Source organism: Anguilla rostrata, chromosome 6 (genome assembly GCF_018555375.3).
Source record: "Anguilla rostrata isolate EN2019 chromosome 6, ASM1855537v3, whole genome shotgun sequence".
NCBI lineage: Eukaryota > Metazoa > Chordata > Actinopteri > Anguilliformes > Anguillidae > Anguilla > Anguilla rostrata.
In genome coordinates, this window is record NC_057938.1 from 39,975,876 (window position 1) to 40,552,591 (window position 576,716).

At 43.1% G+C, this 576,716-nt stretch overlaps 19 protein-coding genes and 2 long non-coding RNA genes across 52 annotated transcripts; 10 read left to right on the forward strand and 11 right to left on the reverse strand.

Moving 5' to 3' along the window:
• Positions 1-112,120: 112,120 nt before the first annotated feature.
• On the forward strand, positions 112,121-122,937 carry LOC135257152 (delta-like protein 4). The gene is made up of 11 exons (XM_064339612.1): positions 112,121-112,587; positions 112,727-112,987; positions 113,393-113,450; positions 114,161-114,424; positions 116,481-116,541; positions 116,885-117,015; positions 117,471-117,640; positions 118,337-118,556; positions 119,884-120,610; positions 121,204-121,312; positions 121,852-122,937. The coding sequence occupies exons 1-11, from the start codon at positions 112,534-112,536 to the stop codon at positions 121,855-121,857; spliced, it is 2,061 nt and encodes a 686-aa protein (XP_064195682.1). The 5' UTR covers positions 112,121-112,533; the 3' UTR covers positions 121,858-122,937.
• Positions 122,938-127,137: 4,200 nt separating this feature from the next.
• On the forward strand, positions 127,138-129,166 carry LOC135257155 (glutathione-specific gamma-glutamylcyclotransferase 1-like). Its single transcript, XM_064339616.1, has 3 exons — positions 127,138-127,797; positions 127,909-127,944; positions 128,203-129,166. The coding sequence occupies exons 1-3, from the start codon at positions 127,627-127,629 to the stop codon at positions 128,593-128,595; spliced, it is 600 nt and encodes a 199-aa protein (XP_064195686.1). The 5' UTR covers positions 127,138-127,626; the 3' UTR covers positions 128,596-129,166.
• A 780-nt stretch (positions 129,167-129,946) lies between these two features.
• ino80 (INO80 complex ATPase subunit) lies at positions 129,947-166,326 on the reverse strand. 3 transcript variants are annotated; one of them, XM_064339614.1, is made up of 37 exons: positions 166,156-166,326; positions 164,330-164,409; positions 160,076-160,144; positions 159,546-159,729; positions 158,830-158,999; positions 158,676-158,743; positions 157,350-157,502; positions 157,106-157,226; positions 156,807-157,009; positions 156,626-156,679; positions 156,248-156,451; positions 155,591-155,786; positions 153,708-153,775; positions 152,135-152,344; positions 151,832-151,912; positions 150,949-151,044; positions 150,122-150,181; positions 149,749-149,976; positions 149,362-149,479; positions 149,031-149,116; positions 148,638-148,805; positions 148,083-148,216; positions 147,531-147,598; positions 147,216-147,309; positions 146,923-147,106; positions 146,684-146,824; positions 144,750-144,975; positions 138,778-138,905; positions 136,957-137,051; positions 136,453-136,525; positions 135,870-136,028; positions 135,478-135,580; positions 134,733-134,821; positions 134,477-134,638; positions 133,469-133,628; positions 132,289-132,504; positions 129,947-131,774 (listed from the first exon to the last, which is right to left on the reverse strand). In XM_064339614.1, the coding sequence occupies exons 4-37, from the start codon at positions 159,686-159,688 to the stop codon at positions 131,572-131,574; spliced, it is 4,662 nt and encodes a 1,553-aa protein (XP_064195684.1). In that variant the 5' UTR covers positions 159,689-159,729; positions 160,076-160,144; positions 164,330-164,409; positions 166,156-166,326; the 3' UTR covers positions 129,947-131,571. The 3 variants fall into 3 exon arrangements, with proteins under 3 accessions (XP_064195684.1, XP_064195685.1, XP_064195683.1); XM_064339615.1 differs by lacking the exon at positions 164,330-164,409 and having other exon boundaries at positions 129,947-131,771; XM_064339613.1 differs by lacking the exon at positions 164,330-164,409.
• Positions 166,327-168,833: 2,507 nt separating this feature from the next.
• Positions 168,834-174,279, reverse strand: LOC135257156 (vacuolar protein sorting-associated protein 18 homolog). Its single transcript, XM_064339618.1, has 5 exons — positions 173,891-174,279; positions 173,523-173,664; positions 173,114-173,205; positions 170,753-172,626; positions 168,834-170,040 (listed from the first exon to the last, which is right to left on the reverse strand). The coding sequence occupies exons 1-5, from the start codon at positions 173,991-173,993 to the stop codon at positions 169,312-169,314; spliced, it is 2,940 nt and encodes a 979-aa protein (XP_064195688.1). The 5' UTR covers positions 173,994-174,279; the 3' UTR covers positions 168,834-169,311.
• Positions 174,280-175,378: 1,099 nt separating this feature from the next.
• On the forward strand, positions 175,379-179,368 carry LOC135257157 (rho-related GTP-binding protein RhoV-like). Its single transcript, XM_064339619.1, has 3 exons — positions 175,379-175,765; positions 176,139-176,197; positions 177,265-179,368. Exons 1-3 carry the CDS (start codon positions 175,567-175,569, stop codon positions 177,703-177,705), a joined length of 699 nt encoding a protein of 232 aa, XP_064195689.1. The 5' UTR covers positions 175,379-175,566; the 3' UTR covers positions 177,706-179,368.
• Positions 179,369-191,081: 11,713 nt separating this feature from the next.
• pigh (phosphatidylinositol glycan anchor biosynthesis, class H) lies at positions 191,082-194,095 on the reverse strand. 2 transcript variants are annotated; one of them, XR_010330602.1, is made up of 6 exons: positions 193,584-194,095; positions 193,265-193,474; positions 192,885-192,968; positions 192,544-192,628; positions 192,004-192,138; positions 191,082-191,724 (listed from the first exon to the last, which is right to left on the reverse strand). XR_010330602.1 is itself a non-coding variant. In XM_064339620.1 (5 exons), the coding sequence occupies exons 1-4, from the start codon at positions 193,761-193,763 to the stop codon at positions 192,557-192,559; spliced, it is 546 nt and encodes a 181-aa protein (XP_064195690.1). In that variant the 5' UTR covers positions 193,764-194,095; the 3' UTR covers positions 191,082-192,138; positions 192,544-192,556. The 2 variants fall into 2 exon arrangements, 1 of the variants encoding a protein (XP_064195690.1); XM_064339620.1 differs by having other exon boundaries at positions 191,082-192,138.
• A 1,605-nt stretch (positions 194,096-195,700) lies between these two features.
• Positions 195,701-203,274, reverse strand: wdr21 (WD repeat domain 21). 3 transcript variants are annotated; one of them, XM_064339622.1, is made up of 14 exons: positions 203,229-203,274; positions 202,602-202,707; positions 201,965-202,059; positions 201,035-201,192; positions 200,681-200,763; positions 199,922-200,024; positions 199,202-199,345; positions 198,682-198,731; positions 198,445-198,524; positions 198,068-198,160; positions 197,878-197,975; positions 197,070-197,246; positions 196,849-196,963; positions 195,701-196,476 (listed from the first exon to the last, which is right to left on the reverse strand). In XM_064339622.1, the coding sequence occupies exons 2-14, from the start codon at positions 202,703-202,705 to the stop codon at positions 196,127-196,129; spliced, it is 1,650 nt and encodes a 549-aa protein (XP_064195692.1). In that variant the 5' UTR covers positions 202,706-202,707; positions 203,229-203,274; the 3' UTR covers positions 195,701-196,126. The 3 variants fall into 3 exon arrangements, with proteins under 3 accessions (XP_064195692.1, XP_064195693.1, XP_064195691.1); XM_064339623.1 differs by lacking the exon at positions 203,229-203,274 and adding an exon at positions 202,968-203,222; XM_064339621.1 differs by lacking the exon at positions 203,229-203,274 and adding an exon at positions 202,821-203,222.
• An 88-nt stretch (positions 203,275-203,362) lies between these two features.
• dpf3 (double PHD fingers 3) lies at positions 203,363-229,224 on the forward strand. Of its 5 annotated transcripts, XR_010330603.1 has the most exons (13): positions 203,479-204,187; positions 211,269-211,429; positions 211,780-211,887; positions 212,979-213,112; positions 213,674-213,769; positions 214,421-214,493; positions 215,527-215,568; positions 218,937-219,071; positions 219,625-219,753; positions 226,778-226,890; positions 227,227-227,308; positions 227,529-227,673; positions 227,710-229,224. XR_010330603.1 is itself a non-coding variant. In XM_064339626.1 (12 exons), exons 1-12 carry the CDS (start codon positions 204,156-204,158, stop codon positions 227,594-227,596), a joined length of 1,173 nt encoding a protein of 390 aa, XP_064195696.1. In that variant the 5' UTR covers positions 203,481-204,155; the 3' UTR covers positions 227,597-229,224. The 5 variants fall into 5 exon arrangements, 2 of the variants coding, with proteins under 2 accessions (XP_064195696.1, XP_064195697.1); XM_064339626.1 differs by having other exon boundaries at positions 203,481-204,187; positions 227,529-229,224; XR_010330604.1 differs by lacking the exons at positions 227,227-227,308; positions 227,529-227,673; positions 227,710-229,224 and adding an exon at positions 222,451-223,242 and having other exon boundaries at positions 203,363-204,187.
• A 1,536-nt stretch (positions 229,225-230,760) lies between these two features.
• LOC135257160 (regulator of G-protein signaling 6-like) lies at positions 230,761-293,345 on the reverse strand. 2 transcript variants are annotated; one of them, XM_064339625.1, is made up of 18 exons: positions 293,059-293,345; positions 289,339-289,439; positions 244,284-244,380; positions 242,158-242,208; positions 241,741-241,847; positions 239,995-240,046; positions 239,649-239,713; positions 239,094-239,170; positions 237,883-237,964; positions 237,437-237,511; positions 237,238-237,336; positions 237,064-237,125; positions 236,657-236,767; positions 236,014-236,139; positions 234,845-235,031; positions 234,516-234,605; positions 234,101-234,154; positions 230,761-232,709 (listed from the first exon to the last, which is right to left on the reverse strand). In XM_064339625.1, the coding sequence occupies exons 2-18, from the start codon at positions 289,420-289,422 to the stop codon at positions 232,662-232,664; spliced, it is 1,467 nt and encodes a 488-aa protein (XP_064195695.1). In that variant the 5' UTR covers positions 289,423-289,439; positions 293,059-293,345; the 3' UTR covers positions 230,761-232,661. The 2 variants fall into 2 exon arrangements, with proteins under 2 accessions (XP_064195695.1, XP_064195694.1); XM_064339624.1 differs by lacking the exon at positions 293,059-293,345 and adding an exon at positions 292,627-292,993.
• An 8,955-nt stretch (positions 293,346-302,300) lies between these two features.
• Positions 302,301-379,631, reverse strand: sipa1l1 (signal-induced proliferation-associated 1 like 1). The gene is made up of 22 exons (XM_064339628.1): positions 379,383-379,631; positions 351,535-351,592; positions 330,549-332,326; positions 328,122-328,252; positions 327,103-327,291; positions 325,865-326,039; positions 323,897-324,000; positions 323,152-323,309; positions 318,624-319,203; positions 317,068-317,342; positions 316,072-316,350; positions 315,735-315,878; positions 314,106-314,248; positions 312,754-312,851; positions 312,089-312,522; positions 310,191-310,385; positions 309,413-309,572; positions 308,798-309,020; positions 308,231-308,392; positions 307,257-307,377; positions 306,794-306,872; positions 302,301-305,955 (listed from the first exon to the last, which is right to left on the reverse strand). Exons 3-22 carry the CDS (start codon positions 332,089-332,091, stop codon positions 305,812-305,814), a joined length of 5,337 nt encoding a protein of 1,778 aa, XP_064195698.1. The 5' UTR covers positions 332,092-332,326; positions 351,535-351,592; positions 379,383-379,631; the 3' UTR covers positions 302,301-305,811.
• Positions 379,632-379,655: 24 nt separating this feature from the next.
• Positions 379,656-393,985, forward strand: LOC135257171 (uncharacterized). Of its 2 annotated transcripts, XR_010330611.1 has the most exons (5): positions 379,656-379,834; positions 384,906-384,983; positions 390,192-390,420; positions 391,286-391,449; positions 393,460-393,985. It is a non-coding gene; the product is annotated as an uncharacterized LOC135257171 (long non-coding RNA). The 2 variants fall into 2 exon arrangements; XR_010330610.1 differs by having other exon boundaries at positions 390,192-391,449.
• Positions 390,767-398,617, reverse strand: rab15 (RAB15, member RAS oncogene family). The gene is made up of 7 exons (XM_064339632.1): positions 398,130-398,617; positions 393,393-393,453; positions 393,092-393,152; positions 392,272-392,349; positions 391,896-391,985; positions 391,747-391,812; positions 390,767-391,381 (listed from the first exon to the last, which is right to left on the reverse strand). Exons 1-7 carry the CDS (start codon positions 398,251-398,253, stop codon positions 391,220-391,222), a joined length of 642 nt encoding a protein of 213 aa, XP_064195702.1. The 5' UTR covers positions 398,254-398,617; the 3' UTR covers positions 390,767-391,219.
• A 507-nt stretch (positions 398,618-399,124) lies between these two features.
• On the forward strand, positions 399,125-408,784 carry fntb (farnesyltransferase, CAAX box, subunit beta). The gene is made up of 12 exons (XM_064339629.1): positions 399,125-399,396; positions 400,496-400,560; positions 403,711-403,783; positions 404,079-404,170; positions 404,637-404,783; positions 404,874-404,957; positions 405,301-405,387; positions 405,709-405,838; positions 406,277-406,409; positions 406,789-406,900; positions 407,596-407,710; positions 408,377-408,784. Exons 1-12 carry the CDS (start codon positions 399,298-399,300, stop codon positions 408,497-408,499), a joined length of 1,260 nt encoding a protein of 419 aa, XP_064195699.1. The 5' UTR covers positions 399,125-399,297; the 3' UTR covers positions 408,500-408,784.
• Positions 408,785-411,009: 2,225 nt separating this feature from the next.
• LOC135257168 (protein max) lies at positions 411,010-424,783 on the reverse strand. Of its 7 annotated transcripts, none has more exons than XM_064339634.1 (5): positions 424,557-424,783; positions 424,127-424,153; positions 416,272-416,424; positions 412,995-413,118; positions 411,010-412,471 (listed from the first exon to the last, which is right to left on the reverse strand). In XM_064339634.1, the coding sequence occupies exons 1-5, from the start codon at positions 424,590-424,592 to the stop codon at positions 412,284-412,286; spliced, it is 528 nt and encodes a 175-aa protein (XP_064195704.1). In that variant the 5' UTR covers positions 424,593-424,783; the 3' UTR covers positions 411,010-412,283. The 7 variants fall into 7 exon arrangements, with proteins under 7 accessions (XP_064195704.1, XP_064195703.1, XP_064195707.1 ...); XM_064339633.1 differs by having other exon boundaries at positions 412,995-413,133; positions 424,557-424,782; XM_064339637.1 differs by having other exon boundaries at positions 416,317-416,424; positions 424,557-424,776.
• An 8,766-nt stretch (positions 424,784-433,549) lies between these two features.
• LOC135257165 (hepatic sodium/bile acid cotransporter-like) lies at positions 433,550-440,273 on the forward strand. 2 transcript variants are annotated; one of them, XM_064339630.1, is made up of 6 exons: positions 433,550-433,682; positions 435,750-436,188; positions 437,948-438,152; positions 438,924-439,102; positions 439,448-439,647; positions 439,824-440,273. In XM_064339630.1, exons 1-6 carry the CDS (start codon positions 433,550-433,552, stop codon positions 439,901-439,903), a joined length of 1,236 nt encoding a protein of 411 aa, XP_064195700.1. In that variant the 3' UTR covers positions 439,904-440,273. The 2 variants fall into 2 exon arrangements, with proteins under 2 accessions (XP_064195700.1, XP_064195701.1); XM_064339631.1 differs by having other exon boundaries at positions 438,017-438,152.
• On the reverse strand, positions 433,680-442,459 carry LOC135257169 (uncharacterized). 2 transcript variants are annotated; one of them, XR_010330609.1, is made up of 3 exons: positions 441,960-442,459; positions 435,663-439,849; positions 433,680-435,363 (listed from the first exon to the last, which is right to left on the reverse strand). It is a non-coding gene; the product is annotated as an uncharacterized LOC135257169 (long non-coding RNA). The 2 variants fall into 2 exon arrangements; XR_010330608.1 differs by lacking the exon at positions 433,680-435,363 and having other exon boundaries at positions 436,185-436,486; positions 436,606-439,849.
• A 4,008-nt stretch (positions 442,460-446,467) lies between these two features.
• On the forward strand, positions 446,468-453,978 carry LOC135257172 (hepatic sodium/bile acid cotransporter-like). 5 transcript variants are annotated; one of them, XM_064339642.1, is made up of 7 exons: positions 446,468-446,566; positions 446,882-447,066; positions 449,256-449,694; positions 451,141-451,345; positions 451,884-452,062; positions 452,406-452,605; positions 452,782-453,978. In XM_064339642.1, exons 3-7 carry the CDS (start codon positions 449,279-449,281, stop codon positions 452,859-452,861), a joined length of 1,080 nt encoding a protein of 359 aa, XP_064195712.1. In that variant the 5' UTR covers positions 446,468-446,566; positions 446,882-447,066; positions 449,256-449,278; the 3' UTR covers positions 452,862-453,978. The 5 variants fall into 5 exon arrangements, with proteins under 5 accessions (XP_064195712.1, XP_064195710.1, XP_064195713.1 ...); XM_064339640.1 differs by having other exon boundaries at positions 446,882-447,074; positions 452,782-453,977; XM_064339643.1 differs by lacking the exon at positions 446,882-447,066 and having other exon boundaries at positions 446,524-446,566.
• A 741-nt stretch (positions 453,979-454,719) lies between these two features.
• On the reverse strand, positions 454,720-480,361 carry LOC135257173 (sushi domain-containing protein 6-like). The gene is made up of 6 exons (XM_064339645.1): positions 480,107-480,361; positions 476,583-476,724; positions 460,472-460,666; positions 459,748-459,886; positions 457,791-458,215; positions 454,720-457,245 (listed from the first exon to the last, which is right to left on the reverse strand). The coding sequence occupies exons 2-6, from the start codon at positions 476,680-476,682 to the stop codon at positions 457,220-457,222; spliced, it is 885 nt and encodes a 294-aa protein (XP_064195715.1). The 5' UTR covers positions 476,683-476,724; positions 480,107-480,361; the 3' UTR covers positions 454,720-457,219.
• A 1,975-nt stretch (positions 480,362-482,336) lies between these two features.
• Positions 482,337-489,857, forward strand: acot20 (acyl-CoA thioesterase 20). Of its 5 annotated transcripts, XM_064339649.1 has the most exons (4): positions 483,448-483,555; positions 486,653-486,676; positions 488,113-488,315; positions 489,033-489,857. In XM_064339649.1, the coding sequence occupies exons 3-4, from the start codon at positions 488,142-488,144 to the stop codon at positions 489,633-489,635; spliced, it is 777 nt and encodes a 258-aa protein (XP_064195719.1). In that variant the 5' UTR covers positions 483,448-483,555; positions 486,653-486,676; positions 488,113-488,141; the 3' UTR covers positions 489,636-489,857. The 5 variants fall into 5 exon arrangements, with proteins under 5 accessions (XP_064195720.1, XP_064195717.1, XP_064195716.1 ...); XM_064339650.1 differs by lacking the exons at positions 483,448-483,555; positions 486,653-486,676 and adding an exon at positions 482,337-482,613; XM_064339647.1 differs by lacking the exons at positions 483,448-483,555; positions 486,653-486,676 and adding an exon at positions 482,807-483,252.
• Positions 489,858-491,393: 1,536 nt separating this feature from the next.
• On the forward strand, positions 491,394-500,678 carry LOC135257176 (G-protein coupled receptor 176-like). Of its 5 annotated transcripts, none has more exons than XM_064339653.1 (4): positions 491,394-491,441; positions 492,769-493,530; positions 496,640-496,892; positions 499,081-500,678. In XM_064339653.1, exons 2-4 carry the CDS (start codon positions 493,308-493,310, stop codon positions 500,192-500,194), a joined length of 1,590 nt encoding a protein of 529 aa, XP_064195723.1. In that variant the 5' UTR covers positions 491,394-491,441; positions 492,769-493,307; the 3' UTR covers positions 500,195-500,678. The 5 variants fall into 5 exon arrangements, with proteins under 5 accessions (XP_064195723.1, XP_064195725.1, XP_064195722.1 ...); XM_064339655.1 differs by lacking the exon at positions 491,394-491,441 and adding an exon at positions 491,455-491,591; XM_064339652.1 differs by lacking the exon at positions 491,394-491,441 and adding an exon at positions 492,016-492,445.
• A 47,901-nt stretch (positions 500,679-548,579) lies between these two features.
• On the reverse strand, positions 548,580-560,787 carry thbs1b (thrombospondin 1b). Its single transcript, XM_064339657.1, has 23 exons — positions 560,577-560,787; positions 560,335-560,418; positions 559,522-560,081; positions 559,173-559,248; positions 558,618-558,707; positions 558,412-558,521; positions 557,890-558,015; positions 557,036-557,132; positions 555,934-556,107; positions 555,663-555,839; positions 555,346-555,519; positions 555,127-555,254; positions 554,855-555,007; positions 554,521-554,739; positions 554,314-554,421; positions 553,658-553,817; positions 553,001-553,119; positions 552,077-552,311; positions 551,746-551,973; positions 551,340-551,611; positions 551,145-551,242; positions 550,866-551,005; positions 548,580-550,751 (listed from the first exon to the last, which is right to left on the reverse strand). The coding sequence occupies exons 2-23, from the start codon at positions 560,396-560,398 to the stop codon at positions 550,744-550,746; spliced, it is 3,516 nt and encodes a 1,171-aa protein (XP_064195727.1). The 5' UTR covers positions 560,399-560,418; positions 560,577-560,787; the 3' UTR covers positions 548,580-550,743.
• Between the last annotated feature and the right edge of the window lie 15,929 nt (positions 560,788-576,716).

Below are 576,716 nucleotides of genomic sequence, written 5' to 3' on the forward strand. Positions count from 1 at the left end.
GGCACTGAGCACGCTCCCCACAGGCTTCATTCAGCCTCGCTGAGCCCCTAAGTCCTCTCCTCTTTCTGCTCTGCTTTCACAGATTTTTATACTCTCTTCATGTTTTTTAATAGATGTTTTTCAGGATGTACTCTTGTGTTTGTAAACTCCCGAATGACTCCTGCGTGGAGGAAGATAGGAGGGATAAGAAACGTTTTTGTGCAGATGAAAACGAAAACGAGATGAAGTTTAGAACGATATGAATACTGATGAAATGTGACCACACCCCCCGGAGACCCTACGGTCAAACTAACCTGCTAGGGATCAGGGCGTTTTCAGGAGACTGAGTGAGAGAGTGAGGAATGGTCTGAATAACTCAGTTCCAGGCATAGGTGGTGGTGGTGGGGGTGGAGGAGTGAAAAACAAAAGTTAAAAAATCCATGTGCTGCATTCTTGATACTCGGCGAAACCCCCTTGTTCCACATTTGCTACCCCCATCGTCTGCAATCACTAACTTCACCCCCTGTCCCCGTCCCTTATTTTCTATCTCGCCTAGGCTGGCAGAAAGGTTTGAGCAGTCCCGAGACAGACCTACCAGCAAACCTGCCACGGTCACCGCCTGCTTTCCTCCAGTTACACAACACGAGTGTGGTTCAGAAAACACAATAGGGGAGAAAAAAAATCCCTATTTTCCTCATTTCATTCTGCCTTTTCCGCAAGTGTTCAGTTCAGACCAGGGCACAAAAATAATCACAGGTTAGAGCGAGCTTTTGCGCATACCGCAGCTGTGTCTACAGAGTGGTGCTCATCCGTCCTTCTGGCTGGGGTGACCGTGAATGGAGGCGGTCCAAAAACACGGTCCCCCCAGCCTGTGTGCACATCAAACAGATCACTGGCCGCTAATCGTCACTGCCGCAAAGGTACTGTAAACTTGTATTTGAATTTGTGTCTACACAGTTGCCCGGCCTGGCACTGATAACAGTCCAATTGCCAGTCATAGAGTATAAGGCAGAATATTGCAAACCATGTTAGGTTAATAGGCCAAGAAACACCCCAGAGTCTGTGGCCCCAGGTCAAAGTGAAAGCCATCCTTTCTATGAGATTGGTGAGAGCCATAGTCTGAGGCTATTTCACATGGTAGACCAACATTATTTTAAACAGAGGTCATCCCTTGCTAGGTACAAACCCTGTTAGCATCCACAGCTACTTGCTGTAGTATCACTGGTTTTGATGGGCTTCAGAGACTATTCCATATCAGAGCTCAACACTAACATTTTTTTTCCATAGCGCTCATGTGCTCCAAAGTAGAATAAAATTTAGGAGCAAAACGACCCATCCCAATTAGTGAATGTGCTCCCAAATAATTTTTGCAGTGAGCACACATCAAATTTCAAGAGCAAATGCTCCTAAAATGGGAGCACTGTGGAGGCCATACTTAGATGTATGCGCGTGTGCGTTTGTTGATTTAAGTACAAAAGTGAGTGTGCGTTTACATGTATACCCCGGCTGTAATAGTACCAGTGAGCTGCCTGATTGGAGTAGCTGACGTCTCCTGGGGCAGCTGAGTTCTCATTAGGTATTGTCGAGTGAAGGGGGCGCGGGTCGGCACGCGCACGTGACCAGATTCATTCGCCGGGCGCTTTTTAATGAGGACGGCCGTACGCTAGGCCCGGGCCCTCCTGATCAAAGACAGGCCCTGTTCATTACCCCCGGGGTCTTTGTCAACACTCGCAGAACGAATGCGGGTTGAGAGCCGGAGTCTATCATTTACGCGGCTGATGTGCTCCAAACAGGAAAAAACATAATAACAGGAACTGAGGAGAAAAATAAGAAGACATCTTTTACCCTAAATTGGCCTCTGTGAGAATCAATACCTCCCAAAATAATGACCCAGAGATAGAACAGAACATTGCTTTTTTGTTGCCTTTTTTAAATGTGAAAGTTCTGTTAATAAAAGTACATAAATGTCATCTTCCATGTTTCAACTTTCAATCATGTACTTTCGAGTTTGAATTTGACTGACTAGCAACATCCCTGACTTGGTATCAGAGCTATGAAAAGGTACACAGACACCCACATTTAACGTCTGGGCCAAATTACATGGTATAATGTAATTATTTTAAGTACAGTGCTTATCCCCATTGGCAAAGAATGGACTTCATTCTGTGGTGGAAATGCATCTCAATGTCATTTAAATATATCCTAGGCACTATTATCTGAATTAAACTTGCATGAACTCCGGTCAAAAATCAGTGCACTGCTTATTGTGTGTCTGTTGTTGTGTTCACCAGCTTTTTAATTGGACTGAAATAAGCAGAGTGGTCTTAACAAGGGACATGGTGTTAGTTATTAAATGTGGTTTTGAGCTTCTCGTCATTCCCATGTTGTTTAATCAGTTGTGAATACCCTGTGGGGCTTGCTACCCTAGAGACAGGGCTAAGGGTTCCTTCTAAAACAGAGTACCAGCTAAATAATTCATGATAATACAGAAGGAAACCACCAATCCCTTTATTTTGAGCCAGTTGGGTCAGTGGAGTCCCACTTAGTAGAGGAACAAAACGATGCAATTTGAATACATTTAAAAGCATTTACATATGAGGCCGATGATAATATTATGAAGACTGCAAGCTTCCTTTTACAACCAATGAAAATGCACATAATGAATAAAGGATTATTTCATTTATTATCATTTTTAATAACAACAGATATTTCTCATATATGTCCATCATGGTTTTTTTGTTGATATATTCAATATCATTTATATGTCACCAGGAAAGAGCAAAGCTGTTGAAACTATTTAGATATTAATGAAGGTATTTATAAAATGTTTGGGGACCTACTGAATCGTAAAAGTTAGTAGAATGACGAAATAATTCAGCCGAATATTACAGAAGGTTCATGACTGGGGTCACCACCAAAGCACGTGACCCATAGGGATTTAAACTTGCATTACAATCAATATCCTCCTGGGGTCCCCATAGGCACTGGATTACACGACTATTCACTCGACTATTCGTACAGTTGGTGATTGTGACCCTTAAAAAAAAGTAGCGTGTTTCCCCAATCCAGTGGTTCTCAAACTTTGGTTCAACAGGCTTTCACTTCTGTTGTTTTTGAATTCTTCATTATGTACCTGTGCTTAGTTTGTGGCCATTCGTCCAGATTTTCACCATTTAGGAGCCTGCTGATTCACTATGGTCATTAATTAGATCAGTTAAAAAACTGGGTTCCTCTTTTTATGTGATTGTTTGCAATAAAGCACCATAAGCGCAATGTGAAAATGGGGATTTTATTCTTCACAGCATGCATAGCTATTTATGGCATAATGTGGCTTAAGAGGAAACTCAACCCCAATAAACATGAAAAGTGCTTAATTCAGGAAAAAATTACATCATCTTATTCTGGGATTGCAATTGTGGTTGCAACAAAAACAAGCATGCGCAGTGGTCCCCCAGGACTGAGTTTGAGAGCCACAGCCCAAACAAATCGAGAGGGAGGAGGGTAAACTTGTATGGGATATCAGACAAAAAGTGTCTGAGTGACTGAGCCCACCAATATCCACCTAATACACTGATGAATTACATATATTCTGTACAGTTTACAATTTATCCATGCATGCACATGTAAGAACAAACAAATTGACATTTACAATAATTTAATAAATAAAATGAACTAGTCTTTTTGTTCAGTAACCAACAAGGAGGAGGAATCATCTATCAGCAGAGCCGAAGAGAGCTTTGAACTGCAGATAGATGTCATACACAATTTTACCGATACATTTCTTAGTGCGAAACTGGATAACAGCATATTGCTTCTATTTCTTTATAAGCATGTAATCAATGGTGGGACAATACCCTTTGCAAAACAGCTTAGGCAGAAGTAAGTGTTAAAGGCTTTTAAGAGTTTTTAAAAAGGTTTTAAAACATTGTCCAACCACAATTAAAGTTGTGCTACTCACCACTTTTGTAACATATTATTATTATTATACTATTCTTTTGAAAAGTTAAAAAAAAAATGAATTCAGGGAATAGTTCTTCTATTCCTGTAATTTATGCATGTTGTACAAAATAATGAAGCAAAACAAACTACTGTTGAGAGAAACCATGATCAGCTGTGAAGATGAATGAGCCACATCAATTGGAAAAAAAAATACACTGAAAAACTTTGCTGGCTTTGCTTATGCAGATATAATCTTATAAAGACTTTTGTTCTCTCATTCTGGAGAGTTTTGCATTTCATTTTGAATTCAGTGACAGCACAAACTCCTGTAAATAACCTTTTTTTTTTTTGCATAAATTGTCCCTGTCCTATTTTGATTGCATTTAAATTTCAGCACTTTGTTTCCACTTTGCCCACAAAAAACAAACAAAAAACAAAACAACAAAAACAAAACAAAATAGTTTTGAGTAAAATTCACTCAGACTTTTTTAAGGGAACATTGAGGATTTTTTAAATGAATTACAGAAACTCTGCCCCACTGCGTATCCCTCAGCTGGAGAAATTGGTTGGATTAGGGAGCACAGAGGTACAGACAGTGTATCAACAAGAAGGTACAGACAGGCTGTTAGCTTTGTGTCTCTGTACCAGAGGGACTGCTCTCTGCTGTGACACTTAGCCTTCATATTTTCATTCGCTCCCCTTCATCTGGATCCATTAGGGAGTATGATTTTCCATCTAAATGTGTTCCTTAGCCATTAAGTCTTCTTATAGGGTCTCTTAAACCCAGTTCTGCCAGTTGCACTGTAGTACGCTGCATTTTAAGGAAACAAGAAGCATAATTACTCCGCATTCGGAAAGGAGTTCCTAAAATTGCTGACTGGGAATTGTAGTTTGTGGCCCTGCCAAATGACAGCGCATCAGCTCTGATTGTGCCAGGTAACACTTTTCAGGTAATGAACACGTGTTGTGTTGGTGCTCCAGAAGGTGCTTCAGTAGATTGGCTTCAGAATGCTGGTCCAGCAACCACTGGGCACCCTGGAGGTCCGTGCAGAGAGAGGACACAGAGACAATCTTTGACTGACAATCAAAGTTTCTACTGAAACATAACATAGCATAACATAACATAACATAATGTCCAAGATGTACTGGGGTGTTGGTAAATTGTTAGCCTTGACAGCTATTATATGCCAACCAGTCTCTCAATCTGTATCTTATACTAGTGTTAGTACGGTATACACTCTCTCTCTCTCATACACAAACAGATACGCATATGCACACATACATACAGTCATACAAGAGGAGAATTATTGCGCTATACTCTACAATGTCGGTGGGTAACGGTAGTCAAATGGCATCAAATGTAAAGAAATGTGAGGACCCCGCACTGAAAATGAGTTACATGTACTGCAATGCTTGAAAGCCTTCCACAAATGTTACCTAAAGACAGATAAGCTTAGGTAAGGTAGAATTTCTGTTTAGTCACTGACCTCTTTCACTTCCTGAACTCTGAGGTACCGCTGGTTGCCTGGTCCACTGAGCCCTACGATCAAGCTAAAATGAACCCTCAGAGCTTCCTGCTAGCACGTTTCCATGGCAACCACAACTCAAATATGCACTCTGCCATTGTTCATCCAGCCAACAGCTTTCACCAGACCTATTCTTTCACAGAGATAATGTGCTCTGTCGAGAGACAGGTTGGCACAACACTACCCTTGTGTTGGCTTCCTTAGTTCTGTCCTTTCATGATGCATTATTAATTCATTACCAATTTCTTTCAAATAAGCAAATAAAATTGCTAGACGAACGGCACTCTTGTGTGGCAGGATGCATCAAAACTAACCGTGGCATCCAGTTTAGTCGTTATGCTTTGAAAGAAAATAATCGCTAATTGTTGATTTTCCACATGAGCGGATAGGCTGTTGTTTGTCAATGGCTGAGTGAACATGACAAGGATGATCACCAGAGGCCGTCTCAGGCAGGGTGGCACACATCACCTCCATAGTCTTGTACAAGTTTGCAAGAATTATACGTTCATTCCCTGCACTGGGATAGTGGCGAGCTTGTTAAGAGCAGGTCACGATGCAGAAACCAAATAATCACTGGAAGTGACTGATGATTACTCATGAAAATTTCATGCACAGAGACAGGAGAGTAATATTTATGTATTTTCAATAGGTTGTGCACATTCTGCACACACACACACACACACACACACAGTATGTACTGTATATACTGTAGATGACTGAAAAGAATATAAAAAAATAAACAACCCAACAAATAAACTGCTTGTAAACTAACATGATAATTTTTACCACTTACAGTACTTTGTGCATCCTTGCTTAGCACCAACACCTACCCACCCTCCCCTTAACTTAAGCTATCACATTTTGTTGTCATCCCAGGGTCATACATCTGAATAAAAGTCTGTTTTGATTGCTTGAACGGTGGACTTTTGCCACTTTCTGCTGCACATAAAATGTTACGCTCTGCTCCTGCATCTTAATTGTATTTCTTGGCGGATGAACGTAGATTAAAAATTCATTTTTTAATTGATAACTATCACATTTTTTTGATATTGGCAATTTAATGTTTGTATGGCAAGTGCCTTGGCACAAGCAGAATGCACCATTCCAAGTCAGGCAGGTAGCATGAAATATATGCACTTATTATTACTGTCTTAAAGAATGCAGCATGTGTGAGTGAAATTATGGAAACATGAAATATTTACAAGCACTAGAAATAAAAGCACTACAAAGGCACATAGGGTGAACTATGCGTTCAAAGCAAGAAAGAGACGGGTCTTGCCCTGTCATTAAAGGAAACATGAAAGGGAGCAGCAGCCTGCCAACACGTAGGTTGCTTTGGACCACCTGCCTCAACTGCCTCCAGTTCTGCCAATTTATCTGCAATGCCAGGAGAACTGATGAAACTGATTAAAATGTGTGTTTTCTGCACACTAGAAGGTACCGTTTTTTTGTTTTCGTTTTTGGTCTATTATGCTTCTCCCCCAGACACCAGCTCTCAACTCGCTGATTATGGGTGACCCACAATACACTCATGTCTTGCAGAACAGCCTGGTTTATGATAATACTTTGGGAAATCACTCTGTGATTAGCCTACATTAGCAGTGTGTGGGCAGGGAGAGCAGCCTGGACAGGAAGAGAGTAAAAGCAGCCTGCTGTCCAATCTCGTCCCTTAACCTAAGTTGCTTTAGCTAATCATTTCCTTCCCATACCTGTCAGTTGTCTGCATGCTGACACCAGAGCAACGGATTTTTCGGCTTTCTCTAAGGTTCTCTGAGGCTTTTGTGATGACTAAGTTCCTTGATGATGAGAACAATTGAATGTCTGCCAACTGTGGTGTCAACCAATGAACAACTGAGCTAGATAACTACTGTACATCTATAGCCTGGGATCTCAATCGATCAAATTGCAGCTGAATGGCGTACAAGATACACAAACTAATTTCAAAGTAATTTTCAACTTACTCAAAATCAATTTATCATTTCTGTAAATGAAACTTATTTTCCTCTGCCACATCTCAGTGACTGGGAATCATACTGTAACACAGTATGCTAAAACATAAAACTAAACATAAAATCATGGATATATTTAGCTCATAAATTTGCCATCCTGTGCAAATGAGAGCATTTAGAACTAATGCTTCCAGCCTAAATACAGATATTGTGTTTGAACAACAAAATTATGCTTCTGATTAAATTCTCAGTTTAAATTCTGTCTTCAGGGATATTTATATGTATGGGCAAAAGAAGATGTAAATATCACTATAATTATATTTTTGTAACATATATATATATGAGCATACACAGATATAGTACATTCAGGCATGATTCCCGTGCACATGCATATGCATACACTCAAACAAACATATGTAAAATACATAGTCTTTACATGCTTTTGGGAGGGGCTACCTCTGGTTGCATTATGACCCTGCAGCATGTGACCAGCAGACCAGCTGTTCAATGTTCCCTAATCAGGACTGATTTAAACTTGGGACACCAAGTGAGTTCAATCTCAATGGCCAGCTAAACGATCAATTAACTATCAGATAGAAATGAAAACCAGCAGTACTGTTGGCTTCGATGGCCAGATTTTAGGATCCTTGCTCTAATCCAAACACTGCTCTTTACTGACTTTAGAGGCAACTGAATCTAGGTTCTTTTGGGATTTTTGTAAATGTCCACCACTATATTCTCAATTGTTGGCAGATGGCGTGAACAGTCAAACTGGGCTTCATGTACAACCTGGCTTCTCCTGGGCAAACTCTGTACAGACAGTGTCCTCCCTAGCTGGTCGATATACTTGGTCTCTGTCTGGGGCCAAAGTTTTGTGTTCCTTTTGCAGCCCTGTTCTGCCCTCCATGCAATAGCACAAAGTTGGGGAAACTTTTCAGCAGCATTACAGCATCGCTGCACACCGGCAGAGTTTTAATGAGCCGATCCCGCAGCACTTGCTGCTTATTTCCTGTGAAATTCGGACATCGGGCTGGCCGAGATCTGACACGTCCGACAATTTATTTGTCGTAATCCCTCATCCGTGTCAGCGAGGTCGTTCAGGTGCATTAATGAAGAAAAATTGTCCCTGTCCCCTTGCATTAACAATGACATTTTACAGTCTTCAACACAGCATGCAATGAATAGCTGTCAAAATGGAATTATGTGCGTATAATTGTATTATGTGCATTCCATTATCACTTCTCCTCCAGCCAAACAAAAGCTGGATCATATCGCAGAAAGAATATACCGGGAAGGTTTCGGGTTTTATTATTTTTGGCAGGCTGGCTGGAGCCTCCATACATGTTATGTTTGGTTTATGAAAAACAAAAATGTAGATTGAATATAAAGTGAGCTACTGCTGCAATCCCTAAGCAGTCGCGGAGACTGTTGTGCTCCACTTGGTTACAGAGGTACTGCATGCTAATGCGCTCACATCCACCTTAACCCTGAAATATAATATAGACTGTAGAGATTGTTTGGGCTCATTAGGGCAATATTTCATTGGATTTGATCCAAACCACACAACTCAGTGTGGTTTGGACCTGCTTAGTGCATGCACTCTTAATAATACATTATTCAGTGCCGGAAACCAACGGTACCAAAGGTTCTGGTCTGCCGGTGAGTGTTTGATGTTTACTTGTGACAAAAATCACCCTCCCGCTGAGATGTAAGCCTTAGCCTGTTGAGCCGAGTGCAACCCTCTCATTCCCCTGCAGTTATTTATACTCCAAATGAAGATGTCTTGTAATTCACATCGCCGGACTAATCATCGTGATCTTTCCCCACGTTCGCCGCGGTGGGGTCCTGTGTGCGGTACCCCTGCTGTTTGATTGAAACTGTGCAATTAAAAGTGCTCAGTACGTTGGGCTGGAATACGTGAAACGGAGACTCCTAAACCGGGCTCTCTGATTATTCTGCCCGAGTGGGTAGACTGGCTGTCCTCCTTAAAAGCTGCTGTAATTACCCTCTGGAAAACGGGTTTGGAAATGATCTTCTTTAACTAAGTCGGCCATTTTTATATAAATACCATCTCAAAAACACTTCCCTGTAAAAGAATCATGTTACTCACACAGGCGAAGCGTATTCTATTCATACTTTCAGTTCATCTGTAAATGTCTACTTATTAAAATCCCTTTTTTCTGATTAAATGATGGCTACAACCAACACATTTTTAAATGCCTGCTAACCCACAATATCATCCTGTAACTTGGCTCTGGCTTCGTTTGCTGTGAAACTAAACTCAGTATTTCTCTTCTGCATTGACATCCGAGTAATCTTTCCTGGACACAAATGTCATATTACCAGAATCAAAGAAAATCCTAAAATGGTGGAGTGGTGTTTCAAAACACAAGGGAATCATGTTTTAAATCCCCTCAATTGGTGGCTGATCAGTTGCCACAGCCTGAATAGTTAAAAACTCTTTTCTTAAATAGAATGTGTGATCGAGAGGACAAAGTCCCCGCTGCTTGAATAGGCACCAAAGAGAAGAATGCATGGTCACCTACTACAGTACGTGTTCTCTTCAAGACCACACTTTTCCTCTGCACAAGCAATAAGGAACAGCTGCTCTAATGAAAGGTTTGGTGCTTGGCACTTTCCCAATAACCAGACTCCAGTCTGGAGCAGGCTGAGCAACAGTAATCAGCAAATCAGTAAACACTGTCGGGCACCAGCTGCTCCTCAAAAAGGCGGTTCTGAAAATTGCGTAAAAAAGGCTTGTTGGTCACCCTGACATGAATAATCCTCCATGCCTATCCACCCTCTGTTCTCAATTTAATTCGATTTTACCCGCCGCGTACAAAAGCTTTTTTTTTTTGTTTTGTTTTGTTTGTTTGTCCTTACAGCTGATCTGTCTGCACCCTTTCAACAGTAACCAAGAACAGAGCTTTGGGTAACAGTTGTGTTGGTGGGTGTGTCGCTCTAAAAGTTAGTCAGGAAGTGTAACCGCTCTTCAGATTCTTTGCTATGTTTGTGTCTCTCCCTCGTGTGGTGCCATTTCCTCAGGTGGGCGATTGTGTTAGCGTGGAGGTGTTCTGTGTGCTCTGAGGTGTGAAAGCTGTGCATGCATCCATGCTCGCTTCCTCAGGAGATAGGACAAGCTTCTATAGCCAAGTTTGGAGGGACTTGTATATCCAAGCTCATTTATAGCACAGACACAATATGGGGCCTGGCTTGTTTCAACTGAAAAATAAAGTTTAGCAGCTTATTCTATAAGTCTATTTTTTTCCACTTCATGAGGTGGATGTTTGAATAATGAACTGCTACACTGACATGGAAAGGGAGGTTTTCCTTTTTCTTAAGATTTATTTATACACTTTGTCACCCTGTGCAGATACACAGACTGTCTCTGTTATCCTCCACAGAAACACAGGCTTCCTCTGTCAGACTGTATAAAATCACTGGCTGACTCTTTAGTATGATAAGTAGTATACTTTGTCTAGAAATATTGTGTGGAAATATTGGTTCTGGTTCTGTTATCCTCCAATTAAACACAAGCTGCCTCTGTTATTCCCCACAGGAACACAGCCTGCCTCCATTATCCGCCACAGAAACACAGGCTGCCTCTGTTATTCTCCAAATAAACACAGGCTGCCTCTGTTATCTGCCACAGGAACACAGGCTTCCTCTGTCAGACTGTATAAAATCACTTGCTGGCTCTTTAGTATGATAAATAGTATACTTTGTTTAGAAATATTGTGTGGAAATATAACCTTTTGCCCATCAAACTTTAAAAGACTAATTTTATTTTCATCTTTGGGGTAATACAGCTTTTACAGTGCATTTTACCTATCAAAAATTTAAAGCCATAATACTTCAATGGAATGTAGTCCAACTCTGTCCTCAATAAACCTTTTAAAATGGATTTTACATTTTCACATTAATACCTAAACAGCCTCTGAAATTTTAGACAAAGAATAGTTATATAAGTCAGTAAAAAGGAATTTTTACTTTAACAGACCATAGAGAAGTTCACAAAAATAACACCCTTTGTTCATGTAAAGAATGAAAAGGAATAAACTGCCTCTTTCCCTCAAAATAGGAAGGACCAAGAAAGCCTCAGCCGTGGTTGATTCAAATTAAAAGAGACGCAACTACAAACGTCACCATGGACAGCTCCCCCTCCGAACCTCAGCACCATGGACAGAGTTCCAGAACAGACAGAGGCATTGGGGCTGTTTTAGAAGCTAGTCATTTTTGTCCTCACAGTGCTAGTTTCCATTTGGCATGTCACACACAGTATGGATTCACACAATTTGACACTAATGGAAACATACTGGTGTACCACTGGTCTCTCTGGAAGGGAAAAGCTTAGGCTTGCATCTGCTCTCTCTCTGCCAGGGGCCAGAGGGAACCTGTGGAGCCCGGGCAGCTTGTGCACAGATGCTGGATACGAAGCCGCATTATCCCGCTCAGATATGGCTTTTCCCGGTTTTTAATTTTTTCCTGTTGCTTTGAAATGTGCTGCTTCTTGTCTACTCCACATTTCTAAGCCTCTTTAGAGGTTTCTGCCCACTAGGGTCCAGCCCTCAGGTTCAACTCTGAAATCTATCTCTGAATGTTGTCCTTTCTGGCACTGCCCATGTTTTGCTATGTCTGCCCACTTTTTACCCATAGCTTACAGTACACTGAACTAGATGCCAACATTTAAAAGTACAGACATTTTACAAAGTATATATATATATATACACACATACACATATACATATACATATACATATACATATACATGAGTGAAGCGGGTCGACTTATAGACGGCTCAGTAAAGCATCATTTAGGTACTGCTGAGGTATTTTCCTACCTTCTCCACGGCCATGAATGGTCCCATCTAGGTCTGCATCCCTGAGGCATGAAGTAATTAAGTGCACTTATTCCATTTGAATAGCTGCCCTTGTGTCCCATAACTAACTGAAATAGTTTATTATCACAGCTAATTTACTGTGAAGACAACCTCGAAATGCAATTTGGAAACGTGGACTAAATTACCCTTGCAAAAACCGCCTTAATAAAGCATTTCCTTATTCTCTCAGCGTATCGGAGTGTTAAATTGTCGGGGGACGGTGGAGAGAGTGTTCTCACCCGCTACATTATAAGCTGTTGCTCCACTCCTCTTGTTTTAAGGTAACCCTGAGAAAGGCAGATATATAGTCATGTGGAGTGCTGTGGCTTACATGACTTTATGCTGGTCTTAACGCTACTCAATAAACAAATATTGAACATTGGGCACACTACAATGCAACTGTTCTGACTGTGATATTCACACAGCATTATGGTGGGAAGAGGACCGGAGGTTAAATCATCCTAACATTATGATGAATCTCTCGCTCATGTCCACTCAATGTGGCTTTGTCTTTATGTGTTCCAATAGGGCCTTCTGAAATATGTCATGGAGCAGTATATTTCTGCAATGCTTGTCAAACGCCTGAGGGACATGTCAGGTTTTTCAGAGCTGTACATTTTCAAGTTGTTTTTCCTTCACATTTACAAAGTCATATTCCAAACCACAGTACTGTGCCAGTAAAAACAGTAAGGGTTGTTGAATTCTCATTGGACTGAAAGTTACTGTAAGTGGGGCCTATAGGTACAGTACAAGTATTATCCTCACCAGTGTCATTAGCTGACTGCATTAGCAAAAGTCCCCGAGGTAGGGCACAATTGGTATCATGTTGCTAGGGGTATGGCAGATATGTTGGCATGGTTACCAATATTTCCTCTGCTTGGACATCATAGACCATGAAACACCCATCTTCATCTCACTTCACTGGTTACTTGTTACAGCTCAAATAAAGTTTAGAACTTTGGCATTTGCTAATTCAGTTTAGAACTTTGGTGTTAGCGAATTCAGCAGTTAATGGAACTGCTCCATTGCCTCGAATAAATCTCAAATGTCTGTTCCGCGACCACCAAGCAGCTAACTATCCTCTCTCTGTGTGGTTACTCTTACAGTGACAAAGCTTATCTGTACTGGCCTCTCAGTAGTGGAATTAACTTACTGTGGTGGTCAGGACAGCTAATCATTGGCTATCTTCCAGCACAGACTGAATACCCACCACTTCAGATAGAATTGTAGCTCCCCACCCATTCACATCTCAACTCTCTAGCGTTCCTATCTTACATATTACTTCAGGTGATTACGGTATTTTCACGGTTTTATTTTTGTAGGTTTTATTTTGTTCTGGATTTTATCTGTTTGTGTTTCCGTTCTTGGTAGGCACATTTAACTTGAGTAATGTTGCATATACACTTGCTGGTCCAAGAACTTTTTATTTTAAGGTTATGCACTTATGTTCTCCTACATTGAAAGTCACTCTGGATAAAAGAATCTGTTAAATGAATGTGATGTAATATTTATTGGCTTGCGGAGTGTGCATTGGAGCAGTGTACACACTTAATCTGAAGAGAAACCTTGTGTGGGCGGGTGGCTTTGCCCTTTCAGAGCTTTATTCTGACAGCGGTGTTCTTACTAAGAAGCATTAACATAATCATGTATCATCAAATGCATTGTGAATTTATAAAAGGCAGGCTAGAATTTTTGAATAAATACCTCCTTAACAAAAATACAAAGCCATGTCCAAGAATTGCACTTTGGTTTTAAATGACAGCAAGGCAGTAGAAACCAGCCATTTGCAAGTGATAATGTGTTTAAATTGGATTACTGTGTGTCAGAGCAATGATAATTCTCTCCCAAACCATCTTCTTGCCTTGATTTATTGAATTAAAAAGTAACATGAATTTACAATACCTATTTGGGTCAGTACATTCCATATGCTCTCTTAAGCAGATTAACTCTGCCAGTTCCATATGTGGTCATTATCATCTTTCTTATAAAAAGATCTGTAAATTCATGAAAGAAGCAGTGGATCTAGGGGTGTTTGGTGTTCACAGAGGCCCGAAACACAGCTGGGAATTCTCTAGTCAGAAAGCAATGCAAAGTTACTGTATGTCTAGAGGACTCAGTGGCTTGTTGGAATCATCCGTTTATTCTTTCCTGTCCTCTAGCAGAGCCTGTTTTGCATGCACTGTTACTACCAGCCTTTTTTTCCCACCAGTTTTTTAATTCTCCTTCCAGTGCTTTCTCCATCTTTGTCATTTTTATTTGATGTGCAAAGCAATGACACAAGCCTCTGAGAAGGAGAAGGACACTTCTGAGGGCAAGAGTTGTGGAATTATGGAGGGCAAATAAAAAAATGCATGAAAAAGATAGAGGAAATGGCTGGGAAATCCATTGGTTGAAATTGCTGGTTTTGAGACCAAATGACAAAATCTAAAAGCTGAAGGGGGGGAACATTTGTGCCGCTGGTTAGGGAGCGGAGATGTAGCAACACACTAAGCAGCCATGTTTTTCCCGTTTTCCAGGTATGTAGTCATATATGTGGTCCCTCAGGTTGGCCCCTGTACATCAGTACCATTCCGGGTGGCTGCGGTTCTGTACTTCACCTGGCAACCCGGAGCACGCTGCCTCTTCATTATTTGCTCCATTTGGAACGGCAGTTTCCTTGCTGCTGAACATTTCTTCACCCCTAGCTGAGCCTTTTGAGATGAAACGGTCTGAACTGCCATCCTCAAAAAACCTTCTCATGTTCCTGTGTACAGCAGGGCCAAGGGTTGGAATACCAGATCGGAGATGAAGGTTAAGATCACAATTCTACCCTGGATTCTCTCTACCCTCATTTGTTCTTAGTCTGATGTTCACTGCATATTTAAGACTTTTTAACTTTCCAGTCTCCATTTAGAGTGTTTTTAGACTTGGCACTCAGAGTATATATCAGTAGAATCAGCTGAGGTGTCCTTTACACTTTCTTCTGGGCTAATTATCCTTATTTTCAAAAAGTTCCCTTCTAAATCCTGTACAAAAGGAATGGCACTGATCTAATTTAATCCTTGCTGCTGCTTTGTACCGTCATGGGCAGTCAGCCAGAGGCAGCAGAACAGTCAAAAACATCATATTTAACTAACCGGCTTTCTTCCTTACACCTCGAGAGACCTTGTAAATGTCAATCATTCATTAGCCAGGAATGGAGTCCACTGGCAGGCACCTGTACTAAGCTTCTTGAAAAAGAGAAGGGCCCGGACTCCTCTCACGCAATCTTACATTTTAAAATATCTGCTGTTCCAAAATACTTTCTGACGGTTTCTAACTAGCATTTCTGTCTCTCTCTCTCTGTGTACTGTGTCTTCTCCCCAATGGTCTATATTCCCCCATTCTCTATGTTTCTTTCATATAAATGTGTGTGCCCAATGTACAGTAACTACATATAGATATACTTTAAACTCTTTGCAAAGTATTTGCTCTTTGAATATAATATTTTTTCATCATAGATGTTTTACTTCCAGCTTGTTATTTAAAAGCACTTTTCAGTATTCACAGGTAAATTGTTACAGTAGACTGCCACTCATCAGTTTCCCCAAAGTGCTAAACAAATGTTAATGAAATCTTGCCCCACAAAATCAATACTGACAGCGACCAGACATGTATTTGCGTTTTCAGAACATTAAGTAGTTTATGGCTGGTTTCACAAAATGAAAATGAAAATCTTACACAAATTTTTACAAAACAAAATATAAACCCCAAATGGATTCAGAATGCTTTGAGAAGGGGGGTGGGGGTATCTGACAGTACTTTCCCCCCCTACCAAGACACCATAATTCCCCAAACTCTGACAGCGAGAGAAAACTGAAAAAGAAAAAAATCTGAGCAGAAGGCCTTTCTAACCCGCAGTGTTAGAAATCAATAACATTTTGTTGGCAAATCAATAAAAATACAGCCAAAGCTTTGAAACCAGTAAAAGGCTGTAAACCTACATTATTATTGCAATAATTTATAATATAAAATTTTGGACAAAGAACACACATGCATATTTAAAGCAAGCTTTATGACTTGCAAACAGTCCGTTATTAAATATTAATAATTCTGATTCTTTTTTAAAATCATTACTAATTTATCAGTGCGTATAAAAATAAAACATTTACTTTTAGATTTACATGTGCTCTAATAGATTAGAAGTTGGAATAAATAAAAAAAATTGGGCTTCATAATCAGTCTCAACGCCGGCAAATCCGTTTACAGCTGTAGGCTGTCAGCTCGCGTCCTTTGTATCATCAGTAACACCCACGTTCCTTGAGAATTCGGCACTTCAACAGCTTTCCATCCCCATCGTCAGGCCTCTTTTCTCTCGCACCCCACTCTGTCTTTTTTTTTTTGCAATCCTCAGCTGACTAAACCAGAGAAGGAAATAAGGCGGTATAACGTTCAACAAAACCAGAACAGACCCCGTATGAATAGTACAGGCCCAGAAGAAATATGAACAACCATTAGCGCACTGATAACTTATAACTGCAGCCAGCACTTTAGATCATTCTGCCACCTCAGAAATGCAGTCATCCATATGGCATGGTTTAAAGCCATATTTTTTTTTTTTAAAAAGAAGATATTTTAGATTGTACTGTAGCACTCGGTTCTGCAGGAAACCAAGTGCCAGCTGAAGAAGAAGCGGAGTCTGTGAGTAAGTGGGGCACCTTTGGGAAGATAAAATATCAGAAATGCTAAAATGGTTGCAAATCTTTAAGAAAATTATTGAGAGTAAAACATCTTTGCAAGTGTGTTAAGAAGCCAAAGTACAACACTGGGGTTTTTGTCAGTGCAGACTGCAGTCTACGTAGTTATTTTTAAATAAGTTATGCAAGCTATGGCATAACGGACCCAGCAAACGTCAGTTTGTTACATCATAATGGCTTGCCATCTAGACCCTTGAATGTGAGGACTAGCTGGCAGCATGGTAGCCAATGGCTGTGACAGAAAAAGAAACAAGTTAATTTTAGAAAGTCGGTGCATTGGGTCATCAAAGCTATGGTAGTCTTAATCATCGGTGTCACAGTGAAAATCAGCTGGCTCCTCTACGGCTGTTCCTTGTTCTGGTTTAGAGGTGCCAGAGATGCCATTTTCAATTTAAAGTGTAGTCATTTAGCAGACCATTTTAGTCAACTTAAGCAACTTCCAAAAGTGCATTTCACATGATAAGCAAACAAAATGAGAGCTAGAGATAGATACAGAGTATCTGGAGAGTTACAACCATATAGAGTAAATGATGGTGAAAGTGAAGGTACTTGCCACCAAACCTGCTAAATTCAGGAAGACGTTTTTTGATAAAAATGCTGCCTTCTCTGTCAACAGTGTTTATCACAGTCTGCCCCCCCCCCCCCCGATTAAAATAATTTTAAAAAATTTGCCTCAGTCTTAAAGCATGCCCAAAATTATTATTGGATTTGCTTACAGAATGTTCAGAGGGGGATACTGTACTCAAGAGCTTGAATGAAGGGGAATGATGGTGTGTTTAAGGCTAACAGAACTATTTGCCTATTTGTCATAGCACCAAGCTGAAAAGCTGGCCATGTCCAGCAGTTTGTGTGTCTGAAATACTAAAGGAGAACATGAATTATGTTCATTTTCTGAGGGAGGGCCAAAGGGGCAGCGGCTGTCTTAAAATAGTCCGAAAGAAAGGTGCCTGCAGTCACCATGGTTACCAAGTTTGTAAAGAAAGAATATGAAGCAGAATGGTGCTATAGGCATCAGGTACTGCTGTGCAGTTGTGTAAGTAGAGCAGGCGGTTGGCAGATACTCATTAGAGAGCCTAGTTCCCTTTTCCAGCTGATTTCTTGAAACCAGGTTTGCAAACTCATATCTCTCTGTCTGGGTTTTCTACTTAGATTTAACTTGCATTTTTATTTTTTGAGCCAACAGGAAGCATGCTTCACTATCTGCCTCCGGCCTAGTTGACTATGGCTGGCCCAAAACAAGTGTAAAGAATCAGGTAATGATGTTGCGCCAGTCTGGGCTAAAGCTGTTAACAAGCAACTTATTTTTTACTATCAAAATGTGTGGTGTGTGCTTCCTTCCAAACTTTTTTTCCTTTTGTTTTGTTGGAAAAAATTCCAAAACTACTTTATTTTTCCCCCAATTTCCCCAATTTATTTTTAATTCATTGTTGTTGTAGAGAGTTCTGGTGCCAGATGAAGGAGAGGTGTACCTTTGAATATGGACACACACACAAACCACAGAAAAAAACCTCAAGAGGAAGATTCAAAGCTGTGAGTCATTTAATGTTTCCAGAGGATTTCCGAGCATGGCTGTGTCTATACTGTTATCACCAGAAACAGGAGACTACAGAGGGGATTGGCTATGCATGTTGCTTTCAGGGCGACATGTGTTCTAGGGCTTTCAGAAGCATACCGTTCTTTGCTTTCACCAATTAAAAGGAAATGTTTGATATATGAAGAAAAGCACAAGAGTTAAAATTCCATATTCAATTTTTTTTTTAACTAACCCTTTTATCCAAGGTGACACATATACATAATCCTGTACACACAATTTACATATTTCTTATATTGGTTAATTAGCATTTACATACTTCATTTCTCTTGAAGCATCTTTGATCAATGAGCAGGCAGCAGATTTATTGGTAAAGCGATTATATTCACAAACATGCATCCATTTCAAAGAGCATCTCCCTACACATTATATCAGCGCTTGTTGACTTATATAACTTGCTGACTCAATGGATAGCAACAGTGGGCATCTGAACCTGTAACCTTCTGTTCACTAACCCACAACACATTGAACACAACTCCATCCAGCTGTTTTTATACGAGGAATTCTTGTAATGGGATGCTATATGACCCCAAATTATTGCATTAGCGGCATCAGAAATTTTATTTGAATTGAATAACTTTAATTAGTATTACAATAATTTTAATTTGTAATGTTTGAACTTAATTATTTTATTTAAAAATGTAATTTTGACTTACATAACATGAATTTGCATTTCACTATTCAAAATTGAATATAATGGAAATTAAATTTAGTCTTCATTGCATTTAGTTTTCATTTTTAATTTCAAGTTAAAAATTCCAGATTGGCAATGTTTCGAATTCAGTTTTTACGATTCAATTTCTATTTTCTGTTACACATATCCAGGTATGTAGAAAATGTAAATGTTCTCATCTCCGACAAACTGCAGAAGTTTCTGAAGTGGAAACAAGATTTTTTCTATCCTCGTTTGGTGTTGCGGTGGGCATGATTGCGTTGGCCAAGGCATGGAGGGGGGGGGGGTTTAATCAGTTCGGGGGCCATTTTTCATCACTCTCGTGACCCCCCCGCTGGTAGATCGAGCACCCGTGGGCTCAATGTCAAAGCTGCTTATGAAAGGTCTTCCTCCAACTCTACTCTGTGAGTTTAGCTGTAGTCTGCTGTGTGAAAAGAAGCAGACTGAAGGCGCCACATGCTTCATAGGAGAACTGTGGATGTCCACACTCTCCAGAATTGGCAGTGGTGTTCACGCATGGACGTAGCTGCAGTAAGAGATCAGAAGATTGGGAATTGGACATGTTCTGCCCCATGCTGGGTGCCAAATTTATTTTTTTAATGTACAAATGTCTCTTTAGAGCCTCACATGTTTTTATTAAGCAGAAGGGTTTACTGGAGAGCCCTGATTGACTGAAGGGCAAGAAAATCTTTGAGTGACATTACAACAAAACTGGCTTCTTTACTACTTGCATAAGTCTACTATGATGTATGGATTCTATTATGTAAGGATGTTCAATTATTTTTTGCTGTTGTCTTTTCCTCTTTTTTCTGTCCACTTTGTAATCGGCAGTGTGCCTCTCAAGTCACTGCTACACCACCCGCATCCACATCGGCTGCATTACAGCTGAAGCATATGCAGTCCTCCAATACACCAAACCCTAACCCTGTGAATACTGTACATTGCACACAACAGCCAGCCAGCACAGTACAACAGTGGGGAGAGCTAGCATTGATTGGAGGAGAGTAATGTCACTCATCTCCTTTATCTACTTCCATTGGTTTAAATGGGCTCACATTAGTTTCAAAATTTTGATGCTAGCATAAAGGATGCTACCTTTGTGCCTGCACTTCCAGGTCATGCTGCTGTCTTGTTCTCCCCCCCCCCCCCCTGCCCCACCAACCATCTTCCAAGCCTGGCTGAAGACACACCTCTTCAGACTGCACTATGGCTCCCCAGGTCTCTTTCTACGGCTCCCCAGATCTCCCTTTCTGTATTCTTTTGGGATAATGTTATATTTATAGCTCAGCTATAAATAGGTCAGCTGTATAGCGGTACTTTTGCTTAAAATGTTAAAAAAAAAATTTTTGGATAACATAATTCTTATTGATTATCAACAGGCTTTCTGTGCCTTCTTGATGATATTGTACTTTTGGATTCCTAACACTGATGATCACTCCGGATAAGGGGGTTCGCCAAGTGACTGGAATGTAAAGTGCTGAAAATATTGACTGGTACATTGAGTCCTCATCAGGCCAGTCATAGCAAGTGTGCATTGTTTGGAAATACAACAGTACTGTGAAGAAGCTTAAGGAGTCCAAACCTCCACTTTTGTTTTCCTTTCACATTTCTTTACTACAAGTAATATTCAGAGAGCTATCGCTCGATTGTAATTCACAGTGCCCTTCCACACAATTATTCAGCATGTGCCCTCCTCAGTTAATGCAGCTAATGGGCTTTCTTTATCTTCGCAACACACAATGTTACCATCCATTTTACCAATGTAGTTTATTTTTTTACCAGAGTTAATGGGGTAATACTGAATGTTCCTGTTTAGATAGTGAGGCCACACCTTAACAGACTCCTCCAGGAGGCCCAGGGTCAAATCCATCTCATTTTTAATCTTTTGGCTTCGGTTAAGTTTTGAAAATCAAGAGTTTTTTCGTTTCATGGGAACAAGAGGTTTCCACCATCATATTTACTTAAACTTGTGAGGGAGGGGAAGTGTGAAGACCAGACGTGACCAAACAGGGGATCTACAAGTTACCGAAGGGGGGGCGATACTCCTAAGGGACGTATCCCAAATAATGAATAATAAACCCCTATATGGGTAACTGAGGAAGAAGGAGTATAAAAAAAATAAAGGAACAGGGAAACGAGAAATAGAGAACAATAAACGACTTTGAACCGAAGCTGAGAAAAAGAAAATGTCTTTTCACAAACAAACAAAAGACGTTCTGAGGCCAAAAAAACCAGGGAGAAAACTGGTTAGTAAGAGGCGGAAAGATTGTGCCCCGAAAGTGACACAATAACCCCTAAAAACTGCCAACCTCAGAATCTGGACAAATACCGTCCTAATACCTTTTTTCAAAAAAAACAAACTGAAGTCTGAATTCTTTGTAATTCCTTGGTTCCTAAAAATACTTACACCTTGCTCAGAAAGGCGACAGAGAACTGGCTAGAGTGAAACACGTTACACTCAAGCACCGTTCCACTGCCTACTGATGCTTTAAATACCCAGCCACAGGTGTTACACAGCCACAAGATGTGAGCAACCAACAGGTGAAACAGATCACCGTGGTAATCCTGCAGGAATGCAAGGAATGTTAGGGTGGGAACAATCATCTCACAGGAACCAAAAATAACGATTAGCTGAGTGGCTAATCTGCAAGCTCGAAACTAATCGTCCCCAAACACCAAAATAACGATTAGCCGAGTGGCTAATCTGAATGCTAACAACTGAGCCGGTGCAGGCACGGAAAAATTATCTACCCTGCACAGAAACCGTGACAAAACCTGTTTAAACTGTGTACAATATGCCATCACAGGGCTCTGCCCTATGAATGAATTGCTAACTTATGTCTTCTTCACACATACAAACACACACACACTCACAGACTTATGCATAGTCTGAACACTCACTTCAATAATATGTCGCATAGGACGACTGCTTCTTTTATTGTATTCATAGTTCTTTTTTTTCCTTTTCAGTTATATGGCCCTTTTTCTCCTTCTAGTCTCTCCCCTCACGCTTTTCCATTGCTCATTAAGGGTGCATTTGTGCCCAGGTTGTTTTTGAACCCTATCCTCTAGCCCTCGAGACATTCAAAGGGAAGGAGAATGAAATACAGGATATTACAGATGCAGCTCACTGGTGAAGAAGACCTAATTTTTTTTTACCTCGCAAGATAAAAAAATAAATGTCACTAAAGTAATATGCATAATTGCCTAGCAACCTTACATGCAACCAACCGATGCAATATCTAATTATTCCGTCCTGACCAAGCAGTAATCAAACTGAAATATTATATTTACAGACTTCCTGTACTGTAAAAAAAAAACTCCCTGTAAAACATAAGAAAGTATATCGTCTTTGAGATGACTGGAATCCTGAACAGAACTCTGAAACTCTGTGCGGTTGCTGTCTTCTCCAAAGCTCGTATTAAAATGAAAACCTGAAAACCGCAATTCCGGCTGTGCTGGGTGTTTTTCTCCAGACGCCGCCTGAGCCATCTCTCCCCTGGCTCCTGATCCCTCCCTGTATTGCATACCTGTACATCTGAAGCACACAATTCTGAATTATAGAGATGTTTTCCTGGAGAAAAAAAAGGAATCATTAATAAGTTAAAAGATGAATACTCAAAATACTGAACTCACCGATAGCCGCTGTTCACAGGAGTCAAGGTTTGGCTTCATCAACCAGCATCTGAGGGGAGCTAAGCAATAACCTTAAAAAAAGTAGAGAGTGCCTGTTGATGTGCCTGCTTTAAAGAGACTCGATTTTCCCTGTAGAGATTGAGTCTGGAGACGCTAGTCTGTGACACAGCCATCAGGCATGAGTAAGAACAAAGGAAAGTTGTAGAAAACTTATAGTTGTGCTAGTTTATTTTTTTGTACAGTCGCCATTATAACGGGTGACATTATATCGTAAATAAAAATAAAACACAACAGAAGCTGTTGCTCATGTGGCAGGTATATACATCAATAGTCTCTTTCCCGAAGCACTGGGTGTACTGAAGGCAATAAAACATACCTGGGTTGATTACCAGTCAGCCTCAGCTGTGCATCTCTGTTGGTTAGGCTGCCTCAGTCTACAGATTGGAAAGCCTCCCAGATTTCTGGAGACAGGAGGAAGAAAACCTTCTCTCTTCCAGTCCAACCAACTGCCTCTCCACTCGACCATACATCTTTATTGCAATATATCATGCAAGGTGTATAAGCAGTGACTTTGTTTATGTGTACTGTAGGACTCATAAATAATCAGGCAGATATACTGCTGTCATAAAAGCAATTCAGTCAATAGTCAAACCCCTCTAAATCAAAGTGAACCTGTTGTGTAGCCCTGCATTTCACTGGAATACATTGAAATCACTTGTACAATTTATACCTATATTCCAGATGGATTTCCTTTAAATATGAAATACCAAAAGTATGCTCTCTATATATGAAGTCAATGAAGTGTTTTAAGCGAACTAAAATGGGCCAGTCTCATTGGGATTTTGTGAGGTTCAATTATTTGAGTTCCAAAGGTGTTTCATGTGGTTTTTAAAAGACACAGAAACAGAGGATGGGACTTTGCCTCAGCAGTTAACCACTCATTGCAGCCGAGGGTCCTGCACATTGTAGTAATCCTGTTTGCCTGCTGCATTTAGTCTCAGCATGAGGATAATGAGAAAAAAGGAAGAACAAAAATCATTAGGTGTCTGAAATCATTAGGCGTTTGGGAAAAATGCACTTTTTTTTCTTGATTTAGCTCGGTACATTTTAGATATGTAATCAAGCGCTTTTCATAGCCCCCCCCCCCCACCACCATTTCAGGCCACCATAATGTTGGGGACATATTAATGCTGTGTAAATGGTCTTGCGGTAGCATGAAAAGCTATCCAATGAGTTTGGAGGCATTTGGTTGACCTTGAGCAGTTCAGATGCTTCTGTACACTTCAGTATTCATTCTGCTGCTGCTAACAGCAGTTGCATCATCAATGAATACAAGTGAGCCTGTATCTGTGGCAGCCATACATGCCCAAGGCATAACGCCCCCACCATGTTTCACAGATGTGCAGTTCCTTTTGGTCTCCACACTTTGGTCTTAATTTTGATGTGTCAGACAGGTATTTCGGGTTTCTCTTCATTATGGTGAGAATTCTTCGGTCATCAACTATAGAGGTCTACCTTGGCCTACCAGGCCCTTTGCAATTACTGAGCTCACCAGTGTGTTCTTCTTAATGATGTTCCAAACAGTTGACTTTGTCAAAGGTTAGGCCTATGTTTCTGACTGTTATTTTTCTTATTTCTCAGCCTCTTAATGGCTACCTTGACTTTCATCGGCACAACTCTGGTCCTCATGTTGGCAAATGCCAATTACAGACTGCAAACATAATCAAAATCCTGGAATCAAGACTAGATGCTGAACGCTTGCGCGTATCTGCACCTGAAAGCAATTTAACACATCTGACTAATCAGAAACACCTGTGAAGCCCAACCATTATTGTATCCTGAAATGGAGGGGGGCTAAGTGCTGTAATTTCTACATGGTGGAACCAAAGTGTATAACACCCTTAAATGAAAGCTGAGAATGTGCACTTTTACCACATTTGAATTGTTTGATTACAAATCTAAAATTGTGGGGAACAGAGCCAAATCAAGAGAAAATATGTCTTTGTCCCAGTCATTATGGAGTGCACTGTATATAAATCCATGATATGATGTCATCACAATTTAAGCATACTTCTGTATACTAGTTTGTTACCTAGCCACTGCATTGTTGTTTGTAGTGGATGATAGATAAAGGTATCAAAGGTATTCACCATTCATTTAGCTCTCAGCCACAAGCAAGTGCAAGCACTGCGAATCCTTGAGCTAAAGAAATTGTTTTTTTATTGTGAGAATATTGGGTCAAGATCCCTTCACCTAGGGTCAGAATTTCAAAGGCATCTCCTCCAAGCGGCCGTCCTGCAGCCTGCATCGTGTGCTTCCTCCGCCAGACTTTTCCGTGTGAGGTAAGGGGAGCGTGGAGGAGGACTGACTGTGAAATTACTGAGCAAGCGCTCACTCTATGCTCACAGAGCAACTAATCTGCACAAAAACTTTCAAACTGCATCAGGGCAGAAAGGCACAGGGAGGAAGTGACTACGTTAGCCTGTCTGGCATATCCATTTATCTCTGGGGAGTTTTTTTTTTTACTTCAACACTTTTATTCCCAGCTGGGGAGACCGTGCATCTGCGTTCGCAAGAAATAAACCAAATTTACGGGCCACGAACCAGAAAAACAGACAATCAAGAGTTTATAAATTAATCGCCCCGATCGTAGGTAGCGGGGTAAAAGCAAGCCGAGACAGATGTTTGGATTAGTTGTGCCGACTGAATGTTCTGGATACGTGACATTTTTCTCTGATGCCGCGAAGTCTGCACTCTCAAAGCATTTCTCTGGAAATCACAACAGTCATTGTTCACAACATTAAAGCACACAGAGTCAATTACCGTTATCAACGATCTCTGCAAAACACGTAGTCCATGCGATACGGGGGATTTTTTCTTTCACCAGTTTGCCGTGATTTTTCTGTTCCTAGGTTTGGCATTTAGCAGGGCATTTGATATATTTCTGAAGGGCGAACATGGCAGTACTTAAAAATTCTGAAACCATACATATGGCATTCATTATGAGAGCCACTTGCTACCCAGCCTATGTTGAAGTAATGAGAAATGGAGCGATTCCCCGAATGCTGTACCTGTGGCATATTAATTCAATCCTTTCTTTTGACCTCTTCTCCTCTAAAATGTCAATTAAATGTTATCTGTTATTTTGAGCAATCACTGCATCTTGTGCTGGAGGATTATTATTTTTTTCCTGTCACTGCTGAGGTAATTATAATTTCATAGATCACACAATGTAGATCATGAATGCTAATGCCACTGTGCACTGTGCTGTCATATCAACTATTTGTATACTGAACAGGCACATTGAAAATGGGATACTTTTTTTGGCAGAGAGCACAGATGAACAAGCTCTTCTGAGGAGTGAGTTGATAAACCTCTTCAGACCTGTTTTCCCTACTAACACCATATATATACAGCGTCACAGACTTCTTCTTGATCCAGGTGTCTCTCTCCATGAGGCTGTGACACTGTATTGCTCTGCCTATACAGTACATTGCCAGAGTATCATGACTATAGGGCTATATCGATCTTTGCCGGAGTATCATGACTATAGGGCTATATTGATCTTTGCCGGAGTCTCGTGACTATGCTATGTTAATTGCTGCTGAATGACTCATTTTTGAGATGGATGGAGAATCAATTATCTGATGACACAAAAGGTGTCATCTTCATGTAGCTTGTGTTCTATATTTAAGAGCTGCGGAACAAATGTATTCCGATTAGTTTTTTGTCGGCACCTACATAAGACTTCAGTCAGTCCACATCCCCACGCTAACCTCTTCAGTACACAAAGAAAATTAAATTAGGAATTAAAGGATCTGTATATACATGACTCTCTCTTCTTGCTGTTATGTGCCACTTCTCCAAAATGTCAGTTCTGTGAACAAAATGCACTTGCACATCTCACTGATTCCTTTTGCTGCCTACTCAAGCAGTGCTGTTTTGTATGCCAATAATTCGCTCTCCATTCCTACATCTCGTGTCCTCTGACCCGTGGGACAGAATCTTTCCCTTTTTTGGACCTCTTCCGCAGGCCTGCTCATCACTCTTCTAAGAGAATCCGTTTAACATAAACCCTGTTTTTTCTCTCACTCAAGTGAAGCACGTGATGTCATCACGGAGTTTCGAACCTGTCCGCACGACAACGCGAGATGGTTTTCGCGGTGTCTGTAATTGTCACACCACGATCGCTATCGCGCTTTTTTTCCGTTCCCGTGGAAAGTGTCGGAGAGCGGGACGTGAGCTGTCTCCCGGACACAGGGGACTTCGGTGGGAACCGCCACCTCTCTGCAGAGAGAAGTCCAGGGAACGCTCACCTTCGGCTTATGATAATTACTCGGATAATTATTATAAAGCTCACAAGCCTCGCAAATAGCCGCCGGTCGCCACAGCCGCGAAAATATTGTCGCCGCATTCACGTTTTTCTTTCTCAATAAAAGCTGAGGGTAATATGATTAATGGACCCATTTTACATTTTCATCTCTCCCATGCCCCATTTATCATTCAATATTCATAGAAATGGGAGTGAATAATTCATTCATAGTCAGAGAGTATGAAATTTTAATATGGGTCTGTTACAGACAAATATGTGAAGTCACTAAAGCTTTTGTGGTGGTGCCTCTGGACTTTTTGTGTAAAGCAGACATTGCAGACACACACATATTCACACTGACTCAAGCACACACATGCATGCACACAGAAATACCCATGATCAAACTCGCACGCATGCATTCACATGCAGATATATACATTCACACATGCACATACACACAAACACACGCTTGCACGCACACACACACACACACACACATACACACACACACACACACAACACAATTATGTGACATTAGCAGTTTGCAGAAAGTAGGAAGCGCACTATTGGTGCTACACAGTTTGCCATGTTCAGATGAGGCTTCAGAGCACACATCCATATGTTACATTATGTATGGCATACCGTACAATATAAAGCCCTTATGACATGTGGCTACACTCTAGACATAGAGCCATCCTTGAATCCTTAATACTGAACGTTCTCTTCATGCATTACACAGGGGCATCATTAGGCCTATCGCTTTGAGGTGGGGTGTGGGTTTTGTCTTCCATTTGAACTCCTTTTCACTTCCCCTTTGCCTCCCAAAGGTTTCTTTACTGCATTTTCAAATTTATCAATGGCTGATTTTAGGAATCTGGCAGTTGAGATCACATGCAAATGTAAGTTAATAGACTCTGAAAAAGCCTCCTTGTTTATATAATGGTTTTCTTTGGTCCTTATGTCTCACCATTGGCAAATGAACCAACAATATGTTTGCAGTCATTATGTATGCTTTGCTTGTATTAAAAAGAAGTACTTGCTTCAGGTTCAGTGATGAATGAAACTTCATCACTTCATCACGGAATGAAACTTCCGTAGTTTATAAAGAATAAGCTATTTCTTCCCTGTTCCTGTTATTGTTGAAATAGCAATACATTACTCTTGGATATCATGATCATTTTTATTTATTTGCTTAGTTGAAATTCCCCCCACGCATGATTTATTATTATGTATTTTCTGAAGTAACTGAAGGTCAATTGTTTTGTACAAAGATGTACTGGAAGTTAATTTATCATGATTTAACATGTGACAGTGAATTGTAATACAGTATGTCTACTATTTCGATGTCACAGCAGGGTTGCAAAAATGAATTAAATATAATTTTCAGTAACACGTTAGTAAAAGAGAGTGTTATGACACACCTTTCAAAAGTTATAAATGGTGCTTTACAGGGTTGCGTTTCCTAGCATCATGCTTTACTCCAATTGCTGTGTGAAGGATAAATTCAGCTCTTTATTGGGTATTTTCCTTTGATATAATTTTATAAATGTACATAAAATCTAAATTTCACGGTACTTTTGGGATTTTTTTGCTTTCATTTATGATAATAACCCTGTTCTTTACATTTTAGACATAAATGTAAAGTGAACCATCCTCATCTCAGTTTATATACCATTCTGTCTCACACACACCTTAAATGATTGTATGTAGCCCTAACTTTGAAGCTCTTTGACCATGATTATCAGATCAACTCTAAACTTTTTATTTGCAGTTAATCATTTTATAATCCCTCCACAGATATTTTCAAAGTTGCTACAGGAAGTAATTCACTTGTGAATAGCTCACAGTAATCATGACACATTTTTAAGAGAACAGAGAAAACCACATTAATGTCTAAAATTGTATTGTATTACTGGTAAAATGCTGATTTGAATTGCTCCAAAGGATATTCATTATTCATGAATAATATGCTCATAATATGTTTCTAATATATATCCAAAAATGTATTTGTCTCTGTATTATAACAGACATACGTCTGACCTATTTAGATGTAGAAAATGAGTTTCATTACATGGTAGCTTGCAGGCATATTTACTGTGATTTTCTTTCTTTGCAAAAAAACTTTTAACAGATGATGGTATGCAAGCAGGCCAAGGGCAGGCAGTTTTTATTTTTTCTGTAATTTAATTATTTGAGTTTAAATCAAAACCACAGGAAAAAATAGGCTATTAATCTTTTCCACTGCTGAGGATTTTCTACTGAGTCTGCATCAAGGTTTTATAGTTTATCTGAATTTTCATTTTTTCCCCCGCAAGTTAAATGCAAAGCACATATAGTTCATCCCTCCACTGCCACATCCTCATCCATGCCATACCCTGTCCTTTGGGGGGGGAGGGGGGACGTGAGCAGCCAGCAAACCACCCCACCCCCCCACACCCCACCCCCTCCCAACTCTCACAGTCCAAGAGTGACTACCCTAGCCCATCTGCTGACAGGATCAGTTACGCAGTCTTTCAACATAAAACCTGCACACCTCAGCTGGTGGATTTGGGGGTAAAAAGAAACGGTAGCCGGCTGCAAGCACGATGATTGGCTGCTGAATAATGGAAAAAATGGGGATTAAAATGAGTTCAAACAGATATCAGTAAAATAGAACTTAAAAGTACAAACTAACAGTGGCCAACTGTGGGCAAGCAATTAGCATTTTATTCCCCAAAGCTCGGTAACACATGACCTTGATTTGCACATCAGTTATGAAAACACTAATGGGCGCACCAGCAGTGAAAAAAATGTTGGCTGTGAAAGGCATTAAACTCAATCCTCTCAGGGTCGCCAGGCGATTCATTTCATTCCCATCGTTGACAGCTGTTGATCAAAAATACCACTCTGCTATTCTCCAAAGTTCCATGTGTGTTCCAGTTCATTAATGCTTGGTTCGTGAATGCAAATCAGATCAATGGGGCCCTTAGCTTTTGCTAAACGTTTATTAGACTACAATAGTTCTTGACAGACTAGGAAGTTATCTTTTATCACTGGCCAGACTGAGATAGTGTTTACTGATTGAAGTTGAGGATTCAGCTCTCAGAAACGATTCAGAAAAAAACTGGTTCTTTGGAAGAAATCCAGAATTTCATTATTTTCCTAATTAAAAAACAAAAAACAAGATTTTAAATAAAATAGCCTTCAACAGACTTCTTCACTTTTTTCTTTCAATTTCTGACTTAAATAACAATTTGCTGTGTTATATTCATTAGATTCAATAACAAAAATGGCTCCAACCGACTTTAAAAGGAAAGTGGTAAAGTTATGAACAAAAACTGGTGAATCTCAAAGTAATTAATTGTCTGTTTAATCTAATATTATATAATGCCTCTTACCGCTAGAGATGGGCTTTGATGAAAGGCTAATGTTCACATAACATTATTTCTGAATTATACCATAATAATTGTAACAGAAACAGGGGCCCAGAGATTAAAAACTCATTTTCTCCGCAGATTAATTTTGTTGAATATTCTCTGTCGCGGGACCTCGCTGCATGTCTTGTTTCAAGCAGAGGCACTTCTTGTGTGCCTGTGGGGCTCTGGGATAATAGCACAACCCCGCCCCCCCCCCCCCCCCCACCAATGAATCCCACCAGGAACCTGCTTCTCAGCTCAGAGATCCACAGAAAAAGAAGGCGGCAAGTAATTAAAACTCATAAACTACGGGTTCGAAACACAAACTGAAAAGAACTGCTAATAAAATTTGAGAAACATTTGCTTCTCTTATGTTTGCAGCCTTCTGGAGTTAAGCAGCCTATAATGCTGGGACATACCAGAATTGTAAGAAACCTCCCAAAATAAAGTTGATTTCTGTGTCTGCCAGTGCTAACCATCACTCATTCATTGTTAATTTATGAAAACCGTTTGTCTCCAAGTACTTTCAATCAAAGTTGCAAAGTCTAGAAATTCTTTGCACACATTCAACACATTTTTCTTCCGGACCGCTGTCCAATTAAGAAAGTAACAAGGCTATAGTATATTGTAATTATGGCACTTTTGAATGGTATTTCCTTCTAGAACAGAGCCTGTATAGTTTTATATCTTTTTTTATTTTATTTCTCCCCACAGGCTGTGATTTATTTTCTGTAATCAGCTAAAGCAATTAGGCAAGACAATTTCTACTGGAAGCGCACAGCGCTTACTGCAGCAGTGTAAAAACATGCATTTGAAGATGACTTTCTCCGAGGCGCTGCATATTTTATTTATTATTACTACAGGTTTTCATAAGCTTGCCGAGTTGATTGTTTCACCATTGTTTGATCACTCAAATAAATGTCATTCCATTTGAAGTTTAATTCATGAACGTAAAGGCGAACGGAGCACTAATTCTAAAATGCCCCAGCAACACTAGCAAATTTAGTTTGATTTGTGTAGTTTTCACTGAAGGAAAAGGTAACCCATGGTACACAGTAAAATGCTCAGGACTCTGTGTTTGTGAGAATGGAAGTGCAAAGGCAACAGGAAATTCATGGAATCGCTAAAATGGAAAGGGTACCTTTGGACTGTTTGTGAAATATGTGGTCTGCAACAATGGCATCTGCATCAACATAACTGTGTGGTACAGTAGGGGGTGTGCCAGCTAAAACCGCATTGCAAGTTTGGTGTCAAAACATTTCCACCGAACTGGAACGCTGGCATTCTGTGCTATTTGTGTGCTGTTGCCAATGCACACATATGAAGGATTGAACTTACAGTATTGGGCAGAAAAGCAATAAATCCCTCAACACCAGGGCTGTGCACAGACCTTTGGGGGGCATAAGTGCAAAATAAAAAAGGGGCAACTGGTAAGTAAAGGTGTTGCCAAACTTTTGCTGACTCTATGCTGACTCTAGGGTCTGTGTTTCAGCACATGTTGGTCTCTATGCGTATGCCTGCCCATCACACAAGATTTTTGTAGATTTTGTATTCTTAACATTCTGAAGCAAATCAATGACTATTTGAAATGCTACCTGCATTCAGCTAAGCACTTCATAGTATTTAAGCACTGCCTTTGTTAGCGGTTAGTCAATGCCCTTGAATGAGCAAGAGATATCCCCCTACAATTGTGTAATATATGTATTTACAATATAATTGTTTGTATGCATGTGTATGTGAGGGTTTTTGCATTGTTAAATATCTGTACTGGTCAAGGAAACAGTTATGCTGTGCTATGCTAAGGGTACATCATTCAATCATACTCTATCAGGTGAAAACGCCCTTAGCATACAGCCGAAGCGTAAATCAGTGGCGTAAGTCTTTCCTTGGCCGGTCCAATTCTGACTGCAGGCAGAAGCTGCAGTCGTAATCCGCCCGCTGGTTTATTCAGTCATTTCGAGAGCGGCCCACCAGGCCTCCATGCCTCGTGCGTCACTCCGAAATCAGCGGCAGCTCTGTTCCCTGCCGCCCGCACTCTCCAGCGCAACCTGAGCTCAGCGGCAGCCGTTTCGCAGACGGCCGTCACCGTCGGCCTCGCGCGTTTCTCACAGCTCGGGCCCGACAGCCGAAAGCGCTCATTCATTTCGTTTCGGCCCAAGGTCAGCGACCAAGGGAGCCTCGGGAATGTCGAAAAAAGTCTGGAGCGATCGGAGGTGCATTTAAATGTGTTGATGCGCTCAGGAAATCAACATGTTGTTTGTGACATTTGCATTCTACGCAACGTAGCCCTACGTCACGGATGTCATTTACTCTACGGGGGACATATTACAGGACTTCAATTGCGGTGGAGGCTGACGAGGCACAGAGTTGGGAGCTCATCGCAAGTGCACAGTTTGACAGCTGTGAGACATAGCTGAAGAGGTGCAAATGTAGCCTGGCAGTCTCAAAAAGTAACACATGTAAGAAGAAAAAGAAAACTCTCAAACTTGATGAAAGAGGGCGTTTATTTCCAGGAACAGCAGTTGTCAGAAACACAGTAACGTACTCTGGATTCAGCAGTACTCTGGAGTTAGTTTGAGCTCGGTCTCAGGAACGTATGTCTTTAAATACTTTTTTCATATATTGTTTTCTGAGGTGTGAAACAAAAATTTATATTCAAAAAAATGTGATTTGATAAGTATCTGGCCTAGCTAGGAAAGTCTACTGTATTGTTGATCAGGTCTCCTTGTTTGGAATAGTTCTTCTATCACCCACCCCCGGCTGCTATTCTGCTATGCCAATCAATGGTGACAAGTTGTAGCCCATGCATGTAACCTGTAAGTTGACCAAAACCAGCTGGGCGGCAGGCAGAGTTGATGTGCTAGTGTTTGAGACTTCAGTGAATAATCTTATAATAGTGTCTAAGGAAGATTTAATGAAACTAATTAACAATAAAATGGAGGGCTTGACAGCTGTGTTCATCATCATTGGCCAATGGAGGCTTGTTTGAGCTGTTGTGAACACCCATGTGGTGGCTCTGTACCGCCCATACAATTATATCCGTTTCTTCTTGAGAGTGATAATGGAGCCTGTCATATCTTGGTGCTTGTTCTGCATCAGACACGATGAAATTACTGGTTTGCCATGACAAGTCCTCAATAGAAATGCAAAACTTTCTCTGAAGCAAATGTCTTCTGAACGTATATGCACACAAATCTGATGGTACATTTTAAAATTTAAGTATGAAGCTAAATAGTGGGTTTTTCCACATTTACCTGTTTTAGCCATTGGTCAAAAGAGGTTACTGAATTGTTTCTGGGAAGGAATGGGAAGAAAATGTATGTACACAGTAAAAGTTTTTGGTTAGTGTCATGTATCTGCATTTTCAGGTATGCTTTTCTTTTGTTGATTAATTACCTGGTGAATACTCAGTATTGTCATTTAGATTTTTGGCTGTTTGGACTTGTGTAATTCATTCAATTCAATAATGCTCCTAGACTATTACAATATCATTATAAATAAATAAATAAATAAATACATTTCACTGGACTGGAAGGTCTTTTTCTCTCTGACTCTGAGCAGTGACCAGAAGTATTGTCTGTCTACCTGATTTTTCACACACACGCACGCACGCACGCAAGCAGGTGCACACGCACGCACACACACACACAGACACACACACACATACTCTGCCGGGAACAAAGATTCCCAAGAAATTATAATGAACATGAAATGCTGCTTTTCATGAATAATAAAGCCTTCTTCTTTTAAACATCACTGAGGCATATCTCTAGACTCTAGTAATTTCATAATAATATATGATCACTGTTCTACCATGTGCTGTTTATGTGCTATGTTTAGTACATAAACAAGGGAAGTCAGACCTCTGATACAACAGTCAGGAGGGTTGTTTTCCCTGCAGACAGACAATGTAATGGCAGACAGGCAACAAAAAATGTATTACTGCAAATCAACATAAATATTTTGTGATTAAAATATTCTAAATTATTCTGAATATTTTACTGCGAGCAATCAGGCATATTGAATTATCTGCCTTTGTGATCGCAACTGGAAACACAACATATTTGTGCTCCGCACTCACAAGTTAACTCTTCATTTAACAGCCATAAATGACAAATAAAGGAAACATTTAGACCCTCAGCTTTGTCAGCAGCTGTGAAACGGCTCACACTGAAGGAACGACTCACATCATTCTGAAAAAACAACGCTAACTTAATAAGCTAACACAACTCTACCTCATACTGTCCTATATTGGCTTGTATACAACTGCCAATAAACAAAAGTGCTAGAGAAAGCATAGCATAATTCCAAGCAAGTACTAAGTGTCATGCAGCTACAAATTGTTAGCAACTTTTTATATACAATTCACATAAGCAAGCTAGTTTCCTATAATTCACATTACCGGCAGTCAATAAATGCCAATGTAACCAGAATCTGTGAGATAGGTGATAAGGCACGTCTTTAAATAATGCTGTGTTATTTTGTTTTCATAAGAGGAAGGAACTGAGATGGGCTTAGATGACAATCTTTTTTTTTCTTTTTCCTGTCTGGAAAACTGGAAGAAGTTCTATGGGTTTCAGAGACCTTGCATGAACTTTCACTGCCAGAACCGCCACCCACGCGCACTTTGCAGTACGCTTATCCTTGCGCTAAGCTCATTTCCTGCCACTCTCTGCTGGGGCGCCTGCTCGGGTCATCTCTTTAAATGGCACCTCTTCTTGTTTTAGGGCTACTCTCATCACGGCTACAAAGCGGGCTTTGAAATTAGAAAATTGAGGTGCGCGGCATCAATTTGGCGTGCATGATGACACTATCCGCTCCGGGCTATAGAGATGTCTTAAAAATAGCTTGAGGCTTAAGACGTAAGATTCAGGGCTCGTATCTCACGGGTCGCTTGTTGAGAAAACGGAGGACTCCAGTGATCCAGTCCTGCCAGACTGTCTGACCCTGAAGAGCTGATTTATTTTATTCATGTTGGCAGAGCATCACACTCTGCATTACTGAAGCTCGGGGCTAGTCCTCAGTCCATGTTTACCTTTCATTCCTCTTTCGTCCTCTTACACTTTATACTTTTCTTTCTTTCTATCCAATTCCCACCACCCCTACCCCTCAGTTTCTACACGTGATTCCTAACTAAATCCGTGTATGATAGCTTCCCAACCCCAAATTCAGCAGTAGTCCTGGTACTGCTACAGTACTTAGTACTGGTTCTCGCTGCTGTTCTGTTGCTCAATGCATCTCATCAGCCCTGCCTCCTCTGTTCTCATCCTCCATTTTACCTCTCTTCCCATGCCACCGTCTCTTGCTCTGTGTTCCATTCACACGCTTCTTTTTCCTGCGTCATTTCGGCCCATTCCCCCTTCATCTGTCTGGGCCTCCCATTGTTTTTAACTTTTCACTCAGTGCCGTGCGTGAGTATATAAGCTTTTTATTGAGCAAGTAAGAAAACTGCTTTTTTTTCGAAAAGTCTATTTCCCAGACTCAAGAGATTTAACAGTAGAATCGATAAGCACAGCTGCAGTAAAATCGTGAGAGAACTAAAGCAGCAGCCAATGCCGCACATAAGATAAGCAAAAATAATAATCATAGAATAAAAATTAATAGCAAATAGTTGTTAACAATATTTGCGCAACATGAAAGATAAAAAAAACTTAGTTTAGAAAAAAAAGTACTAAAAATGACTTATTCCCACAGAATGAGATGTGGGCAGGGTTGCCGTCACCCACCCTGTCATTGGCAATGCATGGCGATCAGAACATCTTTCCTCAGGTAACTGAGCATTTAATTCTACTCGCTGTCCAAAGCATGTCTTTTCTATAGTGTCCACTGTGGCATGACAGAGAGAAAAACCTCAGTTGATACAACTCAAAGACCAAGCCTATAATCCTATATTTGACTATCAAGTATGCACTGGATAGTTATATTTACACGCAGACTTCTATAAGAAATTCAGAGAGGATGCATTTACCTCCCCATAACACATTTGGGAGAGATTTGTCTCATATTAATGTTGTTTTCCCTGGAACTCGGAAAGGCTGGTTGTCCGGGGGGACAATGGGGCAGAATCTTTTTGTTTCTCTGTACAAATCGATCCACCATGGCGGGCAGAACGAATATGGAAATCATGAAATATGTATGAAAGGAGAGGTTTGGATATGAAGGGGTCGCTTTGCGGTCGTCCGGTGAGGTCCACTTGGCGGAGAGGCTCCAGGGGTACTGCGAATGTCGTGCTGCAGTTCTCTCGGCAGAGTGTTCACTCGTTAGCGGTCGAACCTGTGCCCTCCTGGAGCAGGCTCTAGACATCAGCTTGTCTCTGGAGAACTGGCCTGTCTGAGGATGCTTGTTTACGGGCAGGCTTACCAAGATGGGCCAGTGGAGAAAATGTATCTGACTCTAATAAAAGCATAAAACATTAATCTCAGGATGTCATCCCAAGTACGCTTTTCTTGTCACTTTTGACAAGGTAAAGTCATCATCATTTGATAAGGTAAGACCTGCATCAGAAATTGGAAAAACTCTCAGTGCAATCATGCCATGCTTCCGTGGCATAGCCAACTACTGGATAAGACCCTCTGGGCTGGCTGACGTAGTGATTACATGAAGTAGGTTTGAATCATTTCCTGATTGTAACTCATTTGTCCGTGTGGTTATTTTACACACAATGGTCCATAAAGCATTACAATAGAGAGTTAGTGAACAGTGTATCTCTCATTGGTAGGAACTAGCAGGCTGTAGGCACCTCACATGTTGCTAATATACTGTCAATATAAGAATCTGACAACCTTCAGGAATGCTGATTGGCAGCATGGTGCTCGATGACCAAACAGCCATACCTCCATGCACTCTGTTCCTGCCGAATGGCTGAAGCTAAGCAGGTGTGGGCTTGGTTAGTACTTGGATGGGAGACCACCAGGGAATACTGAGTTGCTGCTGGAAGTGGTGTTGGTGGGCCAGCAGTGGGCAATCTTCCCTCTGGTCAAATAAACCCCAATGCCCCAGTGCAGTGATGGGGACACTGTGCTGTAGGAGATGCCGTCTTTCGTATGAGACGTTAAACTGAGGTCCTAACTCACTGTGGTCATTAACACATGGTCATTAACACATGATCCCATGACACTTATCGCTAAGAGTAGGGGGGTTCCCCGGTGTCCTGGCTAAATCCCAGCTCTGGCTCTCGCAACCTTGCCGCCAAAACCCATCCCCAGATTTAATTGGCTAAATAAATGTTCTCTCCCTCTCCACCTTCACTAATGTGGTGAACTTTCTGATGCAAAATGGCTGCCGTGCATCACCCAGGTGGGTGCTACACATTGGTGGTGGGTAAGGTTCCCCTTCACTGTAGAGCATTTGGAAAAGTGCTATATAAATGTAAGGATATTTTACTCTATACATTCAAACCAACTGTGGGTTTGTGAGCTTTTCGAAAAACTGATCATGCTCTGCTCAGGCCTTCAGACATCCCAAACTCTGGGAATATGCCAGACCTGAGTTCCATTAATCTCAAACACTCTGAGTCAAATGTCTGCTTTTATAATTTGCCATACATTTCCCCTGATGTTCACGCATTTCTGAAGTCGGTGCTTGTATGTGTGCTGTTGTCTGGGCATTGATAATACATCCTCTTGGTTATAACAGCTTTATGACCTTGCTGGTTGCTACTACTTGAAATGATTTAATCACTGAGCTATTCTCAAGATGAGTTGTTATATTTTTACTTATCAATACGTGGATGAACAGTGTAGGGATGGTGTCAAATAGAAATACCATATTCCGCAACACTCAGATAATACGTTCTCTTCAAATGTGTCAGGGTTAGGGGGGTTAGGACCCAGGCGGAGAGAAAAAACACTGGAGGTTCAACAGGTAAGTTTAAATAAAGACCTAACTTTCAAAAAATGTAAACAGAACAACCAAAAGGCCACGAGGGGCAATTCCCAAAATAAACTCAAAAATTCTAAGAACAGAAAACACAATGAGGAACTCAAAACACTAGAAAAAAAAAAACAAGAAACAAGAAAACAGGCAAGGGACTAGAAACAAACTCAAAATTCTAGAAAACACATGAAGCACACGGAACACACACAACGAGGGCAGAAAACAGTAGGATCCAGTATCCGACTCAGGCAAATGAAGAACTTATAAGCACAGGGGGCTAACAAGACACAGGAGAGCATAATGCACAATCAACAGAGAAGAGAGGGATCACGAGACGGATAACAATGATTGAATAAATGAACACAATAATTGAATAAAACACAGGAGAACGCAATGAGACAAATGAACCACAGTACAAAGATGTGAAATGTCACCAACTGGCGACCAGAAAAGGAATAACCGTAACAGAACCATGACAGAATGTTTTCACCTTCCGAATTTGGCCAATATTATTTGCATTTGGATCTTTTGTTCTCATCTCTTTGTTGTGAATGGCTCAGAAGTCAGCACCAAGTTTCTCAATTAGACACACACACACCGGAAGAGAGACAGCAAGTGAGAGTATACGTTAACACTAGATAAGGCAGAGTGACGTCATGGGGCTTTGGGGACTTTAAAATTAAAATTACTCCAAAGCTGTAAATGCTATATCCTCCTCCTTCTACGGCTATACAGTACTAAATATTTGGTCTTAAAATACCTAGGTTTTTAAATTCACCAGACAGTAGACAACAGGTCCTTCTACCCATGTGCAAATGTGTAATTGTTCATTCCGGTACGCTATAGCGGCGCATTGATACAAATTTCCCAATCAAACGCTGTTGAAATTAATTTTGCACATATGATCACACAAAATGTATTCACTGCCATTGTGTGATGACGTTGATAAAGCCTTTAGAGGGGGGACGAATAATTGTGATCTGCTGTAGTATAAATTAATAGCTTAGAACTCCGCCAAGATAACGCCATCAGCATATTTTCTGGTTTTCTTTGAAACTGACACTTTGAATAAACTGAATAGAGCAGCCTCATGACAACTTTGTGAAATGTAAAAGAAATACATGACTGGAAACTGCATTTGTGAGTATGAAAATATATTTGCTCTGTTGAAGGACACCAAGTCCTTCAACAGAGCTCTGACGGGTGGCTTGGTGTCCAAAATCTGTCATTATCATTTAGCTCAGCAAACTTTTTGAATCCTAAACTGTTTTTTTCATTACTGGAGTGGGAGACATTCATATTTATCTGTTAGGCAATTACTTAATGATGGAGTTTGAGTTGTTATCATCTATCTGTTAGAATATGAGAATGTATGAATAAGAAATGTCATTGTCTGTTTTTTATGAAATCACTTGATACTGGAGTAGAAGCTGTTACAATCAAGTTATCATCTGACTGAATACCACTTAATGTGAGAGTGAGAGATATTATCTGTACTGATTACCCTTAGTGTGTCTTTCCATCTGTTACCATGGCAGGTGTATAAGCCAACCCTGAAGATTAACTTTGTATGAGGAATCCTTCTCTCTCTCTCTCTCTCTCTCTCTCTCTCTCTCTCTCTCTCTCTCTCTCTCTCTCTCTCTTTCTCTCTGGTAAGAAAAGGTATTTCATGTTTATTCTCCCACAGGTCTGACCACATCCATCGCTGACTTAACACTTCCATGGCAGCATGTGCATTACATGTCAGATGTACAGTCAAGTTTACACACGTCCACCCTGAAGCATTATTTAAAGCTCAATAAGCCCTTTCATATGGATATATGGACACAAGAAAATGAAATATGTGACCCCCAGTGTTACTCAGTGCTACAGCCAGTTTTCAATCTTTCCTTTTTCCCCCGGTAGTCAAAGTTTAATAGAAGTCCTCTGACAAGAGTGGATGAAATTAGAGAGGGGAAAAGAGACTATATGACAGTGTAAACCCCTGAACGATGTGCAGCATTAAAAACCTGGCTGCACTATACTGCACTGCATCCTGATTTACACCTACCTGTCATAGAGATAAAACACGGTTACATCTCATACAGCTGAGGGGAATTATGCTTCTGTAAATGCACATTAAAGATGACATTTCATCAGGATGATGGCAAAAATGGAACATAAAATGAAGAAACAATATGTTGGAAAGCATTGCTGCGGCGTAGTACAAATCTCAAACATTTGATTTAAGATGTACAACATTAGGGCTAGCACAATTATGAAAATATTATGTTTAATGACATGGACTGTAATCTTGTAATGGAAGGGAGACATTTACCTATGCGATGAACAAATATCTTCCTACTTTTGTGAACAATGACCCATGATTTACACACAAGATCATTTTGAGTCATTACATTATATTACAGTCACTTAGCAGATTATCTTATCCAGAGCGATGTACAGATGTGGAGAACATCAGTGTAACTCTCAGGAATATGAAAATGCAATACCAAGAAGGCACAGAGGCCCACTTAAAATCAATAAGTGTAATATTAGCCTAGCGCACAAAAATTTGCGTAGTAACTCAATAAAGTACCACTAGACAGATAAACTGTCCAAAGAAATAAAGAGAAGAAGTTATCTGAAGGGTGTTATGGGAGCTGTGGTGCTATCTTAAGATGCAAGTCTTCAGTATTGTGTCAAAATATTGGCTGGGTCTCTGCAGTGTGGTACTCCTTCCACCGTCGAGGGGCCCCAACAGACAGGAGATGTGACATACGTTGGGGGGCAGGGGTGGGAGGGGGTTTGAGGGGGCGGGCAAAGTGCCAGATGTCCAGAGGGAGCAGAATGGACGGATCTGGTAGGTGTGTAGGGTCTGATGATGTTTGATGACCAGAGCTGTCCCTTTAGTTCCCCAACAGGCTAGCACCAAGGTTTTGAATTTGATGTGAGTCAATACAAGTTTCCAGCAGGGGGAGATGAAAGCGATAGTGACTTGGCTGAGTCTGGAGAGTTTGATGCTGCATAGGTCTAATGGCAGAGGTAGGGAGGGAGCTGCAATTGTCCATATGGGAGATGATCAGTGCCTGGACTACAAGCTAGATTGAGTATGTGGTGAGAAACTGGCGGATTCCCTGGATGCTGTAAAGGAAGAATCGGCATGCCCAACAAACTGCCATTATGTTCTCAGAGAGGGAGATTTTGTCACGTACCATTCCTGGAAAATGAACAGGGCGACACTGTGGTTCCATCTAGGGTGAAGGATTGGTCCAGGAGGGGGGAGGACTGAGCTGGAAAGTTGAGAATTAAGTTGAGCTTCAGTTGGTTTGAGACCCAAACTGAGATATCTTTAAAGCTGAGATGCGTGCTGGGACAACTGGGAGAAGGAGAGAAATAGTTGTGTATCAACTGGACAGGAATGAGAAGACGGGCTAAGGGAGAAGACAACAGAGCCAAGAGACTTGGTATTGTTAAAAAGAGAACAGGGCCAAGAACTAACCCCTGGGGGACACCTTATAGGAGTTGCTGAAGCCTTGAGACTGCTCCCCAAGCAACCTGGAAGGAGTATCAACAGGACAGCGGTTCACAAACCGCTGTACTGAAATACCTGTTTTATGCAACTTTGTATCAGCTGTCAGTACTTTTCTGCTCTGGGAAATGCTATCTCCTGCCTTTCAGCGGCTCCACACAGAGGCCAACACAGAACCATTTTCAAATGCAGAATAGAGCTGCAAGCAGAATTCCTAGGGCTAGGTACAAAACAATACCCCAAAAGCAAAAAGTAAGTATGTGAAAATAATGCCATGTTTTGAACATACGTGGATTGCAAGTGATTTCATCACTTTATATCATCTACAAACAGGTGCACAGATAAAAAAATCCTTTGTAGTACTTTCAAATAGGCCCATACATGATCTTTTTTTAGGAAAGAAAAAAATCTGAAAAATTTATAAAACTTTATGAACAATAATGTTTAAATTATGAACTGGGGTCCAAGCTTAGATTAGATAGATTACCGTTATCCACATTTACTGAACCATTTGGACAGAACACGATCAATCTACTGCTTAGAAAGTCATAATTCATAAATTATAATAAAAGAAAGTTATAATTGATAGACACAATTTATCTAATCTTCTAATGGAAATAGTCATCGAGAGTTGACACTGCAAATTCATTTGGAACAGAAAGCTATAGTGTAAGACAGTATTCATACTGTGAATCTGAAAATTTGATGAAGAATGTAACCACTCCCCCAGATCAGAGCCAGTTCAGAACCAGCTGAGCAGCTGTAATTTGTTGCATGCTTGTTATGGCTATGTCACCACTTTGGCCTACTTTCCCCTATACTGCATACTTTGCACATACATATCCTCAATTTATGACAAATTGTGCATGACAGCTGGCCCTTGTATAGTACGAGAGCATGTGGTATTTAAAAAAAATTCAATTCCTGTTCTGTGAAGCCTTCCTACCGGAGTACCAACACAGAAAGCGTTTTACCTGACGTGTGGAGAGAATTTTCATTACCGCACAACCGCAAATAAAAGCCAGGTAATTGATGTGCTCCCCAGCAAGCAATCTTCCTAATGGATGGGTTTATGACCTGAAGTTATAATTAGGACAGGCTCCAGTTTAGAGAGGGATAATCTGTACGTCTGTAGCAAGCCCCAGAGAGCACTTCTGTTAAAATAAACAGAATGGCATGAAAGGTGCTTAGCAGAGAGAAAGCAATTACTCGTTCTGGGTTCAGAACATTGTGCATGCGCACACAAAACATCTGACTCATTCAGACTGTTCTGAAATAACAGTGGAATCTTTTCAAAAGAAAAAAAAAGAAATGAAGTCATTTGGATAATTGCCGGATGCTTGGCTATTGTAATTACTCAGGACTTGTTTGAACTTTATATATGATTTCATCAACTTGAAGTAGTGGTAAAAGCAGTTTGGGGCACAAAATCCAGGCCTGATTTGCAAGTCTAGTGGTCTTTTATGTGGAACTGACCTCGTGATGCAGTAGAAGAATGGAGTTCTAGTCTCAGCTTTGACTTAAGACTCTTTTCCTCTGAAAATCTGTTCACTCACCACCATTGGGTATTATTTTTTCCATTTGTCATTGGAAGAAGCACTGCTAACACTAGATACTGTCTGTTAATTGATCATTAGTAAGGCATTAGTAAAGCATTAAATAGTGGTTCACTAATTATTTAGAAATGACACTTCTTTCCTAGTTACAAATGTTAGTAACTAGGCAATTAACTGTAGATTTGATCCTGAACCATTAACTAAAGCTTTTACGTTATCTCAAATGGTTATAACGCATAAGCAAGTACATTTCTAAGTGCATGAACTAATGACCAATTCATAATTTATTACTCATTAATTATTAATCAATACATAAGAAGTTAAGAAGCTGTTTTTCATCAGGGTCTCTTGTAGCTATACAGTATTTGCTTTTCTGGTATGTCATCATCATCATCATCATCATCATCTTCTTCTTCTTCTTCTTCTTCTTCTTAACAACATCAGAGTAACCATTGAATAAATCAATACATTTAAAAATATCAATATTGTAACATACAATATATGACAATGATTGTTATGCAGTTTCTATAAAGGAAAAAAAACAAAAAAAAACATTGAAAAATACCTGAGAAAGAAAGCTATGAGTGCAGAACAGTAAATAAAATAAAAGGCCTTGAATAACGTATGAATAGAAATGAATTAAATGATGGATCATTTCCTGGGAAATGAAGAGAGTGTGTTTGTGAAGAGGGGGTGATTCATGTTTTCGTATATGAAGAGGGAATAATTAGTCGTGTTCAGGGACAGGAGAAGGTGGAGTGACGAGCGGTTTTATAAAAATGTCAGAGAGTGATGAGAGTTTCCGTTCATGAAGAGGTTTTTATAAAGAGGGGAAGCGAGAGTGATGACAGCTTTGGTATGTGAAGAAGGAAAGAGAGAGTGATGAGTGTTTTATTTATAAAGAGGGATGAATGTGTTTTTGTTTATAAAGAGGGAGTGTCTAAAAGTTTTTTTCCCTCCAGAAAATGCCATGAAAATTGGTTATCCATCTAAAACATGTTTCAATATTTCCATTACACTGAACAACACATTGACTTAGTAGCCCTGGAAACTATGGGCTGATATTATTTACGTCCTTTAGCATATGCAAACATTTCAGAACAGGCAAAACTAATAACACAACCAATGATTAGTGCAGAAGAAATATAACGATGTTATTGATTTTGTGTGTGCTAAAAGCACATGCTAACGGTCTTTGTTTATCAGGACATATGTCTCTGCGGGTTGTACATTTGGTCCTTGAATTTAATAACTGAAATTTCAGATCTCTTATTGGCCACCCGAAAGGTTTATGATTACATTTGAAAGCCTGCAGACAAATATCCTTTGGCACCACGTCTGAACAAATTGTGAGTATTAATGAAAGAGCATATTGAAGGTGAAGAGATGATTTCTGATTGAAATGCTAAAAATAAGGCCAGCCATTATCTTTACGTACATTGGTAAGAACACATAAGAAATGGTAACTCTAGCCCTTTTCACACACACAGCTATTAGTGTTTGGGGATTAATTGTCAATGAAAGGCTGTCTGCATTCCAGAAAAGTTGCTCAGGTGCATGCAAAAATGCAAATGGTAAATGTAGAAACCAAATGCTCAGAAAATATGCTAATTAATGATACCCCTTATGTTAAATGTCAGTTTTTTGTCTGGAGGAGAACTGTCTCAACCACACCCATGCAAACACCATAGTAGCAACTGAAACAGCTGCCTCAAAATGGATAGTCCAGGCAAATTATCAGTTTTAAACCATATCCCTAGCCAGCAGCTGTGAACAACAAGAGATACAGTATGATTAGTTAATTCAGCTAAAGACCAACGTCCATGGCCAAGGGAACTAATGGCACTCTTATTGTCTACAGGGGTGATATCACATTCTATGGTGGATGTTCTTGGGCTAACTCTCATCACTGAGCTCAGATACATTCTCTGTTTAATTAGACCAGCACAGTGTCCCTCAGAAAATGGAATTATTCTTTCTCTTTTCTAGGTGGGGTAGGATAGTTATGAAGCACTGTGTTATACTGTTTTAGGGGCTGACCAATTTAAGAGCGAAATGTAAATGGACTGCATTTATATAGCGCTTTTATCCAAAGCACTTTACAATTGATGCCTCTCATTCACCAGAGCAGTTAGGGGTTAGGTGTCTTGCTCAGGGACACTTTGACACGCCCAGGGCGGGGATCGAACCGGCAACCCTCCGACTGCCAGACAATACTGCCAGTATAAATAAAGTAATACTATGCATGACTGTATGTACTGTAAATGTGTATGCATGTGTATGTGTGGGTGACTACAGTATTTGGGTATGTATGCATCCCTGGGTAATGGTTTCTGAAACGCAGGTAATTTGTTCAAATGTAGTAGCTAAAAAACTGCTTAAAGCCATCCTGAGCCTGGTAAACCATGCATAGCTGATAAAACCAGTAATGGTGTTTAACTATTCTCTTCAAGCAGCTGTAAAAATTAACAGATGACTTTACTGTCCCTGACCAACCCCCACAAATCAACAGCAAGAATAATTAACACCTTCTGTAGCTACAGGAAAACACGGCAGTTATCACATTAACCTCCTGCTGTAACCTGAAAAGTACCCAAAGGCTTCACCCCACCAGAGACTGAAGTGGATTTTAAGGGGTTAAACTGGAGAAGCTATTTTCCTGGCTGTGGAATTCTTCAACGAGTAATTGGTGAGTCACTCATACTGACTGACTTACCCACTTTTTCCTTTCAGCCTTTCAGCAGATTTGTATCATGGCAGCAGATAATGCAGGCCTGATTGATAGCGTGCTCTGTCTCAGATTCACCTTTGGGGTGGTAGCAGTGGCCCAGGGCTACCTCCAGTGTCACCCGTGTAATAGGTGGTTATTTAGCCAGCTGACTGAGGTTGGTCTCAAGCAGTAACTGTGTGGCAGTAGACTCATCAGTGAAAATGTGCTCTTAAATCATGACATTTATTGGATTGCAATGTGTGCGGCTATTAAAAATTTCATACAAATTTGTTCTCAGATAATATTACAATTTTGGGGTCTGTATACCTTATGATATCAGTAAAATGGGGTAGCACTAGTACCGCCTTGGTTAGGCACATGCCTTGTAGGGATGGTGCCAAATATGAATACCATATTCAGCAACACTCAAATAACGCATTCTCCCCGGATGTTTTCTCCTCCCGATTTTGGTTATTATTCGGACTCCTATCTTTATTCGCATCACTTTGATACGATTTGCTCAGAAGTCAGCACTAAGTTTCTCAGTAAGACTCACACACACATCTGCAGAGAGAGTTTCCTTTAACAGTAAATAGGCCAGAGAAATGGCATCGATCTTTGGGGACTTTATAATTAAAATTATTCCAATTCCATAAATGCTACGTATATTCTCATCCTTCCATGACTTTCCTAAATATTTGGGCTTAAACTAACTAGCTGGCTTTTTAAAATTCGAAAAAAAAATGGACTCAGTGAGAAAATGCAGGCAGTTTGGGCCATTTTCTTCTTGACCCCCGGACAATACACAACAGGTGCTTTTACCCAGGTGCGAACGTGTCACTGTCTACTCCAGCACGCTGTTCAACTGAATGGCCAGTGTTGATACGACTTTGATAAGAGTTTCCCAATCAAGCACTATTGAAACTGACTTTGTACATATAATCACACAGAATGAATTCACTGTTATCGTCAGATGTAATTGATAAAGGCTATGGGGTGGGGATGAATAATAGACACTGTAGTTGAAATGATAAGCTTAAAACACCGTGGAGATAACGCCACTGACACATTTTCAGGTTTTCACAGAAACCGAGACTTTGAAGAAACTGAATAGAGCAGCTACATGACAACTGCGTGAAATGTAACCGATTTGTGAGCGTGCGGTCCCAGCAAACCACCAAAGCTGTGCGTTGTCTGTGGAACCTATAGGAGGACAACGATGGTGCGTAGGCTAAAAGCCCACTCCTCGGAGAAAGGAGGGAGAAATATATTGAATTTGTTACGACCAAAGAAGTTCCTTAAAAAAAAATATTTCACTTTGTATTTCTTTAACTACCTGCCATTCCATTTCCATTTTGTCATGCACGCTTTAACGCTTTTCTCAGTGTTCCTGTAATTTGCCTTGGTATACTTTGCCTATATAACAAAACCGCTATAATTTATAAATACAAACATCAGCTTTTTATTTCAGACTCATCTAAAAAGAGTTCCAAAGCAGGTTTTGCAACTCAGATTGATTGTGTGCATTCTTTATTTCAAGAAAATTGTTTTACAATATATGATTTCATGATCTTTATCAAATTAGGCTGTTACTGGTGCAGAAATCAATGCTGTAATGCTGGATATGTCTAAAGCCGTATATATATATACATATATATATATACACCTTCTATACCAACCTGTGTACCCATATGTCACTGTATCCCAGTCTATATACCTGATTCACAAGCCTGCATACTGCATAAACCAGCTGATATGCCACTGCACACCAGTCTATGCAGCTTCAATGTCAGCTCTGCACCAATCCATATGTCACTTTACATCAGGATGTACACCTTCTATACTACCCTATATGCAGCACTCAAAATATCAGCTTATTTGCCACTGTACACAAAGCTAGAGCCTACATATCTTATCCACTTGTCCATGTCACTTTTTACATTTAGAAGTTAATTGTTGTCACTGTGAGTTGTGTATCTGTCCTTTGTTTGTGCTTTGTGACGCAGATATTCATACCTCCCCAGACTGACAGATTTTCATTGGATTCAACAGAAATCTCAGAGTCTACAAATGACTAGCATGGGTCATTTGGGGACATATGGAGGATTTGAGACTCTAAATCATTTTTTGACAGAGAGTGTGCATCCATGGCAACAAGTAGCTCTGGAACAGAATTGAGCTGACTGGCAAATGTGTTCTACAACCTGTCAATCAAATCCCAGAGGGATGAGTTCCAAAAACCTGTTTTTAATGCAGTTAGCACCCCACAGATGATCTGTACAAAGGAATAAGCTATTGGGGAGCCTTCTATCACAAGTGGAAAAAAATGCTGCTCTCTGAGTGTGTTACATGTCTAAGAGGCCCAGGGGAAATTATGCTGGTGGAACCAGAGGTTTCACCTCATTTAGACCCTGATTAAAGCGCATTAAGAAAAAGTGACAAGCTTATCCACAAAATAGAAACTGAAATAAGTGATTAAAACTTTATTTGCCTTTTAAAATACTTTTTACCCACAAGGCCTGAGATGGGCAAGGGTGAGCAAGGATGGACATTGAATTTGCTTTTCAAGGAGAAAATATTGTATTATAGAAATACGTTTGAAAATAATTAGCCTGGACTATTACTAGTTTACTGCACAACATATGGTCGAATGAAAATTGTGCTCATGAACCTTTTGGATATTGTATGTGCAGGGGCTTCCAGTGATGAATGCACAGCCTCACAAAAGATATTAAAGAACTCAAATTATTCTTTTGGTTGCGGTCATGCTGTGATGCTGGAGCCACATAAACAGGACACACAAACTCTTGCCTGAAGGCAAGGTTATTTATTGATGGTTACAGTCATTCAAGTGAATTTTGCCAAAATCATTTTCGCAGTGTGAGGGAGTCGTTTGAAAGGATCACTTATAATTCCTATCTACCAAAACTGCAGCCTGGACCGAGGCTATGTATACAACAGAACAGCTGCGCTCTGTAAATAGACTCTGTGCCTCCCCAGGCTGGCTGACATGATACCAAAAGTCAATTTCCTGTTGTGTGGAAGAATGGTTTTAGGTCTCCAACTCAAGTCCAAGTGATGGACTGTCATGAACTGACTGTTGGATTAAGTGTGCGTAGTGTCTTGCAGGTAACTGATTGATTGGAATGTATCCAGGTGTGTCTAATTATGGGCCTATTTAAGATCAGCTGTGTGGATTAATAGGGGGTGATCTTTTTGCAACCAATAATAATAATAATAATACATTTATTTTATATAGCGCTTTTCATGAACTCAAAGACGCTTTACAATAAGTGGTACATACATACATATATACATACATACAATGAAACATACAATTCAGAGAAGGAAAAAAAAAATTAAGGGGGGGGGAGACAAACATCAAGGGAAGGCTAGGGAAAAGAGGTGGGTTTTAAGGCGTGATTTGAAGGAGGTGAGTGAGTCAGAGGTACGGATGTCAGGGGGGAGGGCATTCCAGAGTTTGGGGGCGGCAACTGAGAAGGTGCGGTCGGCAAAAGAACGGCGCTGAGAGGGGATGATGGTGAGGAGGCCGGCAGTGGATGAACGTAACTGTCTGGGTGGCTGGTAGGGGAGCAGGAGATCAGAGAGGTAAGTGGGTGCAAAAGTTTGGCCATTGTGCTAGCAAAGCGTTTGCCAACTTTTTTCTATTGGTCCAAATGATTTAGATGTAAATGTCCTACAAATGTCAAGTCTCAAGTCTTTTTTTAGCTCTGGTAATTTAAAAAACCTTTGGTTATCCAAAGAATCGGTCGGCTTGGTGACAGGGCCGATGTGAGTGAAGTGTTTTGGAGGATACTGAAAAGAGAACTTCACCATAGAATAATTTTTAAAAAAAATTATATTGTATGTCCATCAATAATACTATTGAGATATTTCAACATTTGAAATATACTCATTTTCATCATCTTCCTGTAAATCTGGAAAAGTGTAGTCTTCTGCCGACTGCCCACACAGACATGTTACCCACCATTTGTGGTGAAACACGACTCCCGCAGGCAGTTCATTTTACTTGGGAGGTGAGGAGAATGGGAGGTAATGAGGCATGAGTCCAGTGAGAATATTACTCTGTTCTGACCCCAGTGCACAGGTGAGGATCTGTCAGTGTGAGGCAGCTACAACATGTAGCTGCTTCAGTAGCCACTGACACTCAATCATGAACTGGATGACAGCTTGCTGTCTCTGTAGAAAATGAGAAGACATGCCTACAGATGACGAGCATGTATGCTGTGGTGAACTAATCTTTGGGACGCAGTTACTTTCCCAAGCTGTGTCAGAAGACTTATCACACATAGCAAGTTTTTAGCATTTGGGGGCCATTTCTGAAACTTTATTCTCGAGTGTGAGAATCAGCTAGAAGTGGCAGCCAAACCAGATGAGACAGAATGTGTAGCTTTCTAACAAGTAAGTAGAAACAAGGAGTTTTCTAGATAGCTAACAGGATAGACAGGTAGGTGGCCTCACTTGCATTGAGATAGCAGATAGCAAGTTCAGATAGCTTTGGTGTGTCGAGATAAAATGAAAGAGTGTTCTGACTGGCCTCTATCCTAAACCATAACACCACTGGAAGAGCCTTGGTGGCGATAAACAAACTTGAGAAAACACTCCATTTGAAGATGTAATTAAACAAAAAGGATCTCAAGACATGATGACATAGTGTGACTAATTCTAACTGGCTCATACCCTTTGAAGGGGTGGCACAAATGCCTCAGGTCAGGTTTAACAACTCTGCTCCACAGAAATGAAGGAAACTCAGCCAACAGCAAGACAGAAAACAGATGATCTCAGAAATTCAGCTACACGGCTACGTTTGCATAGCAGAGAGGGCGGATTGTCACTCCTTGAGCTGTCTAGGGATAGCACGCCACTGATGCTTCCGTGCACTGGAACAGACTCCTTCAGTCAGCCATTAGCAGACCTTAATTATCTCAGAAATTAAGAAATTGCAATAATTAAGAGACTCTGATGCATTTGAAAAGCATTTCCCTGGAGCCTGCTCTCCTTTGATGTTTAGCTTTTTTCCATGAATCTGGCTCACTCCACCACATCCTATGCATTAAAATATTTACATTACTTTGATAACATTTTAATTGTGGTTCATTTTGATCTGCAAACCTAATACCCGCCCCCCCTCTCCTCCAACAAAAGTTAATTATTTCAATTAGGGCCTTTGGGAAAAGTGGTTGAGCTTGCCAGTTTATTAGAACGTGGGCCTGTTGGCTGTCCTTTAGATTCTATTATATCCTGTCAATTGTTTAGATCACTGGATCACCCTACCTTCACAAGATAATTAAATGGAGGGAAAACACATGCTTAAGAAACTGTAATGGTTTCAATGTAAACAGGTGCAGAACACTTAAACAAGGCCAGACCACAGTGAATGTGTGTGTGTGTGTGCGGGTGCGTGTTTGTGTGTGTGCGTGTGTGTGTAGGTGTGTGCGCACATGTGTGCATGTGTGTGTGTGTGTGAGTATGGGCTTAAAGGTAAATAACCTGCAGTAGAACTCACAGTCCAGGGTGGTTAGAGATTTGTGAATTGAAATAGCATTTTGACGTCTTTGGAGACTGAAAGGAACATTTCTTCCAGTTGAGCCACTGTGTAATGGAAACTTTCAGGGCATCATGGATGATATCCTGGGACCAAAACAACAATTTTGTTCCTTCTCAATCAGACCACCAATGTATTCAGCTGGTCAATGGAATATCCTACATGGAATAGAATATAGACAGAAGTGATTGATTTCAGTTATGTAATTAGCAAAAAAAATGTTTCTTATCACCTGTATGAAGATACAGAACATTAAAGTTCAAAAGAAAATGGTTATTTGTGGTCACATTATTTTTTACCATAAGTATTTTGTTGTCAGGGGCACAGTTAATCAGGCGGTGTTTCTATTTTTATTCTACGAGCATTGGGGACCGCTTGTTCTCAAAAGGGAATTTGTCTTCGACGATTAAATCAGTTTTGTTTTGTTTCCTGGAGAATGTGCCTTTCACTGGCGATGGGTAAAAATCCTTTGGGGCTTAAACGGAACCAGGTGTCAGCTCCGAATTTGGCAGTTAAATTTAGATCTAACCCAGAAAAGGAGACAGCGAGCAGCAGGCTCTCTCAGCGCCAATTAGCCGAGCTTGAGAATGCCTCTCATGCCGCGGTGTGAAACGCTCCTGGAGACGTCTGGTTCAGGTCTGCAGTCGGGCGGCGTTTGCGGTGCTCCCACAGTGTCTCACGTTAATAAGGACCGTGGGGTTGGGGGGTATGGGGTGGGGGTGGGGGGGGGTTGCAGGCCGGCAGATATAGACGCTGGGGAGAATGCCGAGCGCTAGCTGCCCGACCGGAATTTCAGTCATTTCCTTCGCGCTAAACTGCCGATGACGGCTAGTTCCTCAAAACGCACACGGTGCGTCACCACATCCCTCCTTAGCGCCGAGCAGAATATAATAAGGATAGAACATTGGTATTGTCGCCTTTAATGTAATGTAAACAGAGGGAAGGTGAGTACAGGGCGGTGAGTAGGGGGGTGGGGTGGTAGGCGGTGGGTGTGCGTCGCCCTACCAGGAACTCAGCCGCAGTTGACGCTGCCTGGCACGATCCGGATTTGATGGCAGATTGTTCTAGAACAGTGCTCTAAGAGGATGAGCCACCCAGCGGTCCTCCACCACTTCTTTACAGTCAGCAGTCCACCAGCTGAGCTGTGTAATCATTGCACACAATACTGAGTCTGAATTCACTGTATCCCACAATCCTTTCTGAGCTAGCTGGCCTAAATCCATGCTGCTAGAAGCCCTGGGTATGCCATGTCATCTATAGACAAGCTTCCTATGCACTGTGTTACGGCCTGAACCAGCTGCCACACTGATCATCATCTGTGCTACAGGCACAAAATATCCAGCATCCGATGCAAACAAACTGAGGAAGTGAGGGAGCTTCTCCAGCACTAGGTGTAGAACTTCAAAATGGTTTCCATATAATCCCCTCTGCTGGTGTGAACAGAACCAAACATGGTGTTCCTATGGTCCTGCTCTAGCAGTGGGTAAAGAACAAAGTATAGTGTTCATAAAGACTGCCCCCCCCCCCCCCCCAACTGCAAATAGAAGCAAAAGGAAGCTTGCTTCATACGAGTCTGTCTTATGAGTCACCTCTCTGTTGCACAGAAACTTGGCTGGCTCCACTGTCTCCCTGGCTCTACACCACAAGCCATATACTCCTGGTGCTTCAACATGAAAAATGAGAGATGAAAGTCTGCTCCTCTTTGTGAGAGAGGGATTTATGTGCCGTTTGCAAGGAGCTGCAGTGGTGAATGGTGAATGTTATTCACAGCACACACTGAATGTGTTTTCCATACTGCTTATGATGAAGGTTCTGTACTGAACCATTCAATTTATAAGTTTCTTTCACGACTCAATCTCACCCAGGAGTCTTACCTCAATGCGTCTTAACCCCAGTATAATGACAGACTATGGGTGGTTCACAGAACCACTTCTATTTATTTGTTCCACTTTGTTTTCACGTCATAAGAACAGTTTTTGACTGCAGCTGGCTTTTCAACAAGGCGGACCCCACGATGCCACTGTCCTGTACTGTTATCCTGACCCCCACGGACACCAACAGACAGCACCTGTACTTAAATCCACTTTATCCCCTTGCACTATTGTTATTGTTTTGCACTATGTTTATGTTATGTTATGTTATGTTATGTCTGTTATGTTTTTTACTGCACTATTGTTCTTTTTCTTACTCTATTTATCTTATTTTATGTTCACTGTTACGCACCACCTGACCAAAACAAATTCCTTGTATGTGTAAACCTACTTGGCAATAAACCCGATTCTGATTCTGATTCTGATTCTGATTTTTCACTTCATTTATTAAACATTATGGGATTGAGACATTTGGGCACGCATAATCTACATAATCTATGGCCAAAAGTATGTGGACACCTGACATCCAACATCACATCCAGAATTATGGCCATGAATATTGAGTTGGTCCACCCTTTGCTGCTATAACAACCTCCCCTCTTCTAGGAAGGCTTTATACTAGATGTTGGAGCATTGCTGCAAATATTTGCTTCCATTCAGCCAGAATAGCATTAGTGAGGTTGGGCATTGACTGGGTGTTTAGACCTGGCTTGCTGTTGGCTTTCTAACTGATCCCAAAGGAGTTGGATGAGGTTGAGGTCAGGGCTCTGTTCCAGCCAATCAAATTCTTCCACACTATTAAAAAAACAAAAAACTATTTCTACATAGACCTTGCTGTGTGCCCAGGGGAATTGAAACAGGAAAGGGCCTTCCCCAAACCATTGGGGGAAGCCACGGAATCAGTTAGAATGTGATTGTATGCTGCAGCATTAAGATTTGCTTTCACCGGAATTAAGGGGCCAGGCCAAAACCATGAAAAATAGCGCCAGACCAAGGGATATCCAGATACGTTCGGTCATATAGTGTATATTGATAGGGAAGTCCATTTAGACAGGTTGTCTATACCCTGGCAGAACCCTGGGAGAAAGCATCTGTCCAAATGCACAAATAATCACGCATGAATCCGCAGAGCAGTGTCATTGTGGAAGACATATTTAAGCATTGCGGCAAGAGAAGCCACGTGTATCATGAACACAGTCAGAACAACAAGGAGTTGCTGACACTTCATATTCGCAATGCAGCACAGCCTCTCATGCTGTATTTCTTTCATTAAACCGTTACAACAAGTAGAAGCAATTAATTGATGACACAATATTATTATTGTGCATGGAGTGATACTGTTTAAAAACAGACTGTTTGAATAATTGCTACTGTATCGGATTTACAATCACAGTAAACGAGGCCTCAGCCAATCAGCATCCAGGTTAGAAACAACCTTATTGTGACATCGCTCATAGTGACATAATGTTCGGTGATGTCACTTACCATGACTTATGAAGCAGTAACGGTATTTTACTACAGTTCACTTTCGCTGCTTTACATTCTCATTTTCATGGGTTGAGAATAGCCAGTATAGGATGTAGCAGCAGGGTTACAGGAAGTGAGTTTTCACTGCCCCCTTGTGGGATTCGGTGGGGTGATTGCCTATAGCAAGAGAAAGCTCACTCAGAACTTTCTGAAGAAATTGATTCATGAGACAGTGGGCACAGAATTCTTAAGGGCATATGCAATTCAGTCAGACCCTACAGATTAAGCCAATACCGTATCTCAATAAAGACAGTTTTTCTCACACTCGATAAAATACAAAACATCTCAATACATCAGCAGGAAGTAAGAGGTTTGTGTGAATGTAAATTTGTTTTCTTGGAGTGATTGTCACCATTGTTTGTGAATCATCAGTCAGACCACTCTTTGAAATATGCATGCTAAATTGAGCTCATGGAGAGGAAGATATCATATTATGGGAATAAATTGTTGCTACTTCAAGATGATTGTCTCCTGTTTCTTGTAATTCATTATAGGAGCAAATTAATTCATTTTGTTTCATTGGATGAATATCACCAGGACTGTATTTGTGTTTGTTTCAAAAAGTATAGCCTAATGGTGAAATCTATCACTGCTTAAAAATAATAAGGTTTCTGTGGATTTCATCGATGCAACTCGTGCAGTTTTTTAAAACGGTTTCATTTATTTCCAGCCGTTATTTCATTAATGACATGTTTTTACACGTACCCATAAAGTATGGGTTGATGTGGAGATGCTCGGAATTATTCATGTTTGAACAGCCACCCAAACGCCTTCAAGATAATTTGGATGTATGTGTTTTCCATTTGCAGCAGCTGCTATTGTTTTATTTTGATTGTTTCGGTTTATGTAAGTTAATTAATTTTTTCAGTGGGCAAGGAGAGGCAGGTTGCCTCATGTTTAAACCAGGTACACACTACACTACATGTATGTAGGCTACTCCTTAAACTCATTAATCGTTCAAAAAATCAGTATAGCAATCATACCAAATAATTGAATTGAATACTGAACCAAAATGACATTTTGTAATGATAAATTACACTGTCGACAGTTGAAATAGATTTTTAAAGAGCTTCTCTCCTCATCATTAATGCAGTAAAAATCACTGTCTACATACCATATTTTTCAAATATTAAAGAGAAAAGTGGGGAACCAGGAAGACATCCTTATTTTTATTGGTAAAATGTTGCATAAATCAAGTATGATACATTCCTTGATTGTTATTTTATTCATTGTATTAAAACAGTGATGATTTTAAAGCTAAAGAAAAGTAAGCAGCTATTTTGCAATGGACAACCTTATATTATATTTAATAAGCTCCCACCTCCATCCCAGGCCACAACTTTTCTTGTTTCTTGTTTCAAAAAAAAACTTTAAGGTTCATTGAATCTGAAACAACTTAAATCTGATTTGATTGAATTCCACATGCCCATAAACTGGCAAAGTGCTTTTCGATTAAATCCAGGGAACACTATAGGTCTGTCTCACCAAAATAAATAATGACAATGCATTTGCCCTGCAACTGTTTTGTCATGGGTCCAGCCAGTAATTGGTTTGTGGCAGCACAGTGCATGTCTGACTCCTCACTATTTGTCTCGCTGACAGAAAACTACAGATGAAGTACCAGAGGGGCCCACCTGTGGACTCCAGAGAATAGCTGACTGTCCTCCACTTTGTGAAAAATGCTTTGTGAAAGATTTAGAATAGACCACCCTGCACCGCATTGTAACATCCCATCATTCTCTTGCAGAAAGAGCCAGACACTGGCTGTTCGAGGAGCCGGAATGGCTCCTGGATGTGTTCCCTGCACACAGGTGTGCCGGTCCCTGATGTATTCATATGCATATCATCTGAAGGGGTAACCATGACCAATTACCTTCACGGAAAGAAGGTCAGAGTTAACAAACAAGCGTGAAACAAATTGGCTCAAATGACAAATTAACCTGCCCTACAGCTCACACCACTCCAAGCATATCTGATCGCCTGAGGTGTTTTGCATCTGTTTGTGTCTACAACAGCTTGTTGCAGAGTATGCTAATCACAGTGCTTGTTTGTGTTCAATTCAGTACTGATTTGGTATTGATATCATTTTAATTACACTATTTCATACAATCATACCATATAACAACCCCCCACACACACAAACACACACACAAAACACATCATATCCGATGGTTTCATCTTTTATTCATACACACAGTACGGATTCATTTTAAAGAACATAACTTCCAGACACTAGTACATAGTCGTCTGTCTGAAAAACTGTTACTGGCACAAAAGTAATGCCATCAAACAGGGGTAGCTGAAACTGAGTAGGTGTCCTGGGGATGTTCTAATCGCTACACATCAAAATTTTATTGGCTGATTCATTGTCACTCATTGTGTGACTCCAATATGAAATTATAAAGCTGAGTCTCTATCAGTCAGGCCATTGCTAGCCCTCAAGAGGCTGGAACCACAGGAATTGCTGTCTTGGAGTGGAAATTGTGACGCACCTTTGGAAATCTCACAGGTTTGAACTAGCAATGGTCCAATAACATGAAAAGAAACCCATTCAAAGTTTCCTATCAAATTGGCTATTTATGAACTCAAAAGTAAATAATTATTTTATTCATAAACACAATAAGATTTGATCATACAAATTACATTTCTTCAGTTTGGGTTGGGCTGGCAGAGAATACCCTGATGACCCTGATGGTCCACCAGCAGAAACAGCTGAATATTTCACATCAATAAGTACATCTGAAACACACAAGTAATGTATATTTTATGCAGCAACTATGAATCATTGAATGACCGTTGATAATGATGACAAATTCACTTGTGTTTTGTTAATAATGTTATTAGGCTATTTGAGGCACAGTACATGAAGATGAGTAAGTTTGATATAGGTTATAGTATCATAACTCGACCATTGCCAACATTAGCTGATTATAATTCTCAATCAATATGTTTCGCTAGTCTACCAGTATTTTGTCTTCCTAGGTTTGTTTTTATTTATATGGCATGACTGCTTTAATTAGCCAAACATTCCAAAGGAGTACATAATAATAAATCATAACCAAATGTATACTTCTATTTGTGTTCAATATGGCCATACTTGTTTTGACCGCTGATACACTTATCAGGTCAGTGATGGTTAACTGTTTTCTTTTCCAAGGAAGCATTACAGTATGTGATAACGTAATTGTTACTGCTCAGTTCTCATCAGAAGTGCCATCAGTGACTGTTCGCAAGCTGTAAAGCCTAGCATTAAAAAGACCATTGCTCTCATAGTTCTCTTACTGTTGGTTATTTTAATTTTATTAATGAACATGCCAGTTAGCTGCAGAGTGTGTCCAGAGGCAGGTAATTGCAGTCTCTTGACTATGTCTCTCAGGCTTCCGGGGCTTCTTATATGTCCTGCAAATCCCTGATGTCACAGAACATAAATAATATGTATTTATAGGATATGGTTACTGTACATGTAAACATAGGTTATGATTCAGCTCGTTTCTTATATCTGTGACTAAAGGAGTAAATTCATGCCTTAGTATGGCAGTGAGAGAGAACTGATCTCCATTTGGTATATCCATGACACAGTTACTGATGCTTTCCCAAATGTATTAGAGATTTCCTGAGTAATTTAGCCCATGTGGACATTGATATGGTTTTTAAATACAATTGGTAGAAGGTAAGCTTACTGGCGAGGATTTTAAGTTAAATTTGATGGAACGTATGCTCTGAATTACTGCAAGGAGTCGAGCTTGTCTTTAGCTCTCTCTAGTGGAGCCCTGGTCTATGTGCACTCGAGAAATCAGCAATCAACACCAACAGCTTTTAAACATTTCTCTTTTTTTAACTAACGCAGAGACACCTTTACCCACAGTAATACACAAGCCTTATAACCTTTCTGCTCATTCACGACACTGCTCACGAAGCTGGAGTTCAGCAAGTGTGGATAAAGGGATTTAATTAGCAGGGTCTTACATGGAATACAACCACTTGACCTCACTTCACCTCTTGATCAATTTGAATAATGCACTGCTCAGATTGTGCCCTGCTGATTGCTGCTGGTTCTGGGACCAGATTAATTATGAGTTATGAAAAAGAAAGTACTTCTTATTATGCATAATATCTGTCTAGTGGTAATTCCCATAGCTACAATGCAATTTTTTATTCCTGAGAGTATGGCGTTATGTTCGTCATTTCCATATGTCACTCTGGACGTGAATGTAATATAAATGCATTGCAAATGTCTGCAGCATTTACTACATGGGAAAACCTTGCTGGGCATACTTACATGTGTGTACCTTTATAATACATACACAGAAATTGTATTTGTGCTCAGAAATAACACATGTAACCACATCAAGGGTTTGGGCATTTCTACATGGTAAATATTGTGTGATAAGACAGATATACACACACAATGCTTACACAGTATTAATTATGTTACAGCATTGCATGAATACAGAATTATATATTGTACTGTAATGCATGTAAAGTGTGGCCAGTGTATAATACCTTGTTTAATCTATGTAATATATTTTAAAGCATGTATTTTGATTGTCTGGTATGTTTCAAAAGATAAAGTAATGTGTTGGTAGCTAGCAGTCCTTTAAAGTCACTCAATTAACATTCAAAAATATTTTTATCTTTGCATAAAACAAGAAATTGACATATTGAGAAATAAGAATGGGCCAACCAACATGTTTATTAAAGCTAATTTGAACAGTGACACCTTATGAGGATATTGGCCAGAGGGTGGCAGTAGATTTCTAATAATTGAAGCAGGCCACATTTGCTCTTTTGTCGGATCATAGTATTCTATAAGGATTATTGTTATACTGAGATCAGCATATTCATTAATGACATACTGAGATATAAAAGTAAATTATGTATTCAGTGAAACTGCAGAGTGCCTATGATGATAATTCATTATTTTTCAAGTCCTTTTTCATCTTTTTTCAGATATGCCAGAAATTATTGAAGAGATACCATGTTGATATCAACTAGTACTGTAGCTTAAATAAAATTTTTAAAAATAAATAAATTAAAAAAACTCCTCAAATTAATTATCAAATTCAGAACACCTCATTGTTCTAATGGAGCTAGAGAGAGAGAGTGTGTGTGTGTGTGCATTTTAGCTGTGGGCCCCCTCAAGCTGTGGACCCCTAGAATCGCCACCACCTTTCACCCCACTAGCGACAGCCCTGGTGTTATTGACAGGAACGAATGCAGTGGTAACCCAACAAACCCTGGCCATCTTAAGACAGCCCAAAACCTTTTGAGAGAAGGCCACCTGCATCCTAGCAAACATTTCATTTGCTGAAGACATGACTGAAGGTAAGACACAAATAGGAACTGAAGATGGCAGAAGTACAGGCTTGGCAAATCACCAGGAAAGATACCCAGCCTGTGAAAATTCTGAGGGTGATTCTTACTTGGATCATCGTATATGGATGTAAATAATCTCAAATTAAAACTGACAGTCTGCACTTTAACCTCACATTTATTGTTTTATTTCATATCTAATGTACTAGAGTATTGAGCCAGAACAACAAAAATTATATCACTGTTCCAATACATTTGCATTTACCTTTAATTTAATTTTACTTTTTGTTAGAGAATGATTTGCATTTTCACACTATTCCTTTGCGCATAATGGAGAATATCACAAATAAAAGGTTTACGCTCAGTTATCTGATCGCCTGATCTGATTTACCATGTCTTGCTTTCTAGGTTTTTTTTCAGCATGTCCTCATATTTTCTACATACAGTATGAGCTATAGGTTTCAGATCTGTTTCAAGTGCGCCCATTTCACTTGGTAATGCGATCCTCTCTGCATATATTACCTGCGGTCTCTCAGCTGGCCAATCCATACTCATTCCTTGAGTAAGAAAGCTCTCTGTAAGTGCATTCTCTTCAATGGATATCGGGCTTTCAGGAAAGGATCTCTAAGTGTGATTTATGCACGCGCTGCCGAGCCGACAAGAGAGGGATAATGCTGTTCTCAAATACATTTGCAATTTGAAGAGGGTCGGAGGCCAAGGTGAAAGGGATTCTTTTATACGGAGCACGTGTAAAGAACACTAAAAGGCGCCCAACGTCCACGCTCTCCTAATCATCCTTATCTCTTCAGACCAAGAGCGCCAAAAAAAAGAAAAATCAGTCTCTGTAAACCTTCCCCTCATCATTTCATAAATGAAGTACCTGAAATGTTGATTGCAAAGCATTTTGGTGAGGACAAGAGTCTCTATGTAGTGGTACTGCAGGACTTACGACCAGAACTGGAGCGCGTATGAAATTACAGGCAGCCACGCTGTTTAGAATGTTCCAGAATGCATTATCCGCATCAGTCGCAGCTCCGAGTCCACATCAACATTAGAGCCATTCCCAAAAATGTGAAATAAATACGGAATGTGTCATGAAGGTGCTGGTTCAGTAGTCCCATCTCACTGTAATAAATACTTGATTAAACCAGATCGCAGACAAAAGAACATTTTCACCCATTTTCATGAATACACAAGAGAAAAGAAGAGGTTCCAAAAATGAAAAGAAGCACTGGAGCGCTGCTTAATGAAGATACCCCCCCCTCTCCTCAGTCCCCCCAAGCTGATATGATGTCAGTGATACCATGGTGATGAGTTGCTGGACATCCAAACAGGATATTAGCGGGAAAGGGGACAGTAGGGAGCCTCACCATGCAAATGGGTACCAGGTTTACCCAGCCTTATCGGCACGGCTATCTTCATTTGGTGGCTGGGCCCCTGCCAGGGGTAGTAATTGAAAGCATGAAATATAAAGAGGGAATCTAATTAACTGTGGGGGGGGTTGGGGGAGGGGGAGGGGGGTGCGTTGCTCTTGGCAACTGGCGCCTCCTCCGCACCCCTGCAGAGGCCCAAATGGGGCTGTTTCTTCGCCTCGGGGTTTTTGATGTGTGAGTGACAGGTGACGGGGCTCTGCCGTGTTAAAGCTGCCATTACTGTGAGCAGTTGAGGGGTCAGGCGAGGGGCTGGGTGGTGGGTGGGGGGTTGGGGGTTGGGGGGGGGGGTGCACCCAGTCCCTGAAGCCACTTCCTGTGCAAATCCCGCGTGTACCCCATCCCCCCAAATCTGTTTTCAAAGCTCAATAGAGGCACCCCATAGACCTCCTAAAACCTTCTATAAACCTGCTACTTCACATTACCAACTGACTATGGCAAAAAGACCCAAACTGCACAGATAGCTATGTTCTATAAGTCTCAGCTATGCTTTTAAAAATCCCACACGGGAGTGTGTCACGAAAAGCACAGCCTTCAAAATATCACACACATGCTCTGGACCAAACCACCTTGTCTTGGCAGGGGAGCACACACAGAAAAAAACACAGGTTTTGCGTTACTGCTGATTTCAGTCTGGAATTCAGTCTTCCATTTTGCACCCCCTAACACAAGTGCTTCTGCATTATTAAGGCGATTATACTTTGTGAGCAAACCGAAAACAAGTGTTATTCTGTGGCCTGGGTTTGTTTACTTTCTACGACAATGCCCTGGGACTGCCAAGACCAAGTGGCTCTCTGGTTACCGCTAACAACGAGGGTGCCATTTAAGATGGGTCACTGTTCCTAAGCAACTGGAAACCCACTTGAGTAGTGTAAGGTTACAGATTGGTTGATAATTAATGAGGCATCATGAATTATTAATTAAAGAAGGAGGGCTGATTAACTTAGCACCCCACCCCATACACACACACACAGGGGTGTGAGCCATCCACTATTTCACAGATATCCTTTCCTTCACATTTTTTAAAAATGATCGATAGTATTATCATCAGACTTCCCCTTAGCCCTCATGACATTTATCTGATTGAGCTGAGGGTGGAGGCACTCATCTCTCTCACTGATTGATTTGGTGCCAATCATGGCCTGGTGACGGCAATCAGGTAATCTCCCATGATCTGGTATGACGTGAAGAGCTCAAGCAAGTATGGTTGCTACGCTACACTACACTATCTACACTATGGCCACGCCCTCTCTGGCAATGGCATTAGAGTTGACACACTGGGGGGCAGAGTAGGTCAATCACCAATCAGAGGGAACTGTCTAGCTACCCCTTTGATGAGGTAGTTAGCGGGTGGGGATTGGGGGGGGGGGAGGGTCAGCACCTACATATTAAAACCTACAGTCATACATCTTACAAGTTGCTTGATGTCTGATCTGAGAGATTTGTAGCAAGAGCATCCAGTCAAGCATCCAGTGACTTGTGTCTGCTACCTGCAGTTTATAAATTACCGGTGGAACATTTATTTGCACCTGATATCACCATCGACTTTAAGGTAAAACGTGGAAATCATGACATTAAATTGTTGTTCTTCCTGTGTTCACTAGGGGGCAGCAGTGACTACATGGTTTGACTTCGGGAAAAGGGTTCTGTCCCACAGTTAAGGACAGGTGAGAAAACTGCTTTCAGGTAACAGTGAAGAAAGAGGGATCTGTAGCAACCTACTGATGTTTCATGGGGGAATAATTACAGTACAACCATCTGTCTAAATTTGCAATTTATTTATCACGCATTTAATCTCTTGATAGAGATTCATATTCACCAGCAATGGTCTAGTGAGGATTGGAATTAAACCAGTGGGAAAAATCAGTCTTGTGGTCATGAATCCAGACGCAGCAATAACGAGAGCAACGATAGGGTATTATATCACAACCCACAAAGGGATTAATGGGAGTTCCACATAATCCCCATTTCAGTGTGAGGAGCAGTCATTTATCAGGAGTTCACCTTTCCTGTTCGCTACAGCAGTTATGCTTTCATTTAATGCACAGTTAAGGTTTCAGTGAAATGCTACCGCAAGCAGATTTCCAATCTGCAGTGACATTGTGCTTATTAGGAAAACTGCATTGAGAAGCTCTTCTCTGGTCAAATGAAACCCTGTAGTTTATCACAGTTCAGAACTATTTGTCTAGTCTAGTTTATAACTATTATTTATTTATATACCATCACTACATTGAAGTAAAACTTTTCTTGTCATAGAAACAAAAATAATTTGAGTCATGAACAAATCAAAAAAGGAGGGACAAATCTGTATCCTGATTAGTGTACTATATATGAATTACATGCTGCCAATGTGTACTTAAGGTTATTCCTCAACTGCACTTATAATGAAGGTCTTGTGGCATAGCGGAATTAGAGCTCAGGGTGTTCTGTATATTGAAAGACAGGTGTAGATGGGGAACTGGAGATCAGTATTACCTCAGCGCTACAGAGGTGTAGTTTTTCTGGTGCCAGTCAGAAGCTGGTTCCGCTGAGATAAGCTGGAAATATGATGGCACAGATTTTGAGATGAGAGTACGGTTACGGGCTGAGTTACTGTAAGTTTGGTATGCAGCATTAGTCATGTTAGAATGAATTAAGTGTTCATGTCCATGGTGTGACAGCTTTGGTGAGAATTGCTCCATATCAAATATGTCAACATTGTCCAGATCGAACATCAAAACAGAGGTATGTAGTGATGTCTGAATCTCCGGACCCGTATCCATGTGTCTCTGCGCTCGTGCGTGTGCATGCGTGTGTTTGGGCGTGCGGGTGGGGTGGGGGGTGGGGGGGCGGCATCCATCTGTTTTAGAACCAATTAATTATATGTGAGCTATCACAAACCCCCTGGCTCCCCCTCCCGCCCCTGCTGAGAGTGATGTGCTTAAGCAGAGCAGCATTATTCATGTTCAGCTGGGAATTAGTCTTTGACACAAGAGAAGCCGACGGTAGAACGGAGCCAAGCTGGCCTGACACAGGTAGTGCAACACGGAGCACGAAACACAGCCATCAATCTTTCAGCATTGCGGACAGCATGCGCGCCGGTCCCCAAGGGTGGCGACCGCGGGGCGGGTTCCGGGGCGACGAGGGCGCGGGATTGGGTTGGGTTTGTGATATGGGAGGAGTCAACTCAGAGCCTCGTTATTATCGATTATTGGCAGTTTGGGTTGATTATCGAAGCTACTTTAGAACATGGAGAGGAATGTATTTTAATCTCACTTAACAATCCAGAATGCCCCGCCCAGACCACAGCCACACACACCAAGTTGCGCCACGGTCTGAATCATCTGTTCATAAAAAAAAATAAAAGCAGCTCCGCACGTTGGCTCAGTGACTGAGGGCTGAAGGTTAACGTTTCCCCTCTCTCTTCCATCCACAAGCTGAGCAGCACAAAGAGAAGGCCATCCTGCTAATTACGGAAGCCCTTCAGAGAATACAAACTGGATTCGTGCGAGCATGGAACCAAATTAGATTACTCTTGGCCAATTATTCTTATTACATGGAACACTTCCTTTCATCTCCCCAGTCATGCCTCTTGGTGTGGACAGAGCTAAAATGCTAATTTTTTTTATAAAGCAGCTCGTTAAAATGTGTATACATCTGAAATTATGTCACATATTCCAGAACAAAATAAACGTGATAATAATGCTCTCTGCATCAATCGTAATATAAGTGAACAATTTATGAATGGTATCTGAAAATGAATTCAACAAATAGGGTCGAGCAGCCCCCTCTAATTAGTTATTCTGTTGCACATTCAAGCGTAATTTAAAGAAACCATGCAAACTCTGGGTTTCTTAGTGAAATGAAGTGTATATTTATGTTTTGTTACATGGTATTGTATGATAAGGGACGATTATATGGATATATGTAAATGTAGTACATGGCAAAGGTAAAGTTGGTAGGAAGGTATGGTAATACCTAATATAACTGGCTGGTTTGATCTCAATGGGACTCATCTGATTGAAAAAAGGTAAATAAATAAATGTCTGGAGTTTGAATCATTCATTCAAAGTAATGCACGTGAACATAAATAAGATGACACTTGGCTAGAACTTATGTTTTCTCTTGCTTCATAATCTGCATGCAAGCAGCTGTATTGCCACTTACTGTACTGCTGGATAATATTGGTAAGCTTACTATATTACATCAATTTAGGCCAAAAAGTTATCAACCCAGAGATAATTAATTGTTGAACAGCCTAATAAAGTCTGCAGTATATTTGCTAAATTTGCAGTACAAATCTTAAATTTACAACAACATATCCATAATGGTTAAACTATATATCGGTTGACTTATCGTATTACTCTCAAATATAACTTGTATGTAATATAGTCAAATATGGCACTTACAAATATGGAAAGACTGACAATAGCAATACTCTATAGTAGTTAGGCTATATAGTCAGGTCCTGAATCTAACAGAGGCAACTATTTTACAATGCTTTCTATCCCACATTTAACCAAAATATCCTCGTTTTTCTTTCAAATTTTTCCAAAAAATGGTACTCATTCCTACACTGATGTTTGAAATGACAAGTCTAATTATGAAATACTGATGGAGAAATGGGTGTTTTAGCTAATGATTGGCATTCTCCTTTCTAGCTCTCTCATTACTGTGCAGTTGGAACAGCTGGTACAGTCCCCAGTTTTTACACCTCCTTTTAATCTTGCAGGTTTTATAAATGTCTGTTGTAAGTTTATTGTTACATTAGCAATATTACAAGTATTTGAATTATTATTAGTCATATTAGTGGGCTGATACATAGACACAACAATGGTAGCATTTCAGTTTCAAATGCTACCAAAGTAACACTGGTACTAAATCATCCTGATTGGATAATGAAATGGCCAATTATGGAGGTCAGCTGTTATGGTAATGTTTTCGTAGGAAATTAATGACCTCAATTTTTGCATTTTTATTGGATAATAATAAGTAAGATACGACTAGCATCATACCACACATCTGCACATATCGAAGAATAATGAGCATATGTATACGTACGTAGAGAAACGTATTTTGCACTGTAGGCTTACATAATGTTTGCAAAATGGGAAGTAAGAGAAGAAGAATGGTAGGAAGGATCCTGAGAAAGAACCGTACTTTGCGCGTTTCACACGCAAACTAATTACGCTGCTCTCTCTGCAAGTGCCGTTTGGGACCGTGTCAGTGAAACAGTAATGATATCAGTGGGTGATGGGGGACAGCTGCGGACATTGCAGCAGTCCCCCGGCATGGAGGAGAGGACAAGCAGAACGGCGCGTTCCTCCCGTAGCACAAACAGTGGGCTCCCGGTGGAGTCGCGCTGAGGCGGAACACGCTAAGCGCGCCAGACAGGCCTGACATGCTAACTACATGCCGGGCCCCTCCGCACCGGCCCCGTTCCCCTGCAACGTCCATCCACTCGGGAGAGTGCACATTAAAGCTAATGCTGCCTGAGATGGTCTGCTAGCCACCGCGGTCTTCTGCTCGGTGGTCCACTGGCTAGGCTGCGCAGGGCCCTTATCAGGAACAAAAGTCCATTTTTGCACACATGAATGAATGAATGAAGCATTGCATTTATATAGCACTTTTCCAGATGCTCAAAGTGCTTTGCAGTGACGAGGGGAAACTCACCTCACCCACCACCAATGTATAGCACACACCTGGGTGATGGACGGCAGCCATTTTGCACCAGAATGCTCACCACACGTCAACTGAGGTGTAGAGGGAGAAAACAAGTTTTAGACAATTAAATCAAGGGATGATTAAGTGGCAGGTTAAGAGATTTTGGCCAGGACACCAGGGAACCCCCTACTCTTTGTGATGAGTGTCATGGGGTCTTTAATGACCACAGAGAGTCAGAACCTTGGTTTAATGTCTCATCCGAAAGATGGCATCAGCTGCAACGCAATGTCCATTGGGGTTTATTCAACCAGAGGGAAGATTGCCTCCTGCTAGCCCACCAACACCACTTCCAGCAGCAACTTAACGTCCCCAGGAGGCCTCGCATCCAATGAATTACCCAACCCACACTTGCTTAGCTTTGGCCATTCGGCAGGAGCAGGGTACGTGGTGCATGGTGGCATGGCTGCTGGTAGCTACATATAAACCATAAAGCAGAGCCAACTGAAGCCCTCCCTCATGGTCACTATCGGCACTGGTGTGGTCAGTACAAAGTGGGCTGAAAGGTGAGTCACCACACCAAGGCCAAGGACACCAGGCTTCTCTTCCTATTTTAAAGTAGTAATATCATGCATAACCCGGGGAGAAATGTTGGAGATATCTTACATAAAATGTTCGATCACATGTTTGAAATTGACAGCATAATTCCAGGGATTTTTGAAAAGTGCTGTCCATATTTTTTTGATGAGACAATATTATTTTAAATGGTTTTATCATGGTCTTTTGCATTGAAGTATTTCTAAGGAATGGCCTGCATGAATCTTATTTAAGTTAGATTTATATATCTAATATATAAAGCAGTGAAAGGATATTATTAGCAGGCTGAATCATATGTTATCTATAATCTGTGTTTCAAAAAAGCAAACCACATATTTGCACTTAACGGTTAAGCCTCTAAGATGGTCTGCTTTCTCAGAATTCCCTTTGGTTTTTTGATTAAATACAGACATGTTCAAAAAAATATATATTCTCAACATCGGGTATTGCACTTAACTAAAACTTCAAGAGGGGTGTTATTGGGAACGTTTTTCAGAATCGCCTTGTTTCCTTAGTGCCACTTCCAAAGACACAAACACACACACATGTACGCACGTGCACACAGACACACACACCACACCCATTTCTGCATGCATACACATGCACACGCACAAACACAGAGAGAGAGTGAAAAAGAGATAAAGAAATAGAGAGAGAGAGAAAGAGAGAGAGAGAGAGAGAGAGAGAGAGAGAGAGAAGAGTAGAATTCCTCATACACAGTTAATCTGCAGGGTTGGCTTATACACCTGCCGTGGTAACAGATGGAAAAACACACTAAGGGTAATCAGTACAGATAATATCTCTCACTCTCACATTAAGTGGTATTCAATCAGAAGATAACATGATTATAACAGCTCATATTCCAATATCAAGTGGTTACAGACAATTTCTTATTCATACAGTACATTCTGACGTATTCTAACAGATAGATGATAACAACTCATACTTCAACATTATGTAATTGCCTAACAGATAAATATGAATACCTCCCACTCCAGTAATGGAAAAAACTGTTTTGGTCCACAGCTCCTTTGGATTCAAAAAGTTTACTGAGCTAAAAGATAATGACGCATTTTGTACACCAAGCCATCCGTCAGAGCTCTGTTGAAGAGCTTGGTATCCGAGGCCTGTCAGAGTCTTTTTCAGTCAATAAACTTTTAGATACCCAGTACGAAAAAACATTTTTGACCATTCCATGGATCTTATACCCCATTTTACAAATTAAAAATTGGACTCACATTGAGATGCTGAGGCTGTGTTGTTATTTCCCTTCTGTGGTACTAAGTCGTTTTTCCACTGATGACATTTTCCACGCCTGTACAAAGCAAATACACCATGCACATTTGGTCAGTGTCCATATCTCTGCCCCCTAGTGGATGAGGATTCATTTTCTGCATGGGCTAATTTGTATTGTAATCACACATAGGGCTCATTCCAATTCATTGTTTTCACTCCTTGCATTTCTTTGGGTGAAGCCACATATCCTCCGACAAGATCGTCCTGGCCTCCCACAATCGGTAGCTTGTGGGCATGTTGTCTATTTTTCACACACTGCATTCTTAAATGTATATTGATATATATTGGAAATGCAGACACAGCAAAAATCAGCGAGACCTCCTTGACAGAACTATGATCATTTATACGTCCCACATTCCGGAAAAATACATGCCTTACACACGAGAAGACTCGCCTCTCATTGAAAATGAATGGAGCCAATGTCACAGCAAGAGAATTTCGCTTCTTGTCGGAGGATGAGTGGCTTCACTATTCCTTGCATCCTTTCCTCATTCCAAGCTCCGCCCTCCGGAGGACACAAGGAAGAGATGCAAGGATGCAATCTGAGGACAGAGGAATCGAGGCAACATATATTCGCCAAATGGAATGCCCTTGCTCACACAAGCATAAGTTTAAAGCCACATCATATGTGGAAGATGTGAAGATGTGGATTCACAAATCGATCATTTATTCATTACATGTTCTGAAAAAAAGACATCCGCAAAGGATGTACATGTGTATCCTCGCTGAAACATCATCCGAGACCGTCCTCACTCCTCCAAGGAGCGTTTAACAAATTGGAATGTCCTCAAAGATGGTGGACCTAGAATGATTTCTGGGTCAGGCAAGGGTGCCTGAACACTGAGGAAGGCAACGTGCGAAAACGTTCGTGCATGATTCGGCATTGAAGAAAACATTGGGGAAAAAAATAATGACTTTTTTTTTTTTTAAAGCTTTGAAGCCATTTTTTGAGTGCAAACCAATTTCTTTTCAATTGGGTCAGGCAAGGACCAAGGAACAAGGATGGATAAAATAAGCTCATTCCAATAAAAAAAATTGGAATGAGCCGAGAGAGAACTGCGCAGCACACGACAACACCCTTAGGTAGCATCGTGGCATCAGCAAGCAGTATGTTGTCAGGAGAGTGTGTTTGACGCGGACGGCATGTTTAACACGTCCCGCTTGACTCTTGCTTGGCAGGCTGCATCTGAAACAAGTACACAAATTAATGCATTATGCATTTTGTTTTATATTTAGCAGCCCGCTGGTGTGCGTGCAGGTGACTGAGAGTGTGCCGTGCGACAGGAAGTGGGAAGCTCAGTTTTATTTCGGTCAGAGCCAATCAGCAGTTAGGACAACAGCACACTGTTTGTCAGAAGTGGGGGAAAAAAAAGAGCTTTCCCAAGATTATCTCCCAACCGACACGTTAGAAACACTGAAGCGATGCGATGTTATGCACTGGTTGGGATGCTCCACAGTACGTGAGTAATGGGGGGGAGGAAACCGTCCCATTCAAGGTGCGGCTTGTTTACCAGGACGGTGATCAAAGTTTTCCTGTACCCCGCAGTTCAAAAGGAGGAGGAATATTTATGCTTTTGTTTTCGAGGACACGTTGCTGCGTTGGACCGCACACAGCAGTGTTGCTCGGAGAGTCCTGGAGACAGCTCTGTGAGACCTCTGGGCTTAAATTCAGTCACGGAGAAAAGGCACAGGAAAGATTCATGTGTGAGTCTTTTTCCACAGTCGGTCTGCTGTCATTCAGTTTCAGGGGTGAGGTCTAGGGGTTTGGGGACTCAACCGGTCACCTGGTGGGTGCAGGACATTGCTGTTGTATCCAGGAGTGAAATTCTTAACTTAACCATACTTCTTAACACAATGCACTAGAGCCAACTAAAACTGACCTGGGTTAGGATGGCTTCTGTGGAAACATACTGTATATATATATATATATATATATAATGATATCTTCACACTGTGAAAGTAATCCTGCTCTAAAGTCAGCTACAGACTTAATATAAGACAGTGTTTTACATCAGATTTACATAAGACTAGGCAAGATAGCTCTGTAAAAAAATGTAACGCGCTCAGCACAAAGCATTGGGCCATTACAGGGTTGTCACAGTGACAGATCCAAGGTCGGGAAACCAGGAACCAACTGAGCCTAGAAGCCTTAATGATGCTGTTGACAACCACCCCACATATCAGATGTCACAGTGTTCCCTAAAGACCACTTCTACAAGAGACAAGTACAATGGAGATATCTGCTGCACTCCTGTGAAGGTCTAGTGCATACAAACGAGGAGGTGTTTCGGGAAATCATTTTTCTGCAGAGGATTTTAAAGTGACATTTGTGCTTGTTGCTAGCCTGCAGAACAAAGCCCTTTGGGCCAATAATTTGCTACCTGGATCACTGTTCTGCTTTCAGTGATGCGTTATGGGAAAGCCATTGTGCGTTTCGGCATAATTTTATTTGAATTTCACTTTATCGTAGTGCTCATCATCATTCGGAACAAAACGCATACGGTGTGAGCACAGCAGGCTAATTCAGAAGGGCGCTGTTTGTTTGTCCCTTTCCCGGTGCTCCGAGCGGGCAAGCGCGCGGGCGCTAATGAGCTTCTGCAGTCGCTCGCGATTAGCAGCTAGCGGGAGGAAGCGGAGGACGGCAGCGGGAGCCGTTCCCGGGCGCTCGCTTAATGAGGCGAAACAGACAGTCGGAGAAAGGAAAGGCGCGCGCGACGCATCTAGTTAGCCGCCGAGGCGGCGCGATGAGAAGTGCACGGGGGACACGTGCGCGGGCGGGGTAGGGAGGGGGGCCTCATCTGAAAGCGACAGGGAGTCAAGTGACAAAAGCAATCAACAGGGTATTGACAAGGGCCCACAGAGGCTGAGCTAAGCACAAAGGAGCGTGGGACAGATGGGGGTCTAATGAACCCACCTGGAGCCCCAGGCAAGGTTTGGGGGAAAGGTGGGGGCGAGGGGGGGGGGATTTGTGTTAATGGAATGAGACGAGTGTCTTGGGAAGATGCAGTTATCATTACTGCCCACTCCCTCATTAACCACGCCGTTATAATTGTGCTAATAATTAGCACAGTAACGAGGTTGAAAGAGCCATTGTTGGGTTTATCTAGTGTTGGGTTTATCTTTTGGAGTGACTTCGAGGCCAAGCTCAATTAGCGCTCGTTAGTCATGAGGGAAAAATGAACTCAAATGCCCTCAATCAAAACCAACCGCCAATCTGAGTCTAGGGTTGCCAGATTTCGAATTAGTCAAAACCAAACAACATACTGTACTGGAAGCATAATCAAGGTCGTCACCCTCTGAACCAATGTCAGACCAGGCGGCCATTTTATTGTACCAGGGAGTCATTAATGCACTAATTCATTACAAACTACCAGTAAATTTCTCCAATGAACTACCAAAACCAGGCATTGTCCGTACAGCACCACAAGCCAGACCTGTACAAATAATTTGAAAACTGATCATCTGCCAACCCATCTTCTATGCAGATTATCCTATAGCTTCCATTCCCTTTTGAAATGCATAGAAGAACAGTGAAAGCCATTAAATGCTAAAATATACCATCTACACACTTCTTGCTGTTTGCCCTGTAGTGTTTTACTTTTACAGGGGCGTTATTGACTGGGATTCAATGAATATTTGACCTTAAGACTTACAACTAAAAGCAAGCATAACACCTTTTCTATACAAACTCAGTCATTGAGTTAGTTCTGATGATTGCTGAAAGCACCAAACTTGTTTCATTCGTCAAAGCCGAGGACAAACGCTGGTTGAATTCCTGCCACCGCGTGGAACACGAGGCTGACCATTCACTCTCTTATGAGTCATTTCATTTCCTGAGCAGCGCAGTCTTTTGTTGGGTTTTTCTCTCGGTTATAGCAACATCAATGGAGATTTTACATCTGTTGGCTTTAATGACCAAGACCAGCCCCCAAACACAAACACACAGACACATGGACAGTACACAGTATACACAGAAGAAGACACTTGGCCTGGTCTTAATGTGCCAGGAAGGGGAAGCCCATTCAGAGGTCTTGACATTGCAAAACCTGAAGCTTATTCAAAATTGAACTTAAAAATTGCATTGGAACCTTAAGACTAAGGATACAATGTCTAGTTGGCTACATGAAGACTACACCAAGGCCTTAACCTTATGAGACTAAATGTATCAATGCGTAGTATGTTCAAATAAATACAATCATTATCAAATATAATCATCACCTAATCGTTCTCACTCTATTACCGTGTTTTGCTGTTCCCTGCTGGGTGTGTAAAGTGTGCCCCAGTGTGCCAAACTGAGCCCCGCCCAGTGCCCTGTAATTGGAGCCAGAGTCGGGCACGGGCAGTGGGGGGCAGAAGTAGGAAGCTGAGGCACTGGAAATCTGAGGCTTCAAGCCTGCAGCATTATACTACGCTGATATCTCACCACCACAGACTGCTGCGCTTGAGTATCTCTAAAGGGGAAAAAAAGCTGATTATCTTTGGTTTGCATCATCCACTGGTTCGCATGCAGACCTCCCACACACCCAAACCGGCCTGGTGGCAATGCCCCTCCGTGGGCTTGCCCGAGGCCCTGGCATGGTGCCCGTTGCCAATGTGCCACAGCATTCCCTGCTGCCATACTGCTTCCAACCATGAGTAAAAGCAACGCTGTGTAATACATCATTTAAAAAAAAAGAAAATAAAGTGTCATTATCTTGTTATAAATGTGTCATCAAAGCACACATGTACTGGTGATAAGTTTCTGGCTATGTTTGCTGTTCAAAACATTATATTACTGTAAGTACATTTAAGTTTCAGAGGTCTGCCAAACACAACTCAAATACATCAATTTCACATGTTCCCTCAAGCAGCCAAGTTAAATACTATAATCAGAAGTGCTGCACACACCATATGTTTCACTTGGATTCATTTTACATGTACTGTTTCTTTTGGTGATCTGTGCGTAAACTACAATACAAGGACAAATTGCTTCCACACCGATCTTACATTAACACTCGTGTTGAACATGCTGCGTGTATTGGTTTAACTGTGAATCCATCTGTTAGTTTAATCATGAAAACCTTTTTTTATTTTTTTCAAACACCTTGCCAATGTATGTCTGCAGCATCCCCATTTCACCGATATAAACAATAATAATAACCCCTGCTTTTTTAGTCCTTTATACAGGTGCACTTAGGGACCGTTCTAGACATGGGCCCGGGTGGCAGTAAAACACACAGCGTTCCTCTTCACTGGTCCGAGCAGAGACAGAAGACAAATAAGCTCTCGCTTCAATCTACAAATAGACATCCCCCCCCCCCACCCACCCCCCACCCCATTTCAAGCAGTCAATCCCAAAACCTGGGCGAGATGCGCCCCCCAACCCCCCCCCCCCTCCCCCCCTCCCGCTCCACCGCGGAACGGGCCTCGTCGGGTGGCGTAATTCGCCGCCTGCTGGTAATGAAATTGGCGCCTCTGACTGTGCGGGAAAGCATGCCTCTCCGGTGCCCGGCGCAGGTGGTGCAGATGGCCAAATCCCCCTGCTCTCCGCTCCGCCGCAAATTAAACCCGAGGAAAAGCCGGTCGTCAGTGGGGCGTGGCCGGGCGGGGGGGGGGGGGGGGGGATACTCGCACTCACATTTCTCTCTCTCACTCTCTCCTCTGCTGTTAAATAGGGAGGCGGTAAATGGTTCTGTAACCGCTGCGCTACGTACACGTGGGGTGTGTGTGAGGGGAGGTGGGGGGATGGGGGGGGAGGTGAGGGGAGGGGAGGGAGGGGTGGGGGAGGGAGGGAGGGGTGGGGGAGAGCTCCTGCTAATTACGGTGTGTGTGTTTTTGGAGGCCAGGCGGCTTTGGGGAGCACGCTCTGTTCTTTGTTGATGTGACCTCAGTGGCTGCGTGCGATTCTGAAGGTGCTGCGCCCCTTTACCTACAACATCCCAAAATAAACGGACAATAGCAGAAGATAACTGCAACTAAATTCTCCACATCAGGGGTCTGCAACCCTGGTCCTGGTCTGCCCTGGTCTGCTGGTTTTTGTTGTAACTCTGCAATTACTTAATCAATTACAGTACTTGATTACACAGATAATTCAATTTACCTAGTTACGTGGGTCTGAATTGGGGGCTGATTTTAAGACTAAAACAAAACCCAGCAGAGCTTGTGACTCTCCGGGACCAGTGCTGCAGACCCCTGCTCTACATTTAAATCTCCCTTCTGATCATTCAGGCAGTCCCCCTCCCACAGTGCTGTGCAATACTGGCATTATCTGTGGCGTGTTACAGGAATGGTATCCTGTCCAAGCACTCAAGAACAGAGTTGCAAAATTCAACCACATGTCCCAAGGCACTAGATCCCATTCTCTTACCAGTGAATCCCAACACTTTTGAGGTTTCGGAAAGGAAAGTGAAAGTCATGACTCATAATGAATATTGAGGCAAAAAAATATGGAGTTATGACTTTGGCTGGTATGCCGCTGTTTCCTGTTTCTGTATGTCCATGACCAGGTTCAGTGTTGCTACTGCTTCAAGCTGATGTTGCTACACATGTGATATGACACCAGTACTGAATTAAAAGTGGCTCAACATTTAATGAGAGACTGGGCCTTTCTTTTCCATTTTTCCAAACATCATTTATAACTTATATTCTGCAGTCATTTATATCATTTCTGCATGATGCTCCATCATACTATTTTAATCTCAATCATACTTTAAAATAAAATTGTATTTTTGTAAATAGAATTCCCAAACAGATTTTGTAAGAGAGCAGGCACATCTCGGCTGGATTTTAGCCATAATAAGATGACTTCCTGTACAACATCAACGGCTTTGGCCTCCATACAGGACCTCCAACTGCCCTGCTAAGCTGATGGGGCAGGGCCAAAGGAGTTATTTTCTGGAAACATATCAATTTGGGATAAACAGTCGGTCGCCCCCTGATCCTCAGCCTGTCACACCTACAGGGAGACATCCCTGACCCAGTTAATTACAAACACTTTAAAATGCTGCTGAGGACGACCCAAGGGGGATGGGGAGGGGGGATCACAGACGCCAGCACGTTGCCATGGCTACCACCACTCTGCTTTGCCGTGCTCAGCGATCCTTTTGAAGAGCCTGTCTCCAAGTAATGTGTACAGCACATCTTTTGATTGCTTCTTTTCTTAAGCTCCCTTACATACAGATTTCATGGAGAGGGTCTGTCAGGGGTGACATGTAGAGACTGTTATCTTATTCGTGGGGAAAATGCACAAAGGAAGAATACCGAATATATTCCATGTTCCACTTGCGTTTTTGACCAGTTCCTCTAAATGCTCATAACACTGGTATAATGAACGAAATGAACACTGGCCTGCAAATATCCTGATGACCAATGGCAGTCTGTGGGGTCAGAGACAGGGCACACATTGTAACATATACACATATGTACATTGCACAAGCAGGGAAGATCATCAGTGCAACAAGGCTAATTCTCCGAGCACACCAAAGCATTACAGTGGTCATTCTAGACCATGGATTGCTGCATCTTTGAAACAGAGGACATTTCACAATCCGTGTTTTACACTAATTCACTTGGATTCTGGTAAAAAATAAATATTTTTGCCATAATTTGCCAACTCACAATAATAACACAACAAATGTTCTTGATAATTTTATTATGACACTTATCACTGAAGCAGGGTAAAATATCAGGATTAGCAGGATGAAATAAGCTACAAATAATGTTTTGGTATTCTGATCAAAATTAATTTTTGCCATATAGGCTAATAATATTAAAAAACCCTCAGAATAATTTCTGTTTTAAATTACTCATGTTGAGCAAGCTAGCTATAGCGTTGCATCAGATTTTATTCTTTTCATTCAAATTAAGCCTTTTCCCTTTGCATCTCACAATGCAATTAATGGCTATGTAACTACAAATGTCAGACAAAACTAATGTCAGACACCGAAAGATGATTTTCTCAAAGAAACAGAGATAATTATTTTGTTGTGATTCCAATATGGGTCATCAACCGTTGCAATGTTAAAATAAGTACATCTGCATTTATAGAATGTAATTTGTTTTTTTCTCTTGGTAAGTTCATCTTGGAAACAGGACTCGCATTAAATCCACAACAAGGTCAAGGTCACCTTTGTTTGCTGCCATTGTCTTTGAGAACTGTATGTAGTCGCCTGGCCGAACAACTGTTACCGGCACGAACACAATAACATCGAGCACGGGTGGCTGAAACATAATAGGTAACCTGGGGATGTTAAAATATAATATCAAATGATGTCTTGTGAAATAAAAAGCCCAGTATCATATGTTTCACTTGAAGTTTGAACCTAGGATTTTCTGAAATGTTGATGTCCATTTTAGTGGTCGTAAGGTCTGAATGCATATTTTTTGACCTACATGTAGTTGTCTAGTATTGATGAGAACACTTACCATTGTAAAAAAAAATAAATAAATAAATGCATCAGCATATAAGAAACACCAGATAACAAACTGAAACTGTGTTTGATGAAGAATATACAGCACATGAAATCCTGGAAAATCCCTTTTGGACAATGGGAGTCTTTTAGGGATTGAGGTTTCATATCCATCTGCACAATTACAATGAGCAATCTCACAAACAGACAAATGCCGCAAATCATTGGACTGATTCCTGAAGAGGTGAAGTGTCTTGCCTGCCTCTTTTCCTCATTGTCTGAGGCTTCCCAGCATGCACAAGGGCCCACTGAAACCTCTGTCTTTCATTAAAGCACCACGAATGGACAATCCCTTCTCCAGCTTGAGGCATGTTCAGTGAACGACTGACAGAAACTAGTTGCATACTCAAATTAACAGTGGGGACAGACCAGTGAGGTTTCCGTCATAGTTGTTTTAGCCATTACTGCCAGTAAATTTTCTTTTTTTTTCATTATCATTTCTCTGGAAAAAAATTTTCCAATCTAAGTTTAAGCACTTCCCCTTCCCTGTGACTCACCGCTGAAAAACAATGTTTGTGAAGCGTCGTCTGCGTTTCCCAACGGAGCCGCTCGGCTACAAAGGGGAACTGGCGGATGCTCTACGAGCGTGATGCTCCACAGGTGAACGCCACAAACAACATCCCGGGCCGGAGAGAGCGCCAGGACCCCCTGCTGCTGGGAAAGAGATTCAAGCCGGATTCGTACCCGTGCCAACGGCGTCCAGATCAGGGACTTGAGGGATGGCAGTTAACCCGCTTGATGGATGTTTCCCTGGATGTGGATCCCTCCTGCTCCCTTGATCACCCGGCAATATGCTCTACATTCTGCACTTCCATAGCTTTCAAACTGAAGAGCACACGGGGGGAAATCAGAATGTGCACCAATAAAAAACATCAAAGACCAAAGAACATCTCAGCCATAAAATAAAGACATGGCTTCAGGCTTTCCAATTAATATTTGGAATAAAATGTAAATAAACACACAAGCCACCACTTAATGTCCATCTGCACCACTTAACTACTACCAGTTGAAAAGAAAAAAAAAAGTGATAAACATCACTGGTGCTGCTGGAGGCTGTCAGCAACAAATCCAGCCTTCCAATCTATGGCCATTTAGTCCACCTTGCTGAATCACTTTCTACGCATGAATATACATAAAGTACTGAAATATAAATATTAACACTAAGAGAAATGAGAAACCTGTGTAACAAATAGAAACCAAATTATGTTTTTGAGCAGTTTTAGAGTAGTACCACATAATAACTAATTGGAACCATGTCTCAGCGGATTGGATCGGCTGAGAGAGAGAAGAGAGAACATTTTTGCTGAGAAAACCCACGGAGCCTGAGGGTATCTTATCATGGCTACAAACAGCCCTGTTGAATTATTTCAGTCTGAGAAGGCACTTGCAGTGATATAATCCGCTGATAGTTTCTTTATCCTTGTCAGTGAGAGCCTTTATCTTACATCTGGGCCCACATTAGCATTGAAACTATGTCGGGGTGGAACCAAAAGCTTCCACTGCCGAAATCCCCTTTCTGGAAGTTATAATTTAAGTTGCACAGCTGGTGAAATGTTTCACTTTGACAACATAAGCCAGAAAGCTATTAGCCTGTCATGCCTCTGGTGGACATCAACATTATTATGCACTGTAAGGTCACAAATCACACAGTGTCACAAGTATATGAGTTTTGCTTAACCGTACGTTCATACAATGCAATAAATCATTTCATTAGAAAATAGACCTAAAGGAAAATGTCTGGATTTCAAATTCCGAAGACAGGGATTTTAACTACATACAACTATACAATTTTAGAAAATTAACTCTGTTCAGACAAGGAAGGGATCTTAAGGAGCCTGTGTGTTTGTGCAGTCCTCCAAATACCTTAAAATAGGCATTAGGAGTCATTTCAAAGGGAGGTTTGGGCAACTTGACTGCATTGATATTGATAGGATATGTGAACAGCGATATCCAGGGAGAGAATCAATCCTGTGAGCTCGTATTCTCACAGTGTTTCAGTTTCCCCTCTGTGCGAAAAAAAGGCGTTGGACTATATCCCACATTCCTGACCTCCTGTGATCTCCAGAGTCTATCAGCATAATCAGGCTTTGGAACAGGCACATTGTTATGATGACTGAAACATATAACCTGCTCTATTGTGACTGGGGTCTGATATCACAGCCCATTGAAACAATGGAAAAGCCTCTTTCCCGCCTAATGGATCCCCAGTGCGTTTACCACAACGAGCACTTAATATGATACTCATCACATCTTATCACATTTTCAAATAAAATGGCAGCGGACAAATTTGAATGAGAACCCAGGCGGTGGCAACATTAGCCCTGATCTGACCTTTATCTGGTTTATCTGGAGTTAAGTGAACGTGTTGCTTTGCTATGGTGCGCCTTGCAGTAAGCAAGGCAAGGCATAACATTGCCTTTGAGTCACTGGCAGAACCAGAACTACAGTCACTGCCGTACCCCCTCATTTACATACGAGAGATGTGAGCTTGGCTTCCACGGGAGGAGCCTGATGAAATGACAGTATCAGCTTCTTGAAGCTATTCAAATGATAACCTTATCACTGTCCCACCCATCCCCTCCCCTCCCCTTCCCTTCTCTTCACAAAAACATTTATTTCAGTTTCATGATTTTATATGCTTCCCTTTTCATTCGCTTCCTTAAGTTAACATGATGCAATATTTAACCCATTCTTACGTACAACTTTGAGGAATGCATGTTGCCAAGCTACTATGGCAGTTTCCTCAGTTCCATATATCTACATTGAATTAATTTTTTTGAACATTAATTACTCAATTCATGCATGAACTAAGTAATCAATTAAGCATTATTGACTAAAGGTGGGATATTATATCACTACCGCAGATACAGAATATAATCCTGTATGTTTCATCGCATTTCTTTGGTTTTTAATTAAATATTCAAGATTTAATAAAGACTGAATATTTTTTATTAAACACGTGTGATCCTTTTTTGAAGGTTGTCCTGGATATTAATATGTGGCAATTCAATAATCTTGGTATATGCTGCTTATTACCCTTGTTTAAAAAATCATAAGAATATTTTTCTTTCTTTGAAGTCTGATTTCTACTTTACCGTATATCCTTAATGATAAAAATGACTTGGGTAAAATAATCATGTCTATTAAATGGTTTTCATCTGTTCCATAAAAATGTTTTCCCAGAAGTAAACACTAACTCCCACGCACACAAGCAGACACACACACACCCATGCACATCACACTCACACACACACACACACACACACAATATCACAAGATGACGTTCACATTAATCATATTATATTACATATTTTTATTTGAATGCATTTCTTTAACAGCTTTGTTTCTTGTGAAAACAACATGGGTGATCCACTTAACAGATGGAGGCACTTAACAGCTTAACAGCTGTTCTATTTATCATGTCATTGGAGAAACCATTTTACTCAATTAAAATACAGTTATAATTGTTAATTTGTTTAAAATGTTCTCATCGTACCTGAACATTTACATACAGTAGCTACGTGATGTTGACAGAGCCGTTGGTGGGGGCGGGGCAGCAGTATTTCAGCACAGCTCCGCCCCTTTGGTCTTCTGCCTATCAGCTAGAGATCCTTACCTCAATCCATGCGACCACCCAAAGAGCTCTCATCCTCTAGAAACCAAATCTAAAAATCCCAAGCTCTGCTTCCCTGACAAAAACAGGATAGATGGGAAATGGTGTGATGATTGTGATAAGACGGCTGGAAACTTGGAAGAAAGTACCTTGTGAGATGCAATCGCCGCACAACTAGTGAGTTCTCCCGTGGGTACATTCCATGGGCGCGATCACACAGTGCCACACAATACCGATGGCTTCCATAATGCCCAATGCAGCTAAATGCCGTTAAATGCCAGGCTTCATTTGATGGGCAGTTTCCACGTGAAGCAGTAGAGTGATGGAAAGGTTAGGTTGGCCTGCAGAGTTAACAGTGGCAAAGCTATCAGGTGCTGCTGTGCACTTACTCGTCTGGCCCAATCAATTCCCTCCATAGTAAAAGACAATGATTAGTTCAGATCAGTGAGCCACTGATAACTCATGTTTCCAATTATTTTTGTGGATTATGATGGCACACTTTCCATGCCTATGGTTGTGGCAATCATGTGACCATCATTAAACGTTATTGGCTCTATTCAGCTTGACAAAAATGAGACGCAGCAAGCAGCCATATCTTTGTGTTCTGATGAATCTGTGTTGAAATCCAGAGGAACTAATATTTAGTTAGTTAGTTAATGTTTACATACTACAGCAGTGACTCTCATCTGATCACTCGACTACATAATGGGAGTGTGAAATTTAAGCAAGAAAAGATTTCACCGTCTAATGCCATGGGTTTAATGGCTGGCTGTTATAATGTTAACAATGCAGGGTTTTTAATCTCATGAATATTTGTCTTTTTTGTGGTTCTACCATAAAACTGTTCAGACATATAAATCCAAGCTGAAACTTTTTTTTCTCTTCACATCATCATGAATGCTCTTGACGCTTGTGTAACAATTAGCATTCGAGCTCAAGAACAGCTGAAAAATCAGCCCATTCAAAAAAAACGCACTTGCGATATTTTGTACGCTTGCAGTAATATCGCAAACATTTTCCACTCCCATAGTTTAAGTCATTTAAGGTTAAATGTATTTGAAACTGTTAACAGGAAAAACCTTGTGTTTACACCACAGTATTCCTGGTCTACTGTGTTGCATGTTGGCTCCCATATCCAGCGCTGATGGCACTGCCCAGGGTGACATTTACTGCAACGCGCTGCATAGACCAGCTGACGCTGCGATGTTGTGTGTCCCTGCGCCAGACTGTCACTGACGACAGGGAACCTGTGGGCCTCGAGAGCTCACTCCTGTGTACCAGAACGCTTTTCCGCGACTCTGCGTCCCTCCTCGTTCTGCTTGCTTGCAGCTACCGCTTTTCAACTGGATCAATTTATAACCTGGCCCACCCCTAGCCCTGTTTACCATAAACAGCGGAAAAAATGATCCTCTGGCTCTGTCATCCTCTGAGTGTCATCACCATCAACAAGTGACCTACTCCCTAGAGGAAAACAAGCTTGCACCTCACTGGGGCTTGCGAAGGGTCACCAAGGACATCCAGCAAAACTGAAAATTAGATGCATGTTGCTGTCTATCCTTTATACTTTTTTATCTGGAAATGATTCCTTTGAGTGGTGAGAGGGAGACGTTGACAAAATAAACAGTACAGCACTACGAGTGTGCATAGTTTTTACTGGACACAAAGCAGTAAAGCAGAATAGCATTTTTTTAAACCAGCTCCTGCTTTATATTTGGTACGCATTAGGCCACAAGCTAAAACTACATGATGTAACGCTTGTTTATTTTGCCCTTATATGATTAACTTTAATACCCAGATTATTGTCAAAGACACAAATATTCAAGTGAGGTACACATGATATCACATAATATCTACATCGGACCATGAGCCGTGCAGAAGTTTAAACACTTTTACTTTCATTTTATACTTATGGTAAACGATTCCTAAGCATAGTGTATTAAATTGACCACCATGCACACTTCCTTAACAAAACAGGCATAGACTGCTGTATATCACTGTATCCTTTCAATATCAGATTTTATAAAGCATATTTGTTCTTTATGAATGTTTTATGCTGGAGTAATGTCAAATTCCTATTACCCAAGTAATAAAGTAAATTTGCACAAATTAAATTTAGTAAAGTGAGAGTTTAACTCTTCACTGAAGGCAAAGACTTGTGGGATATATCACAACAGAAAGCTCAATTTGTTGAGCCTGTATTGAACACATACAACACAGGAACATGGCTTAAAAACAACAATTGAATTTAGCGACATGCCAATCAGGCTAACACGTTTCTATTTTTTTCAACATCTAAGAAATTGTACATTGAATAACTGATTCTTGGATTTGATTTTTTTTTGCTGTTCAGGCATGCATGTTTCATGATGCTCACTGAGACTGTCCCATGATTGGCTGTGGGCTGTCATGCTTGCATTTCATGTCTGATTTTGCCCCAGTGCTTCCTCCAATCAACACACCTGCATAGGTACCTGGAGTCCGCCAGCGTGCTCGTCCCCCTGCAGTACAATCGCCCACTTCATCTTCCAGCTATTTCCCCTAAAATGCCACAGCTGGGTGTCATGGTAACAGTGGGATAATGCCACCAAAGGGAGAGGAAACCCAGATGACAATAAGCAGCCAGTTAATGAGCCGACGTCTTCCGTCTACTCCCAACTTGATATTACCAGAGGCATAATTATGTCGCATCGTGTGATGCGTGTCACAAAGAAGGGGGTGCTCACTCAAACTTTTGTTCCTGGATAACGCTTGCATTACATAACCATCCAAGATCCATCTGCAGCGCTGTACAAGTCCAAGGGAATGCAGACTGTTTAGAACTTCCAGCAATTTCCCAATTTACTTCTGCATCCATTGAATGCACTTTGCCTGCTAACTGAGGAAAGGAAATTAGTCTTTATTCTCCTCAATCGCACTGTAAAATAGTTTGCCAGATAAAATACGCCCAATCTAAAATTAGATCTTTGGATTGATGGATCTTTTTTGTTCTGAGGCTAAATGTTTCCTGGGAATATGGCAGGAGGCATTGGCTGCACAGCCTGGCGCTTGTGTAAATAAATGCTCCCTTGAAATTCTATAGCTGCTTTCATCAAAAGAAACATATATTTGATTTCTGGGCTAAATTGCGCAGAACATACATTCATCATGGTACTGCGTAAAATAAACACAGAGCTGACTTAGCATAAAAATTTCAAACCAAGAAACAATTCCTTGCTGTTAAAAAGAAACATAATCCAGCACTTTGACTTTCTTCATAGACGGTGATGTTTATTTATTCATTCATTCATTCATTCATTCATTCATTCATTCATCCATCCATCCATCCATTCATTCATTTATTGTTTGTTCTGGAACCATTTCTATTGTCATGTTCAAGAATTTCACCAGAAATGCTGATGCTCTGTGAGTCACTGAAATGGTTTAATCAAAAAGATATTTTTGGCTGGACTGCAACAGCGGGGCCAGCCCTACGAATGCGAATGTCTGTGACTGAGTGAGTGTGACTGAGTGAGTTACACCAATGGTCGACCGGATCACGTGTGTTAGGTACAGCCTGGTTTTGACCTGGTCTTGTTTATTTTTGGAATAACTGGCAGTCAATGAAATGCAAGGCTCTCTGAAAAACAATGCAGCTTTTCATGCAAACAAATCGCGAAGATGTCAATGAAGAGGAAAGGCAGCTGCTGGCCTGTGGTTTTGTTTTTACACACTGGCCTGTGAAGTAGTGAGTTCACAGTTCGCAAAAGTTCAGTGAATTTCGGGAACTCACCAAAATGGCAGTTCCAGGCATATCTGATATCTGTTCACGGAAAAGTAGAAAAAAAAAACAATTATTTACCCAAAGAGGATTGTGTGTAAGCAGTGAGAGATAAGCCAGGATCCAGGTGCCTCTTAAATCTGATCCCATTGCTCATTGCCCGGGGGGAATTCCAGAATTTACATCTGGGCATGACAATCTGGGAAATGCTGAATCATACCAACATCACCTAAACAGCACCATGTTGCGTTTCTTTGTACTTCTTCATGACGATACAATCTAGCAGTTAGACAGCTTGTAGAGCAATAATCAAACTGGTGCTATGATTTGGGGAGTATTTCATGTGACACGTCTGCACAGGTCACAGATTATTAACAAATCTGGTCCTGAGCCAAGGCTACGTTCGCTCAGAAAATTAAAAAGGACTGGATGTAGCTTGCAGAGGAGACTGATGGGGATGTGAGGTGGGGGGAAGGGGGGGTACCCTGGCTGCAGCGGGGCCCCAGAGGCCCCTCCACAGGGCCTTCGCTGACAGATGGAGGCTCGGGGCCGAGTGCAGGCAGGAACAGGGGGATTGTGGGTGTTTTCACACGGTGACCTAGCCCGGGCATGGTTTATCGCACGTTGTGTTCCCGCTTTTCAAAGTGACAGTGTGTCGGGGGGTGATGTAGCAGCCCTCGTCCCCCTTTGCGCTCTGCTCTGTGTCACTTCCTGTTCCCCACGGAGTTCCCCTTCCATGGGAATGCCGCTTATTCCTTTGACCCGCCACCCCGAGAATGCGGCAATTACCGATGAAGCGGAAGGTAGCATGCGAGCAAAGCCATTGCTCATGAGGGTTTCTATAAAGGCTCCGCCCACTGTGGCCCCCAACTGGCTGTATGGAGTCCATTCATACAAATGCATGATTGCCTTTGTCCTGTAAAGGCTTACTTGTGTTGACGGGCTGTTTACCCGGATGTGAACTGTAACGTCACTCATGCGTTCCTTGCTTAAAGTGTTGGCACGATATTTCCCTCATTACTTATTAATTATTACAGCGTACTTATTAAATATACTCAGCACATGTTTTACTGAGTCAAACATCAGTAAACGTACTCCATCCAGGCAACCCTACTACTATTCGGTGCTCCAGTAATTGAGTGCACACAGTCTCAAATACCACTACCTGGGCGCATCACGTTACCTGACGTGAGTTTCCCATGAACTCCCCCCTGCCGATACTTGGCCCACAGTTGCTTGATGACGTTTCTTCAATAACAAGCATGGTCATGCCATGACATAGATCATTATGTTCACGCCAATCTTCCAACCCATTGGCAGCATTTAATGGAATGTGCTGAAAAAACAATATCAGTCATAACTCAAGGAAGCATTTGGAGAAGATATCGGTTAGATCTTAAACGTGGAAAAACAGAAGCAATGCCTCTATTTGTGCTATCTAGACACATTGACTGTGAAATAATACACCTGTTATCTTTAAATTGACTTTGGTTGCAAAATAAACCTGACGCCATTAACTTATACACAGAGCAAACACATTTATTTTGGTGCAGTGCAATGATTTACACAATAAGATGAATCCAAGTACATTTCGGTAATCACAATGTACAGGTATGTTAACTGTACTTTGGCGGGGGGGGGGGGTTGGGTGTTGCTTCTATGACATTCGAATCAGTTACATTACCATCATCTTTAATGTCTTTATTGCTTTCCTCAATGTTGTATTATCAATGTCCATATTTTATAAGTTTAACCCCAGCAATAGAAACTAGAATGTTAGACTTGTGGGCTTTATCCTTCGTGATTGTAGCAGCACTACAACATCCATTTACAAGACATACTGCCACGTCCACAGAAGTCCTGGTCAATAGCAGCGCTGTGTAAATTATGAGAAAGGCTACTGCCTGGAACAGAGTGAACAATGGTGTACAGTGATAACTGCCTCTTCGCTCTGCTTGAATAACCAATGACCAGCATACATTGAAACTCAATCTGAATTGCTTTGCAGAGCCCCTTCACAAACTTGCACTAACAGGCAGTACTGTTTGGCTAAAATGTGCATGGATAGCAGTTAGAATGGGGCACTGCGTGGACTAAAGAGCCTCTCCTCTTGGGACTGTGTAGAGTGACAGGAGGGCGGGGGATGTGACCGGGGAAGACCATTAACGCGCATATCATTTACTTCAACAAATGATGTCAAACATTCTCACGGGTCGAACAAACTGGGGAAAATAGTAGCCAATTACTGCACATCTCTAAGCTTGGTGGACACGGTTTTTTTTCCCAGGGGACTGAAATTGCAGCAGTCAGTGATGACCCTCTTAACTGAACACAGAGAGTCAGGGGCAGGCACAGAGGCTTGTTGTTACACCCACCCCCCCGCCCCCTCATCGTATCTGACCAATTATTGTCATTGACTTTACATCATTCAACATGACGTATGGAAAAAAGTAACATGCGTCCCACGGCGAGAGTTAGGCGAAGATTCTGAAAGGGGAACAGAGAGAGCTTCAGGAAGTACTCGGGGATTACATCAGTGTGTTCAGCTTGCTTGTGGGAAAGGCTACATTTCATGTGATTTTCACACAATTTGATTGCAATCCCAAACATAATCATAGGTATTTGCTAGGAAATGTAATTAAAAAAAACACGATATGGACTTCCAAACATTCAAATGTTGAAACATTGCTTTTGCAACTGCGCACTTTATCTACCAGTATAGTCATAATGTAATTACACAGTTATTAGATGGTGTTTTTAAACTGGCTGCTGTAGTACTTCAGGCTCATGTAGGCACTTACTTAATTTCATATAGTTTCATAATTTCATATTACTTAGATGAGTAAGTATCAAACTGACAACATGGGGATTTCTAGGCTACATCAGCCAGAGAGCTAGCCACTCTGCTGTTTTGAATCTCTGTTTTAAATAAACTGTTTTACATGTCTCCCTGAAGACAGGAACACAATGTCAGATGGTAGAGCATGGACACATTAAGAACAGTGGCATGGCTTCATGTTCCCACTGCAAAGATTTGTGTACTATAAATTGATGTGTAGCTAGCTGGATATTTCTGGATGTTTCACCTGCTAAAAGTAGGAAAATGGCTTCAATGACCACATCAAGAAGTCACGGGACTCCGGGGGACAGTGGCGTTAGTCATGGGAAATAACATACACGCATGCGGAAAAGAGGGAAATGAGAACGAAAAAGGGTTGGGGTACTGCGGGGGCTGGAGAGGTTGTATGCAGATGTCTTTCGATTAGTAAATTGCAGGAAGGATCAGTCAGACTTATTTGCGGAAGGGCGGAGAATTTGTTGCTCGAGGCAGATTTCCCAACGGTACCATTCATTCTGTCCTTCGCTCAATATATGATCATTTTAATTGCAACAGAAAAACATGCTTATTAGCAAATTAACAATTTTTTAAAAGAATATCTTTGCTACTTTAGTTTAGTTATTTAGTTCTGCTGTGTTTGTTGGTTGTTTTACATTGTTTTTTCCTAGGAAAATTATTTTATTCCAGTTCAGCCTTAAAAGAGTTGAGGTGCAACAGCTGAAGTGAGGTGAATGGGTTTCTAGGCCAGCAGCGATATCTAACAGAACATATTGAGTAATTACTCAATAATCTTCAGTAACATAAAGAAGTCAATTAGATTTCCACTACAATGACAAGTATAATTAGAGTTCCTTGATTGCTATTATAATAAAGCGAGTTGGGGTAAGAGGGCCAGATTCCATTAGATACTGTAACACTAACATGTGAGCACCTCAGATTGCTGGCACACTTAAATTACCATTTTACACTCATTTCCAGGTACTGTAAACAAGTCCCCTATGACCTTGAGATATATTATGTATGAGCCTTAGCGTAAATGCATGTGTAAGTGTAAAGCACCCAGCAGACACAGTCCATGCGTGTCTGAAGCAGTGGAAATGTGTTTATTTAACCCCTTAAACTGCTGCTCCAGTGGAGGTTTAGGACAGACACCTCACAGCACACAGAATGGAATATAAAGGGGGCGGGACTAATGACCTGGGGGTGGGACTAATGGTCACAAGGTGCTTTGAGTGACGAGTGGACGGGCAGCAGTCTGTAGAAGATAGTGTGGTGAGGACGGGCGAGGGGGAGAGGGCTGCTCGGTGCTGGATGAAGGAGGGGGTCATTTGAATCATCCGCGCCTGGCAAGAGAGAGGCAAGGAAGCGAAAATTCCCTCCAGATCAATGAGCGCCGTGTTTAAAAGGGGAGTGGCCGGGCGGGCCGACGAGGAGCAGCGTCATAGTGAGTCGGCACTGATGTAAACAGAGGAAACCACCTCATGTGACGGGGGTCAGAGTGCTGCCGCTAGCCGCCAGGGCAGGTGCTTCCTGAGACACCCCACGCACTAAACCTGCACCTCTCTCTTTCCTCTGCTCTCCCCATGCAAGCACTTCCCAAAACTGCCCCCCCCCCCTCCAACCTACCCCTCACCCTCCACATCCCATTTCTGTTAAAGGGACAGAGACTACAACAGGATGAGGGACAAGACTCAGAACACGTTCAGATGAGCTTCAGGAACTCCCAGAGTGATGTTGTTGTTTTGTCTGAGTGCGTTTTCCAAGTAAAACGGAAATGTTTGAAATGGAAATTTGAATAGAATAGAAATGGGTCTTTGAAAAAATCTATTTTAAAATGAGGAGACAGGCTTTGCATTTTGTCAGCAGGTTCTGTCACTCAAGCTGACAAACTGTAATCACTGTGATGACTGTCATTATCTGGATACGGAAAACAAATATTATGTACAAAAAAACAAATAATTTACCGCTTCCTAATCTCTACCAAATTTACCTCAACCGAATCCACGCTGTTTTCCAGAATGAGGCTCTTGTTTTTGTCTCGTCCTTCAAAGAATTTCATTTCCCCAATAACAGGAGGGAAGTGGGGTGTCCTATATTTGGAAGACGGGAGCCCAGGAGAGAACGTGGGAGTGCCTGTCCTGTACGTGCAGAACGCGTTGCGTTGCGCAATAAAACAATGGGGCGGCCGGAGGAAGGGGGGGGGGGGGGGGGGGGGGCGGAGACAGAGCATCAGAGAGCACGTATGCCGCGCGCGCGTCTCCCCGCACATCTTCAGAACTCGTTAAACTCCTGACCTCCGTCGATGGGGTCCGCGGCCAAAGCACCTTCCTGGCTGGACTCGCGTCGGCGCAAGGCCGCGGTTCTCTTTTCCAGCTCCGACAGACAGGGGAAGCAGCTCACCCAGCAGAATGCTTGCGCGTGGATGCACATTTACGGTGGCTTCGGGTCAAAAACACAACATACAGGGTTGCCAAAACCATTTTATTAAATTCATAAGGTTAGAAAGATAGAGATAGTTATATTAACGTATCATTAATATTAACAAGAAGAATAAATAGCATAATAATACTAATAATAATAATAATAATTATTATTATTATTATTATTAGGATGAGTTGATCTACCAAGTTACAGCTTGGAAAGACATGCCCCATACTTATGCAGCACCATGAGCTTGGAACTTCTCTGGATTTTTCATATAGCCAAAATATCTACAGTAAGCACATAATTTCACTGTATGTTTAAAAAAAAAAAATTTATAAATATATATATATATATATATATATATATAAATTGCTTTTGTTGAGATTATTATAAAATGGGCATTCATTTTTGTAAAATACTCTTTTCATGCTCAGTGGTAGGTACTATGCCGAAGGGTTAGTTCCATAAAACCTGAAAGAGGGCATCTTTAACGACTAGGGCCAGAGTGCAGCATTTTGGGGGGGGGGGGGGTTATCAAGGACGTCACATCTCCTGGAGGCTAGGGCTTCAAGACAACTGCCGTCTAACGCACTCATCCAGACACACAGGATCCTGTTTCCACCAGTAGAAACACACACATACCCACACATGCACACACACATGCACACACACACAGACACACACGCACACTGACTGGAATAACATGGCGCTTATGAAAACAGCGTCTTGTTGCTTGGTAACAGGACAGCTTGAGCCACTTAAAGGCAAAAGCGCACAAACAGCCTTGGGGGGTGTTCTGTAGGGTGGGGGGTGGGGGGGTTGGTCCCGTTGCCGGCATGTTTGTTTTCGGCAGCCCCATAAACACTCTGTGTGAACTGATAGGTGGAGCGGCGCTTCCCCTGCCTCTCCCCGCGGCCGGCTCCTCGCTCCGCTCTTCGGCCCGCGCGTCTGCGATTGTTTTCGAGCTGTCCCGCGAGGAAGGAAGCCGGTGTGAGAAAGTGCCTGTTTTTTGGGGTCCGGCAGGAAGTGGCCTCATCACAAGCGGTTCCTCTTTTTGCGGCTGGAACAATGCGGTGGCGTCACGCCCCGCGGCTGGACCGCCACGTTTCGCATGGAAAAATGTTCCCAGAATTCCGCTCCCAGGCTCGGGGTAAGGCTGACGGCGGGAGGGGAGGGGATGGGGAGGGGAGGGGCTGGGCGGGGTGGGGGGTGGGGGGATTAAGGGGGTGAAAAGGCAAGGAGTGTGAGACACTTGTTACCACAAGTTCCCCCTCGACGAGAAACAAAACACTCCAAGGCAAAACTATTTGGGAAGGAGACTAGGGGGGTGGGGGTGGGGGGGGGGGGTGTAGTGACATCTTGTTGTTTGATCATGTTTTTGACCTTGCATATTTGTGACTAGAGTTAACATTCCTGCAGCATATTGCCACGGAGCTCAATAACTCTTGGCCAACTAACTACACGATTTTCCCTTCTCTCCCATCTCCATAAAAACATAATTTGATGCACAATAGTAATTTTTCAAGAGTACACAAAAAAAGATACAGCACACTTGAGTCTTGGAGCTCGTAGTTAATTCCAAACGAGCCACGGTTCAACTTAAACGTAGGAGGGCTGTGTAACATCTGTAAGAGGAGATGGCCCTGCTGGCTGCGCACTGGAAAATATAGCAACTGAAAACTCAGTGGTGCTGGCATTTCTCAGATAAGCCTCAGCAATGCAGGCATTTCAGATTAGCTTCGGTAAGGTAGGATGTTAAGAGTGCAATGAAACACTAAAACAATTATAATTGCTACAGTATTTGTCACAATTGAAGTTGACAGCACCTGTCAGCCATGCATTAGCTCTAAAATTTGCTGTGAACCCACTGCATGTAAACTGCGGACAACCATGGACATTCTCATACACAAAATACTGTCCAAACAGCACAGTTCGTCAGAGGCACAGCGAGACAGTGAAACGACCTTACACGATATCTCTGTATTTTACACCAAAGGGACATGTGGTGCCGAAGTTTCCCAAATTGAGAGTGTGTTTGATGTTTCAGCACAGGGCGACATTACATTCACATGCAAATTAGGGGAAGGGAGCAGGCCACTGAAGGGGGTGTGATGACAAAGGGTGGGGATGGGAAGGGGGTGGGGGGGCTAAATGCTGATTGGTGGTTTTTGGGGTGTTGAAGTCCAAGCCCAGAATTTAAAGGGTGGAGAATACTCATGATAAAGATAATGAGAGGAGCATAGGATATGACTGGCGTTCACACTTCCACCTTCATTATTGCATCACTGCTCATAACGTTTCAATAAGATGTATGATCCATTTTCATGTGTAATTAAAGTCATGTGGCTGACATTATCGCTTTGCCAAAGCAACTGAGAGTTAAACACAAAGATGAAAATAAAAAAAATCCTCTGGAACATCCTCTGGTCCCTCTATCCCCACCCTCAGTGTATCCAGTGCGCAGCAGGTCCAGCACTGAGAGTGGATACAGTGCTGCTCAGACATAACTCCAAAGTCCCATCTAAACCACCTCTTTCAAAGGGAATGAATCTCTACTACGGGTGCTCAGTGCAATGAATGCTATGGCTCTCTTATTATGGACTCGATTAATGCCTTTCTTTCAGTATGGCACTTATGCATAGTACTGTTTATTACAGCCTGGATTTGTACAATGGCTGCTTTTCAATTCTACAGTTATTTTTTTTATCTGCCCTGGTGTCAATCAAACCATGATGTATACGCCATATTGCAATTCACTCCGGATACTTAAATTGTAAATGTAGCATAGCGCACTCAGACCTGCGGCACCCCAGCGGGCTAATCGCGCACGGATAAGCATGACTGGTGGAAACGCAGCTGGGAGGCGCGCTCCGCTGGGAAGGTGACCGCGGCACCGAGAAGCATCTCGTGCGCTGCGATTCGCTCCCAGCCGTCACGAGAACGGATCCTTTCAACGTGGATCTCTGACACGGTACGGGGGGGGGGGGGGTGAATCGCGCTGAGCAAGCAGGAGAGGGGGCGCGTTTCGCGGGGTTGAGATTAAGGGGGTGTTCCTCGCCGCGGTCAGCGGGGGCAGCTTTCCCACAGCCGCTGGGAACTGCAGATACGCGCAGGCAAGCCTCTCGCGGGCGCAGGGGGGAATATGATGTGCATTGTCCATGCTTCACGCAGACCGTGATTTATGTTAGCCCCCCCAAAACGGTCCTATTCGTCACGTTCGAATTCGAGTTCCCCCAACGAGCGCTGCGTCGCAGCTGTCCGGTTTCTCATGGACGCCACGGGGCGAAGGTCTCACGGCCTCGGCTATGCGGTCTGAAATGAAAGAATTCGGGTCGAATTACACAAGTCATGGAACCGGCAGCCATGTTAAGCAAAAGTCACAGGGCAAAGGAACTTCTGGGGAAACCGGAAAAAAAAACGTGGGATTATATTATAAAATATGGACAGCGGTGTTTAGAAAGGGACGAGAAGTGTAGGCTTTAGAAGTGCATGGCTTAATATTTAAACCAGACCTGGCAAATTAGGTCAAATTTGACCACGTTTCCAGAAAAAAATTATGCGCTTAATGTAGTACCATTACTGAAACGAGTTGACCCCGCCCCCCACCCTCCTCAAAACAATAAAACATAAAAAATCTGGACCTCCAGGCAAAAGTCACTGGAGCCATGCCTGCCCCCAACTACTGTCAAATACCTTTGTTCACAGAAATGTTAAAATGTCAGAAACCCATAAAACTGATTTATTACAAAAATTCCACAACACTTTCTACCCTATTGTTTTCCTCAGGTAAGTCTACCTCCAGTGCGCTAAAAATCTTCCACCAGGTGCTTTGTATATTTTGCTAAGTGTTACTTTTTTCATTACATTCTCTGCTCCTCAACACCCTGCAGTTAATGAAGAATTATTTTTTTAAATGTAGCAGCTGAAATCAATCAGCCAGTGGCAGAAAAAATGCACTTACACTCGTGGAATTGCTCAATAGTGCACAAATGCTGTTGAAATGTTGTGGATATCATTTTAGATATGCAGGGAAACATATGACAGAGCATCATTGCTGTTAAATGGAACGGGGCCAGCCAATGGTCTGGATTCAATCACAATGTGTCCTTAAAACGAATTAATCTAAGTGGTTCGATTTAATATATTTCCTTTGCGCTTCCCCGGACTAAATAGGGCTCAGAGGCGTTTTAAAGGTTTCCCCCTGCATATTGAAAAATTCAGTTGATTTAAACCAGTACATGTCTAGCTGACTTGAGTTTATTTGAGCCCGTAGCAGCAATGGCGCTAGAATGGTTCCCTAAAGATAAAATGAGACCAGTGCAATGTGTTAGCGATGATCAGAAACAGGATATAGCACTCAGTAAGCCACATTACTTATTTAGAAAACATCCACAATGACCATAGCAGTGCAGGGTAAAATGACATAAACACCCTTACAGGAAAAATAAATTTAATCTGCAGTTATTTAGGACTCCAAGCAGTCCGGATACGGAGGCCTATATTACGGATATCGCTGTAAAAATAGAAAAACCCTTCCTTTTTGTACAGTGGTTTCCATAGTAGTTACAATAACATTCCCATTGGCAAACTGGCTTACTTGATTTGTTTGTCAAAAATTCCTTTTGTGTTGGAATAACACATTTTTACAACTCCTACAGCAACCTACTTCTGCCCATTTTTCCAGAACTAGAGTAGCGACACATGACACATTTTCAAAATAATAAAGTACAGTATAATCAACACAAATAATTTTAGTCAGTTTTGTGTATTGTGTATAACATAAATAGTATGATATTTATAATATGAATAAGTACTATATATTGTGACTTTCTTTGTAGTGTGCAGTGTCTATAATTAAGCAAAGTACCAAATCTGTGGCCTGATATGCATTAAGCTGTAATCCTCTTAATTATATTACATATTGCATTATATATCGTAGATGTAAGAAGGGCAGCAGTGTAGTATAACTGGGAACTGGTCTTGTAATCTAAAGTTCACAGGTTCGATTCCCAGGTGGGACACTGCCGTTGTACCACTGAGCAAGGTACTTAACCTGCATTGCTTCAGTATATATCCAGCTGTATAAATGGATACAATGTAAATGCTATGTAAAAAGCTGTGTAAATCGCTGTGAATAAGAACGCATGCTAAATGCCTGTAATGTAATGTAGACTGGATTAGAGTATAATACAGTTCTGCTTTCACTCTGTATGGTATCTAGTTTCTTACAATTGTTTTTCGTGCTATGATGTGGCCAAAAAGTCCCAATCAAATTCAGTAGAATTAGTCATAGCACCAGAGGGACATCTTCAGTAAGCAGTGTATTCCAAACTTCATAGGTGTCTGTGAACCTGGGGCTCATTTAATGAAAGTTGCAGCGCATTTATCCGCGAGATGCGATAGATTTATCCTGCTCTCTTCAGAGTGTTTCACTTATAAATCACAATTGCAAGCCACGAATGCATGTCGCAAGCACGTTCATGTAAGCAATCCGTAAACTGCCCATCGTTGTTCTGACAAGATATTGCAATCTACCAGTAAAAATCCTCACAAATCTTTTTTGTGAACAACCCCTGACTGATTTGTCTGAACCTAATTGAGAGTGAAATTCAGCCTGTAAATAAACCCTAAGGCCTGTACACAGTAAAAGTGCAGCGCGCCTCAATTTGGCAATATTACTTTAACCCTTTCTTGAATATTACATATAATATCCACACAAATAACCGATAATGAACCAAATTACATCATTCAGCAATTAAATAAAAGATATGTTATGAGTGTTTAACTAGCACAATCTAAACAGGGATATCCTGCAGTTGTATATAGTTTAGATATACGTGTGTATGGAAAAGGAAATGGGGTTTTATGTTTGTTGGAGAATGCATTTTGTGCCAGGAGCCTTTCACAGGATACTAATAAAGAACTACAACTTCCATAAACCTGAACAAAATGTACTATTGCAACTATCTGCTTGAATTGTCACTAGCCTTTTTGTCTCAGATAATTTCAATCTCAAAAGATGGCAATGAATATAATTTTGTGTTTGATGTGATCAAACATGCTCAGCAGGGCAAATACACTCATAGTGAACGGATGAAATCACCTCTTGTACAGAGAATCGAGGAATCCATTTCAGTCCAGTACAATTCATATGTGCATGAAAGACATATTTCATAACACTAACAGCCTTGGGTTGTAAAAGCAGTAATTTGGCAGCAGTGAGTGGTTTTATGAGCATCTTGCTGTGTATCTCATGGAGGTTTGCTCACAGAAATGGGAAGCACATAAGCTGTGGACTGTGGGATGCATTACTGTCACTCAGTGAAAATGACAGGGGAGAACAATTGCCCCTGCCACACTGACTGAGCCTGAGACGGTGTGAAAACTGATGGCTGAGGCTTTGTCGCCATTTTGATTTTTTTTTGTTGTTTTTTTATGGGGATCAGCAAAGTTGAATATTTCTCATTTTCACACACACATGCACGCACGCATGCACACACACACACAGGCTACGGTGTTATGATGTCCAGACTTCTCCAAGTTATACTTGCTGCTGCCATTTAGAGTTACAACTGAAAATGTTCCTTGTCAAGACTTCAAAAAACATCTCATTGGGACCAGAAGAGAATGATTATTTTTTAAAGAAAATCAATTGTTCCTTATTATGGATTATTTACGGTACTCGTGAGAATAGGGAAAACTTTTATTCCCTGAGCAGCAGTCATCCACAGGGGCAAATCTGCCCACCGGCTCTGTCTCTCAACGAAAAATCACGAGCATGTTTCCCGTCAACTGCAGAACCATTCCTTACCAACATTTACACTGCAAACATTGCTGTACAGGCCCTGACGGCTTTCACAGTGAGGGGAATCTCAGCCGGGACTGATGAAAAAGATACACAATCTCCCCTTTATCGAAAGTACAGAAAGGCCTTATCTTTGAAGAAACTATTTCTGTGAGATTTACAATGTAACAGATTTCTCCTTGCAGAATTCCCAAAACAAACCTGGCAGTCAGAATACCAGCATTTCAACAGCCTGCCAAAAAAAATTCCAGAAAGCAGACGGGTCTGATTAAAGATTGCTAAGCAGCGACAGATGCTTGATGTTCAAGGTTTTCCAAAAAACGCATTGAAACTCTGTTCGGTGGATATCAGCAGCAGACGCCACCATAAGACAATGTAGAGATGTACAGATTGCAAGTAGATGCTCTCTGAACTATTTACACTGTTTGTTTGCACAGAGAAAATAGAAGACTGAGAGAATCTCTCATGAGAAATGAGTTTCTGTGAGATGGAAAATGAGTTTTCACTTGAAGGCTTATAGTGTCCTTCAAATAAAAGACTGTTCTCTTATTTGTACCGTGTATTATCACTCCATGGACAGGAATGAACTGCTAACAAACCAATGCAGCAGGCTCTGGTTGTTCTGTAAACAGACAGCATGGTCCTGTGGCTGGAACAGTTGTTGGAGAACTCTGATTTTTTATATGCCCCAGAGGTTATGATGGTCTTCCTGGTCTGGTGGGAGTTATGCCCCCTGGTCATGACGAAGAGCTGCCTGATCAGAAAACTCCAGATAAGCTGGGGTCCCAAGGACTTGGAGCTGCAGTTAAAGATGGTGTTTGAGATGGAAGGCCCATAAAGGGACAAGTGTGTGCCAGAGAGCAGCATTTGCGGAACAGACACACCCAAAACAGTTTCATTAATGAACACATCCTCTGTACCCACTCCATGACCCCCCTCCCCCACTCCTTCCCATTGATCAGACTCTGTAAGGAGGAAACAGGAAGAGTGGAAGTGGTCACTGGCTGGGAACAGGAAAGGGCACGGAACTGGAGATTGCGGGGGGAAAAAACAACGGCCCCTCCAAAAATACCTCCGGCACATCACTGGAAACAAACACGAGTATCATTGCGCCCCTCTGCTCCTCCTGTCCGGGAAGTTCAGCCGGACGATTAGCGCTCATTAGCGCACCCAATCAGCAGGCCCTGATCGCGCGTGCAGACCCTGTCAACACCTTAGTTACACAGCCCCCCCAATCACGCGATGGAGACACGCTGAGACCTTTCTGTCACTTCGTGGCAAGCAGTGAGTGCACTCGCACAGTCGACAAACTGTGTGGCCTCAGCAGGTTGTATTGCACTTGCTAGGCCCGTCATACCATTTCCAAGACAACAAGCACCCTACCCTTTTCAACTTTGGCAGGTGTTTTCATGAACAAGATGTCTTTTACAATCAATGTGTTGTTCTCACAGTAGAGGTCAGCGGCCATTTTAGGATTGATGGTAGGCAACACAGGGGAGACCACAATTACATACACACAACAACCTTAATACTGAACCGTACTGCACCACACGCCACAGTGACAGAGATGCCATGGTGACTGACAGAGTTCTTCTCCTGGGCCGCTGAGGGTCACAATCTTTTGCCTGTTATCTCTGCCCCCTGCTTCCTAAATGGCTATATTCTCCTGGCACAGGGTCAAAGGTCAACAGTAGCCCCCTCAGTTCTCTGGTTTTTGGAGTACTAGGATTGCCGTTCATTATGAGTAGAAATATCAGCTCAGTTCCCCCCCCCCCCACTTTCAGTTAAGTCTCTTTTTGACGATGGGACTTGCCCCCTGCTACATATTCTGCAGCACATCTGAGATAGACTGAGGTAGACTGTATAAAGGAAGTGCCTTTTATTGGAGAGATATACATTTATACCCATATATTCTGTTTGTTTACAGTGAAAAACATAGTGACAGATGTGGGAATGTGGACTTGAAGCCCAGGAGTTGGATCTTAGTGTCAACTGCTGGACAGGGAGTTGGCCAGCAGGACCAAAGAAGTTGTTTCCACATTTCAGTTAATGTTTCCCGACACAACACAGGAGGCATCTCTCGGCTTCCTCCTCCAGAGGCAGGCTCTTTAAAATCAGGGGTTGATGATTTTATTGCCCCAGCAAGGAAGGGCTTCCTCCGGACTGACTGACTTCACACTTTATTTAGTGGTCAAACCTCAGCCTTGTGTGCCTGCAGCAATGGTGGCCAAGGCATGGTACAGTGGTTAAAGAACCAGACTCTGGACCTTAATATGTTTTTGACTGTGAACGTCATAACTGGTCAGTTTCATCAGCTAATTCATTGTTCCATTGCAGTTGTGTCCCTCAATTTTTTTCCACAAGAAACTCACCCAAAAAGATGCATGAAAAAAAAAAAATATTAAAGACAACCTCCTCTCAAAAATGTATTTTTTAATGGTCAACTTCAGTTGGAAGCATGATTTCCATCATGCAAATATATTTTTGTGCAGAACTTGTCACCAGAGCTCCTTTTTCACATTCTTTTATTGTAGACGGAGAGCTGTACTTCCCTGAAATCTGAGTTGGAAATGTGCACTCACAAGCAAAATTTGTTACGTCATAAATATGTCAGACATATCATGGTCCACAATGCAAAAATATGCATATTACAGGAGAGAAAACTGAAACTGGTGTTAAACTGAAACCTTAGCACGCAGAAAACGAACTAATTAGTAACATTGTTGTGAAAGTTTGTGCATTAAACGTGGCAGACTGTACAGTTTTAGGATGCAATCCCGAGGTAGGAAATTTGTTAACAAACTTGTTACTAAAACTTTTATTTAAAAAATGGGCAGGATTTGTTTATAAAAATCACTGAATGCACCTGACAGCACAGAAGGAATCCATGTTTATAGCCCACAGTTTAGAGATGACTGCTTTCACAATCCCATGGAGAAGTCAATGGGTTTCCTGAAGAAACTGATTTTGAGTCTGAATGCTGTGCCTACTATATATCCCAGGACCACAGCAACAAGTATTTCCAATTTGCACATTCATAGATTCTGGCATTATCGATGAGGGTAATAGTGTAGAGATGCTACTCAGCCATTTTCAGGAGTTTCTTTAACATGTTTTGTGGAAAACCCATATTAAACAAATTATTCAAAGGTTTTAAAATACATCTGGAGGGATACTCTAAGGTTTGTGCGGTAATAATTTGTGTAATTGTCAATGTATAACTTACCATTGACAAATTCATTTCGGCAGGAAGTTGTAACGGCAGAGGAAGGGAGTAGTCAGGAGGAAAAGGACAGCTGAAATAAAAGAAAACGTCATTAAATCTTTTTTTCTTTTTTTGTAAGAGTAAGACATAACTTTTTTTTATTATTTCCTTCTTTTCCGAGTGTAAGGCATATAGCCAGTAACAGACTGGGATCGAAAACTGGCCCTGGAAGTTATGATATTCACCAGAACCACCTCCAAACGCAACAACAACCACTGTTGACAGAAACACTTCATAAAATATCAGTTTGATGCAAAACAAATATGCAGTATGTCATTTTCTCATTACACACACTATGAAAGCATGACTCATCCAATGGCATCCCAGCAAACAGAAAATGTTCTCACAAAGGTGTTGCCATGTAGTGGCAACATTATAACATTGACAAAACATGCCAGTAACATTTTGTGTTAGCTGAGATGAAAAAAAACAAAAAACTTTCCAGCGTCAAACTCAATTGCACCACCTTAACATGAGGAAAGCACTGCACAGGTACAGTGAAAAAGTGTCTTACTCACAGAACTAGTTTTACCTTCATGTAGTAAGCTATAAAGGAGCATGCTTTCCTCTGCGTCCCTGTCAATCACATCGTCCGAATCCAGATTTATTGGGTTCTATTTTTTGGTTGCCATAAGCATGATGGCCTCAAAATGGTCCTGAGACATTTTGCATCAGAGAAAATGCTTAATAAACATCAATGTGGGAAAACTACTTTTACATGTGACTTGCAACAAATATTTGTAGGCCAAACCATTTTGTGGTATGCATGACTGAATAGTTTCAACTGCAGTAGGAGAATATAGCAGCGCACTGCACAGTCCTTGGGGGTAGCAAATCTGTTCTTCATCAGATCAATTTCTTCCCAATCCATCTGATTTTCCTCTCCATCTTGGTCAGTGACTGTCTGACTGGGTATTCATTCAGTGTCCCATTGTGTGGTGAATTTTGACACCTCAGACTGCAAATTCAAAACAGTCACATTCTGATCAAATGTACTGACAATCATTCACCTCCTCTGTTGGTAGCTGCCTCTGCACCAGCTTCACTCTCCCCTCCTGCTTCAATAATGTTACCTTCAGCCACAAGTCCACTTTTTCTTGTTTGCAGTCTTCCACCTCCCTCTGCTACAAGTTCACGGCTAAGTCTAATTCGGAAACTTCTTCTTGTGTTTCTTGTTCCACAAAAATTTAAGATCTGACTGTTAGAACATCTGAGTCCAAGTCCCAAGCACAGATGACGGGTCCAAGTCAAGTCGCAAGTCATGGCTATTACAACTCAAGTCAAACTCTTGTCCAAGTCTTGGATTGCAGAACTACTAGCCCTCAGCACTAATATTGGATCTATACATAAAATGTGACTGAATGCTTCCCGTTTCCCCTTAGTATTTGATATGAGAAAGGAACATTGCATAGTCACCAGACTAGTAATTATCTCCTCATAAACAGGTTCTGTTTTATGAGCAGAATGATTGATAGCTATTTCATTCCCAGTGAAAGAGCACAGGCTACTGATACTGTTCTGCATTGGGCTTCTGTATGCAGGGTTATGTGTTCTGTTTTAGTGGGTAAGAAGGGGGTCTCACACATTCCTGCTGATTAGTAGTATGGTCAATAGATGTCTGGAACAGCTGCTGCAGTTCTATTGGTCATATCTAGTCCTGCATAACCACAGGGAAGTAAATCCTCATTGGGTTTTGTCATATAATGTATACACTGCATGAAATAAGTTAATCATCTATTAATGACTGATCTCACAAATTCCTTCACATGTGAGGGGTGTATACTTATGCTAGTGCAGTGGTGTCTCACCTGTCTGACACCACGGCTCTCCATCCAGGTGAGTGTCACAGAAGCTTCACTGGTGCAGTTGATGTTTTCAGTGTTCCTGTGAAAGGTTGGGGCAGAGCTTTATTGTGTAAATACTCTGCCTGTTCCAGCATGAGCAGAAGGAGGTTCCCACCCTAACAACAAAATGCCCCATCACCATTTTTTTAAAAAAAGGTGTTATTTCTATGTTAATTCATCATTAACAATTATCACTTTGTGTAAAGCAATCTTTAAATAACATGGGCGGTCTTGGCGGTCTTTTGTGTGTGGCCACTGCCTGCAGGTCTGTTGTGGCATACAGTGCAGGCCAAAAGTATTAGGCCACCTGTGGTTTTTTTTTTGGTTTTTTTTAAACCTTAGGTAGAAAATAATTCAGTTAATACATGTGCATTGTACCCACATACAATTACAAACCAAAGTATAAACATTTTTCTTTGGTTAAAAAAAAAGTACAATAACACAAAAATATTTTGTTTTACTTAAAAATAATCTTAGACACGACTTTCCTCAAAATGGCCTCCTTTGGCTTTAATTACTTTTTAAAAATGATTGGAAGGCTATCCTATCATTTTGCAAATGGGGGTGGGAGGGAGGTATACAAGTAGTTAAATTGACTGAAATCTTATCTATGTTAAGTTTTTAATACCATTGGCTTGTAGTGTAAAATTGGCACTTGAAGCTACAAGAAATATGGCAAGGACTTAGATGTTAGGCTTAGATGTGCAGGGCCAAGTAAATATATTGTGGCAAGGTTATTCCCTGTGAGAAATTGCAAAGAAGCTTAAGATTTCCAGGTGCAGTGTTCAGTGAAGGGTCCAGCTGATGGACAGTAATGTTAATAGGAGAAGAATCTGCCTTTCCCTAATCTTTTTGGACCAGTGTTGATGGTGCTTGATCGACTGGAGTATTTTCTTCTTGTTAACAGCACATAGCAAGGGCTTTTTCACAGATATGTATCCTTTTATACCAGCAGATCGTAGTTGCCATTTCACTGGTTTCTTCCGAGTTGCATTGAGTTCTTCCTGAAGTTTTGTGGCGCAGTTTCACAACTGTTTCTCTTGCTGAACTGCCACTTGATCTTCCTAGTCTTTTCCTGTTAACATTACAGCTCATCAGCTGGAAACTTCTGAGTGCGTACTGAACACTCCACCAGTGCTAGACCCTGTAAAAGGAAGTGGAAAAAGGATAGGCAGGCTGATAGAGTACTTCTGCAGTGGACTTGGAGATCCTATTGTCAAAACAATGGCTGACGTGATGCCACACGGTGACCCTGCACTGCGTCTGCCTTTAAGTATGGCCTTTGGGTATTCATGGGCTCACAGACCTTTTCCTCATACACTGGTGGATAGAGCACAAGCACTGCACTTGACTGGTGGGCATAGGCTACCACTGCTTGTAGAGTCATTCCTTCTTCCTGCCAGTGCCAAAGTTGGACAATGACACAGGATATACACGTAACTAAATGTGTCACTGCTTGTGTAAACTGTGCTATCCTGCCTGCGAGAAAGCTGCTGTTGAACTCTGAACAGTGATTAACAATACATTTACAACAGGCAGCAGCTGTGCATCTACGTCTGATGCACGCGCAGGAGAGAGTGAGACAGCAGGGCGTCGCAGTCGATATACAAGGGTGGTCGAAGCAGACAGTGGAGAGATGAACCATGGCTGCCTGCAAAATTCTGGAGAACAGATTGCAGACCAAAGATCAAATGTGGGGGTTCAGAAGCACTTTAAATTTGGGTGGTATGGAACTATATTATGTGATTTACTTCCACTGTGGGCATTTCTACTTACCTGTTACCTGAGTCCTCTTTGTTGCTTTAATGCTTCTATATGCTATTCAGTGATGCTTTTCAGTGTGCTTGCAGGGCAGTTTCAGTGTGTTTGCAGAGCAGCATTCTGACATCATCTTTCCTAAACAAGCTGTGTGTATTGACCCAAACAATTAGGGCCAGAGGCACATACATAAGACTTGCAGCACAAAATGTGACCTTACAAGGATAATGTTGGTGCATATGCAGTCGACGTGAAATTAGCTTCTTATTTTTTCCACACCGGTTTCTTGAGCAGAACATATCACCTGAAACTAGTAGCAAAGGACTTAGTAAATCTGGCCCTTAGAGTCCTAATGAATGAGAAGGTGGGGTTTGGATGGAGAGAGGCACCTGTTGCTGGAAAACAGCTGCACTATAGCTGTGAAATGGACTGGGACATGGGGCCCGTTTCTCGGTCCGACTGGAAGGGGAAACCACTCAGACGCTGGAAGGGAAACACCAGCTGATGGTATCTCTGTTCTGCACCACAAGGGCCAGGGACCAGTACAGGAAGTTCAGGAAGTAGAGTGAGTAGACCAGCTGGAGGAGTAGGGACTCCACTTCTGGAGGAAACTCTATCACGGAACACCTCACCATAGAATGCTAACTGGAGTAGAACCTGCTGTCACATACCTCACACTAGCCGGGGCTAGAAACTATGGCTTCACTCAATGAGAGTTCAATGCCCTGAAGCAGTGCATACACCTAGGTCCTGTAGTGTTGACATGCTAGCTTGACCCCGGACTATGTAATTAGCTGACTATCGCCATCCACAGTTTTGGAGAGAAGATGGCTTTGTATCACAAGGAGTGGGACTTCATCAGCCAGGTTCCCAGAGCTTAGCCCGGCATTTGCACCCCAGGCTACTCACAGGTTAGCAGTTGTCATCAGAGAAGGGTTCATCTGTCCTCCAATGGGTGTCAGCTCTCAACAGGTACAGAGTACAGCTGGTAATGTGGAATAAAGTCTGTACCCTGCTTAAAAAATGGGCAAGTGAAACCTACAGTTTTCAATGCGGTTTTTATGTAGCATTTCTTTCATGGAATTGAAATGCTATTTGTAAAGCATTTTTTAAATCACCTGCTTTCTTGTACTTTCAGTAAGTCGTCAGTCTCAGATGTCAAATCCACAGATTAAGCGGACACAGCTGGCTTCATCCTGTCAGAGCAGGTTTTAGACAGCCACGATTGATTGAGCTTGTGTGAATGACACGGCAGGTAACAGGCTTCCTGCTGTTGCCAGTGAGGAATACACTCTTCTTTTTTTCTTTTCTGTTATCGATGCTAGCTGTAGCCTGTATAGCGCAAACAAATGCATGAAATCAGTGGCTCACTATTGAACTCAGTCGAAGGAATGCATGTGATTCTGTTGCACACTATCTCAAGTGTGGGTTGTACAGCAGTTTTTAAAGAGGTACAGTTGGCAGCGTGGAGAAAAATAGGAAACTGTTCAAAAAATAAAGAACAAAAAATACAGTTATGCATTTATTTATACAGTTCCCATCAGCGGTCATACTTGAACCCCGCTCAGCAATGAAATCCTACGGGTCACATAGAAACCAGACCACAGACAAACGTGTCAGTCCACACTCAGGTCTTACTTACAGTGCAGATGGGGGGCCTGGTTTGCTTTAACACAAAATCTAATGCCATGATAAAAAGACACAGATGTGACCGAGTCAAACCCAAAGCTGATCTTTATCAGTCATAAACAGGTCTGTGGAAAAATATGAGATTAATGAAACAGAAATTATAATTTAATATATTATATAAATACAAAAATCAGAGGGAAATTATTTGATGATTAATGAGGAAGGAGGCAAATGGCTCGGAGGCTGTCTGTTTGTTTTTATCCATAAAGGCCATGACTTCCCTTCGTTTGATTTTTTTTTTTGCAGTGCTTGTGTTATAAAGATCCAACAAAGTTCAAAAGACAAGTGCACTGTTGGAAATTTAATAAAATAAAATAGGCCTTGCTCTCTTCCTAATAGGTAAATTAGATCTCATGGGCTTTGGTCTCAGGACAATAATGCCAGGCTCCTTAGTTTGGAGGCTGCCGTTGTCATGCCAAATCTAGCAGCTTATTTTAGTTGCAAGGTGTTACTTTTGTGAATATGCATATAGCGATGATTCTGACAATGACTAACTTATTCCTATTATTACAATTATTGATCACAATAATGATCTTGTCATTGTTTGTATTGTGGGTTCATTAAATATATTCTCGGAGATTTATAATGGATTTAAAAGTAAAAATTAAAAGACCATAACATAACTACTCCCATTGTTATTTCTAGCCTGGCACTGGGGATGTAATGAGCCAACAGGACAGGAATGACTGCATTACAATTTACATCTGATTGCATGGACTGACCATCACAGAGAGACCTCAGTCCTCAGTCTCAGTTCTCATCGTGCTGAAAAATGAAGAAATGTGGTGAAGTCTGAACTGTGCGACGGAATGTACTTGCACTTTTGTACGTCGCTTTGGACAAAAGCGCCTGCAAAATAAATGCAATGTAATGTAATGGAACGCCATTTTGAGTGAGAAACAGAAATTGGGGGGACAGAATGGGCTTTCTCTCTCGCGGCGTGTAGGTGTAGGTGACTGAGTTATGAGGTAGCTCCGTTCTTTCCTCCGACAGGATCTCAGCCGTGGCTCTGAATGGTGGGAAAGCGTGCCGATAAGGCCTCTTACTCACGCGGCCGTGTGAAATAAATAGGCGGAACGGCCCATTGTCTCGGCGCACAACTGCGCCACATTCCGCCCGTTCTCGCTGGCCAGGCCAGTGAGGGGGAAAAGATGAGGTCATCACTGCTCCTCAGGCACTTGCCTCAGGACACCTTCGCCCGCTGAAGAAACCTTCCCTCAACGTGCTCGCCGCCATTCAACTCAGACCCCCGAAGACCAGCTCTAGCGAAGGCTAAAGTGGCTGCCTGTCTCATTTTAGGCTCCTTATTGACATTTGATCCTAACTAAGTACAGTGGTACTTAGTCCAGTACAGCATAGCCCCACCCCAATCTCTTTGGGGATGTGCTTTGCTAAGAGGCCAAAGGACAGTTACGATGTCCGACGAATGATAATCTCATGCAGGCAGGGCTCCAGTTGGAAGCATTGATTCAAAGTCAGAACATTTTCTGGTGATGCTGTGGAACATAACGTGGGAAACTCAGCAGGTGCACGCAAGCTTTCTCGTTAATTATTGTACCTTAGCTAAATTAAATTAACAAAGGTATGCAGAAACAGTCTTCAACTGCTATTCATAAGTTCATACAAGATTAAATGTAAGGAATGTATAGATAAAATGTCATATCATATGAATGATTGGACTAGTTCAACAAATCTAAATCACCAGGAGCTTTTTGGTTTTGTTATATTTATTTATTAATTAATTTATTTTGTCTGCTTCACACATTTGAGTTCATCGCTACATAATCCATTTAGGTACATTCAGACCAAACACTTACTAATAAACTTTCTTATTTTTCATGGAAATATTAAAGAATATAATAATCACTAATAATGCAGCACAATACCAGGTAGGCTCTATGTATAAGCAGTGTAAGACAGTGTTGTAAGCTCTTTCTCAGAGAAAGTAACTGCAGAGCTTCAGAACTGTCACTAGAAGTGGCTAGATAATGTCATATGATAATTTGCATATCCCAGTGACATCATTGCATTAATTTGCATGTATGAGAAAAGCAAGTGAAAAATATCAGGTGTGGTTGCTCAGAGAGCAAAGCAGACATGGCTAGCCCTCCCCCTAATGCAATTGTGCCTCGTTCTCTCACACGGGGAGGGATGCTGAGGCTAATTCTGCTGGCCTGGCTGTGGCTGCTCACAAGGCAGCTGTGGCTGACAGCTCACACTCGCTCCTCACTGATCTTTTGCCACACTGATAATTGCTAGTCTGGAAAAGTAGCCAGACTTGCTGTTAGTATCTTTTGGAAATAAAGTCACTTGGTGGGGGGGGGGGGGTGATTGCTAAATCTAGTGAAAAGGCAACACTGGACTAGGTGAACCCCAGGGAGCAGTTTTGTCTCATTAAAATTTAAACATGTACAGTGCTTTTTAGTATCAGCTGAGGGGAAGAGGTCTTATATGCAGTTATTTTTTACTTTGGCTGAAGGGGGAAGCATTTTAAGGTATAATTGTTTATAATTCTGCATTACATTATCTGATTCTGTACATGGGAGGATGAAGCCAGCACATCATGGATTTGCCTTATGGGGTTCTTGTCTAAATAGCTGAACTACATGAGAAAAATCCACACGTTTTTTAAATGCCCTCCTCTGGCTGCACCGAATATCAATTTCACAATTTTGGCCTGCCACTCACTGCATCACTTAGGACCCAGGAAGCAAGCACAGTCCCTGAAGAAATATGATGAACTTACTGAAATAAAGAATTAATTTTATTTGCAACTTGGGGATTAGCCACCAATGGTTCACCACACGTATGTTACTCTTGGTCCTCTAGAAAACAACCATCTTAAAGATTGGCTGATTGACACCTGGCACAACAGACAATTTGTATTCTATTCTCTTCCAAACTACAGCTTCAGACTTGGTCGGTGGAGCCTACACATACCAGTATTCCAAGTCACCCTAAGAGGAAAACATAACATACTTACATACATACATACATCCATACAAAACACACACGCATATGTATGTACGTACGTATGTATGTATGTATGTATGTATGTATGTGTGAGTGTTTGTATGTATACAATTTATTCCTGTTTAAGAACCAAACTTCTGCTTTTAATGGGGGCAATTGTGTTATCCATACTGTAATTTTAAGTACAAACTATTTGAGATAAAAGAAACATCATTTTCATCAAAAATCTACATTTTCTTCCCCAAGGAAGTACATTTGTGTGTCTCAACCCTTAACATTAGCATTCTGTGTTAAGCCTTATGAATCATTGGATACTGCCTGCTGCCCCTCACCTTTGTTGTCGCTGGTATAAAGAGAGCAGACATGCCCATTTTTGAAACATAATATTGGCATAAGGTGTGGGGAAAGGGGAAAGTACAAGCACATCTTTTCAAGTCTGGCATCATTCTGTCCTTAGCAAATAGACTGTAGATAGCAAGAGAAGCTAGCAGGCCTATGCTAATGCTGGCACCAATGTCAATACCGTGCTGGTCTGCTCCCTACAGAACAAACAGATTTAGATGTTACGTTGAGATGCTGAACCAAAATTTCCTCACTGTCATTGGCAGACTCCCTTGCCACCCCCATGAATGGAAGGTGCCATTCATTGGTAGCATTTTCCATAAATACATGTGAGCTTCTGTTAAAAGGATTATCAGGTTTTGGCCACTGGAGTTCCTGCATAACTGCAGATGCACAATTCAAGTCTTCTTCCACATGATGGGATAACAAGATATGAAGCACGTCAAATGCAATCAGAAGTCAAAACACACCAACTGAATATGCTACGGGTATCAGCATTCATTTACAGAATGTCTAGCACCAGGGTGTTCCACATGCTATATAGGCTATAAATGGGTACAGAAATTATTATCAGGGTGGCTGTGTGGTGTTTGAGGTCGGACATCCAAATAATATTGTAGGGCTGGTAATATCAGCCTTGAGAAGTTAATAATTCCATTAAATATTGTATTTTGATACAGTCATTGAGACTGCATTAGGCTGTCTGTTTTGCCTTTCACGCTATATATACAGTACAGTAAGACAATTTTTTTTATTTATTTGGCTCTGTACTCCATAATTTTAGATTCGTAATCAATCAATTCACATGTAGTTTAAGTGTACATTCTCAGCTTTTATTTAAGGGTATTTATATACATTTTGGTTTCATCATGTAGAAATTACAGCATTTTAAAAAATCAACAGTTTCCCCATTTCAGGGTGTCATAATATTTGGGACAAATGGTTTCACAGATGTTTCTGACCAGTCAGGTGTGTTCAATTGCTTCCTTAGTGCAGGGATAAGAGAGCTTTCAGTTTCTAGGTTTGATTATAATCAAATATTCCAAACAGTTGATTTTGGTTAGCCTAAGGTTTAGCCTATGTCTCTGACAATTTTTATTTATCCATTTTTTGTTTGTTTTGTTTTCTTATTTTTCAGGCTCATAATGGCTTCCTTGTCTTTCATTGGCATAAGACTGGTCCCTATCTTGACAAATGCCAAAAACGGGCTCCAAATGCTATCAAAAGGCTAGAATCAAGACTATACTGATACTGAAAGCGTCTTACACCTGCACTAAAGGAAGCAACTGAAAACACCTGACCAATCAGAAACACTTGTGACACCGTTTGACCTGTGAAACGTTATGATGCCATTATGATACATAATATTTTTGAAAATATTCACTGCAATATGTTTTTTCTCATCCAAGACATCTGTATTGTGTCAGAAATTTTTTTAAATTATAATAATAAATACATTTCCATGTCTCAGAAGTATATATTTTCAAATGGCTTATTCAGGAATGCATACGTGTTGGATTTATCATACATAAATTATACATTATAGCCTACATTATACTTAATGTCAATAATTATTAATATATTATTAATATAATAATTAATATATTTACTTGACACGTTTTTCTTTCAATAGTAATGGTACACTCTGAATATGAATAAATGTAGGCCTACACTTGTTTCATTGGACCGTATAAATACTTACTGTATAAAATGTGATTTTAAAATGAGCGGGAAAGTGATAATGCGCCTTTGCCCAGTGTCCTTCAAATTTTCAGTGTGAAGATTTATGACTTTCGAGAACTATGATTCTGATTGAAGTACTCATTACCATATAGCTGAACGGTTAACTTCCCACAATCTTGCTCAGAAAGCCACGTGAAATACGACTCTGCCTGGCTCTAATGAGGGGCACGCGACCCAACAATAAGAGGCAAGCTGCAATCACCTCGGTGAGCCTGACAGGCGCACGGAACTCTTTCCAAGCACGCGCTGTAAGCTCTGGGTTTAAAATCGAATAGCCGAACCATTAACCTTACATGTGAAATGGGTTCCGCATTCCAACATGCATAGCCCACATAATAACAATGAAAAGAATGTGATTTCACTGATATTCTACCACTGCTGTAAATATATTTTACTGATTAAACATCATGTATAGCCCTGGCACACACACGCTCCTCTAATATTAGGCATATTAAAATTGTGTTAATTTGAAATTAATATATCATCCTATCAAGTAATTCAGGCCATCCAGAAATTGAAATACAGGCACATCCAATGATATTTAATAAGGAATTAACTGGATCCATTCATTTTTAGAATATGAAGATATGCATACATCGTCTTTTGTTTCAGAACAAAGCTCAGCATAGGAGAAAAGCAATTCCAGTTCAACCTTGAACCGAGGGGTGGGGAAAACGTGTACCAATAATGTCAGGTAGGCTAATTAACCACAGAAACAAGGGGAGCCGTGAATTAAATAGAAGATACGTGATAAGAGTCCTCGGCGAATGCGTAAATCATCTCATATAGTGATTTTTCCCGAGAGTTAATACAAAGATTCGTATATTTCCTATAAATAACACAAAGCGAATCACTGCCTGTACTTTATTAGTACAAGACAGTCACTTTGATGTTATTGTATTTGACTGCACATAAATTCCCGTATAGTGATCCTTGCACGCTGGAAATATGTCAACAGATGCTCGGTTTACTAATAGCCAGGCGCCTCCATTGGTGATCATTAGGGGGGTCTAAATCTGGATAAGTGTTGGTCATCGGTTGAGAGGTGGGTGTGAATATGAAAAGGGGAGGGTTTTACTGACTGACAGTATATGCAATGAGCAGCGCGGGCAGGAGCAAGTATATAAACTGAAGAAGGCAAGCCATTCTTCATTGAGGAATTGCAGGCAAAGCCTTGCGTGTGGCGCCTCTGCTGCGCAATATAGTTTTTCCCAGAAAAGACACGCGTCTCTGAATGTGCAAAACACAACGGTGGTATCGACACCATCGGAGTGCACGCCAGCTGACGACAGCCAAAGCGAGAAAGGAACCTGCTCTGGATATTGACTTTGCGCACAACCCGGACAACTGGATAACCTGGAGTTGTACCTGGGCTTCATGTTTTGGACTTATTGAAGGGGGGCTCTACGAAGTGAGCCTGAAGAAGGATATTTATTTTTTCTCTATCTCTCTCCCCCTTTCATTTTTTATTCTTCATATTTCGTCCTGATAAGTGGGGGAAGGAGTTTTGTGAGGTTATTGTACACGGCTGCTCACAGAACGGAGAGAATGGCATTTTGGTTCATCTTTTCAGTAACACTTAGCATTACAGTTTTAACGCAGGTAAATTATAGTTTAAACGGGTCTTTCATACAACCTTGGCAAACTGGCGTGTCGTAATAACGGCATTGCTATGTCTTAATCTCATCGAGAGAACAATGAATTCAACTGTGATTAAAATAATATTGTTTTTTCTCTTAAGGTATTTGGATCCGGTGTTTTCGAGCTCGATCTTAAGGAGTTTAAGAACAGCAAAGGTTTGCTGGCGAACGGAAATGCGTGCAAACCCGACTGCAAGACGTTTTTTCGAGTTTGCCTGAAGAACTACCAGGCGGTGGTGTCTCCTGGAAACTGCATCTTCGGTACTGCCATCACTCCAGTTCTGGGGTCCAACTCTTTTAGTGCAACGGAAGGCGGCACCTTCAGTACACCAATCCGCCTACCGTTAAACTTTGCATGGCCGGTAAGACCCTCGACGCCCTATATTGTGCACTTAAGGAAAAAATCATTTAGGGAGCACTATTTTTTCCCAAAAGGACCCGATTGAACTCGAACTGTGGTCTAATTTTAATATTGCAATACGTATGTTATAATTAAAAACCTGAAAAGGGAGGATCACTTATTTCACTTTGAAAAGCAAAAACCTGTATAATAACAACACTATTTTGTGTCATTTTAACTTGTGTATAATAAAAAAATAAACTGTTTTTAGATTATTATGTAGTATAGCCCATAGTATGTCGGTGTTATTGTGTAATCTGCGGTTATAGGTGGTGTTATTTAGTTGTTGTTTTTTTCTTTTTACTTTTTTTTTTTTTTTTTACAACATATGTAGTTTATGAAATAACTTTTTTTCTTATTATTTTAGGGATCATTTTCTTTAATTATCGAAGCTTGGTATTCTCCCTTTGCGGATAAACCTGTAGGTAAGTGAAGTAAAACGTTCGCCACCAGAGGGAGACATTTCTAAACATTTCATTAACTCAAACGCTTCATAAATTTGACTTAACGGGCTACTCACAGAATAAAAGTACGATTTATTTCTATTTTTTAGCAAATATTTTGGTGTCCCTTCTTTATTATTGTGCTTATTATTTTAATATGAATGCAGTTAGAGCCTCGCTTTCATATCCGTTAATTCATTGTTACGTGCTACAAAACTTTTTTTTTTTTCATTCTTATTCTCGACACAATTGCACTTCCTTGGGTTTATTTTTGGCGTGGGAAAGAGAGCTGGTCTTTGGTGAGAATACGTTAACCTTGCCAAAACCTTATGACTACCCCTTCCTGTATTTTACACCTTTGCTGTTCCGCCTTTTGGAATGAGAATAATGGCATGACAATGTTTTGCTGACATAAAGGAAGAGGACATTTCAATCGCACTCTCAGTGCACTTGAAAGAACTGCTTGTGGGGCTTTGACAGAAGCATAATTACAATCAATGTTGGGCGCCAACTACTCTTACCATATTTTGTGTCACGCGCACACACAGACACACAGTTTGTGATATATTAGACCAAAATTGCGTATTTTTATCTGTATTTCATCACATTGTGTTTAAAATGTACATTTAAAAATAATAATTGTGAAACATAAATTCTAATTGTTTGCTTTTTGTTCCACATTTCCTTTTCAGACACAAACAACCCCGAATTATTGATTAGCTTTTTTCCCATCCAGAGAAAATTGGAAGTAGGGGATGAGTGGTCTCGGGATGTTCAGACCGGGAACCAGACGGAACTAAGGTATTCTTACCGGTTCATCTGCAATGAAAATTACTACGGCGCAAGCTGTTCCAAAATATGCGTGCCCAGGGACGACCGTTTTGGCCACTACATCTGCAACCCTGAAGGGCAGATTTCCTGTCTCCCTGGCTGGAAAGGGGGATACTGCGATGAACGTAAGCAACCGGAGAAAACGATCAACTGGTCTCAGAGAACTGGGGTTTGCTTCAGAACCACACGTTTTATCAGATTAAAATACTTGTGTAATGCGATAATGTGCCTGTGCCGTTGCAGTCCACATTGCACATTTCAGTGATGTCCTTATGAACAACAGCATTGCATTAATGGGAGTCACTTGATGTAGGCTAAGGAGCGTGGAATGATGTGTTGTATAGCTACTGCCCCGTTTCGCTTCGTTTGTCACATTATTCCCTATAGGCGGAACAGTGTAAAAGCCACGTCGCTGTCCATTCATATATAGGCTGCGTGGATTTAAGTGTGCGCACACATGTGATTTTTTTGTTTAATTGATATAGGCTGTTGTAGCCATTAAGTTACCTATAATGGACTTCTTGGCCAGCCGAATAAATCCTTGAAGATTGAAGTACGAAAACCTAAATAATAATAATAATAATAATAATAATAATAATAATAATAAATAAATAAATAAACGACGGTCAATTACGGTCAATTTAAAGAACGTATTATTATTATCATTATTATTAGTAGTAGTAGTTGTAGTAGTATGCTAGTAGTATATGTGTAGGTCTAGTATTAGTCCCAGTTGTCGTAATATTCATTTATTTACTCTGTTTGCAAGGTGTAGCCTAGTTAAAATATTTGTCTGACATTAAATGTGAGAGATACATATTTGCCGTTATTACTACTATATCGGCATGTGAAAATTCGCATTGTCCTTGAGATCGCTGTAGTCATGTAGGCAGTTCATGAAACAACTTAACCCCCAAGCATGTGTTCTAATTCAACTCGATCTGAAAACGACATGCTTTTCAAGAGCTGGTAACAGGTTCCACATCTGTTTGGCATATGCAATGTTTTAGTGTTTGGCAGAGCCTATATATAACCGCTAAACCGTCTTTTAGTCGCAGTGTTTACTTTTGTTGGCAACACGCACACATGACTCTTTCAGTGGCAGCTCCATTCAGCCTATTGCTTCGTCCATTCTCAGTTTCTCCCTCTAAAAGCGCGTGCGGTGTACTGTAATCCCACGCGCCATAATAGGGGAGTGGCACTAGGTATAATCAGGCCATTATTATCCGCCACGTGCCAGCGCTGGCTCAGTTGTGCTTCGGACAGTGCAACGGCTGTAGATGTGGTTCGCGCAAACCTACAAACGAAAAAGGAGCAGCTGTTCTCTTTTGACGACAGGCATCTGTTCTGGGCTAACCTGCCGTGAACGACCCTGGTTGTATAACTAGTCAGAATCAACAGTACATGAAACCCGACACAAAGAGCAGTGAAATCGACGGCCTTCTTTAGCATAAGCCTGCTTTTCCTAAGTGGCAGCTTCTAATCGATTGCTTTTTAAAAAGTCTTCAGTCTATATGTGGTCACTGAGCACAGACAAACCGATTACTTTAAAGACTAAGCTTCCAAGAAGTCGGCCTATATGAGTTTAAGTAAGCTCAACCCGTTCTCACAAAATGTAATTACTTTAAAGCAAACCCATTTCTGTGTCTGAACACGTTTAAGTGGGAGGGGCAATTCAATCTACTGTAATGCAATTAGTCATGGTAATATCTAAAATAAACATAAATAATCATGGAAGTAAGTTTTTCTATAACTTTTATTGTTTGAATTTAATTTATATAGTGTGTATTCTTATTGCCAGAAAACAATTAAAGGGGCCAAAAATGTACTACAGACAGGCTTATATTTCTGAGGACCAAAATACAGTTCAAATGGCCATGACCAATAGCCATAACCAATTGCAATCCAGAGATCATATTTACTCCTTTTCCCTGTCATTCAAGACATTTAGCCAGATGTGCAATGCTCTTTTTGACTTTTGACACCAGCATAGCATAGTTTCCCTGTATTTTGTCTGGTAGCATGGATTGATGAGTAGCAGTAAACGATGTACACCTGTCTGCCTTATTCGGGTCAGGGTTTAATACTGCCATAGCTAAATTTGCAGTGGATGGAGTAAGCCCCTACGAATGGTGCTATGAAATGAAGCTAATGTGTGGCTCTCTTTCTCTTTCATTTCAGCAATATGTCTTGAAGGGTGCAGCCAGAAGAATGGAAACTGTACAAAACCAGGAGAGTGTGTGTAAGTATGCAGCAATAGTACATTTGACATGCATCCAACCAGATTAGCGCTGGTCATGTTTTTAATTTAGCTGGAAGCCCATGGAAAGCTTAGTCTTTGGAAGCATCAGTGAGATCATTAAATAAATCAACGTGTGCAGCCCACCTGTGGAAGAGTTAGTTTACCTCTTAGATTTTTGAACATATTTTTTTTGCTTTTCTGTGTTTTTGTTCTTTCCTCTTTCTCCAGAGAAGAGTTTCATTCAGAGTGGTGGCAGGGTTTTTACATTTGTATGGTGCATATTTCAGCGGAGGGAGATGTGTGCGCGATTGATTGTGAAGGGGCGGTTCTTCCTTTCTCACAGGTGCAGAGACGGCTGGCAGGGTGTCTTCTGCGATGAATGCATGGTGTACCCCAAATGCAAGCATGCCACTTGCCAGCGGCCTTGGCAGTGCACCTGCAAGGAGGGCTGGGGCGGGCTCCTCTGTGACCAAGGTAAGACCCGCCCCCTTTTGTCTTACCGAGGTGTTGGCTGTAGGCAGCAATGTGTGTGTGTGTGTGTGTCTGTTGCTGTAGAAACTGGGGCTGCTCGGGGGTGGTCTGCAGGCATCTGCTATAGCTTGACTTGTATATGTGCTCCAGTCTGAATAAACCAATTGAGTGATCTCTCCTAGTCCTGTGGGGTTTAGAGGTTTAAAGAGCTGGAACAGCTGCTGGATTGCACCTCTGCGGCATCGTGGAAGACAGTATCTATGCTGCCCTGTGATTTATGATCCTGACATCATGTTGAGGAAATGTAACACAGCGGCAAATGTTTAAAAACTTGTCTGCCAAGCGGACAGAAGAGGCATCTGGTTCTTAGTTGCGGTGATTTAGCGAGGGGGTAAAGGGTGAAGATAGCTGTTTGCACGCGAACGCATTCTCTGACGTTTCGAAGCTCTCGCCCCCAGATTTGAACTACTGTACGCACCACAAGCCCTGCATGAACGGCGCCACCTGCATGAACACTGGACAGGGCAGCTACACCTGCTCCTGCCGGCCCGGCTTCACCGGGGTGGACTGCCAGCTGAGGATGAAGGAGTGCGACAGCAACCCCTGCAGTAACGGAGGAAGGTGCACGGTGAGCCCCTCCCACCTCCCCTCAAGCCCCACCCGCTGAGCTTCCCTGACTGTGACAGTGTACCATTTCCTATTTTTTTGTATTTCGGTCCCCTGTGCTGGCCTTTTCTCCAACATGGAGGAAGGTGACAGTGTGACCTTTCACCTTTGACGAGGTTGCTGGCATGCTGCATGCAGGCCTCTCACAGTTGTAGACAGGGTCAGAGTGCATGCCTGCTGGAGATGGGATATCACACAGTTCATACCAGAACTGGACTACAAAACAGTATTTTTAAGGCTTAAATCTAAGTTTACAATTCAGCAAGCTCAGAGGCAGTAAAAAACTGCATTTGAGTGCTCAGATGGTCACACTAGACTGATCAAGAGGACAGCTAGCCAGATGTGTGAGGGACATTTTAGTTGTCTGATGTGTTAAAACATAATTTTTAAATGATATGAAAATGTACAATAACTTGTATGACCAACAGCATTGGCTTCAAGCATTTATCTGGCTTCAGTTATGATTTTTGGAATAATGTACACAGTGATTGCTGAGTACCATGCTCTGCTAAAGCCTTGGTTTTTAATGCAGTGATGCGCCCTACCATTCGTCTGCTATCAAATCCTCATTGTACCAGTGCCAACTGCAGCCCTGTGAGATGGTGCATAACCGACTGTACCGATTTCCTGTTCTGAAGCCTGTTCATTGTGCACGCAGGACCTGGAAGGAGGGTACCAGTGCACGTGCCCGCAGGGGTTCGAAGGGCTGCACTGCGAGCACAGCCTGCTAATCTGCGCCGACTCGCCCTGCTTCCACAACGGGCGGTGCCGGGAGCGAGACGAGGGGCGGAGCTACGCCTGCGAGTGCCCGCGCGGATTCACCGGGCTCAACTGCGAGAAGAAGGTCGACAAGTGCACGTCCCTCCCGTGTGCCAATGGTGTGTGCATATCGACTCCCCAACACCAACAGCTATTATATACAACCTCATATTCAGCATAACAACTCCCCAACACCAACAGCTATTCTATACACCCTCATATTTAGCATAACAACTCCCCAACACCAACAGCTATTATATACACCATATTACATCATCTCCAAACAACAGCTATTATATACACCCTCATATTAGCATACAACTCCCAACACCAACAGCTATTATATACAACCTCATATTCAGCATAACAACTCCCCAACACCAACAGCTATTCTATACACCCTCATATTTAGCATAACAACTCCCCAACACCAACAGCTATTATATACTACCTCATATTTAGCATATCATCTCCCCAACACCAACAGCTATTATATACACCCTCATATTTAGCATAACAACTCCCCAACACCAACAGCTATTATATACACCCTCATATTTAGCATAACAACTCCCCAACACCAACAGCTATTATATACAACCTCATATTTAGCATAACAACTCCCCAACACCAACTGCTAGTATATACAACCTCATATTTAGCATAACAACTCTCCAACACCAACAGCTATCATATACAACCTCAAATTTAGCATAGGAATCTCTATCTATAAATGTGATGTGCAGGTGCGTGTAATGTGGTGTGGTGTGTATGATATATAAATGTAGTGTGCTGGTGTGTGTAATGTGGCGTGTATGATATATAAGAATGTGTGTATGTAATGTGGATGTGTTGTGATGTAATGTGGTGGTGTGTGTAGTGGTGTTATGATATATAAATGTAGTGTGCTGGTGTGTGTAATGTGTGGTGTGTATGATATATAAATGTGGTATGCTGGTGTGATGCAGTGTGGTGTGTATGATATATAAATGTGGTGTGCAGGTGTGCGTAATGTGTAATGCGGTTTGGTGTGTGTTATATAAATGTGGTGTGCAGGTGTGTGTAATGCGGTTTGGTGTGTGTTATATAAATGTGGTGTGCAGGTGTGTGTAATGTGTAATGCAGTGTGGTGTGTATGATATGTAAATGTGGTGTGTAGGTCTGTGATGCAGTGTGATGTATATGATATATAAATGGTGTGCAGGTGTGTGTAATGTGGTTTGGTGTGCATGATATATAAATGTGGTGTTCAGGTGTGCGTAATGCGGTTTGGTGTGTATGATATATAAATGTGGGTGCAGTGTGCAATGTGTAATGCGTTGGTGGTTATAAATGTGGTGCCGTGATTAATTGTACATATGTATGATAAATGTGCCAGGTGTGTAAGTGGTTGGGTGTATGTATTGAATTGGTGTCAGGTGTGTGATACCCATGTGCTCTGTGCAGGTGGACTCTGTGTGGTGCACAGCGGGGTGCCGGTGTGCAGCTGTCGCGCAGGCTTCACGGGCCGGCGCTGCGAGATCAACATTAACGAGTGCGCCCGCGGCCCCTGCGCCAACGGGGGGACGTGCGAGGACGGCATCAACGACTACCGCTGCGTCTGCCCGGCGGGGTTTGTCGGCCGCGACTGCGCCACGCCCACCGACCCCTGCGCCCACCGGCCGTGCCTCGGCGGGGGCACCTGCGTCGCCGGGGGCGACGGGCAGCCCGCCTCCTGCGCCTGCCCCGCCGGCCTCACCGGCCCCCGCTGCGAGCACTTCACCGCCACGCTCCCCCTCACGCCCAACCTCGAGCCCCGCGACCCCTTCCAGTGGGCGGCCGTGGCCCTGGGCGTGGGCTTGGTGGCCCTCCTCCTGCTGATCGCCATGGTGATGGTCGCCCTGCGCTGTGGGCCGAGGGCGGGGGCGACGGGCCATCAGGACTCGGAGACCATGAACAACCTCTCCAAAACCCAGAAGGACAACCTGATACCCACAGAACAGCTCAAAAACACCAACAAGAAAGTAGACCTGGATGTGGACTGTACCCTGGACAAGACCAGCTATAAACACAACTACTACCACTTGGACCACAATTCCACCAATGACTTTAAGGTCCAACTGTTGCAGGATGATAAAAGTCATAATTATGAGAGGACTTTAGAAGAGAAAGTGCCATTAAGTAGAATGTGCAGGTAAGCTACCAGATGTTCCACAATGCATTTCTCAGAGTCATGAATATTCACGTGGGCTGGAAAATAGCAGCAAACACGTGATGTTGTCTCAGTGTGCTAGCAACAGTAACATGGCAGAAAACCTGTGTGGCAGTCGCGCATTGGCTGGGAGGATTCTTTGCGGGACTATGTATTTTTGTTATGTTATTTCCTGTGAGGAAGAGGAAGAATGGCTCATTAATATTGTCTGTCCGAGGCTTGGCCTGTGTGTGTTCGACCTGGTCGAACCCTGAAGCACATTATTAGAATGAGAGCTTGCCAAACTCCACAAACATCCCTGTTACATGCCAATTTTCATGTTCCCTTGGAGACCTCCGTGGACACATTCAATTTTTGAGAAATGTTGCCTTTTTTGTTTTAAATATATTGACATTTAAAGAAGATTATTTCCCCAGTTGGGCCTGTTTTGAACTTTGAAACCACATGCCAGTTCTTAACCTTACCATAAGTTCTTACCGTATCATGCTGTCCTTTCATTATCAGCCAGTGTTCTTAAGTACTGCTGTTAACAGCAAGGTCATGTACATTTCGTAATCTGTAATTTATGTTTGCAGAGAAAAACCGGAGTGCAGAATATCAACGATATGTTCCCCATGGGACTCCGAGTACCAGTCTGTGTTTGTAATAGCAGAGGAAAGGAATGAGTGTGTTGTAGCAACTGAGGTAAATATGATTTTTTATCCTTTCACACTTCTTGTTTTGCCTGAAAATCAGCATGCAATACAGAATGCTGTGTGATAATCTTGAGTTAATGTTAGCAGTGCTTATCCCTGCTGGTAGTTAACATTTGTAGTAAACTGGAAGAGATGCCAAGCACAAATGGTTTGAATAGACCTTTTTAACAGCTAAAATAAGGTCTGATATAGTCACTCTCAAAACTGATGTTGATAACAGGGGGAACGAAAGCAATACGTGAAATACAATTCCCCATGCATAATTGCATTTCCTGAGTATATATACATTGAACATGTTATGGCCTCAGTCTGTCTCAAGAGATGCCCTGTATTTTTACTTCATAATAAATGAAAGGAATTTTGAGAAGATGCTGCCAAGCTAAACACGAGGACGACAGTGTGCCAGTAGAGATAAATAGCGTAGCCCGTACTGGGACGGCCTATTTGATTTATCCTCCTGGGATAGTTTCAGTTCCCCTTTTCTCACCACTTATCAGGAACCTGAACCTCCCCCTTCTTCCTTTCCAGGTATAAACGGTGGAAGGGTTCCAGCAAGCAATCCCGCTAGGAAACTAAAAACACCATCAGGACGGAATATCCTCTGGACTGTTTACAAATACGAAAAAAAAAAAAAACCCCAGGCTGGGAGTTATTTAAACGTTATTGTGTATCGCTGCTCTTATAAAACATGGGAACTGGAGAGAGCAAGCACGTGGTCTTTGAACTTTGCATTTGACACGAGTCAGTTTGCGTGCTGTGGGGACAGATATACGGGTCCTCCATGTTTCCAGCCTTCAATAGGTTATCGATAGGTCCGCACAAGCAGCACGGTCCTGGACATTTTTTTTGTAGCAGTGTGAAGATGAAGAGGAGGAAGAGTTTCCCTCCTGAAGACGTTACACATTGCAGTGATAATCAGAAGCAAACCAGACAATAATCCAGTTGGAGGAAACACTAGCTATTCTCTGTCTCCTCCACCCTGTCCAAACACTATGCAAGGGAAAGAAACATTTTTTTGTCATTCAAAAGTAAAAGAAAAGAAAGCTACTGGAAACGGTTCAGTGTCTACACCTTCCAAGACTTGCATTGAGTGCATAAAACTTTGCTTTGTTTTAATTTTCCATGATATTTATGAAGATTGTATACCGTCCAAATAACAGAGCCTTAAAAGAAGTTTCACTTTAAGTTTGAACTTTATTTGTACCCCAGTGTTCGCTGATTAATTGCACAATACAACAGAAGGGGTGAGGGGGTCAGAGAAAACCACAGAACCACAAAAGACAACACCGTGTCATTGGAATCCATGATGTACAACTATTGACTTCTATTTATGCAACATGGTTCATAAACACAAACCAAACACTTTTAAAAGAAGATAAAGTGACTATCATACCAAGACTGCCTATAATTAGTACTGAAATTACAGAGCCAATAAAAATATTTTTAAAATGTGTATTTCTGATGTTAAGTTAAACATTATGAAGCACTGATATTTCTATGTTTTATATGATTATTTTGTACATATTGTGTATTTATAAGGAAAAACATGTTGTGTAATTGTTATGCCTTCAAACTGTTTTTAAATCTGAAGCCAGAAAAAAACTATTGAAGCTGTTTTTATTGTGTTCTGCTTTTTTAATTAGATTTTTTTATATATCTGGTACTTGTTTGTTAAATGTGGATTATGAGAGAGTGACAACACATCTGGGCAATCTGGGCATCTTTAAACAATCCCTAGTTTTCAGTTAACAGTAGGGACCTGCTACATACAAAACTGACCACAAAATATTCACACCTTCGTATGTAGAACCTCAGATATGAACTCTTTTGGAATATGGATTAGTCTTTCAGAATAACATAATTTTTTCTGTCCAACAGAAATGCTCATAACTTTGAATTTTCTGAACATTCGTTTCAATCATTTGTTGCGATGGCTACCCGTATTTCTCTAGGCTTATTTGTAGTAAGGTCTCATTTGTAGCTGTACATAATTGTATATGATAAAAACTAATAATCAAGCCAATACAAAAGGCGATCACATTAGAACTTGTTTTCTATTGCTTTCCGATTTTCCAAGTGGCAGCACAATAACAGATCTATAGCTGAAAACTGATAGAAAGAGCATCATGTCTGGTGTCAAAAAAAGACTATCCAATGTATGTAAGTTAAAGGTAAATTGAATACACACATAGATACATGGGACAAACTGCAAGTTCAAAGCAAACTAAGGACGGTTCTTGCCATGTCGTAGAAGACACAGTATCAGTGAGGGAACATTGAAAGGGGAGCAGCAGTCTACCATCAAACATGCAGTCTCTGACCATGGTGCCCAGCTTATGCTACTTATAGCTGGCCAACCACTCCCCAATGGCTCACTGTATCCAGTCTTTTGACCTTCCATTGTGAGGAATTAAAACAATGATGTGATTTGCTTTGCCATTCTGAATTAACATGCATTAAGTAAATAAGTGCATCTAATACGTCATGCTCAGGCTATTGTTACCACACTTCTCAGCCCCCAAACTTATAGACTAGATTACAAATACAGTAAGCAATGTTACAAGCATAATGAGAATTCAATGCCTTGTTCTGCGAACATCCTGCATTAATGTGTCTGTATAAACAACCCAATTTGCTGTAGGATGCCATACAATCAACTTTATAGCCAGTCTGGAGCATAACATTGGCCTGCGTACATCTCTCACATCCTGTTTATGATGACAGTCTGGTCGTCCGCAGTTCTCAGCTTCTGCTTGTGGAAAAAGGATGCCCTGGAAACAACATGTTTTACAAGGCTTGGAAAAGGTTTCCTCTTGTCACCAGGCAAAAGCACTTGTTATCACTTTTGTAATTAGTCATCTGGTAAAACCTTTCGAATCAAAGTACAACCTGCTCCTTGGCCCCACCCGACTGAGTGCGTTTAGCCAGTTCTACCCCTCTCTCTGGCCTTTGGGTTTCCATCACACAGTCAACCATATGCATTGTGTTATAATCACAGCATCCTGTTTGTTCCAGAGTGACATCATTTCCTGCTTCCTGTCTGATTAAAACATACGGAATATGCTGGCCAACTGCCTTTCTCATGCATCTCCCTCGCAAATTGCTCAGGTTAGAATTCTCACAGAACAGAGTGTTGAAGTATTTCAGACATCTGCATACCTCACCTATTTAATCACTGTGTGAGAACAATAGCACAAGCAAGTAATAAAAACCCTGATACAAATTTGACTTCTATGCTAATGGCCATGATGAAACATTACCACTCATAACAATCTGTTTAAAAAGAAAGAGAGAATAAATACTGACAGAAAAACTCCCAAATTGGATTTCCCACCACTGCTGCAATTGATTTACCTTGACCAACACCTGAAATTGATTTACCTTTCAAAACCAGATATTCCGAGGAACTGCGGGAAATATCTGCACTGCTATATGCACAGTGAATCAAGTTGGTTGACGAAAGATTGTAGACTTTACAATAACAATAATACAATTCATGACTGGGATGTTCCATTACACCTTTTGTGCTTTCAGGGAACAGTAAAAAAAGATGCCTTTTAATCACAGTTTAAATGTAATCTATTTTGTTTTCTCTAAGGCTATATTAGTGAACACCTTTTTTAAAAATACACATTTTAAACAGTATATATCTGCATTATGCACCAACCTGTGAATTACTACTTAAAAAATTTTTTTATTAATCATTTGATTTTTTTAAACGGATTGCATATTAAATCAAATTTAAATAATATTCTCAAGGCAGATACATAGTCTAATTGTTTTATACCAAATACTGAAACTTTTTCAACAATGACTTTCTGAAGCACGGTACATTTTATAGAAGATTCAGGATTAAATTTTCACCACCTAAACTGTGTAGATTAGGCACAGTTAACATTAAATTGCTAGGAAGAAAGCAACAGTTCACAAACACGAGTCATCTTATTGATTACCATCAAAATCCACCATACTCCTTCCACATTGTTGAACATTAATAATCCAGTAGGACATGGTTCAGGAGTTATTGTATTTCTTGACTATTTCAGATATATAAGAAACTGAATCAACACATTTACAGGGATATTTAAATTATTACATAGAAGGTGCCACTCATACCTCCTAAAAAGGCCTTGTTGCTTGAGAATGCACCATACTGCACACATCTCTGTGATTGGTCCAGTGGTGGGAGACAACACCAATCAGAGAATCCCGCAGCAAGAAATGCAGCATGAGCCACCTAACAGATTTTTTTTCTTTCTTTTAAACCTGCATGTAATCATAATCATCTCCTGTACCCTATATGGCAACCAAGTCCTTTTTTGGCTGTGAGGGGTTGAACTGCAGCCACAGAACAGACAGTGAGGAAGGGTGATACAGTGCTTAAAATTGGCTTCTGTGTCCTCTCCTAAATCACAGTAACATGACTGCGTGCGTTTAAGTCTCTTCCTGCTCTTTTAGAGAGTGGCATCAGTATATTTCAACCTCAGTCAGAAAGTAGAAGTTCCAGATCAGGTACCAGGCAGCTCCCAAAGTGTTGCTAATTTTGTTTATCAGAGCCAGGGTGTAAAAATAAGGGTGCATTATGTGGCTCTACTGCCTGTGGTTAGATATAAATACAATCCCTGACCATGTGAAGAAAGGGCATCTTCATAAAAAGAGATAGGAGTCCGTTATTTGTGCTTTAAAACAGGAGGCGTGGTCTCAAAGTCTGTTTATGAGGCAATGTGAACAAGGTGGGGCCCTCAGTGTGATTGTTCTTTCTGAGGTCACAATGAAAGTAGATGAACAGATTGATTACACAGCCATTCTGCTTTTAGAGAACACTGGCGGCTGAGTGCCTGTGTTTAAGAGATGGCAATTTAAATTTTTTAAATTCTGGAATTTAGAGTTTGCTGAGAACCTGGTGCTCTTTAAAATGCACTAAAAATAGTTCACTGTTTTCCTGTTTTAAATAACGAGGGTCTTGAATAATCAGGGATAATTTTACTACCATATTTTCACATGGGATTGGCATGTCAGTGACCCCTGCAAAAATGTCAAGCAAGCCAGCGTTTCAGTTCAACAAGAGTTTAAGTCCTGATACAGATGATAGAGAATTACCAAAGAAGTGCTTCCCAATTGTCATAAAATTCAGTCTCACGCACATAGTGAATTCTGCATAATTCTTGCCATCAAGAGCAATATAAGCGTATGCCTTTTTCCCAATGTCGTAGATATGATTGTCTGATCATATGTCTTAGTGTGGACCCTTACATGATGCCCAGATGGGTGATGTTTGAAATGCCTGAAAATAAAAAATCGGCTTACTGACAAAATTATATAATTCCAAAAAGTTACATAAATTAGCTGAAAAAAAACGTTTTCAAACAGAGCGATACATAAATACAGCCACCGAGTATGATCATTAAATACGCGTTCATTATAATATAAACGTCGCAAGCTTTTTGTAGCTCTCCAAACGTTCAGATAACTGATGCAATAACCCGAATCGTTACCTCCAAGACTGAAATACTGCGTCTTGTTGCATCAGCCAAGGGTGCATTTAAATATTATATCCTTCTCAAAAGACAGGAGCCATAGCCATTCAAAAGTCTGGTTAAATTGATTGATATTTTTGATAACGAATCATTGCATGTTTTAGGTGGCAACCCCCTTTTTCTATACACCAATAGAGACTTCGAACAAGGTAGTTTTTTTAACAGTGCGCAGAATTTGGCACCGATTGGAGTATTCCGCTCAAACCCCACCTCTTGAACGACACAATTCGTCTACCATTCGGATGGGTGGCCACACATAATTACGTGTCTTCGTCACTATAAATTCAGTCAGCCGTTATGCTGCAGTTACGGGAACGCAAGTGGTTGAGTGTAGGAGGAGTTCCTCGTCGTGCTGTTGTTGTTAGTTTGTCAAATAGTCGTAAGTGTGTAATATTTCGTAAGTAGCTCTAGTACTATCAATTAGCCGGCGTTGTTTATTTGAAAAGGATAGACGGCTGGCTTCACAGTCAGCTTAACGGTTTTTAAGTCTTTGTTTTTAAGAGCCTCGGAGGCCAAAATGGAATTTTAAGGCATAATGCGGCAACACTAATGCATCGGCATGCATCAGGCAAAGCAGAAGATCCGGCGTTATTCCATCGCCAAAACTGCCAAGCAGTTGGGCACCACACGCGGAATTACCGCGAGCCAACCGATACCGCTGCTACTTGATCGGGAGAAGTAGCTACCTGGCAAGCCTTCTTGGCTATTGCACTGAAACCACCAACCTGTCCTTTGACCATTATAACGCAAACTAGCAGTGATCAGAATGAAGCTTCAAGACGTATTGGCGGAGAAAACCAGTCTGTGGATATTCGGCTACGGGTCTCTGGTATGGAAACCTGACTTCAAATTCAAGAGAAGTAAGGTCGGGTACATCCAGGGATACAAGAGACGCTTCTGGCACGGCGACAATTTCCACCGGGGCAACAACGAAATGGTGAGAAATGTTCTATTTGTTAAAGACAAATATGCTGTTTTGTTAATGAGTATATTATGATGGATGTCACAATTTCTTTTAACATAATTCCTCCATTTTCTTTCTACGTAGCCCGGCAGGGTGGTGACGCTGGTGGAAGATGATGACGTAAGTGTTGCTTCTGCTTGTGGTTTCCCCTCCGTAATGGAAGGCCCCGACTCCCACGCACATTTTTTCAGCCGTAGCAATACTGAATTTGTAATTTTATTTGTGATATTTGAGCACCCACTCGAAACGAGTACAGCGGCTTACTGTAGTCAAAAGTCGTGGCAACAGATTTAAGTTCTATTGTCGTTCACTGTAGTGAATGCGTCTCATTTGCATTAATTCGAGCGCATAACTAATCGTATTCTGTACTGCTTGCAGGCATGCACCTGGGGGGTGGCTTATGAGGTCACTGGGGCCCAGATCGAGGAGTCCCTCAAATACCTGAACGTGAGGGAGGCGGTGCTGGGGGGCTACATCACCAAGGCCGTTGAATTCATCCCACGAGAGAACGAAGAGGCCCCGTTGCTCGCGCTGGTCTACATCGCCACCGCTGACAACCCAATCTACCTAGGACCTGCCAGCCCCGAGGAGATCGCCGCCCAGATCGTCGTGAGCCGCGGCAAGACCGGCCACAACATCGAGTACCTGCTGCGGCTTGCCGACTTCATGCGGCTGCGCTGTCCCGAAGTGGAGGACACCCACCTGTTCTCCATCGAGACCGCCACCCTAGCTATCGTGCTGGCGTCCGAGCTGGACATGTCCGCCCTCTAAGCGGCTGAAGTTAAGAGGTCACTGCGAATAAACGCCGCCATCTGAACGTCCGTCTGTTAATGCATCCGTTAGCACACCGCTTGTTGTACTAATGTGTCAATGTCTGTTGTTCACGAAAAGCCACATAATTTCTGTTTAAACCGGTACGAACGAAAACTGCGTTATAATGGATTAAAGGGAGGTGGTGGTATTTCCAATGCCAGAAGTGTTCATACTGAATGTAAAACCTGTAAGATCTGTGGGTATTGTGCAATATTGGTTATATGGTTATTGTATTACTGTAAGTAGCATTGAAAGTACTCTAATCGCGGTGTACTTGTTTTCCTGGTAGCGAGGTTGCCCCATCAAATTAAGGTATGCTTTATACACTATGGTTCCAGTCTGTTTTTGGTTAAGGGTATTTTGTAACACTTCTAGCTGTGTAGGAATATAGACAATTTCATGTCCCCATTCCCTACTGTCATCGCTTAATGTACAGGAACTAACTGTATACCTTTGTTATAAAAGGATTTTCTTTTTCAATGCACCTTTATTTTTTCAGACAACAGACCTCAATAAACTATTAATTTAATGTTTGCCTCTGAGATGTGCTTTTTATTCTCATCAATCCAGGCCCTTTGCATGCCTTAGTATAGGCATTTTCATGTGCACAGCTGAGCACTGTTGCATGGCAACAGCATAAAACAAAGGAAAAATAACCCACACAGTATAATACTCATAGGGCCAGTTTCGCAGACATGGATTAACCCTAGTCCTGGACTAACTTCAATTTTGAATGGAGATTCTCCATACAAAACTAAATTTAGTCCAGGATTAAACTTAATCTGTCGGTGAAACCAGCCCTTAAATTTACTTTGGGAGAACATAATGGAGATATTAAGCAACTAACTTGCATTTGTGTTCTCCAATTAGAGTAGATACCTTGTATGGCATTTTAGGTCATAACTTGAGTGAAAACATAAAAATGCAATTAATGATAAATGCTTGAGGTATCGAAACCAAATCACTCTTCCTGTCGTCAGCAGCAAATTGCGTGTGTTACTAATCTGGCCTGGGTGGCTGACATACAGAACATTATTTAAGCTGTTACACACCTTCATCACAAATGACTTGGCCACAGTTCCAAAAACTCACTGCTCAACTGCAAACTGCCAATGGAAATGTTCTTAACGGAAGTACCGGAGTAATACTTTAAGGAATATTAACCGAGAAATACAGGCAAACACCGGTTTACATTTTGTGTACATTTAACATTCTGTCACCAGTGACACCACCTGACATTCCACACCAATCCAACCTAAATGTTTCGCCAGAAGGACAAACATGCACAAACGGGTGGAGGACATGGAGATGAAATCTCTAGCACTCTTTATTTTCAATTTGCTTATCCAGTTAGTAAAAGAACATTTTTTTCCTCAATATTTACACAATTAACTATAAAAATAGACAAAGAAAGGGGAAAAACATTTAAGAGACAGAGTCTCCTTTAGGCTATTTACACTGACTGACTGCACCATGCTATACTCAAAGCAAACCAGAGCAGTGCTTGTTTTTTTGTGTGTTGTCATGGGGACCACGCCCATCCCTCTGTTATGGTACTGCTAACGGATGTCAGAAATAACCACGGATCACTCATCTTCACCTTACACCTTGCCCCGTTTAAAAATAAAATGGCTTCCATACAATTTACAGTGTTCAAAATCATAATTTACCATATTTTAACTTAGGCTATGATACACTGTGCATCTAAGCATTTTGAGTCTCAATGGACTGTCATTCTTTTGACAATTATATTAGCAACATGTACTTATCAAGCAATGTTCACCATTCAGTCAAAAACATTTACATTTAATTTACTACAAAATGATGCCAAAACTTTTTTCTTCCACAGACAGAATATGTGTTAAGCCCGGATATTAACAATATCAAGAGAAGGCTTCTCAAAACATCTGCCATTTAAAACTTTCTTACATGAGATTTTCTTTTATGTAAATGAGTGCCACTAACATCAAATTCATTTTAGAAAAATATGACCAATAGTACAAAAGCAGTTGTTTTTTGAGCGTGATGTTCTTTCACTGGCCAACAGACCTATACTTTGCCATGTAACTGCAGTAAGCAAACAGGATGCTAGTTGTGAAATATATTTCATAAATGACTAGTCTTCCTTACGAAAATATTGGCTAATCGAAAGCATTTTCCAGGTTGCGACAAGAAAATTTTACGTGTTGTGATACTTTTCATATTTACTTTGTTCACACGAGTCAAGTGCAAGTGTATTGGTTAGGATCGTTTCTATAACTTAAAAAAAAATCAAGACCATATAATTGGAAAGTACACAGGCTAAAATGGCATGAAGGCGGAAGTCAGCCAACTCGACAGGCCCAATCCTGTAAACAGTTAAGAAGGCTCAGATTGTTGAAAAACGATTTTCAACCACCTTTGAAATGCGGTGTGTGGTGCTTTCCTGACGGGCATAGACCGGTACAGTCCATCCGGGTTTCAGCTTTATTTAGCCCTTGGCCGATGAGACTTGTGTCCTCACAACGAGAGTGTGTTCTCTGACGCATCAGAATAGCCGCGTAACTCCGCGCTGAGCCGCACGCCAGCTGGCTTCGCAATGCAAGCGCTCGGGCGTGGCGGCGCGAACGCCGTATCGTTGTACTGTTGCTATGGAGATCCGGGCGACGGCGCCAATGCGTCCGACGGGCGCTGCGTTGGACGAGCTTTCATTTCGCCGCCACTTCCCCTGGAGGGCCATGCAGTAGCTCCTGCCCTCTGGGAAGTACTGATTATTGTGCGTTTTGGAATTCATGTTTACAGCCTGTTTTTTGGCACAAGTATACTCATCTTTATACAATTAAAGAACAGGAAGTGGGGCTGGGGGGCGGGGCTTGCTCGTCTATATCGATTTGCGCTGGACTGCGGAGGGGACGAGAGCTGTACGGGGGGGGCAGGCCGGGGGCGCGGCGTGCGCTACCGCGCCCCCGACGGGCCTTTGCCCTTTCGGGAGGGGTTGGGCGGGTGGTGCGCTCTGCTATGGCTTAGCATCTGGGAGCCGGCGGGAACGGCCCCCCCCTTGCCGTGGGGGGAGGAGGTGCCGCTCGGCGCGAAGGCGGGCGTGGCCGAGGAGCGGGCCAGGGAGGGCTGCTGCAGGGGACTGGCTGCTGGTATACCTGCTGAGAGAGGGACCGCACAAGACGAGGTTACTGCCTGACTGCTGCACTGCTGGTGCGTTACAACAGGAGGGTTACAGTCTCTGTGTGCTATAATATGTGGGTTACAGCGCTGGTGTGTTACAATATGGGTGTTACAGTGTTGTTGAGTTACAATATGGGTGTTACAGTACCGGTGTGTTAAATAACGTGTTAAATGTATGTGAGAGAGACCGGACAAGACTGTTTACAGCATGACTGCTGCTCTGCTGGTGTTGCACAACAGGTGGTTTACATTCTGTGTGCAATAATATGGGTGTTACAGTACTGGTGTGTTACAATATAGGGTGTTACAGTATGTGTGTCACAGTACTGGCGTGGCCTTTAAATGCTACGTGCATCCCGATGGTCATTTCTCTTGCACACATGACTATTCACACAGAGAGTAGTACGCAGTTGTGGGTGTACGAGGCTCTGGGAGGACGCCGGCGGCGATGACAGGTTTTCTGAAGTCGGGGCGCGGCGGGGTAACCGGTACCTTTGGAAACGCTGTAGCCGTAGGCGGCGTACGCCGCCGCGGAGGCCGCCGCCGCCCCGGCCATGGCCCCCGCCATGGCGGCCGCGCTGCCCGCCGTCGACTTGCGGCTCCGCCCCTTCCCGCCCGACTTCCCGCCCCCTCCGGAGCCCTTGGGCCGACCGCGGCTCCGCCCGGACCGGCCCCGCCCCGGGCTGGAGGTGTCCTGCGTGGAGACGCCTGGGGGAGGGACGGGGGGGGGTGGGGTGCGTGTATACATATGACGTAATCAAGCTTCAGGCCTGATCAACCGTTACAACTGCTAGCATCGCATTCAAATGGCAGAGCGGTCATTGCCACAATCCACAAAAAGGCCATTTTTCAAGGGCTCAAGTCTTTACCCTCCTCACAGGTATTCAAATCTACACTCCTTTTGTTCCAAGATGCAAACAGCCTCAAACCAGTGGAGGAAAATACAGGTTCAGAAAGTCCTTCCCCAGTGTTTGTTCCAATCAGGTGGATTTGCTAATTACCACAATTCTTATCATTCTTTTAAATCAGCTGACTGAGCTCATGGGCAGAAGAAACACAGGGCAGGACTTTTACCATCTGACCCCTGGACTTTCCACCTTTGTCCAAGACACTCATGACACATGATTAATTCAAACATTAAGCAACCTTGAGCATTGAGTCACTTGAGAAGATGGCTAACATGCTATAGTGCCACAATGTGGGAAGAAAATTACTGATCCAAAATAGGCTGATTCAAACAGCGTGTTAGATCTCCCTCTACCTTTCACTGTAGTACAACTGCAACAGCTTTAACAAAATGAGGTCTGGCTAGTTCTGGTGCTATCGGGGCGAGAATATCAATTGCATTATACAGAGAAAACAGAATTTGTAATGAGAACTCACAGACAGAGAGTCTGCTACAGCCCTCCGAATTCAGTCTGTCATACTATAGGGCCGTTCCAAGTAAATGTGCTTCTTAATTCAATGAGGTCTAGTTCTTTTTAACTTTCACCTGCAAGCACTTTGTATCTATGTAATTAGTATATTCCCCCATGGCAGCCTGTGAATAAATCGTGTTTCGAACACCGCGTCCATCTCTTCATCTGGTGTTGTGAAGGTGAAGGCGCCCCTGCAGGGGGGGCGCTGTAGCGGCGTCCGGCCCCCCGGGGGGACTCCCGGGCGCGACCCTCACCGTTCATGGTGTCGGAGACGGAGCCGGTGACGGAGGCGGGGGACGTGGTGGCGCGGGACTGGGGGGCCGACGAGACGGGGTCGTCCACGATGACCAGCATGTCGCTGCTGGACTCGTCCGGCGGGATGGAGCCCGGCTGCAGCTCGCTGCTCAGGGAGATCTGCGGGGACGCGCAGCGCCGCCGTTCAAAAAAAAAAATAAATAAATAAAAATTTAATACGGTCGAGGCCGCGAAGGACGGTCGGCTGCCCCGCTTTAAGGACCGCAACGCGTCTTGACGACTTTACCCTCCGTGTGATTTTAGCCAGGGCTTGTGTTTCCTCAAAATTCACCCACAACCCCTGTACCCACTATGATGTCTCCTGGGACATCTGTGTCTCTCTCCTGTTTACCAGGCCCCCTGTGCTTTCTGGAAACCAGGTGGTTGGGGTAATGAGCCAATCACCTGTTACCTCGCTTGTCCTGCTCTTAAGGAATGTGATTAACTGGTCAGAATCTCTGGCTCGCAGGACTGGTTAGAGTACATTGTGGGAAACACCATTCTGTGGAGCAGGGACCTGAAGTAGCCTGCAGTCTCTGGGTACTTAAGGAGAGAAGCTAAAGAGCTGTTAAGGGGAATCCTGCACGTGACTCCCCAGTGTCTCTACTGTACGCATGTCACTAACGTGTTAGTAACTTTGGCTCGTTCATTGCAACTGTGACTATTGTTCATTTAAATAATGGAAGCATGACACTCCCAGGGTACCGAAACCCCTACCGTTTAATGAAACAATCATTTACGTGCCAAAATAAAGACTCTAGCCATGGCTGTAATATGGCTTGGAAATGTTTTATATTGTTTTTCCTCATAGGTGATAGATGTTCTTTGTAATGCGAATCTAATAGCTATTGTAAGTATTTATGGAATAGCAAGTATATGCAGAACATCTAATTATTGTCATTGCATGTCCCTGTTGGAGTTCCCCTGCACCTGACTCCCTCCTCCCCCCCGCCGCTCCTCTTCCTCACCTCGCTGAAGGGGCTGGGCATGGCGGAGTCCATGTCCACGCTGATGAAGGAGTCGTCCCCGTCGGCGGACAGGTTGGAGTTATCGGCCGAGGGGGCGAAGGGGATGACCATGTTCACCCCCTCCTTCCTCCTCTTGGCGTCCACGTCGTCCTCCTTCTTCCTCTGAGGGGGGGAGGGGACAGAGGGGGCAGAGGGGGCGTGACTGTCTGCTACAGGCCGGCCCGGCCTGTGTGAAAGCCCCCAGCAGACGCCTTACCTTCTCTGCGTATTTCTCCCTCTTCCTCTTCCGGTCCTTCACTTTGCTGCACTCCTCTTGCTGCCTCTTCTCCTCCTGCCTGATACGCACTGCAGCAGGAGCACACGACCCCGATGACTATTAGCACTATTATACTGTCACTATTATACACTGTCACTGCTATCACTATTAGCACTATTATACACTCACTATTATACACTGTCACTGCTATCACTATTAGCACTATTATACACTCAGACTGCTATCACTATTATACACTGTCACTGCTATCACTATTAGCACTATTATACTGTCACTATTATACACTGTCACTGCTATCACTATTAGCACTATTATACACTCACACTGCTATCACTATTATACACCGTCTCCGCTATCACTATTACACTGTAACTATTCCCGTTATTACACACTGTAACCACTATCAATATCATCACTATTAGGCAATGTCACCACTATCGCTGTTATCACTATTACAAGCTGTCATCACTATTATCACAATCACATATGGTCACCACTATCATTATTATCAGTATTACAGTCACCACTATCACTATTATACACTGTAACTACTGTCATTATTATCACTGTCACTATTATCACAACAGTCATTACTATCACTATTATTGCTTTTACTCACCATCACGACTACCAGTGCTATATTACTATCATTATTACTGCTATCACTATTACTCACATGTACTACTCTCACTATGAAGGCCTCTGTAATTATGAGATCACTCACACTTCTTCTCCAGCTCGTCGTCATCCAGGAGCAGGCTCACCACCTCCTTGGGCTTGAGGGTGTCTGGCTTAAAGTTCCCCCCCGAAATCACCATCCTTTGGATCTGCGAGGGAGACGGGCAAGGGAGCTCTGAAACGTCGCCAGATTCATTTAGGGAGGGAGGTAACTCAAAAAGAGACCAGACAGCCCAGGCCCAGAGTTTCGACAGACTGTAAAAAACGCTTCTGATTGCGTCTTCAGTGGACCGTTACGCAATTATGAGCAGAGCTCTCGTGGACCGCTACGCACCCCTGAACGCCGCTTTAGCGTCCTCAGCTACACGCCCGACTGCCTCTTCATTGGCTTACTGCCGACCGCGGCTTGACCGCCGATCGACCGCCCGGGCGACTCACCTCGCTCTTCTCCTTGGCGCGCTGCAGGATGCGCTCCTCGATGGTCCCCTTGCAGACCAGCCGGTACACCGTCACCTGCTTGGTCTGGCCCAGCCGGTGGGCCCGGTCCATGGCCTGCTGGTCCACCGTGGGGTTCCAGTCGCTGTCGTAAAATATCACCTGCGGCGGAGGAGCCCCGTCAGTCACACGCACGCGCACCCTGTGACGTGTGATATCGAGTGTGTGTCTGTGTGCGTGTGTGTGTGCATGTGTGCGTATGTGTGTGGTGCGTATGTGTGTATGTGTGTGCGCATGGGTGCATGTGTGTGAGTGTACATGTGAGCGCATGGGTGCATGTGTGTGAGTGTGTGTGTGCATGTGTGTGTGTGTGTGTCCAAGCAACCTGGCACAGAGGGTTAAATCTAACTATGTAACCTGTAACTGTGTCCAATGAAAAAAAAAACACATAGGAAGTCAGACTGTTACAGTGACTATTAGTTAACTTGGAGAGCAAAAGCAGCAATGATTCACGGCCAAGGGAAGCTATAGGGGTTATAACTGGCCACTCAGCGTTCTGCGCGCGGTTGGGTTCTGCGGGACTCACAGTGTCAGCGGCGGTCAGGTTGATGCCGAGGCCCCCGGCCCTCGTGCTCAGGAGGAAAACGAAGATGTCCGTCCTGTTGGGGGAGGAGAGAGAAGAAGGAGTGAGAGAAGAAAACATTCCGACGGACGGGTAACCGTGGCCTCTGAGTCGCCCTCTGAGCCGAGCCCAACCCGGCGGGGCCTACGGCTCGGGAAAACGTCCGCGCCGTTTAACTGAATCGCGCTGGCCCGCTGGTGAGCGCCGAACAGCCCCGCATGTGAGCAGCGCTAAACGAGCTAAAGAGCGCTAACGAGCTAAAGAGCGCTAACGAGCTAAAGAGCGCTAACGAGCTAAAGAGCCGCATGCCAGGGAGACGGGGCGGGAACGGGAGGACGGACGCGGCCGCCCAAGGCTAAACGGAGACAGACGCGCGGCGGCGGCTCCCCGCCCCGCCCCGGCTTCCCTGCGGGACTCCCGGCTTTCGGAAACCGGAGCGTCCGTTTCGACCGACGCCGGGCCGCTCACCTGCTCTGGAAGTCGGCCACCATGTCCCGGCGCTCCGAGATCTTGGAAGACCCGTCCAGCCGCATGTAGGTGTGCTTCCGGTAGACCATGTACTCCTGGGACAGGGAGGGGGGGGGGAGAGGGGCTTAGAGAGCAAATTTACTGCGGCGTTCCCCTGCCCCTTCTAACAAACACACAGAGAGCAGCTCAAGCCACCAAATACACCACTGTGAGTGAAATATGTATGTAAATACACCAAGCTGAAAGTACGTATGTGAGTATATACACCTCTCTGAGTAAATATGTGTGTTAGTACACCAAGGTAAATCTACATACATGTGAATATACACCACTGTGAGTAAAATATGTATGTAAATACACCAAGCTGAACGTACATATGTGAGTATATACACCTCTCTGAGTAAATATGTGTGTTAGTACACCAAGGTAAATCTACATACACGTCAATATACACTACTGTGAGTAAAATATGTGTGTAAGTACAGCAAGGTAAAGTGTAAGTGCACGGGGAGATTGCGATCATGGAATGAGGAGGGGGCATGGGGCATGGGGGAGATTGCAATCAAGGACTGTGGGCTGTGGGGAGGGGGGGGGGGGGATTGATTGCAGTTTTATATGAAATTATGTATTCCTGGAGGAGTACAGCATTATCAGTGGGTGGGCCCTGCCAACTTAGGCCCACCCGTATCAACAGTCTGGCCACGCCCAAGTTGTCTCCATAGTGGCCAGCAGAGATGTGTTGCTTAGCGATGGAAGGATTAATCGTACACACGGACTGATTTGTGGTTTTAGCTGGCCTCATAAAATGACTCAAACCCTGACAGGGTCAAAGAATCCACAATAAAATACCACAAAACGTAAAATATACCAGATTGACGTCAAGAGAATCAAAGTGACATAATCTCTCCAAGGAGCAAAAAAAAAAGTTGTTTTGGAGAACCTGTTGCTTATCAGTGGACAGTGGCATGAGGTTTTATTCAGGATAATTCAACCAGGAGCGTTCACAGCCGACAGACCGGCAATGTCTGAAACAGACCGATAAGTCTTCTATCTCTTTCTGCCAACCGTCAGGATGCAGAAACACAACATGCCAACACCGAAGGAAAAAAACTCAACCGATCTCACTGAAAACGCCACGCACGCCAAAATAACAAAACCTCTTTTCCGACCTCTTCGCATCTATTTGAGAACATAACCTCAAATTGGCTGCAGCTGTGCAGTCTCAGCCTGCTGACCCAATGTTGATACAGAAAGTGTTTTGTTAACATGAAAAAATCTTCTTCTTTTTTTATTCAATCAATTTACGTGTCAATCACAGGCTCCGCCCCAGACCTGTTTATGCTCTTAAAATAAATGGGAGCTAAATGACTTGACTGTCCCCTTCAGACTCATTACCGCTGGCTCCAGTGATTCATGCATTTTTCCCCTCTCTAATCTGGGGTCTAGGACAGTTTTGCAGTGGGTAAAAAAAAACAAAAAACAGGCCGACCGCGTCTGTTAAGAGCGAAGCTCTGCATATCGCATCTCATACCTGTGTGAGTGTGAGCGCGAGTGTGTGTGTGTGTGTGTGTGTGCATTTTTGTGCATGAATGCATGCACAAGAGCGTGCGCGTACGTGTGATTGCAGCAAGCGCATGGGAAGTATGTGCGCGTGTGTGTGTGTGTGTATTTGTCTATGTTTGTTTATGTATGCGTCAAGTGGATGTGCGCCTGCATGCGTGTGCGTGCGAGTGTGTTTATATTTGTTTAGCGTGCGTGCGTGCGTGCGTGCGTGCGTGCGTGCGTGTGTGTGTGTGTGTGTAAATGCGCGTGCGTCCGCACCTCCAGCAGGTCGATCATGCGGGTCATCTGGGAGTAGATGAGGACTCGGTGGCCCTGGGACTTCAGCCGGGTCAGCAGCAGATCCAGCGTGTGCAGCTTCCCGCTGTCCGTGATCAGGGTCTCCTTGTCTGGAACACAGAGCGAGACGGCACCGCTGATGAATAAGCCCCGCCCCTCACCGCTAAACAGAGCCGCGTGCGCCGCCAGCTAGCGCTACAAATATGGCAGTTTCCCGTCCGTTTCCCTTTAAAAACATACCAATTTCCTGGTCTAAGCCACTGAGGGCTGGAGAGTTTTTAGTACAAGGGATGAGACGGTCCTCAAGTCTCACACCTGATGACCCCTTTAGGTCAGGGCTGCCTATCCCTGTTCCTGGAGATCTACCGTCCTGCAGGTTTTCATTTCAACCTTAACTTGGCACATCAGATATGACCAATTCACAGCTCAAGTAATTTGATTTGAAACTGTAACATGTTATAAAGTATGCAAACACCATGCATTTTTCTAGCAAGAATGGCTATGAAGTTAGATGCTAAGTTAGCTAACTGGCTTCAATATTTGCTAATGTTAGCTAACTACAGTAGCTACACTTTTACTCATAAAAATGCATGAAACACATTGGTAATACCTAGCTAGTTGCTGGACAAAGGTAGACCATTTTAACATAACTGAAATACCCAAAACAAATCGTGAAAGGGAATTTATTAGCAAGCTCGTCTAACATTCATCAGTAGTGCTAGCAAGCCATATCAAATTTGCCAGTTAGACAGTTAGCTAGCCTTAATTGTAAGACAGGCCTCATATTAACAGCCAAGGATGTAAACAGAGTGTACCACTGCAAGGCCCTGCCCAGAACTGGAGATGCTCAGTGCCCCATCCACCCATTGCCATGGTAACATGCAACACAAAAGCACCCATCCTGCCTCCTCCAGCCAGCAGCGCCTCCCTCCTCCAGCCAGCAGGCCCTCCCTCCTCCGGTGAGCAGCCCCTCCCACCTCCAGCGAGTATCCCCTGCCTGTAATCCAATCCCCTGCAGCCAGAACCCATTTGTGACCTAAGGGTGACCCAATTAAAAAACCAGCATGGAGCAGTCGCCAGCTAATTACCCCAACTGACCGCCACCCAACTGCACTACTGCTCGGGTTAATTTAATTGAACAGTCCAATTACCATCAAGGTCTGCTAGGAACGAGGCAAGCCCAGAGGTGCCACTGCCACTCGGCACCCTGGGATGCCTGCCCTTTCTCTCACACAGCTCATCCCTCATTTTGAGAGGGAGAAGCTAAACCTCAGTGCATTATTTACAATGCTGTCGACATATCAGTAGCGTTAAATTTTTTTTTAACTAAAACCAGGCATCTCTTATCACTAGAAGATGTAAGACTTCCCCTTAGACTTGTTCATCCCAAGGTTTCTTCCTACATGTCCTCCAGGACGTTCCTTGCCACTGCCTCTGGCTTGCTCAGTGGGGGGTTTAGGCCAGAGTATACTGTTGTGGCAAATTATTTAGAAAACTTGCTTTATATGTAAAAAAATGGATTGATCGATTGGTTATTCCCAATGTTCTACAAACTGTTATTTGGGAGTGGGGAGCTTTGCAATGGCACAGCCATCTGTGATTAATACCAGTTTATTTGTTTAGGAAAAAATCTCATACTTTGGCTTTGATTCCACTTTGATTTACATTATGAGGCAGATTTATGTGAAAATGTAAAACTCTAACTGACAGAAGTCCAAGACCACAGGCGGTTGTGTTTGCGGGCTTTCTGGGAACTGCTAAGCAGCCGGAACGGCCCCTGGACCCACTTCAGTTCATCAACCTCCCCAGGCACTTAGCCCCATAAGTACTCTGTAAAGAACGAACGTCTGCAATCATCGCCATGTCAAAACGTAGCACGGAAATCACAGGGGCATTGTGGGGACGGAATTTACGAAGCGCGTACAACAGCGAAGCTTTAGTGCGCACGCCCTGGTAATTAAACTGGGCGCTTTGCACGCAAACCGGCGTGTCCTTGGTTATATTCGCACTTCCAGGTCCGCCGCGTTTCCGGAGCTAGTCGGGTTCGAATCCGTTTTTCGGCGCGGCTCGCGTTCCAGCTTTCCCGCCCGATCGTTCCCACGGCGAAACCCGGGGCGTGCCGCGGTCACTTTCCCTTCGGAACCTGGCACGCGAGGGCCGCGGCTAACATTCCTGGTTCCTGGGAACCCCGAACTGTGAGAAATCACACCGGGCTCCTCTGGGTCCGAGGCCTCGGGGAGAAAGCGCTATGTTATCCCCGTTCCAGACGGCCGTGGTTCCGACCCCCAAAATGCCGGCTCCTGCATCCACCGCCTCTTAGCAGAGACGAGCTGGATGAAAGAACCGGAGACGAACGAGAGCACTGCCAAGTGCGGAACACCCAGGCCGTGAAACCCACGGAGACTCGGGGGTCTTCTCAGCCACCCGCACTTTACTGCATCGTGCACGCTTGAGTTCAACCCGAAGAAGCGCTGGCTATGAGTGAAAGGGGAGAGGGACTACAGTCGATGTCGATCGAGGGGGACAGCAGGCGCTCGGCCCGGAGGGCTGGTGCAGGGGCGGCGCTGCAGCTCCCCCTGCTGGCCACTCATAGAAATCCAGCGTAACAGAAAGGTGCACAAAGGCAATCGATCAAATCCAATCAAATAACCCTGGCCCAAAAGCCGCATAGAGCAAGTGGGAGGCAGCGAGAAGGAAAAACTCAGAGAAAGACAAGTTGGAAGAAAATTTAGAAGGAACCAGACACAGTAAGGGGGACCCATTCTCCTCTGGCCAAAAGCCAGGTGTTTTCAAATTCAAAGTCCCATAATATGACCAAACTCCACCTCATATTAAGCTCAGGGTTGTGGCTTTCATTTCAAAAGAGGATGCAGATTTCACTGGTCTAACTACCTCACCATCAAATACAGCATCTGGTGAACCAGGTCTAAACTGACAAGAGGGAAGGGAGCAGCTGGCCTCCCACCACGAGCCAAACTGCAATGTAGTGAGTTACCTCTTCTCCCACCATACAATGCATGCTGGGAAACAAATCGCTCATCACTATAAGGTCATCTGCAAGCTTTGAAAAAGGTGGTTCTGCATCAGACCACACTCTGAACAGCGGAGATGCAGGAGCTGATCAGTCTTGCAACCTTACAATTGCCCAGACATACGTTACCACATCAGAGCTGCAACGGAGCCAGTGGAGCAAGGTCTCCAGTGACCAACACCGACAGTGTCCTGCTTAACTGTGCAGTTAGCAAAATGCCAACAGACTGGCAAACAAAATATCGTAACCAAAATGGATGGCTCACTCTCAGAAAATGGTTGACCTGAAGTATATTTTTAATCTTATGAATGCAAAAAAAAAAAATTATTATTGATGTTCCACCTCGGGTTTGGGCCAAAGAATTTATGCTTCACTTCTAACCAAAAGCAGGAGAAACATGGTTCCCCCAGGTCCGTAAATCACCCTTTGATCAGCCTCATGTCATTCAGAAGGGCTCGTGTGAAGGCAGCACAGCAGACACTGTAAACAGTTATGTACCCTGCTTATTTTACTAATATCAAAAGTCTCTGGACGTTTCCTGCTATTTAGCCGAAAATGTTTTTTCTTTGAGAGGGCAGGAAGGGGAGAGAGTTTCCCACAGTCTCAGGCACACGAGTCCTCTCCGAGCTGTTCTCAGGAGTCTCTCGCACACCACACGGTTCAGACCGGACTCACACACTGCGGATCTCAGCACAGTTCACCGTTCACATCCTAGAACAAAGTGACTGTCAGAATGTACCCTACCTGAAAAAGAGGTTATGATTGGCAGTTGTTTGTACACCTGTGGTGAAGCTGAGGGCAATACGCCAAAATGTTTGAATCTTTCAGACTCATCGTAACTAAAAATATTAAGTATGGATCTTTTCTGAATGCAGTTACTGAATCCCTCAGATCTATGCACTCTGTTTTTAACCAAAAGAGCACGGAAATGAAGAGAAGGCTCCTGACACCAGCATTTCAACTGCAGGAACACACTGTAAGATCTTTCAGAGAACAGTATAAGGTTGGGCTGTAAGATCTTTCTGAGAGCAGTATAAGGTTGGGCTGTAAGATCTTTCTGAGAACAGTATAAGGTTGGGCTGTAAGATCTTTCTGAGAACAGTATAAGGTTGGGCTGTAAGATCTTTCTGAGAACAGTATAAGGTTGGGCTGTAAGATCTTTCTGAGAACAGTATAAGGTTGGGCTGTAAGATCTTTCTGAGAACAGTATAAGGTTGGGCTGTAAGATCTTTCTGAGAACAGTATAAGGTTGGGCTGTAAGATCTTTCTGAGAACAGTATAAGGTTGGGCTGTAAGATCTTTCTGAGAACAGTATAAGGTTGGGCTGTAAGATCTTGCAGAGAACAGTATAAGGTTGGGCTGTAAGATCTTGCAGAGAACAGTATAAGGTTGGGCTGTAAGATCTTTCTGAGAACAGTATAAGGTTGGGCTGTAAGATCTTTCAGAGAACAGTATAAGGTTGGGCTGTAAGATCTTTCTGAGAACAGTATAAGGTTGGGCTGTAAGATCTTTCTGAGAACAGTATAAGGTTGGGCTGTAAGATCTTTCAGAGAACAGTATAAGGTTGGGCTGTAAGATCTTTCTGAGAACAGTATAAGGTTGGGCTGTAAGATCTTTCTGAGAACAGTATAAGGTTGGGCTGTAAGATCTTTCTGAGAACAGTATAAGGTTGGGCTGTAAGATCTTTCAGAGAACAGTATAAGGTTGGGCTGTAAGATCTTGCAGAGAACAGTATAAGGTTGGGCTGTAAGATCTGTCAGAGAACAGTATAAGGTTGGGCTGTAAGATCTTTCTGAGAACAGTATAAGGTTGGGCTGTAAGATCTGTCAGAGAACAGTATAAGGTTGGGCTGTAAGATCTTGCAGAGAACAGTATAAGGTTGGGCTGTAAGATCTGTCAGAGAACAGTATAAGGTTGGGCTGTAAGATCTTTCTGAGAACAGTATAAGGTTGGGCTGTAAGATCTTTCTGAGAACAGTATAAGGTTGGGCTGTAAGATCTTTCTGAGAACAGTATAAGGTTGGGCTGTAAGATCTTTCTGAGAACAGTATAACGTTGGGTTGTAAGATCTTTCTGAGAACAGTATAAGTTTGGGCTGTAAGATCTTTTGTGAAAATAGTTTAAGGTTGGGCTGCAAGATCCTTGGTGAGAATAACGTAAGATTGACCTGTCAGATCTTGGCGTGAACAGCATAAGGTTGGGCCGTAAAATTTCGATGAGAATAATATAAGGTTGGGCTGTAAGATCTTTAGTGAAAATAGTATAATAGTATAAGGAGGAGCCCAAGATTGCATCACTTAATTCCCAGCATGCCCCAGGTGTGAATGAAAGGGAAACGGAGGCAGTAATGACAGGGTAATTCTGAAACAGCATCTCTGCTCACTGACTCAGACCAGCGCTTTCTGAAACAATGAGCAGCTTTCAGGCTAAACTTCCTCTCTTTGTGCTCCTTCGCACTCAGTGGAGTTCCCAGAACATTCTCACATGGCCTGGGCCTGATATGGCTACCTCACTTCCTGTCCCGCGATCTGCGGTCTGTCTGGAATGATGACCGCTTGCTATATCACTCAACTGGCTTACACCAGTGTTTCTTAAACTATGGGTCGGGACCCAAAATAGGCTGTCAAAGTGTATGGGGGGGTCCTGGAATGAGTCTGTAGAATGTCTATTTGACAGGTCCCTGAAAAGTACTAAATTTCTAAGTTAGGGCTCAATATTAAACAGCATTTATAATTTTAGTCCCGTTATTACAAATTTTAAGAACCAGTGGTTTATAATAAACATACTTAAGGTATATGTAAAATAGTATAAAGTCACAAACCGTCTTAAGTTAAGCTGTTCAAACCTAGCTCTAGGTCATACTGTTATTTTCAGACAAAAACCCCACCATCAGCCCCAGACACAGAGTAGGTCAAAGGTCATACCGGGAATCCTGATGAAGGACCAGCCATGTCGGGGGTAAATGGCCATCACTCCCCCGGGGGCTTCTGGGAAGAAGGCCTGGGAGCGCGCGGCCCAGGCGGCGGCCAGCTGGGGGGTCCCGTACAGGAAGCACTGCTTGGCGGCCACGCTCCCGCCGTCCCTGGCCGCCCGCCACTCGTACTCCGCGCTGCGGTCGGCGCAGTAGCGCTCCATGGGGACCCCCGTCACCTGCCGACCAATCGGAGAGGAGGGCCGTCAGAACCCGGGAACTGCGTCCGATGCGCTTTTTAGCTCATTCGTTCATTTTATTTTGAATGGACTTCTTTATCTCCCCGATGTGTGATTGTTGTGCTAGTTGTGCTGTTCCGGTTACCGCGGTCACCTTAAACACCTATGCAAGTAGCACCACGGGGGAAGGGCGGCCAGTTGCTCGCAAACCGACAACCATTTCATGTCCTCAGGGAAACTCAAATCAGGCCCTCAAGAGTAGCAGTACTGCTGCTTTTCGTTCTTCTCTAATCAGGACTGACTTAAACTTGGGACACCGGGTGAGTTAAACCTCCATCCAATCAGCGGCTAATCGATCAAGTAACTATCAGGTAGAAATGACAACCAGCAGCGCAAATGGCCTCAAGGGCCAGATTTAAGAATCCCTGCAGGTTGTGTAGTACTAGAGCGGATGGCTAGCACTGGTGGAAGGAGAAGCATATTTCTCACTGGGGGTCTGGTGCATTGCTGGGACACGACTGAACAGCACACTGCATTGAGATGCAAAACGGAATCGTCAGAAAACAAATCCTGGAAGAGACTTTGTGAGGGAGTTCCACAGGTCCCAGCAAGCAAGTCAAACCCAATGACTTTATCGTCCGCAGACAGTTGTACTTAACCGAGGCAGCACACAGTTATAGGTCACATACACTGTATAAAGGCGGCTCGGATGACGTGTGTTTACTGGAAGACGGGGCGGCCTGAGGACCGCAGAGGCGGCGGGTCCAGAGAGCAGCGGGGGTGCATAAACACGGAGAACAGAAGCACAGAGGACGGTGGGGGGCTTGTGTTTTTTTTGTGCCTTTGTGCGCTGTTTGTTTAAACTGCTGGAGCTGGCGAGGGGGCTCTCCTGAGCTGCACGTTCGCCAGACGAGGACGTCACAGTTCAGGAGCCCCCCCCCCCCCCATCCCCGACCCCCCCGACCCCCACGAGCACAGCCCAGCAAACAGCTCCTGAGTCTGTCTGGACCAAGAGTTCCTTCTGCAGCCACCTCTCTGAAAAGCGTTTGACAGTCGAGTTCATTAAAAACTCCTAGTCTACAGTCTGGACCTCATTAAACTGGCTACGATTTAAAGAGCTCTAAGGCTCATTAGTAAGTAAATTATATATCCCTCAATTTCACATATATAATTAATATCCTGTTGCATGGATTCATATTTTTTTAAATTATTTTTTCTGAACTCCATAGAGGCTGAGCTCCATTAGTGGTCACAGAGCAGTCACCCTTAGAATCACCATAGGTGAAGGAATCCAGCAAGGAAACGCAAGGCCAAAATGGCAGCCATTATAACGGGAATGTCACAGCTGTTGGTTTGGGAGCCATTTAACCCTTTGGAGAGCTGGTTTTTTGGAATACTTTTCCAAAATTTTCAGTCAGTGTTCTAGAACTCAATTGTTTTCCATTACCAATAGTGGCTGTTACATCAGCATTAGAATGTTCATTCTAATCACATTTGTAATGAATAGTCTAATGAGGCTATAACAATCACTACTGGTAATGGAAAACTATGGAGTTCTAGATTACCGACTTAGAATTTTGAAAATGTAGTCTGAAAAAAAAAGACTCTCCAAAGGGTCAAGAGAGACAGGGTGTGAGTTTAGGGGATATCACAACGGGGTTGTCAGAACAGTACTGCGTTCCCACCCATCCAGCCACCCAGACCTCACCCTTGGGACGGATGCAAAGAGGAATTTGGGGGGCTCCGTAGGCTGGCAGGGCAGCGGGCCGGACGGCGCCGCCCGTCTCCGGTGCACGTAGACGTCCGCGTGGCCCGTCACGCCGGGCCGGTGGCGGGCGAACACCAGGTCCTGAAACCAGAGGTCAGAGGTCAGAGGTCAGGGGTCAGGGGTCAGGGGTCAGGGCGGGGCTTCTGAAGGGCGGGGCCGAGCCGCGCCGGGGGACCCACCTGCAGGACGGCGCTGTGCTGGGTGCTGGGGAAGGAGGTGGGCGAGTCGGGCCAGAGGATCAGGTCGCGGCGGGAGAGGTACCGCGACGGCCCCGGCCCCGCCCCCCCGTCTCCGCCCTGGGCCCACAGGCGGCGCTGGTGGAGCCGGTAGGAGGACTTCAGGGTCAGGAAAAGGGCTAGCCACCTGAGAGAGAGAGAGAGAGAGAGAGAGGGAGGTGGGAGGGGCAGAGGGGTCAGAGGTCATACGTGATAAAACTGAGAAAGGACAGACGCGTGTAGGGCCCTGCACCCACCTGACCAGGGTCCCCTGAAGCATCAGGTTGGACATTTCGGCCGGCGACACGTCGATGAATCGCAGGAAGGAGAAGCAGCTGCCCTCGTCGTTGCCTGGGGAACAGACGGGCGACCGGAGGACGGACAGACAGGAAGGACAGCCGTGAGAGGTAGCGGTCGGGCAGGAGTGTGACGGATGTGTGTGTGTGTGCGCGTGCGTGTGTATGTGCATGTGTGTATGTGCGTGTGTATGTGCGTGTATGTGAATGTGTGTATGTGTGTGTGTGTGTGTGTGCGTGTTTGTGCATGTGTGTGTGTGTGTGCGCAAGACTCACCTTTCCTGTGGAACAGAGACTGCTGTATGTGTTGGGGGGAGAAGGGAGACAGCAGGACCTGCAGGAGTCTGCAAACAGAAACACCCAAAACTTCATTATTCCCTGTGTTATTATCTGTACTAACGGCACACATCCTCTCACAAGCCAAACTCAGGCAGAGGTGCTTAGAGGTATGTGGCTATGACGTTACACATTACCATTAGTAATTAATAATCTTAATCCATTTTAATGGCTATTTCGGCATTTTAAAACCAAGCAACTAAAAAAAGTATAGAAATAGTAAAAAAAAAAACAGTCTTTGAATAAAATCAACCTGAGCATACAGAAAATCATGACGTGCATTTTGTATGGGTAGCATATAAATTGTAAGACTAAACGTGGGTAACATTTAGGAAAGAAAGATTTAGAAAATAAATAATGTGATTTCCATCAGAAGAAAGGTTCTGAGAAAGAGGGGATTAGCATGTGTTCACACACGCAGGGTGACTGGGAGAAAATGGCTGCCGCGCGGCGAGGACTGAGAGGCGACAGCGGTACAAGCGGCCACCTGACCTGGTGCGCCACTGGCTGCAGGCGGAGAGCAGGCCCTGGCGGAACAGGAACTTGGACATGACGTAGGGCCTGAGGGACATGTGGAACGGCGAGCGGGTCTCCTGTCGCTCAAACAGGTCCGGGTGGTTACACACCTACGATCCAAGGACAAAGACGAAGACACATGATATAGGTCAAAGACGCAGACCGTGCTGCTCCATGCTGTCATGTGGTTATTGAAATCAGCTGTATTTTGAGGGACGTCCATGCACTGGGGTTCTAGGAAATCAAAGATGTTTAAATCTGTCAGGAATTACTGTCAGGAGCAATTGACAGAAAGGATGTCTTCCTCAGACGAATAATGCATGAGGAGGCCCTCCTTTGCGGAGCAGCATTAGGAGGCCCTTTCTTGCGAAGCTGCATGAGGAGGCCCTTTCATACGGAGCTGCGCGAAGAGGCCCTATCTTGCTGAGCTGCATGAGGAGGCCCTATCTTGCTGAGCTGCGTGAGGAGGCCCTATCATTGGGAGCTGCATGAGGAGGCCCTATCTTGCGGAGCTACGTGAAGAGGCCCTACCTTGCGGAACTGCATGACAAGGTTCATGAGGCTGTTGGTGGTGCTGTGAGCCTGTTGGGTGGACCCCATGGAGGACTGCAGCAGGTCTTCGATGGAGATCTTATTCTTCAAGGCCTGGTACAGCAGCCTCTGCCGCCCTGTCAGGCTGCAGTACGTGAGGATCTCGATCTGCAGGGAGTGGGGATGCACGTGTCATCAACAGCTGTTGGGTCTCAGGATTGGTCCAAAAGTTGTGAAACCACAGAGCGATTTAAAATCAGTTTATTAAAACGAGGTTTTTTTAATAAACTGACAAAAAGGTTTCCGGGATAGATATCACTTATCGTAGAGAAAAGCATGCTACATTTTTTTTTTGCTTTTTTGTGGGAAACGGTGAAGGGTTTCTGCCAGTACCTTGTCGGAGAGCTCGTTCTCCACGTCTTTCTTAATCCGCCGCAACATGAAGGGCTTCAGTATCATGTGCAGGCGAGAGAGCTGGTCTGGGTAAGAAAAAAGAAAGGAGAATGAAGCTTAGCAGCTTAGCAACAGATCTACAGGTTTTCTACAGTTTATCTTTCACTATGCGGTACAAGGTGGTACATAGAGATAAACAGATAAATTCCGTACAATTCAGCAAATTTGTGGCAGGGCATATTCAATTTCATTACAAGAGAAGATTCGGGCGGCAGCCGCGGCGCTGTTACTGCACACACAGTCAGACTCCAGCTCAAACCGAGACACTCACTCTCGTCGATGGCAGACTTGTTCTCCGCGTGGCTCTCGATGTCTTTGGAGAACCACTCGTTGAATTCCTCGTGGGAGTCAAAGAGCGTGGGCATGATGAAGTGCAACAGCGCCCACAGCTGGAGAGAAACAGCGAGGCGGACCGTACTGAGTCACATGGAAACCACAAATCTTAATCTGAGGAGCCGTAAGTCTTCTACATAGTTTTATGGATAGCGTTCCATTGCACTAATCAACATGCATGTTTCATCCTTGTGGTCCACAATGATTCAAACTGCAGAGTGGACATCAATAGGGGGCAAAGATCAGTCACCAATCACAGCGGGCCGGTCAGCCTGTGGTCAAGGTGGGCCGGTCAGCTTGCGGTCAAGGCGGCGCGGTCGCTCACCTCGGCCATGGTGTTCTGGATGGGCGTCCCGGTCAGCAGCAGGCGGTTCCGGCACTGGAACTGCAGCAGGATCTTCCAGCGCACGCTGGTGCTGCTCTTCAGGGCCTGGGCCTCGTCCAGCACCATGTACTGCCACTTGACCCGCTGGAAGTACTTCACGTCCTGGACCACCAGCTGGTAACTGGTGATCACCACGTGGAACGGGGCATCCTGAGTGTACAGGGTTTTCTACCGGCAGAGGAGCGTGGGAAATGGAGTCTGTTAGAGCACTGAAATTCAATCCAACCCAAAGTCAATCTACCAGCAGATGCTGGGGGAAAATGGACTAGGCGAGCACGGCCTTGTTAAAGCCATGAACACCAGATCACCGTACCTGGCTCCAGAACTTGCGGATGATCTTGCGGTCGTGTGGGTTTCCCCAGTATGGCAACACCTAAAGGACAAAATAATAATGGAATAAATCATCCAACGCAGAATTTAATATCAGCGTGCCCAGGGGGTGGGGTCACAGGTCAATGAAGAATATTTGTCAAAAGAAAGTTTATAGTTAGAATAAGCGCACAGCAAACCAGTGTCGTCTACAGCATTGATACAATTCATTCAAACCCAGGTGATGCAGTAACACAGAATTCCTCCAGAGGTGCTAAAGCTCACAAACAAAACTATAATCCAATCGGAACACGTAAGATGATCTCTACTCATCCAATGGCAGTAAATGAGAGCCCTTGATAAAACACTGACAGCAATCTCATGCCTAGCGTCCCAACCTGTGCTGTTACGAGCGACTGTATTTATCTGCCAAACTCATTTTCATTACATTATATTACATTACAGGCATTTAGCAGACGCTCTTATCCAGAGCGACTTACACAACTTTTTACATAGCATTTTACTGAAGCAATTTTGGTTAAGTACCTTGCTCAAGGGTACAACGGCAGTGCCCTACCCGGGAATCGAACCTGCGACCTTTCGGTTACAAGCCCAGTTCCTTACCCACTGTGCTACACTCCGTCGGCTTTTATCAAAACGCCACAGCCCTGAGGCCTTTGTGCTCCACCAACAGCTGCTAGCACGCGCGCGTTTCCCAGGAAGCTTCTACCAACGGAAAACCTTCCCCGGCGCTTCTTCAAACGCTTCACCGCTCGAACCATAACCGACCACAGGCTGGGAAATTCTGCGCACAAAAGCCGCCGAGGTTACCTTGAATTTGGGAACGAAGCGGGTGAACTCCTGGTGCCAGTTGTTGAGCGTGGAGGCGGGGGAGATGATTAAGAAGGGGCCCCAGATGTTGTCCCGCTGCGGAAGGACAGGACAGGACGGGACAGGATTAATCGGGCGGCAGGTGCGCGGCCGCCGCGGGGGGGGGGGGGCGGGGAGAGGAAACGGGAAGCGCCGGCCTTCCTCCCCGCCGCGCTTCCTGCGGACTGACACCGCGCGGCTCTTCGCGCTCCGGCAAAACTCCACCAGTTTCCTCTGGCCTCACATGCACCTCCAGGCCCCGTTCGCTTAGAGAGGGGGGGGGGGGGGGCAGCTGGAGCGGGCCCGTGGCCTCACGAGACCAGAACGTGCGTTCTACCCTGCTGTGACCCGGAGTGACGCACTGTGACGTGCGCGTTGACGCACTGTATTTCTGTCAGTGTGCAAAACCCAGCTGTACAAACCACAAAACGTTTGACATTTTTAAACAGTAGACTAGGCCTTGTGAATAGCACTTAGTGAAACATTTTAAGTGGAATTAAGTCTACTACCCCACAATTCTCATTTTGCGTGTTAGTAAATATTGCAGTAAATAGGGAAAAAAAATACTCTAGAAAGAAACAAATATCAATTTGAAAATGAATTCAGGAAAAATGCTTTGCTGGCACAAAGTATACAACAATTAAAAACCCATTAAAAGCTTTGTAATGTATAAATTCTGGTAATTTTATTTGATTTGGCTTTTGAAGAGGACTTGCATACTTTCCTTTGAAAAATGGTAACAAAATCTACATTCCTCGTTGCAATGATCTTCCTGCCATGAAATGGTGAGCTCAGCTCTAACCACAGCTCGCTGCATCATCACCTTGCCATGGTGACCACGTACCTCTGCCAGGTGTGCCAGAAGGGCAATGCTTTGGACCGTCTTTCCCAGGCCCATTTCATCAGCCAGGATGCCATTTATGCCCTGGTGAAGCAACAGGAAGTGAGGTCACAACCGAGCAACGTTCTCGAGTGCTTTCCATTGAAGGACTCGCTCAGCCAATGACAAGCTAAAGCATGACAATCAGGAGAAGGAATTAATTCTAATCCAGGAACAAACAGACTCCTCCAGGCCTGGCAAGCAGTGCAGGTATGAGGTGGAGGTGTGGTGGACAGGGCAGTGGGTGGGGCAGGGGGCGGAGCTCACCTGCTCGTACAGGTTGGCCAGCCAGTTCATGCCCTTGAGCTGGTAGCCCTTGAGCTTCCCGTTGAAGATGGTGGGCTGGGGGATGTCCTCGCCGGCGCTGATGGACGGGTTGGAGAGGCTGTAGCTCTCGCCGAAGCCCGAGGTGGAGTCGCTGGCCACTCGCAGCGAGGCGCAGCGGCTGTCCTTGGCCTCCTCGTCGAACAGCCTGGTCTGAAGGAAGACACGCGCTCAGCTCCGGCCCCGACTCCGCCCCCCTTCACCACTCCGTCAAGTCAAAACCCCACCCTGCTCAGACTCCTCCTCCATCTTCCCTCCAACACCAGCTGTATTCAGCTAGCCACAGCACGCTTAGTCGTTGTCTCTGAGGAATGGATTTAAGGGAGTATCATTGTGTCTTCGCACTATAAATGCAGCTAATTCCAGAGACTGCTGAGCTCATAATGCAGTGGGCGAAATGTGAAAAATTAGCACTTGTTAGTTCATCTAACAAGAATGCACCTTGTAGAACAGAAGCCTCGATCCTTGATCTTAGCAGCGGGGTAACTGACACCCCCCACCTTCAGATCCATAACCGCCGTCTGAAGTGGCTACATGAATGCCTCTCATCGATCCCCTGTCAGTCTAGATAGTGGTGTGGGGTAATTGCGGAGTCGATTTACACATTGTGAAAGCTTACTCAGACAGAGGAAAACCTTAAACGCTTCACTGCCATGTAGAAGAAACTGAAGGCATAATCGCTGACTTCAGATAGCAATTTTTAATTAGGCCTAAGCCAAAGCCAGGAGATCGATGGGTCTATATTCTACAAGAATCCACTCAATTTTAAACTCCTTAATAAGTTTAGACTAAAGACTAAAGCTCATTGTGATGTGTCACGAAGCTAAAGAGGCATTAAACAACAATCCCCAATTAATGCATGCAGAATTTACACCCTTTTCATGCAACTGAACAAGAACGACGCGATCCTGGCATCCGTTAAATCCAAAGAGAAAGAGATTGCGGTAACCAGGCAAAGCAATGAACGGCGCTGTTAATGCACTTGTGACTGCGTAATGTCATTACTACAATCGTTTCCCTTCTCAGTAATCTGACAAATGTATTGGATCTTATTTTGTTAAGCTTGTGATAGCCCCCCCTCCCGGTGATGCAGTTACCGGCGTCGGCTTTCACTCAAGTCTCTCTGACGCCCTTCCGGTCGAGAGACGGGAGCGGTGTCGTTTTTCGTTATTTTGATAACGGAATTAGCAACCCTGCTGGCCGATCTGCAGGCATAGTTACCCACAGCCAAGCTTAAAGTATCGACCCGCGTTAAAGATTTTCAATAAGGGTGCATTTTCCGTCTCCTGCCAGTCTGCGGTACTTCCTGTTGGATACAGGGGGCAAGGGTGATTGGCTCTCCGAGACCCCTCCCATTGTGTGACATCACAATGGCCCATTCTGGACCTTCTAAGTGAAGTTTCTATAGTTTCTATATACAGGTTGGACATTACTACGGTGCATATCTGCACATTGAAATGAAGTTATGCACTTACTCTTGTACAGGGCTGGGCTAAGTCTGGGTTAGAACACTTACTCTAGCCTGGTGGATCTGGTAGGCCTCTTTGGCGTTCCTCAGGGCCTGAGACTTGTAGTAGTTGCTGTCTGCAAGATAAAAGAACAAGAAAAACCTTTGTCACGCTACCGTGAAGCAACAGAGCAATAGCGCCCCAGACGGTTAGGTGACCCCCTCCCCCCCCCCAAAGCCGCAGGCGGGCGGACTGCCAGAGAAGGAAGCCGGTCAGCAGAAGACAAACTCGCCGGAGCGGAGAGCTTTAGCCCTTCTCCCGCGGCGGGCCGGCGGCATGTGCGTCTGACAGCACGACAGAGAGAAGCCCCGCTGACAGACCCATAATGCCCCTCGCCCGCGCCGAACGACCCGCGACGTAGCGCGCGGCTGCTGCTGCTATTTACGGCTGAGTAGAATCCCCGCGGCGACCGGATGACGACCGGGGGGCAGAGCGGAGCGCGGTGTGCAGGAGAGAGAATCTCCGACCCTAGCTGGAGCAACACTGACCCCTACAGGGACTGAGGAGGAATTACTGACTGGAGTTCTGCCCCTCACTGCAGCACCAAACAAGCTCACCGAACACCCAGGGCTGATTTCACAGGCAAGGCAGAGACCAGGGCGCGAGTGAGCATGGTCCATGGTACCAGCTTTACCGCATGGATAGAAGTGCATAGATTACAAAGCACACATTTGAAAAATATCACTTACGAAAATAACGTAGCTAACATCCTGGCTGATGAAACGAAAGGCAACAGTTCTAATGAACAAAGCAATGTCAAGCGTGATGTCTGTGTCTCAGAAACTCCAGATACAGATATAGGAGATATAGCCTTTTAAATTTGAAAATTTGGAAAAGCTGAGGATGAACCTGAAGGAAAAAAAAGTCATAATAACTAGCACAAAAACAAAAAGGTTGCAGCTCTACAGGCTTGGAGCCCTAATGATGTGCTGAGGGACTTCTACAGTACAAAAAAACGCCAAGACAAAAAGAGAAATGCATTCACTCAGTAGCTTCATCGGTATACGTGCTGGTCTCATTTGTACAACTGCATCACCGACCCAGCACTGAGCCGCGGCTGGCGTCTAATGAGGGACAATGAATTCACAACCTCAGACAATGTCTTCACTGCAGCAATGAAAGCCGTGCCAAGGGCTGGCCAAGATACAGCTAAATCTCACGCAGCTATTTCTAAAAATGACCAGCAAACCGCCAGGCCTTCGAAAGCTCTGGACCTGACTGCACCAGATGGGTTGACAAATAAAATACGGTTCGATATACAGCCCCGCTTTGAACGTGGGGGGAAGGACGGGATTCATCTACGACACAAGTCATTTCAAGTCGTGGGGTAGGACAATGGCCAGAAACATGTCACCGCGATGTTTAACGAGGCCACCAAAAATCACCGAAAATCACCAAAAACCCACACGAGCGCGGGAAAGACAGCAGGGCGGGGATTTACGTGTGTGTTGCCATGGCGTGAGAGGCACTGCTGTATCCTGAATACAGTCACGGCTACAGGGGGGTTGCCAGCGCTCCACTTCACGTCATGCCTGACGACGCCCACGTAGCCTGGACTGAATTCACAATGCAGCAGTGCCTCTCATGCCATACTGCACAATTAGCTTTGGCTTCCTTGCTCCAAGTCTGATAATGCAATGACGACACAAAATGCAACAAGCGTGCAGCACAAAGCGAACATGCAAAATGCGAAAGTACCGGTACTTCAAAACATTTCAAACAATACTCAGCTCTACTAGTTTTACCCTAAACCAGCAGTGGTTCACGCTGGTCTAAGAGATGATTGGTGGTCTGTGTGCTGCACTTGTGAGTTAACAGCAGTTTGGACTGATTTATACTGATTTTTTACTGCTTTTTTATTGAGTATGAGGGGGGGGCAGAGTTTAAGTACCGTAGTCCTCCTGGCCAACGTTGACCATCACGCCTCCGCCAATGTCAATCTGCCGGTGCGTAGAGCTGTCCTCCAGCTTCCTCAGGATGTCCTCCTGCATCCCATCGGCCCCGGCATTGTTCTTCCCGCCCATGAAATGGGCGTACAGCTCCGTCTGCGTGATCAGGAAGTTGAGCTTCCTCTGCTGTCTTTTGGCCTGGAATGCGACAGGATCACATTCTGTAACCGAAGGGCCATTTTGCTCCAAGCACAAACCAACCGCGTATGAACATTACAGAGCAAAGCTCCTGAAATAATATACTCTCATAACTGACACTTGCTTTTCCTGCATGAACCTGAGCTTTAGGCTCATTTGCTTGGATATTTCTGACAAGATATGTCTTTACCATCATGATCATTCCTTATGATTTTATCCTCAATTAATCCACTATTCACCTTCATCCCAAACACATGTTACAGTACTGTAATACTAAACAAAACTTATAGGCACCAGTCATATTCCTTATTACTTGCACAGTTCCATGTTTGGATATGAAAAGCGCTTAATGGTCATGTGAACATTTAAAAGGCCCTTGACGGCCATGTGAATACATAAAAAGCGCTTGGTCGTTACGGAAACGTTATGCGGTGGTCTGGGGTTCGACGGCGCGGCCGCACCTCCCTCATCTCCTCGTCCAGCTTGCGCTGCTCCAGCGCCTCCTTCTCGGCCCGCTTGCGGTGCTCCTTCTCCACCTTCTCGTACTTCTTCCAGTACAGCAGCATCTCCTTGGTGAGCCGCCGCGCCCGCGGCAACGTCTCCCTGCAGCTCTTCTGCGCCTGCATGGCCGCCCGCCGCACCTCCCGCATGCACTGGTGCGCCAGCTGCAACACACACGCGCGCCCGCGCAAACACACACGCACACACACACGCACTTCGCTGTAGTACAACTACTCATAGTAAACAATAGAAGGTCATTAAAAACGAAGCTTCTTTATTGGTCTCTTTGGACAGTGGTTAAACGGATATCTTGTTGACAGTGGACAAAGCGAAGTTACCTTTTTGGCGTTGGTTAAAACAAAGTTCTTTGCAGAAGCTTTCTGCTTGAAAGCCTGGGAAGACAAGGAAATATTCTCTATCAGTTAAAAACGCAGGAACTGAACATGCCAGACTAAATGCACCCGCATCCGTTCCGCTGATCTAATGCATCAGATCAGTCCCAGACATTACCCAGCATACCTTGGGGTTTTCCTTTTTGGCAATGGTGTGCCAGACCTTTCGCCTGCGGGCGTTCAGCTGCTCGACGGTCAGGTGCTTCTTCTTGGACATGGGCAGAGGGGCGTCGTGGGAGAACTTGGCGAAGATCTTGGTGAGGTAGGGGCGCCCCTCGGCAGAGAAATCGTCCCCCCTTTTCCTCTTCTTCTTCACCTTCTTCAGTTTGGCTGAGGGGGGGGGGGTGAGAGGAGAGAGGAGTGAGCCGCGGTCAGGCGGGACGGTTACTCGGGTTACTCGGGTTACCCAGGTTACCGGCGCCTCACCTTTCAGCTTCTTCTCCTCTTTGATCTTCTTCTTCCGGGGCCCCAGCAGGTGGCGCTGTTGCTCGTAGAAGGGGTCGTGGGAGGACAGGAGACCCACGCTGTAGTACTGGTACTGCTGCAGCTGAAACGGGACGCGAGGAAACGCTAACTTAACTCCCGCTGTAACCGCGGCGAGCGTGTGGCACGGGGCCTGGGTCAGAGGGCGGGGCGTTGGCGTGGGCGGGACGTGTAGCGCGGGACCCACCTCCCGGTCTGCGTGGAACCGGCTCTGGTGTAGCTTGGTGAACTTGTGCAACCGCAGCATGTCCTGCAGCTCCTCCCGGGAGAGGGAGAAGTCCGAGTCGTCCGAATCCGTGTCCGAGTCCGAGTCGGTGGTGTTGTCACTCAGCAGGATCCCCTGGACACAGCAAGACCTCATCAGCCACACTACTCCTGGCCTCATTCGGTAAAACCACACTACTCCTGGGCTCATTCAGTAAAAGCACACTACTCCTAGCCTCATTCAGTAAAGACCACACTACTCCTGGGCTCATTCAGTAAAACACACTACTCCTGGCTCATCAGTAAACCACATCCACTCCTGCTCATTCAGAACTACCCTGGCTCATTCAGTAAAGACACTACTCCTGGCTCATCAGTAAACCACACTACTCCTGGGCTCATTAAAACACACTACTCCTGGCTCATTCAGTAAACCACACTACTCCTGGCCTCATTCAGTAAAACCACACCACTCCTGGCCTCATTCAGTAAAACCACACTACTCCTGGCCTCATTCAGTAAAACCACACTACTCCTGGCTTCATTCAGTAAAACCACACTACTCCTGGGCTCATTCAGTAAAACCACACTACTCCTGGGCTCATTCAGTAAAACCACACTACTCCTGGCCTCATTCAGTAAAACCACACTACTCCTGGGCTCATTCAGTAAAACCACACTACTCCTGGGCTCATTCAGTAAAACCACACTACTCCTGGGCTCATTCAGTAAAAGCACACTACTCCTGGGCTCATTCAGTAAAACCACACTACTCCTGGGCTCATTCAGTAAAACCACACTACTCCTGGCCTCATTCAGTAAAACCACACTACTCCTGGGCTCATTCAGTAAAACCACACTACTCCTGGCCTCATTCAGTAAAACCACACTACTCCTGGCCTCATTCAGTAAAACCACACTACTCCTGGCCTCATTCAGTAAAACCACACTACTCCTGGCCTCATTCAGTAAAACCACACTACTCCTGGCCTCATTCAGTAAAACCACACTACACCTGGCGTCATTCAGTAAAACCACACTACTCTTGGCCTCATTCAGTAAAACTATACTACTCCTGGCCTCATTCAGTAAAACCACACTACTCTTAGCCTCATTCAGTTAAACCACACTACTCCTGGGCTCATTCAGCAAAACCACACTACTCTGAGTCCTGGCCTCATCCGACTATGCAAAATTCAATGAAAATGAAACGTAGCAGACACTAGTGTTTCTGAATGGACACCAGCAGAACAGTTATGCAAAGGCTTTGGAGGGCTAAATCTTGTCACAATCATTCGGCGCATCATACCTTGAGCCATTTCCTGCTCTTCTTCAGTTTGGAGAAGTTGTACAGGCTGGCCTTGTCCGGTTTATGCTCTGTGGGAACAGTAGGGCAGACTTCACATGGGCCGGTCGGGGGAAGGGCGAGAGGCGATGAGACTGATTTGCGCATTGGCCCTTACCAAGCAGCAGAGCTCCATTGAGAGCACTGTTTTCCACCAGCACGCCTGGGCCAGCCACCACCCCGTCGTCCCCGGAGTCCAGGGGCTCCTCCTTGGGCCTCTGAAGGGGGGATGGTGGGTCCAAGGGGGCCAGCGAGGGGCCCTCTCCGGAACCGTCGTCACTCTCATCGCTGGCAAGGAGAACGCACAGGAAGACTGGATCAGTGATCATACCATCACCACCGTGCGTTCATTTCAGTGCTGGATCAGTGATCACACCATCATCAGCGTGCGTTCATTTCAGTGCTGGATCAGTGATCACACCATCATCAGCGTGCATCCATTTCAGTGCTGAATCAGTGATCACACCCTCATCATTGTGCAAGCATTTCAGCACTGAATCACTGATCACACTATTATTACTGTGCAAGTATCTCAGGATTGAAACAGTGATCACACCATAATCACTGCATGCATTTCAACACTGAATAATTGATCACACCATCATCCCTGTTCATGCATCTAAGTACTGAATCAGTGATCACACCATCAACACAGAGCATGCATTTCAGCACTGAATCAGTAAACACACCATCACCACAGAGCATGCATTTCAGCACTGAATCAGTGATTACCACTGTCACAGGCCCATACTCGTTCGAGCACCGAATCAGCGGCTAGTCCCGCAGCATACCCCACCTGGAGGGCGGGCCCGTTCGCGGCGGGGCGGGGCTCACCTGGACAGGTCTCTGTTGAAGAGGGTGGCGGTTTGGCGCAGGAAGGTGTCCAGGCGGACGGATCTCTCCAGGTACTGCAGGTGGAGCGGCCTGGCCAGCTTCGAGCAGACGCCATCTTCCGCTCCGCCCGGCTCGGCGGCCATAGGGGTCGTGGCTCTGACCCGCTCCCGGGCGCAAACGCTCACTGCAGCGGGAAAGCGTAACGGCGTGACCACGGCAACCACTCAGAATCTACGCTGGCACCACGTTCTGACACTCTGGAGGACAGGCTTCGCTTCCAATACACAACAAATACTTTGCAAGTATCTTCAATACGTTATTTTCACAGTAATACCTATTTTGAAGTATTACATTGTGGAACAGACCAGACATTTGATTTGAGTTGTTGATCTATTTGTCAGTTTTTACTTGTAGTGTCTGTGTCCATGTACACACTGAACAGTCAAGGGGAAAAATATCATTCTTCATAAACTGCATAATCCTCGGTGAGTAGGAGCAGCATTTTTAAACATTTTTACAGTGTACTGTACCTTATGAAAAAGCGATATGGTTTTCCTCATTTCCAATATTCCAGTATGGAGAAGTAGAATAAAAAGATCCTGGAGAAAGAGGGATGCTCATCACAACTTGTACTTCCCAGAAAGCAATCAAGAGACAAAATAAAGCTTTTCCTGCTGCATACAGTGGTCACATTAAGGCCTTCTCTGCCCCCTGAACAAGACCTTTATGACAGATCGCACATGTATGTCTTTATCTTGTAATCTCACATACCAGCAACATGCCATTGTAACTATATTTTTAACAATTTTTTGATTTCATTTGTTAATCAACTCTATGATGCATAGGCTGAGGTGACTTAGAAGGAAAGATGCCCTTCTAAACAAGAATCACAAAACAGCCTTACACCACAAAATAAGCGAATTATTAATCAAATTATTAATCAAAGAAAATACCATCAGAAAAAAAGAAGACAGCAGCAATATATTTTTATAGACAACCCCCTTTTGACAAGAACTGTTCAATGACCTTCAAGGTCAGATTTGCAAGCTTTGAAAAACTTGATTGTAAATGTAAACATGGAAGACATCATAATGAACAGTTAAAATAATTATTTTGATCGACAGTTTCTTTCCCACGGAAAACAAAAAAAAAAAATTAAAAACGCTGTTGTTAATTAGCAACACGTTTACTATCATTACCTGGGATTGCTAATGGAACGACTCCAAAAGAAGAATGATTACAAATACATAACGCTAAAGAGAATCAAGAAACCTGAAATACTATTTGTGAAATCCAAGCACTTTCATGACACTGGATTTTTCATATTCAAAATGAAGCAAGGTTCTCAAATGACCTGTGGGTGGCATGTCTGTATGCTTATTTTCATGTTTAATTTTAATGAGCCATAACTGCCTACTCATATACACGATTTAATGCTCCCTGGAGCAGCTTTATTCAGTGTCAATGAATTCAGGTCCAGTTCAGAAATTTAAAGCAAATAACCCAAAGTTACGGCCAAAAGGCCATTAATTCCATGCACTTTTATGGAGTGGCCTGAAAATCTCAGCCAGTCGCCTAATTGTGCCGCTGATTTCTTCAGTGTATTCCAGAACGTTCCGTTTCCTCAAAAGGGCATCCACGCAACACACTCACTAAACAGCATATGGGCGTGGCCGTTCATTACGAGGCCAGATTGTATGACTGCAGAGGTGAGCCGTACCTCTGGAAAAAGCCCTCCTGAGACGCAGTTCCCCAGTTCCCCGCACAATGACACTGTGTGGCACCGCCCTTGGAAACAAGCTCCCTAAGCCTGGAACTTTCGTCCCAGGTAGGAAACCAAAGCGCTTCGCAAATTCAAGGCTGGGTGCCATGTAATGCACCAGGGAGCTCCATGCACACGGTGCCGGGTAAGAAATATCTCTTTTCCTCACAAGGTAGCAAGAGCACTAACCTCGAAGCAATTTATTTCAGTCACATTGTAAAAAGGTCTTTCTTCATTGTGGTACAAACACACCCTCCTAACAGGCACCGAGAGGTGTCAAGTTCGATTTCACACTCTCATTCTAAACCCACTTCAAACACATATGCAAGACCTCCTTCCTCCACCACAAAAACATAGCCTGATTGTCTCTCTAAACCAAACGCTCAAAAACTGGTTCAGGGATATATCTTTTCTCAGATAGACTAGTGTAACACCCTCCTCTCTGGTCTCCCTGCGAAATCCATAGTCTACCTTCAGTTTATCCAGAACAGTCCCGACAGAGTCCTCACCAGATAAAACTCAGCCAACATCACGCCCCATACTCGCCATATCCACTGGCTTCCAGCCCAACTGTAGGATCAAGTCTTCCTCCTTACCAAGAAAGCCCTAAATGGCCGAAGTCCCACCTACCACAATGACCTCATCACCATCCACAGACCCTCACACTCCCTCGACTCCAGCCATTCCTCACGGCTCCTCGTCATCCCTACACACCTCCAGACAATGGGAGATCGAGCCTTTTGCTCGTTTACCCCTCACCACCTTATAACTGCCCCCTCTATCAAAGCCTTTAAAACGGGCCTAAAAACCTGTTTTTTTACCGGAAAGCCTTCCGGTAAACATTTTTGTCCATACCGCACTTTCACTTCCTCATTTTTTACCCTCGTTTTTGCTATAAAGCACTTCGGCATTTGCTCCGGCAAATGACAGGCGTTACGTAAACAAAACTTCTACTGTTATTACTGTCTTTAAATGGCACGGCGAAGGGCGAGTCCACCCTGCTCACTGCATTCGGCAGTGGTAGGACAGAGCTGACGGCCCGTAGTTTAACAGAGAGCCAATCACGGCGCTCGTCCACGCAGGCCGCACGGCCCGGGCTTCCACGTGCGACGGAGTCCCAGCGGTCCGAAACGCTACGAGGAGCTTCAGTGCGCCGTTTCACCGGGCCTGCCTGTAGGCCGTGACGCGGGACGCGGCGAACGTCGCACCCGTCACCTGAAGCGAGCATCCTGGGGTGCGGAGGAGTGCGGTTAGCAGGAAACGTGAGGAGCTTGCAGGCGTGAGCGAATGTGATGACGCAGTCGCCTGTCCTTAAATGGAAGGCTTTAATGAGTGCGCTGTAGCTGCAGGTGGATACACTCATATCAGAGACATTTAAGGATATAATGTTCCATTTGCATGCATGCAGCAGATGCGCTTATACAGCACTGTCCCAGTGTCCAGTGCTTATACTACATTTAGATGAACGGCTGTATGACAGCATATAATCACCCTGAACACAAGATATACTGCAAAAACAAAACTGTATTAAGGAATACTTCAACAAACACTTCTATCATTATGTAAGTAAGAGTTCAACTTCAAGTAAGCCTGCTCCAATTACTCAGCTAAAAGTAAACTAGATGTCACATACGTGTTTACACTACCAGCTGCTTATGCACTGTAAGCTGTGTGTATCAGTTGTGATCATTGCTACCCTGAAATGCCAGTACATAAGTTATTTTGAATCAGGAAAATGCAATAAAATTCTCAAAGCTATCTGTACATATCCTGAGTCCATTTAATGACTCTACGGGTGCACTGTGGTCATAAAACTCTCTAGCATTGTGTATGTTCACTGCAGCAAAAAAAAAGCCAATGAGGTTAGTTAAACATGGAAAAGGTTGTGCAACAGTGTGGCTAAATGACATATCCAAACTTTGGCTGGAACAGTACTGGGGTTCATTCTATGCCACAGGCTAATCCTCATTTCAAGTCAGTAGCTACTTCTGACATTTCATCACACATGAAAATGTTTATGTGAGGTAGGCCTAACTGATCCTGGAACTTTTCATATAATAATATAGGATTAAAAAAGTTGGACTGTTTAATGTTTGTGTTTTTATTTGATGTTCTGTACTGCTGATATAACATAATAAAAATAAATAGAAAAAGAAGTACAAATAGTTTTGGACTTGGGTTTCTAAAATAACAAACCAGCTAATAACAAAAATGGCTGATGACCTCATATATCCCAGATGGTAGCTACTTGTCATCTAATATAATGCATCTCACATTGGGTCTGCAACCAAAAATGTTCCTCATTCAAGATCTGTAAAAATTGCAATTAAGAGAAAGCTGTCTGCCTGTGCAGAATGTTTCAAGTATATATTCTAACTCTTCAATAGGACTGTATAGCCTGTGTGATGTTTTGCTTCCTTGATCAAAGTTCTCCCTGTAACTGATAAAATCTAAATATTTTTCTTTTTTCACTTATATCACATGACCATCAGCAATTAAAGGGTATGAAAACGATAGCAACCCCTTACCATGTTTAAAACCTGACATTGTGTCAGCATTCAACAGTGAAACACGCAACAGGTAAACAAAAAATCAGGGTTAGAAGAAAATGTTTGATCTTGCTGAGGAAGTAAATATTTAAATTTTTCTTTCAGTTTTGGTTTATGCATTAATGAAATCCATCCATACTCGAATATGAACACATTTTCCCCCTCCTTAATGTTTATACCTAATGTTTATATGAGCGATAGAAACATGATTTGCAAGGTGATTTCCAATAGGCTATGAAATGAGGGCAGAAATATTGTGTTGTCCCATGATTTAGCCAAGCTAAAGAAGTCAATGCAACTTGCCAGTTTGAAGCAGCGTTAGGTCATCATTAATTCAAAGCAGGGAACTTCTGCTGCTTACAGTGGCTCTCTCTCCCACTCACTCACTGACTCACACACACACACAGTCCGAGGAGCCATAGACATGCAAAGACATGAGAATTTCTCTGGACCTGAGTGCGGGTGGGACTTACATTATAAGCATAACATTGCATCTTTCTGCGATCCTGGTGTTTAGAACTTCTGCAAATGAGCACGAAGAGGAAAAGTAGAGCTCGAAAAAAAAACAAAAAAAGCAATGAAACATCCACAGGGATTGCTTAAGGTTGTCTCACTGCGTGTGATTGCCATCTCGTCTGACACAGAAACCAGAGGTGGTCCTTCTGTTTTTGTATTATTCGCTGTAAGAATATAGTCTGTAGTTCATCACTCTGGGGACAGTACAGCTCATAATCTTTTTTTTCGAGACTTGGGAATACTGTTGCCCAAACAAAGTCGGCTCATTAAAAAGGAATTACTTGGGCAGAAATGGTCGTCAGTGCCTGTTCCCACAAAACACGTCAGATAGCCCGCTTAAAAACCACAATTTAACTAAAAACATTGAACCAACTACATACGGCAATGGACAACCTAATATGAGCCCACTTATAAGGGGCTCATTACAGTTAGCAGAGCCCAGTTGACACGCATATGATCCGCGCTTAGGCTGCATTTCTCAAATGCAGGATAGCTTGCTATACCTTTTTAATTCACTGAAATTCGAATAATGGCTAGAAATCTTAAAACCAAACAAACGCCCCGGGGCTCTAAACTGCCTGCCGTTAGAAACGGGTAATTACGCCAACTTCGAAAACAACGTTAGCTGTCAAGCTCATTTTGAGTCCAGTCTACAGATGTGTCCATTCTGTCACTAATCATGTGGTCAGCTAGCTAATCAAAACGCTGGTTTTTACTGTTTATTATTTGGCAGTCGTAATAATGATTTAATCCCCACGTGCAAACCTAATGTTACACGTGTGGCATAAAACAGCAGCTTGAAATCAAGTTACCCCATACCTTACTATACTAGCTAACATGTAATATTGATTTTGGGGCACTAAGCTAAAGTTGGTGGTAGATCTGTGTTGCATGAATCAATGGTTAACAAGCTAAATAAGATAACCAGAAAACTATTGTACATTTGACAGGTTAGCACCCTAGCTAGCTATGTGATTGGCGATCGCTGCATCGTATGTTCTGCTATCGACAATGATACGCAAAAGTAGCGGAAATGCTAATCCGTATTATTCAGATTAGGCTAGCTAACTGGTAAACGTCAATTTGCATCCTCGTTGTATAATTCGCTTGCTAATATTAGTACATTGCAGTATGTGGTCAGTGAACCATCTACCCGAAATAACGTTACTGAACAACATTATGCCTTACTATTCTTAGCTAGCCTTGCTGGTTAGCATCAGCACAAATGCCCTAGCTAGCTGGCTTGCTAAGGTTAGATGACTTGGGTGGTGGAATCACAATAGACAGTAGCTAGCATAGCAATCTACGAATACGAGCGTGCTCGTAAACTTGCCCTCGGATTTCTGTTGATTTGTGCTCATTTGCTGTAGTACGGGTGACCGCTTAGGCTTTGCATTAAAGTTAGGCCCTTTGTTTAGACGGCTAGCTAGCCGGCTACTGTTTTGCGGTATCTGGTATAGCTAGCTAACCAGTTAGCGGTAAACTTTGCAATTAAAACGTCCTCTTCGGTATTAGGATAATTCAAAGAGGTTCTGTCACTTTAAGGGCACCACCACGACACATAAATGAGAATATGATCTGTGACAAAATATTTTGGAATCGGGTTTTCTTGCATTCCCGAGGAGGCCCAGGATTCTCTCCGGAACCTCTCGTTCGCCTTGTCTTTGCGCCGAGAAACTCTAAGCTGCCCCTGTTCTCTGTTCCCCGCATTCTAATTCTCTCTCCCTCCCGGCCATCTTCCCCCATTGCTCCCCCACCATGTTCCTAACAAGCACTGGCTCACCTCAGCCCCGTGTCCCCTTTTCGCTCACTCTCTCAACGGCTGCCGGCTCTCCGCTCGCTGTCTCCAAAATGGCGGTTCTGAGCTACAAGGGAGTCTGTGAGCGCTGGGCCGGCAGCAGCAGAGAGGCGGCCACTTTCAGTAACTGAGAGAGCAGGGACACGGCGCCATGGCGAGGAGAGAGCAGGGAACAGGCATACTAATCACACGCAGACTGCGTTGTGCGATTAGTGAACACTTAAAAGTCTTTATATGCGAAGTATAAAACGTGTTCAAACGTAGTCGCTCCCATAGAAAATATCTGCAACTACGAGCCGCGAAAATGCAAATATTTATTTTATAAATTCAATTTGACTCAATTTCAAATTATGCTATCCGAAATCTATTGATGGAGTCTGTTAAACACGAAGATTGCCGAAGTGTACGTGATGTCATCAGAGGTAAAATCTCCACTGAAATTGAAATATCGCGATAGCCACATAGATATCTGAAGAGTAAAATTTCCTTATAATAGGTCATTTACATGGGGAAAATGAAACGGGTTCAAGTCAATCTAGGATAGATTTTTGGTTGATTTCAGGGAATTTAAACAAAGATATGTCGTGGATATTTTGCCCACTATTCTTACAGACCTGAAATCCATTTATAAAAATACCAAGCTATCCTTCTATGGTACTCAATTGCTATATTGGAAACTCGGTATTTCTCTGCTATTATATGAAGAAGTTCAAAAGAAGGTCAAAGTGTTGATTTCCTATTCTTGGAAGCTAAGAAGGAAAAATGTTTGTTGCAAATTTGGAACTTTTAAAATTTGAGTTTGCAAAACATTTAAGGAAATTTGGTTCTGGTTTAGCTCTCTATAGTTCTGTTATATATAAAATTCAAGAGACCTGAAGCAACAAAGGTGATAACAAGCATAACATATCTCATAAAATCCAGACAATCTGTTAAAAGAGATATTGGAATTAGACAAATTGTATAGATGAAAGGCTGAAGGTGCCTTTTTCTGATTTAAAAAAATATATTGAAGGGGGAGAACATTCACAATGTTTATTTCATTTTGAAAAAAAAAACCCATAATTTTAACAACAACAGTATTGGCAGACTAAATATTAATGGTGTTACTACAAATTATATGAATTAATATCCAATTACAGTAGTGATTTAAAAAAAAAATTTTTTTTTACAAGTTTTAAACTTTCTGGTCATTTAACCTATTGATAAAAATGAAAGGAGTTATGTGATAAACCTATTAAAAACTGTGGAAATTGTGTATGATTTTGGTCTTCTCTAAAATAACAGATCGGCAGGTATCCAGGGCTGGCCCTAGGATGTTGGTGGCCCTAAACAAATCTGTGGCCATATGCAGCATTGGCTCAATAGCTTGAGAACAAAATAAGCAAAGACATTGACCAAATGCTCTGCAGTTTCATCTGGAAATGTTGGAATCAGTTTGTAGATGGTATTTCATAGAAGAGGGCCTGGCTTACGCCTAATTGATAATTCATTATTTAAAAAGTCAAGGGAAGTTATTTTAAACTTGTTCATGATTTCTGTCCAGCTAAAAACTCTTTAAAGATATTGACATAACCTGTATCATTTGTTATAGATTCCAAGACACTTTTGTCATGTATTTTGGCACTGCCCATTTGTGAAACCTTTCTGGCAAAGCCAGTTTTTTTACTTAAAATATTGATGAATGTTTTATTTTATTGTGGAAACATGTATTGTTTGGTCTCCTGGAAAATAATAGAGATGCTCAGATAAAAACATGTATGCTTGTTTTTAGAAAGGAGATGAATACAGTACGTTGACTCAATTTGTCCCTCTGTAAAACAAAAAGCTAAATATTTTTACACTGTATATCCCTCAAGAAAAAATATGTACATTTCTTTGTATAAATTGCCTGTGATGTGTATTTGTTGTACTTGTATTTATCAAGTTTCATTAAAAAATTTAAATATCGCAAGGCATGCATTCATTTGGAAATCAATCGATGGGATCTTCATAGGATGCACACAATAGGACATGTGAAAACACATGTTATTTCAGAATACAGAATGTGGATGCTTTAAAAATATGTTGAAATTAATTTAAATTTTATACATTTAAGATTTCAATAAAATATATGTAAACTATAAAAGTGTTCATTTCCTTCTTTTTGAAATGGTGAATAAGATTCTTAAGTAAGTCACTATTAATTTAGCCATGTCCACAGAGAAGACATTCAAGTATTTACAAAATGCTGCCACATCCCATGTTAGGAAGAAAACTGCACAATAAAATTTTCAGAGAAAATACTACTGTCGCCTCACAACAAGAAGGTCATGGGTTCCAATCTCGGCTAGTAGCTTTTCTGTGTGGAGTTTGCATGTTCTCCCCATGTCCATGTGGTTTTCCTCCGAGTACTCCGGTTTCCTCCCACAGTCCAAAGACATGCAGGTAGGCTGATTGGAGACACTAAATTGCCCATAGGTATGAGTGTGTGGATGAATAGTGTGTGTGCCCTGCGATAGATTGGCGGCCTGTCCAGGGTGTAATCCTGCCTCTCACCCAATACACGCTGGGATAGGCTCCAGCAACCCCCGCAACCCTGACCAGGATAAGCGGGTATAGGTAATGGATAGATGGATGGAACGACTAGACCAATTATGTCCCAAAAACACAACAGGTACACGTACTAACTGCAATTTGCTTTAATTGAGGGAAAGGATTTACAAAGGCCAATACGTAGCACAGACAACCCACCATGCTGTCTCTGACAAAAACACAGTTTAAATAATTGTATAACTAATATAACTGCAGATGTTGAGCATTGGATCATTTTAATAATACAAAATGTCTATGCCTATGTAGCTAGTCTATTTACTTCAGAAAGATTAAACATGAAGTACTGAACAGAATGGGATTTGGAGAGCTTTGTAACACTGATTCCGTGTGACTCCAGTGAAAGAAAAGATGCTTAAACTTTGAAAGTCAGCCATGGATGTATAATATCAAGAGAGAGCAGCTACAGCCATAGCAAGCCGGTTTTAGAGTCTCACATGCCGACCTGGGGGCACTGTAAACAGACAGCTTATAGCATTATTTTGCCAGTGTATGAGACACAACTAGCCTTCACCAAACAGCCATAAAGTCAGTTACGCGAGAGTGTGGTGGTCACAGCCAGCTGGATTTCTCCTCCTCATACTTCTGCGGATCAATGAAAGGCTTATCAATGGACCTAATCATCAGATCACCACAGAACACACACTCGGCGGCGATGATGTCGTCAATGTCGGACTTGATTTGCTCGCGGCTCGGCTGACCCGCCCCCAGGCTCACCGTGTCGTCCTCCTTGGGCCGGGGGCGGGACCTGGCGGGCTGCACGGTGGCGGCCAGCTTCTTCTGCAGCTCCTCCAGCTTGGCCTGCCGGTAGGTCGACAGATGGGGAGTCACCTCCTGGCGCAGGCAGTCATAGTGGAACATGTGCCCGCACAGAAAGAGGTAGAAGGGGTGGTTGAGGAGGGGGAAGTCGCAGACAGCGCACTTCTCCTGCGACTCCACCACCCCGTATTTGTTCCGCATCTCCTGGATGTCCTCCCGGATGCGCTTGGCACTTTCGGTGGCCTCCTCCATCTCCTGCTTCAACCCATCGATATGTTGGTTGTACTCCTCCAAGGAGCTGCAGATGGCCTCCTTGAAGTGGTCAATGGTGACAAAGTCGGGGAAGAAGGGCAGGATATCCTCTATTTTCAGCAGGTTGCAGCTGGAAAGGCAGTTCATGGCCTTTTTCACGTCTTTCTCCTCCTGCACCACGTGCCGGGCAATCTTCAGCCACAATTTCTTCCTAAGCTCCTCGTCATCCTCTGGTAGGTCAGCACATGACTTGGCCAGGTCCACATCCACCTACACAAACAACCAAGCACATCTGTACATTACATTACAGGCATTTAGCAGATGCTCTTATCCAGAGCGAGTAACACATAGCATTTACATTGTATCCAATTATACAGCTGGATATATACTGAAGCAAGGCGGGTTCTGTATGAACAATCACAAGCAAGTGCTATAGTGCCAATATATATTTCCAATTGCAAACAAACAAAAAAAACAAAGATTAAAATACAACTAATCCTAATAAAAAGCTGGTAGCCTATAAAAAAATTTTCTGTTTTTTTGGAAACTGTATTCTTGACCACACCACCGAGTGTATTAATTGCATATTAAGTCCGTATCTAAACACAAAAATACATTCTATTATCATTTTAGAAGTAATAGAATTTAATGATTATTTATGGTTATTATGATTAATGGTAAACAACATGCACACAGAAATATTTCATTTTATGTAACTTTGAAGTTTCACTTGAGACTGGAATTTACAGATATGGCTGTATTTTCTGCTTCATTTAGGTTTCTTCCATTTTAAGAATAAATAGTAAAAGTTTTGTCCACCAAGCTGTTTTTTTTTCATAGTTATCTCCTAAAATCTTATGTCTTCTACACAAGTTGTGTTTCATAAGTTGGTATATATCATAGTACATATCGAAAGAGATTTATATTTTACACTGTTATGTGGCCAAGGATTAAAAAAAAGATGTTAAAAAAAACTGCGTACTTGTAAAGCTAGATCGACGGCCTCCTCGTAGAGCTCCATTATCCTGTAGACCAGCACACAGGCCTGTAGGTAGCCGTGCTCAGCGCACAACCGCAGGGCGTACTTCAGATCATAGTGAATCTCCGACTGGTGCGTGCCAGCCTGGTCCAAGTACAGCAGCAGCGAATCCGGCTTGTACTTGGCATAGAGCGACAGGAGGTAGTTGTGGATCGCTTCATCCTTCACGGCCAGCTGGTACACGCAGAACTCCATGTACCGAATGCTCTCGTTGATCTGCTGAGCGCTGCCCGTCTGGCTGTAGTTCATCAGGGCAGGGATGAGCTTCTTGGCGTCCAGCCTCTTGCCCATCTGAATCCAGGCGTCCACCACCTTGCCCGGGATGTGCTGCATGAGAACCGGGGAGAACTTGTAGAAGAGTTTCTGGTCGCAGTGCTTGGAGAGGACCTCCAGGGCGGCGCCGTAGTCGTCATGCTGGCAGTGCTGGGAGATGACCCTCTCGTAGTCCTGCATGATTACGGAGAAGTAGACCATGTCGTCCACGTTGCCGTGGCTGGCCAGCAGGTCGTAGATGGTGCTGCGGTTGTTGTAGAAGCACTCCTTGTGCTTGGAGCTGCTGAGGAAGCCGCGGAACTCCTGGCGGGCCTCCTGAAGGATGGCGCTCTCCGCACCGCTGGACTCCAGCCGGCCCAGGCGGTTCAGGTAGAGCTCGGTCAGCCAGGTGACCAGCAGGGTGATCTGCGTCCTCTCGGCCGACTTCAGGTTGCCCAGCTTCTTCAGCAGGAACTCCTTCAGGGCCTCCTCCTCTTTGGCCTCGATGAACTTGAGCGCGATCTCCTCAAAGTAGTTCTGGGTGAGGGCGTAGCACTTGGCGCTCTCCAGGTACCTCTTGTTCTGGAAGCAGTGCTCGGCCTCCTTGGCCAGCACGATGTCCATGCACTCGGGACGGTCCCGGCAGTACTCCTTGGCCAGGTCAAACCGGTTCATGCTGGTGTACATCTGCCACACGTCCCTCGCCTCCCTCTGGATGTGGTAACGGAAGACGGCGCACTCCGTGTAGATCCACACCAGCCCGCCCGCAGGGTCCTTGATCATCCTCTTCAGGGAGCCGAATTTGTCCGGGAACACATCCTCGTGGACCACCTGGCCGTTGAGGGTGCAGATAGCTTTCACCCGATCCCGGAGAAGGAGCAGGAAGTGGAACTGTGTCAGGACGATGGAGAGCGGCTTGTTGGAGCTCAAGTCGATGTCCGGGGTGTAATCCCACCCCTGCACATTGCTCAGCAGGGAGTCGAGGCGGCTGTAGTCCAGCTGGCCATACAGCACGCCGTTGCCCATCATCCAGGCGAAGTCCTTGGCGCAGGAGCGCAGTTTGGGGGTGTAGAAGACAATCTCGCTGTAGCCCATGTTGACGGGGAACTCTTGGAAGCTGGGCAGGAGCTCCTGGTTCTGGGCAAAGATTGAGCTGAACCCCTGCTGCTCCGAACCCTCCGGAAGCTTCCCCACAAACTGGAAGAGCCGCTTGCGCGTGGTGGCGACGATGAAGTACTTGGAGTCCATCCCCCGCTCCACCTCCAGGCAGCACACCGGTGCCGGCTGGCCGTCCTCCTCCTCCACAGCATGAACTTGCCGGAAGTACTGGTCCGGGTTGGTGTTGAACAGGCTCCCCTCCGAGGTGGAGATCTCTGCCTCAAAGATGAGCCCCAGGCTGGTGCCCACTAGGATCGGGCCCGTGCTGGCCTCCGTGCCAAGGAGCCGGTTCCACGCCACACTATCGATCAGGTGACCCTTCCACCGGGATAGGCTCCGGACCTTCTGTGTGTTCCTGTTCAGGTAAAGGCACTCACTCGTGCTGAGGCAGATCACCAAGTGAGAGCCTGCAAGACAGATAAACCAGCGTCCCGAGTCAATGTTCTGTTTCACTCCTTACCCTAAACTTTTACCACAGGGAAACACCAGCGCAAGACAGAAATTCATTCATCCAAAGATAACAGCATTACCAAATCACCATGGCAATGAATTCATTAAATGAGGAAAATAAACCACAAATGTTCAGCTAAGTCAATGAGGAGATCATTGTAGTGTTTTATATTTTCTTTACAGGCATGATCTCTACTTTCCTAAAAGAACACGCGAACATTCAATCACACGTACAAGCAACTGCCCATTTGGAATCCCTGCTCTAAGGTCAGTAACAAAGGTAATCACTTTCTTGTTACATTCTTCTTAAAATCCAATCAGGCATCTGCAATAGGTGTTAATCATTTATACATTCATTGTACTGGGACATCACTGCTGCCCTTATCAACATCAGCCTCTCAAGATTAAGTGCAAATTGGACACATTTACACATTAAATTACAACCTGTGTGATCCAAAAACAGCTTGTGGACTTTAGCCTCATCTTTACGTCCAAGTTCGACTTGGTTTGGCTGATCAGGCTTTCCCAGATCAATTCTAAGAATAAGAACAAAAAATTAGTTCAAACATGCGCAAATATTATTTAAAACAAATAATTAGGATGCAGACTGGAAAAAGCAGACAGAATTTTGTAGTGTAATACAAATACACAAATGTGTATACACCTCCCACACCACAAAGTACACACATGCCATTAGATAACTTAACTACAATGATTGCCAGGTCTTTCCTAAACTAAACCAACAAATATAACATAAATACAACATTGTCTGCTTATTTTGAGGAAACATGGTAGAACTGGCAGTGTGTGCCGAGTTTATGCATGGACTCGTCACTCGTCTACTGTCACTAACCTTAGAAGCGTATCCTTTCCTAAACTCATACATAGCTGGTTGTTGCATACTGTTAAATGGTTTATTTTTTCTGGGGGAGAGAAATCAATCCTTTGCTTGTTGAATATAGGCTTCTCCTCCTCAAGCCGAACATTCACGAATCCTGAATTGAAAATGAGACGAGACATTTATCAACATACACAGTTCGCCAGTAACTAATGTGTTGGCTGTACATGACATGAAACTAGAATTTTTGCAGCCTCAAATCACGGCCTCCCTTTGTGGTAATAATAATGACGAAACAGTATTCGGGCATAGCTAATGTTAGCTAGCTAGTTATTCCGTCAGTATACACACCAAGTGTTGTCTGGCCCATGCCCTGTTGTTACCTGAATGAGTTATCCCAATGTTTGAGGCAGACAGACGGTTGTGCTGTTGAACAGGGTGCCGCATATTCTGTGAGTCTTCATACTCGTCGAGAATAGAAGCCATAGATGCAAGTATTTCGTATTGGAGATAGGAGACAATCCAAACTTTTCAGAGGCAGAAAAATGGCTCAGTAACCGTTCCAAATTAGCTAGCTGGCTCTGATTAGACGACTACCAACCTCTTTTGCAATTATGGATTTGTATTGCTCCCAAATGCATGTAAATTAAATGCACATTTACAAATAAATTACTTTTGTACAATTATTTCTTGTGATACATTCTCAAATACTGTATTCGTAGAACCACGAACCAAGTGACAGCAACAACTCAATCATATGACCCAAAATCACGTGATAAAACTGAATACAGGAAGAAAAACTGTTGTAATATCTGTTCTGGCCACCGGAGGGCAGTAGCGACTTATTATTGAATGGTGTATTTCACTGAAAGCGCACGGAACAGTGCTCAAATTCCCAGACTCAATTACAGAACTTACTTATTACGGAAAAAACTCTGAAAACATGTGCGTGATTTTGTTCAATAATTATTGTTTTCACACATTGTCTTCTACTGAAAGTGATTTTCGGAATGTATGATAATCGTTTCAGTCAGTGCAACAGCATGCCATTCTTAACTGATCAATCAGTCCTAAATCATGCAAGGGGACGAAGTCTATTTCAAGACATAGGCTAGCCTAATGAACTTTTGTAGGTAAAAAGTTTGCTCATAAGGTCGGAAAGGTTTCCCAAGAGTAACTGACATCAAATGACGTCGGTGCCATCATTGTGGATCATGACAATAAATAAATAAATAAATAAATAAATAAATAAATAATCAACGGACAAGGAGCAACCTGAAGTCCCAGAACAACGTGGTGTAGGCCGCATGTTGTGTGCATCCATCGAACAGGCGTTATCACCACGCAGCTGCAGTCCCTTACAAAAACCCGGAAATTATAGGCTATTCCGTCAGCTTCATCTATATATTTGTGTCTGAAATAAATTTAAAAAATTGGTTTTTATGTCATGCAATGTACCCTATTTGCAACAGCCTATTTGCAAATGCGCGCTTTGTGGCTTCAGTAAGTTTTTCCCAAATTTAACAAGTTGTCAAGCAACTGAAAAACTGTATAGGTAACCTTGAGTACAATAGGTATGCAATGCGAAACGCAATTAATTTTACACTAAACGCCTATTGACCTATAAATAAAGAAGACGTATAGTTACCAATGAGCATTAGGCCTACATACATTTCACAAGCTATACATTTGGATAGGATATAGGCCGTAACAACTTTCTGTTGATCAGAAAAAAAGAAAAAAAAACTAGGTTATACAACTGCCAGTCTTCACTCGGCCACGAGGACACAGAGGTAGGCTAATCAAGGAACACTCAGCAGCGCGAGGTGTGTGATGGCAGGGGGCGGCTATGCAAATGATTACCTGTTGGAGGGGAGGGAAGTGGAAACGGGCGGGGTTTGAGACTCAGTTCAAGCGCAGCTGTAATCCATGGTCATACGAGGATCACTGGCCTAACCTAAGCAGCAGGGCAGCATCGCACATTTCCAAACTCATTGCTCTCCTGGACGTGTGCTCATGTGTACAGCGTTTGCACCTCGACCTTAATTTTACCGGTGAAATGCCGCCACGAATGGAATACCATTGCGAAGAGACACGGATACCATCTGTCTGCGGGTCACAGGACGAGAGTTTGGAGCCGGTCCTCACCTGTATGTTAGTTGGGGATGGTGCAGTCGGAAAAACGAGTATGATTGTGAGTTACACCACAAATGGGTACCCCACGGAATATCGGCAGACGGCTTTTGACGTCTTCTCAGGTAAATGCCTCTAATTCCAAAATACAATATAATATTACATAAATGCCCATGATTTAGCGGTGGTTTAAAGCGTTATTAAGTTAATGAGGATGGACGCTATGTCTGTCTTGTCTGATGCTATCATCTCCGGTTAGGCGACTGGGTTTGTTTGCCGAAAGTCTAGGCTATACTCGCAAACAAGTCATGCTTTGTTTCTTCCTTCTCCATTTAGAAAAAAACATTGGCTGTAAATATTTTACTGTGGCAAATACCGTCTAGTGACATTAATTGCAAATGCATTGTAAACAAATGCATGTGATATTAATGCTTGTATAAAATATGTGTGCATGGTTTATATATGCTTGTTAAAATAAGTGTGCATGGTCTCCCACAGTACTGGTCCAAGTGGATGGAATGCCTGTACGAATACAACTAATGGACACTGCAGGACAGGTGAGAATACTTGATCTTTTTCAGTTCGAAAACATTGTGTATCCGTACACTAATCTGAGACTGTCCCGAGACCATCTTGGGACTGCAATGAAGATATATACAGTTAAATGCAAAAGCATTGGGACTGTGACAGTTTTTGTTGTTTTGGCTCTGTACTCCAGCGCATTGGATTTGCAATGAAGCCGTGAATATGATGTTGAGGTGCAGACTATCAGCTTTAATTTGAAGGTATTTGCATCCATATTAGGTGATCAGTGTAGGAATTACAGCCGTTTTTATACATAGTCCCCCATTTTATGGGAGTAAAATTTTCCCTGGTGATGCTCTGGCGAGTCTGTACTGCAGCTATCTTCAGTTCCTGTTTGTTTCTGGGGTGAGCCAGTTCCAGTGGCAGTCATACATGTCCAAAAGCCATAACACTACCTCCACCATGTTTTACAGGTGAGGGGGGTGCATTGGATCATGAGCAGTTCCTTCTCTTTCTCCACACTTTTTTCTCTTTCTGTCACTTTGGTACTGGTTAATACTCATCAGATTTTAATTGAGTTTTTAGCAGACTCCGACCTGCCCATTCTGCTCTTGAGGCTTACCAGTGATTTGCATCTTGCAGGGAACCCAATTATTGCCAATTGACCCATGACTTTTTGGTCCCATAAAAAGGGCTGTAATTCCTACATGGATCGCCTGATATGTATCATATTTATTGTTTTATTTCAGATACGGTTCTGAGTGCAGAGCCAAAAAAACTGTGTCACTGTTATACTTTTGCATTTAACTTTATGCATGTGTGTATATGTTTGTATGTTTGTTTGTTTTTCCCTTTGTAAACATGTATTTGTTTTACCCACTCATTTAAGAAGTCATTTTGTTAGTCAATCTAAAGGGAAATAAATTATTTGACTTCTGTTTAAATCATGAAAAGGGTCTCTCAGTAAGTAGGACTACTGTTGTGGGTTAATCAATAAGTGCATTTGCCTCTTTTGCTGTAATCAGTGAAAAGTTGGGTTGTTTAGAGAAATGAACATCTAAAGTGTGCATGCAACAGACTCGCTTTCCTCGGTCCTCAGGAGGAGTTTGACGGCTTCCGCTCGCTGTCCTACGCCCACATCGACGTCTTCATCCTCTGCTTCAGCGTTGTGAACCCCGCCTCCTTTCAGAACGTCACCAAGGTCTGGGTCCCGGAGATCCGAGCCCGCAACCCCTCCTCGCCCATCGTCCTCGTGGGCACGCAGTCGGATCTGCGGTTCGACGTCAACGTCCTGATCGACCTGGACGGCCAGGGGGTGAAGCCCGTCCTGGGCTCGAGCGCTCGTGGCGTGGCGGACAAGATCCGGGCGGCGGGCTACGTGGAGTGCTCGGCACTGACGCAGAAGAACCTGAAGGAGGCCTTCGACACCGCCATTTTCGCCGCCATCAAGCACAAGGCCCGGAAGACCAAGAAGAGGCTCTCGAGGCGCTCCAAAGCGTTCTCCAAGTACGGCTGGAGGAAGTTCTTCTGTTTTGTTTGAGGCGGCGGTGGATGCAAATCAAAAACGCTAATTTATTGAGGTGTTGGAGCCATTGTGAGGGAGGGCTCTGGCCCAGTCTTCTCTCTGTGAAGGACAGGATGTGTGCTGTGTGTGCTGAGAAGCTCCACCGTTTGTGGCAGAACTGTTATGACTTTGTAAATGCTGGATTTTGATTGGACAAAGAGCATGTGGGGGAGGTACTTTCTTTTGCTCCATCAGTGATGGTCTGTTTGTTTGTGGAGTGGACTGAGTGTAAATGAACTAATTTCAGAATACCTTGATTGATTCCCATCTTCATGATGCAAACGTCATCTGCATGTTGATGATTTGGTGTGCCAACAAAGAAGGGGCGTGGATTTGGAATGGCCTATCATTACAGCACCTGATATTTAAAAATTATCTCTGTGAAGGACAGGGGTGTTGCTGGAAAGCTCCACCGTTTGTGGCAGGACGGTTACGGCTTTGTAAATGCCGGATTCCGATTGGACAAAGAGCATGTGGGGTTGGTACTTTCTTTTGCTCCATCAGTGATGGTCTGTTTGTTTGTGGAGTGGGCTGAGTGCAAATGAACTCATTGCAGAATAGCTTGATTGACTCCCATCTTCATGATGCAAACGTCATCTGCATGTCGATGATTTGGTGTGTCAACAAAGAAGGGCCGTGGATTTGGAATGGCCTATCATTACAGCGGCTGATATCTAAAAACCCGACCTCGGGGTGAGACGGTGTGGATTCAATGCGGAGTCTGTGCCACTTGAATGGGTGCATCGGTCTGGCCTTAAATATTCAGTTTAGAGCACCACCTCTGAATTTGCATTGCCTGGATTGCTGCCTATTGCCCCGACTGTGAGAACAGAGGCCCTCAAAACAATAGGCCGATGCTGGCTCATTCACAGTCTACTCACTGCTGTTAGGCCAGACCAAGTCTTTCATATGTAAGAGTTAACCAGAGGTGCCAGGTTTTCTGCCTCCGAGAGTCAATGACCGAGACGCTCTCAACTGATCTGTTTAATCCCACCCCCACATTCTATTCGTACGGAGGGCTCACTGTACCATCTAATTCACGTATCTGTCGGTAAGGGGTTTTCCTGTCCGACCAAAACCGGTTCGGTAAACGCGGCTCTGCATAAATTAGCAGCACTCTAGCAATGATAATCTCTGAGCAAATAATGTGCAGTGCTGGATCAGGCAAGAGAGATCGTCATGCACGGACTTCCCAGGCTAATCCTACAAGAGTCAACATTCACACAGGGCCAGTGAAAGAAAAGCTTTTTGAGCCACTGATTTTTACATTTATTACATTTTGAACCCCAAATATGTTTCATCTGTAGACAATCTTGTCAGCACCACAGAGAAACGCACTATCCTATATCTGTATGCAAATGCTGTTTTTATGCTTCTTGTGGAAGCTTTTTTGATGCTGCTTAAGAATCCAGTGCTGTTTGTTTTTAACAGTTTTATACAGGTTTTATCTTTTCAGACGTTATATACGGACTTTGCAAACATGGGACCACTTCACTTCACTGCAAGTTACAAATGCTGAGGTGTTCCTGATGCAGATTGTTTTTGTTTGTGTGATATTTTGACCCTACCCATAGTACACGTATGTCACTTTGAGAGGTGTTTGTACAATGAAACATTGAACAATAAATCATGAAATTACTATTGATTTTCTTTTTCTCTTTCTTTCAACAAACCATTGTCTCTGTAACTGTTAGCAAGCATTTCAAAGAAGTTGTTTTTGGTATAAAAATAATTTTGTTATAGAAGCCATGCTAATTTACTGGTTTATATACACTCGCCGGCCACTTCATTAGGTGACAGGAGTGGTACCCGGTGTGGTCTTCTGCTGCTGTAGCCCATCTGCTTCAAGGTTTGACGTGGTGTGCGTTCAGAGATGCTCTTCTGCATACCTCGGTTGTAACAAGTGGTTATTTGAGTTATTCTCCTCTGACCTCTGCCATCAACAAGGCATTTTCACCCAGAGAACTGCCGCTCACTGGATATTTTCTCTTTTTTGGACCATTCTCTATAAACCCTAGAGATGGTTGTGCGTGAAAATCCCAGTAGATCAGCAGTTTCTGAAATACTCAAACCAGCCAGTCTGGCACCAACAACAATGCCACATTCAAAGTCACTTAAATCACCTTTCTTCCCCATTCTGATGCTTGGTTTAAACTTCAGCAGATCGTCTTGACCATGTCTACGTGCCTAAATGCATTTAGTTGCTGCCATGTGATTGGCTGATTAGATATTTGCGTTAACGGGTGCAGTTTGCAGTTGAACAGGTGGACCTAATGAAGTGGCCGGTGAATGGATATATATAAAGGTTTATTCTTTTTTTTTTGGACATCTTTAAGAGAAAATGCCTTTCTCTCACACCATGTTTCTGTGCACAGTCATATTCACAAAGTCATTAATGCAAAATAGAAATGGTCATTGCTGCTTTTACAGTGATACGCTGCGCTATTAGTCATGGCTAGGATGAATGCAACAGGCCCCCTGATAGACTGAGTGGAGGTTGGCACTACACGCTTGAGTACACCGGCTGCTCTAAATGAACTACCTTTGCAATTGTCCACCTGCAGCATGATGTACACGGTGACCTTTCAGAAGCACTGATTGGTTATTAAAATAAATGTGGTGAAAGAGAAATCTAGAAGTCTCGCAATCAACTGACACAGAGCAAAGGCAACTCATTGCTTGCGTAATGTGTGAATTTTACACAGCTTGTGTAACACACAAATCCTCCCCCAGTATCTGACCACCCTGGCTGAGTCAGCGGAGGTGTCAGATACATTACATTACATTACAGGCATTTAGCAGACACTCTTATCCAGACACAACTTCTTGTTCTACATCCATTTATACAGCTGGACATATACTGAATCGATGCAGGTTAAGTACCTTGCTTAAGTGTACAATGTCCTACCTGGGAATCAAAGTTGTGACCTTTAGATTACAAGACCAGCTCCTTACCATTGTACTACACTGCCGCCAGATACAATTTGTTGTGACCAGATATTTTTAATCCAGAGAATGGATGCATTCACTGTAACCTTCCCAGCCAATCAGACAGCAAAGCAAAATACTAATTACCCTATGGATTCTCTCCACAGAATGCACTCCTTCCTCTACTGCAGGAGTAGCTGGTTCATTCTCTCCCTCATACAATTTGTTAGCAGTTATGGTTTTAGCATGAGAGCTTCAAGTAGATCTCACAGTAACGCGCAGACAACTGGCAAAAGAACAGAATTATAAACTTTAAAAACAGCTCAAAAGTCACAGGAATGTTTGTGCATTGTGAAATTATTTTGGTATCAGTCTTTTAAAAACTTGGCTATAATCTTTAATCTGGAAGACTTTCCTTATAGTGTAAGGTCATCTTCATGGTAACCAGGTTCTATGGTTGCCCTGTACAGCAACCACTATTTATTCAATAAAATATGACATTTAGGTAAAGAATATTAGTTATCTCGACTGCAAGACATCTTTTGTTGAGAAAAATCTATTTGGATATCATGTCACATCTCACATTTGCATAAAATGTTAGAATTAGAAAGGTCTCTTGTCACAGAATTACCCAATGTGCTTCTAACTGGTTTCACCATTGTTTACCTTGGCGTGCAAATACAACCCATCACAATGGATGGTCACTTGCCTTTTCATCAATGGAAGATGAAAATCATTTGTTTGACCCCTCCCCTCTTAAATGTTGAGCTTCCAACATTTACAGGCCTCAAACCCTGCAAAGTCAGAGAACCAAAATTATGGTATAATTTCTGTTCACACTCCCCTAGGTTAAATGAAACGGCATGGCATCTCCACAGATCCTCTGATCTTTACCTAACCTGGAATGCCCATTCTGTTCACTGAGCTCATTACTTCCTGCCCATTCACACGTCTTAAAGATCGGTCCTGGAAAAGCAGATCCTGTTTTCATTGCTGGGACCTGTGGGAAGAGGAGCACATGAAGGTGATAGGCGATGAGTCATCTCTTTCAATTTATTCAACATGGGAGCGCCAACTCCCTCACACTAGGGGGACAAACCCATTGTGTCTGGGGTATTACTAACAAAGGAAAGCCTGTGTTGTCATTCAGCCTAAAATGAAATCATATTTATATTAAAACACATCACTTCAGGTGGCACATCCTACTAAATTATTAGCTTCGGTGTAGTCACATACTGCATGATCAAAGCATACATGTATTGGAGAAAATTGCTTGGTCTAACACAAAGCAGATACACTGGCTGTCATTCAAACGCAATGCACAATTTTCCTGTGATTTAAGTGGCTCAAATGTGACCACCCATACTCACCCATGCATTCTCACTTACTCATAAACGTGTAATTGTACATACGTGCGCACGCACACACTCTCTCTCTCTCTCTCTCTCACACACACAAAATGTACACACACACGCACACAGACACAGTAGAACAGGATATATTGAAAAATTGTAACCATTGTTCACCCAGGGAGTGTACAGAAATCTCCTGTATTGTGATTGGCTGTACAAAATGAAAAATGTTTTCTCTGCATTCCATGTTTTATGGACTAAGTCAGGTGTCATGGTGTTAACCTGCTATGTATATATCTCACTAAATGCTCCTGCTAAATATTGTAATTTCCATTTTTCCCCACTTCCAAAAACGTTAATATGTCATTTTTAAAAACCAGCCCATGAATAATTGAAGCTGGTGGGCTTGAAAACAATTAAACCAAAAAAAATCAGCTTGCTAATTCTTTGTTCATTAAACGAGTACTCTGAACAGTGCAAACAGGTCTTTAGCTAAACAGTTCAAATTTTAAAAAAAGATGAATCGCTGACATCTGATATTTTATTTCTTCTTGCAGCGGTCAATTAGGAGCAGTGAATCCAGATAATTGCATCTACAGCTGCATCACATGAGGTTCATTCAGTGTTGCTGAAGCTGCAGACATAGTGCAGAATCGCACTGCTTTCAGCACAGCAGTGGTGGCACAGAGAAACTGAGAAATCACTGAGTGAGTGAAGCACTGTGCCTTCATGGGAAACTGGACCTCTACACGGATCTCACTGCCTCACCCACTTTGTGTCTGCTGTTTCCCCGCTGCACACATATGCCCCTTTTGCGCTGGCACGTGTGACCTGAGGCGTCATGGTAGTGCAGTGGGTAGCACTGTTACTTCACAGCAAGAGGGCAATTTGTTTTAATCCCGGCCTGGGCCTTTCTGTGTGAAGTTTGCATGGTGTCCATGTGGGCGCATGCAGGTTAGGTTCATTGGAGAGTCTAAATTGTCCCTAGTGTGCGTATGTGCATGCGTGCCCTGCGATGGACTGGTGACCTGCCCTGGGTGTATTTCTGCCTCTCGCCCAATGAATGCTGGGATAGGCTCCAGCACCCCCCGCGACCCTGACCAGGGTTATTAGATAATAGATGGATATATGGGCCAAGCTGGACCCGTGCTGAATCCCTACTGGAGCTTTTGCACTTATTCAAATATAGTCCAAGCCAGTGAGACCTGGTTTTGCCTGAAGTCAGATGCTAACATGATGCTGACATGATACTGTAGGAAAAATAAATCCCCTTGCCGTTAATTAAAATCAGGGATTTTCTTAACCCTGGAAATATTTATCCCTGATTATCTTGAACTGAACTGATCATTTATTCCACAGGTTTAGGCTATATTTACATTCTTGAAGATAGCGCACACAGTGCAAATATTTCTGAACACAAAGCAAGGAATAATTTTATAGTAAAACTAAAACCCGTCCTTTATTTTGTCTGGTGATCATTTGACACCTACAAAGCCTACATCAGTCAGCACTGCATGTCTGTGTCACCAAATGTATGCTTCTTTTTGAAGGAAAGAACAACATTAGAAATAAAGTAGCTACTCATAGCCACAGACGTGTATGGTTGCTAGAGGCCAACAGACTATAGAGCAAAACAATGAGTTGTGCCCACCAGGTCAGGTCTTGGGTCAAACATGGCTCAGCTCAAATATTCCAGTAAAAAAGGGGTAACAGGGTGTCCCTAGTACAGACTTACAGTGCTCTTGGTGATGATGTCACGCAGGCTTGGCAGCACAAAGGAATAAGTGCGCCCAGCAGTGATAGCGCTTAGCATCGAGATGCCCGTTGAACAACATAATGCAGGGCTCACCTGACAGGTGCAGTTTCCCATGAAGGTGCGGCGCTTCCCTCTCTCTCAGCGGTTAGTCACCCTTTGTCTTTATTTTTTTCTTTTTTTTTTCTTTCCTCCCAGACGGCAGGCTGTCCTGTTCCCAGCACCCGGGAGACGTTAACCACCGCTGGCTCGCCTCCAGTTTCGTAGTTTCGCAGTTTCGCTGAGTTTCACTGATGTCACCTGACTGACAGGTTCCCAGGCTAGTGACAGATGTGGTCTGTGGGGCAGGTCACCCCTGTTGACAGTTACAGTTATCGCCAGAGGACACAGAGCTGGGAAGCTCATGCAGTTATGTTTATAGCCAGGTTTTTAAAAAAACAGTCAACATCAAACACTGTTTATGATTTTGCGATTCATTAATTCAGCATTACACTGTCTGTGTCGGTGTGCCCAGGAAATGTGTGTAATGCTAAATCACAGCTCCCGCTTTGTGAGTATAACACTAGTCATTAACACTGATCAGACCATAGCCACCATAGCCTGGTGCCTGCAGTCAGCCTGAGTGCACAAGCCCCTGTGACCTCAACCGTCATACACTACCACGCTTCCGCGCATGTGTGCATAGGCGTAGATTTTGGGGGGGACGCAGGGGATACATCCCTCTCAATATTTAGAACATGTGCATTTGTCCCTCCCAATAAAAACATGAAAGAAGAATTTCCACCATAAATTGATGCAGAAAAGGCACAAATTTGGTGCATAAAAATTCATCAAAATGCAGGAAATGAAGTGTTTGACACTCAAAATTCGTGGGGGAGGACCCCCAGACCCCCTGCTTAATGTGCCCCCCCCCCTTAATGTTCAAACAAAACCTACGTCACTGCATGTGTGTATTAATCTGAGTCCTCCAGAGCTGACGAAGGACCTTGCAGTGATGGGATATAATACAGGGCAAAAACAAACACAAACAAATAGGGGGTAAACAAGTACATTTGCAGACCTTTAAAGTTCTGGTTAGAGAATTCTGGTGGCAGTTTACCATATATACCATACCATAAGCACAGACATGGAGGTGTGTGTACTTATATAGAACTGTGTGTGTGATTTTGTTACACGTCGCAATATGTTTTTGAATATAAATGGGAACTTTATGCTATACTTTAAAAAATATATATTGTTATCATTCAGATGTTACAATACATGTTTTTTATGTAAATGTTTAAGTAAAATTTGCTTATCCTGAAGCATCTGTTTGATGGTCTGCAATGGTTTGCATGGCAGAATGACCTTGATAATCAAGCTCGTCAGTCAGACACAAACACAAATAATCTGCTACTTCAGAAACTGGCACAATTCAGAGCCACTGTATACACTAATAATATTACACGCTTATGTTTTTCTGACATCTCGCTGGCCACGCCTCCAGCTTTGCCGACGTGTCATGACATGCCTCCATATTACTGCCGCTGTCAGCTCCAAGATGCAACGATCCGCAGTTTCGGTTACAGACTAAGATAGTTTCCATTGGCGAGGAGGTGGGTGGGGGGGGAACAGGACCCGCAGATAAACAACGGTGATAAAAGCACCGAAACGTCTAATAAAGGCCGTTACAACGGACACCGTGCGCTTCTCTGTAACAGCCCGACTCTTCTCCAGGGATAAGGGCAAAAGCAAAGCTCTAGCTCTCTACACGCTTCAGGTGATCTGCTCCTGCTTTTCATCTGCTTTCCAACACCAAAGGGCTTTTTGCGCAGGGAAATTGCACGGCCGGAACAAATGCAAAGTTGGAAGCTTTAATTCGGTCTGCATATGCAAACTGGAAAGTGACGGATGCTTTGGAGATCGTCCAATGGGAGAAGCTCGGGTGGATCGCGAACACCTGCCAGAGGCCTCTCCTGCCATTCTGCTGCCCCATATTCCCCAACATTAATGAGAGTGCAGAAAACTCTCTGTGTACATGACCCTCAGTGGGCAGGACGATCAAACAAGCCACTGTTACACAAATACTATTTGTACAATGACACAGCATAGAAAGTTCGCTATCTGAGATTTAAAAATAAATAAATAAAATAAAAGAAAATAAAATAAATAAATAAATAATTCAGTTTATTGTTTTCACTTTCATTTATTGTGTTCAATTAAGAATATTTCATATATTTACAAAAGTTTTTGAAGACCTGCTGGCTTTACTGTTGTCGGTATTAGGGCATTCTAGGTTTTGCATTCTTAAGCAAGAAAATCTACTTCAAGTAACTCCAGAGAAACTTGCAGACAGTAAAATACATGTTTGATGTTTCTGGGTGAACCTTTCAACCTTGATACCACATTCTAGTGGATTTGTGCCTCTGTTTTGTTTCTGTGTCAGGATCCCCATACTCTGGAGAGTGTTCAGGTGACTGGAGGTCGACGCCACATCATTACCTCATTTTTACCTCTTCATACTGAACTGTAAAATAATATTCACCTGGAATCTTTTGCAGATTTGCACTGCTGGATTTGTTAAAGTCTCCGTGGTTCATGATCGTTCACGTGCCATAGACTCGGCCATAGTCTATGGCATACGGACAATGAGGCACTACGACTGCACCACACGCTCAAGTCTAATACTGAAATTGGAAAAAACTGCTTTTCCTTATTATGCTCTATGGTCATGGAACATGTTACTGAACAAATTGAATGTTGTTGACTGCTTCATATCGGAGAATGAATTCAAAGTCAGGATTTGCAATATCATAACTGAGGAATATTCTTAATCTCTCAGTCTTCACGTGCCATGGCTTTAATACTGCCATTTTTTTAAACTTATATTTGTAATGGAAATGCATGCGTGGCTGCTGCCTCTTGAACAGGTTTCTCTTGCAAAATATATTTTAATTATTCTAACCATTCACACAGCTGTCTAATTTCAATTCACTGTGCGACTACAGTACCCTCCAAAAAGTAGTGGAACGTTATAGTGAAAGTTATTCGTTTTGTTATAATACTTAAGGCATCAGGCGATCAAAAGATGAATGTGAGACAAAAGTATAGTTAATTTTACAGAAACTGCTGTTTTGTGTCGTGTCCCCCCTCCCCATTTTAAAACATATACATTATCAGCACTTTTGTCTCATATTTATCTTTTCAAATCCAAGTATATAGCATATAGCCAAAAGTATACAGCAATCAACAAATTTCACTTTACCATTCCCATACATTTGGAGAGCACTGTATTGTCACCTCCTGATTTACGTCATTTGAAATAGTCTGTTGTGGCCCTTCATTCACAGCTGTGTCAATCAGAATTAGAGGAAGGCTCTCTGTGGGCTACCATTCAGGTTTTTAACTTGATGTGAGCTGTAACAGGTAGCCAGTGAAGTGAGAGGAGGAGGGGTCTGACATGAACATGCTTGGGAAGACTGAAGACTGAAGTCATGTGGCTGCGCTCAGTATTAGCTGCAGGGGCTCAGTAGTGTAAACAGGGACCAGAGTGAATTGGATTGCAATAGTCTAGGCATGAGATATTACCTGTTCATTGTACCGCTCATCACCTTTGTATCATAACGGGTAGTTGTCTCATGATGGCGCAAAATCTGACTGGCTATTGCTTCTAACATGCAATACTGTATCTTTTTGACGACAGCAGTTGACTATATATCATTGCAACTGCAAGAGCTGTGACACAGTAATAATGGCAAGATTGCTATCCTCAGGTCCCACTCTTCTACACGCAGGGAAGGTCTGTAATTTATGAGGGTGAGGATTCCTTCGAACTAACTGAGCTATCGGTGGCAAATCTGTTCCAGTGTAATAGGACACTTGGCAACAAGCGATGTTGTCAGTGAGCGCTGCTCGCTTAGCCTGAATCGCAGGACAGGATCAGGAGTACTTATCCCGGCTCGAATCCTGCAGAGTGTCACAGGGGTTGATTTGCCGCGGCTGGGTAGAGGGCGGTCACGTGTGGGAAGGTTCTCTCCTGGGAATCAGGGAGTGGCCTCGTTCTCACCCTGCTCTGCGCGCGCGTGCCGCCGTGTTGTGAAACCAGGCGAGGTGTTTTTGCGGCCCGGCACCCCGCGCAGCGAACGGCGGAAGAGCCAGGGCACCTCCGGCGACCGCCGGGCGCCCCTCAGACCCGGCCCGGGACTAGAGCGGGGGCCGCCCCGACCAATGGGAAAGCAGCGCTGGCGCATAGTCGTGTTTACCCGGCCTACCCGGGGGTTTTCCCATGAATCGGTGACAGTAGGCTGTACGCTTCACGAGCCGGTCTGAAAGTGAGTGTGGGTCTGGGAGACATCCAAAGGGCACGCTGCAGCACGTTACGAATCACTGGTCTGGTGACCTGTCTCTTGTTCGCAGGTTCCCATGCTTTACGTTGAACACGTTCCTTACATGTTATCAATAAACGGGGGGCGGGGTGCGCCGGGAGCCTGTGATGCAATTGGGGTACCTGAACGCTTCGCTGCATGTTCCACAGCCCTGGAATACGTGCGACGCGAAGAGCAATGGGGACAGCAAAAACTGCGATGACGAAATTGTCGCGACGGAAAAATAAACATCGTTTTCAATTGGCAAGCCAGGAGTATGACACATCAATCACTCAGTTCTCAGCACCAGAGTAACACAGTGTTCTACTGAGAGAAAGAAATGTAGGCTACTGATCTGTCGCACAACCATTAAAATCTTAATTGCGTGTGCTCTCAGCCTAACAACGTTTCGTAAAATTCACAGTACCATATGCATTTCAGTGACATGGACCCTATATACAAATGTACAATGTGTTATATGTAGGAAAGCAATAACTTATGCTGTCGCCTATCTGGTACAGGTCAAATAAATGCTCTGTTAAAATATGGGTGTGGAAGCATTTTAGACTGAATACACAGAGAAAGCAAACAGTGACATGATGTTCAACTGAACAGCTCTTTTAATGCATGGACCGCAGGGGACTTTACAGCTGGGTTAAAATTAAAATAGGATCAAACATGTCATAACAACTCAGATTCAGTTACAGGCACACATCAACAGGTAAGCTTCAAACCGAACTTCCCCATAACCTACGATATTTTGCTATAACTGACATTGTCTGTTGAGTCTTCCTTTCTTTAAAAGAGCAGTTTATAAGTTCCTGATTTTGTGGTATATCCATTTTGGAAATAATAACATCTATCATATATAAAAAAATTTGCATGAGTGACTGGCAAGCAAGTAGAATCCTGGAGTCCAGAACACACCCTACAAAAGAACAGGTGCGTAGCAGATCATGAAGGCCATTTGCATAAACTGAAACTGGATTCTTTTTTGGGAGGGGTGGTGGGGGGGCGGGTTGAAGGGACAAGAGTGGTGACTGGTGTAGCCCCCCCACATCATCCCATCCACCCTTTTTCGCAAAAACCTGTATGGAACCGACGTTTGGCCATAGTAAACAAACAATGAGGGACTGGCTCTGCTGTTACTGTCAACAGACTGTTAAGAGGGGTGGGCGGAAGCAAATGGAACAAACGCCCAGGGGTCAGAGCAACAGCACGGATTTCTAAGAAAGAAGAGTGGGGGCAATTACTCCCTATATTCCCCATTAGCAAGCCTGGGATTACAAAACCTGAGTTTTATTCAATGGGGACAGTGTAATCATGTGACACCATTATTACATGAGGCTCACAGCGCAAGCAAGGAGTTGCGCTTTGATAAAGGAACCCAGAAGACGGTGAAAACACATCTCCATGGCAACGTCTGCTAAAGCTGAGCTGGCCTTCTGGCCCCACAAAGCTGTCACGTTGTCCCCCGTCAAACTATTACCGCGTAAGCTCCGCTACCTGAAACCCAACAAGTCCACTCCGGAACATCAGAGACCAGAGTCACTCTTTGCTCCTTCTCCAGCGAAATGTGCCTGCACACTGCATCTGAATGCCCAAACTGGTTAGGATGGACATGCGTGGAAACCCCTCCCCCTTCCCACCCCCAGCAGGGGGCCGAGAGGGAAATTCCCAGGATGAAGGGGGCGTGGCCCACTCCCCAGCTTCCCCTGAGGCACATGACTTCTTCAGTCTGGCAGTCCACCTGCAAGCTAGCCATGCTAATGCCCAATGAGAAGATAGCCATGCAAGCTAGCCATGCTAATGCCCAGTGAAAAGATAGCCATGCAAGCTAGCCATGCTAATGCCCAGTGATGACAAGGTGCACCACTGAAAACAGCACAACAAATATCAGTCTGATGCATGTTCTTTCAGAAGTTATCAGATAATGATAATGTATAATCCACAGCATTACAATGACAATGAGAACCTGAGTGTGAACTAAACAGGAGATCATTACCTTGCTTTACCTTCACTTAGTAAAGTGCATTTCAGGGGTTTACAAGAGCAGCACTAACTGCGGGGTGGGGGGGGAAACCCTACTGATTCTACAGCATTTGAGTAATTACGTGCGTCACCTTCACTCATGGGAAACCAGTAGAGATTTTCAAGAATTAGCAAGTGTTTACTCGGCTTTACTTGCAGTAAGACTCATAAAATGTGAAGCATGACTGTTGAGCGTGCAATTGACTGAGTTGATGAGCGTGTTATAGCTCTGCTGCTATTGCATAGGAACAGGTAACTCTAGAGCAGTGCTGATTGACAGCTTTAAAGAGTGTTTAAGCGTGATGCAAGAATATCCACTGGTATCTTTAACAATGCCTAATAAATGCCCTTTGATTTACTGCTATCCTATTCTTTCTCTCGAAACCAGGTTAACCAGCAGAGCAGATTTAACATGGGGGAGGACGACAATAAACAGGAAGAACCTTCTGAAACGTGTAAACTGGATATTTGAGACAAAGGATACGAGACACGCATCACTTCAACTGACACCGAGCACATCAGACCACACTGCAGATGTAAATGAAGTTTAAATACCAATAAAAGTTTTGACCTGAGTACAATAACGTAAATAAATCTACATTAAAATAGGTGAAATGACTCTGAAGTCAAACTACCTCCGTTTTATGGTTGCTAGGACAGCTAAGGGTGATGGAGAAGTGGACTCCAGTTAATTTGCCAAGTCTGATTCAGGTTAAAGATGCATTTCTACATTATTGGGGGGTTTTGCCACAGAACGCAAAAAGGGAAGACGAGAGTTGGCATCGACTCTCTAAATACATTCTCTCATTTGTGTGTGTTCAAGTTCCTCCTTCTGCTCACATTAGAGTTGACAGCCTCTGCTTTGCATAGCGTTATATAACTCTTCTTAAACAACCCTGCGGTAACTGCTTGGGTGGGTTCCAAGAACATCAGACAAACTATTGGTCGTTTTGAAAAAAACTTTAATGGCTTTAGCGAGAAGTATTTTTCTGGGAAAATGACATTGCGGGGAGAGGGTGGCCTGTGTACGTGCATGTCACTTTATCTGAGAGGATAGTGCGTGCGCGTAAAATACATACAAATAATACACTCAATTAAATATGATTCAATACTCAATATATATTCAATATTTTTATTTAGCATAGGTGGTCTTAGTTGCTCAGAGGGACTGAATTTGAGGCCTTTTCATTTGGACTGAAACTTTTTGCATTTTTCTCCAAAGTAAGCCCTTTTACAGTCTAAACTGGTTTTCCAAGTAAAACAGCTTCTTTTTGTTTGACAAGTTGTAGTGTATTTAAATGTTATTGTTTGAGAACATGGCTGTTCCAGACAGCCCTGCTCCTAAACGGATTAAAGCTTGCATCTACTGCCCTCTGTTGGTGAAGGATTAGCCTACTTCAACATGTCAAGAGGCCCTGAAGCAGGTATAAAATAACATAAGTTGAGACAAAACTATAATTTTTTAAAAACTTTTTTGCAGTTTTAAAAAGATCAAACAATAAATAATAATTAAAAACAGACAAAAGGAACAAAATCTTTTTTTTTAAAGTTCAGTCTTGACAGGGAATACCACAGATGTACAGCCACTCTAAGGACAGAAGATGCCAAAAAATGATTTTCGTAAAACCATAGTAAAGCTTTGAGTGTAAATTTAGAAACTCACTTACAAACTGCAAGTCCCTTCAATTAATGAATGCAAGTCAACAATCTAATTTATTGTTTACATGATTAACAAATGTAGAAAGACTAATTTAGAAAATCGACACAAGAATTTAAGCTACATAATTTGTCATATCTTTTTGATCAATGGGTACAAGTGCACTATCTATCAAATTCATTGTTTCCATGGTTTACACATAAAATGCACCTTGTCATTTTCCTTCCAAGTCTAAACTTAAGATGAGTTTTGTTGCATGGTTGAAGTAAAAATCGATGTCACGTTCTTTCTTCCATGTTGTAGTGGCACATTTCCATATCTCATTGTTCCAAGTTTGTCGGTGAACTGAGAAATCAGAAAGAAACGAACGGAATACGTCATTTATTTTCCTTATGAAAAGAGCGGCACCAACAAACAGACATTCAGTCACTTCAACTGAGGGCAACAAAATCAGTCTGGTAAATAAAATAGTGAAGGTGTCTTTTGCTCCTGTTGTATGCACCAAAGAAAGAAACATCTTAAATATGAACATAATGAACTCCTCTCCACTCCTTTCTGCCTCTCACTTTTGAAGGCAGCGGGCCTACTGCACACACCAAGTCAGGATTTTGTTCTGTCCCCACCATAATGAAATCTAACTTGCCAATTTACTTTATTTGTGACCTTATTTTACATGATGGAGACCTCACGTGCACTCACAACATTATCTATTCACAAGTGATACTGGAGCACGGGGGTGGCTTGGCTTACCTCTACCAGTGTGTTAACACTGAGCGAGAATTTCCTGACAACTTTGATATACTTTGACCAAGCAATTCAACCTTGGCTTCGAACTCTGAAAAACAATTTCATATGCTATTCAAAGATCTTATTATGCAAGGCAAATCAGCCCTGAAGTCCACATTTTCAAATTTGAAATTAAAAAAAGGTTTTGACTAAGTAAATACTCTCGATGGCAACAAAAGGTTTCAAATTGTACCAAAGACACAGTCATTCATATATCAGCACAAACTTCATGCAGTAATCTATTAAACTCAAATTCTGACTGTCATCAATAGCATGCCTGTTGTACAATAACCCCCTGGCTTTACCTGAAAAAGAGGAACCACGCTTGACAAAGTGTCTGGATCTGAGGGGTCTTTCAATAAAATGCAGAGGTAGTAAATCACTCGTTGCTGAAACCACAGAGGGGTAAAATATTATGACAAAGAAAGGTGTTGATGACAAACAATTCAACGTGATCATCTCGATCTTGCTCCCAGCGGCTTCCCAACTAAATAATTTTCCGGGATGCATCTCACGGAATCTGCCACGTACAAGAAACTTCGCGCTCAGTAAACAGTATGATTTTAGTAATATTACATTAGCGATAAACCGAGTAGCTACACTGCACACCAAGTGCATTATACACTTGCACTTGTCTTAGCACAATTTACATGTGAAAACAAAATGTATGCTACGGACTCCTCACCATATAAATGGCCTCATTAATAACAATGTCTTTGATCTTGCTCATTTCAATGAAGGTGGTGCTTTCTCTCCCCGAGGCATAAGATGAAGACACCTGGACCCCCAAAGACCCAATAATTAGCAGCGTCTCATGGTCGATTTTCACGAAGTGGATGTGCAGCAGCATCCCCACCAACGTGACGAATATGGCACCGGACAGGACAGCGGTATTCTGGGAAAAATCGAAGCAGGTCTACAATCAATATTGGTGTATTAAAACTGAAACATAGCATGCATCACAGTGCTGCGGTTGCATCGCATTAGCATCATAAAAATCTTACCTCTGTGAGAAAAAACACAATGTAGGCTACCAGCCAGACCGAACAAGTGTACATCATTATGTGACGCAAGGACACCTTGGGCGCACTGACGGTGAACTCCCTGCAGAAACTGGAGTGATTTTGGCACGCTAAGAATATCACTTTACCATTGATATCTGTAAATTTCTCGTCGTCTGCCATTCTGAATAATTTCTTAACTCTCTTACGAGAGGATAGCTAGTTAGCTACCTAACCGTACTAATCAGCTTGTCAGATAGCTAACGTTAGCTAGCTAACTAGGCTACTGGAAGGAAAAAAACGATTGAATAACGTAACTTTGCTAATTAAGCAGTTAGCTGCGCCAAAGACAAGCCTCGACAGTTGAGTAAACCAGTGATTCGCAATAGTTCATTAAGATGTACGGGAAGTGATACATTTTTAACAAAGAATTTAGCTCTAGCTCTAGCATAAAGGAAAGTACTCTTGATGGCATGAATCCGGATTGGAGTGCGACAATTTCAAAAGTTCACTGTGCATGATGGGATGTGTAGTGCGACGCTGAAAACTTGAAATAAATGAAAACGCTGCATTTAAATACAGCTCGATCGCTAACCGACTAGCTCCACTAGAAGAATCAAGCATTTTATTTTTATGGCATAATTTACTGTGATTTAACTACCTGTGTTTATAAATGAGACTGATACAATTCATTTTCCCATTGAGTGATATAACATTCAGGATTAGTAGGCACATGCTAATTTATGTGCATATACATGTGTTTAGACACAGTTTCTAATATGAAATCGTACGTTAATACAAGCGTCTCTCTAATCCATTTTCATAAATACAGTCAAGCGATTGGGTCGAACCAAATTAGTAAACATCTCCTAGGATGCTCATGGTCTATTACATTTGACCTCTGTGGACTGTCCTAAAGTTCAGATAATTTTACGTGCCCACATTTGGAATGAGGAGAATTTTGAATAAAATTGTATCTTATCTTTGTTAAAATCACGTTGGGACGTATTTACTGATAAATTCATAGTAGGATTAAAATGACCCTGAAGTCCGTGAGATAAAATCATATTTGATTTCTCTCTGTTGAATATTATAGCCAATTATTTTAACATTTGACTGCCTTCAGGCAGTTGTCAATAATCAATGGCAAAGGAATGATTTTCTGTTACAATAGCAAGCGAAACACAATCTACAGGCCTACATTTGCTCAAGCTAGCTGGTTGGCAGACCGGAGTTGATCCCTTTAGTTCTGAAAGGGATCACCAAGCATGCTAACAACAAACACCTATGGGAATTTAAGGTTGAAATATGCCCTGTGTTTAGATAGATATATATTACTATTTTAATTGTTGATCTGATTCATTTTTCAGACCATCTGGTCACAACATGTGCTTTTTGATAGCGTTATTTAGCATACAAATAAATTAACGCAGCTTGACAGAAGACTGCTAGCAAAGCATACTCTGCAGGGGATGTGGGTGGGCGCATTATTGAGCATGGCTCACAGTATGGTTGGGTGAGCAAAAGGAAACATGCACTACACCTCCCTACCCTGCACCCAATACTATTAAAGCGACCAACATGAAACGGAGGGACAGAAACTTCTGGAGAAGATATCCAGCTTTCTATTAGTATATAATGAAAAGTATGTGTGTGACAAATGGGGCAGCACTATGCAACTAGGGAAAAATGTAATTAAAATATTCTATATAGGGCAGAGGCAGCAACTTGTTTACAGGAAAAAGTGGGTTAGTGTCTGTTTGTTAATTAATGGCACTTGGCATGTACATATGGGTAACACAAGTACTCCAAACAGACGGGCACTTGTGCTCAGTGTTTACCATAAATTGGATTCTCGTCTCTCTCTCCCTCCCTGGATTATAGTACTTAGCATTAATATTGCCAGGTAGCCAAAGTAAACACTCCCCAACAGTGTTATGCAGTTGTTTCTGCTTAAGAACTTTCTTTCGAGGCCCCAACACATTGTTCAGTCACACGTTAAAATCAGTAATGTCTTCTGCATCATGTATGATAACCTTAAAGCAGTAAGACTGTGTAGATGTGCAGCTGGAAATGCAGTACATGGTTAAGGCAGTGGAATGATTAAAAGGTATTCAGGCTTTTAAAAGTGGTCAAACATTGCAAAAGTGTTTATTACCGCTTTACATCCTTTCAAAATGATGCACATACTCTTTCATTGATAAAATGCATTTTTACAAACCATTGCTTAACATTCTTTTCTATTTTTTAATCTGTATCATTAAAAAAAAAATCTGCAAATGGCTAACTGTTTTTCCCCCATAAAACAAACCCATCAGTTACTACAAATTGCACTTTCTGAGGTCGTTATTAAAAAATAGTCTTTGTTAAAAGTTCATTGTGGGCAGTGCAAATGCAGCTCAAATGGGGCTCAAGCATGTGGAGGGAATTCTGGGTAAATCCTCCAAGTGCATTTCCAGCCGCTTGGTGGTTCTGCCTTTCTTCGTCTTTCCTACTGCGCCTCTCCTCACACCTTTCTCTGCATAATCCCACTCCCCTTTCCCTGCCTAACTTTGCTCCTCCCCCATCTTGACCTGCGTGGCTGCGCCTCTCCCTTGGTTTTCCTGTGACACGTCGGCAGTCGTTTGCCGATCTTGCGCGAGCAGGCCGGTTTGCCCCCGTCTCAGCAAGTGAGGGCCCGCCCCCGTCCCGTCCTGGTAGTCACAGTTGTAGGGAAAGTAGTACAGGTCGTGGCGGACGGCCATGAGCAGCCCCGGCAGGCCCCTGCAGCCGCCCAGCTGGGAGGAGAACACCACGCTGGGCACCGAGTCCTTCCCTGCCGGGTGGGGGGAGGGGATGGTGCGCAGCAGACGCCCGTCGCCTAAGCTCCACATCCGCGTGTAGCAGTCCTGCCCCACTGCGGAGAGCACAGCACAGGATGCTCACAGAGAGCACTCAGGGAGTCTCTGTCTCACACACACACACACACACACACACACACACACACACACACACAACATTCAGGCACGAGCAAAACATAGACACAATACACACAAACACAGAGTATGCTCACATACAGAGCACACAGGGAATCTTTGTCACACACACATAGATGCAGCACACACAGGAAAAGGCGTACGCTCACATGCAGACCACACAAGGAGTGTCTTTCTCTCTCACACACAACACACCCACAGCCAACACCCACAGACGCAACACACCCGCAGACACAACACACAAGCACAACACGCATGCATGCACGCGCGCGCGCACAGGGCGTACCACTCACCAGCCAGCAACAGCCCCTCCGGTTCGTTGACGTGCAGCGGCAGGTAGGCGTGCTCGTTGTGGTGTCCCTCGTACTGCTGCACCGCCCGGGTTACCCGCAGGTCCCACAGCTTGATCTGCACACGGTATCCAACAGGGGGGCAGCGTTTAGCCAAACCCGCAAAAAGCCCTGCGGGGAAAGTGCCTGCTATCGCCTGCGCGGGGCGCCGCTCGCACGCTCACCTTTCCCAGCATGTCGGCGGCGAGGAGGTAGTTCTCGTCGTCCAGGATGCGGACGGAGGTGATGGCCGAGTCCTGGAAGAAGCGGCAACCCTTCCAGCCGGACCCGCGCCGGGCTCTCTGCCGCAGGTCGATGCTGAAGATCTCTCCGGAGCGGCAGCCGTTGTACAGCACCGGGGCCTGGAGTCACACGGACCACCATGCACCCCATTTACCCTCACACGCATACCTACCTGACCTGCGCCATCACACGACCCTTATTTACCTTTGTACACAAAGCCATCATGTTCCACACGCTAGAAAGTTTTCATATTGTAAGAACCATCTTCTCAAGAGGTTACAGATTTTCTCCAACAATATATACCAGTGGTAACCAACCGTGTTCCTGGAGATCTACCATCCCGAAGGTTTTCATTTCAACCCTAATGTGGCACACCTGATTTAACTAATTAGCAGCTGAACAAGATCTCTACCTGCTGAATGAGGTGTGCTTTGTTAGGTCAGAGTGAAAACCTACAGGATGGTAGATCTCCAGGAACAGGGTTGGTTACCACTGATATATACCATTTTTTATTTTAATAAATGGAATAAAAATGTACGCATAATAATGTATAATTGCAAGAATAATTTTCTTACACTGACAAATATTGTGTATGGAGTATAATAACATCATTGTAGACATGTAAAACGTGAGTCTTTCATGAAAGTTCCCCACATAGACTACCAAACAAGTTTTGCAATTTTGCTGTGACACTGCCACATGGGGGCGGAGTTCCCACACAAACCAGTGACGCGAGGGGCAGCCACTCACCCGCAGGGCGAACTGCTGCGCCAGGACGTCGCTGCTGATCCCGTACGTCTGCCTCCGCCCCGTCACCGCGTCCGTCACGATCACACGCCGCGACAGCCCTGGAACAGCGGCGCGCGTGCGTCAGAGGCCCCGCCTCCTCCTCCTCCTCCCGCGGCACCCGAGCGAAACAGAGAGGATCGTGGGTACTCACCGGTGCTGAAGTTCTTGTCGGCCTGCGGGTTCAGGCACCAGGCGCACGACCAGGCGGTGGAGATCTTAAAGCTGCACAGCATCCCCGGCTGGTCTACACACAGGGGGCGGAGTGTCATACACGCGCAGCCTTTTCTAGTCAACTTTATACAACTTTGGCAAACTACTATAGAAAGCGCTACAGTAGTTTTTGTTTCTCACACATATTTGCAATTTTCAGATTTAATGGCCATCATAATGAACTGTTTAATAATAATAACTTTCACAAAACTTTGATACTGGTGTGAGGGTGGGACAAAATGTGTGTGTACGGCTATAGTTTGTGTACGTTAGGAGGCTGTGTGTGTGTGTGTGTGTGCGCATGTGTGTATGGTTTACCTGGGTTTGAGTTGCTGAATAGGGAAGCAGGTAGTAGGCTGACACAGCCTGGTGTCTCAGCAATGCCCACCAGACACAATCTTATTCAGCCCGTCAAAGAAACACACCTTCTCTCAAAGACAAACTTTCAGCACCGCAACGCCCTCTAACAGCAATGCTTTCTCTAAAAGGGGCTTCACTGGCAAATATAAAAAATCACCCTTTAAACGGGCAGTGATTGGGGTGGGTAAAGGATACAGCACATGGGAGTCAGAGTGTGTCACTGAAGCCCAACAGATGGAGTTCACCTGCAGAAGAATAAAACAGCCAGGTTAGTTCTCTCCATTGCAGCCCCACCTGTGGGTGGTGAACAGAGATAAAGCAAAGATTGCCCTCACCCTGCTGCTGGTGAAGCAGAGATTTCCCTCACTTTGCAGCTTGTGAAGCAGAGATTGCCCTCACCGTGGCTGGTGAAGCAGAGATTGCCTTCACCTTGTGGCTGGTAAAGCAGAGATTGCCCTCACCGTATGGCTGGTGAGTCAGATTGCCCTAACCTTGTGGCTGGTGAAGCAGAGATTGCCCTCACCTTGCTGCTGGTGAAGCAGAGATGGCCCTCACCGTGTGGCTGGTGAACAAGAGATTGCCCTCACCTTATGGCTGGTGAAGCAATGATTGCTCTCACCTTGTGGCTGGTGAACCAGAGATTGCCCTAACCTTGTGGCTGGTGAACCAGAGATTGCCCTCACCTTGTGACTGGTGAAGTAGGGATTGCCCTCACCTTGCGGTTGGTGAAGTGCAGGTTGTCGCACATCTCCACGGCCAGCGAGCCTTTACTGCACCCACGGAAGTTCATGATGCCACACTTGCAGCCTCCGTGCTCCACGTCGTTCACCGTGAACACCCGCTCACAAGCAGAGTCCGCCTGAGGACAGAACACTTAGCACTCTAATATCGTATGCTGCCAAATAGGAGTGTAAACCTCGAGAGGATACAATTCTGATTCTAGAGGCGACAGTTAAATATTTGGCAATATCACAAATTTTGCTACAATACGACCCAATATAGTTAGAAATGATCGAAATATATGATCCATCTAACACAATCCCGTTAAAACATATACATACAACTAAAATAAGGTTGAGAGTGCAAAAACGTACTGACGTCCGATTAACAGAAGAAAAAAATGGCACTAGCACGAGTGATGATGAGGTTGAGTTGGAAACAAACAATGTTTGCAGGGTTACTAGAGATAAGACGGAGCATTTTTTGCAATAGGTGCCATGTGTTGCATGCAAAAAAAGAAATAAATTATCTTCATCCATAATGTATTTAAGTAACACGAAGAGAAGAGTCATAGTTTGATACATTTTATACCTACAAAAGAATGTGTGTACAGTTGACTCCAAAGGAGTCAAATCTTATTTCAAGTTCAAAACAATATATAATACACATAATGTATATGTATATGGGGTTGACATAGTTGACCTGTGAGACTCACCACGATGAGGCGGAAGTTGTCGGTGTTGGGACTGCTGGAGTCCGAGCTCTGCACGTCCAGTTTGTGCCGCCTCATGCTGCTCACCTTCAGCTCATGAATCAGCCTGAAACACCCGTCATCCAATCAGCCAGCATTGACAAAGCTTCATTTTTACAGCATTTACCAAGCTGCACTTCCGTAACAGTTCTGCAAAGCAACTACCATTCCGGCAAAGACTCACAACATCCTTGTTGCCCAACCTGCCCAACCCTGTAACTGGAGATCTACCGTCTTGTAGTTTTTCCACTCCAACCCTAACACAGCAGACCACATTCAAAAATTAGGGTTGAAACTGAAACCTATAGGACAGTAGAGCTCCAGGAACAGGGTTGGGCAGCTCTGCCCTACACTGTCCTCCCTTACATTCATTTAGCAAACACCCTCATCCAGAGCAATTTACAGGGTAGGACAACATTAGCGCATTCTCCTGATTTACATGAGTAATAGTGCCAGGCCGGTCTAACAACATTCTAAGAACAAAGCGTATGTGAAATCATTAAAGCACTAATTGAAATGAACTATACCTAGCAAGAGCCAAAGCACAAATCCTGAAGCAGCCCAGCTGTAAGCTTGGTTTGTCCAGAGATCCCCTCAGCAGGGATGTTCTTTAAGTGTGAAATATAATGGCCACAGTGTGGATGCACCACTCTAGCCCCCCAGGGAAATGGCTTTGAGAACCTTAGAGTAGATTATCAGAACAGGGGTCACTGTGTACTGTACCTGCAGTACGATCTCTCAGGCAGGAGTCCCAGGTGCCTCTTTTGTAGGAGCAAGGTTGAGTTTAGACCAGCTCTCAGGGACTTCTATAGACAGGAGGCCAGAACAAAACATCTTCATCAATCTCTCAAATATGAACTTTAACATAAAATTTCTTTTCCATTTACCAAAGTCAATAAAAGGTTTGGGCCTCAATAAATAAAATCACCATTCAGCTTTTGGTATATAACTGTGGGCTCTACACTACATCACCTAAGAAAAAAATTCAGAAAAAATATTTTTTGGTGAAAGGGAAATGCTGGAGGCCTCCGGTCAAGCCTCCCATTTGAGTAACGAGCAGCCCAGCACTGGACGCACCTTCCTGGGTTGCTCATCCTCCTCGAGCAGCCGGACCCGCTGACTCTCCTGCTCCTTCTTGCGCAACCCCTCTCGGGTGAGTGGGTTGCAGTTGTTATGACCCGGCAATAGCCGGAAATAGCGGTTCTTCTCTGGGTCAAAGTAGAAGCCTGGCAGTTCTATAAACAACACAAGACATTCTCTCCTAAGCTTCTGTGTAGTCGGAGGCAGCACATTTTAAACATACATGCTACAATTCAGCTTCAGATAAACCTTTTTTCGTCCACTTAATGCTTTTTGTTCAGGAAAAACAGCTGACCATCTAACTATGTTTTGCCTATAACAATGGAGCCAAATGCCAACCATTTCCTCACCACTTAGGGCAACACATGAGGCATGATTACATAACTGAGCTAAACATTAGGGTCTCCAACTGAGGGAATGAACTGTTCTCTTGTTCTTGTTCTGGTGCTGGGGGGGGGGGGGGGTCAGCTTCTTAATTCCAAGTCTAAGGCACTCACCTACCCTTCAATGTTTTGCTGAAATATTTTACTGCAATAATGTTTTTGGGCTTACACAGCTGCATGCATACTGACACATGACATAATATGCTTTTAACCATTTTTTTATTACATAGTATCCATTCGCACAGCTGTACATATACTGAAGCAATTTAGGTTAAGTACCTTGCTGAACAGTACAACGGCAGTGTCCTACCTGGGAATTGAACTCGTAACAGTTTGGTACGACTTAAAACATTTTTTGGTGCAAGGCAAGTCCTTTAACCATTATACTACACTGCCACCAATCCAATTACTTAAATCAATGGACATACAATTTTTTTTATACAATAAAATTTTGAGTCAAATGGCCCTGATGTAAAAAATGCGTAAAATAAATAAATCGTAAGGTTGCCACCAAACTGTGTGCATAATTAGAGAGGTGTCTGACCTGGGGCTGCAGCTTGCGCCTCAGGTAATGAGCTGCTGGTGTCACCAGTGTGCACCTGGGTCCTGTGCGATGGGCCAGCAGCTCCACCTTCATACCTGACGCGAGGCAAAGTTTTCAATTTTTATCATACAGCGTTTTTGCTAAAAAAAAAACCAAAGTGGAAGTTTGCATGCACCACGTGGACAACGCAGTCGACACATTTATGGAATGAAATCGAAGATCATGGAATCAAAACTCAGACAGAGATGGCAAACTACCAAAAAAGCGCGCTTATCTTCAGAGCGATCATAGCGAATCGGATGAAATTTATATTATCATTAGTTGGATCACGCGTAGGCCTAACACGCGTCCTATAGCCAAAACTGAAAGTAAATTCGATGTAACACTAATCCGCACTACTTATTCATGCGCCTATGCCTGACTGTGTATGCATTTCAAACAAGTTTTAGGAAACAGCCAGTCGATTAATCACATACTTCTTTATTATTCTTACAAACATTGTCTAACTAACCGCAATAGTATTTATATTATGTCCGTGTATAACTGGGGCTTAGACAGTTATGTTTTGCCTTGCACATTATACGATACAACGCGCGGCAGCGGCTTTGTGGATTAGTGTCGGTAGCGCGGGGCATACCTTTGTTCCTGTGTTCTGTGACCGGAGTGGTCCCTCTGCCATTCTGGGCGGCGATTGTATCGTTTGCGGTCACGGTCCCTGTCCCGCCAGCTCCCTTTCTTCATCCCTGTGGCAATGCATTAACAAAACATCCCAATTCACGTGGTCAGCACGACAGATAGTCTTAAAAACAGGAAAAACAGTTGAGTTGGAACGAGTAGTCTGTAGACAGCTACCAACCCTGCTATGTGAGTAGTAGCTGCCTTGCTACCCAGCCAATTTAATGAGCTAGTTTTCAGCGACCGCAAATGTATGATTGTTACTACTTATTCCGTCCACATCGAAAATGACGTGATCTGAAATATAAGAATGGTGATAGCTAGCTACCTAGCTAGTAACACTATTAGATTCCTCCAAATGGACAGTTTTGTTTGTTAGCATTTGTTTTGATAGCATTAGACCACGTAGGCTACTACAACGTTGCTGTCCAACAACTACATTATAGCCTGCCATCTAAACTTGGTTGACAGCGAAACTTTGTGAAACGTATCCAAACACATTCAATTCAATTCACCAATTGAATAGTAATTAAAACATTTAAATATAATTGGATAAGCTGGCACAATCGCCTTTTGGTTCCTGCTTTACCTGCGACAACGTTTGATGCACGTGACCTCAAATAGACCCCGCCTCTTAATTTTTATTGGCACGCAGCCGACCATGTGCAACGTCACGCTGTATGCGCAGATTCCGCTTTGATGGATATACTAGCATACGTTTCCTTTAACGTTTCTTGGACAAATGAACAAATTAGAGTACATGCTGTCTCCTTTGTCATCGACCGATTTGGCTATATTGTATCCAGTTCTCCAAAATGTTATACAGCTATAGCCTAGTATTTCAGATTTTTCATATTTAATTACATACTGGGTTAACTCCTTAATCGAGCAACATTGTTATTACTACATCTCTATGTTGACATAGAGACAATTAGAACAGGAAAGTATGTTTTGTATTACATAGGTTGTCTATTGATTTTAGCTAGATGTTTTAATCCCCATGATAATGTTAAAACCTTAAGTTCTTTGTACATGTGCAGTAGGAAACTGTAATACTTCAGTGTAAGGGGATAGCATGATAGAGAGGGTATGATGATGATAGAGAACAAAATTTCCCTTTGCAGTACTGGCGGGCTTTAGGCTGAAATATAGCTGCAAAGTAAGTCATGCAAACAATGGATGGTGAAACCCCCTCCCCCATCTAAATGGAACGACTGGCCAGCCGCTATCTGCGTGTGGATTTGGATAATACTGATTTGATAGACATTTACAAAGAAAAAATGCATCCTGCCTCTTTAAGAAATGTGGCCATGAAGTTCCCCTAATGTAGGTATACACAAGAGCAGTCCTTTTAAATGGCATTGACAGTTTCCCTCACAGGCCACGCCTTGCGTCCGGGTACTGGTATTGTATTGGCTTTTGAGCAGTACACCAAGAGCCTGATTGGTTAGGTGTTTTCGTTCGTTGATGTCCCCGCAACTCCGAGACTTGTAACATTGGGTTACAGTGTAGCAAAATGGCGACTGTCATTCAGAATCCACTTAAAGCGTAAGTAATTCTCTAAATTTATTGCAATTATGTTTATGAACTTTATTGTTTACATTTATGCGGAACTGTCAAAGTAAATTTATCTAAATGAATTCAACATAGGATTATAGTTGTTATAGCTTCCAGTTTTTTGAATTTTTAAATTTAATTTGCATAATTTTATTCTACATATAACAGGACAATTCGACGAATCAAGTTATGCTTATTTAATATTTTTGTGCTATTTTTTAAAACTAATTTGCAACACTGGATGCCAGGACAAATTACTGCATTTAATGGTATTGTATATTTTGTTTTAAAATATCGATATGCATTCATGTTTCAATACGGACATAACTGCATCATTTCTGAGTGTATGTTTTAAGTGTATTCCTTGAAGTAAAATTCGCTGAGGGATTTTTATTGAATTCTGTTGAAGTCATACATTTGTCTGTAGAGCGAGACTATAGTAAGTTCCGGTTTGTGAGGATTTATGCGAATGATTGATTGAACAATACAGTACAAACATGCATGGTTTCTTTTCTTAGGTCTTTCTTGTTTCATGATGACATGTTTTGTTTTATCCACACAAGTGCAGCTGAAACGCAGCAAGCTTGATTTTTCTGTTGGAATATCGCGAATCGAATCAGAGTAGCCCAGTGTTTCGTAATTCAATGAATGTTACTATAATAATTCGCTTAATTTGCAACAATGTAACACCAACGTGGTTTGAGTGGGCAACCTGCACAAAGACGAACATTGTTTACTTTTGAAACGAAGAGTATCCGAGAACTGTGGTTCAGTTTTTACTTGCGTGTGGAGTGGGAAATCCCATGTGATGATGTCGGTGGGCGGTGTGTACAGGTAGTCTGTCGTAGAGTGTAGCATGATATGGAGGTGGGGTTGCATTTTGTGGAAGGCAAACGAATAACTTTGGCTTGTTGTTTCAATACTTATTCTATTTTCAAGAATTGTGGTTCATTTTATTTTTGTCTGTGTAGAAGAGACTTGGTTGTTGCTCATTGAGGTTCCACATCCTTTTTGGTGGTGTGTGCAGTGACAGCTCTTAGAACCTATAGGAAAACTTTTCTTCTGTGTCTGTAAAACCTGTTAAGAGATGTAAGCACTCCACACCCTTTCTTCCTTGATGTGGGGTGTTTGGCTAACATATTTTTTTACATCACAGAATCATTGTTCCTCTCAGTGAAATGTATCACAAGCTGAACTAAATGAGAGCAAGCTATTACTCTCTACTGAGCCCGTGACCGTGTTTGCACATATTGTTTGATAGTGATTTTGTGCCTGAGCCAAATGATAAGGTCACAGTGACATGTACAAACCTACGGCAAAACAAGCTCTGAACATCCTGGTGTGTCCATTTTGCATGGCTGTGATATTGTGATGTCACTGCACAGTACCATGTCCAGCCTTTGTCCTTGCAGGACAATTATGGGGAGGGGGGTGGAAGGGGGGGGATTCAGATTAGTGGGGTCTCAGGCCCATCTGGCAGAAGCTGAGCTGACGAAAGGGGAGCCCTGGGCAACAAGGGTAACCCCATCTGCTCCCTGCCTGTGACACAGACAACCCCACGCAGCCAATCACCATGCCTCATGAACTTGGCGTATTCAGGTTTGCACCCATTAAAATATCACCGGCGCTGCTCTTGTTTCAAATGCCTTTTATCGTAGCAATCTTGCGCTTACAGTTATGTGAGGATGCGCTTTGTTATCGCGGGAGACTTTAACTGCGCTCTGATAGTCACTGAACCCTCACACTGTTAATATTCACAAAAATTTCACTATACTGTAGGTCTCACCCCTTTTCAATCTGGTAACAGATGCTGAGGAGATAAATGCTCAGCCTCCCGAAATGTGTCAGACAAAAGCATTAACTGGCTGCAATTAATGAGTTGCAATTCAGGCTAATTGCACAAATTTGAAGATGTTAAATGGTTTCATTCAATGCTAACTGGAAGTAGCTTGTTCCCATGGACCAATCAGATAATCAGAGAAAATAAAGCGTTGAGTCTGGTCTGCAATAACTTGTCTGGATCTTTTTTTTTTTTTTTTACAGGGAAGTAGCTGTTAGGAGTAAAAATGACAATGTTCTGTATGATTGGTCTAACAGCTGACACACTGTGTGCGTGAGTACGTGTACGGGATCTGTCTGTATGATTTCATTTTTTCCACCATTAGAACCAAACTGAGTGATGCTCCATAATTCTGGTGCTTGCAGTCCTGGGACATGATTGCGTTTGTCAGTCAGGAGATTATAATGAGTTCTTAGGCATGGCCCTGTGCATGTACTATATGTCTTGCTTGACTCAGATTGATCATTTCCTCCCAGTTTCTTGTGAGGTTTTTTCTTTTGCTGATGGTCAATATGTTGAGCGGATTCTACATGGTGCTTGTGGAAGCATGACCCCCCCCCCCATCACTATGGGACATCATGTCCCGCTCTATTTAAATCCAGTCTCCTTCTCTTCCCCCCCTCTCTTTCTCTCTTTCAGCCTCTCTTTCAATCTTCCTCACTCTTATCCTCCCTCTCCCTCACTCCCACTCCCCCCTTATTCATAGATAATTCTATAGGAGAAGCGTGCAGGGTTCTGGGGGATGTGACCGCTAAACTCTCTTTCAATAGCCCCCCCCCCCCCTTGAACCCCCTGCCCCCCAATCCGAGTTATAAAGCTCTGGGGACTTTGGCTTTGCCCCTCGCTTGTCTATTTTTCCCTGAGACGGTGGGACACCCCCCCAGAAAGCAGAAAGAACCAATGATGTCATCAAACACGGTGACCTCACTGAGTAGTACTGCTGTAGTCTGCAGCTGCGGCTGATAATGTTGAGACTGATTCAGGAGTTTTAATTGGTCAGAATGCCTCACTGGAAGCCATTAAAAAATTAATTTAAGGAACATTAAGCTTAAAATCTTAAACTTTAAGATAAAAAAATGTTAGTGTGTTCAAATGAATTATAAATACAAATCATTACAAAATCTGTGAAAACCCTTAACTTAGCTTATCAGGAATCCTGTAGCATTCATATTATTCAGGCTGGAAGAGGAGGGTCAGCAGGGCATTTTGAAAGAGCTGTTGCTGGAAGGAGAGAATGAAGCAGTCTTTTTGACGAACTGCAGTCCCATCCCATCATGCCCTGCAGGAACTTAGTTTGTAAGGCATATCCATCTGCTGTGGTATACTGTATATAATTTACCCTTTTGGGAATGCTGAGATAACCTTGAATTGCAGTTATAGTACACATGTAGTACATATGTAGTTATGTATATAGTACAGATATATAGTATGTATATGTAGTTCTTCCTGTTGGTAGAGACGATCTGGAAGCCTCTCCCGCTCAACCCATGATATTGGTTTCACTTTCTCTCTTGATGCGGCTGCCCTGAATAATTAATTGTCAGTTGTATTAATGAGCGTGTAATGAGCCAGTGCATTATATGCTGGCCTCAGTTGTGCCAAGGGGGAAAGATCTCCTGCACCAGGTCTCTTTTCTGTAGACCATACACAGATGACAGGGCCTGGCTTTGTTGCCTTGCTTTCTGTGACCCTCCCATCGTCCCGTCCCCATCTCTCGGGCGAAACGGCACTGTTCCAGAGTGCCACTCTGTCTCACCCAGACCCAGTCTTCATTTGGGTTCAGGAAAGGAGTGCTATTGTTATTTTTTCTGCATTCTTAATTTATAAAGCCTGGGCACAGGTGTTTTTCCATTTAATCTGATAAATTATATATATATATATATATATATATATATATATAATACTATATATATATATATATATATATATATAAAAATCAGATAAATAAATAAAATAGCCCTCCTGTTTTCATTTCAAATGTAGCCTCCTGTTAATCAAGTGAAAAGCCATGTTTTGGTTTACAATGATTTTTTTAATGAGAGATATTTGCCCTTAAAGTAGTAGATAGCAGAGCGAGGACGGAGAGGGGAGAAAGAGAGGGTAGGAGTCGTCTGAGAGGAGGATGGGGATAGTAAAAAGGGAAGGTATCTAAGAAAGCTAAGAAGAGATAAAAGGAAGGGGTAGAGAAAGAAGGATGGATAGAGTGAGAACGAATGAGTGTGAAAACATGGAGGGAGAGGATGAGGGTAAGAGAGAAAAGGAGGGTTGACAGAGAGAGAAAGAGATAGTGTATCACGGGACAAAGCACTCTGCTTTCTTGTCAGAACTGAGATGAAAACGACTCTCAGTGTACCATGAATACTAATTAGGCAGGCAGTCCCTGAACGGTTTTGGAGTGATGGAGGGATTTGGCGGTTTCATTGGTTCTACGCTAATGATTAGCATCAGAACTGAAGAGTAACCGTGTCATTGTTACTGAATAGAGGGTAAGGCCATGAAATGGGGCTTTGGGGGCTTTACCTGGACTACGAGCATAGTCTTTCTTATCAGTTAGTACTGGATTGAATATTGTGAATCTCCTGAATCTCGGCAGCCCTCTGTGACTGTTCTGTTGAATAATCTCTCCCTCATTAGCCGCCCTGAGCAACTTTGATTATATGCAGGTGGGTCAAATGCAGGACTGCTCTGACACATCAGTTAAAGCACGAGATTAATGCCGACAGAGATTGAGGTGATTCCTGTATTAAATGGCTGGTACTATTCTGTTGACTGTGTTTGTTGTTTTTTTTTCTCACCCTTTTCCCAGAATGCTCTGTGCTTTATATGCAGTCACTCATGCTTTCCCCTTGTGAGGGCAGCTGCATTTTTTAGAATGAACACAAAAATATTCACCCATTCATGAATTAAACAAGAGGAGCATGCCAGCTGGTCTAGCCCATGGAATTAATGGCCAGAGCGCCCACCAAGATTTAAATTTCATTTATGCAGTTCCTTTTTCCGAGCCATGATTATTCAAATAGAGGAAGTACATCTTTGGTTGCATCTGACCTAAATCACAGTAAGTGATTGCTATTTCTAGAATTCATATCTTGAATCCATGTTTTTTTTGTAGAATTCTGGAAAAGATAACACTAAATGGCATGAAAGGGAATTCATTTTGTGGCATGTTGAGTGTCTGGTTACTTTAATTACACGGCTTTTCCCAAGTGTGTGTGATGGGGTGGGACTCTAATCTCAACTGCTAGTAGTCTCCCCTTGTTGAGGACTATCAGCAGCTGATTGGATGATGGTGTCTGAGAGCAATCAGATCAAGTCTGAGACTGGGTGACCCCCATAAAACTAGGCACTCTTCAGAAGCTGTTAATATACCCTCGTTTTTCCCTCTGACCAAACCGAGTGGGAACTGCTAGCGGACACGCCAGCTCTCCTTTACATAACCCGTCACCAGCACAACCAGGGACACGTGACCTGTGACACGCGACATACAGAACGCAGCTGACGGGAGCGTGCCGGAGGGAGAGACCCCCTGTCAAGGCCAGCTTGCTGAAGACCGCCTTTGTTTCTCTCAGCGGTCACAAGACTATGGCGCTCACTGCATCCTGTCACATGTCACGCACACCCCACAGGTCATGTATGCTCCTGTGTGATCTGTAGTCCCTGAAACACGCTACCTCCGTGTTAGCGTCATGCTAGCCTCTAGCACATTACACAGGCGGTTGTTGGATAGTGGTGGAAGCTACCCAAAGGAAACCCATGGAGATTGCAGCACCTGATTATTATTTCTATTTCTTACTCCTCCAAATGTACTTTAACATTAAGCTCCTCTTGTGTTGTCCCTCTCTCTCTCTCTCTCTCTGCTCACTCCCTCTGTCTTTGAGTGTGTGTGTGTGTACATGGTAATGCTGAAACATGTTACTAAGGAAAACCATTGTATTACGATATGTGATTTAACAACTACATGACTAACAATGTCTTTGATTCACATTATCTTTTCAAATGTTCAAACGGATGTTAAAAGCTCACCAAATCACTTAACCTTATTTCTCCCGATAATTGCTTAACTCTTCATTGTCCTCTCTTTCTTCCGCTGTCTGTGCCCGTGTTCTCCGTCTGTTCGCCCTGACTCTGTGCCTCTGAACAATGGGGTTCTTTGTGCTCCCGTTTCGTCTCAGAAGCGGCTTTCTCAGCATTTCTGTGAATCTTCTGGACGAGGGGTCGCAGGTCACAACAGAACGGGGGCGGTCGCGGGTGTGAGATGCTATCTGTGTCCCAGAGACAGAGTATTCTGGAGGCCTGGTTCTGCAGTCCTTGGGGCAGGGTGAGGATGAATGAGTTTTGAGGCTTCAGAAAGGAACAGGCTCACTTCAGAGGTGTCATTATGAACACGCCCCTGTTCGCCGTGTAGCAGCATCCACTAGCCCCTCATAGTCTGAGTGTTCCGAGGCCGATTCTGGCCTACATGCTTTCAACTTCTGTTTTCCTCCAAACTCAAGAAACTAGATAGCTGGGCCCCTTGACTCCTCTTATTAACATTATGGGCTGGACCAGGGCAATCCAGTGAATCAGCATCCTCTTCGTATCCTCAAAGCTTGCTTCACTTAATAAATCCCAGCAACCAGGTCATTTCATATAAACGTAGCACCAAACATAGCAGATATTACCCAAATCCTACAAGCTAATAGCTAGGCTGCATCTGGTCAAGTTCCATGGGTCAGTTGCTGTTCTGGGACCTGTTCGATTTTGGTGTGGCAGCTTGATTCGTCCTTCAATGGATGTCCTCTGGCATCGACCCAAACCTGGTTCCCGTGGGATCCGTCTTGTGGCGTCCTCTTTCCCCCCCTGCTTTCATTAGCAGGTCAAGCCTAACAGCCCTGCTGGCCTGTACCCATGGGAGGCGGGTTATTAAAAGCCATAAATTAATCAACCAGGATGCTGGAGTCACCGAGGCAACAGCATCAGGAAGGAGCACTTTGTACCCTATGGATCTTTGCATTAAGGCTTTCAGTCACTGGAACACCCATCTGTCTATGGCAAACAAACAGGAAGTTAGCCGATGGAGTATTTTCTCCTGTTTGCCCTGCCTCTTCCACTCTGTTTCATCCCACTCTACCCTATGTTGGTGATGAATGCCTGTACTGACCAGTCTGATTGGGGATCCAAAACGATGCCTTGTTGTAGAAAACATAGAAAACAAAGCAGAGGCTAATGACTGCTTGTGTTCTGCACCTGCAGGCTAGGCGACCAGTTCTACAGGGAGGCCATCGAACACTGCCGCAGCTACAATGCCAGGCTCTGTGCCGAACGTAGCGTCCGCCTGCCTTTTCTGGACTCCCAGACCGGTGTGGCGCAGAACAACTGCTACATCTGGATGGAACAGCGCCACCGCGGGCCAGGTGGGCTTAGTGCAGCACCTGCGGGTGGTGGGATGAGCATGTCTTAATTATAGGACTTTTTTCATTTAACTGATAATAAACTCAGTTCTTTCAATAGATCTGCAATACAGCAGATGAAAATAGAAGTGTACTATTACGAAAAAAGATGCTGTTTAGAGAGCAATGTAATTCTATATCAGATCTGCTCATCTGTAGGTCTCAGGTGTTTATCTTGTCTTGGGAATAGGAGAACACTGTGGTAAATTTCGGTTGCGATGTAGTTAGAAGCTGCATGTGACTAGTGGTTTGGCTGAGAGCCAGTAGAGGGGCAGAAGGTTGCAAACCAGCTTCCTGTTTGTGTCTCCGAGCAGGAGTGGGGGCAGGACAGATGTACACTTACCCCGCCCGCTGCTGGAGGAAGAAGAGGAGGATGCACCCCCCCGTGGACCCCCAGCTGCGGCTCTGTGAGCTCCGACTCGGTACGAGGAGAAACAACGGCATCCTGCAAGCCCCAACCTCCCTCGTTTCTACTCCTGTTCCATCCACATTCCACCTTTATCTCCGTGGAGTAATTCCCCAAACTGCATATATTAAACTGGCACACTGATGTGCTATCAGTTATATGCTGTTTCACTCCTATCCTTGTACCACCACTCAATTTGTCACTTACGTAATCACTTGCTTTCTCATTGACTGACTCAACCTCTCCTCACTCTCTCAGTTACTCTCTTGCTTGCTCACTCACTCACCTATTACTCATTCATTGACTTGCTTTCTGTCAGACTCAGTAATAACCGATAGAATTTTCTAGTTTTAATCTCTCAATTGTTACATATTTATATATGAGATACACAGGTTTCCCCAAGCAGTCAAATCATGGATTTGTCAGTTTGAACCTGGGAATCACTGCTCGGATGACGGAGTCTCATGTGGGAGCAGCAGGAGGTGTCGGGCGGGATCTCTCCCGTGGGATGCTCTTTGTTTTCGAATGTGGTCGTCTACTCTGACAGACCACATGGGGGGAAGGGTGTGGGTGGTGGGATGGAGGTCTGCTTGCAGGAGCAGCACTTTACCGCCAGTCAGGTTGCTCCCTTGGGGACAGAAACGGTCTGCTCGCTGACAGCTGAACATCAACTTGCAGAAACAATGGAGGGTCCCAACTCTGCTCAGCTCAATAATGCAGCAAATCACTTACCCCCAAATCTGAAGAAAAATAAACCTTTCCTTTATATTACACTTTCTGTAACCGGCTAGACATGAAAGGTAAGACACCCTGAGCAGGAAATACAGAAAATAGGAGTGATTCCCTTATACAGGTTACCTACCTCAGCTTGTCTGTGGCTGTGTTTCATGATCAGCACACTAGGCTTAGTGGTATGTAATGCTGTAGCAGTACATGCACATCATAACTGATCATTTAAATGATAGTATAAGGTGTATTTTTACCTTTGTATTTTACATGTGACCCACCTCAAAGCCCCTGACCCACGGTTTGGGAACCACTGTTTTAAAGAGGGGTGGGGTCGGGCAACCTCAGCTGAGAATGACACGTTTGTGGTCACACCCACAGAGGCGGAGTTAGCGCAGAAGAAGGAGGCTCCGCCCACGGAGAGCACTACGCTGGAGGCGCTGCTGCGAGGAGATGGGCTGGAGAGGAAGGCACATAGCAACGCTAAGGAGGAGGAGAGCTTGCTTGAGATCCAGGTGAGACCCTGGAAACTGACCCAGGATCAGGCAAACCCCATCCCTCACACTGATAACAACCACTGTGTGAGGAAGCACTGAACTGACCCAGAATCAACTCAACCCAACCCTTCCCTAGACCACAACCACTGTTAGGACAGTGGTGTTTATTTTTCACTCTTCTTGGGGAATTTTTACATCTTATAACATTGTGTTTTGAAATTTATTGATGCAAGACCGAAGCTTAATGAATCTCATAATGGTGTCATGAGACACGTATAAATCAAATAAAAAAGTGGCTTCAAACACAATGGTTCCACTCCTTTTGGGATTCAAGAAGCCTCACTTTCTATAGCAGGAGCTATAGGGGTCATGTCAGGGTATTTGTTTTTCTGCTGCATGGTGTTCAGTGATGGTTTTACTATGGTGATCAGTATGGTGTTCAGTCCTGTACAACTGTAGTGAGAGTCATATTCACGTGTATGGTGTACTGTTTGGTGCTGCATTCAGGGCAGTGTTAAGCATAGATTTCAGTGCTCTGTAAGGGTTCGCTTCTTTGTTCCTCCTGATCACATGCTACAGAGGGTGTTAGAGGCTGATGAAAATGGTGACGGTTTCCTTGATGACGACGACTATGAAGTGGACGTTCCCAAAAGGAAGCACAGGTCCAAGGGCCGGGTGAGTGTGCTAACATTGCAGTAAGCATCCTTACTGTACCCTGTCATTCAGCATGACTTTACATTTAATCCATTTGTTCTAATGTGGATGAGCGCCTGTTCATCTTCTGTGCCCCATCTGGAACTGAAACCTGCAACCCTGTAAATCCAGTTTTCTAATCGTAAATATTTAGGATAGGCCTACCACACAATAACAAATAGCAGGGAAGTCAGAGGCTCACAGTAACACACAGCAAGGGAGTAAAATGTTCCCAACACATTGTAGAGCAGTCTAATAAGCTCACAGTAACACAAAATAGAGAAGTCCAGTAGGCTCACCGTAACACACAGCTAGGCAGTCCAGTAGGCTCACAGTAATGCCCAGCTGCACGGTCCAATAGGCTCACTGTAACACACAGCTTGACAGTCCACCATTAGGCTCATAGTAACTCACAGCTGCATGGTCCAATAGACTTACAGTAACACACAGCTGTACGCACCAATAGGCTGACAGTAACACACAGCTGTACGCACCATTAGGCTTACAGTAACACGCAGCTAGACTGCCAGTAACACGTGGGAACACACAGCAGGGCAGGAGCACAGGCAGTGTGCGGTTTCGCTGTGCTGTTCTGCTGTGGGGGCCTCACAGTCGCGCTGTTCCTCTCGGCAGGGCCGGGGGTCAGGACGACGGAGGGCTGAGGCAGCTTCCAGCGATGACCAGGACAAGCCCTACGTCTGCGACAGTAAGCCCCACAGCTGGCCCGAACGGCGTCCTAACTCATGGATGACATGTTACACAACAATAGCTGTGTGACACTTGTCAGGACAGAAAGTTTTGGCTAACAGCACAGGCTGGAGACTCAGTGTAACATGGTCCTAAAGCTCCAAAGGAATATAGCCTGCTGCTCATATTTCCAAATGTTCTGCTCTGACCTTGATACTCTTTACTGAAACCACTCTTCCCGAGCCAGAATAGCCTGAATCCACCTGTACACCATCGACTCCCTGAACCTCTCTGGACCTGAGTTAGTTCACCGTCCGAGAGTCAATCAATCAATAGATCCTTATCGTCTCTGAGGGGCAGATCTTTACTATCCTCAAATCATGGTAATAGCTCCTGTTGGTCATTATCCAATCCCCCAATGTCCACCATGTGTTTTTATCTGTAAGCTCAAGGTTAGTTTAACACACATCACCAAGGTGGAAGGGCCATGTCCACTGTCTCTGTTCACAACATGTAGTCTCCACACAAAAGCTGTTTCAGTAGAACAGTACTGCCAATCAGCTATCTTCTTTCTCACTACTGTCCGTGGAAAATTCCGTTTAAACATTGTTACAATTAGCACCCATTCATATTTGCTTGTAGCATTTACTACGTTTACTACATTTAGCACATTATCTTTCTATTGTGTATATTGTTTTGTCCACTACACCTGACAACACCCCATATATATATGGTTAACTTAAAAAATAAAAACAAATTGACCGTGCTCATCCCACTGCTCTAAATCGAGCCATAGAAAGTCTGTGAATGTTGTTGTCTTGAAACAACTGCGACCTGATCCTTCCTAAGCATCGATCCGTTTGAGCGACACATCCGATAAGTGAAGAGACGCGTTTGGTCTCAGTTACCGTAGTCCAGAACGGTCCTCTCCGGTCCTAGTTTTTGTTTCCAGAGCACACGGACTGTGTCGTATCGTGCTGTCACCTGGTAAAAACTGTCAGTGAAATGCACTTTAATTTGCTGTTTTCTGCTTTGTGTCTTCTCTGTTTCAGACAGATACAGACAAAAGCATAACTCACACACTGCTGGTCCAGGTATCTCAACTTGTCGTCTCCCTTCTTTGCTTTGAGCTGATTGATGACAAGCCTATGGGAGCTGGGTCTGAGGGAGTCAGGGGCTTTTTAGAGATGCTTGGTGCTAGTGTAGTTTTGACCTTTATTATAGAGTAGTGTACTTGTTTGTTAGTCTTTTTGAATTAGATGCATGTGGCTTTAACAGAATTCTTTGCCTGTTGATGCCTCTGAACCCTATGTCAGTTTGAACTTGACTAAATCTTTTGCATTTTAGAAAATATGATTTTGTCTCAAGTCCTTGTTGATGTTTTCAAGAGTTAAAGATCTGGATCGCAGCGGCAGATTTCTCATCTGAAAGTGCAAAAAAATATGAAACATTCAAACAGTCGTACTTTATCATACTGATAGTATAGGCACTGATTAGTTACTTTGAGAATTGTAACATTTCTTAAAATGGAATATATCTCATTTTTATGCAATATTACGGTTGTTTTATTTATATAAATTGTTTCATATTTCTTGGAAGACTGCCTCAAATAGTGAAGGTTTCACTGTTCATATTTATCATTGTCATCTCCTGTTAATGAACCAAACTGTTGACAGTTTGTTAAACTGAATGTACAGTGACCACAGGCCTGATTATTATTTCATATTACTTGAAATTGGCTTAGGGATATTCTATATTTCTTCCAGTTGCAACATCCTGTTGGCATTATTTCTCTGGTCCATCAGCTAGTCTCTTTTTTTCTCTGAGGTAGTTGTGTGCAGTTAGACAGTAGGTCAGGCTGAGGGTAGACAGTAAAATTGCTCTGTTTGCTCAAGGGCGACAGTGTTCAATTTGGGTTAAGCACATGATTTTCTTCTGCATAATGAGCATGTAAAATATTCTTGGAAATAGCAATATATTACAGCCCCCTGCTACAACATTTTTATAGGTATTATAGCCTATAAAACTGTACTGTACTACTGTACAGTACAGTTTGTGCCACTGTAGTTCATGTTTACTTGATGTAGGAATATTAATATCCCTGTTCTTTTTCTTCCAATGTGTCAGAAGCTCTAGACTGCTCATTTTTAAAACCTTGTCTTCTTAGAAACATAGAACTGTAGCCAAAGTTACTTTTGTTATTGTTTGTTGTGGTAGTGAATTAGATAGATGTGTATCACATGTGGCTTCCAAAACTTGGTTCTGGGGGTCCCTGTGTATGCTGGTTTTCCATCCATCCATTATCTATACCCGCTTATCTTGGGGTGCTGGAGCCTATCCCAGCGTCCATTGGGCAAGAGGAAGGAATATACCCTGGCTGCCAATCTATCATAGGGCACACACACAATCCTACTCACATGGGCAATTTCGAGTCTCTGATTAGCCTACCTGCATGTCTTTAGACTGTGGGAGGAAATCGGAGTACCTGGACACAGGGAGGGCATGCAAGCTCCACACACAAAGGCCCAGGCTAGGATTCAAACCCAGGACCTTCTTGCTGTGAGGGGACAGTACTACTCACTGCACCGCCGTGCCGAACCCTCTACCGAATTGCAGCTCTACAACAATTTATTCACCTAATTAACTAATCATGGGCTTCAGTCAAGACCTTGTTAAGTAAAATCACGTGTCTTAGTCCTAGGCTAAACCTAAAACCTGCACCCACAGCAGCCCTTTTTGAATAGGTTTGGACACCCCTGATCTAAAAAAAAGGAAGTAGATTTACATGTGGTCCCCAGGACAATGTTCAGGAAGCCCTGTGTTGAGATTTACAGTCAAGAAGGAAGTTCCTTCTGAAGTTTGCAGACGGAATTACATTGGCACACAGAATTTTTCAGAGTTTTATTCACTTATCTGAAAAACTGTTTAAAGCCATTTAATCAGTCCAATGACTATTTGCAGCTTTCTCAAGGTGAGGTCACACCACCTCCATTAAATTGGCTTGTATGTGGTAAATGTTCTTCAGATGTAGCTTGCCAGATTAAACACATTTCTCCTTCTTGGGAGACTGGCTGCATAAACGGAAGTTCAACTGACTTACTGCTTTGAACGAATACAGTCTTATTTCTGCAAACAGCATTATTATATTAATGTGATAAGAATTTAATAACATTACTGATAACCTTGCCATGCTAATCTGAATGGTGCATTTAGTTGATTCAGAAACTCCTCAAGGCAATGTCGGGATATCTGAATGTATGCTCCCAGAATACTAATCTAATAAATAATAATAAACTTTATTTGTTGACAGTGTTTCAGGCCACAGGTTCAAACTGCTTTACAACAATACAATAAAACAATTCATATTAGAATGCCTCACCAAAGGCAATCGATTCAGCCTGTTTTACTCTGATGAAAGTGAGGTTGGCAATGATGTTTCTTCCTGTACAATGTATAGCGAACTCCATAATGTTTGGGACAAAGACATTTCTTCTTGATTCTATTGCCATCACTCTGATACAAGTCAACCATGGTTTCATCTATACACAAGGCCTTTTTCCAGATCTCTGCAGGCTCTTTTAGGTACTTCTTGGCAATCTGTAACCTGGCCATCCTATTTTTGTGGCTTGTGGGTTGCATCTGGCACTATATCCATGGTAGTTCTGTTCATGAAGTCTTCTGCATACAGTATTCACTGACACATGCCATTGACATTGACCGGAGGTCCATAAGTTCAATTACTGACCTACAGCCTTTGGCATGCTTCCCTTTCTTCTTAATAATGTTTTTTTCTCTTGTTTCTCAGCCCCATAATGGCTTTCTTGACTTTCATTGGCACGGCTCTGTTCCTCATGTTGAAAAATGGCAATAACAGACTCCAAAGGCAAAGCCTAGAATCAAGATGGGACACTCTTAGACAAATTGTCTGATTCATTCTCAAAGGAATAAATTGAACATTCTTGACTTATCAGATACACCTATGAAGCCATTTGTCCCAAAAATTATGGTGTGCTGAAATGGGATGAGGGGGCTATGTATAGAAAGTACTGTAATTTATACAAGGTGAAACAAAAGTGTATAAAAATACCCTTTAATAAAAGCTGAGAATGTGCACTTTAACCACTTTAAATTCTTTAATTACAAATCTAAAATTGTGCAGAGCCAACCACCTCTGGTGATCTGATAAAATATATATGCATCTGACTATGACTGAAACAGAAAGGGTGTGCTATACTCACAGTGTGGTGGCAGACTTTATTTTGCCAAAACATTATCAACAAATGACTTAATTATCAGCATGAAGAAGCTCTTCCACTGGCCGACACTGCCCCCAGCTAAACTGGATGATTACGATACAGGCTGGAACACTCACCACCACTACCCTAACTGGGTATATGGGCACAGACAGGCTGCTCCAGAGAGGGGTGCTGTTTTGATTCTGATGGGTTTCTTCCCTCCACAGTCTGTGGGAAGCGCTACAAGAACCGCCCGGGCCTGAGCTACCACTACGCCCACACCCACCTGGCCGAGGAGGAGGGCGAGGACGAGAGGGATCCTGAGCCGGCCTCGCCCCCTTACCACCCCGACAACCACAAACGTGAGCTCTCTGTCTCCATGGTAACCTGTGACGCGTGTGTGCACAGAAGGGGAGTCTATAGAGAGGAGTAGAGATAGACTCTTCCCGAATAAAGAGATCCTTCTATTTCCAATGTGATAACATTGCTCACAATGAAAAATAACCAAATGTCATTTGTTATAAGAGAAAGTAAAAAATACATGACAAAGTGACCTTTGGCAGTAATGTTCAGCTGAGTTAGACACACCTTCACAAACGCGTGGTGGAGGTTTGCTGGCAGATTTTCTTCTTTGTCCAGCAGAGGGCGTTATACTGCACTCAGATCTTATTAATCAGAAAAATTGCATTCTCTTGTACACTGTTATATGCACACAAGCAGCTGCTAATAAAAATTCCTAACTTAAAAAGGCCCAAAGGATTATTCTCTAGATTAATGAATTTAATGAAACCTTTCTAATAAACTAATGAGCTCCATGTAATCTTTTATGAACCTTTTATGCGTCCCTTGAACTAGCACAGGTTGGCGTGCTGACGATCCCCACGGTTACCGCAGTTGTCTGTGCTCCTCCCCCAGCTCACAAAGGCCCCGACGGGACCGTCATTCCCAACGACTACTGTGACTTCTGCCTGGGGGACTCGGACTCCAACAGGAAGACCGGCCAGGCGGAGGAGCTGGTTTCCTGCTCGGACTGCGGGCGCTCCGGTGAGTCGAGCCTGCGCGTTTCCCTCTCCTCTCTCCGTTCCCAGCGTCCCCTGCTTCCGCCTGCTTCTGTCCTGCGAGCCTCGCTTACCGGCTGTGCGCTAGGCCGGACGCCACGATGCATACTCTCACCAGAAGCACAGTATGTAACGCTAACTCGTGGCCAAAGTGGCCATGCTGATTGAGGCTGCATTCATTGCTAGCAATGCCTCCTGCCAGTGGTGGAGTGCTGTCAATCAAGAAAGGGGTTCCACCCCCTTAGCACTGTGACTCACTGTAGACATGTCCATGCCACAGATTTGCATGCTAAACCACATTAGAGGTACATTAATAATTGAGGAGAACTGCAGATGAGGTGTTCTTGCCTATAGCACCATGAATCAGTTACCTTGGAGATCCTCAGAGTTTTACTGCACTGAATGGAGTATTAACGTCAAGCTAGATGGCTGGTAGTAATATCAAGGAAATATGAAGGTAATATCAGTTGAGTGTTTTGCTTCTCTGAGTTTGTTTATACCGTATTTTTGGCTCATTAAGAGATGAGTGCTTTACGTCAGTCAGGACCTGAATGCACAGGCTGAATTTGTGCGCATTAGCTCGTCACTTGCTCAGATCCACAGCAATGCTTCCTGTCTCCCATGCTTCATGGTGGATGCTACGAAAGCCAGGTTTCTATCTTGGATTGTGAAAGTTCTAATGCATTTGGTCACATACAAGGGAACACCAGGGAAAATTTTATGTCATAAAGAAAAAAAAAACGGAATTATTCAAATGAAAATATTACAGTGCTGCATATATAGTGTTTTATTTTATTTATTTCATTTGTTTGTTTGTTTATTTATTCTGATAGCATTACATTCAGGAACATACAGTCTGAAAATAAATTTGCGAAGTACTGTAATGTGTATGAGTGGACTGTACAGTCAAATCAAGGCAGCTTTCAGCTTGCCTGTTTCTTATCTTTATGTTTATATTCCATCTGACCATAGTCATGCCAAGGTTACTCCGTAAAATAATAATGTGCAGTTATTTCAATATTTGACTGTAACGTCAGTAATTAAGCACTCAGGTCAGGTCAACACCGCTTAGAAAAAAATCAGTTCATTCCTTTTGATAAATATTCAGAAGGGTTTTAATATATCAGCACTACTTTGCCTTCGACAGAGTGGCACTTTGTACAGTCAACACAAAATGCTACATAAAAGGGGCTATTTCAACTGTGGTAAGCAGTCTGATGTTAATACCTGTGTTTCTACTAAGCCAAAAAAATATCTGCGTAATAATAATGTTGTTTGTAATGAATAATTCTTACAATTTTAAGTGGTTTCGCTGGGGTGCACTCTCCAGAACGGTGTCTTTGTCAGTAGGAGAATGCTTTTAAGCTGCTGTTAAGAACTAAGTGGTCTAAGTGGTTGCATCAGCTCTTGCTCATAACACCTAAACATAACATTACCTGCTGTTGCCCTCTGCCAAGTCCCTTTGGAAACTGAGCTACAAGTGAACCTGTGGGAAAACAACATCCACAATATTGTTGGAAACTTCCAGAATGTCACCAGTTTTCACACCATAGAGCTGCAGCGGGATTGTCCCTTTGTTGCACTGACATGCTTTCAAGGTCTAGCAAGTGTGATTTCGCTGGTGTCCTGCCATGGATTTCTATGGACCCATCATGTTGTCACAATGTTCCTGTGGCCTTGACTGCACTGCCTCAATGACAACACTGAGGGAATGTAGGTGAGGGGAACTAGAAGACAGGTTGATGCGTGATGTTTCAGAATTCTTCTTCAGCGGGTTTGCCTTTTAGTTGTATCCTACATTCAGCTTAGCCCATTGTGCATGTTTTTTCCATCTTGAGTTTGATACTACATGAATCAGTTTGCCATTTTTATATCTAATATTTGGAGCCAAATATTGAAATCAATTTCTATTATTTAAAACCATGGCATTATTGTTTTTTGTTTAAGCCAAAACTATTTCCAGACTTTTGGGTTCACTGTTTGTGTGTGCTCCATTATTCTCAATATCTTGTTCTGCACAGTAGTTTGTAGTTTGTGGTACACTACAAAAACTAGAGGCTTTGCTTTTTGCCATTGTTGCCAGTCGTTCGACTTGTTTCAGTGATCAGGCTCTTTGGGCTTAGAATTTGGCCGGTGCTTGCTCGAGCTCTGGCTAGTTTGGGTCGGGCCGTAAAGATGTCGGGCATAGTCAGCTCGGGCCTTGTTTCTAGCTTGATGTAGACCTCTAGTTTGGAGGTCAGGGAGAGGCAGTTTTGAATAGATTACATTTTGCCAATCAGATGTACGTCTTGTCTTCTGACAAAAAATTATTCCCTATATTTAACACCAAGTATCATTCATCATTTGCCACTTTTTACGCCCTTGCATTTGTTTAGCCTTAGAAAAGGTTGGTTCATTTCACTCTGTATCAGACTTCAATTAGGCAATGGCTTGATATATTGCAATAAAGGTAGGAGGTCTTTGTCTGAAGTAGGTTAGCTACCCAATCTCCTATATTTACTTTAGTTCAGCAGACCGGTGTCACATGACCTCTACCTGCCCCTTGGTTTTAAACTGTCACATGCTTCCTGCTAGCGGCACTCAGAGACAGGTCAGGTGAGAGCTGGGGGGGGGGAGGGGGCCTAAGTGACTGCTGTGTCATTGTTTCTGTGTGTTGATATATTCGTCATGCTGTACATGCCAGCCGGAGTAACTGGAGGGCAAGCTGAGAGGAAGATGGGCTTGGAGGAATTGTTTGGGGCCACGTCTGAAAGCGAAGCGTCCACGTTTCATGGCTTCGACGAGGACGAGCTGGACGAGCTCTGGTCCGATGGCAGCGTGGGGTCTCCCGAGTGCAGATGAACGAAGGAAAGAGACAGAGAACCGGAAGCTTCCCTAAAACTATTTGGCTTCTTCTTTTTGTTCCGGATGTTTCTTTTTGGAAAAGCACAATTAAACATAGAACTTCAAAAGAAGTTCTAGAAGTGAAAAATGAGTTTAATTTAGATATAGTAGTATACCTCTATATGCCAAAGAAATATTGTTTTTAATATGAGAAAATGAGTATCTTCTACTTAATGAGTTTTTGCATAAGCCTATTTTTCTGTACAATTTTTTTCGAGTTTTTTTACGAGTTTTCCTCAGAGGGGGAAATACAACAACAAAAACAAAAAACAACAGTGTCAGCATGTGGATGTACAAGTACATGAAGCAAATGGATCATTCCACCTGAAATGCAGAATTTAGAGCATAATAAATACTGGACTTTAAACAGAACAATGAATAAAACATTTTAGTAAACCCACACTAAACTCTAAATAAAACTAAACCTCTCAATGGAGATGCTCAGACTTCTGGATTCAGACACAGTGTGAAGAAGTAATGAGACTTGTCAGCGTCATCGCCATGGACACTCAGAGCCAATGAGGATCAGGAGAGGGAAGAGCGTCAGGGCACACATACCCTCCGGAGTCGAAGGATGACAGTTAGCAGCGAGGTAAGAGCTAGTCGGCATTTCCTTGTAAACATAACATCTCCCGAATTTCACAATGCAGAAAAAAACATTGTGGGTGCTGTAGTCTACAGCCTTGTGCATAGTGACGTACCGTTACTTTTAATATCCTGAGTACTCTTCACTAATAAGCTCATATGCACATATTGAAGGACATTGCCTCCTTATATTCTCTCTTTTACAGGCCAGTATTTTCACTATCAGCGTCTGATAGAAAAATATTCCTGCAATTAGAATTGCCCACCTACGGTTAGAGAATTTGCTGGTCCGAGATATAGCTGACAGGTGGACTAATAGTCACCCAGAGTGCAGGTCATGGATGGTAGGCAGCGATGTAAATCGGAAAATAAGTAAAACTCGGTATTCAGCTAAACGGAAACAACCGTCAAACTTTTTCTATAGACAGATGTTAGGCAGTGTATTTTGCTAGGTCTCTGTTTGAAATTAGCCTTAATATCTGACTACCCCATTAATAACTTTAGGGGGGGATCTAATTTGGAGGGGAATTCATTTGCATTCCATGTGCTTTACTGGCTAGAAATAAATACATTTTTGCTTGAATGCTTTATTATTTTGCACAATTTCTTGAATGCATGGGCTTTTTTTTTTACTGGTGCCATTGAGCACCACTTCATTCTTACTGAACTTAAAACACACAAAGAAACCCCCAATTTAATTTCCATAATAACAAGTGTCTGTGCCTTGTCAGTTAAAAGCAGTCATGCTGAAAGGGAACTCGGTTCAAGCTCTGTTTCCCGCAAAACAAAATCCTGTCACTGGATGAATCTAGATGAATTACATATCTGTTAATACCCCAGCTTCACATGAACCAATACCGACAATATGCAATACAGACATATTGTACACTGAGATCATATTGAGTACATGCAGAATTGTTTACTGCTTCTAAGAATTTGCAGTACAGAGCTATTGTATATGAGCGCCTACTAAGCATGTGCAGCATAGACCTGTTATAGATGAGCTCCTACTGAGCATGTGCAGAACAGACATTGTCAGGTCTTCAGGATGGAAACATGCAGCTGAGCAGGGGATGTGGAAATTATTACAATAATTATAATGGAAGTATGTTAAGTTTTAAACTATTTTAATGCAATACTTTTAGTGTGAAAGTTTCAGAATTTTGCACTCTGTTTGCTAGTCTGGAGACTTTAGTAAGCAACTCCATGAATAAAAAAGTTGCAGTTTTGACAGTCTTTTTATGTCACAGGTAGACTGTACTCTAATGAGGCGATTCAGGGCCAAACTGTTCTTTTAGGTTATTGAAGATGCCTATATTCCACTTGCCTTGCAGAAATTGTTTTTCCTGGAGCAATTGGCATGGATCTTGTCCTCAGCAGAGATAAGGACACTACAAATTGTGTTCATTAACTGACAGTGCTGCAGTTAATAATGAGGTGGGAGAGCGAAGCAAAGTGTATAAAGTAACATACTTTTAAAGGTTAGACTTGTGGTTCCCAAACCTTTCAGGCTCAAGACACCCCTGTAAATAATTTCCATTTCCGCAACACCCAAAAATGGTATATGCAGTCTTATACACATGTTTTTAAGTGATATAAAACTGGTCACATTATGAATTGGCGGCAAATCCTGTAAATGTGAATGAAAGTAGAAATAAATCTAAAATTTATTAAACCATCATAAGTCCCAGGTTTTGCTAAAACATAAAAATGGGTTGTTTCGGAGGATTTGGCCAAACATACTATATTTATGTCCTGACGGAAGATCAGTCTGCGCAGACTGGTTGAACACGTGTAGGACTTCAGACATGAGTGTACAAATTATGAATTCAAATCAGCTGAGCTTACGAATACTCCATTATGAATTGAATTCAGATTTATTAGTGTTATCATAACTTTGAAATTTTTAACATAACTTAAAATTTAGAGGCACTCCTGGAGGGATCTCATGGCACCCACTTTGAAAAGCGCTTGGTTAGGGCCGGAGAATGTTTCAGTGAAAGAAGGAGGAAGAAACCAGGCGCAGATAATGAAAGATGGTGAAAACACGGAAGCCTTCCATCTCTAGGCTAGACTGTGCCCACAAGCCAGCCTGTGAAGATTCAAACAAATCAAATCCAAGCTGAGAAAAACGATGGAATGCGTTCTACCCCTCCATCAGAGGAGGCAACGGCTCAGGATGTCCCAAAAGCTCACCAACCACCAATGTGACTGCAGACATGACCACACCTGAACGGAACTGCCAGAGACTGCCAATCGATCACATCCCCAACCTGTGCCACAGCAGCATCTCAAATAGTCTAGAAATGGCAAGGATGTTGGCTACTGTTCATAGTTGTTGTTGTGAATGTTTCCCATTGACCGTATATGTTCTCCAATTCCAGTGAGTTTTTTAACCTGAAGAGAGGTTTAATGTGCTGATGGAATGAACCTGACTGTGTTTTGAGGAACTAGATACAAGTGTTGCTAGGTTTCATTTTATGTTTGTTTCCTGTGGTTTCCCACCAACTGGGGATGAGTTGATCATATGGTTCCAGTGAGTGTAGCTTCTGTTCTAGTCTAACTCTACCTGTGCTCACACTCACCCAGTTATGATTGTGTTATCCAACCTGATCACCTTCATGCTGCACTTCTTTGGATTGTGTTATAAAATCCAGCTGGAAATGACTGTGGTTGCCTCTCCCCATTGGTCTAGCATTTCCCTCCTCTTTAGTCTAGCTCAATGGTAACCAGCCCTGTTCCTGGAGATCTACCATCCTGTAGGTTTTCATTTTAACCCTAATGTGGCACATCTGACTCTACTAATTAGCGGCTCAATGCAGATCTTTAGCTGTTGAATGAAGTGTGCTTTCTTATGTTGGAGGGAAAACCTACAGGATGGTGGATCTCCAGGAATGGTTGGTTACCACTGGACTAGCCGTTTGAAGTAGTTCCATTTCTACCAAAAATGGAACAGAATAATATTACTCTTCTCTAAAACTACATTTTAAGGCACTGCCATGCCACTCTTCAACGCTAGAAGGGAAATGTTCAGGTCTGTCTGCGGATTTCAAAGGTACATCAGTGCCAGAGAAATGCTGATAGCCTGATTAATCACATTCATCTCCCATCCATTTAGGTGTGAGTGTGAGACAGAACCTGCCTTCTCATTGGTCCTATTGAGATTGCTCTTATTTTAATAGCTCATATTTGCCTGAAATGACATGCTGTACAGACCTGAGCTGTCCCACACTACTATATGTTGTAGTGTTTGTCTTTGAAAGTGTCATGATTTGATTGGAAAAAACATCTGTTCTGGTATTTAATGACACAACCGCATTCACACGTTAATCTAATATCAAAAATACATATGTGGTACGTACCTTTTGTTCCATTGACGACAACACATTAATATAGTGTGGATGGACGTTTTTCCACAGTTTCTTGGCAAATAATTAAACCTGGCTATGGGATAAAATTAACGGTTTCCCAAGATTCTCTGCTGCTGCTATTAACCCTCCCTTCCTCCTCTTCTTCTTCTCCTCTTCCTCCTCTCTTTCCAGGCCACCCTACCTGTCTGCAGTTCTCGGACAGCATGATGCAGGCCGTGCGCACCTACCATTGGCAGTGCATTGAGTGCAAGTCCTGCAGTCTGTGCGGCACGTCCGAGAACGACGTAAGAAAACGAGTGCCAAACTACTCAAACAACAGAGCAAAACACGAGAAACCGAAAGAGAGTCGACCTTATATTACAAAACTTCTTGTTTTAGTGGAGTATTACAACGGTGTAGAGTGCTTGGGGAAGAAAATACAATCCAAACAAAAAACAAAACAAAAACAGTACTCGAAATCTGTGTAAAAATTTTACATTCATAGCATTTTTGTTATTCCGTTTGGCTTGTGGTGTTTATATTTTGTGGTGATGATATTATATGCAAATGTAATAAGTGAATAAAATCTGTGAATGTAATAGTATAATGCTATCGTATGTGTCCCTGTGTCTTGCTCTCAGGACCAGCTCCTGTTCTGCGATGACTGTGACCGTGGTTACCACATGTACTGCCTGAAGCCCCCTATGACCCAGCCCCCTGAAGGTAAGAGTTGTGCCAAAACGTGGGTCATCTTTCACGGTCCTTATCTGGACTCCCAACTGATTCATGTATAGAATAAACTAGAAGGATTCTGTCATGAAGAGAATCAGAGTACATCTTGGCTTCATGTTGTCAGTAAAATTACAATAAGTTCTGATTAGAAAATGAAAACACTGGCCTGAAAATTAAAACTACTCCGTCTCTCTCTTTCCCACCCCCGCAGGGAGTTGGAGCTGTCACCTGTGCTTGGACCTCCTGAAGGACAAGGCCTCAGCCTTTATTGGGCCTTAGTGCCACCAGTACACTGATACACATCTCACTGCTACTGACGCAGTGATACTGATACACATCTCACTGCTACTGACATAGTAATGCTGACGCACATCACACTGCTACTGACATAGTAAGTACTGACACAAATCACACTGCTACTGACACAGTGATACTGAAACATCACACTGCCACTGACTCAGTGATCCTGGCACACATGCTGCAGAGGATTAAAAATGTAAATGCTCTTTGATTGGAATTTGGAATAGTTTAAATAGTTTACATATCCACTGTTGTTTGTGCCAAGTAACAATACATAGCCAAAATATTGCAATAATGCACTCACATATGGACACTGGTGCATGCATGTGGACTACCAACATGCACACACAACACACACAACACACGCACACACACACACACACACACACATTATTTTTTCTCTCTGTAACACACAGAGCCTAATTGCTCTTGAAACGTAATTGTATAAAAAGACATCAATAGCACTGACCTCAAACTGACCACGTGATGTGGACATTCTCATGAAATGATCACACAGTGTGGACAGATTGACCTCAAACTGTTTGTACACCAACCAGAAAAGAACCATACGCTTACCTCAAATTGACCATGAACAGGGTTTCTGTGGTCTGTCCTTCCTGTTTAGCACTATTCTTCTATTCTGTCAATAATAGCATAGATGCTATCATGCTCATCGTATTATGTTGAGTTTACTGTACATTTGTCTGGAGTGGCATATCAGACAAGACAGAGCTTGTAAAACATTGGCTTTGGACCATTAGTGGAACAAACAGTCCCACATATTGAAAATGTGATTTTGGCTAGTGTTCTTGTGTTGTTACATATATGTTCAGTATTTTGAGTCCACCTCATAGAGGTGGAGCAAAAACAATGACCAAGCATTTCACAAACAGAAAACATGAGATGCATGTTTCTTTTGCTCTTTTCAGCAATGCTGAAAATACAGAAACTGTTGCTTGAGCTGTATATGGTCCATTTCAATTCCATTTTTAATATTCAGCCTTTTGGCTTGTTTTTAACATATGCCAAAATGTTTACGGGCCAAATGATCTATAGCGTAATGTCCATACATAATAATAATAATCTCCCAAACCCAAGCCCATGCTGGCTGTCCCTGTAAATATATGTCTTATGTCTCTTTATGTTTCTAGGTGGCATTTTACAACATGCAACATATGATGTTATTTAGTATTTAAATTAGAAAGGATGTATTTATTCATAGTTAAAGGGATGCTCTGAGCGGTTTATATCAATGATTTGTAAACTGAGGTTTGGATAACCGAAAACCTCAAAATATTGTACAATTAGAGAGAAAACAATATTCCTTTGTAATTGAGGTTGTTCCTTTTTGATTATTTAAGAAATCCATTCTTAAGAATCTAAGCTGGAGTGAGAAATTGTAACTAACTGGAAATACATGATGACTACTGTGTTCTGACAATCATGGGATACAATGAAGCCGTTTAGTATAGTTTTAGTTGTTTAGATCTCTTAGCCAGCATCAGTTACCGGTTGACTACTAGCCATTTTAAAACCTAAAAGTGATCTGACATTTTGTATTTGTGACCTAGGCCTTTGTATCATGTAGGTAAATCTTTTTCACTGTTTTCAGTTTCTATATTTGAATTAACATTTTTAAAAGAGTTGGAGGCCCTACAGGAAATCTGCATGTAGAAGTGTTCATATGATAGGTCTGGTAGACTGCTCTCTCTGTACACACCACACTGACATCTATCTGTATGTAACTTTTATTTGAACAAGAGAGAAACCTCACATTAAAATCTCTTTGAAGAGAGGCCTAAAGGCCTCCTTCAGAGACTTCCTTGAGACTGTAACGCTGTACCAAACTCTGGATTCCTTGCTACTCCTCAGACCATGACCTGTGTCATGACCTTTGACCCCAGCATCCTGTTACCTCAGATAAGGCTGTGTTTTTCTGGTCCTGCCCCTTGAGAACCAATCAAGTTCTCAGAAGCATGACCATGGCTCCTGGACTGTTTATCATGAGACACAGAATGGGTGCTTCAGTGGTCCACTCTTGTCGTTCCTGTCCTGCAAAGTTCGGACTCCAACAGACTCTTTCAGAGCATAACCGATCATGTGAGAGACCACAGAATCTGTGGTTTTTGCTTTCTGCTCTCCTTTCCAGGTCTTGCTCCAGCCTTTTTCACCCAGACAGTGAACCATTGAGTGGACGTACAATCACACAATCCAAAGCCTGCGGTCTTCCTTGACTGAGAAAACAGGACTCACTTTAAGAGATCAATACTGTTCAGAAAACACCACGCTCATTTGCAAACTCTGGAGTATTTGTTTACTTGCCACGTGTACTGTATAGTATGGAAATCAAATTTAAAGAAATAATAACAGGGTGTTTCTGTGTAACTGGCAAAAATCATAGGTGCAGTGGTTTTACTGGTTTTAGAATTAGCTGTTACGGAATTTATGCATTTGTCCGAGAGGTTGATTTTTGTTTTGGTTTGGTTTTATTTATTTATTTTTTGTATTTGAGCCAATTGATGTTTCTGGTGATTAACCAGCATTAATAATTAAAAAAAAGCATTACTGGAAAAATGAAATGATGGTCTTTGCATTCTTAATTCTGACAGCAACATGAAAATGCCCACAGTAAGGCCAGCCAAAGTCCTGAGTGAATTTGTACCTAAAGCCTCATGTCAGTTCCATTACCTTGGCTGGCCCAGTGAGGACCAAGTGGATTAAAAGGGTATGCCAAATGAGTATGCCTGACATGCCAAATAAGGTGTCAATGAATCACTGCTAAAGTCTGGAAGCAGCTGAGGAAAAGCAACAAGCACTGGCGTACAGTGGCTGTCCAGGCATAAGCATGGTGTTGCCTGGTTAGAGCTGAATCTCTGCTTATATTTTTCATTATTCCAAATAAATATCAGTAAAGAGCAGCAAGTGTGAAATTGACGTGTTAATTTTTGTGCATTTACTATACATAGTGTGAAAATTAGGATTAGAAATATCAAAACCCACGCTCGCAGAAGGGAGAAAGACATTTAATGGCTGAGACTAAATACTGGCTAATACTGAGCAAAAAAAAAAAACTAAAAAGAAACAAACAGATGAAGAGATAAAGCAGCCCAGAATTGGCGTATGACATGATGGCAATGTAAGACTGACGTCCAGACATTTATTTAGCAGCTACAGGTTATTATATTCATAGGTCCGTTCTCTGAGTGTAAAACTAAAAGCAGGAATTATCTTAGTTATACTACATGCATAGTTGTGTGCCCCAGGTGCAGAGGTGCATTAAGTAATTACCTATTAGCAAGTGTATATACACAGCGCTCTGTCTTTATGCAGTGCAGAGGAATCGAATAAACACAGCATCTCTATATGTTCTAGCCAGGTCTATGAGGCTGGTGATCATGAAACACATATGTACAGCATATTAAAATAAAAATTATAATAAAAAAATGCTCAAATGATGTCATATCCTTAAGGAAGTCTTCTATCTGTGTCAATACAATATGCCCTCAGCGTCTCTGGCAGTGGTAATCCGTTATGAACATGAATCTGACGTACATTCTTCCAATGTTCTCCACCAGAGGGCAACCCCTGAGGCGGTGCTTAAGTTCTCCAGAGGGGTGAGGCAGGTAAGAGCAGGTGTGTAGTCAGGGCTTGTTGAAGAACACCAGTTACTCTTGTGGTTGGTCACAACCAGGCCATCTTTGGAAATGAAATTTTTATGATCCAGTGAGATCCTCATGGTGTCTCAAGCCATGGCTAAAAGTCCATGTTAGTCGTTGAGTGTCCTTTAACCAGCGTGAAAAAAACACAAGACCGACCAGGTATCACATGTCAACTCAAAACTACCTGATTTTAGTTTGTAAGAGTAGCAAGTACCCACCATTTCCAATACAACCCACAGAACAAGGTTGGACTGCCTAGAGAAGAGAGATGTCTCCAGAGATGATTCTCAGCACACTTACCCAAGTATCACAGAACGTCATCATAATGGTCATTATCATGTCATCATTGACATTTTTATCATCATCATCATCATCATCATCATCATCACTCTCACATTAGCTTGAAGATACTTGTAACCTGCAGTGGACAGGATCGGCCTTGAAGCAAATTAGCAATGTCAAACGTGGGTGGGCGTCACATTTAAAATCACACTCTGCTCGCAAACACATGATGAGCCGATAAAAACTATAACCCACTGCTGTCAGTCCATATAGGTCATGATACATCTCTTGCCATCAGTTAATAAGTAAATATAATTCCAAGGTGTAATGTAACCAAACAGTACTGTGCTGAATACTTGATGTAATAAATCCGTGCTGTATAATGGTTATGGGCCTTACCCATGAGGTTTACAGTTACATTTATATGGAATGAAACAAAAAATTACATGATTATATTACATTTTCAAATGCCCCACATAATTTGAAATTAAAAACCTTTTTTTTTTGAGCGAGTTTAATGCCAACCCCCTGGCCACCAAAACAAAAACATTTTAATAGAAACTTTGGTTATTAAGACTGATATATGTATGTCTCACAAGACATTAAAGGTTCCTTAACTTTTCTATAAGAAACAAACAAACAAAAGGTGCTTAAGAAATATGATTCTTTAAAAAATTCACCAATTAAAGCATTAATCTATTAATGGTCCTCTCATCCGAGTAATATCATTTTCCTGGTACACCAAGAAGAACGCTTTTTAAAAGGTTTTTCTTGGTGTACCAGTTAAAGAGTTAATTGTTTCATCTACAGAACTGATAACTATTACTGCCCTAGTGTGCTCTATAAAAGGATCCGAGAGAAAGGACATATTCCTTTTACATGTAGATATACAGTAGATTAAACTCCAAGGAAAATTCTAACTGATAGATGTATGAAGACAGCTATGTCTGGTTTGTAGTGCTGTATTAGTGGTGTATTGCATGTAGAGGTATAGGTGTGGGGGCCCCAAGCCATTTTTCCACAGGGCTCCACCTATGGCCCTCTGTACCCCACACCAGATGCCTTTCCCTGGGGTATCTTCTTGTACTCTAGCCCCAGGCCTGTCAAGACTGCATGAGGCCTGTCAGCCGCTTGCCCGTCAAGGACTTTCCCTGAAAAACACCGTATGTACAGTATGTGACTAAGCCATTGATTCAATCTAATGACCTTTTCTCTCTAAACATTCAATGACTAGTTTTAGCGAGTTACATTTCATTGATCAATGCAGCATTATTCAGAGTCGGCTGTTATGTAATGCAAATTGCTATGTAATTTTGGAAGAATTCAGTACCAATCTAAATCTTTAAATGCCCAAATGTAAATCCATAGAACAAATGTGGTATTAGAATACTAAACACAAAATTCATTTTATTTATCTAAATGTGTGATTTGCACATCAAAATGTGTAGGTCAGTGTAATGTGTAATGGAAGTGTATGATCGGTAAGGAACTGGTCTTTTAAAGGTCACAGGTTCGATTCCTGGGTAGGACACTGCCGTTGTATCCTTGAGTAAGGTACTTAACCTGCATTGCTTCAGTATATCCAGCTGTATTAATGGATGCAATGTAAAAATTGTGTAAGTTGCTCTGGATAAGAGCGTCTGCTAAATGCCTGTAATGTCAGGTAATGTCTGTTTTGTATGAGACATTTGATTCTTCAATCACTAAAAATTTATCTTGGAGTAAAATAGTTAAGCCAGTTCAGAAAACACTGTAAGGAGCTCTTTGTCCTGCTGCTTCATGACTTCTCTTCTAAAGTCGCTGACAGAGAGTCAGCTTAACTTCCTAACGGTACCACTCAATAGTTTTCGCTAGAATTCTGATTATTCATCAAATTACATCTAGCTTTATCAACAGAAAAGGAATGGAGTGCATTAAATGGACTTGCTGCATCAGTGTGACCTCCACAATGGGGATTGCAATCGTAAACTTAAATTGTTCCTAGAATCACAAACATAAGTGTGTGTGTGTGTGTGTGTGTGTGTGTGTGCATGCTTGCGTGTGTCAACACCAGGCTAATGCACTAAGATTGCACCATATGTGTAAGCAATATATCATCAAATACAATAATGCTGTTTGCTGACTGGGTTATACAGCATCTGTCTCAGTCAGGTATATATCGGAAAGAGCAGCATTTTCTTTTAATTGCAAGTTGTTTTCAGTACTCTTACAGGAAGGTGTAGTTGAAGGTCATCAAAAATTAAGAGACATCTTGTAAAAAGCACAATATTACAGTATTCACTGAGTATGATTTTAAATTTTGAAAGTGGTATACATTTCAGTATGTCTAAATATTGATGCTTAACCAATTCTGTCTATGGATAATGCACAGACATTAGATTATTTCAATGGTTGCACCAAATGATATTTTTTTCAGGTAGGGAGGTAAATTTCAAACATGATACAATCATATGGTGTACTACAGGGACACAGGGTAAGTACTGCAGGAGGTTGAAGGAAAATGAATAGGGGATGAAAAAGGGATAGAAAAAGGGATACTGACCACACTGCGTGTGAATTTCTCCAGGGAAGTCCGTCGCCCCTGATCACTGTCAGTCTGTGGCATGGCCATTACAGGACAGAGAAAGAAACTGAACTGTCAATGTGGACCCATGCGGTCTCACACACACTGTCTGTGGCAAACATGGCTAGACTATCCTGAGACACCAGCAGGGAGAGTGAGTCACACCAGTGAGCAATTGGACAGGAGAATTAATTAAGTATAATAAATGAACAAATTAATGAATGCATCTGTGAATGAACTAATCTTATGTATTGTCCACTTGTTTTAGACAGATGGTGCTGATTAAGATTGATAATGCGGTGGTTTAGAGAGACAAAGCTGGTAGTGATGGGTAATGTAGTGTTTTAGAGATGGAACTGGTAACGAGATGATGCTTTGGAGATGGAGCTGGTACCTTCTTTCTGGAGAGCAGCAGATCCTGGTAAGCGTTTGATCGGAGGAAGCGTGCGTAGCTGTCACTTTTCATCAACATGTAGATGTGGTCCTAAAGGAAACAAAAGAGAGCATCAACTGTAGGTGTATGTGTATGTGTGTGTGTGTGTGCATGCGTGCGAGAGAGACAAAGCGTGTCAGAGAGACAAAGTGTGAGACAGAGAGCATGCATTTGAATATGAATGTATGTGTGTATGTGTGTGCGTGTGTGTGAAAGAGAGAAAGAGAAAGAGATGACTCACTCTCCTCTCTCCTCTCCTCCAGCAGAAGTGCAGGGAGGAGCCTGCTCACCTGGGCGTCCTCAAAGCTGTAGCGCCCGGGGTCTGAGAGGTTCTGGCTGGTGCGCTCATAGCTCTGGGAGTCCAGGTTGATGGAACTGGGGGCACCGTCAGCAAGGAACTCCTGCCAGATCTCATGAGCGCGACTCGACACGTCCTGCAAAGGGCGCTGTTTCAGGTCCTGCACTGCCAGCCAGAACCTGAGGAGCACAGAGCCCTGACTCACAGATCTGTGTGCTTCGGTACGTATTCAAAAAGACATCTGATTACATCTTCATGATTCATTTCTGTACTCTGTACTGATCTCTGCACTACTACTGAGCTCCTCCATGACAGATCTATGCAATATGATCTATATATCCAATATCTATATCCATCCCTGCCTTAATGACAGATCTATACACCAAATTCAATATATCAATTATTATTCCATTCAAATTTATTTCTATACAGATTTTTACAGAGACACTGTTTCGCTGACACTTCACAGAGGAAAGAGAAAAAATTTGCCAAGACCCAAAAAGTGAGCAATTGAGTTAAAAAAAACCTCCCCAGTGGGAAGAAAAACACTGAAATGGAGGTGAGAAAGGTGAGAAAAAGAACCTCCTGGGAAGAAACCTCAGGAGAAGCCTGGTCCCCATCCTCCGCTGGCTGGCCTGGTGCAATATTTAAGATGAAGAAATGTGAAAGGCCCATACTCTGGTGTATAAAAATGGAAAAAACTCCAAGGAGGAGGCTTCAGTAGGAATGTCAATTTATTTTAAAATGATTTACCTTTTTCCTTGTGCATCCAGACACCAAAGATGGTCTGTGACTGAAACGCTTGTTTGTTTGTTTGTTTGTTTGTTTGTTCAGAATTTTGAGCATTTCGGACTTACATTTCAATACATTTCTACTGAAGCCTTCTATTTTTATACATCAGTGTGTGGGTCTTTCATATTTCTCCACTTGTCTGATCACATTAGACTGATGCACCTGGTTTTATACTCTAGACCCAAGCAGGTAAAGACAAAGGTGCAAACCTTTTCATTATTTAAAACAGAATGGGTGGAACCCAGAACCTAATATCGTATTGGTGCCTGATCTTCAGTACATTCACATGCAGAGCGCTGTCCTGGTGAGCGTAGGCTAATCAGAATCGTGTTTGAACGCAGCCGCAGGCGCGAGAGGGTGTGGTCTCACCGCAGATTCTCTGAGCTGAACTCGGACTCCAGGAACTTGAGGAACTGGTCTCTCCCCACGGGGTCGCGGAGGGCCTCGTCCAGAGAGAACCCCCACTTTCTCACGCGCCGCTGGCTGGGCTCGTTACTGCAGGGGGTCACACACGGCACTGTCCTGCTACACTGCACCAATGTGTTTTCCCATAATTCAGTGCTACAGAGGACATCTACAGCACAGGCCACAGCTCTCTATCAGGGGAACGCTGTACTACACCGACAAAATTCCATGTACATCCGCTGTAGCTGACTGTATGCCGTAGCATCGTATAGTATAATCTACCCCTTTTAAGCACGCTTAGAGCTGTTAGCACAGTTCCATATAAGAGTGTAATTCAATTATTTTTAGAGCTTACACTTAATTTTACAGTGTTAAATGGTATTAGGTCTTTAAATACATTGACTGGGCTTTACTTGGCAGCATATAACTTTTCCCCTGTTAAGAGTTGGAATATTGTCAGTGAAACATGGACTAAATGCCCCTGCTGGATAGAGGTGAATGTATAGCAGCATCTGTAGGTCGCAGAGACCCATCTCTGCCAGATGCGATGTCGGACTCCCGTTGTAGGAGAGGGAGCAGGTGATGCGGAGATCTCTGTTGGTGTTACCTGGACTCCAAGTCCCAAAGAGAACAGTCCTCAGAGATCCAGGGGTTGGAGGGCTCTGGGGGGCACACAAATGGGTCGTAGTCCAGGAACTGCTCTGTGTAGGTCATTAGACTGTTGGGTGAAAAGGAAAGGTAACACTACCCCTGTTAGGATGGTACAGCCTGACTATGACATCACAATAGGGAACCTGCTTAAAAGGTTTCTTTAGCCCATATTCCATGACTCCTTGCTTTAGATGTAAAGAACAGCTATCAAAATGGGCATCGTTCAAGAGGAATCATGGATGACCAGCTGACTTGGGGGCACTCTCACCTAGCTACCAGCTAAACAACAGGTTTTAGAGAAAATATTGATTCATTTGACAGGTGCCCGTGTGTCTTTCTACATACCTGTGAGGTCACACTCACCTTTCTGCGACCTTGGACATTTTCATACAGTGCCTGTCCAGCTGGTTGTTTAGGAAAGAGATCTGAGATGGACAAACAACACAACAGTTTTATATATGTGGCTGTCATATGTTTTAAGAAAAGGCTTATTTATGTGTGTGTGTGTGTGTGTGTGTGTTCATGTGTGTGTGTCACCTCCTTCTGCACATCCTCTTTGGTGTGCTTCCTGCCGGGTCGTGATGATGTGTGCACTGGACTGGTTTCTTGACCTTCCTCAATCACCCCATACACGGACTGCAGAGAGAGATCCCAGGCTGTCAATCACTTTTGCTGGCCACGACTGCACCCATACTGGCCTCTGACTGGTCACTTGTGGGGCTTGGCCCCTCCTTACCTTCTTCACTTTGTGAGGGTTCCGAATGCGCCGGCACTTCCGGATGTCCATCTCTGTGGTGTTCACACAGCCGGGCTGCAGGTCACATGACTGGGTTAACCAGTGTGTAGGCAATGTCCCTGCATGCAGCTGCTGTGCAAAACAGTATAACCTGAACTACACCACCTCACTTAATCTGTACTACCCTGCTTTACTTACACCACACCACCCAGCTAACTTATATTAACCCGTTGCACACTGCCCCACCAAGCTTACATTGCCTCACCTGACCTATACCACCCAAATTACAACACCACACTCTGCCTTACCTGAAATTCCCCACATAACCAAGCTCCCCCCACAAATTTACACTGCACTGCCTAACCTACACCCGACCAACTACTGTAGCATATTCTGCTCTGTATCCACTACCGCTCTTCAAACACCCGCCCCTCCTGTACACACACCACGGGCCGGTGGACATCCCAGAATGCTCTTTCCTGGCTGTCCAGAATCTTTCGCTCTGTTTTGTCCTTCTTCCTATCAATCCTAAAGAGAGAGAAAGAACAGAAAGGTGAACAGAAAGAAATGTGAAGACACTTCTACCCTCAAAGAGGAGCGTTCCTCTCTACGCCTCAGTGCCAGAGCTCAGGAATTTTCCTTGCATTTACAGAGACTGCTCAATAGATGGCGATGTCGAACCGACGAAGAAACAGCGCAGGGCACCCACGGTGAACGTTGTGGCAGAGTTATTAGCGCTGTGCTACCTGAAAACAATTCACCCCGGGCATAAAGTGCAATTTACCTCAATCTGCAGAGACGCATTGAACAGTTTAACCAACTCGGGAAATGAACTGATTGGTGAGACAGAGGAGCCCCATTACAGTGAGCTCTCAGGGCATACAGTGATGCACATCCTCATTTATACTCATTCTCTGGGTCCGACATAACAGATTCTGCAAGGCTCCTGAGCTAATAAGATCCATTCCCATGTGTGAGCCACATGGTCTGGTCTGGGCCATCAATGGAACAGGAAAACAAGTACTGTAAAAAAAAGGTACTGTAAAATCTTACCGAGGGCAGCGTGTTTCTTGGGGAAATATATATGCAATTCTCATTACGTAACTGTGGTGGGATGTGTTAAGAGAATGAAAACAAACAGAAAAGGAATGTAATAAACTGCCAGATAAAATACGGTTTTAATGTTCCCATATGTTGAAAGAAATTTTCAATATAAATCCAGTTCTTGAATTGTTATGTTTAGATGCACTCTACTTTTCTATGTGTTTGTGAATAATTAAAAGGCACACTGATGGCCTGATTTGGGCAGGTTTTTTTTATTGTTTTAAAGTGAACATATCTCCTGAACTTCAGCATCAGTAAGAGCATTTATGTCATTTAAATTTACAATCTTCATGGTGCCAAGCTGAAATAACGTCTCGGGCTCAGAAATAACAGTCGAAGGTTCCCATCGATTTTGTAGCTCTGCCAGGGCACTGTTTTCTGGGTGGGAAAATAATCAGGTGGTAAATTTAAGAAAGTGGGTAACTCTGTGTTTGCAGAAAACTCACCTACAGCACACTCTAAAGCATGGGACAAGAGTCAGGTGTGCGTACGTGTGCGCAAGATGCTCCAAAATGAACCTCCTGTTTCGGCAGCCCTGGGCGACTGTACTTACCTGGCCTGCGCCTCTGCCTGCATGAAGATGAACTCCCACTTCCTGGCAAAAGCCCTCTGCAACCTTGCCAGATTCTCCTGAAGACAGACAGACAGACAGAGAGACACAATGAAGACCCTAGAGACAGACGTTTTCACTAAAAGCAAAACCTACTGGAAAATGGTTTTCAAATATGGTTTTCAGTAGCATACAGCATAGAAGGCCATTAGACTGTGTGGCGAGGTGTGCTTCTGTCATGATGGGCATTTTCAACTTTGGCCATTCTGCCGCATAAGATTTTCCCAGTCTTTAACCAGTACCGAGGGATACAAGGTGTTTAATGAGCCAGCCAGACTCCAGCTCTCTCTGCAGTAGCAGATGGGTATTACGAGCCAGCCTGGCTCAACACAGTAAAACATTCAGAGTTAAATTAACCCTCACAGAGTACATATGGTTCTTGTTGGACTCATACTGTATGTACTTTGTCAAAGTTGAATGAACCCTGGACTTTTTACTGTGTAGAGTGGAAGAAGGGATATCGGTGTGCATTGGCAGAAGGACGTGAGCAGCACTCACAGCCTCGTAGTCAGCGAGCTCCAGTCGAGCCTTGTTCTGCATGGTACGCTTGCACAGGTATATAGCTGTGTGGACAGAGACAGACAGCCAGACAGCCAAGCTCATCAGCACACCTCCACACATCATCACTGCACCAGGCTGTTTGATTTAAGATTCCCGACAGGGCAGTGTCATACATGAGCTGAGTAACCAACAGCACCCCATAAAATATCACAGAACAGGGCGTTGGCCAGCTGTCTGTGAAGGTAGTGATTCTCATGCACTCTCTCCCCTTGGACCTAATTGGCTGCTTAGAGGTAAGTCTAGTCAAGTAATGGGTTGTGGGGTAAGTCAGGGTTGCTCTTACCGTAGTCTGTGTTCTCTGGCTCCCAACAGTTGGAAGGCCAATAATACGGAGCCTGGGGAGGGACAAAACACTGCAGCATTAAAACCAGTTTCCTCTACTGCTCCGTACATAGCATAGAACAATGAAAACCTGATTGTGGTTCTCATAGTGAGTGAAAGAGATAGCCCACACTCCACACTTAAGCCTGCAATATTGGAAGTCTTATGCTTGTGTCCTCAGCAAGCATCTAAACAGAATGAGCCACTTAAGATCTAAAAGAGAAACAAAAAAAGAAAAATGTGAAATGTTTCATTTTTTGCTGATATTTTTATATTATATATTGCTGCACTTTAAATTAATTATGCAATCAATAATATGCCTTCTAATTTTATAATTATATAACTGACAATACAATAACAAATCCAATAAAATTCTCAAATTATATATTGACATCGCAGTACTGAAACTACATTCTTCTTAAAACTATCCCTTCACAAGAGAGGTAAGGATAAGTTGGAGCAATGCAATAAGACTTCTCCGAAATTTTGGGGTCCAATTTCTTGTTTCCTTCTTCTAAAACCACCAAGTCTAAAACCACCATTTTCATCTTCAGGCTACTCTTTATTTATTAAAATGAATACAGGATTCATAGACCTCTAATAGTTACATTTGACTAACACAGATAAAACATAAGAAAGACACCAGGATTTGGTAATTTCCAGGGAATTACCAGGTTCTTCAGAGGATTAAAATTCATAACCAATATGAAATAATCGGTCCATAAATAACCTCCCCAGTCTCTATAACAACTGTCATGCGTTTCTTGCAATGATATAATGGGATGTGGAGGGACGGAGTCCTGCAGGCAAACTCCCAAGGTAAAACAAGCCGGACAGGTTTGAGAAATAACAGGCACAAACTCAATTTCGTTGCTCCTGGAGAAAATGACTCGCAGTTCATTTAATCTCAATTGCAGCACTCCGAGGCAGAGCCCCAAGGAAAGGGCTGCTTTCCCAGACTTGATAAAATGGACTGGAATTAATTTATTTAATTTCCATTATTGCGATAATACAATCAGGGCTACAATGGAGATAAATATACAGGCAGGTTTATGGGTGCCATTTTGCTTAGCGTTTGTAAAGGTCTTTGAAGCTATTGTTATTGCACAGCCATATTCACGGTTCACGTACTGCATAATGAATCATACAGATGAATCGCTCAAACCTCATGGGTGCAAACCATGCAGAATAACCATACAGGAGTGAGAAAATAATAGATTTCCAGATGTTAATCTAGCCACCAGTCCTACTCACTGCATTTCAGGACGTCAGGAGAATATTTTCTCAGCAGGGACTCCAACAAATTGCCGAATAGTACTGACATATGACCAACACCGAATAAATATCCAAGCTGTTTTTCATCGCCTCCTGCTGTCCTCAAGGGTAAATATATGTGCGCTTGCAAAATAGACAAACTATAAATGCGCCTGAATTTTGAAAATTATGTGGCACAGCACCCAAATGAATCAATGTTTTACAATTGCTGCAATACAATTAGTGAATTCTTTATCATACGCTGAAATTACGATTATGATGATGAGCAGAGACAGAAACATTATATTTGCTAGCTTGTGGTCTCCTAGCGACATCTAAAACTTTGCAGTGAAATATGCACCTGAAAGCCCATTGGGTTCTGCATAACCACTGTGAATTGTGCTAATGATGGGGATTGCGAGATACAGACTTATTCTCCAACCTCATGACTGACCTGGAAGCGGTAGAATGTCCCATCATCCTTCAGTGTGAGGACGTGGTCAGAGATGGGGAAGATATAACCCTGGGCAGCAACGAGGCTCCCAACATGAATGGCTTCAGCTGAAGCAGAGAAACCAAAAAAAAAGCATAAGGATTTTTGATCTTTGGAAAGCAATCTGTATTTTAGATTTTTTTCAATGTCACATTTTCATTATTATTTTCTGAAAAGAGGCATTCCTTCTCTCACATGCAAGAGCAAAAAGGTGTGGTGTGAAATGTGTCATGCATGGTTTACCAACAAGTGCATAAGGGGCTTAAAAGTGGTCTATTTTGCACGTTAATACAATTCACTGGAAGCTGAATGCACACTGGTTTCCATTGTTTGGGGAGAATGTATGTGGGACTTCCTGCAAGTGAAAGTTGTTCATACCTGGATCATCAATGGATAAATTCTTCATCAGCCACTGAATGATGTCTGTGCCTGGAAGGCAAGATATGCAGAAATAACTATAGCCATGCACCATAGTCATTGCTCTCTCTCTCTCTTTAAAATTCAAATTAAAGAAAAACTTATTGATATGACAGATAATAGTCATTGTATTGCCACTATATCTCTCTCACACACATATACACAGAATTTATACAGTCGTTTTCACAAAAGTTTCCTGTTTCTAATTTCTATTATGTTACTTGATCTGCAGTGATGCATCCTAAGAGTATTGTAGCCATGACCCTGTCGATATGGATAAAGTCGATACATTTCCATGTAAGAGATTTGAGACAAATAAATGGCTTCCAGCCAGGGGATGCAGCCCTCAGTGATGCTGCACATTTGTTGACGGCCTGAGCAATTGCAGAGGGGCGTCCCAGGGTCCCCTGGTCTTCCCTATTGACCCATTATGAGGGGAGCAGCTGGAGTTACCGTCCCACGGGCACACAGAAGCTACTCCAAAGGCCTGGAGAAACAAACCCCTCCACCAGCATTGAACTCTACAGAACACGCGAAAACCCGTGCCATGGCAGTGAACGGGCGGCACGGCGTATGCCAGCGTGTCCCTCCTCCACTGCTACCGCGGTAACAAACTCGACCGCGCGTGCTCTGCGTTCTCGCTGCTGATAAAGCCTGTTTCATTTCCTCCGCCTCGCCTCCAGAGGCCTTCCTGCATCAGAGAGTCGATAAGCCTCCAGCAAGCTGCTGTTAACAGTGACAAAAGGCCTCCTTAGAAATCCCGCACAGAGGGTGCGGTTACTGCAACACGGATTTTCTTGACGAGCGAACAAAGTGCATTTTGAATATTGATGATTTGAAACAGGATTTGTTTGCCCACTTCAAACTTTGTGCCCGCCTGTGTACATACCTGTCCAACCATTAGCCTCAAATCCAATCTATAAACTCCTGACTAAAACCATAACCACCTGATCCCGTCTATAAACTCCTGTCTAAAACCATAACCTTCTGATCATGTCTATAAACTCCTGTCTAAAACCATAACCTTCTGATCATGTCTACAAACTGCTGTCAAAAACCATAACCCTCTGATCCAATCTATAAACTCCTGACTAAAACTATAACACTCTAATCCAATCTATAAACTGTCATCTAAAACCATAACCCTATGATCCATTTTAAACTCCTGTCTAAAACCATAACCCAGTGATCCAATCTATAAACTCCTGACTAAAACCATAACAATCTGATCCAACTATAAACTTCTGACTGACATAAGCCTTGGAGTCAAACCATAAACTCTTAACTAAATCCATAACCTTCAGATCAAAAAAACATAACCTGATGAGTTCCCCTAACCACAACCTCCTGATTATAATCTTTACCCTCTGACCCTAACCGTAACCTCCTTAATATCACCGTATTGTCTGATCCTAACCATAACCATAACCTCAGGAGTGTAGCGATCATCAGCCACAGCAACTCCCACTCACAAAATACTCTTTAAGCACTTTTTAAAATGGAGACATTTCTAATTTTCCTATGTTTAGGCTTGTCTATGGAAAGCTAAAGTAATTTAATAAGGTACTGATGCTCAGCTTGTCATTCCTGTGTTGAATTTTCTAGACTTAAAATTTCCTTTTTCTGTCTCCGCAAACTGCTCCAGGCCTGCAGCTGTGTGCTTTCTGGTGTTGCGAAGGCACATATTGTCTTGACTGTATGCCGCAAAAATTCACTTACTTCAGGCATGTGGATTATAATGAGTTGCTTCATTGTTCTCTGGGCAGTGCTACAGTGCGGTGTAATTGATTTGGGGAAGTTATGATGGATCACGGCAGTGTACTGCATCCTCTTGATCGCTGAATAATTTAACCTGATTCTTCTCCTCACATCTTTTTGGTTTCTCACTTGCTCATGTTCCAAATCATTGTCAGTTTGCCCATCAGACAACATCCATCCATGCATTGTGTTTGTGAGAATTATGGATTTAAAATCCCGACCCAAAAACCCAGAAGTTTCCGGAAGGGACGTATTGAATGCTGTCAGACACTTCAAGGCCATAGCTACTGTTTCAGTCCTGTGGGTGTGTCTGGTGGTTTGACACTTACCTGTCACCACACTGGGAATCTTGGTCATGAAGCTCTTGACTGTCCGCATAGGCACTCCTTCTGTCTCATCTTGTATCCTGCAGATAATGTCTTCAATCTGGAGAGAGGGAAAGAAAGAGCGAGAGAGTGTGAGAGAGAGAAGCAACCACAATGCATTCATGTGCACTATTACGATGATGATAGGAAGGATCGAGGATGAGGTGTGGGCCTATGTCCACAACCAAAGATGGTATATTGATTGGGCCTCACTTATCAAATGTGAGCCTAACAACTTTGATCATAAATAATCTGGAAATGCATTTTACGCAAACAATGTATGTCAGTTTGTTCGTAGAATCCGAATAGATTTCATGAGTGCTCTTAACTGTCCATATTGTGTGTGTGTAAATGAAAAAAACACGGTTGTAAAGCTTGATTTGCGTGTTTGTGCTTCTATCATTTGTTCTTCTTCTAATTAAAACTAAAAAAGTTATGTAGTTAGCTCAACGTTAAACCAATTTTGTTTTCCCTTAAATACAGAATCAGGACAACTGCGGCTATAATGACAGAATCCGTACTTATTTGCGTCGGGTCTTTCAGTTGGAAAGTAAAAGCCTTCTTCTGTAACAATAAACACTGTGACGTCATCCCGCCTACAAAGTGCATCCAAACTCCTTTTCCATTTGGACGCTACCTTCATATTGGGAAACAGCCATTGTCAAAGCGTATGTCAGCTTTATGTTTATTTATATAACCGAAAACAAGTTTGCCATGTGTACATTTAGGCCTATGCAGTTTCAAATTAAAAATGGTAGCCTTGATATATTTTATCAATCAATCTACAAGAGAACATAGTTTGCAATAGCCAAACAGTGGCATTTCAGGCTAGGTATGCCAGCAAAATAGACAACTTTTCACACCGTGGGCATTTCTATCACAAGTTCTGATTCCTTATTAGATAGCTTTATGTGCAGAGAAAAGCTGGTCCACGGAAAGGCTGAGGGCGATCGGGACAGGAGCTAAAACCTACCAAATATGGTGGATTGTTTTGTTTTGTAGCTCCCTAAACAAGCATCATGTCATTTGTAAAATGTGCAGTTCAAATGTGTATCAATAATAATACGCTTTGTCCTTTCGAGACCTGCAAAAGTTATCACTTGTATTTTTTTTGAAACAACACCGCAAGCTGTGGTAACTGAAGCAAATATCCATCAAAAAGCAAAACATAAACAAACTCTTACTAAGGAACAAATTTAAAGGATAAAGGGAATTGCATGACATGACTGCAGTCACTGCTATTTATGCTGTCATGAGCCTGCATAAAGTGCTGCTGAACAGACAGCTAATGACAGTGAAATGAAATGCACCAGATCCTTTAAGGAGATACAGCTAATCAGGTTAGCCCCCGTATTACGCTGTTTGCAACGGTGCTTCCAGGAGACACGTTTAATCAGGTTAGCGTAGCTGTTCCGTGTCACAGGAGTATATTGCTTGTCGGCCCCGGACCTTGCTGAATTTCCCTGGAGGTGGGTGACTGTGAATAATGCTGTGAGTCCAAAGACTTGGGTTGCAGCTAGGACAATTTAAAAATGGAAATTTTGCACTCAGTTATTCAACCCCGGCAGAAAATTTAAATTTTGAGCAGCGGATGGGGAATGGAACAGGCCCATTTTAAAAGTGAAGGCATGGGGTGTGTGTGTGTGTGTGGGTTTTGGGGTGTGTGTGATATGTATGAGTGTGGTGTGAGTTCATGTATGTGTGTGAGATATTTGTGTGTGTGTGTGTGGTGTGTGTGTGTGGGCTGTGGGGTGTGTGTGATATGTATGAGGATGGTGTGTGTTCATGCATATGAGTGAGATATGTGTGTGTGTGCTGGTGTGCATGCATGTTTGTGAGGGGTGTTTGTTGGGGAAGAGATTAATATAGGGGGTGGTGTGAGGCGTTCATGTCTGTGAGTGTTCAGTGTGTGTGGCGCAGATGAGTGTTTGTGGTCTGCGGTTCATTTCTCTTAAAAAACACTGAGCAGTTACACCAGGCTGTACCACTTAAGAACCATCACTGCTTACCTCAATTAAATTTTTATGTTTTAGACAACCAGCACAATAATTGCTGACACATCAATTCACTGACACAAACAGGAAAAGGAGTCGGCTAATTATCGCTGGATCTGAGAACCCAGCGCCCCACCCCCACCAAAATAAAAATAAAAACAATACAGAGTTAACCCAATGTCGACAGCTTCAGACGCAGTGACATACACAGCTGCTGTCAGCACAGAACTAACAGAGGAGTTTGAGGTAAAACTGTGGTAAACTGCTTAAGGACTTACAAAATAACATGGCCTTTGCCTTGCTATGGATAGTAAGGGGATGGAAAAAATTGAGTTCTGCCTCGATTGAGTTCATCTATTAAAACGAACCCTGCAGGTAAATTTCTGGTGACAGAAAATGATGTCGCAGTGATGATTATACCCGGATGGCACCAAATCTCTCAAAAAGAGGGATTTACTGCGACTGAAGCTATGCTATATCAGCTATGTTAGCCACCATCTCCTGAGTGCACAGCAACAGTTACCAACAGTTCGCTTTGTATTTGTTTCCATTGTGCATTTTTGATGTTGATGCTCAGTGTTGTCAAATGTGAGAAATGTCACAATTGGTAACGCGGAGACACATATTTATAATATGGCACTTGATAATCAGGTTGCTCTCTGCCTAATTACGACTGGACATACAGTAGCCTTTTTCCACCAGTCCCAAAGACAATAAACCGCACCTCGCTGGCAGTGATATTTCCAATTACCTACATCTTTGGCTTGTACACCTCCACATGATCAGGCGCTGGACTTTTATCAACATGCTTTTATCTACCTCTTTAATGATGTGCGGATCAGGACGGGGCATGTCTGGGTGTGTACCGGTCTGCAGTGTCTGTCACACAAGGCTAAGTGCCGAAGTTCTGTCCGCAGCCTCGTCAGGCTCCGGCGAGTGTTTCGGTCCGCGATGGTAACGGATAATCGTACTTAACGCTTAATTGCCATCATCAGTCTGGGAGCGTAATGAGATGACCGAATAGTAAATGCTTTCCCACACAGCCCTGCAGTCTGCCGATTAAAACGGCATCACCCAGAGGGTCATTAGAGCACGTTTTACGGCGGGGGGGGGGCGCGGGATTTACCGACTGGTGTTGAAATCATTTCCAATTAGGCGTGCAGCGGACTGCCCGTGAGCAGATGAAGACATTCAGACGTGTCGCTTATTATGGGATGCATTTCAGCGACACAGGGAAATCAGGTAAACAGCAGCACAACGCTATAGAACAGAATAATGTAATGGGTTTTCTCCATACAGAGGGAGATGCTTGTAACGATTTACACGTAAGTGCATCATTAAAGAAGACCATTCAGATCTTAAACAATTCTCGTAATAAGACAGCATAAACACGCCTAATTGCATATGACAACTCATATGACAGCAGTGCTTGTTGCATAAGGTACAGTGTTTGTTGTGTTGGTAATTATGTACATTAATTTCATTCATTAACATATGGGTTATCAAAAATAATTAGGAGAGAATAAGTGTTATGTGAATGCTTGTCTGGTATCACAGTAAAATGTCCAGTGTTAATTTAACTCTAACAAATTACATATGAGTCCAATAGCACAGTGTAGGCATGATCTATAAATTATGAATGGCAAACATGACACCTATGAATAAATCTGAAGTATAATGCTCCTGAAATAGCTGAACTTTTTGACTGGATTTGTGTCAAATGTTTGACCATTATTTCAGTAATGCATGTAATATTTTGTGTTGTGTTTTCAGGGGAGCCAAGCAGACTTGACATGTTTACACAAGCAAGTTTGGCTTTGACAGAAATGGTCGTCATCAAAAAGAGGAGTTTGCAAAGACAGAACCTGACCGTGTTCTGGACTGGAAACATACTGGTAGCGATGAGCACCAGATGTTTTGGGTTTGTGAGCTTTTGTGGCAGATTGCCTCTTTATGTTCTGTCACGAAGCCAATGTGATTAGGATTGGGTACATAGAAGGGGCTCTGAATCCTCATGCTGTTAAAGGGGGGGGGGGGGGGAGGGGGGAAGCAATGCAGTGTGATGTTGTTTGTTGAGCGACTTGTTGAGAAACAATGAAGGCTGGGAATGCTTTAATATCTCGCCTTCCAATGCCATGTACGGCACCCAATGGTCTTTGGCCACTTTGTTAAACTTCTTTAGTACCACGCTAGTCTTCAGTTTTTTTCACTCTAATCGATAGCCCACCAGCTGAGCTATGCATTCACACTGGAGACACCTTCATATGTAGCTGAAGGGCAGTCGATAGTGGCTCAACTGAATAGACAACTCTGCCATCTGCACCTCTCTCTCTGTGTGACACTGAGAAAAATGATGCATCTTTCTTAATCCCTCCCAGAACCTACCCCTGAGTCCCACTTCACAGTTTGAGAACCAGTTATATAGTGCCTTGCATGGATGGAGTGCTGATGGCTCGAATAGAGGACTATATTTAGTACACATGTTTATTACAGAAGAAGAAATTTTTTTTTTGTGAGGTCATCCCAGTTTGAGAATTTCATTGAGCAGTTAAATTAAAATGCAGGTTGTTATATTTTCCATGGACGATGAGAGCTTGTGAAAATTCCAGGGCGCTATCACTAAAATCAGGCTTCAAAGTTGTGATTGTTGTTGAAAATATGAGTAATGGAACCCCCCTCCCCCCCAAAAAAAATGGCCAGGGTAACCTGCCCCCCACCAAACCATTTCAAACGGAACAGGGCTAACCCCCCCTGAATCACTCCATTACTGCACTGAAGCATGGCAACCCCACACTCATTCCATAATCCACCCAACCCCCTCACCCTAGTCCCCACCTTCACCCAGCTCCAGCTATAAGCAGCCGAGAGCTGGCAGTTCAGATGAACGGCACATTTAGCATTGAAGACAGCAGAAGAACGAGACCAGGAAGACATATCAATAAAGCAGTGGCCGGTCCGTCCATACATACAGGGTGACCAGTGGGCAGCAGACTATACTGATTCACTAATGGCAGTACATGCTGTCTGGTACTAAAGCAATAATGCACGTACAGAGTGCCAAGGGAGTCCCCAGAGGCAGCACTGCAATCGATGGCGCTGATTTACCGTACCTTGTGAGGACAGTCACAGAGGCAAGCATTTGATGCAGTACGCTTTAACCAAAAGCCATACTTCCCCGGATAGATTGGCAGTGCATCTATCTCTTTAGTTAATGCCGGTTCTGCGCGGACTGCAGTAGAACATAAATACTTACAAGCTGCACAACCGTGCAGCCAAAGCTACCGCAGCCAGTGTGGCCAGTCTTGCACTGCTCAGCTTCTGACGTTCTGAAATGAGAAATCTCCTCACACTCATGTTCTCGAATATGTACTCGGAATTTAAATGAATACAGCGATGTGAGTTGCAATTTGCCCTTGAAGGAGAAAAGGGCCTCTTCAGAAGAGGAAAAGGAGATGAGTGCACATTTTCTCCTCAGACTGATGGACATTTATCCGAGTTCTGTGGCAACTAATGTGTCGGCAGCGAAGAGCCTCTTCATCCACAGGCTGCTCCAGCCCAGAAAACCGGTCATCTGTTAAATGTGCATTATGTTGTTTCTAATGACTTAAGCACTCACAACAGAACAAATTACATGTAACAATATCCAAGCAATTAGCAGTTGTTAGGAGCCACTCAGATAAATGGAGGGATTGAATTAAAGGATGCTGAGTGCTGCGCTCCTGAAGTTACCTCCATCTCGGCCGGATGTCGAAAACAGTCCTCATGCATGTGACGGTCGTCCCTTTACCAGTGGGGACATGTCTGCAGTGCGGCTTATAGAAGTGTGTCCCTCATCAGACCCCCAAAGGAAAGCATTTTGTTTCAGTGCTCAGTTGCAAAACAATCCTACTGGATCAGCATTATGTAAACCTTTGGTTCGCCATAATACAATGCAATCAAGTTGGTATTGTTGGAAAGCCAATGTCATGGAGTGACACAAGTGGATGTCTATGGTGGTGGGGTGCGGACTAAAGATCTTGATACCTAAGGATCAACGTCCAACCAGATGCAAAGGTTAACCTGGTGCGATATGCTTAAAGAGATTAGGCAAGAAGGATCTGTGATGTACTGTTTTGTTATGACTGGGAGTTTTTTTGATGACTTGAGGTTTTCCTTTCATCTTTGGGTATACAAGGGGAAACGTGCAATGGTTTGGGGAGACTAATCAACACGATCTCCTGCGCATCATACACGCATAGCCATCTCACTACAGACACATTTTGCACCATTGTATATTGCCATTATTAACATACCGTACAATAAATTGACTCTCACCACTGCGCACTTAGCAGTTTTAAGGTCCTAATATACGCATAGAACTCAGGATATCTGCACCCGATAGTCACTCGTCTATACACTAGTGTCATAGCAAGATTCACGATTGTATCTAAGCAGGCTACACAAGCCAAAGGCATGTCCGCGTCTACCAAAATAGATATCCATACCGATCCATATAGAGCCACACAACTGGCAGAAAGCAGTCTCCTGCTTCTATGCATAACTGTTAGCATAGAGGAAAGGTTAAAATACTATTTTGGAGACAGATAATCAATATGACATTAATCAGATTCCTGTAGCACCGGGTAAGACTTACACATGTTCCTTTGTCACTCAGTTACACTATATGACCAAAAGTATCTGGACACCCCTTGGTCTGGGGCTGTTTTTCATGGTTTGGGCTAGGCCCCTTAGTTCCAGTGAAGGCAAATCTTAATTCTCTAGCATACAATCACATTATAGATGATTCTGTGCTTCCCCAACTGTTTCAGCACAGTAAGGTCCATGTAGACATGTTTTTTCAAAGAATGGTGCGAAAGAACTTGACTGGCCGGCACAGAGCCCTGACCTCATCCCCATCAAACACCTTGGGGATCAATTGAAAAGCCAACTGCAAGCCTGGCCTAATCACCCAACCGGTGCTCGACCTCATTAATGCTCTTCTGGCTGAATGAAATCCCTGTAGCAATGCTCCAACATCTAGTATAAAGCCTATAACAATATCCATGCCAGAAGAGTGGATGTTATCATAGTAGCAAAGGGTGGAATAAATCCATATTAATGCCCATATATTTGGATGAGAAGTTGGATGTCTGGTATCCACATACTTTTGGCTATGTTGTGTACCTCCGCTGTTTGGTGTGTCTGAGGGGTTTCTTACACACACACACACACACACACACACACACAGCATCATATTTTCACATTTTTATTTATTTTTTTAGTTTTATTTTTGTTTTTGTTTTGCACTTTTACCTTGCAGTTGCAATTCCCCACAAGACGTCATGGGCTAATGGTTTCAAAGTACATGGGCTACCAGCCAAGAGAAAAGGGAAAGAGAAGCATTCTTGCTACAGAGCAGTCTTGACCTCTGGAACACTTCAGGTGTATTTGTGACCATCATGTAGCCTGAGAATCTATTTATTCCTGATGAACTGCCCACAGGAATTGAAATTAAAATAAGCAATGACTAATTGAGTAATTATGATCTGTTTCATCACTTCAAGACATACTTTCATGTAATTATTTTCTTCTAAATTGGGAAAGAACTCCAACTTTGATTCTCATTAATTTTTTTTTCATGAACCATCTGAAAAGTGAAACTTAATCACTTCAGCAAAAAGAACGAAAAAAGAAACAATTTGGTGGACCATAGGACTTGCGGATTGACATTTTCATCATTACAAGTAATGAAGAAGTTTCTAACAATAATGAACTATTTCCCTGATAAATCTAGCTGAGAATAATCAATAATGTTTTTAAGACATATCCTCATGGATTCAAAACTATGGGAGAATAAGTAGGTAAATATCATGATGGGGCTAATAAACAAAAATGCTTTGCTTATGTGTTTTTTTAAAAATGATGTATTGTTTTGATAACATGGGTGTTAACGAATAAGTAAATCATTCAAACATATAAAGTGCTGTTCAACAGAAGCAGAAATTGTAAACTATACAGCACGGTATTAGCCTCTATCCCAATTTTAACAGTATTAAATTGAGTGAAATCATATCTTTGTCACATCTGACATAGAATTTCACATGAGTGAAGGACTCCATTAAGGGCTTTTTCCGGTGACAGACCTAAACACTCATCTCCTTTTGGATTAGCTCTGAGCCAGAAACAGTAATGGACGCTGCGCCGCTGACTGACTCAGTGGATAGTCATGCTGACAGCCAGGCAGTGGAGAGGCACTTGACAGCAGAGAGATGTATGAGTTATCGGAGGTTTAGTCACAGTGTAAACATACAGCACTGCGGGTGAGTGGCAATCACTTGCCTGTGACCAGCTCCTCCTGTTCTCCTGCCTTTTCCAGCTGGTGACAAGAGACTCAAGAAAGTGAACGATGAGCTCAGGCATTGGGGTTCTCTGTTTATCGCTGGGGTCTGGCTGCTTCAACCTTCAGCTGACCATGGCAGCACACACTTCTGCCCCCACCCCCCAGGGTCACAGGAGGAAGCCTAATAAACAATACATTAATACATCTCATTCATTGTAACCATATTGGCTATTGGTAGGAGCATCCAAACTCTTGCTGACTGACTTCCTCTGCATCCCTGAACAGCAGCTCAATGAGTAGCATTCTGACCCAGTGGTCACAAGCAGGGCTGTAACCATGACCCCAAAATGACCAAGGTAATGGGACTCAAAACCCTGGAGGGTCTGGGGTGTGTTCCTGTAAAAGTGTGCATTTTGCATTTTGAGGTACAAAAGCTGTACCAATTTATTGTGTTAGCCACAGATTTCAGAAAACATTCTGCTAACCCTCTGAGACTAAGGAGAGTGCCCCAGGCTCATTTTTATCAAACAATAATAATAATAAAAAAACATTTCTTAATGCATCTTTAATCCGTAAAATGCACTTAAAAGCTAATATTTCTCCTGAGCCATCTGCTGCATTGTTACATTACTCTGGTAAACAGAGGCTGAGATATCCAGACTCAAAGGCAGGTGGGATTACCCATAAATCTATCGAATCTTTGGTTGGTTACTTTGACGGACAACATCACAGAACAAATCAGTTCTGGCTATACATTTTTATTGACCAATCAGGGGTCGATATATTTTATTTCACACAGAAGAAAACACATTCTTCCATTCTTTAGACTAGCAACTGACAAATAGTAAAAACATTTTGGTCATCAGTATCAAGGGCTAACCCTTGCACAAGCCCAAGAAACACTCAGATTAGCAACAGCCCACCAAACACACCTTTCAGCTGCAACAACCAGAAAGCAGGTCTTTTCATGGTCTATCCCTCGCTCTTATCTTATCTACAAGACGGAATGTTAGACTTCCTGTGTTTTCAGGAAAAATGCACAGTTGTTCTCAGCTTTCCCACTGAAGAGAAAGACACAGTTGAACACCAGCCAATGCTAGGCTGCACGCAAAGCAACTACTAGCATTTCATTGAATCCTCAGGCTTTCAGTGGAGCAAATCAGGGAGAAAATTCCTTGTAAAGGACAAACATGCCCACTTTTTTTGAACCCCAATTTCATGCCGTTTGTTTCAAAGTTTGTCACTCCTAAATGTAAAAGGTATGAGAGAAAAAGAAGAAGCCACCTTCCACAAGATGATAACTCTGCTGCTTCGAGGTGACTATGTTGAGAAAGTTTTTTTCAGCAGCAAGGGAGGCTGTCTAAGGAAATTCAGGTTCCTGTCCATCTATCATCTGCCAGTCTCCTGGATTCTGCTTCACTGGCTGGGTAGAAAACTCAAGATCCACTCATCTGACTTTACATCGAAGTGGGGCTGGCTGCAGTTATATGTGACAAACATATTAACCCTGAGAGATTAAGCCTAATAATAAAAGAATGTGTCATTCCCTGGTGAAAATTCCAGGTACCAGACTAAGATGCAGACTTCTGCTGCAGCTGGATACCATCTGGAATATGGTGATGGTGATTTGCTGTTGTCTATACCAAGCTGGCCCACCAGCTGGACATGGTTTGCCAGAATGGTTGTTATCGCAACCATTTTGTTGCCAGCTTGACCACCATCAAACCGGCTTAACCTACCTGGACCATTTTATAACCAGGCTGGAACCAAGTGAACTACTTTCTTGGCCTTTCCAAGGCCATTGTCTAGGAATGATCAGCCTGCTAGCAAAGAAACAATTTCAAACTGGGTTTTAAAAAACCTGGCTAGGGCTACCTATTTAGATACAAGTGTGGCACGAAACGTACCTGTATAACATTCCGGTTTAGAATACCCTGGGGTAACATACTACATCATAAATGGATCTGGTTGTACCTGATAGTGTTTAAGCACATTAGTGTTTAAACAAAACAGATAATCTTGCATTATCTGAGTGTAAGAGAGAGGATATATAATAGTATCTCTAACTGATGGATGCACTTTCCTTAACACATGTTTGATGAGTCTATGGTGAGCAGGGTATCAGTCTTATACATAATGATTGATGTTAAAAGCAGTGGAGCTCTGAAATAAATCTAGAAATCCTTTTAACGTGTTACATAAAGGGCCAAACCTTACTTCCTCAGGTCATTGAGGAACTTTGCCCGTTCATCGGCTAGACTGATGATTTATTTTTGGCTGCTTCATGCAGCATCTCGGAAATGCTTTTTTGAAAGAATATTTTTATTTGTTCACATCTCCATCTTTTCTGAAAGAGACTGCAGTGCAGGAGAGTGTCATATGCCATGAACTCCTTCTTCACCACAAGAAACAGGTGAAAATTTGTTTTTCAAGATATTGTTATGCCATGCAAGGCATTCTGAGAGAAAACAAGGCAAGGAGATATGTTGTGTGTGTATGGCGTGTGTGTGTGTATGAGGCTAGAGCTGGTTTGGGTGCAATGCTGGCAGTAAGGAGGAGGAGGAGGAGGAGGGAGAGAGGAAGGAATAAGTGGCCCGGGCCATGTAGAGATATGTTTCCATGGCAATGCCTGTAGAAAGCAAAATCAGGCAGTCAAAAAAAAAAAAAAAGTTTACAGAGTCCTGTAGGCATGGAGCCAGGAAGCAAGCAAGTCGTAACGCTCCAGGAGTTGGGTCTGGCTGGGTTCTGCACAGTTACAGCTCATGGTTCGGTCAAGGTCCAAGAAGGAACATTCCAACTACTCTTTTCTGCTTGCTCTGAGGGAAACCAACAGACCAGACCCACAGTCTCACACGAGGGCAAGACTTGGGATTTTGGGCCCCAACACTACAAAAATCTTATGATCGAATATTTTTTTGAGGGCAGCCAGGGCCCTTGTAATCATCCTAACTTCCCTTCTTACATTACCTTATCCCTGCCAGAGGAAAAAAAAAATTACTTCTTCTAAGTTAATTGAACAATTGGCACTAATTAACCACAAATGATGATGGACAGCAATGTTTACAAGCAACACAGTGCTACAATGCTACAGTATTTTTTGTTCTACACAGGCATGTTAGGTTTAATTAAAAAAGAGAGCAGTTATATAACTTGCATAAAAAAGTCAAATAAAATAATAAAGTCAGGATTCAACAAATTAAATAATCAGTAAGAACAGATGTCTTATAATACAAAAAGCTTTATGTGGATGGATTTTTCTTTTTACTGCAGTGATGTTCAATTCTGGTCCTGGACAGCCACATAGACTGCTCTTTTTTGTTTTTGTTTTTCCTTTAAATCGGCAACTAATTCCGACCGAAGAAACCAGGTACCCTGAATTATAACAATGAAAGCCAGCAGACCCTGCAGCCCAGGAGTGAGGACCACTGGCTCAAAGACATGCTTTTCACAGCATTTAAGCTTCCATTCATTCTTCCGTTCACTTTCCTTCCTGACTCTCTCATAATAGATCAACTAATTGTTTTTATAAATGTCTCATTTAGAAACTCATTTGTATGATTAGCCACTTCACTATGCCTATGGGGTCCCCTGGAGGATAACCATTGAAATACACTTTTAAACCACTGTTATCTATGAGATATACTGTAGGAACATTTGCATGTATATACATTTTTTTTGTTTTGCTTATACTGCTGCCTCAGATACCCCCTTCTCACCCCCCTGTAGTCAATAATGTATCTATTCATTTATCCTTAAATGAATTACATACAAGGCATAGTTTACATTTTGTGCTTACTTTATTTTCTTTAAACATTTTTGTTCTTCAGTGCTAATAAAGTTAATTTTGAAGCTAGCCTACAGCATGTTTTCAATGGATTGACACAGATGATTCAATGATTCAAGAACAATTGGTTCACAATAATAGTAATGCTAGTTAAATACTTGCCACAAATGTGCAGTTTGCCTCAAATGTTGTGATAGCCGTTGATGTACAAACACACACAAGCTACAAGCAGGATGTGACAACTGACAACTTGCCAGCAGATATAGCACCCTGTTCCTGCAGAACCACTACATAAGTTTTGGTTTGGTTAGTACCGTGACGTTGGACCATCTGGGAAAACAGTTTTTGCTGACGGTGGTGTTGGCGGGTGATCCCTCTGGTCAAAAAACCCCAATGCCTGAGTGTAGTGATGGGGAAACTACAATTATCTGAGCCTACCATTTTGCTCCATACTACCTCGGGGCTTCATTCCATTCCGAAAAATTGAACTGAGATGAGAGATCTCCTTTATTCCTCGTTTGTCTCAAAGCTTAAATCTCAGATATGTCTCCTTTTGCTCAATCTCTTCTGTCCCTTCTTTGTCTGCTCATATTTGTCCTAGTGAATTTTAGGAGAAACATATCAGTCAAACTTGAAGCCAAAATGAGGCTGAAATGAGAATCACAATTTTGTCTCCTGAGCCCTATAAGAGTAAAACTTTGCGCAGTGAAATTTACCTCTGGGCTGGTCTTACAGCCAGACTAGATGACATGGGCCTGGCAGAGAGTGTGACACGCCACTGGCATGTGACAAGTGGCAGTAGCATGGCGGCTTCACTTCAGCACAGCCGTGAGCACTGACAGAAACGTGGCACAGGCCTGAATTCAATCAACATTCAGCTCTGACTCAATATGTGCACGCGAGCGCTCGTCTTATCTGTTCACAAAAACAGTGTGAAGATGTAATTTTGGTGATTGCCTAACTCGCCAAACACTCTCAGCTATTTGTAAGTCAAAATAAAGGACAAATGTTGATTCAATCTAGGCCTTTGTCTCAACAAAGCTAATTAAAAACCAACAGAGAAGACAATCAAGAGAAGCTGTGCTAATGTTGGGTTCATTCCAATGCACTCAGTCTGCTCATGGGGAATTTTTACTCCATGAAAAGATTTGACAGTGGGCCCCACCACCCTGGGCTACCCCATCACTGCACAACTGCAACATATTTTTTGAGAGGCCCTGTCAATCAGGGCCCTTGGAATCATCCTAATCCCCCATCCATGTATCAATATGGTACCCCTGCTCAGGGCCAAATAAAAAACTCTCAGAGTGTTTCACTTACATATCTAAATAGGTTTATTTACACATCTAAATGTTTAGACTAAATATCAGAAAAAATAGCCACGCTTATTTTCAGAATAACTGGGTATTTTTCATTCCATGTGTGTCTAACATTATCTGGACTTCAGTACACAATATAAGAAACACATGTGAATGCATTTAACATAATGAAGTAATGACAGCATGTTATTGATATGAGCTACAAATTATTAATTTGTGCAGAATTATGGACATGTACCAGAACTGAGTTCCTGCTGGCGTGATGTGCCTGGACTTGAACATTATCTTAGTGAGTGATGGAAAAGCCTGAACTGCAGGAACAGAGAACATATCGTTGCCATTTCGCATTGCTGAATGCTAACTTGTTTATTATATTTTATTACATTTTTTGTCTGCACATGACTCACATTTCTGTTTGTTGATGCTTTCATAAATTTCAGAATCATTGGATCACGACCTCTCCAAAAAGCCAAAATGTCCCCTTAGCATAGCAATGAGGCAGAGAGAAGGTACCTCAAAGTAATGTATGCATCTAAATGACCATTTGCTGACTAAAGTATTGTCCAATAGCTCTAAAAGAGGAAAGGTAAGATAAGGTAAGATTTCCTCTTTACTGTGTGAGTCACCCTAAACAATACAGTTGTGCAATACAGCACAGCAGTAGCCTCAAACCAAAACCCAATCACAACCGTGACCCTAACTTTAATCACTAAAGTCAAGCGAGTAATGCGTGGCTATGTGATAATTGTGCAGTAATTACATTGTTTGAAATAATGTACTTTCTGCCCACGTCATATGAAAGTGAAGCCTTTTTAAATTAGCTTTGCCTTTGATTACTTTCTTGTCTTAAGTTTTTTTTTTTCATTTTATTTATTTATTTATTGTTTTTTTTACATTTTTTTAAAATAAGAAACGAATATTGTGCTTTGGACGTAGCGTGCTAAATAAACACAGCAATCTGAAATGAAAGGGAACCGGTGGGTGTTTAGCGTGGGCTCCACTGCGGCAGCTTGGCAAAAATCGCAATGTGGGCCGGGATCTAGCGTCTATTTCTGCACCAATGGCAGCGCAGCGCAGAGGAAAATCCCCCACCTTCAGAGAGCAGAAGAGAAAGGAGGAACGGCAGCAGAGAACTACCTTGAACCTTCTGAAATCGAGGGCACAGCTCAAAACTGGCCATAGGGCTGTTTGATGGGTTTAAACTAGTCGCATTTAACACTGGTATCGGGAAGTTGTTTTTCAAGGGTTATTAAAAGGTGCATTTCATCAGACTGAGCTGCAGTGAATATGTAGAAAACTCGTCACATTTTAGCAAAACTATTGGGATGGACAGATTCTACTCCATGTCACTGGAAACATGCCTGAATTTCATTTTTGGGAGAACTGTCCCTTTAATCAGACCATGAAATTGTTGCTGATTACTGGCAAAGAAACATTTATTTTTTGCCAATATCTAGAACAGAATTATGAATATAAATGGATTGTTTAGTTTTGCAGAGTGACACATTTTGTGGGACTACAGGAGTGTTTTCAACAGAATCTAATAGAATACAAAAAATATTTGACTCAAAATGGAATAGTATACCATGTCATAATGTAAGCAGAGAACCTTGGTCTTTTCAAGACCAGGCTTCATATGGGATGCTGTCTAGACAGTAAACAATAAACGTCAAAACAATGAGCCTAGCTGGGTTGAATGGCCTCATGATCAAACATTGTTATCTTCGTAAGCTCCATATTATGTTCATTGTGACCCCTTGAACAAGGGGAGCACACATTCCTTCACTGCATCTAGTTCTGGTATATTTAAGATATACCAGAATGATGAAACTGAGCTTGATCCAGACTGATTGTGCTCTCGCATCACCAACAACAAAGCTTTGAATACAATTTGAACATATCAGAACTGGGTAAGAGCAGGCCACTCAAAAGAGCAAGATATCCTCCAAAACTAAGGTCCATATTTACTAAGCCTTTGAGGCTATTTTCAAGTGTAGATATGATGCATTCTGCTGCAGACAAGCGCACAAGGCTGTAAGCACAGTATGCGTGTCATCTACATGAGTCATTGCAAGGTCAAATGAAATCATTTTTATTTGTACAGCGCTTTTTATAAAATCTGTTAATGATGATTTGCAGAGCAGCAGAAAAAGATTGCAAAAACATGCCAGGACCCCCAAATAGCAAGCAGATGAAGAAAAATAAAAGAGTGGAGAAAAACGGTCAAACCATGGCAAGAAAAAACTGGCAAAGAAATCTCGGGAGGAACCAGGCTAGAGAAGGGGAGCCCATCCTCCACTGGCTGACCAGGTGTAAAGTAGCAGTAGAATGGATGTAGCGCTACGATGGATATGCATAAATTGCAGAAATAATGGGTGGAGATATTATAAGTGTGGCTGATTATGTATTCAGTCGAGTATACTAAAGGTCACACAATTAATGAGGGTCAATTTTAGCATGAAATTTCTCTGCCTCCAAAGAGCAGGTGTAAATGAAGGCACATGCAAGACAGAGACTCAGGCATAGGCCTCGAAAATGTGCTGAGAGAATCTTTGCAACAGGAATTACATGCAGTGTACTATTTCAACCCCTCGGGCAACAAATTATCAAATGAGCATTTGTAACAAACCATATTGGCTAATGTCAGGGAGCAGTCAATTGCATCAAAAGACAAAATCATGGCTAGCTGCAAAAGAGGCAGAAAGTGTTATTAGTTAACTTAATTTATTAAATGAACCAATAGATCTCATGTGCAACAGTGGGAAATTATTGAAATAACGTGCAACCGTAGCAACAATGAGTGCTCGAAATAAATAAAAAATCAGTGGGCAGTTGCTGAGTAAATTAATTGATAGGCAGGTGCATTTAATGGCTTTTGTCCATCAGGGAAAGATCATGCATTTTTTGCCTTTCACAGAACACAGTTAGAAACAGCATGCTCATCATTACTAAAATTTAAAAATATATATTTTGTGTTTGCTTTTATTAGATTTGGTACAAGTTGTAGCCTACATTGTAATGTTTAAATCTTGCTTGTTGCCACTGACTTATGCTTTTGTCTTCTAGCCCACCTCCCATTCCCTTAAGTGGCTTTTGTCACTTGCCAGGCCACCATTGTAAATAAGAATTTGTTCTGGTGTTGCCTGGTGAAATAAAGGTGAAATGAAAAAAAAAAAAAAAAACTGACAGTGTTATTGTAGCTACAGGAGAAGGAGCGTGCAGCATCAAAACTGTACACAGGGGCCGTCAAACATTTTGTTACTGACTGCAGGTTACATTATAGTTATATACAAAACTACCAAAAAATCATGGAAAGCGCTATAAAATAGGGAACTGCCAAAAAATACAACAATCATGGAATCTGTGACACCTGTGACTTCTGTGACAAACACCCAGTCATATAAATAATTACTCTTCTGGGAGAAATAAAAGATTGCCTTGAACCTCCCACACAACATTCCCTTTTCGTCCCGTCAAACTCAATGCAACATTACGCTATATCATATCTGGATTAATTAAATCGACAACTGCTGGCTCAGCTGGAATATCACAGTGTGCATTTTGTCCTCCACTGGCCATAGCGCTGGATACACTATTACATCACACCAGAAGACACATTGTTTTCCCCACATCCAACGTAGATATTCAGTGTACTAAATATATAAATATATATATATATATATATATATATATTTTTTAAGCCCTGCTTCATACCCATAAAAAAAGGGTTTGGGAGGCAGTCTATGTATGCACCAACATACCCTCGTCTGGTGTGGGTGGTGTTGGTCCTTTACTGTTGAACTCAGTGGTATGAACCCCGAACTCTGTTGACAGTCCATGCTCATTTTAATAGCCAGGACACTTCATGTTTGTCTAAAACCATGTGGACACCCTACTTACCCAGTGATCCATGCTGAGCACCCCACCTCCACAATGCTTTACAGACCCCCTGTCATCCTCAAAATGAAAGACTCCACAGGAAGCCCTCCAGGATTCCCCCCCTCCCCCCCACCCACCCAATAATGAAATGGCTCATGAAGGAGCCACTCAATGTGATTAGAGGAATCGTCTTCCATAATGCCGCAGAGTTTTTTTGAGCCTTAAGAAGGAGAACTAGTAGAGTAACTGTACACGCAGGCTCCTGACAACTCAACAATAGCACTTTATTGTAGAAGGAGGGTTATGCGTTTACCACTGGCACATTCCTGCTGGCTCAGCACTCCCGCAGTTTTGCCTGTTCGGTGAAGGCAGACTGCCAGCGGTCACCCATAATATAATTCTTCACAGTCATTTCTTTCAAATTTATCACACCCTCTACTCCGGGCACCCCGATAGACGACCATTCATGGTCATACCAGAGTTATGGTCATTTACATAAAGTAAAGTGTAAGCTACTGTATCTACTGCATTATATGACTGTGTTGCTGAAGCAGCTGGTGAAGTCAGATTCCAATCAACTGGTTTCCAATCAACCAAAGGAGGAGTGGCAAAGCTGGAATACCCTGTCACTCATGTGCAGATTGGTCAAGGAGGAGATCAGTAATTGGACGAGGCAGAGCTTCAGGTCTCTAATTATGAACCAGCATACATTATTATTATAGGTTTGTTATTATATACATAGCGGCTATATGGGGTGAAATTGGGCAATTAACAGAAATAATATGTATCTTCCTATGCTACTAATAAACACATTCATTAATAATAACCACAGTGTGACTTTATGCCATAGAGATATGATAAGTTCAGTGAGAGTCATGATGTGTGAGTAGGCAGGAGTTTACTGCTATGAATGACTGTGAAGATAAGGCCTGTGTTTTGAAAAGATGTCTCCCATCTCTGCTGGACTCTCTGTGTGGTAGTTAAGCAGACTTCACCAGAAGGCCATACCTGACTGCTGCAAAATTAAACTGCTTCTCACAATAACCCTCAGAAGGGCAGCTCCAAAATTGAAAAGAACAATTAAGCTTGTTTAATGATGCCGTTTTCAGAAGGGTGATCATCTATGTTGACGTTTACTACTGCTGAGGAAGCCATTACTTGAAACAATTCACAGGCGTGGGCCAGGTGTTTCATCTTGGTATTTCATTCATTGCTGAAGAACAGAACCACTATTCACAGCCACAATAACAAAGCATTAGTCTAGTCTTTGCATAGCAGATGCCTCCGTGCAAGGTTTCTGTTTTCACAGAACCTAATCTGGTGAAGGACCGGTACAGGAGCAATGCTCCATTCTTCTTGTAACCCTCTGGTTAAACATAAAGGTCCTGCAGTGTGATACTGCAGTATTTTTCACTCTGCTCTGTAAGAATTTTGTTAGCCAGTGACCAAGCTAAGACAATGCTGAAAACTTGAATGGTGATTCAAAAGTCAAGCTCAAACAGCATGACTTCGAGCCGGATTTGACCATATTCATTAAAGCTCAATTAAGAGAATTGTCCTGCACAGGCGACTACAGTGTTCAATCTGTGCTCCGGACAGTCTTAGCCCATCAAAAAGTAATTTAGTTTTATCGGCGAGCTGTGGAAGATAGTGGGATGCCATTATAAGAACAGGTTTTGCTGGAGGTATCCTCAGAGACCAGCAAGGTGAGACAGAGGAGAGAGAAATCAGGCAGCTGTAAACTGGAGGGCTCTCAATTAGAGAATGGTGAGGGATTTACCTTTCCACTCCTGACCATAGTAAGAGAACCACCTCTCTCCTGAACACAGTAAGAGAATCACCTCTCTCCTGACCACAGTAAGAGAACCACCACTCTCCTGAACACTGTGAGAGAACCACCTCTCTCCTGACCACAATAAGAGAACCACCACTCTCCTGAACACTGTGAGAGAACCACCTCTCTCCTGAACAATGTGAAAGAACCACCTTTCTCCTGAACACAGTAAGGGAATCACCTCTCTCCTGACCACAATAAGAGAACCACCTCTCTCCTGGACACTGTGAGAGAACCAACGCTCTTCTGACCACGGTAAGAGAACCACTTCTCTCCTGAACACTGTAGGAGAATCATATCTCCTGGCCACAATGACAGACCCACCTCGGTCCTAACCACAGTTAGAACATCACCACTCTTCTGACAATGTGACTGCCGTGATAGAACTACCCCTCTTTCTCCTGACAACAGTGAGCGAGACTAACTGCAGTGACTGCATCTGAGAGCAGTGCCTCTCTTTCTCTTGCATGGGCATGGGCATGGACATGGGCATGGGCATTAAGCCCACATATTTTAGGCATTGTGCACCACTGCCCTTGCTTTCACTTCAGCATTAGACCAGTCCATCATGTAAAATGCCCAAGAAAAGTGTTTGATGAATGGAAATGGATGGTAATGCCCAGATAAAACCATGTGACTGGTTAATACATTTCAAAACGTGGGTAACAAGGCTGTTAGCTCACGGATAACCCTTGATGCACCTCATTCATTTCACGATTTTATTCAGACAGAAGTGTGGTTTTGGTTTGTTAGGAGCTATACGTGAAAACAGCTGACTGCAGTGATGTTTCCATTGGCATGCATTTATGCTACTTTAGAATGTTCTTTTGATTCTCCATTTAGACATACATATTAAATCTTAACTGTGATTGGCTTGAGTAGAGAATGTTGACTGTCAACTCCTAATGTTGTGTTTTTCAAGCAACTACCCAAGCTCTATTTGATAAGAAAGTTTACCACCTTTACCTAGTACATCGTAGTCTCTTTGGGGGCATTGTCTGTCCCTGGGAGTGCATGTGATTGGCCCCTGGATCTGTATAAGGGTCCAATCTAAAGCCTGATACCAGGGCACAGGGCAGGAGATAATGTAAATGCATCAAACCAGCAGTTAGTGCAAATGCATCATGCTGATCAGAACTAGGCCTCCATCCAAATCACTTTTAACGGGATCCCAGGATATGCAGATAGGAGAAAGTACAGGAATAAAGTGCTGGCTCTAGTTCTGTGCAAATTAATCTTATTATAGTTTACATCACTTTCAAAGCACCTCCTGTGACACTTTAATCCTTACGTATCCCGTGTGCTTCCCAAATTCTCTCTATCCAGTCAGATGCAGACTGAAGACAGGTTCAGCAGGAGAGGACACTGTGAGCTAATGCTGTGTGTTGAATCCTCCCATCAGATCTAACATGAAGGGTTGTAGAAATAGTGCACAGAATCTGCCATCAGACTTCCATTACTGCCCACACATCCCTATCACAAATAAGGTTGCTGCAGGGATGAGAGGGGGTCTGAATTCTCCTTAGAAAATGCTAAGGTACACTAATGATGTGAATATTCCTTGGAACCTCTAACTGACAATGTTTTTATTTTTTAAATCAATGAAGCTTTGCTATCTTACATTCGAGGATGATCCGCTCAGTGTTCCATGTCAGACAATTATAACAAGTAATAATGAATAACCTCTCTAAAGTTCTGGAGACTGCAAGCTGGCTGCACAAGAGATTTTTTTGAAAAGGAATTTTAGATGCACACAGAGTGGCTTCGCACAGCACATAACCCAGATAAAGAGACCCTGGGGGCTAACCGTGTTAGCTTCACCAAACAGTCACTGCTCCACTGCTTTTATAATACCACTACTACTACTACCACTACTACTACTACTACTACTACTAATAATAATAATAATCCATCCATCCATCCATTATCTAACTCACTTATCTTAGACAGGGTCGCGAGGGGTGCTAGTGCCCATCCCAGCATGCATTGGGCGAGAGGCAGAAATACACCCTGGACAGGTCGCCAGCACATCACAGGGCACACACACCATTCATTCACATACTCAGACCTAGGGGCAATTTAGACTCTCCAATTAACCTAACCTGCATGTCCTTGGAATGTGGGAGGAAACTGAGAGTACCTGGAGGAAACCCAAACGGACATGGTAAGGACATGCAAAATCCACACAGAAAGACCGTCTTGCTTCTTTCTTTATTCATATAGAACCTTTCGAGAGCCCAAGGGCACTTAAGAAAAGTTAAAAGGGTACATATTTTAAAAAGTACTAAGTTAAAGAGGTGTCCTACCTGAGCGTCTCAAAGCATTTAAAGCAGTGCTATGCAATTCCCAAGATTATCGCAGAAAACTATTAATGTGAAGAGACGCATTATGCAGGAGGAAAAGCTCGATGGAAGTCATTTGTGCAATCTCTTCACAGCAGCAGACAAAGGCTAAAAACGGGACTGTGGAAGATTTTATCACCGACGATAGGCACAATGTAGACCACTCTTTGAACATGACTCTAAGAACTGCACGATTGTGAGGGCCAGTCAAAGCGATGGAGGCAGAGGGATTCTAAGGTTCATTTAAAAGTTGGAAGAAATGTGAAGCCATGTGATGCGGTGAAATTTTGCGGAACATCAAAACCATGGGTTGTGGTTTTCAGTCCTTATTTGGACACCTCCTATTTTTGCATCCTTGGTCAAAGAACTCTACCCCGGCTTCTAGAAAAAAATTCTACAACTACAACTCTGTGGTATGAATGTGACAAGCTGACTGTAAGTCACCCTGAAAAATAATAATAAGAATAATAAAAGTAGATGATATATGTAATCATTAAAGAATGAGCAGAAATGCTCCAGAATTGACATTAAAAACCCATAGAACTTCCATAATTATTGTTGCAAGTTAAATAACCAAGCCCATGACAGAAGATACACTGCATTTCCAAAAGTACATGGACACCTGTACATCACATCATATGTATTTGTTGAACATCTCATAGCAAAACCATGGGCATTGATATGGAGTTTGACTCCCCTTTGCTGCTGCAACAGCCTCCACTCTTCTAGGAAAGCTTTCCACTAGATTTTGGAACATGGCTGCAGGGATTCACTTCCATTCATCCACAAGAGCATTACTGAGGTTGAGCACTGCTGTTGGGCATAGGGCCTGGCTCGCAGTCAGCATTCCAATTCATCCCAAAGGTGTTTGATGGGGTAGAGGTCAGGGCTCTGTGCAGGCCAGTGAAGTTCTTCCCCACCAAACGCAGCAAACCATTTCTTTATGGACCTTGCTTTGTGCATGGAGGCACTGTCATGCTGATACAGGAAAGGGCCGTCCCCAAACAGAAATTTGGAAGTGCACAATTCTCTAGAATGTCATTGTATGCTGTACCATTAAGATTCCCTTCACTGGAACTAAGGGGCCTAGCCTAAACCAAAAAAAACTACTTCAGCACTCAGCGGTCCTGTTCTCTGAGCTTGTGTGGCCTACCGCTTCGCAGCTCAGCTGTTGTTGCACCTAGACTTTTCCAATTCACGATAACATCACTTACAGTTTACTGGGGCAGCTCTAGCAAGGCAGAAATTTGACAAACTGACTTGGTGGAAAGCTGGCATCCAATGACAGTGCCACGCTGAAAGTCAATAAGCTCTTCAGGACAACCCATTCTACTGCCAATGTTTGTCAATGGCGATTGCATGGCTATATGCTTGATTTCATGTACCTGTTCATGTAGCAATGGGTGTGGCTGAAATAGCCAAAACCGCTAATTAGCAGGGGTGTCTACATCCTTTTGGAAATGTAGTGTATGTTGAAGTATATTTAAACACCATTTACCAAGTTTTTTTTATAATAAACAGGGGCAGATTCTACTGTTATCAAAACATCATTTCTGGTTGATCATGGTCTCAAATATCTAAAATGGTCTTGGGCATTTAGTAAAAGATTTACTTGCTTGTAAAAGATATAGGCATACAATATACTGTCTTTAGGTTGTAGTGTAAAATAAAACAGTCAGCAAGAAACAGATGGGTGTCACATTTTTTTGAGAACTCCTAATTTTCAGCTGGTGAGAGTAACTTAATTAAGATTTTATTTTCAAGAGTCAAATATGAGCCTTTGATAAGAGTGTCAGATCCCTCCTCCAGAGGAAAGTTTATCACTTTCTTTTACCAGACAAGCTGTAACTGAGCATTAAAATGTTTCTCCGCCTGATTAATCTTTTATTCTTTCACTCCGCAGGAGCCTAAAACCAGTAATCAATCATGTCTGTGGCAACCTCAGCTGTTACTGATGCTGTGCGCTGCTGCATTATTGAAGCTTCTGTCTCAGGAAGGGTTATCCATTCTACCAGCTTCAATATCCTGCCTCCATATTTCACTGTACCTCCACGCTGACCAGCAGACTGTGTGTGTATGTGTGTGCGTGCGTTTGTGTGTGTGTGTGTGCGCGTGTGTGTGTGGGTGTATGTGAGGGTATGCTTTTGTAGTACTAGTACTGGTTATTGGTTTTGTAATACTAGTATTGACTTAAAAATAAAATTAACTTCCACTGAGACCTTATTATTATTATTATTGCTGCTGTTATTTACTTAATTATTTATTTTTTGGCTGTCCCCAATCAATCCCAACATGCACCCTCAATTTCAAGCCAAGATCAATTAATCACAGAACAGGTCTTAGCAGACATTTATGATGAACACCTATGATTGTATAATCCTATTTGCATCTTCTAACTCTTCCACTTTTAGTTTATTGTTCGTTAAAATTGATATAACAAATTATATATGATAGAATTCCTATTCGCGGAATTAGCGCGTCAGCAGCGATAATAGGCAGGTCTGTAAGTACAGAAGCCAGTTGAGTGGGAGAGGACTGGATTTTGAGAATGGTGTCATACAGTATACCTGCAATTTTATGAGTAATGAAAAATGAGCAAATTGCTTTCGGGAAGGGTGCATGAATAATCTGTGCAGTTGGAGCTCGATTTTCTCAAGCACATAATTAAAAGGACCTACTCGTGAATTGATTTTTTTCTCAAGTTTGCTCTGAAAGGTTAGGCATTTGATGAGGATTTACTTAAGCCTTGAAATAAGCAATAAGTTGAGGTGAAATATAATCTGGCGAATGCTCCTGAGGAAGACAGAAGCTTCTGTGTCTGAACAGAGTGTTGACTTTCAACCTCCGTAAAACGTCAATAAAGTGAGGAATCCTGGATGTATTGATTAAAGTTGTGGCCAGGTGATGGTAATTCAAATGTGTAATTAATCTAGGACAGAATAGCTCTTTTGTAATTTAAGGTATATATTAAATTGAGTACATTCCTACATTGTATTGTGTAGAAGTATCTTGGCTTTTTCTTGGGCAAATCAGGTGACATGCTTTGCTCCCACCTGCTTTGCAATGCTTTGAACCTGCAACCTCTTGGTTTTTTCAGCACTACTGAAGAACTGTCCGGGGGATTCTTCCTGCTTGGCGCTGTTTGTACATCTCTGACGGTTCATTGTCACAGCAAACCAAAACAAAATAAATATCTGCCAGTCTTTTAAGTCAGACCAGCACAACCCTTTTGGAGCAGGGTACTTGGATATGCCATGGATTTGCATACAGTACAAAATGTCCTTCTGGCCCCTTTGTTACCATAGCGCTCAAACAGTGTATCTCACAGTTAATTAAGTATTCTGTTTCCTGCATAATACTTGCTGAGGTTCCTGGGCGAAGACTCACAAAGAGGGTTGCTTTTGAAGCTGGATTTGGCATGAATGTGTGTGTGGGGGGGGGGGGGACAGACAGCTTCTATACTGTGATCTGCAATGAACATGCGTGATAGCAATAGTTATAATACTGCAGTTATGCATATTCTAACAATAATCACACATATGATGAAATCATGATGAAATAAACAATTTCTCACCAGTTTTGCTTTCATGTTGTTTTTGGCTTTCATTTCAATGTAACTTTAATTAAGCTGACTTGGTAAGTGTTTTCATGCATTTTTTGCTGTTTTGTTTGAAGACCTATTCCCATTTTTCATTCTGTTATTTTTCTTTTGTTTTACATCCAAAGGCATTATTTATTTAGTCAGAGTGTAACAACTTTATTAACAATGCCTTCTACCCAACAGAGGGTGATAAAAAATCCCAGGGAATTGGCCCATCCAGCCACTGTTATTTGTGCCACTGAGTGTCAGTGAGAATAATTGGGAATATTAACATGAGTTTTCTGATGGTAACACAGGGTGTTTTGTAATAGACACTCCCACGAATGTGCCCTTATACCAGCACTCTGGATCTGCACAACATTCTGAGTAACACTAAGGCGCTACAACCTGAGCCACGCCTCCTGCAATCCTGATAATCTCCATTTTCTCAGACTGTATAATCCTAATAGGTTATGCATCAGGTTACACATTACCTGGAGATGGAAGGATAAGATTCTTGAGTCTTGAGTCTCTGCCACCATGAAGGTAAGGGCACAATAGTCCAAGGGACTACAAGCAGTGTGTTTTGTGAGTGGACATATCCCACGAGCAGTGTGTTTTGTAAGTGGACATATCTCATGAGCTGTGTGAATTGAAGGTGGAAAAAAAAAATATCCTAGCCTCATTTTTCTGCTTCTGGCCATTTCTAAAGGGGCCTTCAGACAGATCAGAGTATGTGCATGGAATATTGCAATGAAGCACCAAGATTAAGTGTAGTTTCGAGACAGCTCTCCTTTTCCACTGATAAAGTATTTATCATGTGACTCAACCAATAAAAGAAACTTGCTACGAAGGCAGACACTATCCTGCCTGGGGCAAGGTGGGTTTTATTCAGCCGTGGTTCCTCTAGTACTTCTGCTAGTGTTCATTTTTTAAATCATGGATCAAAGGCCAGCTCACACTCTCCAAAAAAAAAAAATGATGCAAAAATCCAGTTTAGCATGCAATGTAAACACAGCCATGACACAACTAAAATAAAGGAAACATCAGACGAAAGCAAAGGCGCCATTTACAGTTACCGAACAGTGCTCAACTGAAACTCGGAAACCTGTGAACAGAACAAACAGTCGGTGGGAAGGGAGAATAATCTTAAAAACATTAAATTCCTCTTTCAAAGTCATGCAGATTTTAACAAGATTGGCCTCTGTAAATCTCAAGAGACAAGCTGCCGATGTGAAGAAAGCTGCCATGCTGAGAACGACAGGAAGCCAGTCCGTGGGAATATGATGCATGACATGCAGCACCTCATCATAAGTAGAGTCTGTCTATTGCGGGAGACAGAGATGACTACAGGTCGGCAGTTTTTTTGAGATCAGAGAAGGGCTGAGCGATGAGTCATGTCTACAGCAAATGGATGTGGGGATCAGAAAGCTCACAGGTTGAATTTTAATGGTACAGCTTGAAGTAATACCCTCTGAAGAAATGTCTTTGTAAACTCATTTTAGTCACCCCTCATTAATGGAATTTGTTCACATGGTAGTTACGTTCTACGAAGTCAATCTTGTTCTTCATGCACAAATTCTAGATTTAATATTCTGCTCTAAAGTTCTGAGTGTTAAATCAACTTGTACATTTGTACTGTGATGGAGTACATTTTGTCCCTCTTGGATTCATATGAATTCTGTTGGTTTGGCAGACACTGATCATTTCAGCTAGCTTGTATTAACATACAGTATGTGTGCATATACACACAGATATGAACACAGACATGTAAACTCTCCTGCACATACCCACACATACCTGTAAATACACTAACACAGGCATGCATGCACACTCAGAAATAAATCCATTCACACTTGTGTTATCTGTCTCTTATTTGTGCTCTATTCCATGCTGCACATACATTCATATCATACATCACATACAAGTCCGCATAGACAGCTGGCAATGTGCACTGTATTACATACACTACCCTATTGAATATCATTCCTAATGAACTTCAAAGCTGTCCTTGAGTCATCTCTATAGACCCAGCCCCTTCGCAATTACAGTTAGTCCATCAAGCTGCGCATTCATTATTCATATTGCACCCCCTTCTACTTTCTATTATGATTCATTTGCACTGTAGATGCATATATGAATGCCTACATTTCCCTGGCATTCATATATGTATCTACAGTGCAAAGAAATCATACAGCAGACCTCAGTCCTAATTACAGAACACTACAGTGAATTATTAGTTGCCTCAAATAAGCAGCAGGTGCATCCCAGTGAAGGTCAACAAAATGGCATGGGTCAGCAACACCTGCATTAATAATTTGTATATTCCATTTTATCACACCCGGGGCTGTCACCAAAACCTTTTTCGAGGTCCTCTTCATTGCTCATTAACAAAACAAACAAAAATGGCACTGCTTTCTTGCTTTCATTCCCAAGGAAAAAAAATAAGAGCTCTGAATTATTTTGGAACTTTTATATTTGTTCTGAGACGGCCAATTCTGTACCTCCTGTCAGCTCCTCCCCGATACTTCAAAGTGAATTGGTGCATTTCCTGACACGAGAGACACAGTTTGTTTTCCTGACACTTCCTCATCTCTGCGTGAGGTGTCGCAAGCTCTGAGCACCACCAAACAGAATGACGAAGATGAAACTGTGACTGAGCAGGTGTTTAAATGCCAGGGGCAGAAGGTTTAATTGGTACGGCCAAATTTAGAATCGTAGTGGTGGAAAAAGCAGATGGTAAGGAGTATCCGCTCTCTCAGGGAGCCAGACGGAGTTACAACTTGAAAATAGCAAAGTGTGTTATGGATGTGGCACAACCTGCTCCTGTAGTCCATAAAAAGAGATCAACTTATGACTGTGGATCTGAGAAGGAACTGTAACTGTAGTACTGTAGTATTGCACATGCAATGTTCCAAATATGCTGCTTAAATAATTTGGAAACATTCTTCTTCATTATTTTATTATTCTTCAGCATTATCAGGGGGGTATCATTAGTAACAATTCAAAGACATCTGAAGTTCTTAGGCTGAGCAGACGCTCTCTTATGCAAAGACCTAAAATAATAAATAACTACATGCAATTTGGGATATTTGCTGGCCAGTGTAGGCAGTGAGTTTATTAACCCCTTCATACAATCCACATAATGGCCAGATATACTCAGTGCTCCTGCAACCAAAATATGAGTGGAAATTTAAAAAACCTATAAATGGGTGAGGATTGGCCAGATTAGGCATCTGCACTAAGGGATTAACCTGCTTGATATGTACAGTATATTCTTTTGTAAGTTACAAGTGCAATTAACATAATGTCAGTTAATAACAGTCAATTCTCATTAATATCAGTTAGATCCCTTAAAGTGGAACTGCAACATTTTAACAAGAGTAGGTGATATTTATATAATTGGAAATGTAAGACTGTTAAAAACCTAAGAAAATGTGTTCAAGTTAAATTAATTAGAAATGTCTCTAAATTGATCTATGTGGATGCCATATTCTATAGTGTTTCCTGATGACATCTGAGAAATATTTCCACTGCAGCTCACGTTGTTTGACTAAAAGCCATCAGACAGGCTAAGGCATCAGAAGAGCCTGCAAAGAAATGAGGGTTATGCTGTCTGTGGGTGTAATAACAGCTTCTACAGCAGCAAGAAATCAACTTTCTCTAACATCCCACAAATCTACTTTTATTCACATGGGTCTATTTTGAGATTGTAATGGCATGCTTGATGGATTTATGTGGATGCTTGTTACACGAATCTGATTTGTATTATGCTTCTAGGTCAGCATAAGTTAACTTACATTTTGGGCTTCACTGATGTTGCACTTATAGGCAGTCAGCTAAGATGACCAAGATGAAAATGCCCAGAAACTGCAGTATGAACTCACTTGACTAAAAGCCATTCAATATTGTGTCGCGTTTTCCAGCCTTGATTAGGCTATAGGAAGTCAGCTACATGAATCTGATTTGCATTGTTGACACAGGTTAAATTACATTTAGTGCTTCATCAATGTTGCAGTTACACTCGCTGCTCTGGAAATGTTATTTGCCAGGCCTGCCACTGTTGCTTGCATAACTCTGGTGATCGCACTTTTGTTCCCTTTCGTTGTAAGTCACTCTGGGTAAACGCATCAGCTAAATGAATGTAGTGTAATGCAAATCGAAGCGCTGCCCTGAAACAATGGCTCGCGAGTAATGAAGCGTGCCAACACTGTTCTTGGTCCCAAATGTCCACATTTTACAGAAGCAAATTAGGTTATGTTATTAACTACTACAGGTTTGATGGCTCGGAACAGCTTAGCCAGTTAAAATTAAACCTCCTCCACATACAAAATCCATTCCTTCTACATTTGATATAAGTGCAGTGCTGACAATACCAGCAGGCCAACTTGAATCATTTTCAAGTACTGTGTATCTACTGTGTCCCAGCCTCTGCACCATCCAGTCAGATAATAATGGTTTTTGTATTTGGCTCAATTCTGAAAATATTACTGGAGATAGATTAATCATTTTTGAATACAAACAACCTACATTCATTGGCTCTGATTACACACCACAATTAATTTTCTGGGACATACCATTCACTAACAATCTGACAAAAAGTACCAAGCGTGAAATGTTGCATTTAACCCCATGGGAGCTGGATTCTGCACTTTTGCCTGGAGTCTGTTATTGGTTTTTGTCAACACGAGGACCAGAATTATTACACTCACTGGTGCTCTCTTCTTATTGTTCCGAACTGTTGATTTTGGTAAGCCTAAGGTTTAGTCGATGTCTCTGACTGTTTTTTTTTCTTATTATTATTTCTCAGCCTGATAATGGTTTCCTTGACTTTCATTGGCAGACCTCTGGTCCTAAATTTTAGTCTGAACTTTAGATATAGAGTAGATTTACACAGATCCTATCTTGTCTTTGCACACTGTGTAGGGTCTACAGTTACAGAGCATAGATATGCACATTGAATGCACCTAGTTTTATAGGGACTATTTTTAATACCAGTCTGAAGACATTATTTTTAGTAAATAATATTGACTTATTAGTCATAATGAACAATAATAATTATTATATCTTCACTTTTCACTACATTGCATTAGTAATTAACAGCAATTATTACCCTAGCTCTGAATAATTCAGTAATAATTAATTTTAATATAATGTATTATTTCATCATAATGTTTATTTTAATTAACACTGTGGTTCCAGGTGCAGAATTATTCTAGTTGATGGTGCATTGTATTCAGCTATTAATACCTCACACATGCAAAGTATTCATGCCTTACTATCCATTTGAGAATATGAATTTGAAAGCCCTGGTCTGTAGTGCTGTAACATTTCAAATGAATGTTTATTTTAATTTGGTTGAGATGAAATGGTGTGAATAATCCTTTGAAGTGCAACTTGTTGCAATACTTGCCAAGACCACTGGCAGAAGGGTTTACATTTTCATTAGCAAATTCATCTGGACAGTCTCACTGTTTAATTGTTACACCAGTAAATGAAGTACCCCAGAGAGCATCCTTACCGATTGTATAAACAATCCATCAGAATAATATCCACTTTATGAGGAATCTGCAAACACAGATATGATCAGATTCAATTTTGGTCATTTGGTTTAATTTGATACTGTAAATCTGCAATGATGCTGTTGGTCTTCATGAAAGACATCGAAAACATTCAAGCTATTGCATCTGAAGCATTCAGTAATATATACAAGTAAAAGCCATTTTTTACACCTATCCATTTATCCATCCATTATCTATAGCCGCTTATTTCTGGTCACAGAGGTGCTAGAGCTGCTGATTCTGCTTCAGAAATATAAAATTGCAGCACTGACAATGGCGCCTTTGCAGGAACTGTTGTTGAAACCTAAGAAAACTGAAAAGCAGTCATGACAAACAGCCAAGGCACACATGTATTGGAGGATATTGTTCTGTCTAACATGAGGCAGAGACACAGGCTGTCACTGAAACACAATGCACAATTTTCCTTTGACTTGAGTGGCTCAAAAGTGGCCACTCCCACTCACCAATATATTCTCACTTACTCATAAACATGTAAGCGTACATACGTCTCTCTCTCTCTCTCTCTCCCTCTCTCGATAAAATGATAACATTAACCTAAACAAGAGCAAAGTGTGCACAGTAATACTATTCTGGAAATATCTCATAGAACACACAGGTAGAATCTATATAACTGGGATGGCCAGATTGGCCAAGGAAGGCCCTCTACAATAGCTGTAGCATTGATTGGATTAGAGGTTTTGGTGTATCAAGTTCTCTGTTGATGAATCTATTGAAAACACAATAATGGACAGGAAAGCACATCACTGTGAACACAGGCATTGATCCAGTAATATAATATCAGACGCAACACACTTCACAGTCACTCCTTCCAGCACTTACAGTATATGACTGGATAACACATACTGTATGCAGCACTACAAAATATAGGTTATGTCGTAAAATAAATAATTGTGTATGACTAATATGCCACTTTTTATTATAATGGCGCTTCCATCAGTGATCATTAATAGTCCCATGAAATGACAAACTTGTGATTCATAAGATAGTTACCAGTGGCTGTATATAGTTATGTCTGTTAAATGGTGTAAATCCAGTTTTATAACATGCATTATTTATATTGCTTCTCCCTTCATGTATCCATATTTGTATCCTTTAAAAAGGGTTTTTAAAAAGCCATAATACTATAGACACAAACAATACTTTCTAGAAAGAGACTATTTGGTACAAAGTCTGTGTACCAAATTACTGTAATTATGCAAAAACATACAACTAAACTTTAACCTCTATACTTCACAGAAACTAAACAAGCTGTATTCCAAAGCAGTGCTGTCCATGTTTTCCCACATTTGTTCAATTAGTTTGTTGCAAATGTTGCTGTTGTACAGAAGCACCATGCAGGTGGTCTGGTTTCAGGGCAATCCATTCACTAGAACAGTGCCTTAACAGGATGAGGCACCCAACAGCCCTATTCCAGGACTCTATAGCCTACCTTGCTGTCATAGTTAGCTGTCTAAGGCATGTAGTAATATGATGTCAAAGGCTTACTGTTTAGAGGACAATAAATTGTGCATCTCTTTATGCAATAGTATTCACCATTCAATTAGCATTAGTCAGGAACAAGGAAAGCTCCTCAACAAGAACGATGGATGACTGTGAATATCTGCTCTTCACTGACATCAGTGATAGCTTGGAGAAGATGATATTCTTCCTCATTTCTGGGAACAGTTCCTGTCCACACTGTCATCATGGTGATGTACCTCTCCTCCACACAGTGACTGTTTTGCCTCATCTATATTCAGCCTGTCCATGCCAGAAGCTTGAGGAGATAAATCCCAGGCCTGATTCACACTCACAAATGTTATCTGTCAGGAGAGCTGTCGAGCAGAGTATCATGGGATAGGTTGGTCCTCCTAGAATGAATAACCATTCAAAAGCCTGGATGAAATCACAGGAGAGATATTTGATTTCTTATGCACTCACACGTTCAGGTGAACATGATTATGAGCCCTATAATTTTACCAGATATGTAATTCCTTAGCCTCTAAATTAGAACCAACTTCCACTATCATAACAACCATGTTTATAAAAACAATATAGGGCTGCTGGGTGGCTCAAGACTCTAGGTTTCTGAAATAGAGACAAAGCCACGTCTTCCTTTTGATTCATTTTTAAGTGTCAGGAGCAGTCTCATGTAGTCTGGATGTAGAACTAGGGAGATTGCTTCCCTGACTGCCTCCCCTCTCATGCCCTTAATGCAGTGTTGGGGCACTTTTGAAGATACTTCAAATGGATTCTCCCTCCTTTCAATCATTTGATGTTCATTTCGCACATCTTTCTCAGATGTAACTTCTGAAAGGAGGCCACTGCCTCTGTTCTTCACTTTTCCGCAACCGCTCAGGAGAGGAACCCTGAACCGGCACGCCCTCATAGTTCCCACTCCTTTTTTCATGTTCAACTCATACTTTGTTCCTTATATTCCCAGCCTATCGTGCACAGCAGAGGCCATAATGCACACAGTAGTTTTAAGGCTTTCTCATACAGTACAAGTGCAGGCGGAATCAGCTCACATACAGATTGTAACCTTCTGAGATTTTGAAAGAGACTTGAATTGAAAGCGCCCATGCAAGGAGCTGATTGAAAGAGCTCAAAAAGTTTAGTTTGTAGTTCCTTTGTAAAGACTGACACATTCAGAATTCAGAATGGTGTAGTTCAGAGGCAGGTGTGTCTTTTGCTGCTGAGGTCAGAGGTCACGTGACACTGGGGCTTTATGAATGGCTCCATAACCCCTGTGGCGTAGCTGGGGAGAGGTGACTGGAGAAGCCCGGTCTTGTTGTTCAAGCTGCGCGTAGGGATCGACTCTCTCCCCCGAGCCTCTCCGCTTACTCCAGACAATCCCTCCCCTGGCAGCAGCACTGGATCAGTTCAGCAGGGGTGCTACCTGCCCGTGGAGCAGTGGGCTATTGTCAACACAGACTTACTTAGCTCCGACACGCTGATAATTCATAATTTGTTTGACTGCCACTGCCGCCATTTTAGGCTAATGTCAAGTAAGTATACCTTTCTATGGTGATTAAATGCAAAAGCATTTCTTGCTGAAGGCATCCTCATCTGGAGAGAGTTCAGTTTATAAAACATCAACAGAAATGTTTTTTTTCTTTCTTTTTTTAATACGCAGCACTAAGCTAGAAATTCAAGGTTTCTAAAAACCTGTCTGTTTCTGACATGAAAAAGTAATCCATTCATTAAAAATGAATACCCCTCGATCATATTATAACATTATGAGCCAGATCTAATGATGCATCCCAGCACACCCTATTCTCAATCTTCCTGCTTTGAGAGATTTTACTCAGTGTTAGAATCCATGGAGAGTGAACTTTTTTTTTTTATTAGAAAAAATGGAAATCAGCAGTAAAGTAGCAGTGTAGTGGGTTGGATAACAAGCTGGACCTTTAACCAGAGGTTTGTATGATTGCAGGTAGTGTAGGAGAAAGATGTGCCTTTGCAGATATTGTCCCAGTTACTTGTCTTTGCTCAGTCTAGTTTTGTTCTGAAATCTTGTGGGTATGCATACTTTAACTCAAACAAATAATTATTTGTATATATTGCATATGCAGCACATATTACATCAATGTTATTTTTCCCCGCTGATCTGACCTTTCCTCCTGTGACCATTTCCTTATTTGCCAAATGTTCATCTGTTTGTATTGCACTTTTCTTCTCACTATGGGCAACTAACATTATATAATATTACCCCACAGTGAGGCTACCAAGCTACAGTGAGGCTTCAAAGGTCTTTATATGCATTGACACACAACAGCCTATGTGGAACAGATGAGAAAATGGCTCAGGATACCGTGCTTCTCACCACGGAAACGAGTGCAGGAGACAGGAGACCGACAGAGACAGACACCCAGCTTTTTCTTTCCAACGTGATGGACAGTTGTACAGCCACCCCATCAGGCCACGGGTCACATGTTCTGGCAAGTGCCATCAAGGGAAATCTCTGAGGTCATAGAGAGGGGCCCTGAGAGGCTCTCCACACCAAGATCCTGATTTTAAGAGGAAACAATTCCCTACGGGACAGCGACTGAGCTCAAGCAAAAGTGAGTCTTTTTTAAAGGAAGGGAAGCTATTTTCAGGTCTGATGTAATTGATGTTCCTTGCGCAACCTGAAATGTGGGTCAAGTCTAAACATCATTGCGGTGTCATTTTTCATTTTTGATGAGATATCAATAAAGCTTTTTCAATAGGAAAGATAACCTTCCACCAGCGATAAATAGGCTCAACTTAGAGACAGTTAAGTCATAATTCTATTACTATCTGAGCTGGCACCCTCTAAAGCACTTCACAAAAGAGCATCTGAGGGAGATAGATGTGTCAATATCTGAAAATAATCTCAGCAGTACCACCCATCAGCTGTCTATCCACTAACTGAAGTTGAACTATGCTTCCCCTCCCCTCCCATTCACTTGGACTCAAATCACTGAGTGGGTTTTAGGGTCCTCCAACACTATCCAAGACATGCTATGTCATGTGGTAGCTTTGGACTATCAATCAAGTAAAGATTTTTCTCTCCCCCATCTCTGGAATGGCTGGTGTAAAAACCAAAATGTAAAAAAATGGAAGGGGGGAGGCAAACGATCACTATGCGAGAAAATAAACATAAAGGTTTGTCTGTCTTCATGGGCTAAAACCACAGGAAATGCTGAAAAATGTGGACATGTCAATCTTCAGATGTGCGGAGTGTTCCGAGCAAATGCTATAGCTTACATTACTTTACATACAATCCATTTAAACGGCTGTGGTATTTACTGAAGTGATTCAGGTTAGGTTCTTTCCTCAAGGTCAGAGCCTCAATTGGGAATCAACCCGGCAGCTTCAGAATTGCAAGGCCAGGTCCCAACCATTATGCTACACTGCTGCCCACACTGATGTTGTTTCTTGAACTTGCATACTTTGGCTTGTTTATGCCCCTGGTATTCCAGCAGAGAAACAAACCGTCTCTTGTGGATTCTTAAGTCGGATACTAACAGGCAGAATCTTGCCGTGATGTCTCTGATCCACACATTCGTTTGAAAAGAGTTTAATCCATTCTCTATTCGGTGCTGTCAGGCAGTAGTGAAGGCTGTCAATCCAGGCTGCGGGCACATAAAGCTCAGGAGGCCTCAGACGACCTTGCTAAGGGCTCTCTGCTCTCTGTGCCTCTGTAAACAACATCAGTAGCTTTATCAACTGAGACATCCTGGTAAAAGTTAACTTCATCCCCCAAGGTGCACTAGCGTATGAGACTGCGTTCCAAAAGTGACATATATATCTTTTAGCCTGATTCCTTAATTTGTGAGATTTCCCTGGAATCTTTATGTGGGAAAACTCCATTTCTCAGGGTGAAAAATCTGCCACTCGTTTGGATTATAGAAAACTTGCTGCTTGTATATTTTTTGTTTCCACAAGTCGATGCCAACTGGCAAATGGCACACTACTGGTAATTCGACATCAGCAGACACCCATGTCAAGATTGATTTTCCATTCTTTTTCCTTTGTCTCCTGAACCATGAAAAATAAAAAAAAAGGATACGCTGAGGGGATCATTCTGCAGGAGTCAAAAAAAAAAAATCAATTTATGAACCAAAGCAAATGAAAACTGGCTCTCGCAGTCTGCCCATGTTAAAACTCCCATCTACCTAAATAATCACCAAAATAAATCTGCACCCTCTCTGACAACACATTCCATAGCAGTATTATGGCAGCCATTTTTCACACAGAGTGTAGCTACATTAGCATCTCTCACAGTACATATATAACATATACACTCACCGGCCACTTCATTAGGTGACAGGAGTGGCACCCGGTGTGGTCTTCTGCTGCCCATTTGCTTCAAGGTTTGACGTGTTGTGCGTTCAGAGATGCTCTTCTGCATACCTCGGTTGTAATGAGTGGTTATCAGGCAGTCAAGGGATCAGCCCCAGCATACCTTCACAAGATATTCAAACCCTACATGCCAGCCAGATCCCTCCGTTCTGCTACCTCAGGACGCCTAGCACCTCCCCCTCTTCGCACCTGTACTTCCAGAACACGTCTCCTGTCTGTTCTGGTCCCACGATGGTGGAATGACCTCCCTGTGGAGGTCAGAACAGCTGAGACTGTGACCCATTTCAAACGACGACTGAAGACCCACCTCTTCAGGCTGCACCTCTCCCCATCCCTCCCTTTCCCCCCTGTAAATGACTAAACTTAGGGTTGTAACTAGGCAGCTGTTTAATAGGTGACTTAGTTGATGCGCCAGTCTTAACGACTACTTGTATTATTTATTTATTTTTATTTTTCCATAGATTGCGTTGTTGCCGTTCTCGTTGTTAGTGTTAATCAGTTTAACCACCAGGGTCCAAGTTGAACTATGCGGTTGTTCCCTGTACTTGGACCGGTACTTCTCTCTAGGGGTTTCGTCATACTTGTTCCTGGTTATGGTTATACACTTTGTTGTACGTCGCTCTGGATAAGTAAGTACATTACACTTACTAAATAAGTAAGTGTAATGTAATGTAATTTGAGTTACTGTCGCCTTTCTATCAGCTCGAACCAGTCTGGCCATTCTCCTCTGACCTCTGCCATCAACAAGGCATTTTCGCCCAGAGAACTGCCGCTCACTGGATATTTTCTCTTTTTCGGACCATTCTCTGTAAACCCTAGAGATGGTTGTGCATGAAAATCCCAGTAGATCAGCAGTTTCTGAAATACTCAAACCAGCCCGTTTGGCACCAACAACCATGAACCACATTCAAAGTCACTTAAATCACCTTCCGTCCCCATTCTGATACTTGGTTTGAACTTGAGCAGATCGTCTTGACCATATCTACATGCCTAAATGCATTGACTTGCTGCCACGTGATTGGCTGATTAGATATTTGCCAGTGAGTGTATATCTACGTATTGGTTAATGTTTGCACTGTTATAATCATTATCTCCTTAATCTCAAATGTAAGAGAAAAACATGCTAATATCTTTATTATTTCAGTATTTTGTGAAATATTTTGATATATTGTTGTTATTGTTATTATTTAATAATTGTTGGAGGGTTTCCGTTTGAATAACAGAATATGGAGTGTGGTGTCATGCCATCATTAATCTAGAACTTTAGTGATCTAAAAGAAACATTCATAGACAAAGCAATTCAACTGTGAAAACTGAACCTGTGGGTCATCTCTTTTATGGCTATCGCTAGCATTTCCCTGCCCAACCTCCAACATTTATCTTTTTCTTGTTTTTCTTCCAAAACATTGACCTACTTGGGGCTAATTGCATTATAAGATATATACAAGCAGTTTGTCTCCTTGTCACTAACACACTGCTTGTACCACAGGCAGTGTGGTGTTCTCTTGTGTAGCTTTGTCATTTATAATTGATCTTAGTTTTTCTATTCATTTCATACTGTAAAACTGTACTTCTCCTCTAGCAATCAAGCTGTGTGATATAAGAACCAGCGCTACAAACTCTGTACCAGTTTCAATCCTCAATTGGCTATAGGGTAGCCATATATTGGATTTCATAAAAAGAGGACATGGACCAGCAAGCGTTATGAACATAATAATATGGTTTTTGCTTGTTATACAATCTGTGAAATGAGCTAACCTTAACTGGAAATCTTTAAGAATCTGGAAATCCCATCTGGACAGACATTTTCAGTCCCAAAAATAATAAATGTCTCGGAAATTAGAGGACATCTGGTGAGCCTCAATGATCTAATTAGAAAAATTAGGCAGTTGTCCTATTATCGCATTATTCAGTCATGACCACTCCATCAATATGCTGGAAAAACATTCCCATAAACTCCTCAAATACACAGAGTTGAGATAAGCACAGGCATGAACACAGGCTCACACCCACGACGGCTAGCCTAGAGTTTCTCTGTAGCATGCAACCCAGTGCTGTAAAAAGCACCTGCTGTGCATCTGTTACACCACTGGTGTAGCCATGAATTATTTTTTACTTTCTTTTTTTTGGGGAAAGGGGGCAGAGCTTTTTAAATTCCAACTGAAACTGACCAACTTCAGAATGTACAAAATTATTAAGGGAGGGGTTGCAGGGGTGCAGTTTGGTGTTGCGGGGGTCTAAATTGCGAAATAAAATTCCCTCTGGGAGATTAAAGGTCTACCGTCACAGTATTTTCCTGCTGATTAATTTACGCACCTGGAAATTGTTCCCCACCCCCTCGTCGATTTCCGCCATCACACAAACAGCTTGTGATCAGCTGTGATTCATTACTCGGGTTCTATGGAAACTGAGATGGCAGTGCAGCACTGGGCACACAGTCTGCATAACAATGTCATGTACATCTATCAAAAGGGGGAATAGTTTAGTTTATATTGCCAGAGTGTGGAATTTGTATCAAGTGAAAAAAAAGCTTGCTTTTTTCCCCAGACAACATTAAGCTTTGTGAGTCACCCCTCTGAACATTCACAGTTATCCTCTTGTTTTCCAAACAGTTTTGACACAGCTTGGTTTGAGATAAGTGGGTGCATTTGTGTTCAAAACAGAATAAATTCTCTGCAAATCAGAGGTGTCAAACTCAATTCCAGGAAAGCCACAGTTTTTGCAGTTTCCTTTCAGTTCTCAGACAGTTTTGGTGGGTGGATTTTCGGTGACTTAAGTACTTAAATTAAGCATTTATTTGCTGAAATACCTACAGACCCCCTGCAATCGAAAATTGGAACCTGCTACACTTGGTATAAAACTTCTGTACACCTACAGCATGTTGCCAAGAGAATGCCTTGGTTCTCTCTGTAAAATGTTACTACATCAAGGTTAAGCAAGAATGTATCCCTCTCACCAAATCAAAAATAAACAGATCATATACAACTATGCTTGATCGCGTACATGCTCATGACTGAGCCAGTTTCATAAATCCTCTTTTTTGCACACTGTTGTGGAGTATGATAATGGATGAGTGTTGCTTTCAGGAAGATAGAAGGATAAAGAGAAGAGAATGACAGCACTATCAGTAATCCATGTCCACAACTGCAGGCAGGCAGACAGTCAGACTGTTAGAGTATATATATATATATAATTCATATACTCATAACAACAGGTATACCCCATTTAGTGCTACCACACACATCACTGATTTGTTATAATACTCTATTCCCAGAGAGAAATACATCATTAATAAATAAAACCTGCTGAAATTTTGTTCACCAAGCCCTGAAGCCAAACCCCAATTTGTGTAAACAGCAGCAATCAGTTAGCCCTTGGTTATCCCACTCATACGTTCCTTTGTGTTACCTGATTGCCGCTGTTTATACAAATTGGGGTTTGGCTTCAGGGCTTGGTTGCAAGCATCCACTGTGAGGTGAGAAAATCAAAAAAAGAAATGAACGGCACCTGGAAGTGCCCGCTATAAAGACACTCACTTTTTCCTGAAGGCATTAGATGTAAGCAAGAAAAAGGGAAAGTTCTAGAAAACTTATGTATGTTTTTCTTCTTTCACCTTATTGGCACTGTACCAGAGTGAGGAGGAAGTGCTGTGATCTGCCTGAATGTGTGTCATCAGGCTCAGCTTTCCAAACTGCAGAAGCACTGATGTAAAGTCACTGTCTGACTAATCGCTGGCTCTAAAAAAGAAATTTCTGTTATTACTAGATCAGTATTTCCTAAAATACTTTCAAAATCGTGATTTTATTGCTACCATTTAATTATCAGTAATAGGGTTCAAGCTTTAGCAACGTAGTGTTAATAAAAGAGTTGGCAAGTTGTCATTCATTAATGCAGGAACTTTAAAGAACCACTTATTGCTAACAAAGCAGTACAGCTGTGAGAAGTAGTCCCATGGGTCAATACTCTCCCTAACTGGCCCAGTCATGTGACCTCCTTTAGCACAGATAGATCCCTCATGTCTCTCCTGCACATTTCTGTCTAACCTCCAACATTTGTATTTTTTATAGTTTTCCTAGCATTGATGCACTTTTGGCTAATGACATTACTAGATGAATACAAGCAGTTTGTTTTCTTTCAGTGTGAAACTCTGTTGTACTGACTGTGTAATGTAGTTATATGTATGTATGTTATAATGGAACACAGTTTTATATGATCTAATACTCTAAAATACCCTCCAGCAGTCAGTCTTTGTTCAAGGAACCTACAGATGTTATGTTTTTGCAAGCTGTTTGCTCAGTTACATTGCAATATAATTTTATAGAATTAATGACTTATGCAAGGTGATATACTGCAGATTTTGTAAAGTTACCTGGATCAATTAGACACTGTGCTGAAGTAAAGTGAGCTTCTCTGGTTATAACAAGATGAAATATAGGATGTCAAACACTTCCAAAGAGGAATAGCGATTTACTGATCAGATATTCAGTAGTAAGAATACCTGTCACTTGCCTTGTGCTTGAAGTTTTTGTTTCAGTCAAACCCATTGGTTCACAGTGAAAATGCAGCTGTCCTAATGGCCAAGAGTGAAACCGCAGAGATTTTATTGGTGAAGACTGAAACTGCGGCCGTCTTTTTGACCTGCAGTTAAACAGTAGTCGTTCTATTGGAGGAGAGTGAAACTGAAGCAATCTTACTGGCTCAGAGTTCAACAGTGGGTGTCCCATTGGCTGGAACCACGGCCTTCCTATTGACTGAGAGAAAAATTGTGGCCCTCCTATTTGGCAAAAATGAAATTACAACCACCTTATTGGTCTAGGATGAAACTAGATAAAACTGCAGTCTTATTAGCTAGGAATTCACAAAATCCAACCGCACTATTTGTCGCAGATGAAACTGCAGTCCTGTTTTTTATTTACCATGTGAGAGATTGGAGGATTCCCCTCTTCCTCTGTCATCAAACCCTCTGACTTGTTCTGGCTAGCAGCCAGCGCCATTCCCAGTGTGACTCCCAAGCATGTTGCACGTATCTGGCCATCTGGCACTTCCCCCCCACCCGCTACCTTGCCTGGCTGCAGGGCTGCACACCACAGGCACGCGGCTATTAATATTCACCACCATCCCCTACTGAGCACGCTCAGCTCCACCTGCTTACATCACTCAGGAGCTCTCCTCATCCATTCTGTTGCCTGCCTTTACACCATGCGTTCGTATTGAATATTACATGATTGTTACATTTGATTATATGATATGGCACAGATGAAACCTGTTTATATCTGCTCCCTGGTCTTTGGCCCAATAGGTTGTGCAGAGGAGCTTTCTGACAGCCACTAAATGCATCTCTAAATGCTAAATCACGTCTGCTACTCCACCCACACATAACCAATGAGATTTCACGGAGTCAAATCAAATGGGATTCAAAGCAGCTGATTTGTACATTATGCAGCTACATCTACTGACTGGCACAGGGAACAGAGGTCATGATTGGATAGTAAAATGTAAGACATTAATGAAAGGTGAGGGGCATGGCAAAAATGAAAGACCATGATCTTTAATGTTCATCTAGAAGAAACATGGAAAATGTTTGTTTCAAAGTCCAAAAGGTGCATAATGAACTTAAGGAAAAAGATATTTTAGTTTTATCGTGTTATGTGATTGGAATAGTCACCAGCCACCAGTCTTAAAGGCATTAGAAATTTTATTGCATTTTAAAAGTCTCAACATTTGTGATGTGTTCCTGTTTTTTAGTGGCAAAAGTGACAGGAAAATTAGATATTACATCCCAAAGGCCTGACAGTTTCCTTTTAGACGAAAAATGTTGAATGGATTTGTTGTGATTTGTAATTTACAAGATCTGTGCGTAATCGCGTTGTATTTTTCTCATTTTAACATTTTACAGTAAGTGAAACATTTAAACTGAAATGCCTTTGTTGTTTCCTTGCTGGAGGAAAGCTGCTCCAACGACACAAGTTTGTGACGTTCCAACCCGGCACCCGCCACGCCCTGGCCACACAAACGCAATTACTGCCACTTAAAAGCGCAGCGTTTCAAGGCTAATGCTAATTTATCGGGCGCATACAGCCTCAGAGGCTATACAATCGATACTGCGGGAACAGTTTCTCCTGAAACCCGATAAGCATTCCATAAAGGCCTTCCAGGGATTCAAGCAGAGGTTTCTTTCATTAAAGCAACGCGCATACAGCAGAAAACGTTTTCTGTTACCAAGGGTAACCCTGACTGCAGATCGGCCGCCGCCTCTGACAGGCTGTCAACGCGCGGTTTCGTTCCGAGCTGCGAACCTGCCTTATCGCCGCTTCCCTTCCGCGTAGAAACGGACCGAGCTGCGGCGCGCGCGCGGTATCCGCGTACTTAGCAGACGCACTCACGGCCCTGAGAGCCGCCCGTGAGATCTGAGGACGTTTAATATTTATGATGGCGCTCCCCGAGTGTCTGCACAGGAGGTAATGCCTTTTTAACTCCATTACCGTTCGCCCAAACCCCTGTGTGATTGCTCCTTGTCTGACATGGCTCTGCTGTGGCCCACAGTGTCTGGCTGCCCATAACTAGATTCAGCCTAATTTTTTTTTTCTCTCTCCTTAGCCTCAGGAAAAGCGCTCAGGTCAGGGCTCAAACTGAGCTGCAATGGACTAGTCCTTGCTCCAAATATCACAGAATTTGAAGGTTTAATAAGTAACTGCATTCATATTTATATTTATAATGAGCATTTTGCTTTTTTCTTCTTTTGCACAAAACTGCAAAATCACTATTGAGATGCACTGTCTGATTCCCCTCAAGCCTGCAACACTCACTTCAGACAGTTTGTTACACCCCATGTACCCCATGAAAATGCTAGTAGACTTCAGTTATGTCTAACAACCCTGACCTCAATCTTAAACTGCCAGTCTGACCTGCTCTATAAGTGTCCACCAGCTGTTAGACCGTAACCTGCTAAGTGACGAGAAGTAAGAAAAAAGGGAGACGAGAGTAGCTAAAACCATAAGAGGGGGGCGTTTTTTTGCGGTTCAAACAGGGGTTGTCTCTAAAGTTCAAACAGCACAGTTTTTCGAAACAGCTGCGAGGGGAATATAGAGGATCACACAGGGTTCCTCTGTGGCCTGAAGCAGCTCTCATCCAGCGCTAATGAGCTCTTTAATCTCACCAAGTGTGTGAGGCTGGTACAGCCAACCAACCTGAGAGTCTACACCACCGGAGGCTCTTGGCGCCACCCCCAACACACCTATAACTCAAAAGATGCGACACGCTGCTCATTTTTTCTGGTTACTCCTGGTGGGGTTACATTCCCTCAGGGACCTGACGAAGATGTCACTGAAAAGTTCAAGACCCAGACTAATACGGCTCACAGAGATTACCTGTCGTAACTTGGCTGAGATATGGAGTATTAGACAGACGGCAAGAGCAGAAAATGAGTGGTGTAACGCTTCGTAAATTGAATGGATATTTTTTCCTGTAAAAGGTTGATGTGCTTTATTGTTCTTGTAAGAGTCCTGTTATTATTTTGACAACTGCATTGGATGATAGTAATTAACATTTGGAGATGGACTTCACTTTGATTTAAAAAAAAATGTATTTAATTTTAAAAAGAAACGTTTATTATCCTTTAGTTCAAGCTTTCCAACAATCATTGCACGCACACAGAAATGCATTTATGTGAAATATTTAAAAGAGATATGTTTCAGATTAATGGCATTCTCTGCTCAAAGGTGCCTGAAGGCCAGCTGATAGAAATGTTAAATAAGAAATAATATTCTAAAATCAAATTTTATTAAATAATACGAGAAATTTTTAGTCTCAGAGAAATAATGTGAAACTGGTAAGCGATATGCAAATGAATAAAACTATAAAATTAATTATCAGTTTGGATAATTAAGTTCTGTTAATTATCCAAACAATCACATTTTTCTCTGCATATTTATGTTTATAACAATACCATCCCAGAGCACTTCGCAGTGGCCATTGTCCAGAATATAGCGGGAAAGAGCAAATGAGAAAAAAGAAACAACTCCAGAAAAACAGAGCCGTGAAAATGAAAGGACGAGCATTGAAATGGGAGAGGACAGTAATTACCATTACAGCCACAGCGGACTTCAAAGGTTTTGAGTGACTCAGAAATCTTATTACATGTCAGTCTGTCTCTGCAATAAGGTTGTGGGGGTGCTCCGAGAGCGACCACAGAATACACAATACAATGCATGGGGCTCGTTCTCGCTGCATCTACTCAGCTCTAACACACACACACCCACATACACACCTACACACACACACACAAGCACACACACCTACACACACACGCACACCTACACACACACACACGCACACACACCTACACACACACGCGCACACCTACACACACACACGCACACAAACACGCATAATCACAGGTCCAGTTTCAGCCATAGCACACAGACAGCGTCTCAACAACACGGTGTCGTGCCTGTGGCAGCAGCATATCGGAATAGCAGCTTATAATGTAAGCTCAAACTCTGTCCTCTGCCCTTGTGCTCAGATAGGTCTGGAAAGCATCCACATGAGCACAGAAAGCGAATCATGGTGAGGGCCTCACCTTTCTGTAGACGATCATGTTGGGAGAGTCCTCCTCAGGGTCAGCTGTTCCCACACCGGCCTGCTCCCTGGACCCCTGAGCCATGCCTGCTTGCTCCAGGGCTGGAGACACACAAGGAGGAGGATTTCTCAAAGAATTACATGGCAACCTACAACAGGTCAAGTCTAGTCTATACAAAATATGAGTGTGTATACAACATGCCAGACTGCCAGGTTTCTTGGAGCTGTCTGCAATGTTCTGAGGAGAAATCCCTCTCACACAACCCTAAACTCCAGACTGGGTTTGGCCCGAACTAATTCTATGCACATGTCAAGCCCTTTTATTGACCGAAAGTATCATTCAGGAGCCATAGCATAACCATTTAATACTCTTTCAATGTTAATAACCAACAAAAAAACAGAACCACACTTTTCACAGTCAGAAATAGTTAGATATGGTGCACACAGCATCAACTCACAAGAGATTCAATGCCTCTCCTCAATCAACACCCATCTAATCCTATGTGTTCCATGTCACTACACACAAATAGAGTGTGCATGCGTATAGAACTCAAAGGACCAACAGGAAGCAATCATAGAAGCATAAAGCATGGAATCTCTGTCTGGAAGTTTCTGATTAATTTTATGGTCCAGAAGAATTGTCAGAAGAATTGACTGCTACCAAAATACTGACAATAAATGCCTTGGCTATGAAGCATGCTGTCATGAGGCAGGTGAACGCCAAAATCATTCTGGGTATCTGGGAAGGAATCTACAAAGCAAATAATATAATTATGATTGCGTAATAGTCCAATTTTATAAAGTTCTCAGCCCAGTGATTCAGTGTTTCCTGGCTATTTCTGCATTGTCTTAATTCGGAATCATTACATTTTGCCAGATGACTATTGTGCAGCAAACCAAAAAGTATATTTGCAAACTTATATACTGTAACTATGGCATATGGTATATATATATATATATATATATATATCGTATGATGGTACATGATATCCATGACACCCACAATTTCTTACATTGTCACAGAACTCCATAATCACACTTTTGTAAATTATCAACATGACCCTGCTAACAGATTCATCACTAAGAGTGAAGATTGTTTTTTTTCCACGCAGTATTTTTTCTTTAATAGCTTGGCATGTATTAAATAGTATGTCACTTGAAGAAGCACCCTCATTTTCGCCTCCATTTTCAGCATACATCCAGAAATAAAGCAAGGTACGTGGGTGAAAAACAACTCTTCAGGCAACTAATTTACGCAAACAAGAAAAGAAGGCAAGTCTTGATTGCAAAGAGAGAACATTTAATGCGTTAGTGAAGAGCAACGGAGTTCAAGATCATTATTGAACTGAGATACAAGAATAGACACAGTACATATGGTGATGTGATAAAGAAAGTATGCCCTGTTTCAATTATATGGTTTTACATATCAGGGCATAATACTCAACTAGGTTTCAAGTTCTAACAGTAGGTAAATCTAACCTAATGTGATAAATGACATGTAACAGATTTTGCTTTGCCACAATTTATTCAACCAAAAATAAGCCAACATGCATTAGCCCTCTGTGAAAAAGTAAGTGATTTTAGTAGCTTGGAGAACCTTCTTTAGCAGCACTAGCCAGAAGTAATTGTTTTTTATGAGTTCAACAGTTGCTTGCATCACATCAGAGGAATTCCTGTCCACTGTTCCTTATAAAATTGCTTCAGCTCATTGATGTTTGAGGGCATTCATTTATGCACAGCTCTCTTTAAGGTCCTTTCAGAGCACAAGGTTGAGGCCTGGACTTTGACTTTGCCCATTCCAAAATCCTTATTCACAGAACTCCATAATAGGTTTTTTTTTTTCTTTTTTTCCTGAAAACTAATGTTATGCAATGAATACACCTCCCTCACTGAGATACGAATGCAAGGTAGAAGCTAATATAAAATATCTAAGGAACTTAACATCAAAGAGCTAATGTATATAAAGATCTAAAATAATTTAACAGTACAGAGCAATTCTCAGAGATAATAATTGCATAGATATGCTCTTTCGTGTACTTCCTGTTCTCAATTCACTTCATTTCATGTTGCACTTTATGCTTGTTCTTCATCTGCAGGTTTGAAACCGGAAACCCACAAATCTCCAATGATCCTGTTGGTTGACAGAAGTAGACTTGGGGGTGGGGTTGTCAAGGGAAATGATGGGATAAAGAGGCAGCAATGTCCCTGAAGCAGACTACCTGAGAGCAATAAGAGCCAAGCCCAAATAGCACCTAAGAAGTCGTGTCCCCTCATCATGACATGGAAAAGGTCTTCTTCTTTTAAAAAAAAACATCATGAAGATGTTAAATATTCTGTCGGTGAAACTCACCAACTAGTGAATATATTAATCAATTTATCACAAACAAGAATGCGACATAACGCAAATTCGTTTCATGTGAGTGAATCCACTGCTCCCTCTGCTGGAGCAGTTCAAAATATCCCAATATCAACTAATAATATCATCTGATGCATAGTTTCACTAACCGGGAAAATCTCTTGCCCATGCCAAGGCAATTAAGTTTGCAGTTGAACACATTAAAACAAATCTTGTCTATAGAGCACAGTAGCTGTTGGTATGTTTACAAATTAAACATTCCTTTCAAATGAAAGTGCCTCAGGCTTCATGCACTGAAATAACGTGTAATGCGATTACTCTGCCGAAGTGTAGGATCAGACAGAGCTTTGTGGAAGAAACAGTCAAATCAAGCAATTACACATCTGTGTATTTCATAATGGTGAGACCTCTCCACAAATGAGAACGCCCAATGAAACATGTTTGACTTATTGTACAAACCTCCCAGCCAATGCTTCCAAACCGTCCAGCATAAAAAAAGGGTTTCAGTACTGTTTACACACACAGCAGCCTGGACTCACCCTTTAAGAGAGGATAAGGGGTTTGTCACCGGCAGATGCTGGTAAAGTTGAAGGGGTCTTGGGGCCACTCAAACAGGATGGTTTGTCAGCGGGGCAAGCCGAATGGGAGGGAGTAATCGGTCATGGACATGCCGAAGGCTGGATGTCGGCTTCAGACCATCCTCCCTGCAGCGCCCAACACTGTCTGAACCTCGGGTGCAGCCACAGAACGTCTTCACAGATCAGCGCAAGGAGCGGGAGCCCGCGTACCATAAAAAGTAGCATTCCAGGTTTACCGGAGTTCACCCCACGTGCCCTTATCGCCTCTCCCCCTACGGCTACGAGAACACCACCGCAACTCCTCCACAGCCTTCGCCGGGCACACCAACACACACAGAGAAAAAAACAAACTCACGGATCAGGAAGGCGCACATCCAAACTGCCTTGCACGGTGCTTTCCACGTTAGAGCAGCAGCGTGCTGGCATTCAAGAGAACAGCGGAAACTGACTCAACAACAACCTCACCGAAGCGTGCAGGTATCGAAACAGAGTCACGCACAGTAAAGCTTTGGGCTCCAGCTCCTCATCAGTTACAGTAAAGCGCCTGTAAACCAACGCCCCTTCACCTCTTCTCAATACAAACAACAGCCGGGTGACAGCATTACTTCTGGGTGTCCCAAAGACCATTTAAGATAACACCCAGCTCTTCAAAACCCCTTGGGCAATGTGCAAGAAAAGCAGAAAGCTTAATATTACACAATGTAATATTCCTCCTTACCCAGCCCGGCTTTGTAATTCAGTATTTTTTTTGACACATCCCACAAGTGCCTATTGATGAATTCATTACCTTAGCGACAAAATTACAGCTGGTCCAGTCTTCTTTATTTGACGTCCCCTAGCAACAAGCAAAAGACAGGTTCATCTCATTACTCGCTGGAGGAAAGGATGTGGCAGAAAGAGAGATCGCGGCACTCTGTGGAAGAGAGGGAGAACGAGAGAGAGAGGGAGAGAGTGAGAGAGAGAGAAAGAGAGAGAGAGGGAGGGAGTGAGAGAGAGAGGCTCCGGGCTGCAGTAACTCTCCTTCATATGTGCCTCAACAGCCCAGCGTGGGTGGTGGGAGCTCTGGAGTGGTCAGGTACAGTGGGAAGACCCTTGTTTGTGCGCGTGTGAGAGAGAAAGAGAGAGAGAGAGAGAAAGGGAGGGGGAGATACAGATGGAGAAAGTCTCTCTGACTGTGCATGTAGCTGGAGCCTTATAAAAGGGATGGCAAAGTACATACAGAAAAATCACACAGGAGACAGATGGAGAGATTAAAGGGCAAATTAAAATGGTTATTAGGGTTATTCTCTTTTATAGATGTCCAAGCAATGTTATGGGCTTGGATGAAGCCAGAAGATTAGAGTGATTTTTAAGTGATCATAAAAAGGAGCATTTTAAGGCTAAGCCAGAGGAAGCACAGAACTCAAAATCCTGCATTTGTGGAGATTAAAGTGATTATGACATCACACGTGCAATGTTCTCTTTCTCGTGGGCTTGTCTGGTAACTGCAGACAAAGAGATACAGATTCTTGAATTGGTGTTTACTAGCTAATAAACAGTGCTCAGGCTGAAAAGGTTTGTGAGAAGGTCTGCATCACTTAGAGGATGAGGAAGTCAGTGAATCGCTGTGCGAGTAAAATAAACACCATTTTATAACCTGTCACAGCGTAGCATAGCCCGAGGGCAGTAATTTGGCCCTGGATAAATACTTGGAGAGGCATGAATTCGATATTGTATGGAAAAAAAATAGCAATAATAATTTAGTTATTACTCAGTTTACACATGTTTATGGCACTGCCATCCACAGAAGAAGAATTATTCAAAAGGTATGAACAGACAATTTTCACTTACATTTGGAACAGTAAGACTATGTAAGGTCTCTCTAATTCCCACGATCATCTTAAATCATCAGTGGTTTTCAGCTAAATGTTTAAAATGTGTCCAGCCAATATTTAAAATGTTATTTTTCCACTGATCTCTAAGCTGTTTTCGCAGCTGAAGAAAGATCTCTTCCCAAATTTGTCAGGAAAACGTGAGCCTTGGTTGGTTACAATACTGATACCATCAAGCCAAAGCTCCTGAGGAAATTTAAGCACAAATACTGCGGTAGAATATTTTAACAAGGGGAAAACCTTTTTAATTTGAAGTAATGAGCTAGATATAGGTTTAATTTTTGTGAACGACCTTTTAGACAGCAGAAGTAACAGCATTAACAGACTTTTGAGGTCTTTAAAGGTCGGTATGGCAACACCTGTAATCAGTTAGTTGCAGCTATCTCACAGACATGGAAATGGAGGCTTTTAGGATGTAGTAGAGAAATGACTTGTCGCCCACACGTGAATGACATGGATGGAAAAAAATAAATAAATAAATAAAAAAGGTTCATCAGTTTTTTGTCTTTTTTAAAAGCTTGCAGTCCTGCCAACAGCCATTCAATCTAACTGGGAAGAATTGCTGTATAAGCCCATTGCTTGAGAAAAGGCCTTCACATGTATGCATATGACAACTTCTGACACACCAGGATAATTCAATTAATATTAATATATAACTCTCTTTCAACAGTGCATTCAACAATAGGGTTTATGCAGATATTGTGATGAGGAGGAGGAATTATCAATTAATCTTTTTTGGTACTAAGAAGGGATAGCTCATTTCTGGACCCTAGTTGAAAATGCATTATAAAAATGCAGTTATACTGGGTTTGTATTGCTGTCCTCTAACTATAATGCTTGGAGATCTCAGTGTAAGTGGAGATGGAAAACAAAACTGAATAATATCATTATTATGATAGGAAAAACATTTCTGTGTAGATGAAACTCAGTCCAATAATTGAGATTAAAATGGTTTAAGGGTTTTTTTTTTTTTTAAACATCAATGGCATATTGAAAATAGTACCAAAAAAAAAGAGAAAAGTCAATATCAAACTCTGTACTTTAAACAGGGTGGGAATAATCTTACACAGGGTGAAGGAAGGATCAAGAAACAACAGATCAAACCTGATGGGTGTGAGGTGAACTAATGGCATGTGTGGGGTACATGTGTGCTCTCACATTCAGCGGTTGGGTGTATGGTCATCAGTGGAGTTCTGGTTGGGACGCATGCCTGTACATCATATGAGGACCACCCCTGGGTGGGCCAATCAGACTCTTTGCATGAGGTCCTGGTCTCCGCCCACCATGGCACCAGCATCTTTCAGGCTCCACTGTTATTTTTATCAAATTTTTTATATAAATATACAAAAAAATCTTCAAAGATTTAAAAAATAAATTGGTTATGATGTTTTCAGTACGATCCCTTGTCCTACTGTAATAAAACAAAAAGTGTGGGAGAGTGGGAAGGGCAATGTGAAAAAAAATTAATGGAGAAATATCTAAATCTTTAAATATATAATATCTAATAAAGCTGACAAACAACTGAAGACTATATACAAAGATGTAAAACGTTTTTTTTGGTGTGGTGTTATACTTTGTATATGCATTTTCAAATTGTAATTTTGTAATTGTTAAATAAAGATTCATATATATTGTTTTGTCCTGTGAATGAGTGTACCAACAGCAGTGTGAAATTACATAATAATTGGGCCATGCTTCTGGGGATGGTTAATTTCCTATTTTGTATGGTAGGACTCTTGGAACCCCTTCAGAGAAGACAGTGTTCATCCCTACAGAAGAACTTCAAAAAGAATCAATAAATTCACAAGTAGTTCTTCTTAGACACACAAATCTTATAACTTTTGGATTAAAGACAGTATCTCAGGACTCTGTTACAATTTTTATGTTAAGATCTGGCCAGATATTTGATCATTTTAATGACATTTTTTGTAGCATATGGTTTACAGAGACAGTGTACAATCACCAACCAATATCCATATTAGCATCAGTGTAAAGCTGTAGCTGTTAGCCCGTTGGCCCCTCACGTTACATCACAGTACTTCTGCAATGATTGGGTTACTTTAGGGTTTACAATTTGGTATACCTTCCAGGTCTCACTTTTCACTGACTGCTTTCTGTTTTCCAAGGTTTTCACAGATTACCTCACTTTTGCCCCCATACTAATCTGGAGAGCATATTCTCCTAACAAGAACTGCCTGGAACACTCTATTTGTGAACAGTGGCAAGATGCCCAGTGATGTAAATGCAGTAATGAAAAATGGGGGTATAAGAATGGTTGCATTGTACAGTTCCTGTATTTCAGTACAAATTTCTGCATAATAAGTTTCACAATGTAAGAATAGGCTATGGGCTATACAATAGAGCACTAGAAGAAACGTTATACAATATAAACACCCTGTACAGCATACACAGTAAGGGAAACAAGCAATGCCCAGTAGAACTCAAATTTAGTTTTTCAATATTCCTACATGTATGCCATTTTGTGCTAAATCACAGAGAGAATTGGACATCTTCCATTCCAAAAATGATACCGTCAGTAAGATCCTTACACTGTGTCAGCTCCAGAAGTCGGCCATAGTGTAGGGCTGGCAGCGTGGCTGTCCTTACGTCTTGGCACCGGCATTGGCAGTTCAGTGAACAAGCGGTTTCTTTGGGAAATACGGAGCACACTCCGTACCAGCCAATGGGAGCATCCCTTGGGCACAGAGGCAGACGTGGGGGGAAACGTGGGGGCGTTTTAGAGGGACACGCATCAGCCACGACCCTTTCAGGATAAGCGCAATGTCTCCGTGCTGTTTCCATGCTTCTCTGGTACAAAATGATTTTTTTTTTTTTTGTTGTTGTCTGTGATGGACTCACTCAGCACCTCCTCAGCAAGCAAAACTTGACTCCTGCTGATTCCTGACCTACTCCCACTCTCGCTGTTGCATTTCCACAAAGAGAACACCAGAAGCCTACCTGTGCATTCAGACTTCACTTAAGCACTTGGTGCTATTTTTTTCTTTTATCCCGATACCCACAACCCCTGCAAATAACAGTTGAAATCTTCAAAAGAGTTGTGTGTGGCACCAGCTCTGTAGAACTTGTCAATGTTCCTACGTGTATGCAATTTTACACTAAATCAATGAGAGAACTGGACATCGTCCTCCAAAAATGGCTCTTTCTCAGTGAAGCTCTTCGACTGGGCAAGTTGTTTCTTGCTCAAATCTCCAAAACCTAAAAAAAGATAAGTCAGCCTAGAGTGGCTCATCTGACTGGGGTGACCTTTCTTTGGACTTAAGTCCTGGGAAGCCAGAGGAACTGATATAACCCTGATGATGTCTTATTGGTTATTTAATAAAAATACATCATTATTTTATTGATTTATTATCGTCTCCATACAGTAGAGAGGAGACAGCAGATTAATGGTCAAAGAAACATTTATTTTCATCAATATTTCAAATAAAATTAACATGACTGTACATTCAGGTCGTTTCAAATTGGTTGAAAATTTTTATGGATATGGCTGGAATATTTTAAAATTGTACAAGCAGCTGAAGAATTACAGAATTAAATTTACATATGTGACCCAGGGCTAATGAAAAGATACACAAAATAAAATAAAATCCGCAGTGTTTTATGTTAGTGGATGGAGTATTACTACAGAAGATGTCACAAAGAAAACGCTGTACTGGAAGAAATATGCCCACTTTTCTCATTGATCGAGCTGAACGTTGAAAATAATAAACACAGCCACTCAAGAGCAGAACATCAATACAACAAGATGTAATGCACCATCTAACTCTGACCCTCTAAATTAGAAAGGATTTTCTTCCCTGTATGGAACGGCAGTGATGGACATCTGGCATCCGCGGAAACAAATGGCCAATAACTCAAACTACAAGCTAAGCACAGATCAATCACAGACTGGAAGAACGCACAATAGCAATGCCGTACAGCGCTCACGTGTGAACAAATGTGTTTACGCAAGTACGGCGAACGCACAGTCAGCTGGATTTGTATTTATGAAGGTTGTACGACAGCGAGACCGGTAATAGGCCGGCTCCACTGAATAAAGACACAGGGTGATGGTGTGACACGTTTAAAACACTTCGATCACACCTAACGTGACATGGAAGCAATAAAAAAGCAAAGAAATGGCAGCGGCTCATTATGTACAGAAGCAAAGCGTATGGTCACTGTTTGTCAGCAAAGGTCTGTGTGGTGCTAACCCCTCAGAGGAGGCGGTGTTGTTTGTGGCAGTTAGCGTTTCTGCTATATTCTGCTCTGTACACGGAGGGTGTAAAGATCTCAGCCAAGCTGCCCCTTGTCAGACAAATAGAGGAGAAACGTATTGCTTCTATCTGCAAATACTCTGTGCAAGGTACCAAAACATAGCTTGCTAATTTATTCATTTTTGTATTGAATTATTGCCTGTCATCTGAAATTCATAATAAATGAATCATAGAACACAAAAGGACTTTGAAACAGCATGTACAGCCCATAACATTTTTGTCAATTCACTAACATGAGGAAAGGAAATTGCGCTGACAGGAAAAATATACCCCGATGAAATGTTCTCTTTGAACATTTCACAGGCATGGAATGAATTTTATTTCATTCATTAACTGATCATTTCGAAATATTGCTGCATGATGCATTCTGTTGCATTCTGGATTCGATGCACAGCACTAATTTCATTCAGAACATGCATTATGAGTCAGTTAAATGGATTTATGTGACGCAAACAATTTAGTCATAATGGTTTTACACAGACATTAATTATTTCTTCGGTTCATTTGACCTTTTCACACCAACCTTCAGTGGCTTCGCGTGAAGTACGAAGACCAGAAATGAGCAAATATCTAGCTAACCTGTGAAATGGCCATTAAAAACAAAACCAACATTTACAAATAAAGGCTTAATTTTTCATTCAAATTCTGATTTTAAATTCAAATAATTCACTTTAAACAGGCAAATCAGTCTTCATACACTTCAATAGTTTTAATTTATACAATTTTAACTATAAATTAAAATTGCAAGAACTCTTCAGCAGAGAGATGCTTGGTACAGACTGTTTCATCAGCCTGAGAGTGATGCACAGGTTCACTCGTTTGTAAAAAAAATTATGTCCTTATAGGACTCCCAAAACAAATGTGCTCCAATTATCCTTGACAAATGCTGAAGGGATTCATTGGCCTGCTCGGTCAACCGAGTTACGGCAGCTAGTCTGGCAAGGTGGTTGTCACTGACAGCCATCCAATGTAGCGTGCCCGTGGGAATTCCTGGACCAGACGCGAGTTCATTGCGGCGTGGGACGAATTCGTCACCTCCCATCTAGAGCACTGCAACTCTGTGATTGCCGACCTTTGTGCATTCGCCATCAGACCTCCGCAGCTCGTTCAGATTGCTTCTGCTCGGCGGATCATCAGCCTTGCCAGACTCTCCACTTTCCACTGGCTACCAATTTATCAGCTCACTTCACATTCAAAACCTTGGTGCCAGTCTATCGGACAGCTAAAGGGCAGCTGAAGGGACTGATCCAGAAGATGGTCAGACCCGACACGCCTACCAAAGCATTCCATTCTGCTACCTCTGGGCTGCGTCCCGATATTTTAAAAAAGCATCCTCCTTTCCTCCACTACCACCTCGTTTCCTCCATGCCCCAGGAACCGATCTTTGTGTTCACCCTCCCTCCAGGGTCCCAATATTGAAGGAGACGAGGGAAGCGCACATAACTGTAATGGCGAAGCAGCCTCAAACTCACCTCCCCTCCTTTCCTCTGCACACTTCCGGGTAGGAGACGAGTGGTAGTGGGGGAGTAGAGGAAAGGAGGAGAGGAATGAAGAGTAATGAGACGGACCCCTGGTCTTCTGGACCCCTGGTCTTCTGGCATCTCCTTCCTTGCGTGTCTTCACTTCCAGGTCACATCTCCTGTCTGTTCTGGCCAACCAGTGTTGGAGTGAACTTCCCACAGCAGTCAGGACAGAAGAAACCCATGTTCTGAGGCAAACTAAAGCGAAACTTCAGATTCACCTCTTCAAATTGCACCATGGCTCCCCAGACCCCCTTTAGATATTGTTTCTTTTTATCTTTCTTCCTCTGGATTTACTTTTTGGATAATGTTATATGTACTGTACAGCTGGAAGACAGACAGGTTATCTATTGAGGCATACCTTCTTTCATTACAATACAAATTAGGTGAACATTCCACTTAGTGCTGGGGTCTCAAACTCCAGTCCTGGAGGGCTGCAGTCTCTCCGGGCTTTTGTGATTTCCTCTCAATCAGCAGCTATGTAATTCACGCCTTGGAAACAAGGTGTGCAGACTCTAGCCAATCAATGATTTAAATTAAGCTCTTAAGCGCAGGAACACATTAAAAACCAGCAGACAGCGGCCCCCCCCAGGATTTAAATCTGAGATCCCTGCTAAATGGGTTTCTGTGCCTTCTTGGCGATACTGCATTTTTGTATTCCTCAGAGTAACATGGATGCTCTCTACTGTACATCGCTCTGGATAAGAGTGCTTGCCAAGTGGTTGTAATGTAATGTAAAGTAATGAAGCAAATGAGGGGAGGGGGGTGGGGTGGGGGAATTCGTATTCGTAAATAAGTCTCGGCCACCCCACAGGCTGCTGCACATCTCACTTGAGGGACTCATTTAAAAAAAAAAAAAAATCTTATAAATCAGTCAGACATACATTAGTAAGAAAAGAATATTTTAAATAATAAACGGCCCAGTAAATCATGCGACAATCAGCGACATGTATCAAGGCTCTAATCTTTTATGAAATCACACTTGCATCTCCGACTGCAGCAAAGCAAATGGAATTTACAGAGCAAACATTCAATATGCTACGCTTATATGCCTCGGTCAATGAATAATGAACACAATAGAGCGGGCACTGCAGAAATGAGTGCCTTTGAAGTAAAAAGTCACATCAAACACCAAGGGAAAATCAGGTGTTTCGAAGGCGCTTTCAGAAACAGCTTGTACCGTTTATTTGTTGTGAATAATGGTCCAAAGTTCAGTTCTAAGCATTAATTAAAGTGGCAGTGATTGTTCACGAAATGGCGCATCCGGTAGTAGTGAACAATGACTGTCATTTTAATTTCAAATGAGCTATTTCGTTATTTTATCAGTGCATTTGCCATTTCGGATCTGAAAATCTCTTTTCTTTTAAATGAAAAGGAGCTGGTTTTACCTAGTGAACCTGTTGCAACTAGTGAACATTCCATCATTTATTCATATGGTAGCCTCACTTTGAGGATGAGCGTATTTCAGGGTTTGTGGGTGGGTGCAGGAGGAATGCAGGATTATGAAAACAGACCTGCAGGCCCCTTCTATCCACGGCATTTAAAGGAGGGAAATTGAACTTTTCATGACTGTGACAATCCCATTTAAATGTTTCAAGGTCACGGCTGAGGCGTCTCTGGTCACATTTAAATGCCCTGGAAGAACGGTTCTGGTTCGAGTTCAGTTTGGATATTACTGACTGGTCCGTGAACAGCTGAGATGTTCCTTTTGTGTGCACTGCTCCTCTTGAAGTAGCTCCTAAATCTTCCTTCAGCTCTAATGGCTTACAATGTGTCAGTCATCTTTCCATCTGTCCAATCAGAACTTCATCAACATTCTTGCCAATCCCAGTTTTCCAACAGTGGGCAGGTTTAGAGGTAATGTTCCCGGGTACCTGATTACACCCAACCAAGGCTAGGCTCTCCGGTCCAAACCCCTGACTAAATCTGTCTCCTTGGTAACAGAGGCACCCTATGAGGGCAGCATGATAACACCCGGAGCCCTCCGATTGGCTGCGGGGGGGGCAGAATCCAAGCCGCGAATGCGCCTGCCGCAGGTTCCGGCCAGGCTCGCGCGGCAGCGAATGAGTTAACGGCGCAATCAAGACATCTCCGGCGAAGAACACTAGAAGCCCTCGGCAATCCCAATGCCGGCCTTCGCCGAATTCAGTGGAGTGATTACTCACCGCGAGGCGCAATTATCAGATAGTTACCGTGGAGAATCCGCAGCCATCTGCCAGCCAGATGAAAAAAAAAAAAAAGAAGAAAAAAAAAAAAAACGTTCTGGAGGACAGCAGAATCTAACGTGCAGTTCGCAGACGAAACAAAATCGCGCAAACCTGCGCAAAGGAAGGTTCTAATGAAAAACACAGACCTCACGGTAAGTTGTCCTAAAAGCATATAAATTAATTTATTGATCTAGTGAGCAACGGCAGTAAACACCTCATATCTGACAGCCAGCAAAAACTTGTCTGTTGACCACATGTCAAAAATTACAGCACCTCAGTCTTTTTTTTTTTTTGAGAACCATTAATACTGTGATCACTTCAAATTTATTCTTTTTTTTTAACCTCTACATCTTACAAAAAAAGTAATAGAATATGTAAACAATACTTCATTAATTATATTCTTTTTAAATGCACATATCATTCAAAACAAGATTTTTTTGAAGGACGTATTCACTTGGGAGAAAGATACAGGTAACACACCCAAAGTTGCGTTTTTTTAAAGGCATCACAAACAGGAAGCAGCAGTCCTGTCTACATTGTCCAATCAGAAGCAGACGTTTCTGAAACCACAGAGGCCACTAATACTTAGAAGAGGAAAACTGAATTAAAACTGCAACAGCTGAAGTTTATTTTCTAACTAATCATAATAATCATTTGTACAAAACATACAATGTGCAAATAAAATTAAACTGAAAAAAATAAACATTCACATTTTAAGTCTTAAAGGCAGAGTTATCTAGCAAACAGAACAAACAATTAAAACAAACGATAAGCATGTTTGCTGAGAATCAACAAAACTCAGTTTCACTAAAAAACAAATACAACTCACTTCTGTGAAATAGGACTACTATTCATGGGAATTCAATTATTTATTTAGTCACACTTTACAGAAAGACAATTAGAAATTATAAGAGGAATAAAACAAATATTTGATAACATTACATGGCTGTTGGAAAATCAAATATAGTATACTAGTGACCCGGAGTGTTCATTTGGCTAATTGAAAAGTGTTGACTTGGCTCTGTGAAGTGTGCACACAACCCTCTGAAAAGTGTTCACTTGATCCTTCGGAGTGTGCAACTGACTCTCTGAAAAGTGTTCACTAAACCAGCTGATGTGTCATGATAGCAATATGAAAATAGGAAAAATCTTCGCCCATCTCTCCCGATTCTTAAAACAGAACCAGAACTCACACCTTGGCGTAAAACCTGTCCATTTATAACCAAGACATGGACAGAATTTCAAAGAATTTGAAAAATTGCAAACTTATTCTTCTTAATAAATATTTGACCCTTGGGTGTACAATATACCATACGCTTGGACACTGTGACTTTCACAGCATGCTGTTTATCCAGAATGTGTATTAAAGCCTTGATTAACGACGAAAAAATCAATTGTTTGCTGACAACATAACCACTCCATTGGCCAGAAGTATTGGGGAATTGAAAGACACCAGAAGGTTTCACAATATTTACAATTGACTTAAAAGTCATATGTCAGGCCCCTGGGATGAAATGTTGCGGTTTTAGCCGCTGGGGGGTTACACAGCAGTGCCTTCTGGACCTATATGGCCTACCTGAACCATTTCATATAGTCAACCAGACAGTCAACACCGTGTTGGTGCAACTGCAAGCAGGTGAACAAAACTGTACACACTGGCCCAACTGCAGCCCCGCAGAAACCAGAAACCAGGCAGTGTTCCCTCAGCGATGACACATATCGTGCATATTACATGCCCCAAAATTCGCCCTGTGCATTTCAGTTTAATGCTGTTCTTTTCCAGAAGAGGTCTCACGGTCCTCTCTTTAGGAATGTAATGGCAGCTATTTGACACGCAGGGGCCACAGAACATGCATGAGCAGGTGGTGGTCCCTCCTGGGTAATTAGAACAAAAATTGCCAAGTCAGATACCGGAGAACACAGAATCTCTGCCTGGAGGATTCACAGCCGTCTTGGACCAATCGACTCTCGTATGCATGTGGATCGAATGGGTGCGGATTGATTTTTCACTGGAGTGTCATGTCTGATAATCATCACTAGATGGCCCCGTAGCTACACAACAGCAGGCTAAGAATAGGGCACCACGACCACAAGCTATACAAATATTAAAATTAAAAAAAACATTCAACTAATTGATTATTTTTTTACAGAAAAAAAAAAAATCTAAAATGGCTACTGAAATCAAGAGACTAACCCTTCTAAATCGACTATACACTTTGACATCAGCTGTGGTGAATGTGTAGGACAACTTGGATTTATATATTTATACAAAGAAATAAATTAATCTGAAACTATCCACACATCATTGCTCAATAAATTCACATTCTTGGAGAACGTCCGGCAGAAGGAGACTCTCCTCAGTACCCTATACCACAGACCGAAGATGTCAGATTGCTTACATTGGAGTCAAAGCCCATACACACTGAATATTTTGGGATTAAACCACACTTAAGAGCAATTTTCCCTTTTTAAAGGTAATATCTCATTACCCATATTCACCTGATTATTGTCATTCAGTATTGCCTTATGGCGCCCCAAACCAATGTGTTTTTCCACACGATAAATCTGACAGGAATGTCCATTTAGTCATTACTCTGTGACATCACAGCACAGAGCTGCATTGCTGAAATGCACACTGGGACTAAGCTATTATAAGTCAGGTATGTCACTGCATGCAGGTAGCTGCCATCTCCGTCAGGGGGGCAGGCCCTAGCCACGCCTCCAACACACCCCTCCCCTCTGACGTCTCCCAATGAGGACCCACAGAGTCAATGACCTAATCGGGTCTCCACGTCAAGGACCGATCGGTGAACTGTACTCCTTCAGGAATATGAGAGAGAGAGAAAGAGAAAGAGAGAGAGAGAGGGAGAGAGAAGAGAGAGAGAGAGAGAGAGAGAGAGAGAGAGAGAGAGAGAACGAAAGAAACTTGATTGTCAGTCGGAGAGTAGCTCCACGATGATTCCGTATGAAGCCTGTTCCGAAGTGTTCCTGTGTTCTGGCAGCCTAGCAGAACCCCTCTTAGGTCAGGGATTTAAGAACAGACAGGTTCTGAAGCCCGGCGGGTTCCGTAGCGTTGAGCGCCGGCTAGATCTTAAGCCCGGTGGTTTCCACGGTAATAAGAGCTGACTGGATCTGAAGCCCAGCAGTTTCCATGGTAGTACGAGAGCGATGGAAGTGCCGCCGGCAAGAGAGAACAGTTCATCCTTCCAAAGTGTGCCGGGAAAGAACAAAGAAGGAAAACAACGCGAGGAAAAGAAAACAGAGGAAAACAAATACGTCTGAGATGGAAGTAAAGCCCCGGGTATTTCGAGGCTGGACGGCCTTCATTAAACTGTTCCAACCATTTGATTTGTTCTGAACGACGTTCGTTTTGAAATGACCGCGCGGGAACCACAACCGGGCAGCGAGACCGAGTCAACGAAGTTCACCTCCTGAGAAACGAGAAAAACGAAAGAATATTCTTCAGCGATAGCCATAGCCGCTAATGCTCTGGGGGAGGGGCGGAGTGGGACTGGACAGGTAACCCAGGCGGGACTGGAAGGCCCCGAGGCAGGAAGTGGAACCAAAAAAAGGCTGCCGTCCAATCCTCTTCCTCCTCCCCCTGCTTCCTAATCCTCCTTGTCCTCTTCCTCGGGGGGGGGGGGGGGTGGGGCCACGGGCCGTGGGCTTCAGTTCATGTCGATGGTGTTGAAGACCCACTCGGTGAACTTCTTGAGTTTGGCAGCGGAGTTCTGGGCCTCCTCCTGCAGCCGCTGGTTGTCCTCCCACAGGGTCTGAATCTGAGCCTGCAGTTTGGCCTTCTCCTCGCGCTCCTACGGAAACAGATGGGGAGGGAGGGAGGGTGAGAGAAAGACAGAGAGAGAGAGAGATAGGGTGAGGGTGCAGAGGGGGGGGGGCGCAGGAGAGGGAGATAGAGAAAGAGAACAGCTGAACAACAACTGGCTATCAGGAGAACACCAGCAATGTGCATAAAACAGCAATTCTGTAACACAGCCAAAACTAAAAAGACAAGAAGAAAAACTACACTGGGGGTGCTCTGTGTAATATAATGGGTAAGGAACTAGTCTTGTAACCTGTACACAGCCGTAGTACCCTAGAGCAAGGTACTTTGTATCTTATTGAACCTGTGTTTAGTATGCACTTTTTGTACGTCGCTTTGGATAAAAGCGTCTGCCAAATAAATGTAATGTACTTAACCTGCATTGCTTCAGTACATATTCAGCAGTGTAAATGGATGCAGCTTAAATGCTATGCAGAATGTTGTGTAAGTCGCTCTGGATAAGACCGTCTGCTAAATGCCTGTAATGTAATGTAATGCAAGCAACTATGACAATTTAAGAGAAAAAAATACAGTCTTAAGAGAACTAAGCACCCCGTATAGCTTATGTAGCTGGGCTAGATTTTACAATGACATTACAAGCAGTCCAAACGTCCATAGCAACACCTGTAATTGAAATATTATGTTGACACAGGAGACAGAAATATTCAGGATGTGGCCACAGATGGTCTCTCTCTCTCCCTCCATCTCACTTCACCTCATTACATCTCAAATGCAATTAGCTTTATACTGTCAAATATCTTTACTTCACTGCCCCTGAGTTAATTGAAACATACTTATCCTGCCAAAGCCATATTGGTTTTCTTTCTTACCTTTTTCAGATCCTCCTGCAGCATCTTCACCAAGGCCTCCAGCTGAGTGACCTTCCCTGCCAGGCCACCAGAGGGCTCACTTCCAGGAAACACAACAGGCAAGAGGAATGATTAGAGCATGCATGACACCAAAGCTACTACCCCTGTGTAACATAACTTGTACGTCCCCAGTTCTATTCATTCTTATAAGCAAATTATGATTATGATTATCATCATCATCATCATCAATCAATCAATTAATTAATTATTGTTTTCAACATTTAGCTGATTTGACTTACAGGGCCAAAAAGGCAGGACACAGGGAGTACACAAGAAAAATGCAGCACCATATTAGGGCAACAGGACAGGAAGTAACACATTAACACATTAACAATCTACTATGTAGCAATAAGCATAGTCACACCAGCATTTGCTCAATAATGGACGATGCCCCTCCTCAGTAGAGGCTGTAGTGAATACTCACCCGTGGGAATGGGAGGGACGAGAGGGCGGGGCCTGCAGCAGCTCGGCCTGCTGGGGGCTGGAGGCAGCACTTCCTCTTCTTTGGCTCAGATCTCGGGTAGAGAAAAAGGATGTGCTGCGGACTGAAGGACAGAGAGGGAAACGTATTGCTATTATTATTATTATGATTATAATGAGACCGTTCACTATTAAATTAATTAAGGTGTCTTTAAACTCTTGTGTACTTGACATTGTTATTGTCAATGTGTATATTTTATGTTACTATTTGCTTAGGCAATACTGTAATACTGTGCTGAAGTGAGGTCACACCAATGAAGCATACTTGATTTGTAAATTTGAATTTGAGAGGGAGAGAGAACAGGGTGAAAGAGAGGAAGAGAGGAGGAAAAATGAATCTAGAGATTAATCTAGTCAGAGAGAACAGTGTAAGGACCCCCTTCTATTTTCAATTTAAGTGCTTTATTGAAACGACAAATTTAACAGTACAAGTACATACTGCCAAAACCTGTACAGTTATAACAGCTATGCAGCAAAAACAGGTCAAAGAAAATAAGAATAACATGAAACAACACAACACAAAGATAACAGAAAAATATGCGTCAGGAGTAATACTAATTAAAGTAATACCAGTAAAATAATCATGCAAGAAGAGTCATTGCTGCTGTGGACTAAGGCTGTGTGCTACGCTGCCAAATTTGTTGGGTTCTAATTTGGTTGACTTTAGCTGGTTCTGTTGGGTGCTAGTAAGAGTTAGTGAACCAAGCCTCAGGACCAGCTGTATGAGGGCGGCCACTTCCAGGCTGAGCTCTTTTCAGGTAATTCACACCCAGGCTGTAGTTTCCTGTGGGGACCAACCTTTAATCCAAGGTATGTGTAATTTGTTGCTTATTGTGTATTTGCTGCCCCCACAAGTCATGTCTGGCTTCGATCTTTTTTGGAGAATCATAATTTCTCTCTCTCTTCCCATCTCCCTACCTCTCTCTCCCTCAAACGCCTTGGCCACGTCCACCAGGTGTGTCCAGTCCAGCCCGCTGTGGTGGTCCGAGTCCGGGAGGGGCATGAGGTTCAGGTCCTTCGGGGGTTGCCGGCGGCGATCATGCAGGTCAGCCAGGGAGGTGTCTGAGGCCGAAAGATCACCTGGGGGGGGGGGGGAGCAGTGATAACTTTCATTTAAATATCTCTCTGCTATTGAAGCTGATACAACAATGCCCCATTAACAGTCCCACCCAGTGGATGCAATTGTGACAAAACTTAAACGGTTAGGTGTATAGCTAACTAACACTGATGTTTTCCACTTTTGTACATCGCTGTGGTTAAGCAAAGGGATCATATTGTAATGTAAAGCTCATAAGAGATACGCGTGACCAAAGTCTATTATATGACGCCACACAGGTTAGTGACACAGCTTTGGAATGTTTGTTTCCAGCTCAGAATGCAGTGGATTGCTTTGTAATCGGTTCATTTCCCATACACGCACAACACTAAAAGAGGACGTCTCTCTCAACCCTTCGTTTCGGTTGCCGCGGCGACGGCGCGCCTCACCGTGCAGGGCGACGCCCAGCTTGTAGGAGGGCCGGCGCAGGGGGACGCCGCGGGTGGTGGGCGAGCGCGGCACGGTGGAGCAGCCGAACAGCACGTCGCTGCCCAGGGCCTCCTCCAGCACCGAGTCGGCCAGGGAGGGCAGCCGCTGGCCGCGGTAGATGCTCTCATCCGACAGGGTGCGGTGGAGCGAGCGGCGGTTAGGGGCGGGGCCTGAAGAGGAATTCTGGGGGATGGAGTTGTCAGAGAGAGAGAGACAGAGAGTGGGTGCTGTATATTTGGTAAAGGGTCACGCTGACAATCAACAAATGTCAAACACTGTCAGTGTTTGTAAGTTTTCACCTCAACCCACAAGCATAGCATTTCAGCACCTCATAGCATTTCAGCCTTTAACCATGAAAATGAATATATTCTACTGTACACTGTATCACCAGGCACGAACAAACATTTTTACTGTCAAATTATAAAGTACAGAAGTATAAAATGTCCTTAAAGAACCATCAAGTGAAAGTAAGAAAATGAAAAAAAACAAAAAAAAAACACATTTTTAATTGACAATCCTTCCCTTTCACTGCCTGAAGGCACTTTGTGGAGATGCGGGCGGACGTGCTAGTGTACCTCGCTCTCCACCCTGATGGTCATGGGGGTATCCACGGTAACCAGCTTCCTCAGCTTCTCCTCGGCGGGGGCCTTGCCCTTGTGCTGGGGCGAGTGCCCCTCCCTCTCAGGGGCTCTGTGCTGGTGGTGCCCGCCCTCCGGCCCCTCCCCCTGGTGCCTCCTAGGAGACAGAACCAGCCACCACGTGTTATCCTAGCTTATGTTTACTGTGTGTACAGGACTCGATGTTCTTGGCCGTGGATAACTGTTACCTAATGAGTATATTACCTTATTCGACCTGTGTTTTGTGGTTGTTCCAATGACCTTCAGTATGTACTGTATGTCGCTTTGGATGAAAGCATCTGCCAAATAAATGTCATGTAATTCAATCCCTACACCTGTAGGCTGCTGCCTGAAACCTACTCACTCCCTATAAAGCTGCTGAAACAGATTGTTTTGAACCAGAGAGTAACAGGGTCAAAATCCAAGTGAGAACACACCATTGTACTTGACCTCATGCATTCCAGCTCCCATGCAAGACTGTGTCTGAGTGGGTGACCTTGGCCAGAGCAAATGCAGAAAAGCACATGTATTTGTGTACAGCGAGTGCAGTACACCATCGGGCCAGCAGGTGGCGAGCATGCATTTTGTATTCCAGTGTAGTCAAAGCGCTATTCACGCAGAGCATTTCGGAAAACAGACATGGATTATGACTCATATCAGACGGGCCCTGGGACGCAGGGTTTGCGTGCGGCTATCGGTACGGAGGAGGGGCTCCTGATCAAAAGGCGGAGCTTACTTGCGAGTGTCGCCAAAGTCCACGGAGTTGATGGTGCTGCCAGGTTTCCTCCAGCCAATCAGGTACTTGCTGGTGGCGCCCTGGCGGGGGTAGAAGGTCTTGGGGCCGGGGGGCAGGGAGGACTGGGAGGACGGAGACGTGGCGCTCTCCTCCCTCGGGGAGCTACGGCGGGAGCTGTGGCCAGAGCTGTGGCCACTGCAGGACAGAAAGGCAGACAAACCGGTCTCTACCAACACTCACACTCACACAAACGTCAGCGCGCACACACAAATGAACACGCATGCACATACACAAATACGCAGGTGTATAAATGCACTCACACACATATCCACAGCACACACGCAGACACACAAATAAGCATGGACACACACAAACATGCACGCAAGCACGCACACACTCACACGCACGGAAGCACACACACTGACACGCTCGCTCACACACACACACACACACACACACACACACACACACACACACACACACACACACACACAAATATGCGCACGTATAAACACCTGCACCTGCACACACTCACTCACTCACACACTCTCTAAGCTCAGCATGTCCCAGTTACTAAATGGGCCTTGAAAGGTTTACAGCTCCCCCAGCCCCCCCCGTCCTGTACGGCAGGGGTGAGCCACGCCCCACTCCCCGATCACATGCTCCACTGGGCACTACAGGGCACGCAAGTGTGTATTTGTGTGTGAGTGCGGATGTGTGGGTGTGGATGCGCGGGTGTGTTTGCGTGTCTGTGTGCGTGTGCAGGCGTGTTTGTGTGAGTGTACGTGTGTTGCCATGCATGCATAGGCATTTGTAAGTGCAGGGAAGTGATAGGACTACTGCAGCTGGAGTTACTCAGGCCTAGCAGATGCAAAAGGCAGGAGTACTTAGAGCAATGGAGTCTGAGCTGCACTGAACACTAAGAGCCTGCTTGCCTGCCTGCTGTGGAGGCAGGATTGCTTTTCTGTTGCTTTCCCTGTCCTTCCACTTTATTGCTGCAGGGGGCGCTCTTGCAGAAGATAGCCAGAAAAATAAATAAAAGGTAGCACGGGGGAGTGAAGCATGCTGGTAGGGGAGGCACAAAAGAGAGTGTGGGGGCGGGAGGATGCAGAGATGAGCCACTGGGGATTTAACGAGAGCTTATGTAAGCGTCCAATCGGGCGGCCCGGCTTCGCAAACAAAAGCGGTTTCGCCTGAAATCCACCGGACCCGAGCCGCTCGTCCTGACCCGGTACACCCCGACCCAAAAAAAGAGATACGCTTCTCCTGTACGTTTCTTAAGCACACGGCATCTTCCGCTGCACCGCGCCTCAAACGAGCTCAGAACCTTAGCTGCGAGCTGACTGCACAGCTTCAAAGAGAACCTTTATTTTTAACCTTCCTCGCAGTGTTTCTGAGGAGATGTAACGCGCGGGTTTGAATTGGAGGGGTGCGCTGTCGCAGAGAGCTCTAGAAGAGACAGGACGGCCTTCGGGTAGAGCGGTGAGAGAGAAAAACGCAGGGTTCCAATGCGTGCGATGAAAGCAGCAAACTGAATATTGAGGACACGATATAATTTAATAGGGTTTCATCAGAAAGTTTCAAGACACACCAAGGCTCTCAAGTGAAACAAGAGGAGACAGCACTTCGGTGAAAGAGAAGGCAAACGTTTCACAGGGGATGATTCTCGGGGCTAACAGTCCTGGAAAATTTTAGCTCTCTTTTACTAGGGGAAATGTGAAGTGTAATGTGATTGAATCCTGTCTGTGATTATTTAAAGTGGCACAAACATTTATGAATATGACAACATGGGTAAAGTAAAATATGACTTGAATGTACGTGTGAAATGAAGCAGAGAGTACGGAGGAGGAAGCATTTCGGCGTATCCCACAAGTCCGTGCGGCAGGCGGGGGCAGTACCTGCTGTGCGCGGCGTCCCCCATGCTGTAGGTGCTGCTGTCCCTCATCAGGGGGTGGGCGGATTTGGGGCGGGTGGGCCCTTCGGCGGCCCCCGGGGGCACGGGCGACTCGGCGGCCGGGGGGGACCTCTCCAGCATGCGCCGGCCGCCCTCCGTGGGGCTGTGCCAGGGGGAGGGGGCCCTCTCTCTGGGGCCCGGGGCCCCGGGGGCCAGCAGGGAGCTGGTGCTGCTGTGCGAGGCCCCGTACGAGGCCGCGTCGATGCCGCTGTCGGCCGACGCCCCCTGCAGGATCCCGCCCCCGAAGCCGTTGATCTCCGAGTCGGGCTGCTCCCCGCCCCCGGCCCCGCCTCCCATGTCGTACCACTTGTCCTCGCTGTGGGCGGAGCTAGAGCTGGACAGGGTGTTGCTGCTGGAGTGGGCGGAGTAGGCGGAGTCCTGCGGGGGACAGGGAGAGGGCTGTTGCTCAGATGGGTCCCTATATGCATCTAAGGCTACTAAAAAAAGGCTGTGACGCACAACTGCTGCTAAACTGAGAGTAAACTGGCCATACAAACAAACAGAGCTGCTACGTTGCGTTTGGCTCTAATACATGGAAATGTCAGTCTGTCCTAACCCTAACCCTTACTCTGAAATGTATGAAGCCGTTGGCTGATGTGCGTGTCCTACCTGGCTGCTCTTCTTCGGGGACAGGTGAATCACCTGCTCCTGCCTCTGTATGCGGGGGCCACCAGAGTATGGGGGGCCAGACTTGGAGATGGGAGCGTCTGAAAAAAAGACATGGACACACATGCGCACAATTAATACACACACACACACAAATAAAAACAAGAAATGCACATAAGCGAGGTCACATGATTTACTAAAACTTCACACTGAAAGTCGACCCATTCGAAAAGGCTGTATTTTTCTGTCTTTGCACCAAGCTTTTATGTAACTAAACCTGGAGCCATGGCAGGGAAAGGAGCCGTATAATTGCTAAGGTGTTATGTAAAGCAAACAGCGCACAGACACAGATGGTCCTGGAACATTCCGGAACATTCCATTCTGTTCCAGAGGCCTAAGAGAGGGCAGAGAATGGCGCTAATAACATAGCGCTTCTCACGGATACGGTTCGCTCAGTCCGAAAGCTGCTACTCAGCAGCTGCTATCAATGGTGGGCCTGCACCATTCTCTCTCACATTGTGTGGGCTCTTTGACCTTTGACCCCCACACACTGCAGCTACGTCAGACTGCAGGTACACAGCCATTGCCCAGCCATGACCTCATTTGTATTATTTTTTTGAGAACAGAAGGAAGGGCTTTATTGCCTATGCCAGGCATGCCCACAGGAGCTGCCATGGCCTGAGAATACTGATTTAAACAGTAAATAATGTAAATTATTATTATTATTATTATTATTATTATTATTAATTGCATCTAATGAGTAATAGGCAGAACATCAGCTCAGAGGGAGACACACCCTCTCTAATAGGCCAGGTCCTTATTTGTGAGGAGAAATTTAAGGTGCTGGGAGGTAAGAGAAGTGTACACAGACCGCCCGCTCAGGGGTCACATGATCTGCATCAATGTGTTTGCCAGATGGACACAGCAGCACATTATAAAAGGAAGGAGAGAAAGAAAGAGGGAAGAAGAGAAGAAACCCAGGAATGGAAGGACAAAGAAGAAGGAGAGACTAAGCAGAATTAAAACAGAAGAGAGAATCATTGGAGGAAAATCTTATCTCCCTGTATAACAGCTTCCAAGTACACGGTGGTAGGAGGCTTGGACTTAGGAAAACTCATTTGACGACCAGTTGCCCACCCACAGTATCTACCAATTAGCCCAGCCCATCACTGTACTCCACTGCTTACTTATAGAATTACTGTTAGCCCTGAACACTATACAGCACTGTCTTAGTACAACCGCATTATCATTAATCCCAACCACTGTTCCCCACTACCCTTCCCACAGCTTCATCATTAGCCCCACCCACTGTAAACCCCTCCCCCTCATTTGCACTTTGTGGGGGCCTTCTTCACCTGCTGAGCCTCTGTCTCCTCCGCCCCTGGCTCCTCCCCCATCGTCTGACTTTGGCCAGCTGGCTGTGGACTTGCTGCTGCCACTGGTGTCCCCAATGCCAGGTCGATCCACAGAGAGAGGAGAGTGTCTGCTACCCCCAAACCTAAGATATCAAGGGCAGAGAGCATCCATTTTGCCCACATTTTGCTACTCCCCAAGTCTAACAGAAATACAGACCACACACATAGGCATGTGCTACACACGTACACACACCCATACACGCACGCACACAAACACAAGTTCTTGTCAGTGAGAGATTAACAGCCATTTAGCAAACGCTCTTACCCAGAGTGACTTACACAACCTTTTACATAGCATTTACTACATTGCATCCATTTATACAGCTGGATATATAATGAAGCAATGCAGGTTAAGTACCTTGTGTCCTACACAGGAATCAAACCTATGACCTTTCGATTACAAGCGCAGTTCTTTACCCACTATGCTACACCGCCAACCATTCAAAAGAAAATGCCATGGTCTAATGTGGGTACTGTTATTATCAACACTTTTTAAACTCAATGCTGTTTCAGGTTTTAAAGGGAAGCATGCATTTTCAATAAGAGATGCTTTCTCTTTCAGTAATAAGAGCTCAACTTCTTAATGCAAGGTACCAAGGTTTCTCATTAATACCAATATTCTTCAAACAAAAAAGCCATTGAGACTTATTTAATGAGTCTCCATAATAAACATGAAACTTTAATGAAGAGCATTGCTTGGTTTAAAGGCTTAATTTCCATGTTTAATTGCACCATGTGCTACATATACACCCTATCAGAAACATTAAATCAATTTCCTGTTTTAAAATCTGTTTGTAACAATTAGTTTCTCACTAAGCTCATTAGATTTGGTTTCTCATTAATATAGATGAGAACCACTCAACACTGCACTGCACTGAAACAAAATGTAAACATAAATCTATATTAAAGAAGGCTAAATAACAATATGTAGTATCTATAAGACTAAAGCCTTTAACCCTAATAAAGACAGCTACAGAGCAGGACATAATAATAACCATAATTAATTCCTTGCATTTATATAGCGCTTTTCTATGATGAGGGGAAAACTAGCCTCAGCCACCACCAATGTTCAGCACCCACATGGTAGCCATTTTGTGCCAGAACACTCATCACTAAGGTGGAGAGGGAGAGAATGATTTTGAGCCAATTAAAATGGGAGATGATTAGGTGGAAGAAGGTAGAAAGAGCCAGGTTGGGAATTTAGCCAGGATTTTAGCCCCCAACTCTTTGCGATGAGTGTCATGGAATCGTTAGGTTAATGTGTACAGCAGTGTCCCCATTATTGCACTGGGGCTTTGGGGTTTATTTGACCAGAGGGAGGCTCGCCCCCTACTGGCCCACCAATACCACTTCCAGCAGCAACTTAGTTTTCCCAGGAGGTTTCCCATCCAAGTACTAACCAAGCACACACTTCCATAACTGCAGCCATTCGGCAAGAGCAGTATATATGGTGGAACGGCTACTGGCCTACACAAAGACATGCTCTCTGGCACAGGGTGGTTTGGGAGAATGTGGAGGAATGCCACTGATGTTGCGGATTAGAAGTCTTGGTGCGTTTGCGAATCTTACCCTTCGGGCATAGACTTCTGCCGCCAGTGAGCGGGGCCTGTGTCGCTGGAACAGGAGAGGCTGCTGGGAGAGCTGCGGTTGTGCGGCGAACGGCCAATCATCATGGAGGAGGCCAGCGCATAGTTCTCCGAGCCAGGAGAGATCCTGCGAGAGATAGAGAGAGAGCATCATGGAGAGGAAGACAGAGAAAGCGAGAGGGATAGACAAATGGAGAGAAACAGACAGGACAGAGAAAGAGACAAACAGGTTGGTAAAGGAAGAGGCTAACATAGAAATGGTGACGAAACGGTTAAGCCGTCCTTTTCCCTGCGGCTAAGCTAAGTGGTTCTGGGCGCACCTCTTGGGGTCGAGGGGCCGGCCGTCGCTGGACACGCTGCGGGGGATGGCGGGCCGCTCGGCGGACAGCGTCTTGCCCATGCTGCCGCCCAGGCTGACGGCGCGGTTGGGCGTGCCGGCGTGGCTCTGCGGCGAGGCGGTGAGAGACTGCTGCGGGCTGGACGACGTGCGCTGCCACTTGTTGTTGTTGTTGCGGAAGGGGAACTTGTACTCGAACGAGACGCTCTCCGAGCTCGACTTGAAGTCCGATCCCGGCATGTTCTTCAGCTCCGAGCATCCCCTGCAAGAGGTGGAGGTAGCACACTGAATTTACTACATTTCCCAACAGTCTCTGCAAGAGACTCCTAGAAGTCTGTAAAAAGAGTAAGGTTAGCTACACCACAGATTCCACAGACCCAGCTTTACGTAATACTTATACTTTCATGTTATCCCTGTCTTCAAAGCAGAAACATTTAAATTTGATCAATTTAGCAGGAACATTTAAATTTGATAAATTTTTGTGAAATTTTGAGATTGTGAAAAAGAAAACTGTTGCAATAGACACTCTGTAGTTAAAGTGTTGGTTCTGAGGATTCTGAATTCACACAGTCACATCTATTAACTACATCTCCCAGCAGCCCCTGCAAGATGGGAAGGTTACACACTAAATCTACCATGTCTCCCAGAAGTGGAGAAATTCTGCTGCTAAATTTCCCAGCAGTCATTTCAAGAAGATAGTGTCAAACACTGAACTTACATTTCAGAATTTCACTACAGGAGGTTGGCGGGAGGGTACAGTGCAGAGGTGGAAAAACCAGGTTCAGAAAGTAAAATTCCACCTGGATTCCACCTTCCAATCACCTGGATTTCCTAACTAGCACAATTCTTCAGCCAGAAGTCACAACTAGTGAAATCAGCTGGCTGAGTTCATGGGTAAAACGCATAACAGGACTTCCACTTTCCGACCCCCTGGACTTTCCTCCTCTGGTTGATGGCGGCTTGTGAAAACGCGGCGTACCTGCGGGGCGTGGCGTCCTCGTGCGGGGGTATGATCACCACCTTGACGGAGACGGAGGTGCGCAGCAGGTCGATCATCTGCTCGTGCGTCAGCGTCGCCACGGAGACCTTGCAGATCTCCACCAGCCGGCTGCCCTGCCGCAGCCCCGCCTGCCAGGCGTAGCCGTACGGCTCCACCTCCGCCACGATGCCCTCGTAGTTGATGTGGAAGCCCAGCTGGCCCAGCCCGTTCCGCCGCAGGGTCATCTCCGAAGTCTCGCACCCCTTGGTCAGGAGCTGCGGGGGCGAGTGGGGCACTTGGTCACTCTGAGGAGGTTAGGGTTCTGTTACAAAGGCTAGGGTCTGTAACAGTGCGTGGGCTAAATGTTTGTGGAGGTCCGTTAAAGAGTGGGAGTCTAATACACTTCATGGCGTGGGGTCTGTTATAATTTATGGAGGTCGGTTACAATGTGTGAGGTCTGTAACAATGTTGAGGTCTGATTTTATGCTTGGTATTCTATTCCAGCGTGTGGGGTTTGTTAAAGTTCACGGAGGTCTGTTACAATGTTGAGGTTTGATTTTGTGTTTGGTATTCTATTCCAGTGTGCAGGGTCTGTTAAGAGTGTGGACCTCTGTTACATAGTGCAGGGTCTGTTACAAGATAAGGTCCATTTCAGTACATGGAGTCTGTTTTCATGTTTTGTAGTCTGTTCCATTGTATGGTGTCATATCCATTCAGACTCCACCATCCGAGAAATCTCCCCTGATTATATTACCTAGACACTAAAATAGTATCAGTATCTATATGCAGCCATATACCTGAGACTAGCATCAACCGTGACAGTTTATAAAAAGAAAAAGGGCAGTGCATGGGCTTCAGTTTTTAGACTCACTATTTATATTGCATGGATCAGCTGATACACAAGGCAGTGCACAGAGTGAGTCATCCATATGACTACAGATCAGTGGATATATGCATCACACAGGATATCCTAATATAAGCAAACTATAAATGCCACAACAGTAGGCAGCTAAAACCCTCATAGAGATAGGAGCCTTTGAGAAACACTCAGTACTTCCTCTTCCATTGCAGCTAAAATACTAGCCACCATTCTTTAAAATGGACAGCAACATTATCATTGTTGTCATGTCCTGTTCTTTCAAACACTGAATCGCTGATAGCCTATAAAGACAAATGGACACGGTTATCTGGACGGTCAAATAATAATCACTATAATTACTACATGTAGCACTCTACATCTTTCTAAAACCAGACATCGGGGGATGAATTTTAATGCCATTCTAGGAGGTATGACTTCTTGCATGCATCCTTGTGCCTCATTCAAATTGGATCATTTATGTAAGCTTGACCATCTTTGACCATGAATGACTAAAGCTTCAGAGGAACCCTATATATACACATGTACTGGAAGGGTCTTTGTTTTTGTCAGGTTCAGCCTTTCACAAACAGTTTGATAAGATTATGGTCGTTCGCACACATGTCCACTCGCACTGCATTCTGTTACCGTTCTTCACCGGCCGCCACCTCCGCGGCGGCCCGGCGCTCCGGGGCCTCACCTCGAGACGCTTGACGACCTCGCGGAAGTCCTCGGTGTTGTTGTTGACGGAGCGGAGCGCCACGCTCTCCCCGCGCTCGTAGAAGATCTTCATGGAGGCGGGGCTCCCCAGCGTCCAGCCGATGACGTCGCGCACGGCGCAGTTGAACACCACCGCCTTGGCCTCCTGGTCCACCAGGACCAGGAACTCGTTGGAGACGGCCAGCAGGGCCTCCAGCTCGCCGCCGGCGCCGTGGTCCTCCACGTGGACGGGCCAGGTGACCGCGCCCAGGCTGCGGAGCTCCGCCCCCGCGTAGGGCCGGCTCTTCTCCTTGCGCTTGTGCGCCAGCGAGATGAAGGGGAACTTGCCCGACGGGTCGATGGGCGTGTTGGTCACGTGACGCTCCGCCAGGTCGCGCAGGTACTCCTGGCGCGTGCGCGTCGCCATGGCGCGGAACTTCTCCGACTTGTGGGCGGCGTTCTCGCCGTTGATCACCTTGGCCAGCAGGAAGTCCCGGAACACGGTGGACTTGGGGAAGGTGACGTCCTTGGGGATGGGCGGCCCAAAAGAAGGGACATCCCGAGACCTAGCGACTGCCACACTGCGGAGAGACCACAGTAAAACACGGTTATCTGTACTCCAGTTACAGAGACATAAATGGTACTGGTAAACGGACTGCATTTTTCTAGCGCTTTTATCCAAAGCGCTTTACAATTGATGCCTCTCATTTGCCAGAGCAGTTAGGGGTTAGGTGTCTTGCTCAAGGACACTTCGACACACCCAGGGCGGGGTTCGAACCGGCAACCCTCCGACTGCCAGACAACCGCTCTTACCTCCTGAGCTATGTCGCCCCTTGAACTTCAATTCAATAACAAGTTGAATTGAAGTTCAACTGAGAATAGATGAGACTGGCCAGATTAAGAAAGCCAGGCTAGGACTTTTTTTCCAAGGACATTGTTTAATTAGCACTTCGAGTCAGGGTGTCAGTTTAAGATCTCATCAGAAAAAAACCTTAGCACTGCACTGAAAGGCTTTATTATGCTTGAGAAGGCAGCCCCCAGTAGGCCCATCACAACTACATCCAACACCAACCTGGCTTTCCCCAGGTGTCTCATCCAAGTACTAATCAAGCCCAACTCTTCTTAGCTTCATTACCCTGCTCTGCTTAGTTCAGTACTAACTGAGCCCACTGCTACTTAGCTTCAGTTCTAACCAAGCCCAGCCTCACTGCCTTCAGCCATGCCGCCATCTTCATTCATGACGAAATAGCAAGGTGATTATGTAATTAATAATGCATGATACCATATTATTCATGCAATTAATAATGTTCAGAAGGAATAAAAAAATGAACATCCATTAAAAATATCTAAATATTGTAAAATCATTTGTTGTGGAAACTAAAGATTTTTCTCTTGTTTCTGAATACAGAACATTTTAAATGGAATAATTAACACATTTTTAAATGTCGTCTAGATGTGTGGGTTGTCAAGTTTGAGCAGAAAAAACAGAATTGTTGATTTTTTCTTAGGTGTTTTTTTTGTCTCAAAGGGACTGCAGTAGGAGTGGGTTTGGATAGCATCCCCTATTGAAAATACATAATGTGTCTAGGCAAGGGTTTTAACTTCAACTTCCTACCTCTGTACATATCACCCCAACAGCACATACGGTGCATGGACGCAGTTGTTCCCTCTCTAACCTCTCTTCTTCCCTTCTTTTTCACTGATCTACTGGAACGGACAATGACGCTTCCTGTTCTGTCTGGAATGCGAGGAACTTTGGTGGTTACCGCAGTTACGAGGGGTGAGACGCGGTTTGTTCCAACCACATTCTTCCCAGGAGTAGGGGGGGAAGGGAACACCAGTACTGGGATGAGGAGCCAGGCCTCAAACAGGTTTTACAGGCAACACTCTCTCTGTGGATACATCTTTTATCCCTTTCTGTGTGTGTGTATGTGTGTGTGTGTCTGTCTGTCTGTCTGTCTGTGTGTACGTGTGTGTGTGTGTGTTCGTGTGCACGAGTGTATGTGCATGCATATGTGTGTGTGTGTGGATGTGTAGGTGTGTGCATGTGTGTGTGTGTGTGCGTGTGTATTTGCATGTATGTGTTTGTGTGTGTGTGTGAGCATGTGCGATTTAGCGTGTGTGTGTCTGCATTTTTCCACCTTCATTTCTTTTTCCATTGTGTTTTGTATTATGGAATTATGCCACCCACTCCCACATACGTATGAAGCACTGTGACTCAAGCACTTTGACTTAAACACACGCACACCTCTGATGCTCTGGCCAGCAAATGAGCTATTTCACACAATGCAGTTCACACAGCAGGGCCTACTACTGGGAATGGTCTGGAGGATGAAGCAGTTGTGGAATTGCATCATATCCCCCGGGGGGAAGGTCTCTAAAGTGCAAAGAGCTCAGTATTTTTAGACCCCTTTCTCACCAGCTCGGGCTCGGCGAAGCACTCCGGATCTCCGAAACGCAGAATCGTGCATCGTGTGGGTGAACTGCGCTGGATCCGCCGCTCACCCAAGCCCACTCTATCTCAACCCGACGGGACTGGAGAACCTTACGAGCCTTTTAAACAACACGCCGATCCTCAGCGACAGCAGCCACTCCCAACCACCCCGGAGTGGCTATTAAAGAAACATCAGAGGTTCCTTTAACAGAGGCCACCAGCCTCTCAGAGCATATCTAGCGTTTCCAATGATCCCGATCGAATGGATAATCTAGAGCGTACTAGTCCATTAAACAGCGGGGGGCGGCGGCGACGGTGCTGGCCGATTTATGCCGGTGTAACGGCCACTTAAATCCCCCTTCGGGCTGCCCACCTCGAAGCCATTGGGAAGCAATCATCTGAATTAAAGGAGCCGCACGCTCACGTCTCCCAGCTGCACCGCGTTTCAGGTCCAGGTTGCGGTTTCGAGCTCTCTCGCGGTCCATAAAACCACCGGGGGCACGTGGAAAGAAGGTGGAAAGAGCGCTCGAGATGAACACGCCGCTGCTCTGCGACCCTCCAGCCTGGTTCTCGCACTCGGCGATGGAATACGCCTAATTATACAGGCAGAGGTGTCAGGGCCCGTCTCAAGGCTAAACTAACTCAAGGGCGTCTGCTCAGGTGCCTGAATATTTCGCGAGCGAGGGAGAGGAGAAGATTAAAGCCGTCCCTGAGGGTGCCCGGGAGGAGGTGTGTGTGGGAGTGACGGGAGGACTGCGTCGAGAACAGATCACAGGTTTCTGCTGGGATGGGGCGCGTCGAGCCACCCCCCGGTTTCTCGGACTGGGCGCGTCGCGAGGCCGACCCCGCGCTCTTCTCGATCTTCGTTCGGCTCGCGCTACGGTCGCGAGCGCCGCGCCGCGTCTCTCTCCCGAACGCAACCCGGTACATTCTGCGTGGGAATTAGGCCGTCCCCCGGGGAACGATTAAAGCAGCATGCTGTAAACCTGATTAGCAATTAGCACATCCATTAGCGCCGCGCTCAAGGGGCGGGAGAGAACCGGGGGAAAGGACGGAAGGAGGCAGAGAGAGAGAGACGAGGTCTGAGCTTCGCTCCGCTTCTTCCAGAAGGAGGAGTGCGCACGTGCTCTCGGCACCTCCCTCCTGTCTCTTTGTTCTGCGCTTGGTGCAGGGTACGGCCATTAGCATTAAACAGCGGCCCCCGCGGCTAAATAGGCCCGCAGGGAAGGAGGAAGTTCCCCATAACAAAAGCCTGAGGAAATGCTGACTGTTCCAGCCCTGGCTGGTAGCTCCGCAGGGAGAGGCGTAATTGGCGATTCCCACGCCTGGCGTATGAGAGGGGTTCAGATGGTTCGGGGTTCGCGTTTCATCGATATCTAGCGATCCCCGTTGATTGATCAGGAACCTGTGGGCTGCATGTTGAAACTGCGTATAAAAGGTCTTCCTCCAACTCCACTCTTTGCAAGCTTAACTGTAGTCTGTGGTGTGAAAAGAAGCAGCTGGTGTTTCAGGGGAGAACCGCGGCTGTCTGCACTCTCCAGAATCAGCAGTGGGGTTCGCACATGAACGCGGTTGCAGTTGCAGACAGTTCCAAATTAGGGTGAGAACTGGACATGTTCAACCCCACATTGGGCACCAAAAATAATAAAAAAATAAAATAAAATTAGATGAGTGGGCAGGAGCTCTGTAGACCCGCCCTAACCTGGCGATCATTCACAACTCTGAGCTCAAGTGTTGGGGAAAGGGTGTGGGGATCTGGCGAGAATGTGACACTAACATCCTCAAAACATTATCACAACGTCCCCATAACTATCCCATAATGTCCAAGTAACACATTCATAATGTCTCCTCATAACATCGTCCAAAGGATTTTAGTGTTTAAGTGACTAAAAATGGGTTAATGGCCAAAGTATGAGTATGAGAGGGGGTTAGGGAAGATGTTTAGAATCCTGTGTATTATAGTATGTCTATTAATCCTGTGTATATTAATGGACAACTATTCCGATGTCCGTTAATTACAGAATAACAGGGTGTGGCCAGTAAGGAATGCATGGTTTAGCATGTAGCGTGCGGCCCGGCGTGTGACCTCTCTCACCTGTAGCAGGTGTTGTCGGAGCAGGGGTTGTGCGCCCGCACCACGACGAAGACGTGCTGGAAGTGGGAGCGGATGTTCTTCGGGGTGAAGGGCTGGGCACCGGGCTCCTGGAACACGATGGTGACGATGTCGTTGCCGATGTGCCGCTTCCTTAGCAACTGCGAAGGGGGAGGGAGCAGGGTGGGGAGAGAGGCTTAGAGCCCTGAGGTCGATCTCCCCACGGGTCACTGCTTTCGTATTCTTAACCAGTTGACTTTCCCAGGAAGACACAATCGCCCAATCAATCAAGTAATCTACAAACCAACCAATCACCCCACCAATCAATGACAATCAACAAATCAGTCAATCAATAAAAAAGGCAACCGACCAATCCACCCACCAATCAATGAATTAATCCGTCAATTAAAAAAATGTAATCAACCAGTCAACCCATAAATCATTGTCACTTAAATCTAGCATACATTTTCCCAAGAGGACTGGAAAAGCGAAATTGAGATATTATTTCTTGTTCCCCTGAAACGATAGCTGACTTGAGAGACACTCCTGGTAAAAAAAAAAAAGAAAACAAACTGTGGAAAAGAAACAAGCAAGAGCTGTGTGGTTCCACTGCCAACTGTAAGATTAAACACGTCATGAAATGGAGCAAGGAGTGCAAACTACTCTAATGTGCCAAAGGGCAGCAATAACTCCAGAAATGTGGTCAGTGCTTTTCCTGTAGAGTAGTAGGGAGTGGTCAGTGCTTTACCTGCTGCTTGTTGTTGGGGGTGTAGGGCAGCATGGTGGACACATGGAACATGATCTCGTAGTCCTTGTAGGTTGTGTACAGGGAGTGGGTCCCTGTAGAATCGGCTGCGACAAAAACAACATAGCATTACCAAAATAGCCCAGACACCCCTCGCAAGACCCAGATGCCCCTAAGCCTGCAGCCACAAAAAGCCTTTATTGTTTTATAAAAGACAGTCCAACCTCCTTTGCTTTATTCAGATGGGAGAGCAGAGAGGGTAACAGATAGAGAAGGGTTCGCAAAAAAAGTAGCATGGCAGGGGTTCAAACCCCAAAAACCCACAGGCATATTTGTATCTTGATAGACTGCACCACACATCTCCCCAGACTCCCATTTGTTAGTGAGATACCCCAAACCCCAGAGCCTTTACAGATCAGTGATCATTTAGTGGCAGAATTAATCCATTATGACATGTTCAGGCAGCAGTGGTCATAGTCCATACTGTCTGACCCTGTCTGCTTATGGTAATGAAACATCAATAGGAGCCGATGCCTTCAGAGATCCTGAATTAGGAGTTTGGCGTGCATCCACTTCTGGCTTCTAATGATATCTGACACCGGGTGCCCTGAGAGATCAAAATGAGCCTTAGCCTGCTTACTTCCCCTCGTCGTTCCGTGGCTCGGATAGAGTCGCATTCGTAGGGGAGAGGTGGGGGTGGGGGAGAAAATATCAACAAATGTAATTAAGTGTGTGATTTCGGTAATGGAGGCTTTTTGGTATCGCCACCTCCACAGCAGTGTAACTGTAACGGGGGGGGTAAGCGTCAACTGCACTACATGGTTCACCGATCTCCTCACCCAGGGGGGAGAGATAAAATAAAACAAGGAGTGGGATTTAAAAAGGAGAGGGAGGGAGGGAGAGGAAGAGATTTAAAAAGGAGAGGGAGGGAGAGAGAGAGAGAAAGAAAGAGAGAGAGAGCGAGAGAGTGTGTGAGAGCAAGAGAGAGAGAGAGAGCTGTGGGTGGGAAGAGATAACAGGAGAAAGAGGAGGAAGCAGAGGCTTTTACAGGATTATTACAGGAATTTATAGGAAATTAATAATGATAGCAGTAAAAAAACTCTGTCACAACACAGGCACAACCAGGCAGAATTCAGCTGTTATGCAGCTGTGTTGATAAGGAAAAAATGAATTACAAAATTAATTACAGAGAGACAGAGAAAGTGAGGAACCTTAGTCTTTTAGGTATCCTTCATTGCACAGAACAAAAAGGACAGAAAAAGAGACCTAAATTCACAGAATTAACAAATATATACACTCACACACGCATGCACGCACACACAAAGAAAAAAATAAAATAAAATAAAAACACAAAGAGAGAGATATGTTATATCTGTGTAAAATATATAGTATGTGCATATTAATTGAGAGGTTGCATTGTTAAGTTTTAAGTTAAGTTTTGTTCTGTTATTATTCTTTGTAACATTTGATTCGACAACACAGTGCATGCCATGCAAGAAAAAGCACCTTGAAATTGAAAGTGGAATTGAAATTGAGAGAGAAACTGAGAGAGAAAGAGCGAGAGACTGAGAGAGACTGAGAGAGAGAGAGAGAGAGAGAGAGAGTGCTGTAGGCAGACTGATGAAGGCACAGGGAAGCGTTGCTAGGCAGTGCGGACCCAAGGCTGCTCAGGTTTGTGCTCTGAATTTTACAGCAGCACCCACGCTCTCCGTATGTATGAATCCCAGCACTGTGCCCTCGTGGTCAGACCCATAAACATGACCTTCATGACCAATAGGCAGCTGAGCCTTATCCCAACCGCCGTCTGATTGGGCCATAAACCACGGCCAAGACTGTCGCTGCATATCAAAGATGCTCCACTGCACACTGGCCACACACCGACACCTTATGAATGAAGATGACACCTCAGGAACTATTGTCTGCGACAGCTCGTAAACCACTCCCCCCTGCCCCCACGGAAGTGGGACGTACTCTTGGTGTCCAGCTGGGCGCGGTACTTGTTGAAGCCCTTGAGGCGCACGCGCTCCCCCAGCAGCTGCAGGAACTCCTCCAGGGCGGGGCCGGCCGACTCGTTGTTGTACATCTCCTCCTCGCTGCTCTGGCCCGCCTGGCAGTACATCACCCCCACCTTCAGCTGGAAGCTGAGCTGCAGGCCGAGCACAGAACCAGCCAGAGGGGGTTTAAACCAGAGCCAGCAAGGGCTGACAGGACCAGCACCGGACAAGAGCACTGTTACTGACACTCATCACATCCGCTCATACCTCATCACACTTCATTATATCCGCTCATACCTAATCACACTCCCTCACACCTCATTACCTCGTCACATCCGCTCACACCTCATCACCTTCCCTTACACCTCATCACATTGCCTCACACCTCATCACCACATCACATCCACTCACACCTCATCACCATATCACATCCGCTCACACCTCATAACCTCATCACATCCGCTCACACCTCATCACCACATCACATCCGCTTACACCTCATCACATTCCCTCACACGTCATTACCTCATCACATCTGCTCACACCTCATCACCTTATCACATTCCCTTACACCTCATCACATCCGCTCACACCTCATCACCATATCACATATGCTCACACCTCATCACCATATCACATCCGCTCACACCTCATCACCTTATCACATTCCCTCACACCTCATTACCTCATCACATCCGCTCACACCCTCACCTCAACCTCCATCACACATCGCTCACACCTCATCACTCCACATCACACTCATACCATCACATCCGCTCACACCTCATCAATCACATCCCTCACACTCATCATTCCCTCACACCTCAATTCCATCTCACACACTCATCACCATCACATCTCACCCTCATCACCATCCATCCTACACCTCATACTCACAATCCGCTCACACCTCATCACCACATCACATCCGCTCACACCTCATCAGCTTATCACATTCCCTCACACCTCATCACTGCATCACAACCGCTCACACCTCATCATTCCCGCTCACACCCTATCCATCCGCTCACACCTCATCACACCCGCTCACATCTCACCACATGTGTGACGGTGGCAGTGGTGTTGGAGCGGAGAGTGTGATGAATGTGAGCGGCGGGAGTGTGAGGATGCAGTGTGAGCGCTGTGGGGTGGAGAGCGGAGAGGCTATGAGGTGACAGTAAGTGCCCGTGAGGCAGCATCGGCGGCGGGACACACCCCCTGCTCATCCAGCTTCATCAGCTGCTCGGTGACCTTGGGCGTGTTGAGGGCCAGCCGCAGGCAGTGGGCGTTGAGCTCGGGCACCAGGTACTCCAGGACCTCTTTGAGCGCCAGGCCGCGGGGTGTGCCGTGTTTGGAGGTGGACGGCACGGCGTCCTCCAGGATGGACCCACGCAGTGTGGTCAGCTGCGGACGGAGCACAAGGGGGCGGGGTTACTCAGCGGGTCACCTAACAGCTGTCTGACCTCGCCAAGTGTGCCAGATCCTGTGGTATCTAAACCTCTTCTGTGAGAGACAGCAGAACCTGACCACTCCCTACACCATGCTACAAATACATCTTTATTATTTGAATATATTGCCAAAGCAGTTCAAAAACCAACAACAGTGCTAATGTACATACCACACTGGATCCATTTCTTATTAGTTTTTGTCATTATTTGTATTACCATTTGTATTTTTATTGTCATTTTTTTACATTAATATGTACTTATTATTTTGAAATGTATAAGCCATCTCCATCTCTCGCTCTCTCTCTCTCTTTACCTCTCTCTCCATCATTCTCTCTCTCTTCCTCACGCACAGCAGAGTTAAACTGCCCACACCTACCCACACCTGCCCACTCGCTGGCTTCCTGAATCAGAGGAGCCGTCTCTTTAAACGGGAGCCATAATACGGATCGGGTTCCGCGTTCACAGGAGCGCCGGGTCCCGGCTGAGGAGCCGGCAGCCGGCGGAGAATCCGAGGCGGCGACGAGCCCCCCGCGGGAGGTGCAACATTTAGCGGGGCGGCGAGCTCTGTCAGGGATCGCGAGCGTTGCGTAACCGCGAGGTGGGCGTCGGGGACGGATATTATCGGCGGGCTGCCTCTTGAAGACGCGCTGGACGACGGCGACGGCGGCTTTTTTGGGGGGACGGGGGGGACGGGGTGCGGAGGGCGTGGTGGGGGGGGGGTGGCATGGGGGGGTGGGGGGGGTGTGGAGACGATGGGGGGTGGTGGGGGTGAGGGGGCACGCTCACCTCGCTGGTGCGGAAGATGACCCGGTAGTTGTACTGAGGGCCGTGCTCCTTGTGGTCCTCCAGCTTCTCGCGCCGGAGGCTCACCGCTACCGGGCCCAGGGTCTCGTCCACGCCCAGGTAATTCCAGTGCTCTGAGAGAGGGAGGGAGGGAGGTAGGGAGAGAGAGAGAGGGGGTGAGAGAGGGAGGTAGGGATAGAGAGAGAGAGAGAGGGAGAGAGAGAGGGGAGGGGGAGGCCAGGGCAATCAGACAGACAGAGAGAGAGACATACAGTCAAGCACTTGAGGAAACTAAGGCTTATAATTAACTATAAACCAGGCAAAGGGAGCGTGCTGTTTGAAACAGTGACTGCGTTGCGCCTGCAGAGTCCATGCAGATAAGATCCATACAGAGACTGCACCATGGGAGAGACTACACCATGGGAGAGACTACACCATGGGAGAGAATGCACCATGGGAGAGACTGCAACATGGGGGAGACTGCACCATGGGAGAGACTACACCATGGGGGAGACCGCACCATGGGAGAGACTGCACCATGGGAGAGAATGCACCATGGGAGAGACTGCACCATGGGAGAGACTGCACCATGGGAGAGACTACACCATAGGAGGGACTGCACCATGGGAGAGACTGCACCATGGGAGAGACTGCACCATGGGAGAGACTACACCATGGGAGAGACTGCACCATGGGAGAGACTGCACCATGGGAGAGACTGCACCATGGGAGAGACCGCACCATGGGAGAGACTGCATCATGGGAGAGACTGCACCATGGGAGAGACTGCATCATGGGAGAGACTGCACCATTGCAGCCAGGAATCTGCCATACCAGGCAAGACTAAGCATGACTGGCCAATTTGAACTTTCTGATCTAGGCAAGGCACACACGACAGTGGAGCGTCAGCTAACACAGCTGGAGGCCCAGAGCCCATTTTCCCTCCTTTTCATTCCGCGATTATCGTCGCACCATCTCCATTTGCCGTGGACATTGTCACAGCAAGAGACGCTCACTTTCATCATAGAAATACGCAGAGCGCATGTGAAATGGCGAAAGCGCGCTTTCCTCCTCACAAATTACATTAATGGCCGCGTGAAGTCGGCCATAGCGGCTTAAAACGACCAACGTCGCGACTCAACGCATCCAGCGCTCTCAACACAGCTAGCCGAGCGGAAAAACAGCCAGTCAATACCAGTGGTGTGCGCGGTGGACGGGCGCGTGTTGACTAATCACATTTTAATGCCGCAGCGCTGCTCCTCCTGTCAAATTTCTGCCTCGTCATCTATGGATTATGACACAGATTTGTGGCAGACGGCTTCCTCTTTAAATCCTAAAAAATTTTTGTGGCGTGCCTGACAGAACCGAACGACTCCACGTTTGCTTATTTCACGGTGACACTGACATCGCGTCAGTGCAACCAGGTGGAGAACGCAGATTTGAGAGAGTAATGCAGAATGTGTGTGTGCGTGTGTGTGGGCGAGAGAGAGAGAAATAGAGGCAGAGAGAAAGAGACAAGAGAGATAGACAGGGAGAGAGAGAGACAGAGAAAGACATAGAGAGAGAGAAAGATGTGTGGAATGCGTTCAGGCAGAACCTGGCTTACTCTCCTGAGAATTATTTTCACCCAGAGCTGAACGCTTCTCTTCTCTATCGATCACTGGATTTTATATCTCTTTTATATCTCCCATTAAGGACACTAGTTTTACTTTCAGCATGAGACTCACTCCTTATTCAATGCTGATTACAGATTTATTTCAAAAAGCATATGTATGAATATTAAAATCTGACTAAAATAAAGAAAGAGAGAAAAGAAATCTTGGTTGGTTCTGGATGATGTCACATTGTGTGGAACCTTGAGTGTTTAAATCTTGAGCCGCTATTATCAACTGATTAAGGAATGAGACTTGCGGAGACCACAGCAAAAGGTAAATATAAAGATCACAGTAAATATTTGGCAGCATAGCACAGCAGGTGTCCTGGGAGTGAACGAGTGGGGAAAGGAATGGTGTATGAGCGAGGCCCTCCCTCCAGGAAGCACAGGGCCAAGGGCACAGAAATACAGCCCAACTGATCGAGCCGCCGACTGCAGCCACCAAATATCATCTAAATATCAACATTGATTACCGTTCCTGCACATTTAATGGCACTGCGCTATAACAGAAGCATAATAGAAGAGCTTGATTCATAGTAGCATTAGCAGTATTGGTATTAGCACTATCATTGTTACTCGTTTCAGTTGTTGTAGAGGGCAAAGCCTTATTGTGCATATATTTTAACCCCGGTACAGGGATGATGGATTATTCAACAGTGCAAATGTGGAATTTGAACTTGTAGATCAACGGTTGATGAGCTATTCATTTCCACCATAGTGCGAGTGAATAAAAAGTACACGGCCAAATTGCTGCATAACAAACAGGAAGCGCTCACCTCGCAGGTAGAAGTACTTCCTGTAGTAGCAGGAACCCAAGTCCACGTGCTCCACGATGTACTGCTTCCCGCGCTCGCTGTGCAGGCCCTGGCCGTCGCGGGGGGCCTCCAGCATGGCCACGCCCGCGTTGGTGAAGTGGTGGCTGGCGGGGGCCTCCAGGGGCCCCTCCTCGCCCTCCCCGGCGGCCGAGCCGCCGGCGCCGATGCCGCCGCCCAGCGAGGAGGGCCTGAGCGTGCGCTCGCCCTCGCCGCCGACCTCGTTGCGGAAGCAGGGGCAGCTGAGCACCAGGTCGTTGGACTTGTCGTCGCCGGGGTCCAGGGCGGGGCCGTCCTTGGCGCTCAGCTCCTCCTGGCTGCCGCAGGGGGAGCTGCAGCCGCCGCCGCCGCCGCCTCCACCCCCGCCACCGCCACTGCCGCCGCTGCCGCCCTGGGCGGAGAGGGAGGGGGAGGCGGAGGCGGCGGACGCGGCGGAGGCGCCGGTGGTGATGTTCTTGCGCTTGACGGCCGCCTGCCGGCTGTGCGCCGCCTGGTTGAGGTCGAACAGGATGCTCTGGACGTCGAAGTGGGCGAAGCCCTTCTGGCAGGTCCACGGCTTCGGGGGCGGGCCGCCGCCGTCCTCGGAGCGGTTGTCCTCGGCGTCGGAGCCCGCCCGGGAGTCGGCGCCCTCGGCCCGGACGCTGCGCAGCTTGCGGAAGATGAACTCGCCGCCCGTCTCCGACTTGGAGCGCCGCTTGGGCGGCTTCTCCCGCTCCTTCAGGCGGCTGGAGGGGCTGCCGCGCTGGGAGCCCGCCGGCCCGCCCTCGGGCAGGTCCAGGGCCGACGGCTTGTGGGCCACGGTCAGCAGCTCGCCCAGCTTCTCCGGGGCGCCGCCGCCGCCGCCGCCGCCGCGCTGGTCCGGGGAGCCGCCGCCGCCGCCGCGGTAGCCCTTGATCATGTCGAAGAAGCTCTCGCCGGAGACGCCGTGCTTGTCGATGGACGAGGTGCTGCCGTACTCGCGGTGGACCGGCGACCAGCCGGAGAAGGACCAGTGCTCGCCGCCGTCGCCGTCCAGCTCGCTGATGGTGATGTCGCTGTTGCTGCGCTGGCGGATGCGGCGCATGCCCTTGCGCGGCGAGCCCATGTAGCCGTCGGGCGACAGGAAGCGGTTGTCCTTGCCGCGGCTGGCCGCGTGCATCTTGTTCTTGAGCGTGTTCTGGATGTTGCGCAGCATGGACGAGTCCTGCGGGCTGATCAGGTGGCCCAGCTTGGAGGACAGGTTGCTCTGCGTCCCGCCCACCGTGCTGGGCGAGTCCGTCTCCACGGTGATGTGCCACACCCCGCCGCCGCCGCCGCCGCCGTCCTTCCTCGGGGGCCAGTCGGCCACGCGGGCCCGCACGCCCATCTTGGGCACGCCGGGCGTGCTCCCGGAGAGGTGGGTGCTCTCGCTGCGGGGCGGCGGCGCACCCCCGTTGGGCAGGCGCAGGCGGCGGGTGTAGAACTCGTCGGTGGCGGGCACCGAGCCGCCGACGGACCGCTCGGTCTGCGAGCGCTTCAGGCTGGTCATGGCGCCCCGGTGTCACCGCCGGCGGGACTGCCACTCGGGCTCAGCGCCGGCCACGGGGGGCATGGGCCGGGGGTCGGCTCCGCGGCGACCGAGGGGGGGGTGGGGTGGTGGAGGGTTTGGGGTTGTTGGGGGGGAGGTTGCGGGGCGGGGCGGTATCAGCTGCTGTCCTCCTTCTTCGGGGGCTCTGACCAATCACTGCTCAGGACCTCGCAGGCAAGCCCTCTTCATCCTGCTCCTGCAAACAGGAAGAGAAGTGTGAACATCCTTTTCTGCTAGAGCTACCTGCTCTCGGTCAGAACTGGTTAATCAAGCGATAGCAGATAAATGACAGATTATGTATTAATAACCATAACCGAGAAGGTTGGAATACCACTGCAGTACACCAAACAAAAAAGAAAAAGAGGTCAGGTGACAGTGAAGCACAGTCGAAGTCCTCCATTAACTGCTGCATGTGAGTACGCGCAAGTGAACACCTTGAATGTGAATATTCTACAAAGAACAGAATAATTTCAGGAAGCTTCAAGTTGCTTTGTCACCTAGGAAACCCATATCGAGAAGCTGCACCCTGAGGAGAGTCTTTTTTTTTTTTGAATGGACCGCACAGTGTCCATGGAGACAGCTCGCATTCCGCACAGGAAGAGCTGCCGAGTCCATCTGGTCCGTGCGTAACCACGGCAGCGCGCTGTTCGCGAACAGCCGGACCAGCGCGCTTTCCACACAGCTACACCAGTGCACTGGTCACACATAGTCATATCAGCTCGTCATTTACACAGGGCCAAGCCAAGCCAAGCCAAGCCAGGCCAGGCCAGGCCAGGAAAGGAGAGTACAGTACTAGGGCCAGGAGCAGGAAGGCAGCAATTAACCCAACATGATGAGCAGAGTCCTTAACCCTGTGAGACCCAGACATGTATAGGTGTATTTTCAGACCTATTTTGTGTGTACTCCAGACATTCTGAGTAACAGTTCAAATATAATACAGTATAGGGCGTATGGAACTGGGAAATGTAGTTCTAAACCGAATGGTGAACTGAATGGCAAATATGGTCTCCCTAGAATGAAAGGAAATGCTGCCTTTTCGCAACACTGAGTCTCAAAGGGTTTAAGGAACCCATACCAACCAAATGGCAACGCTGGGCAGCACGCCCGATAGACAGACTGACACTTCCTGGCTGGGGACTCATCGAATTTGTCTCATTTAATGCCCTTCTCTGCGATTTGTTGCGAAATTGCGAATTGTGCCCAGATTTTCAGATGTTTTCCGCACATATAAGTCTGGGGGGAACTGGTGAATTATCCTTCTCATCTCAGGCGAAGATTCCTGGAATCCTGCATATCGTTGTCTGTGAATATAAATGAATATTCATAAATGCTCACAATTCACTTACAACCTGAGTACAAATTGTATTATTGTGTCAGCATAAATTGCGCAGTTCAAAATATCCCACATTAAACATTAATATTGAACATTCTAATTTGCAAAAATAAAAACTGTTATAGATTATGTAAAGTGGCTTTAAATGTATTCGCGCCTAAAATGGTTAATTTGCTCTTACGAAATTAAACAAGTTTGATTTAAAGGTCAAAATACAAGTGTTCCAAAATAAAAATGCTAAAAAAAATGTAAAATCTCAACATTTTAATAATGCCTGAACAACAAAAAGTAAATGCACATACTTTTCAATTTAAAGTACATGTATTCAATTTCATGAACAATTCCAAAAACACTATATGGTGCATCACTGTGCAGTTCTAATGGAGAAATTACTTATACAGCTCTACTCTCCAGTATATTGCATGGTTCTTTTGCGTCAACCACAAACAGTCTAGGCTTGTAACTGAGGTCTGTAGATTCCCGTGGGCAAACAGACCAGAACATTTTTTCTTCCCATTACCATTTCCTTTCAGACTTGGATGCATGATTTTAATTATGATGCTGGAAGGTCATTTTTCAACCAAGTTTCAACTTCTTAACAGGGCTAAGCCCGCCAGTCACAACCCAGTTGGTTTGGACTTGTACTGGGCATCAACTGTCACAATTGATTTCTTACATTTTAAAGACATGCCCACTGCAGGTGCTCCATTCTGTATAATTATCTCAGGGACAGCTGAATCTTGTTGATGGAGTACAGGAAGACCAGGTTAAAATAGTGCCATCTACTGGCCTTATGTGAATGTGCATGAGTGCCAACGTCCTTGCTATCAAAAACCTCCTCATCCCCCATCACATTTCGCACCGACAGGACTGCAGTACGTGTCACTAAAACAAGAGATGCAGGTATTGTAATAAAAGACAGACAGACACTTCCCACATTCACATAAAGAGGAAACCAGGCGACATTTCTGGAACATTCTGTGGGATATTCTGGAACATTTCCATGGTCTTTCCCGAGCCTCTATGCATCTCCATTATCATTTCTAATAATTTCCCCATGCCTAGTACTTCAGCGGTTTAAAGGACCATAAAAACACTGCCCGGAATTCTGTCCTTATTATTTCAAAGCTGGTGGGAGATGCAAATTACCAAATGAAATTAGCCATGACCGATGCAACGCTCTAAAATGGCAGTACATTTCAAATGCCATTCCTACAAATGACATGTCGGAGGAGCATTATTATTGGTGGTGCAAAGGCAGCAGAGACTCATCCTCGATATATCAGCTTTTCGCACATTCGCCTGGGGAGACGGAGCTGTTTTTAATTCAGCAAAGAATCGCCCACTTGTTTAGTTTCAGATAAAACACGCGGCTTCAAAAGGATAAAGCGAACGGAAGCAGCCGGAGACGACATGAAAGCATCACCGATTCAAGGGAGAAAAAAAAATCTAATTTAATACTTTCCGTCCGTGTTTTTTTTAACCCTATTTCCTTTCTTTAATGCTGCAACTACTGCGCTTCAAATCAAAAAAAGCTTCACCAACCTAGTTTAATGAGTTTGTTCCAATTGAAATGTGCAAATTCCTTTTTTAACATCTTAACATCTTGCGATGGGGACACATTTGTGTATCGCAAATACACTGTCTCCAGACTGAATACGCAGGTCAGCCTTGGTCTATGGGTAAAAGAACACCGGTACTGCATTATACTGTTTTTCTGTGATAGCGTTCTACGTGCGCCCATACAGACACACTCACTTGTCAAACCCTACTTATCTAGAAACAGCCTGGCAAACCACATTAAAAAGCCTTTACTCCATATCCAAGGTAACCAGAAAATACTGCCTCTAACTGGTGATCCAGGAAACTCCTGCTATTTCACTTCACTCTTCTAAGTCCCAGCATTTTGTTCAGCCACAGACAGCAACCACGAAGGCTGATTTAGTTAGCTGAAGCTAGCTTCACTCATTCCACAGAGAGTCCCATGGGCATAAACACGGTTATGAAATTAATGCAGCAGTGGTGGAGTAGACTCAGAACTCTGATTCCAGTCACCAGGGAGGGATCTGATTGGACGGCCAGCATCTGGCAACAGGAAATGAGGTCTGCCTAACACCAATGCATATCCACTAAATGATAATGTGACAATGTACTACATAATAGCAAATACAGATTATAAAACAAAATAGATAAAAACATTTAGGAAGGAATAAACGATATAACGTCTTTCACTTCCAGACAAACCAAGATCTCAAACAGGGGAACCCCAGTGCAGCTGCCCAGCTGATGGGCACAAGAAAGTCAGCCTGGGGTTTGCTCATGGCCATATCTGAAGGAATGTCCTCAGATGTGCACAAGAGAAGAAAGTCAGCCTGGGGTTTGCTCATGGCCATATCCGAAGGTATGTCCTTGGGTGTGCACAAAAGAAGAAAGTCAACCTGGAGTTTGTGCTAGGCCATGTCTGAAGGTATGTCCATGGGTGTGCACAAGAGAAGAAAGTTAGCCTGGGGTTTGCTCATGGCCATATCTGAAGGTATGTCCATGGGTGTGCACAAGAGAAGAAAGTTAGCCTGGGGTTTGCTCGTGGCCGTATCTGAAGGAATGTCTGCGGATGTGCACAAGAGAAGAAAGTCAGCCTGGGGTTTGAGCACAGCCATGTCTGAAGGTAATGTACTCGGGTGTGTTCGGAGAGTGCCGGTATTGGCTAGCTGCGCTCCAGCTCGTTTGCCCTTGCGGCGTTCAAATCCGGGCTGAACAGTTGGCAGATCTTTTCCGGTCTTTTCAGGCTCACCGAATCTGTTCAGGCCCTCGCGCGCGGTGCCGCCGCACGCCTCTTAAGCACTCCAAATCTCACCCGAATCCCGACGGCCGAACCGCCGCGAAAGCAAACGGGCTCGCGGCCGCGGCCACGGCTCGGCGTTTGACATTTGCCGAGATTTGTTCCCCCCCCCCCCTACGTGCTTTCCGCAATCTCTTAATCAAACCCGCCGTTGAGTCGTAAATGTTTCACGGTTGAGGTCGACCTTTAAAAAACCCGCGAAAGAATGACTCAGTTTCAACATTAAGTGCCCCTACAATGAATCAAAGCTATAAAAACAATACATCGCCTGACTTGACTCAATGCCGCGCATAAGCACTGCGTGCGCATAGCACAGAGTTTTCTGGCCTTTGGAGAATGCTATGTGGGCCGGGATGAGAGCGCCATTTCAATTAAGAGTTTATCGCCCAACACACAGTAACATCACACAGCGCCATCGAGCAACAATATTAAACAGCATCATCAGGCAACAGTGTGATAAAATATCATTAAACGGTACCAATACATTGATTCTGATTGGGTTTTCTGTTTTCTGTTTTCTGTAAAGAAGCAATTTTCAGTTTTCGCCTGAACTGTTTTGCAATTTTTGTAATCAAATTTACCGGGTGTGTATGAAATATGTCAGATTCAAACGAGCAACCACATTATCCAAACTGAATAAATTATAGATCATCTACCCAAATGCAAGAAATCATATTCAGTTTGGATTCGGGAAAAAAAGAAAACTATAAACAATTCAGCTGTAATCGTTTTGGAAACATCAAATGAGCAATCACAATTCATCAGCAACACAAACATGGCCCTCTTTTTTTCTGGCCACTACCTATCTGTAGTATGGGGACTGGTATTTCTGCTGTATTCAGATTACATTGCCATATCTGCTCACGCTTCAACAACAGGCTGTTTACAATGAAGATACTATCTGTTTGGCTTTCATGGATATTCCTAAATTGAAATGATGATAAGATATGTATTTATCCACGAGGACATTTTTAATTGATCAAAAACTACGTTCATAAAATCATTTATCGCATCTTTAGCATCATTTTTAGCATTTTTAGTATCTTACGCTAAAGGATTGGGGACTGTGGTGGGTTTCAAATTAAAGCCCCCGTAGCCACACCGCGCTCTTATTGCAGCGCCGTTGAGCAATGTCATCTCCTGTTGTGGGCGTTCACAATCACACTCAGCATGTGTTACCTGTACGTGGCTTAAGCTGAACGGATGTGAGAGACAAACGCTCACTAAATGAGCACAAGTGATATCAATAAGCACAAGCATTCGTCTGGATTGAACGCCCTAACTGAGGCTACCTGTGTTCTAATTACACTGATAGAGGGTGGAGGGGCCCTGGGAGAGGGTGACTGTGGGTTTAGTGTGGGTGTTTGTGGGTCAGTTTCTGTGTGTCAGTGTGGGTGTCTGTGGGTCAGTGTTTGTGGGTCACCATTGGTGTCTGTGAAGATCAGGCTGTTTAAGGCCCTGTGCAGAGAGACTACCCTCCACCGCACCCTCTGCAGCAGAACAAGCACTCAGTAAAGTCGCTTAAACTGAGGAAGAGTTCAGACTGCTGTTTGGCAAAGGGGTCAAAAAGCACTTAAGAGGGTCCCTCTCCAACCATCGCGCCTCTCTACTCCTCCCCCCTCTCTCCCCACCGTCTTCTCTCTCCTCTCTCACCAGCTCCTTCTCTCCTCTCCTCTCTCCTTCTGCACTCCTCCACTACCCCCTCCCTCTCCTCTCCAGTCCGTTCTCTCTGCCTATCTCCGTCTCTCTCCACGCCTGGTACAAGCTGTCCTCAAAGCCCAGAAATGACAGAGCAGGAAAGGAGCGGAGGAGATCGGAAGAAAACAAGGGGCGACAAAGGAGAGGGAGAGAAGGGAGGGCAGCAAAGGAGGGCGAGGGCATTGGAGAGGGGGAGGCGAAGCGGAGATTTCGACTCTCCTCCGTGCTGTCGTCGCAGCGAGAAACACTCCGTAGCACGCCGGCCTGCACTCACGTAAACACACATACACACACACACACACTCACACACACACAAGCTCCTGCAAAGCGCATTTGCAAGACGATCGAACCCCGCGCCGAGCGCATGCAGACGGGAACGAAACCTTTTCTCCCGAGCCGGTAAAAAAAAACCAACAGGATGTGGAAGCGTTTCGGCGGCGCTCACGAAAACTAACATTCCGCTCGCGGAGAATTTTTTTTTTACTCCTACGTACAGTGCGAGCCAGATGGTCGGTCGCGTCGCGACGTGACTCTCTCCTCTTCACGTTCGTCGCTCGCGGCGAAGGCGAAGCGACCGGGGACGGGGGGGGGGGGTTGACGGACGGAGAGCGCGGCGGAGAGAGACGCCGCCCGCCGCGCCCGCCGCTCCTTTCTCGCGGCGAAGCCCTTTGACCGTCAATCACGTCCCGAATCGGGCGCAATCAAGACGCGAGGAGAGGTAATCAGCCCGGAACGGCCCTTTTAACGTGCATTTCTGTTCACTCGAAGACTCCCTTTTTTTTGCGAAAGAGATCCATTCAGAGACCTACAGGAAGGTGCTGCTCCTTCAGAAAGAAGATGACAGGGAACAGATGTGATGACAGGGACACCCCCCCCCCAAAACAGGCCTGGGGGCCAATTAACACAACCTTATTCCCTGTGACATAATTAAAAGCACTCTCACACGACGCCTGAGCTGGACTTTAACAGGCAGCACAGTGCAGCTCACATACAGTATGCACAAGCATTCACACACACACCACCCTCACATATTTCCATAATGAGGAGATTGGAGCAACAAAAAAAGCTCACAGCAAGGTATATAGACAGTAACACTTTGCCTGTGTGGGTACATACAATATATGTAGATATTCTCCTGAAAAAGCATCTTGCACTGTCCTTGCACAGGCACAGCTGAAGCCACGTGTAAACACTGAAGCTCCCTGTTAAGGTAATGGAAAAAGCCCACACCTCTAGGACTGATATTTAACCTTGAATTGCACAACAATGCAATAAAAAAACAACACACTGAAAGGAAAAAAGAAATGTCCTTGATATTCTACACAAGGACACGCACACAAACACATACTGTACAGGTACGCATGCATGTGCACACAAACAGAAACACACGCTCATTCACATACATGCATGCATACACGCACACACAAATACACACACAAACAAACAGACACTTGCATACACACAGACACACACACACTCACTCTCACATACACACACACACACTCACACACTAACACACACACACACACACACACACTCACTCTCTCTCACACACACACACTCACACACTAACACACACACACGCACACACGCATGCACACACACTCACTCTCTCTCTCACACACACACACACACACATGCACACACACTCACTCTCTCTCACACACACACACACACATGCACACACACTCACTCTCTCTCTCACACACACGCACACACACACACCAAATGGAGCCGTGCTGCAGCTCGGTGAGTCATGCCTCGCCTCAGTAGGAGGTGTTGCTCGAGGCTGCGTCAGAGGTCTGGTGGCGCGTACCGCGAGCGCGGGAGCGAGGGAGAGAGCGACGCGCGCGCGCTCTGAGTCACTCCATTCCAGAGGAGCCCTCGTCTCTCCGGAACGTTCCCGCGAAACGTCTCCCGTTTCCCCGCGCGCCGCGGTGCCGCCGCTCCCTGACCTCATCTGCACCACGGCCGGGTAAAAAAAAAAAAAAAACGGAAAGCAATTTACGGAAACGGGCGTTTTTAAAAGGCAGGGAACGTGGAGAAAAGAAAGAAAAAAAACGATCGATCGATACCGCGGAGTTCCGACAGCGGCCAGAGATGCGAACTTTAAATTGGCCGGAAATAAAGAGTGCCTTTAGTGCCCTATTCAGCAACGGGAAGCACCTGGGACTCATTTAGAGGCAAAAGGGCCGTTTTGGCATTTCCCCCCTCTTTCCCCCCCGCGAGAGAACATTTGAAAAGGTGATTGGGCCACGCTTGTCACCGTCTACCCCCCCCAGAGGAATCAGGGTGGGGCTGCTCCTATCCTTGCATCAGGGACCATCAGCAGATTTGTATGGACAGACCAGCAGGAGAGAGCCCAGGGGTCACCCTGATTGTACAGTGGAATGCACAACATGAGGCTAGTACCGCAATAAGGGTGCACAGTCACTGATTAACCGTGGAGTGCCGACTGATTGGACTGTGGCTAAAATCACAGAAGAGCCAAAACAATAACAGCACGCCAGTTAACTTTCCTTTAACATTCCTTCATATGCAGCATCATATAAAGGAATTCTACTACGGATGAGAACTAGTCTAAATACAAATTTGAAGAATTCTATTGGCATCAATATTCAGTTAAGATTCTGATTTCAAATAATTGTGCATTACAGTTAGTAAGCTTATAACTGGAACACTGCGGTGATCAGCAGACGTATTTTAGTTATTTCCTGCATTTAAAGAGTTAAATTATTTCAGATCAGTATTTGTCCCAATTCTGGTATGAAGCCAGGAAATGTTCGTGAGAAAAAAATTTAAAAAGCAGAATAAATTTTGAGAGCTCACATCGCCAAACCTGCAGGGGGCGATAGAGAGGTGATAGACAGATGATGGAGGCATGATCCAAATAATGGAGGAGGATCTCAGGGCTAGTTGAGAAGAAAGTTTAGGGAATTCCCTGACAAACTCAAAAGTGATTAAAAAAAAGAATAAAGGTGTGTTGGGTCCCTCATAGTACCTCCTTCCTTATACCAGAGACTACTCATCTATCACTATATCATATTACTCATAACCACTTCATTACAGGCATGGATGTGCTTGTAGCAAGTGGGATTTCATATAAACCCCTTTTTATGGGATGTAGGATGCAAAATGCATACTAATAACCAATCACAGAGACTGGATGCCCTAATACATTAACATCACAAGTTACGGCTGTTCTTTCCAACACTGCACAGCCAATTTCAACCCGACTCCCTCTGCAGCTTCACAGAAGGTTGAATTCAATGATGGCACACAATGGACTCCATAAAGATCAGGTACATTTATGCTTTTGTTTGCAGGTGAAATACATTTGGGGATCTATCAACTCCCTGGAACTCAGGAACTCAAAAGATCTGGCAGCTGCACTGCGAAGAATGCAAGCCTAATTGGCCAAAACATCAGCAAATTTAATGGTATGGTTAAACATAGAGTTCTTAAGCTTGGCGTTTCACAGTGGCTTGGAGATAAAAACCCATGTTATCCTTATGGAAGTCCCTGTTAGCGACATTAAAGAGGGAACATTACTAATCTCGCTGTGGCTTCTGTGGTCTGTTATTACCCTCTCGACGTGCATGTGATTCAAACTGGAACTGAAAAAATCTTGTGTGTGTGTGTGTGTGCACGCGCGCACACACAGACACGTGACTCAAACTGAAAGAGAAATCACACGCGCACACACACACACACACCTCCCTGGCACTGCCTCCCCGCTGCGAACAGAGAACAGACAGGGCAGCACGTGCGTATTGTACCTGCTTTAAAACACAAAAGGTTCTGGACACCCACGCAGAAATCCGACAGGAGCACAGGGTGTACGCGCAGAAAATGCATTGCCCACGTGCGCTCCTACACAGAAATGCATTATGCACGTGCATTAGGACTCAGAAACGCATTATACGCGTGCATTAGAGCACAGAAATGCATGTAGCGCGCGTAGCAAAACGCGCAAGAACGCGGAGCGTCGGGGGGGGGATAGGAAACAGTCTGCATTCCCACCGGCAGCCCGCGCCGAGCGTGCCGTCTCTACCCAACCCGACGCCGCGCCTCGCAGCCTCCCGCACCGCACTGCACCGCACGCCTAGCGACTCCGGTCCGAGTCCTACCTGCTCATCCGGATCCGCTCACCCCCCAGAACTGCTATTCCTTCAGTTCCCCTGACCCTACAGCAGCTTCCGATGCTCGATCCCTCTGTGGGGGGGGGGGGGGGGGGCGTTTCTTTTGTTCCCGGTTCGGTGAGAGAGACGTCGGGGGGGGGGGGGGGCGAACGGCGCTGATTACATGCAGATGCCGAGCGCGCGGCGCGGAAAGGTTCCGCGGCGGGAATAATCGAGCGAAGGTCCGCGCGGGACCATCAAAGACCGCGAGCCCAGAAGCGCGAGCATAAAGACATTCCCCGGAACGATCTCTAAAGACCACGTGCAGTCGCACGCCGCGGCGCGGCTAATGAAAAAGCCTGAAGAAAGAGGTTTCTCGCTGGCGGTGTTTAATATTAAAGTCCTGCTCCACGAGGGTCTCGGGCTGCCACCAGCGCTCCTGGGTGTCACTAACACGCAGGTACGGCTCTGGAGAGCAAGAGAAAGGGAACGGCATCGCTGGCTCGCAGGATATTAAATGTTTCAGCACCGAATCAGGAATTTGTACGTGCTAAAACCTGAAACAAAGCTAAAATCTGACACCAGAGAAGTACCCACTGCCGTTATACAAAAGGACAGCACAGTCTCGCCTGTGTAATCGGTCCTCGAGCCAGATTATCCCCCCTTCGGGCCTGCATTGGCATACAGGAGATTCAAAGGCATTTAGGGTGATCAGTAATTAACCTTTAGAATTCGCATTTAAGGTCTGCCCTTAATTGCAGGTCCAAAGCAATCTGAAGCTTTATGCAAAAAAGTGAAAAAAAAAGAGAAAAAGTTTAAACACAAGCCCATTACGCAAATAGATTAGCCGGAGCTAATCTAGCTGGCTTTTAAGAGGTATATTTAGAAATGTCTCGCCCTTGCGATCAAATGATTTTCACAGATTATTCAGACTTATTCAGCCAAACCGAGCGCTCTTTAAACACCGTGGGGCCACTACATACCGCAGATTACCGACGCAAAGGAGATTACATTAGCATCGAGAGACGAGATGAAGGGTTTCGCTCTCCGCATAATGGCTTATTTATAGCCCCTTTGACAAGCGATGCAATTAGCTGCCACTTTAGGACCCAGCATACTGCCGCCCGTATACTAATGAGCCGGGGTACCTGAACAGTGCTGCTGGTGGGAGCGAGGCGTCAGCGTTATGAAATGTTTGCGTTGGTAGGCTGACGCTGAAAGTCACTTAGAGGCAATCCTTCCCTCACGAAAACTCCCACGTCAGCGCGCTTCGACTTCGTGCAGATGGGAAAAAAATTGCGTGACTTCAAGGCAGACTGTTTTAGCCTTCCCTATAGCAGAATGCAATTCCGACTGAGGTCCCGGGTATTTATAGCCCCGGATATTGGACGTTTTATGATGACTTCATGCCCGCCGCGACCTCGCTATCCATTCCCTCGCAGTCGAACCGAAGGTGAGAAGCTCTCATGCTCTTTTTTAAATGGCATTTCCATCCGCAAAAGCCCTCTGGCATCCCAAGGGATAAAAATTTCACTGCAGACCCGGTGTTCAGCAGATTGATTGGCTGCGGGTGTTCAGTTGAAATCGTCTAGAGGGCACCATTTTTGGAAATACCTAGTCGGGGGGCTATTAGCATCACCCATCCCATTACGTTCCTCTCAGAGGACTAACTGAAGTAGAGATGTGCAGGTTGGGGTGGGGCAATGATCCCAGTACCAGCAGCAAAGTTCACATTCTCCCCATTTTTTAGGTCTTCTCCAGTTTCTCTCCTCTTCCTATCATTAACCCTTTACTCACTTCACCCCCCCCCCAAGCTCACTCGGGGCTGCACCTTCAACCGGCACCACCCTTCTACAGAGAAGCACATGCCGCTCTTCCCCGAAAAAGATGGTGGCTAAGAAGGATGCTAAAAGGCCCAGAGAGGACTCCTGACTTCACAAGCACCTCTCCGGGGGTCTGTACTTGCAGAGCTACTCAGGATGACTGAGCGGTTTTTTTTCCCCCCCCCAACTGCTTGGTTACCGTAGCGACAGGGTGACACAGGTGTAGCGCAAGCTTCTCCACCCTGTGGCCTAGTGCGTGCTCGTAGTGCAACGCTGGCTCAGACAGCACCGCCGAGGCACCCTACCACCCGGTTTGTCCGCAGTCGCCCACACGCCAACAGTAACTAATGGCTCCCCAACGTTAGACGCTAAACGGGTATTTGCACTCACGCAGCTCGGTACCCCTCGACAACCGCTGCCTCATTAACATTTACGCCCTAGCAACACTGACACAGCAACAAGCAGGCTCAATTCTCAAAATAGCGAGACAGTATAATTAACAGAGCAGCAGAGATGCGGATCGCAACATGTAATTCCCAGCTTTTTGGATGCAAAGACTTGGTCGAGAGCCAAAGACCCGGATTTTCTTGAAGCTGTTCTCAAATCTCTTCATCGTGGCAGTCATTTGCAAGCAAAACAAAGCAGATGTCCCATTTCAAATATGGTCGGCCGGGAGTCACTTGACAACTGTACTGACCCGATGCCAACTCTATCATGGAAGCTGGACTTTCAAAAGATAAATTTATCTTTTTTCATTAATTTTTTTCATTTTATTTCATTTTGAGGCCAACAAATGCAAAATCAACAAAATCAATATTTCTGAAAAACATAAGTCAAATCTTAGGTCAGTGCCTAAGGGCTAAACCAGGCTTGATTACTAAAGGTGAAGAGTTTGTGGGAGTAATATGAATTCAGCTTTTCTGAAAATGTTTAATGTAGCACACTAAACACGATTAGAAACTGAAGCCAGATTGGTGCCTGTGTGCGTGTGTGTGTGTGCCCGCCTGTATTTATGAGTGTGTGCGAGAAAGAGAGACAAATCGATCGATCGATAGTTACACCTGTGGCTTTTAACATGCGTACAGTGATGCAGAAGGAAGCTACTCCATAACTGGCAGAGCGAATGGACTGACCAAATATATCTCACACCTCATTTTATCCCTGTGAGGCACAGAGAAATGAAATCAGTGATTCCAGCGCTACGCTGAAAGAATTCCAAGTAATTATGCTCCGCCAGGCAGTTTGATTATTCACAGTCGAAGCCTAAATCAAGCAGCCACTAAAACTGAAGGGACGCGAAGCAAGCCAGTCTTTCTTAATTCTCTGACTTTCCCTCTCCTTCTGATTAAACACCCGGACACACCTTCACAGAATCTTCAGTACATTCATCAACCTCTAGGAACCCCCCAAACCCCCAACCCACACAAAGAAAATTCAGCCTAGCAATTCACAGATTAAATTCTGTGAATGTAGCATTCTCTTTTGCCAGGACAAAAGAGACAGTGGCTACAACCGCTAACGCTCAGGATAGAGGAACACAATGAACAGAGCTTAGGTTACGCCTTCACTGTGTCTGTCCAATACAATGTCAACTGCGTACAATCCCCTGTGTCCTCAGGTCGGGGTGGTTCCACAAGGGAGCCTGCCCAGATCCCTCTACAAATTATGGTGGTACGGTTCTCGCCACAGAAGGGATGTCAAACGCACGCCACCCGACCCAAATGTGGAACAGACGACTGTGGGGGATCACATTAGGGGAAAGCGGCAGAGTGGTACTGTCCCCTCGATGTGGTATGTACGCATTCATATCACAAGCTGCCTGGAACAGCCGAAATAAGCTACGAGCAAGCAGCGGATCGGTAAACGCTAGCCTTTAAAAGAGGGCCGTGCTCTGCCTTCGCTGCAATCCGGCGCTCGATGCCTTTGAAAGCTGGCACGAATTGGCTGAAATTAATAGAGGCTCCGTGTCCAGCAGGGAGCAGAGGGCAGCGCTAAAGTAGCTCAGTGCTAAAGACTGATTAATGAAATCCAGTCTCTCTCTCTCTCTCCTCTCCCACCCACAGCATTTCTGGACTATGGAGGCTGTCGCAGGACTGTTCATCAGGCAGCCGTTTAAACACTCAGGCCAGGGCAGTCAGGCCAGCTGCCTGGACCCCGGCCAGGGCTGTCAATTTGTCTACCGGGAGCAACGGGTAACCAGAAGGCTACACACAGTCAGTGTGACACAGGAAGTAGACTAGTCCATTTCCATTCTGGGGATGATGGGGGGGGGGGTGGGGGGGAATGTCAGCTTTGGGTAGACTCCCGGATTATGCACGCCAGGCCACGCCTCTAACCAGGAGCGTGTGACGTGTGCCAGTCTGCGGTTTAAACCTGCACCCGAGGCAAGGTGGAGCTGAACTCTTAAAAGCCAGCGCCTTCACTCAGTACGCAAAACATTCCAAACCCGGTAGTCACGTCTGAACGCATCAGAAAATTACAAGATTTGGACAGGAAAACCAGCCCTTACTTATACCCTGGAGCACCTGATCGTTTATGATAAACCACATTGGGAATGAGACCAGGATGACGAAAAAAAGCTGGATTCCATTGTCAGCATAGGTGTAAATTATCCAATGCCACGTGTACACCCAGGTGAGGTGATGTCGATTGAGATGCTTAGGTAAAGGGAAACGCCACATTCGTGTACAGATGAGACGCTGTGGGCAGACAGACGGACGAGCTGGGACGCCTTTCCCCACGGCCTCCTCTCTCCGGAGCAGGGGTGCTCCTCAACATCTGGGTCAGTTTAGAGTTAAAAACAAAATCACAGCTGGAAAATATATGGCCCTGGTCAAACAGAAACAAAAGCAGCTCTGCCATATTAAGTCATTGAAATTCAAGCAAAAATGCCTTTTAGACTCAATGCCGCACATGAGGGGGGGCGACGAGTCGACGCAAAGCCTCCTGTGATGGTTGGGGATTCGCAGACGGAAGGTTTCCGTTCAAAATACGCCGGCACCAGGCCGAGTGCGCCCAATTAACGAAAAAGCCACACTTGGTTAAGGGGCTAAAATTCAGAGACGTTCCCTTTATCCAGAACTGAAAGTCTCTGCACATCCTGTTATTATCAGCTATGCTCAGCCTTACACCACTGCTGCCAAAATATTAATGGAATCTCGGATTTACAGGTTTGTTCATGTGCAACACAGATCCTGGCACACGGAAGACAAATAGGGTTTAAAATACAGATTAGCTTTCCTGCCCTCTGGTGAGACACAAGTCGCTTACTTTTCAAGAACACGCTAATTGCCTAGCAACTTTCATTGCATAATTTTATGCTGGCAATGTAACGAGACTGTTTTGATTCAGGCGGTAGTGTTGTTTTCATTGTACGCAACCTTCTTAAGCTGGGGTGGGACGTGGGAGAAGAATTCAACCGCCACTTTCAGTGACACACATCCATAAGGGCAATAGAGAAGCCAAACACACTCAAAACATGTTCTTAAGCTCCATGGATCATAAGCAGTAAGACTGGGAGCCCTAGAGCCCACGCAAATACTGACAGGTTGAGCCCAAATGTCAACCACCACCATGGAGATCAGCCCAGAGCAAGTCCAGTAGCATGTACAGAAAAGCCTATGCTAATTACACCCCCCCCCTCAGCTGAGGAGCTTGTGACCACCTACACCACCTTGGTTTGACTGGTCTTGGAACATGCATCGCATCTGAACAGGACAATGCGAAAAACAGGAAATAGAATGAATCCATCAACAGTTAACCAAAGAATCACTAGCCCCACCCACTCTTAATGAGCCAGCCAGCAAAGATCCCAGCTTACAGAAACTCACGGCATTACACCTCTGCGAGGCTGTGTCCTGGGGACTGGTCAGATCCCCAGTCGAGGGGCTCAGTAATTGGCTGATTCACACAATCAAGATGAAAGAAGACGGAGTTCATTCAAGCACACACAGACACTATTAAGACAGCCAATCCCATTCCTGGCCCGACTTCATAGCACTGTATTAATGAGAACAGGCTCAGAAGAGAGCGGAGACTCAGAACACATCGGTCATTTTTTTCAGCAGAGACCGTGGACCTTTTGCAATTTTACTTGCTCATATGACAATGTAATATAGTCCTATACTCATATAATAATGATAAGGTCATTTATTGTACTGTACATACTGTCCTTTCCTCAAGATATTGCTATATTGCTATTTTCTCTCGATTCAGTTGACATTACCAAAAATTTTTTAAAAGAAGAAGAAAAAAAAGTACAGGCAAACAGACAATACCCAAATGAGCATGCAATGAATGAATAATTGACAGGTTTTTTTCAGGAATGAGAAAAATGTTATTAGTGTCTGAGGTTGATGGATCGTGGGCTCACAGCAGAAAGGGGGGGGGGGGGGGGGGTAGACAGACATCACACAGAAGAGCCCAGCTCACCAAGACAATAACCTGGAGAAAAATTATGTATGAATTAATATGCACCTTCCAAACTCACAAATAACTGCGGTGCTCATGGGACACGTTCCTTAAATCTCCGCGACACAATGGAAGAAATCTATTGTAATTACCCTGTAGCCACAGGTAATTAAACTGGGGGTGGGGGCGGGGCGGGGGAGGGGGAGTTCTCTGACAGAAAAATTGGACGTTTCAAAAAAGAGCCATTTATGCATTTCATTACGCGTGAACAGTTTTGTGAACAGCTTCTTGTTGTTTCGCGTTCGTCGTCGACGTTACTTCTTGTCGGACTTGTCCGGCCTGCCGAACTCCTCGTTAGCGGCATCATGGGAAATGGAGGCGTTCCACTTCCCGACGGGTCAGTTGGCCAGAAGTCCAAAAAAACAGTCCACTGCATGAAGAATCGGCCGCACTTAAGTGCCACGATGCACATTTTTACATACAAGCACGCGTGCGTGCACGCGCACATGCACAAATGCACACGCGCAAGCGGTGGAAGTATTGGAAGAAGGCCAGGGTTAACTGATTGAACCTCGCCTTCCGCGAGTCCAAAGGGATTCATTTACCTAACCACGCACACGTATAACATCTGTAACCGCAGACTTCGATACGGGCAAATAGAACAGGAAAGATCCTTTATCTGGTTTTCTATCGTTGAGTGTCCTTCAGCTGCGGTTCAGAAGCTTGAATGAGCACGGAAACACTCGCTACAAAGAGTGATGTCACCCCTAGAACGAGGGTACAATTAACTTCCTTTCTGTTCCCTTAGTTCCCAGGATACCACGGTCTCTATCTCAGAAAGACAATAATATCTCCGACAGTGCTGTGTGTAGGGAAAGGGCTGCAATGTGAAAACTCATAGTACACCAAGCCCTGTTACACACGATTCTGTGCGCACATGGTCCATCCAAGGAAATCCAGAGAAGTTCATGCATTTGCCAGGACATATTTATGTCATTTGACTATGTGTAATTATTGCACCTTTACAGTGCCTTCTTCAAGTGTACAACATCTGTGCTCCACTCCGCAGGATTTAAACCTGCAACCTCCTATTCACATAATCCTTTTCGGACCACACCTGATTAACACACAGATGCAAAGAGATGATCTCGTCTGCTCCACGCTTTTTAAAGTCCCTGATATAACCTGGCATGAGTTAGCCTACATTTAATGGACTATTGGTGTTGTACTTAATACTCGCTGGTTGGGAAATGTTGCAATCCAGCTCCGGCACTGTTGCTCACAGAATTCGGGTAGATGTGCTTATGTTCTCTTCCACTGTGAATTGATCTAGTTAAGAGCACCTATATATTGACAATAGCATAGTTAATGGAGTGTATACATCTAATTGGACTGAAAAAAATGAAAAACAACATGTTGAGGCTCAGTGTAAACCAGGGAGGAGTAATTTCAGTGGGAGCAATTATTCCAGTGTAAACCAGTTAGGGGTGATTTAAGGAGAGCGAATCAGGGAGGAGTGATTTCATGCCCTGCTACTTTGGCCCCGCCTCCACAGGCTTGTAGCATCGCATTGTGAAGAGGCCCACTGAAGCGCTCGGCCACACAAACAGCCATTGTTTTTCTGGCATTTTCCACAACCGCCCCTTTTGTTCCTGCTAACTTTTCAAAATTAGGACAGCAAATTAACATATGCCCCCCCACCCTCCATCGCTAGCCGTCAACCGCCCCCGCCCTCCCCCCATGGCATGCCCCCCCCCCTTTCTCCCGCCCCTACACTCATCCTTCCCAGCTCCACCAGCCTGCTTGACGCTCTCCGCAATCACTTCACAACACAAGTGTTAATCTAAAAACATGAGGGCGGAGGGACAGAGAGAGAGAGAGAGAGAGAGACAAAGAGAGAGAGTGAGAGAGAGACCGAGAGAGAGAGAAAGACAGAGAGAGAGAGAGAGAGAGAGACAGAGAGACTGAGAGAGAGAGGGACAGAGACAGAGAGATACAGAAACAGAGAGAGACAGAGAGAGAGAGGGACAGGGAGTATTAATAAGATATAAGCAATGACACAATCTCCTTTTTGAAATAAATGTTTGTATACTTTTCTTAATTATTGTTAAATGTTATATTCGTATGTTTACTGTTTGTTCTACTCATGCTTTGGCAATATGTGTATACATATATACGTCATGCCAATAAAGCTAATTTGAATTTGAGAGAGACAGAGAAAGACTGAGAGACCGAGAGAGACAGAGAGAAAGAGAGAGAGTGAGAGAGAGAGACAGACAGACAGCGAGAGACTGAGAGAGAGACAGAGTGACAGAGAAGGACAGAACAATAGCGGTCTTTTAAGGTTGCGCTGATGCAGGAGGGGGCAGAAGGTTTGCTGGAGCGTACTGTGCCTGCCAATTTTCTGAAGAGCGAAGGGTCGCCTACCCATTTTTCCCCTCAACGCTTCAAAATGCTGCTGGGAAAAATCAGCTGGAGGACTCCAGCATTGCGAGACTGCAGGATGTGAGCTCATGGAGCGATCATTCCTGGAGCTTCAGCCTACAGTAACAAAAGAGGAACTGAACAAAAGGCCTTTTTGTCCTGTCCTGTCCCCCCCCCCCCCCGGCTTCTGATGTTCACAAAAAACCCAAACATACATATTTTCTTCCCAGGAGGAACGTCAGGATAGGGACAGATGGCGACATGCGTAACCCACACTGAGGCTGAGCTTGTAGCATTCATTCAGAGCCACACTGGAACTCAGGCTGTCTCACTTATACAGACCTGCAGTACAGCGAAGTTCAGTCTGTAACAGTCATAAAGGCCTAATCTGGAGTTCAGCCTGTCAGACTCATACACACTTATTCTGGAGTTCATCCTATAACACTCATACAGACCTGATCGGGATTTTAGTCTGTAATACTCATAGAGACTTAATCTGGAGTTCAGTCTGTGACACTTATACATACTTAGCTAGCTGCTCCATAGTGGAAAAGGTGACATTGGTCCCATGGACAGATCAGACCCATTTCTGTCAGCAGACATGCGAGAGGTTCACCATCTGCTCGGTAGGAAAATTCACCTCACTGGCAGCCACAAACCAAGATTTTCAGCTTGTACTTGCATTACAACCACGCCTTTCCAAAGCAGCATGGATAAAATAATGAATGAATACAATGACTCAAACAGGGCACTTACAGGGATGTTACAGTTTTAAGACAGGTCCTCTTCCTGGTCTCTAAGATGTCTGTTTGACCTGAAAAGAAAGCACAGAAACGTATGAACAAGTGATCAAAAGGGTGATTCTAAATAAAATCCTGGATGTCCATACACCATCCAGATTAAATGAGGATGAGTTCCTTATAATTCGCTCCAATAACCGTTCATAGAATAGACATTATGAATACAGAGGCCTGTAAATAAAATCTCAAACAAAGAAATGAATAGGTGGTTTTTCTAATATGTTTCTAAGTTGCTTTTTATCATCGGAGAATGTGAGACCACTCTCGTCAATGTCTTGATGGAGAGAAACTAGTCCACGATGTAGGCCTACATGCACACCTGAACACATCACTGAGTGTAACAGCCTCAGTGAGCATTCCACTCTGCAAACACCACCATCTTAGACACTCCTAATGTTAGGCTTAAACACCGAGGGGAGGCTGATATCTCTTTTCATGCGCCGGTTACGTAACTCCGAACCTCAGTGCGTAAGAGACTTTTCCAGTCCTTGAGTAAGCTAAAATCTGTTGAGACTTTCGTTTTTACTGTGGCCTTTGCTTAACTACTGATTACTGTATCTAATTAGATTTTATAATACTTTTATTATAATATTTTATACTACTTTTATTACTTTGTCACATTTTGTCTTTGATTAGTACATTTTTACTTTTTAGTTTTTAAAAATTCCATATCCTTTGTCTCAAGCATATTATGTTCCATATAGTCTACCTTATTTTATTTCTACTACACTGTTGATTAGATCTATTATTATCACTCTTTTGTTCTGTGAAGCACTTTGTGATTCATTCTATATACAAAATGTATGCAAATAAAGTTCTACTAGTACTAGTAGTAGGTTCAACATATATACAGGGAGACCTCATTAGACTCCTAATTCAAATACAAAGAAATGTATTAAACCAATTAAGCAGCTCTACTTGTATCTGTCAGCAAGAAATAGCTAGTCAGAGAGACCCTGTGCACTGATATGATTACACATATCCCAAAAATGAGCAATGAGCCCATATCAGGGTTAGCCCAAGAAATTGTATCATTGTTTAAAAAAAAAAAAATCTCCAATTACCAAAAGTGCTTAGAGTGCCACTGAAGTCCACTCCAATACCCTCATTCTGTGCAAAGGTATCAAAAAGGTTCATGTTGACGCAAGAATAAACGAAATTACTTTTGTCTTAACAGAGAGAAGCCTAGAAGAATAGAAATTTCTCAAGAACATCATATTAGTGATTAAATATATTATACACTAACACAACTGTTCACCAGCCTGAATAATAATAAAGAAGCCATTGCCTAGAAATTTACAAATGGTTCCCACGATGACACTAATGGTACTGTAGCCAAGATGTCAAAGCTGCTCTGGTACTAGACAATGCCATGTGAGACCTGCACTGCAGGATATGACTCCATTTTATTAGTATTAGAATTTGTATTATCAGAATGAGAATGAGATTTATTAGCCAAGTAAATTTGCACAAACAAGGCACTGGCCTCATAGCCTGGCTCACATACATCACTTAAAACAATACAAAACAGCAACTGCTGCTAAGAGATTGGGAGTAAGGGAAGTTAAAAAAGGGAAATAAAGTATATAAAATAGAATAAAATTGTTGTTACATGGACTAGACTGTGATTAGATGCATCTCTTAAACAAGGCACTCACGGAGGAATGGAACCACCAGTTGAAATTTAATCTAGCTGATAACACTTTCAACACAAATCACAGTGAACGCTACGCAGCCATCAGATGAAAAATAGTTCATATCACCAACTGTTTCAAAAAATATTTGAGTAGGTGTTTTTTTTTTTTCCCTATGCTTTTTATAGCTTGGATTTTGTTTTGTGACTCATCTCAGCAGTATGCAAATGACAAAGGGGGGTGGAGATCACTGTATTTTTGGATGTTTCCAGAGATGTCAACGTCTTCCTTTAATGAATCCTTAAATGAATCACAAAACACTAAAAGCGGGACGCTCCCATAACCGTAATTCAGCAAAGCACCCGGCAGTGTGGTCTACAGATAGTGCTTTGCGATTGTAAAGCGGGGCATCACAAACCCTATAAAGAGTGGAGCTACCATGTTTGGGCATTCACTGGATCATATGAACCAACCAAAAACCTTTGCTCTGCATTGTAAAGAGGAAATTTGTTCAAATCAGCGATCGCACATAACGGCTTCTCTTACTTTGCAGCTTGTGAAGCCTCGCTCTCCCATCTCAGTCCTTCAGCTACAAATCAAGCAACCCAGCTAAGAAAATAACTGGACATGAAGCCTAAAATGGTGGGTGTAAGTTTGAAGACTTTAAAATGAGCAGAGTCCAATGGAACATTCCGGAGTCTGCTGTCCTGTGGGTTATGCCAGGTCCACGTTACCATGTTTTTTTTCATCGGGGCATCAGTTGGCATGATTTTTAAATTCACAAAAAAAGAGACATGTCTTGTGACCATCAGAATATAGCGATTTTAGACTGATCACAGCTTCTCACACACAGGGGCTTCAACTGCTGTGCCATCTTAACGAGCAGTTAATTTAAAAGTCGTTACGCACCACAGGAACCAGTCATGCCGTACTGTCTTTATGAAACGAGGTAAAGGTCAAAGAATGTGGAGAAATTCTTACGGTCTAATAAACGGAATTATCAGCTTGCCTTCGCTAGAGACGACCAGAAAAAGGAAATTCGCAGTTTCCTCTTTTTATTTTTTTTTTTGCTGGAAAGCCCTCGCCATTTTAAGAGGATGTTAACATTTAAGCTGAGCACAGGGTGAATCCGATTCCCAGACTTCACACCCACAGAGTCACGGCTCCAAGGCAAAAAAAAAAAGAGATCCTTTTCTAAACTTCCTGCCGGAATCTGTGACAGACCGCGAAGACTCTCTAGCCTGGTGAGGGATGAGTCATGCCCAGTCATAAACAGGTGTGGGCCTACATTTTTTTTTTTTCACAGTTTATAATAACCTGTCCACTTTTTCCCATTAATCGAAATGACCAATCCCGTTTAAAGACCCACCCCTGTGGCGAGTGTCACTGCATGAAGAGCAAGCACTATAGTCGGACACGCAATCCATGACTCATGTGTGCCTACTGCTTTTATTGTGTCTTCAATATTGCCACTGACAGCATAGATTTTTTTTGCTCACGCACTCGAATGTATCACAAACTATTCCCCACGGCGCACTGTGACAGTCCCTTTGACAAGAGCATTGCATGAAATTAAGCTTGACCGATTATTCTTTCGCGCGAGCCGCCGGATGCAATTTGTCAGGCAGATTTTTACAAGCCTATCGGGTTGGCGCATTCAGAGCTACAGAAGTCTCCCCCCCCACACGGCGTAATCTCGACCCCAACCCTCCTACCTTTCGCGGTGGCCGTTTATACTGGATGCTAACTTAGCGTGAGCTCAAAAGATAGCAAAAGACCCTTGTTGAAAAACTCTCATTTCCTGGTCTTTGAAAGGACAGGAATGGTCGACGCTAATATTTACCAATTCTCTTCCTCGCTATTGTGTACCTGGGCTTCCTGTGAAGGCCCCTCACTGATGCATACAGCACCTTCCCCCATTGACCCCCACCCCCCATCTCAAACGCATCACAGTGGCGGCTTTGAGCTCCTCGCTCCCTCTTCCTGCTTCGCTCCGTTCTGTCGGTTATTTGCAAAACCTTGAATACGGAGGGACTTGCGCTCTACCCTGGAGAGAAACGGCACAGGAACTGCATTCTAATAAAGACGGATCCTGATTTAATTTACCGCACACGCTCTGTATTCAGAGCAGCAGGAACGGTGAGGGCATTAATGTCTTTATGGCGAAGGTAAAGGTAGAAATGAGAAGGGATAAGGGGTCTCGGGCATGAGCCTGGGCAACAGTGGATAGACCCCTGGCTGCCACAGTGCTGTGGTGCCCTTATACTGTACTTCCTACTTTCCCCTTAATATATCAACAGTGGTACATTAAGAATATGGGAATATGTAAGATGTGAAATCATTTGTGACGCATCTTGCCATGAACAAGAGCATCTGCTTAGCATATAAATACTGTAAAGCATTTACTTATTCATTTCAGCTGAGATCAAGCACCTGACGTATAGTCTGATTTAAATTAGGTTTTGAATCTTGTCCTATATATTATGCAAACACTTTATTAAAGATACATGTAAATGAAAAGCTGAAATGTCAAATGAATCTGTACAAACAGCAGTCAAATGTGCCTGCAAACAGACTGAAGCAATGCAAATGCATTGTTATTTTTGCATGGGAGCAAACAGTAGAATCTTCTGGTAAATTCTGATATCTTTGATCTAAAGATCTGTAGGATCTGATATTTCTGTGCGCTCAGAGAAAAGTGGTATTTTTGCACTTGGCCACAACCCACAACCCAGCTATGAATTTTATTTTTGTCAAGGTCCTGCAACCCAAAACACTCACGCCCACCATCTGCCCAAACGATATGAATGACCTCACGCTCGCATTCCTACTAGGCCGTCCGAACGATATGAATGACCTCACACCTCGGTGCTGTCCGCCACCACAATCTCACCTTCACACCATAGGGTTTGGAACATGCTCTGGAGCAGCGTAGGGTATTTTTCCAAGCGATCCTTCATCATTAAGCCGCTTTAAAAACTGTTCATTTCAAATATATGTCGAAAGATTTTTGAGAAGAAGAAAGAAATACACGGTAAATGAACGACGTCATTGTTTTAGTCGTACAAACACACCTCCAACAGCAAAGTTAATTCACAGTTTATCAAACGATTAAATGTAAAGACGCCACACACAGATCAGTAGACAATTAACACCTCAATCAAGTGTAATTAACTGAGAACTCAACTGGAACAAATTTGCTACGCTCACACAGAGTATCACTAGGACACACAGGGTTGGGGGAGCACAGATCCTACCACATAGCCTGAATTCTAGCACCAGAACCCCCTCTTCCCACCTCCCTCCCAGGGCCTCCCCACCTCAGCACTGTCCACAGTGGTGCTCCTTCACGCCCCAGATGGCCCGATCACACCCCTACGTTTCCCTATGTCCAAAGAGCGCTCAGTACTCCAAAAGTATAGGGGTCATGTTTTAGTGGAGTACTCCAAAAGTACTCTACTAAAAGATGACCCCTGTCCCGGAGGAGGAGACTATAGCTTAGTCCTGAACATTCAGCCCTCCTCCACAAACCTCAATTGTATAAAAAGATGTGATGTTCAAGGCTGAAGGATGAAGCCTTGTGAACGTGTTATGAGATTGTTATGAGCCCTGTGGCCTTCAGTAGTGGTTACTGTACCAACGTAAATTCACCATCTCCTCTAAGGAACATTCCTTGTCCTGGCCTTTATTCCAGTCCCCCATGGCCTGCAGCTTTTCACCTCGGTCACGTCCTTCTTCCGTCTGAACCTCAAAGACGGACGGGAGCTACTTTAGAACCTTAACCTTTTCCACAGCACAAAAAGCAAGAAGAATCTGCTGGCGGTTTTCGAGAGGAGAGCTGAACAATCACTCTTGCTCAAGGGCTTTGACTGCAGAGGGACTGGCCTCTTTGCCCTCTAGTGGTTAAAAAAAGTATCACTGCTGTTGCTTTGGTCGGGGAGCCATTCACTGAGGGAAGGAGGGAGGAAATGAGAGACGGTGAGGTGAGAGAAGGACAGGACCGTTTCCTGCAATTGCCTGCAAAGAGTGACCATGGTGAACTGCAGACATGCAGTATATGGGCCTCAGGCACCCATTCTCTCAGCTGAGAGCCTGTCCCTCCTCTCAATAGCCAGCGCCACCCTGTAACAAGCCTGTACGTAATCCCCAAATGACAGGCAGTGTAACCACATTAAATAAATGAAATAAAAATTTAGAAATGAGTTTCCTGTTTACTCAGTTTTACTCAGTTTTATATGTTTAATATAACATTTTCTAATGATCTGAAACCATTCCATGTGATAAATATGCAACGATAGAGGAAATCGCTGTAATGGCATATTCATATAATCAGTATGTTTATTAGAGCTCTCTTCTCTTTGGGATATAACCACAATATGTATTACAGCCAAATCCCCATGAGAATATAACCACCATATTTATTAGAGCTACATTCTCTTGTGGATATAACCACCATATTTATTACAGCACTAATTTATTCTGGAAATAACCTCCATGTTTATCAGAGATCTGTTCTCCAGTGGAAATAACAAAGTTTATCTGAATTTGCCTCTTATGTAGACTATAACCTCCTTGTTTACTGGAACTTTCTGCTTTCCTCACTTTACTCTCTTAATATAAACATCATATTTATATGAGCTTTCCTCTCTTGGTTACTTAAAAATCATGCTTATTAGAGCCTTCATCTCATGCAGATATAACCAGCAGGCTTATCGGAGTTCTATAACCGACATGTTTACTCCAGTTCTCTCCACAAGCCTGTGTCCGCAGCTGGAAGACTGCACCAATGGGCGTAAGAGGTCAGGGTGGACAGAAGGGGCCATTTTCTAAAACGAGCAAATGGAAATTACGCTTTCAAAATGACTGCTTTTCCATCTCTGTGAGTAACTCACGCAAGGGTGGCCTCAAGTCCGGACTGTAGGAGACAGAGCTCTTTTCTTTGATGGAGAGAAGACAAGCGTCGCTTTTCATTTCTCACAAGAGGAGTGTGAAGCATTTTGTTAAAAGCAGCTCATTTTTCTCTGTCTGTTACATCCTACAGTTTTCCTGCTGTCTATACCAACTAAACTGCAGACACCAATTGTGGAAGATAAAAGCTATTCAGCTTTACCACTGGAAAATTACCACAATTATCATTTTAACAAGCATGTTCTTTTTGAATCTTGAAATAATTGTGGCTTTTACAGGGGAAAGCGTCTCAAAAAGAACCTGGGGGAAAGAGCCTAGGGCATATCAATTGTACACACAATTTCTTAAATACTTCATACATAGAGTATGCCCAAACAAACAAAGAGCAGAACAATTGTGTCAAAATTCCCGAACAAATGTGGAATATAGCAGCCATGCAGGCCGTCAAGCTCCGACAGCTGCCTCCAATTCTACGTAAACAGCAGAAAATAATCATCACCTTTCAGTGCCTAAAAAAAGTATTAATGTCAGAGCTCCGAATTCTTTGGGAAATGAATTCCAGCTAAGAGACTAAAAGGCCAGATTTGCAATGATCCTACACTTCCACTGGCATCAAAAAATTAAACAAGGACTATGCCACGCCATGCAAAAATCTCTCATTTGTCTCCTGAACCAAGGATTTGTCTCCTGTCATGTGACAGCTAATTTATAACAGGGCTGTTGGATTACATTTCCAAACCAACAGCTTCCAACTCATACAAGTGAGAAAGTTGGCTGAAAAGAGAGGGCTAAAATGGACCATTAACACCTGAAGTCAGGAGTAATGTTCATCGCTGACAGATCAGGTTAAAGCTCATGAACATACTCCTAGGTGAAGCACAAATGACTGTGTTTTGTGTGGGCACCTAAATCTAGCCAATGGTAGCAACGTGTACGTACGTGCCTTTTCACCAACTCAATCTCCACTAAGCTCCTGCTCATTTAAATGTAAGGGTGACAGCCTTGCCGTCGGTGGCAAAGGGCTTCCGGGCAACATTCAATGGTTTGTATTCCTTTGTTGTTGAAACAATGCAAGAACGCTGCATGACAAAATGATCCCACCTTCTCCACCGCACTCGGCGAAAAAAGGCAAGCTTAAATTTGCATTTCCTTCCACGGTCCTCTTCATTCCTCTCAAGCCTGTCAGTTTGACACCCGACTGAGTGACACCTCCAATTATGCACACGTTTTAATCAAAACAGCGCCTTTGTCTAATGAAGATCAACACGACATGCTTGTTACACCCTTCAAATGGTAGCAAATGAAAGACATGCCGAAACGTGTACGGCATGTCCCAAAACAGCCATGGCAGAGTGAGGTTTTATCAAGAACGATGGGTGGAGCTACAATTAGCTGTCAATCATTGCACTTTTTGAACAAAAAAAAGGTTCTCTCTCTTATTGGTTAAAATTAGCGAGCCACCGATAATATGCAATGAACCTGCTCATTCTCGGTTCAATAAAGCTTTATTGTCTCCACACTTTGACAGGAAGAACATGATCGGCTCAGCTTGTAACCACAAGCACCTGTGTGTGTGTGTGTGTGTGTGTGTGTGTTCCTTACATGGATTAGTTTACCCATTATGTACTCTTGGAGGGTCTACCTTTCTTTAATATGTTTTCCTTAATTCATACAGGCAGAAAGCAGAGAGAGAAGGGATCGCAGGTCAGAGGGCGTCATGGCGGATCACGGAACCACAAGCTGCCCACGAGGACTCACAAATGGCGGCCTAACAGACCGCACAACACGTCGCGCCGAAACCATGGCGCGTTCTTGGAGCTGGTTTCATCATTAGCATGACTGCTCCACCGCGTTATTTTCGCAGTGCAGTCACCAACCGCCCCACCCCCCCCTCCCTACCCACCACCACCGCTCATTCCTATCTGTAACAACCAGCTTGAAACCCACACACTGCGTTGCTACCGATCGCCGTTTTGAAGAGCCAAAAAATCTGGAACCACCGGGAATTCATCGCCGGTGCGGTGTATCATTATTCTGCTGCCGTTGCCAAGGAAACGAGAGGGCGCTCGACTGCGCATCGCGCGCCCGGGAACGGCTGCGCGCGACACGCGCAGACGAGCCGGAGCCCGAGGAGGAGAGGAACAAATCACCCTCAACGCAGAAAGCACGCCTTTAGCACTATTCACCCCCAACATCTGACGGACAGACAGACGCACATAACAGGCCAAACTAGACCTACAGGAGACGGAGGGGTCGTATAAATATAAGAGCTCAGGATCAACTTCTCTGCCTTTCTGTTTGTATTGTTAGCGTAGTTGATCAGTGCAGTCAGGGGCCCACCACATCAAGGCAACGGAAAGACATCGTGATTTATTTCACGAGTCACAACGACGCTTGCCATAACTTTTTTTGGGGGGGAGCGGAGGGGAGGGGTTATTGGAGTTAGTCCCCTTTTATACACATAGCTACCAGAATCAGCAAATGTCAGATGGGTTCAGAAGAACATGTCCACAGACGGTGCTGGCTTGCACTGCCCAAACTGTGCCAATGCCAAATGGGTGTTTGTATGAGGGGGAGGGGGGTTGGAGTTTCAGAATTGCACCCCGCTTCTGCATCAGTGCCCGTAAGCGCATCGACTGGATGGAATATTCAATGAGGTGATTGTGGAAGTTCAGCCATGTGGCTGTCGGGTTGCCGCTTGCCCCTCCGCCCGCCCCCCTGGTGAGTGTGAGCATGTCAGACCCTCCCACTGTCCACTTCCCCCATTCCCAAAACTACACGGTCCTCTCTGCTTTACTTCTGCCTCAGTGGGGAACAACAAAGCCGTACACCATATCAGCATGGCACAAACGACCTTTAACCGACACTGCGGCCCAGCCCACAGGGGGGCTTCCTCCAAATCCAGAATTCGACCGCCACCGGTCTTGCGTGGCCAGGAACAAGATTTAGCCCTAGGCTGTGGAGGGAGATCTCTCAGTGCTCTCTCCCGCTCCCATCCAGCAACAGGACTGTCCACTCTGCCAAGGCAATAACCACTGAACATCCAGACCCTGACCATCTCCAACCGCTGAACATCCAGACCCTGACCATCTCCAACCACTGAACATCCAGACCCTGAGCATCTCCAACCACTGAACATCCAGACCCTGACCATCTCCAACCGCTGAACATCCAGACCCCAGCCATTTCCACATGCTAAAGGTCCCTCTCTACACAGGTCTATATTAAACTCAAAGCCAAGAAAACTCATTTTTCAAAAATAGAAAAAAAAAAAATCATATCCAAATCCTGGAGATTTATTGCACATTAAGTCAAGAAATCCAGCAGACAGCATGCAAACTAGAGCCATTTTGTTGTCTGTATGATAGAGGGGGAAAAAAGTATGCTTTTTTTGGCAGTAAGAAGAGGGAAATAGAGTAAGCTCATTGTTATAAATTCAGCACAGACCTTTTCATACAGTACGTCATAAGGTTATATTATACAACCCAATATGAAGTACCCAAGATCCCCAAGTCTCCTTCATGGTGCATTCTTGGGGCAACTCAGCACGACATTATAAAACACCGCAGGATCCCTTTATTTGTCAGCAATTTATCAGCCCAGCCATTGATGCTGGCATTTTTAACAATAGTGCTGTTGAAAGACTTCTGTGCAGAGACGTCTGTGTGCATTGTGTACAGCAAAAATAAAATATAACACGACGCAATTTTATTCATGGGATGTATTTCCAACTGAAAATTCCATCTTAAACCAGCCTAAGCTGGTCAAGCTGGTTTACGTGGTGTTATTGACACTTTTTGCAGAAACCAGCTATTCACCAGCTGATGAGCCTATATAGTCAGCTAGTCCACTAGTTGACCACTAGCTTACTCTACCAGCTTAACCAGCTTTGACCGGCTGTGTCTAGCTAGAGACCAGCTTTGACCAGCCACAGACCAGCAATGACCAACTAGAAGTGTCGGAAATACAGTTTAAATCATCTCAGAATCCCAGGTGGACTTAGCTGGAATTTCTCGGGAGGTTCATTTTGAAAAAGCAATAAATAGTCTCGTAAATTGATTTTATGTTCATGCAGGAACAATATAATGTGTCCACATTTTTCTGAGAGCATTCTCACAATTTCCGAGTAAGTTTATGCTAACTACTATTATCCAAATGTGTTACTGGGGGTACTTTAGCTCAGGACTCATGGCCACCACAGAGAATGGAACAGACTTGATCATTTCAAATTGTTTTCATGATGAAAACAGATATGTATGGTATCGGCCCATCTTTCCTCATACCATGTTCCACCCAACCCGTTTAGTCCATATTCATATAAATTCCAACCAAAATCTCAATTACTGTTCTTTCCCATGTTGGGTGCTTTGGCATCCACAACAGTGATTCTGGTGAAGAATAACCAACGGTGAATTCTTGTAATGTATGTCATCACGGACAGGCATACAAGGATGAAATGAACAGCTTTATTCAAAGATATTACGCAACAAGCACAGGCGTGAAGCTCAACATATCGACCCAGCGCTGACTTGACACTGTGCAGATTTAAGAAGTCCCTGGGAGAGAAGTAGGACTGAGACTCCTGCTTATTCCTCCCGCTGAGGCGAGTGGGCGTCGCGGCAACGAGCCATTTAACACTTTGACAGCTGCAAGACTCCGCCCCCAAAGTGGAGCTTCCCATAAAACCCTTAATAAATTCAGTTCAGTTCAAATGAGCTATATGGCATTGCAATGAACAGAACTGTGCTCCAAATAAATTAAAGATTTAAACAAATGGCAAGGCACATATATTTTTTGTGCATTGATCTTAAAATATATACAGATCCCTTACACAAAATGTGCAGTAAATTTCAGGTTTGAAGTAAGGATAAAATAGGTAAAAGAACAACGAAGATTTGGTCGTATTTGGCAGACAAAACTCTTCAAAATATAGGATAAACAAGAAAAAAAAATTTTATTAGGTCACTCTAAAGTACAAATTTAAAAGCTACAGTAGGGAAGGGAAGTAGTGAAGCGGGGTTCATGCTTTTTTCTGGTAGCATTTAGTATAATTAATACACGAGTCATTAACAAAAGTTAAAATGTAACTATTATTTTCAATGTGAAACTAGCCATCTGCTTCAGTTTCTGCCTGTGTGTCTGTATAAGCCCTGCAGATGTAAAATGACAGATTTCACGGGTAGTTACTGTTTGCTTTGTTAATTTTTGCCTAGTGAACGGTGAAAATGCTACCTGTGCCTTTTCTTTCCCTGTGTTCATTTCAAGCGTAAGTTATACCTTCCAGGTCTGATTGGATCAGTGGTTATCATCATAGTTATTACGGCTATGACATCTATGAACACCTGGCTGATCTTCTGAGCTGACCTTCACATGGTCTATTGCCGACATAGGACCAGGCAAGTCCCACTGATCCGTCCAATCACCTCAGAGCTGGGGCAACAGTCTGGTTGCACGGCAACCATTCACGCGGTCTCTTCCTTTGCACAATGCCGCGGAGCCAAAAGGTATGACGCAGGGTTCCTCAACCCATCTGTACTCTAGAGTGAAAGTCTGGTCACCTGGAGCACACGCTTGTTCTCGCTGAACGCTCCTCCTCGCCTCCTTCCCCCCACGAGGAGCGGAAAATTGCATTATATAACAGGCGCGGCGTCAAAACCGAGCTGTCTAAAACACACCTCCATTGTTTTCCGTGCAGCACAATACCGCCCACAGTCATTGGCCGGAACCGCTCTGCCTCTGCCTCTCTCCCTTTCAAAAATAAAACGGTGTTTTTCTGCCCACCGTTCGGTTCCGGTGGGAGCCGCGATCAGAGCGCAAACCGCTGGCTGGAGGGTCAACGCCGCAATCATCGCGGACGCCGGCTATATCCGTGCCTCACCTGTTCGTCATTAATGGAGGGAAAGTGCTTCCGTACCGTTTTGCGCTGCAATTTTCAAACCAATAATCAATGCTTCGGGTTGATGCCGGGAAGACGTCGCGAACTCTGCCCCCCACGTGTTCTACGGTATACAAATCTGCTGAATGTCGGAAAGCATGAATGGAATGACTGTCAATCACAACCATTAAAGTGACACACAAAAGGAATAACGGAAGGGCAAGATGATGGATGTATCCGACATGGCCGATGGCCCTTGATGGCAGGCCTGGACGGACTCTTGATTGAGAGGCCAGTTTGTTTGAGTGGCTAGGACGAGTGGACATGGTTATGTTTCTCCCAGGGTAGTGACACACACTTTTTCCTCATAGGGCCTTAGCACAGGATCGTTAGAGCCTACAGCCACCCATCGAAACAGTGGAGCAAACCAGCCAATTAACAGCCACTCACCTCCTCGAGTCTGGCACTAGCCTTGGCACACACCGATAATAAGATTCTCAACCCAAGCAGGCCTTTTACCGTTGTAACCTTGAGCAAGGTACTTTCCTTCAGTATACATCCAGCAGTATAAATGGACACAATGTAAATGCTACGTTAAAAAAGTTGTGTAAGTTGCTCTGGAGTTTAATGTAATGTAATGGGATGTATGAACCAAGCAGCTGCCGACAGTAATTGATACAAACACCTTGAGTGCATGTGAGAGGTGGGTGGTGGGTTATGAGAGCACGGGGTTGGAGAACGAGGTTTGGGAGGGGCGTACAGGTATAGGAGTTCCCTTCCTGTGCACAGCACAAGCAGAAGAACCTGAACGCCCGGTGGGGTGGGCGTGACCGCGACCCGGCTTTGTCCCGCCGCTGAGCGTGCCCAAACAGGACCGGGGCGAGACATCTGCAGCAGCACCTCATCCTCTAGAGAGCTACCGCGGCTCTCCGTCACATTTATCCGCGAGTCCCCTCCCCCCTTCGTCCCTCGCTAAGCTGGGGAGAAGGACAGAAACGACAACCTGCGCGCCCCCAACCCCTACCCCCACCCCCTTGCCACTCCTTACCGTGTTTCTTCCAGTGCCTCCCCGCACACTCTGCAGCACACCCCGATGACTGGTTGAAGCGAACGAAAAACCAGCCATTCTTTTGCACTGCAAAATGAACCACGCCCATTTCCATCACCGTTGACGCGTACATGCACCTGCACTCTAGACCGACAGAAAGCATCTTTAACAACAGATGATTTCAAACCTCTCTCACCTTTCATGGCAACGACACCGGCATTCATTAGAAGGTAATTTGAGAGATCCGCCTGAGGGTAACAATAACAACAGTAATCCCTCCCCGGTGTCTACGGGCGAGAATAGCAATATTTAACTTCCATTTTTATGGAAGTTGCATTGTTTTCGCAGATGCGGTGTGAATGTGAGATAACAGCATGATTGCACAACAGTGGAGGAAGAATCCAAAACACTGAGACACCTCTGTTAATCAACCCATTGTGAAGGAAGCTCTCTCATAGCAAAATCTGACGAGCGCAGATGTTCACGTTTTCCCCTAAATTGGGGTAATTAGATATGAGCTGCATCAGCAGAGAACATTCACCTCTCAATTCCCCTCTTTCTGGCTCTCGTACATCATTTCCCTACCGGTATCCTTCCACAGGAAGCCAAGACCACAATCAGACAAGATACTATAGCAGTGGTAACCAACGCTGTTCCTGGAGATCTACCATCCTGTAGGTTTTCATTTCAACCCTAACATGGCACACCTGATCCTATTAATTAGCAGCTCAACAAGATCTGTATCTGTTGAATGAGGTGAGCTTTGCTAAGGTTAGAGTGAAAACAAACAGGATGGTAGATCTCCAGGAACAGGGTTAGTTACCACTGTACTAGAGAGAACAAAAAGGGAATGGCTTGTTGGTAGCATAGTCACAATTTACGACCGAACGGAACCAGCAAGAGATTCCATGCACCAGCCCAGTGACATTAGTGCTGCCGAATTAACACAAATGCACTAACCTTGCAGAGAACAGCCGTGCAGTTAAGCTTTAATGCTCTGTAAAAGAGATCTTACAACGTGCAGTCACTAGGGGCATAGCCTCAAAGCAGCCTCCTCCATTAAAGTCCTGCAGACTAATAGGAGCAGCTCCAGAATTAAAGCTGCAATCTCCGATTAGATGAGCAATTTAATTATGAGCAGGTTTAAAATAGTGCAAATAAATGCTGAGTTGATATCTGAAATGCATATTTCATGTTACCAGACACAGGTACTTGCATGCGTGTGTGTGTCCATATAACCCCTTGGTGTTCTCTTTGTGTGCATCTGTACGATTGGATTTTAAACAGTATAATATTAGCAGGAGGAAAGAGCAGCGGTTCACACGATTACATAAATATTCCCCGCACTGCCTGCGAAAGAAAGAAACTACAAATCCCAGCTAGCAAATCACCACACTCCATTATAGAATTTACCTGACAGAAAGATCTCCTACTACAAACCTGAGCACAAGAGCCAGGGAAAATGAACGTGTTGCGGGGTAACGAAGCCAGCGCACCAGCATTTATGCAACCCCTCTACACCCCCGCGGCCACTTAACCCCTCTCCCCCTCCATCTCTGGGTCTCCAGGGGCAGACTGTTAGAGCCCGTCCTCTCTGCTCTGCAAGAACATAAGAATACATAATGACAGCAACGGGCCATTCTGCCCATCTAGGCATGTCATTTACTCCAATGAAGTGCCCGACACTGTCCCCCTCTTCCTCTGCAGATAAGTAGAGCATTTCTCTAATGGCTAGGACCACAGCGGTCACACACATAGACGCCCACACACAGACAGTCTTTTTATCACTCTCTCTCTGACTCTCTCTCTCTCTCATACATGCACACACACTCTCCCTTTCTCTCTCTCTCTGTCATGCATATACCCAGCCAAACACATACGCACACATACAGACAATAGCACAGTCACAGAAACAAACAGACAGAGAGACAGACAGATGCACGCACGCACACATCTGTTAATGGCTTGCAGCCCTTTTGACAATAACAAAACACACTGATTATGCTGCACTTCCAGCGCACAAGCCACAGATTTTTACATTCAAATCCCAAGAGCCGTAAACAAATCAGAGGAAGTCAATCGCAGGTCAGGACGGGACCACGTTCGTTTCGGCAGCTTTTTAACGACTCCTGCGCGAAGACAATTGGCCTTGAGAGAATGCACGGTTCCCGGTTAGAGGACCAGGCAGCTGCTCTCGCCCCAGTGGAAACAGCGCAGCTCGGCCAGGGGAACGTTCCACGCAGACATTTCATTCAAATAAGGCTTCCATTAAAGACAGGTGTGCAAACATCCCTCCCAAGATCAGAAAAATAAACGCAAGCGAGGGGGGAAAAAAAAAATGACGCGGGCACGCGCCACGCATGCGGAAGAGGGGACAGGCAGGCGGCTGGCCCCCTGAGGGGGCAAGGCGAGGTGGGGCGGGGCAAAGCGGCGCAGACTCTGAGCTGCGGCTGGCCATCGCGCCACGGGCACGATTCAGGGTACGACAGAGCGGGGCATTCATGAACACGGGCCGCTCTGTCGCCACGCGCTCCTCGCGAAAAACACCAGACTCGCGCCGCCCCCCCCGAGCCAAATCGTTCGGATGCGATGGCGGACTGGGGTCACGGCAGGGTCGCGACGGTCGGTCCGAGACGGACAGGCCGTCGTTCCGTCCTGGCGACCGACCGACGGCAACGACCGCATGGGGAGCTGGAACCACGGCAACGTTCGTGTCCGTGGTTACGAGCCGCGAGCACTCGCGGCCAACCAGATGTGCGCTTGGCTTGCGGTAGTAATTGGACCGCACAGGGCCTTCCTGCTGTGCAGGCCAGCTCAGTGAAAATATCCCCCGATCTTCTGCTACCTCTTTAATGCTGCTGCTCTTAGTCATTACGGTTATATCACTTTTACTGCAGCCTGGCATTCGTAGTTCCCTTTCAGTATCGCCCACTTGTGATTTCCACAATTGCATTTGTTTCCGCGGTGTCACAGTCAATTTGTGCATCTATGCTGCTGCTATTCTAACCTTATCGCATGCACTACGGTTTGAGAGTATGGGAGAGAGCATCTGTTAAATAATTAAATATAAATACAAATAAATGTGTTCTAGGGTGAGCATTACTTTTACTATTTACATTATCTATTCCATTTCTTCCGTAATCACTAAGTGCAATCAGCAATGCAAATAGCAAATTAGGTTTATAATGTTTTCCAAATGCCCTTGCATCCAAAGTAATAAAATGGGATTCCTCCATCTTGGTACAGTCAGGAGAGACTAAAACTTAAAAAGAACTGCTTTCAGCAAAGCTTTTGTTTCAAAATGCAGAAATACTGATCTGCTCTTGAGGGAAATTTAAAAAAGAAAAACAACAGTCAAATGCTTTCGACAGTCAAGGTGAAAAGTTGTTTAATTTCCAAGCATCAGAAATCACAAAGAGCAATGTTTGTGCCTTGTTAGGCCAAGATGACACCTCTAAAAAACAAGAATTAGAACCTATAAATATTCCAGCATCAAAAATACAATGATACAACAATGTTATTTTGGTGCTCATCTGGTAAACAGGCTTTTCTACTTATTACAGTCACAAGAAATAATCCACAATTGAAATGAAAATATGAGCCTTCTGGAAGCTGCCACTTATTTTTAAGCTGTGGGTACAAAATCACTTGTTCTTTGTCTTTCAGAATTAGGGTGAGCCAAATTAGCAAGATGTGACCAAACAGTATAGTTGCCACTGTGGTGAAACGAAGGGCAACTCCGACTCACGACTACACACCATGGTGACGACGTTCACTGTTCCCTGTTCATCCTCGTGAGAACCACCAATGCCCACACTCAATTCCACAGCTACACACAGTGGATATAAAACCCCACCAGAGATCAGATCTGTTTACATCTATCAAATACACAGTCAAGTGAAACGATCATTAAGTTCCTTAAGTGGAGCAAAAATATTAATCAGGCATCGCTACGCATTGGAATCTCCCAGAGACTCAAGGATGCATCCTCCAAGCTCTAAGGAAGTTGATAACTTTTCTTCATGATAACCAACACACCACATGATAAACACCACACTTCAGGTGCAATTCAGACTTAGCTACATCATAATGAACGATTGCCATAAGGAACGTTATAATTTGCGCTAGATGATGCGTCTAAACAGGATGCTGAATGTGTGGGAACTAAAAACCCAAACAATTACACACGTTTTGTCTGGCCTGTTGAAATACTCATTAACCACACCCAAACCCTTCCAGTAAATGTTTATTTAGTGGCTTTGTAAATTGAGGGGTTAGACACAGGTGTGCAAGGTTGTCTGCGTGTGTGTGCGTGTGTGTGTGAGAGAGAGAGAGTGTGTGACTGTAAGTGTGTGCGTGTGCTTCGGCTCTCATAGACAATCATTCCTCTCGGATGCTGACTTTGCTGTCTGTCACCCAGTTGAAAGAGATGACCTTGTCACTATTGTAGGCATTTTCTCCCTCGTTCCATTAGCAGGGACTCTCCAGCCAGCCCCGCCCACAGCGAGCGTGTTCCAATGGCAGAAGAGGGAACACTGTCCCTGGAATGGTAATGCAACCATGGAAACCAGCTCAATTCCCATGTACTTTTCATGAGTCACCAACCCTGACATTAAAATTTGATAAAATGATCAAATTACGTCGTGCTGTATGTACATATGACAAACGTCAAACAGATGTGTGTTTGTCATAGGCTGCTTTTCCCCAAGTATGGTTTAATTAACTATAAATGTGTGATATAATATTTATATGACTCCAAGTTCCTGGCAATATCTGGATAGTAAGGGAGGACAAGAACTTCAAATACTAAAAAACTTGGCAGGCGCACCAAACCTCTCATATGGCAAGTAAGGTTTCAGCGCTATGATTCAAAAAGTTCCAAACTTTGAAGACAAAAAACTCTTTGCTTACCTTTCAAGGCCGTTTATTTTGCTCCTAAGACTTTTGAAAAGAGCTGTGCCCTGGAACCACAGGGGCAACATGGGAGCTTTAAACCACACAAGCGACGTGTCGCCTGTGATGTGGGCAGAACAGAGCGCACGCGCTAGCGGGGTCCGCTCGCGCTGCCAGCTGGACGTAAACCTCCGGCGCGGCGGCCCTCGGGCCGGTCCGGGCCCCCGCACGCAGATCCGAAACGGCCGATGAAAACCGCCTTTTTGGAGTCAGACCCAGACGTTTCTCAGGGACGCGTTTCGTGCAGATCCTGTCGACGTGTTCTCTCCGAGCAGGCAGGAGGCTCGGGGTCAGCCAAAAGTAATTGCTGGGATCAGCAACCCATAAATATAAGATGATATATTAGGAACCCTGGCGAACGGCGGCGGTTTCCTTTCAAAGCGTCATTCCAGCTGAAATGATTTCAATCAAAGAACGTTCTAGATGGATGTTTATATGCAGGCACGACCTCTCCAGATGGAGGCCAGGTTATGACTGTAATTAACCTCTGCACTCCAGGACCTGCCTCAGGACCATGTCACTACCCTGAAGTGCTCAGGTGAGAAAATAACTCCAGTACGTTAGTTATGCTACTAAATTTAGCCACCCAATATGATTCCCTGTGGGAAAAAATGTACTTTCTGCTTCAGAAACGCATAAAGCTCAGCATGCATCAAAAAAATTACAGCTGGTGGAGTAAGATTGAGATTGCTCAACGCGTTTACAGTTGGCGAAAAACTCAAAGCAGGCACCTCCACATGGGTGACATAAGAACACGTTTTAATGAGGTTTAAATACCTTGAAGCTACTGATAAATGAGAAGAGGAAAAAAGAATGTCAAATCATTCACACATGCAATTCTACAATAGTTACCCCAGAGCTGTGCAGTATAAACTCCTAACAAGATTAAATAAAATGAAATAAATAACAAATCACAATGAAAAGTAAAAATAAAATCCAATAAAAAGTAGTAAACTAATAATAACAAATTAACAAATGATACAGGAACGATGCACAATAGAAGTGTAGATAAAACGTGAGACTCGAAATGAATGCCAAGTAATCATGAAAATGTGCGTTTTAAGTCGCTTTCTAAAACTTTCATTAGAGGATGCCTGTCTGGGGAAAGGCAGTCCACAGTTTAGGGCCATAAAAACAAAATGAAGCCTCCCCACTTCTCCCCAAATGTATGAACATCAAAAACCAGCAACTAGACTCAAGTGTCAGTTATACTGTACAGTTTAGCACTGAGCAATTACTTGCTTGGAAAACAAAAGATTTTTTTTATCTGAAATGAGCGTGCAACCAATAAAATTACTTGAGTAGGGAATGTGCGCTGGCTTCGGTTAAAGCTGTTTTGAATAATTTGCAGCTGATCATTTAAAAAAAATTTTTTTTTCTGAGACCAGAAAAAGAGCATGACAACACAGTGCTATTGCTTACCCACTGTGTCGCCCGCATGCAGAACTGCACCCCCTCATTCGACATGTTATGCTGACATCTGCTCCGACTGAAACGTCTACCTGGGCATTTCCTCAAAAAAACGAATCCATGTTACAGCCGTCCGCCTCATTGCCGGCTCAAATCTGCAACGCCAGGGCGCTGCTTTCCCTAGCCTTAGCCTCCTCAGATACGACACCCGTGGAAGCAATGTGACATAATTACGAATCTCATCCTCCGTGCCCACGTGCAGCCCTGGTAGGTCAGCGTGACAAAAAAGGGCTATGGAAACCAAGCAGAACCTGAACTAATCAAGCAGGGCTGGTTCCGGATCGCAAGCGCAGAAAAGTTAAACTAACCGTTCGTGCCGTCTCGTCATTTTCCCCCCCGAAAAGAATTCCCTAAATGAAGTGTGTAAGGCTTTATCTATGAATAACCTATTAAACCAGGCATGCTATGACGGCACGGCTGACTGTGTTATGAAATGTCTAAACCCATACTGTGCTTTATGACTGCCGTGCCACATAGGGAGAGGGATAACTGTGCTAAAATTATTCCAGCGGAGCCGCAGCTGAAAAGCTGTACGAGAGGGCTTTGACAGCGTGGCTACAATATGAGACGGCTGCTTTTTGTGAGACGGAAACCATCTATGTGATCCCAAAGTTTGGCCCCCACCAAGATACCCACAAGCTATACTTAAATTTAAAAACTGCCTTTTTAAAACAGGTGCATGGCCGTCTGAAGTATCCAGTAGGTCGAGCATTTATTTTATCCAAGATGCAGGTTCTCCAGCCTAAGACTCAAGCCTGAACAAGTTCAGTTTTCTTTTTTTTTTTGTTGTGATTCATCACACAGGTGCTCCAACCTGACATAATAACACAAACACTGGTCCTGTCATTTCCATTAATGCCACTGCAGTTCATCAACATTCAAACTGAACAGGTTTGAGTATTTTCCCTACTTGACATCGGCCATTAAATTATTTGTGATAATAAACAGCGAAAATAAACCGCCATTTTCAGTTCTGACATATAAAATTAAGATTTAATGTTGTCAGCTTCAAAGCCGAATACACAGCAATACAGCACAAGGAAAAGAGACACCCTCCCCAAACCCACCACCACCACCACCTCAGCCCAATGCATGAAGCAGCATTACATTTTCAAAATTCTATGATACCGCTTTTGGCAGCCAATCAGCAAACGCCATGCACAAAAAAAAACCTGGCTTAAACGCAACTCTGCAAGGCCACTGCCACAGGCAGTCTGTTAGAACATTTTAGCAGATCACAGCAGTTGCCAGACCAACAAAAAAAAAAGAAAAATAAAAAACGCATTTGACAGCAGGTGTCCACCGCCCTTCGCCCTAATTACAGTGTGGGGCAGGGATGCTAAAACGGCTACTTTTGGTCATGCCTTAGACCTACAGCCTCCTGGCGCTGAAAGGAGCTCACAACGTTCTCATTCCCAGACACTTCAGCCCCCTCAGTCAAGTTAGCCCACGGCTCATCTGCGTTTCGCTGAACAGCTATTCAAGAGGAAAAATGGGCTCCGAAATAGATGTCTTTGTGTCTATTTCTCAACTGTACAACGAGCAGCCAGACAACTTACTGAATCGGGGAAGGCGACATCATTCAAATGAGTGACTCAACATGTTAATTAAACAACTCTGCGATGGCCATAATGCAACGGTTGTAATGCCAATGATTAGCTGCTCCGAAGGTCACAGACAAAAATCCAAATCAGAAAATTGTACTTAAACTTCCAGAACACAGTTCTTTTTGGATGTGCAGCAGACGCAGGTATTTGACTTTGAATGGGAGAAAGAATTCAATGGGGCTGGTTGACATAGCGGGAGCTCGGAGAGAGTGACCACGTAAAGTGATTTGAACTGTGAGCACAATTAAAATCATATAGTGTCCCATTTCACTCTTGCAAATCCTTTAGAATTCCTACATACTCAGAACGCATTTTCAAAGACTTTATGTAATTATTAGTCACGAACAGGCAATTTCAGAAGAAGTATTGCACATTGTAACTGCAGTTCTGTTCCTCTACCCAACAGGTCGCCTACCTTTGTGCACCCACCGAGTACCATGGTAACCTGAGTGTGAATTGACTGGATCACACTGCGTCGCAGAACAGAGGTCCAAAGCTTTACAAAGACTCAAAACCAAACCACCCTGGCCACAAATGTAATGACCTTTAGAATAGCCCGAATGGGGCTTTTCAAATGTAAGAAAATCTGACCAGTCTATATCCGTGCTTGCATCGCCTTCGAATGCAGCAAAATCAGAGGCAGGGCTAAAATTGGAAAAGAACAGAACAGAATTACAATGTGCATGATCATTTGGAAACCCTTGATCCTTGACTGAGGCTGTTAGCATTTCGTAAGAGGCGGGCTCGCGCCGAAGAAATGTCTCGGATAAGTGATTTTCTAGCCTAGCGCTCGCATAAATTTGCGGCCACGGATCGTTCAAAGATTTCGCCCGGAATGGAACAAGAGAGGCAGGCCTGTAATTACCGGGTCGGGAGGAAGCCGCGACATCACCGACTACAGCGAGAACCGCTAATTCATGTCGTTAGCTCAAAAACCGTCTCCCCTTCCAGCACGGCTATGGTGGAATAAGGTCCACAACATTAGCACGGCATATCTTATTCACGGGTTTTCTTCCGTACAACAAGCCGGTGCAATGCAACCGGATTAAAAAGTAGTCGTATTGCTGTGGCAGCATTAAGTGTTTCCGACGAGAAATTCCTGTGCTTGTCATCTTTTCAGGAAGATAAAAGGGGGGACATAAATTCTGTCCTTTGGCCAGCAGAGCAGAGCAGCTGGAAGCCAAGAGACATCGAGCATTAACTGGATCTGGCAGAGCTTTGAGACTTTGTTCCCGAAACTGCTCAAAAAAAGCCCTCCACCAGCAATGTCCTTCCAATGCAATGCATTTAAGATCAAATGACATCTCTTTAAACAATATGGCAGCCTCTTATAAAAATGGAAGACAAAATCAATATACGTGCTGTACTCTACTTATATGTTCAGCTACTAATCTGCATAGTACCCAAAGGTATTGAGATAAGGAGGAGAGATAAAAGCGGTTTGAAGTTGAACTATTCCGCCTGACTTCCGCAGGGTTCCATTAGGAGATGACCCCCAGAAATGTTGGGGTCAATTCTGTTTCAGCTCACTCAGTTTAAGAAATGAATTGAAATTCAATTCTTTAATTAAAATATTCTTGACAAACGTCGTGGGCAATTCAAGAACTGAAGCAACTGAGTGGACGCAAACCCTGGAGCTCGCTGCATTCAACGGATTAGGACCGGTCTCAATACCTAGCCCAATTTCTGCAGAGCAACGTCCAACTTTACACCTGAAATGGAGTCCACACTGAGTGATTTGCACGAGTCGCATTTGCACTTTGACGTATCACCCCTGCTAATCTGGACCCGTCTTTGACTGTGTGGGAGGTCGAGTGGCACAGATAACACACTGAGAAGAAGCCTCCCACTACAATCTGACAGGGTCCTCCCTCATTTCCATTTGTTTCCAAGCCACAAATGGCCCGTTTATGCCCCCTAATGTGTGCCCATTTTCTTGTCCCCCCAGGGGAACCTCTCATGAGCAATGAAGCGAAAAGCATTATCTGGCCCAGCTACCTGCCTTGCTACCTGCAGCAGGTGAGGAAGGCTGAAGCACATCTCCAGCACTCTGTAATGACACAGACTACATTCGTTAACTTCTGCAATTCTTTTCCCAAAAACCATTGTGTTTATTTTTATTGGCATCTTAGTGACCTTTAGTGTTGTTCACCTCAACTTGGCTGCAGCTAACAGAAGTGTAGTTGTTATAGCCTATAAGTTGTGGGTCAAAAGATCCTTCATAAGACTTCAGTGCTTTGCAATGTGTGATGACAGTTGCTCTTGTATATATATATATATATTGCAGTAACACAAGACATTGTACACCACGCTTCATAGTACACCACAACTCAGTGCACAGCTTATACTTTATTAATGAGAAGTGAGTTCACCAGCTGTTTAGGATACATTTTAATTGGCTCCGTACTCTGAAGACAATCACTCTCTGCCATACTGAGAGCATTTTACACCCAAATATTCAAGCCACTCAATTCAGCACTGTTAACATTTTAGATCACCAGCCGTTTCATGCACTGAGCTTCATTCCCCTATGGAGAGAGCAGTCAGGAATGAGACCTCAGCAAATCTGAATTGCCACACCTCCCAGAATTCCCAGTGAGGGATTAAACACTTCCAAACGGGGGTAGTCATCGGCATTCACCACCAGCATTCGCCACGGACCAATCCAATTTGAGAGAGTGATTATCATGTACGGTCAATCAGGAAGATGTTCAAATGTATCAATTATCTCAGGTCTTTCATCTGTTAATTGCGCAATTTTTCACTTGTTAGCAGTAACCTCCATATTTTTGTCTGTTTTGTGCAAACCGAGTGTCAGTTCCGGTCATAGTTTTTACACATAAATTATAGCTTTCTATAAAAATTTTTTTAACTAGGCTTGAATAACTACCATTGGAGCTATAATCCACCAATCTGTTAAATCAAGCAAAATTGAATTCCACAAACAGCTGGAGGTTTTCTACAGTAACACATTACAGCATGGTTACCAAGAGTGTCTGCAATTTCAACAAAGCAAAAAAAAGAAACAATTAGGGGAATTAGGGGAAGTTATGGAAAAAAAGATTATGACTGGAGGAAAACTGTTTCAGCAGAATTTACAAAAATTAACTGAAGAATGAGTCTATTGTCATTAATGGATTCACTTGATTGTCTTGCATGGCTTGAGTTGGGGGTGAATTATGGGACTAAGACTACAGCAAATCAGCCAATGAGGGGGAATTGGTGCATCAGGATTGCCACAGGCAAAAGAACATTATCATAAACACCACATTATAAACTCAAAACAATAAAAAACAATCAAATTTCTTCTTAGTAGCCTAATTTCTCATTTAGTTTAATACAGCCCAGACAGCCTGTTTTATTGTTTATACAGGAATATTGCTATAAAGACTGCTATGCTTAGTTTAAACTGAGCCTGGTTTATCCTGTGAGGGTATAGACCAGGTCTGCTTTCTGATTCAGGCACAATGCCTATCGCATGAGAGTGAACCAAGGCTTTGAGTAACAACCTCTCATGAGAATAACAGTATATCACAAGCCTTTTACCAGCGGAGAGGCTGAATATTACAGCAGGAAAAGCACTACAGCCGGCGCGCAGCAAACTGCATTACAGGTGAGATGGAGGCCAGGCCGGTGCCAGTGATCGACCAAGCGCTACCAAATACCCCCTGTCCTACTTACAGATCTAATAAATGGCCTTTACGTAACGCTGAACAAATATGCAGCACTTTGTCAGCGAGTCATTGCTCCCTTAAATGAGAACTTATTTCATACCCTACGCCTGGTCTCCCACATAGCGCGGCACAAAAATGCCCACTGTAGTCATACGGCACATTATCGTTCTCAGAAAAAAAAGCACCTAAATCCACGCTACGCGCCGATGATTGCTGGTCGAGGTGCACGTGACTGGCATCGCCCTGCATCCACTTGATTTTGAAACACCTATAGAATTCGCTGCCACTCTGCATATGAAACGTGCTTGTTAAGCCTTCAGCCGCCAATCGCGACCCCCCGCCAGCCCCCTTTATTTTTTTTCCTTCCCGCATGTGTTGCGCAACGTGCGCGCAGCCACCTACACACACCGCCTCTACCGTGAGCCGCCGAGCGCTCGGAAACGCTCGCCGAAGCCAGTTCTCCGCGTCCTCGCCGTTCTCGGGGCTGTGGCTTGCCGTGACGCTCGCTGGCCATTGTGCCCGATTAGACATGGCCGCCGGAGCCATTTCGGCTTCGGTCTGCAGCGGTTGGTACCAAGCTAAAGTGGCTGTAATGATGGCAGAGTGCGGGTCTGTATAGGCAATCCTGCTTCTTCCTGTGCCTCCCTTGTTGTGTAAATTAAATAACCTCTCCCTCCCCCCCCCCCCCAGATGAATTGGTCTACCTGAGGCTACCCACCAAGCAGGAGACCACCTACAGCTCTGCAGGCTTACCTGGGCGGGGGCTGCTGGCTACAATGAGCCTGATTAATGTAATTAACTCTCTGAATGAGTGCCAAATTATCAACTAAGGGCCAGGGGCTGGGGCTGTGTGGGCTGGGACCACCACGATGATTGGCGGTTCACTGGTCCCCGCTCTGAATGCCCCCCCCAGTGGCTAACAGGTTGATGGCAGATCAAGGTGAGGGAGGAAGCAGTTATGGGCTCGAACACTTTCCTGCCTCCCTCCCTCCCTCACTCCCTCCCTCCTCTGTTGGACTGATAGATGGATTCTTAGTCATTGACCCACAAGGGCAACTTCTCACAAAAGCACCATCCTCCTCTCTCATCTCTGCTGCCTGTACCGCGCTGTGAACACACCGCCCACACGCCACAGCACCACACAGCGCCATGATGTAACCGACCCAAAGAGAGCAGGAGAGTGCTCCTGCCGCTCCTCACACGGTGTCTTCGCTCACCACCTGACACCTGTGAAGAGCGCCTGGTTGACCAACCCAAAAATGGGACATTGTCAGTTACATTCATTTTGTAGCTATTTTTTTTTTTTGCAGACTCTAATCCAGAGCAATTGACAGGGCTTACATTCTTTATATACAACCAAATTATACAGCTGGATATTTTTACTGAAGCAATTCAGACTAAGTGCCTTGTTCAACGGTACAATAGCAATACCACACCTGGGAATTAAGCCTACCATCTTGGAGCAGCAAACCTGGTTCCCTAACTATTAAGATAAACAGCCACCAGATGCTGTGTATACCTTAACGTTGCCTTGAAATTCCACAACACTACACTGTTAAAGTAGTTGCAAGTCTTCCACAAAAGACAGATTAAATATGTGGGGGCGTACAGGAAATATGTATTTGCTTGCTAGGTTTCAAAACAAAAAAAGCCAATACCATTCATGTTATCGGTTCTAAAGATCAAATGTTTTCCAAAAGCTGTTCTCTAAAAAACAATTGCATTTAAAAATCAACAAAATTAATTTAACCGTGATCACTTGTTGCTATGAGTTTGGAGTATCCTAAGGGCAACAAAATGAACCATGATTTAAGACGTTATTTTCTAAAAAATAAAATAAAATAAAAAAGAAGAAGAAGAAAACTTCAGAAGAAACGTACATTTTCGAACGGTCTAAATACTTGTGGCAAGCTTTGTTATTCACAGAATGAAAAGCTGAGTGGGAGAATGTGCTTCGTCCAATGTTCAAAGATGATGCATTAGTGGCGTTGCATTTTAAATAAATATGTTTTTTTTTTTTAAATAAACAAATAAATAAATAAATAGCATTTTATCACTTCACTAAAAAGCATTTTATGCCATTTCAATTCAAGTGAATGGTTCACGAAATCCAAAAACTAAACATTAACCCAATTAGGCTACCTTTACAGATTATTTAATAACACTCAAACCTAGCTAATACCATAAACCCTCATCCCAAAATACAGTTTTCCACATTTTACTCTGGACTCGAACACTATTACTGAGTTGACCAGTTTAACCACTTCTGCACAGGGACTACGTGTTTTTCATCTGACTAAATGTGCTAGCTGCATTATCTATGTAGAGGCTATTTTACCACGAAAAACAGCAATGCTATGGCTAGATCCATTTTGGATGGTTGTTTTTAAGCAACATAGTTTGCGGTTCGCTGCATTTCGCCGTCTTTGTAGCTTCCCCTGGATTGCTGAAAGTTCTCTGATGTATAGCCTACCTGTCAATTATTTTACAATAAACAATTCAGCCAACTACCGGCAGGTAACAAACATCACATTTCAAACAAACAGTCACTATCTCAGGTACACATTAACAAAACAGTGTAGAAACTGAAACCTATATGCTCTTGGACATCGCAATCGCAGTGTTTTCAACTCACCTCTCTCTCCCGCGGGGGTTCTGATCTAATAGCTAGATAGCTGCAGAATTCCAAGCCTCTCCTCCTTCCCTCGCAATTTCCAGGCGAGCAAAAAATACAGCACAGAACCCCTGCCTTCCTCGGGCTTCAGCTTTTCACCACGATTACTCAAACTGTCCACTGCTCTGAGACGACAGTCCAGTCCATCCCCGTGTCTCCTTGGAAATAATTCTAACTTGGAAGTTCATACAAAGTTGCAGCTCCGCCTCGCTATGCAGCCGATGGAGAGATGAGGTCACCGCAATCCAGCTCCCCCCCCCACACCCCCACTGGAATCTCGCGAGATGGATGGAGTGAATGAAAGTGGGAAAATAACAATACGAGACGAAAAAGGATAAACAAGTCAACGCGAACAAAAGCACCTCCACAGCGTTGCTCTGGCAACAGGAAAATTGCAACGCTGCATGCAACAGGTGATTTACCAACAAGACAAGCTTTAGCCAATATTGCTGGCGAATTCCGGACTGTTATGAGAAAAAAACAACATCTGTTAAATGCTTATTGCCCCATTGCCTTGGATTGCAGATGTAGCCTATGCTGCTTGCACAGTTATGCATGCGTGCCTCTTCTGCTGTCCTTGTTTTCAGAAATTTGTATTCAAATAATTGCTTTAGCGTATAATAATTAAATAATCCACTGAAAACATATTTCAATAGTAGGCTTGCAACTGAAACATAATTATTGTTTCTTCATCAAATTGTTCAATAGCAGGTAGGAATGTACATTGAATGTACCTTGGAACAGCAAACAGATGAAATATCACAATAGAATGTGAACCAAGATAAAAATACAAAACAAACCCTTAGGACTACTCTGATGCGACCAAGACAGGAAACACAGGACATGACAGAAAGGTGTTATATGCTATCTGTACATTCAGTACGCAGGATACATTCTTGAATTCTACCGGGAAAGTTAAATAGCCTATCTAGAGGGTGTTAAATCACGTGGTGATGAAACCATAAATTGAAGGTTAGTCTATGTCTGAAGAGATACTGCTGTGGAACCGTGGAAACTCAGTAGCTAACTCTGTAGCTAAATAGGACATTTAGACTGTCACTGCACGTGTCTTCCGAAGGATCTGGAGTCCGATTAATGTTATTACTGCAGTTACTCAGCAATCTTGGCTGAGCCTACCTTCCACTGCGATATAGTGCTTTAGTCCCATCATTCAGATGTACGTAGCATCATTGAGATCTGTTAATCTAATAGTCTACGACTTGGGCATTTGGGGCATATTTAGCCTATATTGAGATGCAGTGCGTAGCCTACCCTTTGGGGCTTTGTTGTGAAGTAATTTTGCGAACGTGACATATAAGGTCATTGTCGTCTACCTGTCACTGCAGTTCATATCATAGATGTCCGACAGTGTGAATGCAAAAGCGTATACTATACACTAGTCAGTGAATAGCCTACATTGGCTACACTTGCAACGATAACGTTACAGTGTCAAATTACTAAAAGTAGTCTTATCAACGAGAATGAACATCTCACAGAACAGCATAGACTATAGGCCTAATAACAATTTTTATGACCTGGAAGATGAAAAATCACGAAACAGAACGCAGGCTACTGAACGGCATAGCGTAATGTAAGGTTGTTCGTAGTGTAGCCTACTGTGATTGAATTACCGTTTAGGTTTATTTCAGTAGCTATACTTAACAGTCGTATGTGGGTGGGAAAAAACCCCTTTAGCCTACTCTCAATTTATTGTTTGCGGCTATTGCGTAGTGGCTGCATTTACTTCCAATAGGCCTATACTTTGACACATAAATATACTTGAGTGCAGTTATTTATAAGCGATGGAAAAAACACCAATAATAAAAAATATAAACAAAAATCGAAACTGGCCCATGTCTGACTCCTGTACAGAACCTGTATCGTAGACTATCTATCGACATCTGTGGACAGTGAAAATGCGGGAAAGCTCATCACTCCCTCTAGTGTATGACCACGGTACTGCAGCGGTGACCTCTTTGAGTGGATGCCGTCGTGCGGGTTATGGAAGGATGCGGAACGCAGAAGAATAGCCCCTTTGACGAACCTTCCGAGGCTCAGTCAGTCTAATAGGAAATGACAGCAAAAAATTAAAAAGTTGTTTTCGTACACGCATACACACAGGGCCTTTGTTCAGCACACAGAGTGGCTCAATACAAGATGGTTGACTGTAATGAATCACGCTTAATGTTTTGCACCCACACAGCACAGGTGATAAATATTGCTTTTGTATGGAATAGCATACAGTGCGATGTGTGTACTATCATTAGAAAAATAGTGGTGTATTTATGCTTATGGCCTGGTGAAAATCTGGAGCATGCGGCCATCTGAAATGTCAAGCTGAATTTCAGAAGTTATCCTCCAGATGTCTCTGTAGGCAGTCTGACTTCAGGATGAGGTGACAATCAACCAAAAATAATATTTATTTATTTATTTATTTATTTATTTATTTATTTATTTATTTATTTAATAACGAAGATGTGAGCGCCTGTGTGTGTGTGTGTGTGTGTGTGTGTGGAATAATAAGATTCTAGAAAAAAATAGACAATATGAATGAAATACTTTATTTCCCAGGTGTCCAAGGCACTGTTGTGCAAAGGAAAAGAAGAGAGAGTAAAAATCCTTTTTAAAAAAAGCCTTTATTATATTGCCATATTGCATATGAATATCAAAGGAACATAAAATAAAAATAGCCAGCATATTTTGACACCATGGGTATTCATCACAGCCTTGATTTGTTTTCAGATTTCTGGGAAGCCTAGAGGTCATCAGATTGCCTGGGCCAATCAAAAATATGCACTAAAAGTGAAATTGTGTTAAATAACTCCAGCAAGTCTACAATCTCCTTAACCCTTTGAAGTTGGTTTTCTGGAATGTTTTTCTTTTGGAAAAGATTTTTCAATGTTATAGAACTCCATTGCTTTCCATTACTAGTAGTGATTGTTACATCAACATTAGATTGTTCAGTTACGTAAGAACGTTCTAATCATATATTTGTCATCTTACCCCTTAAAGGGTTAAAGCAATTCCAAGTTCAGTAACTGTTGTTAAACCCTAGGGTTTTTAAATTCGATTTTCAATATTCCACCAAAATATTGCACCATTTGATTAATGGAAGCCCCATTTTGTAGAAGCAATGTAATAAACAAACTGAGCCAGACAGAGCTTATGAACGAGCTACCTTGTTTCCACGTCCCAGAACTGCCTGAAACTATCTCAACTACCAAAGGCATAGGGAAATGTAGAATATATTTTCTGTTGTTTATTCAGAACACAATTGCAGTGAATACAGTTGTAGAGAGCTACCTGGCTATTATATTTACATTGCAATAATTGAACAGTCACTCATATCCAGAGCAACAAACAGTAGTGGAGAATATCAGTGTTACTCTCAGTAATATAAAATGCGGTATCACCAAGAAGAAATGAGGCCCATTTATCATCATTAAGTGTAATATTAACTGAACAAATTGCAATTTGTATGGTAACAAGAAGGTACAATTATGCAGATAACCCTACGCAGCTTATAACATTATCCAAAAGGAAGTCCAGGGAAAGAAAGAGAAAAGAAAGGATATTTAAAGGGTCTTTCTCTGCATGAAAAGAGGAAATTGAAATATTAGAGGCGAGAGAGTAAGATACGAATCCTACTTTATGGCTGATACCTTTTCGCTCTTTCTCTCTCTCTCGCTCACTCACTTTGACACTTTGAATAATGAAATTGTCAGTCAACCCTTACGTATGTTGGAATTCACAACAACTATTTTCTTTGCAGTTGCTGCATCACACAATCAGGTCAAGCAGTGGAAATATTCCATATTCCAATATACGAAATATGGAATTATTCCATATTCCAGTCCATATAGGGGGGACCTTCATGGATATTCATGCATAATAAAAACTGGAAAAAAATGATTGGTAGTTTATTCACATACTGTGCCACGGAATTCCATCAGATGAGTGCCACAGTTAACTCTTTGCATGTGACTGAACTGAGGGTGACATTCATATGCAGGAGGCTTAATGACAGCAGCAGTTCAACAACATGAACTTCATTTACATACAATCAAGTTGCGAGGTCAAGGCCAATAAAATGTGCTAATTCATTAGCATGATAATGGACGTGTCCTAATCGCACGGACCCCGGAGCTTGTTAGAGGGCAAAATGTTTCCATTGGGCAACATTAAGTATTCAGACTGTCATCGCTGTCTCATCAGGCTGCTGTATAAAAAGAGGCATTTCCTCAATGATGAGTTCAGACTTTCTATTTTTCATCCTGATCCGAATGGTAATTTATTTGAACTTGTCTTTGACTTATGTTTCAGTAATTATGCAGTCAGGGAAAGGATTCTGGAATGATCCGGGGTCTATTAAGGACAGACACTAGGAATGGCTGCTTCTGTTTTTCTTTTTCTTTTTAAGTCACGAGAGTCACGAGAATGCATGCAGAGGGAGAGAATGGTTCAGGTGCATTTATATTGTCTGGGTGATGATTTGCGATATTGTTCCAAATTGATTGTATTGATCTGAAATTCATCTGAGAAGTGCCCCTCTCTTTCTTACATTTCTGGCAGCACCCATTTTCATGTACTCCCGTTCTATGTAGATTTTTTGGGGTGCAATACAGCCTGTTTAATATTTCGAACTCTAAGCATGTGGTCTTAGTGGATCTAAAGTGGGCTCTGGCATTTAACAAAAAAAAAAAAAAAACACCAGCTGAGCTCATCTGGGCCAACGGTCAGCTCAATCACCCATCGGGTGGTGCTGTGCTAGAATGCAACTATTCAATATTGAACTGTTAAAAATGTTGAAGTAAGGTCGCTGTCCTCTTAGAAGTTCTTTACTGTTATGCATTTTGAAACGAACCGGTTAAATTTGGCATAATTTAAGAATTATTTTAGATTCTATTTATTGTTGTAAGTCTGTCAATGATTTATTTTTATGTATTTTATAACGCCTTCACCCCCCTTTTTCCCCCAGTTTGTTTGATATCATTACTATGAGATACTGGTGTATCATTTAAATGTCTATTGGGGGTTATAAGAACTTAAGATGAAGATTCTATGTTCTTCCATGTCGTCCAGTTGAGTGGTTCGCTGTTTATTTTAGAGGCGTGGTTATCCCATATTGGCTGATGATTTGACTTGGATGTGTTAGCTGAGAAAGCTTTTTGAAAGGATTATTTGGACACAAATGGCTATAATACATATGATTTGTATTATGGCTATAGCAGGAGTAAGACCATTGTTTGGCAGCGAGGTTGCGTTAACGCCCTGGCATGTCAGTGTCCTTGACAAGACCCATCTAACTCTACTGCTCTGTTGATGAAGGCATCATGTAGCGCTTTGATAAAAGCGCATATCAATGATCCATTTACCATTTTGAGTTTGTTCTGCTTTGTTCTCCTGCTACCATTACTCCCAAAAGTTAACCCAGTCAGAGGGGGGAAACTGATTCTTTTTTTTGATGTTTTTTCTGTACAATAGCAAATGCAGTGGTAGGATGCAGTCCTAGAAGTCCAGGTGTGGAGTCAGGTGATCACAGTTTTAGAGGATATTTTGAAGGTGAGTGTGTTGCCTTAAGCAAGATTGGAATGGGGTTGTTTGCCAGAAGGGGTTGATGGGTAGTCTCAGCAAAATATCAATGGGACATACTGCTAGCATTGGCCAGGCCAGTACGGCTTGGATCATTTTAGGATCTGTCGTCATTAAGCCATGCTCCTAAGACTGGCTCTGCGGCAGTGGAATAAAATTTGCCTGTTCTGGAGAGGCTTAGGCTGAAACTATTTTACATTCTGCGCCGCGAAACCTAAAGAGCTTAGCAGCGGCATGACTCACTCGAGTGTGAAAGCGCAACGTGGGAGGAGGATGACATCACCACACTGGGCACAAGTGCCTCGAAGCTGGACCCCCCCCCCCCCCACCCACCCACGCAGACACCCCCGCTGCATGTACCCGCCTAAAATACCACAGAACAGTGCTTTTTTTTCTGACTGCCCTGGAAAAAAAAACGGTCTTTTGATTCGTCTCTCAATTCTTTCTGTCAAATTATTGGTCTTTGTGTTGGCGGGGGGGGGGCTGTTTTGGGAGGGCTAATCGACCAATGGTGTGGCAGGATTCTGTCTCAATGTGACTGGATTTTAAGAGGAAGGTTCTTTGGGTTGTCTTTGTCCCTACCTGATTGATATAAGTGACAGATCCCGCACTCTTGTTTGTCCCCTTCTATAGCTGGCATAGGACAGGTTCCTCGGATATCATGGCTGTACAGGGGAACTAGAAGCACTGAATAATCTGCAACATTCTCCCTGCAGTTTCTAATAATAATTAAACAGTTAAATAAATTTATTAGCCTGTGTCATTTATGGTCTCTTGATGCTTCAAAGATTTGTTTGATATTTTAATGGATTTTCTGATAATATGCAAATATATCTTGGTTTCTAATATTTGCAATTCCATGCTTTCCTGAGCTACTCATTATCTGTTTGGCACCAAGTTTCCTCATTTCCAAATCCAGGATGGGGCAGTGGCTTAGAGACGTGAAGATGTGTGATGAGACACATACATACGTGTATGCACACGCACACCCACAAGGACACATGCATACGTGCATACACACGCACGCCCACAGGCACGCATACATACGTGCATACGGACACACACGTAGACACACAGGAAAAGCAACAGGCAGAGAGGTGATGCCTCTTGATGAGAGATCAGATCCACAGCCATCCCAGATGCCCAAAGCCACTGGCATGGACGCTAGTCTGGGCACTGATAGCTTCTTGTCGTTAACGTTGCTGGCAGGGACAGCGGTTGACAGAGAGCGCTAGGAATAAGCTCTTTTTAGCAGCATGAAGAGGGGGCGAATGGAGAAAACACACTTAGTCAGAGGTACTGGCAAATTGCCAGGGAAAAAAAGAATCAAGGTTACCTTTAATCGCCAGAATAATTATATGCCTGAAGGTAACTTTATATAAAATTTATATTTTCAATATGACATTCTGTCCACCTCCTTTTTATCGCTAAATGCAAACATTCATCATTTGAACCTGGCCACTGCTAAATGTAGGTTATTTTTGAAGCTTTGATAAATTTAAAATCTTCTTAAAATATTGAACACATTTGTGAATTCAGACACAAACAAACTACAATATTATTCAAGTGAATTTGGACAGAATTTACTTAACCTCCATCCAACTCTTTATAGTACTTATCGGACTTTAGTTGTAAGTCTGTGAGGTGTAAGTCAATTTACAAAGCCAACAGGTGATAAAATGAATTAAATGAGAACAATGTATATTAAATAAAGGCTAAAATCACTGGTTCCATGCATAAGCTTACATGCATGCTAACTGCCATTTAGACAGTTGCAATCCAGGTCCAATTTGCAGCACAAAATGTTGATTCAAAAATATAATTTAGTTGTGTAGCAGTGAAGCAAACCTATAAAATTAATGAATGAGTGTGATTTCTTTCATTCTTCACACTGTTTTCACTCAATCCCATTGACAGTTGAGCTGCCAGCTGCTGCAATTAAAACTTATCTTTGTGTATTCTATTCTGTTTCTTTGTGATGCAATGCACCACAAAGCTGGCTGAATTGACTGTCAAATGAGTCATATCAAAGACACATTCTACTGCACTGCAGTGTGTGCTTAGTTTTTTTATAAACAGTTCAATAAAGTTTTGAATTTTGGGATATATATACATATCTATGATACAACAAGCTTGCCAACTACTAATGTGGTCAAAATGTGTGACAGTAATGAAAAGTGACACTTTTCTTAAAGACTTTATTTAAAGTTCTGGACAAGCCGCAATGCGGTAGGTTTGAATCAGAGCTAGGATGACTGGAGTTTAAAATTTGATCACCATCTACTGGACAGAAAGAGTACTTAAAAATAAAATAAGCCAATGAATGTGGCAGGTTTAATTGAGCTGCTGTAGATTTTTTTAATCGAGTTAAAACAGAAACCTACAGTGGCTCTGAAGTGCAAAACACAAAAACAAAAAGAAAACGCAAAAACAAAAACTTTCAGCCCTGAGGTGCAGATGCAACATACAAAAACAAAAAGGAGTGGTCCTGAGGTACAGATGCAACATACAAAAACGAAAACTAGTAGCCCCGAAGTGCAACAGTGCACTTCGGGGCTACTAGTTTCTGTTTTTGCATCTGCACCTCAGGGCTGCTAGTTTTTGTATGTTCGTGTTTTGCACCTCAGGGCTGCTCCTTTTTGTTTTTGCATTTTCTTTTTGTATTTGTGTTTTGCACTTAAGGGCTGCATGTTTTTGTTTTTGTATGTTGCATCTGCACCTCAGGACCACTCCTTTTTGTTTTTGTATGTTGCACCTGCACCTCGTGGCCGAAAGTTTTTGTTTTTGCGTTTTCTTTTTGTATTTGTGTTTTGCACTTCAGAGCCACCGTAAAGAAACTGAAGAAATTAACTTTAATTTACTACTACTTTTAAAACAAAAACTAAATTTGTAATCATCAAATGGCTCAGCCGAATGAACTCAGATAGCGTTAAATGTACCCTAACGGCCTCATTACCTTAACGCAGTGTTAACATGACAGAACTGCCATGTTTCCTTTGCTTAATTGGTATCTTTATTTTTTTTTACTTCTGTTCTGTAAAAGACAGCAGCTTGTCATGGTGTGTGGTATTAATATGCAAGGCTAACATCATAAGAAGCAAAAACAGCCATGGCGTGTGAGTCATTTCAAAGATAATTAATGTAGATAGGATTGCTAGATTAGCAGAAGCTTTGTCTAATAAATGGTGTATTATTGGCTTTACTCCGCCAATATAGCAAGCTCGGTTATGAAAAACGCTTTTAAAATGGAGCATAAAATTTGTAATAAAACATCAATCCATCATTTTCGCAAGCAGAATTGATCCATTTCTAGAAGTATGTGCCCTTTATACTCACCATCTGCAGCCGGTCTTACAGGGTGAGAATGGAGGGTAATGGAAAGGGAAAGCAGGCTCACTATTGTTGCCAGGTCTCCTGCTGTGTCAATACAAATTTAGTTCAATGATTTTTATTCCAATAAGCCTGTGTGTACAGGAAATAGAAGCCCTCTAAAATCAAGCCTACACCTCATACATATTTCATCGTAGCTAATGCTAATTTGCCATTATCATAAATATAGATTGGAGTCACAGAAGGACCGATGTCTACATGTTCAATGAGCATAACACAACTGTAATGATTCTTCACTGACACAGGCTCTGGGTTTACTTATATTGCAGAGCATTTCATGTTTAAATTGTCCATTGCCCCCCATGCTTAAAAAAATAAGTTTTTAAAGAAGTTCTATTATGAAAATGTGTGTTTAGTGTTGATATAGTTATTATTGAATGTGCTTTATATGTATAGCAGTTTTAGATTTATTATTGCTATTGTTGTTATTATTGTCATTATTATTATTAAATGTGATACAATAAAACACAGAAGTCATGGCTGAATGAAAGACATAAAGGCTTGACAACTTGACTTCAATGAGTTCTTTTCCTAGATGAATGAGACAAGATGGAAAACTGGATTTTGAAAACTCACATTGGGACTCATTCACAAAACTTTTCTTAAATTATTATTACTTATGTTCTTAAAAAAAGAATAATATGAGATTCATGGCACATATGCAAACCTTTGTTTTTGTGCATATCCTCGGTGCATGAGATGAAGAATGCTGGCTGTTCGTAAATTTTATGCGCAATCCTGTTCATGTGATTTGCAAACGGAAACAGCCATGAACAAATACAGATAAGAAAAAAATAATGAATGCCAAACAGTTCTTGGAAATGTTCTAAACATGCAGTTTACGATCAAATGTGATCGTACACACGTTTGGTAAATGAGGCCCATTGCATTTCACAGTTGACACATTTTTTGAGCCTATGTTGTACTGTTCTGTAAGTGTTGTGACCTCTTGTGGCAGTTTGAGCATTACAGGTTTGCTCAAGTACAACTCATAATGGCTCCACTACAGCCCCTATAGAGCCCACCTGTCTTATCCCTGAAAGCATATACATCGGTATACCGCCATTATTAAATGTCCGGGAGCATTTATTTTTAAACACCTGAAAATCAAAATTTCAAAAAGTCAGAATTCTTAAGCACATTTTATATTTCCACAATAAATTTCAAGTAGTTTGTTTTTAGAAGAAATGTACTTTTTCTTTTAGAAATAAGAGACAAGCTGGAACAACACAAATGTACATTTTGCTTCAGTATAATTCAGTTTTTGACTGAATACAACATACCCATAATATAACTTGCACATATAACCAGTTTCAAGGAGTATTGGTAATCTTATGACTGCATTTGTAGCCAGAGAAGTGTGTATTCTTGGGTTTTCATGAGTCTGAATAGCTATGGGTTTCTTAGTTGCGTAAGATATCAAAACCATCGGTACAAATGTAAACACACACATTATATCAGTGCTTACCATTTTCAAAAACTTCTTCAAAGTTTAGCGCCACCATATTAGTCTTACAGACATGATACATACATTTTTAAACAGGCGTTTGGAATATTTGCAGTCAGAAGGCTAATTACTATCATAGATATACTGATTTCTTTAGTGAACAGACCAAAGACATTTTGCAGGCATAAAATCTGATACTGTTTCCTGAAAAAATGTACCCCTGTAAAAGTACCCTCAGCATATTTTGCACATTTTTGTGATTAGAGCATAGACTTTGAGAGGCTATTTTTGTTAAAGAAAAGAAAATGAATAGATTTGTGCATCTCCCCAAATCACTGCAGGTCTCTACACTGGGAATTACTGACATGTCACCTGGCTGAAATGTCACCCGACATCTGATGTCATCCGGTGTGCACCTTCTCAAGAGGAAAATCGGCAAGAAGACACAAAGCCTAAAGGGCACCATGTTGTTGTCTAAAAAAAACAACAACAACCATACAACAGCCAGGAAAGGTGTGGATTGGACGTTTCAAGCATCAACCAATCAGCTTTGTGAGAAACATCATGTTGGTGCATGCTTGATGCATACAGGGTGTGCCTTTAATCACCATTTAGTAGGCTACAAAATTTCCCCACAGGTTTCAGGCTTCGTTGAGGTACAAGTATATGGATGACAGTAAGGTCAGTTATAGATTAATCCCTAGTACACCCCCCGAAGCACTGCAGAAAACTGTACGAAAGCACAGAGCAGGATCAGGGGTTTTTCAAGTAAAAGGAACATGCGGCAAAGGAAAAGAAAACATGACAAATAATGACAACTTGTGGAATTATATGTGGAATAAAAGCATGGTATCAAACAGACACACAATTTACTTCCTTGCATAGCACTACTTTGTGCCAGAAGAACTGCAGGAGCTAGCTCACAACCACACTCCTTTATTCAGGAAAATGGGATACAGAGAATGAAGAATGGAACAGTGCCCTCTACTGGCTAAGCCACACTGTCAAAGAAACACTATATCGTCTAATGATAAAAACGTTTGGTTGCCAAGAATCGATGACAAAAATACGACACAAAATAAATTTTTGAATTTTTTTTTAAAAACCTGATGCTTTTGCGCAGACTGAAAACATAACCCATGAGGAAAGTTTGTCCATGAGGAAAATGATTCAAGAGTCATTTTGACAGTAAAATGTTCAGCATTAAATCAACTCTGAAAGAGTACATTTTACTCTTTCAGGAGTACATTTTACTGCAATAGAGTACATCTAATCCCTTTTGGCCTCATGTAAACTCTATCAGAGCTGAATTAACACTGAGGATTTTACTCTGCCGGCAGTCACCGGGGAAGTGGCCATCTCTCCCACCCTAACACCAGCAGGCTTTCTGGGAGGTTCCATTGGCATCGCATTCACCGCTTTCCTCTTCCTCCAGGGCGGCGATATTGAGCTCGTTGTTGAGCGACACGCGCAGGATGTCCAGCTCTTTGCGATTGGCCTGCAGTACCAGCTCCGTCAGGCGAAAGAAGGACTAGGGAGATGGACAAATCAAACGCTGCACTCATTACGAGCAGGATGCTGTGTAATATGTTAAAATAGGTAAGTTACTGTGTCATACTGGCATAAGCATACTATGCGTTACATGCTTGGAGGGACATAATATTTATGACTGTCATTGGTATTGGTCTGCAGCTTCATACTGTCACAAGAATGCTTATAGTATAATAATAAATTCACAGGTTTGTGTAACACATATGTCATACTTTAATAAACATGTTTCTATTGTTAGCGTTAAAGATGCAACTAGAGTGTCCTCTTTCTCCCCCCCGGGATGGCATGGGCGTGGCACCTGGCGCACAAAAAATAAAAATAAAAAATTTGCTTGACTCCACTCACCTCCCTGATGTTGTGGTTGGTAAAGGCACTAGTCTCAAAGAAGTCCATTCCGTATGCCTTGGCGAGCTGCGGGTGTGACATCAGTATGTAAGGTTAATTTAAATATGGAAGAGTGGGTCTCTCTGTGAGGGAGAAGGGTGCTACCTCACCTTGTCTCCCTGCTCCAGCGCTACCTGTCTCTTCTGGTCCTCGTCACACTTGTTCCCAATAAGGATCTTCTGCACCTTGTCTGGAGCGTACTGACACACACAGAGTGAGCGAGAGAAACTGAAATTATTTTTGAACTTTGCAGCTGTCATATATCCTGTTTTTTGGTATCACTTTGGTATTACAGTTGTGCCAGTGAAACATTTGCATTTGAATTTCAATTAGTGGTTGCAAACTGTTCCAGAAAAGAGTTTCTGCACCGTAGTTACTCAATAAGACTGACAAGCTGACTCAAGAGAGTGACTGTGTGTATGTGGGTGCGTGCGTGTGTGTGTGTGTGTGTGTGTGTGTGTTTGTTTGTGTAACTATGTTTCTCACCTCATCAACATCAGTGACCCACTTCATGATATGCTGAAAGGAAAGCTCACTGGTGATATCATACACCAGGAAGATCCCCTTGAAAGAAAGAAGGGATCCATTATGACCACAAGGGACTATATAACTATTACAGTCCACCTTAAGACACTATTCCTTCCTGGGTCCCTTATGAAACACAGCAAGAACACTAAGAACTAGGCTGGGAACACAATAAATATAACCAATAGGACAATAGCCATTTAAGTCTTGTAAAGTGGGGAATAGCAGGAATCATTTGTTTGTACAGTGGAAATGTAAGTGAAGAGGAATTGCAGACATTTAAAATCTTTTGAATATGAAACGAATTGTACCTTTACTATGTAAATCTTTGGAACTGACTTGGACATATTGAATTGGTATTCTGCCCAACCAAATTTATCAGGTATTGCGTATAGTTTTAGTCCAGTAGTACTATAAAAATTATATAAACTGCAGTATCATTTGTAAAAAATAAAATAAAATAAAAAGATTTAAATTAGATTAGCATTTGAATTGTTATTGATCACATGTCAAATAATTAATATAACTGCATGTTTTGGAAATGGAAAGGTCTCAGAATGAGTATGGGTAATTTAAATTAACTGAATTAAATTAAAATTGGTTAAAATATTAAATTGGTTTTGTGTTTGTTGAACTTACTCAGAATTTTAACTGAGAGGAATTTGAACTTAATTTAGATGACTGCACTGGAAATTGATGAATTGATGGAATATAATCTAAAGGAAGAATAATCTGAAGTGTAATTGAATTAGTGTGATTGATCCCTTGAAGAGGACCTCACCTGTGCTCGTCTGTAGTACTGTTTAGTGATAGTCTGGTACCGCTCCTGTCCTGCTGTGTCCCTGCAGACAGACAGAGCAGTGGAGCAGTGTTTAGTGCACAGGCTGGTGGGGTATCCGCAGCAGTACGCTTTACATAGAAACATTCAAATTCACTCAAAGAACTAACAAAACAGGTTGAACTGTAAGTACTGCGAGCCAATAGTTTCCAAAAGTCAACAACCCCTTCACTCAGCAAATATACTTTATGTGACTCTCCCAGTGTTAAAATATCTATGTTTCAGACTGACTTTTTCCACTTACCATATCTGTATCCTTACTTTGATTCCATCCATTTCTAACGTCTTCATTTTGAAATCAACCCCTGCAGGACAAGAGAAGAGGCATACAATTTATTCTGCAGGGAAAAGATCCCAATGAAACTGAAATGCTGCCTTTGGCAACGACCACTGGATTTGGCTTCATTTAAAGTGAGATCCTGTAAAATCAAGCAGAACACAGAATGCAGTACACCCCTGTTATGATATTTCCTGACATACTGCTTAATTTCAAATTAAGTCATTAAATAGATTAAAAGGACACGTGATGGATTAAATATTCTGCTTTTGAGTCAGTTTTATCTTTAACCCTTTTCTGTGTGGTCTGGCCAGATCCCACTGTAGCCTATGCTTCAGCAGTTTCCATGGAGATAATCTGGTAAATCTTTCTTGAGAATCCGAACAAATATGTTGGTACGTGATATGTTGGTTAAGAGATGGCCTCATAACAGGTTCTTTGACCAGTTTAATTCAATATGGAGGAACAGCATGATCTAGCCAGTACACAGTTAGTTTGACATACCTACCCACTTCCTAATAATTGATTTGACTGTGCACAAATCAATGACTTTTTAAAATAAAGGCATTTCTTTTGGCCTTTATGTTTGAACCTTTGTTAGAAATTGACTATCTGACTGATGGACCTTGTGGAATGAGGACAGAGGTAATCCATTTCATTCACTTTTCTGAAATCAAGTGAACCACAATTACACACCAGCAGAGATCATTCAACTAGTTAGATATTTTATTTTTTATTTTTTATTATTTTATTTTATTTTTTTTTGCAGTTGAGCCCATCTTTAATCTTGGAGAATGTATGTTGAGTAAATCAAAAATGTTGATTGCTATTTAAAAGTATAATAATATCAAGCTGTCCATCAACAAAATATGAGCTAAGGGTCTGAATTCTTTTCTAGACACTATATGTAGACAATAAACACATATCCACTCTACAGATCAGCTCCAGCATGTCCATGCTTGAATGCATAAGTAAGAGGATGTTTGAAATATTGGCAGATCAGGAACACGTGGCTAATATAAGTAGGCAATAAAGGCCAAGGACCCCATCACATTGGGGGATACACTCTCACTAACTGGCAGCCAATGGAATCAGAAATTACAGCCCTGCATTATGTTGTTTTAGAATGTCTCTTTAGATATAGGCTTGCCCAATATTTGCATAAGTTGTGTCAGAGATGGGATCTATCCAGACATAACTAAACTCTAAGAACCCAATATTGACATAAAAGCTAACAGCACCACCAAATTCATCTTTGGCTTGACCCTTGGCTTTAAATAACTTGAATAAAAATTGAAGTGACTGAAGTGTACGAAGAGTGTATTTACCCACAAACACTGACAAATGCAGTGGATTCAGCAGGCACCAGTGTTAGGCTAAAAGGCTCCAGAAATGAGCAAACAACACTAAAATGTAGCAAGAACTGACTCTCGGTGTATGGACAGTTTGAAGCACACCCTCATGAACACTCAGAGCCCATTGTAATGCTAATCTGACCTTCCCTTTGATATGATCACATTGGAACTGTGACATGCTGAGAATCCATCGCGTCAAGCATTTCATCGAGGCCTGGATGCTTGCTGACCCGTGTCAAGCACAGTAACCTGCCCTTTTGGTCGCGGCTAATCCAACCTGCACGTCAAGCACAGTTTGGATTTAGAAACCCTGAAAGGCGAAACGCAAATCACCCTCATTCGTTCCAACAGGATAATAAAATAAAAACAGTTTTGGCACTCGCACCCAACGGATTCAGCATCAGCTTTGCAACAAGAGTGCAGTGCAGCTGAGTCAGCCACACAGCATGCAGGAGATGGGAAATAAGAGATGTACTATATTGCCATGCCAGTGTGCACAGAGCTAGCGAGTGGCCATGGTGCTTGACATTACAACAGGCCCATTTTAGATGTGCTTCCTCTCTGTGCATGCCTTCTGTGGGCTGTGAGTGACAGTCAACAGAAACTATAAAGCAGACAAGACAGTGTTTTTCAGTTGGTGCCATGTTTGAGGAAAGCAAGGGGAGCCACAATCACACAGAACATAAAAAGAAAGTCTGCGAAAGCACTGCAGCAACCTCTCACCATTGGCCGTGATAGGACGGTGTTGCTTGTCTCACGCTGTGCTGTGTTGCGCTGAGGCTAACAGGTTCAAAATAAAAAGGAACACATCTAATCACCTGATAAACACTGTGTTCAAATGTCAGTGTGATTAATGAATGTCAAGCAGACTCCTGCAGTGACAGAGAGAGGGACTGAATTTACGAGATGCAGGAGTCATCAAAGAAGAATGAGTTGTTTAGGTTCGGTCTTGTGACCACTAAAATGTGGCCTACTCTGTGTCACTAGGAAAGATCAACTGCTGTTCTCGCTCTGTACCATATAAAGGCCAATATAGATCGTAAAAATGACATCACCACTCACCACAAACTGAATGAGCCACAGAATGTAAGGGCAGAAGATTGATGCAACATCATTCTCCCAAAGTATACAGATCTCAAAACATTGGAAACACACAAGTATTGCAGATTCCTATGTGATAACCAACAGTGCTTCTTATGTGTAAATCATACAAGTTTGGAAGAAAATGTAATGTAAGCAGTGGCCAAGCTCAGTGGAATTCACACTAGGTTTATCCATCCACCCATTATCTATACCCGCTTATCCTGAGCAGGGTCGAGGGGGGTGCTGGAGCCTATCCCAGCGTGCATTGGGCAAGAGGCAGGAATACACCCTGGACAGGCTGCCAATCTATCGCAGGGCACACAGACCATTCACTCACACACTACGATTCACTCATACACTCATACCTATGGGCAATTCAGAGTCTCCAACTGGCCTATCTGCATGTCTTTGGACTGTGGGATGAAACCGGAGTACCCAGAAGAATATTATTATAATCATTATTATTATTATTATTATTATTGCTGTTGTTGTTATTATTTATGTATTTTTATTATCATCCTCATTGGGGATTACTTGAAGGTAATATTTTATTATATTAATTTAATATAATACCTGCTCAATATTTTAAGTATATCATTTAAATGAAACATAATACATTGAATGAGGGTCTGTCTGCATATGTATTCACATTAATTATTTTATACAGCCATATTGGTACCAAAGACTAAAATGCTGAACATGTCTCACTTTATGAATTCCTCCTGTATGTGCATAAGAACAGTCATGCTCCAGTCTGAGGTGAGCCGGATTGAACTGTGCTCGCTGATATTAGGTCCGACACCCATAAATTACTGTGACAAATTCTCCATCACTGCACATAAAAAAATATTCCTTCGCTATTTTTCATTCACCTACATACGTATCTCTCTCTGTTGCTCTCTCTCTCTCTCTGTCTGTCTCACACACACACACACAGCTACATTAGTCTATAAGCATAGGGATATTCTCTTTCCTGCCATAGTCAGAGTGTTTTTACTTTATAGTCTCAAATAGACAACCCCATGATCCAAACTTCAAAGTTTTGATTAACTGAAGAAAGGCACATGACCACACCAGAGCTGATATGAGATTCATCATATGTTTCACTATTCAGTGTCATTTTAAAGAGACATGTCAGACCGTATAGGATTGTTTTCAAGGGAAGCTAGCTACTTTAACAAATTAAAAAGGAATTTCTTGCTGCCTTTCCAAAGGCGGTGGGATATTTGAAAACTTTCCATCACTTTTTTAAATAGCTTTACATTATGCAAATAACTTCAAGGACTGAAACAGGTCTGTATAGTAAGTTGATTCCAGAATAATACCTATGTATGAGAATAACATCCTATGATGTGGGGAAATGTGAGTGGTATATTTTATACATTTTGTAAACCCAAATTGTACACTTTATTAAATACACCTATGCTTTCACAGCATTGTGAATAAAGGAATACAAAGCCATGTCCCCTGGGTCTGAAATTCTCCAGGAGAGAAGAAAAAACATGCTCGTTCTGCTGACTGACAATATTAAATATATAATAAATGTAAGTAAACAAACCCATTTTAATATGATTATATGCTATATAAATTACAAATATAAATTACGGTGCTTTTTTCATTTAGATGGGAATTAGAGTGAGCTGTCTATTTATAATATATGCGTTAACTGAAGTTGAAACTACCCCAAATGTGTGGATTCTCATTTTCAACAAATAAATTACAAATTACAAATAAATTACTGTCAGATATGTAACGTAGGGTGCGTGCGCGCGTGAGTGTGTGTAGTTGTGTGTGTGTGGTGTATGTGTGTAATTAATTAATTAACTAATGACATATATTACTTTTTCATGAGATGTCACTCACGCACTGGGTTACAAAATGACACGAGCGTGGCTACTTCGACTCTGATAAACAATTGCAAAAGGACAATGTTCAGGTGAACGAAAATGTCTTCAGTGTTTATTTCCAATTGCACGTTTGTTAGCAATCTAAATGTTTCACTTCTACGTGTGGAATATAAAGCAAGCCAACGTGGTTAAATGACGGATGTCTCATATAAGCCCATTAAAACATTTTTCTCCCAATTCTGCAAAACGACTCGTATACTTAGAATGTCTGCTAATCCAAAAGTGGGTATTCGTGATTTTTTTTTTTAATTAAAATGACTTATCTTAATAATTTAGCCTACCAAAATTCAAAAGGGTTAGCCAGAAAACGGATACCTTGAGTAATGCGCAGAACACTATAAATTAAATGTCTTTCTTACCTATTGTGGAAATATGAGACGGGTGATATTCATTGTCCGTGAACCTGCACAACAAACAGGTTTTCCCAACCCCGGAATCTCCCAGAAGAAGCAGTCTGAACAGCACATCATACTGCTTGGCCATAGTGTCATATAGGGTAGATGTTAACTCAGCAACGAATCTCCGATCCCTATATATCCCATATCTGCCGGAAGGCAAACAGCACAGCTCTCTGTTTCCTTAACCTTTTCTTAAAGCGTTGGTTTAGTCAATATCTTCTAATTGCACACTAGGCTAAATATCGCTGCGTTTTCTTGCTAGCTCATGTAGCGGCAAAAGGTGGATCCGATGCTCATCCCACTCGACAAGGGGGGAAGAGGCAGTGTGGTTGCTCGCTCCGGCCGCTCCCCGACATCATTGTCAAGTCAACACAAAAATGGGTGGGGAGTTGGGAAGGGATGGGAGGGCTAATCGAATGTTACCTGACCTAAACAGTATTATTCTTAATTTGACGAAGGTCTAACGTGTAGTCTATAATATTTTAGCGTTTGCATTCACGATGTTGGCTACCATGTCTAAAAAATTAAAATAAGTAAACAAAGGAATAATAATAATAATAATAATAATAATAAGTTTAGCCAATAAAACGCATCCACCAATCATACACTTTGTCCAAGAACGGACAACGAATATTTGTTCAGTTATGTCTGTGCTAGTATTTGAGCTGTATTGTTATGTGTATTTGAGGAATGGTCCATCACTCTTTTTGCCCAGAACAGGTTGTTATTATACTTTTTCTGTACCCTCCTGAGACCTGAGAGTTTAAGTATTTTAATTTTGACATAATGGGTCCACTAGGTCTTGATTCAGCTATTAAAGATAAAATGATAATCTGACAATACAATTCTGGGGCAAGTTTGTTGTTTGCTATTAGCTGTACGGTTTACAATTGCATCACTCGTCCATGAACTTCAATACGTTCGCTTTACATTTGTGCCAATAGGCTTGCCGTACTGCACTGTCACTTATCTCCGCCTCCTCGACTTTACGCGAAAACTGCCAGGGCATGGGGAGGTAGCGAAAAATAAGCTTCTTGGACTTACTGTTGTTGCCAAATAGTAGCTTGGTAGCTAGCTAACTTTGGGTACTCATTTTGCGCATAAGAATATTGATTAGTTTTGTTTTATAATGGATAGCTCATTCACACCTTTACGCTGTCTAAGTGATCAACATGCCTTAGAATTATTTAAGGACGACAATGTGGAAACTGTGACTTCAGTAGAACAGGTGAGTGCTAACTAGCTTCCCATCGACACTAGCGATTAGCTGGATTAGCTATCAGGCTACTTAGCGTTGCTTTACAACTTTTGCGTTTGCTGGATCTTAGTTAGCTAGCTATCTTTAGCTACCAACACCAAATACACTAAGCGGGATGTCTTTTTTGCTGGCTCAACTATATACATGCTTGCCAAGGACTGGCGGCTAGCAACCTCAGTAGGGAGGCTAGGTTGTTAGCTTGCTTGCTAATGTTTTGGAGTTTTCTTGAGATGAGAGAGATAAATAACTTTGCTTGTAATATTGTATGATTTTAGCTAATATCATCTCGCCTTGTGGATCGTTCCGTAGAAAGAGTGAGTTCTATCTGGATAGTTAGATACATGTAAGCAAAGGCCACCGCGACTTCAGACATGGAGTTTGCTCGCTAAGTTAGCGACATAAATTCACTCCGTAGTATTAGTTGTTTTGTTCCACTGACTTTAGGTGCTAGCTAAAGTCAACCTTCAGTAGTAAGATTAGCGAGAGATTGTTTTTTTTATTTGGAGAGCTCGCTTGTTGTCAGTTTGGGCAGCATTGTAGCCTGGCTGGCTGAATAAATGTACAGCTAGCTAGCTAGCTGATTCATTGCTGCAACTTGCATATCCCATTTACATTACTGGACGTCATTGTCTAAACTCTTCATAGTTATAATTGCTGCTTAATTGTCCTCGTTTTTATTGTTAATTATGATTGTAATTCAACAAATATGAGGACATACATTTTTGTTTACTTTGGCCTCATTTTAGTCGAGCTTCGCGAAGCAGTTGACGTTCTTTAATGACAGTCACCCTGTTAGCCTCATCTGCCCCGTTGTTCAATGTCTTCATTCAATAGTGGTCTCGTTTGTTCATTCAAATGAAAAGTTCCCTTTCAGTCCTGATCCACTATTGTGTTCTCGTTTTCATTTTTATGAATAAGTGTTCCTTGCGTTTTGTGAACGTTGGTTGCATGTTAGAGGCATTGTAATGAATCATTCTATCATAATTGCATGGTGCTGGTGTGTTCATTATTAAAAGTTAGCATTTTATGTTTTATGTCTGACTCCCTTCCACATCTGTTTGTTATCCAGAAAAAAGTGGAACGCAGTGTCCAAGAGGTTTTCAGTGTATACCAACAAAATCACACATTATCACAGTAAGTAAAGTTTGGATTCAAAGCCACTACAGTTTCATCTCTTAGGTTTGATAGTTTCAGACCCAGAGGATTTAGCCTGATCACAATAGGGTGCCATTTTAGCAAACACGTTTAGGAAATGCTGCATTACATTATGCACTGTTTTGAGAGAGGCTATATCAAATATTTTGCATTATATTCTCAGTTTTTGAGGTGTCAAAATGTAATTATTTCTTGATTGATAACATGGCTTCAAAGATATTAGGAATTATAACTTGACTCAGTTGCTACATATTGACAGCTTAGCTGGAGGGTTTTGTACATAGCCTATGAGCTTAGCTAAATCAAACACTTGCATTATTTAATGTGACTTGTACACTTCATCAGAACAATGAAAGGATGCATCTGAATATAGGAAAAACATATAAGGAATTAGGCTATTTAGGAAGCTTCTCAAACTTGCTTTGGAATACTGTGGTTATTGTGCAAGAGTGGTTAACCTATGACATTCTGCTTTCTCTTCGCTAGTTACGGATAACACTGCAAATTGTTTTTCACTTTGTTGGGTTGAAATATAATAAACTCACTGGTGTCCCTGAAAACCATTTTTGTCTGTCCAAATGGCATCATTCATTCAGAAAGGGGAAAACAGTCAGATTTCATTGATCAATCCACTTTATTTATACATAAACAGTGGCGCACTATATAAACGGAGAAAAGCCGAAAACACATTCTTATAAAGGCCCTCAGTACCTGCGCCACTCTTTGTATCCATACAGCCTTTCAGTGAAATTGAGTTGAATGAAAATCTTACTCGTAATAGCGTTCAATTTGCTGAAATGGTGTATCTGTGAAAACCGATACGATAACCTTTACTGAACAGGTGCATGTCCTTATTTAATTGCACCTTACAGTGCTTTCGCTGACCTTTCATAATTGGTCATCCTCTTCCCGCGCAGTCTTCATCTCCCTCTGTGCCTATCTCACCGGTAATATCAGACTAGGTTGGGGTTTCCATGGCGACGTTTATGTTTAATGAGCCGAGATACAGAATGTGAGCAATGCCATATCAGAGTTATTAGACTGTGTTTATTTGTTCTGTTAAACCAGGGAGTACTGCAGGAAAGTGTTTTCTTTCCTCGTGGTTCTCAGGCCATGTCTGTGCAGATACCTCAAGATATTTGTCTGCCACAGTATTTTGAGAGTGGCAGGGATTATACCAGTACCTTTCTGCTACAGTAGAGGAATAATTATAATAAATCAAAATAATTTAATCTATTTAATATAACACTAAAAAGTTAATTTCACTTATAAGCAAAATAAGCACTAGCGTTCCCTCGAGGAAGGCTTTGTTGAAACATTGGCTAGTGTGCTGAGCTATTTTCCAATGAGAGAAAAATATGATGAAATAAAGTGTGAGTGTTATTAAAGTGGTATCTCCCCTACAGGGCTTTTTTAAAAACCCCCCGTTGACTTTGTCCATCTGCAAACTTATCTTTAATGAGACATTTTGGGTTAGTAGGCACTGCAGAATTAAGTGTTCATTAAAGCCAAGCCTTTTGCTTTGTTAGTACATTGCTAGAAAGCCCTGTATCTTGTTTCTTTCATCATTTGATGTTTTCATAATTTGTGGGCGGGCAGGGAGCTTGGAATTTGGGCGGGCAGGGAGCTTGAAATTTGGAATCTGTGCTGACTGTTTTTGGACAGAGTGGGGAAAAGAATGTGAATATGAAATTATGAAATGTGTTTCTGAATGTATGCAGTCTATTAGGGTTGACATCTGATATTGAAACACACGCACACACACACACACACACACAAACCCCTAGATTTTACAAGCTTTATATTTATACACACACCTAGAGCCTGTTCAGCTCAAGCACAAAGTCATTACGAGTAGAACTCAGTTTAACCGAAACGATAGTCTTGAAAGTACTGAGGTTTGCACCACCCGAGTACAGAATGATCAGGCTGGTATCTGTGAGTGGTGCGGAGCCTCATTCATGACTCGCCCAGTCCCCCTCCCCCATCACCCCCCACACACTTGGGGGCTAATTGTGTTTGATATTCGGCCCTGCGAGGGGTGCAGATAATGATGCAAGCGGCTGAACCTTGACCAAACACCGCCAGCACGTCCACCGAGTGCCCAATTAAGAGAACCCCCTCTCTCCAGCCCCTGGTATTAGGCTAAATGGAAAGGTTAAAGCACCCGGCAAAAGGACATGGCATTGGGGCTCGCTGACTCACTTTATGAATTGAGTAGCCTTGGAGGAAACAGTCCTCCTAAGCTACTCGGTAACGTGTGATCTGCTTAGAACAGATCAGTTTATGTTTTGTTTCAATATTTGAAGGTAAGTCTGCTAAAGAAAAATTAATATTGAAAAATGGAAAAACGCTTTATACTACTTTTCAAGTTGGGTAGATTCATGTGTGTTTTTACTTCATGTTCAAGTGCCGAGGCCTAAATAAAGGTTTGCAACACTGAACAAATTGATAGTCCAACCTAGTGTTTTTCCCTTTCTTTGTATAAGAGAGTATAATTTTGTTACCTTGTCCTGGAGTCTTTGAGTAGTCCGTAGACTTCACCTTTACTTTTTGAAGGGTGAAGTCTGTTTGTTTTTTTTGACATTGAAAGCAGGATAATAGTTTCCTGGTTTGACAGACGTACTACTGTCAGACGCCGGGCCCCTCTCAGTCTCACCAGCAGTCCAGCTGTGGAGCTGGAGTTCAGCCATCTTTACACAGCCAGGGCCTCGTTTGTACAGTTCGAAGGGTTAACTGTGTCGACGAGAGCTCATCCGCTCTCTGCTTGTTTTCAAAGAACCAGAACTAGCGGGTATTACAGGCTATATTTTTGTAGCAGCTCTTATCCATTGTTATTGCCAATTCATAATCATTAACGAAATGTATTCATAGTGGTTATAAATGGTGTGGTAAAAAAAAGATTAATCATTAAGTACATTGTTTTTCATATTTGCTGAAATGATTGAAGCTTTTGTATGCGATATTACAAACAAATTTTTAATGATTATTAAGGGTATGAATACTAGTGTGTACGTATAGATGAATCACCACTGTTTGTGAACTGCCTATTTCTTCATTCTCCAGTAATGTTATGTTTGCTGGCCTGTACCTATACGTACATTTAAAAAGGCACTTCCCTTTTTCTAGACCTACGTTACTGAGAGATCAGCATTACGCATATCTGAAGAAAGGGTTGCGGCACCTTTCGGACGCCTATGAGGTAGGCCCTTCGACGAACACGACCAAAAAACACACCAGGATGCCGCGAGGAAAGCAGCGGCCAGTGTGGTGCTTGGTGCGGACGCACTGCGTCATGTGTACAATGCATTTGCATTGTATCCATTTATACAGCTGGATATATACTGAAGCAATGCAGGTTAAGTACCTTGCTCAAGGGTACAACAGCAGTGTCCTACCTGGGAATTGAACCTGTGACCTTTAGGTTGCACGACCAGCTCCTTACCCATTATACTACACTGCCGCCCATGTGACCGCGCCTGGGTTTTCTCTCACAGTGCCTGGACGCCAGCAGGCCCTGGCTCTGCTACTGGATCCTGCACAGCCTGGAGCTGCTGGAGGAGCCCGTCCCCGCCTCCATCTGCTCGGAGTGAGTACCGCCACGCCCGCCTGTCCGTCTCGCGCAGAAAAACACCCCCCTTTTCCGGGGTTTCGGATTGGAGTTTGTGCCTTGCCGTAGGTACTGCACTGCTGCTAGTGTATTCTGGGCAGTGGCTGGAATAAGGATTATGCAGTGATTAATAGATACACTTACCCAACCACGGTTGTGAACATTAATAATGAAGCGGCTGATGAGACGTGGGATGTGGTTGCCTGGAGGATCGGGGTAGGGTGGCAGCCCTGCAGGGGGAACCTGAGGGGCCCTGCAAGGGGGCAGAAGCTGAGGGGCCCTACAGGGGGGAACTGAAGGGTCCTGCCAGGGCAGAAGCTGAGGGGCCCCACAGGGGGGGAGGCTGAGGGGTCCCTCAAGGGGGGGAAGCTGAGGGGCCCTGCAGGAAGGGGGGGGGGGTCTCTGAGCAGATTTACGAGCGGCCCTCTTCCCCTCTGTGCACCAGCGTCTGCGGATTCTTGGCCCGCTGTCAGTCCCCAACGGGAGGCTTCGCCGGAGGCCCCGGCCAGCACGCACACCTGGCGCCCACGTACGCCGCCGTCAACGCCCTCTGCATCATCGGCACGCAGGAGGCCTACGACGTCATCAACAGGTGCGGCCCGCGCCGTCCACGCCCCTGCTGGCTCCGCCCACCACCCGCTCCCGCTCTAACAGCCTCTCTCTCTCTCTGAACCCCTCGCAGACAGACGCTCCTGGACTTCCTGTACTCGGTTAAGCAGCCCGACGGCTCCTTCGTGATGCACGTGGGCGGGGAGGTGGACGTCAGGTGAGGTCCGTCGCCGTGGTTTTGCTCATCGGGCTCGGCGCGACTGTCATTACCTTCCATGACATTACAGGCATTTAGCAGACGCTCTTATCCTGAGCGACTTACACAAGTTTTTACATAGCATTCACATTGCATCCATTTATATAGCTGGACATATACTGAAGTAATGCAGGTTAAGTACCTTGCTGAAGGGTACAACCCAACGGCAGTGCTCTACCTGGGAATCGAACCGGTGACCTTTGGGTCGCAAGACCAGCTCCTTACCCATTATACCACGCTGCCGACTGTCGCCTCGCGTGTTCGCGCCGGTCCGTGAGCGTGCGGTTCTTTTGCGGTCCCGCAGGAGCGCCTACTGCGCCGCGTCGGTCGCCTCGCTGACGAACATCATCAACCCCACGCTGTTCGAGGGCACGCCCAGCTGGATCCTCAGGTGAGGCTGCAACGCTGCGTTACACACCTTCACCTGAGAATTCAAATGCTATTTGCTTTATTTGAAAATGCATTTGTGTCTCGTGCACAATAATCACGATGGTGTGGGTCAGTGGTAACCAGCCCTGTTTCTGGAGACCTACCGTCCTGTAGGTTTTCATTTCAACCCTAATCTGGCACACCTGGCCAGTCTGCTAATTAGCAGCACAACAAGATCTCTTGCTATTGAATGAGGTGTGCTTTGTTAGGGTTAGGAATGAAAACCTACAGGACAGTAGACCTCCGGTGCGGATGATGGTGATGTCTCTCACGGCGCTCACAGGTGTCAGAACTGGGAGGGCGGTCTGGGCGGGGTACCGGGCCTGGAGGCCCACGGGGGGTACACCTTCTGCGGCATGGCGGCCATGATGATCTTAAACAAGGTGCACATGCTGGACCTCAAATCTCTATTGGTGAGTTTGGCCAGCACGTCTGAATTTGTCTGTGTTCAGCCAATAGGCCTTTCTGCATACCTGTGTTTTGTTAATAGACTTCACTATATACCTGTGTTCAGCCAACAGACCTTACTGTATACCTGTGTTCAGCCAGAAACCTTATTTTATACTTGTGTTTAGTCAACAGACCTTACTGTATACCTGTATTCAGCCAACAGACCTTACTATATACCTGTGTTCAGCCGGCAGACCATACTATATACCTGTGTTCATCCTGCAGACTTGATTCCTGTGTTCAGCCAACAGACCGTATTTTATACCTGTGTTCAGCATCCTCTCAGACACGTTCAGGTTTTGTGGTGCTATGAGGTACTGCTGTATGACACGACAGCAGCATGTTGTGGCTCATGCTGGTGTGTGTGTGTGTGTGTGTGTGTGTGTTTCTGTCGCGTGCAGCGCTGGGTGACCAGCAGGCAGATGCGCTTCGAGGGAGGCTTTCAGGGCCGCTGTAACAAGCTGGTGGACGGCTGCTACTCCTTCTGGCAGGCGGGCCTGCTCCCCCTGCTGCACCGAGCCCTCTTCAAAGAAGGTGCCCCGTGGCCGTGCGCACCGACACACACACACACACACACTCTCCGCTGTCTGCACACACAATCACGTCTCAGTGTGCCCCTGTTTCCTCTACATACTCAGACACTTACACTTCACTGTCACCTGTATACACACAATTCATTGTCATCTGTAGACACACATTACACTGTAATCTCCACATGTACACACATCCCAGTTTAACTTGTGTACACGTGTGTAATTGATGAGTTGTAATCGATTAGCCTACTAGTCACCAGAGCTGACTAACTGTGATTGTAACATAGTTTTAATTGATATAGGTAATGGAGAGCGATTGTAAGGGTTTAGTCATAAGTGCAGTTGTTAATGTTAACGGTGAGAGGACGGTGTGGTTGCAGGGGAGTCGACGCTCAGCATGAGAAACTGGATGTTTGATCAGCAGGCCCTGCAAGAGTACATCCTGATCTGCTGCCAAAACCCCGCCGGAGGTCTCCTGGACAAGCCCGGCAAGTGAGTGTCGTTATGTGGGGCTAGCGCTTAGCGCAAACACTCGGCTCGCTCTAACTCATTCAACACAGATACACACACACAGGTGCTACTCGTACTGTAGAGGTGCACACATTAATACTCCATATTTTACAGTCACATATTTTCTGATGGAGGGGGACACAATTTCTCTTGCACTCGCTGTGTATTTATAGTGTGCATTAAAGGGAAAATTATCCAAACAAAAGTACTTCTGCTACGTGACGATGCATTAAAAGCCTGTTCCATGTTTTCCATGCCTCAAACTCCCATAGTTAATTGCAAAGTCTTTGTTATGTTACGATTAAACACTTTATTTATGGGAATTGTATTACACTGCCAAAACGGAAAACCCGGTTTCCAAAGCATTTCAGGAATGTTGAAAAATATACATTTTAAGCTTATGAAAATAAATCAAGCAATATATGGCATTTACTACTACAAGAAACGTGAGTAATAACATGTGCATTCTACAAAATGGGGTGAATTTTTCCTTTAATGCACATACATGAGCAATGCAGTAAATTATTAATTATCGGTCACTGATGTTCCGCTGGGGGTTGGTTAGTGTATGTTATTTTCCCATAGAAGAGCAGACTGGCCTCAGACCACTGTGTGACAAGGGAGTTTCGGGGCAGTAATGGTTCTGTAGATAAAACGGTTCACCTCCATTCCTACAGGTCAAGGGACTTTTATCACACCTGTTACTGCCTGAGTGGGCTCTCCATCGCTCAACACTTCGGAAGCAAGGACTTCCACCACGAGCACATCGTGGGCAAAGAGGAGAATAGACTGGTAAGATCTTCCTAATGGCTCAAATACGTTCGTGGTCAAACCACATGCACTTCAACCGCTCATTAGACTATGGTATGAAAGCAACGGTCCAAGGTCAACCTAAGGAGCCATAATGGACCTTCAGATTTCTATGTCACTTTGCTTGCATGTGATGAGTTTATCAGTTAATTAGACCAATAAGCTGGTTGAATCATATGAATGAGCGTATCATAAGTATTTACATTGAGATGAGAGGAAACTTTGTGACTGGTGGAAAGTGAAACCAGTTTCAGCCTTCTGTTCCTTCTGTGGAAAGTTCAGACTCAGAATGAGATCAGTCATCCTGTAGCTGGAGTAACTAGCATTCCACAAGATGTTTGCTAGATGTTATATTTTTGGGTGTACTCTAATGAAGGGATAGTTAGGCTTCATGAAATTCCAAAATGGGTGGAGCTTGTGCTTCGTGTTTAACCATACCAGTCATGGTTTACCTGGGGATAAAAAATTTTTTTATTGGTTCAAACAAGTTTTGATGATACACCAGGGGACGGTGAAGCCTTGAAGTACCATCACTAGCTTACACATTTTTTATATTTAATCAGGAGGGAGGGACTGTGAAATGTAGATTCCGGTAAGCTATCTCAAGGAAATGGTATGTGATGCTCATGTTTTCCTTTATTTTGTTAGGCACCAACTCACCCAATCTACAACATTTGCCCTGAAAAAATTGCTCAAGCAATCGAGCATTTCCATCAGCTGCCAGTCCCAGTGCACAGAGAGGAAGCCGCTAGCGCTCCAGAACTGCCATAGATTCCAGAGGAAAAGAGCTTCCCCTTGACCTGTATATATATATTTTACACAGCAGAGTACCGCCCTCTAGAGGTGTGGAGGGAGAGACTTGTATCTGTAACAATGCTGGATCCCCTCTGCAGCTCCAGCTGGATTTCTGAAGCAGCTGTAGTGACCGCCCCCTTTTCTCTCTTGTCAAATCAGCTGCTGAATGCCCCTCTTCTGACAGATTAGCCTCTGAAAGAACGGCTTGTGTTGCACTCCATTTTTAGGAAACATCAAGAAATAAATGAAAAACATTTGAAATCTCTGGTGTGATGTTTAATGTGATTTTCTGTCATATCACGTGTCATCTCAAACATTTCCACCATGTACAAAATGGGCAAGAGTGAACCCAGTATTTTCTCCCCAGTTCATTCCTTCCCCTTAGCCCAGTTCCATTTGAGATTTGTCCGGAACCTCAGCATGTTTGGGCCTTTTGTCAGTCATTGGTCTCATCTGTCCATATTTTCACACCAACAGGAACTTAATGATCTTCCCTCCTTCCTTAGCCAATAGCTATCATCGTTTCCCGACGGCTTGTTCAAACGCGGTGTACATGCGTGCATAACCGTTTGCCTAGTCTCACTTTCAGTTTCTGCGTAACTGGGTCACAAGGGGCCTGCATTTTCTGCGCCGTTATTGGCTATCAGCTACTACAGCTGTGGCATGATTATTGCACCATGCTAAACGGTGCATGGCTCCAATACGGGTCTGAAAACTCCTGCTAAATCTCACTCCTTTATTGACTCCTTGACATTTTGTCTTCCCTTGTTGAATTCTGTCTGAAGCAGAGTTAAAAGCCTTAATAAACTTTTGTCAGGCCCTTCGGAGACCTTGAACCGCGAGATTACGGCTTCAAGGCCCTGAATAAAGCACTGATGGGGAAAACTAGAAATGAAAAAGTTTCTTGAAACGCTTATTTCGAGAACACGCAAAAATGTCAAGGCAGCATATCTTCCTAGTGTAAACAGTCCCCATATCAGAGATTAGGTGGGTCTCTGGTGTGAAGCTGACATTTCAGGAGAGCCTGACCAAGCAGAAATTATATTTGCTCTGACTTGGTTCAACTTTTCGGCTTTCTTTTATAAGGGAATGCCAATCACTGTAAATGTTAGCCACAAACTTAAAAACCTGGTTACCTACAGCTTGTGGTTGCATACTAATCTCTAGCTACAGCTCCAGGGGTTTTCATAACAACTGTGTAAATATGTAATCGTATAATGTAGAGAGAGAATATAAAGGCGCACCTGTAAATGTGCCAGTTAAGTATATATATGAAACGTGTCCCATGCAGGCTGCCCAACATTGAGCTGGTCTGTTGAGCTAATAAGCTTTGCACCCATTGCAGAAAGTGCAGCAGAGTGGGATAACTGTTAGGGAACTGAGCTTAACACTCCAAGCCTGTTGCTTTGATCCCCAGCTGGAACAGTGCCGTTGTATCCTTCCACAAGGTACTTAAATTTGAACTGATTAAGGAAAATATCTAGCTGTAAATGAATTAATTTTTAACGATGCAAGCTGGGAAGATGTGCATAAGTGTCTGCTTAAATATCGAGAATGTTTTATCAGTCAATCAATGTAGGTCAAGACTTTTGGAACACCAAGTTGATTAATTCTCTTAATATTGAACAGTTACTGAAAACTCCTGTGTTAAAGCACCTTGGGCCCAGACCCAAGTTTTTTTTTTTGCATGCATTACATTAAGTCCCTCTTAATACAGCACTGCTTCTCCTGCCAATATCATTCTATATCTGATACAGAAAGCCAAGCGCAACTTAATCACAATCCGTTTGCATTTTAAGTTGACCAGTCAGTTGACCGCAATCAGTTTCCAAAACTTGACTGATCTGCCAGTTGTAATCAACATTGCCCTCTAGTGTGTGCAATTCATTCAACCATCAACCACGAAATACATTCCACTCATGTCCCACAGACCGGTGAAACACATGCAAACAGTCACCAATTGCCACCTCTTAAATCTTGTTGGCACTCGCATAGGCTTGCACTCAACACCCACAGACAGTGTACGATTATCGGATACACTCACCAATTAGGCAGGAACCAGAGTTCAGTCACACACCATAATCGTCCCAAGGTTAACCTCATCACAGAGCACGGCCCAAAACCACAATTCTCACCTGGCTTAGTTTTCAGCGTGTATCACAATGCCGTGTCTTTCCCCATACATCCACCGCTGCTGTCTTTTTGTCGAATTGAATTTTATTTTTATTTTTTAAAAGTTCAGAAGGACCGCATTCAATTTAAGTAATGCACTTTCTGCATCGAACAGCAGAAGAGAACTTCCAAACGCTGCAAAAGGCTGAGGACATATCCACATTGTGCACACTGCCAAATAATCACAAACTGTGTGAAAGTATATAGTGGCAAAATCCCAAAATATTCAAAAGTGAAAAAGTAGGTTCCGGAAGTCTACAACAGTTCAACGTTCCGGAAGTCGGTGCCCATATTGCTTCACCACAAGACACCTCAAAAGGATAAAATAGTTTTATTTATAGTCTCATTGTAAAGGTAGGCCTCAACTTGCAAGACAATTGTTGGCAGTATGTACAACATACCTGTAACTTCCATGGAATGGACACAGACAAACAAAAATCTATTCCGTACACACTAATCATGTCCTAATAATGGAGGGAAACAAAATGATGCACACGTCCCCAGCACCGGCAAAATGCTTTGTGGGGACTTGTTCTGTTGAGTTGAAATCGGCAACATTTAAGTTTACAGTGTAATGCACACAACACTGACATGGACAATTATTCTTTACTGAAAAAATAAAATAAAGGTAACTACCTTCAATAATATTGATATAACATTCAGCATTCTATTTTGTGTCTTGGGAAAACTACATGTAGCATATTAGTATATTCTCACGGGGTATGAGAATAACGCAATATACAAAACATTTTAAAGAACCTGTGAAAAATATGTAATTGATGCTTTTAAAAAAATAATTCAGAACCCTAAATTATTCGGCCATCTAACGTCCTTCACTAGATCAAGCTAAGGGACAGCACGGTACGTAAAGTACAATTTGGAAGTTCTATCAATACATCACCTTCAATATAGGGAATTTTATTTTTCTTAGGAAACAATTTAAAAATGAAAAACTTCAGCCGTATACAGGGCCTGAGGTGAGTTTCTTACACGTTTACATTTGTTTCAAAGTAACTTCACATTCTTTTGTGGAAAAGTATAAATATTAAAAACTGCTCGTCTGGACAATTTCTCTAAGGTAGGCAAGTCAAGTTCTACACGCTTTCGACAGGTTCATTTCGTGGGGTTTTACAGTAAAAAACCCCCCATGGCTGTTTTGTTCTTGCAGTATTTGTAGCTGTAGTCTTCTATGTGATTGGGAGGGTGCCTATTGGGATACAAATGCACTGAGTCCTTAAATAGCAAAGCTGCCTCACTTGGATTTTTTTTTTTTTTTTTTTTTTTTTTGGATAGTTGTCATTTCTGACAAATGATTGCTGGAACATCGGGGAGAGAGGGGGAAAAGAGAGAAAGAGAGAGAGGCAAAAGAAAAACAAAAGAGCAACGTGTATTTCTACGGTCGCTCTTCCGTCTCACGGTCGTCCCTCTCTCTCCCGCACCAGCGTGAGGAGGTCAGAGCGACTGAAACGGGGGGTAGCAGAGTCTAGTCGAAGCACACGGTGGGGTGGAGCGGGGCCGGAGGGGCGGAGTTTCCAGAGGAGGGTGGGGTGGGGTGGGGTGGGGGGGGGGAGGGGTCACCGGCCCGGACCTAGCTGGGCTCCACCCGTAGCTTCTTTCTGTTGGGCGGCTCCTCCGGCTCGGACTCGGAGCTGGAGTCGGACCCCCCGTCGAAGGCCGACACGGCGCTGCCCTTGGGGTTGGTGTACAGGCTGCTGTCGGAGGAGGAGTAGCTGGCCTGGAGCTGCGTGGAGCCCTTCACCTTCTCCAGAGCGCGCACTGAGGGGGGGGGGGCGACAGCACAGTCAGGTGACCCGCCCTCCCCCTCCAATCGGCATCGCAACACTTCCACTCCTAATCGCCACAAGCCTCGCATTAAAAATCCCTATCAGAAAAGGCTTCCTGTAGAGTAAAATGAGATGCTTCTTCCCATTGAGAAAAGTATTCCCGATCCCCAAACAGTTTAAATAGCATATCAGTTACAGGACCTGAGTCATCTTTAATTATGATAGCAAGTGCAATTCTGCACATTAGTCACCCAAAGCAAGTAAGACAAAATGTTCTGGCTTTGTTTTACCTCAAAGGACTGTAAATGGCATGATACAAAACAAAGACTGACTAACTTCAGACACACAGAATGGCTCTGCATTAAAAATATGCACCTTGGTGCGAATGCTTACTAGTACATCAAAGTGCCATGTTTAGATTCACTGAAGCTCTACCTGTATCATGCTAACACTGCTAGTGATACCCCCTGAGTCTGAGGGGGGAAAAGGGCGTGGCAGGCATCCCATGCCCTCACCTTGCTGCTCCAGCAGGGCGTTCTGCCTCTTCAGGTCGTCGATGTCCTGCTGGTGGGTGTGGTTTTTCCGTCGCATGTACTGAATATACTCTGTGGCTTTGTCTAGGATTTGAGCTCGGGAGGCCTGTTTGATAGATTGCTGTCAGCGACAAATGATAAACTAAAATATGACGCAAGGTTACATCATCCCATCACATCACACAGCATTTACCATGGCTGTCATTATTATTATATTTTTATTATCATTATTATTATAGTGTTGAACACATGCCAGGTTAACATTGTTCATACTACACTTCTAAACACTAACCATGGCTGTATCATCCTCATGAACATGCTAAACATTTACCATGGTTACATTGTACTTATCAAGGTATTAAACCTTTGCCTTGTCCTCAACACACAGTTCAAAATTCAACAAGGCAACAGTACTGTGCAAAAGTCAGAGACCATATGATACCAAATCTATCAGTATTTGTACACTGTTTTGTACACCCTACTACCACTGGAAGACTTTCATCCTTCTAATCAACAAGTTACTGTGTCCACCCAACAAAAGTTGTTACCAAAGAGTCAATGTTGTTAGAACATTCTGAATGTTGGAGTCCCTTTTGAATGCAAACAACCAACACACCTTTATTTCTGATTAGATTAGATAAGACAATTCAACTGCATTACAAAGGTGAAAGTGAAAGGAAAACAGGCTAAAAAACAGTCCTTAACATCACTGACTGTGTTTGGGATTACTTGGATCGAGAGAAGCAGAAAATGCAACCAACTACTTTGACTGAAGTGTTTACAAGGAGCATGGAAAAAATCTCTCTGCAGATCTCTCCAGAAAACCTCAAAGCCAGTCTCCCGAAAAGAATGGAAGTTGTGATAAAGTCAAAGGGTAGACAAACTGTATACTGAAAGATTTGATATTTGTACATAGTTGTGGAGGTCTTTGTGCAATTCTGTGTTAAATATCCGTTTGCTGTACTGTTTTCTGACATTGAAGAAAATAAGTACTTGCACTTAATGACCGTCTTCACTGGAAAGTGAATAAAAGAAAGGGTGGTCTCTGACTTTTGCACAGTACTGTACATATTCTGTCTAATCATTTTTCAGCACACATATGAAATATTTTCCAGCACACACATTAAATATTTAAGCCATACTGGAACTAGGCATTAATGACAATATATTGAACTTGAATTTCCCATCTTAGACAATTTATCAGAACTACTGCAAGTGTCTTTTTGCCTCGGTACAAGTATTTTGAGACTGTACGATGGAAATTCAGCATTTTTATGACACGTGTCCTCTGATAACACCAACCTTGACCATGACTGTGCCCCCCCCCTTTACCCCAAATGACCCAGGTTAGGACCAATGGGATGAAAAGGGCCAAAAGAGCATGTTTGGGGAAGTCATACGGTGAAACCAAAGCACCACTGAAGCCTGGAAGTGGCCACGGAAGAATAAAAAGCGCTGACAGGCACTAGCTCGTCCAGCATTTGTGTGGCTATGGAAATGTGTCAGAGCATAGCGAGTACACAGTGATAGGTCACTTTCTGGAGTTTTTGATAATTACAGGTTTAGGGAATTAATGAATTCAATTCAAGTGGCCCAGAAGGTTTGTGTGCAATTAAAGCTCTTTTTAAAAAATATATTTTTTTAGAAGGTTCTGATGACCTCCTGAATTTAGAATGGCAGGTATAGAAGCAATCACATGGTTTAAAGCAAAAATACACTTGAAGTAACTCCAAAGCAGCTTGTATACCTACTTCATGCCTACAGAAGGTGCCCGTACATGTATTTAAGGTGCCTGCCTCAGTATTTAAATTCTGGCTTGAATAGATAAGGTTAGACAAAGTGGCTGAAACTCTTCTGTTCACGGTCAAACGCGATTGTAGGTTCAATATCAATTTGTAAGTGGTTTGGTTAACATTAGACACTGAACGACAGGCAGCGTCATAGGCACACCTTGGCCAACCTAACCAGCTGCACCTAACGCATGCCTTGTTGATATGAATAGAGCATCAAAACAACATTCCATTCACATTATACTTTTCGTTGAACACGCCTATTCAGAATGACTCTTATAGCACCTTCTATATACATTCTGAAACGTGTTCTTAATCTGAGCTTAAAACTTTTTACTTCAAAACATTTTATTTCACATGTTTGATTAGTTGACCTTTGTTACAAGAGCTACAATAGTTAAACTAGCTTCAAAGCAGTTAAAAGTTTACTAGTTTAAAAGCTGCCTATTTCATTAATCTAACTAAAGGAGCCTCCTTCAAAGTGGTGAGAGGGTGGCGTGATCAGTGTAGTGATTTTCAACTGTACGAAACGCTCATTTCAGCAGGAGTCTGAGCAGTGAGGTCATCAAGAAACGATCACACCCCTCCCTGACACTAAAAACAGAGCACTGCCAGAAGAAAATCAGACAGCTGTGTGGAAAACGAGTAGAATAACCTGTCATTAGGTTTCATAATGCCCAGGACCATGAAAGAAAGGGCAACACACTATCCCAGAATCCTTTTTACAACTACATCGTTAACACCCATGCATCCGATCTGGCTGGCTTCCTGTGCTCTCGTTCTCGCGCCGAGAAGCCCCAGTCTGGGGGAGGTCTGAATCTGGGAAAGCCCCAGGCTTTGGGCCTACTGTTCCAGGCCTCATTGTCTTCAGGATGACTGGCACACTGCAAGTGCTCTTCTATGACATTCATCTCCTTGTGTTCAAATATTTGAGTGTTTGCAGGACATGCAAACCTGCAGATTTGCTAATAGAACTGGGAGTTCCAAATGGGATCAGAATAGAAATTATGGTATAGAACGCCTGGGTAAACAGACTGTTCTCAGGTTTACCACAAACAGGCAGATACAGAAAGCCTCAATTCTGGCCACAATTGGATAATTACTTTCCCACATTTCATTCTTCAGTGAACTAACAATTGTTTTTAGTCTACTTAAGCAACATTTTTATGTGACTAATACGAGTTTATGAATTGCACAGAATTACCTAGTAGCTAAATTAACAGTGAAAAGGACAGAGCAGTCACATATTATGAATGTACATTACATTGCAAATGCAAATTCAGATAGCAGACCAGGTGATAGTAACTTATCCTTAAAATGTATTCATTAAAATCCAGCTCATTAAAACAGGTAACATGCAAACATACCATATGCTACTTCTCTTTAGCAAAAGCATTATGGCTAAAACTGAATAACAAACAGGTAAGTAACAGAGTATAACAATAAGTCAGCTCTTCCATGTAACTTACAAAATGGGCTGGAAGGTCAAGCGAGCAGCGGGTTTCGTCACTAACCTTCTCCCCTTGCAGTGCAGGCACAGAGTCCCGTAGACTGTGGAAGCTGTCTTTGATGTGGTCCCTACGTTTGCGCTCCAGCGCATTGTGATGTGCTCGTTTGTCTGCCTGCAACGAGAGATTCACAGTTCCTTCAGCCCGGACGAACCACGGCGTCCTCGGCGAGAGCCCGCCCGCCATGTGCGCTCCGCCACCGCGAGCTCAACCACAGCATGTCGCTAGCGTGAAAGCTCGGTGACTCGGATCAAAAATGCCTGCAGGCGCTTTCACAAAGCTCCTGTTCAGACTGAGGGCCAGAGTCTGTCCAACCCCAAAAACCATATAACCCGTTTAATTTTAGTAAGAAAATTCAGGGCATGTAATCACATTCGTTGTCATTCTCCAAAGATTTGGTTTTTTGCCCAGGTCTCACGCCACAGTTAAGCTATCGTTTGTTCCACTAGCTACTGAAACTAGCAAATGTTATCAGACGCAATGGCGCTCTGGGATTCAGGTGTTCGAGACGAAGGCCATAAGGCGCTGTGGAAGGACGGAATCTGGCCCCAGGGCAGCACCGCTTAAACCGGCTGGACCGCGGGATGGGGCCGCGGGTTTCATTCCAAAACATGACGGGGACGCATGCAGCAGCATTCGCCATGGTTGTCCAGGCACAGCACGGAGACCAATTCAACATCGACACAGGAGACCGGGGAGCGGTTAACAGACAGTGCACACAAGCACGCATGTACACCTCACGTACACCCACAATAATATCACACAGGGTTGCTGCTCGCATAGGATAGAGTTCAGTAATCTTGGCTTTTGTCACTGTCTAGGAATAATTTAGTTGACTGACGGGGCACAACGACTTTCCTCATGACTGGGCTCAATGGCTCACTGCCCAAGGTAGTCCATAGTCCATAGTCGAGGTTTTAAACAGCCAATTTACTGCTACAATGATCATTTCTGCAGTAACATTTCAGTGCTACTGAAAATGAACTGAAATCGTAACTATCCTCATAATAAGAGTTAGGGAATGATTGAGTGGTGTGATGGACGCCATCACTGCTCCACTGAAAATACTAAGCTACGGCTACAAAACTCTGCTAATATACTTTTCCCCCCAATTAAAAAAATAATAAAATAATAATCTGCCATTCTGACTATTAATGTCACAACAGCTAGCATTATAAATAGCTACACATTTTTTACTTGTATAATACAAATGTATTCTCGTATAAAAAGTATAAGTCAAGTATAATAATTGTATTAGCCCTTAATAAATAACTGAAACAATCAGTGTCGGTAGCATCCTCAGACTTTTGGGCCCCGTGAACAGTACACTAGCGCTTAATTTTAAATAAAAACTAATTCTTCCGAGTGCTCCTCACATGAATTTATTATGTGTAAAGTGATTCATTTATTACATTTACACATATAGCCTACCGTTTACACAGCTCAAAGCTAGTGATAATTTATAAGTTGGCTAGCTAGTCTATGTTCATTCATAACAAATTTGATAGGTGGCCTACTGCCATTTGTTCACAAAAGCTTAGGCTATATATAGTACCAGCTGACGTACAACTAGTACATTGCTAAAGGTATGTGGACCCCATTCTAATTTGTTGGCTCAGCTACTTCAGCCACACCCATTGCTAACAGGTGCATAAAATCAAGAACACAGCCATGCAATCTCCATGGACAAACACTGGCAACAGAATGGGTCATACTGAAGAGATCAGTGACTGTTTTAGCATGCCACCTTTCCAACAAGTCAGTCAAACGTATGCCCTGCTCGAGCTGCCTGGACAACTGCAAGTGCTGTTATTATGAAGTTGAAATGTCCAGTAGCGACAACTGCTCAGGCGCGAAGCGATAGGCCACACATGCTCACAGACCATATACAGATCACAGACGTATATCCTTGGTTTTAACACTCACTACAGAGTTCCAGACTGCCTCTGGAAGCAACATCAGCACAAAAACTGTTCATCGAGATAATAATATTATGGAGTTGACGCCACTCTCTTTTCTCTGGCTCTGGTTCACTCCAATGGGCCATTTCTTTAAAGTAATGGCAGGTCATGGAGAGTCTCAATAGTTCCAGACGTTGCAGCAGCACCGTAGAGTAGCACTGTTTTTCACTGTCTGTGATGCTCTTTTCAAAGGTAAAGAAGGAATAATCAACAGCATTTTTGATACTGAATAGCACATTTGAATCAAATAAACAATGTGACTTAAAGCAAGTTAGCTCATTATTTTCCACCAAATTAGTAGATTCAGCTTGTTATCTGTTAATATTAGCTAAGATAATGGATAATGTGAGCAACACATAATAACAATCAATATTGCTTGTAACTTACTATTCTCTTAATGTTATTTCATAGATATTTTTGGTAAATTATAGACTAAGGCTTCTAAATGTGTTTGGGGAATAAGTTATTAGTCAAATAACATTGAAGGCATGTGATTTGTAGTCTGGTGGGTGGTGGCAAGTTATCATTCACTCACATAGGAGAGTCCATTCATGTTCTTCACATACATCTACATGAATACATATCAATAAATTATCTGACAACAATACCATGTTTGTCTCTGGTTCATTCATTGCCATTTTTGTTGCTTTTGTGCTGAAGGACACATCAACAGCCAAACACAAGGCCTGCTTGACTTTTCATTAAGCGAAGACAGAATTACGGGTCTGAGAAATAATTTTGCAGTATTAGCAGTTCTACTGCCAGCCAAAAATGAGATGCTTTCAATGTTGGGTTTTTAGTCACTCTGGGTGTAGTTAAACTGACTATAGTTTTTGGGTCAATTACCTCAATTCACACGGTCATTCTACTGCAAGCATGAGCTTGAATGTTTTCAATCAACATTTCATACTGCACCGTCCTTTACAGAACCTAATTTCCCTTCTAGATATGACTTAGGCTGAGCCAGATTTGTGCAGTTAAGCTACTGCAGAAGACACAAAAATACACAAAATGTCATTACGAGATTTTATTTTATTAATGGGAGTAATGTCGGCAGTAGAATTTATTTCACTGATCTAAAACAGCCACACACTGGAAATCTGGGATAGTGCTGGAGAACTGCACAAAACTGTGCTGTTTTTTGAGATGGCTGCATTTTCTGAAAATGTTTCCTGAGCTATATTTAATTATTTTAGTGCATAATTCTAATTAATAGCTTCCTGGTTGAGCGCTAAGTGGGGTAGGACAATGTCAGATAGTACTGAGAGTAGGACAGAAACATTGTAGGTTTTGATCTTTTCATAAGATATGCTGAAAATACAAAAAATATATAATTATACCATATTTCTCCTTTAAGAACCTAGACCTATTTCTTCATGCACTAATTGCAAGTGTTAGCTAAATGCCTAAAATGTAATGTAAATGTAAATGCATAATTAAAGTTCTGCAGCCAGGCTACATTATCCATAAATAGGTTTTTTTAATTATTATTTTCAAAGCCTGTTCGTTGAAGCTTTAAATAATGACTTGACTACATTTAGATAAGCTCTGTAACAATATTTTTGTCAAATAAATGAAAATTAGATTGGCACTGGAGCATTATTCCAAGTCTACAGTGGTACTGAAGAATATTTGAATGTACGTGAACATTACAAACAATATCCGCATTTATTGTCTAGGTAAGATAGATAACCAGTGATAAGTTTATTTTCACTGAGAAACATAAAATTTTGATCCAGCTGGATCTTCACCAATAAAAAGCTGCACTGAAGCTTTGAGAGTGAGCAAGTATTTCACTTTACAAATGTTTTCTGTACATGTGCTCACTCTAATGCCCTCAAACTCCAAACCAAGCTGGCAAATTCTGACAGAGTCAATTTGAGAGTGTCATGCTACAGCGGTACAGGGTTTCCATACTACTAATGTAAATACTCAAGTCACATGGAATTGGCCAGGCCGAGAGAAATTACCAACAGCTGCCAGACCCGTTTGGCCACACCCATCTAACAACCAGTCTGCGGTCTGGGCTTCGCCACAGGTCATATAGAAACTGAATGCACGGGGCGATGCGCAGTCAGGAAACAAAACCAAAACCAACCGATCACAATCAGCAGATGCACGTCAACACTCAGCACTTCAATAAAAGTCAGTCAGGAGACAGAATCTCACAGGGAAGGGATAAAGTGCTCTCTGGAAAACATTCACACATGAAAGCACTATAATAATAAACTGAATGTTTTTAAAAAGATCAACTTATTTTTTCCAAAAAAATTTTCTTACGCAGTGGTGGTACAATCAATAGCAGAGTCTTTCGTGCGGTCTCAAATGACCACACCCTACTTCTGCATTGCATCTGCACGAGATTGCATTAGGTCCTGGGACAACCTGTTTTGTCATAACATTTCCAAAGCCCTTTGTTCTACCAAGTAGTGTACAACATGTCCGATAATTGCCAGCTATCTGAAAATACCAGGTGGCTACAAAGCGCCAAATGCAGAAACATTTGCGTGCGTGTATGTGTGTTCATGTATTCACCTAAACCCGTAAATGTATGTATTGAACACATGACTATGAAAAATAATTTCCCTGGCAAGAGGACAATAAAACTAAACTAAATGTTCTGCCAGCATCACATGCAAACGGAGCCAGAGTCAAATTTCCAATTTGCCGGATTGGGACCTCGTAAGATTTATGGAAATCTTCTCCCAGAACTCGAGTGTGAACGAAAGCAGCAACATTTCCAGATAAAGCACGCAACAACATTCTCATGCGAGAACTTTAGTGTCTGGTACAACTTCTTAAATACTCTACGGACTCTGCCTTCTCAACAATTCTTGCACAAATATGAAACATTGCACATAGAAGATTTTGGAGCTGTATTGTGTGATTTTGTGAGGAACATTTTATTTATTTTAATTTAATAAACAGTGTTTCTGTCCTTGCTATACATGGCTTAGTCTATGTAACAACACCATTACAAAATTGCTTTTGTGCAATGCAATACTTCTCCCTGGTAATAATTGTTGGCTAGCACCACACATCAATGGAAAGTATACCTAGTTATGAACCTGGAGAGCAGAATTATTTTTGTTGCATTTTACCAAAAACAACTCTACATATAAGTATTGATTTTTTTAGCTGACAAACCAAATTTCCTTTGGTTATCTAACGTCGTTATTTGGGATCATTTAACTGAGGTATACTGGCTGAAGGTGTAACCAAATAATTTTTTAATTATTATTCTTCAACTGTGTTGCGCCAACAGGATTCACATTGCTGCTAAAACTATTATTCAAATAAATATTTGGCCTTTTTAAAGATGAACTAACGAAACGTTAATATTTGTCCTGCGTTGCTTTAGAGGGCAGACATCCTGTCTAGCCTAATCTATCTGGAATGGTCATGACATATGTGAAGAGACTTGACATGACATTTTTCTATATAGGAGACCTGTGTGTGAATGGGGAAAACCATAACCTAACCCGGATAAATGAACCTGACAATGTTTTGGGTTCTGTGTGTGAAAGGCATTAATGATAAGGAGCTTGATAGGGTACTACTCCTAGTGGTACTTCTGGTTTTGTACATTGTTCGGTCAGTGAACTGCACATTTTGAAAGTCTGAGATAATGTATGTGTGCAAGTGTGTGCGCGCATGCATATACAAATACACACATTTTTGCTTCATATATATAACATTTTCCGAGACATCCAGTCTTTCGAGTGAATCTACGATAAGATTGACTCGCCCTATCGAGGTCTCCCATTGCCCTTTCCCTGTACTATCCTTGTATTATTGTAAGATATTTTTAGAAGTTTACCTTCAGTGCTGTATGACTATCACTGTGTTCTCAATTAGTTGTCAACGAACCTCCAAAAACACAGTGTACCGAATGCAGTTTCTTCAGCAAAACTTCTTGCCAAAAAATTGAGTGACTGGGCAGGTTGTACTTTGGTTATCAACAAATTCTCCAAGGATGACTTATGTATATAAAGGAGGCACTTCAGCTTCTAAATAACACTCTACAGGCCCGTACCAAGTCCTGTCCACCTAATGTGGCACCTGGTGTAGAAAAGGCATGTTTCTCAAGTGCTGTTGACAGCAGAGAAAGGGAACACTATTAACAGCAAAGCAATTTACAGGTAACGCCAAGCTGAAGCCCTGTGCCTCAGTCTGCCACCGTGCCACACGACATGCGTGAGCACTCAGACCTGCGGGACAGGGCGTGTCAGAAAGAATAGCTAAAGGATTGCGATTGAGCAACATTTTACTATGCTGTGTCCCATACAGTGCGACTGTAAAACGCAACTGGGTCAGTGACAAAGAGCAACCCCTGGTGAGTATGTTTAGCTTCATTGTATAGGCAGAATGCTGAGTGCATTCATACATGGAAAGCTACTTTAACTCAAGATCCATACTGCCCTACAAAGCCTAACTGCAGTAACTAGGCAAAGGGTAAAACTGAGAAAAATGGCTTTAAAGTGTTTTAATTGGCCAGCTGTAATGGTTTTTGGGCATTAAAATTACCTCATGAATACATGTACAATTAGTGCAATATCACTTATATACCTATAACCCATTTGGCTGGCCAGTTAAAACACTTTTCTCAGTTTTTCCCCTTTGCGTAGTTACTGCAGTTAGTCTTTGTAGAGCAGCATAGTGCTATTATGTTTGCGTCTATAAACACAGGAAACATTATAATAAATTAAGTTACTCATGCTTGTATAAGGTTTACCAACTGACCTAAAACATTCACAGCTATGTAAAAGCACCTCTGTATGTCGGCTGTAAATTTATACATTATAATCATATAATTTCAGGCAAATGGAGAAGGGGAGAAATCAGGACAACTTCAAATTTCGACAAATACATGGCCACACGTATAAAAGAATCTATTTCAGTTTAACACCCGTCGTCCAAGTTGATTACTTGGTATTCATTATCTCTCGTGACAGCAATACACTGGTTTTGCTTGTTGCCTGAACCACAACATACAATTTTCAATTACTATCTTAACTAGCCAGCTAGCAAGCTAGGTCAAAAAAATTGTTAGGCTTGTCAGGCCATCAGTCTGGAAAACACTAGTTCGTGTTGTGATACTGAATTCAGTTTAGAAGAGTACTGGACGTTGCATTGCCGCTGCCACGTTATATGCAGCACGATCTGACTTGTAATCCGTGATTAACACAGAGCCGACTAGTGCATGACGATCCACTCAAACTAGAAAAAGCTGCGTGTGGGTGCTGGTTGACTGGCCAAACAGCTAACACTGTCTAGCTAGCTAGACTAGTTAATTAACACCGAAGAAATCCGCGAGATAGCTTCCTGGGGTTGCGGGAGAAATCGACAGCCACAATAATAGTCTAAATATAGGGCGCGCTGTGCCTTGTGGGATGGAATTGCAATTTCGTGCAGACGAATATTCTAAAACAAAAACAATTAATGGACGCAGAACATACATTATGAAATACCTATAAACATAGATGCATGTGACAACTGTCTGGTTATAACGTAGGGAGATAATTTCAAGAAACCCATGCTAGGATGTATGCTCCCCCCCACCCCCCACACCATACGCCTCTGCACTGGCCTTTGTAGATGTAGCTAGCTTGCTAACCAGAAGTTCAACCTCGTTTAGCAATAGCAACAAACAAGACAGGGTCTCCCTAGCTAGTTCAAGCTGCTCTTCCGTGGCCCAGGCAGAAGTGCCTCGGTTTCAGCACCGCACCGCCGACTCAATTGGCAATGCTATTTCCTTTTTACCCACCCGGAAATTATTTGAAATGAAATTTCATTACAGGACCTATTTTCCTGGTTAAATCTAAACTGGACAAATCTCTCCGAAAATTACGCACCACAGAGTGAAATCTCGGTGATTCTTCCTGTAAAAAAACAGAACAGAAAAGTGCAATTGTATAATTGTAAGAAACGTTAATAATAAATTATTTAGACTAGCTTCCTAGTGGCAAATGTGTGTCTAGCTAGCTAGTTAGTTAGTTGATCATCTGAAGCACATCGTCTGTAACGTTCGTTAGCTAGCATTAGTTATGCGAAACGAAACCCCGTTGGATACGTTTTGAAGGCTGTCGATCTCTTCTTTAATCTAACTACCAAGCAGTAGTCACAAGATCAAAAATAGAAAAGCACAAGGCGTTCTTATTCTCACGATTTAGTTAAGAGAGCTACGCGTATAGCTAGCTGGCTAGCTACGTACCTCTGACTGGCTAGGTAACTATGTAGCTTGTTCATTAGATTTCAAATACAAAGTATGAATCTTCTACTCACGTCACTATCGACTTCGATATCATCGTTGTCACTCATTTTTCTGAAAAATAATTAATATAGGTAATAGCAGGGCCTAAAAACAAAATTAAATATCCAGAAACCTAAACGACACGAACACCCTAAGCAAGTACGACTGCAGGGACGGAACGAGATCAACGGACTCTCTCTACACGTGACTGGCACACACGGACATTTACAAACCCGTGACACGCTTCAGCGACTCTCAACAAGTACGAGGGAATAGTAGTTCAGAACAGCTCCATGTCGGAGTAGTATTTACGCAGAACCGACTGCTTTCAGACGATACTTCCCAGCAAGCCCCACGCTCTTGCCGCTTCCAGGCAACAAATAGCGATTTGTGTTTTCCACGAAGAAACTTCGGGACGTGTAGTTCTTAAAATGAATGCGTACAAGAGACCATGATGAGGACACGTGTATAGACATTTTCAAGCCAAGTTGTGAGCAGTCTAGCGATGCGCTTTAAATTGATGACCGACGATATCAAATCATGAATTAAAATGGGTTTTCTGTTCACGTGAATGTGACCACTTTGATATATTGTGCAAAATAATTTGAAACATGAAAATATCAAACACAATATTTTCTAATAGAATAAACTATTTCACACATTTGTAAATATGTGTATTTCTTTTAAAAATAGCTAAAGTTCCATTCATTGCACACAAAATCTTTCTAGACCAATTTAACATACTAACTGAAATTATATATATATATAAAAACCCCAAAAATGAGCTTTCCTTTTAAAATGGGTTATCAACTAAGACAGGTAATCAAGTAACTGATTAGGAGTGGTTACTGGTCACATGAGATCTAAAACAATTCATTAAAGAATTCTGTCTAATTAAGACAGTCAAGTTTTTAGATCAGGCATTTACACAAAAAATGTTTGATCAACAGCTGAGTGTTGCACGTTTCTTACATAAAGAATATATGACAGATTAGAGATTCTAAATGAATATCATCTTAATCAGAACAAATTATTTTAGTCGACTGATAATTGAAATCAGGGAACAGAATATGGCCATAGTGCCAGCGTTGAGGAGCAGTGTACAACATCAGCACTGACAGGCAATTCTTTATCAATTCAAAGAGCCTACACTAGAGGGCGATTCCGGTCTATTCGATTCATTGATGCTTTGGAGACCTGCTGCATGCAGATTGCGGAGATTGTGGAGTAAGACTACATAACAACTTGAAATATATTTCATCTGTGGATAAGTCCACATGGTTCTGCCAACATACTTTATGATTCAAAAGTAAATAGGTAATTAACACAATTGACCAATTTAAATTATGATTAGCAGATTACCAGAGGGAATTTTTTTCCCCACAGCCAGTCAGTGCTCTTATAGAATAATAAAACTAGCGAATCATATAAACACACCCACAATCAAATAACAGGGATATGTTATTTGAATTAAAGGCATACTTTGCAGGATTTTCACTTTGAAAATATTACAAAACAACCATGCTCAGTCATTACTGTACCAGAAATCTGTCTGTGTGCACTTCTGCCCAATCCTATTTTTTCTGCCTGTATTTGTTATTTAAAAATTGTATGGAACATTTCTGGGTTTGACCTTTTTTATTTTGTTGGTGAAATCTTAAAAGGATGGCGAGTAGAAAAAGAAGGAGAAGAAGAGGAAACGTGTATCAATTGGCTATAGTAGTGCGTTTCACCCTCTATGGTTTCAGCCTGTGGTTTCAGCTGGGTTTGTGTTGGAGACATAAAGTCTTTCTTAGTGTCTAACCTAACACTAACCCGGTGGCTGGTCACCATTTGGTAATGTTTTTTCTTTGTTTTTTATTTAACCTTTATTTACCCAAGGTAGGTTGGCTGAGCATGGATGCTCTTTTGCAGCAACACTCTGCTTCACACTCGTATACATTCACACCTGGAAGCTGCCCAGTACAACCACAATCCTCTATTGTTGGCCACTGAGCAGCTCCACTGGAGGGAGAGAACATTTTTTTAGGCAATTAAATCAGGGGATGATTAGGTGGCAACTTTTTGCGAGAGCCAGATCTGGGATTTTAGCCAGGACACCCGGGAACCCCCTAATCTTTGCGATAAGTGTCATGGGATGTTTAGTGACCACAGTGAGCCAGGACCTCGGTTTAACGTCTCATCCGAAAGACGGCATCTCCTACAGCACAGTGTCCCCGTCACTGCACTGGGGCATTGGGGTTTATTTGATCAGAAGGAAGATTGCCCCCTGCTGGCCCACCAACACCACTACCAGCAGCAACTCAGTATTCCCTGGTGGTCTCACATCCAAGTACTAACCAAGCCCACACTTGCTTAGCTTCAGCCAGTTGGCAGGAGCAGAGTGCGTGGTGGTATGGCTGCTGGCAAATGTTAGACAGCTGCCATTATTAGCAAGCTAAATTCAGTTATGTTTGGCAACATTAAAGTAGCTGGCTGACCATGATGGCCCAAGAATTTGCTGTGGGTCAGATATTTTACAAAGTAATACTTAAGTCAAGATTCCAATCCACTTCTCTCGGCTCATATGGGCTAGTTAGCTATCGTTAGCTAAGCAATAGGGATGAGTCCATCCATCAGAAAATCCTACTATCCTGTTAGGCTAGGTATTTTTTTCTGGATACGACTGCAGTTTGACTACTATAGACTACTATCCATGGTCAGAGAGACACATTGCATTTTTCAATAAATCCATATTTAAGGTTGTGTGCCATTAATTCAACGGGGTTGAGTGGTAGACCGATCTTCTTGACTACAACCCTATCTGCTGAATGGGGAAGGTGGTCTCCCATCAAGCTTTGACTACGAGCTACGAGTGGCATATGACTTTGCTGCAATAGATACAACAAAGCTAGACTATGTAACGATGCAAATAATAGTAGTAATGACAATGACTCAGTGTGTTTGTGAGTATGCATGCTTACATTATTGAGTTTTGCCATGCTTCCAGGAAGTCTAGAGCAAACTGAAACCTGCTGGTGGTGTGCTAGCAGTGGCTAGCGTATGTAGGTCCTTTCTATCACCATTAAGCTACCCTGTAACTTTGCTGTATATGAGAGTGAAGAGGGGGTCCAGGATTTTTGCATACATGTGACTGCCCAACTGGTATGACTGCAGCCAATGCTGTATTTTTGAAAGAGGCATGATTCCAACAGTCTGCAATACAATGTTATAAAGCTACCAACATAGAAGTCCAAGCAAAATATCTAGTTGTTTTGTTGGTGCGTGAGCTTCGTCATCTTGGGGGATTAGGCAGGGTTGAGAATGGAAGAGGAGACCTTTTTTATTGCAAACCCATAGCAAAGCAAGGAAAGAAATCCAGCATTGTATGTCTTTAATATAGGAAAACACAGTGGAGCTACAACCACAATGCTAGACAAATCCAGGTTAAAATCTGATGACTAAATACCACTAAAAATTATTATTCAGCATTGTTTTTTCTAAGCTATGTCTAAATGGGTCTCCAAAAAGGCAATTTGGATATTCCAAATTGATATTATGTGTCTTTAGAGGTGTAAAATCTTATATATTGTATACTATGCTTGTGGAATATGTGTTATGAAATTAGCTCACTTTCCATGTGCCTGTCACTCTCACCCTCCACTTGCTCTCCTTGACCTCCCCTTGCCACCAGCAGCAGGTCTGAAAGATTTTAGCAAAAACTACATTAGCTATCTAGTTTACTAATCAATGGATTGAGGTCCATTGATTGAAGTTTTAGTCATATACCCCACCCCATCAACATCCCTCAATTTCACACGCTACATTTATTATTCAAAATCATAGGAACCCCTTGTTTATAAGTGTACTGAATAATAATAAAAATATTTAGAGAATATATTTAGAAGCGCACTATCACTGAACATGCCCTCTGCTGTGAAGTCAAAGCTGTCTTCAAAAATATTCACTCAGATGAGTGATTTCTTCCAAGACCTCCAAATGCCGAGTGTTCTGTTTAGACATAGGCATTGCAAAAAAAAAAAAAAATGTTGTAAAACGACAATTGTTTTAGGTATAAAATCTCAATAACTTTTTTCCGGATGTGTATTGTTTTTTTGTTTTGTTTTTGTTTTAATGCCGGAGGAACATTGCTTGTCCTTTTATGTAAGCCTAACAACCTATACACCGTTAGAAACATAATTTCATTGGATGTACTATTCCCATGTTAAGGATAGGCTACTGACTTTGCAGTGATTTGTGTTGTCAGTGGACTTACAAAATGCATAGGACCCCCAAGCCAGTTTTACCTCCCATCTTTACAAAATTGTCACTAAAACATTGGCATCCTAAAATTGTATATATAAACTCACGATTCCAGCAGAAATTGTGAAGTGTGGTTGCCGCCAATGCAAAGTTGACTTTGTGCTGAATAGAGTGAACAGTTTATGTAGTATAAGCAGAGACAGAAAATTGTGTACATGCTATAACATCACGGCAACGAGTTGATTTGCGACATATATATATATATATATATATATATATATATATAGCTAAATTATCCCTTCATCAAAATTTGAGATCTCAGTGTTTTACTCACGGTATGCGGTGACAAGTGACGGCGAATCATAAAGCTAGCTGGCATGTTCAGAGGGTCTTGGAAAAACCCTATGTCTACACGGCGTGATCACACCATGTAAGAAAAGCAAGACAGGGCTAGGGAGATTAATTTGATTGATTTATGGTTTTGTGTGAATTTCAGCTCATTTTAACCATACAACTAAAAACATTTAATTGGGCTGTAATTCAGAGTTTAATCTGTTACCTGAGAGACCAACTCATAGACAGAGGATAGTAGCCTATTACGTGTTAGCCGAGCCGAATTTCTAAGAACGAAAATGAGGCGAGAAATAGGTGAATAAGTATCCGCTGGTAGCCAGTACTACTAGCTTCTGTTGTAACGAGGGGTGCATCAACAGGCAAGTGTAGTTGTGTACTGTCTGTAGCAAACGCGTTGGGGTAAGAAAGTGTTGCTATCACTGCAACCAAAGACTGAATGCGTAATGCAGCTATAATGAGACCAACATTTCCAATACGCTGGGATATAAAACGGTATTACAAAGGTAAAATTTGACATATTATACATAGTTAGAAAGCCTATTCAGTCACCTATTGGATCGAAGAAGTGTAGATCAAGCCAGATTGTACTAAGTTCGACAACACCCAAAGCAACATGTGTGGTACAAGCTGACATCGTTTTCTGGAGTAAGACCGGACCAGAAGCTGCTGCACACGTGTTGTTGACGGCGTTGTTGCCCTTTTCAGTACAGTCTGGCTTGATTGAGAATTCATTTATTCAGTAGGTGAGAGTATAAGCTATCTAACCATGTTTAACATGTCTAATTTTGGTTTTGGAATATCGGTTTATAGGTCAACGGAAAGTTTTCGCATCGTCGCATTCAAGGCATTCACTGCACCTGCACCTGACGAAACGTTGTCAATGATTTTGCGTAATATCTTGTGAAATACTATTATTATTGAGGACTTCTCGGTATGCCTAAGCCATATGTTTGTTGATATACCTAGCTGACAGCGTTTTCATTTGTAATTTTGTATTTGGAATAGCGTTTTTATCGTATTCACTTCCGCATTCAGCTATGACCCGTTGCCTGTGCTATATCCTTTCTGGTGGATAGGTCGCCAGGAAACCTCGTTTGAACAAAACAATCCGCGCATGTACGTCTTCATCAAGGTCTTATCTACATTGTGGTATAAAGCATTTGAGGTTTACGAATGTGTGTTTTCTGTAATTACGACGAAAAGGGATATAAGCACCATCTCTGGATTCTGAATTCCCAGTAGATAAACCACATGAAAAGCTACTGTCGACTGCATCACGTGTGCAAAGCCGACCAATGCTGTAAGTTCATCACTCACATATGTATGACCTCACATTCCCCATTCATTCTCGATGGGAAAAATTGCCCAAAAAAAGTCATATTTCTAAAAAATCGTGCAGCGAAACTTTCCTCAGAAATGTAAGTTTCCCATGAAAGTCATTTGATGTGAACAGAGTGAACAGTGTCTGTAGATGAGCAGAATAATTGTGTTGGACTATAAACATAGGTAAAAATTGTTTGCAGCACAAAACACAACTGATTTAGGTGTGCTAGTAGTTGCTATGAATTTAGGCAGTCTAACTAAGTGTGCAGATTTGCAGAAGTTGTGAAGTGTGGTTGCTCCCTGTTGCAAGGACTTGTGCTAGGGACAGGTGTTGTAGTTTGTGGCATGAGCAGTTGGTGTATGTGCTAGTGAACTCACGGAGTAAGCGTTGCATTTGCTAGGCAATGACCAGGTGATTTAAGTTTCAGTGGTTGCTATGACTTGGTTGGTTGCTATGGAGTTCAAGGTGATGTTAGGGTGTTGCTAGGTGGTTGCTATGGAGTTCTAGGCGGTTGCTAGGGTGTTTGAGGTGGTTTCTAGGGTGTTACTAGGTGGTTGCTATGGAGTTCTAGGCAGTTGCTAGTGTTACTAGGTGGTTGCTATGGGGTTCTAGGAGGTTGCTAGGGTGTTGCTAGATGGTTGCTAGGGTATGCTCGGTGGTTGCTATGGAGTTATATGCAGTTTATAAGGTGTTGCTAGGTGGTTGCTATGGAGTTCTAGATGGTTGTTAGGGTGTTCTTGGTGGTTACTAGGGTGCTGCTAGGTGGTCGCTAGGTAGTTATAGGCGGTTGCTAGAGCATTACTAGGTGGTTGCTATGTTGTTCTAGGCGGTGGCTAGGGTGTTATAGGTGGTTGCTAGGTTGTTGCTATGGAGTTCGAGGCAGTTGCTAGGGTGTTCTACGTGGTTACTAGGGTGTTGCTAGGAGGTTGCTATGGAGTTCTAGGCAGTTGCTAGGGTGTTCTAGGTGTTATCTGGGGTGTTGCTAGGTGGTTGCTCTGGAGTTCTAGCAACCACCATGAGTAAAACACTGAGATATCAAGTTATGATGAAGAGTTAATTTAGCTCAGTGTATTTGTGCCGCAAATAAATTTATTGCCGTGATGTTATAGCACATACACAATACTCTGTCTCTGCTCATGCTACAGACACTGTTCACTCTGTTCAGCACAAAGTCGACTTTGCATTAGCAGCAACCACACTTCACAATTTCTGCAGGAATTGTCTAGTTCATTACATTACATTACAGGCATTTGGCAGACGCTCTTATCCAGAGCGACGTACAACAAAGTGTACAACCATAACCAGGAACAAGTATGACGAAAACCCTAGAGAGAAGTACCGGTCCAAGTGCAGGGAACAACCGCATAGTTCAACTTGGACCCTGAAGGTTAAACTGTTTAACACTAACACAAACGAGAACAGCAACAATGCAGTCTATGCAAAAATACAAGCGGTAGTTAAGACAGGTGCATTAACTAAGTCACCTACAAAAACAGCTACCTAGTTACAACCCTAAGCTTACAGTCATTTACAGGGAGGTAGGGTGGGATGGGAGAGGCAGCCTGAGAGGGTCTCAGCGCAGTGCATGTCTCAGTGCAGTGTTGACCTCCACGGGGAGGTCATTCCATAGTTCAGAGTTTAATATGTTACCTTAGAGATCAACTCATTGACAGAGGATTGTAGCCTATTACGTGTTAAATGAGCCGAATTTCCAAGAACAAAAATGATTCAGGAATATATGTTAAAATAGTTGCATTTTAACTCATTGACTGTAAGGATGTAGCTTCTATTCGGTAAATTAGTACTCGGACTGGTTAGCCAGTATACTAAAATGCTTCAGAATTGTAACAAAGAGGTTGCATTTAACATGGCAATTTTAAATACAGCTTCTATGAATTAGTATCGGCTGGTAGCCAGTACTACTAGCTTCTGTTGTAACAAGAGGTGCATAAACAGGAAAGTGTAGTTGTGTACTGTCTGTAGCAAACGCGTTGGGGTGAGAAAGCGTTGCTTTCACTGCTACAACAGACTGAATGCGTAATGCAGCTATAATTAGACCAAACTTTCCAATATGCTGGGATATGAAACGGTATTACAAAAGTAAAATTTGACATATTATACATAGTTAGAAAGCTTATAGAAAGTCATATTTCTCAAAAATCGTGCGAAACTTTCCACGAAGTAATAGCCCACGATTCCCAAAGAAGCCGCTCAATTTGACATATTGCACGTGTACGTGGTGCGAAAACTGTGGGCAGAGTAGCGGTCCAAAAAATGGGTGGAATAATAAAGAATACTAATATGTGCGATAATAATAGTGTGCTTGCCTAAGGCAACCACACTAATAATATGTGAGATAATAGTAGTGTTTTTGCCAAAGGCAACCACACTAATAAATAATATGTGAGATAATAGTAGTGTGATTGCCAAAGGCACTAGGTGAGTTAGGGTTATATTGTGAGTTAGAGATATATTGTGCGACCAAATTAATTGATAATTTCACTGTAAATGAATGTAATGAATGAAAATATACAGTTCAACTAAGGGCCCCTGCGACTTAAGGGGATAAACAATTACACTGCTACCTTTTGTTTGCTTATACACTGATTTACAGCAAGATTTTTGTCCATAACAAGGCAACTTAAAGAGTTCACAGTGCTAAAGCACTCCACACAATATCAGCAAGACAAGCAAGCAAGACAAATTGTCTTTCAAGGTAAAATTATGGTGAAATTATTTTGTTCATATTTTGTTAAAAAAAACAAACAAAAAAAACAAAAACCAATTGCAACTTCTAATCTGACTTCTGACAGATTCTCACTTTCAACAGAATTTTTCAACCTACAAAACTTGGCCGAATGCTCAAAAATGTGTCGGTTTTAATTATTATTCATTGTGCTGTAACTTTGCATTACATTTAAATCAAAGCTTTATCCACTGTACTTTGTTGGAACCATTAGTATTTACACATTTATGACTGGTGAATGGAATATGTTTTGCATTAAAGTGCAGTAATTTTTAATGATCTGTGATTTGCCTTGATTCACTGTAAGAAACCTGAAAGATAGAAGAGAAACCTGGTTGCAGGCTGCGGTTGGCTGTGTTATGCCCCTAAGCCACAATGTTGACACAGTTCACACACAATCACAGCAAAACTTTGAAGGATGTGGTTTTTTGAGAGCTACAAGTAGGCAACAGAGGAACAGCGCTGGAATTCAGAGCGAGCAAGGAAGATCAGGTACATGGGTAGGCTGAGTTTTTTTATTTATTTTAACTTTTTAAATTTTATTTAAACGAAGCTCTTTACAACATTGCAAATAAAGCATTACCTGTTTGGTCTTATTTTAACCCTTGTGTTCGCTTTGGGTCAGATTGACCCATTTTCAACTTTTAGTAAAAGAAGAATGACACTTGAGAGTGATTAACCCAGTGTGAATTTGATTCTTATTGAGTTTCAATTTGTTGTTCATCATCTGTATTTGCTTTGTGTTTTTACCTATATAGTTTATTTGAATATCATGAGATAAAGATATGAGTATCAGTTAAAAACAATAAATATTAATAATATACTGCATGAAAACTTTGTTTCCTTTTTATTCACTGAAAACAATTCACAGAAAAAAAAATTTTTTTAATTCTTGTGAACTTTCTATGTTTAAAAATTTAATTTTTATCACAAATGAATCACACTGTTATTGCCAATGTGCATTGTTATATGTGATCTAGCAGAGTTAAATGGCAACTATTAACCAGATATTGTTGATATTGTCTGGAATTGAGAGATCCATATATATAGCTTTTTTCCAAATACTGCAATTTTGCATAAATTGTATTTATGTATTGCTTTAAAATCTCAGTATTGTAGGTATACTTGCCCAAGGCTAACCAGATTCACGTGTTAATAAGTAATCAGTAAGAAGAGAGAGTATACCCGCACACTGTTTTTTGTGCTCCCAAAGTGATTTAATAATACACATGGTACTATTAAATCACTGTGGGAGCAGAAAACACTGTGTGTAGATATACTCTCTCTTCTTACTAACTATATTTTTTTATCCTGCACCTGTTGGAATATTTCCGATGTGCGTGCATTCCCTCAGACTGCAGTAATACGTAATCAGAACACAAGGGTTAGGGTCCTGGACACTGTGGAATAGTTACCAATTATTTTGTATCTGAGTATTGAGTGAGCAGACAGATGCTGTGCTGGTAATGAAATGATGCCACTGCCAGCAACAGCTGAAGAGTCCTCAGTTGGTCAAACTCCAATGCAGAAATGCCACGTGACAAAGCCATTATCCATTCTAAATAATAGTTGCAGAACAGTGTTAGCAGGTAATCTGTTACATGTTTCCATGCTACAGATAAAGAAACAGGTAATGAATAAGTTTAGTTTCATGCCTAATTTAAGAGCCCTCTGATGAAGTGGCTATTGGAGCGAATGAAACTCAGTGGTCAGTAATGCAATTCCCTTTCATTAAGGTTGTCAACAGCTCATCCCACTTGGCGGTATCCAATCCTGACTATTCCAGTGCCCACTGTGGTATAGAGTCCAGCAGGATGATATTAAATTGGTCCTGGCATCACCCAAGGAGAAGGTTTAAGTCGGCAGAGCTGCCCCCATCCAATCAGTGACTCGTGTGTTCCATCAAGTCCCTGCTTTCTGTCCACACTACAGAACAGTTCTGCGGTCTGGACCAGACTCAAGCTCAAGGGCTCAAGCTTCTGCGATGTGATGACTGTGCAGCTCAGCTGATTGGCTCCAGAGCGAAAAGGCAATAGGCTGGCAGCATGTCCTCCAGCAGTTCCCAAAAAAAAAGAAGCTTTGGAATCCTGAATAGAAAGCAGTGACTTGTAGGGTTTGTGTGCACACATTGGTGCTCTTGGAGACTCCATTCAGACTCAGTGAAGGATTTGGCCTGCAATGTGAAATGCTGTTTATTGCACTTACCACACCCACCCATCCCCTAAATCCCCCCTGCGAGATGGGGAGATCATGTGACAGATAGCACACAGGCTTCTACAGTAGATAACAAAGCTTAGATGGGGAGACACAACTACTGAGAATTTGCACACAGAAAAGGTAGGGCTTTTGTTCATGAACCAGAAAATCCACTTTAAGTATCAGGCAGAGAGAAGCTGAGATTTCTGCGTGTAAGGACTGGTATTTTGCCATTTAGTAATTGACATATATTTCAATATAGTTTATACTTTATACCTTGGTTGACAGTGATGATTCTGGCTCTGGCTCTGGTTCTTTCATATCATTCTTTTACTCGCATTGACTATGTTTGTCACATTGCAGATCCAGGAAAGAATAGATTTGGAATGGATGACACTACAAATCAGACATCGGGACTGTATGGAGATCCAAAGCCCTGGGATGCCAGTACCTCCTACAACATCACCCCTCCCAACAGCACCTTTGTTTTTGAGTTTTTCATCTCTCCTCTGATGGACAAGATTATGAACATCCTCACCATCACCATGCTCTTCTTCAGCATGATATCCTTGGGCTGCACCATGGAGATCCCCAAAATCAGGGCCCACTTCTTGAGGCCGAAAGGGGTGGCCATTGCTGTGGTGGCCCAGTACGGCTTCATGCCCCTGTCTGCCTTCCTGCTGGGCAAAGTGTTCTGGCTCAGCCCCCTGGAGGCCCTTGCTGTGCTGATATGCGGCTGCTGTCCTGGGGGGAGCCTGTCCAACATTTTTGCCCTGACCGTACAAGGTGACATGAACCTGAGGTGAGTTTGGTTTGCTCAAGATGTCTGCTGACCGGCTCATGATCTGTTATCTCTTCTAGGCCCTCCACTCTACTTTAAAACACTTTTAGCGGCTTTTCCACTGCATGGTACTGGCTCAACTCAACTCGACTCTACCCGACTCTACTCGCTTTTGGTACCAGGTACTTCGTTTTCCACTGCAGATAGTACCCCCGTCAATGTAGCTGGTCTTCATAGCGACGCCGCATGAAACTGCCATGACGTCATCTTCAATACGACACACACAGGAACAATGGAGGATACCGAAGGGATGGTGTTCCTGATTCTCGGTATGTGGCTGTTTGTCACAGCAAGGAGACAAATTTTGTTTCAGAAGATGCTGAAGGCAGCAAGACAAAAGAATGCTGAAAAAAAACAGGACAGTTTTGGAAATCCTACATCAGATCTCAGACGACGAGATGACTCTGGTTGATCATTAGCATAAAAGGCGATGCAAGAGGGTAAGTTAACCTAGTGACGATTCTCTCTGACCAATCAGTGGTCTGCAGTGTTTTCACGTCACCTTTTGGTATCGCCTCAGCTCGCTTAGAACCTTGACGGAGGTGATACCAAAACAGTACCAGGTACCAGGCACTATCCACAACTTTTTCCCGATGGAAAACCAAAAAAGTCAAGTAGAGTCGAGTTGAGCCGGTACCATGCGGTGGAAAAGCAGCTTTTGTGTGGCTTCTTGAGTAATGAGTGAAAACAATTCATAGCAACTTTTTAGATAGCTACTGCTCTTTACAAAGATAAGCTTGAGACCTTTGTCACATAAACTTTGCATACAATGATGGCTTGAACTCTGTGACCCATAGACTTCACATAGAAGTACAGAGCAAAATCAAGAGGAAAAAAGTCTTTGTCCCAAACATTATGGAGCCCACTTTGCCTTTGACATAGATCAGAATAGAACCAAAGGTTAAGCAACCCCATAGATAACATTTCAAACCAATGTGCCAAAACCATGTTTTATGATAAGCCATGCATTTGATAATTGTCTTGATTATAAAACTATTTAATTTGATTAAGGGGCATAAGCTTAAATAGGTGCGGTTCTGCCCATATAATCACAACCAAGGGGCAAACGATATGCTGTGGCTGGTGAGTTTATTAGTGACTACTGACAGATCTGTTTGGTTAAGAGTTCCGTTAATTAAAATGATAAAATTATTATTAGTTTGACTATTTAGGCTCTGTGCTAAAGACACATTTCAGTAAATGTCTTTATATTTTTTCACTTGTGCATACTCAACTCACGATCTGCCCTTACATATCTCAAAAATCAGTTCTCTTTCTTTTATGTGAAATGATCATGACTTGTGGTTTATGGACATGCAATGCAATAGTTTCTTCTTTGCCCCTCTCCAATTATGGAGCTGATGAGAAAAATTGCACGGAAAAATGGACAGTGTTTTGTCCTCACCCAAGAAAGTAAATGGTAAATGGACTGCATTTATATAGCGCTTTTATCCAAAGCGCTTTACGATTGATGCCTCTCATTCACCAAAGCAGTCAGGGGTTAGGTGTCTTGCTCAGGGACACATCAACACGCCCAGGGCGGGGATCGAACCAGCAACCCTCCGACTACCAGACAACCGCTCATACGTCCTGAGCTGTGTCGCCCCGTAAGAAAGCTTTTCCTCCAGTCGCAGGCCATTTTGCTACCCCTTTCAGTGCTTTTGGGACCAGGGCTCAGTGCTCCGCTTTAGGGGGTTGGTGACATTTTTTTCTCCTCCAGCATTGTGATGACTACCTGCTCCACCTTTCTGGCACTGGGCATGATGCCGCTGCTGCTCTATCTGTACAGCCAGGGCATCCCAAACATAGAGAGGATGGTGCCCTATACCGGCATCATTCTGGCTCTGCTCATGACCCTGGTGCCCTGTGCCATCGGCATCGCCATCAACCACCGCGCACCGCGCTACTCTCCCATCATAATCAAGGTGATGCACCTGGACAAGCTTTCTGGCTTCCCACACACACATACACGACAACAGATGCTGTGCTAAGCCGCGCACGCTTGCTACGTTTACACGTTTTAAATCAGATGGCAACGGTGATCACAATATATGCGTTACATTACTACCATTCAGCAGACCTGAGTGACTTACAAAATTGCACATTTCACAAAGCATATTCAAACATATGTATTTACTGTAGTTAAGTCTCATGTCTTATCTATTAGCATTGAAAATGCCACCAAAACACACTACCCCAGTGGTGTCAAACTCATGCCATGGAGGGCCGTGTGTATGCAGGTTTTCATTCCAACCAATTAATGCTGCCTTAATTGAGTCCAATTACTCATTCAGCCATATGCGTTTAACTGCATTGAAGCACAGAATATAAGAAAATTTTTATTTAGACAATGCGGGTCACCATAGACGTCGGGTCACCATTGTGCACAAACCTGCATCCCTAATTCAGCAAATAATTTAACTAATTATATAATCAAGATCTGAGGCTGGAATGAAAACCTGCATACACACGGCCCTCCATGGCATGAGTTTGACACCACTGCACTACCCTGTTCTGATAGTAGGCAGAGCTAATATAATTCTATTATTATTATTATTATTATATTGTAAGATTTAGGACATCCATGCTCAGGAAATTTGCCTGAGCATGGATGTCAAAAACCAAGCTCAAGCTAGCTACAAAGGCACTGATGTACACAGATGGCCTAACCCGTCCTGCTGTCATGTGACCCGCAGGCCGGGATGGGCGTTTTGCTGGTCTGCTACGCGCCGTTTCTCGTAATGGCCGGCATCATAATGGGAGACATCTTGCTGAGGATCCTGACCCCTCGGCTCCTGGCCACAGCGTCCCTGATGCCACTGAGCGGCTTCCTGTTTGGGTACCTCCTATCCAGCATCTTCAGGATCAACGGAAAGTATGTTTACAGCAGCACACAGGTTATTTAGACGAATGACATTGCACTCAGAATTGATAAACTACACAAGGTAATCAGTAGTATACTTCAGCAAACAGATTTCAAGTAAATCGCAAGGTTTGGTACTGTGAATTGCTAATATTTAGCCATGTAGTCAATAACATTTCACTATACATTAACATTCCTAGCTTGTTTAATGCCTTCAATTACAAAATACTTCTAGAAATTATGGCCTTTAAAGAAATCTCAATTCAACACAAGAAGCAGAGGCCAGGAAGCAGAAGCAAATAAGGACTACAGCAGAAGATCGTTTTTTTTTTTTTTTTTTGCTTTCTCCCATCTCAGATGCAGGAGGACGATCGGTGTGGAAACAGGCTGTCAGAATACCCAAATTTGCTTCACCATTCTGAAAGTGGCGTTCCCCCTGAAGGTCATCGGACCCCTGGTCCTGTTCCCACTCCTCTTCACCGTGTTCCAGACAGCAGAGGCCTTGGCTTTTGCGATCGTCTTCCGCTGTTACACGAGGTTCAAAGCACCAGCCAAGGGTACGTACAGCCCCAGAAATCAGCCAGCCATTTTAGGACAGTCGTGTGCGTAGCAACTCAACCCCTACAGTCGGGTATCAATTTCTGCGTAATATCATTGCCACCTGTATCTACAAATTTAGAGCCCCACACCTATTTCCAAGAGTAAGCTTTACCTTGTTTGCTTCCTCCCACAGACAAAGATGTATATCAGACTGTGGACCTGAAAGCAGAAGGAGAAGGCTCTGAAGCAGTTGCAATAGAGACCTCACAGTAGCAAAGTCACTGAATGTAATGGAAGTGTCACAAACTCACATGACCCCCGATTCTTCTGCTAATGTGATGGGTCATGCACTAAGCATTTTAACTGCAAGCTTGGTTCTTGATTCTGGTTCTAGTTCTTTTATACTGCCATGCTTTTATTGATTTTTACTTGTAACATTTAAACAAGCATGCATTCTTTTTAAAAGACTACACACACACACAGATGCGATATACATAATGAATGAATTAATCATTCAATAATAGGATTTTAATCCATAAATATAGCCTGTAACATTTTATAATCCTCACCAACAGGCCTCTCATTTTTATATGGTATATGCGGCACCACATATTAATAAAGCTTTATAAAAACAAAATGATAACATTGATACACTGCAGGTTTTTGTGAAGTGAATTGAACTCAACTGATCTCATTCGAAATGTATACTTTAGGGGTAATATGGGTGGCCAAACAGCTTTGTTAGACAGCTTCCTGTGTAATTCGTATGACCGTACTACTCTAGACCATAAAACTACCACAAAACTAGCGAGATAAGGAACAGGAAGAACAGAAAGTTGGCAAATCCCACATGCAAGAAGTAATGGTGAAGAAAGTGTTTGCGCTGAATATGGCAAGCAACTTCATCTGGAGCGAAGAGCAATCCTGTCTGTCTGGGTCAAGATGGAGGTTGGCGGGTTACAGTCCCTTCTGGAAGCTCCTGTCCATGGGGGGCGGTGGGTCAGATGGTTAATTATTAATATTGCAGGCAGCACTTCTATACAAAATTGAGCTGACACAGAACTTTACGTTAGCCCCTTTTCCACTGCAGGGCCGAACGGTTCTGAGCATGGAGAGGAACGTTCCAATGGTGTTTCCACCTGGAAACGGTTTGGCGCGGAAGGATTACAAACCATGCCCAGCACGATATTTTCGGCACGGTTAGACAACCGTGCTCAGTGCAGCAGAACCGTCGGGTGGGCAGGCTTAATGACGTATTCACCGATTGGTTTCACATTACGTCAGTTTTGTGACTCCGCATACGGTCTCTTCACGTCCTCTTGCAGATATCTCAAAAAACAAGGAAATTACAGGCATTTGAAATTTTGGAGGGAAGCTAATGCTAATGCTAATATTATGCAAATTTCAAGTGCTTATAACTTTTTACAACAATAATCTAGGCACTTGAAACGGAATGGACATGAAGAGGACACTACCATGTTGTACCATGTCCGCACAGTTACAGATATCTCAAAAAACAAGGAAATTACAGACATTTCAATATTGGCGGGAAGCTAATGCTAATATAACGCTTTAACACTCATCTTCTCATGAACGCTTTACCTGATTCCGTCACCATCACAAATGTGTACTCTTGGGTATTCTCTCGATCAAGGGTGAGAAGGACAAGTCGTTTCGTTAAAAATCGTGTGATTTGTGGCGTGACAAAGTTGGCACTCCATGCTAATGCACATTCATATTTCGAAGTAATGTTTCTCATGAACCAGAAGTTGGATCGTCTGAGGCACGGGTATGTAGATTGTCCAAAATCCTGAAATCTATGCTGCGTGGACTCTTTTCTCCTTCCCCTAGTATTTACCCGGCTTGGACATGTTCGTAGGACCCCGCATTGCTGCTTGCAGCTATATTTCGAAATGAAATTTCATTACAGGACCTATTTTCCTGGATAAATCTAAACTGGACAAATCTCTCCGAAAATTACGCACCACAGAGTGAAATCTCGGTGATTCTTCCTATAAAAAAAAACAGAACAGAAAAGTGCAATTGTATAATTGTAAGAAACGTTAATAATAAATTATTTAGACTAGCTTCCTAGTGGCAAATGTGTGTCTAGCTAGCTAGTTAGTTGATCATCTGAAGCACATCGTCTGTAATGTTTGTTAGCTAGCATTAGTTATGCGAAACGAAACCCCTTTGGATACGTTTTGAAGGCTGTAGATCTCTTCTTTAATCTAACTACCAAGCAGTAGTCACAAGATCAAAAATAGAAAAGCACAAGGCGTAGCTTGTTCATTAGATTTCAAATACAAATTATGAATCTTCTACTCACGTCACTATCGACTTCGATATCATCGTTGTCACTCATTTTTATGAAAAATAATTAATATAGGTAATAGCAGGGCCTAAAAACAAAATTAAATAACCAGAAACCTAAACGACACGAACACCCTAAGCAAGTACGACTGCAGGGACAGAACGAGATCAACGGACTCTCTCTACACGTGACTGGCACACACGGACATTTACAAAACCGTGACACGCTTCAGCAACTCTCAACAAGTACGAGGGAATAGTAGTTCAGAACAGCTCCATGTCGGAGTAGTATTTACGCAGAACCGACTGCTTTCAGACGATACTTCCCAGCAAGCCCCACGCTCTTGCCGCTTCCAGGCAACAAAAAGCGATGTGTGTTTTCCACGAAGGGGCTTTGGGACGTGTAGTTCTTAAAATGAATGCGTACAAGAGACCATGATGAGGACACGTGTATAGACATTTTCAAGACAAGTTGTGAGCAGTCTAGCGATGCGCTTTAAATTGATGACCAGACGATATCAAATCATGAATTAAAATGGGTTTTCTGTTCACGGAAATGTGACCACTTCGATATATTGTGCAAAATAATTTGAACCATGAAAATATTAAACACAATATTTTCTAATAGATCAAACTATTTCACACATTTGTAAATGTGCGTATTTCTTTTAAAAATAGCTAAAGTTCCATTCATTGCACACTAAATCTTTCTAGACCAATGTAACATACTAACTGGAATTATATATATATATATTAACCCAGAAAATGAGCTTTCCTTTTAAAATGGGTTATCAGCTAAGACAGGTAATCAAGCAACTGATTAGGAGTGGTTACTGGTCACATGAGATCTAGAACAATTCATTAAAGAATTCTGCCTAATTAAGACAGGCAGTCAAGTTTTTAGATCAGGCATTTACACAAAAATTTTTTGATCAACAGCTGAGTGTTGCACTTTTTTACATAAATAATATATGACAGATTAGAGATTCTAAATGAATATCATCTTAATCAGAACAAATTATTTTAGTCGACTGATAATTGAAATCAGGGAACAGAATATGGCCATAGTGCCAGCGTTGAGGAGCACTGTACAACATCAGCACTGACAGGCAATTCTTTATCAATTCAAAGAGCCTACACTAGAGGGCGTTCCCGGTCTATTCGATTCATTGATGCTTTGGAGACTTGCTGCATGCAGATTGTGGAGATTGTGGAGTAAGACTACATAACAACTTGAAATATATTTCATCTGTGGATAAGGCCACATGGTTCTGCCAACATACTTTATGATTCAAAAGTAAATAGGTAATTACACAATTAACCAATTTAAATTATGATTAGCAGATTACCAGAGGGAGTTTTTTCCCCACAGCCAGTCAGTGCTCTTATAGAATAATAAAACTAGCGAATCATATAAACACACCCACAATCAAATAACAGGGATATGTTATTTGAATTAAAGGCATACTTTGCAGGATTTTCACTTTGAAAATATTACAAAACAACCATGCTCAGTCATTACTGTACTAGAAATCTGTGTCTGTGTGCACTTCCGCCAAATCCTATTTTTTCTGCCTGTATTTGTTATTTAAAAATTGCATGGGACATTTCTGAGTTTGACCTTTTTTTATTTTGTGGGCTATATCTTAAAAGCATGGTGAGTAGAAGAAGAAGGAGAAGAAGAAGAGGAAACGTGTATCAATTGGCTACAGTAGTGCGTTTCACCCTCTATGGTTTCAGCCTGTGGTTTCAGCTGGGTTTGCGTTGAAGACATAAGGTCTTTCTTAGTGTCTAACCTAACACTAACCAAGTGGCTGGTCACCATTTGATAATGTTTTTTATTTAATCTTTATTTTCCCAGGGTAGGTTGGCTGAGCATGGATGCTCTTTTGCAGCAACACTCTGCTTCATACTCAGACACATTCACACCTGGGAGCTGCCCAGTACAACCACAATCCTCTGTTGTTGGCCACTGAGAAGCTCCACTGGAGGGAGATAACTTTTTTTAGCCAATTAAGTCAGGGGATGATTAGATGGCAAGTTTTTGCGAGAGCCAGATCTGGGATTTTGGCCAGGACACCGGGGTACCCCCTAATCTTTGCGATAAGTGTCATGGGATCTTTAATGACCACAGTGAGCCAGGACCTCAGTTTAACGTCTCATCCGAAAGACGACATCTCCTACAGCACAGTGTCCCTGTCACTGCACTGGGGCATTGGGGTTTATTTGATCAGAGGGAAGATTGCCCCCTGCTGGCCCACCAACACCACTACCAGCAGCAACTCAGTATTCCCTTGTGGTCTCCCATCCAAGTACTGACCAAGCCCACACTTGCTTAGCTTCAGCCAGTTGGCAGGAGCAGAATGCGTGGTGGTATGGCTGCTGGCAAATGTTAGATAGCTGCCATTATTAGCAAGCTAAACAACATTAAAGTAGCTGGCTGGCCATGATGGCCCAAGAATTTGCTGTGGGTCAGATATTTTACAAAGTAATACTTAAGTCAAGATTCCAATCCACTTCTCTCGGCTCATATGGGCTAGTTAGCTATCGTTAGCTAAGCAATAGGGATGAGTCCATCCGTCAGAAGATCCTACTATACCTGTTAGGCTAGGTATTTTTTTCTGGATACGACTGCAGTTTCATTACTATAGACTACTATCCATGGTCAGAGAGACACATTGCATTTTTCAATAAATCCATATTTAAGGTTGTGTGCCATTGTTTCTACAGGGTTGAGTGGTAGACCGATCTTCTTGACTACTACCCTATCTGCTGAATGGGGAAGGTGGTCTCCCATCAAGCTTTGACTACGAGCTACGAGTGGCATATGACTTTGCATGCTTACATTATTGAGTTTTGCCATGCTTCCAGGAAGTCTAGAGCAAACTGAAACCTGCTGGTGGTGTGCTAGCAGTGGCTAGCGTATGTAGGTCCTTTCTATCACCATTAAGCTACCCAGTAACTTTGCTGTATATGAGAGAGAAGTGGGGTTTTTGCTATCGGATATGTCGGTTCAGGATTTTTGCATACACGTGACTGCCCAACTGGTATGACTGCAGCCAATGCTGTATTTTTGAAAGAGGCATGATTCCAACAGTCTGCAATACAATGTTATAAAGCTACCAACAAAGAAGTCCAAGCAAAATATCTAGTTGTTTTGTTGGTGCATGAGCTTTGTCATCTTGGGGGATTAGGCAGGGTTGAGAATGGAAGAGGAGACCTTTTTTTATTGTAAACCCATAGCAAAGCAAGGAAAGAAATCCAGTATAGTATGCCTTTAATATAGGAAAACACAGTGGAGCCACAAACACAATGCTAGACAAATCCAAGTTAAAATCTGATGACTAAATACCACTAAAAATTATTATTCAGCATTGTTTTTTCTAAGCTATGTCTAAATGGGTCTCCAAAAAGGCAATTTGGAGATCCCAAAATGATATTATGTGTCTTTAGAGGTGTAAAATCTTATATATTGTATACTATGCTTGCGGAATATGTGTTATGAAATTAGCTCACTTTGCCCGTGCCTGTCACTCTCACCCTCCACTTGCTCTCCTTGACCTCCCCTTGCCACCAGCAGCAGGTCTAAAGATTTTAGCAAAAACTACATTAGCTATCTAGTTTACTAATAAATGGATTGAGGTCCATTGATTGAAGTTGTAGTCATATACCCCACCACATCAACATGTTAAGCACATCCCTCAATTTCACACGCTACATTTATTATTCAAAATCATAGGAACCCCTTGTTTATAAGTGTACTGAATAATAATAAAAATATTTTGAGAATATATTTAGATGCACAGTATCACTGAACATGTCCTCTGCTGTGGAGTCAAAGCTGTCTTCAAAAATATTCACCTACATGATTAATTTCTTCCAAGACCTCCAAATGCCGAGTGTTCTGTTTAGACTTAGGCATTGCAAAATTATTTTTTGTTAACAATCGTTTTAGGTATAAAATCTCAATAACTTTTTTCCGGATGAGTGTTGTTTTTTTTGTTTATTTTTGTTTTAATGCCGGAGGAACATTGCTTGTCCTTTTATGTAAGCCTAACAACCTATACACCGTTAGAAACGTAATTTTATTGGCTGTACCATTCCCATGTTAAGGATACTGACTTTGTTGTGATTTGTGTTGTCAGTGGACTTCCAAAACGCATAGAAGGTCAGGACCCCCAAGCCAGTTTTACATCCCATCTTTACAAAATAAGGAACTGTTGTCACTAAAACATTGGCATCCTAAAATTGTATATATAAATAAAACTGTGAGTTAGGGTTATATTATGTGACCAAATTGATTGAAAATTTCACTCTAAATGAATGTAATGAATGAAAATATACAGTCCAACTAAGGGCCCCTGCGACTTAAGGGGATAAACAATTACATTGTTACCTTCTGCTTGCTTATACACTGATTTAAAGCAAGATTTTTTTGTCCAAGACAATCCAATGTCCAAAGACATTGAGTGATAAGAGAAACAGTTGAGATTATCAAAGCCTGAAGATCTCACGTGGATTTATGACACTACTGCATAACAAGGCAACTTAAAGAGTTCACAGTGCTGAAGTACTCCACACAATATCAGCAAGACAAGCAAGCAAGACAAATTGTCTTTCAAGGTAAAATTATGGTGAAATTATTTTGTTATAAAAAACAAAACAAAAACAATTGCAACTTCTAATCTGACTTTTGACAGATTCTGACTTTTGACAGAATTTTTCAACCTACAAAACTTGGCCGAATGCTTAAAAATGTGTCGGTTTTAATTATTATTCATTGTGCTGTAACTTCGCATTACATCTAAATCAAAGCTTTATCCACTGTACTTTGTTGGAACCATTACTATTTACACTGTTGACTGGTGAAAGGAATATGTTTTGCATTGAAGTGCAGTCATTTTTAATGATCTGTGATTTGCCTTGATTCACTGTAAGAAACCTGAAAGATAGAAGAGAAACCTGGTTGCAGGCTGTGATTGGCTGTGTTACGTCCCTAAGCCACAATGTTGACACAGATCACACACAATCACAGCAAAACTTTGAAGGATGTGGTTTTTTGAGAGCTACAAGTAGGCAACAGAGGAGCAGCGCTGGAATTCAGAGCGAGCAAGGAAGATCAGGTACTTGGGTAGGCTGAGTTTTTTTATTTATTTTAAATGAAGCTCTTTACAACATTGCAAATAAAACATTATCTGTTGGGTCTCATTTGAACCCTTTTGGTCGCTTTGGGTCAAATTGACCCGTTTTCAACTTTTAGTAAAAGAAGAATGACACTTGAGAGTGATTAACCCAGTGTGAGTTTGATTCTTATTGAGTTTCAATTTGTTGTTCATCATCTGTATTTGCTTTGTGTTTTTACCTATATGGTTTCTTTGAATATCATGAGATAAAGATATAAGAGTATCAGTTAAAAACAACAAATATTAATAATATACTGCATGAAAACTTTGTTTCCTTTTTCTTCACTGAAAACAATTCACAGAAAAAAAACATTTTTTCATTATTGTGGACTTTCTATGTTTAAAAATCCAATTTTTATTACAAATTAATCACACTGTTATTGCCAATGTGCATTGTTATATGTGATCTAGCAGAGTTAAATGGCAACTATTAACCAGATATTGTTGATACTATCTGGAATTGAGAGATCCATATATATAGCTTTTTTCCAAATATTGCGATTTTGCATAAATTGTATTTATGTATTGCTTTAAAATCTCAGTATTGTGGGTATACTTGCCCCAGGCTAACCAGTTTCATGTGTTAATAAGTAATCAGTAAGAAGAGAGAGTATAGCCACACACTGTTTTCTGTGCTCCCAAAGTGATTTCATAATGCACATGGTACTATTAAATCACTGTGGGAGCAGAAAAAACTGTGTGTGGATATACTCTCTCTTCTTACTAACTATATTTTTTTATCCTGCACCTGTTGGAATATTTCCGATGTGCGTGCATTCCCTCGGACTGCAGTAATAAGTAATCAGAACACAAGGGTTAAGGTCCTGGACACTGGAATAGTTACCAATTATTTTGTATCTGAATATTGAGTGAGCAGACAGATGCTGTGCTGGTAATGAAATGATGCCACTGCCAGAAACAGCTGAAGAGTCCTCAGTTGGTCAAACTCCAATGCAGAAATTCCACGTGACAAAGCCACATCCATTCTAAATAATAGTTGCAGTACAGTGTTAGCAGGTAATCTGTTACATGTTTCCATGCTACAGATAAAGAAACAGGTAATGAATAAGTTTAGTTTCATGCCTAATTTAAGAGCCCTCTGATGAAGTGGCTATTGGAGCGAATGAAACTCAGTGGTCAGTAATGCAATTCCCTTTCATTAAGATTGTCAACAGCTCATCCCACTTGGCGGTATCCAATCCTGACCATTCCAGTGCCCACTGTGGTATAGAGTCCAGCAGGATGACATAAAATTGGCCCTGGCATCACCCAAGGAGAAGGTTTAAGTCGGCAGAGCTGCCCCCATCCAATCAGTGACTCGTGTGTTCCATCAAGTCCCTGCTTTCTGTCCACACTACAGAACAGTTCTGCGGTCTGGACCAGACTGCGGGGGCTCAAGCTTCTGCGATGTGATGACTGTGCAGCTCAGCTGATTGGCTCCAGAGCGAAAAGGCAATAGGCTGGCAGCATGTCCTCCAGCAGTTCCAAAAGAAAAAAAAGAAGAAGCTTTGGAATCCTGAATAGAAAGCAGTGACTTACGGGGTTTGTGTGCACACATTGGTGCTCTTGGAGACTCCATTCAGACTCAGTGAAGGATTTGGCCTGCAATGTGAAATGCTGTGTATTGCACTTACCACACACCCCCATGCCCCAAATCCCCCCTGCGAGATGGGGAGATCATGTGACAGATAGCACACAGGCTTCTACAGTAGATAACAAAGCTTAGATGGGGAGACACAACTACTGAGAATTTGCACACAGAAAAGGTAGGGCTTTTGTTCATGAACCAGGAAATCCACTTTAAGTATCAGGCAGAGAGAAGCTGAGATTTCTGCGTGTAAGGACTGGTATTTTGCCATTTTGTAATTGACATATATTTCAATTTAGTTCATAATGTTTTATATATATATATATATATATAAAGTAAGAAATGCTAATTGCTGTTATCCACACTTTTAGAGAAAAGTGGAGATAGCCAGCCTATGAGCAATTGTGGCAAAAGTGGTTTGATTGTTTAAAAAAAATGCAAGAAGATAAAACATACCTTGGTTGACAGTGATGATTCTGGCTTTGGCTCTTGTTCTTTCATATCGTTCTTCTACTTGCATTGACTGTTTGTCACATTGCAGATCCAGGAAATAACAGATTTGGAATGGATGACACTACAAACCAGACACCGGGACTATATGGAGATCCAAAGCCCTGGGATGCCAGTACCTCCTACAACATCACCTCTCCAAACAGCACCTTTGTTTTTGAGTCTCCCATCTCTCCTCTGATGGACAAGATTATGAACATCTTCATCGTCATCATCCTCTTCTTCAGCATGATATCCTTGGGCTGCACCATGGAGATCCCCAAAATCAGGGCCCACTTCTTGAGGCCGAAAGGGGTGGCCATTGCTGTGGTGGCCCAGTACGGCTTCATGCCCCTGTCTGCCTTCCTGCTGGGCAAAGCGTTCCGGCTCAGCCCCATGGAGGCCCTTACTGTACTGATATGCGGCTGCTGTCCTGGGGGGAGCGTGTCCAACTTTTTTGCCCTGGCCGTACAAGGTGACATGAACCTGAGGTGAGTTTGGTTTGCTTAAGATGTCTGCTGACCGGCTCATGATCTGTTATCTCTTCTAGGCCCTCCACTCTACTTTAAAACACTTTTAGCCGTTTTAAACAGGAGAGTTTGGGAAATCCTACATCAGAGCTCAGACGACGAGACGATTCATTAGCATAAAAGGCGATGCAAGAGGGTAAGCTAACCTAGTGACGACTCTCTCTGACCAATCAGTGGTCTGCAGTGTTTTCACGTCACCTTTTGGTATCGCCTCAGCTCGCTTAGAACCTCGATGGAGGTGATACCAAAAAAGTACCAGGTACCAGACATTATCCACAACTTTTGCCTGATGGAAAACCAAAAATGTAGAGTAGAGTCGCGTTGAGCCGGTACAATGCAGTGGAAAAGCGGCTTTTGTGTGGCTTCTTGAGTAATGAGGGAAAACAATTCACAGCAACTTTTTAGATAGCTACTGCTCTTTACAAAGATGAGCTTGAGACCTTTGTCACATATCCTTCGCATACAATGACGGCCTGAACTCTGTGACCCATAGATTTCACATAGAAGTACAGAGCGAAATTAAGAGGACAAAAAATGTCTTTGTCCCAAACACTATGGAGCCCAATTTGCCTTTGACATATATCAGAATAGAACCAAAGGTTAAGCAACCCCATAGATAACATTTCAAACCATTGTGCCAAAACTATGTTTTATGATAAGCCACACATTTGATAATTGTCTTGATCATAAAACAATTTGAATAATAAGCTTACATAGGTGCGGTTCTGCCCATATAATCACAACCAAGGGGCAAACGGTATGGTGTGGCTGGTGAGTTTATTAGTGACTACTGACAGATCTGTTTGGTTAAGAGTTCCGTTAATTAAAATGATAAAATTATTATTAGTTTGACTATTTAGGCTCTGTGCTAAAGACACATTTCAGTAAATGTCTTTATATTTTTTCACTTGTGCATACTCAACTCACGATCTGCCCTTACATATCTCAAAAATCAGTTCTCTTTCTTTTATGTGAAATGATCATGACTTGTGGTTTATGGACATGCAATGCAATAGTTTCTTCTTTGCCCCTCTCCAATTATGGAGCTATTAGAAAAATTACATGGAAAAATGGACAGTGTTTTGTCCTCACCCAAGAAAGTAAATGGTAAATGGACTGCATTTATATAGCGCTTTTATCCAAAGCGCTTTACAATTGATGCCTCTCATTCACCAGAGCAGTTAGGGGTTAGGTGTCTTGCTCAGGGACACTTCAACACACCCAGGGCGGGGATCGAACCAGCAACCCTCCGACTACCAGACAACCGCTCATACGTCCTGAGCTATGTTGCCCCGTAAGAAAGCTTTTCCTCCAGTCGCAGGCCATTTTGCTACCCCTTTCAGTGCTTTTGGGACCAGGGCTCAGCGCTCCGCTTTAGGGGGTTGGTGACATTTTTTTCTCCTCCAGCATTGTGATGACTACCTGCTCCATCCTGCTGGCACTGGGCATGATGCCGCTGCTGCTCTACCTGTACAGCCAGGGCATCCCAAACATAGAGAGGATGGTGCCCTATACCGGGATCATCCTGTCTCTGCTCATGACCCTGGTGCCCTGTGCAATCGGCATCGCCATCAACCACCGCGCACCGCGCTACTCTCCCATCATAATCAAGGTGATGCACCTGGACAAGCTTTCTGGCTTCCCACACACACATACACGACAACAGATGCTGTGCTAAGCCGCACACGCTTGCTACGTTTACATGTTTTAAATCAGATGCTGAGTTTAGCAACCCTCGTAAACATGGATTTGAATTTGCAAAGCCACTAATGGGATGCGTGTCCTTGAAAATACAGAGTAATGCATTACATTACTACCATTCAGCAGACCTGAGTGACTTACAAAATTGCACATTTCACAAAGCATATTCAAACATATGTATTTACTGTAGTTAAGACTCATGACTTATCTATTAGCATTGAAAATGCCACCAAAACACACTACCCTGTTCTGATGGTAGGCAGAGCTAATATAACAATATTCTTTCTTCTTCTTCTTCTTATTATTATTATTATATTGTAAGATTTAGGACATCCGCGATCAGGAAATTTGCCTGAGCATGGATGTCAAAAGCCAAGCTCAAGCTAGCTACAAAGGCACTGATGTACACGGATGACCTAACCCCTGTCCTGCTGTCATGTGACCCGCAGGTCGGGATGAGCATTTTGCTGGTCAGCGGCGTGGCGTTTTCCATAATGGTCGGCGTCACAATCGGAGACACCTTGCTGAGGATCCTGTCCCCTCGGCTCCTGGTCACAGCGTCCCTGATGCCACTGAGCGGCTTCCTGTTTGGATACCTCCTGTCCAGCATCTTCAGGCTCAAAGGGAAGTATGTTTACAGCAGCACACAGGTCATTTAGATGACTGAAATTGCTTTCAGAATTGATAAATTACACAAGGTAATCAGTAGTATACTTCAGCAAACAGATTTCAAGTAAATCATAAGGTTTGGTACTGTGAATTGCTAATATATATTTAGCCATGTAGTCAATATCATTTCACTATACATTAACATTCCTGGCTTGTTCATTGCCTTCAATTACAAAATACTTTTAGAAATGATGGCCTTCAAAGAAATCTCACTTCAACACAAGCAACAGAGGCCAGGAAGCAGAAGCAAATAAGGACTACAGCAGATCTTTTTTTTTTTTTTTTGCTTTCTCCCATCTCAGATGCAGGAGGACGGTCGGTGTAGAAACAGGCTGTCAGAATGCCCAAATTTGCTTCACCGTTCTGAAAGTGGCGTTCCCCCTGGAGGTCATCGGACCCCTGTTCCTGTTCCCATTCGTCTTCATCATCTTCCAGACCACAGAGGCCTTGGCTTTTGCGGTCGTCTTCCGCTGTTACACGAGGTTCAAAGCACCAGCCAAGGGTATGTACAGCCCCACAAGTCAGCCAGCCATTTTAGGACAGTCGTGTGCATAGCAACTCAACCCCTACAGTCGGGTATCAATTTCTGCATAATATCATTGCCACCTGTATCTACAAATTTAGAGCCCCACCCCTATTTCCAAGAGTAAGCTTTACCTTGTTCACTTCCTCCCACAGACAAAGATGTATATCAGACTGTGGACCTGAAAGCAGAAGGAGAAGGCTCTGAAGCAGTTGCAATAGAGACCTCACAGTAGCAAAGTCACTGAATGTAATGGAAGTGTTAAGAACTCACATGACCCCCGATTCTTCTGCAAATGTGATGGGTCATGCACCAAGCATTTTAACTGCAAGCTTGGTTCTTGATTCTGGTTCTAATTCTTTTGTACTGCCATGCTTTTATTGATTTTTACTTGTAACATTTAAACAGGCATGCATTCTTTTTAAAAGACTACACACACACACACACACACAGATGCGATATACATAATGAACGAATTAATCATTCAATAATAGGATTTTAATCCATAAATATAGCCTGTAACATTTTATAATCCTCACCAACAGGCCTCTTGTTTTTATATTGTATATGCGGCACCACATATTAATAAAGATTTATAAAAACAAAATGATAACATTGATACACTGCAGGTTTTCGTGAAGTGAATTGAACTCAACTGATCTCATTCAAAATGTATACTTTGGGGGTAATATGGGTGGCCAAACAGCTTTGTTAGACAGCTTCCTGTGTAATTCGTATTGCCGTACTACTCTAGACCATAAAACTACCACAAAACTAGCGAGATAAGGAACAGGAAGAACAGAAAGTTGGCAAATCCCACATGCAAGAAGTAATGGTGAAGAAAGTGTTTGCGCCAAATATGGCAAGCAACTTCATCTGGAGCGAAGGGCAATCCTGTCTGTCTGGGTCAAGATGGAGATTTGGCAGGTTACAGTCCCTTCTGGAAGCACCTATCCATGGGGGGTGGGGGGCAGCAGATGGTTAATTATTAATATTGCAGGCAGCACTTCTATACAAATTTGAGCTGACACAGAACTTTACAATGTTTCTGTCAGGCTGCTGACTAATCTTACATTCCAGCAACCTTATATGGTTTTACGGCTTAACCAGTAACCCGGACTTGAAAAGAACAGGCAGATTCTCAGGGGAGCAGTCATTTGCATTCTCCAAAATTGACACAGGAAGGAGCATTCACATGCGTTATTTGGGAATTCCAACACGGGAGTTAACAGGTTAAAACTGGATAAAATATTTCTGAACAGAGAAATCAAACTGCACAAATACAGCCCACAATTCAACACACCCATCACATTCTTTATATAAATGAAACTGGGGAATCATTCCAAAGTCGTAATGCTTTTAGTATGAACTAAAATGTGGCCCTTGTGAATTTCTGAACAGTGTTTTGGGCATTATAAAATTTCCTGTGGAATTATTTGCTCATAAAACAAACTCACCCACCAAAGAACTAACAACCAAAAAGCAATCTGGAACAGACAGAAGTGAATGGTAGGCTTTTTAAATAGCCACTAGGGGGTATTAAAACCTACAATCAATGGGCTTAATCAGAAACCGTGGTATTCAGGAAGTCGAGGATTGGAGCACAATTTGTACTGTCACAGAAAATGCCAGAAGCATCCCATCACCAGCACAGCATGTGGTCTATATAGCTTTGACTCCAGTGGCTATAAATGTACCATGAAAGGATATTAAAAACTGATTTTGAAAAAGTACAATTAAATGCTATTTACACATTGGTGAGCACAACATAGACTTAGATGGCTGGTGAATGCTTCTGCCAGACTCATTACAAGGTCCCTCTTCACAACAGGAGCTGGGTGTTTTAAATTTTTTTTTTAGAAAATTATGTTTAAAAACCCAATCCTGAGCACCCTATGCATCGTTGTTTAAGGAATCTAAACAGGACAGCTTGAAGAAATGACACCTTAATCACACTCAAAACAGACTGCAAGTTAGCCGGTTTAAGTGCATCCATTATGAAAGGTAACATCAAATGTAACACAAAACGGTACTTGACACAAATATCTAATTTATATGTTCCCACGTAAGAATAAATAAAGAATAAAGACCACTTTGCACACCTCAAAAGAAAGCTTTAATTAGAAATAGTTATATACACTGTATAATTAAATTAAACTTTATACAAATATTAAAATACTATTGTCACACCCATTGCAATGTACAAGTCCAAAGGAAAACCCAAACAAATTAAAGCAATGAAAGGAAAAGAAACATCCTATACAACATAAAGACAATTTTACCATTTTTTTGCTTCCTTCCAATTTTGTCAAAAGCCCATTTTAAACCCATTTTAAGCCCATTCCAGTATGAAATTTCAGGAGTACCAAGTGCGCATAGCTCCATCAATGGTGCAAGGGGGATCAGCTCTGGAAACAACAGGAAGTGGGGACTTTTCGGTTTTGAGCACTGCCATACAACAGCTTTCTACATGCGAACTTATTTTGTATGCGTTCTTTTCCCTAAGCCTTAAACAAAAGGTTTTTTTTTTTTTTTAATTAAAAACAAATAAATTATCGAAATAAAAATGGTATCTTTAGGTGCTCAGGCTTCTTTATACGTTTCTTATTAAGCTGCAGTAAATAAAAATAATTTTTTTTTTTTGGCGGAGTAACATTACAGACTTCGTTTCTGTCGTCAGAAACGTTAAAAGTGAGAAACAAAGGCCGTAATTCCGTTGAAGGCGGCGCAAATGGACGATGGGTATAAGGCTGTGGGGAGAGGAGTCTCGCGGAAGTGACATGAGATGGCGCGATGTGGAAACGGCGACGCGTAGGCCCGGGGTGGACAGATGCGTGCGGGCGTTAAGGCGACGCCGTCCTCCCGCCTTGAACGGGGCCGCGCGCGGCCCGGAGACGGACGAGCCCGAGCGGCCGAAGAGCGCCAGGCAGCCAATCGGAGGCTTCGCTGGCGTGCCGGGCGGGATCGGGAGGGAAAACCCGAGCGAACGGGCGGCGCGCCTGAACCGGGTCCGAACGCGATCGCCCTTCAGAGCCGCAGACCGGAGGGGGCCGGGCCGACGGTCGGAATCGGGAATCTGTCCGCGCGGGCGCCGACACGTCGCCTGCGAGCGCCACTCCTCGTAGCCAATGGGAGTGCAGCGCTCGGCGTCGTAAATGCCGTTTCCAGAGCGCGGTGCTTTTCTCGTCTGCGTGAAGACCGATCTCGCGGTTCATCTCGCGGCTTTGTTCTACGCTGAGGCGCAGACTGACGTGTGTACGTTTGGTCAGACTTTAGCACCAAGACCTTCCCCCTAGGGGACGGTCCCTGGGAGGGGGTCTTCTGCACCCCTACACACCTCCCCCCCCCCCCTCCACACCCCCCAAGTCATCGTCCTTCTCCTCCGTCTCGAACGACCAGCGGTCTGTTCTTCACGCATGGACGAAAACGAAGCTAGCTCGGTCGACGGGAGAACAATCTCTCTCTGCACCAGCGGCGTTTTAAGCCCCCTTTTCTTATAAATCAGCATGAAGCCTCTTTTCTTATAAATCATGACAGCATGATGGGTTGTGTTCTCCGGCATGTCCTGCCCAAAAATAAATTAAAACCGAAAAAAAAAAAAAAAAGAAAACAGCCAAGGTCAATGTGACGTAGCCAAGCCCTCGTCAATAACAGTAACAGGCACGTCGTGGCACCACTGCCAACAGACAGGCAAGGAGAGTTTTAGGCGAGCGGACAGTACAAAAAAAAAAAAAAAACCAGAGGAAAAACAAAAAAAATATATATTCTGATCGACAATTCTGATCGGAGGCGTGGCACAGCCGTTACCGTGACAAAGGAAAAGCAGGCAAACGTGCCGTTTTTTTGTGTGTGTGTGTGTGTGTGTGTGTCAATCGAGTTGTGCGCACGGAAAAAAAAAAACCCGCGCCCGTGACCTTGCGCGTCTGCCGGCGGGCGGTAGCCTTCATGCGTCATTCACAGTGTGTTGCCGCGAGCGACCCGGGGAAACTCGCTCTGGTGAGAATGCGGACAGCATGCAGCGGGGGGGTTGGGGGGGGGGCGTAGGACGAGGAACCGACCAGGGGGTACCCCTCGTTTAACATCCTCTCGGTTCGCTAGCTCTCAAGCGCAAAAAAGGGGAAAAAAAAACAAAACGACCGTACAAAAACCTATACATGCATTCATCCTTTAGCTCTTTTTTGTTTTGTTTTTTTTTGTTTGTTTGTTTTTGCTTGCCAGACACTGTATGCGTTTGTCCTCCTCTCTTATGCCAGCTGCCTGATAAAGGGTCGGTAATGTATATGTCTGTATACTATGGATGCCAGTATGCTTAATGATGTGTAGGCCACAGTCCGTATATATCTGTATGGTAAATATCAACACAGGGCGGGTCGGTGACTTCTTGAGGCCTTGTGTTGTGTGAGAGCTCTCCCTGTGGGCGAGTTTTCTGGCTAGAGGACACCTGGGGCCATTCTGATGTGTGTGTGTATGTGGGTGTGAGAGCACAGAGTAGCAGTGGGCAGGGGTATGGGTGGTAGAGATGGAGGCTTGGGGAGCATGACAGTCCTGGCCAGCAGCAGCAGGGAGGTCAGAGCAGCAGGGCTGCAGAGGGATTCAGGCCTCCTTCAACAACGGAATATCTGCGGGACACAGGAAAAACTACATCACCCACAATACCTTTGTTAATTCCTAAACACCATGAATACGACGTTATCCACGATTCCTGTATTACATATTCCTATCCAACACAGGAAAACCAACTTCATCCACAATATCTTCATTACATCACACATAGCTACCTAAATTCTAAATCACACAGCGACAGAAAAAACGACATTCTCCATAATGTCTCCTTTACATCGTACGCAAAGAAAAACTAAAAAGTGTATGCAACATACAACAACACTCAAACATTCCCTTAAAGACAAACACACATCCTCCCTCACAAACACACACACGCACGCACACCAGCCCTGGGTCAAATACGTATTTGTTTCGGATTCAAATACTTTTCTGTGCTCTATTGATTTTGCCTGGAGTAATTGAGCCTGCCAATATGAACAGTAGGCCGGGTCTGCACTTTTTTCATTGGTTCCAATACACCAGACAAGACCAGTAAATAGTAGAAAAGTATTTGAATCCAAAACAAACATGTATTTGACCCAGGTCTGACACACACACTCACCATCGGCAAACTCTTCGGCGGAGGTGAGAGAGAGCAGGCTGTGCTGGTCGCTGCTCTCCGAATCCCGTCTCTGGGGGCGGGGCCCGGCGGCGCACGGCTGCTCGCTCGCCCAGGAGGGCGAGGAGGAGGAGGACGAGGAGGAGGAGGGCACCTGGTGAACCAGCACCGTCTCTGAGAGGTGAGTGGAGGTGGAGGGGGCGGGGCCGGGGGCGGGGCCGGGGACGCGCCGCTCCGCCCCCGCCTGCCCCGGGGCCTCTCCTCCCTCGGCCTGCGGGCCCTCCGACAGCACGATCTGCACCCGGGACTCTGAGGGGGCCACGGCTCCGCCCCCGCTGCCGTACACCGCCTCCTCATAGGACGGCAGCGACACCTGCACCCCCTCCACCACGATGGACACCGGCTGCCCCGGCACGCCCTGCTCCCGTCTGCCGAGCACAAGGAGGAGTCTGATTACGGCTGCGGAGACTGACTGTGACTGCATGTGGGCAATGACAGACTGACTGTGACTAAGCAGGACGGGGATGGAGACCAACTGTGACTGCATGTGGGCAATGACAGATTGACTGTGACTAAGCAGGACGGGGATGGAGACCAACTGTGACTGCATGTGGGCAATGACAGACTGACTGTGACTAAGCAGGATGGGGATGGAGACCAACTGTGACTGCATGTGGGCAATGACAGACTGACTGTGACTAAGCAGGACGGGGATGGAGACCAACTGTGACTGCATGTGGGCAAAGACAGATCGACTGTGACTAAGCAGGACGGGGATGGAGACTAACTGTGACTGCATGTGGGCAATGACAGATTGACTGTGACTAAGCAGGACGGGGATGGCGACTAACTGTGACTGCATGTGGGCAATGACAGATTGACTGTGACTAAGCAGTACGGGGATAGAGACCAACTGTGACTGCATGTGGGCAATGACAGATTGACTGTGACTAAGCAGGACGGGGATGGAGACCAACTGTGACTGCATGTGGGCAATGACAGATCGACTGTGACTAAGCAGGACGGGGATAGAGACCAACTGTGACTGCATGTGGGCAAAGACAGATCGACTGTGACTAAGCAGGACGGGGATGGAGACTAACTGTGACTGCATGTGGGCAATGACAGATTGACTGTGACTAAGCAGGACGGGGATGGAGACCAACTGTGACTGCATGTGGGCAATGACAGATCGACTGTGACTAAGCAGGACGGGGATAGAGACCAACTGTGACTGCATGTGGGCAATGACAGATCGACTGTGACTAAGCAGGACGGGGATGGCGACTAACTGTGACTGCATGTGGGCAATGACAGATTGACTGTGACTAAGCAGACGGGGATAGAGACCAACTGTGACTGCATGTGGGCAATGACAGATTGACTGTGACTAAGCAGGACGGGATGGAGACCAACTGTGACTGCATGTGGGCAATGACAGACGACTGTGACTAAGCAGGACGGGGATAGAGACCAACTGTGACTGCATGTGGGCAATGACAGATCGACTGTGACTAAGCAGGACGGGGATAGAGACCAACTGTGACTGCATGTGGGCAATGACAGATTGACTGTGACTAAGCAGGACGGGGATGGAGACCAACTGTGACTGCATGTGGGCAATGACAGATCGACTGTGACTAAGCAGGACGGGGATAGAGACCAACTGTGACTGCATGTGGGCAATGACAGATCGACTGATTAAGCAGGATGGGAATGGAGACCAACTGTGACTGCATGTGTGCATTCGTAAATAAATACAGCCTTTCAGTATGATTTAATAAGTTCTCAAGGCCAGCGTGTCACACTCATAACCTCTTACGGATAAGCTGTATAAGCCCATATGAAACATGGTGTATTTTAGCAATAAAAGCCACTGTACTAATGCACGGTGGGGCAGTTTGGGCTGTTGTACTGATCTGGGAACAGTGCTGTGTGAGAGTGCGGGAGCTCCTCTTACCGGCTGTGGTGGAAGGACTTGAGTTTGGGCTGCAGCAGGACGAAGAGCACGATCAGCAGGAGGATGAGCGCCACGGAGCTGGCGGTGGAGGCCACGATGGAGAGCGCCGGCACGCCCAGCGGAGAGTGCGGCTCCTTACCTGGGGGAATATTCGACAGCCAATCATCGCACAGAGCCTCAACACAACAGCCAATCACCGCATAGGTCTTCGACACAACAGCCAATCGCCGCACAGAGCCCCGACACAAGGGCCAATCACTGCACAGAGCCCCGACACAAAAGCTAATCACTGTCAACTATCGCAGGAGCCAAAAATAGCACAGCTCCCCAATTACAGACGCCAATCACTGACACAAGAGCCAATCACTGTACACTGCCCCACAGGAGCCAATTTTAAGTTTGTTATTCGTTGAAAGGAACTTGTTACTGTTTAGTGTTCGCTTTGTGCCAGCGACAATGAGGAGCTTGATAATGCAGAACTTGCAGGTTTCATATCCAGATTGGCCAATCAGTCAGTGTAAAGCTGAGGCTAGCATCTCTGAGGTTGTACCGTATGAGAAGTGAGAGCAGAAGCTAAGGTTCAGCAGCAGCCGCTGTTAGCGTAGATGATGAGGTTCTGTGATGTTGCTGTAATGTGAGCTCAGACGCTAAGGCCGTACAGCACCGAAAGGCTTGCATTGACCGTTGGGCCCCTGTAGCATCGGCGGCTAGCGCGGGCACTGACCTTGGCTCAGGTGGCAGCTGATCTGCATGGGCGAGTCCCATTCCCCGTCCTCGCAGGTGAGGTACTTGTAGTCCCCCTTGAGCGCGTAGCCCTCGTCGCAGAAGTACTCGATGACGGTGCCGTGGGTCAGCCGGTGGCAGGGCGACGGGTGGCAGGTGTAGCCCCCGTTCTCCGGCTCGTAGGGCGGCCGGCAGACTGGCGGAGGGCAGAGGAGGAGCGCGGGTGAGCCGCGCGGCGAAACCTTTCGCACAGAAACCCCGCAGCGACACGCACTGTCACTGACCCACATGGACCAAAACAGGTTTTTCCCCCCCTCGCTTTAAGTTCCATTTCTCACTAGACGATGTACCTTGTTTTTTCAGTGAACTATGCTATTTCAGAGGCTGGGTTTTCAATGGGGTGGGGACTGGGGGGGGGGGGGGGCACAGACCCCTGGGGGTCCTTGAAGGTACTGTTGGGGGTCCCTGGCCAGACGTGATATGCAATGGTCCACATGTATGTTTCTGGTGGCCCTGTTACTCCTTGTGTCCTTCTGTCGAAAAAGGCAACAGCCTCACAGTTGGGCCTCCTTTACGGACCGACCGTTTCTGGCCTTCACGCAGTGTTGGCTTCAATATCTAGGCCTACATATAGCCAATAGCACACTATGCAGATTTTTCTTATTTTACACATATAGTGTTTATGTAGAGATTTTGCCGCCATCTTGTATACGCACGAGATCTGCTGTATAGAAGCACACTTCTTTAAATGATGAATGTGGTCTGGTCACATGGTTTTGCCTCACCCGTCTTCAATTAGTCCCATAACAGGGCTAAGCTTGCTCACCGGCAAATCACCCTGACGAAGGAGTCTTTTGCCAAAACTTTGGTTAATGAACATAGCGGGGAGGAACGCGAGCGCATGGCTGATTTTTTCAGTGAGACATTTCCGACCGCTTCGTCTCGGAGAAACGGGATCGCAGAGTCCGTGCGAAGCCCGGCGCGGCGAGTTTCCCCCCTCGGGCCCGGGACGAACATCAATCTCCCGTTACGTAACGCCCAGGACAGCCGGCGCGGGATTGGGGGAAAGTTCGCGACCCCTCCCCGGGGGGAAGGGACGGCGTGTTTGCGCGCCGGTCCGGCGTCGGAGGGGTCGGCCCTCGTGACGGTCCGCCGGACGGGACCGGCCCTGCCGCTCTCTGAGCCCATGCCTTGTTTTTTGGGGAGGCGGTGTGAGAAGCAGCCTCCGAGCGCTTGTTGTGATGTCATAAGGGAGGGGGGGGGTTGGCGGTAAAGCACTGGATAATACGGCTCAGCGACCCCCGTGCCATCGCCCTGTTTCAATCCCGTCTCTGTGCCATATGCCCGTCAACGCCCAGAGTGCACGAAGACAGGGGAGTGGTGGTGGTGGGGGGGGGTATTGATTTATCTACAATCCATTACGCCATCTGGAACTCTCAGTGTGTGTGTGTGTTTGTGTGTGCGTACGTGTGTGCCGCAGTGTAGTATGATGGGTAAGGAGCTGGTCTTGTAACCTAAAGGTCACAGGTTCGATTCCTGGGTAGGACACTGCTGTTGTACCCTTCAGCATTGCTTCAGTATATCTGCAGTTGCATAAATGGATGCTATGTGAATGCAATGCAAATTGCCCTGGATAAGAGGCCTGTAATGTAATATGTGTGTGCGTATGAATTTGTGCACGTGTGTGTCTGTGCACGTGCGTGTGCGTACGCATGTGTGTGCACGTGTGCGTGTTTTCCCTACTGAACACTAGAAAAACACGGTAATGCAGTTCAGTCTCCCTCCTCCCCTCCCCCCATGTTGACGCTGCCTTCCCAAGATTACACTTGGCCTCTGTCTGCTCCTCCCCACTCCCCCCCACCCCCTCTCCCGGGGAGCACTGCTCATTTCTGACAGGCACACGCCGAGGCATGCAGAAACCCCGCCCCCCCCCCCCACCACCTTCCGTCAGCACCCCTCCCTGGCTCTCCGGCACAGCCGTGTTTCGACTCTGCCTCCAGCACCTCCCTCCCCGGCAAACGGGAAAAACAAAGCGGCGGAGTACGGTAGCCACCTGGGAACCGTTCGGGAGCTACCGAGCGCGCTCCGTGCAGCCTTCCTCTCGCTCTTGGCCGTAAAAGGCCGGGGGTTTGCAAATCCCCACAGGAGACGGGCGCGGGGAGAGCGAGGGTATCTAGCTAGTTCTTACCTTTGTTTCAATAAAAAAATATTTTTTTTAACATAGTGAATCATAAAATAGGGCAAGTTCTTCCATTGGGCTGAGCTATTTGACTTCTTATAATATCTGGAGTTTTACCCTTTAGACGGCAGCGATGGTAAATAAAGCCGAAGCAGCAGCCCGCAGTACAGCACACGTCAGAGGTTACATATGAAAGCAGAACACTAGTGTGCTAGCATGCTACATGTGAAATTAGTCAGTTACATGTAAAAGCAGTATGCTAGTGTACTAGCATGCTACACGTAAAAGTACAACCAAGCACAAGCAAGCAGACGTGTTCTGAAGTGCCGCGCCGCGAGGCAGGCTCAGGGACGAGAGCCGCCCTGCCCTCCCTTCCTCTCTCTGCTCCTCAGCCCGCGAGGAGCCATTAGCGCTAGCGCTGCCCTTTAATCAAGCCTGCTGGCGGCGCGATCGATAGCGTCCGCGCGTGAGGGGAAAACCGGTCGGGCGGTCGGGCGGGCGGGCGGACGGGCGGCCCGGCGACGGAAGCCCGCGGCCGGGAGCGCGAGCGAGCACGCCCGCTTCTTTCGTCCTCCGCCCGGGCCCGCCGCGCCGTGGCGGGGGGAGGTTGAGTCACTGGAGCTCTAATGTTGCATCCTCGCGTCTATCTGGAAGGTTCCGGAATTGTGCAAACCGAGAGCGGCGTGTGCTGGCAAGCTGGCGGGGGGGAAAGAGATACTCTTGTGTAATAAAGGAAAGGCTCCTGTTAACAAATAAAACACACACACACACACACACACACACACACACTATAGCAGTGTGGGCTGTTGTTTGGAACGAACAGACACCCAACCAAGTGTACAATGTTACTACCTAGCTTGACTTACCAATTGCGTCTCACCAAGTACAATCTACCAACCATTACAATTCGCTAATGGTGACTGTTCGCATTTACACTCTTTTTTTTCTATGTCAAAGTGATTGATGGTGACCCAGAAAGGCTTTTTTAAAGGCTCCGCCGTCCCCCTGATAAAGCACTGGATTGGCTTTCGCGACAACAGACCCAATCTGTCACCGTAACGACCGCGGAACGCACGAAAGGGCAGGCGGCGGGGGAGGCGGCCCCCCGAGCTCCCGTAAATATGTTTTCGTCTTCGCGTCGTTTGTTTTGCCGCTCTGCTTGTTGATCTGTGCTCTCTTCCCCCCCCTCTCCCCCCGCGCCCCCCCGTATCTCCGTAATCCGGTGGATTTTGGAGGCCGAGCTGTTCCTCTGACAGCGAAGAGCACTCGCGATGCCTGGGGGGGGGGGGCGGGGACGGATTTGCTCATGGTGATAGGGCAAGTGGTGGGGGAAGGGTGGGGGTGGTGGGGGGGTCTATGCCTATGGGAAGATGTCTCCTTCCTGCCTTTGTTTTGGTGGTGGTCGTGGGGGAAGGGGGGGGTTGGAAGGGGGGAGGAGATGACAAAGGAGCCCATTGTCAGCCTGACGCTCCCTTTTCGCCGAGTAAACCGGGGGGGGGATTGGGGGGGCTTGGGACTACCGCAGCAGCAGCGGTTGGGTTCACCGGCACGGTTCCCTTTCCGCGGTCCCTTCGAGGCCACTTTCCTTAACCGTACGGTAACTAGGCGCTCGCCCGTCCCGTCCTCGACGCGCCCGAGCGGCCGGCTCGGGGGGGAAAGAGGCGTGCGCCGCGGAAAGGGTCGGCTCTTTCGCCGCCCTGCTGGACACGGACGGCCTCTGCGGCCAGCTAGGCCTCGCTTCCACACAACGCCATCTGCTCCACGTGCTCAGACGAGAGCATTAGCACATTGTTCATAGAGGGAGGTTCTACAGCTCAGTCACTTTTGGCCTTATGTCCTTTGTAAATGAAAAAAAAAAAACACTTGTAAAAAAGGGCAAGGGCAATTTTCTAGTCTGTTCCCCGTCTGTTCGACTACATTTTAATGACAGATATTGGGAACTATAATTCACACCGGAAATAAGGACAACCACCAGCCTTCATAAAAATAGATTAATAATAATAATACATTTTTAAAAACCTGATGGACGCTCAATTTTCTTCTCTGTCAAACTGTTGGAAAAGCCAACAACACAAAGCCGAATCTGAAAACTAATTAAAAAAATAAAAATAACACATCCTGAGTCAGGATTCCCAACATCCTACAGTATGTTGACAAGAATCTATATATATAAAAAAGCAAGAACAATCATCTGGAGTAGAGAGCTACAGCATGACCAACTCTTCCAGAGAAATGAACCAGGATCACCAGGCACCAGAATCTGCCCTCCCCCATTTGGAACATATCCATTTGGGATCAGTTTCTCAGAAACCAGCCGAGGCTTGGGACGGGACCAGAAAGACGGCGTCGGAATTTTAAAGCCGTGACAAAACTCCCGTCTCCCTTTTCACACGGGGGTAGCGTCTCCTCGCGGGAGGAGCGGCGTCAGCCTCGACGAGGCGCGGCGGCTCGCGACGAACCGCCAGAACCGGCGTAGGCTTACGGGCGGCCGCCGCTCGGACATCGGAGAGAACCGGAGCTCCGGAACTTTCCGCGCCGGCGGCGGAGCGGACCCGTCGGTGAGTCCGCACGAGACATCGCCTTCGAGAGCTCGCGGGACGCACGAGAGATGGCGAGGGGGGGAGGGAGAGGGAGAGAGAGAGAGAGAGAGAGAGAGAGAGAGAGAGAGAGAGAGAGAGAGAGAGAGAGAGAGAGAGAGAGAGAGAGAGAGAGAGAGAGCGAGCGGGAGCTTGAGAGATAAAGGAGAGATGAAGAGAGGGTCAAAGAAAGACGGGAAAATGAGAGGGGAGAGGGAGAGGGAGAGAGAGGAAACACGGAGGCGGCCCAGCACCTCGAAAAGCGGAGCTGCTGTTTGGCTACTGCAGCAGGGAAATGGGGCGGGGCCTGTCGTTCGCTCAACACCCCCCCGTCTGGGGTCACGCCCACGGCTTTCCCAGCCCGTTTCGGCTCCCACGCACTCTCTGCTCCGCTGACATCACCAAGCTCTCATAAGCCAGAAATGACTAGTCTTGTCCACATCCGACTGCTCTTTCATCATAGAGCAGACCAGAGGGCAAACCCATCGATCCATCTCTCTCTCTCTCTCTCCCTCTCTCTCTCAGTCCTGAGCCATCTCTCTCAGCCCTGAGCCAGCTCTCTCTCTCTCTCCCTCCCTCTCTCTCTCTCTCTCAGCCCTCAGCCAGCTCTCTCCATCTCCTGCCCTTGTCAGAAACAGGAGCTCTGTGCCTCTGGCCTCTCCAGCAGGCGCAGTTCACACAGCACTGTATCACGTGGAGAGTCTCTCTCTCACACACATGTAAACACTCAGACGGTCTCCGTTTCTCACACATGGGCCCAGTCAGCCCTCCCCCCTCCTCTCTAGTCCGGGCGAACACATGCATTAAGGCAGCCGGCACGTGCTGAGTGCACTGCCCACATACCGAGAGAGAGCGAGAGGGAGGGAGAGAAAGATGGAGGGAGGCAGGGAGAGAGAGCTGGACATTTGCAAGTCCAAATACAGAGGGCCTCCTTTGTCACACTTGTCCCACTCTGCCTGCTTTCAAAAGGAACAGATGGGCATAAGTTACTCTCTCACCATCCCCCCATTTCAGACAGCTGTGAGCCAGGAATACCTTTCCCTCAGCTCAGAACAAAGAGCGCTGGCCCACAAAGAGCCTCTCTTTACTGTGAGCACAGGCCACAGAGAGCTCAGGGCCTCTCTCAATGCTGTGAGCACAGGGCCAGAGAGAGCTCAGAGCTTGTCTCACTACTGTGAGCTCAGGGCCAGAGAGAGCTCAGGGCCAGTCTCTCTACTGTGAGCTCAGGGCCAGAGAGAGCTCAGGGCCAGTCTCTCTACTGTGAGCTCAGGGCCAGAGAGCTCAGAGCCTCTCTCTCTACTGTGAGCTCAGGGCCAGAGAGAGCTCAGAGCCTGTCTCACTACTGTGAGCTCAGGGCCAGAGAGCTCAGAGCCTGTCTCTCTACTGTGAGCTCAGCGCCAGAGAGAGCTCACAGCCTGTCTCTCTACTGTGAGCTCACAGGCAGAGAGAGCTCACAGCCTGTCTCTCTACTGTGAGCTCAGAGCCAGAGAGCTGAGAGCCTGTCTCTCTACTGTGAGCTCAGAGCCAAAGAGAGCTCAGAGTCTGTCTCTCTACTGTGAGCTCAGAGCCAGAGAGCTCAGAGCGTGTCTCTCTACTGTGAGCAGAGGGTCAGGGAGAGCTCAGAGCCGGTCTCTCTACTGTGAGCACAGGGCCCAGAAAGCTCAGAGCCTGTCTCTCTACTGTGAGCAGAGGGCCAGAGAGCTCACAGCCTGTCTCTCTACTGTGAGCACAGGGCCCAGAAAGCTCAGTGCGTGTCTCTCTACTGTGAGCACAGGGCCAGAGAGCTCACAGCCTGTCTCTCTACTGTGAGCTCACAGCCTGTCTCTCTACTGTGAGCTCACAGCCTGTCTCTCTACTGTGAGCTCAGAGCCTGTCTCTCTACGGTGAGCTCAGGGCCCAGGGCTGCGTAACACTGGTGGGTTAAGCACAAGCTGAAAGACAGACTCCCCCCTCTCTGCGGTTAGTCCTCCAGCCCAGACCGCGGATTGAGGCACTCTCACAGCGGAAGGCATTCTTTCGGGTTGCAGAATGGAAATGTGCAACGGCTGCTGCAACAGGCCGCTGCAAAGTCTGCAGCGGGCGTCTCCTTGCGCAGGGCGGCTTCCGACGCGCTCGCGGTGGCAACGCGCCGCTGTATTCGTAACCACGCGCGCGACAGGGCGTGCACCGCGCTGGTTTCTGGCGTAAAAAAAAAGAGGGTGGCTCAATTCTGCTCTCGGCTCTGCCCAGCAATTATGGCCTGAGGTTGAAGCGGTGCGACAAAGAAAAAAGAAAACCGCTCCTTGGTGTTCTTGTTCATCCTGACCTCAGGTGGGACATTTTTTTTGACAGCCCGGGAGCTGGAGTGAGACGGCGTGCGTGGGAAGGTGCCGGCAGGCCCTGGTACTTCCCAGGGATTTATTTCGGTCCGTGTTTTCGCGCGGAGGAGAGAGAGCCGAACATGTGGAGAAGTAGTTAGCGTTAGCGCTAGGGTAGGGGGGGGGGCGGGGCGGGGCTATTTCGGAGGGGGAGCTCCTGTGGGCTGCGCATGCTGAGCGAGCGGCGCTTCGTCGTTCACCCGGAGGGCCAGGGACCCGCCCCCAAACGTGCTGAGGCCTGAGGGCCCCCTGCGCGTTCACAGTGCTGCCTGAGCCTGCAGTGCCACAATAAATCACCTCACAGAAGACCAGCACCATCTCCTGTAATCACCTCACAGGAGTCCAGCACCATCACTGCTATAATAATCATCTCACAGAAATCCAGCACCACCACTGCTATAATAATCACCTTACAGGAGACCAGCAGCATCTTCTGTCATCACCTCACAGGAGACCAGCATCATCTCCTTTAATCACCTCACAGGAGTCCAGCACCATCACTGCTATAATAATCATCTCACAGAAATCCAGCACCATCACTGCTATAATAATCACCTTACAGGAGACCAGCAGCATCTTCTGTCATCACCTCACAGGAGACCAGCATCATCACTGCTATAAAAATCACCTCACAGGACTCCAGCACCATCACCGCTATAATAATCAGCTCACAGGAGTCCAGCATAATCATTACATTTACATTAGGCATTTAGCAGATGCTCTTATCCAGAGTGACACAACTTTTTTACATAGCATTTATATTGTATCCACTTATACAGCTGGATATATACTGAAGCAATGCAGGTTAAATACCTTGCACAAGGTTAAGTACCTTGCTCAAGGGTACAACGGCAATGTCCTTCCGGGAAATCAAACCTGTGACCTTTAGGTTACAAGACCGACTCCTTACCCATTATACTACACAGCCGCCAATCATCACTGCTATAATAATCACCTCACAGGAGTGCAATATCATCACTGCTATAATTACAGGAGCCTATCCATCACAGTTACAGCTCCCCTGGAACGACAGGCTGTAACAGGCCATATGGAGCATCGAGGTGCTGCAGCAGGCACTGAAGCTGGATGAGGGACTGTGTGCCCCTCCGTAGGCACCGTCAAATCTCATTTACCCAAATCCACAAAAAACACACAGCATAAAGGCGGGTGTGTACGCAGAGATATTTAGAGGATCCCTTCGCACGCACGACGGGGAGCGCGACTCTCGAGCTCATCTCCGCTCCGTTCTCCTCGCTGGCGGAGGGGCTCGTTCATTCGCCGCCTAATCCGCCTCCATCTGCCGGGCGCGGCCGGCGTTCGGGACCCCGGGCCACGGCACCGAAACGGGCCGGCACAGCCGGAGAGCTCCGATCGCCCCCCCCCCCCCGGTAAGCCCTTACGTAACCCTCGCAAATTAACCTCGCGCGTAAACGAGCGTACCGCGCATTGCTCAGCTATTTTCGCCTCAAGTAAATAGCAAACAATCTTCCGAACAGGACGATCCAGAGAAATGCCAAAAATATATACAATGTACCTGACACAGCGTGCGAGCGAGTGAGTGAGTACATCCGAACTTCCTTCATCGCAAAGCGTGACGTGCGCTTGGTGGCACGAGGTGTGAGGTGATGACAACGACTCCACAGAACAAAGAGCGGTACGTGGGGAGGAAGTGGCGCTGCGTTGTGCTGGGCGAGGAACGCGGCAGTAGACCTGCGGGGATGTATAAACAAGGGTGTGGACGCAATGAGGTCAGGACCGCGCGTTGACCGGGCTGCACTTTGGCAGGGCGGGGGTTTCTCGCTTCTTTCTTTTGTGAGCGCGGCTGGCCTGTCCGTCTCAGAGCAACGGGGTTTCTTGAGAAATGGCTACAGTTGATTATGACGGAAGCCCTGCAAACTTTTCAGGAACCCGCAAACGACAATGACAGAAACGCTGTTCTTTATGAAACCGCTACAGACAATGACAGAAACGCTGTTCTTTATGAAACCGCTACAGACAATGACAGAAACGCTGTTCTTTATGAAACCGCTACAGACAATGACAGAAACGCTGTTCTTTATGAAACCGCTACAGATAATGACAGAAACGCTGTTCTTTATGAAACCGCTACAAACGATAATGACAGAAACGCTGTTCTTTATGAAACCGCTACAGACAATGACAGAAACGCTGTTCTTTATGAAACCGCTACAGACAATGACAGAAACGCTGTTCTTTATGAAACCGCTACAGACAATGACAGAAACGCTGTTCTTTATGAAACCGCTACAAACGATAATGACAGAAACGCTGTTCTTTATGAAACCGCTACAGACAATGACAGAAACACTGTTCTTTATGAAACCGCTACAAACAATGACAGAAACACTGTTCTTTATGAAACCCCTATGGTTCAGACGCTGTTCTTTATTAAATAGTTTGAACCGATAATGACAACAAACTGTTCTTTATGAAACTGCTACCATAGATACAAAAGACTGTCACACATATAGGCCTAATGACAGGAATTGTTGTTCATAAAATTAAAGTATCGTATTACTGGTTTCATTCTACAAATATCTGAAGCTGTAAAAGCATAGGCTGACCTGTATACGGAGATTTGAAAGGTCAGGTTACACTTCCTGTTTCTTTTCAAGAGTGCCCACGGTCCTACTATTAAGGAGTACTTAATACAGGCCAAAGAGACGAGCTGAAAGTTGCAGGGCGAAGGGGATAACACAGAGACACACGTCGCCGGAGCGAGAGGACAACTATTTGTGGAAACAGTACCGGCGTCAGATATCACAGAGACAGAGGAAGACAGGAGATAAAGAGACCGTGGGGGGGGCCGGAGGGGCTATGTTTAGAACACGACGGTAACGGATACGAGTTTGGCACCATGTGAACGCTGTAACAGAAGATAGCGTAGCTCTCGCGGACCGCGCGCGCGAGCCAAGGTGTCTGCGGCCGCTGTTCCCGGTCAGCCCCTCATGGAGGGGCAGGGTCAGGCTCTCTCCCGCTGTCCCGCGGTGTAACGTGACATGCGGCAGGCTCGCGCTGTCCTGGGCTAGCACCGGGCTAAAGGCTTTCGGGCCTACCGGTCCCTGCGATTTGGGTATGGAGAACACCAATTCCCATAATCCTCAGTGCACCCTCCCAGCCGGTGTAGACTGCGGCGCCCATATCGGGCTCCGAGGACCCCGGCCACTGCAGGCCCACTAGCGTGCTCACGCGCTCGCACAAACGCACATGCAAACTCACACGTGTGTGTTTGCACACAAACCAAACGGTGAGAACAGCACGTGCACATAGCTTGTTCAGGCTTACACGGACTTGCAAATAAATTTTAAAAAAACATTTAAAGGGGGGGGGGCTATACACTCCTAAACACACGCATACATGCACACATGCTTACACACATGCATACGACTGAGAAACTGAGAGCCATACACTCTCTCTCTCTCAGTCACGCACACACACACTCGCTCTCTCTCTCTCTCTCACACACACACACACTCATATACATACACACTCTCTCTCTCACACATACACACACACGCTCGCTCGCTCTCTCACTCACACACACACTTTCATATACATACACTCACTTGCTCGCTCGCTCTCACTCACACACACGTACACACACACTCTCATATACATACAAACACACACACACTCTCTCTCTCTCTCTCTCTCACACACGTACACACACACTCTCTCATATACATACACACACACTCTCTCTCTCTCTCTCACACACACACGTACACACACACTCTCTCACACACACACAGCAGGGTCCCGGGGAGCAGATCTGAGCCCCGGGGCCCTCCGTGGCTAAGACACCACGCTGTCTCACACCCAAATAAAAAGGCCTCTTTGTTCTGGCGTTTTTTAAAGGGAACGAGCGCGGCCACTTATTTGTTTAAACTTTTCACTCCGTTACCGGCGCTCTGGGACAATCTGGTTCCCCGGGCGTGAAAATCCCTTTGATTTAAAAACGGTTCCTTCTTCCAGGGGCAGCGTCGCGCCCCCCAGACGGGGATTCGCCCGCTTCCTGCGAGGGCAGCGAACTCAAAACAAAGAGCAGCTGGAGGGAATTTTAGCCGCTAGCGCGCGAGAGAGAGACCCGGAGCGAGGATTTCGCGGCGCTGTAACGTTCGGCGCTTTCAGCTGCAGAAAAAAAGGGGAAGCTTTGCTTTTATATTGCTTTTATACAGCCGTTCCCAACGGCCGCTGTCGCTCTTCCTTAAAACGCACAGTCCCGCTCGTACAGACGCAAACCTGGGGGGGAAAAACCCTCAAAGTCCAAACAGAAGAACAAAAAAATAAATACAGAACACTGGCTTATGTTAATGTACCTCAGACTCTTTTTCACTTCTGCATTGACTGTGTGAAACCAGATGAAGGTTTCTATACCCAACCTCGCCCCACCCCCACCCCCGGACTCAGCCTTTGAGAACGGTTTCGTTTTCTCACGCGGAGAAACGAGGGAAGGCGGCCTGCGCGGAGCCGGATAAAGAGCCGAGGCCTACCGCTCGCCTTCGCCGGTCTCTTCCTGTGCACACTTCCTGTTCCTCAGATAGCGTGCGCCCTATGGCATCGCCACCACCAAGCACAGCTCTAGGCTCCAACCACAGCCATTATACACCAATCGGCATTCTAGCATGCTTCTCGGAGTACATGTAAGCTGTTTAGGGTACCAAATGCTGCTCAGGGGCACAAACGGGGCCAACCACAAGTTGGTCAGGGCCCCTAGCACCCCTCCGGACTCCAGAAAGGGCCCCTGTATGCTGCTCAGGGCGTGAAAACTCCGCTAAGGATACCAAATTCTGCTCAGGGCCGCAAACAGGACACCAAACAGGGCCAGCCACCTATTAAATCAGCCACTCCCAACAGTACCTCATACCTTGGTTGCAAATGAACACTCACGAACAACGTTTCTGTATTTGTACATTCTCAAGTCCAAAAGTCTCCTTTTCAAATTCAGGAGAGAGAAGTTCTTCTGAATACTGAACAACATCGCAAACTGCACCAGCGCTACGGCAACGATTGCAGACATGCACTGAGAACACCAGATGACAGACGTCTCTACACAATGAACCCTGCAGAGCTACTGAGTAATTGCGATGCTCACTGTAATGAAGTCACGCTGTACCGGCCCTGACAGGCCTGGAGCCCTGGGCTGTGCAGCGGGAAGCAGGCCGATTGTTTTTTTCCCATCGCGCGCCCAAGGTCTGAACCAAAGAGAAGGCCTAGTTCTGCCCCGTACACCAAACAGAAGGCCAGGCTCTGACCTCTGAACCAAAGAGAAGGTTGAGTTCTGCCCTCTGAACCAAAGAGAAGGCCAGATTCTAACCTCTGAACCAAAGAGAAGGTTGAGTTCTGCCCTCTAAACCAAAGAGCAGGCCGAGGTCTGCCCCATAAGCCAAAGAAAAGGCCGAGCTCTGCCCCATAAGCCAAAGAAAAGGCCGAGCTCTGCCCCATAAGCCAAAGAGAAGGCCGAGCTCTGCCCCATAAACCAAAAAGAAGGCCGGGTTCTGCCCTCTAAACCAAACAGAAGCCAGAGTTCCGCCCCCTAAACCAAACAGAAGGCAGAGTTCCGCCCTTTAAACTAAAGAGAAGGCCCAGCTCCACCCAGCCTTCCAAAGAGAGAGTTGTGTCCACAGAACCAAGGCAATGAACCAGAAAGCAGGCCCAGTTAAGTAATTATCAGTTTGTTCAACACAAATAGAACCGTTACAGAAATTGGGTGCAGACAGCCTATCTGACTGTGAGCGGCCATTTCCTGCATTGTGAAGACGGAAGGAATTCCACATTCAGCATTCCAGCTCGCCCATCAAGATAAATTGCTCAACTAGAAGCTAAGGGATAATGGGGCTTTCAGTTTCTCCAATTCTCTCGAATAATTCATAATCCTTTCCTCCCAGGACACAATTTGCCAGAAAATACCGGGACTATATGGGCTACCAGTAATGAAAATGACTAAACAGCTACTATTACTGAAATTTTCCATTATAAAATAAGTATGCTATTATTCGCCATATATGGCAGCAAGGCGGAGTGGACTGTGCTGATAGTGAATCAATGAGAAGCAGGAAAAGTTATTTTTTAGGTTCATTTGCACTGTTCCAAAAATGTCAGATATTACGTATAGTAACCTGTATAGCAATGCACAAGGTAATGTAGCTTTTATTGTGAAACTCCCACCCTGAACATCAGACTAATATAGGCTATTAAGCAAAAATAAAGCAGCCATTACACACTGCCTCTTCTGTATAAATATCTAGGCCCTATATTCAATACATTTTAAACCCCACCTGTTAACTTCAATTAGTTTTGTTTGGTTGTTAGGTAGTTCTGAAAATCGTATGAGGATGTGTCTGCCTGGTACAGACTTCAGTGAGAACCCGCACAGATAAGGCTCTACATAACTGCAGCTTATCAGATGCCAAGTGTTGCAGAGCTGGCTAAATCAAGCCCGGCATCAAACAGACTGGGACACAAAATGGAGAAAAATGCAGTTTTGCAAAGTTGACGTGTCTCAGGATATACGCTTAAACAGCTGCAGGAGGCTAACTGCGCTAAATTTCATCATCCTGTCCAGTTGCTACTTAGCAACAGTGAGAGGTGATGAGCCACTGCTCTGTGTTGAGCCACAACATTATTTATTCTTACTTTTATTATTCTTAAATTATTACTTGAATTTAGTAACAATTTAATAATTCAACCTTAAATTATTCTTACTTTTGTTCTTAAAAATGTTCCTATGAAAAACCAATTTGGAATTCATAGCACCTGTGCAGACCTTTGTTTGTGTGTGTGTACCCCAGGTGTATGACATGACGAATGCTGGCTGTTTGCAAATTTTATGTGCAATCCCGTTCATGTGATTTGCATACGGAAACAGCCAAGAACAAACACAGATGAGAAAAAAAAAAAAAGGACGAAGTCCGAAATGTTCGCGGAAACGTTCTTACACGCGGTTTACAATCAAAAGCGATCGTAAAACGTTTCGCGAACGAGGCCCAGTGTCTCTTCCTGCCTCTCACGAACACCACAGCACGTCGTGTAATGGATCCCGAGGCGCCTGCTTTAGTAATGGATTTCAAACGCACGAAGGCACAAGTCCCCGGTAGCCGGGATTCTTTCAAGGAAACTCTTGCCGAAAAAAAAAAAAAAAAACACTTCCCGGATCTCGGTCCCGATTCCAAGTAGCGTGCCCTAATCGCTCTGACCAGCGGTCCACATTTAGCCCGGTCACAGGGTGCGGCCATTAGTCACAGACCTCAGCCACCTCAGCTTTGAAGATAACACCCAAATTGTTTCCAAAGGAACACAAAAAATGTCAAAGTTATTACGTCTCAAGACTCAAGGCTATATCACCGCAGTGGTAATGTGTTTACCACAGAAAGGAACGTGTTAATCAAACGAGGCCAGCTTGCCGTTCAGCACTTAAACAGTCGTAGGTTTCGGGCCTGTCAAGGTTACAAGGTCCAATGAACGACCGGAAGGAAAAGGAACGTTCTAGAAAGCCTCTACAAAGCTCAAGAACATTTCAGGGACGGTCACCTTTCGGCTGCCCGAGATCCTATTTGCAAAAATGTACATTGCGTGCGCTCGGCTGCATGGGAAACTAAAACCAAGAGTAACTTCCAGAAAGCAGACAAATGACTCCACACCACTTCCTGTTCTCAATATCTTCACAATTCACGCACTTCCTGTGAAAACCAGACATGACAACACAGCAAACGGGAGGCCAGACTGTTTAGTTTGGGACATGCCCCACCTCTGCAAGTCAGAAGGTCAGAGAAGTGAAAGCGGGGGCCGACACACTGCTACACGCCTCAATTCGCAGTACAGCAATCGCACGTCAATGCAAACCGCAAATACTGAAAAGACAGCCCGACTGCAACAAACAAGCAATTTTACACAAATCTGTCACTCATCCACAATGCTGGCAGAAAAAGTGTCAGGGAAGCAGCCAGTGACTGGAGCATCCTCACAGTGCTGGGTTGCAAATGACCACAGGGACAGGTAACACACACACACACACACACGCACATACAAATACACAACCCCAAGAGCCTTCCATCAGTAATGAGGAGAGCCAACTGAGGACACCCTCCCCCTTCGCCTGCATCCACTTTCTCTCCGACTCACTAAAGATGAAGGTCGCACTGGGCACGTGCGGAGCCTCTGAGCCGCTCGCCAGCATTACGTAAGGCTCAGAGCCGTGAGCCCGGGCGTATGGGGGTGGGGGGTGGGGGGTGGGGGGCTGGGCATCGTACCTTGCAGAGCATGAACGGGATGCTGGAGGGGGGCGCTGCTGAAGAGCCAGTATTTACAGACTGTGCGTTTTACAAATCGATTACAGCTCCGAAGCCACCGGAGCCCCTCTGTGCGCAAGGACATCGCCCCCCCCCCCACCAGCGGACACGGGAGGGGGGGAGGGGCGTCGCCATGGCAACACAGCCTGCACCGCTAGCTTCCCGCCACGGGAAGCGGACGATGGTTTTGCGTGTGTGTGCGCACCCCCTCCTCCCCCCCCCCCCTCCCCCCACACCCGCCGTGTCTTCCTCAAGCTTACCGCAGCGAACGCCGCTTTCATTATGAAAAAAGACACCTGACACTTGGGCCGAGCGGTCGCAAACGACATCGTCTCACGGCCCTTGGCGGACCGCGAGCGAACGGGCCTGCGCCCGTAAGAGACGGGATAGCAAGCGCGTTAGCGCCGCGGCGGGACGCCGCGCGAGGAAGACCGTCCCAATACGCCTGTGCTCTGAGCAAATTTAGAGCGGGAGCAAAAGGCCGCGGAGGCGAGGGGAGGGGTGGGCGGCAGCGGCGGCGCTCTCCTGCGCGACCGCGGCCAACGGGAAGAGGCCGTACGGAAAAGCAGCAGAGGAGCGGGGAGGGGAATATACGGCACTGCAGGAGGAGGAGGAAAGAGAGAGGGAGGGAGGGAGGAGGCGTACCCGCCACTGTGCGCAGAGGGGAGGGGAGGAGGAGGAGGAGGCTTACCTGACGCGTGCGCCGTGGAGAGGACGGTCAGGAGGAGCAGCGCGGCGCAGGGAGAGAGGGCGAAGGCTCGGGTCTCAGGCGCCACCATCCCATGGCACATCTTCCACTCCGGCCGGGAAGCAGGGGTCCTCTTCGGCTGAACCTGAGACAGAGAGACAGAGAGAAAATTCTGTTTAATTTGAAGTCAAACTGGTCTCGCAGCATGGATAGATAACTATCCAACTACCTAATTCAAACAAAGGCTCAACTATAATGCATACCTATCTAGCTACTCTCTATATAGTCATTCATGGTCATCAAGCAGACACTGTTGCAGGTATGATATTTGTAACTGTTGGCTTGCTTGCTCTTACAATTTCCACTTTCTTTACCAAGTCAGATCAATGTGCATTCATTTAGAACAGCAATTGAACTTCTGCAGACGCCACTTCATAGCCTGGCATGTATTGAAAAATAACGCACACGTCCCAGCCAATCAGTATAGAGTATTCAGCCAAGCCGCTGCATGCTCATTTTGTCGACGCATAACATTTGTTTAGTTGAGAATAAAATTCTTTATATCTGACCGTGATTATTATTATTGATGCGCACTGTTATGGCTGCGTGTATTTTCCATATGCCGAGTGGTGTCGCCCAGCCAAAACCCATTGTAAAAAATATTGTTCCCAATGCTAGGAATTGATTTGGAGTTTAGCACATTATGCGATCACTTGATCTGTGACGTGAAAATCGCCATCCCTAGTGAAAGCCTACTCTTTGGATTAATGACTACCGATTATGTTGCCGCTGCTGCTGCTACCGCTATTAATAATAATTATCATGAAAGCAGTGCCGTGTCAACAGAAAATGTATCCTACACACAGGGCCAGTGCTGGCACAAGCACAACCAATCACGCAATGGAGAGACAGAGGCCAGGAGTGGTACCAGCATACGATGTTCCCACACCGTACCCAGAACAACATGCCTGTTGCCCAATGCAGGAAATCTGTGCGGAGCAGCAGGACTGGATCTGGCGTAATCGTCCAATCGCGTAACATCATTCCCTCTCGTCGGCCAATGGCTCTACCACAAATTAAGTCTGACATACCCTGCGTAAACCTGTACCTCTTCCAAGTGAGTCAGGTGAGGTTTAGGGGCCTTTCTTAAGGGTGCAACAACAGTTCCCCACGTGGGACAAGGGCCCAGGATCCCTCTAGTGCAGACTGAAGGGATCAAACCCCTTTCGCTGCACGTATGGCCCAGTCAGTGTGCGCTCACGTGTGCGGAACGCATCTCGGGCCTGCTCTTTCCCAGAAGGGAAAGAGTCCCACACCCAGCTCTGGAATGACAGAAGAGGGCCGCAGATTCTTCCTTGTTTTGGTTCCAGGGAGAGCCCCACGTGGCTCCGAGACCCTTAACTCTTCGCTGCCCGCAGAATCCACGAGCTCGCTCACGGGCACCGACAGCCCCTAGGCCCTGGCCGCGGCCGAACTGGCTTGCGGCCAAAGTCGCCGAGTGACTCCCGGTCAGTCTCTTGTTTTAAAAAAAAAAAAAAGACACCCAGCCCAATCTCTCTGCTGTTCACAGGGACATGGCGTTCGGATGAGGAAACGTGACTCCCTCGAGCCAGCAGCTGCTGCGGGTTCCCCCGGCCTTCACTGGGGAAGGGGGGTGGAGAATGAGCAGCTGTGTCTGGAAAAGCAGGCAAGCCAGCGGCCATCAGAGATCACGGCCTGATAGGTCAGAGCCTGTGCGCGAACAGCTTAACTCAGCAGCGTTGGAGGCAAGAGCCTGGGGGCGGCTTGGCCGGCTCTTCGGGAGAAAAGAGGAGAGCCTGTGATTCAGGCCTGCGGTGACACCCAACAGTGTTCAAAGGGCTTTACAAAGCTGGGGAGAGGGCTGTTCAAAGTTGCATGGCATCAGTACCCACTGCAGGGCACCCTTCTCACTTCATTATAAAACCACGGGAAAGCGAGGGCGCTGGTATTTACTGCATGGCGCGCTATTTAATACCGAATACAAATGCATGCATTCATATCACTGACATATTGAAAACCAATTAACAGAAAAGTCCATTCATACATTACACTTAATATTCAGAATAGGAGTAAAAAATGTATTAGCAGCCAAATATCTTCTCATTACAATTTCAAGTTCATTCCAAATTAGATCACAATAACGTTAGCTACAGTCGCTAACATGCTAAGTCACACGCGTTGGCACGTGCCTCAACAGAGAGCAGATTACAACAAGCAGACACAAAGCAGCCGAGAGCAACATTCCCAATGCTTGCTTACTGCAACCAGCTACATCATGTTGTTAATTAGCTAGGTCAATGACCACCAATCTACTTTAATATTGCTGAACAAAGTTAGAAATGTAGTTGGCTTAAAAGCAACATTATGATCACAGAAAGCAAACAATGCCCAAAATGGCAACAAGCAAATTACACAACTAAAACCTAGGATAGCCAAATAAGTTCGCTAGCACACCCTCTCTGCCGAGACACTGGTATACTTGTGATAACAGTAACTAGTGCTAAGCCCCAATAAAATAAATAATGTTATCGGACTAAAATGTTATTTGTTTACGATGACAACACTTCCATCAGTAGTGTTACTGTGTATGCTAATTAAACTAGTTAGCAAGAGTCAGTCCAAGTCAACTAAATTCGCAAACAAACCGGTTAACAACAGATATTACGTGCTAAACTAGCTACAAACCAAGGTAACCATTTTGTTCTCTAACAATCGTAATTTAATTAACGTTAGCTGGATGACAATACTGATATCGATCATACAGGATCCGTACTGACGTTAGCCTAGGCAATTCATATAGCAATTTCCAATATAATTGGCTAACGTTAGCTTAAAACGAATGCAATTAACTAAGTTAGCCTAATTAGATTTCGATGTGCAAAGTTATCTGCGCCGCAATATATTACTAATACATTAGCAGTACAGAACTAGACAAATGTAACACTAACCAGGTATCTAACTACTTTCCTAGCTAAATTAATCTAATTATGAGGGAGTATTTTCAAGTTGTAGCTAGTTACGTTGCTTGATTGCTAGGACCGCTGATACAAGATATTTAGATAGTACCATACCTAGTGACCTACCAGAATACTCACTCGCTGCGATATTTAACCTAATGAATGTTACAACCTAAATTAGGTAGCTAGTCTAGCTAGCTTGCGAGCTGACTGGCGATTCAGCTAGCTAGCTAGCAAACGCGAATAACGTTGCTGAAAATATAGCCAACACTGCGGTTGTGTAACGTTAGCAAGCTAGAACACTAACAGTAGTGAAAGCACCAACTAGCCTACTCACTAACAATCCCACTGTAGTCTATACGCAAAGGTGTGCTGGTTGGACAACGGGTTAGTTAACGTTAGCTGCTAGTACAGCAACACTCACAAGTAGGCTACTAAGAACAGGCCTACGAAAGTGGCTCGTATTCTGCTGTGGGCATCTAGCTGCGTGACGTTAACGTTGGCTAGATATAATAGGCAAAACACAGCAAAATGCTTTCAAGCACTTACCTACACAACGACCTACTTCAGGGACCCCCCTTCTCATTCACTGTCCGGACATGTAGCCAAAAACACACAGGAAGAGAGAATTATCCAAGACTAATATATACTGTGTGTATATATTAATTATGGCTATTGTTCAACTAGCTAATTACGGAGACAAACACACACGGAACTGCGACTGCTCTACTGCCTTGGAATCGCTAGCTAGCAAATGACAATGGCGGAAAGATACCCTAGAGCTCCACCAACTGCCTTGCTCTCGCCCCGTCTCCATGGGAACATAGGGCCTAGATAAGTAGCGTATAGAAGGGGGCGTGTCGTCCAGAATGTAACCGAATGAGGGACTTTGGGCAGAAATCACCATTTAGGGCGTGTCTGTACACACGCTTATCTTTTGTCAATGTCAACCCGCCCCCTGTTCCAAGACCTTGGATTTTCCTTGGGTCTGGAGGGTATTTCACGAAGCAAGCAGCATTGCTGAAGTAGTTGGATAACTACACTGAGTAAAACTCTGAACCCTACCAAATCTGGAACATGGACAGACGTAAAAAGAGTTGTTCCGGGTTTTACTCACTGCAGTTGTCCAGCTAACTCAGTAATCCTGCTTCGTGAAATATCCTTGAACTACGAGCATTACTCCTGTCGTAGCTAGCACGTACAATATTGTCGTGAAATTATTACTGCTGTAGGCCTATTATTAGAATTAACGCTGTTTGTATAACACATTGTACCATGTGTTATGTTCACCATGTAAATATCTTTACAAATGCCAGGAAAATATAATCAAAGAGCACTGCATTGCAATACTGCAACAAGTGCAGTCAGGGAAAGATATCTCTTTATTGTAATGTACCAGAATTACAATGAATTGTGTGGGGTGGATTCAGCAAATGTGGGACATTAGCAGAAGTGGGACACTTAAGCTTTGCATTACTCTGCTATGTGCGAATCAACAGCCACCCTACTTTAAGACCTTTAAGACATAACCATATAAAAGAAAACCATTTTTGAAAATCTGTTTAAAAACAAATCAGGCACCATAGTCACTCTGACACAACTTCCTGCTGGGAAAACCTATTGACTACATTTTTTAAAATGCTCAGCCCCCAAGAAAACTGGTGTGATACCCGTAAAACCCAGTAACTGTGACAACAGGATGTCATAATAATCAGTGAATTCATAAATAATCTACTTTAATCGGACCTTGAGCAAGTGATAGTTACTATTGATTTTGTCCATCAACATTTGTACTGTTTTGAGAGAAGTTGTGCGTTTCATGCGGTGAACAAATAGTTCATTGAGACCGTCCGACAATAACTGAATCAGTGTTAGAACAATAACTGCCACCTAGCGGCTAAAATTTGAACTTTGACACCGTTTATTGACAAATGAAAAGAAACCAATAGAGTCAAAATCAGATTCAGACTTTGTTGGCCAGGTCCGTTTTTATGCAAGCAGGAAATTTTACTTAATTAATTCGTTGTTCTCTTTGTGTATGTCAAGATAAAAACAATGAAAATAAGTGCACAGTAATAAATATGTTATATCACATTGCACTTGGTGTAAGATATGAAATTAGTGTATCATATTGCATGTTGTACATTATATTTCACAGTCATGAAAATATATACAATATATTAGTATTGTTACTTTGTTACTTACTATGTTGCTGTGTATGGAAGCATACACCTGCCAAAATGTAAATGTAAAGCTTACATAAGTATTACATACCTTACATATGAATCTGTAAATGCATTTTTACATACAAAATACTTGTCTGATATCCATATAGATTCATATTTGGACAGTTTATTTAATTGAGATGGTTGACTTCAGCCAGAGTGTGGTCACTTCAAAGGGAGGTGGAAAGTTTGAGAATGAACGAAAGAAAGGTAAATATGTATCTCCTCGTTGCTCACTACATCAGTGGTTTTTCATTGTTTACAGGGAAAATAAAGAGTGCTTTTCCCTGCGAGACATTAAAACAGTGGTTCTCAAACTCGATCCTGGGGGACCCCTGTGTATGCTGGTTTTCATTTCAACCTCAACAGCAATCCCAGAATTTTAACAAACTTTTAATTTTTATTAATTAGGTGCTTTTCATGTTTTGGAGCTGGGGTTCCCAAAAGGGCCAGTGTGGGTGCACACACCCGATTCTACTAATCAATCAGTAGAGTCATTGCTAAGCACCTCGGTTAGTAGAATCAGGATCAGGTTTGTGCAACCACACTGGCACACTGGATAAGACTGGGGACCCCAGCTCTAAAACATGAAAAGCTCCTAAAATTCTGGGATTGCTGTTGAGGTTGCAATGAAAACCAGCATACACAGGGGTCCCCAGGACCAAGTTTGAGAACCACTGCATTAAAATACTCGTAGACAATAGGGTCACGGAACAGAACGAATTGTACTTTGAACTCCCGCTCTATAGGAGGCAGACATCTTGCACACGCACTTTACGAGCCGGCTTCACCCATAGTTGTCTGACTGGGAGAGTAACGCCAATAGCATAGGTAGGTATTTAAAAGTACACAGGGGAAATTTTACTAGGCTATAATAATGTATAGGAGTCAATTACAGACAGGATATTTGAAGAGGGGTCATTGGGACGAGAAAATGTATAATTAAATAGTTTTTAAAAACTGAGTCAATGGAAGATGGGGGGTTTTACGAAGTATTTTTGGGGATATTAATTGAACAACCTGGCAGCACAGTTTCCCCAAAGACCGCCTCCCGCCCGCCTCTCTGACGCTTGTGTGTGTGTCTTCAAGTTTGTGTAAGTTCAACTGAGGCGAATGTTATACAAATAGGCTATCCAATCGGAATAAAAGCAAATATTTCACTATTTGAGGAGGCGAGTCAAAATCAGAAGATCGGAATCTGGCGCGGTATCAAGCGGTCTTGGTTGAAGATGTGTGCATTCAGAATTATAAACACAAGAAGTATTCGACCTGTTACACTCATTTTTTCGAAGGGAATTTTTCGCCCATCTGCGAATATGAGTTCTGGTGCGCATTTGCGACTTCTCCCTAGTAGCAAGTGCTTGTTCAACGAGCCGATTCGGATAAAAATTGAAGGACTTTCCCCGGGTCAGAGCGTAGAATTGAGGGCAAGACTCACAGACGACAAAAGCGTAACATTCAAATCTTCTGGTACGTATAGGGCAGATCCAAGAGGGGAGATAGATTTAGACAACCACCCTTCCCTTGGCGGTAGCTACAGTGGAGTTGAGCCCATGGGCCTCTTTTGGTCCCTGATTCCAGAGACTCCCCATATGAAACTGTGGAAGAGGGACGTGTTGAGCCCATGTCTTGTTGATATCGAAGTTCACGATGGCGTCAGAGAGGGCCATGTTCTCGCCAGAGAGACCAATGAGAGAATATTCATGGTAGAAGGGCTGCGGCGGATACCAGTGAAAGAAGGAAGAATTAGGGGCACCCTCTTTTTGCCGCCAGGTTAGTGTGACGTTTTCCCGTCTTTAAGGTAGTTGAACCGAGTGTGTTCCTGGGTATTACGTATATTTATTGCTATATATCTATCGTGGTAACTGCATAGGCTATGATTGTGTGTCTATAGAGCTCAACGGTGAGGTTCCGGAAGTGAAAATCCCATTCCCATTCTGAATAGAGGATTTGATTATTAGCCATAATGTCGTAACCATCCAAGGTAGACTTACCACGAGCTATCATATTGTGAAACGATGGTATATGCTCCTGTAGAAGCCACAAGTCCGTATGACATCAACCTTGTTTTAAGAAAAACATGTTTCATTCGCGATGTCATGGAGAACTACTACACTACCCACAATCCTAAAGTGTAACAGCGACGTCTCTGATTGGTGGAGCTCGCTGTTCCCACGGAGATGTTCGCATGGCAGCCATTGAACTATGAACTTCCTATGAAAAGCGCGAAATAGTCTTCATCGATTAGAAACCAGAGACTGTAAAAAATATGGACACAGCTACTGTGACGTCACCCATTGACTCTCCGTGGGTCTCTAAAACACGTTTTGAAGCTCAATGGCGGGCGCGGCCATTTTCTCGATTTGGAGCCAAAACCATAGAGTTAAGCGGTCTTGTGATTTTTACAATTTGATTGACAGTTCCGTGCGGAAAAGCCCCTCAACCTGAACGAGGCTAGCTGACTCTGCCGTTATGTTTTAAAATATATTATCAGATGTTTACGGAGTTTAATTTCCATCCGTGACTGTACTGTGTCATGTAATCACGTTATGTATGACATTAAAAATACAATTAGGCTATGTTCAGTTATCTTCAATTTATGTTTCTCAGCAAAACGAATATGCTTAGCTAGCATATCAGCTTGCCAGTGAGCTAGGTAGGCTGTCCGTGGTTAGCTCACGCGTTAGCAATATGAACCACAGGGGAAGAACATTGACTACACTGATGGTCAATCAATCGGAGATTTGTAGGCTACTGGTGATTTGACTAGGCTAATTTTCATATAACTGTCTGGTAGATCTGCTGTTAACCGAGCAAGTTATCGTCGTAGGTTTTCGCCAGTCAGATAATGAGCCTGCTACTACTAGCTACTCCATCGCCGTTTGTGGTGTTCACTTGCTGGGTGACGCTAGCTGACCGATCGTTCGCAAATCACTTTCTACCGAACAAAAATTAACACTCAGCGGTGATTAACAAATCTACCAAGTATTTTAATAACTGATATGCAGGCGTGTAAATATGACAACGCACTTTGTACGGCAAGTTTTCCACCTGGTGCATGAAGACAAAAATAATGTAGCCTACGTTGAATTTCTAATTATTATTAGGCTATTATTTTTTTTCTTGTAAATCATCAAAACCAATGGAGAAAAGCCAATATACGCAAGGAGCCCCCAGAACCGATTCTGAGAACCACTGTCTTAAATGCCTAGCTTGTCGGTCTCTTAAATGCTAAAAACATGTTCCTTTCTAAATGCCAAGATGGTTAATTTCGTTAAATTCTGTGTGTGTGATTTCATCGTGTGTTGTATATTCAGCAAATGAACCATGAAACTCTTAATTCGCTTCGTGAAACTGAAAAAGTGTTTATCCCAAAATCGGGATTATAGTAGCTTTGTCACATGCGTGAAGCATGGCCCAGGTAGACATTTACGGAATGTACACGACTGACAAGCCGCCAAACACGTTTGGCAGATTGAATGTTTGCCGGTTAAGGTTAGCTAGCTAGTCAAATGGCTTGGTAGCCGAAGTTGCGAACTGTTTTAGCACAGGCTACTACTGGACTACCAAATATAGCAAGCTGATTACGCTTTCTGCCAAGTAATTATTTGGTTAAGTAGGCTAAAGGAAATAGTAAAAATGACTCGGATACCGAAAAACTTAAGAGGAGGATTATTTTACGGTCGTCTAGAGCAGCTGTAAATAGCACACGCTATAATGAAATCACCACGAAATGGGATGCCTGCATTTTCAGACTTAGCGCAGGCGGACCGTAGCCGGAGCCGCAATGGCAAGGCCAAGAAGCGCCACCGCCCACCCCAGTGACCATAGACTGTAGCCCCTACTGTAGCTGAGTCCTCTGCAGTAATCCGGAAGTGACGCAAGCTGTACCTCATTGGTCCAGAACAAATATTGGCACTGTGCCCAAATGACGCAATAAATCATGAAATCGACCCATGGACAGTCATAAGACCAATAAAATACACCTATTATGACTATTTGTTCTTTTGAGAAAAAATTATTGACTTTGTATTTTGATCGCATTTGTACCGTAGACTTACATGGAAACCGGATATGAAAACACCTATATTGGAGCCATCCGTAGTGGCGCTAGTGAGCAACCAGGAACTACAACACCAGGAAATGAGCTTCAAAAACGAAGTCTGGTTTTGGCCGCTTGGTTGGAAGTCGTTGGAAAGGTATCATTCGCAATGGTTTGTGGGATGAATAGTTCCTTCACTCTTAATAATAATAATAATAATAATAATAATAATAATAATAATTATGTACACAGTCTTGTACCTTTGACTTTTTTTCCGTTTTCCAATTTTTTTTTTGCTCCGAATAAAATGTTTTATGGTCACGACTCATCTGCTAGTTGGTTGGCTTGGTTCCAGTCTTAAAACTCTTTATATAGGGGTTTTCTGAAACGTCAATGGAGTAAATGAATGGGAAATTCACTTCCGGAACCGGAACACTTCAAAAAGTGGGCGGTCACTGTTGAGCTCAATATTACACACAACCAACTGAATGAATGTAGCTACAATTATTCTGATTTGTGGCTATAAGGTTACATTAGCCTAGTATAGTCTTGTATTAATACAAAATGTTATTTTTTTGATGTCCTTTAAGGACTTGGCTAAAACACTGCAGAGTTTGTCCTTGTTCAAAATAGGGCTTTGGTGGTGACTGCGTGACAGCTACAGTCGATCCGGCTTTACTGCCACTGAACTCGACTGGTTGTCTGCCTAGGCCTATATTTAGCTACATTTAGACTTTAAAGTTCTGTAAAGTCTTCCAGAGACCACCACAATGCATTGAGATGTAGGCTGTAAAATGAAAAACTAATCCATTTTAATATTTATTGAAGGGTTACACGCCAGAATTTTGTAAGGTAGGCGGTTTCTGTTCAGAATCTTGTCTACAGGGGACACCTGGGTGACGCACATGGTTGTAGGCACTCTAAGGTTGCATGTACTTCGAAGGCAGTCAAACAAAGTTTGAAATGCAGTGCCATTCATAAACAAATTCTGCCAATAAATGCTTGGACCATTTCAAATTGTTTGCCTGTTTTCTTTCTCCTATTGACGACTTGATAAAACGCTTGGGCTGTCCGCCTAAGACATTTCAGTGCTACTAAAAATAAAAATAAAAACAGCCAATACAGAGTTATGTATATTTTCTGCAGAACTGCTGCCGAATCAATTTATACTTTGTAGACCCACTTGAATGATACAGATCCATTGTGTCCAGTGAGCCAGGTAATTTATTTTGGCACCGGGCCAGTGGAAATGTAGACTAAGCTTTTGATAAATTGCACCGAACAAGGAAAACTAAAAACAAAATGTTATTAACAGTTACCTAAATTTTCACTTAACATTTTTGCACAGTGATGTTGATTTTATTTCTGTTTTTATTTTTGTTCCTGCAAAAATGCCTTTCTTTTCTGGTTTTCATTTTTGTTCTCAAGCCCTGCTCAATACCATCTGATATAGCCCGCTCTCCTCACTTATTTGAACTGCAAAATTGTGCACATTTTACCAACGTTCTTTGTGGATGCATGCGAACCTCTTCCTTCTCTACGGTCACACATACACAGTACAGTACAAGATCTGCAATACACAGATTTTAAACAGTCTTGAAACAGTTTTTGTTACTGCTGGTTATGCTGAAAGCTAATGTTGGAGTTAGCATGGCTTTTTTCGTTAAGCGTACTTGGTTATGAAAACTGATTTTTTTCTGAATTGAATTTATCATTTAGTCTGATACGATGTGAAGAAGGTGTGTGTTACTTGCCAATTAATAAGTCAGATCATTGGCATGCTTGTTAATGGAGGAAAATTAATGAAAACAGGTTCAGACTAATGATCATTTTAAAGGATAGTTTTTTGGCCCCATGGATTTCCAGCTCACCAACCACTGCTGGTACAAATGGAACCCAATAATAAGTATTATACGTAAGTAGGCCTGCATTTATTAGCTACTAATTCTATATAAAAAAACAGGCTGGGGAAAAAAATGTGATTTAATGTTGTTGTTGCCCACAATGAAAATTCACCTCAGAGCTGATGTAGTGATAGAACATCATTTGCATACTGTATTTATGGCCTACTATGCTAAAACCCTTGGAACTGTTACGTATAGCACCATTTTTTCTTAAAGAGAATATATTGGAGACATTTATTGTGCATTTCTTTTTATACCTTCTGTTCTTTCTCCAGTTGTAGAATGTGGTGATTATGTGATAATGACATCTCTTGGAATTGCTCCTGAAAATAGTCAGTTTAGGAGTTTTAGTGGTGTGCATCTTTTTTCTTCCCTCTGTTCTAGGTCCAGGTCCGTTTCCAGGCATTGTGCAAATGCATACTTTAGGCGGTGGCCTATCAGAGGTCAACGGATGCCTGCTAGCAAACCACGGCTTTGTGGTTTTGAGTCTGGCTTTCTATGGCTACCAAGATTTGCCCAAAAACATCAAGAAGTTTGATTTGGAATACTTTGAAGAGGCCATAATGTTCCTGAGGACTCTGCCTGAGGTGAGTAGTTTATAGCTGAAATACCGGTCAGTTTTGTGAAATGGCAAGAGTGGGAGAAACCCCATGGGTAGGATCAATATTGTTTATGTCTGCTGTTTGGGAGCATTATGGGTTTAGTGTTACTGACAGTAGTGACGGGGGGAAAGGTGGTGAATAAACAAATTGCCTGTGTGCTTCGCAAGTGCACCGTACACAATGGAGGACACGTCGAACATGCTGCCCCACATATGTCATCACCCTGGTGTGTCTGTTACAAGCACAAAAAGCACAGATTTAACAGTGGTCAGAGAACTTAAATTGCAACCATGTTCTATTAATATTGATACAGTAAAATGCTGCATTTAGATTTCAAGTAGTAAAGAAATATTGTTCTTTAAAGATGGCCAGTTCTTAAATATGAGTTTCAGATAGATGAATGTACTCGTCTTGTTTACACAGTGTAATGCATGTTGAGTCCATGCTGTATTTTTGTTCATGGCCATAGCCTATAATGTGGGTATTATTTTCAATTTGAAAATAGGAAAGTGGCACTTTTTCTTTTTAAAAGAAAGATCTGTTCTTTCTCAAGCTTTTGATAAAGGTACTTTTCTTTGCTTTACCAAAAGCATACAGAACCAAACTGAAACAGTGACAGGAAAACCGTGAACCCAGCTGAACCACAAGTTTTGTGAACCGTTGCACCCGTAGTTGTAATGCTGTTTACTTTTCACTCTGTAGGTCAAAGCGCCTGGTGTTGGCATACTGTCCATCTCTAAGAGTGGAGATTTGGCACTGTCCATGGCGTCTTTCCTGTCTGGAGTCTCGGCCACTGTCTGTGTCAATGGCTGTAGTGCTAACGTCATGGTCCCCCTGCACTACAGAGACATGGTCATTCCGTCCCTCCGCACAGATTTGAATAAAGTGAGAACCACAGAGTCTGGGGTGCTGGACGTGAGCGACGTCATGCTGGACCCCATGGCACCAGAGAACCAGGCGTGCCTCATCCCCATAGAGCGAGCCAATTGCAAGTTCCTGTTTGCTGTATCAGGGGATGATGGAAACTGGAAAAGCTGCTATTATGCAGAGCAGATGACGAAGCGGCTGAAAGATCATGGGAAAGATAACCCTGAGGTGGTGGTTTACCCGAAGGCCGGGCACTTCCTGGAGGTCCCCTACATGCCGCATTGTGCCACTAGCAGGCACGCTGCCGCAGGCAATGCCGTGGTGGCATTTGGGGGTGACCCCAAAGCTCATGCTCAGGCGCAGGTGGACCTCTGGAATAGAATCCCAGCGTTTTTCAGGAAACACCTTGACAACATGTACCGTGAAGCAAAGCTCTAACTTCCACTTCCACATACTTATGCCTGCTAACACACATGCACACCCTCGCACACACACGCACCTCTAAAAAGCAAATCAAAAGGAGTACCAATCTCCTCTTACATTTTTGTCATTATATTCTGCAGCGCATTTGAAGAAAAGAAACAAATGTATGAACTAAAAAAGAATATCATTTTGTTGAGATGAATGTTTTTGCAAATTAAAAATCTCTTTCAAAACAAATGTGTGCTTTGCTTATCAGTGATTTTCCCAAAAAGGATTGTCTCCCAGGACAAGTACAATAGACAATTATGTGATGATAAGGCATTGTAAACTATTTGCATGTTTTTGACATATTCAAGGACTGTTAGTGTCTTATTTGGTGCAAAGGGAACTGATTAGCAACAGGAAATGGTAAAACTGTTTCAAATCCTGTTCTAAAGCTTTTATTTTCCTATCATCCTTTGAAAATGTGCTTGCAGATTGTGCAAGGTATGTCTCCTGCTTGTACTAGTCTGTGTTAATCAGGATCAGTAGTGAGGTATTGCCTAACTATTCACTAAGTGAATGGCAGGCATGTGTTTCATTGACCATAGATGACCGTAAACCTCAGCTGTACTAGTGTCTAGACAAGAGATACCTCATTACAAGAAAAAGTGTTCTGTTTCTATTTATTTATGTACACTATATGGTCAAAAGTATGTGGACACCCGGACATCACACCCATATGTGCTTGTTGAACATCTCATTCTAAAACCATGGGCATTAATATGGAGTTGGTCCCCCCTTTGCTGCTAAAACAGCCTTCAATCTTCTGGGTAGGCTTTCCAGAAATAAGAACATAGCTTTTTGGAAAATAGCTGTGGGAATTTGCTTTGCAATAATAAAAGCATCTCTTGTACACCTTTCTAATAAAGACATTGGACTCCATAAGCAAGTGCTCCCAATACACAATATGCTCAGTAATGGCATTTGAGGTGGTGCATTCTCAGAGCAGAATGTAGTATCTCCCCATTACCACCAGGACACTTATAAATTGTAATGATATGCTGTACTATCTTATCTGAAAAGGGCTGATATGGGTGCTGGTTTTTGGTTTAGCCCAGCACAAAGACACCTGATTCTACTTAGCAGGACTGTATTGAAGACAAATCTTAGTTAATTAGTTGGCATCATTATCAGGCATCATACTACTAAAAACAAGAACCTGCACCAACCCTGGCCTTACAAATTAGATTGGACATCACTGTCATAATCCCTTGGAAAGTGTCACGGTACAGGTAGGGGGGACCCAAACGCAGAGGGAAAAAAACACAAACTCAAAAGGGAAAATTAACAAAGACTTCACTAACACGACAGGCAAACAAGTAGGGAACAGAAAAGGCCACAATGGGCAAAAACACAAACTCAAAAAATAATCTAATGAAACAGAAAACAACAGGAACTCAAAAACACAGGCAGGGCAGAACACAGGAAGGCAGAGCACAAGGGAAGGTCAAACAAAACACAAGTCAGGAACAAAATACAGGCAGGTACATACGGTTTGCAACAAACAGAATTCGGGAACAAACACAAGGAACCAGCACCTGAGTCAAGGGGACAAAGAACTTAAATAGACAAGGGGTAACAAGACACAGGTGAACTCAAAAAACAATCAAACCAGAAGGAGGGGATAACAAGACACAGGTGGGAACATTGATGGGATAACGAGACAATTGAAAACAATCATACAATTAACGGGGGGAGCAGGACACAAAACAGAAGTGCCGCCATCTGGCGGCCCAACAAGGGAAACACAGACAGGAAAACAGGACCATGACAGGAAAGGTTATGTACAGCAGCATTTTGTCTGAATGAGAAAATAAGATATTTGTACAGTGTATTTCTTTGTATACCTTCTCTGATTTTTGCAGTTGCAGAATGTGTACACTTCATAGCAAGAAGCTGCTGAAATGCCAGGGGAACATGTATGCCTTGGTAATGAATGGAAAAAGCATCAGTTTTCTAAGAGGAATTTCTCCTTTGAGTGTGATGTTTGTTTTGTGTTATTGGCAGTGTGTTAGAATGAGAGCACCCTGAGCTTTTAAAATAGATGTTTTAATTTCCTTCACTTGACATTTTAGGTAATTCAAAAAAGGAATTGTCAACGTAGGCAACTGTAAATGTAATTGTTAAAAATACAATTATAGCATGATTAAATATTGGGAATGTAAGTTAGGAGATGAATATAAATTATACTTTCCATGCCGAGTGTGGATGAAATGTCTTGCTGTATAATTCTGTATAGATTCAGAATTTAGGCTTGTCTTAATTACCCTTAACATCCTTAGTCAAACCAGAAGAGTTCAATTCAATCAAAGGTCTCTCTCTCTCTCTCTCTCTCTCACACACACGAAGCACACACAGCGCACGCGCGCGCACACATGCATTGTGTTTTGACGTCAAAATATAATTCGTGTAATCCTTTTGGAGTTGTATTTTTCCTTCGTATGTAATTTTTCAAGAAGCATACAAAGTCGCCAAATCACTCTGGAGTCGACAGAGGAGGGGCTACACACAATGCAGTTCTGAGACTTGATCCGTCGGACATCTCGGTTATACCTCCACACTGTGGCAGGCTCGAGCAATATACGCATAAAAAACCCAGGTTGTTGCCGGCGCAAAGGGGAATTTTACACTAAACTGCCGCGTTAGTAGCGAATTGGGACGGGAAACACGGACATCAGGGTTCTGCATGTAGAGAGAGAAAGGGTTTCCGCAGCAGAGTCGCATTGATAATACCAACTCGTTACAGTGTATTAATTAGGGTTTATTAGTTACTCCAGGAGAAGGTATGTACCCGATTATCTCCATCTGTTACTTCAGCGATGCTTAGGTGGAATGGTAACATCATCATAATATAGTAGCCCGTTTTGTATCCGCGAACCATTTACATGCAAATCGAATTCAAGACGTAGCTTTTAGAGTAGCTTTTATTGTTTGTTCACTGCAATAATGGGTTTTACAGATAACGCAATGCCTGTTTACCATGCTATGATGTTACATATGTCACATGTAAAGCAAACAAATGCCTGCTTGCGAATAATGTCAGCTTGTATTTTTTAAAGACAAAATAATGTGTATGGGCTTGTGACAATGATTTCATACACCACAGAGCCTTGACTTGGAAATCGTGCAAGATGGAAACTCCTTGTCGAAAAGATCTTACAGCGCCAGAAGGGGTTTTTCTATCTTCGCTGGCGAAGTACATTCTCAAGAGAGGGACGGGACTCCCAAGTTTAAGATGATGGACTCTTACGAAGGAAGTGGGGGAGCAGCGGAAACATTGAAATCTCGTATAGACTGTCTTGCTGCCTTAATGGGCTTCTGCGTGTTTTACATTTTAATCTCGGGCTGCATGTTCTTTTAATTTGTCAAGTGCTACATATAAACTGGTTGTAAACAGACAGCGAATGACAGCCAGAACACACAGTGTTGAAAAGAAAGAAAGAAAGAAAAAAGACTTTAGCCACCATTGGACATTATAAAGCTCTTCTTCAAAGAGCAAATAATTCAAAGAGTAAATAATTCTGGCTTCAAAAAATTAGTAGTCCAAGTGGATGCATATTACTTGTAAGGGAACCTTTAAATCCCTAAATCATTGGCCTTGGTGTGTTTTAAGGAGCCTAATACCTGTGTGAGTTGAACAACAAAATGGAAGATGATAGCTATGGGAGTAGGAGCTCCAACATCGGAAGTTCCAATGTTAATTTCACACCAGCCAACCTCATCCTTAATTTCCACAATACGTCAATGGCTCAGTGGGACATGACAGAGCAGGAAATGGTGCATTTGCAGACTCGCCTCAGTCAGGAGCAAACATACAGGAACTTCACCACCACAGTGCAGGTCTTGATCTTCATTGGCTCGCTCTTAGGTAAGTGTGTAGGTTACCTTTTTTGCTGGTGAGCTGTTAGGTATATGTACTTTCAGGTGATCATGTTATGCAAACATTAACTACTCATGGATACCTTAATTGGAAATTGTTAGTACCCTGTTACCCAGGGGTTCCCAAGCTCGGCCCTGGGCCTTGGGCCCTGTGTATGCTGGTGTTCAGCTAGGCATACCTTAAAGAATAAAATTCCCATGCTCATATTGTACTTGTTGTGTTATATTGCAAACAATTGCATAAAAAGCAGTGAAACTTCAAATTGAAGACTAAGGTGAATCATTAGGCTCCTAATTGGAGAAAGTGTGGATACCTGGTCACTAAAACTAACCATCTGGAAGCTAACTAAGAATTCGAAGACAACGCAAATGATAGTGAGTCAAACCTGCATTGTGTTAATAAGTTTAAGGAAAAATTATGAAAGAATTTAAACACATGTTCAACAACCTAATTAGGACCCCTTGATGTACCACTGTCTTTTAGTTGATCTAAAAAAGTTACCTCTTGGTGTAATTGTTTGCATTGTAGCACAATATCAACATGGCAGTTTTATTCTTTGTGAAATGCAAAGCTATTTCAGACATAATATGGCAAAAGCACAACTAAGAAAAATAGGATGATTAGAAAATTAACAGCTGGTTAAAATTAAGGGATTGTAATTGACGATGGAACGAGAAACCAGTGTACACAGGGAGGCCCAGGACCAAGTTTGGGAACCACTGTTTTAACCTGTTAAACTAATTTGTATTAGGTATTAATTAGTATTAATTGAACAAGAGTGTCATATTAGCATGGGGATTCTGTTATATTGACACAGTTCACTTAATGAATGTTTCATATTATACTGGCTTTAATGGTGGGATGTTTCCTATTATTGGGTCATCTTGACCACGATTGTTGGAACTGCACTTATTGCCTAACAATAGAAACCAATCATTGTATTTCGCAGAAGAGAACAAAATCTTTTGACTGCTTCAAATGGCTCAGCGATTGACAGCTAAATGTATCTCGTCCCTTTATGGGATTCAAGACTCATTCTCCCATCACTCTTACAGAGCATGGCAGGCATTTTCATGAAAAGAGTTGCCAGAACCCCACAATTAACACATGCACAGTGCATCCACATCCCAGTAAGCAAAAGCACACATCTTGACATATAGAGGGGTGGAAATCTAGGTTGAGAGATGTTTTGACATAAATGGACTTGGTTAGCTCCAATATAGCTCTGGTTTTACTCGGATATAGCCTGGCTGTGTCCTAGTCAGCTTGAAAACTTTCACTTTTCAACCAAATGTATATGGGTTTTCACCTGAAAGCCTAGATGGTATATACAATATAGCTCAGATTTTACCTCGATATATCCTGGCTATGTCCATGGTCAGCTAGAAAACGTTCACTTTTCAAAACCTAGTCTATTTATGTCAAAACATCTCTCAGCCGAGATTTCCACCTCTCTAGACATCTGGATTCAGGCTTTTGCTCACAGGGAACATGCAAAAATACTTAGTCAATAGGGTCTTTCTCATTGGTTTCCAAGTTTATTTGAAAAAAATCTGACCTTCTAAAGTCATTGAAAATGAGGACTCCCATCTGCAAAACCAGGCTAAATTGCAAAGCAATGCTTTAGTGAAATATACATCCTCCAATTATTATTGTTGAGATATTGTGAGTATGGCAACAATGACAGCAGTGTGCAGTCACAGCTTATGGTTGGATTTGTCATTCAGCTGTTAAGTGCATAGCACATCACATTGCACTGTGAAAAAAACAGGCCTGAATGAAACCTATACTGGAGAACACCAGGACTGTTTAAAGAGGGGAGAACTGGCAGGAAAACATAGACCCAGACATGTCCCCAGACCATGGTTTTGGAACTCCTGCTATAAAAAAAATGAAATTATGCTGATTTTATCCTTCGAAAGCAACGAGAGAGCGCACACCTGGTGAGCTCAAGAGGTGCTGGCTGATGGCATTCAGATGATTAAAAATAGAAAAAGAAAGCCGTACACTCTTTATTCTCCAAAATATAATTTATTTGCCAAATATTTACCAACGTTTCAGCACAGACCTTTGGAGCACAAGGAGTGTGCAGCTTTCTTCTTCACAACTGCACTTGGAAAGAGAGCAGTATTATTGTTGACTTACTGATGAATGACAATAGTTTGAATGCATTATGCGGCAACCGATTAGCATGACTCATTTTGTTAAACTTTCTGTATTTGAAATTATAATATAAAAACCCGAAAACCTTATCAGATTACCCAACCTACTTCCACAACAGCCACAGAATAGGTTTCCTGTAACGCAGCTGGAGCGTTATGAAAACGCTGTGTATCTCAGCTTGTGATCCCTCATTTCAGTCATACTGTGTCATTCTGTCATTTACCAGCATAGCTGGGTATTTGTCTGTGGAAAGATCGATACTCTGCATATCCCAGGTAACCAAGGCACAAAAGCTGGGCTGCAGTGCACTGATAATGCTCAAAGTGCAAAAGGAGACATTTTGAAGGCAATTTTAAACCATAATATTGAGCTGGAGGTGAGCCTCGACACAACTCTGTAATACACGGTTGTTCTGATGATGTTTATCAGCTAAATGAACAGTCTGAGACAGAAAATGCACACTTTATGGAGTGCTCTGTTATCTGAACACTAAAATGTATGGAACATGGAGGAGCACTGCTGTGGGCGATCAATGGCAATGCAAGAACCTCCGGTACCAAGCTCCTTTATGGCCACAGGACTCCCATTGTGATTACAGTTCTGAAATAACATCATACCGTAGGTTCTGTACACTCTTTTGGAAAAGTCAGTCTCATTCAGGGCTATTTTTAATAGGTGCAGCTTTTTGAAAAACCACATAATTTGAATTCAGCAGATAAAAGGCTTTCTGTCAACAAGGAATTAACGCAGTATCTTTCAGAATATGATCTGTTTTCTTTGATACTTTTAAAAACAATGAATGTAATGAAACAAGTCAGCATATACATGCATGCTCACGTGTGTGCGCTCACGTACTTTGCCTTCTGATGTTGCCTTCTGTTTTGCGTGGAATTTGATGCCAGTTCAGATGACAGCACCATTGCCTTCCCTCCAGGTAACAGCGTGGTGTTGTGGTTCACCTGTCGCACGACTATACTAAAGCCTGTCACCAACTGCTTGGTGAGGAACCTGGCGTGCTCTAGCGTGTGCGCGTGCCTGGTGTGCCTGCCCTCAGACATGGTGCTGAGCGCCAGCTCACCATGCTGCTGGAGGCTCCTCCCCCCTCTCCTCTGCAAGATGGTCAAGTTCCTCCACAAGCTCTTCTGCTCCGTCACCATCCTCACCTTTGCTGCCATCGCAATGGATAGGTAAGGGTTACCTTTGCCGCCAACCTCGTGGATAGGGTGGCCAGCTACCAGACACACACATATTCACACATACACACACACCAAACCTCCACCATGTCCAGCATCAGATGGCTGCCACACTCTCACACTGTCATTCAGTCTGTCTGAAGAAGCAGTGGGTTTAACTTAACTCAACCTTATGTACTACAATGTCTGATAGACTTGCAGTGATGGTTCACATCTCCATTTGCTTGAGTACAGTAAAGCAGACTTAGCTCGAGGGTCTGCCATTTACACATGCTCAACACTCAGAGCCATAGAATTCCCTGTTGCTGGATGGCCAGCACATAAGACTGTATATTAGCTGAGCTAGTCTCCATTCAGAAGGGAGTCTGGCTAAGAATAAAATGAATGTGGACACACAGCACTGCTTTCTAAAGGGCTGGCTTGATCATGAAAGATAGAATGCATACAGGAGAAAAGCTTTCCTATACCCAAGGAGTCGTGAGTGGGTGATGATGAGACTACTCTGGGGTGTCAGTCTGTCCGTTGGATGTGCCAGGCTTAGCTGTGTGATGTCAATGGTTCACTGTTTGAATTGTACAAAGAGCTCTCTACAGTGGTAAGGTTGAAATTTTAACTTGCCCTGTGGTCTAGTAAATCACACTTATATTTTGAGAGAATGTCAGCATGAACACCAACTGTGGAATATGTAGGCTGCTTCCCTTTCAAAGGCAATTTGTTAAGCTCTGGCTCTATAGCTTGACATGCCCTGCCCCCTCCTCTTATTCAATCAGGAGCAGCAATACTCTGACTCAGATTGAACAGCAGTTGTGTTTACTAAGTCAGGCAGCCCTGGCCTGAATATTTGAACAAAACCTTCAGTGCACCCTGGATTCCACACCATCCATTAATGCGTCTGCTCACCCTCAACAGTCTCATGGCCTACTGTCAGAGGAACTGTAATGGGTTTTCTTTCTGTCGGAGTTGTTAGTAACGGGTCTCTCAAGTGCTGTTACGTGACAGAATAAATCCTGAGTATAGAAAAAAGCTGTTATCATTTGCAAAAATGAAAAACATCTTAAAGCCTAAATGGGCAGGCCTTATAGGCGATTATCGCCACTTTCCAGTCTTTGGGCCCATATTTGGGCATTATAATCTAGGATGAGAATTTTCTTGTCCATATCCTATTCATGATATGCTCAGAGGCAAAACTGATTTTAAATTAGAACCCCTAATCTGAAGCACCTTATATTTGTGGTTCTGGTCTTACATTAACTGTATTTATTTGCAGAAAATATTGGCAATATTGGACAATTGGACATATTCTTTGCATTCTGATTATATGCAGGCAGATGTATAATTCTGTTCATATTTCTTGTGTGCGGGTAACTAACATTTAAAGGACATGTAAATTAATGCTAAAGATCTCTGCACACTCTACCCATGTCTTAAATCCAGAATATTAACATCTCTCATAAAAATACTTGGACTTGAATACGCATTGAAAATCATTTGTTCTACATGAAGGTAATATTGCAGGTACATACTGTACTGTATTGGCTGAGGATATGAGGGACTATGGCGTGTATAATGAATGGTGTGTTTAATTCATTCATTGTTAATGTGATTTTCAATTTATTTAATAAAATTCTTTGACCTGTTTTTCTTTTTTTTATAATTAGTTTTACATTATTTTTACATATGGAATGCAATTGGGATTTTCACAGATTCATAAACCGTCTGATTAGAGAATGTTAAGGCACATGTAAACATCATCAGTGAGAAATTAATTCTGTGTCAGTAATGTGCTTGACTGAGGCGGCGCGAACACTCCTGAGGGCTAGATCCACAATGGATGACAAATTTATTAGTGGATGAGAGAGATGGAACTGCACTTTCATAAATTGCTACCATAGGGAAGGAGGTGCCAGTCCCAGAACTCAGCAAGCCAAGGGCTATTTATTTTTTGTCTTTGTGCCATACCACTGCATATCGATCCTTAAGGCAACACTAGCAATGGGTGTTCAACCTCTGAACATGTTTTTTTGACCTTGCAGAGAACAGCTTTCTTAATTTCCTGTTATTGACGCCTGTATCCTAGAAGTTAAGAGTAATCAATATTGACAGGAATGGCAAGGTGATTCAATGTCACCATGGTTATTTACTGTCATCACAAACAGTGCATTTTTTTCCCCCTCACCACCAGGTACTACTCCGTTCTGTACCCACTAGAGAGAAAGATATCAGATGCCAAGTTCCGAGGCCTGGTCATCTACATGTGGGTGCACGGTGCGGTTGTCAGTTTGCCCGTGTTTGCCGTGAGCAACGTAGTGGATGTCTACGCCGTGTCCGCGTGCCCGGACAGCCAGAGCTCCTCCTTGGGGCATCTGGTGTACACCGTCACCTACAACGTGACCACCGTGGTTCTGCCGCTGGCCGTGGTCTTCTTCTTCCTCACGCTGATCCGGCACGCGCTGAGCGCCAGCCAGAAGAAGAAGGCGGTGGTGGCGGCCCTGCGGACGCCGCGGAGCGGGACGTCCATCCCGTACGTGTCGCAGCGGGAGGCGGAGCTTCACGCCACGCTGCTCTGCTCGGTCCTGGCCTTCATGGCCTGCGGCGCTCCGTACGCGGCGCTGGTGGTGTACCGCTGCTCGCCGGGCGCCCCCCGCGATGTGCCCGTCTCCCTGCTGCTCACCGCCATCTGGCTGCCCAAGGTCTCGCTGCTTTCCAGCCCGGCGCTTTTCCTCGCCCTCAACCGCCCGGTGCGCCGGTGCCTGCTGGGCGCCCTGGCGCGGCTGCACCGCCGCTACAGCCGACGCAACGCGGTGGGGGCGGAGGGCGGGGCTGGGGCCGGGGCCGGGGCCGGGGGGGCGGAGCCGGGGGCCCGCTCTGGCAGTCAGCTCCTGGAGATGTTCCACGTCGGGCAGCAGCAGATCTTCAGGCCGAGCGAGGAGGACGAGGAGGCCGCCGCCACGCTGGCCAGGCCCGGGGGGCGGGGGGAGGAGCCGCAGCAGGCGGTGGAGGTGGCCCTCGTACCCGTGGCCTCCCCGCTCTATGGCTGCACCACCTCCGCCGCCCAGGTGGCCCCGGTTTCGGGCCCGGAGGCAGAGGGGGACAGGTACGGCGGGCAGGTGGGCTACGGGCCATTCGAGCTGCCCCCACAGTGGCTCTCAGAGACCAGGAGCAGCAAGAAGAGGCTGCTCCCCCCGCTGGGCACCACACCCGAGGAGCTGATCCAGACCAAGCAGCCTCGGGCCAGGCCAGAGCACAGGATCAGCAGGAACAACAAGGTCAGCACCTTTCCCCCTACAGAGTCTTGAGACCCACCTGCTGATCATGCGTACCAGCAGCATCCACACCCAGTGACCACACTTGATGGACACGCCCACTTACAATGGCAACTGTCCATACCAACAAGAGAGGCCCATGCCGACAGTAGCGGACCATGCCCACACCCACTGGTGCCAACCATGCCCGTGCCTGTTGAACTCATCTACACCATTTTACTGTCCACACTGAGGAGAATGCTTCTTCTTTAAAGATTTCCCATCAAAACATAACAGCCCTATTTGTGTTACAGGAATTGAATCACACCTTAATGATTAACCAACTTATTTAAGGTTGTGAAAACACAGGGATTTGCAAGAGTTGGTAAACATGGAGAATAGGAAAAAGTAACTCTGTATTATTGTGTATTATTAAATGAAATGAAATAACAGGATATTTGATTCAAAATAAATTATAAGTTGACTGCTCTACCATTCAATAAACCTATACAAAATACAGGCCTTTTTTCAATCAAAACAGTCCAGCTGTTTATTTATCCTTGCTTGAGCATAGGACTTTCCACCAAATTCCAGCGCTTTAATTTTTACCCATGAACCAACCAGCTTGGCCTGATTTTCCAGTGATTACCTCAATGACTTTAGTTTGGTTTTTCCGATATCAAGTTCATACTCCCTTTGCTAGGTTACAACTTTACCTATCAAAGCAGCATTATAAACCCCTGCTCTTAGCCTAGCTGAGGAGGTTCTTGACACTGAAGATGCACTTGATTTTGTGTTCGGTTCATGTGACCTCTGTGAAGCAACAGCGACATTGTCAGTCGGCCAAATTGTTTCCTGTGGCTTTAAATCTGTTTTCAATTTTGAAGCAGTCTCTGATACCACGGGGATGGGAACATTTGAGTCAGCATTGCTTGGCAACTCAAAATCACCTGTAGTTTCTTCCATCTATGCTAACAAGTGTTCACTTGAAAACACTTCTTGAAAAGCAACAGTTTTCATCATACCAAATTGAATGATTAACCTCTATCCTCCACAGGCAACATGTTCTGGTTCGAAACAGCCACTTGCAACTCCATGAATTCAGACAGCAGAACATTGAATATGATATGCCAATATGATATTTTGTATCATCCGTTCCACTCATCAATGCATTGATTTCATTTGTTTACATTGTCAACATGCCAGTTTGCTTTGGTGAGGGCCAATCGACTTGTATAACCTTTGCTCATAAACAACAGTTTCAGAATCAATATTCACCATTTTGTTTTCCAGTCAATAACTGCTGTTCCTATTTGGTACTTGTATGGGAGACAGCTCGGGGAAAACCCAGTTACTGCTGGAAGTGGTGATGTTATTACCAGTAGTAGTAGGCGCTAGGCAGTCTCCCATTTTGATAGGAACACTGTGCTGTGGGAGATTCTGACTTTTGTATGCAACATAATTAAAAACCACAATGAGCCTGGGCTTTTCCATGACCTCTCCATCTGAGTTGATAGTTGCCTTGATCAGCCAGTTGGGCAAAGAATGGTGATGCAGCAGGACACCCAGAAGATCCCTATTGTCTTGAATACATTCAGCATCATAAATGTGATTTAATAGTAGCATTTGAAACATCTGTTTTAACTTTTATTATGTTCTGGCAATTAATAATTTCAGAGCTCAAAGGAAAATCTGACCAAACGTAGTTGAATACATGTGTTGTCACTTATGTTTGTTGTGGTAGCTGCTGTCCAATTCATGAGTTTAAGCATGAATGGTACCTTTTCAAAATTCTGTAATGCCCAGCTACAGCAGTCATCAGATTTAGCCTTCTAAGAATCAACTAAAGTCCAGGTCATTCAGGTATGTCCATCATGTACCCAGCTGACTTATGACTTGGAAGCAGTATCGCTATGCTGTAGCCACAACAGGAAGAGTCACACTGGAAATGATTTGGAGGCCAAAGAAAACAGGGACCTGGGCATAATTGTGTCATAGTTTAGTGAGGACCTACTGGGTGTGCAGACTGATCACTGACTGAGGAAATTCCTACAAATTTCACTTGAGAAAGAATCAGATTAAATTAAATTGGATTCCATTTCCTCCATTTGTCAGAAGAGAACAAGTGTTGAACAGATGGTGGTTCCCAAACTGGGGGAGGTGTGAGAGGTGTTGTAGACATTTGCAAGACCTAAATATCATACGTATACATAAAAACAACCTCCCTTCCAAAGACTTGTATGCTATTGAAACAAAACACTAAGCTGTCTTAAGTGCATGCATCATGAAAATCATGTGAGGTCAAGTGTTGAGTTAAAAAACACAAAACAGCAGTGGTTTAAACCAGCTCACAGTCTGATGATGGACAGGTTGGTTTTTAGCTGTTCCAGCACTTGTTTGTGTTTTTCTTTGCTGAAGTCTTTAAATGATCCCAGTGACCCAAGTGAAGTTGCTTGGCAACAACTGATCAACCTGCTGCATAGCCAGTATTGTTTGCCTGGACTGATGCATTTCTTTATTGGTTGTTATGATGATGAGATCCCTCTGCAATTATTTAATGGTGGCAGCCATTTCCAGTATGGAATTTTACCATGATACATGTACTGTACCTCTATAAGTATGCTGTAAACTTTCAGATAGGCAGTGATTACAGCTGTGGTTACTGGCTATCTTTTTGACAAATAGCATGTCATTTTAATAACCATGGATCATAGTGCATATCCTGTACTGTGGTACACTCTACAGTAGCATGGAATGGTATCATTTCATATTCGAGGTAGAAAAATGGATAAACTACAAGGTAAACTACACAGAGACCGTGAGACAGATCAGTACACCTGGATCAGGCCCATTTTATTCATACACTGATAGCCAACCACTGGCTACTGTATACAGAAGTTAGTATGCCACAGGTGGATCTGTCAGCGATGACGAGGGGTTGACATTACCCTCAGAAGACCATCTGATCCCCTCCTTCTACCAAAACAGCGGGAATGGTTTCTCATTACTGTTTATGCAGATATGAAAATGAAATGCAGGGCAGTATCTCTAGGTTGTGTTCTTCTGTTCTGCTTTACGACAGCCATAACCAACCAGCAGAGTAATATTAATTATGCAGCACCTCTAAATCAAAATGACATTTCAATTATGTGAGTCCATATCTGCAAATACTATTACCCACTGCTTTACCCATAATTTATTCACTTGTCTTTATAGTGAAAACTGAATGCAAACCTGCAAATCTAAATGATCTTTTAGTGTGTAGAAGGAAATGTTTCTCAGTCATTATTAAATAATCTATTCAACAAGCCGTGTGATTTAACAATGACAAATAATGACGGGGAAAAAAATTAATATATTAATATTTTGGGAAAAAAGGCTTCATCATCCAGACAGTAATATGAGCACAATGCAGTGAAGACTTAATTAACAGCAGCTGGCAGAGAAATAATTATACACCACGCACACTGTAGGCTGTGCGTTTGTTTGTAACCCACACATCCTCCTTCAAAGCTGAGTGAAGATCCATCCCTGACAGCTGCCATTCAAATGACTTAGCCTGCAGGGCTCAAGTGGCTGTAATGGTCAAATGCTCAAGGCCACACTTCCTCTTGCACATGTGTATCTGAGCAAGTGATGAGAAGGAAGAGAGGTAGGGGGGAAAAAGTTCTTTTTCCTTTTGCACATGGGCCACAGCCTGACTGAATAAAACATAGACGCTGTTCTTGCCGTCTTATGGCTATGACCACTTGTGCTAAGCTTTTGTCTAAAATAAGTGTTTTTCTGAATGGCCGTCTACACTGTGAAAACTGAAGCAACTGAGCCCATCTGGATGTGTTTGTAGCTACTAGTTTGGGAACGCTGATGTAGCATCGACTGGTCCAAGAACAATGGTGTTTGCACTTGGCACTGAAGATCACTGGTCCTGAAGGAGTCTTCATCAAAGCTGATGGACACCTGGAACCTCTGGTAATTCGACATTCCACCCAATCAGTGGCTCCACTTATGTGGCACTTTGAGCAAGAAGGCTTACTATGAATACTGGTTTTAATATGAAAAAAAATCTATTAACGGAAGGGCCTGTCTTAAATGTATTTTAAATGAGTTTATTTTATTGCTAAATGAACATAAAATTAGATGAATTAACACCGCAGGGAGGTTAAGCAGTTGAAAAATACAAGTTGAAGGTGAAATAAAATATTGTGTTTGTTAGGGTAATTAAAAATGACAACAAATAAGGTAATTATATTTTGTGCACTCAAACCAAACAATGTAATGAATTCCAGGAGGTATTTGACTATTTTCCTAAAAATTAATAGTTTATGAATCTGCCTATTTTCACATAATGAATTGTGTATAATAAAAGCCTAACTTTGAAAGCCTCATAGCCCAGGGAAATTAATTTAAATGCATTGGTGCCAAGACTGCAAGCATACTACTCGCTGCTAAAGAGAATTGAAATAATGTTTATAATTATTCCGACTGATTTGTGTGCATGTGAGAGAAAGAGAGAGAGAGAACCACTGAGTGGAAAAGACAAAAATCACCATGGCAACAGCATTCACCCATACCTCTGCCCCTTGAGTTATATATACATATTTTGTAGCATAACATTTTTTAAATGGAAGATGCTCCTGCATTTAAATGATTTCTTATTTAATTCCCCACATGACTCCTGCTAGAGTCGCATCTGCAACAACAATTGTGCTATGATTGCTTTATTAATGGATAGTACTGCACAGCTCATTAAAAAATGATTCACTTGCTTTGAAAATGGCTCCTAGCACAATGGAAAATTTTTTCGAAATGGAGGTAACTTTATGCTTTTAAGACTGCAGGAATGGTAAACAATGGCTGATCCACAGGGCTGGGGTCACATCTTGCTTTGGGCATGTAATTGATTAATATAAACTTAACATTAAAAAATAATTAAAATCACATCAACGTATTTTTAAGGTGCTACTTGTACTGGGATTAGTAATAATAACAATATTACTTGAAATACTAACAAAAAAATGTTTCAAGTAACATTGTTGCTCAGATACTTAGACGTTCCACCTCTGCCCCTGTGCAGTGGAGCTGTGTCTCTATAGAGCTGCGCAGCCCCCTCCCATGTTAGATTTACTTACAGATGAGACGGCGTGCTTGAAGCTCCCCTGCACAGCTGAGCCCCTTCTGGTAATGGTAGCTTAAGCACATTTTACCTGCTGAAGAGGCTGCTAAGTGAATTCACATCCACTGCACTTCAGCATAGCATTCATCTCTTCTCTACATTAACCAAGGCCCTAATGGGTCCATTATTTAAAATAAATATCATATGAAAATAGCTTTTTCTTTAATGAAGCTCATGCATAATGGCTTTGTCAACATCCCCAAAGGAAATTTTGCTAGTAAATATTGTGAGGGAAGAGCATATACGAGGGTGGACTACAACCTAACCTCAGACTGCCCTGAGTGAGAAACCTGCCCTACTTTGCATAAAGGTGTGCAAATGCATGCAGCCAAACGAGCAGGAAAAGTATTATTAAAGACTGAATCCTTTATTATCAAAGTCCCTTTTCCCATTAAGTGGACAGTGGAAGTGCAATTGATTTAAGCTTGAGATAGTAGCGGAGATAATATCGGGAATAAGAGAATCCATAATTTTGAAGTTACACAGCTACAGGTTATATTACAACTCAGATGGTGCTTTACGTTACTTGCACTAGATGGCAACATTACCCCAAGAAACAAGGGTTACTTTCAAAAAATGATCATTTCTGTCTAGAACTGTGCATTGTCCTGTTAACTTTGTAAAATAAATGCAGTTCCTAGCTGTGAACCATTTTGACAAGACATGCCAATATATGGTAGCCTAAATGATGTTACTTATAAAGTTGTTATTTGAACATTTAATAAACTCATTTCATTATTATAGACTGAACACTAATGTATTAGTACCTGAAATTAAATTCACTGTAATTGTATAGTTGCCACTACACTGTTCATTTCAAAGCTTCATTGTTTATAGCTTCATCTGGATGTCAGAAATATGAAATTCTGTGTTATTGAGCATACATTTGAATGCTGTTTTATTTCCTTACTATTAACCCCTTTAAATGTTTTTTCTTTTTAAATTTTTACAGAAACTCTTAATCAGAGTTACTTACACAGTGTGAATATTTACATGTAATTCACTTATACAAGCTGTATATGCGCTAAAGCAGTTCTGTTAAGTGCCTTACTCGTGTGTGCAATGGCAGTAGCCCACTGGGGAAACAAACGTACAGCCTCAGAATTACAAGCTCAGCTCCCTAACCAATATGCTACACACTGCTGCCCCAACGAACAGTCAAAGAATTCAAAGCATGTGTAATCAAACCTGATCCGACTGTTTATTTCTCCTTGGAATTTCATTATTAAAAATCGAGGCGGCTGGTTTGTTCCAGTTCAGTATGTTTAAAGCTATGACTTTTGAAAGTAGCAAGGCTGTAGCACACAGGCGGAAAGAGCTACAGTTAAAAGGTAGATCCCTACAGGCATACAGAGGAGGCTGCAGACACTAGACTAGGAGGTGAAGCCACAGATGGTATATGCCCACCGTATACTCGCCTCTGAATTCATAACATTAAATGTTTCGTCTCCCAACCCTTGAAACTAAAACATTAATCTTTGATGCATTTTTTGAATATTTATCAAGGGTGTGACCAAGGCCAGTGTGTGGTCCATATTGTAATACATCACTGAAAACTCCTGATAACTGGAATATGCTGTAGCAAAAACACACAAAAAAATAAAACAGCATGTAGAGGGAATGTAGAAGCTGAGTATCTAAATTATCTGCGATAACAGGACCAACAGAAGCAGGAAAAGGCATAACTGTTTCATAAGTTGTTTCATTGTAGTTCTGTATTAGCTGCATGCAAGCGTATTTAAACTCAGGAGAAAATCCATCAGCGTCCTGCAACACTGGAGTGTTTATTTGTAACTGACGATAAATGCTGAACGGCTTTTAAAATGGGAGGCATTAGATCAAACCGTGAGTACAAAGTAAGGGAGTGGTTTTTTTTGTTTGTTTGTTTTGATTATTTTAGATTTTACTCCATCAGAATCAGAGTAATAGCAGCCTTTCCTGCACTTTAAAAATACTATTTATATTCAGTTGGTTTGCACTCAGTAACCTGCAAATGTCAGCTTCCAATGAAAATGCTGTAATGAATACCTCACCATGGAAGTTTATGTTGACATTCCTGTAAAATATCCATGACTATAACATGAGGTTTGAGTGATGTATTTTGTAAATATGCAGATAATTGCATGATCTGCATTATCAAATGATTAGACATTTGTACATACTGTATAATTAAGACAGCAATTTTTGGGCAAGAATTTGTAGATCTTATAGGCAGCAAGTCAGTGATTGACTTTATTAAACAGCTATAATTGTTAATATGTGAATTCTAGTACCTGTAGAAGGCCTACATACTAGTATAAGGAATGGTTGATTATTTTCGGAATAAAAAAATAGTGTAAAATGACACACTCTTCAGCTGAAGATTTAAAAAGCTGTGCGCAGTTTGGTAAACATGCAGGTCTGGTAATGTAGGTCACTGCCACATCATCCCTGTTTGTAAGCCCGCAGGAAGTCTGGAGGGACAGCCACTTCTGAACCCTAAAAACCCTCACACAGCCCAGATGTTGAAACTAACCTACATTCATGTAGCATATTTGGCTATAAATCCTTGGAGGAATGCAAGTGGCACATTCTCCATGTGCTAGGCAAATGAGCAGTCGAGAGCAGCACATTTCCCATCACCTCCCTCTCCTTCAGCAATAAATTACCCAGAGGGCCCTTTGTTTTTCTCTCCAGACTCTTTCATATGAGCAACACCCACGCTGCAGCAGTGATGTTCTACCACCACATGCAGGGCCATCGCCTGTTGTTGTCATCTTGTGTGGCTTGTTGGACAACATGAAGCAGTGAATTGGCCACTGAAAAATTTTAGTTTATATTTTTCAGATTCAGAAACATGAATATGAATCTGGTTCTCCAACAATTTGCAAATGTTTAATAATAACATGTTGATGACAGATGATGATTCACTTTTAAATTCAATTATATGTAAATGTACAGTAGGTACTCTGAAAAGAACAGGCATCGTGCCCTGGCCCTCTGAACAGGAGGCATTGTTTGATGGAGATTCAGTGCAGTGATTCAGTCTTCTCAGTGGTGTAACCACCAAGGAAACTTGTGTTGGAAACTTGTGCTGTTTTTGTCACAGGTTGAACCCAATCCATGTTGGACCTCTGCGTCGCCTTTGAAGGAATCCTCCAATATTTTATTCAGGGATTTGTTGGATCTGCTTAAAGCCAGTGATGCGTATACAGCTATTTGAAACGCCACGGGCTTAAGTTAATACACAGGTGATGGAAAAAGTTTGTGTATGCGACCATATTTAAAGTCAGGAGAAAATCCATCAGCATCCTGGAACACTGGAGTGTTTATTTGTAATTTAGAATAAATGTTGAATGCCCTTTGAAATTAGAATTAGATCAAACTGTGACTACACAGTAAGGCAGAGGTTGTTTGCTTTTTTTGTTGTTGAGTATTTTATATTTTACTCCTTCCGCACCTGTTGCACAATAGCAGCCTTTCCTGCACTTTAAAACTACTGTTCATATTTGATTGATCTGTATTCAGTTTCCTGCAAATATTCAAATCCTCCAATGAAAATTCTGTATTAAGTAGTGATGAACATTTTGCCAACCTTACCTTAAACACAGTTAAATTACATTAGGATAGCTGTTGGCAGTTTTGACTGATAGAGATGTGCTGTACCTTTTTCATGATAAAGTACATTTGAAGTGTGCTACTTAAGGGTGTATAAAAATAGTTCCTTTTGCAGTGTTGCACTGTACAGAAAATATTTAGTGCATTTCTGACTGAATGAAGAGCACAGGAGCAGGGCTCAGTTAAGAATTTCTCGAATTGTCAGGCTCTGCTGATGTGATTGGTTGTTGGACAAGAAACTTTAATGTCTCCTGAGCTGAGCAGGATACTATGAAATCCAATGAATGCAAGACCGCAGAGGACAATGATTGAATACAGAACCTGCAAATTGCACACAGGGTCCATATGCTTGTATTCTGGAAACATTTCATTGCATTTGAGGCAGGAGTCAGTGGGATAAGATGGACCATCTCCAGTATACTCTCACTTAAGATTGTCAAGACCTGAATTTCACACAAGAAATGATGTCATTCTGAGGTGCCCTAGACAGTATCGATTCACTGTGCAGCATTGGCATATTTGATGCTATGTCTAAACAGATATAAAGTCATATGATTCCAGTGCTTGGATACAATTGATAACAGATGCTCACAGACAAGCCTGTAGAATCCAGTATTAATAAATGATGTAAATCAAGGATAGATTTCAGCACCCTGGATAGCTCTCTGTACACGAGTAGCCCATCCCAGAAAACCCACTGATAATTTCCTCAAAAATGTCCAGCTCCTACTGTCCTGTATAATGAAGGAGATGGACATTTTTGTCCTTTATAATGAACAGTATGACAAGCCAATGTGGTCTACCGATCCTTTCTTTTACTACATTTTTCTACCCAAATCTTAGACTTGGCTCAGTGTGGATAACCCATGCAATGAAATCTCGACCATCCTCAGAGCATGGAGCTCAGATTGGAGATTTGACTTTTATCTCATTTGACTTTTTCCAATCACAGCATCACCATGCAAAGGGCCAGTGACTGACTGAAATGATCCATTTAGTACATAACAACATCCTCACTGAAATGGCAAAGGTGACAAGGTACTGAAATCAGTCACTACAAGGCAACCAATAAGTGTACCATGCCATCACTGCGTTTTTGTTACTGGTAATCAAGCAAGATAGTCTTTTCAAGACTTTTCAAAGCACAGAGCTCTGTAAGAGCAGGAGGCCCCAATCAAATGCATTGTGATGCAGTCTGCTTGGGTACATCATCAGAGAGAGGCTGTTTTTAGGAAATGGTACGACCTGAAAGTTAATAGAAGAATACTTGAAAGAGCTGCACCCAAGCAGGATTAGTTTATTTCAGTTCAAAGCACCACATCATTTCTGACCATCTTTCTCCTGCACACTAATATGAATGCACACAAGTTTAAAAGTACTGTATTATAACACACTTTTCTGTAACTGATTTATTTTTCCCTGGAAAAGAATTCGCTCCATATGATTCAAATGTTTGTAATCAATTTGCTAAGCAATTATGTAAAGCAATTAAGCAAATACAATGAAGCTTCTTTATACAATGATGGGAATGTATAGATGATTTATCAGTCATTGATGTTGAGCCAAAACAACCTCAAACAAATTAACATCAAAATAGAGGAGGAGCCAGTCTTATTATCACAAAGACTAAAACCTTTTATCTGGCAAAATAATTTAAAAAAATGCATAAAATACTATTGCACATGACTGTAAATTAAAACCTAGAATGATTTAATTAAACATGGTCAGTTCTTGTAGCTGTCAGAAAGGTGATTCCAATTCAACTCCAAGACTTTACCTCCCCCTGCTGATGAATCTGTAGTACACCACCAAAGACCCTTTTAGCAAAAGGTGCCGCTGATCGTGCATGAAGTAGATCTCAGGGCAGTATGCGATTCACATTGTCCGTATGTAAGATGATATTGCTCTCAGGAGTCAAGGCAAAAGTACACTGGGTTCCCTTTGCTCAGAACCTTGTTTGTCGCTCATCACGCTCAACAGTGGGTCTTGTCAGGAGTTGTGCGGCTCGGCTTCCTGGGGGGTTACGTTTGGTGCCAGCCGCTTTGGTGCCGTGACTGCGGTGAACGCTCGTTCGCCGATTGTCCGACGCTGCTGTGGGAGTTCCGAGGTTAAAAATGTCACGGAGCGAAGAAAGGGAATTCGAGACGTGGCTCTGCATTGCTGAAAGAGGGCAGGAGTGCCATCGGCTCCCCTGGCATTTAAACGTGTATTCAAGAGACAGGAGGCTCATTGTCTGAGCCCACTCACTGCTGAGGTGAACAACCTTAAAAAGAGTGGAGCCTGCAGTAACAACTAATGGGATTCATGGGCTAAAAGAAATGCACAATGCACAAAAGAAACGCGCAAACCAAAATTCACCACTGAGGCAAGGCAATGTGACCTCTTTGGTCACCTGTAGTCTTACAGTATATTGTATTGTGTCCTGGCTAAAGGCTGTTATGGAGCAATGGAGGTATTTATTTAGAGATATATTGGTATTTTCATGAGTCGTCATCCAGTCATCTTGCTGGCAACTGTGATTTATTCTTCAGTAGGGAATTCATATTTATGCAAACTGGATATATTTCAACCAAGTGGCATGGTCTTACACAATATTTGAAATGCTGTATGTCTTAAGTCACAGATGGGAAAGATGTTACGCTTTCTTCTCACTATGCTCGTTCTATGGCTCTTAAATCACTTGGGTTCAAAGGCTGAGTTCAAACTGTTGTTATACTGTTGCTATGATGTTTCTATGCCAGATCCTCTACTGTGATGGACTAGATGTCTCTAAAAAGTTTGCTGGCCCAATCAAACAGTTTTGAACCAGTGTCAATAAAAGAAGGTGGTGCTTTCGACAGTGCTATGCTGGAGCATGAGCTAACATTAGTTTGCGTTCACAGACATTGGTATGCCTATGATTTTTCCCTGAAATTGTGACCTATATTTCATGTCTCATCACCTAGGCGTCACTGTAGGCAATTTAGCTGTAGTAATGTCAGCTAATCAACACAAATAATTTTAAAATGACCATTGTTTCCCCTTATTATTTCATAAAATTTCTCTTCCTGCAGCATATTCTTAAAAAAAAAAAACAAGACAGAATCTACAACAAAGATGTCTTTCTTGACGCATTTCCTTAAACTTGAACTACAACACTAAAAATAAATATAGTGTTAGTCAATCTGCACTGCCCCATTAAACTCTACAAGTGATGTATCATCTTAGTCTGAAAATGCATTTGGCCCAAAAATACATTTTTTGCATTCCATAGTATTCTCATTTTACAAGCTATACAAAATTAATCTGCTCTTCGTTGCGATAAACTGCAGAATTATTGCTGCTTTTGAAAGGTTTCTTTTTTAAAGAACAGCAAAAAAGCAAAGACAAAATAAATCACATCCTGAGAAAATTGTTCCCTTATACTTTAGTGATGTTAATACTTTAACAATTCTTGTAACTGATAAGATAAGATAAGACACTTTATTTGTCATTGTAGCCATACAACAAAATTAGGTTTGGTACCTCTCAGAGGCCAGCAGCAATAGAAAACAAGATAAAAACAAAATAAATAAACTGAACTAGAAAAACTATTTCAAAAAACATACAACACTTGGATTGATGCCTTGGCTGTTAGAATTTACATTGATCTATATTTTGAAAGACTTTGAAAAGGGTTTAACTCTCGATAATGCTTACCGAATGATTTACTGAAGAAACTTTTTGTCCCTCTGTTTCATTTGTGCAATTCACTGGCTTTGTGTGCCTTTCCAACTGAATTCCTTTGACCTTATCATGCTACTGTTGGCAAGACACTGCATTTCTAGCATTACATTGCAAATAACGTAGGAGTTTCTATTCTGAATCGGCTCTGTGTGTATGTGCACGTGTGTGTGTGTGTATACTCATATACCTATCGAACTGGGGACCATGGAGTTGTTCCACATCCACAAAGCAGGGACCTGGCAACCAAGTGGGGACAATGTACAGGTCCTCCACCTTTTTGTCATAGTCCCCTCTTGATAACATAGACGTGTGTGTGTCTGTGTGGGGGAGTCCTGTGTGGTATGTGTCAGTATCCCGGTCTCTAGGATACGATATGACTGTTTTTCATGGCAGCTGCATTTCATCTGCACTCCAATCACAGCAATGCTCACACGTTGTTTTACACTGCTGTCAAAAACATAAATACATTCACTGCGACATAGAGCTTCACACATGTGGATTGCATGGCAACAGGTTCTGTGTGCTGCCTTGGCCATATTTATTTGCTGCCATCCCATCAAAACTTCCCCCTCACATACACACACAACACACACACACACACACACACAACAGAACAGACCTGCTCTGCCTTATTAAAAAAGATAACATTTTAACAGCATCATTTCACTGTTGGTCATCCCATTTGTTTATTAAAGTCAATAAGAAATATTGAAATATTGAAGACTGAACCCTTCAGTCAATAACAACATTTATACAGTCCCATTTTCCATTTCTCCTGAAAATAAATGTTTACAGTCCTTCGACACAGGAGCCAAAATACACTGTCCTTTGCATTTAAGAACAGAAATGTCCCCTTTCGTGTGATGCTCATCATACGGTTTCACACATAGCTGCATCTGGTTTGAAATGGAAAATACTGGGTAAGGAAGGTTCAACTTCCAGTGACCAGTGCAAGAAAAAAACCTCTGAAGTTTGTACTAATTTCAAAGCTAAACTCCTCCAATTACAGCTTGTATAGTGTAATGAAATTACATAGTTGTTCCAATGATATTCAGTGCCCAGCCACATTCAACTCAGCATTGTTAATTGCTATACCTGCACACACACACACACACTAAGGGATTTTGGTATTGGCAGTAAACTGAATACCAGCACTAAATGTCACCGGATTATACACCTGCATACAGTACACCATGGATTTTAATTGTAATTGGCATAAGCTGTAAGCTGTCTTATTGAAATGGCGTGTCTAATCCTTTCATCCTCACTTCCTAATGGAAAGGTTGCTCAAATCAGAGGAAGTGGGGAATGTTGTGAAAGTGCCAAAGGCATTCTGGAGGTGTGTTTTGGAGGAAAATGTAGGCCATGTAGGATTCAAGGGACATTCCTAAACAACAGATCAAAAGTAATCAATATTTCACTGGTGAATACAGTAAAAACATCTCGCCAACCTGAAAACTGAAATATGGCACGGGTCAGCATACACCACAAGTGTAGGTTATACTGTCCATAAATCGTTTTCATATACAGTCTGCCATTACTGTAAACTGGGGGAATCTCAGGGGTGGTTGCAAAAGTATATGCGGCTGCTTTTCTTGTCTTTGCAATGGCATGCACAAGTTCAAATGTTAATTAAAGTCATGTGGTAGGCAGATTTTCCCAGTTGTCCAGCTACGGTATATATGTTTTGTTTTGTCATTATTAATAATATTACTTATTATTATACATTCTACATTGCACAAACTGCAAGTGTTTGAGTCGTAACTCTTTATTTTACCAGGAAAAAAAATAATTTTGTAATTTTGTCATTGTACATGCGCTGACCCCAAGTTCCTAACGTTAAATACGCACCGTGACTCGGGACACTGCTGTGGTGTAAATGCATAGGTGTCGCTTGTGATGGTTATGTTTTTCAGCTGTTCCCTTCAGCTGGCTTGAAGTTGGGCCTGTTGTATCCTACATTTGTATCCTCGTGCTGCACACAGGAGTCGTCCTCTGTGGAACTCTGGGTTGAGCTACAGGGCACTCTCATGCCAAGTGTTTGAACTGAAACGGATAAAATACCCAGAGCTTTCCCACCTTAGAAAGAGAGACAGTGATTTTGGCTGGAAGGCAGAGAGACGGTCCAGTCTCTTTTCTGTAGACATACCTCTGACCCCTCTTAGTGGAAACAGCACCATTGTGGTTAAAAAACCCCTTCATGACCCAAGGCCCCAGGACATCACTTAATCATCGGCACAGAGTCCTGGAGGGAAACATTCAGGCTGCTGTGTCTATAGGCCCAGGTGAGCCTGTGTCGGCGCAGTGGACTCTAACTGTAGTGTCTGCACACTGAGGCTGGGCAGCACATGTGGCAGCTAGCTGGCTGAGAGTTTGCTGGCTTCAAGCAGAGACTTGGAGCAGATCATGACAAGCTTTGAGGTTTCCATTGTTAACGAAAAGTGATCTGCTGTATGCCTTTTCCCACTTGATACATTTGGGGTCTCCCAGATTTTTATTGCACGCAGTGTTCTTTATTGAACAATGGAAAGAGTGAAAGGGCACATTATAAATGATGTATATGATGAAATTAATACTGTATATAATAACAGGAGATTCAATCCAGAAGGGTAGCTGAGAAAAGCAAACGTGAAGAATTAAACTAGGCTTTAAACTGTTGATTTTACAGCCAGAAAATGCCAGATATATTTATATTATATGGATATCTTATTTAGGATATCGCATGGGATCAAAGCCTGAGGAATTTACTTCAGGACATAAGAAAGATAAACATAAAAGATGTCTTCAGCACACACAAAAAAATATAGTAGCCAGCCCCTCCAAAGGTGGCAATGAGTACTGCCCATGTCTCTATTCTTTGACAGTAAGTACACACAAGGCTCGTCGCACCATCCTGACAACAGCACTGTCCGACCTTATGATTCCATAGGAAGCAGCAAGCACATGTTATCCAAAAGGATGTGGGCAGTATCTTCATAACCATCTAGAAAAGAAAACAGCAAATATGAGAAGCTCGGGGTTGATGAAATATAATTAAATCTGCTACCAGAACGGTTTCTTTGTGCATGATCAAGGAGCTCACTTTGATTGTGCTCTTTCATGTTGTTCCAGAACCCCTAAACCTCGAAAGCACTCTTGGGTGGTCTGCCACATTTCTGCCACAAATGAATGGGTTGTGCCTATCACAAACAGAGCTCCTCCTTCACGGAGCCTGGCTCCTCCTTCCTTAACCTGGGCTCCTCCCTTCATTCAGCCTTGCTTCCCCCTCATTAAAGCGAGCTCCTGCCCCACTAAACATGGGTCTTCCTTCACTGATGCAGAATTTCTTAGTGTGCATAGATAAAGTGATATGCTACATTATAATCCTGTGTGCACATTTTGTATGTTGTAATTGTTGATAAATTCCAATTATACCAGGTGCAGTACTGTGGGTGGGCCTAACAGGTCTGAGTCTATCCACTTTTACTACTGGCCCATCCCAAAATTACAGTGGCGGGAACATATTTTTTATACTTTTGTTTTTGATTATTTTCATTTACTTATAAATGCACAATAAAGATTTTAATTGAAAATAAAAATGTCCTCTCCCTTTCTAAAATGTTTTTTAAAGATAACATTCCATTAGGCTACGTTTCACATATTTCACGTTTCCAGATATGGTTCTTCCAGTAGCTTAGTTCTGCTCAGTTAGTGACTACAGGGCCTGTGGTTTTGGGATCAAATTCCAACAAAGTGTTTGTTGCTAGTCAGCTATTGCAGTGATATTCTAAAGGAGCCTACAGCAAAGCAAAAAGACAAGCCAACAGGGCTCGTTCGAGAACCAGAGTCAACCTCGGAATGACTTTTCTTCAATGGCATCAGCGGGAGTTTGCCAAGGGGTTGAAAAGCTACAAGGAGCTAGTTAGTCTACCTTATGCAGCTAGATGCCCGAGGTTGGGTAGCTTTCCTATAGAATTCTGTTCTTCCATCAAGATGTCTCCCCACCCCCCCACCCCCCACCCATGTTACATGTAGCCAATTTCACTAACAAAGTTGCTAACAGCTTTGAAAAGCCAATGGATAACACTTTACAAGTATATTAGCTAGCTATGATAGACCTATAGCCTGCTGATGTTACGTATTCCACTTGCGATTCCATGTTTATCTTCCAGTTCTAACTAAATGCCCAGGGGGTATTTCAGGAAGCAGGATTATTGGGTTTGCTGGATAACCGTGTGGAGTAAAACCCAGAACAGCTATTTTTCAGTTCATATTCCAGATTTGGGAGGGTTCTGAGTTTTACTCAGCGCAGTCATCCTGCTAACTCAGTAATCCTGCTTTGTGAAACAGGGCCTAGAACAGCTAAATACCAAATGAGGAAAAATACAAAATAGCTGCATCGGCACTATGGATTTTCGCACGCGCTAAGGGGCACACTTAGTGTAAAGACCATTATAACACTGCCTAATTACTGTTACCTTCTATATGGAATCATTCATGTTGCTAAAAATGAATAAAAAATGGATGCTGGGCCAGCCAGTGGAGGAGGGGGCCTAATTATCCGCCTCTATATCTAAGTTCCTCTCAAGTTTTTTCCCCCACCCATTTGAGTGTCCTTCCCCCCACTGGGGAGTTTTTGTTTACCTCACTTAGATTTTTGGTATTCAGCTCCGGTCTTGCTAATTTTTCCTGTTTCCTGTTCTCCTGTAAAATGTCTTAATGACAGAGTCTTAACAGATAAACAACACAGCTGAAACTGTATTGAATTCACCTCACTAAAATATGCTTGAGATGTAGTATATCAATATGTAATTATATATTGATGCTGTATGCTGTAAAGGTGTGAACAGCAATGGAAGTCACTTAATTCTTTTCAGTTAAACATAACATCAGCTGGGGGTTTGTTGGCTATTATTAGAATGTGTTCACTCCCAGGGTGATATAGTTTAACGAAAGCATATCCAAATGTAGCTAGTCATAAACATTCTAAATATTTCTAAATAGTCCAACTGTGGACAATTTTCACGCAACTACCGTCAGGAGGAAAGAAGATCGTACTCCTGCCCAGCACTGCTACTTTTCCGCTAAGAGGAAGTGTGTAAATTAGCCGACATTTCCGCTCAACTTCCCCCATTGATAAATCAAGAGCTTTGTGTGAAAATATGTGCGCCCAGTTTGGAATGAAGCATGTCTGTGCATGCATCTGATGGATGGGGTCCTTCTTGCCTTTCCAGCCTGTTTTCTTCACTTTTGCTCACCTACTAGATCATGTCTCTTTTTTTTTCTTGTCCAATGGCTGTTTGCCTCCCGCTCTTCCAAAATCAACAGCAGACCCATGTGTCTAATAACTAACCACTAGTCATGTGGAGACCAGAGGTCAGGGCACTTGACTGCACTTTTCTCTACAGGTTGGAGTCTCCTGCCCATCTTTCTCCATTTGTGACACTTTCACTTTGGGGAAGTTACAGACCCTGACTAAGTTTTGTTTTTGTGTGTGTGAAAGCGGGGCTCTGTCTGTTCCAAAGGGGCTCTCCAGGTGTATTACGGTTCCCTATAGGCGAAAGGCAAGCAGCTGAGCTGGTGCAAGAGAAGTGGGTCCTTTTGCACAATGTTTTTCATTTCAATAAGTGAAGCCTGCATTCTAGTGCTTTGCATTCCAACCCCATAAGGAGGAAAAACATGCAATATGAGTCCCCTTTGATGTCGACCGGAGAGACAGGTCAGCTGGAAATGCCATTATTTATTCATCAGATGCCCCGGCCAATAACCTTCTATCTTTTTTGTGGGTCAAGACCTTGATCATAATCTAATAATGCTGGCTCTTGTAGCTTTTATATAGTTTCTGTGATGCTTTTATATACACTTTGCACCGCTACAAAACAACAGATGTCTGCTGGAGTTGAGACATCTGTTGCCTTTCGAGCTCCAGTTCATTTGTGACTTAGGCACATCATTCATGCGAATGCCCGGTGTAGCATTCTGATGTGTAACAGTTAAAACCTCTCTAAGACTGACTGAAGACACACAAGTCAATCTGTTAGGAACTGCATGGTGTGTTACTCACAACCAAAGCTCATGCAGGTATCTGTGTGGGGATATTTTAATGATAAATTACTCAATGGATTCTGCTCCTTATCAATCTCATTGCACAACAGCCTTGTTTTTGCACTGGGCTACTGCTACACTGGATGGAATTTGTGTTACGTCTGTTTTATGTCGCTCAGTGACTGTTAACATTCCATCAGAATTAAAAAAAAATAAAAAAAACATTTCTGATAGCTCCCAATTCACTGTATAATGGAGCGAGTACCCAACTGTGCGCTGTTATTTTCCTTGTTACGCATTGTTCTGGACATGCACTCCTTCAGAGTTCATCCCCTCTCTTTGCATCCTTTTGCCGGCCATGTTTCTATGCCTCTGATTGTTTACTGTATGTGATCTGGAGTATTGGTGAAATGCATGTGCTGCTTATTGATCTAGAATGCTGCTCAATAATCTTTTTTGTTAAAGTTATAGTGCTCAGGGTGGGAGGGGCAGGGCAATGGCAGTAAGGCTCAACAAAAAAGTAAAAACAAACACTTTTGCACATTAAATATCTGTCATCTTAACATACTAAAATGATGTGGAATCAGTGGTCTATGTTTGTCCTCATGGTGGAGCAAATCCCATTAAGGGGACAATTCACTTTCTATATCCATGTATTATTTCAGTTTTGCTGTATGTTTTCGATTGACCTAGATAATTTTTGTATGTACTGAACATCAATAACTGTATTTTAGAGGTTTCTGACAACTTGACAGCTTTACAATGACTGGTATAGACAGGGTCAGAGGAAGTCTGCATTGGCTCCAGGCTATGACAGCCTTTAGCACCCCCTTAAAAAAGATAGCACAGGACAGCATAAGTGCTCCATTTAGGCCTGCTGCTTACTTAATTTACAAACAAAATGTCAACAACCGCTCACAAATCTGAATTATTGCTGCTATGAACAACTATGCAAGACAGAGGAGTGACAGCCTAACATTACTGAACTTAAAGGAATAATCAGTACACTGCCCATGTGAGCATACTGCTACTCAACAAACAGCTCACACATGAAGAACACATCAAGTATAACTTGCAGTCAATTGCAACTGAACTACATAATCAGCAGCACAATAATATTGCATTCCATAAGAATCTAATCCAAATGAAAATGGACAACAGCAATAAGCACGGAGAAGGAGCCACCTGCTTATGAACCCAATGTAGTCTCATGGGCATAACAATCTAAATAACATGTCATATTAACATTTCAAGTAGGTCAGGGCTTTAATGAAACAAGCGAGGGGTAGCCTACTTATTTAGAAGCTCTTCATTCTTGGTTTTTGAGCTGAGAAGTCCATAATGATATCACTAAAATCCAGGGTACTTGACAAGTCACTTTCTAAGGACTTGTGTGTGAGATTGCTCAGCTTTTTTGCCCTATGGTGATCTTGCTTTGTCCTTTATCTGTGAGATTAAAAAACAAACAACCCCCAGATACGTTAGTCACATGAAAAGTTAAATAGATTTGGAAGGAAATGTCAACATTCGGTGAAACATTTATTTATTTATTATTAACCCTGAAAGGATCTGTACCAGTCATTGTAAAGGCTGCAAAGGCACAGAGTCCTCTGTGTCTAAAATATCTCTGTCATCACACACAAACCTGGCTGTATCAAAAGTATATGCTAAAACTGAAATAACATTTTAAAAATTCAGAGAGTGATCTTTTAGAACCGTAATTCATTTGTTGTCTTTATGGCAGTGGTAGGCCTGTTCAAATTTGTAACTTGTAAATGTTATTTCATGATGCGGCAGAGTTACCACCCTCTGTGTGGGGTGATAAAAAAAATTTAAAAAAACCTTTCAAAAGAAGGCGCATCCCTGGTTCTGATATTAAAGCACAGGGCTGGCTGTCAGATGTTCTGTTGAGTTATTGTGTGAATGGCAGAACAGGTTTAAGGTCAGGTCAGGTTGTAATTCAGAAGATCGGAGTGGTTCCGGAACTGTCCCGTGGGAATTGAAGCCTATGGCCTTCTTTTGCCAGCGAATAACGCAAACCCCAGCTTTGCTCTGATGGTTCACTGAATGTGACCACAGTCAATGCACTTCATACACCACCCTCTTGTTTAAGAAGGGCTTTAGGAACATCTGTCATGGAGGGGACATCTGGCTTTGGGCGGTGCTCAGTTTTGGGAACTTGACTGTAGCTGAAAGTGAAAGTGGCTAATTGTGGAGGGCTGCTGGGACTGTAGATTTGATTTGTGGAGGTACTCTCTCTTGTTCAGCCATGGCAGCTCTCCCTGCAGCGGTGACTAATCAGCTTCCAACCCTAGAATCAGATAAACCAGGACCCATGAGAAACTGTGTCACGCATACTGTAATATCAGTGCTTGGGAAAAGCTAAACAACAATCTTGGATGACAATTTGATGTGAAGAAGAATGAGGTAGAAATAGACTCCCTTCACCTGTGGCACTGTGGGTATTGTAGTCAGATGTGTTGGGCAGCCATATCAGATTTACATCATTTTTCCTTCATTTTCCAAACAGTCTTTTTTGGAACAGAAATAAACAAGCAATGAAACTCATTTGGATTCCACACAAGCCAGTTCTCCATGGCTCCCAGTGGGTTTCCCCGGCTGGGTGTGCGGTCTCTCGGCCTCATTGCTCTGGCTCAGTGGATGCAGTAAGTTCTACCACACGGGAGGCAAAACGCAGCCTCCAGCAGTGAGTCAGAGCCTGGCACACCTTGCGCCTTTGTCTGCGCAACGTGATCCGCTCGAGGGAGTCGTTTATACGTTTTATACCCAGTTTTATTGGTCTGGGTGAAAGCCACAAGTCTATGGCATGGTCAGAACAGTATCCCAGAGAACTGTATGATTTTTCCCTCAAGAAATGTCACGTCCAACATATCGCCTGCCTATTCTTTCTTTGTTTATGGACCCAATGACGAGCATTTTCCAAGCCTAGTGACCAACACACACTTGTGAGATGTGACCCTTCTTTGCATGCATTGCACTGTATTCTGATTTGACAAAGAGATGTGCAAATTAAAACATGTCTGTTTCAAAGCACGAATTAAGTGTTTTGACATACTACTGGCATTTTATGCATCATTAGACCTATTCTGTCCTTTGAGATCACGGTCACAGAAATGGTAATTGTGCATTTATCAAAGGTGATGCATTTCTTGTTCAAATACATACAGTTTCCTTTATCATAGGTGCAGTGATGTCATTTACAATTGGGCAGCGCACTATCAGTGATGTAGCTGATGTCATTAACAGTCCACAAGTAGAGAGGTTTTTCTTTGAGGAAAATGAACTTCTTGGAAAAGGGGACAAATAAACTGTAAACATCCAAAAGAGAGTCTGGAATATAAGGTCTGTCGTCTGGCTTTTGCAGCTCTCTTCTTTTTGTGCCAGAACTGGCAGAGTTCCTGTGCCAGATACAGTTTGTAGCTCCTTTTCCAGCTTCCTATAATACCTGTGAATCCTGTCAAACAACTGTGAACAAAGATAAGAAAATGGTTTCAATGGGCTTTTTCTGTGGAAGGAATCCAATGGCCAATCAATGGATATTTACATTGGAGTGGTGTAACCAGGTTGTCATATTCCTGGACAACACTACTGGTATGAGCATCTGTTAAACACCCCAGTGGAATATGGCCAATGCCTCTGTAGTGTGTTTACAGAAGACAGTGGGGATGTCTCTATGGACCCACTCTACTCATTCTGCTGTTGTGGAGGACTTTCTTGGTAAAACATGCTGGGAAATGTGTGTCTCTTGGACTGAACTTGCTCAAATAAATTTACATAATATCTGCTGAACAGATTTCGACAGAGATTATTCAGGTGGCCAGACTCACCTGGAACTCTATTATTTTTATTGGCAAGTCATGGATTAAGACTATCCATTTTATGGGTGGGGATTTTACATTTTATGGCAGTAATGTCAATCTGCCCCCTATTTTTGCCAAGTTCTGTTGTGTCTGTGTTTTCATTCTCGGTAGGTTCAAATGTCACTTTTGTGACACCAGTGATCAGCATTATAAGGCAGATTTTATTATCTATGACAGTGTGATACTTACCTCAGCAGTCAGTCAGGTTAGCAAAGGAAAGGAGGTGTAAAATGTTATTGCATCTGTGACATATACACAGGCTTTACAAAAATGAATGTATAACTTTAGGAACATGTCCATGCTTGGCTATGTGTGCTTAAAAATCTAAATAACTTGGCTAGTCATAGATCCAAGCAACTTTCCAGTCTTTTTTACTGGCTCACAGTAGCAGGGCCAACAGTGGAGCCAGATTTGGATTTACAGGGGTGGATTGGGTGACTAAATCTGCATCTTACTTTTGTAATTGTGAAAATTGGTCAAGTGAACATCTGTAAAGAATGTTTGAGAAATGTAGCAGTTCTTTACATGAGTGAACTGATTCATAAAGAGCAATGGTTTATGAAGTCTGGCCTTTCATTTGATACCTCATGCTTGCATGTATACTCATGTTACTTTTAAAGAGTTGTTTAAGACTACTGCTAGATGTTAAAAAGTACTTTGAGTGCCATGAAATACACTTTTTTATAATGATGGTATTGCTATTATTACTATAATGGTCATTATTACAATGTAGTGGAGTACAAATGATTGTGTGCTACCTTACCTCACCAAACACTGCTACTCCCCTGCTGTTGTCATTTCTAACATTTCCTCACTTACAAGCACCAGACTCCATGGCAGTCAGAACCCCTGAAAACTGTACATTCACACAAACGTGACCCCTATCCTATCCTGTATAACCCAGGAACAGGAAAGCTTTGATGAAACGGGTAAACCTTTTGGAATTGAGTCTGCCATACATGTGACAGAGAAGAGAACACCTGGAACACTGTCCTGGAAATACGAAAGAATGCACTCTTCCATGTGGAAGTGTTTTGAGGAACACACGATAGGCTTATGAGTGGTATGTGTGTCTGATTGATGGAATGACATGGTGTCCCATCTTCTTCAGGATGCCTGCATGCAGAGGTTAATACCAACAGGCAGTAATACAATAACTGTACTCTACAGCACTTGTACAAACTCTTGATATCCGTCTCACAGTAGGACATCTCACAAAAGGATTTCCTATAGCTTCGAGAAGGCTTTATGAATGATTGCAGTTTCAGTTTGACATGTAATTTAAAAATTGGAAGTTGGTGTTTTGTGTGTGTGTATGTGTGTGTCTGTGTGTGATTGGATGAACTCAGTACAGACTTTTCCTGTTCTTCAGAGAGGCTGTGATTTAACCTTTAAATTTGTAGTTTAAAATGTGTGTCTAGGAGTTAAATAGCTTCTTGTGTGAACAGAATAGTTACAGTGTTTCATGCTTAAAAAAATGACTGACCACAAAAGTGGTTCTGGGAGGATGCAATACATTTTAATTCAATTCAAACATTATTTAGTAACACAACACAACATAATATAATGACAACCACAGACCATCCAGCCCAACGATATTTGTCATTTTCCAGTCTAAATTGTACCTAGTGATCTGATTACCAACTGACTAGTAGTATCTAACATCGTAACAAGCCTGGTCTTGAAAATCCCCAGAGTTTCTGCCTTTCCCATGCATTGGCAGTCTGTTTTTTACTCTCTGCTAATTTCCATTCATGTCCCCTCGTTCTGCTAACAGAACTCAACCTGAAGAATCTCTTGTAGTTCTCTTTGTTAATCCCCTTTATGAATTTAAAAGCCTCAATCAATTCACCCCTAAGTTGAACCTTTTCCAGAGCCTTCATATCTTTCTTGTAATACGGCCCCCAGAACTTTACACAATACTCCAAGTGTGCTCTAACAAATGTATTGTATAAGATAAGTATAACTTCCCTGGACTTATATTCAATACTGTTGACTATATATCCCAGCATCATGGTGGACTTTTTTTACTGCTTCAGCACAGCGGCTAGGACCTGAAAGGCTTTGATCAACCATTACTCCATCACTACTTTTTCAAATTGAGCACATTCCAATTTTCTTCCTCCCATAAAGTAATCCTGCCTAATGTTTTTATTTCCCACATGCAGAACTTGCATTTGGCTGTATTGAATTTAATTTGCCAGGTTTCCACCCACTTCTGGATTTTGTTTAAATCTTTGTTGAATACTTTAGTAGATTCAAAACTATTAGCCTCCCAGTTTTGTATCATCTGCAAATATGACTAATGTATCTTCTATGCCTTGGTCAGGATCATTTATATAAATGAGAATGAGCAGTGGTCCCAGCACCAATCCTTGTGGGACTCCACTTCCCACAGTTCCTCAGATATGCTTAGATAATATCCCTCACTCTTTGTGTTCTTCCCTTTAGCCAGTTTCAGATCCACTCTGAAATACCTCCTGTAATTTCTACTTTGATTTTGGAAATCAAAGTATGTAATATCATAAGCCTTATTATAGTCAAAACACCAAAACATCTTCAAAGATACCAGAAGGTTTGCGAAAACCATGCAGGCTATCCCTTAGGATGCAATGCTCCTTCCTCATTCCTGTGCCCCTGACATCCTCCTTCACTTTCCCTTTCCTATTAAAATATTGAAAGAAACGTTTCGGATTACCTTTTGCAGGTTGGGCTATTTGTAGTTATTTTATCATGCATGCACAGTAATGTGACAAAACTGCATTATTGTCGTAATGAGATGGGCCCCATCGTCTGCATAGCCACATCACTCAGAGAATATAGATTTTTTTAGTGACCATGGGGGGCTGCTCTGTAATATAAAAGGTAACTCACATTGAAAGGGGCAGAAAAGAGGGTTGATGGGGATTTGAACCCTGTAGTGACTATCACATAGACTTCACCTTCCAGACCTTTTCTGTGCGTCCGAAGCAGGATCAGCTGTACAAACTGCCGCAGATACATCTGTAACGTACTTGCTCTGATGTCGTGCTGGTCTAAGCCTATTTTTTTTAGCTGGGTCTGGTACTATTGCTTGCATAACCTTAATGGCTGCATTTCTGTTTTTTCTTCACTGTATGCCACTATTGGTAAAAGGGTCAGATAATTGAAAGTAAATACAATGTAATATAGTGTGATTATAATTAGTATGAATGTACTGGCTTCAGGGGAAGTGATGTCATGCTCTTGTGATGACTTTGATCAGCCTGGTGGCAAGCATCAAAAATTTAAAGGCTTCCATTGCGGCTGTGAGATATACCTCAGCATAAAGAACCCAACGTCATGGAGTACTGTTAACAGATTAAAAGTAGGTCAAATGTGCCATCTGCTCTTGTGCAGTCTATGGAATGGGGCCTGCCTTTGAACTTGACCCAAATTCTCTGAACAAATCAAATAAACTGAGAATGTTTACAGGTGCCTCGTATGCTGTCTGAATTGGTGGAACTAGTTATGTTGTTTGCAGGCCCAGAACAGATGATGCCAATCATCTCTCAGTGTTAGAAAGAGACTGAGTAAGAGTTTTATTGTGCCAGGACTGGGCATGATGTTTCTAAAGAGGGAGTTAAAGGTTCATGTGTTCAGCTGTCAAATGATAAAATAAAAAACACAGTTTGCTGTGATTGATCAGTATTAATGTACATTTTTGCTCAAATGATGCTCTGATTAAAGCATAAAAAAATCTAATTGTATTTTTTAATAGTAACAAAATCACAGAAACAAGTATTCATATGGAAATAAAATAGTTTAATAGAATGAAATACCACTTTAATAGCATATTAGCTAATATCAAGAACGATGGAAAATTGTGTCTCTGTGTAATATTGATGCATACCATCACATTTTGGTTCACTGTTTCCTTCTATTGAGCGTTTTGGTAAGAAAAAGCATTTCCTCATTGGAGCTCTGGGGTGTCGTTCGTAAAAAGTTGCACATTCCGTAACCCTGCTCAATTTTTCCACATTTAGCATTGGCAAGTATAGAAAATGCTCTACAATTTTCAAACATCACTTTTTTTAAACATTTAGAAAGAACAGACCTGGGGAAAATACGTATTTGTTTTGGATTCAAATACTTTTTTGTGCTCTATTGATCTTGCCTGGTGTAATTGAGCCTGCCAATATGACCAGAAGGCGGAGTTTGCACTTTTTGAGAGTATTTCATTGGTTGCAATACGCCAGACAAGATCAGTAAAGCATAGAAAAGTATTTGAATCCAAAACAAATACGTATTTGGCCTAGGTCTGAGAGAGAAGTATGTGCAGACCATTGTAATTGCTTTTACAAGAGTAATGTTTTTCATTAATGCATGATGTAAAAATCCATAGGGGTGTGGAATCATTCTGCAAAGATTGTTGTGTGAGTCATGTATGCTCCTGATTGCTTTGCACCTTGCCCAGATTGCAGATGGTGGATTTCCAGAGCTCTGTACTATACTGTGGGGGCAGAACCCTGGTTAATAAAAGTTAAGAGTAGCATCTCTGGGTCTCATCAGTTTTCTGCTCATTTCAAGACAGCATCCATATGATTACTGCTGCAGCAGCACCCTTTCTCTGCCTTATACATTGTGGTACTGAACATTAATGTGTGAGTAAGAATCTTGGTAAAGTGAACTGGCTTACAACAGTGCAACAAAATTATCAACGCATGTCAAAGAAAGCTGTGGCAGTCGCTCATGGTAAAACCTCAGAATTTTAAGGAAAAGATTGTCTGAATTGTAACCAAATATTTATTAATAAAAATATGTACAACTGCATCTATTTCAAAATGGTACAGTGTAGTTTCACAAGGGTTTCTTTGGTCTAAACTGGTTGCTGATTTTAAGGTGTGGCTTTCCTTACTAGGGTAGGCCACCCTGGAGGCAGAAAGGGAAAGTAATGCATTTGTTTTTCCCACTAAGCATCTCAAGCCTGAAAATGGCATAAAAATGGCTCCTGTGATGCTTTGGTGTTTAAGGGTGGGTCACAAAGAAACCAGATCAAAGACCAATTTACTGCATGCGTGAAATTTCCCCTACTACACGTGCTACACATGGATGAGGAAATGTATACTTACCAAAGGAAGACTTAAATATATCATGTTTATGTCATGGTTATGGGATTGTTAGCAGAGTTCATGCTGAAAATGAATAGATGTGGGCTGTGGCTAAACCCTATACACACACACACACACACACACACACATATATATATATATATATATATATATATACACATATATACAGTGAGCTCCATAATGTCTGGGACACATATTTCTTTCTTGATTTGGCTCTTTACTTCACAATTTTAGATTTGTCATCAAATTTTCAATTTACATATGGTTAAACGGGAATTCCAGCACAAAACAACATTAACCTCATTTAAGAGATACAAGTGTAAGTCTCTCTTAGTGACTGGCTGAAACAATCTCTGAACTGCGACATTGGCAGGAAAATGTGTACATTTGATACTTATTTGGTACTACACCTCTACCCTTTCTCATTTTTGAAGAACTACAATGGGTGGGTAGTTCTTCTAAACAAAGGGGGAGTTGACCGAACTCACGTCAGAGAGACAGACTTGGGGTGGCTGCTGTTCCAACAGTAAACTGTATAGTTTTAGCTTGCGAGCTAGCTAGTGCAGTGGACTTTCTTGCTCGGCTGTGTTCTCTGGCCTTTTTTGATGAGGCTCAGTCCATAAGTATTTGGGCAGTAGTTTTTGTTGATTTTGGTCTGTACTCCAGCCCATTGGATTTGATGTACATATAAAGTGCAGGCTCCCAGCTTTAATTTGGTATTTACATCTATACTGGGTGAACCATGTAGGAATTTCAGCTCTTTTCTTATACATTTTATACCCAATTTTGGGAGACCAAAAATAACTGGACAAATGAACACAATCTTAAATAAAGTCATAATATTTAGTACTTAGTTGTAAATCCTTTGCATTCGATGATTGCCTGGAGTCTGATACTCATAGATATCACCAGAAGCTAGGCATCCTCCCTGGTGATGGTCTTCCAGGCCTGTATCACAGCTATCTTCAGTTTGGTTCAGGGGATTTTTGCCTTATAAGAATGTTAAGCTGAGCTGACGATTAATAGAGAGTCTTCATTGCTGCAGTTTTACTGGAAACCTCTATCATGAGTCTTTGTCCTAGTTGTGTCTGATGCCGTCTCCAATAGTTAAATTCTACATCGATTTAAAATTCAAAAGTCCATCAGCTGTGCTGTGAAAAGTGGAGGACTCTCTGGTGTGACATTACTGAGGCTGAAGTGTTTCTGGGGGACTTGGGGTGATGCTGAATGTGGAGGGACAGTTGGACACAAAAGGGTGAGTCCAGGTGAAGACCTGGGTATGGAGGAGAGGAAAGCTCAAATGAGTGTGAAAGTTTCCAGACTCCAGCGCTCCCATATGGCCGGACCTCCAAGACTAATCGCTACCGGCAGCGACATACAAAAACGACCACCGGCTGACGTTGGAGAAACCTCAAGAGCACCCCAAAACTAAAAGTACATTTTTCTGTTACTGAAACATACTTTACATTGCATTCCGGGTCTTCTGTGCTCGGAGGTTGCGAGAATGTTTTGTCTGCTTGTTTTTGTACCCTTTTGCAAAGCCTTAGCCATAAAGGCTAAGACCCCCATGAGTAAATTCCTTCTTAAGTATGAGTTGTTTTCATGGAACAGCTTTATTTTAATCTCATCACTACCTCAGCACACTCCTGTCAAAACAGTGTTTTTGCAGTGAGGCTATGTTTGACTAGACTGTGCATTCTTAAACACAGGCCCTACTGTATCTTTGCTCTCAGTGCTCTACTGTATCTTTCCCAGGTCCTCAGGCTGTGGAAGGGTCACATGGTCCCCTGGAGGGGGGTTGAAACACAGGAAGCTGGCATATCCCCCGGAGGGCAACGCTGCCCTGCATCTGCGCTATATTTCACATTTCAGCTTAACTCCGTACAGCCGATGCACACGGCGAGGTGAACTGCATCGCGGTCGACACACCTTTCTCCTGAACCAGGGGAAGCCTAAAGCCATGTGTTGCTTTCCTCCAGAGGGAAATCCCACTTCCTCAACTCTGCATGAGAGAAGAGGAGGGCATCCGTGCCTCTGGAGAGAGGGGAAAGGTTTGGGGGATCACGGCTGTTGCGATTTGATTGGTCCCCCGGTGAACCACAGTGCTTTCAATGGGAAAAAGAAAACAGGCCAGCAATCCAGACTGCGTGACTGGGTAGCTACATAAGCCTCACCAAGTTATGGTCTGTTTAGTTTGAAAATACACTAAAAATGTTTTACATTCCTCGCTCCCGGCAACCCCCTGTAGTCTGCACAGTTTATTGCTTGTGCTCAACTTATGTTTCTTAAGGCCTGTGCCATCACAGGAAGTTCCCTATGAAGCATCCTCATTCCTTAAAAAGAGGTTCTGGCATTAATTTGCACGTCTGCTACCGTCGGAAAGGAACAAAATACAGATAGCTCATTTTGAATTTCTCTTGGTTGTTAGATTTGTGTTGACAAACAATAGTCGGTGGAGTGGAATTACTGTGAAATTTAAATTGTTTCAAAATGAAATGATCTTGAAAAACAGATGAGTCACCTATTGCATTTACTTTTACTTGAATACTTCAATAAACTAAACTGCCAATTGACAGTTTGACATTGATGCACACGCACACACACACACACATACATATATTCATGGTTGTTAAATTGTCCCTTGACACCGATGGATCTATGAGTCACTCCGGACGAGAACACCTGAATCCAAATAAATAAATAATTCTATACAATATGTAAGAACTTTAAATACTTCAAGATGTTTCAGCCTTCACCCTTACAGTACATATAGACACTGTGCTTTATAATTATAGCCAGCATTTTTGAGGGAGAAAAACGCTTGCATTCCAAAAAATCCCCTAATTGTCCCATAAAGATGGGGAAACATAAAAATGTGTTGGATAAGCTTATAGGAAAGTATGTAATAAAAAGGCCTTCATGGAATATGCAAAGAGCTCAGCCAGATGGAAAGCAGCTGTAGGATGAGAATCCAGACATGCAGATTTATTACATTAATATCACATCTGACACGATGTTATGTGACAATACTGACCTATGTGGCAACCATCTATAAACAATGGTATTGTCAAAAAGTATGTATGTATGTATTGTCAAAAGGTATGTGTTGGAATTACAATAACTGCAATTTGTTTGAGGAGAATAGCTTTGTTGGGTCTGCATGCCTATAATGGTTCAGTGGTTCAGATGTGTTACATTTGAGGATTGTCCTTCCTTATGTATTGGCAGGGCGGAACAGTGCCTTAAAGACAGGAGCTTTCATTGAAGGCCATGGGTTCCAGCCCTGAGCGTTCTGGTGTGTTCTCCATCAGGAAAGTATTTTACCTCAGTTACATTGAAAGGTAGACTTATAACTTAAACATCAAAGCAGCCCTAGAAAATGCAGAAATAATTGTGGAACCTGGAGAATTAATCTGAAACATCTTGTTTTGAGTTATTTTTTTAATACAGTGTCCTCATTTTAGAAAAGTGTCTTGCCTTGTTGTGCACCATATGTGTAATTATATGAATATGTATCCTTTTTTCCTACAGCTTTTATTATTTAACAGACTGGAGGTATTGTCTCACAGTTATATTTGAGCTTTTTCAGTGTAATTACTATATTGACAGTAACTGTATATATGTACAGTAATTGTTCTTCATATAGCGTTTATTAACAGACTGGAGGCATGTTCTTGCAGTTATATTTGAGTTATATACTTTTTCAGTGTAATTGTTACATTTACAGTACTTGTATCTACACTATATTCTGTATGTTATTGTGTATATTGTTTATACATCCATTTAGAAAGCAAAGTATCACATTCTACAGAATTATCTAGAGTTGTAAGTGGAATTATCTTATAAGGTATTCTAATCTATTTTCGAAGCGGGGTTTTGGTGTTTAAAGGATTTCTAGTTCGCCAGTAAGTTTTGTTTTCAGTGAGAATTACTCATTCAGAGACACTGTACAATTAGTGTGTCTTTTCTAGGCTCTTAAAGCACATTAGTGTGATTATGGGTTCACACGGCCAGGAGCTCACAGGAGAGGGTCTACCCAGTGCTGCAGCAGCAGGCTGAGATCTTTCCGTTATTGTATTGAAACAAACATTAGCTATCACTGCATGTGCTTTTAGGGCCCCCTTTTCTTTCCACATCCCCCTGTTCCCTCTATCACCCTGTCAACATGGATAGTTTGAGTGGTAAAATAATGGCTATTTATGTACCGTAGTGAAGAATGAACTGAGGTTCACAATCCCATACTGGGAATTTTATCTGATTATTTCAGTAAATGTCCTGCTGTATAAATTGATTATGAGTTAAAGTGTGAGCTTTGTACATGACCATGGATAATTCTCTTCGCCAAGAAAATAAAGGAAAAAATGGAAATAGCTAATGTGACTACAGAAGACTCAGCTAGTCTGATCAGTTTGAAACAAAAGTAACTTAATTACTTTTAATTTTTTCCCCTAACAGCAAAACAATGAAACCAGCTAACAATGCTACTCCTTCTAGCTATAGCCAGCTGTGGGCTGCAATACATTCCCTGCTCTCTATCTAAATATTGACTTGTGCTAAACATAATGTAAAGCATGTGTAATCATGAGATTTGTTTGCCTTGCTGGAAAAGTAGTGATCTGTAAAACTGGGCGCTGCCAGTGTGGTTGGTTGGGTCACCCATTTTCTATCTTTATTTTCAGATGATGAGCTGCATACATTTCTGTGGCAGATGGTTAAAGAGAGGCTTTGACGTAACTTTTCCATATAGTCAACCTCAACAGAGTCAACAAATGATTTGTGTTTGACTATTGACTGTCAGTAGTCATTGGGAGTGCGCTTTAGTCACATGTTCTCACCTTTCCTCACTCACATAGGGAGTTGAATGTGTACACCATCCTGCATGTTTTACACTGCCTCTGGAAGAAGGGTTTTGAAGTTCTGTGTTGTTTGTGTGATTAATATGTGTCTGCGTGTAGGTTGTCTGTGTGGGCATGTATTACTATCTTTGTGAGAACCAATGTCCCCACAAGGATAGAAAGATGAGGAAAATTACGCAAGGTGGGGACCTTTTGCTGGTCCCCACAAGTTTAAGAGGCTGTTTTAGGGTTAGGACTTATGTTTTAGGGTTAGGGTTAGGGTTACAATTAGGTTAAGGTTAGGGTTAAGGTTAGGCATGTAGTGGTTGGGGTTAGGGTTAGGGTTAGAGGTTATGGAATGAATGTAAGTTAATGGGAAGTCCTCACAAGTATAGCAATACAAACATGGGTGTGTGTGCGTGTGTGTGTGTGTGCGTGTATGTGAATGTGTGTGTGTGTGTAGGTGTGCGTGCATTTGTGTGTGGGTGTGTGTGTTGGAGAGCAGAGGGTTTCATGCAGAGGGTTATTTACACACAGCGGTCATGTGTGCAGTTAAAGAGCTGCAGTGGATGCGGAGAGTGAACTAGAGGCCTTCCGTCATGGCTCCCTTCCTGCTCACATGTTCATTTCATGTTTATTTTAAACACATCAGGCCTGGGCTGTAATTGTGGTCAGACAAATAGGCTTTTCAAACCAACAAGTGAGGCTGTTTATCTAAATTCCACAGGGCTGGGATAAGAATAGCGATCTTCTTAATTACATGAAATAATGTTACGGCAGGATTTCCATTGGTGTGGCCAGGCTATTTCTGGGGAGAGCACTCTGTACTAACTCTCCCCCATCTAGGGTAATCATGTTAAAACTGAAAAAAAAGTATTTCAAACAGGAAATCTGCTATTATTTTAGATGTGAGTGAAAGGCTAAAAGGATGTCTTATTTATTTATTTATTTTTATTTTATTTTATTTTTTGGGGGGGCGTGGGGTGTTGTCTGGTACGAGGACATTAAGCTGCTGTTGGAAAAGCACAGGATTCAATAAGAAATGTTCAGGAACTGACTATTTAGGCCCAATCACAGTTTACTCAGTGCAAACCTGCAGTTACTGGTGTCAGGAAAGTGGTTTACCAAGACCGCAGTTTGCTTTTCTGTTACAGGATGTACTTCAGTAAAACAACACCAATGCAACCTCATCACATAAAAGCCCATCATGGTTAGAAAGGCTCGGCAAGCTCTACGGGTTTATAGGATATACAATGACGCTTAAGACTTTCACTTCTTATGGCTGTGCTGAAAATGCTAAGCTAAAAAACAAGCTAATTTCCAATAAATGTGAATTCAATGGTTTTTTTTCTATTGTCAGGGCATTCTGCACCACATCTGTGAGTAAACTGCAGACATGCTCACATGTGCCATCTGTGTATGTGATACTGTCCACTGCTGCTATGACCGTGCAGGTCTCTTGGTGCACCATATATAAAAAAGTGGCAGAGTGGAAGTTTAAGAATTTTTGTCTGTGCTCTCCCATTCTGACTATTGCCGTAATTATACTGCAGTGGGTCAGGACTATATGACTGGAAAAGAGGTTAGTGAACTCGCACCCTCTTTTTCTATTGACCTCTGACTGGCTCTTTTCCCCATCACAATGTCTATCTGTACTGGACCCATTGAAGATAACTCTGGATAACACCGTCTGCAGTGAATATAGTGGAATTGCTTACTCTGACAACTAAACACCAACAATAAAATGAGGTGGTATATGCCGTATAATAAAATCAGGTGGAATATTTGATCTTTTGTCTCCAGTTTTTTCTGTTAATATTTAAAAAGTGGCTTTCATTTAATTTCCACTCATTCAGGTACCTATTGCATTTTACATTGTTCATATGTGCACCAGTGAACATTCTGTGACTGTTCTACTATCACTGGATCCTATATTTCCAAAACCGAATGAAAACAGAAGCAGCTCAGTGAAAGAGTGTGTCAGTAAAATAGCAAAGCCTTACTAAATTCTGTACGCCCCCACCCCATGCATCAATATTTTTTACTAGTGTGCAGCATGTGTGTCCCTCCCAGATGAGTATTAAACAAAATTGAAGTTTAATGTAAATTTTCAAGTTACAGTGTTGGATTTACAAGTCTGGACTTGGGATTACTGGAATTTTGGCCAAATTCAATCTCCCATATATTTGGCGGGAAAAAAATAATGACAGGTGTTTTTCTCTGTGGAATTCGACCCTAACTAATGCGTTTTCAAGTCAACCTGCATGTATTCAATGTGCTCCAAAGAAGCTGAAGCCAACACCAATGAAGTCTCAATTTGAAGTGAGCTGTTAGTTTCAATTCAAAAATGAGTTCAGACTTAACTCTTCAGTTAGCAGTGACAAGTCTCAAATCAAATGAGTCATAAAAACTCTCCTGCGTGAGCTCTAAAAATCTCAATTTTGAGTTGGTCTGTGCAAGGGACCACAATCCATATGACAGTTGAATTATATTATACCTTTGAGATATTTAGCCACATTCAAATGCACATTTTTTTCGTTTGGCCTACATTTTTCAGTCCCGTTAAGCTTTACGAATTGTCTGTAAACTGTCCCTCTTATCCTTGTGTCCTCGATGACCCTGGTCTGGGGACACTGTGGTTGATTAAGGCTACACCTCAAGCTATAGCGCACAGTTTCCCTGGAAACCGTTCGTTGCGACGGAGCCTCCAGGACAGCGCGTCTGTGCAAAGGCCTCCTGTTTCCCCTTCGCTTCTGTTGCCAAGCGCCGGGTGGCAGGGTCTTCCAGGCCTGTTCTCTGTTCTGCCACGTTTTTGGCTTTAATTCAGCGGGTGGTGAGAAAGCACATTTTTTTTTGGCCAGGTCATCGGTGGAAAAGACATTCTTTGTCTTCAGCACCACAGAAACACCTGATAACCCCTGAGAAGTCTTGCTCTTCAATCGCTGACCTCCTTTCCACAATGACTTGTGTTTGCAACCCATTTTTGCTGTATTAAGTAGGTAAGCCCTAACTATTTAACAGGTAATGCTTACTTACCATTAATTACAATTTATTTGTAATTTCACTTTTGCAGGGTTTGCCAGTGTAAAGCACAAACTTTGATTCTCTGTTTTGCTCATAGTAGCACTTTAACCCTCGTGGACTACACAAACACACCAGCAACGCGTTGCACTCATTGGCTACCAGATTATCATTATCTCAATCACATCTCACTAAACAGGAACAAACTGAAGGCACTCAACGGGCTTCCAGTCTCCATTTGGAGTCTGTCGCATTAGTTGTGTTCTGCTCCAAATTACTGGGAAGGCTGTGGCCAGCTTTTGCTTTGAATTACTGTGATTAAGTCCAGCGCTGCAGCGGAAACACAGCCCAAAAGTGGGCTAATTGAGATGAGACCAAGGGACTCTTTCCCTGGAAATGCCTCTCTCTAATTTTTTTGTGTGGTGTTTAAAAAACACTCTGTGTTTTGTTGTGTTCAGCACAGGAGGTACAGTTTGCCACCCTGGGAGAGTTCAGTGGGAAAGCACCAGTGTGGACCCAGAAGGACGATGTACAAGGTCCAGGGTCTGGTCAGTCTTATAAGGACAGAGAATGATTGTATTGCCCAGGTGGACAGTGCATTGATTAGGTGTGTTACAAATAGAGAACCCGTCACTGCAGCATTCTCCATGAATCCAGCACATGTATGTGCACCCAGACTCTTTGTTGTCCACCAATGAAACAGTTTCTACACTGGAGTACTCCACATCTCCCTCTCAGCTGGGACTGACAGATCTGATTCGATCCACGATATTTTCCCCAAAGGGAGACAGCCAGTGTCGGTCATAGGAGGGGCATATTGGAGGACGGCTGGTGGTCTGCAAGTGCTTGCCCCAAAGTAGGGAAGTGGTAATGCAGCCATAATTCACAGGGAAATGCTTTTAATTTGTGACTGCTGGAGTCATGTCAAAATACTGACGGACCACGGCAAAACCGCAGCTGCAAGGTTTTTGGGAGTGGGGATTGCGTCTGATGATGAACTGTTTCATAAGTGCAGTACTGCCAACACTCTGTACCCCCCAGTACCAGACTGGCTCTGCACACGCTCAGTGTTAACTTGCGAGATAGAGTTTGAGATTTAAATATGCCCTCCAACCTCTTTAAGCCACATACTGTGCCATGTCCGTGGGTGTACATGCTTAGCATTCAGCCACACCCTGTAGGATCCCATTCTTAGTGTCAGGGATGTGCTGGGATCTCAAATGTCACTTCAGATAGAAAGGTGTTGGCTTTAGCATGAATTTGACCATTTTCCTCAATTGGCTCTTTAAAAAAAATAGAAGTATAATAAAGCCTATATATGTGCACATGCACACACTCACAAACACACATGCACACGCATGCACACATACAAACACACTCACACATATGCACACAATGCATGCACTTTCACACATGCACACATACAAACACATACACACACATACACACACGCACACACACACACAAACACAAATATACGTACATTGTGCTTTCCCCCCAAAAATACCTCAGGTGTTGCTCAGGAAACTATGATGCAAATTAAAAAGGAAAAATCAACATATAAAAATTAAACCATAGTTTATATTTCTAGTCAAGAAAAGGCATTTTAACTTGCTAATTCAAACCGCATTCAGACATATTGTTGCATGAATGAGTTCCAAAACCTTATGACCCCAGTTCTAAACGACCCCCCCCCACATTCAAAACCCGAAATGTGTTTTTTATTTAATGCATTCCTATCAACTTCATAATCAGATCTGCCTTTTATTCCTTTAGTACCTTATCTCATTTTGCAATTTGTATTGTGATGATATATATTTGCAAAATGCCTTTGTTCGTTTTTGTAATGATCTGTTGTCTAGGATCCTCTACATGTGTTTTATATCAGAGATTCTTGAAACTGGCTTTATGGCTCTGAACTTTATTGCCATATTCAAATACTGCTGACATTGTCATGTATGAGATGAAATCTATTCTATTAACAAATTGAGAGGTGCTTGCACTTAAACAGATAAACAGGGCCATAGTTCATTGGCATACTGTCTATGAGACACTATGAGCCGCTTACAACTTGTTTTTCGCCCTGAGAACCTGGCTGTCATGGCATCTCCAACCGACAGGCTATGTTCAAAATGTCCTTTCACTCTGGAAACAAACTGTAATTTTGGTTTGCAGTATAAAAAGCAGAGTGTAACCAGTAAGTTTATGATGCCTGGTCTCTAAACTGTAATTTAGCCCCAAGCCAATTCAGCTTTGGTTCCCTCCTATGTTTTCAGAATGATGTCACACAAACAATAAGGTCACAATGGATACCATTCATATAAATGCATGCACCAAAACAACAACAATATCCATGAAAAATTCAAACAGTAAAACTGAATCATTATGAAGAATTAAAATGAACTCATGAAATGATAAACTCATTGACATTTGTGAGTCATTTCTTTTTTACATTACATTCAATCTGACAATTATTTCAATAGCCTATTTCTAAACACCAGCATCGATCATCACAAAGAAGTTATAATTGTAACTTATAATATTTTAAACCGATTATATTTTGCAAAATGACTCCCATTTACAAAATAGAATATTTTCATTCATACAATGTCTTGTTTATATCCTATAAGTGTAAGTTCAAGTTGGGAAAAAGAATTACCTCAATGTTTATAATACCTGGAAATTATACTGTACCTTAACCTCATGGAACTGCATTGAAACCGTTGACAAACTGTCTGGAATGAACTCTCTATTGAGGACCGAGACAAATTAATTTAAGCTACATTCAATTTTGAATGAACAACAAGTTTATCAAAACATATAGTTATAATATTTCCTGTTTAAACAGATATTTCAATGGACACAGGTTAAACTGTTGTCAGTATTCTACCTGGGAATCAAACCAGTAACCTTTACTCAACTTCAGAATACACTATGCATTGCTATGTTACAAATTACATAAAACTAAAATATATCATGCATTTCATTACATTGCACTACACTGCACTGCACTACATAACATTGCAGTTCACCACAATGTATTGCATTACACTACGTTAGATGGTACTTCACTGCCTGGCACCATACTGCAATGCATTATAATTCAATACAGTGCTGGTAATTCCAGTGAACAGAATGTTTTGTCTCCGGAGCATTTGGATAGCACATGGGACAAAGTGCAAAACTCAGGTGTTCAATAAGAACTGACTGAAACATTGACTAAGGGAAGACAAATGATGGCTGAGACATGAGAGCATACTGAGGTACACCCCATAAGCATAGGCTCCCCCCCACTGTTTTACTGCATGTCTATTTTGGAAGTTCATGGGTACACAAGCTACTTTGCACAACACCTGGCTAAATAAAAAAAGAATGTTACTGCACGCAGAGACAGAGTGCAACTTTCACTGCTTATACAGGCTTAAGCAAATCACAGTAGGCACTCACAGCAATAGCCAATCTGTTATTGGGGGAATTCTTGTGCCTGCAGGACCTTCACAAAGTCAACATTTCTGAACCAAAATAAAATGCTAGAAATTTGATTCATAATGCAATGAAACATGAAAACTGCTCGACAATAACTTGATCGGAGGGTTTTTGTGCGCTGGCTTCTAGCTTGCTAGTAACTTGAATCTGGGGATATCATGGAATTGAACAAATATAGTGTGTGAGGTTCTTAAAATGATAATACCACAGTGGCTCATATACTGTTGTACATTTATGAATGTATTGGCATGAAAATTTCAGAAAGGGACCGCAAGTGATCTTTGGCGGCTTCACTGGAGTTCTAATTTCACCGAGGTGTGAATTTGTCTTTCTCTTAAGCTGAAATTTAGAAGCCAGGCTTGAGCTGGAATGCTGATCTAATCCACAATTTACTGCCTCACCACTGTGCAATAAAACTGCCCAAATTCTTGGACTGCGTCTCAGCAGCCACGATGCCTCTGCTGCAAATCCCAACGAAAGGCCGGTTCTCTCCCACTTTAGATTTGGCATGATTCACACCCAAAATTAACATCAGTCAAAATAATCTCCATTTTCTCTGAAAACAAAGAAATAAAGCTGAATAGATCAAAGAGGCCAGGCGGTGCACTGGGGTCTCACATGCGTGAGTAGAAACCTAAATCAGACGAGCGCAGGACGGAGCGCAGGACAGAGTGGGGAATTAGGTAAGATGTTACTGTAAGTGGAGCACTCGGTGTGTGCTGAGCAAACACTCTCCCCTGAAGTCATCCGTCAGCCAAGTGCCACGGACCTGTGATGGGTGAGACCTACCTCCGGAGTCCGTGCTTCTGAAATGCTTTGGTTTCGGTGCAGGAAACCTTGATTACATAATAACAGTGTATATTCACTGCTAATTTTGGAGATTTTGACTTTGCCACACTGAGACACGCATCTCGTTGAGGTACCAAATCGTTTGTGGGGAACACTGTTGACTAAAGCCATTTCTGACACCATGACACTATGCCAAGTTGTGCCACCCTGCAGGACAATGGAGATTACCTTATGGAAGGGCATCTGGGAGTTGGTCATGCATGTATATATATATATACAGTGAGCTCCATAATATTTGGGACCATTTTTTTTACATACATTATTTTTTTGTTGTTGCTTGATTTGGCTCTGTATTCCAGATTTTTGCTTTATGACCAAACAATTCACATCCACATGTGGATTCTCTGCTTTTATTAAAGGGTATTTTTTACATTTTGGCTTCACCGTGGAGAAATTACAGCACCTTTTTATACTTTGCTTCATAAATGCTCCACCTCAAAGTGAACGGAACTCTATTTCTGCCAGATTCAGTAATTACAGAGTTCTGCAGTCATTTATGACACACAAGTTAAAAATAAGCGCACAATTGTGTATATGGCATAGTCTGCCTGTATAATTTCAATTGGTGCATGCAAATTGCCAGCATATTTCTAACATGCGGAAGGGTTTCTAGCATGGACATGCTGTGCATTTGCAATTGATTGTAATGAGGTATGTCAGGAAGAGATTTATTTTGAGAAGCATTTGTATAGCTATAAACTGTACTGATGAATTAGAGAAATAATGGTGCACTTAATGGTAATGAGCATTAAAATGCCAGACTGTAACTTTTCCTTTTGACTCAGCAGTCCACTAATGGTGGAGTTCTACAAAAAATGGTCTGACCCCTAAAGGCCGTTTTGTATTTGATAAAAGGTTTATTTCAGACTAATGAACATGGTTTACTAGTTTGCACATCTGTGGTAATAAGAGTATTGTTACTCATTATTATATTGTACTAAATACATGTGTCTGACATCCATGGCATATGACATCCCATATACCACATGTACCAGTGTGTTATGTAGCCACTGTTCTGTAGTCTGTGGTCAGTTTTCCATTTTATTTGTTGGGTATTTTAGGGGGCCTTGGAAAGAAAGTTTGTGAACCCCAGCTGTAATGTACTGTGGCATGTCCTATATATATATATATATATATATATATATATATATATAATAGACTCCATATATATATATATATATATATATATATATATATATATATATATATATATACACACACAGATGTTGCTTCTATGTTTCCGAGGTCTTTGATTGCAAGGTGGGAGAAATGAATTGAAGCCAACACATTTCAGTCACTAATATAACAGCCCAGCATACTGTACATGCATCCTGCCAGCAGTGTAATACATTGGACTCTTCCCAGACTCTAACATTCCCATTATTCACCACTGTAATCTTGTAAAGCTCACAGTGCTGAGTATCTGAACTCTGGAGCAACACGTACTGTACTCAGACATGTCCGCTTGCTCCTTATTTAGTGATGCTAAAACTTATCTGGCAGTTCTGGACCCAAATGGATCAAAACCGTTATAATTTGATATGACAGGGTATTTTAAAATAAGTCTTCAATGTAAAATACTCTTAGGCAACTTTTTAGAGGTACTCCAAGTTTTGAGCCTGATAATAGGGCCCCTGAAATACACACTGTATATTGAACCTCTTTTATCTTATCATGTCAACCTTCACTCTTCAGAGCTGCATGGTGTATAATTGTTTTTAGATCTTAAAAAAGCACTTCAATCATCTGTTCCAAAATGTGAAATTTTTTTCAACCAAGATGGAGGTCTTTCTTTCTGCTTCAGTAGATGCAGAAACATCTGGAAGACGTGTGCGACGAAAGGGTGGTGAAGCGAATTGCCTCACCATTCTGCCCCTACTGCTCCACCCAAATTTGCGCCATGGACCAGTGATCACAGAAGGTTCCAGAAAAGGGAGTACAAATAGCTGGGGAGCCACATTCCTAGGAACAAGCGGTCCCCAAAACTCACCTCTGAAACCAAGACCCACTATGAACCTATTACACGCTCAATGCAGTAATCCTATGATAACGCATAAACTGACAACATTTTATCAGTAGAGAAAATCACGATAATGCAATCGTGATTTGATTTAGAAATTGTAATGTAGAGATTAGGTTTACTTCATAAACTACAATTTTTTACATTAAAATTCTACTGATAGAAATTATCATAAAACTGTAAATGTTTTTAAAATATTAAACATCATTCATTTTTCTTGGTGTATTTCAATTTTTTTACAAGCTTTACATTCTTGCAATAGACACTGGCTGTGTGTTTGCAGTTCTTCGTTTTGAAATTTGGGGCCACCATCTTATGTTTTTGTCTGAAGCATTCATACACATTAAAAGTTTTGTCAGCAGGTACATTTTCTTTTTTACAAAGCATCATTCTACTTACTGAAACAACCCAAACCAACCCAACCCAAAACTATGGCCTGCAGAACTCTGTATGCTTTGTTGCACTGGGAGTATTTTGCTTTGCAGTGTCATAAGATGAAACTATGAGAAAGTCTCTTGCTGGCAGACTGTTGAAGATATGAAAAGAAGTAGCCACTGGTATGGCTGTCTAACTCGGTGTCAAAGTGAAAAATGTTGCAGCCATTGTTTGGAGTTTTTGCAATACAAAATTAAGAAAATAATGGGAAATATACTGTACAAACATCACAAAGTGTTTTTGAGGCTCTCTGGTAATAGACTTTTCCGGTGCCATTGTCCATTGTACTGGGTTTCAAATTTAAAACAGCAACCTTATTTAACTTTGAAGATGCATGGAGGTATGCGGAAAAGTTAACCAGTAATAAACTGCATTTACACCACTGTGCACTTCTTACATTTTGAGCTGGAAAATTCTGAGCAGTGGAACACTTGTATGGCTGCATGCTCGTGAGAAAGCTGTTGAAACAATGTTTGGCTCTGTGAACACATTTTGTTGAAAAGCAGTGGACACAAAGTGGGGTTTATTTCCAGAGTAATCTTAGCTTAACGTGGATTATGAGAGGAAGCGGAGGTCCCTTAAGATTACTTCTGATTAAGTGTTGAAGTGATTTAGGTCATGTGATCAATAAAATCTCCTGGCAAATGTTCCAAAGATGACTGATGACATTTTACAAGCAATGGAAGATGGCATTTATGTGCAGTCAATCAATGACAGGTCAGTTCAAACTAGTAGACATCTGCAGTTATGCGTAATGAATCTATGTGAGATATTAAATTTACAGTATGGATTATTATATTTACAATTGGAATTAGGCCTAAAGGTAAAGGCTACAGAAAAAGGGGGACACAATATAATGAATGCAGACATGAAGTACAAAAAGCCATTAGAGGATTTACATCCTGTACTTATCATGGGGGTCAGGGGATGGAGGCATGTTTTGTGTCAGATTACTCATCACTTATCAGTTGGAGAGTTTCAGAATTATTAAACTAATTTCAGGGGATGATTTGATGGTGAGACTGAATTTTTCCATAATCCCAGGGAACCCTCTACTCTTTGTGTGAAAAAGGAAGGAGCATCTATTGTAAGTACTCAACCATTTCATGTCTATTGTATCTATTGTAAGTACTCAACCAGATCATGTTCATCTATTGTAAGTACGCTTCCATCTCATGTCTATTGTATCTATTGTAAGTACTCAACCAGATCACGTTCATCTATTTTGAGTGCTCAACTAGATCATGTACTCGTACTCTGTACATGATCTGGTTCCTCAACAAAACCATTTAGTGTTTACGTTAAGAAGCAAACAACACAAATGCATCAGGTCCATTTAATGTAGACATTAATGTCGACCACTGTCCACAATACAACTGAGTAAATTTGATAGATTTGTTTTGCAGTACCATGGCATTCCTGCTCTAGTCACTGTGACCCAGTTCACATGATATATGGTATTGTATACATCAGAGAATATAAATTATTTCTCTGCTTTAGATTCACAAATCCTTAATAAGTAATTACGACTACAGATTTCTTTCAGTCCTCAGGCCTACAATCGAACATCTCAACAATGCAATCCTTATAATCTTTGTCAACTATGCTCAGTTTTTGTCTGGAGTTGGTTTGCTGTGGTCATGGGTATGATATGGGGGAAAGTGATTGAACAGCTTTTGCCTTGCCCAGTTGTAACAAAGATCTGTTGTAGACTTACAGCGCTGCACTCTTACAGTCTTACAGTTGGAAAGCATTTGAAATAACACACCTGGCTGCGGAGTTTAAAGAGTCCAGCTCAGCTCGCTCTGCCTGAGTGGATGTTGTCTTTATAAACTGTGCGGCCCACCGACGTTCTTCCAGAAAGATCCCCCTGTGCGCGTGAAACGCGCGTAACAGGGGCAGCACAGTCAGGCCTCTGTTCCCGACACCCGTCTCCCTACGGCAGCCCTTAAGATCACCGAGGAATGTATGTAATTAGCTAAATAATTCACTTTGTAATCGCGAGCTTTGGGAAGTTTGCAGTTTGCGAAAACACGGCGGGTTAGCCTCCCCTCCGCCCCGCTGTCCTGCGAGCGAGTCGTGCGGTCGCGAGGGAACCCCGGCCGCATTCGACCGCGCGCGTTCAGCTCCCCGGCGGCCGGCGGGCGGGGCGGCCCGGGCCTGGCGCGCACAGAAGCCCATTCAGCCGGTCCGGCCCTGGCACCGGCGCTGAACAAACACGGCCCGCGGCGAAACGGAACGTTTCAAACCGCCCCCGCGTCACGCACAGGTTCGCTGCAGAACAGACTTTTACGTGTGTGTGTGTGTGTGCGGTTTCATCTTGACAGCTTACGGGGAGGGCGAGGGGTTGCTGGGACATGAGGCAGATATTGCATCTGACTGCGTAACTCATCTCTCAGTTTGCCTGGGGTGTGCCGGGGTCAGGGCCTTGAAAGAGCTGCATTAGCCTGAGCGCTCGGTTTACATGAGGTATGGCGTCGGTAATGGAAACCCTGTCAGCGGTCGGCGGTGTTGAGTCCCGGGGGGGAGCCGCTCACAGGGATGCTGTGAGCGAGCAAGGGAAGGTCTTCATCGCTGCCAGCGCTGCTCAAGCACAGCCGAAAATATTTACATGGTTTCTGTTTCCCTCAAACACATATATCATCCGAGAGGAGATTCATACTGTGCTACTGTACTGTCTGGTCTCATGTGAGTCCGTGATCAGAATAACTCATCTTCCTTACAGTAAACTGTCACTGTGAGAAAGCTCCGTCATACAGTGAAGCAGGATCAGTGAAGTCTCCCTGGAGGAATAAAGTACTGTGCAGGATTTTGTTTCCTTTCTTTTCTTGTTTTAAATGGTTGAATTCAGTAACCCTACACCCGTTCCACACTGTTTCACTGTCTCTCTGTGTCACAGAGTGAATACTGTGTCTCATTCTGTCTGGGTTTAATTTTGTTTGAAAATTAAATGAACATGTTAGTTTTCTTATTCTATTGATGAAGTGCTATTTGATTGAAGAACTTTTTTATTGTCTATTTGACAAAAAAATCACCTATCATCTATTTTGCTTTGCACCAGGGATTTTTTTTTTTTTTTTTGCTCAGTTACCAGCGCATTTGTTTAAAAAAAAAAATCAGTATTGCTATCCATACCTTAATGGACAATTGGATCCCAAGCATCAGTATAACTGATTGGACCCCTCCCAAACAGCAGCGTGCCTGATTGGATCGCTCCTTCTTCCGCCATAAGCCCTATGAAGTAGGGCTGCATTTGTATCTATAGCCTTCACAAGTCTCCCTAAAATTTCTCACGTCTTTGAGGGCGTGTCTGATGGTCCAAGACGACTTGTGAGTGCGTGTGATCGTTCTCTGGGAGTAGACCACGAAGAGCTCTGCAGTTACAATACAGCCGGCCTTCTGCTTTGTTCAAATGGAAAATTTCACAAAGGCTTTCATTCTCCGCACACCCGGTTTCCTTTGACAAAGAGGAAGTGACCCTGAGACAGCAAAGTCTGCAGCCACGCCATCCATTTTAGGCTCCTGTTTCCCCTTAACGTTAATTGCTTAAAAGCACTGCCCCTAAATATTACTTTTGAATCCATTTCACTTTCCGCTTGCACTATGGAACATTCGGTGAAGCAGACCAGATTCAGTCTAGCCACATTGGGCCTCATTCACAAAATTTTTTCTTAAATTATTCTTTAGTTTTTAAAAATGTTCCCACGAAAAAAAACAACATGATATTCATGACACGTGCACACCTATGTTTTTGTGCGTATCGAAGGTGTATGAGATGAAGAATGCTGGCTGTTCGTAAATTTTATGCGCAATCCTGTTCATGTCATTTGCATGCCATGAACAAATACAGATAAGAAAAAATGATGAATGCCAAAATGTTCTTGGAAACGTTCTTACAGTTTACGATCCAATAGTATGCTCGTATGCATGTTTACTGAATGAGGCCCATTGTGCTTTGTCTTTGGCTTTGTAAGGAAGTCCTACTTTTGTAGTCCTACACAGATGCTTTGCATGCTGCATAAATATGAAGTTTCAATCTGAGTAACCCGTGGCATAACAGGTCATGTGCTTAGGGCCCAGTGGCCACGAGGACCTCCAGCTTTGTCCCCGTCTGTTCAGGTCTGAATGGCAGCATGATTCCACTCACCCTGGGTAATGAGACGCCATTTGACCAGCTGTTACACACTACTGTCTGGTGGCTTCCCTCAAACACAAGATAATTCACAACACTGATGACCACTGAATACCACCACAGAGTCTTAATGGTATACTTATAGTCATTACTCCAGTCATTATTCAATATCAGTCACATAAAGATGTCCGTTTGAGAGTCTGGGTCTCACTGTTTCATTTCAACAGTGTGGCCCTGTGTGCTGAATAAGCCAGTGCAGACAGCACAAGGGAAGATCGGAGCGAATCACAGATGTGGAGGCCAGTGGACACACTGGGCATGCTCACCTCAGGAAATGAAAAGCCAGGGCAGCTTCCTTTAAAGCCCTGAGACGGTCTCATCTCCTGCCAGTGGCTTAATGAAAAGGAAGCAATCTGTCTCTCTTTCCCATTCATGCAACCCATGCAATGTGCACTTGTAGACCAATCGTTTCTAGGGCTCGGTGGTTTTGTGTAATTAACGAATATCGGAAGTATTTTAACAGGAAAACAAATCGTGTTTATTTTCCCCAAATATTGAATGACCATATTTTTTAATACAGCACCTGCTAATGCACGCATAAGCAGTGTTAAAATGTCTATGCTTTGGTTCCAATTACATAACATGTGAGATTGCATGTGCAAAAGAAAAAGAAAAGAAATGTGGTGGGGGAGGAGGAGGATGGGGATCTAATTTCCAGGATTATTACAGCTGCCATACTGTGCTCCCTCCTCACCTGTACCGATATTGTAAAAACCAGCTCTGTAAATGAATCCCAGAAGTCCTGAGTCACTTTAGATTAAATCAGCTGCTGAATGAATACTGAATGCTAGCACTGTAAGAGCTTCAGCTCAGGTTGATGGCCTCTGCAAGCAGGCAAAGAAGACTAACCGTGCGTCAGATATTCTGGGAGGGTCTGGCCAGTCACAGGCCACGGGTTCTCCTGCTTTTTTCCGCTCACAGTCCCTGCTTGGCATGGGTCGAGTACTTTATAGGTGATGCGAAGATCAGGGAGCGGGTGGAGGCTCAGCATGTGTCACTTGAGAAGATGACCTCTGAAGTCTTTTACCTGCTCGTTTAAAAAAAAAAAAAGATTTTATGTTTATTGGCCTGTGCCATTGCTGTTCTAACATTCTTAAACCAGACTGGTACTGCACACATTACAGCTTTTTCAAATTGTTAGTCATGATGAATTCACAACAAAATATAATGAACATAGATAAAATATTTCAGAAAAATGCAAAGAAAGTCTGTTTTTTTTTTTTTTTTTAAAGTCTGTAATTAGAAAACTAGCAGTATGTATTAGACCATCAGTGTGGATCAACCCATGGGTAATAGTGAAAGACATGTATGGTGTCCTTATGAGGACATCCTTCATGATTAGAGCTGAAACACAGAGTTGTAAGTTTTTGATGGTTCCTGGCAGCTCAGATTCCGACACAGTAGTGTTCAGTGTTAAATCAACTGTAACACAGTACATATGGCCCTTATTGGAGTCATATGTACTCTGTTGGAGATTAATTAACACTGGACATTTTACTGTGTAATATCTTGAATCATTAACGATAAGGCTCTTCGTCAGAGCTCAGGCAATCATCTGCCTGCTGCTGTCCTGAACTCCCTCCCGGGTTTCTGGTTCTCAGCCTCGTCAGGTTGCCGTGGTCATAGGCCATGCATGAACCTGCACACGTCAGCACAGCTACAGGTCTGAGACATATATCTGGCCTTTGCAGATGGCGTGCAGGAGAAGCCGAGGGGGAATGCCTGTTGAATAACCTCGCTTACGGAAATGAAGAGAGGGCCCAGGTGAGACATTCCTGCTGCTTTCCCAAGTGAGTGTTTGTGTGCCTTCACAAGGGGGGTGGGGGGGTGGTCTGGGGGAGTTAACTGTACTGCTCTTCTCAGCTAAAAACACCCAGCTGGAGCTGAACTTGGCCTTCATGCCACCTTGGCTGTGTACATGGGACCTATTGAACACGCAAGTTCATGTGCCCTGCAGATCGAACCAGCTTTCCCTCTCAAAAATGGCACACCCTGCAGTCAAGGTAACTAAGGACAAGAAACTTGGGCCGCTTCATGTAAACTTAAGATTTGCTGTTTTTTTTGCTGAAAATCCGATTTTACGGAAATTCCCGCTAATGCACAGCAGCTGAGACAGAGAAAACATCCCAAAGAGGCTTTACAATTTTGTTTATTGTTCAGATGTATGTTACAAAATAACTGGTATGCATAAAAAACATTTTTTGTACGGTAAAACTAGGGCAGATGTTTACAGACAAGCACTAATTGTTAAAAAAGCAAAATAAAATAAAAAACTAACAAAAAAACAAACAAAGAACAAAACATCCTCACGTCAGTGTGCAAAGTTTATACAGACAGAAACACTGGCCACTTCAGGTCATGTTTCCTGATAAATTATTTAAATATCTTTTATCTACATGGACAATAACCTCTTACAAAAAGCATAAGACAAACTGAACAATAATTTATCCATTACAAAAGCACTGGACACACATAGGACAAAAATATTTTTATAAAAATTATCCCAATCCAGTTTATATACTGTTAGGAGATTTCTCTACTACAAAACATATGTCAATATATTTACAGCTTTAAAATAGAGGATCTGCTAAAAAAAAGTGATAAAACTAAAAATTTACCAATTTCTATTCTGCTGCTATATCGAAATGAGTACTTTCTTTGTTTTGTTTGTTTCAAATTATACAAAAATAATGAGGTAATATTTGTACATCAAAAGTATTTCTTTTTTAAATTTTCTTATTACAAAATGGTATTCTCCTAACACATATGAACATACACACATGCATACTGTTCTGAAGACATGCTGTTTTTGTAGCACTTGGCCCAGTTTTGGAAGACGGTGATAGAACAAAGTACTCAATTATTGCCAGTTTTCATTATTCTCAGTGGGGAATCTTTTTTTATACAGGAAAGGGAAAGAGAAAAACTCTTCTAGTGTTGTCTCTATCAACAGACGACAAAGGCAATAAATACACTTATTTACAATCTCTCAAACTGTCACTCTAGTCTTCTCTAGACAAATGAGACACCTGTTACACCCCCTCATTCCCCTTCTCAACGTAGACAAATAAACAAAGTAATAAATTATTATTTTTTAAAAACATTGTTTTCTCTTCTTCCAGCTTCTTTACACAAGGGCTGAATTATTCCATGCTGTTCCAGACACTCCAAGCTATCTTACACCAGGACAGTTTTTGAAGAGGTAGGACATATTGATATGAAATTCGGCATTAAATTAAATTGCAATGGGTAAGTACAGTGAGACGTTCTGTTTTTTTTTTTCTCTGAGGGCTGGAAGAGAGAACCGTCGAGTTTTGCACATTAACCTTATTACATGTTATAAAGGACAATCAACCGCACATATAGATACACTTTTAACCATACCTTCCACGCATTGCTTGTAGGTTCTTACTTTGTCAACTCCTGTGGCTGATTATCTGGATATCTCATATCACCCTGAGAATTCAGTGTTCACTGAGCTCAGCAACACTGCCAAAGCCACACTGGTCTAAAACAAGGCCTTGTTTGAGGCTTCACAATGCCCATTTTCAACTAAATACACTGGGTTAAATTTCTAGCTCCTATTTTACTTTCCCAAGGGTGATCTTGGATGAACTTCTCTGGAAGTGAGTACATCAAGTGGAGCTCAGTAAAATGCTAATGGATTTTTAAACTACACACTGTTTTAATAAAAAGTTCTCTTTTTTACGAATGAAAGGTAGCAACCTCAACACACAAACACACATGCAGCCACGCACAATAGACACACGTCTCCATAGTAAATACACCATGATATGTCCATTAACAATCACTTTCCAACGGTGTGAAACATTGCTCTGAAATCAAAGAGAAAAGCATTCTTCATCCTTGAAGTAAATTATTGAAGAGTCATTATTTTAAATTGGTTCTGAATTTGAGTTCACAGCAGATTTGATGAAGAAGATAGTCAGTCTTTCCTTAGTACCTCCAGTAAGGCAGATTATCTTAAGGCTTTTGAAGTGCAGAGGGTTTTGCTGGGAGACCATCCCATGCAGAGGTCGATCTATCACTTGAGCAAAGCAAAAGCAAATCCTCTTTTATCTGGGGTTAATGGCGAACCTTATCTTGAACTGTCAGCCAACTGGTTTCTGTCTGGAAACGACATGAATTTACCTGGAAGCTGATCGCACCCTGTTCCACTGATGTGCACGTCAGAGGGAAGAGAGGAACAGAGCTAGAGTCCCTGGGATTTTTAAAATACATACTCATATTAATACAGAAATGTGCTTTCTTCAAAGAGCTTCTCATTTGTGCAGTTATACATCTGTAAAAACAGAGATGTAGAAAACCATCAGTGGTGCTGCATTTCATGAACTCAATGTGACATAGATGATTATTTCCATGCAAACACAGATAACCCAGCCCGAGTGAGCCTCACCTCTGCATTCATATTTGAGGTCTGAGAAGTACACCATCTCCTGGGAAAAGACGAAGAGGCCTAGCCTTCCACCCGCGTACGTCTTGTCATAGATGCTTCCGGAATCCGCCATGATCTTTTTGCCCTCGTACATTACCACTCTGAGAAGGAGGAATGCGAGAAATGATTTGCGTGATCATTCATTGCGTCACGTGATGGTTGGTGTCCCTGATTGGGAGGATGTAGCAAGTAGCATGTGAATTGGGATTGTTAACCGACGATTTATGTAGCCATGCCTACCTGATGTGTCCGGTCCTGGGCCTGTGAATCAGGTGCCACCTGTAGGCAGTGAAGTCCTTCCAGCCCACGTTCTTGGGGTCGTGCCACAGTGTGCGAACCTGAGGAGGAATGAGAGAGAACCCCATCAGTCTCCACCCTGTTCTCTGACTCGCCAGAGGCATCGTGTCCTGTTGCTTTTAGGAGATGGTGCGGTACCTGTCCTGGGGTGTTGCCGGTGTGCCAAAGCGCATTCCTCAGGTGCTCCCCAGGGCCTGTGGTTGAGTTGACCACCTTGATGGACAGCCCAGAGTATCCCTGGGCCCGGGTGGGTGTGTTGGACCAGTACGTCTGAGTGATCTGCTTCCACATCACCACATAAAAACGAGCACTGGACTGGTACCCGAATACAAAGCCTGCATAGTCATCGTCTCGGTCCGTGTTTATGAAGAACGTTCCACTGAAGTCTACCGAATTGAACTCATCAAAACCTGCAGCGAGAGAAAGGGATGGGGATAGAGGGATGGAGAAAGGGTTAGAGCTCATCCTTCACCAGGATCCGCTGGATTTATCAGATATGCTCTTGAGTAACTGGCATCACTGTTGGTAAGGTGGTCAGTCTTACCAACAGCGATGCCAGGGTCACAGTTGACGGTCTGCACCAGCTCTTTGCCCTGGTGCCGTACCACCCAGTTGGGGTCGATCTGGGATGTGCCCTTGGGGTCGAGCGGCACCATCTGGAACTTGCGGAAGTCCGTCTCGCTGATGTCAAAGTTCTCAGGGCACACATCGTAGATGTCGGGAACGTTGTCCTGGTCAAAGTCGTCCTTGCAAGCATCACCACGCCCATCACCTGTTATACAAAAAAGACACAATTTTACATGCATATATTGCAGGAGTGCAATTCTAAACCTTCTTGAAGGTCACTGCATAGATGCATTCTCTCTTGCACTCACCATCAGAGTCCAGCTGGTCTGGGTTGAAGGCCAGCCTGCAGTTGTCTTTGTCGTCAGGGATTCCATCGTTGTCATCGTCGTGGTCACAGGCGTCTCCCTTGCCGTCCTTGTCATGGTCGGCTTGGTTGGCATTAGGGATGTAAGGGCAGTTGTCCAAGTTGTTCTGGTGGCCGTCCTCATCGATGTCCTGGTTACTGTCACACTTGTCTCCCACACGATCAGAGTCAGAGTCCAGCTGTGGACGGGAAAGATTTAAGTGTGATTAGGATCAGTACTAGCATTGGTCACATTCAGCTCTGTAAGCCACCAAGGCACACCTCTACAGTTAGGCACTTCCACACAGAGTAAATCCAACAGAACCCAGAACATCAAATGTGCATATAGCCTGAGAAGGTTTGGCACACACAAATGTGCATGTACAGTCAAGCCCACGCAGATAGATACACACGCACACACACACACACACACACACCCACAGTGACTTCAAGGGAAGTAGGGGCTTGATTCCATAATATGCGGTGAGATCCACAGGGACTCCACAGTGTTCTGGTAGGGCCAGCATGAGCCAACAAGCAGTTTCATACCTCATTAACTACGAATGCATTAAACCCTCATTTCATGACCCAGAGTTCATTGAATGCCAGAATTTGCCAGTAAGGTATTTATGCAGTATTTACTTTTCTGAACACGCCACCCTGATATGGTGCGATTTGGCTTCAACACCCCTCAGCTGGGCAAGGAATTTTTGTACTGGCAGAGGGTGTGAGGTAAGCTGAGGGCTTCCATCATGGACAGTAGAACAAAGGAACCGGTTAACTATTTTACAGATCCATTCTAGAACAGCAGAGGGACTCATTTCCATATGAGAACCACCCATGTTCCTACAAGCATGCCCACAAATCACAGTGAATATGGGGTATGTACCTGGTCAGGATTGTGCTCAAGGGGGCAGTTGTCACACTGGTCCCCAACACCATCCAGATCTGTGTCTCTTTGGTCCACATTGTAGACATAGGGGCAATTATCTTTCTCGTTCAGAATGCCTATAAATCAAAGACGGAGGCTTAATTAGCATATAGTCCTCGTGCTAACAGTGATAGCACTAAAGGTACCTGGCTTTACATCAGTTTCAAAGCCCTGCTCTGAGTAACTGGACCGCTGAGTTATACATTAGCATTTTTAGTCCAGCCAGCAAAGAATTAATTTCAGTTCAGCCGCCATTTGGAACTTGAAACATACCAAAGAGGGCATGCAAAGGATTTCCTCTGAATAGCCACTTGCACTAATAACCTTGTGACTGGGTTTAATACATTACAAAAGCTTAAGGGTATTACATGAAGTGGTCAACTTGTAATTGGGTATTTCAATTATTTTTTAATTAAACTTGATATTTCCCATTCTATGCTATCCGCTCTAGTGCATTTATCTAGTCACACTTTAAATCTCTTCAGTTTATCAAAGCAAGCACACTTCTGGCTGAGAGTATAAATTCTACTGTGCTTTCTCTGGTCCATTTCCGTTGTTTATTACTGATTAATGCTTATTTATTCAGCAAATAATTAAGAGCTAGGAGCATCTCACCATCTCCATCGATGTCCACGGCACAAGCGTCGCCTTCGCCATTGTGATCGGTGTCGGTCTGGTCAGGGTTGCTGTTATACGGGCAATTGTCACAGCGATCGCCAACGTCGTCGCGGTCATAGTCGTACTGTCTGGGGTTGAAGATGAACTGGCAGTTGTCCTGTTCCAAAGAAAACACAGTTTAGAGCTCGGAGCACAGTACGCCAGTGTCCACTCCCTTAATGCTGCCCTTACTTGGAATGAGATCTTAATTTCAGGCATCTAAGCTTGTAATTTACTCTGCAATGTGGGGCTATTTATGGGGAGGTCAAAGCGGGCTTTATTTTTAGGGCTGGTACCGAACTAAGTAAAGTTAAATTCAGTGAGTTATACAGTGTGTTGCTAGGGTTATACCTCTGTGCTGGAATTTGAGGTTTGGCTAAGAGGAAGTTACTGTTTGCTTGCGGTGCATATTTTTTTTCCCCTCTCTGCCAGCTGAATAAAGAGCGGAGTTACTGTAGGGGCTGTGAGCTGTCCGCTTGGCTCCATGCCTAAATAGAGACTAGCGTTCATTTGTTCCCATTGCCTAGTTTTACAGTAGGTGAAAGGTTTAGTGCTGGATTCGACAGGCTTAAATCTTTCTTCAATGCCAGGGCCCGGCTCCCATGTTGGCTCACCCTGTCGTCGGGGATTCCGTCGTTGTCATCGTCGTCATCGCAGGCATCACCGATCCCGTCCTTGTCGTAGTCTTCCTGGCCGGAGTTGGGCAGGTTGGGGCAGTTGTCCTGCGGAGCCAAGAGAGTTGCTTGCTTAGTCTCTCAGCACAAAGCATGGGAGAAAAACAGCTTGCAAACAGGCTAGGCTGCGCGGTTGCCAATGCTGACCTTCTTGCAATGGTAGGTGGCGTTCTCCACGCACACCAGATCGGCGTTGGGCCAGCCGTCCAGGTCGGTGTCCTCGCCGCAGATGTGCCCGTTCCCGGCGTAGCCTGGTTTGCACTCACACCGGAACATGGGGTCTGCAAAGTGGCCCAGGTAGTTGCAGCGGGCGTTCTTGTTGCAGTCGTGACTTCCATCCACGCACGGGTTCCGCGGTGTGCAGACCTGCAGAGGTGCACACACCGAGGATTATTATATAAATTACATATTTATTAGACACGCTATTGTGTCTCCTGGATAAATAAACGTACAGGTGGGTAAATAGATAATAGTCACTTGCCTGCTTATTGGCAGTGGCCTCCTCAACCCCCTTGCCGAAGGGTTGGGGTCCAGAGTAACGTGGGGGGCAGGGCAGGCAGTTGTATCCAGGATCTGTGTTTTCGCATCGGTGGACCCCGTTAAATATGAAGCACGCATCTGGAACCTCTTTACACTGAGAGAGGGAAATAGAAGGGAATAGAAGTGTTATGGACAAGTAGAAGCCTTTCATTCAAGGCTCGACACCAAGAAGCGTACCACAGGGCAGAAGAGCAGGAAGTGGGCTTTAGCTACCTCATCAATGTCCTTGCACTTGATGCCATTGCCCTTGTAGCCCGTAGGACAGGCTCCGCACTTCCAGGACCCATTGGGGAAGCTGGTGCACTTGGCTCCAGGGAAGCAGGGGTTAGACAGACAGCCATCTGGGGGCGGAGACCATCGACATGAGCATGCGACTGTACTGGAAAGCAGCACAGAGCAAAGGAGAGCCACTCATTTCAATGGAAGACTCACCAACAGGACAATCCTTCTTGTTGCACAGCTGGGTGGCTTTGGCATTGCCCACGCAGTCTTTGCCGCCGTATTTGGGAGGGGGGTCATTACAGAGCCGCTTGCGAGCCTGCACCCCACCCCCGCAGGTGACAGTACAGGTGTCCCACGGAGACCAGGGTCCCCAGTTGCCGTTGACTACAGGGACAGAAGCGAGACACCCAGCCCTGTTAGCTTATTGTGTTTTACTGTATAGTGAGATCTTGCAATTATAACAGGATGATGTGTGCTTATCGTGTTTTATGAGGACTGTTCCTTTTGATAAGGCACAACAGACTCACTGGGGCAGGGCGATTTTTGGCACTTCTCGGTTTGTCGGCCTTCGCCCTGGCAGTTCTTTCCGCCCATCTGGGGCGTGGGCGAGTTGCAGAGGCGGATCCTGGTGATGACGCCAGCGCCGCAGGTGACCGAGCAGGAGGACCAGGGAGACCAGTGGCTCCACCCACCATCCTGTTTGACTGGGAGACAAAAAGGAGACCATGTGTCACAGAGGGAGAAACTGTATGGCGGAAAGTAAAGTTCACGGTCACGGTTCACGGTCGCGTGACTCACAGCGCTTGTCACATTCCTGCAGGTAGCAGTCGCGCGTCTGCACAGACGTCCCCTCGCAGTTGTTGTTGATGCGGTCGCAGGATCGACCGCGCTGTTGGACACCTCGACCGCAGGTCACGGAGCAGGGGGTCCACTCAGACCACGGGGACCAGCCGTCCTCCGCGTAGTCGCTCACTGGGAGTGGAGACAATGGGACAGCTATTCCACTAATCCACGGCCCACACCTAATCTCCTCACTTATGCCCAGATTATACTAAATAGCCCCTTCCAGACAAGATTACACAAAACAGTCCACTCCAGACTAGATGCCACAGACCACTCTAAGACATATTAAATAACACTGGTCCCTCCAGGCCAGATTGCCCAAGAAAGATGACTCCTGAATGGTTCACACAGACCACGCAAAATCAGCTTGCACAAGCCAGATCACACCAGCCCAATAAAAAAGAAAGAAAAAAATAAAGCACTAGCAGAAGGTCCAGGAGCAAAAGTCTGTCACATAAAGACACTCTTTGAATCCCCAAGTGAAAATTAATTCCCAAACAGTGGCCAGATGATGGCAAACTTCAAGTGGCATGCACTGCCTCGCATGTGGCTTTCCATGTTTATTTAAGGTTGGATGAATCAAAGCTCCTGCAGCTCGAAATGTGGAAAATGTTCAGACTCCAGGAGAGAAGGTGTTTGTTTAACAGCAGACCAATTTTCCACCCTACATTACCCAATTTGCCCAATTATAGATACTGTAGATTCCTCTATGTGATGTACAAAGCTGCTATGTCTAAACACTATAGTCCCATTCATTCACTGCAATGTTATGGATACATCCTCTCCAGAATCAGTCCAGTAATTTTTTTCACGCTTTTTGTGGGTTTCTGCTTAATTTGGAATTTGACATTTAACGCGTTCCGCTCGGTGCTAAATGAGCAGGTGGCAGTCTTAAACCCTTGGCAGGTCACTTATTCCTGCATACATTAGAATTTGGAAAGCAGCCCGACTGGACTCTGATTCTCTCTGGTTTTCATTTCTTGATGAAACCTGGCACTGGGCCTGATGCCCCCCCCCCCCCACCCCCACCCTCCGGAACCGACAGAGCTGCACTCACAGGCTCCGCATCGCGGGCAGCACTCGCCGTCGGTCACGGTGGCGTTGGCACAGGGGATCAGAGGGCAGGAGATCTTGCGACACACGGTGGCGGAGTTCTGCGGACGGGAACAGAGGGGTCAGCCAACAGCGGGGAGCCAATAACACGGGCAGGCCAAGTCATCCATCATCAGCTGTCACTTATTATCTTAGGGAAAAAACATGCAAAAATGGGTGAGCTTTGGTAATGCAGGGGAAGGAGGATGTGCTGGGGTCTCTTCCATAGAACGGTGGAGTGGTTTAACCCTGCATTTCACAGAACTGCACTCCACTACACAGGAGTCCTCCATGCACCACTAAGATGGCCACCCGAGAATTACAGCAAAAGATGTCTAACATAACTTGTACATTCCGTTACCTGCTGTAAAACCTTTTTTTCAGTCTAACCTATGACTTAATATAATACAATAGATCTATTATATAATTATACACATATCATTTCTAATAAATATAATGCAAATAATACAATCAAATGAAATAATATCTATTTTGACATATTGTTGTGTAATTATTATGTGACTAACAATGGGATATAGAGGCATTTTATATTGAGCTGCTTTAGGAAGAGGGGAGACTCAAGCTGAATGTGTTTCAATGCTGCCATTCAGACTTAATTAGAGGCAAGGTGCTTTGGACAGTAAAGACGATCTTTTTACACACAGAAGCGCTCAATCTCCGAAAATAAAGGAGCTCATCCCGAGTAAATTACAGCGCCCACCGCAGGATCACTGCCGTGCCAATTATCGGCCAGATTACAAAGGCAGAGCCCCCGGGTGTGATGAGCGTCTGTCTGCGAGCGCTCAAATTGCAGCTTACCTGGCATGTGCACTCGGTGCAGTCGTCCACCGTCCACTCGTCCTTGTTCTGGTGTACGATGCCGTTGTGCAGGCACACGCCAGTGCGGATTCCGATCTGGTCCCTGATCAGGTTGTTGTCTTCAGTCTGGGGAGGAGACAGAAAGCAAAGGGGACGCAAACACTATGAGCCTGCAGGCGAGTCCTTCAGTGTGCTCTTTTGGCTTTGGGGAGCTGTACCGCGCCGTGTGACGTTCGGGTTAAAAATAGAGACGATAATAAGGAATCTGGGAAAGGCATTAGCTATAACTGGAGGATAAACATAATTACATCCAAACAGGAGGGGAAATAAACATCCAGATAATTGGATCAGAGGGCAATGGTGCGGAATGCCTGCTTTCGGGAGGGGGAACTGTTATCGGGACATGTTGCTCACTTGTTTGTCGGCTGAGCCTTCTCATTTTGTCTGCCCTGGGTGCGGTAGAGGAAGGACACAGACAGGGGGAGGGGGTTGGGGGTGGGGTGGCTGGTTAGCACTCCTTACCACTTTTCGGAGCTCGTTGGACAGCTGTTTCACGATCACGCCAAGCCCCTTGAGTTCCTTAAACATACTGGCCAGATCTTCGCAGGTAAACCCGCAAACCGTCATCAGATCTGCAGAGGAAGAATGCACAAGGGTTGGATACAAACTTCTTTATCGGCCTTAGGTCTACTTGATCTCCTGGGCATGAACTGACAGCTGCTCTTTACCTTTGGTTTTATGACCAATGTAATCAGTCCTGATGGCTGGGCTGGACCCATTGACTGGGATATCCAAGATGATGGTATCTGTCAAAGTGGCTGGAGGGGAAGCACAGACATTTCAATATATTCAGCAGCTACCCAGTGTTGTCCATATATCCTGTTTGTTTTGCAGGCGAGCCTCTGAACCAATCCCTGAGTCATAGAGTACAGTAGCATATTACTTATTTTAATAATTCAGGAGGGTCTGAGCAATATTCTGCAAAAATTGTAACAAAATGTTTCCATCAAATCACAAAAGCACAACACCCGTACTGACACAGCGTGCATCAGCCGTTTCAACGTGCATCAAATTACTGCTGTTGTTATTTCTGTAAACTGCGTTCACGGGAAGAAGTGGATAGCGACAGGAGTCTCGCAAGGCGTATAGATTTACTGCTGGCAACACCAGCTTTGAAGGGTTCAGGCGCATCGCAAAATGACAGAAATAATGACTTATGTAATTAAATCATTAGCAGAAACTGACACAGTTATAAAATGGGATATTGGCAAATCGACACTTACAGCTTTGGCATCCTTTGTTCCGTAAAATCGCGTCCAAAGTAGTTCCAAAAACAAAGCGCACATTTTGAAGTACCCCCTGTAAAAATAAAATACCATTTAGTTTACAGTCTAAGCAAGATTTTAACACTTACATATGGAGGACTCGGTACAAATGTAGCCTACATTAATAACAGTAGCACTTGCAATGTTCCGCGCAAGGTACGGGTGCCATAAAAAAACATGCAACACGATATTTTGAGTAGTTAAAATGTATTTAATCAGACATATTACTGGAAAATAGCTATTTATCCACTGCCTTCTGCGTTACTCTCATTCAGTTTTTCGATAAATAAAAAGTAGAGCCACATACCATAAATCTGTCTTTGACCGCTCCCTTGCCAATCCGCAGACGTGCAGTGCCCGGAACCTCCTGGGTCAAGATTCTGTTGATGGGCAGGTCCATCTCGGCTGTGTTTATTTCTTCACATCCCACGTACAGCTGAGCTCGTTCCTCCTGCACGAACAGCGTGATGTTCTTCCAGTGCCCGGTTGCTAAGTCCGCTTCCTCGATGGATACCACCTGTTGCTTATTCTCTGTGGAGTATACCACGTCCAGAGTGTTCGCCTTGCCGTTTGATACTATTTCGAATATGGGTCCGGACCCGTCCTGCTTCTCAATAGTCAAGATACTGCCTCTGGTCCGCTTGAACTGCTTGAAGTTGGCCAAGAGAAGAAATCCGCGCTCTGAATGGATGGAATCAATGAGGTCCCTGAAGGGGGTCTCGGGGACTGGGGGAATAAGGTCCGGGTTCAGGATTTTGTAAGCGGGACTGTACGGGTCTTCTCCTTTCACCAGACTCACGCCATGGCTCTTCTTATTAACTTGCACTAGCTCAAATAGGTCGTACACACTGTTGTCGTCTCGGCTCTCTGTGGACAAAAATGTACTTAGTAACTGATTTGATGACACAAGTGGTTTATTTTGGCCAGACATTTAGCCATGCCATTGAGTAAATGTAGTGTGAGTGATTATACGCTACTGTTATATTGCTATGCTATATTTCAGGCATATTCTATGAATAAAGTTGTATAGCACACCAATGTACAGAAAGACAATATAGCATTTAACTGCGTTCATGCCAAAAAAATAAGGTCCTATTTGTTTTTAGCATCGCATTTTCACCTGCCACCCTGGCTCCATCGGCGTGCCACAGCATCAACAGCAAAAATATCCCCGTCAACTTCATTCCGATAGTTTTTTTTAATTCTGTGAAATAATACAAAATGAACAAAATAATAAAAAGTTAACAGAGCACCATAGGGAAATCATACATTCCCACTTTAACGCATTGTTCTTCATGTATCAAATATTCCACTTAGATATTAAAATTAAAACCATACCTTAAAATTAATGCACGCACCTACCTTTTATTACCGTATAATTTTAATATACGCAGCTATCGGAAATAATAAATCCAAACGTAAATGGGGACTCAATATCCTCAGGATTCAAAATTCTCTGCTTTAAATCTGTCAATAAAAATCCAAGATTCGTTTCCTTTACTATTGAAGTAATATGGGAGAACCCCCTGTGCACGATCTTTTTGAGGCGCCGAAGTCTGAGTATAAGGGCTAAGGATAACGTGCCATTTAAGTAGTTTCATGACATTCCTTAGGACGCGTTTCCTCCAATCAGAGGGCCGAGGGGAAAAGGGACGATCTTATCCCCTTACCTCACAGCATGGAGAGCATCGTCTGAGACATGCTTATGGGAGGGGAACAAAAAAATCGACACATTCCAGAGCTGAAATTCCATTAACAGATTCATATTTTTTGAGATATTTGCTACTAAAAGTACATAATCGACTTCCAATGTGCTGAATTTTTTCAGCTTTGAGAAATATTAGCTATGAAGAAAAAAAATATTCTCATGAAGTTAGTCTAGTCCTAAATAAATTATATAATAGATATTAAGATAATATCAGGTAAAACATTTCGGCCAGATATTGTTACAGACAACAAACGGATTTACATTATTATAAGGCATGTGTCACGCATAGTATTCATTATGAGTATGTAAATATTTACCAAAGAAAAAAATCCCATAAAAGTTCCTTTTGAAAAGGATGCTTGGCTTGACTCTGTTGCAATTCATAGGAAGTCCACCAGGGGCCGTGTGAGTTCATACTATTCAGGAATGTCTGAAAACTCGCTGTACACTCAGGTAACTTTGGCATTATCAGATTTTAAGGATTTTTAATTGAATTTATCATAACAACAGCAATGTTTTTTTCTGAATACACACATTGCTTTTCCCCATTAGAATATGGGCAAATCATGTTCTTGTTCAGTTTGGTATTGCACGCATGTGTAAACACTATCAAACAAATATGTTCAGAATGAACGAAACTTCCATCTTTCCATGCCTTTCAGCCAAATTTGTCATCATAGCTCATACTATACTCATTTTGTGGCTGCTTTATCAACAATAAAAAATGACAGCGTTATTGGAGCATTATTTTCAGTCTCTCCCTCATATTAATTCACAGTTTATAACCAGTAGGCCTAATTATTCGGCATTCTGCGGCTCAACCACTTTCAGAAGATCGTTTTTCTGTGAATACATACTCAGACCCATGCGTCTGCATTTTTCGTCTGTCCAGGGGGGCTGAAACAACATTCCAGCACCTGGCATTGAACTGCAGAGCCCTAAAACATAGTGTTTTACCAGAAGAGACTTTAGGCAGAAAAGTACAGAGTGAAAGCCCCAAGAGAGTATTTCAATGGGAGTCTGTGAGTTTAATCTCTCTGCCAAGGCAACATGTCACTGTCTTACTGTAGTACCAGCTGGGAGACCATGGGGGCAAGCCCATGTGGGCAGAACCATGGGCCTATTCAGACCTGGGTCAAATACGTATTTGTTTTGGATTCAAATACTTTTACTGATCTTTTCTGGTGTATTAGAACCAATGAAATACTCTCAAAAAGTGCAAAAGTGGTCTTCTGGTCAAATTGGCAGTCTCAATCACACCAGGCAAGATCAATAGAGCACAGAAATGTATTTGAATCCAAAACAAATATGTATTTTCCCCAGGTCTGGCCCTATGGTAGCAAAATGAAGTGCACATGAAGGTGGTGACCTGCACGTGAGGTATTGTGATCCTTCCCCATCTTTGTAATTGATACTGTTGCAATGCACTTTAGGGTTGTCCGCTCTCTTTTTGAAAGGGCATTTTCAAATCAAGGCATCCAGATTCTAGGTGTGCGGTTTTCATTGCCATTGATTTGCCTTAATGAATTGGCATTCAGCTGAATGCCTTGGTTTCAAAGCAAACCACCCTCCTGGATACCGAGAACACTCGATTGCCCCTTCAGACTAAACTATAAAACAAAACAAATGGCAATTCTTAAATTACAATTTCAAAGTCAGCTGTGTGTGTAGATTTCAGTATTGACTTTAACGTATTCATTTTGCTTTTCAATGCAAATTTATCATCAACATTGTCATCATAAGTATGTCATCAACATTGATTGACTGTATACACTGTATATATATGCTGACCAATTGTATGCTTTTTACAAGATCAATTGCATCTACAGTATGTATTGGGAATGCATGGCTCTGTGATAGGGGTGAAGGTTTACAATGGGTCCACTGAGGCCATCATCCACCTCACAATCTCTAGGAGGTCCAAGAGCAGGATACTGAGGTATTTAAGATTCAACTCACAAAAAAACACCTTAAATGTTTCTCCAGTGTGTGGCTAAAGTAATGTTCTCAGTCATTCATCAAGTAAAATATGAAAAATATGAGCATGCAAGGTTTTTTTATCGGTTATATATGTCTTTCTGAAAATATTCGTTCTCATTCAGAAATTCATGTTGTGTTTAGGCAGCTCCAGCAGAGTCTGAAGAAGCAGTGATTGCTTTTACAGGCATGAAGACCGTGTACCTCACTCAGATCACATATCTCAAGCAAAACGTTTTGAAAAATCTAATTCTGTCTGTGTTAGAGGAGGATGAGGGCAGCAAGTGCATATCCATTATGATATGAAGGGCATTGGTTTACTGTGTACAATGTTGTGCCTGGTTATTGGCTGACAGCGTACTGTGTCCTATTGTTGGGTGGCAGTGTTGCGGTGATGCACTTTGCAATTGGTTGGCAGCAGACTGTGGGGTTCCCTGCTGTTAACAAACAGCTAAAATGCTAACACAGAGGATGTACCTAACCGCGCTCAGACATTTATTGATGAACTTGGCAGAAAAGTTGGTTTGTTACTGAAAATAAATACAAGGAATCCCAGAGTTCATCACTGTTTAATACATGAATAACATCAAAAACTATGTGTGTGTGTGTGTGTTTGAGCGAGAGGGAGCGAGAGAGTGAGAGAGTGAGAGGGAAAGAGAGAGGAAGTGATAGAAAGAGGTATAGAGACAGGGAGTGAGAAAGGAAATGAGAAAGAGATAGTATTTGTGTGTGTGTGTGTGTGTGTGGGAGAGAGAGAGAGAGAGAGAGAGATCACACTCTAATGACCACCACACAAGAGCAAAACTAAAACAATGAGAATCTGGATTGCATCCAGGTACTTCATGAAGGGTGCACCATTAATCAGACAGAATCTACCCTAGGCCTACTGAAATAACTGGGACTGAATCCTGGAACCCCTCTGTAAAGGATGGGCTGTCTATGGGGTGTGCATTGATTTATCAGGACCGTAGAGGCAATTGTCTGGTGGTTCCTGCCCCTGTCCACACACTTGTCCACATCTGTCACTCATCTGAGTGTTCTAGGGCCGCATGCTTGCTGTGTGCGTCAGCACCGAGAGTTATCAATCCCCCATGTTTACCTCATTATCCTGCCAGGCATGCTTACCCTCTCTAATGACAACCATCCCATTCCTCTACGCAACACATCCTCAAGCCAAACCGTGATCATTGCCCACCCTGTTTATAATGAAGGCAATTCGTGCAGTAAATTAGCGTAGTTTGCTTCGTAAAGTTCTGCGCTTTAGGCATTAAGGGGCCTGCACTTTATTATTCATAACATGATCTTTCAGAGCACAAAATTCTAAACTAAATAGTTTAAATTGCACCGCCATTTTATACACAGTAAAATGTTCAGTGTTAAATCAAACCATATGTACTTTGTTAGAGTTGAATTAACACTGTGCATCTTACTGTGATGATATATCTGTTATTTTAACCGTGACATATTCACAGATGGTGTTCTTTAGAATCATCTTCTGAGCTAGTTTTCTCTCTGCTTTTATCCTGCACCAATTGCAACCATGTAGACGTGCATGTGATTATCTGTTTCAGTTTATCTCTATGGACCACTTCCATACAGAACAGTAAGTTCCTTCTCTACTACTCTCACCTGGGATTCCTACGCTTTTAAACAAATCTAACCCTTATTTTTATTTTTCTTGCTGTTTGGATTGCTGAGTTGTTTCTGTTGACCCCTCCCATCACTGCAGCCTCCTCCATCAATGACAGGAGAGAGCTGAACTGGGGAGCTATGAAGGCAAGGATTGCTCTTCTTCTGAAGCAAGTGCAGGCACAAGACTGATTGGAGGATTTGCACAAATCATGTGCACTGAGGCTGGCAATTATCTGTCGACACTAGACAAGCAAAATTAAACACTAAAATCCATATTACGAAAAATATTTTATTTTTGATGACTGTAAATAATATCTATATCTATTATTGTTGATTGTCATACACCTTTGAAGTTTGCATATTCGATTGAACAGCGTCAGTGTTCAATCGAATAATCAGTGCTAGAGAAAAGCCCGCTGTGTGACTGTCATAATCACACTCCTAAGAAGGCTAACTAGCCAACCTGACTTTAAATAGTTTTATTTAGAAATGGTATATTTTGAAATATATGTAGTATATGTGAAATTATTAATATAAAGGTGAAATTATCCTTTCATCTCTCTGAAAATCAATTTATGGGAGTTTCACCTAGTTACCACTTTTTTTGTTTGCAAAAGGTAGAGACATTATTGGTTTTTCACATTTTTAGGTTTGGCACCACATTTGATTAATTTTATTTCAACACACCCAATTCATTTATGTTATTTATTTATTTTGTTCATTTGACTGGGACAGATTCAAAATGATGTACAGTGTATGTTAGTTTCTTCCATTGCCTTAAGATTGACTTATATGAAGGAAAAGAAATAAAATATGAAATATAGTTAGTTAAAAGGCAGACAGAATATTGAACATCACTCAACCAACTATTCAGACTGACACGTTTGGCCCTGCGCGACTTCAATATCTCCAAAACTAGTAAATCAAGGAAATTGAACAACCAAGAATTTTAGTCACTAAAACAAGCCAAGCCTGCCTTTGAAGTTTGTATAAATTGAATTGAATTTGGTTATCATCCCCAAGAACCATCCGCACACAGTAACAAGAAAAGTACCCTAGCAGCAAACTTAAAAAAACACATTAAACAATGTCACTGTAATAGACAAATAGAAGGATGTTCAGACACACTTATAGATTCTTATACTTACAGACGGATATTCTTATAAACTCATTGAAGGAGATTCCCAGAAAATGCATACAAAGGCAACCAAAGCAAATTTAGATTTAGGTAAGAGACAGAGATAAGGCATACTGTATATCCCGAAGCCTGAAGTGATGACGAAGGCCAAATAGCTATTCTGAGAAGCGGTAAAGAGCCCAGTGCCAGGTGCAGAGAGCAGTGGTGTGGAACACACCTTCCACAATGGGAAGACTGAGCCTGTGTGCAGCTGTTTGAATATGAATATGCCCCGTTTCAAAAGACTCAACGCACTGAGGAATGTCACTGCATCACCATCATACTGCTGAGACGTCATTTGTTCTCAGAAAGAGATTAGATCTGCTTCAAAGCTGTAAGCACTCAGAGAGCCAAAGGGATGGGCCTGGACAATGCTAGATTAGATATCAATCCCACCACTTCGTCCTATGACTCTAGTTTATGTGAGTAGACACTATACGGAACTGAAATTATTTTACATGTCAGTGTTTTAGTAAACTGTCTAATCCAGAGCAATTTATACAATTTATTTAGTTATTTTTATACAATCAGTTATAACAGCTGAGTATTTGACAGGAACACAGAGTCATTGCTGGGAACTTAACCCACAAGCGTTGCATTACATGCCCACTTCCTTAACCATTATACTGCGGTATAGATTTGACAAATTTACAAATTTGATATGTTAGAGAGGGCAGACAAATTTTTACCAAGTATTTGTTCATAAAACTTCATATATACTTTCATATAGATTGTGACAGTTATGAATAAGTGGTTTTGAAGCCCAAACCATCACTTTGCTTAGACTTTGGGTCATCCTCCAGCCACAGTGTGCAGAACAGCTTCAGGCCATATCCCACACTAGCCCACCACTCTACTATCCCCTACAGGGCGAAAAGTGATTCTCTTCAATTTCACAGCAGTATTCAATATAGCTGCTCTGTCTAGTGCCAGTGCTGGTCTCTGCTCTATTCTAATCCACAAGAAGTGCACTAAGATTATGGTTACACACTTTCCGGGAGTCATTTGTTATTGTTGCAAATGGAGTGTAAATGGTATGTAAGATTTTATTGACTTGATTAGGTGTTTTATTTTTGTAGCATACACTTGGGTTATATCTATGAGTAGGTAGTGTAAGTGCACCCACCACCTTTGCTAAGCCAGGGAGGTCTAGCATTGTGGAACAACTATTGACCAAAAATATATAGCAAAAATAGAACATTTAAAACAAAATAGAAGTCTATTCAATGAATGAGCTTAGCATCTTAAAAACACACTCTAGAGAGCACAAGGGATAGCAATATGACATTGTGGATCAGTAAATGACACACAGATAAATACCCTGTAGGTTCACTTCTATACCACTACGGCACAGAATGGTTCATAAAAATCTCACCAAACTGGCATGCCTCACAACACTCACTGCAAGGGAGACCACTAATGTTGTGTTTCAGAAGCACATTCAGGAAAAGAGATATGAATGATCATACAAAGACACAGATGTTAAAAATAAATATTGAATAAAGAATAAAACAATCTGAACATTCATTAATATTCCACACTTTTCAGAGTAACGAGACGAGAAACAAGTGATTACATTATCTTACAAAAATGGGAAACTTTCATTTTTGTTCTTTATTCATTCTTATTTTCTACTATATATATCATTTCTCTTTGCTGAAGTGAAGACAGCTTAAACCTTAATACATTCATTTTGGCATAGTAATAAGAGCTAACTATTTAACTGAAGTGATCAATGGGTGTACGATCTGCCAATTCCTGAGGAAACAGAACAAATCAAACTTTATGGAGTTTCCAGATCTGTTACCACAGCATAAAGGTCCTTTTCCAGACACTTTCTTCTATTTATGAGATACTTGCCTGGAGGGGAATCCATTGTAGGTGAATTCTTAACAGTCAGTGAATGGGAACTCAGAAAGAGTCTGCAAGGACCGTGGTGGCATACGGTCCACACAACGACAGTCACCAGGAGCGGTTTTCAGGAGCGCAGTGATCACATGCAGTCCACAACCGCAGATAAACTATCTTCGCAAGCAATACAGAGAAGTTTCAAGACATACGGATTGGGAAGCTGGGCAAGAAACTTAAAAGTTGTGAAATAATGGGTCTTCCAGAAAATAGTAAATGATGTCAGCTCCCAAAGGACAGAAGTTGTTCAGCAGCTTCCTGCCCTAGTTACGCTGCCATCTAATGCCGTGAGTTGACTCATAAAATTTATACGTATTTCACTGGTGTGCTCATATCACCCAGAAGATTCTCTGATATGATGTCACAGGATTGCTTTGTGAATGGCCAAACTTGTTCAAGTTCAATCTGGGTAAAATAGCTGGCAGAGAAAGGCTTACAAGTTCTGAAACCATTTCCACCCACCACCATGATGCTCATGTATGCATTATTCACAAAATGACAAACTGTGAAATATTAACTGTGAAATAACACATCCCTCCCCTATATATGATGGCATGAGAAAGCCATAATTGCCATCCATACAAGCACACGATCTGATGTCAATTTTAAGCCGGATGAAAATGAGGCATTTCCATACATCTGTGCATCTGTTTTGGGATCATAGCACCTAGCTATATTCAGAATAACTGTATAGTTTGCTGGCTGCTATTTTTTGATCTTCTGTGGATTTGAGAACTCATACTATTAACCATTCCCTGATCCCTCATTTATTGAAAATGGTTTGTGAAACAAATAGTTAAACAAGGAGAAAACCACGAGAACAGATCATACCCACTCTGGCTTTTGATCAGTTTTGGCTTTCTGTTTTATAGATGAACATGTTTTAATCGCTCTTAAACAGATCCATTTAATGAATATTAGATCTTGCTCTAAAACAATGTCAGAAATTCAACAAGTATGACAACATAAGCAATGTTTGCCACTTTCATAATTATTATTATTATTATTTGAATGAATTAATTTTGCAGGAACATTGTGCCGAAATGTCACATACTCAATGGTGCACTGCGGCAAATTGGCAAATTGGTATTTAAAAACAGACACTGGGTAAAGAGTTGAATCGCTTCATTTTGCAACATCTGCTGATGTGCTGCCAATAAGCGCTTTGCACCAGTGTCAGTGTCTGCAAGGCTAAGGATATTGACTTTTCTGATGGCATCCCAATTATTACTTTCCATCTACGATTTGGGAATCATGGGAATTCATTTCTCAGCCATATTTTATCAGGCTTTGGGCTGGAGAAATATACCAAAATGGAGTCTTTGACTGCTTGGAATGACTAAATACTGCTGTGGTCGTTTTCTAATGAAACTTAGCATCATTGTTCCCCACATACGCTTCCAGTTTGTTTCAATGGAAAAGCTTTGTCATTCTAGTTCCGTCATGAGGCATCAAGTTTTGAGCCATGCTGGTTTTAAAGGCTTTGTTCCTCTGAATTGTGTCTGACAAACTCCTCAAACCTGTTCCTTTGCTTGTCTACATGCTCCCTGATCCGTACATATCCATCCCCACTGTCAGAGCCAAGGTCTATAATTCCCATGACATCATCACTATCTGCTGATGCAGATGTTCTGGTATAAGTTCCATTTAAGGATTTATTCATTAGTCCTGTGGAAGCATACCGCCTGCTTCACTAAGTGCAGTCTTTTTTGCCCTTTAGCTCTCTGCAGTCTGTGAGCTTCCCACTGTCCTTGGACTGTGCCAACGTTTCTTGCGTGGGTTTTCCCAGGGACCCCAAAATCAAATATGCACTATCTTTGATATATAGCTTTTGTCTCTATTTCCCACAGTGCAAGGATTTTTTGTCCAACTTCAGTAATCCTGTGAGAGAGGAGGTGAAAGAGTGGGAATAATATATTGGGAATAAACCCTTACAGCCCATCTTTGGGCACTCTTCCTCTCACTAACATTCTGATGCTACAGTTACAGTTCTGATGCTACATGCACCTCAAGCAGAAGCCATAAACATTTCTGCGTAATACTTGTATGTATTTCAGAGCCACCATGGACTGAACACTCTGGAATGATCTCCTTTCTGATCCACTTCGGAAGGTGCTTCAGAGTTCTGAGCGTGATCCGTGATTGTTGAGGTGACCCTGGTGTCTGGGGGTGAGGAGGCTTCCTCTGAAAACCTAGTTCTCCAGCTTTCATTTCTACCCCCAATGCATTTATATAAGTTGTCCACCTGCCGCACTATATGAATGATACAAGTCGCCATGGTGATGGTGCTTTGGAACAGGAGCTGGACTCCAGTGGACACTGCTGTATTACCCTACAGCCAGGAACAACTCTATTATACTCTTTCCACTGAATATCCAGCATAATTGATTATTAATATACTCATTGTGCCAACTTGCCATGAGTGATACAAAAAACTTCACTGGACTGCACTCCACTTCACTGTGATACATGTGCCTCAAAATAGGAACATCTGATAGTGCTGTTCCATCTTTCCAGTTACAACACACTTACATGTAGCCTATCAATACAAATGGCCAAGTGGAAGAGAAATTGTGCTTGGACTGGAAGCAGGGTGTAACAGTTTGTGAAAAATTAGCAGATCCTTTGAATGTGATAGTGGAATGATCCATGACCCCTGGATACCAAATCTGATATTTTATATATTCATTCTCTCTTTTCCCCGCTTCAGGAAACTCCCCAAAGTGGTAGCCATAAGATCGGTTAAGCACCCTCCTCCAGATGCAGTTGGTTCAGCTTCAGTTTCCCTACTATTCGCTGCTTGACAGTAACACCTGTTGGCCTTCAAACTCGTCCCTCATCATGAGTCGTCCTTGCTCGGCTTCAGTTACATATTATCCATGACATTTATGCAGTGCCATTTTTTCTGTTTATTATACATGTATTATGCAAGCACCCTTTTTCCAATTAACCGGTGCCAGCCAGCAGCAGATGGCCTCTCTTTGAGCCAGGTTCTGCTCAAAGTTTCTTCCTATTTCTAGCCAGTGCGTTTTTCCTTGCCACTCTTGCCCTAGGTGTGCTCTTGGGGCTTCAGGATCGGAATGACGATGCCAATTATAAAAAGCACTATACAAATAAAATGGAATATTAGAAGTCAATGACATCATGCTTATTCCAAGGTATTTGGGTGTCTGAGATGCAAGCACTCTCATGGTATTAACGTTAACAGAGAGTTCTGGGGAAGATGATGACTTGGCCAGAAGACAGAACAGCTCAGTTTTCTCAAGGCTGACTTTTAGATGCTAGTTACTCAACCATATTGAGATCTAATTAAATCATATACTGATGCAGATGTGCTGTGATTGTCAGAGGTAGGCAACTAGAGAATGAGTTTGCTATCATCCTGGCAAAGGGCACACGAATAATGTGCCATTTGTAGCAAGGGGCAGGGCATTTATTTGAATACTGGGGGTGGGTTGAGAAAGGTAGAGGATGTAGTTTACAAGGATTATCGGAGTCCATTTTGAAAATTGATATGTAAAATGACTATATTTATGTTTTCTGTCACAAGGATGAAATTTTCCTATCAGCTATGAACTATAACAAATTGCAATTTAATATAGAGCAATCTTTACTCAGTTAAGTTGGACTGCTCAAACACACATGTGTGGACTGATGTTTAGTTTAAATCATTAATAAAACTTAGATATTTCTTCATTGTTTGTAATGTGGCCATTGGTCCACAGGTAGCCTAGGCTAATGCTAGCAATCTGAGGTGTGTACGTTCCAGTGGGCAAGCAACATCACATGAAAGCATATCAGCAGTTCAGCAGGCCGCTTGCGCAGCAGGAATCCCTCTGACGTCGTCCTCTCCGCGGACATGTACCGCCGTATTGTTCGCCAGCGCATGCCCCGCGGCTGCGGGACGCAAAGATGCAGAAACCCCGGGGCCCCCCGTACATGCGAGTGATGCGTGTCCCGGGGTAATGCGTCCATTCACAGCCAGCACTGAACAAACAGGGGGGTCTGTGGTGGGTCAATGGAGTCAGTGGAGTGAGCGCCCACATTAATTCCACATTAATTACACGGGGGATCGTGGAGGGGTGGTGCTGTGTGCAGGATCATCAATGTCAAGTGGGACAAAAGGAGAATGATACAGAGACATCCAGCAATACACAGGAGCTGATGAAGTAACCCCCCCTCCCCAATGACTAATTTGCAAGTATATAAAAGGCTTTCTCTTTTCAGAGGTGAAAACATTTGTTCAGGCGTAATCTTGTCATTTATATTTACATTATAATGTGAGCTTTTAATGAGAGTGTTTGTGTTTAAAAAAAGCTAAATTTCCACCTGTAATGACCCGTTTTAAAAAATCTAAATGCATAAAAGGAAAAAAAGATTATTCACATATCAATTTTGCAGATGTTTTGGCTACGCTCATGAATAAAAGCAAGCCCAAGTTTTATCACTGCATAAACAATGAACTCATCCAGTTGTTTATGACAAGATAAAAAGTAATGCTAATGCTTTGAAATGTTTACAACACTGATTGGATCCAGGATTTGATTTCTCGAAGTAGGAATTTTTTGCTAAAGCACAGTAAATGTGACAGTGTTCATAATTTATATTGTTTGCAGAAATGTTTGTTTATAACATTGAATAAAAGTGCTGTAGAATTTCAATTTGGCAGAGAAGCATACTCAAGACCCAGATAGAACAAGCAAATTCTTGGGGCTGCACGGCAAAGCACTAGACATTGTGATGTGCAAGGTCATAAATAAGGGAGTAAATTGATCTGCCAGTATGCATTCCCACGGATTAAAAAGAAGATAAGTACTATCGAAACGTTTGCCCATTCTCATAGATGACTTTAACACAATCAAATCTAGAGACACAGAAAACTGATTACATCACTACAACCTGTTACTAATCAAAATGGCCTGGAATATGTCATAATGTTGACCTTTGATGTGGTACCCTCCTGTAACTTCCAACAATTGCATCAACATTCCATTAGTGCATGAATATGTCATCTGTTCAAATAACTCATCTTTCGATATTGTTCAAAACAATTACGTGAGTGTTCCTTCTGTGCTTATTACAGAGGATTATAAACATTAAAATGATCCACAATTCTAGATTCATTTTAAATTTGCTTTAAAGCATGACATGTTAGAAACACAAAGTAAAAAGACCATGAAAACACCAGCCATGCACATCTATGAACATTTCTTTGCTTGCAAGGGAAATTCAGTTGTTTGTCTTTAACATTTGTGTTTGAGGACATCTTAATATGTATTGTCACAAGTCTTCAAATTCGCTTGCCGGAAATTTCTGCCAGTGCTCGGGAGTTTCCTCGCTGGTGCGGTTTAAGAGGTTTCAAAGGAAACAGGCCTGATTTATCAGCGGTCAGAAGCTGCTGGCACATTCGATGTAGGGGTTTTCTTGGTTGTTAAGGCACAAGCATCTCTAACCTTTCCCGGCTTTTGCTCCTGGAAACAAATTAACAGACTCTGCCAGACCTTGAGAACAGCACTAATTAATGAGAGTGAGTTTTATGACTGTAATCATGCTACAAAGCACACTGCATTCCCTTTCCCCCGCCAGTCTGTCTTATCCACCCAAGGAGGGAGGGAGGGCGTGCAGTCTTACCAGAGGGTCACAATGCACTCTGGTACATGTGAGAGGAAGTTAGTTCTGGGCCTTTGTGCTTATTACAAGATCTAAGGGATGCAGTTATCCATGGACTTTAGATGGCTTACGTCCTGAGCATTATCCTACTTCCTGAGTGTTATCCCTTTATACCGTTGGTTACAGTAAGCACCATGCTAACAATTTAAACCTGCAATCTTCAGTTCAGGCTTTGTCGAGAGCAGGGATTGAAATTCTCAGAGGTCAAGTGAGCAGGCCGTGTATTCAAGGAAAAATTCGACTGCAAATAACAAAGGCTGTTTTCAGAAAGGAACGCTGGAATAACAGCACACTTTCAAAAAATATTTTTTTTTGCCGTGAATAGTAGGGTGTGTTTTCGAAGAGAGGTGGCAGCTGCTGTTCACAGTGATCTCACTCACAGATTGATCGGAATGGACGGCCAGGAATGACCTCTGTCAGTGAAGAGGACAACGTATGCTTCAGGAGTGAGGCTGTTTGTTGTGACTGTGGCTGTTAGTAAGAGTTGCCAGCATGTGCTCACTCTAATTGATGGTCATGCGTTTGTGTGGCCAAAACCTAGAGTAGCTTATAATAATAATTCTGTTTGCTAACTTGCTTGTGTAAACAGAGAAGAAGCTAAAAGAGAGACTATTATTACAGCAAGAGACATCACCACACCACCCAGGCTGGAAAGGTCCCAATGTTATGCTGGTCTAGAGTTCATCTGCTGATTGATGTAGTCTGGTTGGGCCTGGACACTTCAGTGACAGGAAAGCCATAAAGACCAAACATCAAACCCACACAAGCACTTTCTGTTGGCAGACATACTGTAGATATTATCATTTATTTTATGTCCTACACAAGCTCGATTTTCAGTCCAGTAAAATGTGGGGCACAGTATAACAATTAAAATAGTGGCTAATGAGACAGATTTGGGGGAACCCATGGGAGAGCCTGGGAACATTTTTGGCTGAGGAATGCACTCAGGACCACACGGGGCCTATGCCATCTCCAAGTCCAACATGGCCATTCAGGGAACAGGCCAGTGGGGGCCCTGTCAAGACGTTTGGAGAGCACTCAAAGATAAGGACTGGCTACTGGTCGCAGCCCTCTGGAAAATCACTTGCAATGCTGGCCCAGAATGACTGCTTTTCTTCACCTTGCTGAAAGCTCCAGGGGGTCTTTGGGAGAATGTCGTATTTCAGTAGCTGGGAGACTGAGATATGCATCGACTGATCTGGGCCCTTCTAATGGGTAAAACAGAAGTGAATTCAGTTGGACAGAATCAGACGTACAAGCTCTTTGTACCTCTTTTGTTTAGCAAAAAACACATAAAGAAAAAAGAAAAACACAAAATAGAACTAAGGTAATAGTCAACACATTGTTTCATGTCAGAACTTGCTATGGTTCTGGTATAGTCACTTTAGTTAGTCAATCATGCAGTTAGTTTCAGTTAGTTTTAAACAGAACATAACCTGGTTCTCCCATAATGGCATTCAGTATCACAGACAATATATCAAATCATTTACAGCCATTTTATAATGCTTTCTCAGAACTCTTTCCATCTACTCTAGAGGATTTAAACAGGTAACCGTTACTTAAAAGTAAGAATGTTACACTATTATATATATATATAAGGATGGTGTTCTAGTTGCTTTTGCTCACACACATTCTTGTTGAGATACAATAAATTAATTGCACTGTGGGTTACCAAGGACATTAGCACCAACACAACCTCAACAGAGCATTTCAGGCTTTGTTGGCACATCACTGGAATTTAGCAGAAAGTCAGTGTTGAATTCAGAGTAACATGCCATGACTGCTTGCTGGAAAGGGAGTGGTTCAACCTGTGGCTCTTGGGCTAGGATATGTCCTGCAAATAACAAGAAAAGTTTTTTATGATTTAATGTATGGGTAAACCAAACTCTGCGTGCATAGTCCCCTTTTGGAAGTTATTTTTTCTTGTGCTGACATTTACCCTTTGCTTATTTCCAGTGTATTTATAGTTTTTGCCTGTCTCTGTATTTTAGACTGATGTGACCCATACTTTTCTTTCTCTAAATATCTCCATTTTATCAGTGGGTAATTTTTTAACTTTTTTTATGTGGCATGTCAACAGATGATGTGGAACTTTAAATGGGCATGAGAAAGCATCCTTTTCAATTAACCAGTTTTAAAGATGTTTTAAGGATAAGACAAATAAGTTCAGTGCTGCATAACTGTCCTTTCTGAATTTTATTGTCTTTGCAAATGAGCAGCATTTTACACATTTAATTATTCAAATGTAATTCAATCATGGAATATAGAAATTCATAAATTAGGCCTATAAATTCCTATCAATAGTGGTGCACTACATGGCCAAAAGTCTGTGGACACCTGACATCCAACATCTCATCCAAAATTATGGGCATTAATATGGAGTTTTATTCTCATTTGCTGCTATAACAACCTCCACCCTTCTGGCAAGGCTTTATTCTAGATTGTGGAGAATTGCAGCCGAGATTTGCTTCCATTCAGCCTGAAGAGCAAGTCAGGCACTGATTGGGCGATTAGGACGGGCTCGCCATTGGCTTTCCAATTGATCCCAAATTGGAATGGAGTTGAGGTCAGGTCTCTTTGCAGGCCAGTCACATTCTTCTACACCAATCTCCACAAAACTATTACTGTATGGAACCCGCTGTGTGCCCGGGGGCATTGTCTTGCTGAAACAGGAAAGGACCTTCCCCAAACTGGTGCCACAAAGTTGGAATCACAGAATTGCCTAGAATGTCACTGCATAAAGATTTACCTTCACTGGAACTCAGGGTCCTAGCCCAAACCATGAAAAAATTGCCGCAGACCAAGGGGTGCCCAGATACAGTACTTTCGGTCATATAGTGTACTTGGCAAACTTCCTGTATGTGATGTCCAGGCCCAGAGACAAAAATACATGTGAGACGAGAACTGTCTGGCGAATTCATCATGAGGAACCATCTGAGACCTTTCGGAATGCTAGAGGATACTATTGTTGTACATACAATAACAGCCTTTGGCTTCAGAAAGCTCCTGTTTTGTACATAATGTGTTCCTTCCACAGGCTGTTTATTTTCATGGCCAAAAGTTCCCGTCATTACAATGCCAGGGTGTGAGGGTGGGCACAGGATGCAGAAGGATTCCAGAAGATTCACCTCAAGTATTTGAGTTTTATTTTTCAGTTTAAGGTGCGTGAGAATGAGTCACTTATAAAACCACAGGTCTTATGGTCCAGAAATGAAACTAAGTGGGCAGGAACAGGAGGTAATACCTGGACCTAAGAATAGAGGAACACAAGCCGATATGCAGGTACCCTGAGTTCACATGAGATATATGAAAGCTAGAAATCTCTTTCTCTAAAATACAATTTACCTTTATTATTCTTCTCTTTCCATGGAAATACAAAACACAAGTAACTATACACATGCGTGTCTAGTTTCCTAGATTCAGCTTAAAG

What these genes read in the sequence shown, in the direction of transcription:
- LOC135257160 (XM_064339624.1), bottom strand. An exon ending in CAGGCAGAGGCGCAGGCCAG is followed by an intron (nt 237,965 to 239,093) that starts GTAAGTACAGTC and finishes CTCTCTCTTTAG; the next exon opens with GATTGATAGGAAGAAGGACA. An exon ending in CTTTGGGACTTGGAGTCCAG is followed by an intron (nt 236,140 to 236,656) that starts GTAACACCAACA and finishes GACCCCCTGCAG; the next exon opens with TAACGAGCCCAGCCAGCGGC.
- LOC135257168 (XM_064339633.1), bottom strand. Translation starts at nt 424,592, where the DNA reads ATGAGTGACAACGATGATATCGAAGTCGATAGTGAC. An exon ending in CACCGAGATTTCACTCTGTG is followed by an intron (nt 416,425 to 424,126) that starts GTGCGTAATTTT and finishes CTCTCGTTGCAG; the next exon opens with GCAGACAAACGAGCACATCA. An exon ending in TTGACCTTCCAGCCCATTTT is followed by an intron (nt 413,134 to 416,271) that starts GTAAGTTACATG and finishes TGTCGCTGACAG; the next exon opens with CAATCTATCAAACAGGCCTC.
- rab15 (XM_064339632.1), bottom strand. Translation starts at nt 398,253, where the DNA reads ATGGCCAAGCAGTATGATGTGCTGTTCAGACTGCTTCTTCTGGGAGAT. An exon ending in AGTACTACAGACGAGCACAG is followed by an intron (nt 392,350 to 393,091) that starts GTGAGGTCCTCT and finishes CTTTCTTTCAAG; the next exon opens with GGGATCTTCCTGGTGTATGA. An exon ending in CCAACCACAACATCAGGGAG is followed by an intron (nt 391,382 to 391,746) that starts GTGAGTGGAGTC and finishes CCATCTCCCTAG; the next exon opens with TCCTTCTTTCGCCTGACGGA.
- LOC135257176 (XM_064339653.1), top strand. Translation starts at nt 493,308, where the DNA reads ATGGAAGATGATAGCTATGGGAGTAGGAGCTCCAACATCGGAAGTTCC. An exon ending in CTTCATTGGCTCGCTCTTAG is followed by an intron (nt 493,531 to 496,639) that starts GTAAGTGTGTAG and finishes CCTTCCCTCCAG; the next exon opens with GTAACAGCGTGGTGTTGTGG. An exon ending in GCTGCCATCGCAATGGATAG is followed by an intron (nt 496,893 to 499,080) that starts GTAAGGGTTACC and finishes CCTCACCACCAG; the next exon opens with GTACTACTCCGTTCTGTACC.
- LOC135257172 (XM_064339642.1), top strand. Translation starts at nt 449,279, where the DNA reads ATGGATGACACTACAAACCAGACACCGGGACTATATGGAGATCCAAAG. An exon ending in CAAGGTGACATGAACCTGAG is followed by an intron (nt 449,695 to 451,140) that starts GTGAGTTTGGTT and finishes TTTCTCCTCCAG; the next exon opens with CATTGTGATGACTACCTGCT. An exon ending in ACTCTCCCATCATAATCAAG is followed by an intron (nt 451,346 to 451,883) that starts GTGATGCACCTG and finishes TGTGACCCGCAG; the next exon opens with GTCGGGATGAGCATTTTGCT.
- ino80 (XM_064339613.1), bottom strand. Translation starts at nt 159,688, where the DNA reads ATGGCCGCCGAGCCGGGCGGAGCGGAAGATGGCGTCTGCTCGAAGCTG. An exon ending in TGGACGAGGAGATGAGGGAG is followed by an intron (nt 155,787 to 156,247) that starts GTGCGGCCGCGC and finishes GTCGCATTCCAG; the next exon opens with GCCAAAAGACAGCAGAGGAA. An exon ending in TGCAGCCAGTGGCGCACCAG is followed by an intron (nt 147,599 to 148,082) that starts GTCAGGTGGCCG and finishes TTCTGTTTGCAG; the next exon opens with ACTCCTGCAGGTCCTGCTGT.
- pigh (XM_064339620.1), bottom strand. Translation starts at nt 193,763, where the DNA reads ATGGCAGACGACGAGAAATTTACAGATATCAATGGTAAAGTGATATTC. An exon ending in TTGTGTTTTTTCTCACAGAG is followed by an intron (nt 193,475 to 193,583) that starts GTAAGATTTTTA and finishes GATTTTTCCCAG; the next exon opens with AATACCGCTGTCCTGTCCGG. An exon ending in TTAATGAGGCCATTTATATG is followed by an intron (nt 192,969 to 193,264) that starts GTGAGGAGTCCG and finishes CTGTGGTTTCAG; the next exon opens with CAACGAGTGATTTACTACCT.
- LOC135257173 (XM_064339645.1), bottom strand. Translation starts at nt 476,682, where the DNA reads ATGTGCCATGGGATGGTGGCGCCTGAGACCCGAGCCTTCGCCCTCTCT. An exon ending in AAGTCCTTCCACCACAGCCG is followed by an intron (nt 458,216 to 459,747) that starts GTAAGAGGAGCT and finishes TGTGCTCGGCAG; the next exon opens with ACGGGAGCAGGGCGTGCCGG. An exon ending in CGCCGAAGAGTTTGCCGATG is followed by an intron (nt 457,246 to 457,790) that starts GTGAGTGTGTGT and finishes TGTGTCCCGCAG; the next exon opens with ATATTCCGTTGTTGAAGGAG.
- LOC135257156 (XM_064339618.1), bottom strand. Translation starts at nt 173,993, where the DNA reads ATGGCTTCTATTCTCGACGAGTATGAAGACTCACAGAATATGCGGCAC. An exon ending in CATTGGGATAACTCATTCAG is followed by an intron (nt 173,665 to 173,890) that starts GTAACAACAGGG and finishes TTTTCAATTCAG; the next exon opens with GATTCGTGAATGTTCGGCTT. An exon ending in CCGTCGATCTAGCTTTACAA is followed by an intron (nt 170,041 to 170,752) that starts GTACGCAGTTTT and finishes TTGTTTGTGTAG; the next exon opens with GTGGATGTGGACCTGGCCAA.
- wdr21 (XM_064339622.1), bottom strand. Translation starts at nt 202,705, where the DNA reads ATGAAGAAAGGGAGCTGGCGGGACAGGGACCGTGACCGCAAACGATAC. An exon ending in GGCGCAAGCTGCAGCCCCAG is followed by an intron (nt 201,193 to 201,964) that starts GTCAGACACCTC and finishes TGTTGTTTATAG; the next exon opens with AACTGCCAGGCTTCTACTTT. An exon ending in CGACAAGAACTTCAGCACCG is followed by an intron (nt 197,976 to 198,067) that starts GTGAGTACCCAC and finishes CCGCTGTTCCAG; the next exon opens with GGCTGTCGCGGCGTGTGATC.
- LOC135257157 (XM_064339619.1), top strand. Translation starts at nt 175,567, where the DNA reads ATGCCGCCACGAATGGAATACCATTGCGAAGAGACACGGATACCATCT. An exon ending in GGCTTTTGACGTCTTCTCAG is followed by an intron (nt 175,766 to 176,138) that starts GTAAATGCCTCT and finishes GGTCTCCCACAG; the next exon opens with TACTGGTCCAAGTGGATGGA. An exon ending in TAATGGACACTGCAGGACAG is followed by an intron (nt 176,198 to 177,264) that starts GTGAGAATACTT and finishes CTCGGTCCTCAG; the next exon opens with GAGGAGTTTGACGGCTTCCG.
- sipa1l1 (XM_064339628.1), bottom strand. Translation starts at nt 332,091, where the DNA reads ATGACCAGCCTGAAGCGCTCGCAGACCGAGCGGTCCGTCGGCGGCTCG. An exon ending in TCATCTTCCGCACCAGCGAG is followed by an intron (nt 327,292 to 328,121) that starts GTGAGCGTGCCC and finishes CTCCGTCCGCAG; the next exon opens with CTGACCACACTGCGTGGGTC. An exon ending in GAGGACGCCACGCCCCGCAG is followed by an intron (nt 316,351 to 317,067) that starts GTACGCCGCGTT and finishes CACCTCTTGCAG; the next exon opens with GGGATGCTCGGAGCTGAAGA.
- thbs1b (XM_064339657.1), bottom strand. Translation starts at nt 560,398, where the DNA reads ATGAAGTTGACGGGGATATTTTTGCTGTTGATGCTGTGGCACGCCGAT. An exon ending in CTGCCCGCGATGCGGAGCCT is followed by an intron (nt 556,108 to 557,035) that starts GTGAGTGCAGCT and finishes CTCCACTCCCAG; the next exon opens with TGAGCGACTACGCGGAGGAC. An exon ending in ACGGAATCCCCGACGACAGG is followed by an intron (nt 553,818 to 554,313) that starts GTGAGCCAACAT and finishes TCTTTGGAACAG; the next exon opens with GACAACTGCCAGTTCATCTT.
- acot20 (XM_064339646.1), top strand. Translation starts at nt 483,012, where the DNA reads ATGTGTGCATTCAGAATTATAAACACAAGAAGTATTCGACCTGTTACA. An exon ending in CACCCTCTTTTTGCCGCCAG is followed by an intron (nt 483,556 to 488,112) that starts GTTAGTGTGACG and finishes CCTCTGTTCTAG; the next exon opens with GTCCAGGTCCGTTTCCAGGC. An exon ending in TCCTGAGGACTCTGCCTGAG is followed by an intron (nt 488,316 to 489,032) that starts GTGAGTAGTTTA and finishes TTCACTCTGTAG; the next exon opens with GTCAAAGCGCCTGGTGTTGG.
- LOC135257155 (XM_064339616.1), top strand. Translation starts at nt 127,627, where the DNA reads ATGAAGCTTCAAGACGTATTGGCGGAGAAAACCAGTCTGTGGATATTC. An exon ending in ACCGGGGCAACAACGAAATG is followed by an intron (nt 127,798 to 127,908) that starts GTGAGAAATGTT and finishes CTTTCTACGTAG; the next exon opens with CCCGGCAGGGTGGTGACGCT. An exon ending in CGCTGGTGGAAGATGATGAC is followed by an intron (nt 127,945 to 128,202) that starts GTAAGTGTTGCT and finishes TACTGCTTGCAG; the next exon opens with GCATGCACCTGGGGGGTGGC.
- LOC135257165 (XM_064339630.1), top strand. Translation starts at nt 433,550, where the DNA reads ATGCCCCTAAGCCACAATGTTGACACAGTTCACACACAATCACAGCAA. An exon ending in CAAGGTGACATGAACCTGAG is followed by an intron (nt 436,189 to 437,947) that starts GTGAGTTTGGTT and finishes TTTCTCCTCCAG; the next exon opens with CATTGTGATGACTACCTGCT. An exon ending in ACTCTCCCATCATAATCAAG is followed by an intron (nt 438,153 to 438,923) that starts GTGATGCACCTG and finishes TGTGACCCGCAG; the next exon opens with GCCGGGATGGGCGTTTTGCT.
- dpf3 (XM_064339626.1), top strand. Translation starts at nt 204,156, where the DNA reads ATGGCGACTGTCATTCAGAATCCACTTAAAGC. An exon ending in AGAGCTTGCTTGAGATCCAG is followed by an intron (nt 213,113 to 213,673) that starts GTGAGACCCTGG and finishes CACATGCTACAG; the next exon opens with AGGGTGTTAGAGGCTGATGA. An exon ending in CTCACACACTGCTGGTCCAG is followed by an intron (nt 215,569 to 218,936) that starts GTATCTCAACTT and finishes TTCCCTCCACAG; the next exon opens with TCTGTGGGAAGCGCTACAAG.
- fntb (XM_064339629.1), top strand. Translation starts at nt 399,298, where the DNA reads ATGGATAGCTCATTCACACCTTTACGCTGTCTAAGTGATCAACATGCC. An exon ending in GCCTACGACGTCATCAACAG is followed by an intron (nt 404,784 to 404,873) that starts GTGCGGCCCGCG and finishes AACCCCTCGCAG; the next exon opens with ACAGACGCTCCTGGACTTCC. An exon ending in CCGAGCCCTCTTCAAAGAAG is followed by an intron (nt 406,410 to 406,788) that starts GTGCCCCGTGGC and finishes GTGTGGTTGCAG; the next exon opens with GGGAGTCGACGCTCAGCATG.
- LOC135257152 (XM_064339612.1), top strand. Translation starts at nt 112,534, where the DNA reads ATGGCATTTTGGTTCATCTTTTCAGTAACACTTAGCATTACAGTTTTA. An exon ending in GCATTACAGTTTTAACGCAG is followed by an intron (nt 112,588 to 112,726) that starts GTAAATTATAGT and finishes TTTTCTCTTAAG; the next exon opens with GTATTTGGATCCGGTGTTTT. An exon ending in GTCCCTCCCGTGTGCCAATG is followed by an intron (nt 118,557 to 119,883) that starts GTGTGTGCATAT and finishes TGCTCTGTGCAG; the next exon opens with GTGGACTCTGTGTGGTGCAC.